Source organism: Neolamprologus multifasciatus, chromosome 2 (assembly GCF_963576455.1).
Source record: "Neolamprologus multifasciatus chromosome 2, fNeoMul1.2, whole genome shotgun sequence".
Lineage (NCBI taxonomy): Eukaryota > Metazoa > Chordata > Actinopteri > Cichliformes > Cichlidae > Neolamprologus > Neolamprologus multifasciatus.
Genome location: NC_140440.1, coordinates 27,911,421 through 28,399,007, shown reverse-complemented (window position 1 = coordinate 28,399,007; position 487,587 = coordinate 27,911,421). Strand labels below are relative to the sequence as shown.

General features: G+C 40.0%; 13 protein-coding genes, 1 long non-coding RNA gene and 26 pseudogenes across 36 annotated transcripts; 2 read left to right on the top strand and 38 right to left on the bottom strand.

The window, feature by feature from the left end:
* Positions 1-219: 219 nt before the first annotated feature.
* On the bottom strand, positions 220-216,853 carry LOC146524618 (protocadherin alpha-C2-like). 17 transcript variants are annotated; one of them, XM_085174037.1, is made up of 4 exons: positions 214,330-216,853; positions 17,254-17,318; positions 13,217-13,302; positions 220-3,265 (listed from the first exon to the last, which is right to left on the bottom strand). In XM_085174037.1, exons 1-4 carry the CDS (start codon positions 216,688-216,690, stop codon positions 2,958-2,960), a joined length of 2,820 nt encoding a protein of 939 aa, XP_085030163.1. In that variant the 5' UTR covers positions 216,691-216,853; the 3' UTR covers positions 220-2,957. The 17 variants fall into 17 exon arrangements, with proteins under 17 accessions (XP_085030163.1, XP_085030123.1, XP_085030131.1 ...); XM_085173997.1 differs by lacking the exon at positions 214,330-216,853 and adding an exon at positions 210,896-214,313; XM_085174005.1 differs by lacking the exon at positions 214,330-216,853 and adding an exon at positions 207,788-210,622.
* LOC146524647 (protocadherin alpha-3 pseudogene) lies at positions 39,241-41,625 on the bottom strand (annotated as a pseudogene).
* On the bottom strand, positions 42,383-45,119 carry LOC146524646 (protocadherin alpha-2 pseudogene; annotated as a pseudogene).
* On the bottom strand, positions 46,740-51,634 carry LOC146524645 (protocadherin alpha-3 pseudogene; annotated as a pseudogene).
* On the bottom strand, positions 51,760-54,533 carry LOC146524644 (protocadherin alpha-2 pseudogene; annotated as a pseudogene).
* LOC146524643 (protocadherin alpha-2 pseudogene) lies at positions 55,431-58,445 on the bottom strand (annotated as a pseudogene).
* On the bottom strand, positions 58,509-61,914 carry LOC146524642 (protocadherin alpha-5 pseudogene; annotated as a pseudogene).
* On the bottom strand, positions 62,038-64,695 carry LOC146524641 (protocadherin alpha-2 pseudogene; annotated as a pseudogene).
* On the bottom strand, positions 64,706-68,029 carry LOC146524640 (protocadherin alpha-3 pseudogene; annotated as a pseudogene).
* LOC146524639 (protocadherin alpha-2 pseudogene) lies at positions 68,534-71,490 on the bottom strand (annotated as a pseudogene). The gene is made up of 2 exons (XR_014876480.1): positions 68,677-71,490; positions 68,534-68,629 (listed from the first exon to the last, which is right to left on the bottom strand). The product of XR_014876480.1 is annotated as a protocadherin alpha-2 pseudogene (transcript).
* LOC146524638 (protocadherin alpha-3 pseudogene) lies at positions 71,621-74,884 on the bottom strand (annotated as a pseudogene).
* LOC146524637 (protocadherin alpha-8 pseudogene) lies at positions 75,300-79,170 on the bottom strand (annotated as a pseudogene).
* LOC146524636 (uncharacterized) lies at positions 81,736-88,442 on the bottom strand. The gene is made up of 2 exons (XM_085135094.1): positions 85,613-88,442; positions 81,736-84,572 (listed from the first exon to the last, which is right to left on the bottom strand). The coding sequence occupies exons 1-2, from the start codon at positions 88,095-88,097 to the stop codon at positions 82,084-82,086; spliced, it is 4,974 nt and encodes a 1,657-aa protein (XP_084991220.1). The 5' UTR covers positions 88,098-88,442; the 3' UTR covers positions 81,736-82,083.
* On the bottom strand, positions 88,568-92,717 carry LOC146524635 (protocadherin alpha-10 pseudogene; annotated as a pseudogene).
* Positions 95,836-98,418, bottom strand: LOC146524634 (protocadherin alpha-3 pseudogene; annotated as a pseudogene).
* LOC146524633 (protocadherin alpha-10 pseudogene) lies at positions 98,546-101,574 on the bottom strand (annotated as a pseudogene).
* LOC146524632 (protocadherin alpha-10 pseudogene) lies at positions 102,477-105,345 on the bottom strand (annotated as a pseudogene).
* LOC146524631 (uncharacterized) lies at positions 105,473-111,621 on the bottom strand. Its single transcript, XM_085135083.1, has 2 exons — positions 109,239-111,621; positions 105,473-108,285 (listed from the first exon to the last, which is right to left on the bottom strand). Exons 1-2 carry the CDS (start codon positions 111,618-111,620, stop codon positions 105,811-105,813), a joined length of 4,857 nt encoding a protein of 1,618 aa, XP_084991209.1. The 5' UTR covers position 111,621; the 3' UTR covers positions 105,473-105,810.
* LOC146524630 (protocadherin alpha-3 pseudogene) lies at positions 112,434-118,307 on the bottom strand (annotated as a pseudogene).
* LOC146524629 (protocadherin alpha-8 pseudogene) lies at positions 125,309-138,264 on the bottom strand (annotated as a pseudogene).
* LOC146524628 (protocadherin alpha-3 pseudogene) lies at positions 138,620-141,061 on the bottom strand (annotated as a pseudogene).
* LOC146524627 (protocadherin alpha-8 pseudogene) lies at positions 142,308-144,945 on the bottom strand (annotated as a pseudogene).
* Positions 145,073-147,739, bottom strand: LOC146524626 (protocadherin alpha-8-like). Its single transcript, XM_085174913.1, has one exon. The coding sequence runs from the start codon at positions 147,737-147,739 to the stop codon at positions 145,334-145,336; it is 2,406 nt and encodes an 801-aa protein (XP_085031039.1). The 3' UTR covers positions 145,073-145,333.
* LOC146524625 (protocadherin alpha-3 pseudogene) lies at positions 149,065-151,750 on the bottom strand (annotated as a pseudogene).
* LOC146524624 (protocadherin alpha-3 pseudogene) lies at positions 151,868-155,486 on the bottom strand (annotated as a pseudogene).
* On the bottom strand, positions 158,729-164,558 carry LOC146524623 (protocadherin alpha-3-like). The gene is made up of 2 exons (XM_085174455.1): positions 163,655-164,558; positions 158,729-160,518 (listed from the first exon to the last, which is right to left on the bottom strand). Exons 1-2 carry the CDS (start codon positions 164,556-164,558, stop codon positions 159,029-159,031), a joined length of 2,394 nt encoding a protein of 797 aa, XP_085030581.1. The 3' UTR covers positions 158,729-159,028.
* On the bottom strand, positions 165,263-168,563 carry LOC146524622 (protocadherin alpha-3 pseudogene; annotated as a pseudogene).
* On the bottom strand, positions 176,739-179,809 carry LOC146524621 (protocadherin alpha-3 pseudogene; annotated as a pseudogene).
* Positions 181,356-184,423, bottom strand: LOC146524620 (protocadherin alpha-8 pseudogene; annotated as a pseudogene).
* On the bottom strand, positions 193,906-197,332 carry LOC146524619 (protocadherin alpha-8 pseudogene; annotated as a pseudogene).
* A 3,242-nt stretch (positions 216,854-220,095) lies between the features above and the next one.
* On the bottom strand, positions 220,096-245,760 carry LOC146524615 (uncharacterized). Its single transcript, XM_085135714.1, has 4 exons — positions 242,837-245,760; positions 242,698-242,731; positions 239,228-241,634; positions 220,096-221,832 (listed from the first exon to the last, which is right to left on the bottom strand). The coding sequence occupies exons 1-4, from the start codon at positions 245,229-245,231 to the stop codon at positions 221,800-221,802; spliced, it is 4,869 nt and encodes a 1,622-aa protein (XP_084991840.1). The 5' UTR covers positions 245,232-245,760; the 3' UTR covers positions 220,096-221,799.
* LOC146524617 (protocadherin alpha-C2-like) lies at positions 227,179-232,431 on the bottom strand. The gene has a single exon (XM_085174636.1). The coding sequence runs from the start codon at positions 231,445-231,447 to the stop codon at positions 229,000-229,002; it is 2,448 nt and encodes an 815-aa protein (XP_085030762.1). The 5' UTR covers positions 231,448-232,431; the 3' UTR covers positions 227,179-228,999.
* LOC146524616 (protocadherin alpha-C2-like) lies at positions 234,885-239,221 on the bottom strand. Its single transcript, XM_085174670.1, has one exon. It carries the CDS (start codon positions 237,891-237,893, stop codon positions 235,446-235,448), a length of 2,448 nt encoding a protein of 815 aa, XP_085030796.1. The 5' UTR covers positions 237,894-239,221; the 3' UTR covers positions 234,885-235,445.
* On the bottom strand, positions 245,755-251,866 carry LOC146524614 (protocadherin beta-5-like). The gene is made up of 3 exons (XM_085135702.1): positions 251,725-251,866; positions 249,560-250,791; positions 245,755-247,101 (listed from the first exon to the last, which is right to left on the bottom strand). Exons 1-3 carry the CDS (start codon positions 251,864-251,866, stop codon positions 245,755-245,757), a joined length of 2,721 nt encoding a protein of 906 aa, XP_084991828.1.
* Positions 251,867-252,439: 573 nt separating this feature from the next.
* Positions 252,440-255,104, bottom strand: LOC146524613 (protocadherin alpha-C2 pseudogene; annotated as a pseudogene).
* On the bottom strand, positions 255,025-266,998 carry LOC146524612 (protocadherin-10). 2 transcript variants are annotated; one of them, XM_085182689.1, is made up of 5 exons: positions 264,270-266,998; positions 264,066-264,179; positions 261,564-261,622; positions 261,242-261,369; positions 255,025-260,943 (listed from the first exon to the last, which is right to left on the bottom strand). In XM_085182689.1, the coding sequence occupies exons 1-5, from the start codon at positions 266,586-266,588 to the stop codon at positions 260,633-260,635; spliced, it is 2,931 nt and encodes a 976-aa protein (XP_085038815.1). In that variant the 5' UTR covers positions 266,589-266,998; the 3' UTR covers positions 255,025-260,632. The 2 variants fall into 2 exon arrangements, with proteins under 2 accessions (XP_085038815.1, XP_085038806.1); XM_085182680.1 differs by having other exon boundaries at positions 264,066-266,998.
* A 39,037-nt stretch (positions 266,999-306,035) lies between these two features.
* Positions 306,036-319,417, top strand: fgf18a (fibroblast growth factor 18a). Of its 4 annotated transcripts, none has more exons than XM_085179319.1 (5): positions 306,038-308,543; positions 311,912-311,951; positions 312,043-312,220; positions 313,890-313,996; positions 314,132-319,417. In XM_085179319.1, exons 1-5 carry the CDS (start codon positions 308,512-308,514, stop codon positions 314,402-314,404), a joined length of 630 nt encoding a protein of 209 aa, XP_085035445.1. In that variant the 5' UTR covers positions 306,038-308,511; the 3' UTR covers positions 314,405-319,417. The 4 variants fall into 4 exon arrangements, with proteins under 4 accessions (XP_085035425.1, XP_085035445.1, XP_085035415.1 ...); XM_085179308.1 differs by having other exon boundaries at positions 306,040-308,543; positions 312,040-312,220; XM_085179299.1 differs by having other exon boundaries at positions 306,036-311,951.
* Positions 319,065-336,337, bottom strand: fbxw11a (F-box and WD repeat domain containing 11a). 2 transcript variants are annotated; one of them, XM_085179252.1, is made up of 14 exons: positions 334,983-336,337; positions 332,147-332,251; positions 329,485-329,553; positions 328,517-328,736; positions 327,983-328,169; positions 327,641-327,731; positions 327,060-327,197; positions 326,464-326,582; positions 322,943-323,192; positions 322,608-322,726; positions 321,331-321,441; positions 321,173-321,251; positions 320,526-320,690; positions 319,065-320,416 (listed from the first exon to the last, which is right to left on the bottom strand). In XM_085179252.1, the coding sequence occupies exons 1-13, from the start codon at positions 335,019-335,021 to the stop codon at positions 320,529-320,531; spliced, it is 1,689 nt and encodes a 562-aa protein (XP_085035378.1). In that variant the 5' UTR covers positions 335,022-336,337; the 3' UTR covers positions 319,065-320,416; positions 320,526-320,528. The 2 variants fall into 2 exon arrangements, with proteins under 2 accessions (XP_085035378.1, XP_085035388.1); XM_085179262.1 differs by lacking the exon at positions 332,147-332,251.
* Positions 336,338-336,493: 156 nt separating this feature from the next.
* etf1a (eukaryotic translation termination factor 1a) lies at positions 336,494-343,217 on the bottom strand. Its single transcript, XM_085179274.1, has 11 exons — positions 343,066-343,217; positions 342,570-342,680; positions 341,075-341,250; positions 340,679-340,818; positions 340,398-340,536; positions 340,111-340,301; positions 339,408-339,537; positions 339,155-339,328; positions 338,986-339,050; positions 338,745-338,892; positions 336,494-337,224 (listed from the first exon to the last, which is right to left on the bottom strand). Exons 2-11 carry the CDS (start codon positions 342,653-342,655, stop codon positions 337,142-337,144), a joined length of 1,332 nt encoding a protein of 443 aa, XP_085035400.1. The 5' UTR covers positions 342,656-342,680; positions 343,066-343,217; the 3' UTR covers positions 336,494-337,141.
* Positions 343,218-373,217: 30,000 nt separating this feature from the next.
* On the top strand, positions 373,218-381,577 carry LOC146524608 (uncharacterized). Its single transcript, XR_014877647.1, has 2 exons — positions 373,218-375,500; positions 376,664-381,577. It is a non-coding gene; the product is annotated as an uncharacterized LOC146524608 (long non-coding RNA).
* Positions 381,578-487,587: the final 106,010 nt, after the last annotated feature.

The following is a 487,587-nucleotide window of genomic DNA, read 5'->3' as shown; positions in this document are numbered from 1 at the left end:
TGTTTTCTATATTGCCTGGCAAAAAATTGTAATTGTAAAGGCAACTTTTAAATAGGTGTAGTATTTTAAACGTGCACATGAACTGGATGCTAAAAAATAGATTTTTTTTCCCCTTAAAACCTGAAATAGATTTAGTCACTATTTAATTGGCCTTCAAATGACAGGGGAAAAGCACAGAGCTATCTCTCTCACACACACAAGACAATATATTCACATGTATTTTAATAAAGCAAATTTTATTAGTGATTTATAAACCAAACACATTACCACTGTATCCATTTATGGAAAATAAAAAGTCAAAAAAATAAATGAAGTAAATGAAATTCACTACGTCACTGTCACAGTTGATGAGAGGGTGTACAAAAAAGGGTTTTACAACAGATCTTGGCTGATCCAATCAGAACAGCACATAGCCACCATAATTCACCACCATACATTGGAAAAGAATGACAGCATGAACACTCACTAAACACAAGCATACACTACATATATCCTTTTATTTTTTACACTGGATTTTTTTCTCTTTTTTATTTTTTAAGAGTGAAAGGGAAGTGATAGCTCATCATAGGATCATACATATTTCAGTTACAATAATACAGTGTTAGTTAGGTCATCATGTCAAAGCCAGACACAGAGTGATTTTTTTTTTCATTTTTTTCTTGCTTTGTTTGTTCTCCAAAACAAAATTATCATTGGTGAAAGAAAAATAATGAACTTGCGTTGAAAGGTATCACACTATAGCATTTACAAATATCTAAAGAGGTTTAGTGGATGCCATACAACATCTGTGGAGCGTGAAGATTTTAGTACATCGATGTTTGGCAGAGACAGAAGTACATACAAATATCTCCTGTGCGAGTAATGAAGAAAAATGATAATACAAAAGAATAAAATCATAGCCATCTATCTATTTATATATATATTTCTCTATATAGTATGTGTTTCCTTAGAGCACTACATGCAGCAGCCACTTAATGGAGTGACGTCATACTGAGCCGCAAAACTCTGGGGATGTGGCAACAAGTTACAGGCAGGGGGAGGGGAACCAACAGAAGCAGGCCTTGAGGCTAGTGTGTGTGCCCCTACTTCAAAACCTCTTGAGAGAGGATTGGTGGGATATAGCTCTGGGATCGGAGACCTTAGTTGCCCATATTCTTATCAAGTTTCAATTGCTAATGTAGAGACAATCTAGTCTACGCTACATTTACAGCGTACATACAAGCTAATATGTGAACAATCAGCTGGAGAACTTCTCTTGTACATGGAGAGGGAGGGCCAGCCCACGGCACCTGTCTCCTCACTCTATCCCAGTCCTCCAGGGTCCCTGTAATCAGCCTCATCCCACCTGGTCCTCTCTCATTAGTGGCTACAAACAGGAAATGAACCACATAGTGTATTATTCACAAGTTAAAAGCGCTGAACCGTTTTGCACTTAAGAAACATCTGACAAGAGTTCAGGGCATAGCCCCTCTCCCCAACTGGGTTTCCCCAGGCCTCATCCACATTACTCCATGCTGCTCTCAGCAGCACACCACAATGTTCAGAACGGGCCACTCCCGGGACTGATCCTGGGCAGGGGTTAGAGTGGGGATTAGGGTCAGTGTTTGAGGGTAAATGGTGATGGGTATGTCAAGCAAAAATCATTTAAAGCTATGAAGAAAAAAAGAGTATGTTATAATGAATCTCTTCAGAAAATGAATGAAAACATAACATGTTTACAAACTTCATTGTCACAAAAAAAGGCGGTTTGGGCAGGAGAAGATGGCTCCTGGCAGCATGGGGCAAGTACAAGCAGGTGAGCATTTGTAAACTCAAGGTATTGGGTAAGGACTGGTTGCTACCAAACATTCAAAGCAGAAAGCATTAGGCTTTTGCTGCAGCGGGGGGAGGAAAGATGGTGTTATCAAAGACTCTCCTGATGAACTCAAAGTTTTCATTAGAGTCCACTGACTCAGCATGGAGTCATGTGCCAGCCCTGCTGGACTCTCCCCTTGGTGATACTCAGGAGAATGTGAGGTGTCTTCTCTCCATCTTTCCAGTGTTCTCTGCATTCCTCAGTTGGGGTTCTGGCGGAAGATGTGTTTTTTCAATGCAGTGAGCAAATACAGAGTGATTGCAAATCATGCTGCATCAATCCTGAGAGAGTTGATGTGCACCTCATAGGCAACTGTGCAGGGCAAAAAGCTTGCAGTGTCTGGTTTCAAGCACTTTTCTTTTATGCCAGCTGTTTTTTGCTCCCTCTCTCTTAGTGTCAAGTGCTTTCTGTGTCCACTTTTTCATGATAAGTTTGTGTTTGCATGTTTGAATATGTGAGCATGCGTATGTGCATGTGGTTTCATTGAGATCTCAGGAAACACTGTTGGTAATTACCAGAGGAATCTGCAGCAGTTTGTTGTTAGCCTTAATTTAGGTGACTCTCGCCCATGATATTTACAAGTAGAGTGTGTCCAGCTCCAGTCTGCAGAAATCTGTCTCAGTCTTTTTTTTTATGTTTCTTCTTTTCCTTTGCTGGCACAGCTTTTAGTTGTTCTCGTAAAAGCATCTCATCTCCTCTGAGAGAGAGAGAGAGAGGGAGTGATTTATACACTTTAGTTTGGATGGGGTAAGACAGAGGTACCAATAAGCCCAGTGGGTCAAAAGAGTTGAAAGGATGTCGTGAGTTGACTTGGGGTGTGTAGGCACATAGGGGTGTGGGGAAAACGCTATCATTTTATTAGGTATTGCATTATTTGTCCAATCAAGGCAAGATCTGTAATTTACCACAATCAGGAACTGAAGGTAAAATAAATCTTGAAAAGGCCAGGTTCACAAAGGAGAGAGATTTTTTAATTAATATTATGATCAAAATGTGAAATTAGGAAATAGTTTTGACAATGTATTTTTCCCAGTGGACTTTAGTTGATACCTCTGTTTTAACAACACCCTTTTCCACTTTGTAGTTTTAATTCTCTTCTCGTCTACTCATCTCCATCATCTTTTCCTTTATCCTTCTTGTCTTTCTTTTCCTTCTTCTTCTTCTTTTTCTTCTTGGCCTCCTCTTTCTTTCCAAAGGTAATGAAATCACTCTTGTCGTCCTCTCCTCCTTGGTTCTGTCTGATAGATATTATGGCAGGGGAGCCAGGGATAATGAAGGCTTCTGGGGGAACTTCTCCCGGTTTTAGGTGTTGTGGAGGTGCACCGGGACCACCGGGGCCATAGCGAAAGTGCCAGCTGTTGCTGTCTACGCCAGCACCCATCGGGGGCGAAACCTCTCCTCCTTCACCATCTGAAAGAAAAGAAAATATGGAATAATAGTTTATATCACATTTCTTTTTTTCTTGAAATTACTCAGCGGTGGCTGTGTGCAACTAAGGCACTGTAGGTTTACTACCAAAAAAATAATAATGGTAAACTATGGTGGTATTTTATGGTCATCCTTTCCATTATTCTCTGTCCTTCAAATGTTTTCATGTCATCAGATTTGTATTTTTGATTCTTCATTTCTTAATGATATCAGATAAAAGTAATCATTTTTGCTTATAAAGCATGCCTATAAGAGGCAATCACTGTGTAATCTGCTACTGCAAAGTAAATGAAAAGCACAGGGAAAATCTGTCCTTCGCATTCATATACATTAATCAGATTTACTAGGTTAAAAGTTCAAATGCAGTTAAATGTCAATGATCTCCACAGCAGTCAATGAAAAAAAAAATATCAGTACATAATTATTGGTAACAACAGACATGACATGATATAAAAGGTGGGAAGTGGTTGAACTTTGTGGGAGGTTTAAAGAAAGAAAAAATAAAGTGGGCAGTAAATCAAAATCTCCCTACCTAGCCAAGCTAATATGACTTTAATTACTATGTTAAAAGCTGAGAAAGGTCTTGAACTGAAGCTGTGAGAGGAATTTACTTTGGAGAAACATTTCAATTTTATTAGATAATGTATTAGCTGCTGCATCCAGCTCTTGGGTTATACACTGCACTGCTAGAAATGGTAGCATGTTTATGAATGGATGCAGACATAACACACCATTATTCAGTCACAAACAGCTGTATTTTGAAAGGCCTGGACAGCCAGCCTGACAATGCTTCAATGCATGATCACATCCTTACTTAGTTGGTTGATACTTTGTTATTGCACAGAACATGACAACATAAGGCACAGTCACTTTGGTTCTTTCCTCGCAGAAATTACCTACTTGCCACACTTGCTTTTCATATTCCTTATATTACTCTGACTCCTTTTCTGTGTTCTTTGCAAAGAGGAGATAAACTGAACACGGCTCCAATCAACCAAAAGTAACAGAGTCTGGGAAAAGAAGTGTGACCTCATGGAGTACCCAGAGTAAAGAATACCAGCTTCCAAAATTATCTTATTCTTTTATTACCTACTGAGCTTTCATATTACACACTATGTCTTAATTTTTTTTATTTCAAGTCAAATGTCAGCCTAAATACGAAAATGAAAGGCTTTGTTTTTGTGGCAGTTCTAGAACTATTACAGAAAGCACTCAACAGCACTCACTGTTTGGTAATTTCCTGACATTCAAACACATGGGAGGTTCGACTGAGGCAGCGAAAGAAAATTGCTGTTCTTTGGTAAAAATGTGTCTTTTTTACCAAAGACCTGAGAGTCCTGCAGGACCATAACACTAATCTGCTGTTGAAAATGTAATACTAAGCCAGTCTGACAGAAAACTTTTAAATACACTAAATATAACTTTTTAATTATGATTATTATGATTATCTTGTGTAGTTAAAAAAGAACCTCAGACATAAAAACATAATTTTCACTTCATGAATGTAACAGTAGATGTGAGCAAAGGCAGAACTGGGGGAACTGTTTCAATAAATTCGGATAACCCACATAAACATTACATTGATAGGAATTATAGTGGCTATAGTGAAAGAGTGATACACTCAAACTCTCGGGTTCCATCAAGTATCAAGAATAATAAACGAAATCCAATTCTTATGTTCTATTTAATTTGTTTTGTAAAAATGTCTTCGTTGTTCCTTAGACTTGTTCCCTCCTTTAAACTTATACCATTTACCATTACCAACTATGAGCGACATGTGCTAATAGTTGGGATGAGATGTGTCCCACTGATTGAGGCGGGTACCCCTCTAAAGCTTGTCTTGTAGGGAAACTGTCCAAGCTGAATCAGAAAACAGGAATTTTTATTTTAAATTTGAATAATAACTGACATGATTAGGTGGAATAGAGAAACTACCAGGAACCTACTAACAATCGGTTCAACATTTCAATAATTTTCAAGCAAAACAAATAAGCAATTTAAAGTTTTACCTTCTGCAGTGTAAACACTTGTATATTCATTTGCACTTTATTACTCTGGAATTTGAATATATGTGTTTTAGACAGTTGGTTGGGCTTTAAGAAACAATGAATAGTAATACACTAAAAAATAATCATTGAAATAAAAATGAAAAAAATAAGTGGGCCGTGTATTTGCATCATTCCCCATTGCTATAGCCCACAAATATCGTGCTTTCATTGACTGTGACAACACAGCTGTAAGAGCTATAGAGAGAAGACTGAACTTGACAAAGAGACTGAGAAGATCAGGGCAGACAGGCTTTCTCTAAATGTAGACCGAGAGACAGAAAAAGTCACATTCATTAAGATGACAGCCTTTCTCCCATGGATAAGCCCTTGTCCCTTTCCCCCCAGCAGAAATATAAGACTGATTTTATAATCGCAAAAGCAGAGGAGAAACAAAGAAAAGAAAAACTGAAGCACTAAATGAAAATGCATAACACTGAAATACTGGCAAAGCTTTGCTCTAAAGTGTCCAGTCTTTTGCCTCTAAGAAATTACCTGTCTAATTCAATGTGTGAACTTGATGAGACAGCAGTGCCTCCATGCAAAGTTACAATCATAAACGGAATAACACCCTGGAGAGTGATGAGTCACACTGGGAGCACGCAGATGGGAAACAGTAAGGCTAAGCAGAGTGACGCTAATAAAAAAAAAGACACTGTGTTATGTGGGATTATAGGGATGTGGGGTCAAGTGAGACTATAGTCTGGTCATGATCGGCTCTGGTGCAACTAAAAAGGTAATATCATAACAGAATCATAGGTCATTTTGATGTTACTAACTACAGTAGACAGTGATGTGTATTAGACCTGAGATGTAACTGCACATCTGTCACTTTTATATTTAGCACTTTGATGTGCTAAATATAAAAGTGCTTGTATGTCTCTTCAATTGTTTTTATTCATTCCATCTTCTTTGTATCTTTTACTTCACAGTGGTGACACACTCGCCTCACTCAACACTGATCTCAACATTATTTAATGTTCATGTTTTTCGCACACTAAAACTCCACACCCTCTTTCCTCTGTCTATCTCTCATTTCCCCTGACCTTTCAACTAATGTAGCATGGAAATTCAGTCATCCAACTGCCATCCCTCCAGTTAATGACAAGAGTCTTAATCAAGTCTAACAGTGTTTATAGTAACATAAATGTGACTGGGTATTAAACAATTTGTCCATCAGTGATAACTACCAGGCACATTAGAGATGAAGATGTTCATGTATTTCATAGTGATGACTATTGCCCCTGTCTGCAAACCTCATGCCTTTGCACTGCTAGAAAGATACAAGCCACTCCAATTAATAATTTTGGATTAGCGGTCTGGGTTACTGTCGGTGCTCTCCTGAGCTGATCTCTGGAGTCCCCAGTCGAGCTTCTCTGCATGCAAATGTCCCATTGCTCCCCCTGTGCAGCCAAAGGTTTTCACAGCCACTCAAATCACCCCAGCTCCATTTTGCCACATCTACTTTATTCATCTGCTTGTCCTGCCTAACCATCGGCCACTCGGGCAGAAGCGCAGTGGAGCGCAGTGCAGCGTTGCATAACGAGCTGAGAAGCAAGAGGAGGAGGAAGAAAAGGGAGCCAGAATGTGCAAGGATGGATGCAGATATGAAGCACTCACCACCAAAACGGAGGGTGGGAGCAGAGAAAAAAATGGATTAAAAGATCCTCAAGGTGTATTTTGTTTTGCTTTTGCCATACTGCAGTGGGACCACACCCTTTTCTAAAATAGCACCAGTCTCTGTTACTGTTCTGTGCTGAGCATTGAGTGTGTGTACATTTTAATAAAAACAAAATGTGATAATACCGTATACCTAAAAGCCTAATTCTAATTCATGCATCCAGTTTTTTTACTGCCTTTGTGTTGATAGAAGAATACATTTGGGTAGCTGAATAAATCACCACACATTCTAAACTGTGCTGACGGCAAATGAAATAAGGATAGAGCTAAGGGTAAAAATACTATGCAGCTGCAGGTGTTTGCAGGTATTCAATGACAATTATGCATTAATATACAGTACGTATGTGTGTGGATGTGTCTGTTTGAGTTTCATGCCAGACTGATCACCTTGCTATTTGCTCCCACCTAGATCATGTGGCAGATGGTGGACACAAGTCCCCAGAGACAGGATTAAAATTTAATGTAAAATGACAATAATTTTCAGTGTATGAGTGGAAGTTTGAGATATTCCTATTTGTCTGTATAGGGTTTATGTAGCCATGCAGGTGCTATAACAACAAGATTTAGAAAGTGGAGATCGATTTATTCTCCAGACAGAGGGAGAAAAGTAAGAGAACTGGCAAGATATTTAAATATGGGATGGAATAAAAGAACAGACTGACAATAAAGGAAAGCAAATATCTGAGCTAGGAATAGAAGGCAGATGGTGAGTAGAAATTCAGAAACAGTCCCACATAGCTTCTAGACTGTTCTACCTTACCTTTAATCTGACACACACACACACACACACACACACACACACACACACACACACACACACACACACACACACAAAAAAAACCATTAGATACACCTTAAAATAGTTCTTCTTACAGTGTTATGGCATGCCACCTTTCAGTCCCCAACTCCCAAGGCCATATGTTTTTTTAATCCAAAAATCTGCAGAACAAAGGAGTCTAGCCTAATTTTATGGTCAGTATAATACTATCAGCAAATTTCCTATTTTTCATACTAAACTCATATTAAGTCAACTTAGTTTCACTACATATTTTTCTCTGATTATTATATAAGTTTTAAGACCACTCCCTTAACCAAAAAACTGCATCAAGAAATTATGGCATGTGGCCTTGAATTTGACCATTAGTCTGTCGGAAAGTCTTCTTTACCTACCACCTATGCAAATTCACACTTCCTTTCAAATGAGACTGACTAACAAAGTGAATGTAAATGACGATTTTATGCTCCTATTTTCTGGAGAGCAATTATAGGATTAAGGGAAGAGGCACTAAATGAGTATAATGCAGCATCTTGTCTCTCTAAACTGTCTCCCTCGGATTTGTCCTTTTTACTTTACTCTGCAGTTAATTGTTGCCACTGTAGTTAGTCACTATTAAGTCTAAAACATTTTTCTGTTCCTCTGTGTATACGGGACATTTCAGTTTGCATGCAAGATCTAGCGTAATACAGAAAACACAAAACCTGCATCCACCTCTGCAGTACACCACCTCCCCAATGAATGTAGGTCACCCTCCTCACTCCAACTCTCACTATCTAAACATATCCCTTCCTCCTTTAACTCTGCCGTTCCCTTTTGCTCATGGAGATTTCACCTCCTCCCACTGCCCTTCACCTGATGCTACAGGGTGCTTTTTCCCTTTGCCCCCAGCATGCTTTCTCTTCTCCATTATCTTTTCTCCCATACCATATGTTTGCACCCCCCCCCCCAAACATAACAGCTCTCCCCACCTTCCTGCCTTCCCTGCCAATATTAGCAGCCATGAATGGTTGCTATGGAAACTACATCCTCCAGTGAAGCAGTAGGACATAAGAAGGAGTCATGGTGACAGTGCTTATGGTGATGGAGAATAATACTGGAATCACTCTGTCTCTGACTCATATTTCTTTCTCACTTCTTCTCCATCATTCTGATCCTACCTTCATCTTCACCTTGTCTGTTATTGTCTGATAGGATTTTTATTTCAAACCCTTTGCATTACAACCTACCCATCTCCTTCCCATCACCCTTGCTGCAGTGCTGTGCAGCTCTCTGTGCAGTCCCAATGAGTGCTTGGTTTAGTGACTAAGCTGTGAAATAGACGGGGGCAGGAGACAAAGACCGAGAGGGAATGGACAAAGGAGAGGAAGAGGGAGAGTTACGCACCAAGCAGAACCCTGATTTCATTAATATGGGCCTGTTAATCTGGGCGTGGGCTGTTCTCCATCTGTCACAGCAGGAGCAGCACACAAAGCAGGCAGCCAAAACACACTTAGAAGCACAGCCAAGGACTCACAGACACATTCACATACACATGAAAACACAAGACAACAAAACAGACACACAAATTGATACCGTTTTGCAAATCCATATATACTAAATAAAAAAATAAAAAAAAAACAGGGGCGCTGTTGGCTGTCCCTCTCACACTGGAGCAATGAAACAGACTTTGTGGTAGAACAGCATCCTTTACTTTCACCACCCAAAATATTCTCTTAACAATCAACTCTAAAGCTGGCCTAACAAACATGATTTTTATTATAAACAGTACAGCCTATGACAGATTACCACATTAAATCCCTATCTCACATTGTTTCATTTCTAAGATATTAGAAACAGAATCAACAGGAAAGTAAAAACACGAATCATTTTTTATTATTTTCCTAAACTAAAACAAAATGTTTTTAATATTATCTGGCATTTTTATCCCTGAATTATTCCTCTCTTTTTTGTATCTCGCAGGTTTTTAAGTGCCAGCAGGCTGTAAGTCCTCAGCCAAGGCAAGAAATCGATGGCAGAGCGGAGGAGGCTGTGTGTACGTGTGTGTGGATAGGAAGAAACAGTAGTCTCTGTGTGGGTAGTTTGTCTGCCTGCTGAGCCCACTGCCTCCTGTCTATAAAAGATACCAGGCCATGCCAGCTCCACATTCTTAATTACTACAAATCACCTCTTTATCTAAATCTAATTGCAATTTTATCCTTGCTACAACCTTCTTAATGTACATATGTCAGTCTCATTTGTTCGCCTGTCTTCACTTGCACTTTTTTCCAACATTTCTCTATTTAACTTCTAATCTTTTTGGATCCCATGATCATGACAAAAGTCAAGAGTTCACAACTGAAATCCCTGTTGAGGGTGCTAATTCTGTCTTCTAAATTTTAGTTATGGGCCTGTAAGAGCTCACATAAAAGCAGTCATTTAGCATTTTTGTTTTTGTGCTGTCACTGTTTGCAGGAATTGTTTCCCTATAATCTTCTTTGCAGTATTTCATTTAATAATTAACAAGGTCTTTTTCACCCTAATGAAGGCCAGATATTACAGCGGGGAAAATAAGTATTTGACACATCAGCATTTCCAGCAGTAAGGGGATTTCCAAGTGGACTATTGACACAACATTCCCACCAGATGTTGCCATCAAGCCAAACATTGAAGTCATACACACAAATCAGAACATTTAAGTATACAAGTTAAACCATAATAAATAAAGTGAAATGACACAGGGAATAAGTATTGAACACACTTTATTTAATACTTTGTAGAAAAGCCTTTGTTGGTGATTACAGCTTCTAGACGCCTCTTGTATGGATAGACCAGTCGTCTGCATTGCTCAGGAGTGATTCTGGCCCATTCCTCCACACAAACGGTCTTTAAATCGTGGAGGTTCCTTGGGCCTCTTCTATGAACCTTAATCTTCAGTTCTCTCCATAGATTCTCTATGGGATTTAGGTCAGGTGATTGACTGGGCCATTCAAGCAACTTGATTTTCTTTCTTTGGAACCACTTCATTGTTTCCTTGGCCTTGTGTTTGGGATCATTGTCTTGCTGGAATGTCCACCCTCTTTTCATTTTTAGCTTCCTGGTAGATGGCAGCAGATTCTTATCCAGAATGTCCCGGTACATCGCTCCATTCATCCTGCCTTCAATGATATGAAGTCTGCCAGTACCCCTTGCTGAAAAGCAGCCCCAAACCATGATGCTTCCACCCCCAAACTTAACTGTTGGTATGGTGTTCTTGGGGTGGTGAGCAGTGCCATTTCTCCTCCAAACATGGTGTGTAGAATGACTGCCAAAAAGTTCTATTTTGCTTTCATCTGACCATACTATAGTCTCCCAATAATCCACAGGCTTCTCCAAATGCTGTTGCGCAAATTTTAACCGAGCCTTGACATGCTTTTTGTTCAGCAATGGAGTCTTGCGTGGTGAGCGTGCATGGATGCCATGGCGGGTCAGTGCATTGCTTATAGTTTTCTTTGACACAACAGTACCTGCTGATGCAAGGTCTTCCTGAAGTTCTGTCCGAGTGGTTCTTGGCTCTTGGAGTACTCTCCTGATTATTCTGTGGACTCCTCGGACAGGGATCTTGCGTGGAGCACCTGATCGTGGCTGGTTTATGGTGAACTGATGCTCTTTCCATTTCCGGATAATGGCCCCCACAGTGCTCACAGGAACATTCAGCATTCTGGAAATGCGCCTATAACCATTCCCATCACAATGCTTTTCAACGATGAGATTACGCAGATCTTGTGAGAGTTCTTTGCCTTTACCCATCATGAAGTCTTTCCTGTGTGCCTTCTGGGTAATGAGGGGCCTTTATGGGCCATCAATTAGGACTACAGCAGCTGATTCCAGTTAGTACTGATAGGGGACTGGGTTTCTCCATCAATACTGACAGATTTCAGGTGATCTCCTGGCTTTCTATGTCATTTTGCCCCTTGTTATCTTCATGTATTCAATACTTATTCCCTGTGTCATTTCACTTTATTTATTATGGTTTAACTTGTATACTTAAATGTTCTGATTTGTGTGTATGACTTCAATGTTTGGCTTGATGGCAACATCTGGTGGGAATGTTGTGTCAATAGTCCACTTGGAAATCCCCTTACTGCTGGAAATGCTGATGTGTCAAATACTTATTTTCCCCGCTGTAAAAATGTATAATTTCCTGTTTTCTGTAAGTAAAAGGACTTCTATCTTTGAGTGGAACACTCTATTGTCATAATTGTTTAGCACATTAAGGATAAATCCCTAACTTTATGAGTCACAATGGCATAGTGGCCCTTTTGAGGCTTTTTCACTCTTGCAGGATCTGCATAATACCTGACAACAACAATAGATGACTTGCATATGATTGCATTCAGTGCAAGCAACAATGCACAGATACAATCTGATTTTTTTAATCTCAATTTTAAAAGATTACAAATGCATTTAAATATTGAAAAATGCTATTACATTTAGCTCATCCCTAATCCACATTTAAAGGAGGATGACTGTAATCACTTATAATTACGCTTCACTAATGTGTTTATGTTAATGTTTGTCCTCTGTGAATCAGTAGCTTATGCTTCCCTAAACATCTTGCTGATAATTCAATCAACTATTGTCACTTTCACTTTCTCTCCTTCTCTAAATTTGTTTCTCTTCCTGCTACAAGAGAGCAAAGATATCCATATCCACCTACCTAGCACATGTCATTTCCTTTCCCTTTGGCAGCAGTAAGCGGTAGGAGATGGTCAGGCAATCTCGTAGATGGTATCTCTGTCTTGATCATTTTATTACAGTCCTGTATTTGATAACCACTGTACACACTCCTTGATAAGCTTTAAATGATGTGCTGTTGTTGGTGTATGACAATCTTAATTGCATGTTGTAATGGGAAAAATTCTAGTTTATTGTCACACTTACATTTAGGTGCTTAGAATTTCATTTTAGAATTTTGTATAACCTTTTATTTTTTAGGTGAAGGACACATGTGTGACAATATGACCTGGTGTAACTGCTTAGCTATGCTCAACTGCTATGCTCAAGACCAGCCCAGGTGCTTCCTGGAGAAAGATAGTCCGAGTCCCCCTTGCCCAGCAACAACCTGGGTCGGATAAGCAACTGTCGTAACTGAAGAGATACAGAGAGTTGTTTTGTCAGGGTATAAAAGAAGAGCTGAGATGTCCCAAGGACAGAGCTCTCATGACTGTAGAACTGGGATGTTTGCATTGCATACTTTATTAACAGAAAATTCCATCATAACTGTATGAACCTGTGTCAATAATTGTGCTTGACACAGAATCATTGAGCATTGTTTTAGACTTTCTATATTAAACTAGCACTATGTGTATCATGGAGACCTCCCAGTATATGTATATTTAATTTTTTAATCTTTAGCCAGAGGTATAATTAACTGTGCTTATTCTAGGTGGAAGTAGCTTGAGAGATTCTTACCAGCAGCACTGGATGCAGTGGGCCAGTTCTGAACCAGAACCCCCTGGGCTCCCTGCATTACTGAGGACTCCTCCATATGCACTGAACTGAAACACACACACACACACACACACACACACACACACACACACGCACACACACACACACACACACACACACACCAGCATATTAAAGATCACAAAAGTATTTTTGCACACATATTATAAACAATATCCATCAAGATACGTTTTTTTCTAATAGTATGTTAAGATTTCACATCTGAATTTCACAGCTTATAGTATGGATTCAAAACCCAGTTTTCCTATCTCCATATGTTTCTTTTAATGCACACTATAATAACAGTGGGGTTTGGTTAATGGTGCAGAAATCCCAGAACAGCTTCATTCAGATTAGGATTAAAGTAGTTACTCTACATTTTCCCAACGTTTTCTGGATTATGGATGTCACGTCAAGGAATGTTATTTTACTGTCACTGTGTTATTATTCACATGCACGGTCATTATTTCATCATTACTTCATTAGTCTGCATCACTTATCATCAGGTTATCATCAATATTATCATGTATCATTTATCATTTAGTAAATCTGCCAGAGCACGCAGAATAAAACACATTCTAGATACAATACTCTATCATGCATAGCACCAGCATAGCTGTAGGTCCGCAGTAAGTCAGATAAGGACACTCAACTTTCGTTGGCCTGGACCTACAATCTCACACAACTGCACACTCGTGTACACAATTGGTTATGTTCCCAAATACCGATGATGGGAAACATCTGGTTTCAAGTCTGGGAAAGGGTTGTTGTTCTGAGAAGACGAGTCCCAGGAATTGTTCTGACGTCATAATGGCTATAAAGCTTTCTGTAACGGGCAGAGGGTGGAAGATCGGCTTCCCATACTGTATAATAAGTGTGTGTTTAATAAATCACTTTTTTGGACACCCCCTAGGACTCTGTCTGCGCTTATTTTTCCTTCCAAATCAAAAAGAACCTTACATGGATTACAGATGGCTGTTCTTACATTTTCACACCAACTCTGTGGGACTCCAACACCCTCTGCTCTACTGAAAAACACCACATTCTGTGTAGTGTTAAACAGCAGCAACAGAAATTCTACTACAAACCATGGTCCAATTTCACTGTGTCTGCCTTGTCTTGAAAAGTGGAAGATTATACTGTCTGGCTCAGACATCGTGGTTTTAGTAATAAAAAAATAATAATTATTATTTAAAAAAAGAGGGCACAGTTTGGTTATATCTACATGTCTTTAAAAGGTGTCCCAAATATCTGTTATCTAAGGATGGGAGGATGAGAGAGCCTCTGTTCAAAGGTGAATTCACCTAAAATTCACCTAAACTGTACAATTATATACCTGTGATTCATTATCCCATGGCAGGCTATCACAGCATGCAGTTACCAATATAAAATAATTTTACAAAAATATACATACCATCTTAATTTGCTGTTCTAAAGCATCATTTTATTCTGCTTCTCAACCTGCTTCTACTTTAATTCAATTCATTGATCCATACAAATTTTGGCACTGACTATAGTTCTTCTCACAATTATCAGCTTAAAAATAGATATGTAGAAAATTATTTATTTCTTTTTACAAATATCCATGTGCAGTACTTTCTGTGATTAAAACCTGTCAGTGATTGTGTTTTAAAACAAGAAATCTAATGTCTGTCAGAAATCTGAACCAGAACCAGTGTAGTAAAGTAAAGTTTTGCAACTGATTATATTGTAGTTTTCTTTTCTTTTTAATACTGTGAACAGTTAAAATAGTATACAACTAGAACTAGATTATGCATTGATGCATGATGAGAAGCGATTTGGTGATGGATGGAATTTTAAGCGCTGCTAAGACACAGCATTATCGGGTACACTGATTAAATATTAAAGCACATTACAGTGGCAACAGGCAGACAGTATATATTTCAGCTAATGTTAGTCTCTTTTTCTGATTTCCCTTGTAACCCTCTCCTACTGTCTGCAACCACTGTCTTATCAATTTTCAGGATTTTTCAGCCACTCATTGTTTTATTTCATAACTACTATGATCACAAAATTAACTCATACTCTCATACTTTTATAACACACAGGGGAAAATGTGCTTTCCCCAGGGATTAGATTAAAAAAATGAAATAGGTCACTTCTATTAAATGGTTTTTCGGGTGTTGTATCCAAAACCTCTCACACAAGATATGATTCTGATACTGTATAAACAGATAAAAATTCCGTGATGCTTAGTGATAGTCGACCTGAAACACATCAGCGAGAGTCAGTCACGAGAAAGATTAACTATGTTAGTCTGTTTCACTCAGACACATTAACTTCAATAATCCCTGCTGTAATTATGAGGGAATCTATGGAACATTAATGACACTCAGATGATGCGATGTTAATAATCTGGCATCAGATCGCATACATGAGTACATACATATTTGTATCTACAGAGATGATGTTTGAATAATGAAAAGAAACCAACACTGGATTCAGTGTTTCAGGTTGCATCTGTGTTAAGACAGATGGGCCGCTCCATTCAAATACAGGTGGGACAATAGCACTGAGTATAAATAATGATTGGAGCTGTTTTAATTATACACACTATGACATGCATATACATATGCACAAGGGCCTTAGGAGAGACAAAGTGACAAAGGCAAAGTGTTTCTCAGCATGGGTGTCTTAAGCAATGTTTCTAGTTGTTTGGCATTAACACTTCTGATAGTTTTTAAATGCCACCATCTGTAAGATGAGGACAGATTAATTTAGTCAAGCAATAAATGAGATAGTTAGATAGCGATAACTTTCCTACCTCATTAAACATGTAACTGTTTGTAATTATGGTGCCATCTCATAAGCATGACCCTCGATTTTGTAATTTGTAATGCGATCACTAGCAGCACACTCCCTGTCTCCTTGTAGCTATGTTTCCACCCAAAAAACCTGCCCTTCATACATCACTGACTCCTCTCTGCTTCTAACCCTCCCATCCGGTCCCCATCTGGGCATGGTAACATAGAGCAATTCCTGAGTGTATTTCTTATTGCTGTGTCTCTCTTCTCCTATAGAGTATTAAAGATGAATTATTTCTGCTTATTTGAACAAAATGCCTAAATCAAATCTAAGGTACTTCTCTAAATTCTCTAAATATACCTTAACTATATGTTTAATAAACATAATGTAATGGAGTGGAAAATGGTCATTAATGGGTGATGTTAAGATTAAATCCTTCCACTTAAGGCAGCACTCACATCACTGCGAAGAATGCACAAAGATAATCCTTACTGGAATTAATGAATGCAAATGCCTCACCTGGCTAAATGTTTGATATGTAGCTCTGTAGGCTTTGTTAAATATTTTCAATTTTTGCCTGGTAGCCATTGGAATGGGAAAACTCCATACCCTTTACGACAGATCTCAATGTCAACTCAGTATCATTGCCCAAAAAAAGCTATTTTTTAAAAATATACATTATTGTCTATGCATATATTTTCTGCTTCAATTCTAAGATAATGTTTAAATAACAGCCTGCTCTAAGTAAAATAACAGGCTCCCTTCACCTAATAAACTTGTAAATAACCCCAATGTACTTGCAGGTCTTTGTTTATTTTAAAATTACTCCGCATAATATGCGGAAGCATGCTAGATCAATATCTGTATATGCAGATATTTGGAGGGATAATGACACCAACAAAACTTGTTTTTGGCCTCTGATGGAAAAAGACGAGTTTAACTTGGGTTTGCATTCATTTATTTAATGTTTAGATGTTACATTGGATAGAATTTAAATATGACACTAATCTTTTTCTATATACTATTTGGGAATAGGTTATGCAACTTCCATATATAGGGATTAATAAAATTTGTCAACTACTTCAGATCAGTCATTTATAAAACTGTGCAGGAATTAATTATTGGCTTAAATCTTGAAAAATATGATTTTTTTTTCTTTGTTTACCTTTTTTCTTTTTCACCAAACATTGGAAATCAACTAGTGAGGTATGAAGAGACTAAAATTGGATCCTTACCTCTGCATTACACCTCCTGCTCTCAGGGAGGCTGAATATCTCCAGTCTGAATTCGGTGCCTTGGGCTGCAAGAGAGAGTGAGAGAAATTTAGTCTTAAGTACAGGTGAAAGCCAATACCATCTCATTAATAAGTCATGGCAACAACTCCTAGTGCAGTACACACACATTAACACACAAGCTAAGGCACCCAACCGCAATCTATAGCAGCGAAAGCTTGCCTCTTCGTTTGCAGAAAAATGACTGATGGATTGAATCATGTAGGTGTGCTCATGGCCTCCTATCCTCAGACACTAGTTTCTTCCCCCCTCCCTCCCTACTCTCATCCATCACTTTGAAGGAAAAATGACTTTGAGAGATTTAACTCCAGCAGCCTACCAACTCTGTAGTGTTTCACAAAAGACCTGAAGCCACACAGCCAGAATAAGTCCTCATGGACTCAGCTTGTTGTTGTGTGTTTATCACCACTAGAACTCTTATTTCATTTTATATATTAATGATGGACTCAAATTTCAGCTGTTAACCCAATGTCTCTTCTGCTTCCTCTCCATTCCCAGACCATTACTGGGCATGTTTTTCAGCAATGCTTAATCAGTATTTTTTTAAGACAGTATCATCAGCTAGATTTTTCTTTCTCACCAAAGACCCACCCTTTCTCTACCCTGCCTCTATATATTCACCACCTACTCTTCTGTATTTGAGTTCCTTCTGTTCTGTCTTGTTTACGCTGATCAAAACCTTGAGTTTCACTGCCACACAATTTGCTTGAGTGAGTCTGACACATCTCACCATGGTAACTGTGAAGAGCCCAGTGTATATTTTACTCTACACCCACCTCCCTCTGTTAGTTCAACCCAGTGAAGGTCACAGGTGGAGAAAGGAAGAGGGAGGGTAGGGCAGATATCAGATTAAGTCCCTCTATATTTAGACTCAGACAATTCTACAAAAGAGGGATAAATGAGCACCACAATCTCTGATTAACTGTCAGTAGTGCAATTTGTTAATGAGATCCTATTATGAGACTTCAGACACAAAGATAAAACATCATATATCCTGAAAAAAGCGATTATAGTACTAATTGTTTGTTTGCAGCTTCCTAAGATGAGACTCAAATTGCATCAAAATGGGCTGTTTGCAGCAACCACATAACCTAGATGAGATAGCATTTTCTCAGATCTCATCCTAAACCACTGACAAAGACAAACCAACCTGACCAAGGACACTAAATTCCCCCTGCCTGGCCATGCAGCTCATAAGAGACCCATTTACAATCCCATTTCCTTTCAAATATGACAGATGTTCACTTGCTACTGAAGCTGCATTGACCTCCATGAGTCTGCAGTGGACATTCATCACCCTTGAAATCCAATATTTGGTCTTAATGAGAGAAGCCTGGTATTCCTCCTGGAGTCTTTCAAACAGAGGATAATGTCTGCAGGGATATAGAGTGCTGTAGCATCTTTTCATACTAGGAACTGAAGGTGAACTTAATTATATGGAGACAATTGTTCACCAAAAAGCAATCAGTGAACAGATCAGTAATTTAGAAGGAAGTAAAAGACATTAGCTTGGCATTAAATACACAGTTAACGCAGGTTATTTTGCTCATTTTACTTTGTAAACAATTGAAATAAAGAGGGCGGAACAAGAAATAAATAAATAAATAACCTCTACAAATAAGACCAGATTGTCCACAAATGGAACTAAACAGCTTTGCTTAATGTTCGCCCTGTTGCTACACAGCAGTGGCCAAAGGGAAACTGGTCTGCCTGGCCGTATGGTGTTTATGGGGGTAAATGAAATCACACACAGTAGACTATACACACATTAGATAGAAACATCTGGAACATAAATATGTTGGTAATTTAGTTAGTATTCCTCCTAAGGAAAAACAAACCCACAAAACTAAAGCATTCACATAGTAAATGTAAACAAAAACATAAACAACAAAGAAATAAAACCCTAAGAGAATGAGAAATCAACGCATCCTATTTCATCATTTGAAAGGGAGAATATGAATTAAGTGAAGATGAAAAAACAAAATTCCCATGGGGTTTTTCGGTATATTAATTTCCTTGCCTCACAATACGTGATAAATTAAGAAATAGGAATAGTGTTGTACTCCCATTTTCTCGCCTTTTCCTTCATTCTTCCCTCTCCCTCTGAGTGAACACTTCTAGCATGGATACAGAGCTCACACCTCCGCCATCAACTCTGTGTCCAATCACCTTTTATCCCCCGCCTCATCTGTGTGGAGGCAGCCAATCCACGGACAGCACTGAGAAACACATCGCTTCCATTTAATTACATATCAAGATCGAACATGACTGGCATTTAATGAGGAACACTTCATGTGATAGCCCAACAATTACCTTTTTCTCCAGCTCTCTTTTTATCACCTAATCTCTCCTGCATTCTCGGCACTGTTCAGACAGGCTCTGGGATAAACACAATTACTAAAAAATAAAAAATAAAAATAATGTGCATCCAAAATAATGCTGTTTCACTATAACTACAAATGAGGCAAACAGTTCAAACTTCCACATAACAAAAAGAAAGAAGAGAAAAGAAATATATGTATAAAATGAAGCTCTATGCTGAATGAAACTCAGTCTCTGCCTCATTTCTGTATTCTTTACTAATTCCCAGAGCCCGGCTTATTCTTTAGTACCAAAGAAGTACGTGACCAGAAGCGGATATTTTGGTGCAGTGGGACTGGGGGCTCTTGCAGCTGGCAAACTGCACTATTTCACAGATTCTCTCTCTCCTTTTTTCTGTCTTTAGAGATGACCACCTATTGCCCTCTAAAACTACTGAATACTGTGGCACAAAGATGACCTTAGACAAACAGCACAGGCTGTGTGGGGTCACAGGTGAACAAGCAATGCTAAATCTACCAGTTTGTTTTGAAAACAAAATAAGTAAAGGGAAAGAAAGATACAGTGAGTGAGAGGAGGATTTGCACCTTGATATACAGACTCAGTGTTTACTGTGGAGGACAGACACACTTCAAGATTTTAAACCGTGAATCATCAAACATTGTGACACACAGAAAAACAATATGTAGTCTACCAAATATTCAATTAAAAATGTTAACACCCATTCACTCAAATAACAACTCAATCCAGATAAGCAATCTACATTGTCATACCAAACCATTATCAAGATGCAACACCTAAAGATAAGGAATGTGAAGATGAAAACTATGTGCATTAACATCATGATGAAAACACTTTCTTCATCCTAGCAGACAAAGTTAGTCTAAGAGAACTAACCAATCACAGGGAGTGGCACCATGCAATATATTTTTAAAACATCACAGCCCCAAATTTCAGCTGCAAGCCCACTGCTAAAACACTGCCGAAGAGAAAACCCTGAGAATTTTCTTTTTATGGTGTGCTTCATTTAGTGTTAAATAAATCTAAAATAACAAACACAAAGATCAGACCACAAACACACCTGAATTGCTGTTGCATCTGGCATACTGAGACGCCGTACAAATATCTGGCTCTGTCCACTGTGACTGGTGACGTAGCCTGAACCCCAAGTGCCACTATGCGGCCGTCCAGTGTTGTAGAACATAAAAGTGTCACTTCCTGACGTGGCAGTCAGGCATGTCTTGTAACAGTATGTTTTGGTGAGAGACCCGTTTCCCCGCACTTCAATATAATGTGGTTCCACTTTGAGGTCACGACGCAGGGCCACATTGTTGGCTTGCTGCCCTCCACCTGCAACTCTTGCTGCGCCCCCACCTCCAGCTGCTGTAGTGCCTCCTTCTGGCACATTTTTCTTGGACACACAACAAGGGCAACAGGAGCCAGGCTGGGTACAATAGGCATGGCATCGCACAATTGCCAGCACAAAGATAGTGACCAGGAATACAAAGGTTGTGGCACTCAAGGCAATGATGAGGTAGATAGTGACACTGGAAAGCTTTAGGCCACTGTCAGCTCTGATGATGCGTTTGGTTTCAGGTGCCAACTTTGGAGGGGACTCCAACACATGTACATAGATTGTAGCGGTGGAGGAGAGTGGGGGTAGTCCATTATCGCGCACCAGTACAGTCAGAATGAAGGAGGTGGAGTTATCTTCTATGACACGCCGTGTGGTGCGGATCTCACCTGTGTACTCATGCACCTTGAACAGATCAACATCTGTGTTGGTCTGCTCCAAGGAATAAAGTAACCAAGCATTCTGCCCAGCATCACCATCCCATGCAGTAATCTTGCTAACCAACACTCCTGCTTCAACGTTCTTCATTAGTGTCTCCATGGTGCGGCTTCCATTGGCAGGTGGGTACACTATCCTGGGCACATGATCATTCTGATCCATAACGTAAACATAAACTGTGGCCACACGACTGAGGGAAGGTACACCGTTGTCCTGGGCTTTAATCTGAAAGTGAAACTCTCGCAGCTTCTCAAAGTCAAAGGCTCTCAGTGCATAGGCCTCACCTTTATCAGGTTTGATGCTGACATAGCTGGCAATAGGGATGCCATGGTTGTTGTCATTGAGGACGGTATAGGTGATCCGTGCATTTTCTCCAGCATCAGCATCTGTGGCCTTAACAACACAGAGAGATGCACCAGGAGCATTGTTCTCTGTAATATAAACAGTATATGACGTCTGTTCAAAACGAGGTGGGTTATCATTAACATCTGCAACATCCACTTTAAAGGTCATCTGAGATGACAGGGGTGGTGTGCCTCCATCCACAGCATTGACTGTGACATTGTAGGATGAGACGGTTTCACGATCCAGGAAAGCTGATGTGACAATAGTATAGTGATTGCGGAAGGACTTGATCCTAAAAGGCAAATTGGGCATGATCTCCAGGGTTACTTGCTTGTTTGGTCCAGAGTCACGGTCAATCACACTGATCAATGCTACCACTGTGTCAGCCCGGGCATCTTCACGTACAGGGCTGGAGAGTGAAGACAGTACAATCTCAGGAATGTTGTCATTGACATCCAAAACTTCTACAACTACTTTACAGTGTACTGCTGTGGGGGCTGGCCCCTTGTCCATTGCCTGTATATACATTTCATAAGAGGTTGTCTCCTCGTAGTCTATGTTGTTTTTTACCCTAATTTCCCCTGTGTCTGTGTCCATAGAAAACATCTGTCTGACTCTTTCTGGCGTGTAACTGCTGAAAGAGTAAAAAACCTCGCCATTTAAGCCATCATCGGGATCTGTTGCATTTAACTTGATTACAAGTGCACCCTTTGGAGAGTTTTCAGACAGTTTTACTTTGTACACAGAGCTGTCAAATGTGGGGGAGTTGTCATTAGCGTCGAGCACACGGACATTAATTTTGGCCGTGCCAGTTCGCTGTGGGGTGCCTCCATCCATTGCTGTCAGGATAAGCTGATGAGAGGGCATCTGCTCCCGGTCAAAGGACTTTTTGAGAATGAGCTCAATGTGCTTATTATTAGAGAAGGCTTTAATTGCATCTAGAGTGAGGTGCTCGCTTGGGCTGAGTCGATACTGCTTCACAGAGTTGGAGCCGTCATCTGCATCCTGAGCGCCTTCGATGTGGAAACGAGACCCGGGCACAGCGGACTCGGACACCTCAAGCTGATATTCATCTCGAGGGAACTGCGGCGCGTTATCATTCACGTCCAAAATCTCAACCTCCACGTTGTGCACCTCAAGCGGATTCTCTAATACTACCTCAAGGCTGCGTGAACAGGTGCCACTGAATTCACAAAATGTCTCTCGGTCAATGCGGTCACTCACCACCAGTTTCCCAGTTTTGTGGTTTATGGTGAAATATCTCCGTCCACTGTCCGATGTAATTCTGATGCGTCGAGTGGAAAGTTTTCTTAGATCCAGACCCAGATCTCGGACAATGTCACCTACCAGTGCTCCGTTCTCCAACTCCTCTGGAATGGAGTATCGAATTTGTGCATTTGTAAGGCCACTGAGTACGACGATAACCAAATATAAAGAAAAAGGCACATTCCCTTTTACACTGTAACAGCATCGCGCCGTCACAGCCATCGCAGGCAGGCAGAATTTGCGGATGGGTTGGAGAAATCTTTCCGCCTTTTCAGTTTACTGTCGGTCCCCACCCGCCTCATTAAAAACGAGGGAACAGACCGCGCATAACTCCGACTACGTGCAGGATAAAAACCGCATCTTCACAGGTGCCTGCATAAATAAAATTTTTTCCTCCGCATCCATATTTTGCTTTGTCTTTCTGAGTGGTGTTATTAAACGAATCTATCCCTCTAGCAAGCCTGTCTCCTTTCACAGATGCCGCCTATTGCTCTCTCTCTCTTTCTCTCTGCGATGTGGCGATGCTGTCTGTGGGCAAAGGGGGAGGGCCAGCTTCTCGCTCAAACGACGCTGACTGCATTTCAGCACCTCCGACAAAAATAATCAAACACCGTCTAATAAAATTAAACTTCAAAAGACCAGACCTCGGTAGTTTTATCGATATATCTATCTACAAATCAAGATAAACCTGCAGCAGCATCTGTGTACTGATTTCGAAGAAATGAACAGAATCGTTTTCCCTCTTTTTTTGTGAGTGCCACCGCCCTTTTCATTGTGTGCTGGGAAACTGATTTATGAAGCAGCCTGGAAATTAGACTTCCTCGCTGATGCAAATCCAGAACAACACAAAAACGCTTTACTCCAACGAAAAGAGATGTGTTTTGGAATAAAAGAAACACATAAATGCCACAATTTAGGATGGGCTCTACATAAAGGTGTGACACAATATTAAGCGTATTTGTTCAATATAAAGAGGACTTTATTAACTCCAGTTTTATATCAAAGAAAACACAGTGAGGGTAAGAGGAGGTGACGGGTGAACTGACCACGATTTGTCTTTTTAACCCCGTCCTAATCACGTGTTAAGTGCTGCGAGACAGGTGACTTCTGTCAGAACAAACACATTTCTGTTCCTTCATGATACCGCTCTGCCCTTCAGTGACAGCTGACAATGCTTTGCACTTTAACACCAGAGCTGCAGAGCCATTAGAACTGGTTCAGTCCCACATAAAAGAAAAAGTAAATGACATAATAACGTTGTTAAATGGTGACCAGACTAACCGGGTCACAGGCAAATGCTCCAGATGTTAACCTATTCCACATCTGCAAAAAGACAAGGCAGGGCTTTCCCCTAATAGGCAGTACAGATTATGCGCACAATTAAACTACAGTATTCTTGAGTAATCACATAAGGATTTGGTGAAGCACTTAAAGCGTTAGAAGGATTCTTGCCAACATGCACGCTTTCCCTCGGTTATCAGCATCACGTCCTTAATTAATAGCGCATAAATCTTGCAGCTACTAAAACGCTACACCAAACACACGGTTTAAGTTTCATTCATTAAATTAAATGGATTAAATTGCGCATGTGTAGCAGGTGGTAACGTTAACGTCTTTCGCGGGGTGCCCTTAAATTGCTTTGCTAGCTCGGTGCTCAGTAGCGCAGTACAAAGCTGCATATTTTGGTATCCATCCAATGCCAAGTAAATGTCAATACTACCAATAACAGTACTGAGACCGATGTTTCAAACCTATAAAGGCAATTTATATCGGGAAGAGCAGTGTGTATTTTACGTGGTGTTTTTTAACCCACATAAGTAGCCCCTTACTGAGCTTAGAAGATGAGAAGTATCGATTCTATCGCGCTAGTATGGATCTGATACCAATACCAGTTGGAATCAGTATGATATTTGGCTCGATCTGCTCACCTCTGGTTCCCAGTATACAAGTTAACTGAAGCTAATCGGAGCCTTGGGCCAAACGCGAATCAAAAGGACAGACAGTATTGGACGCTTTTGTCACGTGTTTGGTTGACGACTAACAGAGATTGTGTTGAAACGTCCTGGTGAAGCCCACCAAGAATAAAAGTAATTTTCAGCAAATTCGGTGATGCATCCAGTAGAGTACCGATATCTAAAAAGTGCTAATGTGATCTGTTCACACTCTTTAAACACTAACTTGTGTAAAGTTATTTGTTGTGACGATTTGGCCTTGTGAAACCCCAAATCCTCTTCAACACGGCCACTGGGCCAAGATGAGCGTCTACCGCCCACATAATCTTTTCTCTTCCTTGGTGCTCTGCCACTGTCACCCACGCCTGGTCTGCCCACGGCGATGACAGCGTTTGGCATCTCGAGAGACAAAGAGAAGACAGTGACTCACTGGGATGCTGCTAGTGGATGAACGGATACAACGCGATTCTTCCCAATCCAAGGCGACACGAATAGGTGGCGTAATTGGAGAAGCAGGCAAATGTTATGTGCGAAAGTCAGACGTTCTGTTAAAAAATGTGTTTTCACACAACGTCATTTGAATATTATTATTTTTAGTGCTAAATCCTTCGTGGATTTCTACATGTGCATTATCAACAGAGCGAGCAGCATCACTGGGGTCTGCCACACTAACCGTGACATTTAGCAGATTTTCCCGCTGGGGTGTTTAAACCTTCGAGTCTGGCAATGATACAAAAATAGAGAGAGACGACGTTTATCTTATAAACAACAAACACAGAGCTGAATTTACACGTGTTCTCTGCACCGATCTTTTACATTCCTTTCCGCCCTCCTCGCTATTTTTCCCAGCGCATTTTTTTCTACAGCTGTCTAATATTCATTCCTGCTTCATATACGCCCATCTGTTTCAGCGTTAATTGCGTGCCTCTGAGCTCTAGATTATTTCTTTCTTTTTTCACTCAAGGGTGCTGCAGATAAAGTTATCAACAATGTCCCACCTGCAAACAGACGCCTGTCACGCCTAAACAAATACTGATTTCAAAGCGCTAATTGGCTCATTTGTGTTTCCTTTTACTGCAGTTTGCGCAGTTTAAAAAAATAAATAAATCACAGGTTATCAAAGATTCGGTTCTCATCTATTTTTTCATTTATTTCTCCTTAAATATTCACACCTTCTGCAATCTCCAATCTGGACTGTCTCAAGCTGCGTTTCTGTCCGGCAGCCGCTGTTCCAGCTGAGGGAGATACTGGGTTCTCACGCGTTTCGTGACGTGCAGTTTTCAACGTGCGAGCTTGTGACAGAGAAATATTCTGACTTTGCCTTTGTTCCTTTTATTGCAGCAGAATATTAACAGCCCCATTACATCAATTATGCAAGATGATCACGATATTAATAACATTCTCTTCAACCTCATTACTACTGTAAGCGGGTACTCTAAAAACCATTCATATTACTTGCCCTAAGAGTTTTTTATATGGCACACTTCATTTTAGTGAGTTAGAGCTGACAACAGAGACCCTCATAGAAAATGGTCACAATTGGGCAATCATTAAGTATAAGTCCTTGCATCATTCCCTCCGTGAACACATACAAACAAAGGCAGTCATTCCAACTTAAAGGGCATTTGTGGCTGTAGGCATTTATAAGGAAAATACCACTGTATAATAACATGGCTGTGTCTGAAGGGATGTCAGAAGATCTGTTGATGCTGTTCTCTCATATTTTTTTTAAATGCCAGAAAAGTATCATTGACAATATGACCTTACTAGAAAATGCATGCAAAATCTTAGGCCTACCTAGTGGTTCTCTAATAGTGGTTCTCTAATAAAGTTCAGGACATTGTAATTGGAAAAATTCAAGTTTATTCTCACATTTAGATTCAGGTGCTTAGAATTTCACTGTATAATTTTGTATAACCTTTTATTTCTTAGGTGAAGGACACGTGTGTGTCAATATGACCTAGTGTAACTGCTTTGCTATGCTCAACTGTGTTATCTGCTAACTGTTTTGCTTTGAAGAGAAAACTCCCAAGAAGACCAGCCCAGGTGCTTCCTGGAGAAAGATAGTGGGAGTCCTCCCTATCCAGCAACAGCCCAGGTGGGATAATCAACTGTCGTAACTGAAGAGATACAGAGAGTTGTTTTGTGAGGGTATAAAAGAGGAGCTGAGAGAACCCAAAGACAGAGATCTCATGACTGTAGAACTGTGATGTTGTATGTGTGTTAGCTCTCCTGCATGAAGTAATTAAAAAGCTTGGCCACAGCTGATCGCATTGCAGACTTTATTAACAAAAAATTTGACCATAATGCTCCCCAGTGTAATGCCACTGTGAGAGAAAGAAATCCTAAAGTATTAAAATCGATGTTATTCTGGGCAAATTCAAATGGTGCAAAGCTTTGCTTTGAAGTATCTTTGTGCAATATGACAGCAGTCACACTGTATTAGTATTTGCAGACGGAGAAAAACACTTATAAGATTTTCATTTTTCTTAATGCTTGTTCACATAGAATGTGAGAAGAAAAAATAGAGCAGATGTCTGTCATGAATTTTTAAGATGTTCTGAAATAAATATGGCAAACAGCTCTTTTAAGAAGCCTTTATACACCCTTAACACAGAGGAAGTGAGTAAAGGAATATCTTCTTCTACTGATTAAATTAAAAAACAAAACAGTATATTTAGGATATTTTTCACATTTGCTGTCTTTAGTAAAAGAAGGAAGGTTAAAAGGCAAGGTCATTAGTGTTACACATTTAAACCTTCCCCAAGCGGAAGAGGAAATCTGGGCAGGAGGGAATAGAGGTGGAAAAGACAGTGAAATTGGTCCCTCTGTTGGAATACATTGGTAGTACAAGGGTAGGACACGTGACTATCGCCCCACCGCCCAACCCCAGGCTTTCTCATTAAGCCAAAGCACTAGAGTCTAATCCCATATATGAGTGTGCATGTGTTTGAGAGAGAGGGAGGGAGCAAGGGCACAGATGTCAAGCTGCAGTGGCAGTCATTTTCTTTATCATTTTCAGTATAGTGACCTCAATGGAAAAAAGCAAGCTATAAAGCCAAGGCACCCTGCAGAGGTAAAATGAGATAATGCAGAGAATGCCAATCTCACACATACATAATTAAAAAGATTTCAAAATACACAAGCACACACACGCACAAACACACACATGCTCATGCTGTGTGTTTTTTATAAAATGCAAAAATACAAAACGCAAAGGCTGATGAGTACTACTGCTGAATATATGGTCTTATCACACTATGACAGAGTTGAATTCTCATGCTTTCTCTCCCCTGTGCTCAAGAACTTTCCCATTATAAAATCTTCAAAACAAAAGTCCCATGATAAGCCAATCCTCTTGCTCAGGTGGACACAGTAAGTGGGTGTAAAAGGCATTCTCTGGGTATGATCCCTTGTGTACCTTTTTTCTAAAAATAAAGGGTTTGAGAGAACACAAATCCATCCCTGTGGGACCCTGCAAGGGTTCTTGGTTGTCCTGATTCAGGCTGTGCATAAATCAAACAGATTTTCCTTGTGGCACTGAACAAAGCTATCAGAAAATGCAGGCAGGCTTTGGATACTTCCCTCTCAGGATGCCCTGGCTTTCCATCCTTCCCATATGGGAGGATGGAAGCCATGGTTCTGAGCATGACAAAGCTAATCTAACGACAGTGAAAAACATCCAAATGCCACTAAGAGGGAGCATGTGGGGAAGATGGGTTAGCGGAAGAGGGTGAGTAGGGGAGGGGTGGTGATAAGTTCTTCCTTTTATCTGTGACCAATTGTAAGCTTGTGATGTTCTCAGTTAGCTGCAGGGCATTTATTATATGTGCATTTTTTTGTCCATCACATCCTCACAAACTCCCGTTTCTTTTCACCATCTCACACTCAAGGCTCTTTTCTGTGCTGCTGCATGTGACTTCCTTCAAAATCCTGTCCTATTTTGGAACAGATTCTCTAATCTCACACACTTTTCCCTCACTCGCTTTGCTCCCTGCTTTGTCTGACTAGGCGTTTGTGCTGAAGAAGCACTGCATCTCTGGACTGAATCCTTCCCTTTCTCTCTGTCTCTGTTTCTCTCAACATATCTACCATGTTTGCTTTGTGCTTGCATCTACGTAACACATGCTGGGAAGGATGCCTGGGTGGGGGCGGGTGTATATTGGCAGCTCGCTGGAAACAGACTAGTTCATCATTTCATTATGGCTCACAGTCGTCATGGTAACCACAGATGGCAGCACTAACCTCACTCTGTCACAAAGGACACACCCTTGCAAAGGAGACAAACAGGAAGTGCTACATAAGATGTGTGTGTGACATACAGACAAAGAGAGAACAATAAAGAACAAGGTGACATACAGACAAAGAGAGAACAATAAAGAACAACGAATGAATCTGTGCTGGTCAGTCACCCTGTGTTATAACTGAGGTGAGGGCATTTCTTTGTAATGCCTTCTATCCAACTGCTGAACTCATCAGGCACGAGTGGTTGTCATGTTGCAAGCCATAAATGCTTAGCTTGGACAACGATAATGTACTTCAAAATCAATAATTTAATAGATTTTGGAGCACCAGGGAGTACAGATAAATGTTCTGATGGTTGCCTGGATAAAAGCCTCTCCTCCTCATCCTCAGCCCCAACCAACCGATTTAGCTGTGATTGACACTAGGTGTTGTCGGCCCCGCCCAGCCGCAGAGCCGAGTTGGGGGGAGGGGGGGGGGTGAGCCTAGCGGAGCTGATACCTCGATCGGTACTGAAGCTCCCTGCCGCTACTGCCACTGCAACGAGTAGCGGAAAATTACCTGCCCCTCCCCCCATCTCTTCCTCTCTCATACACATTCACAGAGAGCTGCAGCATACAGAGCACACAAGCTAGTGGATTCCTTTACCGCAGAGAGAGAGAGAGAGCTTCAGACATTGTGTGAATGTGTGTGTGAATGGGTGGATGACTGTGTATAGTGTAAAGCGCTTTGGGGTCCTTAGGACCAGGTAAAACGCTATACAAATACAGGCCATTTACAATTTACCATTTTTTCAGGATCCACGTTGTGCAGAGAGTTTGTGCATATAGCAGAGACTGTGTCGCACACAGAGCAACGCAATCACAAATCCCAGGTTAAGTCACACAGCGCTGTCATATTTAAATCACACGCTGACCCACTTATAAGTTGCACAGCCCATACTATTCGCTCACAGTATTCAAAGTGTGTTTAACAGATTTGAAAAAGAGGGAGGGAAAACCCTTCATCAGTCGTCTTCACGGTGAGCCAGCCAACGAACGGAGTTTTGACAGATCAGGCCACGCTTGTTTGGGCTGAACCACTCCCTGAAATGAGGTCATACCGTCTCAGTGACTCAAAGGATCACGGATCCGGCGTTACACAGTGTACTACCAAACGTAACCTGCATTATCTGAACATATTCCACCAGTTTAAAGCAACAGCGATATCAAATGCATACAAATGTCACGAATAGATGTAAAAAATCGAATGGGATCAAAGAATACGAGGCGCTTCTTTGCTGCTTGACACGAGCTGATAAGGGCTCTGTGCACACATTATGGATGTTAATGAAAATATATTAGATCGTATTTGCAGTGCTTCACATGTCTGCAAAGATGGACGGTAATTCTCTGATTGTTCAGAGGAGAGGAAGAGGGGGGAGGGGAAAGAGGATCTTTCTTCATGAGTATATATACTATTGTGTATATACACAGTTAAACGCCTATCTATTGTTAAACAAACTATCACAGTGGCCTATAAAAGCACAACTGTGTTTAACAGTTCATGGAGTGCAAGTGCAGAGCTTGACAGCTATAATATTAAAGCAAGGAGGTATGACAGTAGCATGAGGGCAATAACACATTGCATACCAATCCATTAAAAAGTAGCCATATTAATTTTTCAAAATATCTAATAAACAGTTGATTTGGGTATATTGCAGTGACAGTTTGAATACAAACAGTGGACAATTAAGAGCTCTAATGGTTGAAAGAGTGACTGACTAAAATGTCTGAGACAGCCCAAGAGAATTAAAGGCCATGCATGTCTAGAATCCTCTGTGGGTATTTTTACTTACATTGACTTTTGTTTAACCTCCTCTCTTGACGATGCTAATGCAACATTCTTATAGATACTTGAACATAACAGACGATTAGTTACAGTTATGAGTAACACCCGTGCTTTTGCTGCTACCAGTCTAAATGTCAACTATGGAAAAGGCTGACAAATCCACTAAGGCATCAGATTCAACAGCAAATTCCAAAAGTAAACATCTGTGTGGAAGTGTGGAAGTTTGTGGATATTTTTAGACAAAAAGTGAACAAAATGCAAAGAGAGCTTAATGAATTAACTGCAGGCAAGAAAACAAATGCCTTGATTAGACCTATCAGTACAGTGCTGCTGGTGCAGGCATACATTACTGATGTGATTCCGTTGTGTTTATGAGAACTTACATCCTTGTAACTTGCCATTGGCATTTCTGCTTCTACCAGGCATGGCTATTTTTGGGCATGTTAGCATCAGCATCAGCAGATGTAACACTTAGTGCTTAAATGTTGATGTCGGTGCAAATAGAACTATACAGAGTCCCTTTCCTCTAGCTGTTAGATCTAACTACTGTCTCTTTATTCTCAGCTAAAGTCTTCTTATTCTGACCTCTCATTTTGTAGCAACATCAGTCATAGACACGGTAAAAGCCAAAAATACTATCTGAATAGTAATATCATGGCCTGACTTCATACATTTAAAAAATAGTTTTATTGATGATGAATAGTGCTAGGAGTGACAGACTCTACCTGTTAACTGCCTAGCACAAACAACAACAACAAAAAAAAACAAAAAACAAAACAAGACACCTCATTGGAAAAAAAACCCCCAAAACATTGAAACTACACTCTGGAAGCAGATATTAAGTTCAAAACTTCTTTAAACATTCTGTAAAGATGTAAAGAAATATTATGAGGCTAATAATAATCTATATCATCATCAGGAAATAGCGACATTTCCATAAAAGCATCACCCTTTTCAATCTGTTTGGGTAATGCACAATCATGAAATCAAAATGCTTTTGATTTGATTCTATAGCCAAATCTTAATTATAGAACAGCCATAAAGCAGGACAGGGTACATCTCCAAATGGAACTAAACTGAGTGGAATAAAAGTAAATATACACACAGAAGCAGGAGTTACTGAGCTAAACTGAAGAAAGTAGACATTTTCGAAATAGTATTAGCTTAGAGAAGGGCTGCAATACAGCTTGGAGCCACCAGCGGCAGCACTGAGCTCAGTGCCGGTCAGCTCTGCTCTGCTAACCTGGTGTTGCCAAGCGAAGAAGTTGAAAGTTTTACATACAAACTGTATTCGCGCTCACGGAGAATATTTTCTCTGCATGACAGAAAAAAGCAGTCGAGTTTCTGCTTCATTCAATTCCTCCGATAAGTTTTTGTTTCCTCTTCCGCTTCCATTAGTAACCGAATGACCGCGAACTATGATGGATTATCAGAAGATTGCTTCAGACTTGTCAGGACAGTAACTCATCACAACCACCTCTGCAAAATCACTTTCTACTCCAAGAAAACAGTAAGTGTGTTAAAACTCTCTTTGCTCTCTTTGGTAGCAGCGAAGTCTCAAATAAGCATTTTCTTTTAAACCAAAGCTGTTTACGGCATATTAGTTGTTTTTATAAGTTGTCTTATGTTTAAATAGATTTTTGATCCCTTTTGCGGCTGCTGTGGCTATCTGTCTACCTGTTGTGAATAAGCAAACAACGTTAGAAAGGACATTTCAAGCTCCATAGATTGTGAATATTGTTACTATTGTTCTTCTGGCTAATTTTTCGTAACCTGGGTGCTAGCAACCGATTTAGTAAAAGTCCACGTCGGTAGCGGAGACTATGACATCATTGTTCCCCACGTGTTTTGTTATGGATAAGGTCCTGCTATATCCTGATCCCGTAATTTCTCGTGAAACCCCTAAAAACTGTGGCAAAACCGGTATTAAAATGTATATGGTCAGTGAACGCTCCCTTCGTACCGAGTCGGAGCACTGCATTGAGAATGGAGTGAGTTCACTGAATGTTATTGTTGTGCTGGGATTCCACAAAACACCAACAGTAAGACTTCCTGTATCCACGATAGACTTCTTCGGCTCTCGTGAGCTTTTAAACGAATTCCTTCTGCAATGCATTGTAGTCTAATTGCTTAATTTACGCTTTTAGTCTATTTGTCGTCTTTGTATCAACAAATATAATAATTATATAGATTTTTTTTTAATTTCTAATGTTTTAAATGGCTATGTACCCCAGTGTAGGTGATGCAGTAAATATTGCAAAACAGTTCTAACGGGCGCCCATGATTTCAGCACCAAGGACAGTGCTCATAATAATGTCTCATACCAAACGCCTTCAGATAGAGCAGTAAGCGATTTTAATACTCGATTTTATATCTTACCTTTTCTTTGTTAGGTAAAGTTTGAGTTCTTGTAAAAGTGTCTCCTCCGTTAATACTGATCAGTTCTCCATCTACAGGTGGAAAAGGGGCGGGGAAAACCACCACGTCACTCTTGAGTGTGTCTGAGCTGAAACACACGTCATACTGCTGAGTAGCTTTAGAGTAAGACCAGCTCCCATCAGGGTGGGTGGTGATCATGGGGGCGCTGTACCTGCTGAAAGTTCCATCTGTCCTGTGACATCTGACTGCTATTAAAGTGATGAGGCTGAGCAGAAAGATGACGGACACCGACACAATGGCGATCAGCAGATACAGGTTCAAATCCGAGAAGCTGTCCTCCTTTAAAGGCACATGTCTGAACTGAGTCTGGATTTCAGCCGTGCTTTCAACCACCACCACATCAATAGACACAGTAGCTGACAGGGAGGGTTCTCCGTTATCAGAGACCAAGACCACCAAGGGGTGAGTTTTGAGGTCATTGTCACTCATTCTCCTCCTAGTCCTGATCTCCCCGGTGCTGGTTCCGATCCTGAACAGGTTGTTTCCTTTGGGCTCAGACAGGTGATAAGAGAGCAGCGCATTGTATCCAGAGTCTGCGTCTACAGCCCTGATCTTTGCCACAAAGTATCCCGCTTCAGCAGAATAGGGGATGTTCTCACTGTTAACGGAGCCGTGCTCAGAATATGGCGCGAGGATTGTTGGATTATTGTCATTTTCATCCAGGATAAAAACGTTGACAGTGACGTTGCTGCTTAGTGGAGGAACACCAGAGTCTGCTGCCTGAACTTTAAAGTTGAAAGTTTTTAACTCCTCGTAGTTAAACGACTGCAGGCTGATTATATCTCCAGTCTCAGAGTTCACGTTAATAACTGACCCTATAACATTGTGTTTGTTATTATTTATGACTTGAAATGTTACTTTTGCATTTTCGTCTACATCAGGATCATCTGCACTCATGCTATAAATAACAGCGCCGACTGGACCGTTTTCCTTTACGAAAATGTTTATTACAGGATCTGTAAAACGCGGTGCGTTATCATTAACGTCAGAAACGTGAACCGTAATCACGCTCGTGCTGGAAAGAGGCGGTAGCCCTTCATCTGTCGCCATTATTGTTAAATTATACTGAGAAGCCCGTTCTCTGTCTAGAGCTCCGTCTACGACTAAAGAGTAATGATTCTTATATGTGTTCTTAATTTTAAAGGGCACAGAATCAAATACTCTAACCTGAACGATGCCATTTTTGTCTGCGTCATAGTCCTTCACCGTTAAAAGCCCAACCATTGTGTCTAGGGGTGCATCCTCCCTCACCATGTTGGCTAAAGATGTAACTGTAATTTCTGGTGGATTATCATTAACATCTGTGATTTCAATGAGAACTTTACAATGAGATGCTCTTGGGTTTGGCCCTTTGTCTTTCACTTGGACTCGAATTTCAACTGCACTGTGTTTTTCGTGGTCCAGCTCCCCATTTACTGTGATCTCCCCTGTTATGGGATTAATGGCAAATTTGTCGACATCGTTATCATTGTCTTGGTTAATAAAAGAATATTGTATTTCTCCATTAAGACCCTCATCTAAATCTCGAGCATGCACGGAAATTACGCTTGCACCGCGCGGCGTGTTCTCGACCACTGTGGCTTTGTACAGGGGTTTGTCAAATTCTGGAATATTGTCATTGACGTCTTGCACATTAACGGTGATGTATAACGTGCCTGATTTAGGAGGTTTTCCTCCGTCTGTAGCCGTCAGTGTTAATTTGATAACAGCCTGTTTCTCGCGGTCTAAGGTTTTATGCAGTGCCATTTCAGCAGACATAGTGGGCTCTCCAACATTCTGCACATCCAGTGTGAAATGCTCATTTTGGCTCAGCTTGTAGCTCTTCACTGAATAACTTCCGACATCTGCATCAAATGCCTTTGGGAGAGCGAATTTCTCACCAGGAAACGCTGACTCGGAGACGTTCAAAACAACCTCCGGTATCCGAAACGAGGGCGCATTGTCGTTTACATCCAAAATTTTAACCTCGAATCGATATAGATTCAGCGGGGAGCTCACAATGGCTTCTACTTCCAGTGAGCACTTCACATTTCGAGAACATAACTCCTCTCGGTCTATTCTGTCTTTCACCAACAGTACTCCCGTCTTAACGTTTACTTCGAAATACCTCGTATTAGGTCCTGAAATTTGAAAACCTCTGGCTTCCAGTTCATTAACATCTAGATGTAAATCCTTTGCCAAATTTCCCACACTGGTACCCGGGCTCGACTCCTCCGTAATAGTATACACAATCTGTGCCGCCGCTTCACTCCATATGTAAAATACAGGGGACAAATAATAAATCCAGTTCCGGAAAATAGTCCCTTGTAGCATTCTCGTCATATCCTACTAACCAAGTTAATTAGACAAAAAATCACACAGACGGTAACATTGCGCGATAAGAGTACGTCCAGTCTATTGCCCTTAAATACAGGGAGGATTTTCTGCTACTGCTGTGACAAAGAAAGAATTACAAACCCGCTGTAAAGGGAGGAGCGTCGAACAGACCCCCCCCCCCCCCCCCCCGTTTAATCGCCATGAGCTGTTGGCGACATCTTGTGGTAATCATAAACAATAAAAAACAGCATAAAAAGACATGCTGAACGCATTAAGTGTTTTAATGGAATAACATTTTGATTTACCTACCTACCTACCCACCTACCTACCTACCTAGGTAGGTGGGTAGGTACCTACCTGAAGTTAATATGTGTTGCAAGATTTTTTAAAAAGCTGATGCAGGATGATTTGGGAGGGAAAAAATCATTCACCTTTCTGCACTGAATGTGTCAACATTCTTACCTTCTCTTTGTTAGGTAAAGTTTGAGTTCTTGTAAAAGTGTCTCCTCCGTTAATACTGATCAGTTCTCCATCTACAGGTGGAAAAGGGGCAGGGAAGACCACCACGTCACTCTTGAGTGTGTCTGAGCTGAAACACACGTCATACTGCTGAGTAGCTTTAGAGTAAGACCAGCTCCCATCAGGGTGGGTGGTGATCATGGGGGCGCTGTACCTGCTGAAAGTGCCGTCTGTCCTGTGGCATCTGACTGCTATTAAAGTGATGAGGCTGAGCAGAAAGATGACGGACACTGACACAATGGCGATCAGCAGATACAGGTTCAAATCCGAGAAGCTGTCCTCCTTTACAGGCACATGTCTGAACTGAGTCTGGATTTCAGCTGTGCTTTCAACCACCACCACATCAATCGACACAGTAGCTGACAGGGAGGGTTCTCCGTTATCAGAGACCAAGACCACCAAGGGGTGAGTTTTGATGTCATTGTCACTCATTCTCCTCTTAGTCCTGATCTCCCCGGTGCTGGTTCCGATCCTGAACAGGTTGCTTCCTTTGGGCTCAGACAGGTGATAAGAAAGCAGCGCATTGTATCCAGAGTCTGCGTCTACAGCCCTGATCTTTGCCACAAAGTATGCCGCTTCAGCAGAATAGGGGATGCTCTCACTGTTAATGGAGCCGTGCTCAGAATATGGTGCGAGAATCATGGGACTGTTGTCATTTTCATCCAGGATTAAAACGTTGACAGTCACGTTGCTGCTGAGTGGAGGAACACCAGAGTCTGTGGCCTGAACTTTAAAGTTGAAAGTTTTTAACTCCTCATAGTTAAAAGACTGCAGGCTGATAATATCTCCTGTCTCTGAGTTTATATTTACAACAGAGGTTATTGGAATACTTTCTGAAAAGTCACTGAGCAGGGAATATGTCACTTTAGCATTTTCCACTAAATCAGGGTCGACGGCAGTAATTGTTGATATAATAGCTCCCACTGCACTATTCTCTTTTACATATACATTGACAACAAGTTCTGAGAATAAAGGGGCATTGTCATTCACATCAGAAATGTGAACAGGAATAACACTAGTACTAGAAAGAGGTGGAGTGCCTTCATCAGTGGCTATCATGGTTACATTATATTGAGAAATACTTTCTCTGTCAAGGGGCCCATCAACTGTTAATGAATAATAATTTTTGTAATTTACCTTGAGTTTAAAAGGCACCACCCCAAGAAGTTTAGCACTGGTGAGTCCATTACTGTCCCCATCTTTGTCTGTTACAGTCACCAAAGCCACAACTGTACCTATCTCTGCATCTTCTTTAACTGGGCTCATAAGAGAAGTTACAGTGATTTCAGGCGTATTGTCATTCACATCAATTACTTCCACTAACAATTTACCATGAGTACTTCGTGATGGCGTACCTTTATCCCTTGCCTGTATACGAATATCATATGCTGTATTCTCTTCATAGTCTACTTCTCCTACTACAGTTATTTCCCCCGTGCCTGGGTTTATTGAGAATAAAGCTTCTGGTTTGAAATTTCCCCTTTTAATAAACGAATACAGTATTTCACTGTTTATTCCCTCATCTAAATCTGTGGCACTTACAGTGACTATAGAGGTCTGAAACTGGGTATTTTCAGTTACCTGGGCCTTATACAGAGGCTGACTAAATACTGGAGAATTATCATTTATATCCATAACATGCACAACTATCTTTAATGTTCCAGATCGGGGAGGTTTTCCTCCGTCCAGAGCTGTTAAAACAAGGTGAATAACAGATTTTTTCTCTCTGTCTAAAGATTTTTGCAGTACTAATTCAGCAGACTCACTGTGCTGTCCGCCGCTCTGCACGTCCAATGAGAAATATTCATTTGGACCAAGCTTGTAGCTTTTTACCGAGTTGCTGCCCGTGTCTGCATCGTTTGCCACTGGGAGCAGATATCGCTCCCCAGTGGAAGAAGACTCTGAAATATTTAAAATTTTTTCATTTTCAATGAAGGATGGAGCATTATCGTTAATATCAGTAACCTGCACCTCTATGCGATGCAGATGCATCGGGTTGTTCAGAATGGCTTCTACGCTCAGGGAACATTTCGCAGTATTTGGACAGAGCTCTTCACGATCAATCCTATCGCAAACATACAGAGCACCAGTTTTTAAATCCACGTCAAAATGTTTATTTGAGTTCCCAGAGACAATTCGTAAGTCCCGTTTTTCCAGCTCGTTAACGTTAATGTGTAAATCCTTTGCGATATTTCCAACCACCGTTCCTTTGTCAACCTCCTCGGCAACGGAGAACGAGAGCTGCGCTGCAGACGGGTCACACAAACAGAGCAAAGCTATGATTTGTATCCACATTGTGAGTCTTTGTCCTCCACGCCTCGTCGCTGCCACACAAGGAACGAAATAATAATTTCGGAACATATCCACTTCAGAGGTGACTAACAGAGAAAGACGTTTCTGTCTTGTGGCAATTTTTCTGTTTTTGACAAAGCACTAGTGGACCACGGCAGACACGCAGGAAGAGGAGGAGTCTGGAGGAAAAAAAACCCAACAAAAAAAAACAACAAAACCCTGACCCATAAATACATTTATGGCCTCGAGCGACACCAACTGTTTGTTTGGTGCAGATATGTATGATATTTACCAAGCATAAGAAATATTATATGTGTCATAATTGTATCTTTGAAACGGAATATTTTGTAAAAAATAGACAAAGCAGTAGAAAATATGAATGTAAAATTCACAACATATTGTTCAACTGTTTATAACAAGCGATTGGCAAAGAAATGATGGTCGATGGTCAGTTCAGCACCATAGACAGCGTACTCAGTACTAAGTCATTTAGGAGCTTGACTGAATCCTGGCTTTAAGTACCATTCAGTAACCGTTTCATAAGCTGCGTGCTAAAAAGTGCTATACAAATAAATTTGCCGTATTACAATTAAATCAAAGACCAAACCCAGTCTAAGGTTATGGTGAACTCACCTTCTCTTTGTTAGGTAAAGTCTGAGTTCTGGTGAAAGTGTCTCCTCCGTTAATACTGATCAGTTCTCCATCTACAGGTGGAAACGGGGCGGGGAAAACCACCACGTCACTCTTGAGTGTGTCTGAGCTGAAACACACGTCATACTGCTGAGTAGCTTTAGAGTAAGACCAGCTCCCGTCAGGGTGGGTGGTGATCATGGGGGCGCTGTACCTGCTGAAAGTGCCGTCTGTCCTGTGGCATCTGACTGCTATTAAAGTGATGAGGCTGAGCAGAAAGATGACGGACACCGACACAATGGCGATCAGCAGGTACAGGTTCAAGTCCGAGAAGCTGTCCTCCTTTACAGGCACATGTCTGAACTGAGTCTGGATTTCAGCCGTGCTTTCAACCACCACCACATCAACAGACACAGTAGCTGACAGGGAGGGGTCTCCGTTATCAGAGACCAAGACCACCAAGGGGTGAGTTTTAAGGTCATTGTCACTCAATCTCCTCTTAGTCCTGATCTCCCCGGTGCTGGTTCCGATTCTGAACAAGTTGTTTCCTTTGGGCTCAGACAGGTGATAAGAAAGCAGCGCATTGTATCCAGAGTCTGCATCTACAGCCCTGATCTTTGCCACAAAGTATCCCGCTTCAGCAGAATAGGGGATGTTCTCACTATTAACGGAGCCGTGCTCAGAATATGGCGCGAGAATCGTGGGACTGTTGTCATTTTCATCCAGGATAAAAACGTTGACAATGACGTTGCTGCTGAGCGGAGGAAGACCAGAGTCTGTGGCCTGAACTTTAAACTGGAACGTTTTTAACTCTTCATAGTTAAAAGACTGCAGGCTGATAATATCTCCTGTTTCTGAATTGATGCTTACAAATGAATTTACTGGGATACTGTTTGAATCGCCTTCCAACGAATACGTTACTTTAGCGTTTTCATTTATGTCGGGATCGACTGCATTGATAGTATAGAGGCGAGCACCAACTGGTCTATTTTCCTTTACATAAATATTAATTGCAGGTTCAGCGAAACCAGGCGCATTATCATTGACATCAGAAATATCAACATTAACAACACTGGAGGCGGATAAAGACGGGATACCTTCATCGTTAGCTATAATCGTGACGTTGTAAACAGACCGCTGCTCTCTATCAAGAGGTCCGTCTACAACTAAAGAGTAATAGTTTTTGTAATTTGAAATCAACTTAAAAGGTGTGGAACCAGCAAGTTTACCGCGAGTCTGACCGTTTTTCCCTCCATCTTTATCAGTCACTGTCACCAAAGCGACAACGCTTCCTATTGCAGTATCTTCTCTGACAGGGTTCATGAGTGACGTCACCACAATTTCTGGGGCATTGTCATTTACGTCAACTATCTCAACCAATAGCTTCCCATTTGCTCTTCGAGGTGACGGACCTCTGTCTGTTGCTTGCACATGAATATCATATGCTGACTGTGCTTCATAATCCAAATGACCCTTAACTGTGATTTCACCAGTTTCGGCATTTATAAAAAACAAATCAGCTGGATCGAAGTTTGCACGTTTGACAAAAGTGTAAATTACTCTCCCGTTGTCCCCTTCGTCTAAGTCTGTGGCATTGAGTTGAATTACTAATGATCCCGCTGGAGCATTTTCATTTACACGTGCTTTATAAAGTGTTTTGCTAAACATTGGTGTGTTGTCGTTTACATCCTGAACATGGACAATAATTTGTACGCTTCCGGTGTTAGGAGGTTTGCCTCCATCTACAGCGGTCAGTGTTAGTTTAACGACGGCTTGTTTCTCTCGATCCAAAGCCTTCTGCAGCACTAGTTCAGCGGATGCAGTGTGTTCTCCTCCTCCTTGTATATCTAGAGAGAAGTATTCATTTGCACTCAGCCTGTAAGTCTTTACCGAATTACTGCCTGTGTCTGCATCAAGAGCCAGCGGAAGCAAGAAATGCTCGCCCGCGGGTGAAGATTCAGAAATGTTCAGTGAAAATGATTTCTCTACGAAGGTCGGCGCGTTATCATTTAAATCAGCAATCGTGACTTCGATGCGTCGGAGCACCATAGGATTGCTCAGTATAACCTCCAAGTTTAGTGTACATTTTATCACGTTTGTACAGAGCTCCTCGCGGTCTATTCTCTCATTAACATAAAGATCCCCTGTTTTAAAATTAGCCTCGAAATATCTCTTACTGTATCCAGACACAACATTCAGATTCCTCGTTTGCAGGTCTCGAACATTGACGTTTAAATCCTTTGCGAGGTTTCCAATCACAGTCCCTTTGTCCAGCTCTTCAGAAATAGAGTACGATATCTGAGCCGCAGACCAGCCGGATAAAAGCAGGACGATCGGCAAACACAGAATTTCATTATTCCTTACACTTCCCATCGCTGTTTTCAAAGACGGAGACGCGATTCAAATTATTTTCATCTACAAAACACCACAGAACCAGCCAACGTGTAAAATTTTATCCTCTCTGGTTTTCTGCTTTTTATCGCCATTCCTGTCCGTCGCACAAAGCACTGCCCTGCTGACGCTTCATACGTAAAGGAGACAGAAAAAATCCCAGCTTTCTAAAACATGTGGTCAATACCGACCCCATGCGTTACAAATTAGATATGACTATGGTTTAAAAATAGAGGAGCACAACCAGTATGTTTTATTATCAGATGCAGTTTTACTGACCAAAAACACCCTTTAAACGGGCTGACAACGCAGAATGAATAACTCTGTTAAGCTATAGAAGAAATGTGAAGAATTACCATTAATTCCTCCAATTTCACTAAATAAGACGAAGCGGCGAGATTATTGTACATAGATAGAATAAAACAAAAGAAAAATCTTAACATCAAGCAAGTTTAACTGTTATACTACTTAAAAACCCAAGACGGAGCACTGGTTGATTTATGTCAGTGTTCCTTAACAAAAACAAAGAAACTAGGGTATTGTCATCCAGGAAACTTTTTTAGTTTTTAGTAAGGAATCTTTAGTTACCATTGTAATTTCTGCCAGTTCATTTTTGGAAAAGCAAGAATAGAGACTAATTTTACACGTACTACAGATAGGACGTTTTAAAAGGAAATTAGACAAGGAATGTGTACATTTATTTGTGTAAAAATCTGTAGTATGGACTAAAAGACTAAAATCAACTCACCTTCTCTTTGCTGGGTAATGTCTGAGTTCTTGTAAAAGTGTCTCCTCCGTTAATACTGATCAGTTCTCCATCTACAGGTGGAAACGGGGCGGGGAAAACTACTACGTCACTCTTGAGTGTGTCTGAGCTGAAACACACGTCATACTGCTGAGTAGCTTTAGAGTAAGACCAGCTCCCATCAGGGTGGGTGGTGATCATGGGGGCGCTGTACCTGCTGAAAGTGCCGTCTGTCCTGTGGCATCTGACTGCTATTAAAATGATGAGGCTGAGCAGAAAGATGACGGACACCGACACAATGGCAATCAGCAGATACAGGTTCAAATCCGAGAAGCTGTCCTCCTTTACAGGCACATGTCTGAACTGAGTCTGGATTTCAGCCGTGCTTTCAACCACCACCACATCAACAGACACAGTAGCTGACAGGGAGGGTTCTCCATTATCAGAAACCAAGACCACCAAGGGGTGAGTTTTGATGTCATTGTCACTCATTCTCCTCTTAGTCCTGATCTCCCCGGTGCTGGTTCCGATCCTGAACAGGTTGTTTCCTTTGGGCTCAGAAAGGTGATAAGAAAGCAGCGCATTGTATCCAGAGTCTGTGTCTACAGCCCTGATCTTTGCCACAAAGTATCCCGCTTCAGCAGAATAGGGGATGCTCTCACTGTTAACGGAGCCATGCTCAGAATATGGTGCCAAAATCGTGGGACTGTTGTCATTTTCATCCAGGATTAAAACGTTTACAGTGACGTTGCTGCTGAGCGGAGGAACACCAGAGTCTGTGGCCTGAACTTTAAACTGGAACGTTTTTAACTCCTCATAATTAAAAGACTGCAGGCTGATTATATCTCCTGTCTCTGAATTTATATTTAAAACAGATGAAACTGGAATGTTTTTAAGAGAACTATCTAACAGTGCGTAAGTCACCTTTGCATTAACACCTAGATCAGCATCGAAGGCATTTACTGTATAAATTATTGAGCCTGTTGGACTGTTTTCTTTGACATACACATTAATAACAGGCTCCATAAATTTGGGTGCGTTATCATTAACATCAGAAACATGAACAGTAATGACTTTTTTACTGGACAGAGGTGGAGCTCCTTCATCTGTGGCTGTAATGGTGACATTATAAACAGAAGTGGTTTCTCTGTCCAGCGGTCCATCTACAACTAAAGAATAATCATTTTTGTAGTTGGACTTGAGATTAAACGGAACAGATCCAACTACCTTACAGCTGGTTACACCATTCTTCCCTCCATCTTTATCACTTACTGTAATCAAAGCAACAATAGTCCCCAGCTCTGCGTCTTCTTTTACCGGTGTCATGAGGGACGTCACTGATATTTGTGGGGGATTATCATTCATATCAATTATCTCTATCAGTAATTTAGCTTGTGCACTACGAGGAGAGGTGCCCTGGTCCGTTGCTTGTACTCTGACGTCATAAGCAGGCGTCTCCTCATAATCCAATCCACCCTTCACTGTGATTTCTCCTGTTTCTGAATTGAGATCAAAAATATTTGATGGATCAATATTCCCTCGTTTGATGAAGGAATATAAGATTTTACTGTTCATGCCTTCATCTAAATCTGTGGCATTTAACTTGATAACAAGTGTTCCGGGAGAGGCATTTTCTTTGACACGCACTTTATAAAGCAGTTTGCTAAACGCGGGAATATTATCATTTGCGTCGATTATATTCACATGTATTTGTAATGATCCCGTTCTTGGAGGTTTTCCTCCATCTACAGCGGTCAGTATTAGATTGACTACTGACTGTTTTTCTCGGTCCAAAGCTTTTTGCAGCACCAGCTCAGCAGACACACCGTGCTCTCCGCCGCTCTGCACATCAAGTGAGAAATGCTCATTTTGACTGAGCTTGTAGGTCTTCACTGAGTTGCTTCCTATGTCTCCGTCCACGGCCACAGGGAGAAAATATCGCTCTCCCGTTAACGATGATTCGGAAATATTTAAGTAATACCTGCTTTCAAGAAATGCAGGTGAATTGTCGTTTACATCTAATATATTAACCTCTACGCGATGTGCAGTCATTGGATTGCTTAGAACAGCTTGTAATTTTAAGGAGCATTTTATAGTCTGTGGACAAAGCTCCTCTCGGTCTATCCGCTCCTCAACTAAGAGATTCCCACTCCGTAAGTTAACGTTAAGATATGTCTTACTGTAACTGGAAACCAAGCGTAGATCCCTGTTTTCTAGTTCCTGTACATTGATGTTTAAATCCTTTGCGAGATTCCCCACCACTGTGCCTTTGTTCATCTCCTCGGAAATCGAGTAGGCTAACTGCGAAGCAGCCCAGTGCCAAAGACAAAGAAACAGAACAATGCGAATCCAGACATGTTCCTCCTTTGGTCGAATATACATTGTTGATCCACAAAAAGAAGTGAACACAAGTGAACATTAATCCTCATTCGAGAAATGTTCACCCGAAGCGAGAAGTGACACAAGGAGCTCCTGCTCTCATCGTCACAGCACCTTCCGCGGGTGTGCAATGGCCGATGAGGATTTCATTTTTTCCCGTGCAGGGAGGAGTTTTAACTACACAAATACATTTAGGTCTATGGTCTCCTGCGACATCATGTGGTGATAGACTGATAACAAAACACAATAAAGAGTACTAAATTCCTGTTAATAAATGTGAATATTGAAGTTCAGTATAGAAATAAAACATATATTATTTCGATTGTAAGCGAGAAATCTGGTTGATAAAAAACTCGCTATTTCCGTGACTAAAGGAAGATCTGTAACATTATGAAAATTCAACGCAAATGATTATTTTGATTCGAATTCCAGAAATAGTCATTCTGTATTAATATGATTTTTTTTAAAGAATGAAAGGAAAATGTTTTGTTTTTTAGTGTATGAAAACACAACATCCATACGTCCTAAACAGGGCAAGGTACCGTCTAACACCGCGGACAGCGAGTTTTCACCACATTCAAGCACAGTCACTGAACATTACAACAAAATGACAACTGCTACAAAAAGTCAACGTTTAAGGCTCAGTCACCATGGCAATCAGCGTAGATCATAAAATGTCACTGAAACGTTGTTCAGCAGTCAAAAGTAGCATATTAGCATAGTGCCACGAACCTCTATCACTCAGTAATAAATGAACCGTTTATGTAAATACAGAAGTGATAGAAAACATATAGGCATTTAAAGCCTGGTAAATTTACACGCACCATGTCACATTAAAAAAAGAACAAAATAATTAAGAAAATGCAAGCATGTGCAAAGAGAGGAGGATTTTCACTGCCTAACTTCAAATGGTATTATTGGGTGATGAATGTGAAACAACTTAGAGCTTGGTTACCTACTGCAGCAGTCAAACCCATTTGGTCCCAGAGACGGAAGTTAATGGCGGTATTTCTCCTTGAAAGGAGCTGTTTGACACCAGCCACAAACTTACCCATCCTATAATTGCAAATGCGAAGATATTGTGGTGTAAATTACAAAAGCTGGGATTTTATTAAATCTCCTTTAGCAACTTTATGGGGGAATAAAAGAATTTTAATTGGAGGGACACCAGTTGACTGGCTACAGTGGCATAAGGCAGGCATCCTCTATCAGATTTTGGTTGACTGTGGGACCAAATGTTTTTTAACCTTTGATCAAGTTGTGGAGATAATTTGCAGCTTAATCAATTGTTGAGATATGTTCAAATACACAGCTCACTATCAAAGTGGCTGGAAACCCCCTTGTGTTGTCATGTGGGCAATCCTGTGGAAGTACTGCTCTCGAGATCATCCTTGGGTAAAGGTATCACTTCTAAGTTTTATCATGTATTGCAGGATCAGTTAGCTGAACCTCTTCTTAAAGTTAAGGGCTATTGGGCCCAGGACTTGGCATTGGATATATCTTCAGTTGAATGGGACTCATGTCTCCATAATGTTAATACTATGTATAAAGAAACAGGCAGTAGATTTATCCAACTTAAGATAATCCATAAGTGGCATTGAACACCGCAACAATTGTATAAATGGAACTTGGCCCCCACAGACGATTGCTGGAGATGTGATGGTCAAAATGCTTCGATTTTTTATATCCTATGGAGCTGTTTGACACTTCGGGACTGGTGGGAAAACATAATGGAGGTCATTTTCAGTGTTTTGAAAAGATTTGGTATCTCAACGAAATTGTCCATACTTGGTATAACTACAGAACTTTCCGATTGAGACTTTTCCTGCAATACAAAAAAAAGGATCATCCTGGCTCTTACTACGGCAAAACGGGTCTTGTTAAGACATGGGCGGAAAAAGAAACCCCCTCACTATGAGGAGTGGCTAATGACAATGGTTAAGTTGGCATCTTACGAAAAAGTGACTTATGATTTATTAGATAAATTGTACCAATATAATTGTATTTGGTCCCCCTTCACTAACTGACTTTCTGTAACTTGAGGGGCAGAGGAGTAATGAGAGAGTGGTTATAGTGGGGTTTGGTGTGTGAAGAAAGAATATGATAATTTTTATTTTTTGTTTGTTTTCTGTTTTGTTATTGAAGTTCAAAACAAAAACAAAAATTGTTGAAGCTAAAAATGAACAGAAACCCCCCCCCCCCCCCCCCTCAAACAACCCAAAACAAAAAAAATAAGACGCTGTCTTTAATGCTGAAAAAGCTTAAAAGCGATGCTACAGCTTAAGGTGACCTACTCATCTTCAGCATAATGCCACAAAGGTTATTCAAACTGTTTGGAAGTCTGAAGGACTGGGAATAAGACTTGGTGTACTAGTGCCTAACTGATGCTCAACTAAAGCTGCAGAATGTGTATGTATGTCTACACCAACTACACAAGAAATTGCAGAAGCTATAATTTTATGATCGCACTATGACGTTTTACAAAACAAGTACAAATGTCCTACCTTCTCTTTGTTAGGCAAAGTCTGAGTCCTGGTAAAAGTGTCTCCTCCGTTAATACTGATCAGTTCTCCGTCTACAGGTGGAAACGGGGCGGGGAAAACTACTACGTCACTCTTGAGCGTGTCTGAGCTGAAACACACGTCATACTGCTGAGTAGCTTTAGAGTAAGACCAGCTCCCGTCAGGGTGGGTGGTGATCATGGGGGCGCTGTACCTGCTGAAAGTTCCATCTGTCCTGTGGCATCTGACTGCTATTAAAGTGATGAGGCTGAGCAGAAAGATGACGGACACCGACACAATGGCGATCAGCAGATACAGGTTCAAATCCGAGAAGCTGTCCTCCTTTACAGGCACATGTCTGAACTGAGTCTGGATTTCAGCCTTGCTTTCAACCACCACCACATCAATCGACACAGTAGCTGATAGGGAGGGTTCTCCGTTATCAGAGACCAAGACCACCAAGGGATGAGTTTTGAGGTCATTGTCACTCAATCTCCTCTTAGTCCTGATCTCCCCGGTGCTGGTTCCGATCCTGAACAGGTTGTTTCCTTTGGGCTCAGACAGGTGATAAGAAAGCAGCGCATTGTATCCAGAGTCTGTGTCTACAGCCCTGATTTTTGCCACAAAGTATCCCGCTTCAGCAGAATAGGGGATGTTCTCACTGTTAACGGAGCCGTGCTCAGAATATGGTGCGAGAATCGTGGGACTGTTGTCATTTTCATCCAGGATTAAAACATTTACAGTCACGTTGCTGCTGAGTGGAGGAACACCAGAGTCTGTGGCCTGAACTTTAAACTGGAACGTTTTCAACTCCTCATAGTTAAAAGACTGCAGGCTGATTATATCTCCAGTTTCTGAATTTATATTTAAAACAGATGAAACTGGAATGTTTTTAAGAGAGCTATCTAACAGCGTGTAAGTCACCTTTGCATTAATATCTAGATCAGCATCGAAGGCATTTACTGTATAAATTATTGAGCCTGTTGGACTGTTTTCTTTGACATACACATTAATAACAGTCTCCATAAATTTGGGTGGATTATCATTAACATCAGAAACATGAACAGTAATGACTTTGTTACTGGACAGAGGTGGAGCTCCTTCATCTGTGGCTGTAATGGTGACATTATAAACAGAAGTGGTTTCTCTGTCCAGCGGTCCATCTACAACTAAAGAATAATCATTTTTGTAGTTGGACTTGAGATTAAACGGAGCAGATCCAACTACCTTACAGCTGGTTACACCATTCTTCCCTCCATCTTTATCACTTACTGTAATAAAAGCAACGATAGTCCCCAGTTCAGCGTCTTCTTTTACCGGTGTTATTAGTGACGTAACTGATATTTGTGGGGGATTATCATTCAAATCAATTATCTCTATCAGTAATTTAGCTTGTGCACTACGAGGAGAGGTGCCCTGGTCCGTTGCTTGTACTCTGACTTCATAAGCAGGCGTCTCCTCATAATCCAATCCACCCTTCACTGTGATTTCTCCTGTTTCTGAATTGAGATCAAAAATATTTGATGCATCAATATTCCCTCGTTTGATGAAGGAATATAAGATTTTACTGTTCATGCCTTCATCTAAATCTGTGGCATTTAACTTGATAACAAGTGTTCCGGGAGAGGCATTTTCTTTGACACGCACTTTATAAAGCAGTTTGCTAAACGCGGGAATATTATCATTTACGTCGATTACATTCACATGTATTTGTAATGATCCCGTTCTTGGAGGTTTTCCTCCATCTACAGCGGTCAGTATTAGATTGATTACTGACTGTTTCTCTCGGTCCAAAGCTTTTTGCAGCACCAGCTCAGCAGACACACCGTGCTCTCCGCCGCTCTGCACATCAAGTGCGAAATGCTCATTTTGACTGAGCTTGTAGGTCTTCACTGAGTTGCTTCCTATGTCTGCGTCCACGGCCACAGGGAGAAAATATCGCTCTCCCGTTAACGATGATTCAGAAATATTTAAGTAATACCTGCTTTCAAGAAATGCAGGTGAATTGTCGTTTATATCTAATATATTAACCTCTACGCGATGTGCAGTCATTGGATTGCTTAGAAAAGCTTGTAATTTTAAGGAGCATTTTATAGTCTGTGGACAAAGCCCCTCTCGGTCTATCCGCTCCTCAACTAAGAGATTCCCACTCCGTAAGTCAACGTTAAGATATGTCTTACTGTAACTGGAAACCAAGCGTAGATCCCTGTTTTCTAGTTCCTGTACATTGATGTTTAAATCCTTTGCGAGATTCCCCACCACTGTGCCTTTGTTCACCTCCTCGGAAATCGAGTAGGCTAACTGCGAAGCAGCCCAGTGCCAAAGACAAAGAAACAGAACAATGCGAATCCAGACATGTTCCTCCTTTGGTCGAATATACATTGTTGATCCACAAAAAGAAGTGAACACAAGTGAACATTAATCCTCATTCGAGAAATGTTCACCCGAAGCGAGAAGTGACACAAGGAGCTCCTGCTCTCATCGTCACAGCACCTTCCGCGGGTGTGCAATGGCCGATGAGGATTTCATTTTTTCCCGTGCAGGGAGGAGTTTTAACTACACAAATACATTTAGGTCTATGGTCTCCTGCGACATCATGTGGTGATAGACTGACAACAAAACACAATAAAGAGTATTAAATTCCTGTTAAAAATTGTGACTATTGAAGTTCAGTATAGAAATACAACATATATTATTTCGATTGTAAGCGAGAAATCTGGTTGATAAAAAACTCGCTATTTCCGTGACTAAAGGAACATCTGTAACATTATGAAAATTCAACGTAAATGATTACTTTGATTTGAATTCCAGAAATAGTTATTCTGTATTAATATGAATTTTTTAAAGAATGAAAGGAAAATGTTTTGTTTTTTAGTGTATGAAAACACAACATCCATACGTCCTAAACAGGGCAAGGTACCGTCTAACACCACGGACAGCGAGTTTTCACCACATTCAAGCACAGTCACTGAACATTACAACAAAATGACAACTGCTACAAAAAGTCAACGTTTAAGGCTCAGTCACCATGGCAATCAGCGTAGATCATAAAATGTCACTGAAACGTTGTTCAGCAGTCAAAAGTAGCATATTAGCATAGTGCCACGAACCTCTGTCACTCAGTAATAAATGAACCGTTTATGTAAATACAGAAGTGATAGAAAACATATAGGCATTTAAAGCCTGGTAAATTTACACGCACCATGTCACATTAAAAAAAGAATAAAATAATTAAGAAAATGTAAGCATGTGCAAAGGGAGGAGGATTTTCACTGCCTAACTTCAAATGGTATTATTGGGTGATGAATGTGAAACAACTTAGAGCTTGGTTACCTACTGCAGCAGTCAAACCCATTTGGTCCCAGAGACGGAAGTTAATGGCGGTATTTCTCCTTGAAAGGAGCTGTTTGACACCAGCCACAAACTTACCCATCCTATAATTGCAAATGCGAAGGTATTGTGGTGTAAATTACAAAATCCGGGTCGTTGGGATTTTATTAAATCTCCTTTAGCAACTTTATGGGGGAATAAAAGAATTTTAATTGGACGGACACCGGTTGGCTACAGTGGCGTAAGGCAGGCATCCTCTATCAGATTTTGGTTGACTGTGGGACCAAATGTTTTTTTTTAACCTTTGATCACGTTGTGGAGATAATTTGCAGCTTAATCAATTGTGGAGATATGTTCAAATACACAGCTCACTATCGAAGTTGCTGGAAACCCCCTTGTGTTGTCCTGTGGGCAGTCCTGTGGAAGTACTGCTCTCGAGATCATCCTTGGGTAAAGGTATCACTTCTAAGTTTTATCATTTATTGCAGGATCGGTTAGCTGAACCTCTTCTTAAAGTTAAGGGCTATTGGGCCCAGGACTTGGCATTGGATATATCTTCAGTTGAATGGACTCATGTCTCCATAACGTTAATACTATGTATAAAGAAATAGGCAGTATTTATCCAACTTAAGATAATCCATAAGTGGCATTGAACACCGCAACAATTGTATAAATGGAACTTGCCCCCCACAGACGATTGGTGGAGATGTGACGGTCAAAATGCTTCGATTTTTTATATCCTATGGAGCTGTTTGACACTTCGGGACTGGTGGGAAAACATAATGGAGGTCATTTTCAGTGTTTTGAAAAGATTTGGTATCTCACCGAAATTGTCCATACTTGGTATATCTACAGAACTTTCCGATTGAGACTTTTCCCGCAATACAAAAAAAAAAGGATTATCCTGGCTCTTACTACAGCAAAACATGTCTTGTTAAGACATGGGCGGAAAAAGAAACCCCCTCACTATGAGGAGTGGCTAATGACGATGGTTAAGTTGGCATCTTACGAAAAAGTGACTTATGATTAATTAGATAAATTGTACCAATATAATTGTATTTGGTCCCCCTTCACTAACTGACTTTCTGTAACTTGAGGGGCAGAGGAGTAATGAGAGAGTGGTTATAGTGGGGTTTGGTGTGTGAAGAAAGAATATGATAATTTTTATTTTTTGTTTGTTTTCTGTTTTGTTATTGAAGTTCAAAACAAAAACAAAAATTGTTGAAGCTAAAAATGAACAGAAAACACCCCCCCCCCCCCTCAAACAACCCAAAACAAAAAAAATAAGACGCTGTCTTTAATGCTGAAAAAGCTTAAAAGCGATGCTACAGCTTAAGGTGACCTACTCATCTTCAGCATAATGCCACAAAGGTTATTCAAACTGTTTGGAAGTCTGAAGGACTGGGAATAAGACTTGGTGTACTAGTGCCTAACTGATGCTCAACTAAAGCTGCAGAATGTGTATGTATGTCTACACCAACTACACAAGAAATTGCAGAAGCTGTAATTTTATGATCGCACTATGACGTTTTACAAAACAAGTACAAATGTCCTACCTTCTCTTTGTTAGGCAAAGTCTGAGTCCTGGTAAAAGTGTCTCCTCCGTTAATACTGATCAGTTCTCCGTCTACAGGTGGAAACGGGGCGGGGAAAACTACTACGTCACTCTTGAGCGTGTCTGAGCTGAAACACACGTCATACTGCTGAGTAGCTTTAGAGTAAGACCAGCTCCCGTCAGGGTGGGTGGTGATCATGGGGGCGCTGTACCTGCTGAAAGTGCCGTCTGTCCTGTGGCATCTGACTGCTATTAAAATGATGAGGCTGAGCAGAAAGATGACGGACACCGACACAATGGCGATCAGCAGATACAGGTTCAAATCCGAGAAGCTGTCCTCCTTTACAGGCACATGTCTGAACTGAGTCTGGATTTCAGCCGTGCTTTCAACCACCACCACATCAACAGACACAGTAGCTGACAGGGAGGGTTCTCCGTTATCAGAAACCAAGACCACCAACGGGTGAGTTTTGATGTCATTGTCACTCAATCTCCTCTTAGTCCTGATCTCCCCAGTGCTGGTTCCGATCCTGAACAGGTTGTTTCCTTTGGGCTCAGACAGGTGATAAGAAAGCAGCGCATTGTATCCAGAGTCTGCGTCTACAGCCCTGATCTTTGCCACAAAGTATCCCGCTTCAGCAGAATAGGGGATGCTCTCACTGTTAACGGAGCCATGCTCAGAATATGGTGCGAGAATCGTGGGACTGTTGTCATTTTCATCCAGGATTAAAACGTTGACAGTGACGTTGCTGCTGAGTGGAGGAACACCAGAATCTGTGGCCTGAACTTTAAACTGGAACGTTTTTAACTCCTCATAATTAAAAGACTGCAGGCTGATTATATCTCCAGTCTCTGAATTTATATTTAAAACAGATGAAACTGGAATGTTTTTAAGAGAACTATCTAACAGTGTGTACGTCACCTTTGCATTAACATCTAGATCAGCATCGAAGGCATTCACTGTATAAATTACTGAGCCTGTTGGACTGTTTTCTTTGACATACACATTAATAACAGGCTCCGTAAATCGGGGTAGATTATCATTAACATCAGAAACATGAACAGTAATGACTTTGTTACTGGACAGAGGTGGAGTTCCTTCATCTGTGGCTGTAATGGTGACATTATAAACAGAAGTGGTTTCTCTGTCCAGCGGTCCATCTACAACTAAAGAATAATCATTTTTGTAGTTGGACTTGAGATTAAACGGTGGAGATCCAACTACCTTACAGCTGGTTACACCATTCTTCCCTCCATCTTTATCACTTACTGTTATCAAAGCAACAATAGTCCCCAGCTCTGCGTCTTCTTTTACCGGTGTCATGAGGGACGTCACTGATATTTGTGGGGGATTATCATTCATATCAATTATCTCTATCAGTAATTTAGCATGTGCACTACGAGGAACGGTACCATGGTCCGTTGCTTGTACTCTGACTTCATAAGCAGGCGTCTCCTCATAATCCAATCCACCCTTCACTGTGATTTCTCCTGTTTCTGAATTGAGATCAAAAATATTTGATGGATCAATATTCCCTCGTTTGATGAAGGAATATAAGATTTTACTGTTCATGCCTTCATCTAAATCTGTGGCATTTAACTTGATAACAAGTGTTCCGGGAGAGGCATTTTCTTTGACACGCACTTTATAAAGCAGTTTGCTAAACGCGGGAATATTATCATTTACGTCGATTACATTCACATGTATTTGTAATGATCCCGTTCTTGGAGGTTTTCCTCCATCTACAGCGGTCAGTATTAGATTGATTACTGACTGTTTCTCTCGGTCCAAAGCTTTTTGCAGCACCAGCTCAGCAGACACACCGTGCTCTCCGCCGCTCTGCACATCAAGTGAGAAATGCTCATTTTGACTGAGCTTGTAGGTCTTCACTGAGTTGCTTCCTATGTCTCCGTCCACGGCCACAGGGAGAAGATATCGCTCTCCCGTTAACGATGATTCAGAAATATTTAAGTAATGCCTGCTTTCAAGAAATGCAGGTGAATTGTCGTTTATATCTAATATATTAACCTCTACGCGATGTGCAGTCATTGGATTGCTTAGAACAGCTTGTAATTTTAAGGAGCATTTTATAGTCAGCGGACAGAGCTCCTCTCGGTCTATCCGCTCCTCAACTAAGAGATTCCCACTCCGTAAGTCAACGTTAAGATATGTCTTACTGTAACTGGAAACCACACGTAGATCCCTGTTTTCTAGTTCCTGTAGATTGATGTTTAAATCCTTTGCGAGATTCCCCACCACTGTGCCTTTGTTCACTTCCTCGGAAATCGAGTAGGCTAACTGCGAAGCAGCCCAGTGCCAAAGACAAAGAAACAGAACAATGCGAATCCAGACGTGTTCATCCTTTGGTCGAATATACATTGTTGATCCACAAAAGGAAGTGAACACAAGTGAACATTAATCCTCATTCGAGATATGTACACCCGAAGCCATAAGTGATATAAGGAGCTCCTATACTCGCATCGTCACAGCACCTTCCGCGAGTGTGCAATGGCCGATGAGGATTTCATTTTCTTCCCGTGCAGGGAGGAGTTTTAACTACACAAATACATTTAGGTCTATGGTCTCCTGCGACATCATGTGGCGAAAGACTGCTAACAGCATTCTACATAGTAACCGTGAATATTTAGTGTCAGTGTGGACATGAAAATATTTAAAAATTAGATTTGTTGTGTGAAACCCGGTCAATAAAAAAGATAAAATCGGTATTTCAGTGAGCTAACGAGCACGTTAGACGTTATAACAATTCAACACACATAATGTCTTTGATTCAAAGTCCATTATTGCTTATTTTTCAGTCGTACACATGCATTAAAATCAAAAAGAAGAAGAAGAAGAAGAAGAAGAAGAAAAACAAAACCTTTGCTCACTTAATGATGTCACAAAATGCACGTATTCAAAATATGGCGCCATACATTCTAGCACCACGGACAGCGACTTTTCATGACATTCTATACTCGTCTTGAATAAAAATAAGATACCTGGTACTACACCCTGTGTTGCACTTTGAGTCACCATGGCAGCCACTGTAGCATATATAAACAGTAAAATATAAATATGTCAACGAGATTAAAAAAGCCTCTTAGTACAGTGACAAGTACCAACACCAATCACCCACTGTGGGACAAGAATTGTTTACTTAAGTGACTAAAGGTAGTCTTGACGCCTCCTAGTTTTGGACGCACTAATTTAAGTTTAAAAATCGCTCGTAAAAGAATGAAAGGGTTAAACACTATTCGACAGATTATGTCACTCATTTTAAGCAAAATACTCCAAAGTTCTGTCAAGCAAACTCGAAAAGAAGAAGTCAGTCTTAGTGTTTTGGTTCTTACGATTGTTCACTCGAAGCTGTATAATTTGTATATATGTAAGAACTGTTAAGAGGAAATGACATAATAATTTTATGATCGCACTGTGAGGTTTTACAAGACTTAAGTTCAAATTACCTACCTTCTCTTTGTTAGGTAAAGTCTGGGTTCTTGTAAAAGTGTCTCCTCCGTTAATACTGATCAGTTCTCCATCTACAGGCGGAAACGGGGCGGGGAAAACCACTACGTCACTCTTGAGCGTGTCTGAGCTGAAACACACGTCATACTGCTGAGTAGCTTTAGAGTAAGACCAGCTCCCGTCCGGGTGGGTGGTGATCATGGGGGCGCTGTACCTGCTGAAAGTGCCGTCTGTCCTGTGACATCTGACTGCTATTAAAATGATGAGGCTGAGCAGAAAGATGACGGACACCGACACAATGGCGATCAGCAGATACAGGTTCAAATCCGAGAAGCTGTCCTCCTTTACAGGCACATGTCTGAAGGGAGTCTGGATTTCAGCCGTGCTTTCAACCACCACCACATCAATAGACACAGTAGCTGACAGGGAGGGTTCTCCGTTATCAGAGACCAAGACCACCAAGGGGTGAGTTTTGAGGTCATTGTCACTCAATCTCCTCTTAGTCCTGATCTCCCCGGTGCTGGTTCCGATCCTGAACAGGTTGTTTGATTTGGGCTCAGAAAGGTGAAAAGAGAGCAGCGCATTGTATCCAGAGTCCGCGTCCACAGCCCTGATCTTTGCCACAAAGTATCCCGCTTCAGCAGAATAGGGGATGTTCTCACTATTAACGGCGTCGTGCTCTGAATATGGAGCAAGAATTGTTGGATTATTATCATTTTCATCCAGGATTAAAACGTTTACAGTCACGTTGCTGCTGAGCGGAGGAACACCAGAGTCTGTGGCCTGAACTTTAACCTGGAACGTTTTGATTTCCTCATAATTAAAAGACTGCAGGCTGATTATATCTCCAGTCTCTGAATTTATATTTAAAACAGATGAAACTGGAATGTTTTTAAGAGAACTATCTAAAAGTGTGTAAGTCACCTTTGCATTAAAATCTAGATCAGCATCGAAGGCATTTACTGTATAAATTACTGAGCCTGTTGGACTGTTTTCTTTGACATACACATTAATAACAGTCTCCATAAATTTGGGTGCGTTATCATTAACATCAGAAACATGAACAGTAATGACTTTGTTACTGGACAGAGGTGGAGCTCCTTCATCTGTGGCTGTAATGGTGACATTATAAACAGAAGTGGTTTCTCTGTCCAGCGGTCCATCTACAACTAAAGAATAATCATTTTTGTAGTTGGACTTGAGATTAAACGGAACAGATCCAACTACCTTACAGCTGGTTACACCATTCTTCCCTCCATCTTTATCACTTACTGTAATAAAAGCAACAATAGTCCCCAGTTCAGCGTCTTCTTTTACTGGCGTTATCAGTGACGTCACTGATATTTGTGGGGGATTATCATTCATATCAATTATCTCTATCAGTAATTTAGCATGTGCACTACGAGGAACGGGACCCTGGTCCGTTGCTTGTACTCTGACTTCATAAGCAGGCGTTTCCTCATAATCCAATCCACCCTTCACTGTGATTTCTCCTGTTTCTGAATTGAGATCAAAAATATTTGATGGATCAATATTCCCTCGTTTGATGAAGGAATATAAGATTTTACTGTTCATGCCTTCATCTAAATCTGTGGCATTTAACTTGATAACAAGTGTTCCGGGAGAGGCATTTTCTTTGACACGCACTTTATAAAGCAGCTTGCTAAACGCGGGAATATTATCATTTACATCGATTACATTCACATGTATTTGTAATGATCCCGTTCTTGGAGGTTTTCCTCCATCTACAGCGGTCAGTATTAGATTGATTACTGACTGTTTTTCTCGGTCCAAAGCTTTTTGCAGCACCAGCTCAGCAGACACACCGTGCTCTCCGCCGCTCTGCACATCAAGTGAGAAATGCTCATTTTGACTGAGCTTGTAGGTCTTCACTGAGTTGCTTCCTATGTCTCCGTCCACGGCCACAGGGAGAAGATATCGCTCTCCCGTTAACGATGATTCATAAATATTTAAGTAATGCCTGCTTTCGATAAATGCAGGTGAATTGTCGTTTATATCTAATATATTAACCTCTACGCGATGTGCAGTCATTGGATTGCTTAGAAAAGCTTGTAATTTTAAGGAGCATTTTATAGTCAGCGGACAGAGCTCCTCTCGGTCTATCCGCTCCTCAACTAAGAGATTCCCACTCCGTAAGTTAACGTTAAGATATGTCTTACTGTAACTGGAAACCAAGCGTAGATCCCTGTTTTCTAGTTCCTGTACATTGATGTTTAAATCCTTTGCGAGATTCCCCACCACTGTGCCTTTGTTCACCTCCTCGGAAATCGAGTAGGCTAACTGCGAAGCAGCCCAGTGCCAAAGACAAAGAAACAGAACAATGCGAATCCAGACGTGTTCATCCTTTGGTCGAATATACATTGTTGATCCACAATAAGAAGTGAACACAAGTGAACATTAATCCTCATTCGAGAAATGTACACCCGAAGCGATAAGTGATATAAGGAGCTCCTACTCTCATGGACACAGCACCTTCCGCGTGTGTGCAATGGCCGATGAGGATTTCATTTTTTTCCCGTGCAGGGAGGAGTTTTAACTACATGAATACATTCATCTATGGTCTCCTGCGACATCATGTGGACAAAGACTACTAACAGCATTCTAGATAGCCGAATACCTTAAAAAATAGTGAATGTTTCGTTATTGTTTGGAAATAAAAACGTGGTGTATTTAGAATGTAAGGGGAAAATCTTGTTAGTGGAAAAGCTCGATTATTTCAGCGAGTTAACAAGCATATACGCAGTTAAAGTAATTCGTTATTTACACTAACAAAGATTATAATTCTGATTTTAAATCCAGGCAGTCTTTAAACCTAATATCTCTCCCTCTCTCCTCATAAATATATATATATATATATATATATTTATGATAACTAAAAGCGTGTTATTGAATGATCCTACACAATCACTCGTATTAATCTTGGTGCACAACGTCTAACACCACGGACAAAGAGTTTTCACCACATAAAATTTCACGTCTTTCACATCACTAGAAAACCACAGCAGCTGTCACATATTTGAGTTTGTGGTTTTGGTCAACATGGCGAACCGTGTTGATTACATAAAAATGACTGACAATTATTCTAAGAAAGGAGGTGATAGCACGGCATCAAGGGCCACAAAATATCAGCTTTTTTTCTTATGAACTGTGAAGACTAATAAATGAATTAATAACTAAATCTCAAAATATCATTAACCATTGAAGTTTTGCGCCCAGAAATCCACTTAAAATATTTTTTGGCTAAATGTTGAAAGTACTGAAAGCTAAATCAAAGCTTAATTGCTCTCATGTTCAAAATAATGTATCAACGTCAAACAGTCTTGTGAAGATGGATTAATGCTGGTGTTTTGGTGCCTACCTTCTCTTTGTTAGGTAAAGTCTGAGTCCTGGTAAAAGTGTCTCCTCCGTTAATACTGATCAGTTCTCCGTCTACAGGTGGAAACGGGGCGGGGAAAACCACTACGTCACTCTTGAGCGTGTCTGAGCTGAAACACACGTCATACTGCTGAGTAGCTTTAGAGTAAGACCAGCTCCCGTCAGGGTGGGTGGTGATCATGGGGGCGCTGTACCTGCTGAAAGTTCCATCTGTCCTATGGCATCTGACTGCTATTAAAGTGATGAGGCTGAGCAGAAAGATGACGGACACCGACACAATGGCGATCAGCAGATACAGGTTCAAATCCGAGAAGCTGTCCTCCTTTACAGGCACATGTCTGAACTGAGTCTGGATTTCAGCCATGCTTTCAACCACCACCACATCAACAGACACAGTAGCTGACAGGGAGGGTTCTCCGTTATCAGAGACCAAGATCACCAAGGGGTGAGTTTTGAGGTCATTGTCACTCAATCTCCTCTTAGTCCTGATCTCCCCAGTGCTGGTTCCGATCCTGAACAGGTTGTTTCCTTTGGGCTCAGACAGGTGATAAGAAAGCAGCGCATTGTATCCAGAGTCTGTGTCTACAGCCCTGATCTTTGCCACAAAGTATCCCGCTTCAGCAGAATAGGGGATGCTCTCACTATTAACGGAGCCATGCTCAGAATATGGTGCCAAAATCGTGGGACTGTTGTCATTTTCATCCAGGATTAAAACGTTTACAGTCACGTTGCTGCTGAGTGGAGAAACACCAGAGTCTGTGGCCTGAACTTTAAAGTTGAAAGTTTTTAACTCCTCATAGTTAAAAGACTGCAGGCTGATTATATCTCCAGTTTCTGAATTTATATTTAAAACAGATGAAACTGGAATGTTTTTAAGAGAACTATCTAACAGTGTGTACGTCACCTTTGCATTAACATCTAGATCAGCATCGAAGGCATTTACTGTATAAATTACTGAGCCCGTTGGACTGTTTTCTTTGACATACACATTAATAACAGTCCCCATAAATTTGGGTGCGTTATCATTAACATCCGAAACATGAACAGTAATGACTTTGTTACTGGACAGAGGTGGAGCTCCTTCATCTGTGGCTGTAATGGTGACATTATAAACAGAAGTGGTTTCTCTGTCCAGCGGTCCATCTACAACTAAAGAATAATCATTTTTGTAGTTGGACTTGAGATTAAACGGAACAGATCCAACTACCTTACAGCTGGTTACACCATTCTTCCCTCCATCTTTATCACTTACTGTAATAAAAGCAACGATAGTCCCCAGTTCAGCGTCTTCTTTTACCGGTGTCATTAGTGACGTCACTGATATCAGTGGGGGATTATCATTCATATCAACGATCTCAATCAGTAATTTAGCATGCGCACTACGAGGAGAGATGCCGTGATCTTTTACTTGTACTCTGACTTCATAAGCATGCGTCCCTTCATAATCTAATCCACCTTTCACTGTAATTTCTCCTGTTTCTGAATTGAGATCAAACATATCTGATGGATCACTGCTGCCCCTTTTGATGAAAGAATACAGTAGTTTACTGTTCATGCCCTCGTCTAAATCTGTGGCATTTAACTTAACCACAAGGGTTCCGGGTGTAGAATTTTCTGTCACTCTCACTTTATATAGAGATTTGCTAAACACCGGTGCATTATCATTGGAATCTATTATGTTTACTGTTATTTGAAGTGTGCCTGATTTGGCAGGTTTTCCTCCATCTACAGCGGTCAGAATGAGATTAACTACCGACTGTTTTTCTCGATCTAAAGCTTTCTGCAGCACTAATTCAGCAGAAATTGCATGTTCATCACCGCTCTGTACATCAAGTGAGAAATGTTCATTTTGATTCAGCCTGTAGGCCTTTACCGAGTTACTGCCTAAATCTGCATCTTCCGCTATAGGCAGTAGGTATCGTTCTCCTGCTGAGACTGTTTCAGATATATTTAACGAAAATGACTTTTCAATGAATTCTGGTGAATTATCATTTATATCTAACACGGTCACTTCGATGCGATGCACATTCACTGGATTGCTTAAAACAGCCTGTATTCTTAGGGAACACTGCACCGTGCTCAGACAAAGCTCCTCTCTGTCAATTCTGTCGTTAACAAAGAGGCTTCCGGTTCTTAAATTCACGTCAAAATATTTCTTACTGTAACTCGAAATAATACGCAGATCCCTGGTTTCCAGCTCTTGTACATTGAGGTTTAAGTCCTTTGCGACATTCCCTACCACAGTGCCTTTGTTCGTCTCCTCGGAAATGGAGTAAGATAATTGTGAAGCAGACCAGTGACAGAGACAAAGAAGTATAACCATATGAATCCATGCACAATCTCGGTTTCCCATAGTTGAACAGTCAACGCATAAATCTGTAAATCCAGATGATTCTATATCCCGTAAATATCCGCTATAGACACCATTATCCAGCAGCAGCAGCCCTTCTCGCCACAGTACGGTCCCAGTGTGTCTTTAAACTGGTGTCCAATGACGGCCTCAGTATTCCCGTACTGGGTGGAGTTATAGATATACAATTGTTTCTACGGTCTCCAACGACACCGTGTGGCAAATGTGAGAAGACTCAAGAGAAATATGAGCAACATTAAGTCCCCATGATTTGTTGCATTACAAATATTTTACAATAAATTTGCAGTCTTGGAGTTTTTGACTTGGTCAGTTGTCAGTTTTTATATATAATACTTAAATATTTGCGCATATCCGTCTTTAGACATAAATCCGAAACTCTGAAGAGCCGTTAAAGGCTAGAATATTTCCTCAGCGGTGCAGTGCATTTGGAAGAAGGTGAATTCACAGCAAATTAAAATGAAATAAAACAGAAGTGATACAATTATAATAATAATAATAAAAAAAGAAAACACCTCTTCGCCAAAATATGACCTTGTGCTTTTAACTAATTTTAATAAATAATAATAATTTAAAAAAAAGGTTCTGAGTATACTGGCACTGAGAGTTCAATCGTAACGTTGCATCTTTGTTTCAGCACCACGGATAGCGCTGTAGCCACCAGCATGAGCAATGATTTGTTAAGCAGACAAGAATCTAAAAAAACAAGGGAAAAAATGGGCACGATCGCAATGTTCTCGAGGTGTGGTAGATAAGAAGGTTAATCGTGAGTGCTGATATTACAATAAGCGCTGATATTAACGGCTATGACAACCGGGGCATTCCTACTTTTTTGTTGCTTTAATTTGAGAGTCTGATGACTTGTTGAAATGCAGTGAATATAGAATCTAAATTGTGAACAGAAAGCACTCAAATAAAAACTCAAAAGCACATACCTTCTCTTTGTTAGGTAAAGTCTGAGTCCTGGTAAAAGTGTCTCCTCCGTTAATACTGATCAGTTCTCCATCTACAGGTGGAAACGGGGCGGGGAAAACTACTACGTCACTCTTGAGCGTGTCTGAGCTGAAACACACGTCATACTGCTGAGTAGCTTTAGAGTAAGACCAGCTCCCGTCAGGGTGGGTGGTGATCATGGGGGCGCTGTACCTGCTGAAAGTTCCATCTGTCCTGTGGCATCTGACTGCTATTAAAGTGATGAGGCTGAGCAGAAAGATGACGGACACCGACACAATGGCGATCAGCAGATACAGGTTCAAATCCGAGAAGCTGTCCTCCTTTACAGGCACATGTCTGAACTGAGTCTGGATTTCAGCCGTGCTTTCAACCACCACCACATCAATAGACACAGTAGCTGACAGGGAGGGTTCTCCGTTATCAGAGACCAAGACCACCAAGGGGTGAGTTTTGAGGTCATTGTCACTCACTCTTCTCTTAGTCCTGATCTCCCCGGTGCTGGTTCCGATCCTGAACAGGTTGTTTCCTTTGGGCTCAGACAGGTGATAAGAAAGCAGCGCATTGTATCCAGAGTCTGCATCTACAGCCCTGATCTTTGCCACAAAGTATCCCGCTTCAGCAGAATAGGGGATGCTCTCACTGTTAACGGAGCCGTGCTGAGAATATGGCGCGAGAATCGTGGGACTGTTGTCATTTTCATCCAGGATTAAAACGTTGACAGTGACGTTGCTGCTGAGCGGAGGAACACCAGAGTCTGTGGCCTGAACTTTAAACTGGAACATTTTCAGCTCCTCGTAATTAAAAGACTGAAGACTGATTATGTCTCCAGTCTCTGAGTTTATGTTTAAAACAGCTGAAATCGAAAATTCTTTCGGATAGTTCTCTATTAACGAATAAGTTAATTTAGCATTTTCATTTGTGTCAGCATCACATGCTGTCACTTTTGTGATTATGTCTCCCACTTTACTGTTCTCTTTCACGTAAATATTCATATAGCCATCTGGAAAACTCGGTGCATTATCATTAACATCAGAAATGTGCACAGTGATTACAGCACTGCTTGAAAGAGGCGGACTGCCTTCATCGGTCGCGATTATAGTTACACTGTATTGTGATAGAGTCTCCCTGTCAAGCTGACCGTTAACTATCAGTGAGTAATAGTTTTTGTAATTTGACTTTAATTTAAATGGGATGGAATCTTTCAATTTACAAGTGGTGAGGCCATTTTGCCCCCCGTCTTTATCCGTTACAGTCACAAGTGCAACAACTGTTCCAATTTCAGCATTTTCCTTTACTGGGCTCATAAGTGAAGTTACTGAAATCTGTGGTGCATTGTCATTGACATCAACAATCTCCAACAGCACTTTAGAATAACCGCTACGAGGGGAAGCGCCTTGGTCGCTAGCGCGCACTCTTAATTCATATGCAGTGTTTTCCTCGTAATCCAGATTACCCTTCACAATGATTTCGCCGCTCTCAGGAATAACAATGAACTTTTCAGGGGAATCTACATTTCCTCTTTTCATTAAAGAATACCTGACGTCTGAGTTTGAACCCTCGTCCAAGTCTGTTGCATTTAATTTGAGTATTGTTGTACCTATTGGCACACTTTCACTGACGATTACTTTATGAAGCGGCTTGCTAAATGAAGGCGTGTTATCGTTAACGTCTATGACATTCACAAAAATCTGCATGGTGCCAGATCTCACAGGCTTTCCTCCATCAACGGCTGTCAAAGTTAGTTTAATAACGGATTGTTTCTCTCGATCTAAAGCTTTTTGCAGCACTAACTCAGCAGACAAATGGTCTCCTCCGCTACTGACATCTATGGAGAAATGCTCGTTTGGACTTAATATGTAGGATTTCACTGAATTGCTGCCAGTGTCTGCATCCTGAGCTGCCGGGAGCGGATACCTCTCTCCCGTTGAAGACGATTCGGAGATATTAAACACATGGATTTGTTCAAGGAATGTCTGAGCGTTATCGTTGACGTCCACAATGCTGACTTCAATGCGATGAATATTTATGGGATGGTTTAACAGTCCCTCTATATTTAAAGAACACTTTGGTAAATTAGGACAAAGCTCTTCTCGGTCTATTCTTTCGCCAACGAACAAAGCTCCTGTCCGTAAATTAGCCTCAAAATATGCCTTACTGTATCCCGATACAATCCGAAATCCTCGTTCCTCCAGTTGTTGTGTATTAATGTTCAAATCCTTCGCGATATTCCCCACTACCGTGCCTTTGTCCACCTCCTCAGAAACGGAGTAGGAAATCTGAGCTACACAGCAGCCGGATAAACAAAGAGTAATGGCGAACAACATCCATTCCGCCTCTCTGTGGTGTCGGAGACTCATTCTGTTATGCAGATATTATTCCAGGGAAATAAACGCACTTCATTCACTAATGCAGACAAATATCCGAAAGACTACCAAGCTGTCTACACGCAGATACCATCGTTCAAGACGAGGCGATTTACTAACCCGGACAGAAACGCAGAGGCTGTTTCTTATTTCACCAACAGTGAAGGTGGAGCTTTAACTCATAATTTACATCAGTGAGTTTGTGGTCTAGGGCGACATCTAGTGTTCCCTTTATCGAGAACAGTTTAATATTTAGAGATTGTTTGTTTTCCCAAACACACCAGAAATGGATCACGAATATCAGATGTCATAATATATTACCGTTTTGTGTTCCAGAAAACGTCGTGCACACTAAAAGAAGCCAGGTAAATTGGAACTACGCAATCAGAGAAGAGTTTTGTTAAGTAGTAAAGAAAAAATCTTCACATTCAGTTAAAACATTTCAAGTTATATAACCAACGATTTTGCCTTTCCAGGTGAACATATTAGGTACTGTAAATTATATGGTACAAATTATGGACCAGCTGATCATTTATGGGCATGTAACTTCAACATTTTATTTATACAAGCTTATGGTGTTGAGACTCACAGATAAGCTATTTCAGGACATGAAGCTAAACACGAAAGACTCGCAGACAAAGCGAAATCAGCACCGCGGAGAGCGCCTTTCCCATTATGCAGCTTCAGACCATATAATTACTAGTTATTTACTGTATTACACCAGCACTTTTCATATAGTCGATTGATTAAGAAAATACTTCAGTGAGGGAAGTCATATTTGCAGCATTACCCAAATAAAAAACGTATGTAATCTACTTTTCTGTATGAATGTACGAATTTTGCTTTAAACCATGTACACTGACATTACAGTATTATGCTATGTGCGGGTATCAAAATACAGACAGGGGTGGTATCCCTTGAACTGGAATTAGTGGTTGAAAGCATCTTACCTTTTCTTTGTTAGGTAAAGTCTGAGTCCTGGTAAAAGTGTCTCCTCCGTTAATACTGATCAGTTCCCCATCTACAGGTGGAAACGGGGCGGGGAAGACTACTACGTCACTCTTGAGCGTGTCTGAGCTGAAACACACGTCATACTGCTGAGTAGCTTTAGAGTAAGACCAGCTCCCGTCAGGGTGGGTGGTGATCATGGGGGCGCTGTACCTGCTGAAAGTGCCGTCTGTCCTGTGGCATCTGACTGCTATTAAAGTGATGAGGCTGAGCAGAAAGATGATGGACACCGACACAATAGCGATCAGCAGATACAGGTTCAAATCCGAGAAGCTGTCCTCCTTTACAGGCACATGTCTGAACTGAGTCTGGATTTCAGCCGTGCTTTCAACCACCACCACATCAATCGACACAGTAGCTGACAGGGAGGGTTCTCCGTTATCAGAGACCAAGACCACCAAGGGGTGAGTTTTGATGTCATTGTCACTCATTCTCCTCCTAGTCCTGATCTCCCCGGTGCTGGTTCCGATCCTGAACAGGTTGTTTCCTTTGGGCTCAGACAGGTGATAAGAAAGCAGCGCATTGTATCCAGAGTCTGCGTCTACAGCCCTGATCTTTGCCACAAAGTATCCCGCTTCAGCAGAATAGGGGATGTTCTCACTGTTAACGGAGCCGTGCTCAGAATATGGCGCGAGAATTGTTGGATTATTATCATTTTCATCCAGGATTAAAACGTTGACAGTGACGTTGCTGCTGAGCGGAGGAACACCAGAGTCTGTGGCCTGAACTTTAAACTGAAAACTTTTTAACTCCTCATAGTTAAAAGACTGCAGACTGATTATGTCTCCAGTCTCTGCGTTAATGTTTACCATTGTAGACACCGGCACTGATTTACTGTTACTCTCTAAAAATGAATATCTCACCTGACTATTCCGGTCAGTGTCCGCATCATGTGCAGTTACCCTTTTAATAATCTCCCCAACTTTACTGTTTTCTTTGACGTAGACATTAACAACCGATTCTGAGAAATTAGGCGAATTGTCGTTTATATCAGAAACGCGAATAGTAATCACAGTTGTGTTCATTAAGGGCGGACTCCCTTCATCGGTCGCTGAAACTGTAACGTTGTATTGGGAGGTAATTTCTCTGTCAAGGGCCCCGTCAACGACTAAAGAATAATAGTTTTTGTAGTTGGTTTCTAGTTTAAAGGGAACATCATTTTTTATTTTACATTTAATTTCACCATTCTTACCTCCATCGCGGTCGAGTACGGAAACAAGTGCTATTGCAGTACCTACACCTGCGTCCTCCTTTACGCTGCTGAGGAGTGACGTCACTGTTATCGCCGGAGCGTTGTCATTTACGTCTATTACTTCAACCAGCACCTTACAGTGAGCAGACATCGGTGGCTGGGCCTTATCGTTAGCTTCTGCGCGGATCTCAAACGCTGTATATTCCTCATAATCAACATTAGCTTTGACTGTGATCACCCCCATTACAGGATCAATGTGAAACATCTCTAATATACGATCCTGCCCTTTACTTCTCAAAGAATACATTATCTCACCGTTTGTTCCCTGATCTGCGTCTGTTGCATTCAGCGTAATCACATTTGTCCCGATTGGTGTATTCTCGAATAAACGAGTTTTGTACAAGGGGGTACTAAACACTGGTGGGTTATCGTTTATATCTAAAACATGTATAATAACTAGTGACGTGCCAGATCTGGATGGAGTCCCTCCATCTGCAGCAATCACTGTGAGATTTATCACAGGCTGCTTCTCTCTGTCCAGCATTTTCTGTAAGACTAGTTCGGCATAGACGCTTTCTCCGCCTTTGATTGTAGCGAGAGAAAAATATTCATTCGGCGTCAGCTTAAAAGCGTTCACCATATTCTTCCCCACATCTGCATCAATAGGCTCAGACAAAGCAAATTTCATCCCAGGGAGAGTATTCTCTGCTATGTCTATAATCTGAGACCTTTCCGTGAATAACGGGTCGTTGTCGTTGACATCTAGAATATTTATTTCTACGCGATAGAGCTTTAAGGGATTGTTTATCACAGCTTCTACATTGACTGTGCATTTTAGGGTCTTCGCACAGAGCTCCTCTCTGTCTACTCTCTCATTAACATAGAGAGCACCGGTTTTTAGATTTACCTCGAAATATTTTCTTTGAGAGCCGCTGATAATCTGAAACATGCGAGATTCCAATTCCTGAAGGCTGAGATTTAAATCCTTAGCGATATTTCCCACAGAAGTCCCCACATCCACTTCCTCAAACACGGAATATGAGAGCTGCACAGATTGCGCTTCCCAACAACACTCCAGCAGCACAAGCACCAGATATGAAACAATAGACATCCTCATTGGTACATGCATAAATCCACAACGTAATTGAAACGCAGATCCCAACAAGGTCACCTTTTCACTATTTCTATAGTTACTAAAAATACACTTTCAGATATGCGCTAAATTATAGTGTACACGTACATGTACAAAATAATATATACACCCTCGGTCCTTTCGCACCGTCTTTGCCGTTTTTGTCAAAAAGCCCGGAGAGCCACATCCTCTTGTACAACTGGGAGGAGCACGAAACTACAATACAGAAATCTCAGTGTCACAGTCTGCGGCGCCACCACGTGGACATCTGCCACAACTATCACAATATCTCTTTCATAAATAGTCAACGGATGTTTGTGAGCGATTCTTAGTATTTCACCTTCTTTTTTACTGTTGGTAAAATGCATCTGAAATGTTACTAAATTAATTTAATACTATGTGTAAATTAAATTCACAAGTTGATTGATTTCGTCTGATATTGAACAGAAGAAAAAACACATATACACACCACCGAATCCACACTGTTTATGTATAAAACGAAAATAAAACAGAAAATATAAAATGTTCTCCAAACTGTACTTAATATACTGGTTAATTTCTGTAATGAAATAACACAACTGGAAATGTTAAATACCGCTTTAACAGGTTCAGCCTGGGTCCTTGTAAGTGTCTCCGTGAAGTACAAGTGCAATTTGTTAATGCTACGGTTGACCTAAAAGCTTCACAAAAGAAAGTTTACCCTTACCTTCTCTTTGTTAGGTAAAGTCTGAGTCTTGGTAAAAGTGTCACCTCCGTTAATACTGATCAGTTCTGCATCTACAGGTGGAAACGGGGCGGGGAAGACCACCACGTCACTCTTGAGCGTGTCTGAGCTGAAACACACGTCATACTGCTGAGTAGCTTTAGAGTAAGACCAGCTCCCGTCAGGGTGGGTGGTGATCATGGGGGCGCTGTACCTGCTGAAAGTGCCGTCTGTCCTGTGGCATCTGACTGCTATTAAAGTGATGAGGCTGAGCAGAAAGATGACAGACACCGACACAATGGCGATCAGCAGATACAGGTTCAAATCCGAGAAGCTGTCCTCCTTTACAGGCACATGTCTGAACTGAGTCTGGATTTCAGCCGTGCTTTCAACCACCACCACATCAATCGACACAGTAGCTGACAGGGAGGGTTCTCCGTTATCAGAGACTAAGACCACCAAGGGGTGAGTTTTGATGTCATTGTCACTCATTCTCCTCTTAGTCCTGATCTCCCCGGTGCTGGTTCCGATCCTGAACAGGTTGTTTCCTTTGGGCTCAGACAGGTGATAAGAAAGCAGCGCATTGTATCCAGAGTCTGCGTCTACAGCCCTTATCTTTGCCACAAAGTATCCCGCTTCAGCAGAATAGGGGATATTCTCACTGTTAACGGAGCCATGCTCAGAGTAAGGAGCGAGAATTGTTGGATTATTATCATTTTCATCCAGGATTAAAATGTTGACAGTGACGTTGCTGCTAAGCGGAGGAACACCAGAGTCTGTGGCCTGAACTTTAAAGTGGAAAGTTTTTAACTCCTCGTAGTTAAAAGACTGCAGGCTGACTATATCTCCTGTCTCTGAATTAACAGTTACCATTGAAGCCATTTGCGTGGTCTTGGAAGAGCTGCTAATTAAATGATACATTGATTTTGCGTTTTCATTTAAATCCAGATCTGTCGTTGTCAGTTTATGAATAGTAGTTCCAATTGGACTATTCTCTTTCACATATAGAGTAATTGGAGAGTTCGGGAATTTAGGGGGGTTGTCATTTACATCAGAAACGTGAATAGTGATAACAGTTGTGCTGGACAGAGAGGGCGTCCCTTCATCTGTAGCTACAATATATATATCATATCGGGAAACAGTCTCTCTGTCAAGAAGCCCGTCCACTAGCAAAGAATAATAGTTTTTATAGTTGGATTTTAATTTAAATGGCACAGAACCTGTTATCTTACAGTTTGTGAGGCCATTTTTACCCCCGTCTTGATCAGTGATAGTCACCATAGCAACAGCTGTGCCTATTTCAGCGTCCTCTTTCACTGAAGTCATGATTGAAGACACTGAGATTTCTGGAGCATTGTCATTAACGTCAATGACTTCAACTAAAACTTTGCCATGTGCACTGCGAGGAGGAGTTCCTCTGTCTCGGGCTTGAACGCGGATCTCAAATGCTTGGTTTTCCTCATAATCAATATTTCCTCGCACAGTAATTTCCCCAGTATTATTATTCAGGGAAAATTTGTCATCAGGGTTTAAACGTCCTCTTTCTGTAAATGTGTAGACAACCTGACCATTAATACCATCATCTAAATCACTCGCAGTGAGTGTTAGTAACGGTGTGCCAATATTTGCATTTTCAATTACTTGGACTTTGTAGAGAGATTTACTGAACACGGGAGAATTATCGTTCACATCCAGAACATTAACGTGTATTTGCAAAGTCCCCGTTTTGGGAGATTTTCCCCCGTCTATCGCAGTCAGAGTGAGCTCAATAACAGCTTGCTTTTCTCGATCTAAGGCTTTCTGCAGCACCAACTCAGCAGACACACTCTGGTCGCCAGTACTCTGTATATCTAAAGAGAAATAATCATTCGCGTTCAATTTATAAGTCTTCACTGAGTTAACGCCAACATCTGGGTCATGCGCTATCGGCAACGGATGCCTTTCTCCGATATATGAGGACTCAGACATATCAATTGTAGATATATCTTCTTGAAAAGACGGGGCATTGTCATTAATATCATTGATTACAACTTCAATTCGATGAAGACTGCGAGGGTTACTCAATATGGCCTCGATATTTAAAGAGCACTTTACCGTATTAGGACATAGCTCCTCCCGATCTATTCTCTCGCTAACGAAAAGTACTCCAGATTCAAGATTGATATCAAAATACGAGAATCTATACCCAGATGTAATCTGAAGACCCGCTGACTGAAGCTGCTGCACACTAAGATTTAAATCCTTCGCTAGATTTCCCACCGCAGCGCCTTTGTCCACCTCCTCAAAAATGGAATAGGATATCTGAGCCACGGACCATTCACAGAGACAAAGAAGGCTGACCAACAGACTCCAAATATTATCCCATTGTCTTCGAGCAGCCATCGCTGTTTATACAAAAGGATGAAATCCTGAATTATACTTCCTGGAAAGAAACGCCAAATATGAAAAATATCCCTTCCTGTATCCACTCTCGCCAAGGATCCTCACTCATTAGGGCCTTGGTCGTCTGTGCGCTTCTTTCACAAAGCAATGGCAGATGGTGACGTTTCATCTTTTCGTCATTAAATGAGGAGGAGTTTCTAAACGCCAACGAGTATATTTTTTTTGCATGGTCTCTAGCGACATCTTGTGACATTTCTGTATTCGGTTACATGGCCCGAAATATAAGATGTTTTTTTTTTTTTTAATATAAGGTATAACAGAATTAAAATCCATGCAGAATAATCCACAAGTTACGTTTTTTTGGATGACATATACAGTTTAATAAATTCGTTTGCATTATTAATGATCTTTTTTTTAAATTATTATTCATCTATATTTTGTACACCCCCCAATATTCAGCACAACGGACAGCACCAGACTATAACGACACAAAACAGAAGAAAGCTGCTGCCAGCACCATGGACAGCGGTTCAGTGCACTTTCAATGCATGCGGTTCAACTGCTAAACATAATTAGTACCCAATTTACCAAAATACAGCTATTAAACCATATTCCACTAATCTCTATGTGGCCGTAAACCAATAAAAATCTTAGGATGCCCTTTAAAAGTTGTAAATGTTCTTAAGAACATTTTTACCGACTTACTCTGACACGTTTTTGATATTTATACGGTGTCCTTGAGAGGCCAAACGGACTGCAACTTAAGAAAACAGGAAAACGGCAACGGAAATAGGAAAAAAACAAACAAAACAGAAATAGGAAAAACGACAACGGAAATAAGAAAAAAGAAAACGCAAATAGGAAAAACGAAAACACAAATAGGAAAAAACAGATTTCCAAAAGCACAAGGGAAGTGTTTCTGGGGAGACAATAACCCGACGGACCAGTTGCAGGAACCAAAATATGCTAAGAATTGCGCTGGGAGAGACTTAAAAGAAGTGGAGGATCTATCGGTTTTGTGGTAAGTGTGTTAGCCTAACTATTAGCCTAAAAATCCGTCATCAGTATTATAGGAATCATGATAAAACACACCTAGCTTGTTTTGGGTTCCTCCAACTGGTCCGTCGGGTTCTTGTCTCCCCAGAAACACTTCCCTTGTGCTTTTGGAAATCTGTTTTTTCCTGTTTCCGTTGTCATTTTTCTTATTTCCGTTGTGTTTGTGTGCTTTTGCAGTGTTTTTCTTTTTGCTGGTGTTTTCTTAAGTTGCAGTCCGTTTGGCCTCTCAGGGCCACCGTATATTTAACACATATTTAACACATCTATTAATTCATTATCCGACATTCAATGATATACAGAAATCTCAATTATTCAGAGCAGCATTTCCTTACCTTCTCTTTGTTAGGTAAAGTCTGAGTCCTGGTAAAAGTGTCTCCTCCGTTAATACTGATCAGTTCTCCATCTACTGGTGGAAACGGGGCGGGGAACACTACTACGTCACTCTTGAGCGTGTCTGAGCTGAAACACACGTCATACTGCTGAGTAGCTTTAGAATAAGACCAGCTCCCGTCAGGGTGGGTGGTGATCATGGGTGCGCTGTATCTGCTGAAAGTGCCATCTGTCCTGTGGCATCTGACTGCTATTAAAGTGATGAGGCTGAGCAGAAAGATGACGGACACCGACACAATGGCGATCAGCAGATACAGGTTCAAATCCGAGAAGCTGTCCTCCCTTACAGGCACATGTCTGAACTGAGTCTGGATTTCAGCCGTGCTTTCAACCACCACCACATCAATTGACACAGTAGCTGACAGGGAGGGTTCTCCGTTATCAGAAACCAAGACCACCAAGGGATGAGTTTTAAGGTCATTGTCACTCATTCTCCTCCTAGTCCTGATCTCCCCGGTGCTGGTTCCGATCCTAAACAGGTTGTTTCCTTTGGGCTCAGACAGGTGATAAGAAAGCAGCGCATTGTATCCAGAGTCTGCGTCTACAGCCCTGATCTTTGCCACAAAGTATCCCGCTTCAGCAGAATAGGGGATGCTCTCACTGTTAATGGAGCCATGCTCAGAGTAAGGGGTGAGAATTGTTGGATTATTGTCATTTTCATCCAGAATTAAAACGTTGACAGTGACATTGCTGCTGAGCGGAGGAACACCAGAGTCTGTGGCCTGAACTTTAAATTGAAACATTTTCAACTCCTCGTAGTTAAAAGACTGCAGGCTGATTATGTCTCCAGTTTCTGAGTTAATGTTTACCATTGTGGGGAGAGGAAGTGATTTACTATTACTATCTAATAGTGAATAGCTCACCTGACCGTTGTTGCTAATGTCAACATCGACTGCAGTCACCCTTTTTATAACTGTTCCTACCTTGCTGTTTTCTTTCACAAAAACATTTATTAAAGACTGTGAAAAACGTGGCGCATTGTCGTTAATATCAGAAAGGTAAACAGTGATAACACTAGTGTTAGAAAGTGGAGGGCTCCCTTCATCCGTAGCTGAAATTGTGACATTGTACTGAGGGGTCTCCTCTCTGTCTAGATGTCCGTCAACAACTAAAGAGTAATAATTTTTGTAATTTGTCTCCAGTTTGAACGGAACTTTATTTAAGATTACACATTCAACTTCACCGTTGTTACCACTATCTGTATCTAGAACTGAAACAAGTGCAATAGCAGTGCCTATTTCAGCGTCCTCGTTCACTGCATTGAGAAGTGACGTCACTTTGATTTCAGGAGCGTTGTCATTTAAGTCTATTACTTCAACCAGCACCTTACTATGGGCTGCCATGGGGGGCTGGCCTTTGTCTCTAGCTTCTGCTCGGATCTCGAAAGCTTTTCTTTCTTCATAGTCGATTTTGGCTTTGACTGAAATAACCCCTGTCTCAGGGTCAATTTGGAAAATATCCAAAATATGATCCTGATCCTTACTACGTAAGGAGTACACTATTTCACCATTTGTTCCTTCATCAGCGTCAGTCGCATTTAAGGTGAAGATCGTAGTGCCAATCGGGCTATTTTCGAGTGTTTTAATTTTGTAAAGAGTGCTACTGAACACTGGTGCGTTATCATTAATGTCTAACACACTTACTTCAATTTCTGATGTCCCCGTGTTTGGTGGAGACCCTCCGTCTATTGCAGTTAACAAAAGTTGTATACTTGCTTGTTTCTCACGATCCAGGGCTTTCTGCAGCACTAACTCTGGAGATATACTCTTTCCTCTTTTATGTGTGGCAAGACTGAAATATTCATTAGTACTCAGCTTATAGGCACTAACACTGTTTTTACCCACGTCAGCGTCGCTTGCCTCCGATAGCGCAAATCTAAACCCAGGCAGTGTGTTCTCTGCAATTTCCAGTATTTGAGATTTCGTGTTAAAGGATGGAGACTGGTCGTTCACATCTCTAATTTCTATCTCCACGCGGTAAAGCTTTAACGGATTGTTTATCACAGCCTCTACGGTAATCGTGCATTTGGGCTCATCTGTACAAACCTCCTCTCGATCTATTCTCTCACTGACATACAGAAATCCGGTCTTTAGATTTATCTCAAAGTATTTCTTTTTAGATGCAACAATCTGAAACAAACGGGAGACCAACTCCTGCACGTTAAGGTTTAGATCCTTGGCGATATTTCCGACATTAGTCCCCGGATTCACCTCCTCTGAGACGGAATAGGAGAGCTGTGCAGCCGTCGCTTCCCAATAATAAGCCAAGAGCACAATCAAAAGAAATGAGACAATAGCGCTTCTTCTCGTCGTTAAATGCATACTTCCGCCGGAATACAGCAAATAATATATCCACAAATCCGTTCCCAGTGGTAGATGGTAGGATATGACAAAAATCAAGGCGACTGTGATATTTTTAAAGAGAAATGCTCCATTATGCCGCTCCTTCCCTTCCCTCGTCCCTTTGTGATGAAAACCACAGCTATTCCGCTTTTACACTGGGAGGAGCGTCCACCTTTCTGTGCCACGGTCTACAGCGTCGCTACGTGGTAATATGAAGAAAGTACACACATTGGTAAGAACTAAATTATTCCTGTTCACTCAGACACGCCCACAATCACACAATTCCAAAATACTGTGAGTTATTTAAAAGATTTTTATACGTACGTTAATAAAATAACACTTTATTTGAAGTTACGCCATCACCGACACTGGCATCGTAGTATTTATTGTCGCATTTCTTTGTTGAATCATCCAAACAATATATATTCAGTAAGGTCACTATTCTCATTCAGGTGAAACACCGCAAGTTTTACATTTCAAATCACCAAGCAGTATTGCAGGTGCTAAAGTTTGCACTCCATTTTCAAAGTAAGACAGATAATCAGGTTTCAAATCTCAAATTATTAATTGTATTCATCTGAAATGACAAAGCAAGAAATCCATTTTTTCATTACACTTAGTCGTTTACAATTAGACTTACAGACTTATAGTAAGTAAACTTAAAAACTGCTTTAATTTAAACAAAACGCCACCAAAAAACCCCAAACAAAACAAAAAAGACACTGTTACGTGGATTGGTTGTCAAGAAAAAGACAATAACTCCCTACAGCTACGGATATGTCATGGGGCAAGTTTTGTAAACTTTTTAGTACCATAGACAGCGAAATATGCAGACGAAAGAAAGGACACCGCAAAAGTCTAAACTACAGCCACAGCGACTTTTTTATCTTAACTTAAACCAGCCTACTACAAAGAAAATATTTTGTAGTACAGTGTGTAAAGTTTTATTTCACTGTTAATTATCATAATAATTGGAGGGGAATAATAAACGTAAATTAGTCATCGGCCTTACCTTCTCTTTGTTAGGCAAAGTCTGAGTCCTGGTAAAAGTGTCTCCACCGTTAATACTGATCAGTTCTGCGTCTACGGGTGGAAACGGGGCCGGGAAAACCACTACGTCACTCTTGAGCGTGTCTGAGCTGAAACACACGTCATACTGCTGAGTAGCTTTCGAGTAAGACCAGCTCCCGTCAGGGTGGGTGGTGATCATGGGGGCGCTGTACCTGCTGAAAGTGCCGTCTGTCCTGTGGCATCTGACTGCTATTAAAGTGATGAGGCTGAGCAGAAAGATGATGGATACCGACACAATGGCGATCAGCAGGTACAGGTTCAAATCCGAGAAGCTGTCCTCCTTTACAGGCACATGTCTGAACTGAGTCTGGATTTCAGCCGTGCTTTCAACCACCACCACATCAATCGACACAGTCACTGACAGGGAGGGTTCTCCGTTATCAGAGACCAAGACCACCAAGGGATGAGTTTTGATGTCATTGTCACTCATTCTCCTTTTAGTCCTGATCTCCCCGGTGCTAGTCCCGATCCTGAACAAGTTGTTTCCTTTGGGCTCAGACAGGTGATAAGAGAGCAGCGCATTGTATCCAGAGTCTGCGTCTACAGCCCTGATCTTTGCCACAAAGTATCCCGCTTCAGCAGAATAGGGGATGCTCTCACTGTTAACGGAGCCGTGCTGAGAGTAAGGAGCGAGAATTGTTGGATTATTATCATTTGCATCCAGAATTAAGACTTTAACAGTCACGTTGCTGCTGAGCGGAGGAACACCAGAGTCTGTGGCCTGAACTTTAAATTGAAACATTTTCAACTCCTCGTAGTTAAAAGGTTGTAGAGTGACTATACCTCCAGTTTCTGAGTTAATGCTGATCATTGTAGAGAGCGGCCCTGCGTTATCACTGACTAATGAATATCTCACCTGCCCGTTTTCGCCAGCGTCAGCGTCAGTTGCACATACTGTTTTTAAAACAGTCCCGACAGGACTGTTTTCTACCACATATATATTAATTATGGTATCTCCAAACAAAGGTGCGTTATCATTTACATCAGAAACCTGAATAGTAACTACACTGGTGCTAGAGAGAGGGGGGCTGCCTTCATCAGTAGCTGTAATAGTGATATTGTAGTGCGACACAAGTTCCCTGTCTAGAACGCCATCAATGACCAAAGAATAATAATTTTTATAATTTGTCTCCAATTTAAAGGGGACCGAATTCAATATCTCGCATTTGACTTCACCATTTTTGCCCCCGTCTTCGTCGAGAACCGAAACAAGTGCAATAGCAGTGCCACTTTCAGCGTCCTCCTTAACTGTACTGAGCAGTGACGTCACGCTGATGTCGGGGGCATTGTCATTTAGATCCACCACCTCTACGAGTACTTTACATTGTGCTGTTAGCGGAGGATGGCCTTTGTCCGTGGCCTGCACACGGATTTCAAAAGCAGGGTTTGTTTCAAAGTCAATAGTTCCTTTAACTGTTATTATTCCTGTTTGCATATCAATTTCAAAAATTTCTAATACATGATCCTGATCTTTCGAATTAAGTAAATATACGATGTCTTTGTTTGCACCCTCGTCAGCATCAGTTGCAGTCACTGTTACTACTGTAGTGCCTGATGGTGCATTTTCTTTAATACTTGTTTTATACAACGATTTTTTAAAAGTTGGGATATTATCATTTATATCCAACACATTAATTATGATCTCTGACGTGCCTGATTTAATAGGTGTCCCTCCATCTATAGCCGTCAGTGTGAGTTTAATTACAGCCTGCTTTTCTCGGTCTAACGCTCTCTGAAGAACTATCTCTGCCGAAACACTGTCCCCTTTGTGCACCGCTAAAGAAAAATGTTCATTCTGGTTCAGCTTGTAAGTGTTAACACCATTTTTCCCCACATCGGCGTCGTAAGCCGACAGCACGGGGAACGTAGCTCCCGGCAACACGCTCTCTGCAATGTCTATAGTTTGAGATTTGGCACTGAAAGACGGGGGGTTATCGTTTACGTCAAGAATATTGACTTCAATACGGTAAAGTTTCAGCGGATTGTTTATCACAGCCTCCACGTTTATTGTGCATTTTGTAGCTTTAGCGCAGAGCTCTTCCCTGTCTAGTCTCTCACTCACGTAGAGAAACCCTGTCTTCGAATTTACATCGAAATGCTTCCTTTTTGATCCAGTAACAATCTGAAACATACGTGACTCCAGATCCTGTACATTTAGGTTCAAATCCTTGGCGAGATTTCCAACGGAAGTCCCCAGGTTCACCTCCTCAGACACGGAATATGAGAGCTGAGTGGATACCGCTCCCCAGTTATACTCCAAGACAACAAGCATCAGATATATCCCAAAGGACGCCTTTCTTCTCGGCAGATACATAATTCCATACAACATAGATCCTTATGTCGATCTGTTTTTCGCCTTTTTGCGGCGAAATGTATTTTGTGAGACTAAAGTAAATGCCAGTGCATTTTTCTCAAGCCTCCCCACTTCGTCCTGCCTCTCATTCTAACAAAGCACAGACAAAATGATCCTTCTATTGTGGGAGGGGCCTTCAACCATCAGCGATCAGCCGGCGGTATTACGGTCTAGACTGTCGCCCCATGGTCATTTTAAGTAACTACAGTTAAGGAATGAATGCAATCAAATCCTGCTGTTGTGTTTGAAATAATAAGACTTGTTCTTAATCGAGTCACTCGCACCTTCTTTCTTTATATTGTGAGATCCTAATAGTACAGTATAATGTAATCGCCACATATTTCAGAACCATGGAGAGAGTATCATTATGTTGATGCAGGCACTCATTAGACCTTATTTATTTAACCTTATACCAAGGGACACGCTGTTAAAAGACTTTCAGAACTGAGCCTTGGTTATTTCTAAACAAATTACAAATGATAACATAAACAGGCTTCATAAGTCAACAAATAGACATAGTTGAAAATGTGATTTTTTTTGTTATGCTTCCAAACTTTTTAACTTCTAGCCACAGCTTTAATCCAGGAAAAAATCTATTACTGTATATTAATTTAATTTAAAAGTGAATGGATAACATGTATATTTACAAACAAAAGTTTATATCAAGGCTACTTGAAAAACAAAGCAAAACAACACAAAACCTGACTCTAAGTTTTGTTAAATGGAAGTGCTTATTTTAAATCTTGATCATTTTGATTCAAGTACAGTGAGTTTAGTTACTGTTTGATACATTTCGCTTTTGTGTGATTTGTTTCAAAATGATTGTTGGCGCTGTAACTAAGTTTAAGAATATAATCCAGCCACTGTTATCATCGTCAATGCCCTGTACCAACACAGAGCAGAGCAGCTATCTGAACGCTACCCCAACAGAGGTCGATTATCTTGTTAATAATTTCACCTCCTCACTACGTACGACTCTGGATACTGTAGCTCCAGTGAAAACTAAGGTCTCTAATCAGAAGTACCTGACCCCGTGGTATAATTCTCAAACACGTACCCTAAAGCAGATGACTCGTAATCTGGAGAGGAAATGGCGTGTCACAAATTTAGAGGATCATCATTTAGCCTGGAGAAATAGTTTGTTGCTTTATAAGAAAGCCCTCCGCGAAGCCAGAACAGCTTACTACTCATCACTGATTGAAGAAAATAAGAACAACCCCAGGTTTCTCTTCAGCACTGTAGCCAGGCTGACAAAAAGTCAGAGCTCTGTTGAGCCAACCATCCCTTTAACGTTAACTAGTGATGACTTCATGAACTTCTTCACAAATAAAATTTTTATCATTAGAGAAAAAATTACCAATAATCATCCCACAGATGTAATATTATCTACAGCTACTCTTAGTTCCATTGATGTTAAGTTAGACTCTTTTTTTCCAATCGATCTTTCTGAGTTAACTTCAATAATTACTTCCTCCAAACCATCAACGTGTCTTTTAGACCCCATTCCTACAAAACTGCTCAAAGAAGTCCTGCCATTGATTAATTCTTCGATCTTATATATGATCAACCTATCTCTAATAATCGGCTATGTACCACAGGCCTTCAAGGTGGCTGCAGTTAAACCTTTACTCAAAAAGCCATCTCTAGACCCAGCAGTCTTAGCTAATTATAGGCCAATCTCCAACCTTCCTTTCATATCAAAAATCCTTGAAAGAGTAGTTGTCAAACAGCTAACAGATCATCTGCAGAGGAATGGTTTATTTGAAGAGTTTCAGTCAGGTTTCAGAGTTCATCACAGCACAGAAACAGCTTTATTGAAGGTTACAAATGATCTTCTTATGGCCTCTGACAGTGGACTCATCTCTGTGCTTGTCCTTCTTGACCTTAGTGCAGCATTCGATACTGTTGACCATAATATTCTATTAGAGCGATTAGAACATGCTGTAGGTATTACAGGTATTGCACTGCAGTGGTTTGTATCATATCTATCTAATAGACTCCAATTTGTGCATGTAAATGGAGAGTCCTCTTCACACACTGAGGTTAATTATGGAGTTCCACAGGGTTCGGTGCTAGGACCAATTCTGTTTACATTATACATGCTTCCCCTAGGCAGCATCATTAGAAGACATAGCATACATTTTCACTGCTATGCAGATGACACCCAGCTCTATCTGTCCATGAAGCCAGATAACACACACCAATTAGTTAAACTGCAGGAATGTCTTAAAGACATAAAGACTTGGATGGCCACTAACTTTCTGCTTCTTAACTCAGATAAAACTGAGGTCATTGTACTCGGCGCTGAAAAGCTTAGAAATATGGTATCTAACCAGATTCTTACTCTGGATGGCATTACCTTGGCCTCCAGTAACACTGTGAGGAACCTTGGAGTCATTTTTGACCAGGATATGTCCTTCAACGCACATATTAAACAAATATGTAAGACTGCGTTCTTCCATTTGCGCAACATCTCTAAAATTAGAAATATCCTGTCTCAGAGTGACGCTGAAAAACTAGTTCATGCATTTATTACTTCCAGGCTGGACTACTGCAATTCATTATTATCAGGATGTCCAAAAAACTCACTGAAAAGCCTTCAGTTAATCCAAAATGCTGCAGCAAGAGTACTGACAGGGACTAGAAGGAGAGAGCATATTTCTCCTGTTTTGGCTTCCCTTCATTGGCTTCCTGTTAAATCCAGAATTGAATTCAAAATCCTGCTCCTCACATACAAGGTCTTAAATAATCAGGCCCCATCTTATCTTAATGACCTTGTAGTACCATATCACCCTATTAGAGCACTTCGCTCCCGCTCTGCAGGCCTACTTGTTGTTCCTAGAGTATTTAAAAGTAGAATGGGAGGGAGAGCCTTCAGTTTTCAGGCCCCTCTTCTGTGGAACCAGCTTCCAGTTTGGATTCAGGAGACAGACACTATCTCTACTTTTAAGATTAGGCTTAAAACCTTCCTTTTTGCTAAAGCATATAGTTAGGGCTGGACCAGGTGACCCTGAATCCTCCCTTAGTTATGCTGCAATAGATGTAGGCTGCCGGGGGATTCCCATGATGCATTGAGTTTTTCCTTTCCAGTCACCTTTCTCACTCACTATGTATTAACAGACCTCTCTGTATTGAATCGTATCTGTTATTAATCTCTGTCTCTCTTCCACAGCATGTCTTTATCCTGTCTTCCTTCTCTCACCCCAACCGGTCGCAGCAGATGGCCGCCCCTCCCTGAGCCTGGTTCTGCCGGAGGTTTCTTCCTGTTAAAAGGGAGTTTTTCCTTCCCACTGTCGCCAAAGTGCTTGCTCATAGGGGGTCATATGATTGTTGGGCTTTTCTCTGTATCTATGAAGCGCCTTGAGGCGACATTTGTTGTGATTTGGCGCTATATAAATAAAATTGAATTGAATTGAATTGAAAATTGTCATGTCAAAGGCCAGATGTTCTAAAGACTGCAAAAAGAGCCCAGGGGAAATGTCAGCGAACAGTCCCTTACAGACCATTTGAATGACAACAAGCTAAAAGTTATTTGTTTTCTCCAGAAACCCTCAAAATATATTGTATAGCTCATGTCTAAACTTTTACCATAAAGGTTTCTACAGTAACACTTTTTTTACCCTTTGACATAAAACACAGATACAAAAACTATGAAATATGAATACAATATAAAATTAATAAATGGAAAATTAACTAGACTTTTGAACAAAACATGAAGTAGAAATTTTTATTGTATGTTACAGCTCACCTTAAATTATCTAAGGTTCAGCCTTACCTTTTCTTTGTTAGGTAAAGTCTGAGTCCTGGTAAAAGTGTCTCCTCCGTTAATACTGATCAGTTCTCCATCTACAGGTGGAAACGGGGCGGGGAAGACCACTACGTCACTCTTGAGCGTGTCTGAGCTGAAACACACATCATACTGCTGAGTAGCTTTTGAGTAAGACCAGCTCCCGTCAGGGTGGGTGGTGATCATGGGGGCGCTGTACCTGCTGAAAGTGCCGTCTGTCCTATGGCATCTGACTGCTATTAAAGTGATAAGGCTGAGCAGAAAGATGACGGACACCGACACAATGGCGATCAGCAGATACAGGTTCAAATCTGAGAAGCTGTCCTCCTTTACAGGCACATGTCTGAACTGAGTCTGGATTTCAGCCGTGCTTTCAACCACCACCACATCAATCGACACAGTAGCTGACAGGGAGGGTTCTCCGTTATCAGAGACCAAGACCACCAAAGGGTGAGTTTTGAGGTCATTTTCACTCATTCTCCTCTTAGTCCTGATCTCCCCGGTGCTGGTTCCGATCCTGAACAAGTTGTTTCCTTTGGGCTCAGACAGGTGATAAGAAAGCAGCGCATTGTATCCAGAGTCTGCGTCTACAGCCCTGATCTTTGCCACAAAGTATCCCGCTTCAGCAGAATAGGGGATGCTCTCACTGTTAACGGAGCCGTGCTGTGAATATGGCGCGAGAATCGTGGGACTGTTGTCATTTTCATCCAGGATTAAAACGTTGACAGTGACGTTGCTGCTGAGCGGAGGAACACCAGAGTCTGTGGCCTGAACTTTAAACTGGAATGTTTTTAACTCCTCATAGTTAAAAGACTGAAGGCTGATTATGTCCCCAGTCTCTGAGTTGATGTTTAATAATGTAGATAGTGGCACTGAGTCACTGCTGCTTTGTAAAAAGGAATAGCTCACCTGACTATTTTGATCAATGTCTGCATCAGCTGCTGTCACTGTTTTAATAACTGCTCCTACTGGACTGTTTTCTCTCACGTAGATGTTGATCACACTTTCTGAAAACTGAGGTTTGTTGTCATTTACATCTGACACATGAACAGTTATAACACTCGTGTTGGAGAGAGGTGGGCTGCCCTCATCAGTAGCAGTGATGCTGATGTTGTACTGAGGTGCAGTCTCTCGGTCAAGAGGACCGTCCACAACTAATGAATATGAATTCTTGTAATTTGACTCCAATTTAAAAGGAACGTTATTGGAAATTTTACACGTCACCATCCCATTTTTACCTCCATCTTTATCAAATACTGAAACAAGAGCAATGGCTGTGCCAACTGATGCATCCTCTTTAACAGTGTTCAACAGTGATGTGACTGAAATTTCAGGTGCGTTGTCATTAACATCTAATACTTCAACCAGTAATTTAGCATGTGAACTCATAGGTGTGGAAGCTCCATCACTGGCTTGTACTTGAAGTTCAAAAGCATTATTTTCTTCAAAATCAATATTCCTTTTGCTCGTTATAGTCCCTGTTTGTTTATTTATAGAAAACACATCTGTTTGTTTCCCACGACCAACTTCACTGAATAAATAAATCACCTTTCCATTTTGTCCTTCATCTAAATCAGTCGCATTTAATGTAATTATTGATGTGCCTATTTTAACATTTTCATAGACTCTGGCTTTATACAACCTTTGGCTGAAAATCGGAGGATTGTCATTAATATCTAATACATTGATTATTATAGTCATACTTCCGGATTTAGCAGGTGTTCCTCCATCGATGGCAGTCAGTGTGAGCTTAATCACAGACTGTTTTTCTCTGTCTAAAACTGTCTGAAGCACCAACTCAGGAGTTACACCCTCTTCTTTATGTGTAGTCAATGAAAAATGTTCATTTTGACTCAGCTTGTAGGTATTTACGGAATTTTTTCCCACGTCCGCATCGTGTGCTTGATGCAGAGGAAATTTCATTCCCGCCGCTGTGCTTTCAGAAATGTCGATTTCTTGCGACGTGCGTTTAAATGAAGGGGAATGATCATTCACATCTAAAATAATAATTTCAATACGGTACAGTTTCAGTGGATTATTAATAACAGCTTCTACACTGAGTGAGCATTTGGCGTCATTACCACAAAGCTCCTCTCGATCTATTCTCTCGTTAACATAGAGGGCTCCAGTTTTTAGATTTACCTCGAAATATTTCCTCTTTGATCCAGCAACGATTTGAAACATGCGGGGCTCCAAATCCTGGACACTAATGCTCAAATCTTTCGCGATATTTCCGACAACAGTCCCCAGATTCACCTCCTCTGAGACGGAGTAAGAGAGCTGCCCAGAAACCTTTTCCCAGTAACAATCCAGCAGCACGAAGACGAGATATATCCACACACAGCTCGATCTGCTCGGTCCAGTCATAATTATGTTCAAGGAGAAAAAGCATAAAAATTGACACGGTGTGTAACGGCACAAATAGAAAAAAATCAATAGGTCTATGGCAGAATATCAGCGTTTCTCGTACCGTTCTCTTTCGCCCTCTGATTCTCTTTGTCTGAATCGCCTGATAAACATAATCGTCATTTGAATCTGGGAGGAGCCCCGAGCCATTCAAAGAGGAAGCTCAAATGTAAAAGTCTGCAATGTCCCCGTGTGGACATTTGCGAGAACTACACACATTATCAAATGCGCTAATACACTTGACCCTCATGAACGAACAGTCAAATATTAACCCCAATGTAAGACGTTGCCATCATGATTATGTATGCCATTCTGCTATTCTGTGTTTTTATGAATGCTATTTCTGTTGGAAGCTAACTTAGAAGTAAAGGTAAAAAAAAGTGAACCGTCTTATTGCGATTAAGGAGATTTAAAACAAACAAACAAATAAACAACAAAAAAAATAAATAAGGAGGGACATTAATTAATCATCCGAACACTTTTTTTCTATATTCTTTTGCTAATTTGAATGTTTCTGTGTTTATTAGAGCATCATCACAGCTACATTGTGAGTGATTTTCACGTTACAAAACCAGTATAATTTAGACATAAAAGTGGAGCAAGCCCACATTAACATATTCTCCCTTTTAAAAATGACACGAACAAAAAACGTTGCATTTTTATACACATTCAGTATTCGTTAATATTTTCTCTATATTTTCTTTAATTAAATCGAATAACGGATTTTTTTTGTTCAAAATGCTCAATTGAATATGTAAATCACAACTCAACCTTGAAGAGCAATGATAACCTTTTCTACACTGCACAAGATATGTATCAATTTATCAGTCAAAGTACACACATATCCTAAGATCTTCAAGAAAAAAAGAAAAAGGAAAAAACACAGTACCGCAAATGGTGAACTACACGTTGAAATATCTAACAGATAGACAGCTGTGATTTAGATGAGAACTCATCATCAAATACACAGCATCTGACAGTTCTAGTTTAAATCACTAGATACACCATGCTAAGATAAGAAGAAAAATGGACCATTTAAACTGCAATGACGAGCAATGACAATGTGCGAGTATTTAAAAATTTCATGGACTCACCTTTTCTTTGTTAGGTAAAGTTTGAGTCCTGGTAAAAGTGTCTCCTCCGTTAATACTGATAAGTTCGCCATCTACAGGTGGAAACGGGGCGGGGAAGACCACCACGTCACTCTTGAGCGTGTCTGAGCTGAAACACACGTCATACTGCTGAGTAGCCTTAGAGTAAGACCAGCTCCCGTCAGGGTGGGTGGTGATCATGGGGGCACTGTACCTGCTGAAAGTGCCGTCTGTCCTGTGGCATCTGACTGCTATTAAAGTGATGAGGCTGAGCAGAAAGATGACGGACACCGACACAATGGCAATCAGCAGATACAGGTTCAAATCCGAGAAGCTGTCCTCCCTTACAGGCACATGTCTGAACTGAGTCTGGATTTCAGCCGTGCTTTCAACCACCACCACATCAATCGACATAGTAGCTGACAGGGAGGGTTCTCCGTTATCAGAGACCAAGATCACCAAGGGGTGAGTTTTAAGGTCATTGTCACTCAATCTCCTCTTAGTTCTGATCTCCCCGGTGCTGGTTCCGATCCTGAACAGGTTGTTTCCTTTGGGCTCAGACAGGTGATAAGAAAGCAGCGCATTGTATCCAGAGTCTGCGTCTACAGCCCTGATCTTTGCCACAAAGTATCCCGGTTCAGCAGAATAGGGGATGCTCTCACTGTTAACGGAGCCATGCTCAGAATATGGTGTGAGAATCGTGGGACTGTTGTCATTTTCATCCAGGATTAAAACGTTGACAGTCACGTTGCTGCTGAGTGGAGGAACACCAGAATCTGTGGCCTGAACTTTAAAATGGAACGTTTTTAACTCCTCATAGTTAAAAGACTGAAGGCTGATTATATCTCCAGTCTCTGAGTTGATGTTTAATAATGTAGATAGTGGCACTGAGTCACTGCTGCTTTGTAAAAAGGAATAGCTCACTTGACTATTTTGATCAATGTCTGCATCAGCTGCTGTCACTGTTTTAATAACTGCTCCTACTGGACTGTTTTCTTTCACGTAGACGTTGATCACACTTTCTGAAAACTGAGGTTTGTTGTCATTTACATCTGACACATGAACAGTTATAACACTCGTGTTGGAGAGAGGTGGGCTGCCCTCATCAGTAGCAGTGATGCTGATGTTGTACTGAGGTGCAGTCTCTCGGTCAAGAGGACCGTCCACAACTAATGAATATGAATTCTTGTAATTTGACTCCAATTTAAAAGGAACGTTATTGGAAATTTTACATGTCACCATCCCATTTTTACCTCCATCTTTATCAAATACTGAAACAAGAGCAATGGCTGTGTCAACTGATGCGTCCTCTTTAACAGTGTTCAACAGCGATGTGACTGAAATTTCTGGTGCGTTGTCGTTAACATCTAATACTTCAACCAGTAATTTAGCATGTGAACTCATAGGCGAGGAAGCTCCATCACTGGCTTGTACTTGAAGTTCAAAAGCATTATTTTCTTCAAAATCAATATTCCTTTTGCTCGTTACAGTCCCTGTTTGTTCATTTATAGAAAACACATCTATTTGTTTCCCACGACCAACTTTGCTGAATAAATAAATCACTTTTCCATTTTGTCCTTCATCTAAATCAGTGGCATTCAGTGTAATTATTGATGTGCCTATTTTAACATTTTCATAGACTCTGGCTTTATACAACCTTTGGCTGAAAACCGGAGGATTGTCATTAATATCTAATACATTGATTATTATAGTCATACTTCCGGATTTAGCAGGTGTTCCTCCATCGATGGCAGTCAGTGTGAGCTTAATCACAGACTGTTTTTCTCTGTCTAAAACTGTCTGAAGCACCAACTCAGGAGTTACACCCTCTTCTTTATGTGTAGTCAATGAAAAATGTTCATTTTGACTCAGCTTGTAGGTATTTACGGAATTTTTCCCCACGTCCGCGTCGTGTGCTTGATGCAGAGGAAATTTCATTCCTGCCGCTGTGTTCTCAGTAATGTCTATTTCTTGCGACGTGCGTTCAAATGAAGGGGCATTATCATTCACATCTAAAATAATAATTTCAATACGGTACAGTTTCAGAGGGTTATTAATAACAGCTTCTACACTGAGTGAGCATTTGGGCTCATCACCGCAAAGCTCCTCTCGATCTATTCTCCCGTTAATATAGAGTGCTCCAGTTTTTAGATTTACCTCGAAATATTTCCTCTTTGATCCAGCAACGATCTGAAACATGCGGGGCTCCAAATCCTGGACATTGATGCTCAGATCTTTCGCGACATTTCCGACAACAGTCCCCAGATTCACCTCCTCTGAGACGGAGTAAGAGAGCTGCCCAGAAACCGTTTCAGAGTAACAATCCAGCAGCACGATGACGAGATATATCCACACAGAGCTCGATCTTCCGGGTCCAGTCATAATTACATTCAACAAGAAAAGGTGTAAAATAGTCACGGCGTTTATCATGAAACAATCAAACCTCAGAAAAAACCAAAGGCGCCCACGTTTATTCTGGCACATTTCCTATAAACATAATCAGTGTTCAGTTCCGTTCTCGTTCGCCCTCTAAATCTCTTTGTCTGAATCGCCTGAGAGACATCATCATCCACTGAATCTGGGAGGAGCACCGAGACCCTACGGAGAGAATTTAAATGTGATGGTCTACAATGTCCCCGTGTGGACAATCGGAAGGACTGCACTCAACTTCCAATATGTCATGGCACTTCAGTTCTAGAGCAGTTTAGATGCCAGTCTACTGCTTTTACGCTGAAACATTCACCACGGAAACATTGTGACCGCATGTCATTCCACTCATTTTTCAGGAAGGTCTTTTCACACTAAAGCTAACTTAAGAAAACTGCTGAGCGATTTTCCTGTAACTAAAGAGCTTTGAAATTCGAAGACAATTTCCGACACAAATAAAATCGATAAACGTTTTTTTTTTTTTCGTTTTTCAGGGTTCATCAAATTAGTCTTTTTTCACGTCTATGGAGTCCTATCACACACAAAGTCCAGGGATACTGAATATAAAAATTGCGATTTAATCTGAAAATACTCTACATGAATACAAAAAAACACGTCTGCCTCATTATTTGCTGATTGAAATTTTCATTAATGCATTCCACACGTTTCTGGGAGTAACATGCATGATTTCTCGACGCTCCTTACCGTTCTCAGTTAGAACGTCACGCTGGCAACACAAAAATCAATTTAAAAATCCAACGTAAGACATTAAAAGTAGAGTTTTATTCTACTGTGCTACGTTGAAGACTACCGTGTTCCAAACCCCACAAGAGAGATGGATGCACCAAATCCCCAAGTGTTCTGAAATTTGCAAGGAAAAAAATATGATCCAGCAGGCATCACTAATTTAGATGGGAAAAGCATCACAAGAAACCAAAGTTACAGTTTATTCCAAGGTACTACACTCGTAGTATTTCTGTATTTAAGTCAAATTGCAGATTTTTTCCCCTACTCGGGCAGGATAGACCAAAAATTAGATAGCCTAAGAAAACTTTATCCATTGACCGTTAATTTACACACATCACACAAGATGCGCAATTAGAAATACTTAATTCATCCATATTCTTACCTTTTCTTTGTTAGGTAAAGTCTGAGTCCTGGTAAAAGTGTCTCCTCCGTTAATACTGATCAGTTCGCCATCTACAGGTGGAAACGGGGCGGGGAAGACCACTACGTCACTCTTGAGTGTGTCTGAGCTGAAACACACGTCATACTGCTGAGTAGCTTTAGAGTAAGACCAGCTCCCGTCAGGGTGGGTGGTGATCATGGGGGCGCTGTACCTGCTGAAAGTGCCGTCTGTCCTGTGGCATCTGACTGCTATTAAAGTGATGAGGCTGAGCAGAAAGATGACGGACACCGACACAATGGCGATCAGCAGATACAGGTTCAAATCCGAGAAGCTGTCCTCCTTTACAGGCACATGTCTGAACTGAGTCTGGATTTCAGCCGTGCTTTCAACCACCACCACATCAATCGACACAGTAGCTGACAGGGAGGGTTCTCCGTTATCAGAGACCAAGACCACCAAGGGGTGAGTTTTGAGGTCATTGTCGCTCAATCTCCTCTTAGTCCTGATCTCCCCGGTGCTGGTTCCGATCCTGAACAGGTTGTTTCCTTTGGGCTCAGACAGGTGATAAGAAAGCAGCGCATTGTATCCAGAGTCCGCGTCTACAGCCCTGATCTTTGCCACAAAGTATCCCGGTTCAGCAGAATAGGGGATGCTCTCACTGTTAACGGAGCCATGCTCAGAATATGGTGTGAGAATCGTGGGACTGTTGTCATTTTCATCCAGGATTAAAACGTTGACAGTCACGTTGCTGCTGAGCGGAGGAACACCAGAATCTGTGGCCTGAACTTTAAACTGGAATGTTTTTAACTCCTCATAGTTAAAAGACTGAAGGCTGATTATGTCTCCAGTCTCTGAGTTGATGTTTAATAATGTAGATAGTGGCACTGAGTCACTGCTGCTTTGTAAAAAGGAATAGCTCACCTGACTATTTTGATCAATGTCTGCATCAGCTGCTGTCACTGTTTTAATAACTGCTCCTACTGGACTGTTTTCTTTCACGTAGACGTTGATCACACTTTCTGAAAACTGAGGTCTGTTGTCATTTACATCTGACACATGAACAGTTATAACACTCGTGTTGGAGAGAGGTGGGCTGCCCTCATCAGTAGCAGTGATGCTGATGTTGTACTGAGGTGCAGTCTCTCGGTCAAGAGGACTGTCCACAACTAATGAATATGAATTCTTGTAATTTGACTCCAATTTAAAAGGAACGTTATTGGAAATTTTACATGTCACCATCCCATTTTTACCTCCATCTTTATCAAACACTGAAACAAGAGCAATGGCTGTGCCAACTGATGCGTCCTCTTTAACAGTGTTCAACAGTGATGTGACTGAAATTTCCGGTGCGTTGTCATTAACGTCTAATACTTCAACCAGTAATTTAGCATGTGAACTCATAGGCGTGGAAGCTCCATCACTGGCTTGTACTTGAAGTTCAAAAGCATTATTTTCTTCAAAATCAATAGTCCTTTTGCTCGTTACAGTTCCTGTTTGTTCATTTATAGAAAACACATCTTTTTGTTTCCCACGACCAACTTTGCTGAATAAATAAATCACTTTTCCATTTTGTCCTTCATCTAAATCAGTGGCATTCAGTGTAATTATTGATGTGCCTATTTTAACATTTTCATAGACTCTGGCTTTATACAACCTTTGGCTGAAAACCGGATGATTGTCATTAATATCTAATACATTGATTATTATAGTCATACTTCCGGATTTAGCAGGTGTTCCTCCATCGATGGCAGTCAGTGTGAGCTTAATCACAGACTGTTTTTCCCTGTCTAAAACTGTCTGAAGCACCAACTCAGGAGTTACACCCTCTTCTTTATGTGTAGTCAATGAAAAATGTTCATTTTGACTCAGCTTGTAGGTATTTACGGAATTTTTCTCCACGTCCGCATCGTGTGCTTGATGCAGAGGAAATTTTATTCCTGCCGCTGTGTTCTCAGAAATGTCGATTTCTTGCGACGTGCGTTCAAATGAAGGGGAATTGTCATTCACATCTAAAATAATAATTTCAATACGGTACAGTTTCAGAGGGTTATTAATAACAGCTTCTACACTGAGTGAGCATTTGGGCTCATCACCGCAAAGCTCCTCTCGATCTATTCTCTCGTTAACATAGAGGGCTCCAGTTTTTAGATTTACCTCGAAATATTTCCTCTTTGATCCAGCAACGATCTGAAACATGCGGGGCTCCAAATCCTGGACATTGATGCTCAGATCTTTCGCGACATTTCCGACAACAGTCCCCAGATTCACCTCCTCTGAGACGGAGTAAGAGAGCTGCCCAGAAACCGTTGCAGAGTAACAATCCAGCAGCACGAAGACGAGATATATCCACACAGAGCTCGATCTGCCGGGTCCAGTCATAATTACATTCAACAAGAAAAGGTGTGAAATAGTCACGGCATTTATCATGAAACATTCAAACCTCAGAAAAAAACAAAGGCGCCCACGTTTATTCTGGCACATTTCCTATAAACATAATCAGTGTTCAGTTCCGTTCTCGTTCGCCCTCTAAATCTCTTTGTCTGAATCGCCTGAGAGACATCATCATCCTCTGAATCTGGGAGGAGCCCCGAGACCCTACAGAGAGAATTTAAATGTGATGGTCTACAATGTCCCCGTGTGGACAATCGGAAGGACTGCACTCAACTTCCAATATGTCATTACACTTCAGTTCTACAGCAGTTTAGATGCCAGTCTACTGCTTTTACGCTGAAACATTCACCACGGAAACATTGTGACCGCATGTCATTCCACTCATTTTTAAGGAAGGTCTTTTCACACTAAAGCTAACTTAAGAAAACTGCTGAGCGATTTTCCTGTACCTAAAGAGCTTTGAAATTCGAAGACAATTTCCGACACAAATAAAATCGATAAATAGTTTTTTTTTCGTTTTTCAGGGTTCATCAAATCAGTCTTTTTTCACGTCTATGGAGTCCTATCACACACAAAGTCCAGGGATACTGAATATAAAAATTGCGTTTTAATCTGAAAATACTCTACATGAATACAAAAAAACACGTCTGCCTCATTATTTGCTGATTGAAAATTTCATTAATGTATTCCACACGTTTCTGGGAGTAACATGCATGATTTCTCGACGCTCCTTACCGTTCTCAGCAAGAACGTCACTCTGGCTACACAAAAATCAATTTAAAAATCCAACCCAAGACATTAAAAGTATAGTTTTATTCTACTGTGCTACGTTGAAGACTACCGTGTTCCAAACCCCACAAGAGAGATGGATGCACCAAATCCCCAATTGTTCTGAAATTTGCAAGGAAAAAAATATGATCCAGCATGCACCACTGATTTAGATGGGAAAAGCATCACAAGAAACCAGAGCTAGATACAGTTTATTCCAAGGTACTACACTCGTAGTATTTCTGTATTTAAGTCAAATTGCATATTTTCTTCCCAACTTGGGCAGGATAGACCAAAAATTAGATAGCCTAAGAAAACTTTATCCATTGACCGTTAATTTACACCCATCACACAAGATGCGCAATTAGAAATACTTAATTCATTCATATTCTTACCTTTTCTTTGGTAGGTAAAGTTTGAGTCCTGGTAAAAGTGTCTCCTCCGTTAATACTGATCAGTTCTGCATCTACAGGCGGAAACGGGGCGGGGAAGACCACTACGTCACTCTTGAGCGTGTCTGAGCTGAAACACACGTCATACTGCTGAGTAGCTTTAGAGTAAGACCAGCTCCCGTCAGGGTGGGTGGTGATCATGGGGGCGCTGTACCTGCTGAAAGTACCGTCTGTCCTGTGGCATCTGACTGCTATTAAAGTGATGAGGCTGAGCAGAAAGATGACGGACACCGACACAATGGCAATCAGCAGATACAGGTTCAAATCCGAGAAGCTGTCCTCCTTTACAGGCACATGTCTGAACTGAGTCTGGATTTCAGCCGTGCTTTCAACCACCACCACATCAACAGACACAGTAGCTGACAGGGAGGGTTCTCCGTTATCAGAGACCAAGACCACCAAAGGGTGAGTTTTGATGTCATTGTCACTCATTCTCCTCTTAGTTCTGATCTCCCCGGTGCTGGTTCCGATCCTGAACAAGTTGTTTCCTTTGGGCTCAGACAGGTGATAAGAAAGCAGCGCATTGTATCCAGAGTCTGCGTCTACAGCCCTGATCTTTGCCACAAAGTATCCCGCTTCAGCAGAATAGGGGATGCTCTCACTGTTAACGGAGCCGTGCTGAGAATATGGCGCGAGAATCGTGGGACTGTTGTCATTTTCATCCAGGATTAAAACGTTGACAGTGACGTTGCTGCTGAGCGGAGGAACACCAGAATCTGTGGCCTGAACTTTAAACTGGAACGTTTTTAACTCCTCATAGTTAAAAGACTGAAGGGTGATTATATCCCCAGTCTCTGAGTTGATGTTTAATAATGTAGACAGTGCGACTGAGTTAATTTTGCTTTCCATAAAACTGTAAGTCACTTCACCATTTTTGTTCATATCTGCATCAAAGGCGGTTACCGTTTTAAGAATTGTCCCCACGTGGCAGTTTTCTTTAACATAAATGTTAAGTATCGATGATGAGAACTGAGGCGCGTTATCATTAACATCAGAAACTTGAATAGGGACAATACTGGTGCTTGAGAGCGGGGGACTACCGCCATCCCTTGCTATTATGGTGACGTCGTAGCTAGAGACGGTCTCTCGGTCTAGGGTGGCAACCACTATCAATGAGTAATAATTTTTATAGTTTGCTTCCAATTTAAAGGGAGCATCTTCATCTACAGTACAATGCACTTCACCGTTCTTACCGCCATCTTTGTCTACCACCGAAACAAGTGCAACAGCGGTGCCTACTTTTGCATCCTCCTTCACAGTATTCAGTAGTGACGTCACAAAAATCTCAGGCTCATTGTCGTTTAGGTCCAACACTTCAACCAGCACCTTACAGTGAGCGGACATCGGAGGTTGGCCTTTATCACTGGCCTGTGCACGAATCTCAAAGACGGGGTGTTCCTCAAAATCCACATTTCCTTCCACCGTCAGTGTGCCCGTGTTCGGATCGATTTTAAAAATTTGCAGCACGTGATCCTGCTCCTTTGTGCTAAGAGTATATATGATTTCTTTGTTTGTTCCTTCATCTGCATCTGTAGCATTTAAAGTCAGGACTGTAGTGCCTATCGGTACGTTTTCAAACACACGCACTTTATACAACGACTTTGCAAACACTGGTGTGTTATCATTAATGTCTAAAACATTAATCATAATATCTGATGTTCCAGACTTCGGTGGACTTCCATCATCTAAAGCTGTTAACGTGAGCTTAATCAGAGGTTCCTTTTCTCTGTCTAAGACTTTCTGTAACATTAACTCAGTCGAAATACTCTCTCCTGATTTGCTTATTGCTAATGAAAAATGTTCATTTGAGCTCAGCCTGTATGTGTTGATGCCGTTCTTTCCAACATCTGCATCGTAGGCCTGCAGAAGGGGGAATTTTATCCCGGGTAATGTGCTTTCGGGAATGTCTATATTCTGTGATTTTGCAATGAAATGCGGAAAATTGTCATTGACATCAAGAATATTAATCTCTATACGGTATAGCATTAAAGGTTCGTTTATCACAGCCTCGACAGTTACGGCACATCTCACAGCTTTCCCGCAGAGCTTCTCTCTGTCTATTCTCTCATTCACGTAGAGGACTCCCGTCTTCGTATTTACCTCGAAATATTTTCTTTTTGATCCTTCAACAATCCTGAACATACGGGTCTCCAAATCCGGTATGTTTAAATGTAAATCCTTGGCGATATTTCCAACAACTGTTCCCGAGTTTACCTCCTCTGAGACGGAGTAAGAGAGCTGCCCAGACGCTTCATTACAACAATAATCCAGTATCAGAAGTATTAAGTATATCAACGAAAAGCAGTTGCGCCACGATAAAGGCATATTTCCGTTCAGCACAACACGGCATAAATTCGAATTTGAAATTCCTATAAAAAAAATCGAACAAATGTAGTACATATACCACCAATTTTCAGACCAGACGGGTGGCTGTCGCAATGTACCCACACCTACTACTCTCTTTGTTACAACACCGTGTGGACTGTCTCTGGGAGGAGCGTTAAACACAAAACGGAAGCTGTCGTGTTACGGTCTATACCGTCTCCTTGTGGTGACTGTGATTATCCACACCTACTGGCTCATGAAAAATAACAAAATTGATATAATTTTTCTTTCTGTGATACAAAGATAGTTAAGAGTGCATTACAGCTTACAAAGAGACAACCCAGTGAAAGCCCAGATGCTCAATCAATGAGATGATCGCGAAACTAAACTAGTTGTCATTTCAGGACCAAGGAGAGCACCGTTTGACTTTTCATCTGGATGGAAGAGACTATATGCTGTGTAGTTAAAGGAAAGTAGCTAAAGAAAAATGAATAGTAAAATATAAAATCAGACAAAATAATGGAGCAAATGTATAATATTTCACACATTTCTGTTGCACAAATGAATTTAAAGGTACAGAATTTCTAACAACAGTGATTAAAAAAATAATGAAGCAGTCAAGACCACTCCTATGTCAGTTGTTAAATATTTTCTGTTAAAAACAGTAACTGAAAAGCATCACGCTATGGAAACTGAGAAGGGAGAGACCAAGAGAAGGGATCTGTAGATTTTATGGACTCACCTTTTCTTTGTTAGGTAAAGTCTGAGTCCTGGTAAAAGTGTCTCCTCCATTAATACTGATCAGTTCTCCATCTACAGGTGGAAACGGGGCGGGGAAAACCACCACGTCACTCTTGAGCGTGTCTGAGCTGAAACACACGTCATACTGCTGAGTAGCTTTAGAGTAAGACCAGCTCCCGTCAGGGTGGGTGGTGATCATGGGGGCGCTGTACCTGCTGAAAGTGCCATCTGTCCTGTGGCATCTGACTGCTATTAAAGTGATGAGGCTGAGCAGAAAGATGACGGACACCGACACAATGGCGATCAGCAGATACAGGTTCAAATCCGAGAAGCTGTCCTCCTTTACAGGCACATGTCTGAACTGAGTCTGGATTTCAGCCGTGCTTTCAACCACCACCACATCAATCGACATAGTAGCTGACAGGGAGGGTTCTCCGTTATCAGAGGCCAAGACCACCAAGGGGTGAGTTTTGATGTCATTGTCACTCATTCTCCTCCTAGTCCTGATCTCCCCGGTGCTGGTTCCGATCCTGAACAAGTTGTTTCCTTTGGGCTCAGACAGGTGATAAGAAAGCAGCGCATTGTATCCAGAGTCTGCGTCTACAGCCCTGATCTTTGCTACAAAGTATCCCGCTTCAGCAGAATAGGGGATGCTCTCACTGTTAACGGAGCCATGCTCAGAATATGGCGTGAGAATCGTGGGACTGTTGTCATTTTCATCCAGGATTAAAACGTTAACAGTCACGTTGCTGCTGAGCGGAGGAACACCAGAGTCTGTGGCCTGAACTTCAAACTGGAATGTTTTTAATTCCTCGTAGTTAAAAGACTGCAGACTGATTATATCTCCAGTCTTAGAGTTTACATTTACCATTGTCGAGATTGGCAAGGAATTACTTTTACTCTCAACAATGGAATAGCTTACCTGTCCATTTTGATCAATATCTACATCCAGTGCAGATACTCGTTGCAGAGTAGCTCCCAGTGGACTGTTTTCTTTTAAATACACATTGAACACAGTGTCTGAAAACTTAGGGGGGTTGTCATTGACATCTGAAACATAAACATTAAAATCTTTTGTACTTGTGAGAGCTGGGATTCCATCGTCTTTAGCTATGATAGTGATATTATATTGAGAATGACTCTCTCTGTCTAGCTGACCATCTACTACCAAGGAGTAGTAATTTTTATAATTCGTTTGTAACTTAAAGGGGCTTTCACTTTTAATATCACAGTGGACTAGTCCGTTTTTACCCCCATCTCTGTCCACGACTGACACAAGTGCAATAGCAGTACCTATTTTTGCATCCTCTTTTACAGTGTTACTGAGGGTGGTTACAGATATTTCAGGGCTATTGTCATTTAAATCCACTACTTCTATTAATACTTTGCACTGTGCTGTCATTTGAGGAGAGCCTTTATCAGAAGCTTGCACGCGGATTTCAAAAGCCGGGTGCTCTTCAAAGTCAATCTTCCCCTTAACTGTCAACAATCCCGTGTGCTCATCAATTTGAAATATATTGAGAACATGGTCTTGGTCCTTGCTGCTTAGTGAATATGAAATTTCCCCGTTAGGCCCTTCATCACTGTCCGTCGCCGTCACAGTTATCACTGATGTGCCTGGCGGCGTGTTTTCAGTGACACTTGTTTTATACAGTGGTTTGGTAAATATTGGGACGTTATCATTATTGTCTAAGACATTGATTATTAACTGTGAGGTTCCGGATTTCGGTGGTGTTCCGCCGTCTACAGCAGTCAGCGTGAGTGTTATTACTGATTGTTTTTCTCGGTCTAAAGGTTTCTGGAGGACTAGTTCAGCAGATACACTCTCTCCTTTATTCACTGCTAATGAAAAGTGTTCATTTGCACTTAATTTGTACATACTGATGCCATTTTTCCCCACATCGGCATCAAAGGCTGACAATACAAGAAATTTAGTCCCGGGTAATGTGATTTCTGCTATTTCAATACTTTGCGAGTCAGTACTGAAAGCTGGATAATTATCATTAACATCTAGAATATTTATTTCTAAGCGATATAGCTTGAGTGGGGCATTTATCACAGCCTCCACGCTCTGTGTGCATTTCGTGGCCTTTCCACAGAGCTCCTCTCTGTCTATCCTATCACTGACAAAGAGAACGCCCGTCTTTAGATTTACCTCGAAATATTTTCTCTTTGATCCGCTAACGATCTGAAACATGCGAGACTCCAGCTCATGGACATCTAGGTTTAGATCCTTGGCTATGTTTCCTACAGAAGTCCCTCGATTCACCTCTTCTGATATCGAGTAAGAGAGCTGCCCGGACACCGTTTCCGAATAAAAATCCAGCAGGACAAAAAACAAGTATATCACCGCAGGACTTGTGTTAATTGAAGCCATAATCCAAAAGGACATCAAACCAACTTTAAACGGGTCCCGTTTATGTCAAATATTGACAGGAAATGTAATCAAGTTTCTTCTGTTTCATCCTCAGCGCAGATCATGCTCGAGCCTTTTCTCCGTGCTTCTGTGTTTCTTTGTGTCACAGCCCAACAAGACATCATTACGTTATTAATCTGGGAGGGGCCTCGGGACTTATGTCTCTGATTTATGGTCTACACCGCCCTCTTATGGCTCTATACACCAATCACAACAGAAACCAATGGAAAATAAAATAAATATCATCAGTCCAGTTTTACAGAACCAGAAAACATCAGGTTGATTTGTTAGGAAAAGAAAACACTGTTTATATTGTTAGTGTGTAACACTGTCTTATTTATTTGTTTTAATTTTAGAATATATTTGTTTGTTTTTCGCTTGTTTCAGCCTTTAACTGAAATATACCACCCAAGGCGTGAAACCCATTGCGGTGTGTCAAAAACGGCGTATTCACAAAATGTCGCTATGTTTTAGGTATATGCAAAGGGTATATTGAAAGGAATTGTAAGGACACAAGCAAAATCTGAGTTATTACAACATCGAGTGAAATGACTGTTAAAAAACAACAACAAGGCGACGATGAACGAAAAAAATAAACGCAAACAAGCAGGAAACGAACCCTAAAACAATAACAAATTGCGCAAATATATATGAAACAATCTGAAAGGAAAATCAAATAAATATTCTCACATGCAGTGACTATATTAATTTTAAACAAAACCACCAAAAGCTCCTTATCCGCGTACTGGCTTCTCTTCTGCGGCATTTAAACAGCGAGTATTTAAATGGAAAAGACTGGCTTAAAGCTGCGGACAGTTGTAAAGGGTAAACTTTGAAAGCAGGAGCAATTAACCACATGTAGACAAGTTCAGTGTAAGATGACGCGCTTCTTTTATGTAAAATTGTAAGCTGTTATAAACACTGTGTTCTTACCTTTTCTTTGTTAGGTAAAGTCTGAGTCCTGGTAAAAGTGTCTCCTCCGTTAATACTGATAAGTTCGCCATCTACAGGTGGAAACGGGGCGGGGAAAACCACTACGTCACTCTTGAGCGTGTCTGAGCTGAAACACACGTCATACTGCTGAGTAGCTTTAGAGTAAGACCAGCTCCCGTCAGGGTGGGTGGTGATCATGGGGGCGCTGTACCTGCTGAAAGTACCGTCTGTCCTGTGGCATCTGACTGCTATTAAAGTGAAGAGGCTGAGCAGAAAGATGACGGACACCGACACAATGGCGATCAGTAGATACAGGTTCAAATCCGAGAAGCTGTCCTCCTTTACAGGCACATGTCTGAACTGAGTCTGTATTTCAGCCGTGCTTTCAACCACCACCACATCAATAGACACAGTAGCTGACAGGGAGGGTTCTCCGTTATCAGAGACCAAGACCACCAAGGGGTGAGTTTTGAGGTCATTGTCACTCAATCTCCTCTTAGTCCTGATCTCCCCGGTGCTGGTCCCGATCCTGAACAGGTTGTTTCCTTTGGGCTCAGACAGGTGATAAGAGAGCAGCGCATTGTATCCAGAGTCTGCGTCTACAGCCCTGATCTTTGCTACAAAGTATCCCGCTTCAGCAGAATAGGGGATGTTCTCACTGTTAACGGAGCCATGCTCAGAATATGGCGTGAGAATCGTGGGACTGTTGTCATTTTCATCCAGGATTAAAACGTTGACAGTGACGTTGCTGCTGAGTGGAGGAACACCAGAGTCTGTGGCCTGAACTTTAACCTGGAACGTTTTTAACTCCTCATAGTTAAAAGACTGAAGGCTGATTATGTCTCCAGTCTCTGAGTTGATGTTTAATAATGTAGATAGTGGCACTGAGTCAATGCTGCTTTGTAAAAAAGAGTAACTCACTTGACTATTTCGATCAATGTCTGCATCAGCTGCTGTCACTGTTTTAATAACTGCTCCTACTGGACTGTTTTCTTTCACGTAGACGTTGATCACACTTTCTGAAAACTGAGGTTTGTTGTCATTTACATCTGACACATGAACAGTTATAACACTCGTGTTGGAGAGAGGTGGGCTACCCTCATCAGTAGCAGTGATGCTGATGTTGTACTGAGGTGCAGTCTCTCGGTCAAGTGGACCGTCCACAACTAATGAATATGAATTCTTATAATTTGACTCTAATTTAAAAGGAACATTATTAGAAATTTTACATGTCACCATCCCATTTTTACCTCCATCTTTATCAAATATTGAAACAAGGGCAATGGCTGTGCCGACTGATGCGTCCTCTTTAACAGTGTTCAACAGTGATGTGACTGAAATTTCAGGTGCGTTGTCATTAACGTCTAATACTTCAACCAGTAATTTAGCATGTGACGTGAAAGGTGAGGAAGCTCCATCACTAGCTTGTACTCGAAGTTCAAAAGCATTATTTTCTTCGAAATCAATATTCATTTTATTCGTTACAGTCCCTGTTTGTTCATCTATATTAAACACATCTGCTTGTTTCCCTTCGTCTATTTCCATAAAATAATATGATATTTGCCCATTTTTTCCATCATCTAAATCAGTTGCATTCAGGGTAATTATTGAAGTCCCAATATTCACATTCTCATGTATACTGACTTTATACAGCATTTGACTAAAGACAGGAGGATTATCATTAATGTCTAAGACATTTACTATAATGGTCATACTTCCAGATTTAGGAGGTGTTCCTGCATCAAGTGCAATTAGTATAAGTTTGATCACAGATTGTTTTTCTCTGTCTAAAACTTTCTGAAGCACCAATTCGACTGTTATGCTACCCCCTTTAAGTGTATTTAGAGAGAAATGTTCATTTTGACTCAGTTTGTAGGTATTTATAGAGTTTTTTCCAACGTCTCCATCGTGAGCTCGTTTCAGCAGAAATTTTGTTCCTACCGCTGTGCTCTCGGTAATATTAATTGTCTGGGATGTGCTGAGAAATGAGGGTGAATTGTCATTCACATCCAAAACATTTATTTCTATACGGTACAGTTTAAGTGGATTATTAATAACAGCTTCTACACTGAGTGAGCATTTGGCGTCATTACCACAAAGCTCCTCTCGATCTATTCTCTCGTTAACATAGAGGGCTCCAGTTTTCAGATTTACCTCGAAATATTTTTTCTTCGATCCAGCAACGATTTGAAACATGCGGGGCTCCAAATCCTGGACACTGATGCTCAGATCTTTCGCGACATTTCCGACAACAGTCCCCAGATTCACCTCCTCTGAGACGGAGTAAGAGAGCTGCCCAGAAACCGTTTCCCAATAACAATCCAGCAGAACGAATAACAGATTAATCCACAGAAAGCTTCTTCTATGTGGTAAAAGCATATTTACACAGCAGGCGAAGGCACAATACTCCAAATAATATGTCACAGCAACCAAGAAATGGAAATGAATGTATAATTATTTCAAAGCAATCTTCTCTATCTTCTCAAATAAAGACCACCGTTCGTTGTCGTCCGAGCTCTCTTTGTAACAAAGCACACAAATGCATCATTTGCTGAACGTTGGATGGGAGGGGCCCGAAGTCATCGACCAGAACGTCTAAATGTGACGGTCTATACCGTCCCTACGTGGTCACTTGCTCTAACTACATTACACGTCAGCAAAACCAGCGGACAATGGTGCACTGTATATTCCTAGTGTTTAAAAAGGGTAGTATAAATCACTAGATTAGAGGTTAGAAATAATAGTTCATCAGTTAAACGGATGATTACAATTAACGTTTTATTATGGAAAGATGTTAAGGTATGTGATATTTTAAATGCTAAATTTAAAAAAATAATTGGGCAAATTCACTTGTTTGTTTAAAGTGAAGAGAGAAGCGAGCACAAATGTTAAATATATAGGGGTATGTTTAAACACGTTATCGATGTTGTGATACGTTGTTTAACGTCTACTATATGCCAAAACACATCCATAACCGTGCACGTGAACCCGACAAGGACTCATACGTTGAGCACCACGGAGAGCGGCGATTGCGTGATAATGCGAATCTGCCATGAAAAATTCACGTTACAACAGAAAAGAGAACAACAACACAGCGTTGGAGAAGATCCTGTCGTGCTGTAAACTCAGCAACAGTGATTTCTTCGCATTTGTATTATTTTAGTCACAGCTAAGAAGTGTGTAAATGTATTGCTAAAGATGATGAAAACTACGAGATGAAGCTAAATTACATTAGGCTTTTAAGATTGCCAAACAAAGAAGTGCAGCAGTGAATACGAAATTTAATACTTCCTTACCTTCTCTTTGTTAGGCAAAGTCTGAGTCCTGGTAAAAGTGTCTTCACCGTTAATACTGATCAGTTCTCCATCTACAGGTGGAAACGGGGCGGGGAAGACCACTACGTCACTCTTGAGCGTGTCTGAGCTAAAACACACGTCATACTGCTGAGTAGCTTTCGAGTAAGACCAGCTCCCGTCAGGGTGGGTGGTGATCATGGGGGCGCTGTACCTGCTGAAAGTACCGTCTGTTCTATGGCATCTGACTGCTATTAAAGTGATGAGGCTGAGCAGAAAGATGACAGACACCGACACAATGGCGATCAGCAGATACAGGTTCAAATCCGAGAAGCTGTCCTCCTTTACAGGCACATGTCTGAACTGAGTCTGTATTTCAGCCGTGCTTTCAACCACCACCACATCAATAGACACAGTAGCTGACAGGGAGGGTTCTCCGTTATCAGAGACCAAGACCACCAAGGGGTGAGTTTTGAGGTCATTGTCGCTCAATCTCCTCTTAGTCCTGATCTCCCCGGTGCTGGTTCCGATCCTGAACAGGTTGTTTCCTTTGGGCTCAGACAGGTGATAAGAAAGCAGCGCATTGTATCCAGAGTCCGCGTCTACAGCCCTGATCTTTGCCACAAAGTATCCCGCTTCAGCAGAATAGGGGATGTTCTCACTGTTTACAGAGCCGTGCTCAGAATATGGCGCGAGAATCGTGGGACTGTTGTCATTTTCATCCAGGATTAAAACGTTGACAGTGACGTTGCTGCTGAGTGGAGGAACACCAGAATCTGTGGCCTGAACTTTAAATTGGAAAGTTTTTAACTCCTCATAGTTAAAAGACTGAAGACTAATTATGTCTCCAGTCTCTGAGTTGATGTTTAATAATGTAGAAAACGGCACTGAGTCACTGCTGCTTTGTAAAAAAGAGTAACTCACCTGACTATTTAGATCAATGTCTGCATCAGCTGCTGTCACTTTTTTAATAACTGCTCCTACTGGACTGTTTTCTTTCACGTAAACGTTGATCACACTTTCTGAAAACTGAGGTCTGTTGTCATTTACATCTGACACATGAACAGTTATAACACTCGTGTTGGAGAGAGGTGGGCTGCCCTCATCAGTAGCAGTGATGCTGATGTTGTACTGAGGTGCAGTCTCTCGGTCAAGAGGACCGTCCACAACTAAGGAATATGAATTCTTGTAATTTGATTCCAATTTAAAAGGAACGTTATTGGAAATTTTACATGTCACCATCCCATTTTTACCTCCATCTTTATCAAATACTGAAACAAGAGCAATGGCTGTTTCAACTGATGCGTCCTCTTTAACAGTGTTCAACAGCGATGTGAGTGAAATTTCAGGTGCGTTGTCATTAACGTCTAATACTTCAATCAGTAATTTGGCATGTGACGTGAGAGGGGAAGAGGCTCCATCACTGGCTTGTACTCGAAGTTCAAAAGCATTACTTTCTTCATAGTCAATATTCCTTTTATTCGTTACAGTTCCTGTTCTCTCATCTATAACAAATGAATTAGTTTGTTTCCCCTGACCAACTTCACTAAATGAATATATCACTTTTCCATTTTGTCCTTCATCTAAATCAGTCGCATTTAATGTAATTATTGATGTGCCTATTTTCACATTTTCGTAGACTCTGGCTTTATACAACCTTTGGCTGAAAACGGGAGGATTATCATTAATGTCCAGTACATGAACTATTATAGTCATGCTTCCGGATTTAGCAGGTGTTCCCCCATCGATGGCAGTCAGTGTGAGCGTAATCACAGACTGTTTTTCCCTGTCTAAAACTGTCTGAAGCACCATCTCAGGAGTTACACCCTGAACTTTGTGTGCATCAAGAGAGAAATGTTCATTTTGACTCAGCTTGTAGGTGTTTACAGTGTTTTTACCCACGTCAGCATCGTGAGCTTGATGCAGAGGAAATTTTGCTCCCGCCGCTGTGCTCTCAGTAATGTTCATTGATTGCAACGTCCTCTCAAATGAAGGAGAATTATCATTTACATCTAAAATTGTAATTTGTATACGGTACAGTTTCAGTGGATTATTAATAACAGCTTCTACACTGAGTGAGCATTTGGCGTCATTACCACAAAGCTCTTCTCGATCTATTCTCCCGTTAACATAGAGGGCTCCAGTTTTTAGATTTACCTCGAAATATTTCCTCTTTGATCCAGCAACGATTTGAAACATGCGGGCCTCCAAATCCTGGACATTGATGTTCAGATCTTTCGCGATATTTCCGACAACAGTCCCCAGATTCACCTCCTCTGAGACGGAGTAAGAGAGCTGCCCCGAAACCGTTTCCCAGTAACAATCCAGCAGCACGAAGACGAGATATATCCATATACAGCTCGATTTGCCCAGTATATTCATTCTTACATTCACCGGGAAGCGGATTTATTCAAACCCGCATATTACATTAAGAAATTCAAACAATTAAACAGAGTAAGACATGAGAGTGATGCTTTTTGACTCATCTCCCATGAACAAGAAAATGGTTGTCGCACCGTTCTCTTTCGCCTTCTGATTCTCTTTGTCTGAATTCCAGAGAAATATACTCTGGGAGGAGTCCGAGACACCAAAGATGAAATTCAAATCTGATGGTCTACAATGTCCCCGTGTGGACATTTTCAAGAAGTGCATTCAATATCAGGAAATTAAGTTTCCTTAATTATCTAGCTAAGCAGTGTTTTGCGGAACAACAACCATGACGTGCTGCCATTCTGGCATTATTCTGAATACTGTTCTCATTCAGTGTTTTTTTTTAATTCATACATTCATAGAAATTTATGAATGAACCCTCAAAGACATATAGTGTAATAAACGATACCTTCTACATGAGTCAGACGATTAAAATATTTACAATACAAAACTCAGAAATGAACAGAATCAAGCTAAGCAAAAATAGTTTTTTTTCAGAATTGTTTTGAATATACATTGTTACAGCCTGTTAATGTTAACAAAGCCAGGATATGAATACTCGAACACATGTTTAGCGAGACATTATTTAAAGTACAGTATAACTGCCCACCATGTTGAATCGTCCGTTCAGTACTATGAAGAACAACGTGTAGGGTATGATTCAAAATCTGCACGTCTTTTGCTAGAAGTAAATACCACAAACTATGAATATGTGTAAAAGAAGCCTAACAAAATATATCCAAGTGATTTATTTTATTAGTTGACTTGAACTGGATTTATCCCCATTTTTTCGTGGCAATTAAGTTCTTTTAATTTAATTCGGGTGAAACCCTATTGATTCATACTCGGTTCTCCACCGTGGTTTTGCACAATAAATAACATCCCAGAATATTTAAGACCAATATGCGCTTACCTTTTCTTTGGTAGGTAAAGTTTGAGTCCTGGTAAAAGTGTCTCCTTCGTTAATACTGATCAGTTCTCCATCTACAGGTGGAAACGGGGCGGGGAAAACCACTACGTCACTCTTGAGCGTGTCTGAGCTGAAACACACGTCATACTGCTGAGTAGCTTTCGAGTAAGACCAGCTCCCGTCAGGGTGGGTGGTGATCATGGGGGCGCTGTACCTGCTGAAAGTGCCGTCTGTCCTGTGGCATCTAACTGCAATTAAGCTGACGAGGCTGAGCAGAAAGATGACGGACACCAACACAATGGCAACCAGCAGATACAGGTTCAAATCCGAGAAGCTGTCCTCCTTTACAGGCACATGTCTGAACTGAGTCTGGATTTCAGCCGTGCTTTCAACCACCACCACATCAATCGACACAGTAGCTGACAGGGAGGGTTCTCCGTTATCAGAGACCAAGACCACCAAAGGGTGAGTTTTGAGGTCATTTTCACTCATTCTCCTTTTAGTCCTGATCTCCCCGGTGCTGGTTCCGATCCTGAACAAGTTGCTTCCTTTGGGCTCAGACAGGTGATAAGAAAGCAGCGCATTGTATCCAGAGTCTGCATCTACAGCCCTGATCTTTGCCACAAAGTATCCCGCTTCAGCAGAATAGGGGATGCTCTCACTGTTAACGGAGCCGTGCTCAGAATATGGCGCGAGAATCGTGGGACTGTTGTCATTTTCATCCAGGATTAAAACGTTGACAGTCACGTTGCTGCTGAGCGGAGGAACACCAGAGTCTGTGGCCTGAACTTTAAACTGGAACGTTTTTAACTCCTCGTAGTTAAAAGACTGCAGGCTGATTATATCTCCTGTCTCTGAGTTGATGTTAATCATTGTAGGAAACGGTAGTGAGTCACTGCTGCTTTTTAAAAAAGAATAGCTCACTTTACCATTTTTATTGACATCAGCATCAGTTGCAGTCAGACTTTTAATGACTGCTCCTACTGGACTGTTCTCTTTAACATAAATATTAAGTATCGGATCAGAGAAGCGAGGCGAGTTGTCATTGACATCAGAAACATGAACACTAATTATGCTGGTGCTGGAGAGAGGAGGAGCTCCTTCATCAGTTGCTATTATAGTAACATTGTACTCGTGTGTAGTTTCTCTGTCAAGCGGACCATTAACCACTAAAGAGTAATAATTTCTATAGTTTGTGTCCAGTTTAAATGGAGTCTTATTTGCAATCACAGCTTTCACTGCCCCGTTATTCCCACTATCTTTATCCAAAACCGAGACAAGTGCAATGGCTGCACCTACTTCCGCGTCCTCTTTTACTGTATTTAGTAGTGACGTTACCGTGATCTCAGGAGCGTTGTCATTTAGATCCAGCACTTCTACCAACACTTTACAATGAGCAGACATCGGAGGCTGACCCTTGTCACTTGCCTCCGCATGGATCTCAAATGCACGATTTTCTTCATAATCGACTTTACCCTTAACTGAAATCACTCCCGTTTTTGAATTAATTTGAAATAAATCTAAAATATGATCTTGGCCTTTTTTTCTCAAAGAGTATTCAATTTCACTGTTTGAACCCTCATCTGTGTCAGTTGCATTCAGCGTAATCACTGTCGACCCACTGGACAAGTTTTCAGGAATTTTAATTTTGTACAAAGACTTACTGAACACGGGATGGTTGTCATTAGTATCCATCACGGAAATGATAATAAGCGATGTCCCTGACTTGGGTGGGTTACCTCCGTCTACTGCAGTCAGCGTGAGTTTTATAACAGAATCCTGCTCCCTGTCTAACGATTTCTGCAGTACTAACTCAGCAGACACGCTGTCTTCTCCTTTATGAATATCTAATGTAAAATAATCGTTATTACTAAGTTTATATGTATTAACACCGTTTTTACCGACATCCAAATCCGATGCCTCTATCAGTCCAAATTTGACTCCCGGTAAAGTATTTTCTGGAACATCAAGCGACTGCAGCCTCTCAGAGAAAACTGGTGCGTTGTCGTTTATATCTTTTATATTTATCTCTAAGCGATAAAGCTTCAGCGGGACGTTGATCACCGCCTCTACATTGACAGTACATTTTGAAGCCCTACCACAAAGCTCCTCGCGGTCGATTCTTTCGCTGACAAAAAGAACACCAGTTTTTAAATTCACATCGAAATACTTCTTCTGTGATCCACTAACAATCTGAAACCCACGAGACTCTAAATCCTGTACATTGAGATTTAGATCTTTGGCAATATTTCCAACAGATGTCCCAATATTTTCCTCCTCCGATACAGAGTACGAGAGCTGTCCAGACACCGCTTCCCAGCAATAATTCAGCAGCACGGCCACAGAATAAGCCCGCAAAATATCTGTTTTTGTTGGGAAATGCATAATTAAATCCACCGAAATCAGGCACACTTTGTGTCCACCAGCAACCGTCAGATATCCGCAAACAAAGGCAATCACAACAAGTCAGCCTGATAAATTTTTCGCCCTTTCTCTCTCGCTCTGCGCCTCTTTGTTACAAAGCCCAGAGAAAGATCATTCTCTGTTTCTGGGTGGAGTCTTATGCCTTTAGAAATAACATCTAGATGTCATGGTCTTCAGTGCCACCATCTGGTAATGTAAAATAACTGCATTTAAGCTTTAGGAACAGCAACAATTAAATGACTACCCACCCGTCCCAGGTGATCAACCTCTCATTAATTATGAACATAACCTTGTTAACTTATATGTTATGGTGCATTTCAAAGGATTTTTTTTCCTTTTCCCATTCTGATTAATTCTCAGTTAACAAAGAAAAAAAATCATGAGTTTCCTCTTGGTGATACCCCGCCTAAAGGTACACGAGTTAGAATTGACAGACCTTATTGAAAATATTTCGACACCAGAAAGATACAGCAAGAACTTACTACTATTATGACATAAAATAAACACATTTTCCTAATTTCTAAAAGTATGAGAGCGAAGGTGATTGAATAAGCGGTCGAATAACCTTCCTAAATGTGATCAAACAAACTTTAAACCATTCTCCACTAAATAAAAAGATCTATCATGAATTGTATGTCAAGTTTCCAGGGAAAAACACTTGTCTTTGTCAACCGTGCCCCAATTAAGTCCCCTGATACACCCCCCAAATGACCGGCAACTCGCACCTTTCTGATTTCAGCACCACGGATAACGACAATAACTTTCTGTCTAAACTTGAAAGGCTCATGAACTTTGTTTATTTTGGCTTATTAACAACTGTACATTTCAACTCAACTCCAAACCGATAAAAAATCACATCTTTAAATAGTTTGTGAAATTAGTACTAACATATTCCACTTAAAGAATCAACAACAACAAACAAACAAAACACGGAGATTACCTAAGGCATCAATTTATGCATTGCATTGTTTTTGCTAATTTCTTACCTTCTCTTTGCTAGGTAAAGTCTGAGTCCTAGTAAAAGTGTCTCCTCCGTTAATACTGATCAGTTCTCCATCTACAGGTGGAAACGGTGCGGGGAAAACCACTACGTCACTCTTGAGCGTGTCTGAGCTGAAACACACGTCATACTGCTGAGTAGCTTTAGAGTAAGACCAGCTCCCGTCAGGGTGGGTGGTGATCATGGGGGCGCTGTACCTGCTGAAAGTGCCATCTGTCCTGTGGCATCTGACTGCTATTAAAGTGATGAGGCTGAGCAGAAAGATGACGGACACCGACACAATGGCGATCAGCAGATACAGGTTCAAATCCGAGAAGCTGTCCTCCTTTACAGGCACATGTCTGAACTGAGTCTGGATTTCAGCCGTGCTTTCAACCACCACCACATCAATCGACACAGTAGCTGACAGGGAGGGTTCTCCGTTATCTTTGACCAAGACCACCAAGGGGTGAGTTTTGAGGTCATTGTCACTCATTCTCCTCTTAGTCCTGATCTCCCCGGTGCTGGTTCCGATCCTGAACAGGTTGTTTCCTTTGGGCTCAGACAGGTGATAAGAGAGCAGTGCATTATATCCAGAGTCTGCGTCTACAGCCCTGATCTTTGCCACAAAGTATCCCGCTTCAGCAGAATAGGGGATGTTCTCACTGTTAACGGAGCCGTGCTGTGAATACGGCGCGAGAATCGTGGGACTGTTGTCATTTTCATCCAGGATTAAAATGTTGACAGTGACGTTGCTGCTGAGTGGAGGAACACCAGAGTCTGTGGCCTGAACTTTAAACTGGAAGGTTTTTAACTCCTCGTAGTTAAAAGACTGCAGGCTGATTATATCTCCTGTCTCTGAGTTGATGTTAATCATCGTAGGAAACGGTAGTGAGTCACTGCTGCTTTTTAAAAAAGAATAGCTCACTTTACCATTTTTATCGACATCAGCATCAGTTGCAGTCAGAGTTTTAATGACTGCTCCTACTGGACTGTTCTCTTTAACATAAATATTAAGTATCGGATCAGAGAAGCGAGGCGAGTTGTCATTGACATCAGAAACATGAACACTAATTATGCTGGTGCTGGAGAGAGGAGGAGCTCCTTCATCAGTTGCTATTATAGTAACATTGTACTCGTGTGTAGTTTCTCTGTCAAGCGGACCATTAACCACTAAAGAGTAATAATTTCTATAGTTTGTGTCCAGTTTAAATGGAGTCTTATTTGCAATCACAGCTTTCACTGCCCCGTTATTCCCACTATCTTTATCCAAAACCGAGACAAGTGCAATGGCTGCACCTACTTCCGCGTCTTCTTTCACTGTATTTAGTAGTGACGTTACCTTGATCTCAGGAGCGTTGTCATTTAGATCCAGCACTTCTACCAACACTTTACAATGAGCAGACATCGGAGGCTGACCTTTGTCAGTGGCCTCAGCATGGATCTCAAATGCAGGATTTTCTTCGTAATCGATTTTACCTTTAATTGAAATCGCTCCCGTTTTAGAGTCTATTTGAAATACATTCAAAACATGATCCTGACCTTTACTTCTAAAAGAATATTCAGTTTCAGCATTTAATCCGTCATCTGCGTCTGTTGCATTTAAAAATATAATTGTTTTACCCATTGGTAGATTTTCATGAATCTGTGTTTTATACAAAGCCCTACTGAAAACCGGAGCGTTGTCATTAATGTCTAAGACATTTATAATGATTTGCAATGTTCCTGACTTGGGTGGGTTTCCGCTGTCGACAGCAGTCACGGTAAGATTAACAGTAGGTTGTGTTTCTCGGTCTAGAGCTTTCTGTAGCACCAGCTCGGCAGACACACTATCCCTTCCTTTGTGGACCTCTAAAGAAAAGTAATCATTTGGACTCAACTTGTATGAACTAACGTCATTCTTTCCAACGTCGAGATCCGATGCCCCTATAAATCCAAATTTCCCCCCTGGCACAGTACTTTCCGCAATATTAAGATACTGCAAATTCTCAGGAAAATGTGGCACATTATCATTAATATCGACTACATTTACATCTAAACGATAAAGCTTCAGTGGATTGTTGATCACGGCCTCTACGCTAACAGTACATATTGCAGCTTTTGCGCAAAGCTCCTCCCGGTCGATTCTTTCACTGACATAGAGACTACCCGTTTTCAAATTTATATCGAAATAATTTCTCTTTGATCCGCTAACAATCTGAAACATACGCGTCCTCAAGTCATGGACGTTAAGATTTAGATCTTTAGCGAGATTTCCCACAGTAGTCCCCGGGTTTACCTCCTCTGATACAGAGTAAGAGAGCTGCCCAGTCACCACATGCCAGCAGCAATCCAAAAGAAAGACGACTACATAAATCCCAAAAGAACTGCGTATTCTCCCTGTCGACATTTTCTATCCTGTGCGAGCACAGCATATGGATCGTAGTTTTCAAGGTGAAAATAGAGTGGAAGAATCCAGATTTCCGTGTATATAAGAAGTAAATGACAAAGCGATGATCGCACAATGCATTCTCATACTGCCCCTCTTGTAACAAAGCCCTGCAAAATATCATCGTCACCATCATCTAAATCTAGGAGGAGCTTCGAACAACCAAGAGCACTATGAAAATGTGATGGTCTACAATGTCCCCATGTGGTCATTTAAAAATACTACATTATAACAAAACAATCTCATAAGTTATTTTAATCCTTCAAGATAAATGCATCAAGATGCCAATCTGGTAATGGCAAATAATGTCCAGCTCCCTCATATATTTATTTAAAGACAGGTGTAGCATATATTAAACCTTGCCTTATCTCCTTTTCACAAAACGTGAAAATATGAGCAAATATGAGTAATACAATTGTCTAGGCGTATATCAGCTTAATGTGCTATCTGTCTATCCTTTGGGTAACCAGAGACAAAGAGCAATGCACATATCAGAAAGGTGACTTAATTATTATTATAATTATTGCGGCCTTCAGATCACATCTACTATACTAGAATGCCTAAACCAGCACCATGGACAGCTACATAAACGCACTGCAATGCTGTCCAAATGATGGATATTATTAAATTGGCACAACTAAACATTTTAAAGATGAAGCATATATATATTTGGAATCTAGTTTAAATCAGAAGATACACCATGCTAAGATAAGAAAAATGGTACCGTTTAATCTGCAATGACGAGGAATGGCAATATGCAAGTATTTTAAAATTTCATGGACTCACCTTTTCTTTGGTAGGTAAAGTCTGAGTCCTGGTAAAAGTGTCTCCTTCGTTAATACTGATCAGTTCTGCATCTACAGGTGGAAACGGGGCGGGGAAAACCACCACGTCACTCTTGAGCGTGTCTGAGCTGAAACACACGTCATACTGCTGAGTAGCTTTCGAGTAAGACCAGCTCCCGTCAGGGTGGGTGGTGATCATGGGGGCGCTGTACCTGCTGAAAGTGCCATCTGTCCTGTGGCATCTGACTGCTATTAAAGTGATGAGGCTGAGCAGAAAGATGACGGACACCGACACAATGGCGATCAGCAGATACAGGTTCAAATCCGAGAAGCTGTCCTCCTTTACAGGCACATGTCTGAACGGAGTCTGGATTTCAGCCGTGCTTTCAACCACCACCACATCAATAGACACAGTAGCTGACAGGGAGGGTTCTCCGTTATCAGAGACCAAGGCCACCAAGGGGTGAGTTTTGAGGTCATTGTCACTCAATCTCCTCTTAGTCCTGATCTCCCCTGTGCTGGTTCCGATCCTGAACAGGTTGTTTCCTTTGGGCTCAGACAGGTGATAAGAAAGCAGAGCATTGTATCCAGAGTCTGCGTCTACAGCCCTGATCTTTGCCACAAAGTATCCCGCTTCAGCAGAATAGGGAATGTTCTCACTGTTAACGGAGCCATGCTCAGAATATGGTGCGAGAATCGTGGGACTGTTGTCATTTTCATCCAGGATTAAAACGTTGACAGTGACGTTGCTGCTGAGCGGAGGAACACCAGAGTCTGTGGCCTGAACTTTAAACTGGAATGTTTTTAACTCCTCGTAATTAAAAGACTGCAGGCTGATTATATCTCCTGTCTCCGAGTTGATATTAATCATTGTCGATAACAGCAGCTGGTTATTGCCAATTTTTAACAATGAATAGCTGATTTGGCTATTTTGGTCTATGTCTGCATCAGTTGCAGTCACTCTTTTAATGACTGCTCCTACTGGACTGTTCTCATTCACATAAACATTAATTACGGCCTCCGTGAACAGAGGTGCATTATCATTGACATCAGAAACGTGTATGGAAACTACACTTGTGCTGGTAAGTGGTGGAATCCCTTTGTCATTAGCGATTATATTGACATTGTAAATAGAGAATGTCTCCCTGTCCAGAGGTCCATCAACTAACAGCGAATAATAATTTTTGTAGTTAGTTTCGAGTTTGAATGGCGCTTTGTTTTTAATTTGGATCTCCACATCGCCGTTTTTTCCACCGTCTTTATCGAGGACAGATACAAGTGCAACTGCGGTGCCTACAGGAGCATCCTCTTTTACCTTGCTATGTAATGACGTCACCGTGATCTCAGGAGCATTATCATTTAAGTCCACCACTTCTACCAGCACTTTACAGTGAGCGGACATCGGAGGATGCCCTTTATCACTGGCCACAACACGTACCTCAAAAGCCCTCCTCTCTTCAAAGTCTATTTTCCCTTTGACCTTAATGACACCAGTCTGAGGTTCAATTTCAAATATATCAAGTATGTGATCTTGGTCTTTGCTTCTCAGCGAATATACAATCTCACTGTTTAAACCCTCATCTGCATCAGTGGCGTTCACTGTGATTACCTTTAACCCCAGGGGAATGTTTTCTGGAATTTTTGTTTTATAGAAGGATTCACTAAAGATCGGAATATTATCATTATTGTCTAATACATTAATAACGAGTTGCGAGGTGCCGGATTTCGGTGGGGTTCCTCCATCTACAGCCGTCAGTGTCATAGTGATAACTGCCTGCTTTTCTCGGTCTAAGGCTTTCTGCAGCACCAACTCAGCAGACACACGGTCACCTGCTTTGTGCACGGCCAACGAAAAATGTTCATTTTGGCTTAATTTGTAAGTGCTTACTCCGTTTTTCCCCATATCCGCATCAGTTGCTTCGGATAATTCAAATTTCACTCCAGGCAATGTGCTCTCTGCAATATATAAATTTTGCAGTTTGGTTGTAAACAAAGGAGCATTGTCGTTTACATCTAAGATCTCTACATCAATACGATAAAGCTTCAATGGGTTATTTATTACGGCTTCTACACTTACTGGACATTTCAGTTCCTCCGAGCAGAGCTCCTCTCTGTCTATTCTCTCACTGACATACAGAACACCAGTCTTTAGATTTACCTCAAAAAATTTTCTCTTTGATCCAGTAACGATTTGAAACATACGAGATTCCAACTCTTGTGAATTCAGGTTTAGATCCTTAGCGATATTCCCAACAGGAGTCCCCGGGTTTACCTCCTCTGAGATTGAATAGGAGAGCTGCCCAGCCACAGTCTGCCAGTAAACATCCAGTAGAAAAAGGCACAAATACATCCCAAAATAGCTCAATTTAAAGGGCGACATCTCTGTTCAATATGAATAAAGCATAAATTTGAGCTCCAGTGGCATTCAGATATTTAGGAAAGAATGGACGATCAGGGAGCTTTTTGACTGTAGTATTCTGTTTGTTCCACCGTCGTTTGAGTCTTATAACAAAGACAGAAATTGTTCATATCGCTTGTAAACGGGAGGGGCCAAGTTCTATTAAAGAGCAGGGCTGTAACTAATGGATCAACAGCGACGCCACGTGGTGAAAAGAGCGCAATGCAGAGGCCAGTGAAAACAGTTGCTTCTCCTGCAGCCATCAGGTCACACCAAAGGTATCTGAAAAGCTTAACTGACATCAGAAATCGGAACAAGTCTTCTCTGCACCATGGACAACACCTGAATGAGTGTCCTTGTATAAAGTGATAGTATCAAATACATCGCATCCCACGTTACTCTACCTTTTTCCACTAAACCTCTTTGTTCCATTCAATTTAAGAGTTATTTGTAGATTCTATTTACTACTAATGTGAGCTTAATAAACGGATACAAAGTTGGAGGCTGCCTGAAAGTTTTAGCATTCAGCCATGCCTATATAGCAATGTGTGAATTGCACCACAAGTTTTATCATGTCTACAAATTTGTATGTATTTTTTCCCTAAGAGTGCGTAAAAACAAACAAGCAAGCAAGCAAGCAAGCAAGCAAACAAAAACAGTAAAAAACAAACAAAAGCAGCAAAAAACAAACAAACAAACAAAAACCCCTCCCCAAACCATAAAATATAGTACAGTTTCTTCTTCTGCATCCACATCAATGGCTTCTTTATTTATCTTTTAATGATTTTTTCTCTTTCAGCCTTTTGGGCAATAAATATATTTAATCGTACATAGTTATTCTTCTGCACATATGAGCACAGGAGGGGGTGTCTGCATCTCGTATTGTATTTTTGGTGCATTTTAGTGTTACTTCACATTTCCACAGAGACAGTAGTCATGAGCTTGTTTGTAATCCCATGATTAAGCCCTAGATTCAGAAACTCCTGCCCTATTTCCATTCCTCAGAAAACATGATTTGATTTGAAAATATTATCCCACAACTACAATCATCTGTCAGCCCCCATAGACAATATTAATAATAATAATGGCTCACATAGGATGATCTGTGTGTTCATTTTCCTAATGCATGTAATAGAAAACAGTAGGTAGAGTATAGAAGAGAGAGTATAGTGCTCTTGCGGTTTATTAACATACATAAGCAAATGCATACATTACGCAAGACATTTATCGCAGTTATGCAACCCGTGATGAAATTCAATTATTCATGGTTTATTTTTAGGGCCAGACTACACTACTTTGACCTTACAGGACTTCAGTCTGGATTATCATTCTCCTAAAGTCACCATGAAACACATATGAATGTTCCATAAATTTCACACTTGGTATTCTTTGCTGCCCAGTGAGAGGATGAACATTTTTTTTTCTTATTCTAAACAAACAATACATTTTTAAAAGAAACAAATCCATGGTTTCTGTAATTATGGAAAACCTAGTTCCACATAGATGAAACACAGTATACTAGCCAGCAGCTCTGAAATTAGTGGTGGGTTACTGAGCATATCCATAAGGCCATCCACACCTCTTCATCCGGTTGTAGAGTTACTTAGGGAAACATGCAGAATGTTTAGTTAATCAAAACATAGTTGTTTAAACAGTAATGCAAAAATAACAATTGATTTTTAACACCTATACACCTAGACCAACCTCAAACAAACAAAATCAACCAAAAGCAAGTTTAAACAGATACGTTTTTAACTGCTTTTTAAAAGAAATGACTGAGTCCATAGATCTCAAACTCAAAGGGAGTGAGTTCCAGAGTCTGGGAGCCACTGATACATACACTCTATCACCTTTTGTTTTTAACCGTGTATGCTGGACAACCAACAAGCCCTGGTCACAAGACCTCAGGGACCCGTTGGGGCGATAACGAAGAAGAAGATCACTGATGTAAGTTGGAGCTACACCGTGCAGGTCCCTATAGGTCATGATTATAATCTTTAAATGGACCCTGAACTTGACAGGGAGCCAATGCAGTTTAATCAGCAGGGGAGTGACATGGGAGTATTTGGGATACTTTGTCAGAAGCCTAGCAGCAGCATTTTGAACACCCTGCAGTCATTCCAGGGAGGCATTACTTAAGCAAGTAAACAAGGAATTACAATAATCTAAACGAGATGAAACAAAAGCATAATTAATCATTTCCAATTCGAAGCGTGACACAATGGGACTAAGCTTGGCAATGTTTCTTAAATGGTAAAAACAAGAGCGAACCAAACATTTAACATGTTTGTGCAGCGTCAGAGCTGGGTCAAATGTAACACCAAGGTTCCTAATGGAGGGTTTAATATAAGAAGCAAGAGGGCCTAGATTTTTAACCACGAGGGGAACAAATTTCTCAGGAGCAAAGACAATGACTTCAGTTTTATCAGCATTTAGTTGAAGATAATTATCAGCCATCCAATCTCTGCTGGAATCTAAGCAGGACTGCAAGATTTGAAGCTTAGAAACATCAGGTGGCCTAAAAGAGATATATAGCTGAATATCATCTGCGTAACAATGATACGAAATATTCGTAAAAGAGCTAAGAAGTTGAAGAAGAGGGACTAAATACAACAGAAATAGTAACGGTCCCAAGACAGAATGCTGTGGCACCCCATAGGCGTTTGTTTTTAAAACCGATGCATGCATGCATTGATAAAAGTCTTTCTTCCTCTGGGTATAATCATTGAAACTTCTGAATAATTAATAGTGATTAAACTGTTGTATAGAAATATTTACAGTATTTGCTTCCTAAAATATGAGAGCTGTTAAAAATAAGTCTAGTGGTTAAGTACACATGTACTTAACCTTCTTCTCTGTCTGTTGTTTGCCCATAACACGATAATGTTAGAGGTGAAACTAGAATCACCACTGGCAGTGTGATGAAAGGGTCAGATGAAGCAGTGAGAGGTAGGTGAAGGGAGGGGGTTGCAGAGGCGGAAGCAGTCAGCAGCACTGTTTTAGGTGTGTTCACTGCATTATTAAAGGGACACTACCACATACAGTACAGCCACCACATTAGCTTCTATATTGCCTGCATCTAAGCATCTAATGCCTTCACATAGCCATCGGTTTTGTGTGCGTGTTCATGAGTAAGTGTGTGTGTGTCCTAAGGATGTATACTGTACTGTTGATCTGTGTGCGTGAGTAGATAGGGGAAGGGTGTGATCTAAACATGCTTCAAGGCGAGTCCTACCCCCACTTTTCCTCTCTCCCTCTGCACAGCTCTCGTCTCCATAGCAACGCCATCTTGGGCACAGGCATGAATGCATATGTGCACACACACACACACACACACACAAACATACGCTCGCACACACACACGCACACTAATGCAGTAGCCTGTGGGTTTAGCTTTCAGAATGCATCAGATAGCACAAAAATGACAAATTAGATTTCATATCTACTTCCACATTTTATCTGCTTGCCCACCCCCCCCCCCCCACACACACACACACACCCACACAAACTCACTCAAGCACACGCAAACCATACTCTTGCGCATACCTCACCAGACTGTGCAGGGCTGCAGTTGTAATTAGTAATGTAGCACTGCAGCAGCACATTCACTGTCACAGCACTTTTACAGCAGTGTCTGCTTCTCTTTCCACCCCCCACAAACCCTCAGAGAGCCTGACCTTTGCATTCAGCCATGCACATCCTACCTTCTTGGTGCCAGGCCTCTAGAGACCTCAAACACACACACACATAGTCCCTCCTGCCATTTGCACATTACATCCTTTTCATATGATGAGATACTAATGTCATAGTGGGTTTTTTATGTGGCATGTGTCTCATCATGACACAAGAGGGCAACCTACTCCTTGTGTTTAAGTCTTTAGTACTTCTAGGACTACAATATGCTTTTCACTTTTCAAATCCTTTTCACTTTGTGCAATTTATGCACTGGACCCATTATGCAGTGTCTGCTTATTCTCAGAAAAGCAGGTGTGATATGAATTATCCAGCACTTGACTATTGCAACGGGGTAATATAATACAATAATGCAAAAATTACTTTTCAATGATCTTATATGCATTTTAGCTCTGACATATGCAGATGTAAATTCACTATATAGAATAATATCCACTTACTAGAGAACTGTGCATACAATTATGTGCATATCAGCGTAACTGTAATAACATCTATGTACTGGAAAGCTGGGCATGCAATCAGCTGTTTACCTACTTACACAATTTGTGAAATAATCTATGACTAATATAAGAAAGAGAGGAAGGATGCAAGAAAAGATTAATCACTCCTAGTTTTAAAACCAGCTACCACTTAATCATTTATTTCCAAATCTGCGCCTGCCTTCACTGGTTTCTGGACTAAGTAGGACAGGGGCGGGTCCGCGGAAACATGAGCAAGATCAAAACCGGGACACAGCAATATGGAGCATGCCCAAACATACGCATGCACACAGCCCTGAGAGGCACACCAACACAATAGAACACAGTGTTCACTCATTTGGAAAACAATGGCACAATGCCCAAATATCACATAATTAGTTACTCTACTGTAAAACAACATACAGGAGCAACATCCTGCCACTGCTACAGTGTGATTATTTCTGTCTGTGTCATGATTTATCACAGACTTGCTGGGGAATTAAAACAGTAGAGTGACCTATCAACTAAGTAAATATTAAATATAATCATAATCATCATATTTTATTAATCCCTAAGGATTAGGGATCCCATATACTATTTAGTATTTAGAAAACATTTTCCATATAGTGTATTTTTCTTTAAAATGTATAAAAAAACTTTGCTCTTCATTTTATGTTTTAATGTATTCAACAATTCATTTACACTAGCAATGTTTTCATTTAGTGTAAGAACCTCCGTAAGTTTGATCAGTTAGGAAATGATCACTAATGTGCAGAGCAGTGCTGATCAAAGACGATGTGTTATTGAATCTGTGATACTGTATCTAATTAGTAACAAGCATCTGCACAGCATGAATGGCGACATTGCAGTCTGGAGTTCAAATACATGAAGGGCTGTTCAGGCTCTGTGTGGTTTGTGTGGTTTGTGTGAGAGAGGTGTGAGAGTGAGAAATATAAAAGGTATGAGAGACAGCATGAATTCCATTCACATATAGTTCAGCATTGTGACTCAGATTTTAAAATGTGTAATTCAGCAACTGGTTGTGCAAGCAGAAAAACAGCCATGGATTACTTTGCAAAAACAGAGCATCAATCAAAGCTGTCAGTAAACAGGAGCTTCAACAGGCTTTGGTAACAGCAAAGGTAGCACAGAAATCTGATTGGTCACTGTGGCTGAAATGGACACTGATTGGCTCAGTATTGTGCCTAGCAACAAAGGCAGTGTTATAGAAAGCACCCAGAATTGATTTACTATCTCCCTTCTGGTACCCATGGTGACGCAGATGCAGCCCCTGTCTATGCCCCACCCTGCCTCCCCCTCTACCTCCACCACACCCTTCTTTATGAGCAGTCAGTACATAAGCCAAGGACAAGGCATTTAAACACAACCATATAAACTAAAAAAAAATGGATTGTGTTTGATTAAAAATCATATTTTTTTTCACACTGTCTACAGTGATACATTAAATTCAACCATGGAGTGTAACATAGAGCACAGAAAGCATCTGGTACAGTCTGTCTCTGTCATCTCCTCCTCTTTTCTCTTTTTCTCCCTCACTCACACACTGAAATAGCTTGACTCAAACAATTCTCAGTGGGATTAAGAATAAATCTAGCTTTATATGCATGGATAACCTAGATTTGTCAATCAAACAGTTCACTGGGGAATAGGTCAGTGTACTGTTTTTGGTATGGCTGGAAATTGGGGACAGACCCGCTATCTGCAGATCAATACTGCATGAGAAACTCAGTAAAAAATACTATTCAATATACTACCACATGCAGAGTGGTAACACGTTAAATAATTGAATGCATTGATATTTAGACAGGCTGGTAGTATCCACTTGTTGCCACAAGGGGGAGCCTTTTAAAAAATCACTCTCTTTGTTCTCCATTGCAGTTTCCATATCCACAGACAGACACAGACTGATATCAGAGGCAGGCAAAGATATAAAGCCTTAAATTAGATTAGCACCCTCACACACTTCCAAAATTGTATCAGTGCTAAAGATACACTAACAGGCTGTGTGTCTACTACACATTTCCTCTGCCTGCGGAAATTAAAATGTCAACCGTCCCAGATGGGAAAGAAGATGCCGATGTCAGCTACTGAGTCTAACAATACCTGCACAATCTCATCCAGCCTGATACATATCAAAACAAAGAAAAGGGAGAAGAAAACAGAGAAATTCTTCTATCATTTACAAATTAAAACAAGTAAAGATTATGCAGAATATATGGCAAGCATTGGACGTTTCTACTGTACACAATGTACACACAAAGAGCTGCAAGGCATAATTTATCCATACTTAACCCTCTGGCCTTGTTAAAAATCACTACCCTTTCAGCTTGTTCGTGGCCAAAAATGGCCACCCCTTGTTTACGTTTACAAAATGCTATAAAATTCATATATATTAAGAAAAATTCCCACTTTTTTTGACATGATTTTTTAGATTAGTACCAGTGCTGTTCATGAAAATCAAAATTTCATTCAAATTCATAATTTTAACCCTTTAAATACCAGTTAGATCACATAATCCTAGGAACTCATAAATGGAAAAAATCACAAAACCCCAATTTTTTTCCAAATAAAACATGCCATCTGATTTACTTTCTAACCATGATGGAGGTTAGATGCATAGCAATAATTAACAGTATCAATGACTTTTATACATCTTTGTTTTTTTGTGCAGTGACAGAAAACATAAAAACTTCCTCTCAGCTTGTTCGTGGCCAAAAATGGCCACCCCTTGTTTACGTTTACAAAATGCTATAAAATTCATATATATTAAGAAAATTCCCACTTTTTTTGACATGATTTTTTAGATTAGTACCAGTGCTGTTCATGAAAATCAAAATTTCATTCAAATTCATAATTTTAACCCTTTAAATACCAGTTAGATCACATAATCCTAGGAACTCATAAATGGAAAAAATCACAAAACCCCAATTTTTTTCCAAATAAAACATGCCATCTGATTTACTTTCTAACCATGATGGAGGTTAGATGCATAGCAATAATTAACAGTATCAATGACTTTTATACATCTTTGTTTTTTTGTGCAGTGACAGAAAAACATAAAAACTTCCTCTCAGCTTGTTCGTGGCCAAAAATGGCCACCCCCTGTTTACATTTACAAAATGCTATAAAATTCATATATATTAAGAAAAATTTCCACTTTTTTTGACATGATTTTTTAGATTAGTACCAGTGCTGTTCATCAAGACCAAAATTTCATTCAAATTCATAATTTTAACCCTTTAAATACCAGTTAAATCAAATAATCCTAGGAACTCATAAATGGAAAAATCACAAAACCCCAATTTTTTTCCAAATAAAACATGCCATCTGATTTACTTTCTAACCATGATGGAGGTTAGATGCATAGCAATAATTAACAGTATCAATGACTTTTATACATCTTTGTTTTTTTGTGCAGTGACAGAAAAACATAAAAACTTCCTCTCAGCTTGTTCGTGGCCAAAAATGGCCACCCCCTGTTTACATTTACAAAATGCTATAAAATTCATATATATTAAGAAAAATTTCCACTTTTTTTGACATGATTTTTTAGATTAGTACCAGTGCTGTTCATCAAGACCAAAATTTCATTCAAATTCATAATTTTAACCCTTTAAATACCAGTTAAATCAAATAATCCTAGGAACTCATAAATGGAAAAAAAATCACAAAACCCCAATTTTTTTCCAAATAAAACATGCCATCTGATTTACTTTCTAACCATGGTGGAGGTTAGATGTATAACAATAATTAAAAGTATCAATGAGTTTTATGCATCTTTGTTTTTTTGTGCAGTGACAGAAAAACATAAAAACTTCCAAAAATGGCCACCCCCTGTTTACATTTACAAAATGCTATAAAATTCATATATATTAAGAAAAAGTTCCCCTTTTTTTGACATGATTTTTTTAGATTAGTATCAGCGCTGTTCATCAAGACCAAAATTTAATTCAAATCCTGACTTTTAACCCTTTAAATCACAGTTAAATTACATAATTTTAATGATTTACAAAGGGATAAAAGCATAAAATCCCCATTTTTTTCCTAAATAATACATGCAAACTGATTTATTTTCTAACCATGATGGAGGTTAGATGCATAGCAATAATTAAAAGTATCAATGAGTTTTATGTATCTTTGGTTTTTTGTGCAGTGACAGAAAAACAAAAAAAAATCCCTCTAATTTTGTTCGTGGCCAAAAATGGCCACCCATGTTTACGTTTTCAAAATACTATAAAATTCATATATATTAAAACATTTTTCTACTTTCATTGACTTGATGTTTTAGATTAGTATCAGTGCTGTTCATCAAGACCAAAATTTAATTCAAATCCAGACTTTTAACCCTTTAAATACCAGTTAAATTACATAATTTTAATGATTTACAAAGGGATAAAGGGATAAAGGGATAAAAGCATAAAATCCCCATTTTTTTCCTAAATAATACATGCAAACTGATTTATTTTCTAACCATGATGGAGGTTAGATGCATAGCAATAATTAAAAGTATCAATGAGTTTTATGTATCTTTGGTTTTTTGTGCTGTGACAGAAAAACAAAAAAAAAACTCTCATTTTGTTCGTGGCCAAAAATGGCCACCCATGTTTACGTTTTCAAAATACTATAAAATTCATATATATTAAAACATTTTTCTACTTTCATTGACTTGATGTTTTAGATTAGTATCAGTGCTGTTCATCAAGACCAAAATTTAATTCAAATCCAGACTTTTAACCCTTTAAATACCAGTTAAATTACATAATTTTAATGATTTACAAAGGGATAAAGGGATAAAGGGATAAAAGCATAAAATCCCCATTTTTTTCCTAAATAATACATGCAAACTGATTTATTTTCTAACCATGATGGAGGTTAGATGCATAGCAATAATTAAAAGTATCAATGAGTTTTATGTATCTTTGGTTTTTTGTGCTGTGACAGAAAAACAAAAAATCCCTCTCATTTTGTTCGTGGCCAAAAATGGCCACCCATGTTTACGTTTTCAAAATACTATAAAATTCATATATATTAAAACATTTTTCTACTTTCATTGACTTGATTTTTTAAATTAGCACCAGTCCTAGTCATGAAAACCAAAATATAATTCAAATTTAGATATTATACGCTTTGAACTGGGTGTGGTTCCCAATCAGCCAGAGTTCACACCCAGTTTCACACCTTGGCTCAGGCGATTAGAGGATCATCAGGGGGTCCCTTTGTCCCTCTTGGGGTGGGGGGGACACTCCCACCTTCTTGCCATATTGCCAGAATAAATGGTCTGGAAGCTGTTAGGTTGACTTACAGCAGTAGCAACGTCTGCACCTGCATAAACTCCAGGACACGTTTACAAACAGTGTTTGTTGTTGTTTGCGCTGCAGCTGCAGGTTTGAACTGTGCAAAATGTCCTGTGATTGGGGTTTTTTTTGTTTTTGTTTTTGTTTCTAGAGTTAATATTTTGGGTATGGTCTCTTTTTATGAAAAATACAAGAGTAAAAGTGCTTTTCACATGTGCTTCAAAGCTAAGTTTGACTGGGAACCTCAAAGCTCAATATCCTGCATCCACAGGAATTCACTGCAGCCTATGTAATGTTTGATGCGTCATTATTTATTCCAGTCTATCTTGCAATACATGTTTGTGCTGCAATGTCATGCACAAACACAAACTATCAGATCCTTAAGACCAAACCTATGTCAAAATTGTTTCATTATATTGGTCCATTGGAGTGTGGTAACCCATCAACCCCACCTAGTGGAAACCAAGAATATTACATGAAATTGCTTGCTTGGCAGAAAATGGGCCAAGGATGTCATGTGGTAGAAAAAATGAAAAACTACAATTTTCATGTGTTGAGTTTAGAATGAAAGCAATTTTACCTAAATTGCATGCTATAGTACTGCCAGTAACAAGGAATCAAAAAAGGTGGTTATAATGGGTTTCAATTGGCCAAAAATGGCCACGATCAGTAAAACAGGAACAAATTGGTGTATAGTGAATATTATTGACATTATTAAGTTGAAATGTTGAAAATTAAAAAATTTTTAAAAAATGCACACCTTTGGAAAGTTTCATTCCATTTGCATTAACAGAACAAAAATGGTTGAAAACCGAATAAAGAAAGTGGCCAAAAATGGCCAGATAGAGACCAGAGGGTTAAGTGTGTCATATATATATTTTACACACACATTACACCTGCAACCATTTCAGCTTTGTGTAATATCTATTTTTACGTTCTTAATAGCCATGCAGCATGAAACATGCATCATTCAGTGGTGCATTCGAAGTGCAGAGCTTCGGTGGAAGAGCATAAAAAAAGAATGAATTATAGAGGAGAGCGCTGGCCTGCAGAGAATCTGACACTGAGAAATGACTGTGACTGTTCTGTGAGGTTGCTCCACTTTCCACAGAAATGAAGATAACTATTTATAAAAATAATAACTTGCCTACAAATCGTTTAAGCATAGGCTCCTATATTTCCGTTTACCGAGAATAGCAAACACCAATTTCCACTCTGATTAACATCAAAACTTAAACATCTACTTGTGCAGCAGCAAAATAATGTTCCTTCTTAAGGTGTGATGATAGGGATATAAATGATCTGCTCTAAATGTCACATATTGTTTGAGTGTTCATGTTAGTTTGCATGCATGTGTGTTTTTGGCTGAGGAGTGTTGAACAGTGAGGGAAGAAAAAACACTTGCTAGTTTAATGTTTCCCCACATGTTTTCTGTCTAAAACTCACTGATACATGAATGCTGAAATAAATGCCACCTTCATTATTGTTATGGCATTTTGCTTTAGTGTTACTCAATTCAGTTGCCTTTTTGAAGCTGTTTTTTTATATATGTGGCTATTGTTTTTTTAATATGTCAGGCCCTTTTTGTCAGATTAAATATCAACAACATGCCTCTGTATTGTTCAGCACAATCCAACAGCAACACAAACTACAGCTTCTTACAGACTGTAAAGTTGAATTCACAGTCCTCTCATACCATATGTTTAGCATACAATATATGGAGCTTTAAAAAGTAATTTAATGGGACAGATCTTTTTAAGTGGGTATAAGAATGCAAAGTTTAAAGTCAAGGACAAAGCAAATACATAACAAATTAAAGAAAACAACATGGTGGCATGGTGATTAGCACTGTTGCCTCACAGCAAGAAGGTCTGAGTTTTATTCCACCACCTGGCCAGGGCCTTTCTGTCTGAAGTTTGCATGTTCTTCCTGTGTTTGTGCGGGTTCTCTCTGGCTACTCCGGCTTCCTCCCACCGTCCAAAGACATGCAGTTAGTGAGGTTGGGTTAGATGGGGATGTCAGCTACTGACAGCTAGAATTACATAACTGGTAATTCTAAATTGCCGAAAGGTGTGAATGTGAGTGGGAATGGTTGTCTATCTCTATGTGTTAGCCCTGCGACAGACTGGTGACCTGTCCAGTGTGTACCCTGCCTCTCCCCCTATGGTAGTTGGGATGGGCTCCAGCCCCCCACAGCCCTGACAAGGATAAGCGGAAGAGAATGGATGCATGAATAATAATAATAATAATAATAATAATAATAATAATAATAATAATAATAATAATAATAATAATAATAATAATAATAATAATAATAATGCTGTCTAGCCATTAGCCTGAAGTTTAAAGCTGAGTGAAATCCTAGGTTATTTTATTAGCTGCTGTCTTTCAAAGCTGCTCTTCATGGCATCGTTAAGATGATTCCACCTAATCGTATTGGAGGACTAACATAGTAGAATTATTACTTTACATATTTTACAGAAGCCCTAATCCAACACAAATGGGGATAGTGACAGTTATAGCAGATGCAAAAAAATGCTTGGATAGGAATTCTCTTTTGAAAACACTTAAAGGAACAGCAGCAATATTTTGGCACTTTTAAACATTTGGCATGACAAACTGCCAAAAGTACAGCTTTTTATATAATGCATGGAGATCTAACATGATGCTTTCACAAAGGTCATGTGTTGCAGGTTTACACTGGATTGTTTCTAATATACTGCTTACAAAGTACTGAGTATTTTTATGCCATTTCACACTTTCTGTCTATTTCTATCATTATACTATTAGAAGCATTATCACTATAATTCATTACTTTAGTTCTCTGCTCTAGGACAAAGCAAAGTGACAAAAATTGGGCTGTAAAGGGCTTAGGGAGCAATTGCACTCCAGCCTTATCATGAGCACCTCATTTATAGCAGTCTGTTAACAAGCAGAGTAAACATATTTTGTTATGTTGGTAACACATTTTTTTTTGTCTCTGCACAACATTGCTTCCCTCATTCCCATTAAGCAGATTCTCACTTCATTATCTGTAATGCGATGCATAGATTATCTGGCCCAGTATCTATTGTGAGTTTTGGTCTGCATAAAAGACTGTGTTCATCTGTTTGCTAAATCCCTTGCTACCTGATCTCACTATCTACTATAAAATCAAGCCTTAACATAATTTGACACACTATCAGCAATGAAGCAGAGGTACACAGTAACACTCTTTTTGAAACTAATGGTACGTCTCAATTATGTGGTACTGCAATTAAAATATAATATAAATAAGAAATTCATTGCACTAGCCCTTGTAGCTGCTGTTGCTCAATTTGTGAGATTAATGTTTTAAAGGCCCTTAGGCTCATAGTCTCTGAATGAGTGACATGCTTTTGTGACTAAAAACAAAATAATGAGAAAGGTAATGTCTGACTGAACACAACACTTATACCAATCAATTTGATAAAATGTAAATAGCAACAAGCATGAAAAAGCATGAAACAAATGTGATCAATAAATTCTGATAGCCATTTCCCCAAAATAAGGGATAGCTGTAGGTTTATGAACCACAAAATAATAAATGAAACACATTATTGTTAAATGTATTGTTTCCTGAAAACAGGAAAAATAGTAATTGTGAACAGCATAATGATTATTTATGCAGACCGCGAACAAACCAAAGAAATAATGCGGTGACCAAAATATTCCCTAACATACCCATCCTTACCTTAAATCTAACAAAATTGAATAGCAATATGCAAATTCTAAGAACATTGTTCATGTAATCCCATCCTTCATCCTCCTGTATAAGAAGTATTTAACTCAAGTCAACAGCAACAAGCTGTAAAATGTTACTTTGGATTCATATGCAGGCAAAATTATTATTATTTTTCCTCTAGGACCTCTGGCTTTGAAAAACAACACTAGACTTGGCTATTCTTTGCGTGTCCCTACTACACCCATAGGGAAGAGAGAGAAAAAGGTTTTCTAACAAACTCAGCTCACAGCTCCAGTTTATAGAGAAAGAGGAGGTAGAGTTAAGAAAAGAGGCCACCTATGTTTTCAGAGGCAAGGAAAGATTGTATAGCTTCAACTAAGCTTTGTAATAGCAGTTAGCAACCAAGTCAAACCAAAACGAACACCAGGCTGAGCAAAGAACACAGAGAACTGGGGGATAACAAAAGAAAGAGTAAACAAGCTTACAAAATGTGTCAGCCATTTTCTGTGAGCCTGCAGTTGCACAAAGCGACAGGAGAGGGCATAAGAAAGAGTATCAGCATAAAGAAATCAGGATGCGTAGGAGGAGGAGAAGAGATTCTTTGTTTAAGAAATGAAATGAAGAAATATGAAGACAAATACACTGATTGAAGAATCGAGCTAGAAATGGCAAGGAAATGAGGGAGAGATGAAGATGAGAAGGAAAGCGCATGAGGCTGAGAAAAGTGGGGTAGTAATCAAGAGAACAAAGATTGGGGGAAGGGGGGGGAGCAGTCAGTGGGAGGAGAGCTTGTGGTATGAGCCACAGCATCATCATCTTCCACACCCTTGTGTCATTGTTTTATTCATACACTACCAGATTTGATTGTGGGAAACAGAGAAAGGTCTAGGAATGAACAGACATGTAAACACAAAAACACAGCTCTCTGTGTGTGTTTGTTTATCTGTGTGTCTGTGTGACTACAGGGAATGTCATAGCCTATCATCTTTCTAATATCATGTTAAAATAATACTAGCACCAACCCTAAATGCCCACATTCCTGATTCATTTTTATGACAGATGGTTCATCCTGAAATAAACCCAGCAGACCAACTTCGCAAAATGAAAAGCTACATGTGGGATGAGATGACTCACGTCCTGAACAGAAAAACTCACTGCATCACACACTAAGAAAAATGACCTGGAGGAGCTGAATGTCCATTTTAAAAACACAGAGAATACAAGGAGACTTTTTTACACTGTAGCTTTAATCACTGTTAAAATTGGCTTTGTCATGTGTCTGCATGACCATATCAGTGTCATGTGATCATACATAAACACAAACACGCACACACTGTGCATCCTTTCAGATACCATGGATTAATGTATGATATACCTGTACCCACCCAGGCTGTGCGGTATATGCCGTATTTTTGTTTGCGGCATACATGCACATACTATTCCTCCATATCATGTGAAACTTTGAGTCTCAACCTTTAAGAGAAATAATAAACAATCTAGTTTGAGTTTGTCCCATTGGTTTTCTTTGGGAAAAGTTTTAATAATATAACTAATAAGACTTATTTTAACGGGATAATATGTGGTTTGTGTTGTATTAAACATTGTAGAACTTTTATTTTAAAAGAAATTAGATTGAGAACATTTAGAGTGAAAGAGGGATGTGACATGCAACACAGAGCTTTGCCAGATATACATTGCAGGAACAAAAAGTGTTGTGATTTGGTTACATTGAATAAAACATTAGCACATTGAAAGCTGGGCTGGAACATTCAGAAAGATAAGAATAAACAAGGCATTGACTTCACTCAAGATGTTTAGTAGGGGAACTAGACAGGCTGAATAGCCACACGGGGAAGAGGAACCCTGCAGCTACAGACTCAATCCCTCTAACGGCCAACATTTGATTCCATCCATGTGTGGCAACAAATACGGTATTAATTAGACAAGTATATGCCATTTGTGACCGTATACCTCATTTACCCCATTTACCCTGCAGTGAGCAGTGCCAGGATAAGAAGGCAATCCTCTTAGCAAGGTTACACCCAGCATCTAAACAGCAGACTCTGAATTTCCCTCACTCATTCATGCTTTCTCTCACAATTCACTAAATTCCTATTTCCTTAATCTAGATCTCAGGACACTTCATTGTGCTGTTTTTAGGTTTTGGTACAGGATAAATTAAAAGTGGTTTTTAAGCCATATGTGTCTTTACTAGTGTTCTGCTTAATGGCTGGCTGTTTTGCGTGTATCCTTGCCCTGACCCGTCAGTCAGTTCAATCCTCCGGGCATGACATGATGACCTAAGCACAGCAGCAGATGTTCTGGCTGTATGAGCACTGATGCCAAACAAGAGCAGCACAGACCAGCATCTGTTCTTATCTCTGTTGATTCAGAAAAAAAGAGGAAAAACAACAACTTGTAAACACTGCACATGGCTCAATGCACTTAACAAAGCTACCAATCACTCTGCATTACAACACACAGACATACATGTCTAGACTTAAGTACTGTTAAGCATTATGATACTATTAATATGACTATTGTTAGGAAAGTAAAGCATTGCAAAGAGAGCTTGACATAAAGACAGTGAACAAATCATCACAATGCAGTACACTAAGCTAGGCTCATATCATCCATCAAGGAGTTAAAGGGACACATGGAGATAGTGTATGCAAATGCCTTTTTTTGGTGCAATGTTTTAATGCTTAGAGAAGTTGACCTGGCTAAAGCTCCAGAGAAAGGCCTCCATGGACTGATTCAGCTGCACTAGAGTGATTCTAAAATAAGAGTAGCAAGGACCAATCTATGGGACTCATGAGTCAATGGACTGAGAGATAATGAAACTGATGGCTTATATAACCAAGTGGTAGAGATAGCAAAGGGTCAGACCTTTTCAAACAGTAAAAATAAAAGACAGGAATTATGTAGGGTTTTTTTTTCTTTTTGCTATTATTCTTTATGATTTGCTGTGTCAAATTTTGCTGGACACCCGATAAATTCTATTTGTATCTTTAGCAACACTAAAGAAAGTTTGACCCAAATACTGACGAGTACTGCCTAGCTTATGCCATCTGACATTAAAGCTACACATGGCTCTAAATCAGTCATGTCCTAGTGCAAATGACAAGAGCTAAAGGAGCTGTGCCAAGCAGTGTTGCCTCACAGATCTGAGTGCAGCCTGCAATTAAATTTTTATCCCATTGACTTCTATTTTTGCCCTGGTAGTCCAGAAGCAACTGAAAAAATCCAGGTCATCTTCTTGTCATGTTTATTATTATTCTTGTCGTGTTTATTAAATGAGCTTAATCAAATAAGGGCATTGTCTGTACTGTGTGAGTGGTTCATGTGGTTGAAACTGCAGTGAGTACCATGCATTAAACATACAAAGTGGAAAATTTAAAATTGAACATACAAGACTCAAAGGTAAAGTTAAATAATTGAATTTAACTTGACATAAAAACATCTTGACACAAAACACATCTTCGTTCAGCCCTTCTCTGCCACTCTGTGTTCAAAGTGCAGCACACAGAGGTCAACAAACAGATTATTTACTAAGAACACTAAAAGATGCATTGCTGCAATGCTTGTTGATATTGACATTAATCTCCTGATTAACCAGCACCATATTGCCTAAATGTTTACTAAGAGGAAGTACAGATATGAACACAAGCACTCATAGCAGAGATATGTAGTAAATAGCAGCTCAGACAACCACTTGTTTGGAAACATCTACAAATCACGTGCTTCAGGTCAACACTAATTAAAACCAGACTGTCAAAGTCAATGTGTTGCTTGAATTCTTCCACTAAGTTTTTCTGTAGTGAAAAGCAAGTCTCCAAACAACAGTGAGTGATTGCACCTTAAAAATAAAAATCAATGTCCAGTGAAAGAAAACAAAGTTCAATAACAATGTGAATCTACTTAGTATGCTCATCATAAAATATAAACAAGCATGAAAGTTATTTTTTGTATTGTATTTTAGGTATTGTTCCAAAGTTTTGTGCACTAGTTCAAGAAAAGTCTAATTAAACAAAAAATATTAGATGCATTTGATCCGTTTAAAAGGCTGAAGTTGTCATAAATATACCTGATTTTTTTTTAAAAATACAGTTCCAGGTACCTAAGTTTTTGCTAAACATAAAATACATTTATCATTACTCAACTTCACAATTCAGTTTTAGCAAAGTTAAAATTGTCCATGCCTTCTTATTTCCTGAACAAACAAACATTTGTGATCATGTTTTGTCCCCCCTTTCCATTTTGGGGTAAAACACTCAAGTAGTGTAATGGCACTTGATGAAGACTCTCACCTTGCCATTCTGTAATAAAGGCTGTTATTAAGAAATAATTGTGTGCTGTAATATGACCTTCCACAACAGCAGCATCTGAGAAAAGTCGGAAGTTAATAAAGAACATGACAGCTTACTTGGAAGGAAACTCACTAAGTTCCTACCCCCCCCCCCCCCCCCCCCCCACACACACACACACACCACCACCACCACCACCACCACCCCCACACACACACACCAGTCAGTTTATCTGTGAAAGTGCCTTTGAATAAAGAGGATTAGACACAGTATGTGATATCAGTGATGTGATATTGCATGTGCATCTATGGGGACAAGTGTGCATGTGTAAAGTGTGAACATGATGATGGTAGCTGTTTTTGCTGTACTGCACTATGTGTCCAAAATTAGATTACCATCACTGCTGCTGACCTCAATGTGAGTGGCGGCGTCCTCATACAAAGCTGGAGCAATAAGGGAGAATGTGCCCTACTGACATACAACAGCACATTCAGCATCCACTGCTATGACCCTACAGGCATGAGGCGCAGCAGCACACAGCTTAAGAGCATGTGGCATAACCAGAGAAAGATTGCAGAAAGCAAGTCAAATATCACCCGGGAAATAAAGAAGTGCACCATATGAAGGAGAAGAGGAAGAACAGAAACAAGGAAGTGGGAAAAGGAGGCCAAGAGTGGGAAGGGGGAAGGGAACTACTGAGAGCAAAATCAGTATGAAAGGGGAGAGAAAGAGAGGGAGAGAGAGAGAGAGAGAGAGGCTGCAAAAAAAGAGGAAGGATAAGCAGTCCTCAGAGCAGAGGCAGAACAGTGAGTACTGCATGGAGTAGTATACTGATGGAACACTCATTGCTATAAAAGCAGAAAACAAAATGCAGGTTATTTTTCATAAAATTTGAGATAGGGATTAGGTGCAGAATAAGTTAAAACGCAAAGGCAAGTAGAGTGAAGCATGATATGAGTGTGTTTAGCTGTCAGCATTTTATGTGTTACTTTAGAAGAAAAGACACAAAAAGAAAGGTAAATAGGAGGAAAGTTGCTGAAATGACTACACACTACTGTTGTACATGATTGGCTTCTTACAACATTCCCAAACTGCAATGAATGCAGTTTAATGAGGAACGTGCTGTCACCTATTCAATAAAAGCAATGTATACAGGTAACTGCACTGTAGATAACATTTTGCGTAGACATACCGCATGCAAACACAGTTGCAGAGATCTGCTGAGCTAGCCAAGCAAACAGACAAAGCCACTGGAGCAAGCAGCCACACCCCCACAGTGGAGAGCATACAGAATGAAAACTGGAAACAGTTTACGTCTTCTTACATCAAACTAAATTAAGATCAGCAAGTTTGAAATGCAGGAGTATTTTTTTCATCTGTTTTTGCAATAGTAATATACATATTAAAAAGTGTTTATTTACTGTACAACAAAGGTGCATCCCATGTGCTTGCATTAAAGTAGTTGCAGCTCATCCACTCCTCTTTCCATGTGTTTTTTCTTAACTATTAAAAAACAAACTATGATGGCGCAGGAATAAAATAAATAAAAATACACTATAATAAAAATACATGCAATCGGCTCACAGTCTGTGATGCAATGACATTTCCAAGCACTTATTAGTTTTAATGAGATGCTCTCATTTTTAATCACATCTTTTCTGGGCATCTGCTGTCCAGGCACAGCTTAGCATTGCTGCTGTACTGCAACACACACACACACAAAGCCTGATTTCTATCTCTCTCACACTCACGCATGGACTTGTACATATAAAATATTCATTCATGCACACATACGCTCAGAGGGGCAGTTATTGCTAGCAGAGCTAAATAAATCTGGACAGATGAACTGCAGAGAAAGTGTGGCCAGCCTCTCTTACTCTGAATCTGAACCGATCCTTTACCTTCCTGTATTCAAGCTTTAGCTTGCTGCTTTATTTCACATGCTGCTCAGTAGCTTCTCATACAGCACCAGTTTTCAGCACAGACATATATGTTTATAATTTAAAATATGCTTTTTTTCTGTCAGTTTCCTGTGTAGGGAATCTAACGTTGACCCAGTTTTTTGGGTGAATAGATTATCCTCCATACTATAAAATATCTAATTAAAAGCTAGAATATTCCTGCTTTTGCTATTCCTTTACTGTCTGCAGCATGTGCTTCCTAGTTTACAGTGCTGAAGTATATATAGACATAAACCAATTCTTATCAAATATTGTGAGGTTTCTATAGATGAGCTGTACAAAAGCCACATCCCCTCCCCCTACTCTACTGCTTTCTCCATCCCTCCCTCGTTCATCCTCTTCCACTGCTGTTGCTAAGACCGTTGAGTGCATGCTAGTCTGTGGAAACCAGTAGAGTCTGAGAGGTGGATCTCCCAGTGTGTTGCTATGGGCAACACACAATGTTCGATAGAGAATCACCTCTCAGACTCATGCTTGCAGACCTTCGCACATGTCATAGAATGTGACCTATTTTCAGTAAGTCAAAGGGGATCATGCACTCTGAAGCTTGTGTGCAGTGTGCTAAATATACAGTCTTCTACATCAGTATTTCTCAATTCCAAAGCACAACAAACCAATCAATTAAAAAAAATAGTAAAATTATATTGCTTGTTTTTCACTCCTGGAATGAATTCACATCCCTGCTGAAACAACCCCACCTGACTTGCTGCACATTGTGATGCACTGCACACCCGCCTCAGGCACTCTCTGCTCTTCTCTGTCTTAGCTCCAGCCATTCATGGCCCATTGAATCACCTCAGCAGCATCAGCAAGCACAAACCACAAGAAATCTCATAGCCAGTCATTCAGTTGCTTTAAGCCCATGTAAGAAACCTCATAGACAGGAAGGATATATAGATGCAATTAAAGATGAAAAAAAAACAACAACAAGCGTATACAGCGCAAAGCTCACAGTTTTTCATTCAGACTCAGACATAAATACATGCAAACCACAATAAGTGTCTGTCTGGATATTTGGGTGATATTAGTATTATAAATAATGTTAAACTTCAAAAGCAGAGCACCATATTATGGTATAGACACGGCATAGAAGCAACAGTTCAATTTGCTTATGAATTAGCAGTTTGGACTGTGTGAGAACTAACCAGAAAACCACATGTAAGGCATTTTATCAACACACAGCCTACTTATTTCACACAGTGAATATTTTTTTATGCTTCTTGACGGTTCCTGCTGAGTAGATTATTTTGTAGGATCAACTTCTTATTTCTGATTAAAATTATAGCATAGCTGCCTAGAAATAAAATTGTCTTTCTTACCTCTTCGGATGTGTGTCTCCTATCTGGAAGCACAAGTGTATTTGCATGGCTGCCCGGAACTATAGTAGATCCTATACTCATTCTGGGTCCAACTAGCATGTACCGCTTCTCTCCTGATCTGTACTGGATGCTGTGACACAGTGTCCCATCATAATTAGTCTCTGGCAGATATTTAGAAGTGTAACCTGTGGATTTGGAGCACTGCATTGCAATCAGCACGATTATACTGACGAGAAAAAGCACAGAAACTGCGCCCAAAGTTATCATGAGGTAAAATATGACATTACTGTCCTCCTCATCTTTTGCTGCACCTTTAACATCAGAAGCTGCAAAAGCCTCTTTGGGCTCCACAAGTTTGACAATCACAGTAGCTGTTGCTGAGAGAGAAACGTTGCCGTTGTCTTTGACCAGTATTACCAGTTTATGCTCAGCCTCGTCTGTCTCTGTGAATGAGCGAAGTGTTCTTATCTGTCCTGTATAGCGGTCCAAAGCAAAGAGACTGTGGTCAGTCACTTCCTGCAGTGAAAAGAGCAACCAGCCGTTATATCCTATATCAGCGTCATAGGCTCTGACTTTAGTCACCAAGTGTCCTGCGTTGACGTTTCGGGGAATCTCCTCCACACCTTGAGCAGAACCGTTGGAGCTTAGTGGGTACAGGATGACTGGAGCGTTGTCGTTCTGATCCAGGATGAAGACGTTGACTGTGACATTGTTGCTTAGTGACGGAGTTCCAGAATCTGAGGCAACAACTTGGAACTGGAAAGTTTTCAGTGTTTCAAAATCAAAACTTTTCAGTGCCACAATTTCTCCATTTTCAGGGTTTATACTTAGAAATGATGTCAATTTTTCATCAGCATTCCTCATAATATTATATGATATATGGGCGTTATCACCCTCATCACAGTCATGAGCACTGACAGAAAATAAAGATCCTCCAGCAGCATTGTTTTCAGTCACATAAAACATATATGGGTTTGTTGAAAACTCTGGACTGTTGTCATTCACATCTGATATTATCACACTTATTATCCTGTGAGATGACAGTGGCGGGTTACCAGCATCTTTTGCAACAATTCTTATGTCATACTTGGGTTGCTGTTCTCTATCCAGCAGTGACTTGGTGACTAAAGAGTACATATTTTCTTGTAATGAAGGCGTTAATGTGAAAGGTACACCTTCACTTACAGAACACATCACCTTTCCATTTACACCTGAATCGTTATCGTTCACGCTTATCAGTGCTACGGTCCTTCCTGGTTTAGAGTCCTCGGGGACTGCACTTGAAAAGGATGTCACCTCAATTTCAGGTGTGTTGTCATTTAAGTCCACAATAGTTATTTTAACACTTTTTTCTGTTGCCAGGGGGACTTGCCCTTTATCAGAAGCTTTAATATCAATTTGATATCGGTCTTTTTCTTCATAGTCTATGGGCCCTTTAACAATAATTTCACCTGTATTGCTATCGACTTCAAAAATCTGACGTAATTTCTTATTTACATTATTCCCAAATGAATAAACCACCTCCCCATTTAAACCATCATCTAAATCTGTGGCATTTACTTGTACGATAGTTGTGCCAATTGGTGAATTTTCATCAAGTACAGCAGTGTATGAGTCTCTGGCAAAAACTGGCATATTATCATTCACATCCAGAACATTAACAATAATTTCCATCGTCCCTGATCTAGCGGGCTTTCCTCCATCAACTGCTGTCAGAAGCAATCTGTGACTTCGCGCAGCCTCTTTGTCCAGCGCTTTATGTAAAAACAAAACAGGAATTTTGCCATCCTCTTCTCTATCCTTAACCTCCAAACGAAAATGGTCATTTTGACTGAGCTTATATTGTTGAATAGAAAACATGTCGCTGTCTGGATCACGGGCGCCTTGTAGCTGAAATCGCGCCCCAGGTAAAGCAGATTCGGATATCTCTAAATGCGTCTGGTTGTCCGTGAAGATGGGAGAGTGGTCATTTACATCTAAAACCTCAATGCCGACGTAGTGAACCTCTAAGGGATTCTCTAGCACAGTCTTTATGTTCAGAATACAGGTGGTTATCCGTTCACACACCTCTTCTCGGTCTATTTTTCTGTTAACGTGTATTATGCCGTTGTTGGTGAGTTGAAACAGGGGTTCAGTCGATCCAGAAACGATGCGAAATCCTCTAGCATGCAAAGCACTGTGATCCATCCCTAAATCTTTAGCGATATTTCCAACAACAGAACCCACCGTTAGCTCTTCGGGAATAGAGTATCGCAGCTGTGCGGAAGAAGAATTCATAGTGAGAGCCAACGAAACAATAAAGACAGCCAAGCGCTCCAACAATACTCCGCATCCCCGTCGTGCCATGGCGAATTCACAGAATAAGCAAAATAATAGGAACAGGACGGTTAAACATTGAAATATGAATTTACATCGAAACACTGGAACTGATGAAAACCAAATATTCCAGGATTCCGAAACATAATGATTCCGAGGGTATCAAAGATTTAAAGCCATTGCCCCCCAAAGCGCAAGTGCACCCTGACGAGAAATACTGTAGCGCAAAACTACTGACGTAGAAGACGTACAGCCGGGAGTCGTTAATTTTCACAAACAGTGACACCATGCGAGCTGACGTTACAATGGAGATAAATAAAAATAGTGTTTAAAAGCTTCAACTTCGTGTCGAGGGGTCAAACAAAACACGGGACAAGTGCACTCGACATCATTTCAACATGGACAAAATAATCTCGTCCAAGCTCCTCCAAAAATATATTAATGTTAATTTTACTTCATGAGATATTCAAATTAAGAGAGACATTCTCACCTCTTCAGATGTCCATCTCCGATCAGGTACCATTAGTGTATTTGCATGGCTACCCGGAACTATGGTAGATCCTATACTCATACTCATACTCAGTTTGGGTGATGAATATACACTACACATTTGTGTTCTATTTCTATTCAGCTGTTATAAAGAGAAAGTTTAACGCAGCACTTTGAACATATCTATATCAACGGAATTCAAGCTCTAAATATGTAGAGTCAGTATTTGTTGGAGTGTCTGAGAATTGTGAACTACTCTAAAAAAAAAAAACCCTGTTAAAATGAAGCCTTTCTTACCTCTTCAGATGTGCGTCTCCTATCTGGAAGCACAAGTGTATTTGCATGGCTACCCGGAACTATAGTAGATCCTATACTCATTCTGGGTCCAACTAGCATATACCGCTTCTCTCCCGATCTGTACTGGATGCTGTTACACAGTGTCCCATCGTAATTAGTCTCTGGCAGATATTTAGAAGTATAGTCTGTGGATTTGGAGCACTGCATCGCAATCAGCACGATGATGCTTATGAGAAAAAGCACAGAAACTGCGCCCAAAGTTATCATGAGGTAAAATATCACGTTATTGTCTTCCTCGTCATCTTTTGCTGCACCTTTAACATCAGAAGCTGCAAAAGCCTCTTTGGGCTCCACAAGTTTGACAATCACAGTAGCTGTTGCTGAGAGGGAAACGTTGCCGTTGTCTTTGACCAGTATTACCAGTTTATGCTCAGCCTCGTCTGTCTCTGTGAATGAGCGAAGTGTTCTGATCTGTCCCGTATAGCGGTCCAAAGCAAAGAGACTGTGGTCAGTCACTTCCTGCAGTGAAAAGAGCAACCAGCCGTTATATCCTATATCAGCGTCATAGGCTCTGACTTTAGTCACCAAGTGTCCTGCGTTGACGTTTCGGGGAATCTCCTCCACACCTTGAGCAGAGCCGTTGGAGCTGAGTGGATACAGGATAATTGGGGCATTATCGTTCTGATCCAGGATGAAGACGTTGACTGTGACATTGTTGCTTAGTGACGGAGTTCCAGAATCTGAGGCAACAACTTGGAACTGGAAAGTTTTCATTGTTTCAAAGTCAAAACTTTTCAGCGCCGTAACATCTCCACTTTCCGAGTTAATATTTAAAAACAATGCCATACTGCCTTCGCTGTTGTCCCGATAAACGTGATATGAAATACGCGCATTATCACTGTCATCACAATCGGACGCCTTTACTGAAAATAATTGTGCACCTAAATCGTTATTTTCAGTGATGTAAAATATGTAAGGACTGACTGAAAACTGAGGCCTGTTGTCGTTCACGTCTGAGATCTCCACAGTTATTGTCTTTTCACTTAAGAGTGATGGAACACCAGCATCCTTTGCAACAACTGTAAGTTCATAAAAATACCTTTCTTCTCTGTCCAGCAGTGACTTGGTCACTATGGCGTACATATTATCTTGGAGGGATGGCGATATAGCAAAAGGAACATCCTCAGGTATGAAACAGGAGACTTTCCCACTGGGACCTGAATCTAAATCGTTCACGCTGATCAAAGCTACTGTTGTTCCAATCCTACAGTCTTCGGGAATTGACTTAGAAAATGACGTGACTTCAATCTCGGGTGGGTTATCGTTCAGGTCGATTACCTTTATTATCACACTTTTGTCTGTTGATAAAGGGATAGTCCCCTCATCAGACGCTCTTATATCAATTTCATAGCGTTCATTTTCTTCGTAATCAATTTCACCAGTCACTTTAATTTCCCCCGTGCTCGAGTCTATATAAAACAGATTTTGCAGTTTGATTTCTACTTCCTTACCAAAAGAGTAAACAATTTTACCGTTTGCTCCCTCATCTAAATCTGTGGCATTCACCCGAATGACTAGCGTGCCGGGGGCTGCGTTTTCATTCAGCATAGCAGAGTATACATCTTGTGTAAAAACAGGTGCATTGTCGTTAACATCAAGTACCTCAATCAGTATTTGCGTTGTCCCAGACTTTGGCGGTCTCCCCCCATCAATAGCGGTAAGGAGAAGCTTGTGCTCTCTTGCAGCCTCTCTATCTAACTGCTTCTGTAAAACTAGAAATGGCATTTTACCATCATCTCTATCTTTTAACTCCAAACGAAAGTGATCACTGTGACTTAGTTTATACTGGTGAACAGAGAACTGGCTACCGTCTGGGTCTCGTGCAGGTTGGAGCTGAAATCTTGCACCCGGTATCGTCGATTCAAATATTTCAAGTCGTTTCTCTTTCTCTGGAAAGATGGGGGAGTGGTCGTTTACATCCACCACCTCTACGGTCACATAATGGATTTCCAGAGGATTTTCTAGCACTGTTTTAAGGTTTATTACACAATCGAGTCTTCGTTCGCAAATCTCTTCCCTGTCCACTTTCCTGCTCACATACAGAACACCGTCGTCTTGATTCAAATGAAAAAGGGGTTCCTTTGAACTGCCAACAATGCGGTACTTTCTTTCCTTCAGCGTAACCTTATCAATCCCCGCGTCTTTCGCAATGTTTCCAACAACACTTCCTTCTTTAACCTCTTCAGATATGGAATATCTGATCTGAGCCGAGGCTTCGCTCCCAAACATCACCAATGCCACCGCGTAGACTATGCATCTCCATCGCTCGATCCACGTCCGCCGTCCTCTTTGTTCCATCATGTGCAGAATAAAATTATGACTTCAGGATGAATTATTGTGTCGTTTACAAATAAAGTGCAGCAGGGTTCCTTTTTAACCTGCTCTCCATAAATTAAACCTATCTGTGCACACCACCGAGAACGACAAACAGCTGATTTCTTATTTAAGCTCGTTGCACGAAATGCCAAAATACAGGGCTGGACCAGCTGGTGACGACAAAAAGACACTAGAGAAAACATTTGTAATTACACCGACACCATGCGATATATAACGTTATTGCAGCACCGTGGACCTAAGAAATAAAATAAAATCAACTAAATTCAAGCAACAAAACTATTTGACAACTGCAGGAAACAAAACAGCGTTCTGCTAAGAATAAGATATATTATCTGTTATTTGTAAGGTTCCTTCTTTGGAAATTTATATGAGTTATTTCTGTATTATTTCTAATAAAAAGGATTGTAGTACTGAAACAACTTTCAGCACTACGGACAGCAACACTACCGACCACAGGCAGACGCACACCGACAAAGTCTGATACACTTTCAGCACACATAAATGTTATGGGAATTAAATAGACATGCGCGTTATAGATTTAACTATCCAACGACAATAAGACAGCATTATATGTATTAAAACACGGTGTCATTATCGATAACGTCTTTTAAACGTCAGAAATTGCGCCATAATTTGCTCTGAGCACGCCCATCATTCTAAAAGGTCATCACTGTGGTTTCCTCATTTGGAAAATATATAACACCCAGTAACTTCAGTGATACAATTCAGTTCCCTGCAGTTCCTTGAAATCTGCTACAGTTTTGTCAGCGGCCTCTAAAGTGGGAACATTTCCAAAGAAATGTTTCAGGTGTTCTAGTTCTGAAAAGCAATTATTTTTTTCTTGAATTTTTAAAATTAAATCTTTCATGTTCAGTCGAAAGGTTGTCTGTTTCTGATTTATTAGATATTTTCAGTTTCAAAGGCAAAAGGGATAAACATTAATATTAAACCACAGCACACTAACTGTAGTTTAATTTATGATTTTAACAGATCAGCTCGTTACTTGTTAGCAAACACATACCAACCATCTCATTAACAAACACACAGCTAGTTTGGATGATGAATATACACTACAAATTTATGTTCTATTTCTATTCAGCTGTTATAAAGAGAAAGTTTAACGCAGCACTTTGAACATATTTATATCAACGGAATTCAAGCTCTAAATATGTTGAGTCAGTATTTTTTGGAATGTCTGAGAATTGTGAACTACTCTCAAAACAACTGTTTAAATAAAGTCTTTCTTACCTCTTCAGATGTGCGTCTCCTATCAGGAAGCACTAGAGTATTTGCATGGCTACCCGGAACTATGGTAGATCCTATACTCATTCTGGGTCCAACTAGCATGTACCGCTTCTCTCCTGATCTGTACTGGATGCTGTGACACAGTGTCCCATCATAATTAGTCTCTGGCAAATATTTAGAAGTATAGTCTGTGGATTTGGAGCACTGCATTGCAATCAGCACGATGATGCTGACGAGAAAAAGTACAGAAACTGCGCCCAAAGTTATCATAAGGTAAAATATGACATTACTGTCCTCCTCATCTTTTGCTGCACCTTTAACATCAGAAGCTGCAAAAGCCTCTTTGGGCTCCACAAGTTTGACAATCACAGTAGCTGTTGCTGAGAGAGAAACGTTGCCGTTGTCTTTGACCAGTATGAGCAGTTTATGCTCAGCCTCGTCAGTCTCTGTGAATGAGCGAAGTGTTCTGATCTGTCCTGTATAGCGGTCCAAAGCAAAGAGACTGTGGTCAGTAACTTCCTGCAGTGAAAAGAGCAACCAGCCGTTATATCCTATATCAGCGTCATAGGCTCTGACTTTAGTCACCAAGTGTCCTGCGTTGACGTTTCGGGGAATCTCCTCCACACCTTGAGCAGAACCATTGTAGCTGAGTGGATACAGGATGACTGGAGCATTGTCGTTCTGATCCAGGATGAAGACGTTGACTGTGACGTTGTTGCTTAGTGACGGAGTTCCAGAATCTGAGGCAACAACTTGGAACTGGAAAGTTTTCATCGTTTCAAAGTCAAAACTTTTCAGCGCTAAAATGTCCCCATTTTCAGTGTTTATGTTCAGAAATGAAGTGACTTTATTATCTTCACTTCCGTCTCTGATAATATGATAGGAAATGCGAGCATTGTCATTCTCATCACGATCAGAGGCTTTAACAGAAAACACTGAAGCTCCTGGACTGTTCCCCTCAGTAACATAGAAAGTATATGGGCTGAGTGAAAACTCTGGACGGTTGTCATTCACATCGGACACCGTAACACTTATTGTGTTTTCAGATGATAACGATGGTTGGCCACCGTCTTTTGCAACTACTGTTATTATATATTGTGACTGTTTCTCTCTGTCTAGAGTTGTCTTGGTTACTAATGAATACATTTTGTCCTGTAAAGATGGTGATAAAACAAAAGGGACATCATCAATTACACTACAAATAACATTTCCATTGACTCCAGAGTCCAAATCGTTTACACTGATAAGAGCTACTGTAGTCCCAGGTCTGGAATCTTCTGGGATAGAGCTGAAAAATGAGGTAACCTCAATCTCAGGTGCGTTATCATTCACATCAACTATCTTAATAATCACGCTTTTTTGTGTAGCCATTGGAGGCAGGCCTTTGTCTGATGCCTGAATTTCAATTTCGTATCTGTCTCTCTCCTCATAGTCTATTAAACCTTTTACAATGATCTCACCTGTTTTCTCATTAATATCAAAAAGCTTAAAGAATTTACGATTCACGCCATTGCTAAACGAATAAACCACATCCCCGTTGGGTCCATCATCTAAATCTGTTGCGTTTACCTGAATGACTGTTGTATCTACCCGAGCATTTTCATGAAGCATCACTGTGTAAACATCTTTAGAGAAAATGGGGCCATTATCATTTACATCTAAAACTCTGACTAGAATATTCATAGTACCCGATTTCGGAGGTTTACCCCCGTCCATGGCCGTTAGTATGAGCGCGTGGCTTCCTGCAGTCTCTCTGTCTAAAGATTTTTGAACAATCAATACAGGTATTTTACCGTCGTCTCCCGAGTCTTTAACTTCCAAACGAAAGTGGTCATTAGAGCTAAGTTTATACTGCTGAAGAGAGAAGGGGCCACTGTCTGGATCTCGTGCGGGTTGCAGCGGAATTCGCACGCCTGGTAGCACAGACTCAAAAATCTCCAGTGTTGTCTCTTTTTCAGGGAATGTGGGAGAATGGTCATTTAAATCCACCACTTCTATAGCAACATAATGGACTTCCAGTGGGTTTTCTAGCACCGTTTTCAGATTTATTGTACAAGTACTGCTCCGCTCGCAAACCTCTTCCCGGTCAATTTTTCTCCTCGCGTACAGGATCCCGTCGTTTTGATCCACATTAAAAAGAGGATCTATGGCACTGGTTACAATCCGGTATTTCCTGCCTTTTAGTGTGCTTTTCTCTAATCCCAAATCTTTTGCTATATTTCCAACCACAGTTCCTTCTTCAACTTCCTCAGAAATGGAATATCTTAATTGAGCCGATGCCACACCGCACAGAAGCATAGCGATCAAGCACACAACACTCCGTCCTTTCATCCACGTTCGTTCGCATCCTCTTTGTCCCATCATTAAAGCAAAATGAACCAACTCTTCGCGGTGTCAGTCACAGTGTCATAAGAAAAGAGTCCAACACGCACATACCTATGAGATGCTTATTTCAAAAGACATAACAAATCCGGAAAATTTGTAAAACGATCGCAGCACCAATTCAACTTGTTCTGTCTGTAGGGAACCGAGAAGATAATAAAAAGGTGGAACCGTAATGCAATGACGACAAGACACAGTCTGTCTTTTGCCAGCACACTGACACCGTGCGAATTCGTTGTGTATTGCAAGAAAGTCAAAATACTGCAGCTGTTTCCAGGTAATTCTAAAGGAGCATGTTTATTTACTTTGACTTACAGGCTTAGAGGAATCTGAAAATCACTTTTCCTCATTAGCTAATTAGAAGGTTCTAAGTGGAGGCAGTAGAATTAGATTCTGAAAAACGTTAGATGTTTCCAGATAATAACTTTAAATACTAATACTCTGATATTTTATACAAAATATTTATAGTATTTAAATTTATTTTTTAAATAATTTTCAAATCGGGACATGAATACTATGTCAGGAAAACGGACAGTGAATAACGGCCGGTCCAAATGCCTTTCTGTGACGTTATAGAAGGTAAATGAATTAATATCACATGACTGCAAACTATTCCGTTCTCCAACATAAATGTCTTACCTCTTCAGATGCTCGTCTCCGATCAGGTAGCACTAGAGTATTTGCATGACTCCCAGGTACTATAGTAGATCCTATACTCATTCTGGGTCCAACGAGCATGTACCGCTTCTCCCCTGATCTGTACTGGATGCTGTGACACAGTGTCCCATCATAATTAGTCTCTGGCAGATATTTAGAAGTATAGTCTGTGGATTTTGAGCACTGCATTGCAATCAGCACGATGATGCTTATGAGAAAAAGCACAGAAACTGCTCCCAAAGTTATCATGAGGTAAAATATGACATTACTGTCCTCATCATCTTTTGCTGCACTTTTAACATCAGAAGCTGCAAAAGCCTCTTTGGGCTCCACAAGTTTGACAATCACAGTAGCTGTTGCTGAGAGGGAAACGTTGCCGTTGTCTTTGACCAGTATGAGCAGTTTATGCTCAGCCTCGTCTGTCTCTGTGAATGAGCGAAGTGTTCTGATCTGTCCTGTATAGCGGTCCAAAGCAAAGAGACTGTGGTCAGTCACTTCCTGCAGTGAAAAGAGCAACCAGCCGTTATATCCTATATCAGCGTCAAAGGCTCTGACTTTAGTCACTAAGTGTCCTGCGTTGACGTTTCGGGGAATCTCCTCCACGCCTTTAGTCGAGCCGTTGGAGCTGAGTGGATACAGGATGACTGGAGCATTGTCGTTCTGATCCAGGATGAAGACGTTGACTGTGACATTGTTGCTTAGTGACGGAGTTCCAGAATCTGAGGCAACAACTTGGAACTGGAAAGTTTTCAGCGTTTCAAAGTCAAAACTTTTCAGCGCTATAATGTCCCCATTTTCAGAGTTTATGTTTAGAAATGAAGTGACTTTATTATCTTCACTTCCATCTCTGATAATATGATAGGAAATGCGCGCATTGTCATTCTCATCATGATCAGAGGCATTAACAGAAAACACTGAAGCTCCTGGACTGTTTCCCTCAGTAACATAGAAAGTATATGGGCTGAGTGAAAACTCTGGACGGTTGTCATTCACATCGGACACCGTAACGCTTATTGTCTTTTCAGATGATAACGGAGGCTGACCTGCGTCTTTTGCTGTTATTGTCAACTCGTATTGTGACTGTTTCTCTCTGTCCAGAGGGGATTTGGTCACTAATGAATACATTTTGTCCTGTAAAGATGGTGACAATGCAAACGGAACATCGTCACCTAAGGAACAAATTACTTTTCCATTGACTCCTGAGTCCAAATCATTTACACTGATAAGAGCTACAGTAGTTCCAGGTCTGGAATCTTCTGGGATAGAGCTGGAAAATGAAGTAACCTCAATCTCAGGTGCGTTATCATTTACATCAACAATCTTAATAATTACACTCTTTTCCGTAGTTAACGGCGCAAAACCTCTATCTGACGCCTGAATTTCAATCTCATATTTATCCTTTTGCTCATAATCTAGCAGACCTTTTACAGTTATCTTTCCTGTTGACTGGTCAATATCAAAAAGGTTAAACACATTATTGCTCACACTGTTGCCAAATGAGTAAACTACCTCTCCGTTCTGACTGTGATCTGGATCAGTTGCATTCACTTGTATGATTTCTGTACCTACAGGAGCATTTTCATTGAGCTCAACCGAATAAAGATCTTTTGAGAAAATGGGCGTGTTATCATTCACATCCAAAACATTTACCAAAATCTTCATGTCTCCAGATTTTGGTGGCTTCCCCCCATCCAGTGCAGTTAGCACCAATGAGTGACTGTGCGCTGCTTCCCTATCTAGTGCTTTTTGTAAAACCAGTATAGGTATTTTACCATCATCTCCTTTATCCCTCACTTCTAAACGGAAGTGGTCGTTGTGGTTAAGTTTATACTGCTGCACAGAAAACTGACCACTGTCTAGATCCCGTGAAGGTTTTAACTGAAATCGTGCTCCGGGTAGAACGGATTCTGAAATCTCCAGTATTTTATTTTCCTCTGGAAAAACTGGAGCATGGTCATTTATATCGAGCACATCTACTCCTACGTAATGGACCTCCAGTGGGTTTTCTAGCACAGTTTTAACATTTATCACACACGTACTGCTCTTCGCGCACACCTCTTCTCTGTCGATCTTTCGGCTCACATACAGGATACCATCGTTCTGATTTACGTGGAAAAGGGGTTCAGCACCGCTAGAAACAATCCTGTACTTCCTTGTTTTCAGCGTGCTTTTATCTAATCCTAGATCTTTTGCGATGTTTCCAACAACCGTTCCCTCGTTAGTTTCCTCTGAGATTGAATACCTTAATTGTGCCGACGCCAAGCTCCACAAAAACAGGACAACAATGCAGATGACATCGCGTCGTCTCCCCATTCCTTTCTCATGTCCTCTTTGTTCCATGGTTACACCCGAAAGCATCAGTGTCACTTATAAGAGCAACCCAGCACTGTAGCGATCCAATACAAATCGTCCATGAGTAAAGAATAATCACCCTTTTTCTAAAACGAGCATAAGCACGAACAGCGTATTCCCAAGCTCAGAAACGACTGCTTTAATATCCAAACCGGGACGCTATCAAGAAGCTCAACCAAAATGCAACGATAGAAAACACATTTAATGCTGCCTCTTTTCACTATACTGACACCTTGTGAGCAAAACAATCACTACAGAAAATCAGAACTATGTGAAACTTAAATCGAAAGTTAAAACTCATGTGTTATTCTTATTTTGAAGTTTTCGACCTAAATTGAGGGGTATTTGTAAATAAATTATAAGGTAGTGCACTCTTGAAAAAACGCTCAAAGAAAAAAAGTATCTGAAAGTGTGGAGAAGATTCCCTCTAAATGACCAGTAAATTAAATTACTTCATGTCATTAAATTTGATTTATATGTCATATCAGTTACAGCTAATAGAGCTCTGTTGGGACTGTTTACTGTAAAGTGAGCATAAACATGGTCAGGACCATGGACAGCACTTGCCATAGACTTCAAGAATTTCTAGCTATATTTTGTGACAATATTACATTTCCTACACAAGTCACCAGAGGAATTTAAACTTTTTTTAGTCTATTGCTACCGTACATTCAGTCAGTTTTGTTTGCAGACTGATCTTATCTGCTACTACCAGAGAAAATATGGTCATATTGGGTTATGAAAGATAATGTTCAAGAAAAAGGACATGAAGGTGGCAAGACAGCATGAAAAGACAGACAATGACGTTTCATCTATTTGTTCTTGTCCAGTTCAAGCAACTGAGACCTACTAACCTCCTAATCATAAAGGAAAATGTAATGACCAACAAACAAAGTTTGCCAAGGTAAACAAATGAGTACCCCTTTTTTTAAAAGTATGCTAAGGCCATAGAAAAGTATATACCATAGAGTATGCTTTGTCAAAGAAATAAACACTATTGTGCATAATTTTCAAAGTTCTACTTAAAAGCAGCAAATCCATGTCATGCCAAATCATCAAAAGAATTCTTAGTTTTACCATGATCACAATCTCATCATCATTTCAACTAAAAAGTTATCCAACTCAGTCAGACTCAGCGAAACCTATAGATTCAGGTAAATTTAAAAAAGTTTTTTTTTTCTTTCTTTCTTTCTTTTTTTTGTTAGTCTGTGTTGAAATAATAATATCTTTTTTTCTGACATACACTTGTCATAAAAGGTTCACACTAAACAAATCAGTTTGTGCCTGGTGCATATTGATGCATTTAGAGTAGGTTTTGGGAAAAAGGTTCTTTAAATATGCCTTACCTCAGATGTCTTTCTCCTATCAGGAAGCACTAGAGTATTTGCATGGCTCCCAGGTACTATAGTAGATCCTATACTCATTCTGGGTCCAACGAGCATGTACCGCTTCTCTCCTGATCTGTACTGGATGCTGTGACACAGTGTCCCATCATAATTAGTCTCTGGCAAATATTTAGAAGTATAGTCTGTGGATTTGGAGCACTGCATTGCAATCAGCACAATGATGCTGACGAGAAAAAGTACAGAAACTGCGCCCAAAGTTATCATGAGGTAAAATATGACATTACTGTCCTCATCATCTTTTGCTGCACTTTTAACATCAGAAGCTGCAAAAGCCTCTTTGGGCTCCACAAGTTTGACAATCACAGTAGCTGTTGCTGAGAGAGAAACGTTGCCGTTGTCTTTGACCAGTATGAGCAGTTTATGCTCAGCCTCGTCAGTCTCTGTGAATGAGCGAAGTGTTCTGATCTGTCCTGTATAGCGGTCCAACGCAAAGAGACTGTGGTCAGTCACCTCCTGCAGTGAAAAGAGCAACCAGCCGTTATATCCTATATCAGCGTCATAGGCTCTGACTTTAGTCACCAAGTGTCCTGCGTTGACGTTTCGGGGAATCTCCTCCACACCTTGAGCAGAGCCGTTGGAGCTGATTGGATACAGGATGACTGGAGCGTTGTCGTTCTGATCCAGGATGAAGACATTGACTGTGACGTTGTTGCTTAGTGACGGAGTTCCAGAATCTGAGGCAACAACTTGGAACTGGAAAGTTTTCAGCGTTTCAAAGTCAAAACTTTTCAGCGCTAAAATGTCCCCATTTTCAGTGTTTATGTTTAGAAATGAAGTGACTTTATTATCTTCACTTCCGTCTCTGATAATATGATAGGAAATGCGAGCATTGTCATTCTCATCACGATCAGAGGCTTTAACAGAAAACACTGAAGCTCCTGGATTATTCCCCTCAGTAACATAGAAAGTATATGGGCTGAGTGAAAACTCTGGACGGTTGTCATTCACATCGGACACCGTAACGCTTATTGTCTTTTCAGATGATAACGGAGGCTGACCTGCGTCTTTTGCTGTTATTGTCAACTCATATTGTGACTGTTTCTCTCTGTCCAGAGGAGATTTGGTCACTAATGAATACATTTTGTCCTGTAAAGATGGTGACAATGCAAACGGAACATCGTCACCTAAGGAACTAATGACTTTTCCATTAAGACCAGAATCCAAATCATTTACACTTATAAGAGCTACTGTAGTTCCAGGTCTGGAATCTTCTGGGATGGAGCTGGAAAATGAAGTAACTTCAATCTCAGGCGCATTGTCATTCACATCAACTATCTTAATATTTACACTCTTTTGTGTTGATAGAGGAGCAAGACCTTTATCTGATGCTTGAATTTCAATTTCATATTTGTCCTTCTCCTCATAGTCTATCTGCCCTTTTACAGTTATCTCACCTGTCACAGGGTTTATGTCAAAAAGCTTCAGTAACCTAGAATGAACAACACTGCTAAATGAGTAAACAACATCTCCGTTTTGACTGTCATCTAAATCCGTTGCATTCACTTGGATGACTACTGTACCTACAGGAGCATTTTCATTAAGCGTAACAGAATAAACATCTTGGGAGAAAACAGGTGCGTTATCATTAATGTCCAAAACATATATTAAAATTGTCATCTCTCCAGATTTAGCAGGTTTGCCCCCATCCAGGGCCGTCAGTGCTAATGAATGGGTTCCCGCTGCTTCCCTATCCAAAGATTTCTGCACAATTAATATTGGTATTTTCCCATCTTCTCCCTTATCCTTTACTTCTAACCGAAAGTGGTCGTTTGCGCTAAGTTTATACTGCTGAATGGTAAAAGGACCGCCGTCTGGATCTCGCGCGGGCTGTAACGGTATACGTACACCGGGTAACGCAGACTCTGAAATTTCCAGCCTTTTCTCTTCCTGTGGAAAACGAGGAGAGTGGTCATTTACATCCAACACCTCCACTGCAACGTAATGTATCTCCAGCGGGTTTTCTAGTACAGTTTTCAGATTTATTAAACACGAAGTGCTCTCCGCGCACACCTCTTCTCTGTCAATCTTCCGGCTCACATACAGGATACCGTCATTTGGATTTACATGGAAAAGGGGATCTACATCACTATTAACAATCCGATACTTTCTCTCTTTTAACGTGCTTTTATCTATTCCCAGATCTTTTGCGATGTTTCCTACCACAGTCCCTTCGTTAACCTCCTCCGAGACTGAATATCGCATCTGCGCCGAAGCCACAGTACACAAAAGCACAGCAGCCATGCAGCTAAGGAAAGATCCTCTCCCACTTCGCCTCTCGTGTCTTCTTTGTTCCATGGTTACACCGTAGATCACAAGTATGCCTTCAGATAATCGTTTGCTGCAACATAACGACAAAATCCAAACGTTCCTTATATGAAAATACTCATCTTCTGCCTACAATGACGGACATAATGCCAAAGAAACACGGTAGTAAGCTCAACAACGGCCGCGAAAAAAGAAATGGAACCAAACAACCCTGGTGGGAAACTCGTGCAAGGCTTCCTGTTTGGATTACACTGACACCACGCGATCTGCGTTCTCACTGCAGGGAAAAATATTCTAACAAATTTTTTCATGTTTGACAAAAAAAAGTGACACAAATCTCAAAAACATCAGAAGGGTCTGCATAACATTATACAATAAACATTTATTACACGACAAAATTAAGTGATATGAGTCAACACGCTGCGTTAACATCAGTAAGTATAAAAAAAAATTCAGTTCAATAGAAACTCAATCAAGCGAGTCCAATAAAGAACTGCTAATGCTGTGCACTACAGTGCTGCCTGACACATGCTGAGGCTTTTGGATTGCTCAGGCTCCTTATTTCATTTATGCCAGTGGTTTAAGCAAAAGAAGGTTGGGAATAGAAGAGAAGGAAACTGTTAAAAGAAGAGAAACAGTGGAGATTGTGAAAAAAATCCCACGTTCATCACTGTTCAAAGACAAATTGCAAAAGTTGTTTTTTGATTACTTTAAGAATTGTAAATATTCACGACCTTGTCGTCATAAATGGTTATTTCGTTACGAAGCATGCCATTAATTTCATTCCAGCCGCGCTACCAATAAAACAAATGTAAGTAAGGATTGAGACCAGGAAATGTGACGCAAATGTCTTACCTCCTCGGATGCTCTCCTCCTGTCGGGAAGCACAAGTGTATTTGCATGGCTGCCAGGTACTATGGTAGACCCTATACTCATTCTGGGTCCAACTAGCATGTACCGCTTCTCCCCTGATCTGTACTGGATGCTGTGACACAGTGTCCCATCATAATTAGTCTCTGGCAGATATTTAGAAGTATAGTCTGTGGATTTGGAGCACTGCATTGCAATCAGCACGATGATGCTGACGAGAAAAAGTACAGAAACTGCGCCCAAAGTTATCATGAGGTAAAATATGACATTACTGTCCTCATCATCTTTTGCTGCACTTTTAACATCAGAAGCTGCAAAAGCCTCTTTGGGCTCCACAAGTTTGACAATCACAGTAGCTGTTGCTGAGAGAGAAACGTTGCCGTTGTCTTTGACCAGAATGAGCAGTTTATGCTCAGCCTCATCTGTCTCTGTGAATGAGCGAAGTGTTCTGATCTGTCCTGTATAGCGGTCCAAAGCAAAGAGACTGTGGTCAGTCACTTCCTGCAGTGAAAAGAGCAACCAGCCGTTATATCCTATATCAGCGTCATAGGCTCTGACTTTAGTCACCAAGTGTCCTGCGTTGACGTTTCGGGGAATCTCCTCCACACCTTGAGCAGAACCGTTGGAGCTGAGTGGATACAGGATGACTGGAGCATTGTCGTTCTGATCCAGGATGAAGACGTTGACTGTGACATTGTTGCTTAGTGACGGAGTTCCAGAGTCTGAGGCAACAACTTGGAACTGGAAAGTTTTCAGCGTTTCAAAGTCAAAACTTTTCAGCGCTAAAATTTCCCCATTTTCAGAGTTTATGTTTAGAAATGAAGTGACTTTATTATCTTCACTTCCGTCTCTGATAATATGATAGGAAATGCGCGCATTGTCATTCTCATCACGATCAGAGGCTTTAACAGAAAACACTGAAGCTCCTGGATTATTCCCCTCAGTAACATAGAAAGTATATGGGCTGAGTGAAAACTCTGGACTGTTGTCATTCACATCGGACACCGTAACGCTTATTGTCTTTTCAGATGATAACGGAGGCTGACCTGCGTCTTTTGCCGTTATTGTCAACTCATATTGTGACTGTTTCTCTCTGTCCAGAGGGGATTTGGTCACTAATGAAAACATTTTGTCTTTTAAGGATGTTGATAGAATGAACGGTACATCTTCATTTACACTGCAGATCACTTTTCCATTAAGACCAGAATCCAAATCATTTACACTAATAAGAGCTACTGTAGTCCCAGGCCTGGAATCTTCTGGTATTGAGCTCGAAAATGATGTTACCTCAATCTCAGGTGCGTTATCATTCACATCAATTATCTTAATATTTACACTTTTTTCTGTGGTTAGAGGAGCCAGGCCTCTATCTGATGCCTGGATTTCTATTTCATATCCGTCCTGCTCCTCATAATCTATTAAACCTTTAACAGTTAATTGTCCTGTTAGTGAATTAATATCAATAATGCTTAATATGTTTTGATGCATACTGTTGCTAAATGAGTAAACCACATTTCCGTTAGGGCCATCATCCAAGTCTGTTGCATTTACCTGAATAATTGGTGTTCCTACCTGAACATTTTCATTTAGTGTCACTGAATAAACGTCTTTAGAAAAAATAGGCGCGTTATCATTAACATCCAAAACATTTACGAGAATATTCATGTTACCAGATTTCGGCGGTTTGCCCCCATCAAGTGCTGTCACTATTAGCGAATGGCTTCTTGCAGTTTCCCTGTCTAAAGATTTTTGAACAACTAAAATTGGTATTTTTACGTCATCTCGTTTTTCCTTAACCTCCAAACGGAAATGTTCGTTGTTGCTAATTATATATCGCTGCACTGAAAACTGACCACTGTCTCGATCTCGGGCGGCTTTCAGCTGAAATCGTGTCCCGGGCAACACTGACTCTGAAATCTCCAGTGTAGTACTATTTTCCGAAAAAGTAGGTGAATGGTCATTTACATCCAAAACTTCCACTTCAACATAGTGGACCTCTAGTGGATTTTCTAGCACTGTTTTCACATTTATCACACACGCACTGATCTGCACGCACACCTCCTCTCTGTCAATCTTCCGACTCACATACAGAACGCCATCGTTTGGATTCACGTAGAAAAGGGGATCATCGTTACTTGAAACAATCCGATACTTCCGGTCTTTCAACGTGTTTTTATCTAATCCCAGATCTCTTGCTATGTTTCCAACTATAGTTCCTTCTTTAACTTCTTCAGAGATCGAATATCGTAATTGCGCTGAGGCTACAGTCCACAAAAGCACAGCAGCTACACATCCTACCAGACATCCTCTCCTCATTTCCGACTGGCGTTTTCTTTGTTCCATGGTTCTATCCAAAATCACCAGTAATCCATCACAAATAGTTTTTTGACGTTTAAAAAAGACTCCAGGGGTTACCTGATTACAAATACTCCCTTTTTAAACAGGTAAAATGAGGCAAACGCAGACTAGAATAAGAACAGAAAAACTGCGCTAATGTTGTACTGAGACTGGTGTGAGGAGGACGGATTACAAAGCTATGACGACAATATCTTGAGCTGCTGATTTTTGTTATCGCACTGACACCATGCGAGCAGGTGTCTCACAGCAGAGAATTCGTCCAGTTTTTATCACATCTGTTTAATGCAAAATTGTTTTATACTTGGCTACAACTCATACTGTCAAGAAACAAGACAAGATAAAGACGTGGTGTCCAGAATCAATAAGAGATCTCAATGCTTGCCCTAATAAAAAAAACAAAAACAAATACACGGCCTTTCAGAAAATGATCTCACGTTATTTTCTAAAGCCAAAACAATACGTTAAATGATCTACAAACTGTAGGTTTTCTTTTTGTACTTGTAATATTCGAGAAACAGAGAAAGCATGGGAATCATTTTCAGCACCATGGACAGCAATTACAAACCACAAGGAAAACTACGGCCCATTAAGATGGTTGCGTAAGGATTGATATTTACATATATTACATAAACATAAGTATATTATAAACTGCTAAGTGTCAGGTTAAGAAGCTTCAAAATATGACAAACGTGGAAAGATGTTTTAGGACATAAAATACTGCATATGTTGCCAGAAACACATTAGGGTTTTTTGTAAGAGGTCTGGTTATGAGTACGTAAGCTTTCTTAAGCCATCACAAATTCATGAATAGAAATATGCTTATTTCGTAAAATAAAATAAAAACTTTTAATATCTCTTACCTCTTCAGATGGCCTTCTCCTGTCAGGCAGCACTAGAGTATTTGCATGACTGCCCGGAACTATAGTAGATCCTATACTCATTCTGGGTCCAACTAGCATGTACCGCTTCTCTCCTGATCTGTACTGGATGCTGTGACACAGTGTCCCATCATAATTAGTCTCTGGCAGATATTTAGAAGTATAGTCTGTGGATTTGGAGCACTGCATTGCAATCAGCACGATGATGCTGACGAGAAAAAGTACAGAAACTGCGCCCAAAGTTATCATGAGGTAAAATATGACATTACTGTCCTCATCATCTTTTGCTGCACTTTTAACATCAGAAGCTGCAAAAGCCTCTTTGGGCTCCACAAGTTTGACAATCACAGTAGCTGTTGCTGAGAGAGAAACGTTGCCGTTGTCTTTGACCAGTATGAGCAGTTTATGCTCAGCCTCGTCTGTCTCTGTGAATGAGCGAAGTGTTCTGATCTGTCCTGTATAGCGGTCCAAAGCAAAGAGACTGTGGTCAGTCACTTCCTGCAGTGAAAAGAGCAACCAGCCGTTATATCCTATATCAGCGTCATAGGCTCTGACTTTAGTCACCAAGTGTCCTGCATTGACGTTTCGGGGAATCTCCTCCACACCTTGAGCAGAGCCGTTGGAGCTGAGTGGATACAGGATGACTGGAGTGTTGTCGTTCTGATCCAGGATGAAGACGTTGACTGTGACATTGTTGCTTAGTGACGGAGTTCCAGAATCTGAGGCAACAACTTGGAACTGGAAAGTTTTCAGCGTTTCAAAGTCAAAACTTTTCAGCGCTAAAATTTCCCCATTTTCAGAGTTTATGTTTAGAAATGAAGTGACTTTATTATCTTCACTTCCGTCTCTGACAATATGATAGGAAATGCGCGCATTGTCATTCTCATCACGATCAGAGGCTTTAACAGAAAACACTGAAGCTCCTGGATTATTCCCCTCAGTAACATAGAAAGTATATGGGCTGAGTGAAAACTCTGGACTGTTGTCATTCACATCGGACACCGTAACGCTTATTGTCTTTTCAGATGATAACGGAGGCTGACCTGCGTCTTTTGCCGTTATTGTCAACTCATATTGTGACTGTTTCTCTCTGTCCAGAGGGGATTTGGTCACTAATGAAAACATTTTGTCTTTTAAGGATGTTGATAGAATGAACGGTACATCTTCATTTACACTGCAGATCACTTTTCCATTAAGACCAGAATCCAAATCATTTACACTAATAAGAGCTACTGTAGTTCCAGGCCTGGAATCTTCAGGGATGGAATTTGAAAACGAAGTAACCTCTATCTCAGGTGCGTTATCATTCACATCAACTATCTTGATTATGACGCTTTTTTCTGTGGTAAGAGGAGCGAAACCTTTATCTGATGCCTGGATTTCTATTTCATATTTGTCCCTTTCTTCGTAATCTATTAAATTTTTAACAGTTATTTCCCCTGTCATTGAATTAATGTCAAATAGATTTAATATATTTTGATTCATACTGTTGCTAAATGAGTAAACTATCTCTCCGTTAGTCCCATCATCCAAATCCGTTGCATTTACTTGTACGACTATTGTGCCGAGGGGAATATTTTCACTGAGTGTAAAAGAATAATCATGTCTAGGGAAAGCAGGTGCGTTATCATTAACATCCAAAACATTTACCAGGATATTCATGTCACCTGATTTCGGAGGTTTGCCCCCATCAAGGGCCTTCAGTATTAGTGAATGGCTTCCTGCTATTTCTCTGTCTAAAGATTTTTGAACAACTAAAATAGGTATTTTACCATCGTCTCCTTTATCCTTAACTTCCAAACGGAAATGGTCGTTGTTGCTAAGTTTATACTGCTGCACGGAAAACTGACCAATGTCTCGATCAAGCGCAGCTTTCAGCTGGATTCGTGCTCCGGGTAAAACTGACTCTGAAATCTCCAATTTCTTGTCTTTTTCGTGGAAAATGGGCTCATGGTCGTTTATATCTACAACCTCCACTTCCACATAATGGACCTCCAGCGGGTTTTCTAGCACTGTTTTCACATTTATTACACACGCACTGCTCTGCGCACACACTTCCTCTCTGTCAATCTTTCTGCTCACATACAGAACACCGTCGTTTGGATTCACATAGAACAGGGGATCCGCATTACTTGAAACAATCCGATATTTCCGGTCTTTCAACGTGTTTTTATCTAATCCCAGATCTCTTGCTATGTTTCCAACCATAGTTCCGTCTTCAACTTCTTCAGAGATCGAATACCTTAATTGCGCTGAGGCTACAGTCCACAAAAGCACAACAGCTACACATCCAACCAGATATCCTCTCGCTATTTCTCGTTCACGTTTTCTTTGTTCCATGGTCTTGTCCTTAATGTTCAAAGATCTATCACAGAAAACATCGCGACGTCAGAACACGGTGTTTTTCCCTACTGTAAACAATCCTGTTCTTAAAAAAATAGGAAAAAATAGGAATAAAATGATCGCAGTTACAGGGAAGAATGAGAACAGAAGAGAATGCGGTAACGTCGAAGTGAGAGCCTTATCAGGAGGAGGAACCACATTACAATGAGACAACGTCACACACTGCTGACTTGTGATATTGTACTGACACCATGCGACCAAGTGTTTCTCATCGGTGAAACGAAGTATTAGCGTACCAGCTAAATGGTACACTGTTCTGTATCTGCCTGTAAATCTGTGACCAAACGCGATCGTTAGTTGAAAAGAGACAAGCCTTCACTTTCAATCACACGCTACTGTGGCTGAGGCTATTCCTTCTTGTGTGCTTAAATTATGAGTCCAAACATCTAAAACATACACACAGTAACGACAAACGATTAATCCTGACTTTGCTTCCATTGTACTGACATCACATGACCAAAAGTCTAACTGCAGACAACACACTAGTAATGCATTAGTTAAAAATAAGTAAAATGAGTACGCTGGGGTAATACCAACCCAATGCTTCTTTTGTTGTATTCTCATCATGTAGGAATATTAAATGTTTACTCTGTATCGTTACAATTGTTGCCAAGAACAAGTTCAGATTCCTGGTTCATTATATGAGTTACAACTACACATCCTCGAAACAGGATTTTCAACACCATGGATAGCGATAGTCAGGAACTTCACCTTGGTCCAGTTGAGCTATGCGTTGTTATCGTTCTTATTTTTTATAAAGAAAAAAAAAACCCGTAAAAACACCCCTAATTAAAAGACTGATTTTTTTTTTTAAAATCTGTTTTAGTTCCTTAATCTGTCTTTGCAGCTGGATGTTTTTTAAAAGTTGTTTGACTTTAGAATGGCATTTAATATATTAAACATACTCCATGTCTAAAATGACTTATCTGTCGTATTTTAAAGAAAAGCCTAGCTCATTTAATTTTATACTGACACAGAGAGAGAAGAATAATTCTTACGAATAAAATCTTGGCAGATGTTCTCGGGTATCGCTCAAGTTGTTTCCATAAGTATTAGTTGTAAACACAAATTTCCACAAACTATAATCAGTGCATGAATGCGAATGTACTGTGCATTTATTTAATTGGAAAATGTTGAATATTCCTTACCTCTTCAGATGTGCGTCTCCTATCAGGAAGCACTAGTGTATTTGCATGACTGCCCGGTACTATAGTAGATCCTATACTCATTCTGGGTCCAACTAGCATGTACCGCTTCTCTCCTGATCTGTACTGGATGCTGTGACACAGTGTCCCATCATAATTAGTCTCTGGCAGATATTTAGAAGTATAGTCTGTGGATTTGGAGCACTGCATTGCAATCAGCACGATGATGCTGACGAGAAAAAGTACAGAAACGGCGCCCAAAGTTATCATGAGGTAAAATATGACATTACTGTCCTCATCATCTTTTGCTGCACTTTTAACATCAGAAGCTGCAAAAGCCTCTTTGGGCTCCACAAGTTTGACAATCACAGTAGCTGTTGCTGAGAGAGAAACGTTGCCGTTGTCTTTGACCAGTATGAGCAGTTTATGCTCAGCCTCGTCTGTCTCTGTGAATGAGCGAAGTGTTCTGATCTGTCCTGTATAGCGGTCCAAAGAAAAGAGACTGTGGTCAGTCACTTCTTGCAGGGAAAAGAGCAACCAGCCGTTATATCCTATATCAGCGTCATAGGCTCTGACTTTAGTCACCAAGTGTCCTGCGTTGACGTTTCGGGGAATCTCCTCCACACCTTGAGCAGAGCCGTTGGAGCTGATTGGATACAGGATGACTGGAGCGTTGTCGTTCTGATCCAGGATGAAGACGTTGACTGTGACGTTGTTGCTTAGTGACGGAGTTCCAGAATCTGAGGCAACAACTTGGAACTTGAAAGTTTTCAGCGTTTCAAAATCAAAACTTTTCAGCGCTAAAATTTCCCCATTTTCAGAGTTTATGTTTAGAAATGAAGTGACTTTATTATCTTCACTTCCATCTCTGATAATATGATAGGAAATGCGCGCATTGTCATTCTCATCACGATCAGATGCTTTAACAGAAAACACCGAAGCTCCTGGATTATTCCCCTCAGTAACATAGAAAGTATATGGGCTGAGTGAAAACTCTGGACTGTTGTCATTCACATCGGACACCGTAACGCTTATTGTCTTTTCAGATGATAACGGAGGCTGACCTGCGTCTTTTGCCGTTATTGTCAACTCATATTGTGACTGTTTCTCTCTGTCCAGAGGGGATTTGGTCACTAATGAAAACATCTTATCCTGTAAAGATGGTGATAAAGCAAACGGAACATCCTCACCTACGAAACAAATAACTTTTCCATTAAGACCAGAATCCAAGTCGTTTACACTAATAAGAGCTACTGTAGTTCCAGGTCTGGAATCTTCCGGTATTGAGCTTGAAAATGATGTTACCTCAATCTCAGGTGCGTTATCATTCAAGTCAACAATCTTTATTTTTACGCTCTTTTCTGTAGTTAGAGGAGCCATACCTTTATCCGACGCCTGGATTTCTATTTCGTATTTTTCCCTCTCCTCATAGTTTATCAATCCTTTGACGCTTAACTCTCCTGTTAATGGACTGATAGCAAAGAGACTTAAATCTTTTTGATTTATACTCTTACCAAATGAATAAACTACATCTCCGTTAGGTCCATCATCTAAGTCTATTGCATTTACTTGTACGACTATTGTACCAAGTGGTGTATTTTCATTGAGCGTAACAGAATAATCATCTTTAGAGAAAGCAGGAGCGTTATCATTAACATCAAGAACATTTACCAGAATATTCATTTCGCTTGATTTCGGAGGTTTGCCCCCATCCAGCGCCGTCAGTGATAATACATGGCTCCCTGCAGTTTCCCTGTCTAAGGATTTTTGAACAACTAAAATAGGTATTTTTCCATCATCTCCTTTATCCTTAATTTCCAATCGGAAGTGGTCGTTGTTGCTAAGTTTATACTGCTGCACGGAAAACTGTCCACTGTCTTGGTCACGTGCTGCTTTCAGCTGAAATCGTGTCCCGGGTAATGCTGACTCTGAAATCTCAAGGTTTGTCTGGTTGTCTTGGAAGCTGGGTGAATGGTCATTTATATCTAGCACTTCTACTCTAGCATAATGGACCTCCAGTGGGTTTTCTAGCACAGTTTTAACATTTATTACACACGCACTGCTCTGCGCACACACTTCCTCTCTGTCAATCTTTCTGCTCACATACAGAACACCATCGTTTGGATTCACATAGAACAGGGGGTCCGCATTACTTGAAACAATCCGATACTTCCGGTCTTTCAACGTGTTTTTATCTAATCCCAGATCTCTTGCTATGTTTCCAACCACAGTTCCTTCGTTAACCTCCTCGGAGATCGAATATCGCAACTGCGCTGATGCTACAGTCCACAAAAGCACAGCAAATACGCATCCGACCAGATATCCTCTCCTCATTTCCGACTGACGTTTTCTTTGTTCCATGGTCAAAACGAAATTTTTCAATAATCCATCACAATGACTATAAATCTGTTGGAAATGCAAAAAAAGAACAACCTCGTTCTTGCAAACACTCCTGTGATATTTGTACATGCAAAAACTGGTGTAAACCCAGAGAACAATCCGCGAAACGATGCTCCCCTTCTCGATGTGAAATAGCTAAGAGGTGGAACCAAAAAGCAGTAAGGACAAGCTTGTGGGTGGAAGGTTTTCTATATCACACTGACACCATGCGAGTTTTATTCTCATTACAGAAAATTGGCTTCATATTGGATTATTAGAGCAGTATGATCGGTTTATGTCCATCAGAAGATTACAAATCGAACACGAATAAAAAAATTACAATCTCTTTTTTTCACGCAGTACCAGCGAGTATTTTAAATTTGTATTGTTGTTATCTCACGAGTTAAGCAAATCGTGTCACTGCAGAATTACCTTGAAACGAAGCAAGGCACTTTTCAGCACCAAGGATAGTTATTTAGTTTGCAAATTGCTTTCACTGAGTGAGTCCCGCACATTTTTGTATATCATTAATTGACCGGTAGCAAAAAACACTCACTTGTCTGAAATAAATCAACCTTGATTTGTTGCTCAATAATTTCAGAATAACAAGGTATTATAATAATTTTCAATGAGACACTTTAAAATATCACAGCTGCTCTGATCGAGGTGAGGGAGATGAAAAGGATGCATTTTTGTATGACTAGTGATTAAAAATAAATGTACAACTTAGGGGAAGAACGTCATATTTTAAGATATGCCTTACCTCAGATGTTCTCCTCCTGTCAGGAAGCACGAGAGTATTTGCATGGCTTCCTGGTACTATAGTAGATCCTATACTCATTCTGGGTCCAACTAGCATGTACCGCTTCTCTCCTGATCTATACTGGATGCTGTGACACAGTGTCCCATCATAATTAGTCTCTGGAAGATATTTAGAAGTATAGTCTGTGGATTTGGAGCACTGCATTGCAATCAGCACGATGATACTGACGAGAAAAAGTACAGAAACTGCGCCCAAAGTTATCATGAGGTAAAATATGACATTACTGTCCTCATCATCTTTTGCTGCGCTTTTAACATCAGAAGCTGCAAAAGCCTCTTTGGGCTCCACAAGTTTGACAATCACAGTAGCTGTTGCTGAGAGAGAAACGTTGCCGTTGTCTTTGACCAGTATTACCAGTTTATGCTCAGCCTCGTCTGTCTCTGTGAATGAGCGAAGTGTTCTGATCTGTCCTGTATAGCGGTCCAAAGCAAAGAGACTGTGGTCAGTAACTTCCTGCAGTGAAAAGAGCAACCAGCCGTTATATCCTATATCAGCGTCATAGGCTCTGACTTTAGTCACCAAGTGTCCTGCGTTGACGTTTCGGGGAATCTCCTCCACACCTTGAGCAGAGCCGTTGGAGGTGAGTGGATACAGGATGACTGGAGTGTTGTCGTTCTGATCCAGGATGAAGACGTTGACTGTGACGTTGTTGCTTAGTGACGGAGTTCCAGAATCTGAGGCAACAACTTGGAACTGGAAAGTTTTCAGTGTTTCAAAGTCAAAACTTTTCAGCGCTAAAATTTCCCCATTATCTGAGTTTATATTTAGAAATGAACTGATTTTATTATCTTCACTTCCGTCTCTGATGATATGATAGGAAACGCGTGCACAGTCATTTTCATCACGATCAGAGGCTTTCACTGCAAATACGGAGGCTCCTGGACTGTTATTCTCTGTGATATAAAACGTGTAAGGACTCGTTGAAAACATTGGACTGTTGTCGTTTACATCTGATATAACCACGCTTATAGTCTTTTCAGTTAAATGGGGAGGTTCACCTGAGTCCTTTGCAGTAATCGTGACATCATATTGAGAAGTAATTTCTCTGTCTAACTGGGAGATGGTAACTATAGCGTACATATTTTCTTGTAATGATGGAGATAACGTAAACGGGACTCCTTGTTTGATTGCGCAAATGACCTTACCATTGATTCCAGAGTCTAAATCGGTGACACTAATGAGGGCCACTGTAGTTCCTATCTTTGAATCTTCCTTGATAGAACTAGAAAATGATGTCACTTCTATCTCAGGTGCATTGTCATTCACGTCAGCAACGGTTATCACAACACTCTTGCCAGTTTTTAATGGAACCTGTGCCTTATCAGATGCCTGAATATCAATTTCATAACTTGTACTTTTCTCGAAATCTAATTTACCTGTTACATGAATTTCGCCAGTGTTTGCATCTATACTAAAAAGCTCCGTTATTTTTGGATCGACTTCGTTACCGAATGAATATATTATTTCACCGTTTGCTCCCTGGTCCAAATCTGTTGCATTCACTTGAATGACGACAGTGCCAGTGGGGATGTTTTCTTTAAGTGTAGCAGAATACAGCTCTTTGGTGAACACTGGGGAATTGTCATTAATATCAAGTACATCCACAGTGATTTCTATATCGCCTGATTTCGCCGGTTTCCCTCCATCAACGGCTGTTAAACGTAACGTGTGCTTCTCGTTTGTTTCTCTGTCTAACTGCTTCTGCAGAACTAAGAATGGTATTTTCTGGTCTTTGCCACGGTCCTTTACTTCTACTCTAAAATATTCATTATGACTGAGTTTATATTGCTGAATTGCGAATTGGCCCACATCGGGGTCACGCGCAGCTTGTAGCTGAAATCTCGCTCCTGGTAGAGCCGACTCGGAAATTTCAAGCCTTTTCTCTTTCTCTGGAAAAACTGGAGAATGATCGTTTATATCTAGTATTTCCACTGCCACATAGTGAATCTCTAGTGGGTTTTCTAGCACGGTTTTTAGGTTGATGGTGCATGCACTGCTTCGTTCACACACCTCTTCCCTGTCTATCCTTCTTTTCACATACAGGATGCCATCGTTTTGATTCACCTGGAAAAGTGATTCCGTTGAGCCTGTTACAATGCGGTATCCTCTGCCTGTGAGTGCACTCTTATCAAGCCCCAAATCCTTAGCTATATTTCCCACGATGGTTCCATCTTGAACCTCCTCAGATATGGAATATCTGATCTGTGCAAAAGCTCCGCTACATAAAATAACCAAAACAATTATGAAGACGAACCAACAACGCCGGTCCTTCCGTGCTTTGCCTTCCCTTTGTTCCATGACAAAGATGACTGAAAGATGACTGAAAATAGTCCATAAAATCCCTGCTTGCAAAGCCAGCCAGTGTCCGATGATCCTGTACGTTAACCAGGATCTGTTTTGGGGGAGTGCTCTGAAAATAAAGCACACTCGTTGCCGTGAATCACGATCTTACCTTGAAATTTGCTATTTGAGAGAAAAATAGCATATCGGCTCGGTTGAAATACCACTCGTGACGTAAGGTACTGCCAAATACAGAGCACCACTGAACTACACTGACATCAAGCGTTAGGTTTTGTTATTTACACAGACTACAGTTAAAAAAAATCCCCCAGATGAGTTATATTCTCACACTGACGTAAACAAGTCTTTATTGACCGACAGGACCGGATTTTGCACAAAGCCAAACTCTGGACACTCGAATGCATTTGGAAATATACACAATATGTGTTGTACTTTACTGTAACTGTGTAGTTAGCATATACTAAGTAGAAAACATCAGCAAAAAATACCACACAAATAACCTTACCAAAACCCCACAAGTGGAAGAGGAAAACGGTTTGCAGTGTTTACTAATGCCAGTAACAAATCAGCACCATGGAGAGTGAACACAGAGTACTGGTAAAAATATTACTATTGTTAAATATAATAAAAATTGAACCAAAAACGTTTTAAATGAAATAAAATTCTTCCATATACCAGACAAAAATCTCATTAAGCCACTGTTAGCTAATATAAAATAACCCTACCTCTTCAGGTGTCCGTCTCCTATCAGGAAGCACGAGTGTATTTCCATGGCTGCCCGGAACTATAGTAGATCCTATACTCATTCTGGGTCCAACTAGCATGTACCGCTTCTCTCCTGATCTGTACTGGATGCTGTGACACAGTGTCCCATCATAATTAGTCTCTGGAAGATATTTAGAAGTATAGTCTGTGGATTTGGAGCACTGCATTGCAATCAGCACGATGATGCTGACGAGAAAAAGTACAGAAACTGCGCCCAAAGATATCATGAGGTAAAATATGACATTACTGTCCTCATCATCTTTTGCTGCGCTTTTAACATCAGAAGCTGCAAAAGCCTCTTTGGGCTCCACAAGCTTGACAATCACAGTAGCTGTTGCTGAGAGAGAAACGTTGCCGTTGTCTTTGACCAGTATGAGCAGTTTATGCTCAGCCTCGTCTGTCTCTGTGAATGAGCGAAGTGTTCTGATCTGTCCTGTATAGCGGTCCAAAGCAAAGAGACTGTGGTCAGTCACTTCTTGCAGTGAAAAGAGCAACCAGCCGTTATATCCTATATCAGCGTCATAGGCTCTGACTTTAGTCACCAAGTGTCCTTCATTGACGTTTCGGGGAATCTCCTCCACACCTTGAGCAGAACCGTTGGAGCTGAGTGGATACAGGATGACTGGAGCGTTGTCGTTCTGATCCAGGATGAAGACGTTGACTGTGACGTTGTTGCTTAGTGACGGAGTTCCAGAATCTGAGGCAACAACTTGGAACTGGAAAGTTTTCAGCATTTCAAAGTCAAAACTTTTCAGTGCCACAATTTCTCCATTTTCAGAATTAATGTTTAGAAAAGAGGTGAGCGTATTTTCTCCCCCCCTTTCTCTTAAGATAAGATATGAAATAAGAGCATTACTTCCCTCATCATTGTCTCGGGCTGCCACTGAGAAGATCGACGCCCCTGGGCTGTTATTCTCAGTTATGTAGAAAGTATATGGATTCTGTAAGAACTCAGGGCTGTTGTCATTCAAATCTGAAATAACAATATTTATACTTTTCTCCGATGATAAGGAAGGTTCGCCTTCGTCTTTAGCAACTATCAGGACATTATACTGGGATTGTTGTTCTCTGTCTAAAACCTGTTTCGTTACTAGAGAATACATGTTACTTTGTAAAGAAGGTGCGAGCAAAAAGGGTGCATCTTTGCTTACATAACATACTACTTTTCCATTCAAATCAGAATCGGAGTCTTTGACACTAATTAACGCCACTGTGGTTCCTGGTTTTGAATTTTCAGGGAGTGCATGAGAAAAAGATGTCACTTCAATCTCTGGTGCATTGTCATTTACGTCAATTATATTAATAATGACGATTTTGTCTGTTGTCATTGTAGCTGCTCCTTTGTCGGATGCTTGAATGTCGATTTCATACCTGCCGCTCTCTTCAAAGTCTATGAGTCCCGCCACTATAATTTCTCCAGTAACCGGATTTAAGTCAAAACGTTCACGTACCCGTGCTTCCACGTCATTTCCAAATGAATACACAACCTCACCATTTAATCCTTCATCCAGGTCTGTTGCATTAACTTGAATCACAGTCGTACCAAAAGGAGAATTTTCTTTGAGGTGCGCACTATATGCCTCTTTACTGAAAACAGGAGGGTTGTCATTAACATCGGAAACATTAACAATTATTGTCATGTTACCAGATCTGGGAGGTTTACCTCCATCAAAGGCTGTCAGAAGCAACACATGAGTTTTAACAGATTCTCTATCAAGTGATTTTTGAAGGACTAAACTCGGTGTTTTACGGTCTTCGCCCCGGTCTTTCACTTCTAAACGGAAATGTTCATTGTGACTCAGCTTGTACTGCTGGACAGACAGCGAACCACTATCGGCATCACGGGCTGCTTGTAACTGAAATCGTGCTCCTGGTAGTGCAGATTCAGAAATTTCCAGCGTATTTTCTTTTTCAGGAAAGATCGGTGCGTGGTCGTTTACATCCAGAATCTCCACTGCCACGTAGTGCACCTCGAGTGGATTTTCTAACACTGTTTTTAGGTCGATAACACACATCTTGTTTCTGTCACACACTTCCTCTCTGTCGATTTTTCGGTTCACATACAAGATCCCATTATCTGTGTTTACTCGGAAAGGAGGCTCTGCTGAGCCGGAGACAATGCGGTACCCCCTCTCTTTCAGTGTAGCCTTATCGAGACCTAAATCCTTCGCGATATTTCCAACAGCAGTTCCTTCTGTAACTTCCTCTGAAATTGAATATCTAAATTGTCCCAAAGCGGTCTTCCAGACCAGAACCAAAATGTATACAATCCATATTGTCCTCGTTCTCCACGTTAGGCATCGCCTTTGTTCCATGGCGTAAAGATGAAACAGCGAAATGAAGCAACTTTCAAATCGCTACACTCATACACTCAAATAGGATTGTTCTGCCACACCCGTTATTACAATCCGACAGTTTTTCAGAATAAAAATTCTTAGCGATTAAATTGTGTCTAGTCCTTCACACACAGAAACGTCCTCCATTCTACTGTTTTAAAGGAAGGGGATGGCTCTTGTGTATATAATTGTAACCTTGTGGAAGCATTATTTGTCCTTACACTGACACCAAGTGACAAACAATCACACTGCAGACTTCAAAAAGAAGCATGCATTAGAAACAGCAAACTTGTCGAGATAATAAATGTTGTAAGCAAATTTAGAAAAAACAAAACAAAAGAAAAACATTCAGCCTACTCCACTTTCACCATTCTAAAACAAAAATAAGCAAAACCATTCTATCCAAATTTCTTTTGACATTACTCCATTCATGTGCTGTTGCTTTTCATGATTACGCTGCCTGTTGTAATGCAATTCCAGTCAGAGGGACACGAACTTGCCACAGAAAACAATGTAAAAGGTAAACTTCTAGACAAACACGAAACAAATACAAATCCGACTGAAATACCAGGAGTCATGGCATCAGGCATATTTAGAAAGTAATAAAACGGACAGATAAGCTGAAGCTGTGAAGCTAACGAGTCTAGGATCCTCATGTATGCTAATGCTAACTACAACATAGCAGCAATATAAGTGATGTACATGAAGACCTATAATCATGACCCATTGTTCCAATATTGATAGTACATAACGAGAAAAAAGTTGTATATTTGAAAAGAGTTCTATATATAGTGGCAAAGAAGATTTTAACAACTGTATGAAGGCAGGTGATTTTAATAATTTCAATTCGAAAAATATATACTAGAGGACGATGATTTGATTATAAATGCTGTTAAAATACAGCACAGAGATGAACTGTTCATCTTACCTCCTCAGATGTCCTCCGCCTGTCAGGAAGCACGAGTGTATTTGCATGGCTACCCGGCACTATAGTAGATCCTATACTCATTCTGGGTCCAACTAGCATGTACCGCTTCTCTCCTGATCTGTACTGGATGCTGTGACACAGTGTCCCATCATAATTAGTCTCTGGCAGATATTTAGAAGTATAGTCTGTGGATTTGGAGCACTGCATTGCAATCAGCACGATGATGCTGACGAGAAAAAGTACAGAAACTGCGCCCAAAGTTATCATGAGGTAAAATATGACATTACTGTCCTCATCATCTTTTGCTGCACTTTTAACATCAGAAGCTGCAAAAGCCTCTTTGGGCTCCACAAGTTTGACAATCACAGTAGCTGTTGCTGAGAGAGAAACGTTGCCGTTGTCTTTGACCAGTATTACCAGTTTATGCTCAGCCTCGTCAGTCTCTGTGAATGAGCGAAGTGTTCTGATCTGTCCTGTATAGCGGTCCAAAGCAAAGAGACTGTGGTCAGTAACTTCCTGGAGGGAAAAAAGCAACCAGCCGTTATATCCTATATCAGCGTCATAGGCTCTGACTTTAGTCACCAAGTGTCCTGCGTTGACGTTTCGGGGAATCTCCTCCACACCTTGAGCAGAGCCGTTGGAGCTGAGTGGATACATGATGACTGGAGCATTGTCGTTCCGATCAAGGATGAAGACGTTGACTGTGACGTTGTTGCTTAGTGACGGAGTTCCCAAATCTGACGCAACAACTTGGAACTGGAAAGTTTTCAGTGTTTCAAAGTCAAAACTTTTCAGGGCTGAAACATCCCCATTTTCGGAGTTAATATTTAGAAATGATGTAACTTTATTTTCATGACCCGCATTCCTAAGAATATGATATGAGATAATCGCATTATCTCCTTCATCACTGTCGGATGCGGTTATACAAAACACAGAAGCTCCCGGTGGGTTATTTTCGGCAATGAAGAATGTATAGGGACTCGCTGAAAACTGCGGACTATTATCATTCGTATCTGACACAAACACGTTTACTGTCTTTTCCGATGTTAAGGCTGGCTCACCAGCGTCCTTTGCGATTATTGTTATATCATATGTTGATTGTTGCTCTCTGTCAAGCTGTGACTTGGTGACCACGGCGAACATGTTATCTTGTATTGACGGAGTTAGTGTAAAAGGGCTGTCCCCTGCGATATAGCTGATTATTTTTCCATTTAACCCAGAGTCTGAATCTGTAATGCTGAGAAGCGCGACCGTTGTTCCTGGTCTAGAGTCCTCTGAAACTGCACTTGACAACGATGCCACTTCTATCTCAGGGGGATTATCATTTATGTCTCCAATGTTAATTATCACACTTTTATAAGTTTTAAATGGAATGCTTCCCTTATCAGAGGCTTGTATATCAATGTGATAGCTGTCTTGTTCTTCAAAATCTATGTGACCTTTGACAATTATCTCCCCAGTAACAGAGTCTATATCAAAAAGCTCTCGAATTTTACCTTTTACGCCACTGCCAAATGAATAAACTACTTCCCCATTGGGACCATCATCCAAATCGGTTGCGTTAACCTGAATGACTGTTGTGCCAGCCGGGGTGTTTTCCTGTAGTACAGCTGAATATGTATCTTGAATAAACACTGGCATGTTGTCATTAACGTCTAAAACATCTATGTATATTTCAACTGTGCCCGTGTTTTGAGGTGTTCCACCATCTATAGCCATGAGCACCAATTTATGGCTACTTTTAACCTCTCTGTCTAGCTGTTTACCCAACGTTAAAGTTGGAGTTTTGCCATCTTTGCCTCTGTCTTTAATCTCTAAACGAAAATGGTCGTTCTGACTTATTTTATACTGTTGGATAGAGTTTGTGCCACTATCCGGATCGTGAGCGTTTTGCAACTGATACTGTGCTCCTGGTAATGCAGACTCGGAGATCTCTAGTTTCTGAGCTTTGTCGGGAAATGCAGGAGAGTGGTCGTTTAAATCCGCTATTTCCACTATGACATAATGTATTTCTAGTGGGTTTTCAAGCACAGTTTTGAGACTAATTACACAAACATTATTATCCTTACATACTTCCTCTCGGTCTATTTTGCGCTTTGCGTAAAGGACCCCATCATCCTCATTTACATTGAAAAGAGGTTCAGTCGAGCCAGATATAATGCGAAATCCCCTCTGCTTCATTATATTCAGATCTATTCCCAAATCCTTAGCGATATTCCCAACAACACTCCCTTCTGTTAGCTCTTCTGATATAGAGTACCTCAGTTGTCCTGAAGCAATTGTGAAAAATAAAAGCACAACAAAAACGCCGATGAGTGGTGATCGCTGTCGCCATGATTCCCGTCGCCTTTGTTTCATACTGTGAGGTAAACGTAAAAATCCAAACGTTTCCATCATTCGCCACATGTTTAGATTTTTGTCTCCATGGCAGTAAGAAATAAATCCACTTCTCGTATATTATTTGTCAGTATAAAATGATAGTCACCACACGCTTAGAGCAAGTCTTTCAACTAAACGCTCTCAAACCAGACTGCATGTAACGTGGTTGGACTCGGGTATGACGTGCAGAGACGCTATAAGGCGTTATACTGACAAGGTACCGCCACCTTGTGAATATGTGAAATAGTACAATTTATGATATCAAGCTGACAAATAGTTATGGCTACTGCATCACTAAACTGACGTGTTTGAGGTCATTGTCAAAATTCTATCCAAATCCAGTTTCACCACCATTGAGAATAATAACAAAAATCATTACTCGGGGTAGAATAGGTAGAATACATGGCAACAAGTTATTACTCACCTCTTCAGGTGGGCGTCTTCTGTCTGGCATCACCAGAGTATTTGCATGGCTGCCCGAAACTATAGTAGATCCTATACTCATTCTGGGTCCAACTAACATGTACTTCCTGTCTCCTGATCTGTACTGGATGCTGTGACACAGTGTCCCGTCATAATCTGCCTTTTGTAAATACTTAGAAGTGTCGTCTGTGGATTTGGAGCACTGCATTGCAATCAGCACGATGATACTGACGAGGAAAAGTACAGAAACTGCGCCCAAAGTTATCATGAGGTAAAATATGACATTACTGTCCTCATTATCCTTTGTCGCACTTTTAACATCAGAAGCTGCAAAAGCCTCTTTGGGCTCCACAAGTTTGACAATCACAGTAGCTGTTGCTGAGAGAGAAACGTTGCCGTTGTCTTTGACCAGTATGAGCAGTTTGTGCTCAGCCTCGTCTGTCTCTGTGAATGAGCGAAGTGTTCTGATCTGTCCTGTATAGCGGTCCAAAGCAAAGAGACTGTGGTCAGTCACTTCTTGCAGTGAAAAGAGCAACCAGCCGTTATATCCTATATCAGCATCATAGGCTCTGACTTTAGTCACCAAGTGTCCCGCATTGACGTTTCGGGGAATCTCCTCCACGCCTTGAGCAGAACCGTTGGAGCTGAGTGGATACAGGATGACTGGAGCGTTGTCGTTCTGATCCAGGATGAAGACGTTGACTGTGACGTTGTTGCTTAGTGACGGAGTTCCAGAATCTGAGGCAACAACTTGGAACTGGAAAGTTTTCAGCGATTCAAAGTCAAAACTTTTCAGCGCTAAAATCTCCCCATTATCAGAATTGATATTAAGACTGTATGAAGAAAGTTTACTATTCTCTTTTTCGTCTCTCAGGATATAATATGAAATATGGGCATTTTCACCCTCGTCCTGGTCTGATGCCCTCACAGAAAACAGTGAAACCCCTGGTAAATTGTTCTCAGTAACATAAAAAGTGTACGAGTTTGCTGAAAACTCCGGCCTGTTATCATTCACATCCGATACAATAATAGTAATGCTTTTTACAGAAGTCAGCGAGGGTGTGCCTGCATCTTTTGCAACTATTGTTACATCATATATGGCCTGCTTTTCTCTATCCAGGGGTGATTTTGTACTTATGGAATACATGTTGTCGTGTGTTGAAGGTGACAACTTGAAAGGGACTTCTTCATTAAATGAGCAGATTACTTTCCCGTTAAGACCAGAGTCTTTATCGATAACACTGATTAATGCCACAGTAGTTCCCAGTCTTGCATCCTCGGGTATTGCCTTTGAAAACGAAGTGACCTCTATCTGAGGGGCATTATCATTCAAATCAACAATCTTCACCAACACACTTTTGTCAGTCCTTAACGGAGCCGGGCCTTTATCAGACGCTTGTATATCAATTTCATAACTTTCCTCTGATTCGAAATCTAGCACATCTTGAATAATAATTTCACCGGTGTTTGGATCAACACGAAATAGTTCGCGTATCCTGTGGTTTACATTGCTACCTAAAGAATAGATAAGCTCACCATTTGACCCCTCGTCTAAGTCAGAAGCATTTACTTTTACTATTGTTGTACCGGTGGGAGTGTTTTCGTTCACAAGTACCGAGTACGTGTCTTCATTGAAAACTGGCATATTATCATTAACGTCCAACACGTCGATAAATATTTCAGCTGTTCCAGATTTACTTGGCTTCCCTCCATCAATAGCTGAAAGAAGTAGCTTATGAATTTTCTTTGTTTCCCTGTCTAGCGTCTTGAGTAAAACTAAAATCGGTATTTTCCCCTCTTTTCCGCGATCTTTAACTTCTAATCGAAAGTGATTATTGGGACTGAGCTTATACTCTTGGACAGAAAACTGACCAACATCGGGGTCATGCGCTGCCTGCAGCTGCAGGCGCAAACCTGGTAAAACTGACTCCGAAATTTCAAGACGGTACTGTTTAAATGAAAAGCTAGGAGCATGATCGTTCACATCCTGAATCTCCACAGACACATAATGAATTTCAAGAGGGTTTTCAAGCACTGTTTTTAGGTTGATCAAACACGCTGTGTTTCTCTCACAAACCTTCTCTCTGTCAATTATACGGTCAACATATAGTATTCCATCGTTTTGGTCCACGTGAAAAAACGACTCCGATGAACCCTCAACAATGCGACATCCTCTCTCTTTCAATGTATTCTTTTCCAATCCCAAATCCTTCGCTATATTTCCAACTGCAGTTCCTTCATTGACTCCCTCGGCAATGGAATATCTGATCTGCGCCGAAACGCAGCTCCACACTAGAATAACTACAACAATGAAAGCGATCCACCGCAATTCGTCTTTTGATGCTCCAGGTTGTTTTCGCTCCATAATTAGGAGATAAAAAATGTTCCTCTGTGATTTACAATACCGAGTTTTCCACGAGTTGAAAAAAATAATAAAAAATATTCATATCACCAGACAGGCTACCGTGCAGTATCAGGTTCACATAAGCTGAAAATATGCTCTAAATGAAGAGGAGGCATCGAGTGAAACCCATCCCACAAATAGGAGGTCCCATACTGCTGACAAAGAGCTTATCTTTAAACACTTTTCTGCTCAGATAGTGACACCAAGTGACTATCAAAGATTTTTTCCCCTGGATAATAGTACATGTTAAAGTATCTCATCTTTAAGTTAATACTTGCACTTGTGTTAAGAAGGACATGTCAAATTTCATGGTGTTAGGAAAAAAAGAAGAAGATAAAAAGCGCGTGGTTTCAGCACCACTGACAGCATTCACCAACACCTCTAAATGGCAAATCAAGACAAGTTTGTTCTCAGTCTCTACTAAAAGCAAAACTAGAGTTTTGGCCATTTAAGGAATCTTACCTCTTCAGATGTCCGTCTCCTGTCGGGAAGCACTAAAGTATTTGCATGACTTCCAGGTACTATAGTAGATCCTATACTCATCCTGGGTCCAACTAGCATGTACCGCTTCTCTCCTGATCTGTACTGGATGCTGTGACACAGTGTCCCATCATAATTAGTCTCTGGCAGATATTTACATGTATAGTCTGTGGATTTGGAGCACTGCATTGCAATCAGCACGATGATACTGACGAGAAAAAGCACAGAAACTGCGCCCAAAGTTATCATGAGGTAAAATATGACATTACTGTCCTCATCATCTTTTGCTGCACTTTTAACATCAGAAGCTGCAAAAGCCTCTTTGGGCTCCACAAGTTTGACAATCACAGTAGCTGTTGCTGAGAGAGAAACGTTGCCGTTGTCTTTGACCAGTATTACCAGTTTATGCTCAGCCTCGTCTGTCTCTGTGAATGAGCGAAGTGTTCTGATCTGTCCTGTATAGCGGTCCAAAGCAAAGAGACTGTGGTCAGTCACTTCTTGCAGTGAAAAGAGCAACCAGCCGTTATATCCTATATCAGCGTCATAGGCTCTGACTTTAGTCACCAAGTGTCCTGCGTTGACGTTTCCGGGAATCTCCTCCACGCCTTGAGCAGAACCGTTGGAGCTGAGTGGATACAGGATGACTGGAGCGTTGTCGTTCTGATCCAGGATGAAGACGTTGACGGTGACGTTGTTGCTTAGTGACGGAGTTCCCGAATCTGAGGCAACAACTTGGAACTTGAAAGTTTTCAGCGTTTCAAAATCAAAACTTTTCAGCGCAGTGATTTGTCCATTATCTGAATTCACATTTAGGAAAGCTGTGACGTCATTTTCATCACCTCCTCTCAGAAGATGATATGAGATAGCTGCGTTTTCATTTGCATCGTTGTCCGATGCGCTTACAGAAAATATTGGCGCACCTGCGAAGTTATTTTCTGACAGATAACACTGTAATGGGTTTTGCAGGAATTGCGGACTGTTGTCATTTACATCTGCTATCTGAATGCTAAGAGTTTTAAAACTAGATAAAGTAGGCTCACCACAGTCAGTAGCTTCTATTGTAATATCATAATGTGACACCACCTCTCGGTCCAGAAACCCGCTAGTAACAATTGAGTAAGTATTTTCTTTATAGGATGGTTTTAAGTCAAAAGGAATGCCCTGAGTTATCCGTGAAATAATTTTCCCATTAACTCCAGAGTCTTTATCCGTTACACTGATAAGTGAAATAACTTTACCAGGCTTTGAATCTTCGGTTACTGTATTTGACAGTGACGTGACTTCTATTTCCGGTCGATTGTCATTGACGTCCTTAATTTTCACAATCACTCTACACCTGCTTGTTAAAGGAGGCGTTCCTTTGTCTGACGCCTGCACATCTAGTTTATAAACCTCGGAATCTTCAAAATCTAACCCTCCTTTCAGTGTAATTTCTCCACTTACACTATTCAGTTCAAATATTTCATAAATTCTACGCGCTAATGTTTTACTAAGGCTATACTCTAATTCCCCATTTGTCCCTTCATCCGGATCTGTTGCATTTACGTTTGCAACAGTCGTTCCAACCGAAACGTTTTCAAATATTTCTATTTGATAAGTATCCTGTTTAAACGTCGGGCGATTATCATTAGTATCAAGAACAGTAATGGAAACATTAAGCGTGCCTGATCGCGGAGGTTTACCTCCATCAACCGCGGTTACAAAGAGGAAATGTTTATGCTTTTTTTCTCTGTCTAAGGAATTCTTCAGAATTAGAAATGGTATTTTTTCCTCATCACTTTGACTAATCTCTATATCAAAGTGATCATTTGAAGATAATGAATATGTGCGGATAGAATTTATGCCAGCATCAGGATCACGGGCCGCATGCAGTTCCAATCGTGTTCCCGGGGATGATTGTTCTCCTACTTCAAAGGTTTGCTGTTTTTCAGAAAAACTCGGGGAATGGTCATTTACATCAGTAATTTCTACAGCTACATAGTGGATTTCCAGTGGGTTCTCTACAAGCATTTTTAGCTCTATCATGCAAGCACCACTTCCATGGCACAGTTCCTCTCTGTCGATTTTCTTACGAACCAGTAATACTCCATTGTCCGGATTCACCTCGAAAAACGAATCCTTAGAGCCCGATACAACACGTAACAGACGATCGGCCAAAGAGGTTTTGTCAAGACCAAGATCCTTGGCAACATTTCCAACAATAGTCCCTTCTTTCATCTCCTCTGGAATCGAGTATCTCAGTTCAGCGAAAGCCTGCTCTCCGAAAATCAGCAGCAAAGACAAATATAAAGCAAAGCAACAGCGGTTGCCTGTTCTGCTTCGTGTTCTCTCAGCCATTCTTCTCAAACAACACATTTACACATAAACCATATTTCTCCAGGAAGCTCAATTTATATATCCTTGGCTTTTCGTAAAGTATGTAAAGAAAACATATGGCACCGCCTCATCCGACTCACATCAGCTTTGCTGTGAGGTATCAAACAAAAGCCTTCTTAGGGGAGGACCTAATTCCTTTATGGAATGCTCGGTGTAACAGTGACGCCAAGAGGACAACATTTTAGACGATTTATACTTTGAAAGGTTTTCCTTTACGTTAGTAACAACAGCCACCTCAACATAAGTCATCAGATAAACGCAAGTTGCAGCAAACACACTATAATAGGCTAAGGGCAGGGCTCTGCCATATTTACAGTCAGAGACCTTTTATTAGTCTCACGTGTCATTGAGAAAATAAACGGTGTATATTAGTAAACTCCGCCACATTAACAATTTAACACGTCACGTCGGAAGGACATACATGCAGGATCAGAGACAAAACGCTGCGCAATGTTTGCTTCTTCTTTTTTTCTTCTTCTTCTTCTTCTCATTATTATTATTGTTGTTGTTTTTGTTTCTGTTAGTAACAGTAGTAGTGGGTGTTGTTGTATATATTTTTTCGATAGTTCTACTAAAAGAAATCTAAAAACAAACAAACTCATAGGCCTTCTTTATATTGATAACGAAAGTATTGGTAATTATTTTGAATTTGTACACATTTTTGTATTGATATGGATACAAAAATCAACGAACCCATTAATTCATTCATCATGAGTTATCAAAAGGTTTCATCTTGCAGACCAAATAACAGCTGAGACACATCTGAGCTGGATGCACAGTATGTGCTATATGTTAGTCTTACCTCCTCAGATGTTCTCCTCCTATCTGGCATCACCAGTGTATTTGCATGGCTTCCAGGGACTATAGTAGATCCTATACTCATTCTGGGTCCAACTAGCATGTACCGCTTCTCTCCTGATCTGTACTGGATGCTGTGACACAATGTCCCGTCATAATTAGTCTCTGGCAGATATTTAGATGTATAGTCTGTGGATTTGGAGCACTGCATTGCAATCAGCACGATGATACTGACGAGGAAAAGCACAGAAACTGCGCCCAAAGTTATCATGAGGTAAAATATGACATTACTGTCCTCATCATCGTTTGCTGCACTTTTAACATCAGAAGCTGCAAAAGCCTCTTTGGGCTCCACAAGTTTGACAATCACAGTAGCTGTTGCTGAGAGAGAAACGTTGCCGTTGTCTTTGACTCGTATGAGCAGTTTATGCTCAGCCTCGTCAGTCTCTGTGAATGAGCGAAGTGTTCTGATCTGTCCTGTATAGCGGTCCAAAGCAAAGAGACTGTGGTCAGTAACTTCCTGGAGTGAAAAGAGCAACCAGCCGTTATATCCTATATCAGCGTCATAGGCTCTGACTTTAGTCACCAAGTGTCCTGCGTTGACGTTTCGGGGAATCTCCACCACACCTTGAGCAGAACCGTTGGAGCTGAGTGGATACAGGATGACTGGAGCGTTGTCGTTCTGATCAAGGATGAAAACGTTGACTGTGACATTGTTGCTTAGTGGCGGAGTTCCAGAATCTGAGGCAACAACTTGGAACTTGAAAGTTTTCAGCGTTTCAAAATCAAAACTTTTTAGCGCGGTGATTTGTCCATTATCTGAATTCACATTTAGAAAAGATATTACATAATTTTCACCACCTTCTCTCAGAAGATGATATGAAATAGCTGCGTTTTCATTTGCATCGAGGTCTACTGCACTTACAGAAAATATTGGCGCACCTGCGAAGTTATTTTCTGTCACGTAACACTGTAATGGGTTTTGGGGAAATTGTGGACTGTTGTCATTTACATCTGCTATCTGAATGCTAAGAGTTTTAAAACTGGATAAAGGAGGCTCACCACAGTCTGTAGCTGTTATTATTACTTCGTATTCTGGTACAGTTTCTCGATCTAACACTCCCTTCGTGACCACGGAATATATGTTTTCCTTGTAAGAAGCTTTTAATTCGAAAGGTGCATTGTCGGTCATGTGTGTAATTATTTTTCCATTAAGTCCAGAGTCTTTATCCGTTACACTGATAAGTGAAATAACTGTACCAGGCTTTGAATCTTCGGTTACTGTATTTGATAGTGACGTGACTTCTATTTCTGGTGCATTGTCATTAATGTCTTGTATCTTTATTATTACTCTACACCTTCCGATTAATGGAGGTTGTCCTTTATCAGATGCTTCAACGTCTAGTTTATAAATCTCAGAATCCTCAAAATCTAATGCTACTTTTAGCGTAATTTGTCCACTTACACTATCCAGTTCAAATATCTGATAAACTTTACGCGCTAATGTTTTGCTCAGGCTGTACTCTATTTCCCCGTTAGTGCCTTCATCTGGGTCTATAGCAGCTACAGTTGCAACAACAGCACCAACAGAGACATTTTCTTTTATTTCAATTTGGTAAGTCTCCCGACTGAATGTCGGGCGATTATCATTACTGTCAAGAACAATAACGGATACATTAAGCGTGCCTGATTTTGGAGGTTTACCTCCATCAACTGCTGTTACAGTTAGCAAGTGTTTATTCTTTTGTTCTCTGTCTAAAGATGTCTTCAGCACTAGAAATGGTATTTTGTCCTCATCACTTTGACTAATCTCAATATCGAAATGCTCATTTGACGTTAGTGTGTATATGCGGATAGAGTTTATTCCAGCATCAGGATCACGAGCCGCGTGAAGCTGGAATCGTGTTCCCGGAGGTGTATGCTCGGCCATTTCAAAGGTCTGCTCCTTTTCAGAAAAGCTGGGGGAATGATCATTTACATCAGCAATTTCTACAGCAATATGATGCATTTCCAGGGGATTTTCAACAAGGATCTTTAGCTCAATAAGGCATGAACCGCTACCTTGACAAAGCTTTTCTCTGTCGATTTTCTTACGAACCTGTAAAGCCCCATTGTCCGGGTTTACCTCGAAAAACGCGTCCTTAAATCCAGAAACAACACGGAACCGACGATCAGTCAAAGAGGTTTTGTCAATACCAAGATCCTTGGCCACATTTCCAACAGTAGTTCCTTCTTTGACCTCCTCCGGAACAGAGTATCTCAAATCAGCCAAAGCCCGCTTTCCGAAAACCAGCAGCAGTGTCAAATAAAAAGCAACCCAGAAGCACTCACAGCATCGATACGGTTTTCCATTCCTCATTGTTGTCCAGTTGCACACGATGACACCTGAATCTGTTTCTATAATAATTATATTTGCGATTACGATCACTTCTCATCCGACTCCCGTTTTTAGATATTATGCATTCGTTGCTGTGAACCACCAGACAAAAAGCTTTGTTAGGGGAGGGACTGTGTTTTTATGGTCATTTATGTTATAGTGACACCAAGAGGACAACTCTGTATGTTTATTTCTGATGATTTTAAGTAAAGACCATTACAGGTATGTATTTTATGTGCAAAATTTGTCACTAAGGACCATAGCGATAAAAGAGTTATATCCACTTACTTAAGGATACTTGAAGTATTTCTTTCCCCTGAATTTCACCAGTTGAATTTTGTATTCCTTTTTTTAATAGTACTGAAGAAAGATTTAATTTCTCTGCTTTTACATAACAGTATATTAATCTGACACCCTACTTTGAATGGAACCGGCAACGCGCCACAGTATATTTCAGCACTACGGACAGCGACAGCTCCTCTTGACATAGCTGCTCTCGTTACCAAAGATACCTGTAATTGTAACACCAACAGAAAGCGGAGGTTGACAAACGTAACCGGAAAATGTAACATATTAATATCAAAAACTGTTCTCCTATTTACAAGAAACTATTCTGGTTATTGCAGCTTAGCTATAATATTGGTAATAGTATTGTTAATTAAAACCGTCTCAAAGGTAACTACAGTAAAAAATGAAAATTTAATCATGTTTTAAAGCACTTCATTTTCAAAACCACCATATACTACGTCATAAAGATGACTGTTTTGCTGCAGTGTGATTTCACGGAAACGGTAACACATGCAGCAAATGTATAACCTGAGTGTGACTAGATGAGTAACACTGCTAACTGAGAACAAGCTACAAGCTAAGAACTGAATTAAAGTTGACTGGATCTTGAACAACCAATAGAAATTTAGTATTTCAACATTGTTCTAGTCTCTTCCCTCTTTCTCTCGGTTTACCCCATAAAAACTTGCTGATAACTTGCTCCAACAGATAATGGCATTAATCAATCATTGTGTTTCTTTAACATTCTTTCATCTGATAGCCTGATAGTTTTTGGCACCATGGATAGCGATCACAGGCTCTCCCACAGAACTTCAATTGCAAAAAGTGACATATGAACAACTACCAAGAGAGACAGTAAAGGCTCCCAACACATGCTCAAAGAAAAAAAAAAGAAAGGGAAAAAAAACAATCAGCACCAAGGGCAGCGAATAGTTCGCAAAACTACAAAGGATTGTTATTGTTATTGTTATTGTTATTGTTATTGTTATGGCTTTATAATTTATCAGTGAATATGATCTAAAAAAAAAAAAAAAAAACAGCAGGAAAACAGCTGGTGTTTAGCACATTGAACAGAGTGGCTCGGGAAGCGTACAAACTCCACCCAGCCAGACGAACCCAAACTTTCTTGCTTTGAAGTAATAGCGCGAACCACTGCACCACTATGCTACTTACTGCCATTATAACTGATATTGTAAAGCAAGCCGGAAACGGAAAGGGAAAATGTTTTTACAAAAGGGTGTTAAGGTCTTACCTCTTCAGATGCTCTCCGCCTGTCGGGTAGAACTAATGTGTTTGCATGGCTACCCGGGACTATAGTAGATCCTATACTCATTCTGGGTCCAACGAGCATGTACCGCTTCTCCCCTGATCTGTACTGGATGCTGTGACACAGTGTCCCATCATAATTAGTCTCTGGCAGATATTTAGATGTATAGTCTGTGGATTTGGAGCACTGCATTGCAATCAGCACGATGATAGTGACGAGAAAAAGTACAGAAACTGCGCCCAAAGTTATCATGAGGTAAAAGATCACATTACTGTCCTCGTCATCTTTTGCTGCACTTTTAACATCAGAAGCTGCAAAAGCCTCTTTGGGCTCCACAAGTTTGACAATCACAGTAGCTGTTGCTGAGAGAGAAACGTTGCCGTTGTCTTTGACCAGTATTACCAGTTTATGCTCAGCCTCGTCTGTCTCTGTGAATGAGCGAAGTGTTCTGATCTGTCCTGTATAGCGGTCCAAAGCAAAGAGACTGTGGTCAGTAACTTCCTGCAGTGAAAAGAGCAACCAGCCGTTATATCCTATATCAGCGTCATAGGCTCTGACTTTAGTCACCAAGTGTCCTGCGTTGACGTTTCGGGGAATCTCCTCCACACCTTGAGCAGAACCGTTGGAGCTGAGTGGATACAGGATGACTGGAGCGTTGTCGTTCTGATCAAGGATGAAGACGTTGACTGTGACGTTGTTGCTTAGTGACGGAGTTCCAGAATCTGAGGCAACAACTTGGAACTGGAAAGTTTTCAGCGTTTCAAAATCAAAACTTTTCAGCGCGGTGATTTGTCCATTATCTGAATTCACACTTAGGAAAGACAGTATATCATTTTTACTCCCTTCTCTCACAACGTGATATGAAATGGCTGCATTGTCGTTCAAGTCTTTATCCGTCGCGCTTACTGAAAATATTGGCTTTCCAGCAACGTTGTTTTCTGACAGGTAAACCTGTAGTGGATTCTGCGAGAATTGTGGGATGTTATCGTTTACATCTGATATTTGAACGCTAAGGGTTTTAAAAGTAGATAGTGGAGGCTCACCACAATCCGTGGCTTTCATTGTTATTTCATAATAAGACACTTTTTCTCGATCTAAAAGTCCCTTGGTTACAACTGAATATATATTTTCCTTATACGAAGGCTTTAATTCAAAAGGCACGTCTGAGATTATGCTTGTAATAATATTTCCGTTCACTCCGGAATCTCTATCTGTTACACTAAGTAGAGAAATAACTGTGCCAGGTTTGGAGTCCTCGGATACTGAATTTGATAGTGACGTGATTTCTATTTCTGGTGGATTGTCATTAACATCTGTGATTTTTATGATGACTCTGCACTCACCCGTCAGTGGGGGTGTTCCTTTATCGGACGCCTCAATATCAAGTTTGTAAACGTCATTTTCTTCATAGTCAATCAATCCCTCTACTATAATTTCCCCACTTAACTTGTCCAGTTCAAATATATCATACACTTTCTTCTTTAGTGTTTTTCCAAGGCTATATTCAACTGCTCCATTTAAGTTTTCATCTGGATCTGTCGCATTAATTTTAAATATTTTGGTGCCAATCAAAACGTTTTCTGGGACTGAAATTTCATAAACATCCTTACTAAACATTGGGCGATTGTCATTACTGTCTAGAACAATAACGGTAACATTTAGGGTTCCCGATCTTGGAGGTTTAGCCCCATCAACTGCTGTAACCACAAGCGAATGGTTGCATTTTTGCTCTCTGTCCAGCGACTTTTTTAGGACTAAAAATGGTATTTTGTCCTCGTCACTTTGGCGGACATCTAATTCAAAATGATCGTTTGGTGTTAAGGTGTAGGTATGAATGGAATTAAGTCCTGCATCAGGATCACGAGCGGTGTGTAGCTGGAACCGCCTTCCTGGCAATGTATGTTCGGCTATTTCAAATCTCTGATTTCTTTCGGAGAAATTAGGAGAATGATCATTTACATCAGTAATTTCCACAACTACATAATGCATTTCCAGTGGGTTTTCAACAAGAATTTTTAGCTCCAATAAGCACGCGCCACTTCCTTGACAGAGAACCTCTCTGTCGATTTTCTTGCGAACATAGAGAGCCCCATTGTCCTGGTTTACCTCAAAAAAGACGTCCGTATTTCCAGACACAACACGAAAACGTCGATCAGCCAAAGAATTGATGTCAAGGCCCAGATCTTTCGCAATATTTCCAACTACAGTTCCATCTGCAACCTCCTCTGGAACAGTATATCGTATCTGAGAAAAAGCCTCCTTCCCAAAGAGCAGCAATACGGCCAAATGAAAAACAAACCAGTAACCCTTCATCGTTCGTGATCCTGTAGTGATCTTCATAGCTATTTAACAGTACCTACATACACAGAAGCTCCCTGCGTCGACAAACAGCAAGTTATCGCATATTTGCAAAATAGCAACCGTCCATCAGCTGGTGGGTTTGGTTTTAACGCGCAATTTGCCCTCCTCAATCTGAAACAAAAGCCTTGAAAGAGGAGGGACGGAGTCATTTTTTTCTTCCGATGTAAGAGTGACACCCAGAGGAGATGTGTTACAAAACGTGATTCATATTATACATATATTTTATCTTCTCTATATGCTTTCTTTCCGCCTTACAAATTAAAGCGAATGTACTATTTTTTCCTGCCATAGAACTTAATGCACTCGAAGAAGCATTAGGAAACATGGATCTGATAGTACTTAGATTGATTCTATAGGGATGAATTTCATTTTTACTTTGATCGCCATGGGCATCAAGTAGTTATACAGAGTTTATTTCACACAGCGAATATAGATATGTGTTAAAACAACAAAGCTGATGCATACTGCCCATAAATTGACTAATTCTAGATTTAAAGCTGGGAACGTGTAAGACCCACGCGTCACAACTATACATTTCTTAACTTTTTTTCAACTTTGTAAGGGAAACTTCTCAAAAGCTGAGACCAAAATAAATAAAAGGAAACGTGTATTTGTATAGATGTTAAAATACCCCAGTAAGTACTGTTTCAGGGCGTCGGTTTGTGAAATAGAAATTAAACTAATTAAAAAATGATGGGCAACGTCTTACCTCTTCAGAAGGACGTCTCCTATCAGGAAGCACTAGAGTATTTGCATGACTTCCCGGGACTAAAGTAGATCCTATACTCATCCTGGGTCCAACTAGCATGTACCGCTTCTCTCCTGATCTGTACTGGATGCTGTGACACAGTGTCCCATCGTAATTAGTCTCTGGCAGATATTTAGAAGTATAGTCTGTGGATTTGGAGCACTGCATTGCAATCAGCACGATGATAGTGACGAGAAAAAGTACAGAAACTGCGCCCAAAGTTATCATGAGGTAAAATATGACATTACTGTCCTCATCATCTTTTGCTGCACTTTTAACATCAGAAGCTGCAAAAGCCTCTTTGGGCTCCACAAGTTTGACAATCACAGTAGCTGTTGCTGAGAGAGAAACGTTGCCGTTGTCTTTGACCAGTATGAGCAGTTTATGCTCAGCCTCGTCTGTCTCTGTGAATGAGCGAAGTGTTCTGATCTGTCCTGTATAGCGGTCCAAAGCAAAGAGACTGTGGTCAGTCACTTCCTGCAGTGAAAAGAGCAACCAGCCGTTATATCCTATATCAGCGTCATAGGCTCTGACTTTAGTCACCAAGTGTCCTGCGTTGACGTTTCGGGGAATCTCCTCCACACCTTGAGCAGAACCGTTGGAGCTGAGTGGATACAGGATGACTGGAGCGTTGTCGTTCTGATCCAGGATGAAGACGTTGACTGTGACGTTATTGCTTCGTGACGGAGTTCCAGAATCTGAGGCAACAACTTGGAACTGGAAAGTTTTCAGCGTTTCAAAGTCAAAACTTTTCAGCGCAGTGATTTGTCCGTTATCGCTGTTTATATTCAGGGATGACATAACGTCATTTTGGCGCCCCTCTCTCATAATGTGATATGAAATGGCTGCATTGTCATTTAAGTCATTGTCTGAAGCGCTTACAGAAAATATAGACTTTCCAGCAGCGTTGTTTTCTACGAGATAAAACTCTAAAGGATTTTGTTTGAAATGGGGACTGTTGTCATTTACGTCTGATATCTCAATGCGCAGAGTTTTAAAAGTAGATAGTGGAGGTTCACCGCAGTCGGTGGCTTTTATTGTTATTTCATAATGGGACACCACCTCTCGATCCAAAACATCCTTAGTTACCACTGAGTATGTGTTTTCCTTATAAGAAGGTTTTAATTCAAAAGGGACTTCATTAATAATGCTTGATATTATTTTTCCATTCACACCGAAGTCTTTGTCTTTCACACTAAGAAGCGAAATAACGGTGCCAAGCTTTGAATCTTCAGGCACTGTGTTTGAAAGTGATGTAACTTCGATTTCAGGCGGGTTATCGTTGACATCCAGTACTTTTATAATTAGTCTACACTCGCCCATCAATGGAGGCGTTCCTTTATCCGATACCTCAACATCCAGTTCATACACGTTGTTTTCTTCATAGTCCACTACTCCTTTGACCGTAATTTCTCCACTTATTTTGTCCAGTTCAAAAATATCATAAACTTTCTGCCATAAAGTTTTTCCCAGAGCATATTCAACTTCTCCATTAGTACCTTCATCATAATCTGTTGCATTCATTCTAAATACTGATGCACCGACGGGTATGTTTTCTTTTATAGACAAGTGATAAATCTCCTGACTAAATATTGGACGATTGTCATTACTGTCCAGAACAGTTATGGTAACATTTAATGTGCCTGATCTTGGAGGTTTTCCTCCATCGACAGCTGTCATAACTAGCTTGTGTTCATTATTTTGTTCTCTATCTAGTGATTTCTTAAGCACTAAAAACGGTACCTTTCCTGCATCACTTTGACGGATATTTACTTCAAAATGTTCATTTGAGGTTATAGTATATGTACGAATAGAGTTAATTCCAGCATCGGGGTCGCGAGCAGTGTGCAGCTGAAATCTCTTCCCTGGCAGTGTTTGTTCAGCTATTTCAAATGTCTGCTCTCTTGCAGGAAAACTAGGAGAATTATCATTTATGTCAGTAATTTCTACGATTATGTAGTGTATTTCCAAAGGGTTCTCTACAAGAATTTTTACCTCCATGCGGCAAGCACCGCTGCCCTGACAGAGTTCCTCTCTATCGATATGATTACTGACATACAATGCCCCACTATTCTGGTTTACCTCAAAAATACCGTCCTCACTTCCAGAGACAACACGGAACCGTCGGTCACCCAAAGAGGTTACATCAAGCCCGAGATCCTTCGCAACATTTCCAACAACAGTGCCATCGTCCACCTCCTCTGCAACAGAATATCTTATTTGAGCCAAAGCTTCTCTTCCGGAAAATAGCATCAACGCCAAATAAAAGGCAAACCGGGAGTAGTGACTTGTTGGAGTCTCCATCATTTTCCAACAGCATATAAATCCACAGGAGCTGTTAATGCCAAGAACAATAACCGACTCGCTTACCGCCGCATATTTACAAAACCAACAACAGGGTTTTGTCGGCTGGTATATTTGGTCCAAGTGGTGTGCTCAGCTCAGACAAAGGGTTTGCAAGGGGAGGGACAATGTTCTTAAAGGTTTTCTGATTTCATAGTGACACCCAGAGGCTGTGCTGAGAAAGAACCTCATATGCTGTTTTTTGTTTTTTTGTTTTTTTTGTTTTTTTTGTTTTTCCCCCATTGATTGAATCCCATTTTAGGCTTGAGAACTGAATTAAAGTTGACTGGCTCTCGAACAGCCAATAGAAATTTAGTGTTTTAACATTTTTCTAGTCTCTTCCCTTTTTCTCTCGATTTACCCCATAAAAACTTGCTGATAACTTGCTCCAACAGATAATGGCATTAATCAATCATTGTGTTTCTTTAACATTCCTTCACCTGATAGCCTGATAGTTTTTGGCACCCCGGATAGCAATCACAGGCTCTCCCACAGAACTTTCATTGCAAAAAGTGACATATAAACAACTACCAAGAGAACCAGTAAAGGCTCCCAACACATGCTCAAAGACAAAAAAAAGAAGGGGAAAAAACCAATCAGCACCAAGGGCAGCGAATAGTTCGCAAAACTACAAAGGATTAGTATTGTTATTGTTATTGTTATGGCTTTATAATTTATCAGTGAATATGATCTAAAAAAAAAAAAAACAGCAGGAAAACAGCTGATGTTTAGCACATTGAACAGAGTGGCTCGGGAAGCGTACAAACTCCACCCAGCCAGACGAACCCAAACTTTCTTGCTTTGAAGTAATAGCGCGAACCACTGCACCACTATGCTACTTACTGCCATTATAACTGATATTGTAAAGCAAACCGAAAACGGAAAGGGAAAATGTTTTTACAAAAGGGTGTTAAGGCCTTACCTCTTCAGAAGGACGTCTCCTATCAGGAAGCACGAGAGTATTTGCGTGGCTTCCAGGTACTATAGTAGATCCTATGCTCATTCTGGGTCCAACGAGCATGTACCGCTTCTCCCCTGATCTGTACTGGATGCTGTGACACAGCGTCCCATCATAATTAGTCTCTGGCAAATATTTAGAAGTACAGTCTGTAGATTTGGAGCACTGCATTGCAATCAGCACGATGATGCTGACGAGAAAAAGTACAGAAACCGCGCCCAAAGATATCATGAGGTAAAAGATCACATTACTGTCCTCATCATCTTTTGCTGCACTTTTAACATCAGAAGCTGCAAAAGCCTCTTTGGGCTCCACAAGTTTGACAATCACAGTAGCTGTTGCTGAGAGAGAAACGTTGCCGTTGTCTTTGACCAGTATGAGCAGTTTATGCTCAGCCTCGTCTGTCTCTGTGAATGAGCGAAGTGTTCTGATCTGTCCTGTATAGCGGTCCAAAGCAAAGAGACTGTGGTCAGTAACTTCCTGCAGTGAAAAGAGCAACCAGCCGTTATATCCTATATCAGCGTCATAGGCTCTGACTTTAGTCACCAAGTGTCCTGCGTTGACATTTCGGGGAATCTCCTCCACGCCTTGAGCAGAACCGTTGGAGCTGAGTGGATACAGGATGACTGGAGCGTTGTCGTTCTGATCCAGGATGAAGACGTTGACTGTGACGTTGTTGCTTAGTGACGGAGTTCCAGAATCTGAGGCAACAACTTGGAACTGGAAAGTTTTCAGCGTTTCAAAGTCAAAACTTTTCAGCGCAGTGATTTGTCCGCTGTCGGGATGTATATTCACAAAGGATGCCATAACATTGCGGCCAGCTCCCCCCCTTAGTATATGATAGGATACTGCTGCATTTTCGTTGCAGTCTTTATCAGATGCACTGACAGAGAATATTGACGCGCCAGCCGCGTTATTTTCCGTCAAGTATAATTCTAGTGGATTATGTGAGAACTCCGGAAAATTATCGTTCACATCTGACACCTGAATATTCAACTTTTTAAAGGTGGAAAGAGGCGGCTCGCCACAGTCTGTAGCTGTTATTGAAATGTCATAATGTGACACCGTTTCCCTATCCAGTGATTCTTTTGTTACTAACGAGTACATGTTTTCTTTAAATGACGGTTTTAATTCAAATGGTACATTTTCTGTTAGATGACATATAACTTTGCTATTTAAACCAGAATCAGCATCTGCAACAGTAATGAGAGCGACCACGGTACCCTGTTTTGAGTCCTCGGGGACTATGCTGGATATTGAAGTCACTTCTATTTCTGGTTTATTGTCATTGACATCTTGAATCTTTATTATAATTCTACAGTCAGTCGTCATCGGCGGCTGACCTTTGTCTGAGGCTTGGACATCTAAATTGTAAACATTGGCTGTCTCATAATCAATTTCTCCGATAACTCGAATTTCTCCCGTGAGTCTGTCTAAAGTAAATAGTCGCAACACACTGGAAGTAATATCACCCCCAAAAGTATACTCGACGTCCCCGTTAATACCCTCGTCTAGATCTGTTGCTTGGACTTTGATTATAGTCTTGTCTAATGGGGCATTTTCTTGCAATGTAACGGAATAAACCTCTTGAGAAAATACTGGTCTGTTATCGTTGTTATCAAGAACCTTTATAGTAAGGCTCAGATTTGCGGATTTTGGCGGCGTCCCCCCATCCATAGCGGTTAAAATCAAGCTATGGTTTGTTTTCCGCTCTCTGTCCAAGTTTCTCTGCAGTACGAGGAAAGGGATTTTATCTTCCCCTCTGTCTCGAATTTCAAGATGAAAATGATCGTTTTGACTGAGTTTATAAATCTGCACCGCATTTACTCCAACATCTCGATCACGAGCGCCTGGTAACTGAAATCGTGCTCCTGGCAGTGTGGTCTCTGCTATTTCTATTACCTTTTCTTTCTCAGCAAAACTGGGTCTATTGTCGTTAGTATCTATTATTTCAACAGTAACATAGTGGACTTCAAGGGGGTTTTCAACAACAATTTTTAGATCTAATAAACAGGCATCATTTCTATCGCACAGCTGTTCCCTGTCCACATTTTCGTGAACATACAACGCCCCATTGTTCGGGTTTACCTCAAACAGCGTACCCTGGGCTCCAGACACAATACGAAAACGCCTGCTTATCAGTGTACCGACATCGAGCCCCAGATCCTTGGCAACATTTCCAATAATAGCTCCCACTTTAACATCCTCTGGAGTCGAATATTTAATCTGAGCTAAAATCACCTCCACACAACAGAAGAGCGCGGCGAAAACCAGAGGATGCGGCCAAGTTATCATTCTGCCTCTTTGTCCTTTGGCAAAATCATATGTAATAAAATCCACGCGTATTTTTCCAGTTAGTAATCATCCAGTTTTCCTGAGATTTTACTCCAGACATCCGTTTTCGTGAAAAGAAAAATACACAGGCGAAACCCCAAACGTTGATATTCTTCGTGGCCGAGGTGAAAACGCACACATTACAAGGGGCTGAGTGGAATTTTGCACTTCCTTATAGTAACACTGACACCCACAGGATCATTCAGCGCTTACATTTAGTAGGAAATGGGGAAAAACAGATTCGACTAAACAGAAACTTTTGTAATTTAATATATTAAACTTTTTATTCAAATGACTATCCGTGTGACAAGGCAAAAATATCCTAGGGCATCATCACAAGCACTAACTCTGTAATGTAGTAGTTAAAGAGCTTCAGTGTCCTGTGATAACCGAGCATAGTTAAATACCTTAATAAGAGCTTTTCAGCACCATGGACAGTGGAAAAGTCTTAAAATCACATCAATAACAACAGCGTGCTCAATGCTCTCTCTCTTCGATGATCAATAACCACGTCGGTATCGTGGGCAGGAATACAAAATATGTTTAGTGGTAACATTGCTAACACATTTACAACAAAAATAGAAGAACATCACTCAAAACTACTAAGATGCCTCGCCAATACCACGTGCCAGCACTTCCATTATCTTAAAAAAACGACAGGGAGTCGTAAAGATTATCCAATAGGTGAGGCAAAATTAGGCAATTGCATTAAAATAATCATCATGAATTTATCCTACCTCTTCAGATGGCCGTCTTCTGTCTGGCATCACCAGAGTATTTGTATGGCTTCCTGGTACTATAGTAGATCCTATACTCATTCTGGGTCCAACTAACATGTACTTCCTGTCTCCAGATCTGTACTGGATGCTGTGACACAGTGTCCCATCATAATTTGCTTCTTGTAAATACTTAGTAGTGTAGTCTGTGGATTTGGAGCACTGCATTGCAATCAGCACGATGATGCTGACAACAAAAAGTACAGAAACTGCGCCCAAAGTTATCATCAAATAAAATATGACATTACTGTCCTCATTATCTTTTGCTGCACTTTTAACATCAGAAGCTGCAAAAGCCTCTTTGGGCTCCACAAGTTTGACAATCACAGTAGCTGTTGCTGAGAGAGAAACGTTGCCGTTGTCTTTGACCAGTATGAGCAGTTTATGCTCAGCCTCGTCTGTCTCTGTGAATGAGCGAAGTGTTCTGATCTGTCCTGTATAGCGGTCCAAAGCAAAGAGACTGTGGTCAGTCACTTCCTGGAGGGAAAAGAGCAACCAGCCGTTATATCCTATATCAGCGTCATAGGCTCTGACTTTAGTCACCAAGTGTCCTGCGTTGACGTTTCGGGGAATCTCCTCCACACCTTGAGCAGAACCGTTGGAGCTGAGTGGATACAGGATGACTGGAGCGTTGTCGTTCTGATCCAGGATGAAGACGTTGACTGTGACGTTGTTGCTTAGTGACGGAGTTCCAGAATCTGAGGCAACAACTTGGAACTGGAAAGTTTTCATTGTTTCAAAATCAAAACTTTTCAGCGTGGAAATGTGTCCGTTATCACTGTTTATACTTAGTAATGACATAATGTCATTTTGGCTCCCCTCTTTCACAATGCGATATGAAATGGCTGCATTGTCACTTAAGTCTTTGTCCACTGCGCTCACGGAGAATATTGATTTCCCAGCAACGTTATTTTCGGACAGGTAAAAGTGTAGTGGATTTATGGGAAAATGTGGTCTGTTGTCATTTACGTCTGCTACCTGGATGTTCAAAGTTTTAAAAGTAGATAAAGGGGGCTCTCCACAGTCGGTCGCTTTTATTGTCAATTCATATTGAGATACCTCCTCTCGGTCCAAAAGATCTTTAGTGACAACGGAATAAACGTTCTCTTTATATGATGGTTTTAATTCAAAAGGTAAGCCTGAGGTTAGGCTGAGAATAATTTTCCCATTCACACCAGCATCTTTATCTCGCACACTGATGAGTGAAATCATTGTGCCGGGCTTTGAATCCTCAGACACTGTATTTGAGAGCGATGTGATTTCAATTTCTGGCGGATTATCATTGATGTCTTTTATCTTTATAATTAATCTGCACTCACCGGTTAATGGAGGTGTTCCTTTATCTGATGCCTCGATATCCAGTTTATAAACGTCGTTTTCTTCATAGTCCACTATTCCCTTTATTCTTATTTCCCCACTTATTTTATCCAGTTCAAATATATCATAGACTTTTTTCTTGAGTGTTTTTCCAAGGCTGTATACAATTTCACTACTGGAACCTTCATCTGGGTCTGTCGCATTCATTCTAAATATTGAAGTCCCTACTTGAACATTTTCATCTATTTCTATTTGGTAGCTCTCTTGACTAAATGTTGGACGGTTGTCATTTGTGTCAAGAACGATTATAGTAACATTTATGGTGCCTGATCGCGGAGGTTTTCCTCCATCAACTGCAGTGACAGTTAACGTGTATTTGTTGATTTTTTCTCTATCCAACGATTTCTTCAGCACTAAAAATGGTATTATATCCTCATCGCTCTGTCGGATTGTTACTTCAAAATGTTCGTTTGAGGTTAAAGTATATGTACGAATTGCGTTAATTCCAGAATCGGGGTCCCGAGCAGTGTGCAGCTGAAATCGTCTTCCTGCCATGGTTTGTTCAAAAATTTCAAACCTTTGTTCTTTTTCGGGGAAAACAGGGGAGTGATCGTTAATATCAATAATTTCTACAACTACGTAGTGTATTTCCAAAGGGTTTTCTGCTATAATTTTTAGCTCCATTATGCATGCCCCACTGCCCAGGCAAAGCTCCTCTCTGTCGATTTTCTTAAACAAATATAGATCCCCGTTGTCCTGGTTTACATCAAAAAACGCATCCTTGGATTCAGACACAACACGGAACCGCCGGCTGGCCAAAGAGCTGATATCAAGACCGAGATCCTTTGCAACATTTCCGACAACAGTTCCATCTTTCACCTCTTCTGCAACAGAGTATCTTATTTCTGCCGAAGCCCCTTTCCCGACAAACAGCAGCAAAGCTATATGGAGAATAAACCAGACCCCATTCCTTCCACGACTTCGTTTTTCGTTCTCCATTGTAATCAAACAACAGATTTAAAAACAATGTTTGGACTACCTAGCTCATTGCCTGTTGTATATAATGTATAAAGCCCGATTTGGAAAGATTGCGAGCTCGAGTCAAGCGTCTTCTCTGCTTATAGCAGTGGCAAACAAAAGCTTTGTGAGAGGATGGGTAAAGTGGTCTCCAGTTTGTCAATGTAATACTGACACCCAGAGGTTACTGGAGAAGTATAGAGTCATAAATCACAGTGTTTAAAAAGAAACCGTTATTCCAACAATTAACATGTTATCGGGGGTTTAAATTTTGTTCCATATGTTGATTATCTCAGAAGATGTTATTTAACCCGCTTTTGAATAAAGAGGATCAGCCCGGACCAACACTATTCAGCAGCACATATATAATTTAAGAAAAAAAGTGTCGTTCAGCAAAGTAGCATGCAAGATATCTGGTAACGTGCAATTCCATAGGTTTTTCATGAGGATCGCCCGCATTACCTAGACCCATATTTGATTCATTAGAAGCATTATGGATCACCAGTAGTCGTGACCAATATGTCAATGAAACTAACTTTAGTGTGAGCACTGTAGTCTTTAGGTATGATACTTTAGAATTGTTATATCAAAAAAAGAAAAGAAAACTTAGATGATATAAAAAGTCAAATTGATGGAAAAGAATGCACAAAAACATGTGACATCACACTTTTAAGCTCTTACCTCTTCAGAAAGACGTCTCCTATCAGGAAGCACAAGAGTATTTGCGTGACTTCCTGGTACTATAGTAGATCCTATACTCATTCTGGGTCCAACTAGCATGTACCGCTTCTCTCCTGATCTGTACTGGATGCTGTGACACAGTGTCCCATCATAATTAGTCTCTGGCAGATATTTAGAAGTATAGTCTGTGGATTTGGAGCACTGCATTGCAATCAGCACGATTATACTGACGAGGAAAAGTACAGAAACTGCGCCCAAAGTTATCATGAGGTAAAAGATCACATTACTGTCCTCATCATCTTTTGCTGCACCTTTAACATCAGAAGCTGCAAAAGCCTCTTTGGGCTCCACAAGTTTGACAATCACAGTAGCTGTTGCTGAGAGAGAAACGTTGCCGTTGTCTTTGACCAGTATGAACAGTTTATGCTCAGCCTCGTCTGTCTCTGTGAATGAGCGAAGTGTTCTGATCTGTCCTGTATAGCGGTCCAAAGCAAAGAGACTGTGGTCAGTCACTTCCTGCAGTGAAAAGAGCAACCAGCCGTTATATCCTATATCAGCGTCATAGGCTCTGACTTTAGTCACCAAGTGTCCTGCGTTGACGTTTCGGGGAATCTCCTCCACACCTTGAGCAGAACCGTTGGAGCTGAGTGGATACAGGATGACTGGAGCGTTGTCGTTCTGATCCAGAATGAAGACGTTGACTGTGACGTTGTTGCTTAGTGACGGAGTTCCAGAATCTAAGGCAACAACTTGGAACTGGAAAGTTTTCATTGTTTCAAAGTCAAAACTTTTAAGGGCAGTGATTTGTCCATTATCCAAATTAATATTTAAAAATGCTGCGTTTTTCTGTTGACTGCTTTCCTCTCTGATTATACGATAAGTTAAAGCCGCGTTTTCATTCAAATCTTTATCTGAGGCAGAAACTGAAAATATCGGCTTCCCAGGCTCGTTATTTTCTACCAGGTAAAGTTCAACTGGATTCTGTGCAAATTGTGGTGCATTATCATTCACGTCTGACACATCAATACTCAAAGTTCTGGATGTAGACAGAGAAGGCACGCCACAGTCTGTAGCTGTTATTGTGACGTCGTAATGGGAAACTGATTCTCGGTCTAATTTATGTTTAATAACTAAAGAGTACATGTTATCTTGAAATGACGGTTTTAAATCAAATGGCACATTGTCTGAAAGACTACATATTACTTTACCGTTTAAACCCGCGTCTTGGTCTGTAATACTGATCAAAGCCACCACAGTCCCAGGTTTGGAGTCTTCTGATACAATCTTTGACAAAGATGTCACCTCTATCTCAGGTTTATTATCATTTACGTCCAATACATTGATAATCACCCTGCAGTTAGTGATCATCGGAGGTTGTCCTTTGTCAGTGGCGTGGACGTCCAACTTGTATACCTCAATATTCTCAAAGTCAATTTCTCCTTTGACTCGAATTTCACCAGTGTCCTTGTCTAGGCTAAATGTATCATACAATTTAGGGTCAAGTTCGCCACCAAAAAAGTATTCAATCTTTCCGTTTACACCCTCGTCCAGATCAGTTGCGTTTACCGTAGTTACACTAGTATCCCTATCAACATTTTCAGGTATTGTAACTGAATATAATTCTTGGTTAAATATAGGGTGGTTATCATTTAAATCGAGGACTATGACTGTGACATTAAGAGTCCCCGTTCTCGGTGGATTTCCGCCATCAACTGCTGTCAGTATCAGTTTGTGTGCATTCTCCTTTTCCCGATCCAGAGACTTTTGTAAAACTAAAAATGGTACCTTGTCCTCTCCCATCTCTCTAATTTGTAAACTAAAATGATCGTTATGGTTTAATTTGTACATGCGTACAGTATTAGTAACAACATCTGGGTCACGTGCGGCTGGCAACTGGAAACGTTTTCCTTGAAGAGTGGTTTCAGGAATTTCTACTATTTTTTCTTCATCAGTGAAGCTGGGCGAATTATCATTTACATCTATGATTTCCACTCCTACATAATGTATTTCCATGGGGTTTTCAGCTACCAGTTTTAGGTTTTTAATACATGGATGTATTCTTTCGCACAGCTCCTCTCGGTCGATATTTCCGTGAACATACAGAACGCCATTGTTCGGATTTACTTCAAACTGAGCATCTTCAGCTCCAGAAACAATACGAAACCGTCGTTCCTCCAGTGAACTGATATCCAGTCCCAGATCCTTTGCCACATTCCCAACAACACTTCCTACCTTTACTTCCTCTGGAATCGAATATTTTATCTGAGCTGAAACCCGCTCCACACAGCTGAGCATCAGAGAAAAGCTGATAGCAAACCACCAGCACTGCGTTCCTCGTCTTTGTCCTCCTGCCTCCATCGTGTTAGATAACAAATACTGTATCTACCCACAGGTATTTATCGTTAAGAAGTTAGAATAAATCACAAAATATCCCGTCTGAAATGCTTCCCATTTTCCCTCGTATTCATGGAAAAATCACGGCTACCCTTGTTTCTCTGGACGATACCGTCTCCTCTCTGGCAACCAGAACAAAACCTCTATGGAAGGGGCAGGGCCACTATTGTAACATATTAGTTCGATGCAGATATGACACTGACACCTTGTGGACTGAACATCTTGTTACTCATTGTTAAAGCAATCAGCTACATGTGTTACACAAATATGTTTCCAATATGTAGTCTGCTCACTAAAAATTAACAGTCTTTCTTACTGAACATTTTTTTTTGTTTGCTGTTTCTTTGTTATTTGTACAGCATTATGTTCAAATGATGGATAACTTTTGCAGTTTCTGGAGCCCTTTTTGTTTATCTTAGTATTTTTGTGACATTTAGTAAACAGACTAATATATCATGCAGGGCTAACTGCAACAGAGAACTCTATTTGTTATTGTGGCATTATTGTTTAGTAACGCAGTAGTTGCCGAATGCGCACTCTGTTTTCTTAACAAAAATCTGACTTAGAAAAAAATACACTCAGACTGGATGAAAATAAAAGATAGAATGACTCAAGTAAATATAAGGGCTGTGTTGATCACTTTCACAGTGCAAATGAATTAATGTGAAACCATCAGATTTGAACTTGAACACCACCACTAGCGGACTAAGCGTGATCTCTTTTCAGAACCACGGACAGCGCTCGAGAATACCGCTGTTTCTCCCATAGTTTCCCGATATATGGGTCATCTTTCTTATTTATTGTGTTTTTTTTATGAAGCAATTTCCGCCTTGTTTGTGCTACTAGTTATGATAATGGGTAGCCTCGCGAGACAACTTTTAGAGGTAGTAACTAAAATACTTTCTAATTCGGTTCCAAAAAAATAAAAATACAAATCAAAAAGATTGAGCACATTTCTTCCATGTTCTAAACACTAATCATATTATATGTTTAAAATGAAAATTATTCTGGTAGAAGGAAGTTTCATCTTTATAATCTTTACAAGCAAAACTACCTTCGATTTAAATCAAGATATGTTCTTACCTCTTCAGAAGGACGCCTCCTGTCAGGAAGCACGAGAGTATTTGCGTGACTTCCAGGTACTATAGTAGATCCTATACTCATTCTGGGTCCAACGAGCATGTACCGCTTCTCTCCTGATCTGTACTGGATGCTGTGACACAGTGTCCCATCATAATTAGTCTCTGGCAAATATTTAGAAGTATAGTCTGTGGATTTGGAGCACTGCATAGCAATCAGCACTACGATACTGACGAGAAAAAGTACAGAAACTGCGCCCAAAGTTATCATGAGATAAAATATGACATTACTGTCCTCATCATCTTTTGCAGCACTTTTAACATCAGAAGCTGCAAAAGCCTCTTTGGGCTCCACAAGTTTGACAATCACAGTAGCTGTTGCTGAGAGAGAAACGTTGCCGTTGTCTTTGACCAGTATGAGCAGTTTATGCTCAGCCTCGTCTGTCTCTGTGAATGAGCGAAGTGTTCTGATCTGTCCTGTATAGCGGTCCAAAGCAAAGAGACTGTGGTCAGTAACTTCCTGGAGGGAAAAGAGCAACCAGCCGTTATATCCTATATCAGCGTCATAGGCTCTGACTTTAGTCACCAAGTGTCCTGCGTTGACGTTTCGGGGAATCTCCTCCACACCTTGAGCAGAACCGTTGGAGCTGAGTGGATACAGGATGACTGGAGCGTTGTCGTTCTGATCCAGGATGAAGACGTTGACTGTGACGTTGTTGCTTAGTGACGGAGTTCCAGAATCTGAGGCAACAGCTTGGAACTGGAAAGTTTTCAGCGTTTCAAAGTCAAAACTTTTCAGGGCAGTGATTTGTCCATTATCCGAATTAATATTTAGAAATACTGCGTTTTTCTGTTGACTGCTTTCCTGTCTGATTATACGATACGTTAAAGCCGCGTTTTCATTCAAATCTTTATCTGAGGCAGAAACTGAAAATATCGGCTTTCCAGGCTCGTTATTCTCTACCAGGTAAAGTTCAACTGGATTCTGTGCAAATTGTGGCGCATTATCATTCACGTCTGACACATCAATACTCAAAGTTCTGGATGTGGACAGAGGAGGCACGCCACAGTCTGTAGCTGTTATTGTGACGTCGTAATGGGAAACTGATTCACGGTCTAATTTATATTTAATAACTAAGGAGTACATGTTGTCTTGAAATGACGGTTTTAAATCAAATGGCACATTGTCTGAAAGACTACATATTACTTTACCGTTTAAACCCGCGTCTTGGTCTGTAATACTGATCAAAGCCACCACAGTCCCAGGTTTGGAGTCTTCTGATACAATCTTTGACAAAGATGTCACCTCTATCTCAGGTTTATTATCATTTACGTCCAAGACATTGATGATTACTGTGCAATCCGCACTCATCGGAGGTTGTCCTTTGTCAGTGGCGTGGACGTCCAACTTAAAAATATCAGTTTTCTCAAAGTCAATTTCCCCATTGATTCGAAGCTCACCAGTGTCCTTATCCATATTAAAAATCTCATATAAATTCCCCTTAAGTTCTCCACCAAAAAAGTATTCAATTTGTCCATTTAGTCCCTCATCCAGGTCAGTCGCATTTAGCTTAATTACAAACACACCCGCATCTGTATTCTCACGTATTGTAGCGTAATAAACTTCTTGACTAAATGTAGGGTGGTTATCATTCGAATCGAGGACTATGACTGTTACATTAAGAGTCCCTGATCTCGGTGGATTTCCGCCGTCAACTGCTGTTAGTATCAGTTTGTGTTCACTTTCCTTTTCCCGATCCAGAGACTTTTGTAAAACTAAAAATGGTACCTTGTCCTCTCCTCTCTCTCGAATTTGTAAACTAAAATGATCGTTATGGTTTAATTTGTACATACGCACAGTATTAGTAACAACATCCGGATCATGCGCAGTTGGCAACTGAAATCGTCTGCCTGTTATAGTGGATTCAGACATTTCCAATATTTTTTCATATTCTTGAAAACTGGGTGAATTATCATTTACATCCACGATTTCCACGCCCACATGATGTATTTCCATGGGGTTCTCAGCTACCAATTTTAAATTTTTGATACATGGATGTATTCTTTCGCACAGCTCCTCTCGGTCGATATTTCCATGAACATACAGAGCGCCATTGTTCGGATTTACTTCAAACTGAGCATCTTCAGCTCCAGAAACAATACGAAACCGTCGTTCCTCCAGTGAACTGATATCCAGTCCCAGATCCTTTGCCACATTCCCAACAACACTTCCTACCTTTACTTCCTCTGGAACTGAATATTTTATCTGAGCTGATACCCGCTCCACACAGCTGAGCATCAGAGAAAAGCTGATAGCAAACCACCAACACTGCGTTCCTCGTCTTTGTCCTCCTGCCTCCATCGTTTTCGTTTAGATAATAAATACTGTATCCACTCAGAGGTGTTTACCGTAAAGGAAGTAGCCTAAATCAACACTTCTTCCCATATTCCCTCGTATTCGTGGAAAAATCACGGTTACACTTGTTTCTGTCTGAGGTATCGTCTCCCCTCTGCCAACCAGAACAAAACCTCTGTGGAAGGGGCAGGGCCAGAGCTAAAACATATTAGTTTGATGCAGATATGACACTGACACCTTGTGGACTGAACATCTTGTGACTCATTGTTAGAGCAAACATCTACATGTAATATACAAGTATGTTTCCAAATGTTTCCCAGTCACTATTAAAACAAGTCTAAAAATGTTTTCTTAAGAATTTTTTTACCGTGATGGATTTAATTTGTCAGATATTTCAGTCTCAGGAATCAAATTCCATGTATTTTTGCCTAATATGATGATCAGCTGATAGACGCGTAGAGTATATCATAAGTGCAACAGTGAATTCTGATATTTGTCAGTATTACATTAATGCTGTGTAATGATGCAGGATTAGCCAAACGCACAAGTGATTCTGATAAAACTGCGCGCAGACTGGATGAAAAATAATCGAGGACACAGCGCACGCGAGTTTCAGGCTTGTATTGCTCAGTTTCACGTTTCAGATGAATTAACAGGATCCCATTCGAAAAGTGGATAGGTATATTACTATTTCCACGACGCAGTAATATGTAACACAATTAGTGATTTCTAATAAGTGTGATAGAAAACATAGGATTGGCGCTAAATACAAAAAGGTCTGAAACGAAAAACAGATTTGAACTTGAAGACCACGAGTTTATGTCTGAACGTCACCTGTCCATGGACAACGCTAATAAATATGCATGTGTTTTGCCACAGTTTCCCAATCTGAGTGGCGTGACCTTCTTTATTTAGTTACTTATCTTTTCTAAACTAATCTTCGCCCCATGCATACGTGGATATCCCAGCAATTAGTGCAGTGTCAAAAGACTACAGAATATAATGGGCAGTCTTTCAAAATGATGGTGATAACAACTAAAATACTGTTTGAAAATAAAGTGTGTAAAAAAAAGAATAGAAGAATGAAATAAAACGATTAAAAACCTTAAATACATTTACATCATGTACTTCATATGCTTCAAAAGTTAATGATACATCGTAAGGGAAATTTCGTCTTGACAACCAAAATAACCTTGATTTAAAATCGCACAATGGACCTACCTCCTCAGAAGGACGTCTCCTGTCAGGGAGTACGAGAGTATTTGCGTGACTTCCAGGTACTATAGGAGATCCTATACTCATTCTGGGTCCAACTAGCATGTACCGCTTCTCTCCTGATCTGTACTGGATGCTGTGACACAGTGTCCCATCATAATTAGTCTCTGGCAGATATTTAGAAGTATAGTCTGTGGATTTGGAGCACTGCATTGCAATCAGCACGATGATGCTGACGAGAAAAAGTACAGAAACTGCGCCCAAAGTTATCATGAGGTAAAATATGACATTACTGTCCTCGTCATCTTTTGCTGCACTTTTAACATCAGAAGCTGCAAAAGCCTCTTTGGGCTCCACAAGTTTGACAATCACAGTAGCTGTTGCTGAGAGAGAAACGTTGCCGTTGTCTTTGACCAGTATGAGCAGTTTATGCTCAGCCTCGTCAGTCTCTGTGAATGAGCGAAGTGTTCTGATCTGTCCTGTATAGCGGTCCAAAGCAAAGAGACTGTGGTCAGTCACTTCCTGCAGTGAAAAAAGCAACCAGCCGTTATATCCTATATCAGCGTCATAGGCTCTGACTTTAGTCACCAAGTGTCCTGCGTTGACGTTTCGGGGAATCTCCTCCACACCTTGAGCAGAACCGTTGGAGCTGAGTGGATACAGGATGACTGGAGCGTTGTCGTTCTGATCCAGGATGAAGACGTTGACTGTGACATTGTTGCTTAGTGACGGAGTTCCAGAATCTGAGGCAACAACTTGGAACTGAAACTTTTTCAGTGTTTCAAAGTCGAAACTTTTAAGGGCAGTGACTTGTCCATTATCCGAATTAATGTTTAAAAATGCTGAGTTTTTCTGTTGACTGCTTTCCTCTCTGATTATACGATAAGTTAAAGCCGCGTTTTCATTCAAATCTTTATCTGAGGCAGAAACTGAAAATATCGGCTTCCCAGGCTCGTTATTTTCTATCAGGTAAAGTTCAACTGGATTCTGTGCAAATTGTGGCGCATTGTCATTCACGTCTGACACATCAATACTCAAAGTTCTGAATGTAGAAAGGGGAGGCACGCCACAGTCTGTAGCTGTTATCGTGACGTCGTAATGGGAAACTGATTCACGGTCTAATTTATATTTAATAACTAAGGAGTACATGTTATCTTGAAATGACGGTTTTAAATCAAATGGCACATTGTCTGAAAGACTACATATTACTTTACCGTTTAAACCCGCGTCTTGGTCTGTAATACTGATCAAAGCCACCACAGTCCCAGGTTTGGAATCTTCTGATACAATCTTTGACAAAGATGTTACCTCTATCTCAGGTTTATTATCATTTACGTCCAGCACCTTGATAATCACCCTGCAGTCGGTACTCATCGGAGGTTGTCCTTTGTCTGTGGCGTGTACATCTAGTTTATAAACATCCACCGTCTCAAAGTCAATGTTTCCTTTTACTCGAATTTCACCAGTGTTTTTATCTAAGCTAAACATTTCATAAATTTTTCGGTCAAGTTGACCACCGAAAACGTACTCTATTTCTCCGTTTGAACTGTCGTCCAAATCAGTTGCATTTACGGTAATTACGCATGTATTCACCTCTACATTTTCGTGTATTGTTACTGAATACACTTCTTGACTAAATGTAGGGTTATTGTCATTTGAATCGAGGACTATGACTGTGACATTAAGAGTCCCTGATCTCGGTGGATTTCCTCCGTCAATTGCTGTCAGGATCAGTTTGTGTTTATTTTCCTTTTCTCGATCCAAAGCCTTCTGTAAAACTAAGAATGGTATCTTGTCCTCTCCCCTCTCTCGAATTTGTAAACTAAAATGATCGTTATTGATCAATTTGTACATCCGTACTGTATTAGTAACAACATCTGGATCATGTGCAGCTGGCAACTGAAATCGTTTACCTGGGAAAGTAGACTCTGAAATCTCCAGTATGCTTTCTTCCTCTTGAAAGCTGGGTGAATTATCATTTACGTCTATGATTTCCACTCCTACATAATGTACTTCCATGGGATTCTCAGCTACCATTTTTAGGTTTATCAGACAAGGAGAAATGCTTTTGCATAGCTCTTCTCTGTCAATGTTCTCTTGCACAGAGAGGACGCCATTTCTCGGATTTACTAGAAATTGATTATTTTCAGCTCCAGAGACAATACGAAACTGTCTTTCCTCTAGCGAACTGATGTCCAGTCCCAGATCCTTTGCCACATTCCCAACAACACTTCCTACCGTTACTTCCTCTGGAACTGAATATTTTATCTGAGCTGTAACCCGCTCCACACAGCTGAGCATCAGAGAAAAGCTGAGAGCAAGCCACCAGCACTGCGTTCCTCGTCTTTGTCCTCCTGGCTCCATCGTTTCGCTTTATGTTTCCAATTATATACCCACTTAAAAGTCCTTTGAGCAAAGGAAGTAGTTTAAATAACAAAATATCCAGTGCGAAATATGTTGCATATTCCAAACCAACCGATGTATTAATCACGGCTACACTTGTTTCTGTGGAAGGTACCGTCTCCTCTCTGTCGACCAGAACAAAAACTGTATAGAAGGGGCAGGGCCAGCACTAAAATATACCAGTGTGATGCTGATATGACACTGACACCTTGTGGACTGAACACATGAGTATATGTTCATAAACAAAACTACCACATAAACTGCAACATCAGCCCGTCTGCAAGTTGTCGCTTCGTGTCTAGAAAATTGTTCTAATTTTTGCTAGTAACGTATGTGTTTCAAAGTAATACATCCGAATAACCATTTACTCCGAATTAAAGGCAGCAAATTTTCTGTTTTTTTAAAAAGAGTATGTTGATCAGTTAACCCAGTTCAAGGCTTTCATATCATCGTCCCTAATCGTACTAGTCAACATCATATTTGTATTAGTATATGCAAGTGTTGTATTTTTCTTTAGGTCAAAGCAATTTAGCTTCGTGTGCGATTATTTCCCTAAAAGAAAAAAGTGTGACTTTGACGAAATTGAATGATGATTGAGTGAAACGATGATAGGGGTTTGAAGGCAATTAACAAAATTTTTCTAAGGAAAACAAATAAGAATCAACTACAAGGGACCTATGGATTTCTAATAAAAACAAACAAACAAACAAACTCATAGACGCCTAAATTAATATAGCTACTGAATCGTGTAATTTAATCCACAAATAAACACGCGACATTTTTAGTAAAAAAAAAAAAAAAACCACAGAAAATCGAATTCTCATATTATGAAGAAAACAAACTAACTTAAATTCCAGCAGTTTAACCACTTGCCAAGACCATGGACAGTGCTAACAAATCTGCTGCAATTCAGGTGTAATATTATCTTTAAATCAGGAGCATTATATGTTTTACTTCTAAAGAGAATCACGTCTGGTAAGACAGTTAAAACTTAAACATGGTCTTACCTCTTCAGAAGGACGTCTCCTATCAGGAAGCACGAGAGTATTTGCATGACTGCCCGGTACTATAGTAGATCCTATACTCATTCTGGGTCCAACTAGCATGTACCGCTTCTCTCCTGATCTGTACTGGATGCTGTGACACAGTGTCCCATCATAATTAGTCTCTGGCAGATATTTAGAAGTATAGTCTGTGGATTTGGAGCACTGCATTGCAATCAGCACTACGATGCTGACAAGAAAAAGTACAGAAACTGCGCCCAAAGTTATCATGAGGTAAAATATGACATTACTGTCCTCATCATCTTTTGCTGCGCTTTTGACATCAGAAGCTGCAAAAGCCTCTTTGGGCTCCACAAGTTTGACAATCACAGTAGCTGTTGCTGAGAGAGAAACGTTGCCATTGTCTTTGACCAGTATGAGCAGTTTATGCTCAGCCTCGTCTGTCTCTGTGAATGAGCGAAGTGTTCTGATCTGTCCTGTATAGCGGTCCAAAGCAAAGAGACTGTGGTCAGTCACTTCTTGCAGTGAAAAGAGCAACCAGCCGTTATATCCTATATCAGCGTCATAGGCTCTGACTTTAGTCACCAAGTGTCCTGCGTTGACGTTTCGGGGAATCTCCTCCACACCTTGAGCAGAACCGTTGGAGCTGAGTGGATACAGGATGACTGGAGCGTTGTCGTTCTGATCTAGGATGAAGACGCTGACTGTGACGTTGCTGCTTAGTGACGGAGTTCCAGAATCTGAGGCAACAACTTGGAACTGGAAAGTTTTCAGCGTTTCAAAGTCAAAACTTTTCAGCGCAGTGATTTGTCCATTATCCGAATTTACATTCAGGAAAGATGTAATAGCATCCTGTAGACCATCACCTCTCACGATGTGATATGTAATCGCTGCATTTTCATTCAAATCATCATCAACTGCGCTCACAGAAAATATTTCTGCGCCCGGGGTGTTGTTTTCTATCAAATACAACTCAAATGGATTCTTACTAAACACTGGTATGTTGTCATTTATATCTGACACCTGAACACTCAGTGTTTTTACTGTTGAAAGCTGAGGTTCACCGCAATCAGTAGCTGTTATTGTGATATCATAGCGGGAAACAGTTTCTCTGTCTAAACGGCCCTTTGTAACGAGCGAGTACATGTTTTCCTCAAGTGATGGCCTCAGATCAAATGGAACATCCTGCGATACTTTACAAATAACCTTCCCATTAACGCCTGAATCTTTGTCCACAACGCTGATGAGGGCGATGACAGTGCCGGGCTTTGAATCCTCTGGGATTAAGCTGGACAGTGACGTTACTTCAATGTCTGGTTTATTGTCATTCACGTCCTTTAGCTTAATCATTACTCTACTTTCGGCCTTCCAGGGTGGCTGACCTTTATCTGAAGCCTGCAAATCTAGCCTGTACAGCTCAATTTCCTCAAAGTCTACTTTTCCCTTTACACGAATCTCTCCGGTTATGCTGTCCAATTCAAAGGTGTCGTGCACTTTTTTCTTTTGTGTTTTTCCAAAGTTGTATTCAATTTCACTATTCAAACCTTCATCCTTATCTGTAGCGTTTAATTTTATAACTAGGGTCCCCTTTGGTGCATTTTCATCCAGTGACACAGTATATACATCTTTGCTGAACACAGGTCGGTTATCATTCGCGTCTAGCACGGTGATGGTTAAATTAAGGCTTCCTGATTTCGCTGGACTCCCCCCATCAACGGCTGTTAACAGTAAACGATGCTCAGCCTTTTGCTCTCTATCCAAAGGCTTTTTTAGTACTAAAAAGGGCATCTTGTCCTCTTCACTGTCTCTGACTTCAATATCAAATAAATCCGTGGGATTCAGTGTGTATTTTCGAAGTGATTGTGCACCAAAATCAGGGTCTCGGGCAGCATGAATTTGGAAACGAGTACCTGGAGGCGTATTCTCTGCTATTTCCAGTCGTTGTTCGCTTTCTGGAAAAGTCGGCGAATGATCATTAATATCGGTTATTTCAACTCCAACATAATGTATTTCCAGTGGGCTTTCAACAACAATTTTCAGGTTTATCAAACAAACCTTGCTTCCATCACAGAGCTCTTCACGATCCATTTTTTTGCCAACATACAACACTCCATTGTTCTGATTTAACTGAAACAGATCGTGATTTGGACCCGAAACAATACGGAATTTCCTGCCAGTTAAACTGCTGATCTCTAGTCCTAAATCCTTTGCAACATTTCCAACAGGGTATCCCACCTGAACTTCTTCTGGAATAGAGTATCTTAGCTGGGCCAAAATCCTCTCCGCAAAGCACAGCAACACAATCCCGGCGACCCACCAGCAGTTCACGCGGTGTCTTTGTCCTCCTTCCCCCATCCCGAGGTAAATATATAAGGGCTTACTCGGATGCAAACTCAGTGATCCCTTCGCTTATGGAGTCAGTCTCATTAGAACATTTTCATGATTCTCCAGAAGATGAAATTCTATTAACGAAGATTTATCGCTGTTCGTTTTATTTGATATCTAGCCTCATCGGCACACTCCCTGTGTACACCTCCACCAGATAGGAACCACAGATGGGCAGGGCCTGTGCAGAATGAAGCGCACAACCATTCCCTATGCCATACCGACACCAAGTGGTCACAATAGTATGATACGAAACGCTTTGGATGAAGCTGAAGCCTGCCTGTTACAGCTGGTCACCTTCATATCTGGTATTCTGTAAGTAACTCAAAAATGTGATTCAAATAGTTTTTATTAAAAAGCAAATAGGATCAATAATAATCCCTTCAGTCGAGAACACTTATAGAGCACTCAGTCCCGCCTACTAAAGACTTTCTGAAAGGGATGTAATTAAGTCAGGGAAGACATTCATTTGCTATGGCGGTCAGTTTTGACCGGGAACACCACAGATGTAACAAAGTTATTAAAAACTAAAAATTCAACGAAAGAGGTGCTCATCACTTTTATATGTTCAAGTGCATAGTGTGGAGGATGTCATCAGGACTCGAGGCAATCGGATGTAAAAAAAAAAATATTTGTGAGTTTTTTTTATTTGTAAATCGGTCAGATTTGACCCGAACACGACAGGAAGGTTAATAACGCTATTAGAAAGCTTTCTTCGTGTAATTAATTTAAAAACAAAACCTCTTCACTTACTTAAAATTATTAATGTTTGTCGGTAGCAAAAAAGACAAGCAGTTGGACTTTATCAAGGAGAACAGAGTGACTTCGGAAGCATGAAAACTTCATCCAGTTAACCAAAGCGATGTTTCTTAATATTTATATCTCAGTTACATATTGCAGATAGGAAAATTTGAACAAGACATGCTTTAAAAAATACATTGTGACAAGAGTTTCAGGGACAACATTGCAGCAAAACATTTATAGGAACGCCAGGTTAAACATGGTTGTGCAAAAGTTTGGTATTAAGGCCTTACCTCTTCAGTAGCACCTCTTCTATCGGGAAGCACAAGTGTATTTGCATGGCTGCCCGGTACTATAGTAGATCCTATACTCATTCTGGGTCCAACGAGCATGTACCGCTTCTCTCCTGATCTGTACTGGATGCTGTGACACAGTGTCCCATCATAATTAGTCTCTGGCAGATATTTAGAAGTATAGTCTGTGGATTTGGAGCACTGCATTGCAATCAGCACGATGATGCTGACGAGAAAAAGTACAGAAACTGCGCCCAAAGTTATCATGAGGTAAAATATGACATTACTGTCCTCGTCATCTTTTGCTGCACTTTTAACATCAGAAGCTGCAAAAGCCTCTTTGGGCTCCACAAGTTTGACAATCACAGTAGCTGTTGCTGAGAGAGAAACGTTGCCGTTGTCTTTGACCAGTATGAGCAGTTTATGCTCAGCCTCGTCTGTCTCTGTGAATGAGCGAAGTGTTCTGATCTGTCCTGTATAGCGGTCCAAAGCAAAGAGACTGTGGTCAGTCACTTCCTGCAGTGAAAAGAGCAACCAGCCGTTATATCCTATATCAGCGTCATAGGCTCTGACTTTAGTCACCAAGTGTCCTGCGTTGACGTTTCGGGGAATCTCCTCCACACCTTGAGCAGAACCGTTGGAGCTGAGTGGATACAGGATGACTGGAGCGTTGTCGTTCTGATCCAGGATGAAGACGTTGACTGTGACGTTGTTGTTTAGTGACGGAGTTCCAGAATCTGAGGCAACAACTTGGAACTGAAAAGTTTTCAGTGTTTCAAAGTCAAAACTTTTAAGGGCAGTGATTTGTCCATTATCCGCATTAATATTTAAAAATACTGCGTTTTTCTGTTGACTGCTTTGCTCTCTGATTATACGATAAGTTAAAGCCGCGTTTTCATTCAAATCTTTATCTGAGGCAGAAACTGAAAATATCGGCTTTCCAGGCTCGTTATTCTCTACCAGGTAAAGTTCAACTGGATTCTGTGCATATTGTGGCGCATTATCATTCACGTCTGACACATCAATACTTAAAGTTCTGGATGTGGACAGAGGTGGCACGCCACAGTCTGTAGCTGTTATTGTGACGTCGTAATGGGAAACTGATTCTCGGTCTAATTTATGTTTAATAACCAAGGAGTACATGTTATCTTGAAATGACGGTTTTAAATCAAATGGGATATTGTCTGAAAGACTACATATTACTTTACCGTTTAAACCCGCGTCTTGGTCTGTAATACTGATCAAAGCCACCACAGTCCCAGGTTTGGAATCTTCTGATACAATTTTTGACAAAGATGTCACCTCTATCTCAGGTTTATTATCATTTACGTCCAGCACCTTGATAATCACCCTGCAGTCGGTACTCATCGGAGGTTGTCCTTTGTCTGTGGCGTGAACGTCCAACTTGTATACCTCAATATTCTCAAAGTCAATTTCTCCTTTGACTCGAATTTCACCAGTGTCCTTGTCTAGGCTAAATGTATCATATACTTTAGGGTCAAGTTCGCTTCCAAAAAAATACTCAATTTCTCCGTTTACACCCTCATCCAGATCATTTGCCTTTATCACAATTACACTTCTGTGCCTTTCTACATTTTCTGGTATCTTTACTGAATAAACCTCTTCGCTAAAAAAAGGGTGGTTATCATTTGAATCGAGGACTATGACTGTGACATTAAGAGTCCCTGATCTCGGTGGATTTCCGCCATCAATTGCTGTCAGTATCAATTTATGCTCATTCTCCTTTTCCCGATCCAGAGGCTTCTGTAAAACTAAGAATGGTATCTTGTCCTCTCCCCTGTCTCGAATTTGCAAACTAAAGTGATCATTATTGTTTAATTTGTACATGCGTACAGTATTACTAACAACATCTGCATCGTGTGCAGCTGGCAACTGGAATCGTTTACCTGAGAGAGTCGACTCGTAAATTTCTAATACTTTTTCATCATCAGGAAAGGTGGGCGAATTATCATTTATATCTATGATTTCCACGCCCACATGATGTATTTCCATGGGGTTATCAGCTACCATTTTTAGGTTTATCAAACACGGGGAAATGTTTTCACAGAGCTCCTCTCGGTCGATTTTTCCATGAACCTGCAAGAGACCATTGTTCGGATTTACTTCAAACTGAGCATCTTCAGCTCCGGAGACAATACGAAACCGTCGTTCCTCCAGTGAACTGATGTCCAGTCCCAGATCCTTTGCCACATTCCCAACAACACTTCCTACCTTTACTTCCTCTGGAATTGAATATTTTATCTGAGCTGAAACCCGCTCCGCACAGCTGAGCATCAGAGAAAAGCTGATAGCAACCCACCAGCACTGCGTTCCTCGTCTTTGTCCTACTGCCTCCATCTTTCGATTAGACAACAAACAGCGCATCCACTCACAGGTCTTTACATCCAAGATAATGGTCTAACATTAAATTATCAAAACATCCAGTCAGAAATATACCCCATATTCCGAAGATTCCCACGTAAAAATTTATTACATTTGTGTCTGTTTAAGATCCCGTCTCTCTGTCCACCAGAACAAAACCTCTGTGGAAGGGGCAGGGCCAGTGCTATAACACAAAAACTGGATGCTGATATGACACTGACACCACGTGGACTCAATTTGTTTAAGGTATGACTTTTCTCATTATTTGAAGGTTTTTGTTTGATTTGTGTTGTTATCGTTGTTGTTGTTTGTTGTTTTGGGGTTTTTTGTACGATAAGATAGTTGGGCTTCGTATGCGGCCCTCTGCAATGGGCTTACTGCACCTGAGTCATCTACTTAACCCAGCAAGCAAAACTATTGACATCATTGACAACACAGGCCCGTGTATCGTTTTTAAAAACATGCCATTACAAAATCTACAATATATATATATATATATATATATATATATATATATATATATATATATATATATATATATATATATATATATATATATATATATATATATATATATATATCATGTTACTTTTCTGAACTACACAACTTCTATTACTTTGCATAGTAAAAATGGGTCGCATGTTTTACCTCCATAGAGAGTCGTGGTTGCCAGGAAGAAATTTTGTTTTCATTCCCGAAACAGCTTTATTGAAAACATGGTCTTACCTCTTCAGTAGCACCTCTTCTGTCGGGAAGTGCGAGAGTATTTGCATGGCTGCCAGGTACTATAGTAGATCCTATACTCATTCTGGGTCCAACTAGCATGTACCGCTTCTCTCCTGATCTGTACTGGATGCTGTGACACAGTGTCCCATCATAATTAGGCTCTTGCAAATATTTAGGAGTATAGTCTGTGGATTTGGAGCACTGCATTGTAATCAGCACTATGATGGTGACGAGAAAAAGCACAGAAACTGCGCCCAAAGTTATCATGAGGTAAAAGATCACATTACTGTCCTCATCATCTTTTGCTGCACTTTTAACATCAGAAGCTGCAAAAGCCTCTTTGGGCTCCACAAGTTTGACAATCACAGTAGCTGTTGCTGAGAGAGAAACGTTGCCATTGTCTTTGACCAGTATGAGCAGTTTATGCTCAGCCTCGTCTGTCTCTGTGAATGAGCGAAGTGTTCTGATCTGTCCTGTGTAGCGGTCCAAAGCAAAGAGACTGTGGTCAGTCACTTCCTGGAGGGAAAAGAGCAACCAGCCGTTATATCCTATATCAGCGTCATAGGCTCTGACTTTAGTCACCAAGTGTCCTGCGTTGACGTTTCGGGGAATCTCCTCCACACCTTGAGCAGAACCGTTGGAGCTGAGTGGATACAGGATGACTGGAGCGTTGTCGTTCTGATCCAGGATGAAGACGCTGACTGTGACGTTGCTGCTTAGTGACGGAGTTCCAGAATCTGAGGCAACAACTTGGAACTGGAAAGTTTTCATTGTTTCAAAGTCAAAACTTTTCAGCGCAGTGATTTGTCCATTATCCGAATGTACATTCAGGAAAGATGTAATAGCATCCTTTAGACCATCACCTCTCACGATGTGATATGTAATCGCTGCATTTTCATTCAAATCATCATCAACTGCGCTCACAGAAAATATTGGTGCGCCCGGGGTGTTGTTTTCTATCAAATACAACTCAAATGGATTCTGACTAAACACTGGTATGTTGTCATTTATATCTGACACCTGAACACTCAGTGTTTTTACTGTTGAAAGCTGAGGTTCACCGCAATCAGTAGCTGTTATTGTGATATCATAGCGGGAAACAGTTTCTCTGTCTAAACGGCCCTTTGTAACGAGCGAGTACATGTTTTCCTCAAGTGATGGCGTCAGATCAAATGGAACATCCTGCGATACTTTACAAATAACCTTCCCATTAACGCCTGAATCTTTGTCCACAACGCTGATGAGAGCGATGACAGTGCCGGGTTTTGAATCCTCTGGTATTAAGCTGGACAGTGACGTTACTTCAATGTCTGGTTTATTGTCGTTCACGTCCTTTATTTTAATCACAACTCTACTTTCGGCTGTCCAGGGTGGCTGACCTTTATCTGAAGCCTGCAAATCTAGCCTGTACAGCTCCGTTTCCTCAAAGTCTACGTTTCCCTTTACACGAATCTCACCGGTTATGCTGTCCAATTCAAAGGTGTCATGCACCTTTTTCTTTTGTGTTTTTCCAAAGTTGTATTCAATTTCACTATTCAAACCTTCATCCTTATCAGTAGCGTTTAATTTTATAACTAGAGTCCCTTTTGGTGCATTTTCATCCAGTGACACAGTATATACATCTTTGCTGAACACAGGTCGGTTATCATTCGCGTCTAGCACGGTGATGGTTAAATTAAGGCTTCCTGATTTCACTGGACTCCCCCCATCAACGGCTGTTAACAGTAAACGATGCTCAGCCTTTTGCTCTCTATCCAAAGGCCTTTTTAGCACTAAAAACGGCATCTTGTCCTCTTCACTGTCTCTGACTTCAATATCGAATAAATCCGTGGGATTCAGTGTGTATTTTCGAACTGAATGTGCACCAAAATCGGGGTCTCGGGCAGCATGAATTTGGAAACGAGTACCTGGAGGTGTATTCTCCGCGATTTTCAGTCGCTGTTCGCTTTCTGGAAAGGTCGGTGAATTATCATTAATATCGGTTATTTCAACTCCAACATAATGTATTTCCAGTGGGCTTTCAACAACAATTTTCAGGTTTATCAAACAAACCTTGCTTCCATCACAGAGCTCTTCACGATCCATCTTTTTCCCAACATACAACACTCCATTGTTCTGATTTAACTGAAACAGATCGTGATTTGGACCCGAAACAATACGGAATTTCCTGCCAGATAAACTGCTGATCTCTAGTCCTAAATCCTTTGCAACATTTCCAACAGGGTATCCCACCTGAACTTCTTCTGGAACAGAGTATCTTAACTGGGCCAAAATCCTCTCCGCAAAGCACAGCAACACAATGCCGGCGACCCACCAGCAATTCGCACGGTGTCTTTGTCCTCCTTCCTTCATCCCGAGGTAAATATATAAGGGCTTACTCGGATGCAAACTCAGTGATCCCATCGCTTATGGAGTCAGTCTTATTAGAATATGTTCACGAATCTCTAAAAGGTGAAATCCCATTGACGAAAATTAACCGCTGTTCGTTTTATTTGATATCTAGCCTCCTTTGCACACTCCCTGTGTACACCTCCACCAGATAGGAACCACAGATGGGCAGGGCCTGTGTAGAATAAAGCGCGCAACCATTCCCTATGCCATACTGACACCAAGTGGTCACTACAGTATGATACGAAACCAAAACAGTTCACCTGTTCCCTTTTCCCGCCACTTTACTTTTGACTTTTCGAAGTCTAACGCTTTGATGGAAACTGAAGCCTGCCTGCTACAGCTGGTCGCCGTCATATCTGGTATTCTGTCACAAACTCAAAACTGTGAGTCAAATGTCTTTTATTAGAAAGTAAATAGGATCAATAATAATGCCTTCAGTGGAAAATACTTAAAGGGCACGCAATCCCGCCTACTACAGACTTTCTGATGGTGTATAATTAAGTCAGGGCAGACAGGAAAGATATACTGTATGTTCCACAGAAGCCGAGCGTAAGAATGCTGAGAGAAATGGACATCTAAACGTTATTTGAAAGACCGGTGAAGTGATTGTTGTCTTAAATGGTTAATTCCCCAGAATTAAACAATTTCAGCACATTGGACAGCGCAGTTACGCTGACACAGTCAAAAGAGGAAATATCTACGATAACTGCATTTATCGTTTTTATTTTTCTATTTTTAATAACACTGTCTTCACTTACTTAAACTGATTAATGTTTGTCAGCAGCAAGCAAGACAAGCCTGGGGACTTTCTTGAAGAGAACAGATTGGCTTCGGAAGCATATAGTTTTTTTACAGCTAACTTTAACCGATGTTCCATAATACATATATGTCAGTTACATAATTGGAACATTTGAACAAAAGTGAAACGCATGCTTTAAAAGACCACATTGTGACAAGAGTTTCAGAGACAGCATTACAGCAAAAAATTTAGAGGAACACAAGGATAAACGTGGTTGTGCATAAGATTGGTATTAAGGTCTTACCTCTTCAGTAGCACCTCTTCTGTCGGGAAGCACAAGTGTATTTGCATGGCTTCCTGGTACTATAGTAGATCCTATACTCATTCTGGGTCCAACTAGCATGTACCGCTTCTCTCCTGATCTGTACTGGATGCTGTGACACAGTGTCCCATCATAATTAGTCTCTGGAAGATATTTAGATGTATAGTCTGTGGATTTGGAGCACTGCATTGCAATCAACACAATAATGCTGACGAGAAAAAGTACAGAAACTGCGCCCAAAGTTATCATGAGGTAAAAGATCACATTACTGTCCTCGTCATCTTTTGCTGCACTTTTAACATCAGAAGCTGCAAAAGCCTCTTTGGGCTCCACAAGTTTGACAATCACAGTAGCTGTTGCTGAGAGAGAAACGTTGCCGTTGTCTTTGACCAGTATGAGCAGTTTATGCTCAGCCTCGTCTGTCTCTGTGAATGAGCGAAGTGTTCTGATCTGTCCTGTGTAGCGGTCCAAAGCAAAGAGACTGTGGTCAGTAACTTCCTGGAGGGAAAAGAGCAACCAGCCGTTATATCCTATATCAGCGTCATAGGCTCTGACTTTAGTCACCAAGTGTCCTGCGTTGACGTTTCGGGGAATCTCCTCCACACCTTGAGCAGAACCGTTGGAGCTGAGTGGATACAGGATGACTGGAGCGTTGTCGTTCTGATCCAGGATGAAGACGTTGACTGTGACATTGTTGCTTAGTGACGGAGTTCCAGAATCTGAGGCAACAACTTGGAACTGGAAAGTTTTCAGCGTTTCAAAGTCAAAACTTTTTAGTGCTGAAATCGTTCCGTTTGCTTCGTTTATATTTAAAAACGTGGTTATAGTGAGCCCCGGTCTCATACGGACAAGTGAATATGTCACTGCCGCGTTTTCACCTCCATCCGCGTCAGTAGCACTGACTGAGAAAATGGACATTCCTGCCTTGTTATTTTCAAGTACATAAAAGGTATACGGGCTTTCAGTGAAAAGAGGCCTGTTATCGTTAACATCTTGCACCTCTACCTGTATTACCTTTGTTGATGACATAGTTGGAATTCCTAAATCCTTAGCTGTTACTGTAATGGTATACATATGCGTTGTTTCCTTATCCAGGTAATCTTTGGTAACCAAAGAGTATGACTGACCGTCAGGGGAGGGCTTCAAATCAAAAGGTAAATGAAGGGGCACGCTGCAAACCACCTGTCCGTTCACACCTGAGTCAAGATCCGTCACACCCATCAATGCCACCACGGTTCCAGGGGGCGCATCTTCTGGAATGCGACTCGAAAAAGATGTGATTTCTATTTCTGGTGGGTTATCATTCACATCTTCCACTCTAATAATTACGCTGCAGAGTGTGGACAGAGCCACAGCACCTTTGTCTGTAGCCAGTACTTTAATCTCGTAAACTTGGGTTTCCTCGTAGTCCAGGCGTCCTTTCACAGCTAGTTTTCCAGTTTTACTATCCAAATCAAACGTATCGGACGAGAGTCCTCTAAGTTTACTCTTTAAAGAATATTCAATCTCACCGTTCAGCCCTTCGTCTGAGTCAGATGCATTTACCGTCAGCAGAAATGTTCCAGCGGGTGCGTTTTCCTTTATTGTTACTGTGTACTTTTGTTTTTCACACACTGGTGGGTTGTCATTAATGTCAGATACAATAACAGTAACATTCATATTTCCAGATTTTGATGGTTTTCCTCCATCTGTAGCTGTTAATAGTAACCAATGCTGAGCTGTATGTTCTCTATCCAAAGGTCTTTGTAATACTAGGAAAGGAACTTTCCCGTCATCCCCAAATTCCTCTGTTTCCAAACGAAAATACTGGTACGGATTTAGCTTATATGAATGTAATGAATTCAAACCCACGTCTAAATCGTGTGCTCCTTCCAGCTGAAATCGAGACCCCACTAAGGCAGACTCCAGCACCTCCAGTGTGTAATTTTCTTCAGGAAATTTCGGCGAATTGTCATTTACATCGAGGATTTCAACTACGACCTGGTGCATTTCGAGTGGATTTTCTACAACTGCTTTTAAATTCGTGACACATGGGGCAGTTTTTGCACACAGCTCCTCTCTGTCTAATCTCTGGTTCACTAACAAAACTCCATCCCTTGGATTTACCTCGAACAGATCTCGCTTTGTTCCTTGCACAACACGAAGATTCCTATCAGCCAGTCTCCCAAGATCCAGTCCGAGGTCTTTGGCTACATTTCCAACCGCTGTTCCGGGTTTTAATTCTTCCTGAATGGAGTACCTTATTTGAGCAGAGATTCCTTCTAATTTGGTCAGAATCAGCAGCGCCAGACAAAAGGAAAACCACACATCCTTCCATCGTGCTTTCACGTCCGTGATCTCCATTGTTTGACAAAAGCTTTTTAGTTGGCGGTGGAAAAAATCCTTAAACTAGCCTATTTAGGAATTTTTAATTCCCTCGAATGAAAAATAAAGTATAAATGTCTGCGAAAGCCATAATTTTAGCAGCAGGGCGTCTGCTAGGTCGTTCTGTCAAACCGTCTCTTTGGTTGTTACTGAGTATACATATAGAAGAAAAGATGGCCATTCATACGCCGTCAGTGTGGTGATATGTAGTGTGATAGCACCACCCGCTGTCACTGTAACGATGCTGCACTGACTATATAACCTATCCCTTTCAGTTTAGCCCGAATATTGTTGCTTAAACATTAGCCCACATCAGCATTTTACACAATACTAAATAGAAATTATGAGCCGACACTTTGAATATTTCCTTTTTATTTTTAAAGTGTACAAGCACATTCTGAAGTACAAACTCGAGAGAGTCGAGAGAGGAAGTCTCCCCGCCCCAGTTCTTAAGAGTTGAAAGTTTTACTCCCAGTAAGTCCTGAATATAACTTTGACAGATTTCACCCTCTTGCGTTTCAGCTGACCATCATGGAATAACCAATAGATTTTCTTGTTATCCCTACATTTAACTGCTCTCAATAAATAGTAAGTTGAACTATTTAATCTGAGCTTTTCTTCTCATTTTAGATTCTTCTTCCCTTCTAGATTTCTGGCAAACTACATCTTTTTGGGAGGAAATCTCCATGCAAACAATAGGAAAACATTCTACAAGGACTGATATGTAATACAAAGTTTTAACTACTTTAGTATGTTATTGTTAAACCTGAACACATTCTCTCTGCTTACACTGCATGCGACCTTCCAGCACACACCCACAGTCTTTAGCCTATTTCAGATGTGAGCAGTGACATCGTATGGAATCAACCTGCAAGTACAGCTAGGAGTCCATTCACGTGGAACACATTGTTCTTATCTGAAAATAACAGCAGGCTTGCCTCTCTACCGCAGTGCAAATAGAAATGCGTGGGGAATTGTAAGAGAAAGAAGAACAGAACAATCCTCCTTGCAACAATTAGAAAAGCAAGTAACCTACATATAGCCTCAGATACTCGCACCCCTCCCACTTGCTACCCACGTATTGGTTTTGGATTTACGCTAAATATATACGTGCGCGTGCACGAGTGTTGCAGCATTCTGCATCACTTCCTCCCTTTTCAACCTCGATCACCCCCTCCTTGCTGCAGCAGTGATGCAGAGTGTTACAAAGCACATATTTTCTCTGTTTTATTATAAACCCCTGCTAAACGAATGTTGCAGTTATATTTTCACAGCCAAGCCTGGAAGCTGTGCCTGCTTAAGTTGAGGGAGTGGTGCAGTCGTGCGGATATTACATTACAGGCACCTTCACAACTCCAGTGAGCAGAGCAGGTCGCCATGGCAACGCAGCTCTTTTAGGTGGGTCTCTGTCCGTGGTGCTGACAGCAAGCAGGCGCCCTCGCGAGAAGGAGAGGGGGAGGGGTGCGGAAGCCGTGAATTCTGCGGACAATATACACTGCATCCATGTACTTAAATAGTCTTAATTCGTGTGTGTGTGTGTGTGTGTGTGTGTGTGTGTGTGTGTATGAATGAAGAGAGAGAGAGAGAGCAACTGAGACACCAGACATAAATTAAAAAAACACTGATGTGTGGTGTGCATGTGTTAACCTACTAGTGCCAGCTGGTTGTTGTTCCAGTGCTTTTGTTACACACTGGTGCATTGCTGTGTCATGCATCACTGTGCTAGTCTGTCAGTAGAGCAGAGCAGCGGACAACAGAAACCATATGAATGAAGAAAGAGGCACAGAAATGTTTCTTTTCTCATCCTGTTTCCTACTTCAATTTGCTCCAACACAGTTTAATCATAACTAGAGTCAATTTAGAAGCCTTTGTTCTTGTTTTGCATATATAGACGCAGGCATATATGGAGGTTTTGCTTGGTTATGCTAGAATGTGATTCTGAAATTAAAGTGTGAATAGAAGATGCTAAAATAACTAGTGCTGTTGGCCTGAATACTATTATTACCTCCTCGTGACCTCATCTCTCAGGGGAGATGAGGTCATGTCTGCACACAAAGAGTCTCAAAGAGAGACAGCCTTATTCTTTCAGCCAGCCACTGAATAAAATACAAATACACTCATTATCTTTAAAGCAGTGTTTATGATAAACAAAACATTTTGCATCGTAACAAAATGTTTTATATGCCCTTAATTTATTACACAGCTCGTGGCATTTATCACGATTCATAAGGCTTTGTTTAAAGATTCATATACTGAAGACTCGTGATGTGATTGCTCTTTTATTATGATTGTTTGCTTGGCCATATAATAACACATCATGCATATATAGGCTCATAGAAGGCAGCACAGTACAGACACATAGCTGGAGCCATTCCCTTTGCCATCATGACAGAGGAACCCTCATAGATTTCCTGAAATACTTACCTGTCAAAATGTCCCTCTTGCTTTCACTTCACATGTTATATTCTTCTAATATCTAAAGTTTTTTTGTTTGGTTGTTTTTTTATTAAATCAAGAAAAGTTGGTTAGTTTAGTACAAAAATCGAAACGCAAAACAAAAAGCGGAAGCGGATGGATGGATGTTTTAATTATATATGACAATATAATTTGATCATTTGAATTTTAATCCATACTTACATTCTAGTGGTGGAAACTTCAGATCTTGAAGGAGAGCAGATCTAGAAGGGAGATTTTTGTGGAACTGTATGTATATGGTTTACTTTAGGAGGTTTTTTTTCAGATTTTGTTTGTCTTGTTGCTACTCGCATTCATAATATTTTTCTTCACACCATCCATATTAGGGATAAGAAAAACAAACAAATAAAAAAAGTCTTAGCAGCCTACAGAAACAGAAACAGCACTGTGTGCAAACTTTACCATGCTTTTATAGTTTTTGTGGAAACTGAACTGCAAGCAAATGAGACAGTGAAAGAATGACTGCAAAACTTATCTGTAGAATATCCTCCCACATTGTCTTGTGAAAAGATGGGGTTTTGTTACTAAACCTGTCTTAATAAGCCACTGATTTTTTTTTCTTTAAAATAAGTGAAAAAGCAACAAATATATAATTAATTTAATAGAATGGTAAAATAAAATGTGAAAGAGCAAATATCTTAATAAAGTAAATAAATCTGAAATTAATACAGTCAATTCAATAAGTATTAATACAAGCAGGTTCTACTGTAGAGAAACTTGACTGAGTTGGTTGACAAGTTTACAAAGATGGGACAGGAACTTGAACTTTGGCGTTTTAATGCATTTTTATTATAACAGACAAGTGTGTGTGTCTCTCTCTCTTGATACTATCTATTTAGATGGTTAGACAAGTATTGCTTAAAATGTATTACATTTAAAATAATTACTAAATAATCCAGCTATCCAAAATGAGTACTAAATGCCTTTTAGTTTATTCTGTTTCGTATTTAATGAATCTTACAGACCAAACCACAGATCACAGTTAGCTCACATTACACAAATTACCATATATTGCACCATAAAAGTACCACTGTACAAAGGCCCTTACTGCATATGTTTTTAAGATATTTGAGCTTCTTAAAAGTAATGCTTTATGAGCTGTGCTAAACATACTAGTTGGGGTCATAAATCTTATGGCACAGGAGTTCCACTTTTTTCACATTAAAAGTTGAAAAAGCACTGGTACTGAAAATGAAAGGCATATTCATAGATACATACAAATGAGATACTGTATATATGAATTATATCTGTATCCTAGATTAGGTGCTGCATATGCATATCCATATACATACAGTTAGTCAGTGATAAACATTAGAACAGCTTTCATTGAGTGAAATCAACCATAACAACATTGTTTCTGAAGTGTAAGGATTAAACGAACATGTTTGGTTCTTCGGTTTTAAACACTGCAGAAGACATCAAAATGAAGGAACAGCCAGAACTTGGATCTAGACATTGACAGGTGACTGTACATGTTCATGTTTGTGGTGCATATACTGTACAGAGTGCTAAAGGCTCACTGTATTCACTTGTGTTGCATTTAAAATCCAAGCCTCATTCTAGAGGAGCACATAAAATAAATAATAAGCGACATTGCACATTTTAATTTAGGCTTTGGTTAAATCGTTTTCTGAGTCCAAAGCAATGTCATTGTGCTGTTTTATAGATTTTGTTTGACATCTTCTAAACCTCTTAGGACATCATGATTAAAAGGTGTTATACTGATTTACTGCCATTATTGTCCCATTAAAATTGTTCCATATTGTCCAGAAAAATCAAGTGAAACAGTGAGACTTAACTGCAAAAATGTTGCTTAATATAATAAAATAACAAAAGCTGTCAAAAGTACTTGAATTCTTCCATGCAAAAACAACTTAAAGGCATAATGGCTAAAGGCCTTGATCTTTTCTGTTCTGTACACTTATTGATCTTATCTCTCAGCACTCTAAGTCATACAGTATCTTCAGGCCTAGTTCACATATAAAGCACAAAGTCAAGTACAAAACATAAAAGTACTCAAAGTTACCACATTTACAAAATACTGATTTTCTCTTATTTCATACATTAAAACTGTAGGTTGGTGCTTTTCTGATGTGTAGTTAATTGTGCTATTTCACGCCTTAGTTACCCTATTTATCATACAACAAAGCTGTAGTAGACCAAGACAAAGCAGAGCAGTTAAAAATATGATATCTTGTGTGTTTCATTTTTTGAAGAGAGCGAGAGCGAGAGAGCGAGAAAGAGAGAGTGTATTTTCAAGGCATTTCAACATTTCCATGTCCACTTTTTTACTCTTTGTTGCGGCTTCTTTTAATATCCACTGGCACAGTTTTTCAGATAGTCCATTCCATTGCATCTCCTCTTGAAATTTTCTTTTTAACATATGACAGTTGAAGTGTGGTTGAAACCATGCTGTCTTATCATGCATACTGAATGGGCAGGGATGCATTGCTGACTGGCTTTTCATGGGTTCAAAGATAAAGCGCTGAGCCATGTTTTTACAGACTCAGCAGGGCAGACCTGGAGGGGGGTGTATGGTTAGAGGTTTCTTCTTTCCTCTGTGAAGCCATTCTTGTCAGTGTTAATCCTGTACGCTGCAGGTGGATGGGGGTCTTATGTGGAACTGCTGCTGCTGGTTGTGGATGCCTGCCAACGAAATGAAAATTAGACAAATTTCAAAAAAAGAACAAGGGCACTTGGGACTGGGTAAACTGACACATCTCATGCAGCCGACGTCTGTCGCTTATACGGGGCTTCAAGCAGAGGACAGACTGGGTTGAGGGATTGGGCGGATCCTTGAACATGTAGTGGGGAGGTGGCAGATCTATGAATACCATGCTGCAAAATTATGTGAAGGAGAGTGGTTGCTAGGTAACTGGGTGACCGGTTTCTCTTTGCGCGTCTCCTGCACAAAGATTTAGGTCACAATTCAGTCTACAACAGACATTGTGTCATTCATATTCAAACGTGTCATTCTGTGAAGTCAGAAACATTTAGTAGAATCACCGGTTTAACAGCACAGCCCAATTCCACTTACAAACATTCAAAAACAGGAAAAAGTCCTAATATATAAGTGATGGATTATTAGGGGATGAACAGACATGCACACACACCATTCTTTTGAGAACATAGTGATTCAATTAAGGGCATTTTTTCTTGGCATATATTTCAGTTTTTCTCAGTTGCTTGGGCTCAGTTCCTGAATTAGAGTTAATGCTGTCAAAACAATACACAGAATCATTCACAGCACTGTTGCTCATCCACAGCATAAGGAAAAATTTTCATTATTCTTTAAATTTGTAAATCTTTCAGCAGGTCTAGACAATTTGAATGCTCATGGGTTGCATTTGTCTTTGTCGTCAATATAAATTATTCTTTTTTCTCCATGGAATAGTTTTTAATCTTAAACTCTATTATAGGTGTATGTTACAAGGATGAAACCTTAAACTTAAAAAAAATGGAGCTGAGCTGTCAGAAAAATATGTGAAGTATGAAAACCTGGGGCCAGAGTTTTTTTGTTTTTTTCCCCCCATTTAGTATAGTTTATATTGTGACAATTGCAGGAAAAACATAGTTTACCCTCACACTACATGGAAATGTAAGTGGTTCATTACAAACACAGAATTTTCACTTTGATGCAAAGTGAAAAGAATTGGAGGAAAAGACTAGAAGTGAGGAAATTCGAAATAACAACCCACTGTCTTCGGTCAAAATATCCCTGGTTCACACTTTTCATGTTGATGTCAGAGGTATTTTTGCTAGCACGTGAAGTTAATTTTCACATAGGTTTTGAGTGAGTTACAGCCTCTTTACTGTAGGGTTTGTTTGTTTGATGCATGCATGTGCTGCTCTTGGTAATTAATCTTCAATGCAGAGAGTGTTGAAAATGTTTTGAGAAATCTACCAAAGCAACTGAGAAAAACCTATAACAGCAAAGGCCAGAACCTAAGCCAGCAAATGACAACAGTGTTGACTGAAGTGAAGGTTTTTTTTTTTGTTTGTTTGTTTTGTTTTGCTTCGGTTTCTTTTGTTTTGTTTAGTTTCTCAGCATGATTGTCACTTTGTTCACCAAAAGCAATGACTATGACAGGAATACTAATTTAATACTACTTAATTTGGATGACTGTCTTTGCTGAAATGTAAGCAAGACTGTAAGCCATTACGATTATTTTTGTTTAATCTTTTTTCTTGTCTGAGGTCAATAAAGGTCATGATAGTAATGTTTTATGCACCAAAATAATATAAAAGTATTAAGGGAGAAAACATAGTACTCAAATATATTAGCATGCTGTTAATCACTGTGCTGGTTAGACTGTATAAGAAGCTTTCATTAGGCCTAATGGATGAGACTGTAAGCATTAAAGCTGACACAAAAGTGGCAAAATGCATGTAATGTTAAGTAAGTCAAGTGATCTTTAGCCAGTTAAAAAAAAAACATCTCCTCCTCAAAGAAAATGAAATACAAGACACTGCATAATACTAACATCCACCGAGAACAAAACAAACACAAAAACAATTGAAACAATAGTTCTGTAATAAATAATAGAAAAGTTATCCAGGGCGGGGGAGTGAGACTTCTGCATACCTCCAACTGCAGAGCGGACTTCCTTCATTTAGGGTACTTTAGAGTGGGGAGAAAAAAAAAGCAATTCAGTGGTCAGGTCAGTACAAGCACAGAAGGATTCTTTGTGTATGTGTGTATGAATCCAGTGATCACAGAGTTGGCACTATAAACTGAATGTTATGACTTATAAATAGCACAGAATAAGCATGTTAGTGTGAACCTTAGAAGGAAATACTGTTACAATGTGTGCTACAGAAGTAGGTCAAAACACAGTTTTACATTTAGAGTACCATACTTACCAAGAAAGAAAGACAGACAGACAGACAGATATGACATAGAATAATGGCAAAATTGTATCATATTTAGGTTATTTATTCTAACCAATAAATTAAGAGATTTCTGTTTCTTCTCTCAAAACCTGTTCATCTCAACTACTGGAGATGAACTGCCTGCCCTAAGGTCATAGTTTCCTGCAAACATAGTGCAGACTTGAGTTTGAAGTTGTTCTGATGACCAGCAATCTCATATTCTATATCTTCTTCATGTTGAAAGGTCATGTCATCAACAGCAAAAAACAAACAAACAAAACAAAATAGTAAGGACAATATAACTCTTTCAAAACCTGCAAACAAAGTCACACTCCTATCTGATCTCAAAATGTATTTCTCCTGTTTGTTTTAAAATAAATCTTATTTGAATCGCATACCTTTGCTCATGTGCCTGTGACCAGTTAACATAAAACGAAACACATTGACACCAGAGCAAAAACGTATTTGGGTTTCACACATGTGAAACGTTATTGTTGGCATTTTTTTAATCTGTAGTCATTTTCTAAAGGTTGTAATGTCTCTCATGCAAAGAGAAAAACATTTCCATTGCAGATATTGCAAGTATGTACCAGCAATTAAAGGTTTACATTTTTTTTTCACTTTGGAGTTTGTTAAACAAGAAATTGTAATAAGTAGTAGGTATCCTTTTTTAAAAAGAGTTTGTTGAAAATGCAAAAACATTAAGGACCTATACCTGCAGAGTAGAGGCTGCTGAGTCACTAGTGTCTGTCAGCCCTGTCCCTCTCGGTATGCTGGACACAATGTACCTGGAGCCCTTAGGCAGAGGCTGTCTAACCACCAGCTTTCCTTTCCTGGTCTCTGCTAGAAACAGACTGTACCAGTAGGCATCGTTGGAGACCAGAGTGGAGTCTGCGATGGTGGAGTTCCTCTCACTGATCACACTGTTCCTGGAGGGAGGAGCTGCTTTGCTGGGCTTGGGTTTCTGACACTTGATCACGATGGTGACCAATATGGTGATGAGCAGCAGAAACGACACAGAGCCCAGACCGATGACCAAATACAGGTTGATGTCTGAGAAGATGTCATATTCCAGAGGCTCCTCAGTCATGTCAGAGTAGGCTTTAACAGCAGTCTCCATTGTGGTCAGCTTGATGGTGACTGTAGCAGAGAGAGCAGGCTCTCCGTTGTCCTTGGCAACAACAACCAGTCTCTGGTGGCGTGGATCTCTGTAACTGAACATCCTCATAGTCCGGATCTCTCCATTGTATTGATCCAGACTAAACAAGGTAGCGTCAGTCACCTGTAGAAACTGGTAAGTGATCCGAGAGTTGTGCACAGAGTCAGTGTCTAAGGCTATCACCTTTGCAATCAGGGAACCTTTGTCAGTGGATCTGGGGATCTTTTCCTCCACCACAGAGCCGTGTGCACGCCACGGAGACACAATGACTGGAGCATTGTCGTTCTGGTCCACAATAATGATGTGGACGGTCACATTACTGCTGAGAGGAGGAGAGCCAGAGTCTCTGGCCTCGATGTGGAACAGAAACTCCTTCTCAATCTCATAATCAAAGGTTTTGAGTGCGTAAAGATTACCGTTCTCTGGATTGATGGAGAACAGCATGGACATGGAAGTGTTGGATATCTCCTTCTCTATTATGAAATAAACTAGATACTGGTTTTCATGGAGGTCGGGGTCAAAGGCAGTGAGTGAGCTGAGCAAGGCCCCAGGTGCGTTATTCTCCATGACACGTATAGTATAAAATGACTGGGGGAACTGTGGGACATTATCATTAACATCCAGCAGCTCTAAAGTCATAGTTTCATTGTCAGATAAAGGAGGAGAGCCTCTGTCTGTCACAGTGAAAGTGATGTCATATTCTGGCACCTTCTCACGGTCTAAAGGCTCCGACACTACTAATTCATAATAGTTATCAGAGGACTCCCTCAGTTTGAAAGGCATATTATCTGGAATATGAAGATCAACTATTCCATTATCACCTGAATCTTTATCACTGACACTAACTACAGCTATCACTGTGTCTGTGGGTGTGTCTTCTTTTATTGGGCTTTGAAATGATTTAATTGATATTTCTGGGTGATTATCATTCATATCTGTCACCTGTATTGTAAGTTTACACTGTCCAGATACTGAGTTAGGTCCCTTATCACTGGCTATAATTTCCATTTCATAAAGTTTTAAATCTTCATAATTTATCATCTCTTTGACTCTGATCTCACCATTTTCTGGATTGAGGTTAAACATCTTTTGGGTCCTTTCTGATGTATACAAACTGTATGAATAAACAATCTCAGAATTGGATCCTTCATCTAAATCAGTGGCATTCAGTTTAATTACTAGACTGCCAATTGGAGAGTTTTCCATCACATCTACGACATATTTTGCTTTTTCAAAAGAAGGGGCGTTGTCGTTGACATCAAGCACGCGAACAATGATGCTGGCTGTACCTGTGCGGGTGGGAACTCCACCGTCCACAGCAGTGAGTATTAGATTATGAACAGACTGCTTCTCCCTGTCTAAAGGTTTTTTTAAAATCAAGTCTGCAAACTTTGTCCCGTCTCTCCCGGTCTGAATTTCAACTGAGAAATGTTCACTTGAGCTCAGATGGTAATTTTTCACAGAATTTGTTCCAACATCTGGGTCTGCAGCATTGTTCAGTGAGAATCTCTCCCCCACTGGACTCGATTCAGAAATGTCCAAATGCATCGTCCCCCTCCGAAAATGTGGAGCGTTGTCATTAATGTCCGTTATCTCCACCTCAATATTAAACATCCGCACAGGATTCTCGATAGTAGCGTCTAATTTAAGAACGCAGTATGATGTTGTCTTCGATGGACAGAAAAACTCACGGTCAATCCTTTCTAAAATGAACAGCTCCCCCGTTGCCTTGTTAATGTCGAGGTATTTTTTGTTAGCTACTACATCCACGCGCATCTTTCTTTCATTCAGCGTCTTCACATCTAACCTCAGGTCGGTTGCTAAATTTGCAACAACAGATCCTTCCTCCATTTCTTCAGGAATAGAATAATGGGTGATTGAAGACGCAGTATTCACGATAGCAGAAAGAAAGAAAATCAGGGAAACGTACCCTGTCCCGCATGACTGTTTGAGATGGTGCATCATCGTGAAGCTTCCGTAACTCTGAAACACCTTGAAATGTGCGGAAACGCAGGTAAATCGTCCTCTTGTTGACTAAACACACGAAACGGACATCATCAGAGAAAATGTTTCTTCCTCACGAGTGACGTAGATTTTAAATGGGACCACCTATTCTCCTTCCTCCAATAAATTTACGTGAAATCGATGACCTCACTAATGGGTGTGTTTTTCTGCAAAACAGCGGCGGAAACAATTGCGCAACTTTTTCGATAAAAAAACCCATAAAAATAAAATACAGTTGTTTATATTAAATAACAACAGAATCAGGGCGTCTCAATTCCCGTTTAAGAAGTTGCTGATGCGAACTGGGACGTGAATTAGTGATTGCACACGAAGTACTTCCCAGTTTTCGGCATTTTTCCATTTCTTCATGCACTTTTTTCTTTATTACGCAACTATCATGAAGAAAACAGCGAGTTTGTAACACAGTATCCCGTTTGCCTGGCGGAGTGCGAGGTTTCCTGTGCTGATGCGTGAAACAGTACTGGACAAGTAATGACATCAAATGTATCACTGCGCATTGCGAAAGGCGGTTACTCTGTTATGATGTGCTAGCGATTTTCCCGTCTTTTCTGTCTGTTTTCAGTGCCTAAGGAATGATATAAAGGCCGGTTGAATTGCAAGACACGTCTATTTTTGAAACGGCGCTAAAATTATATTACATGTTTTGTGCCATAAAACTTTATTGCGATTTAAAAAACTGTATGCATCACCCGGGTCTTTGTCACACTAACCTAAAGACTGTTTGCTCTCGCTATTGGCAAGGTACACAATGCATGCTTGCTACTTTACACATAAAATTTAGGCAAGCTACTCGATATAGTGTGCACTCAAAGAGACAATGGAAAGAGTTAAGATAAGAATAAGAATAAGAATAATTTCAGCCAAGTACAGAAAACGAAGTGCCAGTTAGTGATCAGACCAGTCAACAAAACTAAACAAACACACCAAGCATGTCTGTATTTTTGTAGTTTATCTACAGTTTCAGTGCGTGTATATATGAAGGTTTTCGTTCTTAAATGTTTGTGCATGCTCGATTATTAACATATTTATTTGAACGCTTGAACTGACTATGTAATATTTTCTTATCTTTGGGAAGGGGGGGGGGCATGTTACTGTCTGTGGTTTTATGCACTCTATTTGCAGTGTTTCTACTGAGTTTTGGGCCGTGCCTCTATTGGCACAGCCTACTTAAAAACTCAGTTCTCACATAGGCTCATTTGAAAGTCTCTGTGGTTCTGCATTTATACTGTGTAGAAGTTTCCTCCCAAAAATCATAGTGGACAGGTTTCACCATTAGGTGTGTTGCTATATGGTCAGAATATTTCAAGTATTTAAACAAAATGTAAATATCATATTTATGACACATTTAATTTCCTCAAAACATGTCTAATTTTTCTTTTTAGACAACTTTTGTACTATTACTCTCTCATCTTCCTTTGTTACATGTTTTGGGTGTAATTCTTTAAAAAGAAAAACTGTACACACAAAATGTACAGTTGAACAATAAGCTATTTTTCATTCTTCCAACAAATATTCCTTTAGTAGATATCTAGTCAGATTAAGAAAGTTATTCTTTTGACCACACTAATGATGATGGAGAGAAACTCTGATTTGCTTATTGACCCAAATACCAAATATAGCAATTAAAAAACAAATAGAGGTCGGTAGATTTAAGTAACCTGACTGGACTGGGATGGATTCAAATTACAAAGCTGAAATAATGATTCGGTCCAACACTGATCACTTGTAAGCGGAGGGGTTGACATTGAAAGAGTACATCAGTATAAATAAATGCTGAATGTAAACTTTTCCCATACCTGCAGAGTAGAAGCTGCTGAGTCACTAGTGTCTGTCAGCCCTGTCCCTCTCGGTATGCTGGACACAATGTACCTGGAGCCCTTTGGCAGAGGCTGTCTAACCACAAGCTTTCCTTTCCTGGTCTCTGCTAGAAACAGACTGTACCAGTAGGCATCGTTGGAGACCAGAGTGGAGTCTGCGATGGTGGAGTTCCTCTCACTGATCACACTGTTCCGGGAGGGAGGAGCTGCTTTGCTGGGCTTGGGTTTCTGACACTTGATCACGATGGTGACCAATATGGTGATGAGCAGCAGAAATGACACGGAGCCCAGACCGATGACCAAATACAGGTTGATGTCTGAGAAGATGTCATATTCCAGAGGCTCCTCAGTCATGTCAGAGTAGGCTTTAACAGCAGTCTCCATTGTGGTCAGCTTGATGGTGACTGTAGCAGAGAGAGCAGGCTCTCCATTGTCCTTGGCTACAACAACCAGTCTCTGGTGGCGTGGATCTCTGTAACTGAACATCCTCATAGTCCGGATCTCTCCATTGTATTGATCCAGACTAAACAAGGTGGCGTCAGTCACCTGAAGAAACTGGTAAGTGATCCGAGAGTTGTGCACAGAGTCTGTATCTAACGCTATCACCTTGGCAATCAGGGATCCTTTATCAGTGGATCTGGGGATCTTTTCCTCCACCACAGAGCCGTGTGCACGCCAAGGAGACACAATGACTGGAGCATTGTCGTTCTGGTCCACAATAATGATGTGGACGGTCACATTACTGCTGAGAGGAGGAGATCCAGAGTCTCTGGCCTCGATGTGGAACAGAAACTCCTTCTCAATCTCATAATCAAAGGTTTTGAGTGCGTAAAGATTACCGTTCTCTGGATTGATGGAGAACAGCATAGACATTGAGGTGTTGGCTATCTCCTTCTCTATTATGAAATAAACTAGATACTGGTTTTCATGGAGGTCGGGGTCAAAGGCAGTGAGTGAGCTGAGCAAGGCCCCAGGTGCATTATTCTCCATGACACGTATAGTATAAAATGACTGGGGGAACTGTGGGACATTGTCATTAACATCCAGCAGCTCTAAAGTCATAGTTTCATTGTCAGATAAAGGAGGAGAGCCTCTGTCTGTCACAGTGAAAGTGATGTCATATTCTGGCACCTTCTCACGGTCTAAAGGCTCTGACACTACTAATTCATAATAGTTATCAGAGGACTCCCTCAGTTTGAAAGGCATATTATCTGGAATATGAAGATCAACTATTCCATTATCACCTGAATCTGTATCACTGACACTAACTACAGCTATCACTGTGTCTGTGGGTGTGTCTTCTTTTACTGGGCTTTGAAATGACTTAATGGAAATTTCTGGGTGATTATCATTCATATCTGTCACCTGTATTGTAAGTTTGCACTGTCCAGATAATGGGTTAGGTCCCTTATCACTAGTTATAATTTCCATTTCATAAAGTTTTAAATCTTCATAATTTATCATCTCTTTGACTCTAATCTCACCATTTTCTGGATTGAGGTTAAACATCTTTTGGGTCCTTTCTGATGTATACAAACTGTATGAATAAACAATCTCAGAATTGGATCCTTCATCTAAATCAGTGGCATTCAGTTTAATTACTAGACTGCCAATTGGAGAGTTTTCCATCACATCGACGACATATTTTGCTTTTTCAAAAGAAGGGGCGTTGTCGTTGACATCAAGCACGCGAACAATGATGCTGGCTGTACCTGTGCGGGTGGGAACTCCACCGTCCACAGCAGTGAGTATTAGATTATGAACAGCCTGCGTCTCCCTGTCTAAAGGTTTTTTTAAAATCAAGTCTGCAAACTTTGTCCCGTCTCTCCCGGTCTGAATTTCAACTGAGAAATGTTCACTTGAGCTCAGATGGTAATTTTTCACAGAATTTGTTCCAACATCTGGGTCTGCAGCATTGTTCAGTGAGAATCTCTCCCCCACTGGACTCGATTCAGAAATGTCCAAATGCATCGTCCCCCTTCGAAAATGTGGAGCGTTGTCATTAATGTCCACGATTTCCACTTCAATGTTAAACATTCGCACTGGGTTCTCAACGGAAGCGTCTAATTTAAGAAAGCAAGACGTGGTGGTCTTTAGAGGACATAAAAACTCTCTGTCTATCCTTTCCAGAATAAAGAGCTCTCCTGTGTCTTTTTTGATGTCAAGATATTTTTTATTGCCTACAACGTCAACGCGCATTTTTCTGTTACTCAGACTTCTTGTATCTAATCCCAAATCTGTTGCTAAATTCGCAACAAGAGAACCTTCGTCCATTTCTTCGGGAACCGAATAATGGGTGACTGTCGATACCGGATTAATGATGGGAAAAAGAAAAAGAAATACTGAGACATACCATCTTCGGGAACACTTGAGATTACGGTGAGCCATTGAGGAAAATAATGCGTATTTAAAATCTTTTAATTCTATGTTCAGACAAGGTGAAGTAATCCTCAAATCTCTGACGAAAGGCAATACGGTAATTTCTGGAGAAAATATCTTTATGCCGCTGTCTTCCGAGCCTGGTGTAAATATGCCGTCTACAACGCCTACAATGAAGTATCGTGAGAATTATGACGTCACATGAGATTAGGTTTTACTGAAGAGCAGCGCCATCAACAGTATTTAGAGAATTTTTCCGAGTCGTAACTAACTAGAAATTTATTTTTATTAAAAACAAAAAACAATAATATTATGAAATACTTTAATTATGTTTTTGCCTGCTTTAAGATTTGAATTTCATACTCCGAATATACTTCCTGTTTATTCTGTTTTCTCACTGTAGTTTTTATTCTTTGTGTTTGTTATAATGATATATAATTTTATTTAAACATAGGCTAAATTGCATCATGTAAAACATAAAGACACAACAAATGACTCTGCATTAGGCTTTCAATCAGCGACTTCTGAAAAATACAATCCAAACAATTTAATATGACTTTCTGGTGTAAGTGATGGGCCTCTGGAATTAATTTAGTTAAATTTCGAGAAATTATTATAATCCATCCATATTTAAGTGTTATCCAAAAAATGCAAGGGTAGTAAATATCAACTCTTAATAAAAATAAATTTGATAATGCTCAACTTATATCTAAATGAGAGCTTTGACCAGAATCAGAATGAAGACAGTATGTCTCAGTGCAAATTTCTAAAATTTGAAGCTGTAAGTTTTGGAAATTTTTCTATACACAATAGATGCACCTTTGGGTGCTAAAAAGGAGACATAAGTGGGGTTTTAACATTTCAAAGTTTTAAGAAAAGAAAAAAAATTCTGAAATTTTCTGTTCAACATGTTCCTTTATGCCTATGTTTCATAAAAGTGCAACAAAGGATTTATATATATATATATATATATATATATATATATGTGTGTGTGTGTGTGTGTGTGTGCTGAAGGTGTCTTTAAGTGCCTTTTTTGTCATACCTGCAGAGTAGAAGCTGCTGAGTCACTAGTGTCTGTCAGTCCTGTCCCTCTCGGTATGCTGGACACAATGTACCTGGAGCCCTTTGGCAGAGGCTGTCTAACCACAAGCTTTCCTTTCCTGGTCTCTGCTAGAAACAGACTGTACCAGTAGGCATCGTTGGAGACCAGAGTGGAGTCTGCGATGGTGGAGTTCCTCTCACTGATCACACTGTTCCTGGAGGGAGGAGCTGCTTTGCTGGGCTTGGGTTTCTGACACTTGATCACGATGGTGACCAATATGGTGATGAGCAGCAGAAACGACACCGAGCCCAGACCGATGACCAAATACAGGTTGATGTCTGAGAAGATGTCATATTCCAGAGGCTCTTCAGTCATGTCGGAGTAGGCTTTAACAGCAGTCTCCATTGTGGTCAGGCTGATGGTGACTGTAGCAGAGAGAGCAGGCTCTCCATTGTCCTTGGCAACAACAATAAGTCTCTGGTGGCGTGGATCTCTGTAACTGAACATTCTCATAGTCCGGATCTCTCCGTTGTATTGATCCAGACTGAACAAGGTGGCGTCAGTCACTTGTAGAAACTGGTAGGTGATCCGAGAGTTGTGCACAGAGTCTGTATCTAAGGCTATCACCTTGGCAATCAGGGATCCTTTATCAGTGGATCTGGGGATCTTTTCCTCCACCACAGAGCCGTGTGCACGCCAAGGAGACACAATAACCGGAACATTGTCGTTCTGGTCCACAATAATGATGTGGACGGTCACGTTACTGCTGAGAGGAGGAGAGCCAGAGTCTCTGGCCTCGATGTGGAACAGAAACTCCTTCTCAATCTCATAATCAAAGGTTTTGAGTGCGTAAAGATTACCGTTCTCTGGATTGATGGAGAACAGCATGGACATGGAGGTGTTGGCTATCTCCTTCTCTATTATGAAATAAACTAGATACTGGTTTTCATGGAGGTCAGGGTCAAAGGCAGTGAGTGAGCTGAGCAAGGCCCCAGGTGCGTTATTCTCCATGACACGTATAGTATAAAATGACTGGGGGAACTGTGGGACATTGTCATTAACATCCAGCAGCTCTAAAGTCATAGTTTCATTGTCAGATAAAGGAGGAGAGCCTCTGTCTGTCACAGTGAAAGTGATGTCATATTCTGGCACCTTCTCACGGTCTAAAGGCTCCGACACTACTAATTCATAATAGTTATCAGAGGACTCCCTGAGTTTGAAAGGCATATTATCTGGAATATGAAGATCAACTATTCCATTATCACCTGAATCTTTATCACTGACACTAACTACAGCTATCACTGTGTCTGTGGGTGTGTCTTCTTTTATTGGGCTTTGAAATGATTTAATTGATATTTCTGGGTGATTATCATTCATATCTGTCACCTGTATTGTAAGTTTACACTGTCCAGATACTGAGTTAGGTCCCTTATCACTAGCTATAATTTCCATTTCATAAAGTTTTAAATCTTCATAATTTATCATCTCTTTGACTCTGATCTCACCATTTTCTGGATTGAGGTTAAACATCTTTTGGGTCCTTTCTGATGTATACAAACTGTATGAATAAACAATCTCAGAATTGGATCCTTCATCTAAATCAGTGGCATTCAGTTCAATTACTAGACTGCCAACTGGAGAGTTTTCCATCACATCTACGACATATTTTGCTTTTTCAAAAGAAGGGGCGTTGTCGTTGACATCAAGCACGCGAACAATGATTCTGGCTGTACCTGTGCGGGTGGGAACTCCACCGTCCACAGCAGTGAGTATTAGATTATGAACAGCCTGCTTCTCCCTGTCTAAAGATGTTTTCACAATCAGGTCTGCAAACTTTGAACCATCTCTCCCGGTCTGAATTTCAAGCGCAAAGTGTTGATTTTTACTAAGATGGTAATTTTTTACTGAATTTGAACCAAAATCGGGATCCACAGCATTAGGTAGGGAAAAGCGCTCCCCTGGCGAGGTCGATTCGGATATATCTAAATGCATCGTGTCTCTACGAAAAAAAGGCGCATTGTCATTGATGTCCATTATTTCAACCTCAATGTTGAACAGACGAATTGGATTTTCGATCGTCACATCCATTTTAAGAAAACACGATGGATTCTTGCTGTTACATATGTATTCGCGGTCAATCTTTTCAGAAACAAATAACTCTCCAGTTTCTTTATTGATTTCAAGATATCGCTTATTGGCGATGACATCCAATCTCATGTTGCGTCTACCCAGTGATTTTGCGTCCAGACCCAAATCCAATGCTAGATTAGCGACCACGGAACCTTGTTCCATCTCTTCGGGGATTGAGTAGTGTGTAACAGCAGATATAACGGAGACGGCCACACAGAAAAAAATGAGCATCGACACGTACCTCATCCCAGAGCGATGACACAATTTAAAATCCATGATTATTAGTTCGTCTCGTTCACAAATAAAACGCCTCTGGATGCGCAAATCGATGTCTCGGTTCCAAGAAAGCACACCTCTATGAAAATCAACAAAGAGGTTATATACTATGACCTCGGGCTGCTAGAAGAAAGAACCATGTAAAAATGGAGGTTCTGTTACTTTCCTTAGTTATCTGGATGGTGACGTCACGTGAACCTGATTTTTTTTTTGTGGTAAAGAGCGACGCGTAGTGTTATCTCTCGCTTGAATGAACCGAGTTCAAAAGTATAATGCTGATATGCTTTACAGATGTAGTTGTTATAGTTATTAGTGTCGTTGCTCCTACAGCTGTCCTCCTAATTTACCTAAAATATAGATAATTTGTAGCATTCAACTGCAGTTACTACATGCCAACAAAAGCACAGCAAGATAATTAATTTGATTAATAAACACATATTTTGTTTTCTTGTTGGTATTTGGTTGAGTGGTTTTAAAAAATAATGGATACACAGTGTTAACGGTGTTGATTAAGCAGAGAAACAGCAGTAAAACCATAGAAATGGTAAGTGTAAAAATTTCACTCGTTGTTTCTCCATACCTGCAGAGTAGAAGCTGCTGAGTCACTAGTGTCTGTCAGTCCTGTCCCTCTCGGTATGCTGGACACAATGTACCTGGAGCCCTTTGGCAGAGGCTGTCTAACCACCAGCTTTCCTTTCCTGGTCTCTGCTAGAAACAGACTGTACCAGTAGGCATCGTTGGAGACCAGAGTGGAGTCTGCGATGGTGGAGTTCCTCTCACTGATCACACTGTTCCTGGAGGGAGGAGCTGCTTTGCTGGGCTTGGGTTTCTGACACTTGATCACGATGGTGACCAATATGGTGATGAGCAGCAGAAACGACACCGAGCCCAGACCGATGACCAAATACAGGTTGATGTCTGAGAAGATGTCATATTCCAGAGGCTCCTCAGTCATGTCAGAGTAGGCTTTAACAGCAGTCTCCATTGTGGTCAGCTTGATGGTGACTGTAGCAGAGAGAGCAGGCTCTCCGTTGTCCTTGGCAACAACAACCAGTCTCTGGTGGCGTGGATCTCTGTAACTGAACATCCTCATAGTCCGGATCTCTCCATTGTATTGATCCAGACTGAACAAGGTGGCGTCAGTCACCTGAAGAAACTGGTAAGTGATCCGAGAGTTGTGCACAGAGTCTGTATCTAAGGCTATCACCTTTGCAATCAGGGATCCTTTATCAGTGGATCTGGGGATCTTTTCCTCCACCACAGAGCCGTGTGCACGCCACGGAGACACAATAACGGGAGCATTGTCGTTCTGGTCCACAATAATGATGTGGACGGTCACATTACTGCTGAGAGGAGGAGAGCCAGAGTCTCTGGCCTCGATGTGGAACAGAAACTCCTTCTCAATCTCATAATCAAAGGTTTTGAGTGCGTAAAGATTACCGTTCTCTGGATTGATGGAGAACAGCATGGACATGGATGTGTTGGCTATCTCCTTCTCTATTATGAAATAAACTAGATACTGGTTTTCATGGAGGTCAGGATCAAAGGCAGTGAGTGAGCTGAGCAAGGCCCCAGGTGCGTTATTCTCCATGACACGTATAGTATAAAATGACTGGGGGAACTGTGGGACATTGTCATTAACATCCAGCAGCTCTAAAGTCATAGTTTCATTGTCAGATAAAGGAGGAGAGCCTCTGTCTGTCACAGTGAAAGTGATGTCATATTCTGGCACCTTCTCACGGTCTAAAGGCTCTGACACTACTAATTCATAATAGTTATCAGAGGACTCCCTCAGTTTGAAAGGCATATTATCTGGAATATGAAGATCAACTATTCCATTATCGCCTGAATCTTTATCACTGACACTAACTACAGCTATCACTGTGTCCAACTCGATGTTTTCAGTCACTGGACTCTGAAATGATTTAATTGATATTTCTGGGTGATTATCATTCATGTCTTCAACTAGAATCTTTATAGTACATTGTCCTGATAAACTGCTGGCTCCTTTATCAGCAGCTATAACTTCCATATCATAAATCCTGAAATCTTCATAGTTCAGCACTCCCTTAACTGTAATTTCACCAGTGACAGGATTCAGATTAAATGTTTCCTGTGTTTTTTCTGACGTATATAAACTGTATGAATATGTTATATCAGAATTTGATCCTTCATCTAAGTCTGTTGCATTAAGATCAACAACAAGACTTCCAATCGGAGAGTTTTCCATTATTTTAATGTTCATATTGTCTTTGTCAAAGGTGGGTGCATTATCATTTGTATCTAAAACTCGTACAATAACACTAGCAGTGCCAGAACGAGCAGGTGTTCCTCCATCTATAGCTGTGAGTATCAAATTATGAACAGGCTGCTCCTCTCGATCTAAAGTCTGTTTCAAGATCAAATCCGCAAACTTTGATCCATCTCTTCCGGTCTGAACTTCTATATTAAAATATTCACTTTCACTCAGATAGTATGTTTTCACTGAATTGGTTCCAACATCGGGATCGACTGCATTACTTAGAGAAAATCTTTCTCCTCTTGACGTCGCTTCAGATATATCTAAATGTATGGTGTCTCTTCGAAATTGTGGGGCGTTGTCGTTTATGTCAAGAATTTCTACTTCTATATTAAATATTCTTACTGGGTTATCTAGTATAACCTCTAATTTTAGATAGCAAGACGCTAATGACTTTGTAGGGCAAATATGCTCTCTGTCGATTTTCTCTACAACATACAGCTCACCAGTCTCTCTGTTTAGGTCTAAATATTTCTTGTTCGCGATGATATCAAGACGCATCTTCCTCTGATTCAGTGTTTTCACATCCAGCCCGAGGTCGGTGGCGAGATTAGCCACGACGGATCCTTTTTTCATTTCTTCTGGTATTGAATAATGAGTCACTGAGGCCGATGTGCACCGAGCAAAAGAAAAAAATATAGCGAGGATCACGTACCTCTCGTAAGACTCCATTGTTCTGGAAAGCCGTCTTGTATGGGAGTTCATCATATATAATGTTTGTTTCCAGCAATATTCATTTAAAAAAATTCCTTCTTTCTTCTGAGCCCAACGCACATAGTGTGAATTCCAAAGCACATTTAAACTTAAATCAAGACCAGCGCGTTTCGCAGCCGAGTTTCAGCACGACGACGCTGTCCTCTTGCTTCTAAACGTGCGAAGACCATCACGCTTTTCTGCTTTTATGTTCTTTCCTTTGCATTTTACTGATAGAATAGCGCCACCCCTGGGATTTTGTCAGAGTCTTTGAAACGCAATGAACACCACACGTCTTCAATTATTCTTGATTTTCGTTGGTTTTTGCATATATTTTTGTTTTTAATACACACGGACCTGGGTACCGGTAATGGTGGTCCCAAAACATAAACGATGCTCGTTTAGTACATTTAATGACTTCAAATTGATTATTGCTGAAAAAAACAATCAAATTTCAGACACAATCCACCAGTCAAAACGATGAACCTTAATCACCTCACGATTTCTGCATTATAAAACGAAATATCACGGAAATACTGCAGACGATTTTCAAATATGGTAGCACTTCGAGTTTTCATTACCTTATAAAATTTCTCATTATAGATCTAATGATTCTGAACGCATATCTCCATGACCATGGTTGTTTAGATGACGTCGTGATCTAGTCACTCTTTACCACTAATAAAAAAAATTATTAGAGATAGATAAAGAACTAAATTGTATTAATTATAAATGCACGAGTTGCCAGTGTTGCTTATACAGAATGCACAGGAAAAATATTGAAAATACATGATATCACATATTATTTACACAAAAACAAGAACAGGGAGGAAATGGCTTGGAAGAATGGCCACAACCAAATAGTAGATTAAGTTACTCTACCAACATGAAGATAAATGCGCACTTAAAATTGATTGTTAAATCAGAAAAAATGACTATGCTAACAGTAATAACATAAAAATATATGTATAAAAATCAATAAATGTGAATAAGTCATGAAAAAGTTAAGCTTTGTGGATCGTGAAGGCAACATTTTTTACTAAATATAAGTTATTTTTTCTGCTAAAAGAGCAGGTTTTTAGACTGTTCTTTGAAATGCAGACTTGACCTTTGAGGACAAGACTTTTACACAATAAAACCTGCTGAATTATGATGATAGATTATTGGTTATGTACTAAGTAGTGCATTTGATAGTGGTACCCTCATGATAACTTATGACATTTTATATTAGTTAACTGAAATTTTTTGGCAGATCACATTGAGGAAAAAAGGATCATTAAATTATAGTAATCAATTTACATATATTAGCGATGTAGCTAAAATACCATGTCTGTGCATTAAATTCCTACCTGTAGAGTAGAAGCTGCTGAGTCACTAGTGTCTGTCAGTCCTGTCCCTCTGGGTATGCTGGACACAATGTACCTGGAGCCCTTTGGCAGAGGCTGTCTAACCACCAACTTTCCTTTCCTGGTCTCTGCTAGAAACAGACTGTACCAGTAGGCATCGTTGGAGACCAGAGTGGAGTCTGCAATGGTGGAGTTCCTCTCACTGATCACACTGTTCCTGGAGGGAGGAGCTGCTTTGCTGGGCTTGGGTTTCTGACACTTGATCACGATGGTGACCAATATGGTGATGAGCAGCAGAAACGACACCGAGCCCAGACCGATGACCAAATACAAGTTGATGTCTGAGAAGATGTCATATTCCAGAGGCTCCTCAGTCATGTCAGAGTAGGCTTTAACAGCAGTCTCCATTGTGGTCAGCTTGATGGTGACTGTAGCAGAGAGAGCAGGCTCTCCGTTGTCCTTGGCAACAACAACAAGTCTCTGGTGGCGTGGATCTCTGTAACTGAACATCCTCATAGTCCGGATCTCTCCGTTGTATTGGTCCAGACTGAACAAGGTGGCGTCAGTTACCTGTAGAAACTGGTAGGTGATCCGAGAGTTGTGCACAGAGTCATTGTCTAAGGCTATCACCTTGGCAACCAGGGAGCCTTTATCAGTGGATCTGGGGATCTTTTCCTCCACCACAGAGCCGTGTGCACGCCACGGAGACACAATAACGGGAGCATTGTCGTTCTGGTCCACAATAATGATGTGAACAGTCACGTTACTGCTGAGAGGAGGAGAGCCAGAGTCTCTGGCCTCGATGTGGAACAGAAACTCCTTCTCAATCTCATAATCAAAGGTTTTGAGTGCGTAAAGATTACCGTTCTCTGGACTGATGGAGAACAGCATGGACATGGATGTGTTGGCTATCTCCTTCTCTATTATGAAATAAACTAGATACTGGTTTTCATGGAGGTCGGGGTCAAAAGCAGTGAGTGAGCTGAGCAAGGCCCCAGGTGCGTTATTCTCCATGACACGTATAGTATAAAATGACTGGGGGAACTGAGGGACATTGTCATTAACATCCAGCAGCTCTAAAGTCATAGTTTCATTGTCAGATAAAGGAGGAGAGCCTCTGTCTGTCACAGTGAAAGTGATGTCATATTCTGGCACCTTCTCACGGTCTAAAGGCTCTGACACTACTAATTCATAATAGTTATCAGAGGACTCCCTCAGTTTGAAAGGCATATTATCTGGAATATGAAGATCAACTATTCCATTATCGCCTGAATCTTTATCACTGACACTAACTACAGCTATCACTGTCTCCAACTCGATGTTTTCAGTCACTGGACTCTGAAATGATTTAATTGATATTTCTGGGTGATTATCATTCATGTCTTCTACTAGAATCTTTATGGTACATTGTCCTGTTAAGCTGGTGGCTCCTTTATCAGCAGCTATAACTTCCATATCATAAATCCTGAAATCTTCATAGTTCAGCACTCCCTTAACTGTAATTTCACCAGTGGCAGGATTCAGATTAAATGTCTCCTGTGTTTTTTCTGATGTATATAAACTGTATGAATATATTATATCGGAATTTAATCCTTCATCTAAGTCTGTTGCATTAAGATCAACAACAAGACTTCCTGTCGGAGAGTTTTCCATTATTTTAACACTCAGATTGTCTTTTTCAAAGGTGGGTGCGTTATCATTTGTATCTAAAACTCGTACAATAACACTTGCAGTGCCAGAGCGAGCAGGTGTTCCTCCATCTACAGCTGTGAGTATCAAGTTATGAATAGCCTGCTGCTCTCGATCTAATGTCTGTATTAATATCAAATCCGCAAACTTTGATCCATCTCTTCCGGTCTGAACTTCAATTGTAAATTGTTCACTTTCACTTAAATGGTACGTTTTCACTGAATTACTGCCCACATCAGGATCAACGGCATTGCTCAAAGAGAATCTTTCTCCTGTAGGCGTTGATTCAATTATGTCTAAATGTATAGTCTCTCGTCGAAATTGCGGGGCGTTGTCGTTCATGTCAAGAATTTCTACTTCCAAGTTAAATATTCGTACTGGATTTTCTAGTATTACCTCTAATCTTAGATAGCAAGACGTTGAGGACTTGGTATTGCAAATATGTTCCCTGTCGATCTTTTCAACAACATACAGCTCACCAGTCTCTTTGTTCACATCTAGATATTTCTTGTTTGCGATGATATCAAGACGCATCTTCCTCTGATTCAGTGTTTTAACATCCAGGCTGAGATCGGTGGCGAGATTAGCCACGACGGATCCTTCTTTCAATTCTTCTGGTATTGAATAATGAGTCGCTGAGGCCGATGTGTATCGAACAAAAGAGAAAATAACAGCAAGCAGCACATACCTCTTATGGAACCCCATTGTTCTGGAAACCCGTCTTTAAGTGAGTTAATTGCTCTTCGAACGATCAAATATATGATTCCAGCAATATTCAGTTTTGATATTCTGTCTTTCATCACAGGCAAACAGCCATTCCAATATCGACCTTTTCCTTGTCCAAATAATGCCAGCGCCCCACGGAGGGGACCTTCAGCACTACGGAGCTGTCCGCTTGTTTATCTCTTTTCTCAGACCACCACGGTGTTCTTGCATGACGTCCGTGTGTCGGCTTTTTAGTTATAGAATAGCGCCACCCCTTTGATTTTACAAGATCTTCCTAACTACGTTGAACATGATATGCCAAAAAATTATTTTCGATTCATACTTTTTTCATGTATGTATGCAGTGCGGACCGTAAACAGCCAGGCCTTGCTATATATATATCACAACTAATAAGGTGGGATCGCTCGGGTTAAATTCGTTTAATTCCTTTCAGTGGGCTTAAATTTAGTAATTTTGAAAATTACATTCATAGTTAATACAAAGTTTATGCGTGCAGATTATTACGTCCAATCGCTTCAAAAATGTAACAGTGGAAACGATATGTCACTGAAAATGTGCAGATTATTTACAAATATAATTCAATTAAGATTATTTACTTTTCAACTTATTCTCCTGTGGTTTATGGTTTTCTAATTATTATATTGGGTATAACATGAATTATACCAATTCATGTTGGTAACCCTTCAGATGAACCAGTGAGTCACTCCTGTTCTTTTTTTCTGTTTCTTTTGTTTTTCTTACCACTAATCAATACCAAGTATTAAATTAAATATATATTTTTTAAAGTGTTATTCACCCCTATTGAAGGAACATAAATTTAAAAAAAACTTATTTATTGCAGTTATTCACTGCTTCGTTGTATACAAGGTTGTGCATGCGACACTGGTGCCTCCTGGACGGTTTTGAAAGTTTATGTGATCACTGCAACTAAGTTATGGATGAACACGAGTTAATATAATAATAATAATAATAATAATAATAATAATAATAATAATAATATAGAAAAATTAAGAGAATAGTTCAAACTATTAGGTTTACAATGCATCTGAAAATGGTACCTCATGATAACTTCTGAGATTTTCGAATAATTCACTAGAATGTTTTAATAAATGAAGTCAAGGGTTAAAAGAAAAAATGTAATAACAATTAATATTTATATGTTATTGTGCAAATAAAATACCATATCTGTGCATTAACTTCCTACCTGCAGAGTAGAAGCTGCTGAGTCACTAGTGTCTGTCAGTCCTGTCCCTCTCGGTATGCTGGACACAATGTACCTGGAGCCCTTTGGCAGAGGCTGTCTAACCACCAGCTTTCCTTTCCTGGTCTCTGCTAGAAACAGACTGTACCAGTAGGCATCGTTGGAGACCAGAGTGGAGTCTGCGATGGTGGAGTTCCTCTCACTGATCACACTGTTCCTGGAGGGAGGAGCTGCTTTGCTGGGATTGGGTTTCTGACACTTGATCACGATGGTGACCAATATGGTGATGAGCAGCAGAAACGACACCGAGCCCAGACCGATGACCAAATACAGGTTGATGTCTGAGAAGATGTCATATTCCAGAGGCTCCTCAGTCATGTCAGAGTAGGCTTTAACAGCAGTCTCCATTGTGGTCAGCTTGATGGTGACTGTAGCAGAGAGAGCAGGCTCTCCATTGTCCTTGGCTACAACAACCAGTCTCTGGTGGCGTGGATCTCTGTAACTGAACATCCTCATAGTCCGGATCTCTCCGTTGTATTGGTCCAGACTGAACAAGGTGGCGTCAGTCACTTGTAGAAACTGGTAGGTGATCCGAGAGTTGTGCACAGAGTCTGTATCTAAGGCTATCACCTTTGCAATCAGGGATCCTTTATCAGTGGATCTGGGGATCTTTTCCTCCACCACAGAGCCGTGTGCACGCCACGGAGACACAATAACGGGAGCATTGTCATTCTGGTCCACAATAATGATGTGGACGGTCACATTACTGCTGAGAGGGGGAGAGCCAGAGTCTCTGGCCTCGATGTGGAACAGAAACTCCTTCTCAATCTCATAATCAAAGGTTTTGAGTGCGTAAAGATTACCGTTCTCTGGATTGATGGAGAACAGCATGGACATGGATGTGTTGGCTATCTCCTTCTCTATTATGAAATAAACTAGATACTGGTTTTCATGGAGGTCGGGGTCAAAGGCAGTGAGTGAGCTGAGCAAGGCCCCAGGTGCGTTATTCTCCATGACACGTATAGTATAAAATGACTGGGGGAACTGTGGGACATTGTCATTAACATCCAGCAGCTCTAAAGTCATAGTTTCATTGTCAGATAAAGGAGGAGAGCCTCTGTCTGTCACAGTGAAAGTGATGTCATATTCTGACACCTTCTCACGGTCTAAAGGCTCTGACACTACTAATTCATAATAGTTATCAGAGGACTCCCTCAGTTTGAAAGGCATATTATCTGGAATATGAAGATCAACTATTCCATTATCGCCTGAATCTTTATCACTGACACTAACTACAGCTATCACTGTGTCCAACTCGATGTTTTCAGTCACTGGACTCTGAAATGATTTAATTGATATTTCTGGGTGATTATCATTCATGTCTTCTACTAGAATCTTTATGGTGCATTGTCCTGTTAAACTGCTGGCTCCTTTATCAGAAGCTATAACTTCCATATCATAAATCCTGAAATCTTCATAGTTCAGCACTCCCTTAACTGTAATTTCACCAGTGGCAGGATTCAGATTAAATGTCTCCTGTGTTTTTTCTGATGTATATAAACTGTACGAATATGTTATATCAGAATTTGATCCTTCATCTAAATCTGTTGCATTAAGATCAATAACAAGACTTCCAATCGGAGAATTTTCCATTATTTTTACATTATAGATTGATTGACCAAATATAGGTGGATTGTCATTTGTGTCCAGAACATGAACAATAACACTGGCAGTGCCAGAACGAGCAGGTGTTCCTCCATCTACAGCTGTGAGTATCAAGTTATGAACAGCCTGCTTCTCACGATCTAATGTCTGTTTCAAGATCAAATCCGCAAACTTTGATCCGTCTCTTCCGGTCTGAACTTCAATTGTAAATTGTTCACTTTCACTTAAATGGTACGTTTTCACTAAATTGCTGCCCACATCGGGATCAACGGCATTGCTCAAAGAGAATCTTTCTCCTGTAGGCGTTGATTCAGATATATCCAAGTGTATGGCGTCTCTTCGGAATTGTGGGGCGTTGTCGTTTATATCCAAAATTTCCAGTTCAATATTAAATATTCTCAATGGATTTTCTAGTATTACTTCCATTTTTAAGTAACACACCGTCAGCGTTTGTGTACAAAGATATTCCCTGTCAATCTTCTCAACAACATACAGCTCACCAGTCTCTTTGTTCACATCCAGATATTTTTTGTTGGCGATAAGGTCAAGCCGCATCTTCCTCTTACCGAGTGATTTAACGTCTAGGCTGAGATCAGTAGCAAGGTTAGCAACAACTGACCCTTCCTTCATTTCTTCGGGTATGGAGTAATGAGTCACTGAGGCCCATACGCTATGAACAGAACTAAAAATAACGGCGAGCAGAACATACCTCTTAAATGACTTCATTGTTGCGTGGGACCCGTTTTTCCCGTTATTTAAGGTTTCACTGCATTTCAAGCGATATACTATACGTGAATAGCAGTTTTCAGTATTTCTCTTCCCTCCTTGATTAAAAAATATGCAGCCGATTCACTCCCAGCTATATCCCAGGGTAAAATGAGCAAGACGCGTTGAACGGGGGTGTTTCGGCACCTGGAAACTGTCGCTTCTCTTACTATAAGCAATAATGGCGACGACACACAGTCATGACGTTATGGTCTGAGCTGTTCCTGACCAAACAGCGCCACCTTTTGGATTTTATAATGTTTTGAAATGCTTGGCATGAAGATAAGTTATGAATATTTTAATTTATTTCTTGTATTGTCAGGTGTGACTGATTGACTCGAGGTCCTTTTTAAGATAATGAAAAAGTTTGTTCATGACCTCACTTATTTTTGTCAATTAGCCCCCACAGATAAAAGAAACAATGAATGAGAAACCATCAATGTTAATAATTTGGGGGAAAAACAAAGAAAAATATATATGTTTCTCATATTCTTACCTGCAGAGTAGAAGCAGCTGAGTCACTTGTGTCTGTCAGCCCTGTCCCTCTGGGTATGCTGGACACAATGTACCTGGAGCCCTTTGGCAGAGGCTGTCTAACCACCAGCTTTCCTTTCCTGGTCTCTGCTAGAAACAGACTGTACCAGTAGGCATCGTTGGAGACCAGAGTGGAGTCTGCAATGGTGGAGTTCCTCTCACTGATCACACTGTTCCTGGAGGGAGGAGCTGCTTTGCTGGGCTTGGGTTTCTGACACTTGATCACGATGGTGACCAATATGGTGATGAGCAGCAGAAATGACACCGAGCCCAGACCGATGACCAAATACAAGTTGATGTCTGAGAAGATGTCATATTCCAGAGGCTCCTCAGTCATGTCAGAGTAGGCTTTAACAGCAGTCTCCATTGTGGTTAGTTTGATGGTGACTGTAGCAGAGAGAGCAGGCTCTCCGTTGTCCTTGGCTACAACAACAAGCCTCTGGTGGCGTGGATCTCTGTAACTGAACATCCTCATAGTCCGGATCTCTCCGTTGTATTGATCCAGACTGAACAAGGTGGCGTCAGTCACCTGAAGAAACTGGTAGGTGATCCGAGAGTTGTGCACAGAGTCTGTATCTAAGGCTATCACCTTTGCAATCAGGGAACCTTTATCAGTGGATCTGGGGATCTTTTCCTCCACCACAGAGCCGTGTGCACGCCACGGAGACACAATAACTGGAGCATTGTCGTTCTGGTCCACAATAATGATGTGGACGGTCACATTACTGCTGAGAGGAGGAGAGCCAGAGTCTCTGGCCTCGATGTGGAACAGAAACTCCTTCTCAATCTCATAATCAAAGGTTTTGAGTGCGTAAAGATTACCGTTCTCTGGATTGATGGAGAACAGCATGGACATGGATGTGTTGGCTATCTCCTTCTCTATTATGAAATAAACTAGATACTGGTTTTCATGGAGGTCAGGATCAAAGGCAGTGAGTGAGCTGAGCAAGGCCCCAGGTGCGTTGTTCTCCATGACACGTATAGTATAAAATGACTGGGGGAACTGTGGGACATTGTCATTAACATCCAGCAGCTCTAAAGTCATAGTTTCATTGTCAGATAAAGGAGGAGAGCCTCTGTCTGTCACAGTGAAAGTGATGTCATATTCCGGCACCTTCTCACGGTCTAAAGGCTCTGACACTACTAATTCATAATAGTTATCAGAGGACTCCCTCAGTTTGAAAGGCATATTATCTGGAATATGAAGATCAACTATTCCATTATCACCTGAATCTTTATCACTGACACTAACTACAGCTATCACTGTCTCCAACTCGATGTTTTCAGTCACTGGACTCTGAAATGATTTAATTGATATTTCTGGGTGGTTATCATTCATGTCTTCTACTAGAATCTTTATGGTACATTGTCCTGTTAAGCTGGTGGCTCCTTTATCAGAAGCTATAACTTCCATATCATAAATCCTGAAATCTTCATAGTTCAGCACTCCCTTAACTGTAATTTCACCAGTGGCAGGATTCAGATTAAATGTCTCCTGTGTTTTTTCTGATGTGTATAAACTGTATGAATATGTTATATCAGAATTTGATCCTTCATCTAAGTCTGTTGCATTAAGATCAACAACAAGACTTCCAATCGGAGAATTTTCCATTACCTTTACATTCAGATTGTCTTTATCAAAGGTGGGTGCGTTATCATTTGTATCTAAAACTCGTACAATAACACTGGCAGTGCCAGAGCGAGCAGGTGTTCCTCCATCTATAGCTGTGAGTATCAAATTATGAACAGGTTTCTCCTCTCGGTCTAAAGTCTTTTTCAAGATCAAATCCGCAAACTTCGATCCATCTCTTCCGGTCTGAACTTCTATATTAAAATATTCACTTTCACTCAAATGATAGGTTTTAACTGAATTGGATCCGACATCAGGATCGACTGCATTACTCAGAGAAAATCTCTCTCCTCTTGGCGTCGCTTCAGATATATCCAAATGCATGGCGTCTCTTCGAAATTGTGGGGCGTTGTCGTTTATATCAAGAATTTCTACTTCTATATTAAATATTCTTACTGGGTTATCTAGTATAACCTCTAATTTTAGATAGCAAGAGGACTTGGTATTGCAAATGTGTTCCCTGTCGATCTTTTCAACAACATACAGCTCACCAGTCTCTTTGTTCACATCCAGATATTTCTTGTTCCCGATGATATCAAGACGCATCTTCCTCTGATTCAGTGTTTTAAGATCCAGGGTCAGATCGGTGGCGAGATTAGCCACGACGGATCCTTCTTTCATTTCTTCTGGTATTGAATAATGAGTTACTGAGGCTAATGTGTACCGGGCAAAAGAAAAAATTATAGCGAGGATCACGTACCTCTCGTAAGACTCCATTGTTCTGGAAAGCCGTCTTGTATGGGAGTTCATCATACTTCAAACGATATAATGTTTGTTTCCAGCAATATTCATTTAAAAAATATTTCCCTCTTTCTTCCGAGCCAAATACACATTGTATGAATTCCAAAGCACATTTAAGCTAAATCAAGGCCAGCGCGTTTCGCAGTCGAGTTTCAGCACCACGACGCTGTCCTCTTGCTTCTATACGTGCGAAGACCATCACGCTTTTCTGCTTTTATGTTCTTTGCTTTGCAATTTACTGATAGAATAGCGCCACCCCTGAGATTTTGTCGGAGCCTTTGAGCCGCAATGAACAACACACGTCTTCAAATTATTTTTGATTTTCGTTGGTTTTTGCATATATTTTTGTCTTTACTACACACGGACCTGGCTACCGTTAATGGTGGTCCCAAAACATAAAAGGTGACGTTCAATAAATGTAATCAGTTCAAATTGATTATTGCTGAAAAAACAATCAAATTTCAGACACAATCCACCAGTCAAAGCAATGAACCGTAATGACCTCACGATTTCTACATTATAAAACGAGATATCACTAAAATGCTGCAGACGATTTTCAAATATGGTAGCACTTCGAGTTAGCATTAACTTTGCATAATGTCTCATTATAGATCTAATGATTCTCTATCCATATCTTTATGACCATGGTACTTTAGATGACGTAGTGATCTAGTCGCTCTTTACCACTGATAAATACAAATTATTAGAGATAATAAAGTACTCAATTGTATTAATCATAAATGCACGAGTTGCCAATATTGCATATACAGAATGCACAGGAAAATATTGAAAATACATTATATTACATTTTATTTACACAAAAACAAGAACAGGGAGGAAATGGCTGTAAAGAATGGCCACAGCCAGAGAAGTTAGTTGAGATTAAGTTACTCTAACAACATGAACATAACGGCGCACCTAAAACTGATTGTTAAATAAGAAAAAAAAAAACTGTGCTAACAGTACTAACGTAAAAGGTATATAAAAATCAATAAACGTGAATAAGTCATGAAGAAGTTAAGCTTTGTGGATCCTGAGTACTACATTTCATTTATTAAATATACATTATTTATACTGCTATTACAACACAGGTTTTTAGATTGTTCTTTTAACTGCAGACTTGACTTTTGAGGACAAGACCTGAACACAATTAAAAGCTGCTAAATAATGATGATGGATTATTACTATGTTGGTTATGTACTAAGTAGTGCATTTGATAGTGGTACCTCATGATAATTTATGAGATTTTTGAATAATTCACTGATTCACTGATTTTTTTTTTTTTTTGTGGATTAAGGTAAAGGGGAAAATAGAAAAAATAATCGTAATTAATTTAAATCTTCTAGTTATGTAGATAAAATATATCTGTATATCAAATTCCTACCTGCAGAGTAGAGGCTGCGGAGTCACTAGTGTCTGTCAGTCCTGTCCCTCTGGGTATGCTGGACACAATGTACCTGGAGCCCTTTGGCAGAGGCTGTCTAACCACCAGCTTTCCTTTCCTGGTCTCTGCTAGAAACAGACTGTACCAGTAGGCATCGTTGGAGACCAGAGTGGAGTCTGCGATGGTGGAGTTCCTCTCACTGATCACACTGTTCCTGGAGGGAGGAGCTGCTTTGCTGGGCTTGGGTTTCTGACACTTGATCACAATGGTGACCAATATGGTGATGAGCAGCAGAAATGACACCGAGCCCAGACCGATGACCAAATACAGGTTGATGTCTGAGAAGATGTCATATTCCAGAGGCTCCTCAGTCATGTCAGAGTAGGCTTTAACAGCAGTCTCCATTGTGGTCAGCTTGATGGTGACTGTAGCAGAGAGAGCAGGCTCTCCGTTGTCCTTGGCAACAACAACAAGTCTCTGGTGGCGTGGATCTCTGTAACTGAACATCCTCATAGTCCGGATCTCTCCGTTGTATTGGTCCAGACTGAACAAGGTGGCGTCAGTCACCTGTAGAAACTGGTAGGTGATCCGAGAGTTGTGCACAGAGTCTGTATCTAAGGCTATCACCTTTGCAATCAGGGATCCTTTATCAGTGGATCTGGGGATCTTTTCCTCCACCACAGAGCCGTGTGCACGCCACGGAGACACAATAACTGGAGCATTGTCATTCTGGTCCACAATAATGATGTGGACGGTCACATTACTGCTGAGAGGAGGAGAGCCAGAGTCTCTGGCCTCGATGTGGAACAGAAACTCCTTCTCGATCTCATAATCAAAGGTTTTGAGTGCGTAAAGATTACCGTTCTCTGGATTGATGGAGAACAACATGGACATGGAGGTGTTGGCTATCTCCTTCTCTATTATGAAATAAACTAGATACTGGTTTTCATGGAGGTCGGGGTCAAAGGCAGTGAGTGAGCTGAGCAAGGCCCCAGGTGCGTTATTCTCCATGACACGTATAGTATAAAATGACTGGTGGAACTGTGGGACATTGTCATTAACATCCAGCAGCTCTAAAGTCATAGTTTCATTGTCAGATAAAGGAGGAGAGCCTCTATCTGTCACAGTGAAAGTGATGTCATATTCTGGCACCTTCTCACGGTCTAAAGGCTCTGACACTACTAATTCATAATAGTTATCAGAGGACTCCCTCAGTTTGAAAGGCATATTATCTGGAATATGAAGATCAACTATTCCATTATCACCTGAATCTTTATCACTGACACTAACTACAGCTATCACTGTGTCCAACTCGATGTTTTCAGTCACTGGACTCTGAAATGATCTAATTGATATTTCTGGGTGGTTATCATTCATGTCTTCTACTAGAATCTTTATGGTGCATTGCCCTGTTAAGCTGGTGGCTCCTTTATCAGCAGCTATAACTTCCATATCATAAATCCTGAAATCTTCATAGTTCAGCACTCCCTTAACTGTAACTTCACCAGTGGCAGGATTCAGATTAAATGTCTCCTGTGTTTTTTCTGATGTGTATAAACTGTATGAATATGTTATATCAGAATTTGACCCTTCATCTAAATCTGTTGCATTAAGATCAACAACAAGACTTCCAATCGGAGAGTTTTCCAATATTTTAACACTAAGATTTTCTTTTTCAAAGGCAGGTGGATTGTCATTTGTGTCCAGAACATGAACAATAACACTTGCAGTGCCAGAGCGAGCAAGTGTTCCTCCATCTACAGCTGTAAGTATCAAATTATGAACAGGCTGCTGCTCTCGATCTAATGTCTGTTTTAATATCAAATCCGCAAATTTCGATCCATCTCTTCCGGTCTGAACTTCTATATTAAAATATTCACTTTCACTCAAATGATACGTTTTCACTGAATTGGACCCTACATCAGGATCGACTGCATTACTCAGAGAAAATCTTTCTCCTCTTGGCGTCGCTTCAGATATATCCAAATGTATGGCGTCTCTTCTAAATTGTGGGGCGTTGTCGTTCATATCAAGAATTTCTACTTCTATATTGAATATTCGTAAAGGGTTTTCTAATATAACCTCCAGTCTAAGATAGCAAGACGCTGACGACTTGGTGGTGCAAATATTTTCCCTGTCAATCTTCTCAACAACATATAGCTCACCAGTCTCTTTGTTCACATCCAGATATTTCTTGTTCGCGATGATATCAAGACGCATCTTCCTCTGATTCAGTGATATAACATCCAGACTGAGATCGGTGGCGAGATTAGCCACAACGGATCCTTCTTTGATTTCTTCGGGCATCGAATAATGAGTTACTGAACCCGATATCTGACACACAATCGAAAACAGAAGAGCAATGAACAGCACGTACCATTTCTCTGACTCCATTGTTATGAGGAACCCTTTGTTGTCCACGGACTTGCAGCACTTTAAACGATATTCTTTACTTTCCAATAATATAAAAAATTCCTGTAACGGATTTGACCACAAATATTTTCACACAAATATTTTCCCGCTATGTTGTTCCCGCAGTAAAATGGCCACACGTCTTTTCGCATTGCAATTTCAGCACCACTGAGCTGTCTGGTCATATCCCGACTTCCACAGTGAATGCTGGTTACGTTCGTAGTTCCACCTTTTACTAATGGAACAGCGACACCGATAATATATAACATTATATCAGAGATTTTGAATGTTTCCCCGAATATTCTTTAATAAACTTCAATTTCAATATATATAATTTCAATAAATATATATATATATATATATATATATATATATATATATATATATATATATATATATATATATATATATATATATATATATATATATATATATATACAAAAAATAACAGGTGCATTTAGAAATACTATAATACTATTAATGAGCTTAGATAACAGTAAATCACTCCTAAACTTTTACATTGTGAAAGGAGTCTACTGTATGATGAATATAAAAAATCATGAACATAAATACAAATATCGACACTGAACACTCACCTGCAGAGTAGAAGCTGCTGAGTCACTACTGTCTGTCAGTCCTGTCCCTCTCGGTATGCTGGACACAATGTACCTGGAGCCCTTTGGCAGAGGCTGTCTAACCACCAGCTTTCCTTTCCTGGTCTCTGCTAGAAACAGACTGTACCAGTAGGCATCGTTGGAGACCAGAGTGGAGTCTGCGATGGTGGAGTTCCTCTCACTGATCACACTGTTCCTGGAGGGAGGAGCTGCTTTGCTGGGCTTGGGTTTCTGACACTTGATCACGATGGTGACCAATATGGTGATGAGCAGCAGAAACGACACCGAGCCCAGACCGATGACCAAATACAGGTTGATGTCTGAGAAGATGTCATATTCCAGAGGCTCCTCAGTCATGTCAGAGTAGGCTTTAACAGCAGTCTCCATTGTGGTCAGCTTGATGGTGACTGTAGCAGAGAGAGCAGGCTCTCCATTGTCCTTGGCAACAACAACAAGTCTCTGGTGGCGTGGATCTCTGTAACTGAACATCCTCATAGTCCGGATCTCTCCATTGTATTGGTCCAGACTGAACAAGGTGGCGTCAGTCACCTGTAGAAACTGGTAGGTGATCCGAGAGTTGTGCACAGAGTCAGTGTCTAAGGCTATCACCTTGGCAACCAGGGATCCTTTATCAGTGGATCTGGGGATCTTTTCCTCCACCACAGAGCCATGTGCACGCCACGGAGACACAATAACTGGAGCATTGTCATTCTGGTCCACAATAATGATGTGGACGGTCACATTACTGCTGAGAGGAGGAGAGCCAGAGTCTCTGGCCTCGATGTGGAACAGAAACTCCTTCTCAATCTCATAATCAAAGGTTTTGAGTGCGTAAAGATTACCGTTCTCTGGATTGATGGAGAACAACATGGACATGGAGGTGTTGGCTATCTCCTTCTCTATTATGAAATAAACTAGATTCTGGTTTTCATGGAGGTCAGGGTCAAAGGCAGTGAGTGAGCTGAGCAAGGCCCCAGGTGCGTTATTCTCCATGACACGTATAGTATAAAATGACTGGGGGAACTGTGGCGCGTTGTCATTAACATCGAGCAGATGGACAGTTATTGTTTCATTATCAGATAAAGGTGGCATCCCTGCGTCTGTTACAATTAGAGTAATGTCATATTCAGGTACTGTTTCGCGATCTAAAGGCTCGGACACAATGAGCTTGTAATGCATGGGTCGATCTGAAGATGTATTAATTGTAAAGGGCATGGGTCGATGTATAGTTAAGCTTACTTTTCCGTTATCCCCCGTGTCTCTATCACTTATATCTACAAGTGCAATAACACTTCCTACTGCTACGTTCTCCTCCACTGTGTTTTTAACAGACTGTATGATGATTTCCGGATAATTATCGTTCATGTCCTTCACATTAACGACCACTTTGCACTGACCAAGCAAGGGGTGCGTGCCTTTGTCTCTGGCCTCGATGTGCATCTCATAGAATTTCATATCTTCATAGTCTATAGTTCCTTTCACAGTTATCTCTCCAGTGTTATGATTCAGTGAAAATACCTCTTGTGTTTTCTCCGACGTGTAAAGGGTGAATGAGTACACAATCTCTGAATTCAAACCCTCGTCAAGGTCCGAGGCGTTTAGCTTCACCACTAAGGTCCCTATTGGGGTGTTTTCCGTCATGTTAACTGTATAAGTCTGCTTATCAAACCGTGGGGGATTATCGTTTGTGTCCTGTACTCTTACAATAATATTAGCAGTGCCAGAGCGCACCGGGACACCGCCATCCACTGCAGTCAGTATTAAATTATGAACAGCAGTCTGTTCTCTATCCAACGATTTGGTCAACACCAAGTCTACATACTGAGTTCCGTCGCTACCTGTCTGAATTTCGATTGTGAAGTGTTCGCTAACACTGAGTTTGTACGTTTTAATTGTATTTATACCAACATCTGGATCCACGCCGTTGGGCAGGGAGAACCTCTCGCCTGGCGTTGCAGATTCTGAAACGTCGAGCTCTACTCTGTCCCGTCGGAAATGTGGAGCGTTATCGTTTATGTCCGTTATTCCAAGCTCAATGTTGAAGATACGTAAGGGGCTTTCTATGATCACATCGAGCTTTAAAAAGCAGGACGCGGGTTTCGCCGGACAAAGATATTCCCTGTCTAATTTTTCTACGATGTACAGTTCGCCCGTCTTTTTGTTAAAATCTAGGTATTTTTTGTTGGAAAAAATATCAAGTTTTACCTCTCGTTGCGCCAAACCTCCTGGCTCAAGTCCCAGATCTGCAGCCAGATTAGCCACAACAGATCCCCTTTCCTTCTCCTCGGGTATGGAGTACCGTGTCACCGACAAAGCGGATGGCCATGTTGCACAGAAGACAAAGACGGCAATGCAAAATCTCATCCTTTCCTTTGCAGGAAAAAAATAAGCCAGATCCTAAAAGCCGTTTTATGTCTGTGATTCTTAAGATTTCACAGAGAAAAACAAAAATCCAGAAAAACAATAGACATGAATGAATTAAGGTTCTATGTGTAAATAATCATAAGCGCCCATTTAAGAAAGCAGTGTCCTTTGCCTTTACAAATGGGTGTGTCATGACTTCAGAGAAGAAGAGTAGTGTGGTAGTGTGCTCTAGTGGTCAACAGTGACACCGTGCGATACACGTTGAACATAGTGTATTGAATTCTTCAGCTCTGAAATCAGCTTTGCGGCTTCGCAAGGCACTGACGCATGAAAGGACATCCCCAAACACACACAGGCGCACGAGCAGCACTGTGTGCTTTATCCTGACAACATCTCTCATTCATCGGGCATGTCTTCAAAACACAGTTGTTTGTTTTGTAATAGTAAAGGATTAATTTCAAATATTGTCTGAGGTCTTTATAACAAGGGAATAAATCATGGAGGATAAAACAATCTACTATCCTTAAGTTGGCATGTCTTTATTTTATTTACATGCCACTAGATGTATATAACAGCTCCTACATTACTGAGGTATATGATTGTATAATAAAGACATAAACCTTTCTAGCTTTCTGTGCCTTTATACACAAGCCTGTTGGCGCTGTTACTACTTGACGCCAGCCTACTACAGTCTGCCCTAAGCTGGCAAATGACCTGTGCTAGTAGATGCTACTTTACAGTTTGTAGTTTGTGACTTTTATTTCCATTTACTTTTATATTAATTTTTAAAAGTTTAAAACATGTTTTGCTTTGCCTGTAATATGGAAACAGTCAAGAAATCCGCATGTAGTGGGGTCTCTACAAGATAGCAGCCAAATTGTAGTGAAGTTGAAGTAGGTATTGGACTAAAACAAACACATTGTATGCATTTAACTTTATAGTAGTTTAGGGGGGGGGGAAGCATTCAGTCTAAGGAGGCTCAAGTAACAGAAAGTTTTTTAGGGTAAACATCCACAATAAGTAACAGTTGAAGTGTAAGTGGAGTTAAGTGTTTACTAGATTTTACCACATATACTCCACAAGGCTACACATTTGAGAGGTACAGTAGGGTGAAGAACAATGATGAAGATGTGGGTGGGTGTGATGTAATCAGTGAGAAGACACTGTGATAAAACCTGGAGGTGAATTGTGTGAAGGAGACGTGCGTCCCCCCTTGATCTGACACCTAAATGACAGCCGACAGCAGCAGAGAGTAGTGCCAAAATCTGCCTGGTTGCAATCAGGAAAGAGTGATACTCTCAATCAAAGGATGTTTACAGTTGGCAGAGAAAGAGAGAAAGGTAGAGAGCATGTGCCAGAGTTTACTGCAGCTGCCTTAGCAGCTGCCTTATCTCTCACCGTGCAATTCGTCTCCTTTTAGATTACTGTTTTGTCAAAGTTCTTGACAAAAAGGGGAATTAAGGTCAGCTTTTTGCCTCCCACCACTGGCTGTGTATGTGAAATGTTTGCACACAGTTATCATGCACCGTTATGTTCCTGATTTCAGTCTGATTGTTGTACTCTGCAAGCCAGAGTACAAGCTGCGATCCACAGGCAGATCTCACTGATGAAAAAAAAAAATGTTACGCAATGTTCTAATTAGTGTGAGCTCTATGATAGTCAAGGATACACTCAGTACACTTAGTGCCTGGAAGTATTTCCGGGCTGCAATAAAATTATTATCTGCTCATTAAAGTACACTCATAACTGCTCTTGTGAGAAGCCCGTAGAAGGAAAAGTAGTTTTGTGCAATAGTTTTAAGGCAAAGGAGAATGGGATTGATAAATGTAATAAACAGCTCACTGGGGACTTCCACTGTATATGGATCATCATGTTCACAGAAGAGAGAGAGCTACACATCACCGGCCTGGGTATTGTGGTTTACCTTCTGTACTGCAACTAGATTACATCACAGTTTACAATAAGACACTTACTGACACCGTCACTTTATCAATGCTGGTCATTATGCCCTTTTGCTGCTAAAGTATTTATACCTATATTTATACCTACATTTCTATATCTATTCTCCCGACTGGTACTGGTATTTGTTTTTGTTTTTTTTAACTATTAATTTACTTACTATTTAAAATACTGTTTCTTCATTATTCTGTTTCTTTTCGCTCCGGGACCATGTGTATGTAATTTCGTTCCACCTCATGTAAACATGTGATGAATGACAATAAAGCTCCTTGAATCCTTGAATCCGTCAAGTTTCCCTTAAAGACCTAAGCTGACAGTTCATCATGATGAGGAGAACCCTGCGTTTAAAAGAGCCAAAAGGAGTGCCAGTGATCATCACAGCCTCTAACAATCTAACCTCAGTTATCTGATTATCTATTATTTCTGGTCCCACAAGTGGAGTAGGTGAGTCTGGCCTGTATCTATGGATACTTTAAGCAGGTTCACACCCAACTGTAATCTTCACTTTTTGTAGTTTTTTGTGTTAATTCAACATGTGTCATTTTCTAATCAATCACTGCTTAAAATGCCATTGCCTTTGTACATACACTGTAAGGATAGGCTAGAAAATGCCTCTAAAAATGTGAAACCTGACTTTTTCTAATAAATAGTCTTGGTCAAAATAATTTTAGATTTGTTGAAGATGAAACTAATTTGGAAACAGCACTGGTCACTAGAATGTGAATGTGTCTGAGTCACTACTTTATGTAAATTCATGGTTTGGAATGCTTTATTTAAAACATTTTATTATCTGAAACCACAACTTTACATTTAAAAAATCCATGCACACTTGATATAAAAAGTCAGATTTGATGGAAATGATTGTTACATTTATTTAATTATCTTAAAGATTGAAAATTAAGTTTAAAAATGTACACGGAGCCATCTTACTCATGAAATGGTGGCTCACTAATATATGTGGTAGTACTGGGAGTACTCCTTGACTGCCAAAGTTTTATTACATTTTATTACAATTTTTTAAGTTACTTTTTCATTATGCTTTGTGCCAAGAACGCACTATGCTTTGCAATATAGGTTCAGATGTTATCACGCATGAGACTATTAGTGAAGAATCTGATCTGCCCATATGACAACAACCCTAAGCAAACAGACAGAGTCATAAAGGGCTTCAGAGACACAAAAAATGGGGGCCCATGCAACAGACAGTATGACTCCCACTGAGATTCGACCAGTTTTTTTGTTTTTGCTTGTTTGTTTTGTTTGTACATTACACGGTGTCCTCATAATATCTTCTGTTATATTTTCTGTCCAACAAGTTTTGTTTGGAGGGGAACACTTCTCCCTGGGTTGGATAAGAGTTTTAAAAAAGTGGATCACTAAAATCATTTTTACTCAATGATGCCCTCTACCGGGGAACTATTCTGTGGAAAAACTGGTCAGTATACTTACTGTGAAAACGTTGTGATCATAAATTAATCAAATTTAAACATCTATAATATATAAATAACTTAACTTACAGTTTACTAAGTAGTTTTCGGAGGCACTTGTCCTTTTTTTGTCCTTTACTTGAGTATTTAAACTACATTTCATCTATGTTTCTTTGTGTAATTGTGTGTTTTTTACTCAACTACTTTGTTTATGTATTTATATTTTGGGGGAAATTGTAGTAGTTAGTTTGCAGAGTAAGATGTGGTTAACTAAAAAAAACGAACAAACAGAGATTAATGTAATCAACAGTATTTAAAGCTTTTCACCACAGCAAGCTGCAACATTCAATTGCTTCATTTAAGTAGTGCATTTTTTTTTTACATTAATGAATGCAAGGTTGTTGTAACAGTGTTGTAACAGCGTTTTCATCTTATGTTATGTTGTTGCATTATTGGTATTTTTTTGGTTAAACCTACCACTGACATTAGAGGGGGGAGGGGTATGTAATTTATTTGTTTTTTACGAGCATAATTTACACCTCATGAGTTTGTTTTCTTATCACTACTTAAAAATTAAAAACAAAACATTTTAAGAGGTCATGATTTATGTATGTGAGAGGCTGCTGTGAAAGCATTAAATCCAGCCTGCTGCACCGTGCTCTAAGCGCCCTCTGGTGGACAACAGGAAACGTTGCAGTTGGATTTAGAGGCACAAATGGACAAAGCCGTTTCAGCACTATGACAATGGACAGCTCCCAGTGCGACCGACAGTAATGGTTACATGATGTGGAAATGAAGCGTGTCTGTCTGCGTTACAAGTCCTGCTATGCTGTAAGAGAAGAAACGTTGAGATTTTATATTTTATCATTTCACTACAATTTCACCAGTTGCTGACTTTAAAGGAAGCTGATATGTATGTGACCTATTTCATATACATGAATTTGGCGTTTCTGAACGTGTTTAAAACAGAAAAGAAAAAAACAATGTCCAACTTCCACTTTATTTCAAGGATCAAAACCTGAAAATGAGCCAAGCCGATCTAAAAATGGCTGCCCCTTCCACTGTCCCTGTGGATCACCTTACTACAGAGAAGGTTACTCTGCTCCCCTCCATGCTCTCTATGGACACCCGTTTCCTTATTAACGACATTATTTTCAATCTGAGCCATAGGACAACCTAATTACCCTGCTTATTTCTGGCCAGTGGCCAGCTCCCATCTGTTGATGCTGTGAACTAATTCCCAGAGAAGAAAGAAATAAAAGGGCATACATAGAGAGAGAAGCCACAGGCCCCTTTGCACAGATTCAGGTGTGGCATTTGGAGTTAAGAGCCCCCCACCCCCATCCTTTCCCTTTCCTCCCTTGTATTCCTGTTCATGGTCTTAATTAAAGTGATATTTCGAGAGAGGAGGTTCTGTTTGTTCAGTTAATGAACCCCACTATTCTCTGCGGGCAAATGGAAATGCAAGCACTCCAATTAGCATATGTTAGCATTTTACTATGTTTATTCCTCACCGTGGAAAACAGCTTACCAAGGCGAAAAGCTTTTCACCCTTGTACGAGTAGCTCTGGAACTTTTTCACCTCAAAATAATTAACTCAGGCTAATTAAACATAGATCTGGAAAACTTACATCTAAATCATTTATACGTGCACATCGACTGAATCTGCGTTTTGGTGCAGGGATTATGTTTTATGAATTACAGCAGGTCACAAATGCTTGCTTGAAAGAAAAGAGGAAGGCCATATGAAAAAAATACTTTATTTTCATAAATGTATACAGTACATGTGTAAAGGAAGGAACCCTCCCCTGTCATTACAGTAGTCTGCTTCATGGTGCAGCTTGCATATACATACTCACTGTTTGTCATATTCACACAAGCTCTGTTAGCAACCAAAGATACAAAAAGGAAAAGCACGTCTTCTTTTTCATGTAACCAAAAAATATAAATTCATAAGGATGTGCAAAATTATTGTCCACGAATGCTTTTTCGAAAACTATTTTGGATGTAACTGCTGCTCCAGTTTGATTGTCTAAATAATAATAATGATAATTCTAATAATAAAAACAGACACATATGCTGACAATGTTGCAGTGGCATGTTAAATAAATAGCCATCAGACCTTCATTATCCTTCTTCAAAACAGATTGTCCATTCATTATTCCTCTTTTCCTTTCTATTTTCATACCACTTATAAATCACATGTTCATTAATTGATGTACTGGGTGGGCTCTACCTCTGTTTTCATATAAGGATATCCATCTTTTTAATCATCCACTAGGGCAGTTATTGGAAAGTCAGTCATTGTACAGGTCATTATTTATGATCGCAGTCTCTCCCTGGGGCGACATCTGGAGACGGCGCTTCTTTCCAAAAGTAGAAAATGAATTGTGGACATCTAGGTCGCTTCGCTGTGCGGCAGGCCTCAGGGTGCAAAAGCCTGATGGCGTCCCAGGGATGTACACATTGTGGTGGTAATCGGGTGGTGGGTGTGGGTGTGGGTGCGGGTGGGAGGGGATTGAAGGCTGCTGCTGCTGGGGAGGAGGTGTACACCGAGGAGTCCAGGGGCGAGAGGGGATCCCACTGGGTGAAGGAGACATTTTATAATCTATAACATGAGGAGAAAGGAGAGAAGAAACAACTGCTTATTATTCAATACTGACTCGTGTCTTTACAGCTTGCTGTAAGGACTGTTAACGATTAAATGCAGTAAAAGGAGCAGTGATCTGTTTAGTGGTCAGTTTAGTGAGGATGGGGTAGGCCGTCAGCTACAAGCGAGTTAAGGGAATAACAAAAAAAGTCAAAAAATTAAAGAACGAGGATGCGCAGCATGTGTAATATTAAAGTAGTGCAGATGAAATACTCCATATGCATACATAAGCAGAAATGCATTTAGCCTCTCTCACCTTTCGTGCCTCTCATGTGAGTACCCCAGGTCCAGTATTGTCCAGGTGCCATTGAGGTGACATAGTTTTCTGGGTCTGCATGCATGGCTTTTCGCATGAGGGTGCCATCCATGTTTATGGAATTGTAACTACAAATGAAATAAGTCTGTGTAACAACACCGTTGACTCATATTTATGAAAAGGCAAATCATATTGACATGAGCATTTTTTATGCAGACTGTATGCTTTAGAGTTTTATTGAGCACATGTGTGTGTGTTTGTGTGTGTTTGGGGGGGGGGGGGGGGGGGGCAAGTCATAATGCTGAACTATTCAGAACTATACCTTTTAATAGAGGAGTTTTGGTTCTTCGTGAGAGTCCAGTCTGTGTTTGGCTGCTTTAGCTGCAGAGGGAAGATATTGTCAGAGTTAATGGAAGGGTATTCATGTTAACGATCACTTCCGTGTGGCTCTATTTTTAATTTCATCTAAACGATGTCTATTATGATAGAGGTCACTGATAGCTGACAGGAGTAGACTTTCTTGGGATCCCTCCTGAATTGAAGACACGATCCTTTTCAGATGGATCGTGGCTGCCGCCCCGTGGATGTTTGGCAGAACATGCTCATTTCAAGAGTGGAGGTGGTGATGCCTCCAGCTACGATTCGCCTGTCACTTAGTTTTGCTTTTATCCTCCGTGGCGCAGCGGGAAGGGTGAAAGAGAGCACCCGAGTGATATTTATTCCAGTTTGATTCTCATAGTATGGATTCCACGCTGCATTAATTCACCTAAAGTTGTTAACGAGAAGAATGCGACGTAAGCTATTATTAGAATCGGTATTCAAAATACTGTCTTCAGCCAGCTATGCACAAAACCAATTAGAACCCCACCGGGATGAAACGAAACATGATTTTAATCTTCAAAGGGAACCGTGCCAGGGAGGAAATTAAGAAAATTACACACGTCATTGTTTTGTGGATTTTATGCATCATTTTACATTAATATTTGCCTGACACTCCTCGAGCAAGGTTTTTAATTAAAAGTCTCGCAGAGAGCCTTGAAAAGTTTGCGGCCCTCGCAGCTGTAAATGGAGTAACCCAGCACGTCTCGCCACGCATTCACATCGTGGCACACATCACATTCGCCTACCTTTCCTGTGTGTCGTGCGCGCTTAGATGTGTGTTTAATCTCCCTTTTCACCTTCAATTCGTCAACTTAAGCGCGGTTATGCACTTGCTTCGAGTATTTGTGATTCGTTGTGATTTGTCTTTGACGCGCCAGAGACAACCTCACTGTGACTCACGTGAGCACGCCGAGGGGCACTACCGGGTGATTTGGTGGAGCCAATTAATAAAAAGAAGGACACTTTCTCCTGAAGGAGTTTAGCTACAGGCGGCACATTCACCGTGACCTCGAATTCCCTCTTGTGGCCAGAGGTGTATGTGTCAGTGACCGGGCTGACATTTCTCAGTCAGCCTGGTGGAGTCTGGTATCAAGGCCCTGACTCTTTGTCCCCTCCACGCTATTAGCGCGGAGGGGACAAAGAGTCAGGGCCGATTCATACCGGAATCGGCATTACGCATATTTGTGGTCTGCTGCTCCGTCTATTAAGATAATAATTAAAAAATAAATGTAATTTAAAAAAAAAAAAAAAAAAAACACGGGCGTAGACACCCTTCCTCTGTAAACTACCCCCTTCCTCGTCTCCTTTCTCCCCTCTCCTCCCTTCCCTTTCACCCCCTCCTCTTCCCCACCCTTGCTCGACAAATATGAAGCCACATCTCTCTTTCTCTCCTCGCATTCAGAGGACAGTGCTGGGGCCGATCTACAGGCTGTCCACGTCTCAGTCCAGCCATGTCCTTTCGCCCCCTCCTTCTCCTTGCCCCCTCCCCTCGCGATGTCCTCCCCTGTCTCCCCAAAACCGACCATTTGCCATTTTTCATCAATAATGGACAGCCACCCCCCTCTTGCGAATACGCCACATTGTGTCTGGTATAATGGTTCGGTCGTCCTTGTGCCCTTGAGGCATAGTTAGTGAGGTTATCTGTCCTGTATTGTTAGTTTGAAAACAAGAAGGCGTGTTCACAAACCCGAGTGCCCGTGACATGGATTACCTGAACCCAAGGCTGACCATTTCAAACAGCTGCCATTCACCTTCATGTTTGTAACCTTGACTTTTTGTTCAGGTAGATACGCTGGAAGCAGGTGTGTGCAGGCGCCACGTCACTGCATGAAAACTGTGTGGCAATAACACTGGATGATGTAGACATTGTTCTCGCAGGTCACAATCTCTATAATTAGTTCTCGAATTATTATTAAATGCTTGAATTGATACCAAGACTGAACAGAGGAGACTGCCTGAACTACATTTCATCTTCCTCTCGCGCAGTAATTGACATCTCACTTCGTTCTCAGACACGGTTTTTTGCACAGCATATGCTCCTCGCAAGATGGGGCTTTACACTTTCATTAACATGTCAATTAAAATGTAATCTCACGTCGTCTCATTTCATTTCCCGGGTGCAAAACATTAACATGGGCAGCACAATTAGAATTCATTATTGCCACAATTATATTAAAACGCTGTGGAGACGGCATGCTGTGCGAAAACACTAACGAGGGAGTGATAGAAGAAAAGAGTGACTTTACTGAAGGGTTTCCTCAAGTTGAGTACAAGCCTGTATGGCATGCGCGATTTGACCTTCATGGGAGAATGTCACAGTCTAGATTCACATCTGATGGAAACTGAGTTGATAGTTGTTATTGTGTCAGTGTGTGGAATGGGGCGGAATTAAACGAGCAGCTCGCTCTCCTTTGTTTTATACTATATGCTGATTTCACTCTACCTCACTGGGAGTAGTTGCTCCGTTGTTCACAGATGCGCTCCGGCTTTGCGCGTTCCACGAGTTTTCTGCGCTCTTTGCCTCGTTGTTCCTCGGTGTGCTGCTCGGGCTGCACGGCTTCAGAAACATAAAGTCACTTTTGGCTGATTCGGGGGTTAGACACACTTTATAACAATATGATTGAGAGAGACTGCTATTTCCATTCACCTCCATGCAGTTCGTGGGCACTTTGGCGGCGGATGAAATCTGCAGGTTGAGGTTGGATTTTTTGAACATCTCCGGGGGCGGCTCTGGCTGAAACCCCCCGCAGCAGCAGCAGGATAGGGGGGGCAGATTGTACCCGCTCAGAGTCTCGCTATCCTTGTAGCACTTTACTGCAGCCAGCACGATGATAGCCACCAGGAATATTAAGGATATAGTGCTCAGCGACACGATCAAGTAGAGAGCGAGGTTTGAAGGGGGCTGCGGGCTGAGTGTGAGGTCCCCGAAATCTGACAGGGTCTCGGGCACGCTGTCTACCACTGTGAGGACAATGGAGACAGTGGCAGAAAGCGGTGGCTGCCCGTTGTCTTTGACTAATATTACCAGTCTCTGTCTTGTTGCGTCTTTTTCTACTATTCGACGAATAGTCCTGATTTCTCCCGTGTACAGAGCTACGCTGAACAGCCCCGGGTCTGTAGCCTGTAACACCTGATAGGACAAGCGGGAGTTCTGCCCCGCGTCTGCGTCTATCGCTGTTATTTTGGTAACCAGATAGCCAGCGTCTACTGCCCGCGGAACCACCTCTGTGGCCACAGTGCCGTTTTTCGGCAGTGGAGATACGATAACAGGTGCGTTGTCGTTCTGGTCCAAGACAAAGACGTTAACTGTGACATTACTCGCGAGAGGGGGGAAGCCTGCGTCCTGTGCCTGTACCAGAATCTGAAAGTTTCTTAATTGTTCGTAATCAAAGGAGCGCAGTGCGTAGATGTTGCCGTTGTCAGAGTTGATTGAGACATAAGTGGACACGGGCATGCCCTGAATCTGACCCTCCAGAATAGAATAAGACAGATAGGCGTTCTGGTTAGAATCGGGGTCGAATGCAGTTACAGAGCAAATGGAAGCGCCCGGGGCATTATTCTCGGTCACATAAACTGTGTATGAAGGTTGGGAGAACCGCGGGGGGTTGTCGTTAATGTCAGACACTTGAACGAGAATGGTTTTTCTGGTAGAGAGCGAAGGAGAGCCCAGGTCTCGTGCTGTGAGGGTGATGTTGTATTCGGACACGGTTTCTCTGTCCAGAAACTCGCTTGTCACTAGAGTGTAATAGTTTTTAAAAGATGAGTGGAGCTGAAAGGGAACGTTGTTTGGGATTTGGCAGTCAACGTTTCCGTTCTCTCCAGAGTCCCGGTCCATAACACTGATAACCGCTATCACCGTACCTGCTGGCGCATCTTCCTGAACGGGAGTGGACACTGATGTAAGGATAACTTCGGGAGCGTTGTCATTTACATCCAGGATGTCCACCAGCACTTTGCCGTGTACGGCCACGGCCGAGGGTCCCCTGTCTTTCGCTTGCACATACAACTCATACACACTTGCTTTCTCGTAGTCCACAATACCCTTCACTCGGATTTCACCCATGTACGGGTCCACGCTGAACAGTTCGCGCACCTTGAGTGGTGCGTGTCCGCTGAACGCATAAGTAACCTCCCCGTTCGAGCCCTCATCCAGGTCTGTGGCGTTCAGTTTCAGCACCAGCGTCCCTCTCGGTGCGTTCTCCACCAGGCTCGCGCGGTAAACTGCGCGGTCAAAAACGGGCACGTTATCGTTGGCATCCAAAACTGTAATAGTTATCAGCGCTGTCCCGGAGCGTTCCGGTGAGCCCCCGTCATAAGCAGTCAGAACCATTTCGTGCTTTTTCTGCTGTTCCCGGTCCAGTGGGGTGTCCAGCACGAGCTCAGCAAACTTGCTCCCATCATTGCGCGTCTGGATGTTCAGTGCGAAGTGCTCGTTTGCGCTCAGCAGGTATGAGCGCAGAGAGTTGGTGCCAACGTCCTGGTCCTGGGCGCTCTCCAACGGGAAACGAGAGCCGGGCGCAGCGGACTCTGTGATGTCAAGATTAAACTCGCTCCACGGGAAACTGGGGGAGTTGTCATTCACGTCTAAAATCTCCACTTCAACTCTGTATAGTTCTAACGGGTTTTCTATGACCACTTGTAAGTGCAAAAAACAGTTTGGGCTTCGTTCACAAAGCTCTTCTCTGTCTATCTTTTCGTTGACGAAGAGAATCCCGTTCTCCAAGTTCACTTCTAAGTACTGTTTCTTTGCGCCAGAAACGATACGAAACCGACGGGCTGACAGCTTTGCCACATCCAAACCTAGGTCTTCGGCGATGTTGCCCACAAAAGCTCCATGCTCCAGCTCTTCTGGGATGGAGTAGCGAATTTGCGCGAGAACCAAGTCCACGACACACGCGCACAGAAGCAGACATATAACCAGGCCAGTCACCGGCACCCAGCTGCCTCTGGAGAGAATGTGATCCATTTCAGCCCCGTGCGTAAAGCACCTCACACGGACATCTTTCGCCTCATAAAGACATTCAGCTGTACATAATAGAGAAAAGGAGCCGGTCCTAAGATTGAAGTTAGTCACATTTATTTGTATGGGTAACTTTGCCGAATACTTAGAATGAGAAAGCGGGAGTAGAGTGAAAGCACCTCTCTCGGTGCTGTGCTCCACGCGCAACACCGGTATGAACGGGGGAGGCTCGCGCTTTGATTTTACAGTGTATTAGGCACTTGGAGGAGCCGGTGGGGAGGTGCGTGTGTATGTGTGTGTGTGACAGAGAGAGAGAGGGAGAGAGAGATGGAAAGAGAGATGGAGGGGGTGGACGTGGCTTCTCTCAGCTCCGTATTGGAGGACGCTGACGCGAAATACGACTCTAATTACTGTAGACGTTTAACCCGTTCACATCCGCGTGTCTGTTCGCCTGACCCATTAAAGTGAGGACAGGGCGTAAGTTTGATACCAGACGTCAGAGCCAGATTTGGATTAGGAGTCAAAGTGTGTCACGGGTGTCCTTTCCTAGGCTGGGTTTACTAGATGAGGATGAGTAAGGATTTGTCTTGGTGTTCCCAGTGCCTTACTGCGCCAGGACCGTGGTGATAGCCAACATCGTGTTATTGTTTTATTGCAATCCCCATTGCACCTTCAGAAAAATAATAAACTATTCTTCTGAGGTCCCATGACTACGTGTTGAAATACAGTAAACAAAACACACAAGCTTAAGCACTCACTCGCTCTGCTTCAAATGGCCCAGTGGCCACTAACAGTAGGCTCCTGGGACTTCATAATGCTTTTTAATTAGAGCCCTTTGAAGATGAATACAAACACTATAAAACAGTCCCATTCATTAATCATCACATGCGAAATTGGGTTTTACAAAAAGAATCTTTGATAGGTCAGAGTATTAATTTTTAATCAGTGTTTAAATGAGTGTGAGCTACAGGTTCTGGAACTTAAAACGATTACTTTGAGAATCATAAACGGACAAAAGACCCATACAAATACGCATTACACGCCTCTAATTCACTTAAGTGGGTCTGTACATGTATCAACATAATCAACGTAAAAGCAGTGTCATAAAGCCTCAATCATACTTGTCTCTAATCAGGTATTATACTGTGGTTGGGATTAGATAAATATCTCATAGATGATTTGTTTACAGACTGGCATAAACAGAAAAGGCTGTATCAGAGTGCCATTATAGTTTTGAGATAAAGAGAACAACTCTTTAGAGCACCGCGCATGTTTGTTCACATCTAATCGCTTTCCTGTATATCCTGGTCAGTTAGACAAGCAGTGAGCGGCAGGGAGCAGTTAAAAACACAGTTAGAGTGCGACCAAAGGCTGCCTTTGTGAATTCAGGTTCTTCTCCAGACAGACACGACTAGCATCCTAATGCCAAAAAAAAATGGTGGAAATCTGAAAGTCTCTTCATGGGACTGACGACACAGCCTTGGCCCCCGGGCAGCGTTGGGCTTGTTAGCAACTAAAAAGGAAAAGAAGCGAGAAGGAGATGAGAGAGAAAGAACAAGAAACAAACATTTCTGCTTCTTAGGGGCAGCATTTCCTTTTACACTAGACGCTGCATTTTTCTATAAATTGCTCCCAACAACCTGAGGACTAAAACCTCTGTGGAAAATCGTGTTGATGGTTGGTCCTCTTTGAGGGTGATCAGGGAAACAAAGTCTAATGTTGCTGCGATCTTTTCACTTTCAAAACAAATCAAACAGGGCCAAAGGGAATACTTCCACTTGAAGACAGTGGTTGTTCTGACATTTCTCTCTTAAGCAACTGAGAGAATAACGCTCCCTCTTCATATTCAGCTGGGTTTTTAAAGGAGAGGTAAGAAAGGTCACTACTTGTTTTTGAATAAAACCGCAATGCTATCAAACCATAAATCCTCATCCCGGAGGAAGATATCTCAGGGGAAAAAAAGCATTACTTTTACTTCCCCTGGGAACTAAAGTTGCTGCACTTCTATCTGTCCAATAAGCAGCACTGGCATGCATTTCCCTCCCCTTTTCAGGAAAAACTAAAATCCCCAGGTTTAAATAAGCAGAAAATACAATCTGCTTGTAGACTTAACCTCAAGCAGATGGTTAAGCTTCTCCAGAAATGATTACATTTCTGGAAAAAGAAAAAAAAATCACCACCACCACCAGTTCCATTGCTTTTCCCTTCTTTTTAATTAACGGAGTGAAGGATTAGTGTGCAGCTATCCGGGATCAACCGTTCTCCGACGGAAGAATACAAATGTTTTGTGATAAATAATCCCAGAGCCCTCGGGCCGGCGGTCCCTCGGTGCCTGTAACATTAACATGCATTACACGCAGCATTAAGCCGGACTCATCCGCCCCTATCGCCTCGCTCACCCAATTGTCCGACAGAAAGACTACTTTCTCTGAACTACCGCTCAGAAGCCATCTGACCGTGACCCGTCCCACCCCCCCTCCCCCACAGAATGAAAAAGTACTGGTGGGTGGATGAAGGATGGTAAAGTGGTTAGAAACTCATTTGTTTTTTATGCACTTGAAATAAAGGGGCTGTTTTCTCTATATGCGCTTTCAGTTCCACTTTAGCGCAGTCTATGTTTTATTTGGCTCATAATGTCCACATGTAAGACGCTATATTTCTTTTCCATCCGTGATCTTGTGGCGCCATCTATTGGACAATATGCGATACCGCAATAAATGGAACGGTTTAAAATTTATTGTATGCCAAAGAAAAGTGTTGCTTCTCTTTAACAGCACTGGATAATTTTTTGCGGATACAAAATTAACTCGGATAAAGTTATCAGTTGTTCTGCACCACACAGGAAATCAAGAGAAACACAAGGAAGACTGAACATAAGCTTATTAGTGGAGACCATAATGTGTTTAGTCTTAAAGTGCTCACATTTGCTCACAGTGTTGTTCGCATAGCTTTAGATGTATTAAAAATGAATCCTTATCCTTACTCCATACAATTAATTCTGCACATTTCACCTTAAAGCATAAAACATTAATTATTCATCTTGTGTGCTTTTAGGTAATGATGCCCCCCAAATCACCCTTCCACTAAAGCATAGCATCATCTTTTAAGTATATTTGCTTCAATCTGTGTTTCGGTGATAAAGATAAGACCACATTAATAAATTGGCTCAGCAAACACTAGTTCGTGGTTTTAACTAAAGGAGTTTATTAATGAAACCAGCGTGTTTCCGCCTGTATTTTCCATCATTGGGGAACCCAACGAGTTGGAGCTGGATTTGACTATTAGTAGGTGAAATGATCGTATTGAACAGGATTACATGGGAGTTATTGCATGGGTGTCCTTCTCACAGAACATACTTCTCAGTTAAAAGTTGCTAAAGGAGCGAAGCACCGATGTGAAATTGTCAAAGGTTTCTGGAGCCATGTCACTTCGCTCCAGAAGCCATCATTTTCTGGCTTGAGACTTTTTTCTGTGATCCTAGGGGGCCATCTACCGGATATTCATCAGCATAACAGTCAGAGAAACAGGAACAAAAGAGCACCAAACTGTATACACCTTATACACTTACTTTCCTTTGATCTTATTTATTGTCTGATTCATTAATCTGTGCGTGTCAGATAATAATTTTCTAAATTTTTTAGGTATCATTTTTAACCACTCTATGTCTATTATCATTAATTATACTCGTGTCACGCTGTTTTATCATGCATGATGTACGCATGGTGTAAATGATTTATATACACTGTATAGGATCTGTGTTTTACGTCACAAAGTTACACATTTAAGGAATTTTACTGCAGTTTTAAAGAGAAGCTCAAGACAAAAATGTAAAGTTAGGCACTGCAAAAGAAAACCTTACAGAGATGAAAAAATATCGTCGTCAGGCTTATGAATGCGACGGATTTATGAGTACCCTACAACGTCTTTATCAGTGTGAGCACGTCTCGGGCTGTGTCATGGCTGGTTTGAACTGATATATGCGGTAGGGTGATCACGTAACTGAGCGCAGACAAACAAGTTAGCGTTTCGGTTAATTAACTGGCATCACAATGGTTAACAATCCGCATTAATTTCTCTACTCCGCTTTGCTTTTACACGTCAACTGCTAGTTTCTTTAAAAGTGAAACCGGGACGTGAGTGATGACATTTCACAGGTGGGCTTTAAATGACGTCTTCCTTTTCAGAAAGTGAAGGAAACAATAGAGCCACGTTATCACCAAATATCCACTAGGAGGAGCCAAAGACCAACAAAGTACCTGCGAAGTCTATTTCCAGATTTTGTCTCCCAATCTGATACACACACGTCAAATAAGGCCAATACATATCATATTTGGACATCTTACTATAAGTCTTGTGTGTGTGTGTGTGTGTGTGTGTGTGTGTGAGAGAGAGAGAGAGAGAGAGAGAGAGAGAGAGAGAGAGATTATTTTGATTACTTAAGCAGATGTTGCTCAGCAAGTGTCGGCACGTGTGTTGGGGGGCAAAGGGAAGTGGGTGAGTCAGGAGACAAAATAGAGAGATGTGATGAAAGGGAGGATGACTTCCACCTGCAGTTAGCTTCACCTCATCACTCTGCAGTTCCCATAATAACCTGCTGTATATTGTCTGGTGCTTCTCCATAATATCCATCAGAGAAGACTAACAGAAAAGTGCAGATGTAAAGGTGACAGGAAAGGTGGGAGGCCATGCGAGATTAAGAGATATGAGCATGAAATCATTAGGGAGGGAGACAGGTGAGAAGAGACAAGCGAGGACAAAGAGATCAGAAAAAATGTTAAAGACACATGGTCACATAACCAAGCAGTGAAGTGATGGGAAAATGAAGAGTAGGGATAGGGGAAAGGAGAGGCAGGAAAAAGAGGGAAAGAGAAAGAATAGAGATTTTCGTCCACATGCTCCTCAGCTGTGTAAACTGAAGGTCTCTGCTGCTTCTCGGATTCCCCCGAAGAAGGGGGATATTTATAGGAGGCTGGCAGCGGTAGTGAATGGACCCTTGCTCTGTCACACCCACTAATATTATTATTATTACTTTATATGCGCAAAAATGGAAAATGTCAGCAACCTGAGAGGCCTACAGAGACAGACGTGTGCATGTAGTCTGTCTCACTCCCCGTCAGTGTCTGTGTGCGTCTGCTGTGCGTGTGTCTCCTCATGTTCGTGAGAAACTGTCTGTTGTTGAGACAGAGCAGTTATATGAAATGGGCAAGAAAAAGAAGACCAAATTAGAGAAAACAGGGGGAAAAAAGGGAGAAGCTGGCATGTTGTATCAAGGGGTGTAACCTGATCTACCAAACTTATTAGAGTTGTCAAGGAGTGAGAGTAAGAGAAAGGAAGAGAAAGAGAGAGGTGGAGCAAGGCTAGACAGACACAGACATGAGCACATATTCCAGTTCCAGATTATAAGATTCCCGCAAGTAGTAGACATGTTGAAACAGACTACACACATACACATGCATACACACACACAGATATATGCACACTCACTGGCATACAGGTCCATAACCACTTGGTAACAGATGCAAACTCAGGCACACATGCAGAAACACAAACAGTCTGATAGACATAACAGACGTGCACACGCATGCACACATGCTGGGAAAAGAGGAAATTCCGGAGGGAACAGGTGGGAGTGGTGATAGAAATCTATTAGGATGACTTTGATCTTCCTCGTGCCTCTGTCACCACCACTGAAGTACAGTGGATGGATCAGGACATGCTAATCATAATGCATATCTATTCCAATATGTACAGCACCACAACAAAATAATTGCCGTAAAAATGTTGCTTTTGTGGAGCAAGATGAAAATAAGTGGCATGGAATTCTTTTTATACTATGCTTAATGTTTTTCTACCCACTCTTCCCTGCGTTTTCTTGCCAAAGTAAATCAGAGTCTTGGGAGCTTTTTTCAGTGAGAGAAAATTGTCTGAAGGGGGCAGTGTTGAGGGAACCCAAAGGGAGCTGAGTTGGGTTACACCTGAAACATTACAAATACCTTAATAGGAGTGTAATAGGTGAAATAAAACAGCAGAATTTGACACAGTCGACTTTGATCTTTTAATGTTTATATTTTTCCCAAGATTGTCAACAAGATGATCTGAGGTTGGAGGGAGGGAAGAAAAACACGAGGAAGGAAATAAGGAAGAGACAGAGAGGAGACAGAGACACAGAGCTGGCACAAATGCAGTGTCTACTGAGGACAGATGCCAAAGGTTAAGTATGTGTGTGTTTGTTCCCTCGTATGTGTGTGTTTTCAGGGTGACCTGAACTTAAGGGCTTATTTTAAAAAAAATCATTCAGTACAATGTTTCATTACAAAACAGAAAATTCCAGAATGTCCGTTACATCAGCCAAGATTGTGTGTGTGTCTGTGTTTGGGTGTGCATGTGCGTGTATGTCGGTGGGTGAGTGCCAAGGCAGAGATGAGAGTGGAGAGCCCCTGCCTTAGGGGCAACAAAGACAGTTGATTGACAAGCCGCATGAACATGAATGTGCCTGTGTAAACCTCTCTGTATTAAATTCTTGTATTCACACCACCTTTCCTCTTTTGTGCTTCCACTCCACCTGTCCCTACTTCCAGCTCCCCTCTTTCCAGTCCCCATCATTTTCTACCCTCTTACTCTTTTGACCACCTCTCTGCTTCCTCTTGGCCTACTTTGCTGAGAGTATATTAATGACCCCCATGGTAATTAGCTACTTTAAAGCATAAAAAAGTCATGAATGGAGACTAAGCTATGAACAGGTTTGCACATAAACACGTTGGTCAGCTCAGAGAGTGCGCTGCATGGCCAAAACATGCACAGCAAAGGAGAAAACATGCAAGGAGGAGAAAAAACCCAATTGTGACGGAAACTGTTTGCAGAAATTATTCATTTCCCTCCTTTTTTATGTTTTCCTTATGCTGACTCTATACCCCTCCCTTTCCCCAGTCTCTTTCTTTCACTCTCACTCTTTTCCTCTTGCACATTCCACTCCATTTTGCATATCTCTGACTCCCCCCTTCCACTATACCTCACCACTTCTTAACACAACTTGCCCCCCCCCCCATTCTCTCTTTTTCTCTTTCTTTTTCGCCACCTCATTCCCACCCTCCCTCACTACCTGACATTGTGGCTCGATGCCCAATGAGTCACACCTCTGCTAAAATCATCAGAGATGGAGGGAGAGGGGAGGGAGCAAAAGAAAGAAATCGTCAGGGAGAGAGAAAAAGCAGGAGAGAATGACAGAGAGAAAAATATAGAAAATAAAAATGGGAGGAGAGAAAGTTAGAGAGGCAGAAAGAGGGAGCCTCCGGGGAAAGAAAAGAGCATAGAGTGCATTTAACTTTTTGACTCCAGTAGTCAGTGTGTGCTTGTCAGTAACAGTTAGCCTGTAGACAACAACACTTTCCACACTGTGCTCAGGCACACACACACACATGCACATAGAACCATATGCACATACAACCATACACAAACACAGCCATTCAGTGACATCGTGCAAAAAGCCCACCTGCAGCTTCTACAGGCACACACGCATGCATACAGCAATCAGACATGCAAACAAACCAGAGTAGAACGTGTGGCTGCAGCCCTGCCTCTCTGCTTCAGCCTCCCCCACCCTCTTTAACCGTTGCCTTTGGAAACCACACAAACACTCCCTGTTGGGCAACATCGGGAGTCAGGAGAGGACGTACATCGGTCACACACCTCCCCAGTTCGAAAGCAGATGCATGTGTGAATGTATGCATTTTGTACATATGCTTCTGCTGTACACTGTTGTGCTTTTGCATAACACGTTACACTTTCTAGAACAGTGCTCATGCAAAAAAAAAGTGAAACCAGTGCTTATTTTACAAAATGTTGCACGAATTGTTGCACGATGAATGTAGCATAGCAGTGTGCAAAACTGTCCAAAAAAACTAAAGATCTAAGAGAACGAAGGCACACCAAGTGCAGAAATCTGGCATGATGTTATATTCACAGCAGGAAAATCCCAAAGAGATGGATTAGTGGTAGGACTGACAAGTAGTGTTTACTACAGTAAGTCTCCCTTGTCCTCTGATTTTACTCATGGCGACCCTTATCCCTCAACTGTGAACTTGGCTTGCTTGTCACAGTGGGGGCGCTGGCTTTAACGAGGCTTGTGTTTTATGAACCCTGAGGGATCGCAACAAGCTGTGTGGATGTTGCACTGTGCCACGTGCCTGTCATCATTCAGCAGTGTTGTTTTTGAACATTTTTGTGGCTCAGTCAAACATGCTCCTGCCAAACAGACTGTTTCTGTTGATGAATCAATAGATTTGCTGAAAAATCACCCTGTTCATCAATCAATTGGATTTTCTGTCTTCAAGATCCTCAGGTTGGCTTATCTCTTCATGTCCAGATGGAAAAGAACCAAGCTGGTTTCATGTTTCCTTTATCTTGGGTTTTGCACTAAGGGATTCATTTAGATTTTAGGGAAAGCAAAAGCTGAAAACTCTTTAGTACCTTTACAAATGGTACAATCTATTCTGCTTTGATGGGGTCAATCCTAACTGAAGCCCTCGGCTTAGGAAGCGAAAAGGCCTCTACCCTTAGCTGTAATGTTTTTAAAGCCATACCAGCCAGCCACAAAGCTCCTTTGCCCTTTGTACAGAAACACACCAGACAAAACCTTGGAAGCCATCCACTGCAAAGCACATTCCCAAAGTATTTCTCTTCTTTTTACAAGTGTGGGATGGGGTCGAACAACAATTACGGTAAAATGTGACTAATATGTCACAGACATACTGGTGTGTGTTTTTTTTCTGACCTGCTGTTTCTTTTTTTCTCTTTTCCATCCATCCTCTTCTCTCTTCTTGAAAATTCTTCCCTCTCACTTCAAACCCCTGTAATTACAAACAAAAGCGCTGACTCTTCTCCAGCTGAAACAATGATAATGATGGAGAGTAGTACGTGTGTGAGTGTGTGTGTGTGTGCGCGCGTGTGTGTCTTCATCAAAGCGGCGTTGACGTTGATGGCTGTAGAGAAATGTGTGGAGGACAGAGAGGATTAACACAATCTGGGCATAAAGCCCTACAACTTAGAGAGTAGTGTGTGTGTGTACATATAATGACTCTGTCTTGATAGCAACGATCCAACACACAGCTGCTCTCTGAGCTTGGCATTTCAATGAGGCAAACAGACACTTGATTCAAATGGAATACAGACAGAGGCGGTGACAACACAGACAGATCGAAGAGATTTGAGGAGCAGCAGCGGACTCAAGAGCAGGTTGAACTTGAGTAAACAACAAAACAATGATGTGCATAGAGAGTAAAGTTTGAGACAGAGAAGGGTGACACGATTTCTTTTTCTTATTGTTGTTGTTGTTGCCATTTTGTTTTGTTCCCTCTGTTTGTCACCGCCTAACTTCACACTGTCATACCAAAACCCGAAAGGACATCTAAACGTTATAGCTTTCAGACAGACAATGCACATTTCAGTAGTATGTAGGCCATATGTATGCATGGTTGTGAGGTAGAGAGACTGTTCTGCCCGGTTGTGTTTGGAGCAGGCCCAGGCCAGAGGAGCTCAAAGCACTGAATGTCATCATCAGAGTTGTCGGGGAGCCAAGCAGTAATCACACCCAGATCACCTACACGCTCACGCCAACTTACAACACCAGTCACTCCAGAGTGGTGTGTGTATGTGTGTCTAAGAAAAAAAAGGCAGACTGAGATTGAGAGAGGGAAAGAAAAACGAAATATAAGAAGTATATGCAGCACGTATGCATCCTCTGTTACTGTGAAAAGTGTGTGCACAGGCAAGCATGTGGTGAGTGAATGAAGGTTAGGGATGTGTGTGCTGGAGAAGCGGGTGTATTTTTCTCTACTCTTTCTTCCTCCCTCTCTTCATGTCAGTCTTTTATCCCACCCCTCTATTTTCCATTTTTACATGCAGCTCCAGATGTGAAGGCAGTGAAATATAAAATTATAGAAATTGGCTTGTTTCTGCACTTTGGCTACATCAAAAAACAACTCAGCCTCTGGTCTTTCTTGACCTGCCACACACACACATTCACACTTTTAGATAACAACATTTGAAATATGTGTGACTATTCAACAACTATCTTGTGTCCAGGGCCTTTATCATCTGTTTGAAAACAGAGCTATCACTATGTGTTCAAGTTTTCATTTGATGTAGCTCAAAATCAGAGACGAGCAGCAATCATTGCACGGATTTTGGAGTTGAAAAAGTATATTGAAATGCAGTCCCTTTAAATGCCAGCTCCATGTAAGCGCTTACTAAGCTTAAGTCAAACGACCATTTCATCGTTGCAGGTTTGGAACAAAAACATGAAATGAAACATCATTGAAAGTTTACTTCATGTTTATTCCCAGAACTGGGAGGTTCTGGAAATAAAGTTAGGCCTAAAATTGTGTGTTTCAAGCCAATTCATTTCAGATGAAATTGTATATGGGGATAGGTGACAAATTGAAGGAAAAACCAACATAAAGTTTTGGCCTGCCGCGTGCCACCAGAACGGTTTCACTGAACCTTGTTATTAATTCTCCAGGTCTCTGGAACACAGCTTGAGAGATTGAGCACTATTTTTCTCAAAGATATTCCCTCACTGAGACTATTATCCCCAGCATCTAATCATTTTTGATGATCATCTTACATGCTGGGAGTGGAGAGTATTGGCTCACACATGAGTCCCAAAACTCTCATAGGTGTTCAGTTGGGTTGGGATGTTACTGGGAAGGCCATGGCATATGATTCACATCATTTTTACACTCGGTGAACTGCTCACTGACCCCTGGTGACCTGTTCGTGGATCGATTGTTATCCTGGAATTTACATCAGGAGAGAAGAGTTTCATCATGGATAAAGAACCCATTCAAACTGCCTCTCTAAGGGGACAAGCGGACCCAAACCATTTTAGCAAAAATGATCCCAGACAGCATACTCTAGCTAATGGATCCATCCCCTCACTACACAGCAAATCCAGCATGTCCAAATTAACACTGTCAGATTTGATTTCAACACTTTTAAAGTGTCTATATGGGTCCACACCAGAGTGTTAATTTAACTCTTTTTGGAGAGTTAGTATGTTAACTCTGATTTAGTGTTAAACACCAAATCTCTCTGGAGTTGATAATTTAACACTTGGTGTTAAGAGTTTATATATTAACTCTCAAAGAGTATTTTAGTTTAACTACATAAGAGTTATCTTCTAATTAATTCTAAAAAGCGGGAATTTTACTGTTCTGAACTTCTAGAAATTTATTTTGGAAATAAACATTTACTAAAAGACGTAATGGTTTTTGAAAAACATTTATTCTGAACTGTGCACCACAATTTCAAAACATTTTCTGAAAGATGTAACAGTGTACATGTTCTCACTTTCATTAGAATTTCGTTTATCAAAAGGTCTGACATAGGTGAGCTGGTAAATGCAAATAACAGCATTCTCATCACTTATTTCAATAAATACAAAATACAATATGCATGTCCTTCAGTCATCACTTTGTGGAACTTCAACGCACTTCTGCTCTCCCCCATATTCCATCTTCAAGCATATCCTATGTGGAGATTGAATAAAAATTAGTTGACACTAATTAATGGCACAAATCAATTGCAGCACAGTAAAAAAAAAAAGGAATCCTTTTTTGAGCCATTACTTGTGTAAAGTATTTTCCCAAAAGACAAGGACACAGACAACAGGTAATACTGAACTAAATGTAAAACCTCAACCTTTTTCATTTTTACCTAAACCGTGTGCACAAAACTCTGGAGGGATCTAAATGCTAACGTAGAACTCAGTCGGGACTCGGGACATCTGCTACTGCTGTTTGCTCGTTTTTTATGGGAGATCGTTTTGAGGCTTCAAGTAGCACCATTATATCAACATTTCACATTCTAGACATTGTTTTAAGTGTATTTGACCAAGAAATTTGACTGAAAATTCACATGCAAGCTTTTTTTTCAAGGCTGTGGTATTTGCCCGCAAACAATACCTTTCAGCTAGCTAAAACAGAATATTATGCTATCACCGAGCAACATGGCTAATGCCTTTCACACAGCTTTGTCTCAACTCCAAAGAGCCACAGAAGTAAAAGCTAATAACAATAATTGAAACAATCTTTGAAAACATGACTTACCAAGCATGGCAAACAACTCAAATATGTAGAGCAAAATGTTCTGAAACGGCTTCACTTCAGCTTTGATCGGAGCCGTGCTGGGGGCGGAGTCTGTGAATTTACTCTATTGGTGTCATAGCCCCTGTAGGAGTTCAGAGTTAAGAGGTCAAGAGTTAATGTTTCCATTGTAACACCTCCAGATTTGAAATAGAAACACTCATTTTTAACACTCGATTTTAACTACTATCATTTTACACCTCAGAGTTACATTAAAAGAATGTGACTCTACTTAGAGTAAAATTAACTCTAAGACTACTAACACCAAAACATTTAACACTTTTGAATTTGCTGTGTAGGTTTTTCCTTTCATTTGTAACCATCCATTTTCTTCCGCTTATCCAATTCAGGGGTTATGAGAGAGCTAGAGCCTATCCCAGCTGTCAAAGGAGGAGAGAGGACAACCCTGGACAGGCTGTCACGTAGGCTAATACAAAGAGACAGAAAACTATTCATACTCAAATTTACACCTACGGCCAATTTAGAATCACCGAACAACCTAATGTCTTTGTAAGAGCAGTACCCAGAGAGAGAACGTACAAGAATAGGGAGAACATGAAAACTCCACACAAGAAAGGCCCCAGTCAGCCAATGGATTCAAACCCAGGACCCTCTTGCTGTGAGACAACCACCGCAACATCAGGCCACCATTTGTAACTGATCCGTATATGGAAGTAGTATTTATCTCTATGCCTACCCAGACAGCACAACAATGTATTACTGACATATATCTGCTGTGTGAGGAGTGGTAGGAATTACATTGCAGTGACATGTGTTTGCTCATTGGAAAGAAGTTGTTTCTTTACTGCTTAGCACTGCTTTGTCTACATTCAAATTCTCTCTGCACAACCCACATAGAGAGGGATTCGCTAGAATTAATGTATCTTTTTAATAGGCAAGACGTCGGGGCAGTGTCACCTACCTCCGCTTCACTGACGCTGTCTGCGCAATCTGACAAGGGAGGCATCAGATAGCACTGACATTGTTTTCTCACTAAAAAGGTATAACATGTAACAGCAACTTCCTACTGCTCTCTATGTTATTTTCAAAAGCCAATGATCTTCCTTGTATCTCACCAAAACTATTGTCTAATGTATGCTTTAAAATGCATCAAGCTTTCCTATATTCTGCCATCTACATAAATGGTAATAATCTTTAAATATTAATTGAACAAATAGATAAATATAACACCTAAATACTTTTACAGTTACATGCTAAAATTCAATGTGTAGGCTACTACAAACATCTGTTCAGTATTTAAAAAATGATCTATCCAGCCATATTTCCCACATGTGTTACATATAACCCCGCTCCATGTATGCCTTGTTCCAGTAGCCCATTTCTCATCAGTATATCCTTATTCCTCAACACCTGACACAAACCTTGTTAATCTGGGTGATGTCCAAGCTGGTAAGCTTTAGTTATCTCTCACTCATATTCCTGAGTACCCTTGGTTAGCATGGGGGGAGCCATTGCTGGATTCCCTGATTGAGTTTCAAACCCAAATCTGTTGTTTCAAATACAGTATTTATGAGCCCCGAGCAATCGCCAAGCTACCCAGTGCACTACCAAATCCCTCTTCATGTGGGTCATGCAGAGAGAGGTAGAATGTAGGCAAAGCAGTGCTAAGTGATGTAGAAACTTCCCAATGAGCAAACACATGTCACTGCTATGTAGGTGCTAACACCACCCACACAGGGCAAATATGCTATGTCTGCAACATGTCACAGCGCTGTGCTGGATGAAGCGCGTTTGAATGAATTCTGCCAATGTTGCAGTGATGGAGGGTGCTGTCTGGGTAGGGTTCAAATTCAAATTCAAATTTTTATTTGTCACATACACATAAAAATTTGAATTATTCATTATTATTAATTATTATTAATTCATTATTAATGTATTAATTCATATATTATTTACAGTTATGGATGGAATTTACATAAATGTATCATGGGTATTGATGTCTTGGTAATTTAGGGCTTTTAATGATTTATTTGAAAAGTTCTTTCTCCAGGGACGAATGATACACCTTTACCTTTAATAACTTTAAAAACACAAGAATTGGGTGGCTAGGCTTGAATGGCAGCACGGTGGCACGGTGGTTGGCACTGTTGCCGCACAGCAAGAAGGTCCTGAGTTCAATTCCACCATCAGGGCTGGGGTCTTTCTGTGTGGAGTTTGCATGTTCTCCCCGTGTTTGCATGGGTTCCCCCCGGGTACTTTGGCTTCCTCCCACCATCCAAAGACATGCAGTTAATGGGGATAGGTTAATTGGTTAATCCAAATCGCCCATAGGTGTGAATGTGAGTTGTCTGTCCCTGTGTGTTAGCCCTGGGACAGACTGGCGACCTGTCCAGGGTGTACCCCACCTATGGCAGCTGGGATAGGCTCCAGCGCCCCCCCCCCCGCAACCCTGAAAAGGATAAGCGGAAGCGAATGGATGGATGAAGGTTTGATTTTCTGTAATCAACACGGGCTCAAAAGTATACATACAGGTTTAAATATATACATACAATGTCTTTTAACTTGAAAAGGGCCAAGGGCTAGCTTCTCATTAGCGATCATGATTGACTGCAGCTGGTAGTTTAACTTTGCCAGCATAAGCAGGATTTGTTTGACAGCACTCATTAAACTGACCAATACTCAGAACAATAGGAAAGTCAGATGAACTCAGTGAAACTCTAAGGGGGATAATTTTAGATTTTGTGGATTTCCTTTTTTTCTTGTTGAGCCTTTACATTAATAATTAAGTCTTTTTTTCTAGCAAAAAAAGAGAATATTTCAAAAATGAGACCACCAACTTGAATTTGTCCTTACGCTACTTAGCTTCTTCCTGGGAAGGCTGTGACTTTGGCGAGAGAGTGGGCTGTTCACTAATCATAAGGTCTGTCAGAAACTTTGGGTTAGATAGTGAACCCCACAAAACTAACTCAGATGGGCAATCGATGTTTGCAAGATAAAGCACTGTATGCAAATAGATACAGAGATTTCTTGATACATATTTTTTTGAATATTTTCCCTTCAGCACTTTTCTGAAAGTATTTAAAATACCTTTTTCATGTTTTAAATAGATTTTATCACTGAGAAACACAACATTTTATGAAGTGCAGTCTAAGACAATTTTTTTAATTCAAATTATTTACTTTTAATACATTTTAATAGTAGTATCAATCAATCAGTATCAATTTTAAACTTATAACTGGGATCATAGTCAGTTAAAGTGCATTGCATGCATTCAGGTAGATAAGGGTAGCTATCCCTCATGGCTACAATAACAATGATTATACGAACTGTTAGTGCCACAGTACTGCTTAGTATGGCACTATCTTGTTGACAGCTGGAGGTGGAGTGGGGCCAGCCTAGTCAGGCCACAGTTTAAAGAAGCTTTAGATAGCAGTTTTTGTCAAACCTGGCTTTAATGAAATCTATTGGCGTTTGTTTTTGTAAACGGCATAGAAAAATGACATCATCGGAAAAATGACATCATTAGATTAGTTCCCCATAAATCTTTCTCTCAGAGCTGCCATCAGATTGCCAGGTTAGAATATCCCTGCACTATATCAGATGTAATTTATGGCAAAGAAGAAAATGTCACCAAGTGCACAAATAAATCTGAAAGCATTTAGTGGCTAGCTAGCACTTCGAAGCTAACAAGCGCTCAGTGGCTAGCAGTTTTGCTACTGTAAAAAGCAACACAAAACCCTAATAATTCTCTGTTAAACTCAACAGATACATTTCAGCAGTATGCTATTGCCATATGAAATTACAGAGTTGGTTAACAGTCAAGCTATCTAATTGTTACAGTGACTGGTTATGGCTTTAAAGCTCTAGAGCTAGTTTACTTCTTAAAGCTGCTAGATAGTGCAATCCATTGTACAGATACTGGTACATTTGGTACCTTTAGTTTATTTGCTTGACGGATACATGAATAGTTCTACTGTTAGAAATGCAACCGCCCCAAAGAAAAAGGGCTGCTTTATCAAAAGAACGAGAAGTGAGAGGGTGAAAGAAGATGGGACAAAGAACCAGTTAATCTGGGACAAGCATTTGCGTGATGAATTTGGGGATTTAAGGTGCTTCAAAACAGACAGCCAACTGGCATTATTTCTACTGATCAGTCACAAAACATGTCTGCCTGCTAAAGAGAGGCCTCTACTACAAAACAAGTTCAACGCACCCCGGGTACATTTTGGTTTCTCAAAATTCATACTTGTGATCTTATGGACTTGAGAAATGTCACCAGTCACAGCCTAAGTACAGTTCCAATTCAAGTCAGAAAATGCTCACAATGAAAATATGTGTTGTTGCACTGCCTATTCTATTGAGGATGCATTGGTAGTGACTTGTGTGTACCAGGTGCAGCCAAGTATCCCAAGATGCATTTTGTCCGAAACTAAAAAGGCGCAATGGCAATGACATAATACTGTTTCCGTGACAAAAAATAAACGTTAAAAATACAGCAACACCATTCACAATTATTGATATGTGTACTGGCAACAGAGCTCCTGATTTTTCAACTCAAAATTAAACTATAATTTGGGAAAAAGAAAAAGCGGTTGAACACCCAGACTGAACAGATTGAAAGCAATACAGTAGTGTGTGGGGCATTGAAAACACTGTAGAGTAGTATTAAAGATGTGCACTTTAAGGGCTTTGGACAATAATACCGGAAAAGAGCTCCTATTATGAAAGTTTATAATAAGTTTAGCCTATTTGAAATCAATAATGAAAGCCAGTGAAAATGCCAACTCTGTGAGTTATGAGCAGTGTTGGTCAAGGTACTTGAAAATAGTAATTTGTTACTAATTACTGATTACTTCTCCAGGAAAGTAATCCTGTTACTTTACTGTTTACTTATTTTCAAAAGTAATTAGTTACTTATGAATATTTTTAAAAACCTGAACACGTAATAAAGCAGTAGACCTTTCAGCCCAATTCTATTTTTTCTGCATAATCCATCAAAATAAAAAAAGTCTCTTTTTAAAAATTGTTTTATTTGTTTTAATCTTTTAACTACATGCATCAAGCAAACATTAAATTATACACAACATTCTCTGACTTGAAGAAATTTGTTTAACATTTAAATCTATTTTCTGCAATTCCAGAATATAAAATACTATTATTTTTTGTGTTCACACTCACTCTTTCAAATAGATGCAAGTAAAACACAGCAAAAAAAAAAATGCGTGCTAGGTGTTTGCTCAGATTTGAAGTTTAATTTTTCACTGTAGAAAGAAGTTTATTTCCCACGCAAAGTGTACAGCGGACGCTAATGGTTCATCACTTTTTACCAACTTAAACTCAAAGTAATTTAAGTACTTCCAAGCTTTAAACACTGCACGGCTGTACTCTCTCCCGCACTCCATATTATTATTGATCTACACACGTCTGTTGCTACCACAGACGTCACACACTCATACATCATTGTCATGAGACACTCACAAACAAAATCACGGTTTGGTAACGCAGTAAAGCAGCGTACTTACGAGAAAGTAACTAATTACTTTTTTTGCAATAGTAATGCCTTACTTTACTCGTTACTTGAAAAATATAGTATCATAGCTCTATCATTAAAAAATGGGATAAAATTTCATTAAATTAACATTAAAACACATTTAGTTTTTATTCTGTCAGCTGCAGCCTCAGTGGTGTTCACAGAGTCCCAGTAAAGAATTTAAAAAACAGAATTCAAATATATGCTTAGACTGCAGATGACAAGTGAGATCAGCAACTACAAATAGGGACACTATTAAAGGCTAATATAACTGAATACGTTGAAATCATGCTTCATACTACAAGCCTTAGCTTAGTATTTTCGTATGACCATACTCCTGAAATGTGTAGTTGGAGTTTAAAAGGGCTTTATTGGGATTTGATATTGCTTTGAGCCGTATTGTTAGCATTATCCATGCTGCTAACTATTGCGGTTATCAATAGCAGTCCAAAATAATCTGTAATCTAGAAATTAAGAAGAAACATCCACAAACAAAAAACATCTTGTGAATTCTATTTCTTTATAAAAAATAATAATAAAAGAATAAGCGTATTAACACTAGAGATGCCAACTAATGTGATGCTAATGTGTAAATCAGATTTGATTTCCAGCAAAGAAGTGCATAACCAGTTGTGCAGAGAAATCTCCAAGTGTTTCAGGGCTAATGGTTAGTGGCTAATGGCATTCCTAGTATACAAAGCAATATAAAATTGTAAGAATTCTTTTTTAAATTTTATTGATACATTTCAGTAGTATAATATGGGTACATGAAACTACTGAACTAGTTAACAGGCAGGCTTGCTAGCAGTTAGCAACTGGCTAATGTTTAGAGGCTAGCTAAGGCTAGAAATTCTATTTTCACAGATACTGGTTGATATCTTTAGCTAACTGCTGTGTCTTTTGTGTCATTTTGCTTAAAAAATACAATACTATCATTACAGTGATCATTATTAATCTAATTTTGACATATCATACTGTTTAGAACTTTTACTCAAAACTGCTATACGTTATTGTTTAAAACATGCGGTATATTCGAACAAATTAAGATTGTCTTACCTCAGAAAAAATGGAGATTGTCCACTGCTGAAGTGTGTGTGTCCTGCACATGGCACAACGAACTATGGGTGGAAGTGTACAATGATGAAAATGAAAATGCTTTCATCAGTTAAATCTGATGAAAGCATTTTTTCACGGTACTCATACGTTTTTGTTAAATCTGCTCAACAAACCATTGCTTAATTTAGCCCAAACAAAAGTGTGTACATTTAAATAACTGAAAATCTCAAAAATGTTTAATTATGCTTAGATTTAATTAAAACGACACATACAAGTTTTTACTGAGTAATAGTTACTATTACTTTCCTATTAGATACTAATTAACCCCAATCACAGTTTTTACAGTGTACGCTAGAATCACCATGTCCAAAATGTGCCTATGTCAGGTTTAAAGGAGGTGCCATCAGTCAAATCAAATTAAAGTCAGATCAGATCAAATTCATAACTGCCACTTTTTGAGGCAGAAACATATTGAACATGGTTGTTTGGCAGTGATTCATGTAGATTGCTTGTTGTCACTGGTTGAAGTCAGTTGCAAAGAAAGTGCTTGTAGTTTTTCATGTGTGTCTGCCCATATTTGCCAACTACTAGCCCAGTAGTAATAAAAAAGTGTGATGCAAACCAAAATAGAGGTTCGCCTTCAAAGTAAAATGTGTGCTTCAGGAGTGCAGCCAACATGTTTCATAAGCTGCAGATTTTACTTTGAAGGCAAACAGTTATCATTTCCAGTTGTGTCACACTTTTTACAGTTTCACTATAGCTCGAGTATGTGCACAGTGTTTGTAGACCAGTTCACTACTTCCATTCAAACTCAGAATGCAGCAATGTCTTAGCAACCAAAGCAACTACAAGGAGGTTTTCATCAATCGGTTGGGGAATACATGTTTTTCCCTGGTGACAGGGCATTACCACAGAGTCACTGACCATGTCTGTAGGCCTCAATGGCTGGGTCTTTAGCAATAATTTTCTCAGTGACTGCCATCAATCTCCATCAATCACTCGCAACGAGTTGGGGAAACACACATTTTCCCCCTACAACCGGTGGTTGTCAAATGGTTGCGGACGAGTCTCGAGGTTTGTGTGTTACAATGTCTACATTGTTACACGTGCAATGGTGTGATAGCTAACGTCACGTAGTTAGTGATCATGTCTTTAAAACTCAGCATGCTACAATAACTCAGCATATTGCATAAGCTATAAATCCAGTGTCATAACACAGGAAGGCTAGCCAGTTACATCCACAGTGAAACTTATTAGACACAAGAGTAAAATAATAGAGTTTCAAGTCAAACAGCAGAATTTAAAAATACAAAAACAGAAAAAATAACAAACCATAATGACAGAGTTTTGAACATTTCACAACCCTTTTATAAACCACTTTAGATCTCCAGTTGCTTCCTCTGAACAATGTTTTGTTGCTTGCAGTTTTGTCTATTAGTACAGTGCTTGTTGCCTTAAGCATGCGAGTATCAGCAAAGGTAGATGACATAGCGAGTGGATGTTTATTCTGTGTTATCTGAACTGATCATTATGAGATTACACAGAAATGTGACATCATCTGTTTTGATGATGATGAAGCCTGGAACAGGAAGGAAACCCCAATAAATGAGACCACCCCTCAAACAAATGATCTCAAGCACAACACTGCTGCACATGATGTGGAAAAGGTATTTCTTTATTGAATAATAAAGAAATACCTTTTCTGCCATAGCAGACTGCAGTATGACCCAGGAAACTAGCATAGCATAGCTAGCAACAATTACAGTGTTAGAACATCGCTTAAAATCTACAGTTTTCTTTCGGCACATATGATTTTGAATGTGTAGACCTCTTACTCACCGCCATAAACCCTGAGAAATCCTGGGGATACACATGACTCAGTGATTGAGTGAAGACAACCTGATAGCAGTTTAGGATCACAGTAGAGTTAACACACTGTCAAATGCCAAGCAATGAGCACCTCAACAAGGAACAGATAAGAGTAACATATGATCGCATGCTGAGTGTGTGTATGTCTGTGTGTAGTATATGTAAAGGGTGAGCGTGAAATGAGCGTGTCTCTTGTGTCAGTGTGTGTGGAGGGGGGGGGGGGGGGGGGGGTATATGTCTGTCTGTGTGTGTGAGGGCTACCCTGCTCAGAGCATTGACTGAATTGTTTCCACATGTGTCTTAATGCAGAGTTCTGGGCGGCTCTGGAGGACAAGCAAGGAGAAGGGCTGCTATAGTTGGTGTGTAAGTGAGTGTGTGTGCATTGGGGGGGGGGGGGGGGGGGGGGGGGGGGTCAGATTTCACAGTACCATACATTACATGGGCTGCAAAGGCTGAATGAAAGTTCCCACAATTGAAAACACGTAGCCTACACCTACTCACATGCATTGACAAACACCTTGATAAACCACTATTGGTACACAAACATCTGTGATGTGTAAACAGTCAGCATGTGCATATCCTCCACCATAAACACCAGTGCAACATACAGTTTTTATGCACACACACTCAGCTACCACACACATTGTACAACCAGTTACATAGTTCCTCATTTATGCAACTGCTCTTTAGTGCCCTGTTGCTTTTTAACCCTTGTTTCTCAAACGCTTAAGATCCACACTATCATGCTTGCCTACACATTCACACACATACACACGTACACACACAAACACCACTTCTTCCCTGGCACAGCTGTCCTAAATGCTGCGGGCACACAGGCGTTTCACTGGCACGACACATGGAAGGAAAATCTGAATGTGTTCTCACTAATCAGTCCCCTATTCCACTCAGAGAGAGAGAGAGAGCGATGGGGAGAACTAAAGGATGAGACAGACACCAACTGTGGGGGACTGCGACGACCTGTATAGCAGGTGTTGAAAGGTGAGGAGGGCAGGACACAATACAAGTGTCAGGCTGAAAATTCAAGAAGAAAGAGAGAGTGTCAGAGCAAGATAAAAGCAGGTTAGAGGTGAATGGCTCAGAAGGGTGGGCGGGAGAGAGAGAAAAGACGGAGTGAGATGGGATAAATGGGGGCATGCCAGTTCTATAAATGTTTAATTGCCAGCAGGTTTATACATGTTAAGAAAGAGAGAGAGCAGAAGAAGAGAGGAGCTTAAACAGTACAAAAGTCTGTCTAGAGCCCCCCAAATCTAATTTACACAACAAACAGAGAGGAGAGAAGAGAGGGCAAAAATGGAGGGGATAAGGGGGAGAAAGAAAAGAGGGAGAAAAATGCTAATTGGGTGCAGTTGGGCATGTCTGGCCTGAGATGAAAGAGGACAGTGAATGAGGGAGAAGGAGGGAGGGAGGAGAGTGTAGAAAGAGGAGTAAAGGAGAAATGGAAGAGAATGAATGGATGGATGGATGGATGGATGGATGGATGGATAGATGGATGGATGGATGATTGTGTCCACATAATCAGTAAGTCTCATCTGCAAAGCATATAGTGTGTTCTAGTAATTACTCTTGCTTCCTTTATGTTTTCGTCATGTTCTTTACCCAAGCCAAAAAAACCCAAAAAGAATAAAAGATGCTACTGCTTTTGTTTCACATCACCGGGGTTAACCATCAAAATAGACGAGAAGAGAATGTGAGCTGCACACCGTTGCATTTCGGTATTCCAAACTTATTTGCACTGCAGCACTATTTCTCCGTCTGTAGATGCATAGAATTTGAATGAAGTCCACAAATGAGTCAGATTGGACTTTCCCAGCTGTGCAGAGCTTTGGCGTTGTCTGCTGTACTGGTGCAGGAGTACTGGAACAGTTTTGGAGAGTCCTTCCTGAATTGAAACCTCAACTGCAGCACAAAAGGCTTAAAATTCTATTAGTACCTCATACTCCCTCTGTATGACAGAACACGTTTGCCTCATCCCAATCCATTTAGACTCTCACTTTGTATATTTCTCCCTTTGTGTTCCTTCTCATCTCCTCTTTCATCACATTTTACACCATCTCCTTCTCTCCGCCTCCCCTGTGTTTTCACTTAAGCCTATTCCTGTAATACCCCCTCCCCCCCTCCCCCCATGAGCTACATGTGGAGCGCACAGCCCAAATGTCACAAACAAAACATGATACCAGTTTAATAGGTCAGCCTAATCTCAAGAAAGGTCAGAGTGTTTTGGTTTTTTTTTCTCTTTCTTTGGACTCAGCCTTTGGCCTTGGCTTGATGAGGTAGTGTGTTTTGTAGCAATGTGAAAGGTAGGGACATTCTTAAAAAGTTTGTCTCCTCGTCTTTCTCCCCTCTGTAATGCAGACCTATGTCTTCAGGCTAATTCAGCATCTGTGCTTTGTTAAACATATTACTGTTACGCAAGCATCTGGGGCAAAAACAACAACAACACTTGCTAAATATGTTGTTTATTGAAGTTAAAAATGCATTCAATTACAGTCACGGATTCTTCTTGTGAATGCTACACTCTGATTAATCCTGAAAACAAAGCAGCATTGGAAAGGTAAATAAAGGGAGCCTGCTAGTGGGGAATTTGCCTTCGGTGTGTACCTGACCGGGTTTGGACTTGGAGCCCAAAACGAGGCCCGGAAAGCAGGTCAGGGGTGCTGTTCTGCGGGAGATCTGCTTAAAGTCTCCTCTGTGTATGTTTTTATGTTTAGCACGGTTTAGTCAGTCTCAGATTTGCAAACATTTAAGGCCCTGCTGCTGTGCTCTTTGATTTTTCATTTAGTTGCAGCCCAAGGCCATGTCCCAGATTGGAGGCTGCTCCACGACACACCGATGTACTCTGCACCACACCATGCCTCTCCCCTCCTCATTGTCTGGTCTGGTCTGAGCAGATGAGGACCTGTCGGTGACCCCGATGCCTGAAACACACATTCTTGCACATTTCTATATGCACACTCATGCACATGCATACGCAGTAAGCGGACATATTGCTCCCTAGCTACACAAGCACAGACACAAGTGAACTAAAGAAACACAGACAGATCACACACACGCAGACAACATGCGGAAGAAGCCGTCTAATTCCACTAATACGAAAAGATCTTTGGAGACAGACAGGTATAACACAGTAGCCATTACAAACACAGAGAGAGACATTACACACACTCTAGTACGTAGTTCTGTGTTTAGTGAGGTTTAAGGCTACACATACGTAGGTGCACATGCAGACAGCTATGCACACATACACAGACAACAGCCTGATAACTAAGTCACATCAAAGCTAAACAGTGTTAAATGAAGGCATACACACTCAGACACACTACAAAAAATGTCTCAATACACACAGATGCATAATAACCACATTTAAACCTGCGCACAGAAAATAGAAATATATGCACATAAAATTTTTACACACACACACACATACAGTAGATACAAGTGTCTGTGCACAAACACACACCTGTGGTTTCAGGCCAGCACACAGAGAGCTCTTTAGTCTTTGAGCTGTCTGTCCCACTTAAAGTGAGCGGAGCTTGTGAAGAGGACCTGACAGACAGAGAAAACACACACACACTCACACACACACTGATGGGTACACTGCTGGAGCAGAAGACCTGACTAAGCTGAATTTCCCCTGCTCCCCTTTCCTATTTTCCATCTGCCTCAGCGCAGGGGAACCTGCACAGGGAAAAATACTGCCCACCATACACACGCCACGCTTCACTTTCTCTTCCTTTGCTGTGACACTTCTTTAAACACATACACACACACACATCAACACACCACTAATCCAGTCTGTCAATCTCTGCACTTTCCTTCTGCTCTATTCACTGATTTCTTTTCATGCAGCCTCTCAGTATTCTGTCTCAACTCGTTCTTTCAATTTCTTTTCGGTACCCTATCTCCTTCAGCTCTCCATCTCTTTGTCATTTCTGTGGTGCTGTGGGGTTGACCAACAGCCAGGGAGAGACAAGTGCAGGAGTTTTGGCCAGACTTGCCTGCCTCTCTGCCCAAATTACATGGGACAGTCCCAATTACCCTGTGGCCAACCAAAGCATTTCCTGGGTTAGCACTGGTGACGCGTGGCCCCCCTTTGCTGTGGTTACAGGGGGTGTCATTAGATGCTTGTTTTACTGTAACCCCAAGAACGTGCCCGCCAGCCGCATCCACGCCACGGGAAGCGCAACTGCAACGTTCCAATAACTTTGCTGGGCCTGACGGATGACAAATGGGAGAACCATAGGGGTAACACTGGAGCTAGCTAGTAAATTCCTGTTGGCCAAGAGGGAGATGCAAAATGAATGTTGCTGGGAAAATATGAAATTCTAGCCAGGCTGCTGTGAAAAAAATAAGTGTGAGCTGTAGTTAATGAGAGTAAAAAAGCCGAGTTAAAAAAGTTTACACCAACACAATGAACGCTGTAAAGCACAAAGGTGGAGAGAATCATATTTTCAAAAACTTTTTTTTTAGATCCCTTATGCAACAAATCATAGTGCACAACTGTAAGAGATTGGGTTATAGAGGCAAATAAATGTTACAAATTATAGGACAGAGAAAAACACACTGATTTTTAAGCATTTCAAAACATCCCTGTCTGTGCAGGTGCTAGTAACCCATTGTGGAAAATGAGATCTGCTCAAGTACTGTACTGTATACTTTAAATTCATGAGAGCGATCTTACTTTTAATAGAAGTGAACTTATTTGACAGCTGCATTTGCTAATTAGTTTGAATGTAATGTTTCTGTAAAATAGTAGCTAAAAATGTTGCAGTTACAGTATTGAAATGTTGCCCACTACCATTGTAGTACATCACTGCTTTTACTTTGATTTTAAGCCAAATTTCCCCTCTTTTTTTTTTTTTAATATAGCACCAAACAAAGGAAAGTAGGAGTAGGAAAAAGGAAAAGAGAGAAAAAGATAGATGTTGGAGAGGAAAGTAGGAAAACAGAAAAGGAAAAGAGTTAGCGGCTGACGCACAGAACAGGGCAAGGGTTTTGGGGGAGGGGGTTCGCTGGCGAGAAGTAGAGTGAAGTAATGGGCGAGAGAGGAGAGGGATTAGCTGAGTGACAGAGATGAAGGGATGCTCTTTTGTGTCACCCGTCCACACTTTCACTCTGTCCATCATTCACTGCGAGCATCATGGGGCGAGTGTGCAGCAGCTGTGCATACCAGCTGTGTGCAAGTGAACGTGTGTGTGCAATCAACTGCTTGCATACATTTCAAAGTCTGTTTATGAACTTGTGTGTATTGTAGGTATTAATTTTCCTCCGGTCACTCTGTCATCATTAATATGCACAGTGTGTCTGTGGACATTGTATGTCTTTTGTGTGTATTTACGGTGTGTATGTGTTATGTGAATCTACATGTGTCTACCTCAAGTTGCCCATCTGGAGCTTCTATGCTGTGCTCCTCAGCCAGCACTCTAATAGCTCCAACAAGCCTGTGGTGGCTCATACAGACACACACATGCACACATGAACACATACTTATATAAGTATGTATGGTACCACTGAAAACTACTTATTGAGAAATGTTGTTGTTTTTGAAAGAAACACATTTGTTTTAATTAAATAACATAAAATTGATCAGACATGTACATGGCAATTAATGATTAATGACATAATTATTTATAAATCATTTATAATTTTTAATGGAATATCTATGTAGCTGTGCAAAGGCCCATTTTCAGCAGCCATTGCTTCTGTGTTCCAATGGCACACACTGTTACCGAATGCAAATTTATCATGTTAAAAGGCTAATTGATCATTAGAAAACCCCTTTTCAGCAATGTTAGCACAGCTGAAAACTTTTGCGCTCATTAAAGAAGAAATGCATCTGGCTATTTGAGAGCATTAGCCTTTATGGGTTTGATTATAGTGTCAAAATAGCCAAAAAAAAGTTTCTTTTGGGAAAACTGGCAGTGTTCTTGTGCAACCCTATAAAGAAAGACAGAAAGACTCAAAGAGTGAACCAGAGGAGAGGACAGGAAGGCCAAAGGTAGGCTAAAACAGAAGCGGGCAGAGGGAGGAGCAGTGGACAAACAAGAAAAGAAAAAGCCCTAAAGAGCTAAAGGTTATGAGACACTGAAAGAGTTTGCTGGTGGATGTTAAGTAGTGAGTTGTGGTTTGGTCCAGTGCAGCATTTGGTTGTATTACAGTCTCGCTGTGGCTTGTGTGGGTTGGGTTGCAATGAGTAGGGGGGGCGAGTAGGTGAATTTGCTCAAAAAACACATATAACAAGTGCTTAATAAACTTATCTTCCAAGTGATTTTCAGCCATGTTGAGGTTGTAAGTGTCTTGATGAGGCAAATTAAGGTTCACCTCAAGCAGTTCAAATATTTTGAATCATATTTATGTTTGTACAGGTCTGCTGGAGTGAGCATTTTGTCCTACCCAGCTTGCTCCTGGCCCAGCTGTTGGGGCTCCGTTCAGTAGCTGAGTGTCTTTCCAGCTTTCAGGGCCACACTCGGTCCAGGTCCAACAAACTGAGAACTTATTTACATTTGGGGGAAAATACGCCTTTTCAAATATGCCTTCCAAGTCACTTCTAGCCAGAGAAATATTTCTACACATGTAAACAGCACAAATTGTCAACTTAACTTTGACGTGATTCTCCTGGATGTGGTGGATTATGCTCAGATTCAAAGCTAGGTTGTTCCAGTTTATCCAACAAAACAGGTCTCTCTTCAACTAGATGTTTATTTGAATCCCACTGGGAAAAGCCAGGTGTTGCCAGTGTACACAGGCCTAATGTGGTTTAGGGAGTTTACCTCAGAGTGCAGACTACAGGTGCTTGTAGGAGTGTGCTGTCAAGCGCTGAAGATAAGATGCTGAGATGGGAGGAGAGCATCTGTTCCAATATGCAATTGATAGAATGATAGATACAGACATACACACATACAAAAAAAGCCAACTTTGCCACAGTTACCTGCTCTCTCATTCTGTTCTTCTGCTCTTTTTCATTGCTCTCTCCCTCCCTCGTCTTCTGTTAATCTGTTCCAGAGCATTGTGATCACATGGAAAAAAACATAGCAAGTGCACATATTTCCCCCTTAGCCAAGAGTGAAAAAGCACACACAGGGGTGGGGTAGGGTGCATGGGAGGTGGGTGGGTGGGGGGAGCGGAGCGGAGCGAAATAAACTGTTTATTCAAAGGCAGCGCTGAGCTCTTTTGTTGTGGTGGGGACCTGTCTTTTATTAGCAGCCTGAAAAGCCTTCAAAGGTTGGAAAGACAGAGGACATGCCAACAGACGAGTGTATACAAGGCAGAGGGAGGGAGGAGGGGATAGGTGGGGTGGGGTGGCAGCAAAAGGGGGACGGTGAAGGGGACCAGGCGAAAAGGACATGAATGGGTAGAAAGGTCTCACGGAGGAGCTGATGCAGGGTTAAGAACTTGAAATTGTGCCACTGGCATTGAGGACACAGTGCACAGTGCAAAGACCAGAACGGGGGGGGGGGGGGGGGGGGGGGGGGGGGGAGGGGGGGGGGGGGGGGGGGGTGTTTTGCTGGGACAACTCCAGATGTTCAGGGCCTGTTCTCATATGTTTGCAGGTTTTACACTGGCAGGACTTTCAGAGAGCCTTGTAACTGATTTTGTCAATGTGTGTGTGTGTGTGTGTGTGTGTGTGTGTGTGTGTGTGTGTGTGTGTGTGTGTGTGTGTGTGTGTGTGTGTGTGTGATGAGAAGGTTAAGAAGAGAATGATGTTTTGAAGAAAAGCTTGATCATTTAAAAAAAGTTCTGGTGAACTATTTGGGGTGTGTGCCTATACGTACGCAAATCTGCACACAGTTATGAGATTTTATTTTTCAGTGTGCAGTGTGGTAGCTGTTTGTGTGCATGAACGTGTATGTGTGAAGGAGATGGATGTATTTGGGGATAGCCTGGAGAAGGAGACATTCCCTCATTGCGTAAATTCATCTCTCTTATCTCAGCTCTCAAAGTAAACTGTCAATACTGCGTTCCCACCTCTCTCTCTTCTTATCTTCTCTTGTCAAATCAAGTCTTCAAGGGCATATTTTTTTTCTTTCTTTCTCTCTAACCCTGCTTTCCATCTCATCTCCTGAGCATTCAATCTGTTTGTCTACTTTGGAAAAGTGCTGTGAAAGTGATGTGGCCACTATGATCCAACATTAAAGCACTTTGTGTGTCCGTGTGTGCACACTCAAAATATGCTGATGGAATGAACCGACAGGGGCGTACGTGCATAATTTATTTTAGTTTTGGTGCATTGTGTGTGTGTGCACCAAAATTGTGTGTATGTGCATGTCTTTGCACTGTGACCGCTCTTGAAGCTGAATCAAATTGCTCTGCTTTCAATAAGAGTCACAATCAGCAAAGTGGCAGCAAGCAATGACATCACTGCAGCTGGGTCCCCAGCTGGAGCACAGAAAAGACTTTGGCAAGTGCGTGTATGTGAGTGAGTGTGTGTGGACATATATGAGTAACCAGTCTATGCATAGTTTATTTGTAATATGCATATTTCATGCAGTTCGTAAACTCTATGGCAGAGCAAAATGCAAGCAGGTTCATGCCAGTAGAGCTACTTTCCTCCCTGGGTTTATGAATATGTGTGCAAGTGTTTGTTAGTATATGTATAGGAGCTGAACGTATAAGTGAGATTTCCAAACTCAGTCCTCCGCATCAACCTCTCTGCACATTCTGTGCCTTGTTCCTATTGGAGCAGACAGTGCTGCGGTGAGAAAAACAACAAGAATTTCATCTGTCATTGATTAAACCCATTAGCGGCGGTGTCTGATGTCTTTTACACTCATTCCACACACACCGACATGGAGCTGCACTCACAAATACACAAAGTTACATACACACACGCACTGACTCCCCCCACAAAGCACCGCTACCAAGACTACCATACTGTAAGGGACACAACATGGAATATCATCAAGATCCACACCATTACTGTGTGTGTGTCTATGTGTGGGTGTTTTTGTGTAGGCATGTGTGTGTGTGTGTGTGTTTGTGTTGGGTGTGAATGGATTTTCACACGCTAAGTCATGCAAGCCGGAAAATACTGATCATAAACTTCCAACCAGCATGAAAAACCGACAACCCCACAGAGAGCCAACACACACACACACACACACACACACACACACACACACACAGCTACTGGATGAACAAGCTACTGACTCGATTAACAAACATACACACACGCTTATTATAAAGTGCACTCATATGAGCAAACTGTACGTTCTCACACACACACACACACACACACACACACACACACACACACACACACACAGACCACAGCCACTGAAAACACTCTGCTACTGAGCATACTGTGCAACCAGACACTCGAAACTCACTAAACAAACGTCTGATGTTGTCACTCTGGTATTTACCATTCCACCACTGTCATTTTATAAGCCAGTCGCACTACTTTGAATACGTAAGCATTGTGATTTTAGCTGTGTGCTGAAAGTACAGCTCACATAATGTGACAGTTATTGGTTGGAAACACAGCTGCAGTGCTACATCTCTGTTTCATTGCAGAAAAAAAGGTGAAAACCTTCATGTATTATCTATATGAGATCTATAAATGAAGTGTAATGTAGACAAAACAGAACTCAGAAACTAATGATAAAAAAAAGAAAAACAGATTCATATTCATTGTCTTATTTTATGTGAAAAGACAACTCAGTGTACTGCAGTCCAAATACTGGAATTGTGAATTGAAAGCAGTTGTCCTGGGTCCGTTTATGGTATGATAGGATTTTTTTTTTTTTTAAAGGTGCAAAAAGCCACCATGATATCACCCAGTAGTTTGGAAACCCCATGGCCATCACTGGGATCAAAAGTAAACATCTTAGGATAAAAGAGCAAACTGCTAAGTTTTCAATAAACATTTGCAAGCTGCTTTGATTGATACCACCTGTCAGTCAAAGCAGCCAGTTTAAAAAAGTGAGTAACATAAAAGTCCATCCAAAGTATATTTGTTATGAGTGAGGAAAATTAGCGATAGAGTTGTTTTTTTGGACCGGTCTGTAATCACCTACCTATGTTGTACATTCTAAAGCCTGCACGGCTGGAACATATTTGTTTTAAATTCCTCTTTTATGCATTTGTTCATTCATCTTAAAAAGAATCTTTTCATAAGATTCTTCGCAGTTCTGTGAAAACTAAGCACACCCTTACAGTTTCCACAGGAATTAAAAAGGTCAGTGGGAGCCAGGTGTTGCTAATCAAAACCACTTGATTAACTTATCATCAGCAAATGTTAGCAGCCCTATAAAAACAGACATTTTGGCAGGGTGCTGGCCTGGTGTGTTTGTTAGCACACCTAAATACCACAATCTTCCCAGGAGTGGACGTCCCAGCAAATACACTCCAGTGTCAGACGGTGCATTTCTCAGAGAAATTGCAAAAAAACCAAAAGCTACATCTAAGACTCTACAGGCCTCAGCATGTTAAATGTTAAAGTTCATGACATCACAAATATTAAAAGACTGAACAAGTAAGGCTTGTTTGGAAGGAGTTCAAGGAGAAAATCTCCTTTGAAAGAGCCTTTAAGAACTCTTCTGAAAACAACAGGGTAGCAGGGCTTAGGTTTGCAAAGTTGCATCTGAACAAACTTCAAGACTTCTGGAACAGTTCCCATTGGAGACATCAAGACCAAAGTCGAGATGTGTGCCCACAATGCTCAGTGCAACATTTGAAGAAAACCATTCACAGAATAAGGACACAAACATTTTCTATCAACTATAAAGCATGGTGGTGGAGGGATGATGATTTGGGCTTGTTTTGCAGCCACAGAATTTGGACACCATCAGCCATTAAGTGAAACATAAACTTGTCTTTATACCAAAGTATTCCAGAATCATATGTGAGGCCATCTGTCTGGCAGGTAAAGCTTGGCCTAAACTGGGAAGGAAAAGGATCCCAACTACAGCAGTAAAAGGAAAAATAACTTGACTACAGGCCTAGTCAAAGTCTACATATCAACACAACTTTAATGCTGTGGTTGGACCATAACAGAGCTGTGGATAACTGAATGTTTGCAAAAAAAATAAAAAATTGAAGCAATGTTGTAAAGGGTAGTTTTCCAAAATTCTTCCACAAAGATATGAGAGACTGATAAAGCCAAAACAAAAACCAATTACTTGAATTTATTGCTGCTAAAGGCAGTTCTGCAAGCTACTGAATCATGGGATGTACTTAGTTTTCCAGGTTAAGGTGGTTTGGATATGTGCAGAGGAGGGTTAGTGGATATACTGAGCAAATTATACTGAATATGGAGCTGCCAGGCACGAGGAAAAGAGGAAGACCACAGAGATGATTTATGGATGTAGTGATGGAGCACATGCAGAGTGTTGGCGTGGCAGAAGAGGGATAAAATGAGATGGTGGCAGATGATCTGCTGTGGTGACCTCTAAAAGCAGCAACCAAAATAGAGAGTGTAGAGTAAAAAAAAATATTTTTTATATACCTGTATACAGTTTCTTGCAGGTTATTCTCATTTTTCGTTTTCTCAGTAGTAACAAGTTACCCTATTCCACAAAAGTCTCTCAAAGATAATCATTGTGCATATAAAGGCCATGATTTCCATGCTGTGAACCATGGGTTTAGATGAAAGCATCTAATTATTTGATTTCTTTAGCATTTGGTGGCTGTGTGGGAATATTTTTTTGGCTTTGGTTGATAGCCAGACTAAAGAATTATATCAAAACAACAAGTCAATTTGATGTTTTTGTTATGTGTTTCTCTGTTCTTTTTCCATTTTCAGTATTTAATCCAATGTGTAGCTGTTTGGGTATTTATTGCCTCTGAAGTTTCCTTTCACTTGGGTCAGCGCAGTTCTCACAGGATCATTAGGGTCCAAAATAGTTCCTTCATAATAAAAATTACTTTCCCCCAATGCGGCTGAATACAGGCTGTTGAGCTGAAGAGAATAATTTAACCTAATGGTTGTCTACCAGCTGTCACTACTTGATTCATTCATTCTTTTATTACAGAGGCTAATTGAACCCATGACTTGCACGCTACAAAAATAGAGCTCTAAAAACTCAGTTTATTGTCACTACAGTTTAATCCTCCATCAGTCCTTCTTAGCCTTTCAAAGCAGTCAAAGATAATAAAAAACGTATCATATCATTTGTAACAAACTATATCAAAGTGCCCCAGGTAGTTACGCTTTAAACAACAGAATAGATTAGAGTACAATAGAATAGTGCTTAACACAAAGAATAAAGCAGCACAGCAGAACTGGAGATTTAAGCCAAAACAGAAACCTGAGGGAACAGAGCAGTGATGAGGGATGGCTACCAGAGACACCCAGCAAGTCACATGGGTGTGTACAAGGCAACGCTAGTGCACGGGGGCCTTATGGAACACACATGGTTACACACACACACACACACACACACACACACACACACACATACAAGCGATGCTCAGTATGTATAAGTATGTGCAGACCCAAGAACAATACGCTATAAGCACAGCTTTGTTTCAGAACACACTAAACACATAACTTCCTGATTATTGTCATGCATCTCTTCTTTGTTTCTATGTTTCTTTGCATTTCTTTTTGTCTATTGTTCTTCCTCAAGTAAATTCCAGAGATCCATCACATTCCATGTTTCCATCACAGGAGACAGCTCCATGGCCGTGCCGCTCTCCAGAAGTCCACCGCTCTGTCCAACACCCTCGTCTCACTCCAGAATCCTGTCATGGTCTATAATTTAGCTCTCTCCAGAACACTTTACTTTCCCTGTGACTGTCACTTCCCATACATCATCGTCATTCAGCTCATTTGTCGGGGGTCTAGGAAAAAGGGCTCTGGGTGACTGAGCCGATGTGTCATCAAAATCCTGTCTCAATTTTTCTTCATTGTTCCCACCAATTCTAACACACACACGGGCACACATCAGACCTGTGTTTGAATGGTGAAAGGCAGGTGGGCCTAAATGGAGTGAGAGGCTGAGGAGAGAAAGGGAGAAAGTGACAGAAGCAACAGAGAGAGTGTGAGTGAGGGGAGAGAGCATGAGAGAAAGAGGAAGAATGAGAAGAAAAGGGAGAATAAAACAACAGGCAAAGTGGGAGAGAAAAAGAGAGGGGAGAAATCCTCCGGAGTGCTTTTTTGCTCCAACGGGACAAAAGGTTACAGCATGACGGGGGTAGGTGTCAGGTGATGTGTGACAAGTCCAAATTAAAGATGACATAATGGCGGGGGCCCGAATGGGGTCCAAACTGGGGGCCGACTGAGAATGAGGGTGGGGGCAGATTGTGGCAACCAAGTGTAGCTGGGCCATGCTGGGCTGGGCTGAGCCTGGGCAGCAGGGGGCTACCCTGCAGGCTACTCCATATGGATTGTGTTAGCCTAGCGAATGCTAATGAAATGTAGGCTGACGTCAGGCAGACACCCACCCATTGTTTTGCTGCTTAATTTGTTATAATATTTGTCTTACAAATGATGATTTTTTCCAGGACAAAGGCAGAATAAGACGATAATGAAAAGAAGGTGTGCAAAGGGCATTAGAGTAAGAGCTTAAAGGGGGCTTTAGCATTCACATTACAGTTTGGGAAAAGCTTGGGGTCTTAGCATAAGTGCTAACACAAGAAGGGCTAGGGCCTCAGCTGTCTAAGTGGGAGGTATAGTGACCGGAGGACTAGTATGGGTGGGTGCACTGGAAAGGGTGGGACTGCTGTAAGACTATGTGTTAATTGCATATGGAAGTTTTTAGCATAAACAAACATTTCTGCATTACTCACAACAATTAGTTTCTGGAATGCATCATTCATGCCTGCTTCAGCAGCTCCCTGCCTGTTTTATGCATCCTCATTTACACTCCTACCTTAAGTGTTCTTTTTTATAATTTGCACTCTCCTCCTCTCCTTTCTTGCCCATTCACTTTCTTTCCAACATGCAGAGAAGTATTCCTAAAACAGACTCAGTGGAGGAAGTTTAAGAATGTTTTTTTTAGCATTATTATTATTATTATTCCAAAAGCAGTTCTGCTGTAATTGCCCACCACCTGGGCATCTGGAAGAAGTCATAGATAGCCAGAGTGAAGGCAATGCAGACAGGGAGGAAGGAACTGTGGATGGAAAGAATGAAAGAAATGACAAAACAAAGATGAACAAATGGAGACTGCGGAAAGACCAGAAAAGGAGAGAGATTAATGGTAAAAGAGGGCAGATGATGGAAAGTGTGCGCTATGCCCCCTCGCTCTTTCTTTTTCTCTCCGACTCTGACATGTCAATTTGAAGGTGCTTTATTGGCATGAGTAATGATGGGAGGTGTTGCCAGGGTAATTACATAGCACATTAAAGGGTTTCATAAACATTACAGTTCCTCCTCTGCCCAGTGGCAAGGCTAAAGAGGCAGGGAAAGGGAAAAAACAGAATGGGAGAAATGGACCCACTGAGCAGGAGCTGAAGCAGAACAAAGGAGAGCAGAGCAGAGGAGAAGGGAAGAGTAAAGGGCACTTACTGAAAACAAGGGGGAGGAAGAGAAAAGGGAGGAGTGTGGAAGACATGAACAGAAAAAGATGACAGGAGTGAAGGTTACCATGCTCATGGATTCCATCACTGAGCATCTGAACATGAAACGGGAAGAAAAAAAACAGCCACGCCACATCAGCGTCCAACACAAACCACAGCTGCAATTCACATCACAGTGAATGGGAAGCAGGAGAACTCTCTTACACACATTTCAGCCATGGAACGTACAACTTTATGCATACCCGTGTTGACACAGTCTTTTCATATAACCAGTAACCATTCACACTATAGCCACAAACTCCACGTGCTCAGCTGTGCACAGGCTGTCACTGAGGGTCATGGCACACTCCCTCAACCAAACACACACAACCACAAGGACCATAATTAAACAAACATCCACCCAGTCGCAGAGCATTGCATATTTATGTAAAACATCATTGGTCAAAAGCAATTAACTTGTACATCCTCGCAGAGCACACAAAACAGCCCCAGCTGTGTCACAGAGTGCAGTGCCACTCCTGTCGTACATCTCTACATCTCGCCGTTTGATTTTTATTAGTTTATCTTGTAGTTTTGTAGCATATATCGCTAGTTTTGAACATCAATGTCAATTTTAATGTTCAGCTGTTCCTTGTTGTTGATGAAATTCATTTCAGCCTCCACGTTAATTCTATTGGGATGGTCAAACGTTTTTGAATAGTTGGCCTCTGGTATGAGTTTCTGTCATGAGTTCCTTATGTTATTGATATGTGATCCAGGTGCATAAAGATGGTGCCTTCCAAGTTTGATGTCTTTATGTATTTGTTTTGTTTTGTTTTGTTTTTTTTATGTTTTTTTTTCACATACCACTTCTTCAGTGCAAAATATCCAAACTTCAACAAGTGGTCTTGCCAGATGGCACAGAGGCAAAGATGAGACAGTCCCGCTGCTGGATTTGATATGTTTCTGGATATACTGTAGAGGCAGTGTTATGCTCTTTGTTAATCAAGGTACAGATGTTTTGTATTATTATGTACTTTGTCAAACCTCACTCAGAATAATGACAATAAACCACTAAATAACTTACATAATTAAAATTGTACTGCTGACCAGAATACAGGTGTTGTCTGAGAAACTCAACTACCTGAGCCCAATTCACTCTGTAGGACTAGGACTTGGCCTAACAGTGACAGGATAGATTGCGTGAATAATTACCCTGACATGAGTCCAAAGCAGCATCAAACCCTCCAACTTGAAAGTGTCAAAGTAAAGTTATTCCAGTGCCTCAGCTGGGCTATGTATAGAGACAACAGCTGCAATGGATTCCGAGATGGAGCAGAGTAAACGTTCATATTCACTGGATTAATCTTCCTAAGCAAGAGAAGGGAGCAGGCTGTGCACCACCAACATCGCTGCTAATAAAAACAATATTTTGCTCTTCTCTTCATCTCAGCCATGGCTCGCTATTGCTCTCCACTAATTAATTCCTGCTCTTGCTTAGTTGCAGCTGTCGATTCTCTCATCTTGCAGATGGAGACAAGTGGCAAACAGGTTCTCATTTCAAAGCCAGGCACACTGTACACATTCCTTGACTTTGCATGGGCCCCCTGTCATCAAAGGGCCTTTATTAAGTGTCTCATACATTTACACATTGGGGAACAGTTTAAACTTGGCCCATGATTAACAGAGTAGGGATATCTATACCAGAAACCAATGTTAGGCTGACATCTCAACATCTGATGTGAAGTTTAGGGTCCATGTCTGCAGGTATTAATCAAAGCCACAAGTCTTCTTCTCCCTTTGGAGGTCCCACATACACACAGGCCTGATCCCTCTTCACATGCTAACATATACAGCCCATATCTTATAGACAAAGTTAATTGGACACAATCCACTGCACTTGACACATCTGAAATTTCCAAGTCCGCACAGTATGTCACCAGAATGATGGATTGCATTTATACTGTTCAAAGTTTTCAAAATGTCTAGCACTTTGGAATAAACAGCAGGGGGACGATATTGCATGCCTGCCAACTTGTCTTTGCCTATATCTAAACCAAACTATTTGACTCCCTCTCCACACCTCCACACATGTATGCACAACTGCAATAATGAGTCAACAACTGGCCTGCGGCTCAGAACCCTCTGAGCTCTGCATTAGGTTGTACTCCAGTCACCCATAACATTGAATCCTGCATGATGACCTTGGGGTCAGGGCAGAATGCCCTCATATAATGAGAGTGCTGTTTGGGGATTTGTTGGACTGTGATAGAGAAAGGGCGAGCGCACGCAATGCACCCTGGGTCTTTGTCTGGGTGCTGACGGTATTGACGAGCGCTGATCGATGTTAATTGCTTGACAGAATGACCATATTGACCAGGCTCCCTGGAAGAAGCCTGCAGGTCCAGTCAAAGAGAAAGAGAAAAATACGAAGAGAGAGCTGGGCCCAGACCTACAGCAGCTACAGGGCCCCAGACTCACACCAACACAAACACACACGGGTCTCATTCACTTTAATGAGTCATGAGAGGAGCACAAAGGCATAACGTCCATCAATGCCAAGTCTATTCAACACAACAGAGGGTATATGCAAAAAATATCTGGTGTCCTGGTGAGTGCTGCTTTGGTTCTGTTTATGCACATGGGAGCGCAGGCACATGTACATGTATGAGTAATGTGTGTGACAAAACTGGGCTGCAAAGTAAGATGGTTTTGGGGCTATTGGGAAAGGGGAAGGGTACATCCATGTATCTGAGGATGTTTGTGCATACAAGTTTGTGTGTCTTAGTTAAGGATCAATAAGCAGGAGCTGCAGAGGCAAAGACATGGGCAATCAATATGCTGGCTGCAAACAGAGGGAGGGACAGAGCGAGCAGATAAAAAAAAAAAAAAAAAACAGCCAGAGAGATTAAAGAGACAGATAGGGCAGGCAGAAAATGAATGGGCAAAAGAAAGGTGACAGAAGGAGAGAAGAGCAAAGAAAAGGTCTGGTTGGCTTAATGTGACGTTTTCTTGAACTTTGTTATTTTAAAGGTTTTCAATGTAGTTTTTTTTTTTTTTTCAGCAGCATGCAGAGGTAACATACATTGATGGAACTGCTTATTGTGAAGACTGGCCTTAGTTTTTTATATTTGTTAAAGCACCTAACATACAGGAAGTTCCTAACAGTATCAACATAGATTTAAGCCTATTGCGTGAAACACAATGTAAATAAAAGTGAAATTAAGACGATGCAAAGTTCTGGGGGACACCAAAGTAGTCTTAAAATGCAGATTTTGAGTAATGACTAAAATTGTCCTTTTATGTCAACATTTTGGATGTCAGAAGAGAGGGACAGGTCCAAAGTTTGGGAACATACAGACATACAGAGCTCCATCTCCCTTGGTCTCTGACGTGAAAGGAGAACATGAAATCGTCCCAGTGAAAAGTATCAAACCTGAAAAAACTGGGGAACATACCCCAGATTTGCCTTCTACTGCCTTTTAGTTGTCTTTTGTTTTTCTCTTTGCACCCAGTTTGTACTGATGAGCTAAGATACATTATTGCTCATTTCCAATAGATCATTTGTGTAGCATAAATTTCATTTCACAATGAGAGCCTTTGGAAAAATCTGTTACTCCAAAATACAAATCTCCTTCTACTGTTAAGCCAAAAGGCCTACTACGCTTAGGCTTTTTTTATACTGTAAATGAATAGATCTGAGCTACTCTGCCTGTTTTTTCTTACTTCAAGATGTGCTATAGTTCCTGCTCTGAACCCTTCCATCTGGGCTTAAGAGTACCAGACAGGCCCATACCTCATCACCAAAATGTGGTTCAAATCCCTCTTCACAACATTTACACTCGTGTCCCTTGCAGCATTGTGGTGAGTGGTGAAAAAGAGCCCAGACACAGGTGCAAAGACAGAGAGAGCCAGTAGTAGGAAAGAAGGCCAGAAGTTTGTCTATGGAGCATGACTGGAAAGGCATTCAACCACAGTCAACCCCTACCCAGCCCAGCTCAACTCTGTCCAGTTGCAGAAGTCTCTGCATGTGTGTGTGATTTGAAAGTAGCCTACAATGTTGAAAAGAATAAGCCTGCACTTGGAGCCAAGATAAGTGTCCCTGATGTATAAAGCCAACACCCACCAACCTCTGTTACACACACACAGATACAGACACACACATGGATAAATTTACTCTTTCTCTCTATTATTTCCCTATGTGTGTGTGTGTGTGTGTGTGTGTGTGTGTGTGTGTGTGTGTGTGTGTGTGTGTGTGTGTGTGTGAAAGGTATGGCAGGAGTGTTGTGTTGGCTTGGCTGACCGTCTGCGGTTGTGCGGCGGTGAGAGGGAGTTTTGGGAGCGCAGAGCGGGCGTTGCTGCCGAAATCCCTGAGAAATGTTCGTTTTGGATCTGTGTCCGTGCTTACATACCGCCCTCCCGACTGTCTCTCATTCTCCGTTTCATTTTTCCTTCTTAAGGTTTAACTTAAAAGTTATGAAATCGGGAGTCAAAATACATCACTTAAAAGTGCGGCGACTCTGAAGGGTGTGTGAACGCGTGCGCGTGTTGAGCGAGAATAAAAGAGAGGGAGAGAGAGAGAGAGATGGAGCTCTTCCCTCTCCACCTTACAACCTTTATCCAAAATCCGGGGCCACTGAGGCTACTGAGGTGATGTTATCTTTTGGAGAGATAACGGAGGGCAAGAAGTCTGCTTTGGTGATCAGAGATTTGTTCACCTGGCTAAGGCAGGTGTTTGTGTTGTGAGATTTCTTTTAAATGCACATTTTTATTTTACATTCTCTTTGGCCAAAAATACTTTCACAAGCCCATTTGTTCTGAAAGGGACTTTTTTTTTTTTGAAAAGCGAATTACTCCCGGTACTATGACATCATTCTAATTGTTTCCAATGCATTTAGCTTGATTCAAGAATTGCCACAAACAAATATTAGCTGTAACAGGACAGACAAAGTACAGAGGAAAAGTGCCCGATTCGAGAAAATTATTGAAACAAGGCGGTTTGTATTGTAAACAACTAAAATTATCTCACCTCATTACCAAATGTTTTCACATGGAACGGAGCACTTGTTAAAATGGATATTTGTGCAGTGTGAGTTTTGGTCGGCAGGGCAGAGCGACTAACTAATCACATTTTGATCCAATAAGTGTGTGTGTGTGTGTGTGTGTGTGTAGGTGTGTGTGTGTGTGTGTGTGTGTGTGTGTGTGTGTGTGTGTGTGTGTGTGTGTGTGAAGGAGAGCAAGAAAGAGAGAGAGAGGGAGCGAGAGGGATGGGAGGGAGGGAGGGAGGATTGATCCGCGTCTGTTAAAATCTTGTTCTGGTTTTTCTTGGAGTGAGGTCTGTGCCTGCCGACGCGCCTCTCCTGTGCAGCCCCCCTCAAGAAGAGCTTCTCTTTTTTTAAGAAAAGAAACCTTGGAATTTTTTGAAAGGGACAAGAATCTACATAATACCAGTGAAGTGGATAAAAGCGCACGGCTGGACTCTTTTTGCGTTCCTTCCTTCGTTTCCTCCTCTGGTGCCTGAATGAAACAGGGAAACACAAACAGATATATAGGAAAGAGGAGCTGTGCAGGTTTTGCACTGGGAGTCGATCTGTCAGTGAGATTTTGCGTAAACATGTTTCCTGCGAGCTCGCGTTAACTTTTAGTCCTTCTCAAACTGGTGAACTCGACTCCGTTCCTCTTCCACCGCGGAGTTGTTTTTTCTCGGAACGTAGAGACTTTGGTGTTTTCCCCCCTTCAGAGAAACTGCTTAAACTTTCTGCGTTTGAAAAAAATAAATAAATAAAAAGATCGGATTGCATTTTCCCCCTTCAAACATTTTGGAGGTGATGTCATCGTGCTGTGTTTTGGCAGGTATTGTGTCGAGAGGGCGCAGGGAGGACTACTGCAGCCAGGCGGTAACCAGCGACTGAGGAAAGCGGGGAAGTCCGGAAAATCAGGTGCAAAGTGCGGCTGTCATTTCCTCGCCGTGTCGCGGGTGGCTGAGTCCGCCACCCAGTCACAGCTGTTCCCATCATCTCCAGCCACCCCTCCCTTCCTCATCTTTCTTTCCCCTTTATTTCCCCCTCCGATTCTCATTCAGCACTCTCCATATACCCCTCTGAGCTGGACCGCTCCGGGACCTTATCACCCACTTTGTCAAACGCTGTTGGTCGGTGTCACCTGAGCCACAGACCAGTTGAGTCAGCGTGGGTACGCAGACATGACCGTGCCTGCCTTGCATTACCCTGGGCCCGCAGAGCAACCTTCTCCAGGTCGCAGTTTCGTCCACCAGCACGCCCAGGTACCCCACCTCCAACAGCATCTGACCCTGCTCTACTGGGACTAAACCTGCCTCCTGCTCCCGTCTGCGGCGTGGCAAACAACCCGTCTCATCCCAGCAACCACATAACTCATTTTGGTGTCCGGGAGCCTGCTGTTACGCTTAAACGTTACGCATTGGATTACACAAAAGATTACGCACGCGCCGCATCTGTTCACTCGGCCAAGCATCACTCTGAGGGTCAACAGGGTCGACTGGAATTGGCTATCTATAAGGCGTGAGCGCGCTTTCACCTGTTCCTCTCCTTGTCGGGTACGCGCAGCGAGCGTTTAAAATTCTAACTCTTTGCTCCTCCGCCCATCCGTTCCTTCCCCGGTCTGGACAGCTGTTAGAGGTTGCCCGGCGGTCACAGTGGCACAGTTCACCCAGCTTCAGACCCCAACTTGCCCGTGCCCGCACATTTACTTACGCCGGGGCAACCGGGGCACAACGCCGCCGATGCCAACAGGAGTGTCCGCTCACTCTTTGACTCTGCACAACATCCACCGGTTTCAAAACACAGAGGGGGGCTCTGAGCCACTCTGTCGGACTGGCTCAAACCGAGCGAGGAGACTGTCTCTGGGACAAGTTCCATAGTGGAGGGGGGAAGCAATGTGGTCCCTTCTTTCCACGCTGACCGTCTTGTAAGTCACTTCTATCACTTTATCATCAAATATTATTGCTTCACTCCTCAGGTTCTATTGTGTTTCAGTTGTTTAAACTAGTTTCTGGGTAGGCGAGAAGACGATGGAGAGAAAGGTTGCAGAATCTAGCGATTACATCACTCCTAATCAGTCCCCATAGAAAACATGCCATAGAGCCCTGTTTTGATTGGCTGACAGTTCAGGGTCACTGGGTCAGAGTCAGGGCCCTGTAACTCATAAAACCTGCCATAAACATCTCCATCACCATCTGCATTTACTTCAGGGATGGCCAGGCTGGCTTAGAAAAGACCATTTCTCATCTCCAAGAAAATGTTTTTTCCTATTGAAAATATTTGAGAAGTCAAATAACACAAGCTCTATCTAGTGTGATAGGAAAATGATAAAGTGCCAAGAGCAAATCTAAGGGAGGAGGATATGGGCTCAAGGGGCTGCCCATTGGAGGTGTGTCTTGTTAAAAGCCAGGGGTTTATTTTTCTTTCTTTGTGTCGGCGGTGTTCTCCCAGATGGCAGTCATCTCCAGATACTTCTCATTCCTCACACAACCTGGACAGGGTGTGTGCTCCTGCTGCTGCTGGTGTCTTCCTGACTTTCCTTCTCTTTGTGTGTCTCCCTCACCCTCTCTCCACCTACCCATCTAACTACATACATCTGTCTTGCTTTCTTCCCTATAATGCTTTTTCCATAGATACTTCCTCCGTTAAAAAAGAAAAAAAGAAAAAAGTATGAATTAATAACTGATGAATGATGACGCCCCTGGCAGTGTCTGAAGATGAGCAGGCTCACTGTTTAGTCTGCTGGTTTTAGTTTAGGTCTCCCTGAGCCAATCATCTCTCCACTCATCTCTGCCTCACCTATCATTTTTACAACAGCTCCATTTATTCATCCACATACTGTTTAACCAACTTCATCATAATTCTTCAGCCGAGGGCCTTTAGCCACAACAACCTGTTACTGCTCTTCTGCTAAAGCCACAGAACAATGTCTAGGCCTTCTGGTTTTCTCACAAATGTTGCGCTGTAAGCCCTGTTACTGCCAATACCACTCACACACCCACTCGCTGAACCAGTATTCTTAACGAAGGCCTGCCGCAGAACATCTGAAACTCTTTGCACTGTGCTGAAGCCCACTGCTCCAGCGTTGGCCTACCACGTTAACCACTGCTACACACAGCTGAAACCGCTGCTCTGTGCTAAGTCCCACCAGGTCGACCACTCTCACTCCACACTGGTGCCCAGTCCTCGATACTGAGGCCTGCTCGTCTAACCACAGACTCCATATGGTAGATCTGCTGGGACGCACATTTATGATGTCAGATCATTGCTTGCTTTGGCAACTGGCCAAGGTGTACCGGGCTTTCCCTCTCTCCATACCTCCTTCTGTCTTTACTCTCCCCAACTTTTACTCTCTCCTATTCTCATCCCTCCCCCACTCCTGGCTGATCCTGTCTCCCTCTTTCCTCTCTGCTTCTTTTTCTCTCTGTGGCTGGCATAATATGGAGTGTCTGTGGTTTTTGTGGGAGCGGGAGAATCCAGTGCTGAGGCACTTTTCCTACAGTGTCCTCGGCAGCAGTGCAGCCGTGGTGTTTTAACAGCTGAGAGTCCTCACAATGCACAGGCGCTCAGGTTTTTTCGCCTGCGCAGGCAAAATGTGAGGGCCAATGCTCTACTGCATTTCCCAGGATGTCTGCATCTATTAGAACGATTAAGAAGCCAACGCAAGGCAATACTGAGAAAGAAGGAAAAGAGAAAGGAAACAAAAGGGTGATGATGTGATGACGTTTTGTTTATACATGTGTGTGTGACAGGAGGCAGTAGCGTGTTACCATGGGCATGAGCTGAACACCTCTTCTCTTTCCTGTTATTTATCTTTTTCTCTACTTCTCACATCAGTCTACACTGTGGTTACACGTGTCTCTCATTTTGAGATGCATGACCTTGTGATGTGTTGTTTTTTTTCAGCGTGTCTCCTCCACCTCACATCTGCGCATTTGCCTGTTCTTTCTGATTTTATCTGCCACCTCTTTTATTCTCTGTCAGCCTTCTTTGACTTTGTCTCTCTTTCTCTTTTCTCAGTTCACCTTCCTCCCTTCCTCTGTCGTCGTGCACTTCTCTCATCTCCTTGCTCTCTTCCTCTCTCAGCAGAGTGTATTCCTTTTGCTTTAGCCCAGCTGTCAGCTGCCTGCTTCTCCTGTACACACACATGCACACATCTGCACATCTGTGTGCATGCCCATGACAGTGTGGAGGAGTCGCCTCGCTAACTCTAAACATAAAGGCAGATAGGAGGCAGGCATGGATAGGAATAGGTAGAGTTCGCAGAGAAACCATGAAGTTTGAAGAGAGATAGGGAGGAGAGAAAACGAGCGGAGCAGAAAGAGAGAAGAGGCACACAGAGAGATAGCATAAGATGAGGTGGGGAAAGACAAAATTCGTAGAATTGCTTTTCAGCCCACACACTGGGTTCTGAACTTCATCAAGTCTTCAGCCACTAATTTAGAGCAGTTCAAGAACTGCCAAAGTAGGCTTTGCGCAACACAATCACTCCCTTTCTGAGGCTGTAAATAACATTCAATATATCCAAGGTCAAGGTCCAAGCTTCAATTAAGCAATGTGATGAAGTGAGAAAAATTATAATTGTAACTGTAACTAAGTGTTTAAATCTAAACATCATTTAAATGTTTAGCTAGAGAGCGATAACAAATAAGAAATAACACGCAAAAGTATACTTCTACGTGTGCGGTATTTATTATTTCTGCCTGCTGCATCACCACCAGTCAATTCCTTCATAAATTATCTTTCCATGTGTTTCAGTAGCTCTTGCTCTCGTCTATTCATTTCTAAATTTAACCACAGTCCACAGCTCTTAAAAGCCACATCACAGTAGAATGAACACCTGTAGTCCAACTCAGCTGTCTACATATGCAGAGCAGCCAAATATGCCAGCCCACTCCCTTAGATGTCCAAACCAAAACATGTTCTAGCTGTCTTGGCATGTTTGCCATTTTTTGCTATGCTCCAATCAGGTCATTTGCAGGCCAGATTTTGGTGTAGCAAAAGTCACAGACGGGTCAGAAATTGGGTTCGGGCAGAAGGCTGGTAGCGTTACAATAAACACTGCTCTGGGTGTTGTCTGTCTGCTGATCCTTGGACATCTGCCTGTCTTTATGTCAAGTTGCTGTGCCAGCAGCACACCCAGAACTGTGAGTAATGACCCAATAAGGAAATGAGATGTTGAACAGAAAGAACGGCAGAGAAGAAAGAGATGGAAATGATGGTGTCATGCTTGACTCTTCCAGCATTCAGTGTTGCTTACATTCTTCTAAGCTCATCTGTTTTATATTATTTCAGATGTATCCAGATGTTGCTGGTGATGTGCAATCCATTACAGGTGAGAAACAGCAGGCATGACAAAGAGTGATTGTGCGGCATGAAGTTGTATATTGATCTTTACTCATGGGTGGGTGTGGGTGTTCCAGCAGGTACTTGGTATGGATGGAGTCAACTTCAGTGTGCATGTGGAGAACCAGACACAGGTGCGAGACACTATGAGTCGGCGACACCACAGAGTATACCAGCTCTACAGCCGAACCAGCGGCAAGCACGTCCAGGTGCTGGGACGCAAAATCAGTGCCCGGGGTGAAGATGGAGACAAATATGGTAATACACACACACAAACATGTGGGTACGGTGTAAAGTGGACAAGCTTAAATGTTATGTGTGTATGCACGCTGAGAAAGATGCTTACTCGCACCAAAGTGCACACTCACACTATCTAACAGCTGCAAGTACAAAGACTTAAAGGTTGACCAAGTGCATGCATGAATGGAGACAGAATGCAACTGTGCAGCCACACTCACAAAAGCACACACACATCTCCCCAGGCTTTGGCAGAGGGGCAGTGGAGCTTGTCTTGGGAGTACAAAGACCTCATCGACTGGCTGCTGACTCAATGATTCACTAGAGAGGAAAAGAAAGTTGGAGAGAGAGAATGAAAGAGAGAGAGAGAAGTTGGTGTGTGAAATAAAGTGTGAGTTAGATGGAGAAGCCTGCCAGGTAGAGTGACTGGCTGAGTGTTAGAAACTCATCTCCTTCATCGATCCTTCCATTGATTTTGCATCCTCACTGTTATCTCCTCTGGATTTGAACAGCAGGAACCCCCCCCCTTCTTCCATCCATCCTCTAACACTGTCCCTGTCCATCCCCCACTTCCTCCTCTGTCTGTAATGATGGCTAACCCATTCTTAACCCCCCCTGAATCAATGGGAAGAAGAAAGCCAAGCCATAAAAGTGGAGTTCACATTTCTGCATGGGGCTCAGCAGCACATCCTTTGCATTGATAAGGGTGCCAGGTCACAAACACAGCACGTCAAGCTAGGAACTAGACTCCAGATGCAAGAGATAGGGAAGATTTTTTTTTTTTGGACAAATACTACCCGAAAGACAGCAAATCCACCTAAATCCGACCAACTGTGTCATCAAGGCATTAGACATGGGAACCAAGAGTAGAGAGCGAAGATATAAAGCAAGTGCATGAAAGTCTAAACATTAAGTGAAAGAACAGAAGGGAGATGAGAAGAGAGTTGGGGGAAGAGAGGCGAAGGGGGCAAGAGGGAGGGAGGTATTGATTTCTCTTGACCCCTTTGTTGACTAAGGTCATGTAGGAACCGTTTTAGGGATTTTATTTTTAAATAGGCACAAACGCTCTTTAAAGATGTGTAGTTAGTGAAGCGCTGTTGCCTGGAAGGATGAAGGATAAACACACATGCACCTGCACACACTCACAGAGGCAGAAGCGCACATGCACACATCTTAAAACAACAATATCACAGACATTCAGTCTGAGTGTGTTCCCGCTCCTCTCTGCTCACGGTGCTCCATCTAGTCTTGGCTCTTATCTTTTTTACAAGGCCCATTTCTGGTCAGCGGCCTCACATCCATGTGTGTGACCAGGCTTATCTGACAACCATCTGCCCAACCAGAGACATTTACATCTGTCTGTGATTTATCAGTGTGTTTAATAGCAACTATGAATCCTACAACTGTGATTCAGTATGAATGCCTTATCTGCTTTAAAGGGCTGGTTTAGATTTAACAGCAGTCAGTAATCTACGGTGCTCAACAAAAGGTCTGTCAGTGTCAGTTTGAATGTTGTTCTTGGCAAGGCCGATATGCAAAACTAAACAAGCCCTAAATTTAGGACGCCATTAGCCCTCTGTCTTGTTATTTGTGGAAAGTCTTTAAATCTTGACTATATACAAGTACGCAATGTGTCCACACTACCTATGGCTCTAATGTCTGTATGTCCCTTTGTATGTCCCTTCACAAGCCCAGCTCGTAGTGGAGGCTGATACCTTTGGTAGCCAGGTGAGAATCCGTGGCAAAGAAACCAATTTCTACCTGTGCATGAACCGCCGTGGGAAGCTGGTAGGAAAGGTGAGACTTCTTCTTTTAGACACATGTTAATCCAGAATATCTTCTTACTTCTTTCTGACCAGCCTTTTTTCTCGCTCTCTCTCTCCCTCTGTGTGTGTGTGTATGTGTATACCTGTGGTTTTTCTGCTCTCTCAGAAGGCCAGTAATCGAAGTGCAGACTGTGTCTTTGTGGAAAAGGTCCTAGAAAACCACTACACAGCTCTAATGTCAGCGCGCTACACGGGCTGGTATGTTGGCTTTACTAAAAAAGGGCGTCCTCGCCGTGGTCCGCAGACGCTTCCCAACCAACAGGATGTACACTTCATGAAACGCTTCCCACCGGGAGAGCAGCCTGACCTCACCACTCCATTTCGCTTCACCACCGTCAGCAAGCGGGGCAAGAGGGTGCGCGCTACTGGGCCCCGCTAGTTGTGGCTAACTCTAGCACCCACTGTCTTGTCATCCAAAGCCTTGACCTGAGCCTGCCAATAGCTAACCCTTTCATTCCTTCTGTCACACATGACTGAACACTTCCCTTTGTTGGGAAAAACATTGACCAGAATATTAATGAATCATTCATGGGGTTTAGCTCTACACCTTATTTGCCACTACAGCCTCCCTAGTTAATGATCATTCCTCTCAGTTTAAGTTCCCCTTACTGGACCAACGAGACCAATAATTGGTCCAGTGCTGGAAGCTCTTTGGACCTGGTGTGCTTCCCTTCATTTTCTAGATACACTGACAGTGAACCTGAAGGGCAGCCAGAGTCCCTGGGGTCTACAAAGGCCTTTAGTTCACAACCACAAAAACCACAAGGCCTTTGTGTCTCCTGTTCTGTACCAGCTGGACAATGTCAAGTATGGGATTACAACTGGACCATGCAAAACAGACAAGGGTGAGAAAGACTGACTGAACAAGAGAGTGGGTGCTTAGCCTGCAGATAAAGGGAAAGAATGATGGAGAAGACATGAAAATGGTGGAATGGACAAAAGGGATATAGTGATCTGCTCAGATCAAATGGACCAGTAATGGACTGTTGACATGTGTCGCACTTATTTGTCTCACTGCTAAATTAGTGCCATCCTGTGAGGCTATTGGATGAATGGCAGGGTGAATGAGGGAATGTTCGAATGAGTGGCTTACTGAATAATTGCATGTTTGCAAGAAGTCAATGAGAAAATGTATGTTAGAGTGTGTGTGTCAGTGAGTGAGCGAGTGCAACAACCATGAGTGAAGCTGGATCACGGGGGACTCTGGAAAGGGACCATGTAGTCCCTGCATGAACCTGTGACAACTCACCGCAGGGACTGAAGCTTTAGGAACTGGAATGTATAAGAAAAAAAATACACACACACACAAAAAAAAAAACAAGCTGCACCAAAAACAGCCAGCAAAATCACAGCAAAACCAAACTAACAACTGACCAAAGACAACTGGAAGACAACCTTCTTCATGAATCCTCCCTCCCAACAGGACATGACATCCTCAGCCTTTAGGCACAGAGGATGATGAGTGCCAGGGCCGAGCCCGCCGGGGAGGGTGCCTTTTCTTTTAGCATCGCTATGGAAACGACCCAGGGGATGATGCTCCTGTGCGATACCGTGGATACAGAGTGCTGCTACCAGGACATTCAGTGGAACAAACCAAAGTCTCATGCATAAACACAGGAGAAAAAAATATTAAAGGGAACAATTTATTGAAAGTTCTATATATATATTATATATATAAAAGAAGACAGAAACCCTAAATAAGCAATCTTACTATGATGGTTACTATAATTATTATGATAAAATTATTTCATTTATTTATTTCAGCTCTGTGTGCAGCAGTCTTTCTCGACTCAGTAAACCTTACAGAAACATTTTCTTTGTCTCCCGTCCTCATTCAACTTCTTCTTCACCTGCTCCGTTCTGTTTAAAGGGCCACTTTCACAGACACACCTGATCTGACCTTCTAGTGATTAATACGTTGTATATCATTTAGAACTTGTTTTTTCAGGTTCAGGCTCACCTCTACGTAGATTTGGTCTGCATTAAGGGTCCTCACATGCAGATCTTCTGAACAAGCAGACAAAAGATAAGCTAAATACAATACACTGAGATAGATAAATTATAATAGAACTTATGCAGCATTATGTAGGATTGCAAAATTGTGACTTCTGAGTGGTAGCTGCTGGAACAAAGCTGTTTTTTGTTGTTTTACGCTTTGGCATTAGAAGCCTTTCTACAAGAGGAAGAGAAACTCACTATGCAAACTGGTTAAGTAACACCAGTACCCAGCTAACCGCTGTAACTGTCTAGGCCACATCTACAGGTATCTGGGTTCAACTGTGGGTCACCAATCAGCCTCTGAGACAATTTAACAATTTGAGTAAGAGCTCTGTTCTTTACAGATGAATATTCACACACAAACACACACACACACACACACTAAATAAAACTGTGATAAAATAATTGATTTAAATAACAGATTCATCACTGTTTGGTTTTCGGACTGATTGAAAAAACGAAATCTCAAGACATCACCTTTGATTGAAAATCTTTAGAAGGCGTTAGGTTTGAGCTCCATAAGCTACGATCAGGTCAATCCTTATGCCTGTTTTTTTATGTAAGATGCCCTGCTTTTTGCAACCCTCAAGGGATTTGTGTGTCCTACCAGGATAAAACCAGCTCTCTTTCATTTATTAGGCAAATGTGTAAACCACTAGTAGTCGCAGGTTTAATCTCTTTTTTATGTTTGTGGGAGAATTGGTGATCTAATGCTGTAAATCTGAGACAAGCAGGGTTTGCAGTATCTAACTTAATATTTTAAGCATGCAGGAGATAAATATCACAGTAACAGTATCGAGTATTTTGATATAAAATTATAACTTACAACAACCAATTTTGCCCATTTGTATGAGGCTTACTTTTTGCATTTATAACAAGATACTGGCTGCAAATTAAAATTTGTTGATAGCACATTATTTTATTCATTTTTTGTTAAACTGTATAAAAGTTTTGAAATGGTTTCTGAGCAAATACCACAGGAATGCTGAGTAATGGCAAAAACCTGCCTCTTTTTCACCAGCCAGATTTGGGAGGTACTGTGAAGTTGAAATGGAAGTTGAAATACAGCAACAAAAATACACCGTCCAAACTAGAAGTTCTTTTACCAGCAGATGTCTAACAGAGTCAAGGTGCAAGGGACCTCGGCAGAACAGGTTCTCAAGTTTTCATAGTCACTATGGGCTGAAATAGTCACCGTAGCTCAGACATTAAAATGCATGGAAAATACATATCTAAGATTTACCAGCCTAACACAGGAACCATTTGAAAATACTTAAAAAAAATACTGAGCATTAGTTGCTGTGCAAAAACCAGCAGTCACTTCCCTGCTGTAAAGCTTTGCAGTCAATTTCCATCATGGAGGATCAGACAACAAGCAGTAGTGAGATACAGTTTCATAGTTGCTTCTTTGCTCATCTTATCCCCCATCCCTCCCCTTCCTTCCCTATCCTAGCAGGAGGTCAGTGAAAAGATGTCACTGCCAAATGACCCAATCATGTCTGCAGACACAAACAGCTGACTCAGGGGGGAAAAGGGTTGTACCAGAGGATTCCTGTTGCAAAGCAGCAGGAATCTGTACTGGGGGGCTGTACAAGGAGGAGACAGTGAGGTGGGAGGGATAGGATAAAGACAAGTGAGTAGGGGGTGGTGGCGGTGGGGCGAGCTGTTCATTTTTGGAACGTTGCTCCAGTTCCACTCGGGAATGATGGAAATATTCCGCATAGCCAAACCCGGAGTGGAAGGTGTATGGTAATCATGTCGAGGAAGGAATGCCAAATATGTGCGTGAGAACGGAGCTGTGACCTGAGAGCTGCAGGAATTATGGGCCAAAATCCCACAGACCCAGAGGAAGCACACACACCCATATCCAACACATACACACATCATATATTAATGGTGCTCCACCAAGCACAAATCCATCCCACATAACTTATTCCCAGAATTTGAAACATTCTACTATACTGAACTAAACCCAGAAATGAAGAAAACCAACCCCCTCAGCAGGCCACCTCCCCTCCTTCTCTTCCTCCTAGAGAAAACACACTGCACAATAACAAATGTATTATAGATCTCAACTACACTACCCAGAGCTTTGCTAGAAGTCCTCCACTGTAAGCTTTTTAAAGTATACATCCCTCCTTCACAGTTAGTGTTTACAACAGTGGGCATGTGATCTGCTGTAACAGGTTGTTTAGACTCCAAACCTGGCTACCCAACAGTCACAGAGGCACAGACTCATAAACAGATCGGCTTGTAGGAGAAAGCTGATTTTATACCCCCACCTGGTGGCTGCATTCAATACTTGAACAGTAGCAATGGAATACAACCTCACCAGCATGTATTCCTTTCTTTAAAAAGAAAAAGAAAATCTATATCTGTCTCTCTCATATATCTCTCTATCTCATAGTTGACTATTGAGGCCAAGATGCAAACTGGCTTCCGTTAAATTCAAACTCTCAGCCACTGGCACCCATTTTCTGAACATCGTCATTAATCGGAGACTGAAATTGATGATCACTAGTAGGGAGAACTAATAATTTCCCCCATGGATTTTATGTTAAACATTTTTGTACTCAAATTTTGTGCAGTACCTAATGTACATGTTCAGGACGAGGTGTGCTCTTATAATGCTTGCCATCCTTTTTAATTTTTAAAATAACAAGAAAAAACAAAAACAAACGCCATTTCTATTTAGAAAACGCAATAGGGTAAAAGATAAGTACCTGTCAAAGGGCTATGTTCCATGTTGACAGACAGCATTTACATGCAGCATTCTTTCAGATTTGCATGTACTCCAAACAATGTGTGTCTGCAAACAATCTGATAGAATACATTAAGTGTCATTGTGTGTAAGGGTATTTTTCGGTCCAACGGTTTTCTTGTAGGTAACAACAGCTACTTCCTTCCCATCTAGCCTGTTTACAATATACTTCAGATAAAGGCCTAATGAACTTTCAGTCAGATGGAGAGGCAGTGCAACACACACATACACCACACATGCCATCCACACAGACGAGAACAGATAGACAACTACACACTCATTCATGTTACAGTTGGCTCAACACTCCACCACTGTCAAGTACTTTATTCACAATAAGGTCATTTTCTTCTTTAAAAAATCATTTTTAATATACAACACAATTTTTGACAAGACAACTCCGTTTACAGCTAAATTTGAGCTCTTGAATTCCAGCTTCTCTCATAACCAAAGCAAGCACGATGATGATGATGATGTAAGGAGAGAAAGATGGTGTGAAAGGGACAGATGGACAAGAGGTCAAGATTAGAAGAAAGAATGAGGAAGAAGACAGAAAGAGCAAGAGGGTGGGAAGAAAGGACTACGCTTAGTATGATTTTTTTTTTTGTACTAAGAACCAAAAATACTCAAATAAAATTAGAACAGTAATAAAAAAACGAAAAGAGTTTAAGAAAAAAAAAAAAAAAAAAAAAAAAAAAAAAAAGAGCAGAGGTGTACCAGGATGCTGTATCCAAGGCACCCTCACATGCATGTCTGTGACGCTTCTGCTCCGTTCTGCCATTTCACAAGTCCACATACACAGACACACTCTTGCAAACTTTGAGTGTGTATGTGCGCGCACCCCCATATTCCAAACGAGTGTGCATCTCTGGAGGTTGGGGAGAGGGAGCGTAGGAAGGGTGGGGTGGGTGGAGAGAAAGAGAGAGACAGGGAGACATAAGAGAGAGTGAAAGGGAGGAAGGGATGCAATCCCAAACACTTCTCCCTCCCTCCTTCACTCCCTCCAGCTCCCATCCTTCCCTTCTTTCCTAGAGCTGAGTAAAGAGTCTCTGTCTCCCGCATCACAGCTCCGGTCATCCTCTGTCCAACTGTGCCACTGTGCATGTACATATGTGTGTCTGTGTGTGCGCGTGTCTATGTAATATATATATTTATAAATATATATCTATAAGCGATTCCATATCAGTGGAAACCAGTTTTGGCTGGGACTGAAAACTGAGGAGAAGCAGCTGCTTTAAGTTTGTATCAAGGGGACCAAAAAAAAAAAGGGAGGGGGGGGGGGGAGCTTGTGACTTATATAAGGTCTAAGTTAATACTGTCATTAGTGTACTTTACAAAACATAAATTAGTAGTAGAAGGTGAGCTTCTTGGGAGCGCTGCATTGGTTTTGTAGTAGGGAATCCTCATCAGTGTTGACCTGTGTGTGTATATGTCGCTTTACTGGGCAGGCAATGGGCACAAGCTTAGAGTCTGTCAGAACTGGCAGAGAGGAGGAGGTTGTGGGGTCTGAGTGGGAGATGGACAGAGAGATGACAAGGAGGAACGAGAAGAGATGGGCTCCTTTCCATGACGGATGCACCGATCAACCAATCAGCCCTGGGTTCCTCCAAGAAAGGGTACGGTTGATGGTGACACCTGGGTGAGAAAGCCAGAGTGTCACACAGGTGGGTCTGCACCACAAGGGTAAACACAGAATGCTGGATTTTTATGGAAAGGTTTTACAGTGCCAGGTGTATCTAGGTACCTGCTATCTAGAAATATACGTGTAGGTACGCGAAGGAGACCGTCCCTCTGACTGCCCGTTGGTTGAGACGTTCAGGAAGTCCCATATCAGAATGGTGTCGTCGTGAGAACTGCTGATGATCTGAAACTCATCAAACTGCAGACGGAACACGCGACCAGAGTGCTCCTGAAAACACAACAATTTAGGAAATAATTTTACATAATAAGCACACAGAGCTAGATTATTAAAAGAACTACTGTTCTCCATAAATTAAAGAGGCCTGACTAGAAGTTAAAACAATGGGTTTTCCACCAGAGTCACACAGTTAATTTGTAATGAATCATCCATGCCCAGTGCTCTATACACACAATTATTTAATAAAGAGCAATAAAATTTAGTGGAGAGTATTTTCAAGAGCATTTGTAATGTTTTTTGTTTGTTTTAGGTGAATGTACAAACTAATATCTGGATGGTGATTACGTTGAATATCAACAAATATGCACATTAAATGTAGTGACATTTACTGATAGTTAAAACTATCAAAATTAAAATTTACTTGTATTTTTAGTAAGAAAAAGACAAACATCCACATTTTTTCCCCTTCCCCAGAGGCGCTGCACTCACTTCATTAGTCAGACACTTGGGGATGCTAAATCGCTGTTACTCACCACTAGAGTGCGCAGACATAATGTGCTGGCTGGGGCTCGTGGGTCCAGGGCTGCCTGCAGGTCCCATACCTTAATTTTGCTGCACGGCAAATCAAAATGTCACAAAACAAACCCAAAACAAAAGTCTGTGCACAAAACGGTGTATTTGCATGACTTACCCGTCGTAGGCGCCGCTGACAATCCTTTTGTTGTCAAAGCGAATGCAGCGCACCAACTCCTCGTGACCTTCCAACACTCGTAAGCATGCCCCACACTCTATGTCCCATAACCTGCAGAAAGAGAAGCCTTTGTAAACAAACACCAAGATCCAGACCCTGCAGTGTTTACACAGCAATCTGTGCCAAAATGTCATTCCAAACACTGACAAGTCAAACTGGGACTTTTAAACTTTCAGCTCACTTGTTCAGAGAAAAAGAAATTGCAAATGCTTGTAAATAAAAAGTGTTCATGTTAAATTCAGCTAAAATATTACAACCTTTGAAACGGACAGACTTCAAACAGACAACTAACAGTTGTGCATAACTCCCTATGTTTAAGTCAGTCACAAAGGCACAATCTAGTTGCCAAATAAAGTGACTGCTAAGACCAAAGACTCAATATTTATCCATTTGCCCTAACGTGTCTGCTGATTGTGTATTATGCTGATGCAATCACAATTCCTTTCGCTGCGCCTTCACATAAAAATCTCACCTGTGAAAACTGCAAGTTAAGAAATAGATGTGCAACACATTATTGACATTGAGCTTTGGAACCAAATTCTACTGTACATCAAAAATCCATCAAAATAACAGAACAAAGCTTCAAAGATTTTTCAACTGCAATCAGTTTGTAGTACTGCTAGCTGGGATTCAAATAAGACAGCGACTAGACTGAGCTGTTAGGTGACAGGTTGCAGGTAAGAGTCAGGTGATTGGGGGCACATCTCCAAGAGGTACCTAAGATTTCCACTTATGTACACCACAAAAATAATAATGCTGATGGCTGCTCACAGAATGACGCCACATCGAAGTATTTAACAAATATGTCTGTTGCCAAAACTGAGCATAAACAAGCTAACTCTGGGATCTTCATTACACTGGCTGCCCTCTACACTCATGCTGTCATTTGATGGTGAATACAAATAAAAGAAGATGTAAACATAACTGAACAAACATATCAGACATTCTTTTTTGCAATCATAAACTCAGCTACTGTAATCTTGCCCCATCAGGAGGCCGAACACGTTAGCCAGACATTTAATTTATTTAAGAGGTGTTTAATAGTGAAACATTGACAGGTATTCTACATAATCCCAAATTACTTTGCTTCTTTGCTTGCCTGTATTACGTAGCATGACTGTATCTGCTAACAAAGGCCATGGTTTTAACTGACTACCGGATTTTAAATTTGAGGACATATGTTTGCTAGTTTAGCCATGAATTTCACACACACATACCGAATTGTGTTGTCAGATGAGCCACTAACCACCAACCGATCTCTGTATTGTAGACAGGCAATTCCCCGCTTGTGACCATTTAGAGTACGAACAAACTCACAGGTGCTGGTGCTCCATACCTACACAGGGGGACAACACAGAAAGTTTACAACATTTAAGGAAATTTTTAGTCAGAGGGTTTTTAATCATGTACATCTGTTCTACTGATAAATAAAACTAAAACTCTGACATCAAATTAATCCAAATTTTATGAGATGGATAATATTTCTGGAAAAGAAAAAGAAGAAAAAAAAATGGAATGATTTGTAAAGGAACATTTCTCTAACTGTCGTCACCTTTATAGTGCGGTCCCCTGAGGCAGACACAATGTATTTGTCGTCAAAGTCAACCACATTGACGGCAGCCCGATGTCCCACCAGGACGCGGCGTAGACTGATGTCAGTAGGCGAGGCCATATCCCAGACTGCAATTGAACGGTCCTTGGAGCAGGTGACCATCAACCCATTTGCAAAACGCAGATGAAGAACTGCCTCATTGTGGTGGATCAATGTGTTCAGCACCTCACCCGTCGTTACCTCCCACACCCTGTAGAGTGGAGGGAGACGTCAGCAGGGTCGAATGTTAAAGGCAAAGGTGACAGAAAGAGGAAGAAAACAGAACATGGCAAGAAGGAAAAACAGACATGTCAAGGGACGGGGTGTAAAAACAAAGAAAGAAGAAATGACACAGTGGAAAATGATTGAAGGAAAGAAAAATGAGATGGGGGGGGCAACAGGAAGAGAGGTCAAAAAGGAGATGGAAAGGACATGGAAGAAAAACAAAGGAAAATGAAAAACAATAGAGACACACGAGATTTTAGTTTTTTTTCTAGATTTGTAATAGAGAGTATCTCACACTTCAGACATGTACACACAGTGAGCTGTACTAAGGCGCCAAGAGTCAAACGCACAACACTCTGGAAAAGCTGACAACCAAACCCACAAACAAAGTGCCTGTCAAACTGTTGCTAAGGAAGTGAAGTCACATTTTCCTTGGATACTGCCCAGTGAGTACGCCTGAAGTGTGAAGTAATAAGAGAAATAATGTTGAGCTTCTGTGTGCAGTAGCCAAACAAGCGTCAAGCTATACACAACAAGCCAAGACGTTTAATATCTGCAATGAAATGCATCCAACTATCTCCAATAAAAACAGTAAAACTAATTCATTTTGATAGGATATATGCTAAAGTTTTTATATTCGATTTCTTAGATGCACAACACCGGGTGTAGTCATGACCGGCTGTGAAACAAGCACACATTAGGATTCCTCAATACATGCATAAAGTATTTTGAGCATTCTAAGCTTTTACAAGACGGATGGGATGCTGTTAGAAAAGCACATTTACCAAACATATTACTAAATTATGTCAAATTAACATTAAAAAAAAAGAAAAAATACATAAATAAGACTACTAAAAATCTCCAGGTGCTCTCATTTTCTCTTGCAGTCCAAAGACATGAAAGTTATGTTAGCTGGCAATATTAACCTGGCTGTAAGTGTGGATATGAGACAAGGATTTCAAGCTCATAGCATAAACTGCTGCTGTGTGGATGGGAGAAGAGTGTAAAGGATCCTGAGTGGTTGCCTTTTCTTTCTAATCCAATTGGAGCTCTTAGCTGGAAGAAATTCCTGGTTCTAAGTCAAGCTCTAACACTTTGTTTAATTTGATGTTTTACTTTGGACGTATCAGTAACCAATCTAAGAGATCTAAAAGAAAATGCAGACAAAAAACAAAAACCTTGTACCACATAGGATCTCCTATGGCACACGTGTCAAAGTCAAGGCCCATGGGCCACATCCGGCCCGGCGTACATTTATATCCGGCCCGCGAGATCATTTTACATAGATGTACTATTATTGTTATGCATGGCCCGGCGATATGAGGCGCTAATAATATACAAACTCCAGATCCCATAATGCAGCGCTGCAGCCTCCTTGCTGAACGCTAGGCTAACTGGGAACATTCCCGCGTCAATCAAGTCAAACTTCTGTTATTGCGAAGCTGGCCGCTCACAATGGTGGAGAGGAAAGTTGATTCTGAAAGCAAAGCCTTTCAGCGCCAGTGGATGACTGAATACATGTTTACAAACATTGCTGGTAAACCCATGTGTCTTATTAGTGGAGCTAATGTGGCTATAATTAGGGAATTTAATTTAAGACGGCACTACGAGACAAAACGTCAGGATAAGCTGAAAAACCCAAATGCAGAAATTACAGAAAGTAGAAGAGCTAAAGAAGAATCTGACATTTCAGCAGACTTTTTTTCACCAGAGCAAAAAAAAAGTTTTGTAGCAGAGGAGATAGCCAAATCAGCCCGGTACCACTCTGAAGAGCTGCCTGATGAAGCTGTGCAACAGTTTGTGTCCAGACAAAACGCAGATTTTGGCAAATGTGAGCCTGAGGAGAAACGCGATTGCTGATCAGGTTTGTGAGATGGCCATTGATTTAAGAACACAGTTGTGTGAAAGAAGCAAAAACTTCATTGCATACTCTCTTGCTGTAGATGAAAGTATAGACATGCATTGCACAGCTGACCATCTTCATCCGTGGAGAGGAAATATTGAACATTAAATCAATGCACGGGACAACGATAGGAAAAGACATTTTTTAAAACGTATGTCAAAGTCTAATCGACATGAAACTGCCCTGGGACAAACTTGTTGGACTTGCAACAGATGGAGCGCCGGTGTTGTGCGGTGAAAAAAGCGGACTAATCGGCAGGATGCGAGTAAAGATGCAGGAGGAGAACTGTACCGGTGAGTTAACAGCATATCACTGCATCATACACCAGGAAAGGCTGTGTTGTAAAGTCCTAAAAATGGAGCATGTAATGTTCACCGTAACGCAAACCCTAAATTTTATCTGAGCCAAAAGCTTAAATCACCGTCAATTTCAGTCTTTTGTGTGGGAAATAGATTCAGAGTTTGCCGACATTCCTTATCATACAGAGGTCCGTTGGCTGAGTTGGGGAAAAGTTCTCAATAGAGTTTTTGAGCTCAGCTAATGAACATGGCATATATGATGCGGTGAAGGCATTTCAAGTGAAGCTGTCACAAATGCACCAATGCAACCTGCCTCACTTTCCCTGTTGCCAAGTAATGTTGAACCAAGTCAGCGCACTTTGCTGAACTGCACCTGTGCAGATTCAGATGGAGCTGCAGTGTAATGATACACTCAAGGCAAAGTACGACACTGAATGGCCCGCAGTTTATTAGTTCCAGTCATTTATTTTTTCTGGGGTTTCTGGCAGCATGTTCATATTTCTAACTTGCATAATTTTGACAGGATATATTTTTATGAAGAGCAAAATATTTAAAGTTAGTTTATTTTTTTAAGTTTATTTAATCTTGAATAATATTCCTGTCTGTTTTTATTCATATTTATGTTTAAAAAACATTGTTTTAGTGTGTTCAATAAATCTTTATCTTGTTTGGCCCGCGACCTAAAGTGAGTTTTGGCCCCCTGTGCAATTGAGTTTGACACCCCTGTCCTATGGCTTTAAACCAACTTCCAATTATCTACATAGATATCCATGTCATGGGATTGTAAAAAAAAAAAAAAAAGGTTATTTTCAAATACTTGCCTGCATTTTGAGACCGTTTTTAAATTGTTAAAGTTATGAGAGTTATGAAAATTTAGCAAAAGCAGAAGTAAATATAGTGATACAATGTATTCATACCAAGTGGTATCCTCTGCTTTATTCAGACTTCCACAACTTTCTCTTCAGTAACTTGAACCATTTGTTCATCTTGCTGACATAGCTTTGACCTACTCCAAAAAAAACCCTGTGTTATTTCTGGAAAAAGATGCGCTGTACCTGACAGTTGAGTCAGAAGACCCGGTCACAATGACTCTCTCATCATACTGGAGACACAATACTGAGCCTGTGTGACCGGTCAGTATCTTCAGACACTCCAGAGTCTGTTTATCCCAGATCTAAAAAGGAGCAAAAAATGAATAAATTGAAGAGATGAGTAAAGCATAGGAAGATTTAGACAAAGAAAGAAATTGTTTTTAAAAGAATGCAGATTTGGGTCATGCTAAGAATGGCCCAGTCTCACAGCAGCATTCATGCCCCATTTCCCTACTGCTGCACTGAAGTGCATAAGAGCCATTCAGCTGTTCCCTCTCTGTGCGTCAGCCTCCTACATAACAATAAGATGACAAATCTGCTCATCTCCTCCCCTATCCACCCCTTCTCTTCATCCTCATCTTCTTGCAGGCCCCTCACAGGCAGACAGATAAGTGGAACACAGAGCATGTCTGGAGTTGAGACTTTCTTTCCTATAATTCACTTGTTCTCTGTCTCACTCTCTGCTGGTCCAGACCAACACCACACACAGTAAGATGGTAAGCCATAAAGAGAAAAAACACAAAAATAATAGGTTTTATTTATAACCAAGATTCGGTTACCTTGATGGAATTGTCCCTAAGGCCACTGATGATCTTGTCGTCATCGTACTGGAGACAGTAAACCCCTTTACTGTTTTCTGAGCGACACTGAATCCTCTGCAAGTTGTGTCTGCCACATCGCCAATTAGCCTCAATAGTCTAGACGGAAAGAGAAACAAAGAGGTCTGTAACAGATGCAACATCTACCATGCTACAAAATGGTTTCAGCATTATTGTGATGATAATTCAACACGAAAACAATAAATCATTTTCATTTATTACTCATAATCAAGAAGTCTTTGTACGAGTGTAGCAAAATGTGAACGTGAAAATAAAACTTAATCATTCGAGAGGATAATTACATTCACATTGCTCTTTGCTGAATCCAAAATGATAATCAACGTGAAGCTCAGTAACTAATTTTATTTTCAAACTTATACAGTTATGCCTATAAATGGTTTGCTTACTTAAGTCCATTTTTAAAAAAAATCATGATGACAAATAATATCTGGTGCAACAATACAAACTGATAAAAAAAAAATAAAAAAATTGAAAGTCATAAAAATAATGAGAATGTAATCACATTAGGCGTTATGACTTACCTCTATATCTTGAATGATCTTGGGATAGAGGGAGTGATAGTAGGAGTTGGGTGGGATTTCTGAGGTGCGGTTCTTGAACAGATATTTCTCCCTGAGGGGGGGGGGGGGGGGGGGAAGAGAGAGAATGACACTCGCCTTTGTGCACTGGGAATTTCTGCATGTGAAGCAGACACTAAAGCCCAACCAAGGATAACCTTTCCACTTTATCCTCAGGCTTTCCTGTATGTAAAATTAACCTTTTACATTTTTTTTACCCATATTTTAAACAGATTTCTTTCAATACACACTACAATATCATTTTCTTATTAACCTGCATCTGGGAGTGCCTGCATTCGGTCTTACCACTGGTGTCTCTCGGACAGGCCTTTCCAGAGCGGATCAGTTCGGACCATGCGTTCAATGAGCTTCTTCCACAGCATACCCTCAGAGATGACCCTCTGCCACTCCTTACATACCAGCTCTGCTGCACACAGCGAGCGTGCATCCAGGAAAGACAGGATGTTCTCCGCTATGTGATCCAAGCCTTGGGCTAGACAGAGGGGGAAAAGAGGTGACCAAGTGCAAGCAGTGACATTACCTCACCTCGTTAGTTTATCTGTCCCCAGAGCTCATTTATTCTGAATTGTTCAAAGACAATCAATAAATCAAGTTGCGTTTATTCCTTTAAAATGCTTATAAAAAGGTTAGAAAGGGTTTTATGTTTCAGTTTACCTTTTAAAATAAAATAAAAAATAAAATTTATACACATATATACACACAGTTGGGTGGTCAAAGACTTTTTGACCACCCAACTTTGTTGAGCTACGATGCAGTTAGGGAAGATGTACGTCATGCATAACCTGTGGGTAACAAACATCTGCTAATCTCTGTTGGTACCTGGCAGCGCAGTAATGAAATCCCTCTGCAGCATTGGTTTGAGGTAGGAATTGATGTGGCCGTGCTGGTAGTGGCACATACGGGAAATCAGGCGCTCAACAAACTCCACCTGCTCGGCCTCCGACCACTGGTCAAACAGGGCGATGCAATGCTCCTTCTCCTTCTCATAGTTCCCCTCTGACGGGCGTTTACGAGATCCCACAACAGGACCGTTACTAAGCTGTAAATATCAGGAGCACATGAAGATTAAATGTCTAGTTGTGTTAGACTGAGAAGATGTTGATAAATAGTCACATAACGCAAATCCAGTCAGTTAAATCTTTCAGGTTCCCGCTGTGACACAGGAAATCATTTCAACTGTATACCAAACTTTGAGCAGCAGCTCATTTTTGTATGAAGAGAAATTGCTGACTGGGAGTGTCACCTGTGGATTGGTGAACTTACTTGAAGTTCTTCAGTGCATAGTTTCCCAGCTAACACCATGGCATTAAAAACGATTTGAACTCAAATGTAGTTTTTCAAGTAATGCAATCTAATGTTACTAAATGATTTTATTTTTCCCGTCTAGAAAGCTTTCTAAATAAAAATAAATACATTGAGGCAAAGAAGGTGGGGGAGACACTGAAGCTCAAAGTTGCTGTGCTTATTGAAGCCCATGTATAGGCGTGAATGAATGGGATTAATGCTGCCAAAAGTTCAAAATAAATTTTTACTGCCACGCAATAAAGCTCCAGACACACAGTAGAGAGAAAGGGAGAGAGACTGATTAGTGGTGTTTTCATTTGAACTGCAGCAGGAGACAACAAAACCTTTAATGTAAATATCAAAGGTTACTGTATTTTAAGAATCCAAAAAGGTCCAAATTGTAGTAGTTTTAAAGTCAGCTGAAGCTTTAACAACAGTTAATTCTTAAATAATAAACCATACCAATGTTGTATGTACATTTGAAATACTGTAATAAAGCACACCTTGAGAACTGTATTCTTCTTTGGCGACAGATCGTCCACAAGGTTCTGTGACTCCATCCCTGATGTGTTCTGTGGATAAAGAACAAAACAAAGACGTGCCACAGGTTAGTGTTTCATTCTCACTCAGTCTGTGTTTAAAGGAACTTTCAGAGCTGGGGCAGCAGTGTGGATAGCGTTTGGCGCAAGAATGCAACAAACACAGCCAAGGAGGGGGTAACCATCAAGTTTCTGAGACGTGCACGCACAAACAGCCTTGCATACACACACACACACAAAGTGAGGAAAGAAAAGAAAATAAGAAAAGAGAAAACAAAGCACTGCAACAAAGAATCTATCCTCTTGCTTGTCTGTGATGTGGGTCAAATAGTCTGGACAGGAAATTAAAAGGCAAAATCTTGGGTATGTCACTGGCACTCAGCTCAGGTATAACTGTAATAAAAGAGATATTGGTCTTTGAGATACAAATGATAGAAAGAAAATAAGATCTAAGCCATTTCTAGCATCCTTTGTAAATGGACTGCAAACATGCTATAGAAACTTTAATACTAACATTGTTATCCAGAGCTCATGTACTGACATGTTCTGTACATTCAACTAAAACTATTAGCCTCCTTAGAGTATGTATATTTGGCTACGTCCACACGTACCCGGGTATTTTTGAAAACGCAGATTTTTCTATGCGTTTGCACCTTTCGTCCACACGTAAACGGCGTTTTCGGTGACTGAAAACAGAGATTTCTAAAAACGCCTGCCAGGGTGGATATTTTCGAAAACTCAGCTTTTGCATTTACGTGTGGACGAGGAAAACGGAGAAAACGCAGCGTCAAAGGTGTGCGCCTTTTTTGACGTCACACTGTGTGCCACGTTATTGTTTCGGTAAAATTAATTTCTACAATACTGTTAATTGTACTCTCTGCAGTGTTTAAATGCTTACATATACACACACAGTTACTGTCCCTCCACACATACGACTCGGTTCTGCTTCTATGCCCCATCTTTGTTTACTATTTCCCACCAAGGCTTCTAGACTTCTGATTGGCCAACATTTCTACACGGTTAGGAACCACCTTGGCATGTTTCTAGCAGTGTTTTGCCTTCATTTCTGCATTTACGTGTGGACGGGATTATTTTTTAAAACGAAAACTCTCCATTTTCAAAAATACCCGTGTACGTAGCCTTTGTTTGGAAGCCAGCGGCAGACAACAATTGTTATTCCTAATTAGACACATTCAGCAAAAATCACAGACCAACTGTACTCTTGGGGGCTCCTGGTTTATCATTTAGAGTTGTTAAAAATACAAACTGCTTATGTTAGGAGGCTTGATTAACTGTTTAATAAAAATAAAATAAAATTTTTTTTAAAAAAAAGCATATTCCTGAGCTAACAGGCCTTCAAAACAAACTGTACACTCAGCAAAAATAAAAAAGCAAAAACCATCTAAGCCATATCTACATTTGTAACACACCAATTCATCTATGTAATTTATAGGTTTACTGCTATACTTCTTAATGTATACATTTCCTGTTTGGGAACCTGGGGATACAAAAAAGGTTTACCTCAGAGAGGGTCAGAGCTATTGTATACATGTGTGGGTGAAAACAGTAATGTCAGGGGGGTAAAACAAATCTACAGTGTGTACCTGTTGGTCCATACATTATAAAAGCCCATCTGTTAAAGCTTTTTTCAGGAGCTGAAAAGTTTTCTTTGCAGTATAAACAAGCTCTATCCTGAAAGCTGCTTGCACGGTCATGTAGACACTGTTGTTTATTTTACTTTTTTTATACTTCAAGCTGTTGCAAGTTTGCTCAGTGCAGATAACCATCTTTTGGTGATGCTGCTACAGGAAGAGCTTGAGCAAAATCAACAGAACTGAGTGGCTGCAATCAGTACAACCACACAAACAAAAAGATCCAAATACCAAGACTTTGTACTTGGATTTTTTCAAGTTCCAATGGGATAAGAAGCCATAATGGTCTTCTCAATTACCAAAGCAGACAGGATAAGAAGCCATGGTGGTCTTACTAGTGTTAATGATCATGCATAGAAGAAAAGAAAAAGCAAAAAGAAATAAAATTCACACACACAAAAAAGACACCAGGTTTAGCTAGGCAGGCAAGCAAGCAAACATGTAGCCTCTCAGAGCTTGAAGGAGGACCCCCACCTCGTCCCTCACACATCCAGGTAGAAGGAGAGAAAACAATAATCCTCAGTGCATGGTTATTCTCTGGTACCCTTGCATCCCTTCTCTTACCATACCAAAGTACTCAGGAAATAGTTTACTATTCAAACTTGGCATATCCAGATTTTTTTTTTTTTTTAGTTAAACAAGACAAAGCACTGGCAACTTTATCGTTTTCACTGTTCTGTTTCAAAAGATCTGAAAGTAGCATGTTATACTTTGTATAAATAAAATTACTTTTAAGCAGAGAGTGTTTGAGGAGGCACCAAAGAAGAACCCAAGAGCAGAGTGCTTCGAACAGGGAGGACAGGACAACGGAAGGTGAGGAGGTAGGAGGGTGAGGGGGTGAGTGGGTGCTGTGTGCACCAAGGTGATATGAGGAGTTGTGTGGGGTGGGCAAAGAAAAAGTAAAGGGTGAGGAGATGGCAAGGGAGGAGGGGAAAGGAGGAGGAGCAGCAGAATTAAGAGGAGAGAGGCAGAACCTGGTTGTGAGCCCGGGTGGAGGGGATGCTCTGCAGGCACCTGAGTGCACACAAACTCTCAGCCACCGAGGAGCAGCCCAGCCAGAGAGAGCGAGGCACAGAGCACTGTGTGAAAGAGAGAGAGGAAGGGAGGAGGAGAACGAAGTGGACAGGGTGAGGGAGGAAGAAAAAGGGAAGAGCAAGAGAGACGTGGGAAGTAAAGGAAGGGGAGGGGGGGGATGTTGGGAAGTGGAAACCAAAAAGGGTGAGTGAATAGATGGATCAATGAATGGATAGATGGATGGAAGTGGTGGGGAGTGAGAAGCAGGACAAGTGAAGTGTAAATGTGTGTAACGGGACAAAAAGAATGGATAAATAAATATGGTTTGGTTTGAAATTGAGAGGAAGTGAGCGTGTAACCATCAAAGGTGGAGAGAGAGGAGGAAGAGAGGTGGGGGATAGTGAGGGGGAAAAACCAGTATTAGAGCTACACACATTGGCACGGTGAGCGCAGGAACACACACCCCGTCACACACAGATACAGACTGATAAACATACACACGGAAGCATTATTAGACATGAACTGGGTGGGGATAGGTAGAGGAGAGGGAGGGGCAATGGTATTAATCGTCAATTAATGTCACTCTCGCTTTGACATGAGCCCCACCCACTGTTCTGCCATCCCCACTCTCATGAGAGGTTAGTGAATAACACTGGGACAAATAAATAAATTAAATTAAACACATGAACACAACCCAGACAAAATTCTCAATTTTCTGTGTAGGTAAACAATTTATGCTCCACTTTGTCTTATCCTTTAGTGTAATTTAATGACTTTAATCACATGTTAAGCTTTTTTTTCCTTTGTCAAGAAAATTATGACCAAGCGTTTGATTGAAATCCATGGGCTGAATATATGATAAATAGCTTTTATTACTAGACACAAATTCTGAGGCTGTTCAAGCACTTAAATTCTGTTTTAAGTTTTACCATTTACTTCAACTGAAAGGCCGAATTACTACTCAAACCATACAAAAAATGTCACTTTATTTACCCACATTGCAATTTAAACCTCCAATTTTTCCTGATTTAAGTTTTTTTTAACTTTTAAGCCCCTTTGTGATCTGGTGAGATTACCAATTTAAGACAACTTGCTCTTAATTACTGAGGAATGATTTAGGTCATTCATAGATGTTGTACCAAAAAGTGATTATTTGCCAAAGGGGAAAAAAATTATTGCGGATTCTCAAACTGATGTGAATGGCATGTTAAAATATAGTTTATCATTCATGAAATATTTTTGACATCAATTTTGTGATTTTTATCCCGCCTTTAAAAAGTCTAATTGAGATTAACAAAACGTTTTTAAGACATCTGGATAAGAAAGCAACAGATATTACAACAAACAACATACCAGCTCTAGAAATATGTTTTAAGTGGGGAAAAAAAAAGAACTCGCTTGACTATATTTAGAAATTAGAGTAGGTACAATACTGTAGAGTTATATACTTACAATACACATAATTTCTTTATTTTATAATAGCCCCTTTGTAAATCTTATTGATTACATCACAATTAGCAAGTATATTAGTCATAAAAACGAATGCAAACATCTGGGGAATCACTTTTTGGCAGACAGCGGCTATAGACACCTGTAATGCTTAAGCAAATGACTCTTTAGTACAAGTACATATTAGGTGCTCTTTTACGAAACTTTTTTTCAAAATTAACAGGACTACATCTTATTATCTACTAAGCAATATAAGACATTATTACTAGGCCCGGCTTTCAACCTTTAATTTGTACAGTACCACTGTATTTCTTGTACAAACCGATAGATCTTCCAAACACGTGTAAACTGAAATTCTTTTAAAGGTCAGTTTCGCTGACATAACAAATCAGATCCTCGTATTAATTGACGTCTTCCTTACGACCACTTTGACCCCACAGAGTAAATGTTAGCGGTTCGTAGGCTACAGTTAGCCTAGCTGGCTAGTTTATCGAGGCAGAAAATCAATGTACAATAAACCCAGTAGTTTTTGGCAAAATTTAATTGACTAAAAATGAAAACAATACCGTCGTCTTATTTATGTTTGTGGTTACAAAAATAGTTTTTCTAGACATAGTCAGACGTTTGTTTTTAATGTAGAAATTGGTGTCAAGCAGCGTATTTAGCAAGCTTGCTATTAAGCTAATTGCTAATGCTCGCTAGTGGAGGTAACGCCGTGTGAATGAAAAAGCAATACACTTCCTTCTACGCACTTAAAAAATATAAACACACAAGCAACGCATTGTTATGATTTTAGCTATGTTCACATAAAATATAAAAATGTGACTGACACACCATTTACCAAGTAAGTGGTCTTACCCTAAAACTACATGATATAACATCGCGTTGCCCGTAAATTTACGTAGTTCACGACATTCTAGTCAGTATTAGCATGGCGGCTAGCTAAGAATCAGGCAGGGCCCAGTTAAAGTGGCGCAGCGTCACCGCAGTAAACGCTACCCCAAGAATTCTCGTCTGCCTTCGACCGACGATTGCACATCAACCTCTTAATTTTTCCCATTATGTACAAACTGTACCCAAACCATCACAGGTTTTAAATTTATCAGAGAGAGATGTCTGGGACTTGTTAATCAATCCAACCAGTATGCGGAGCATTCGTAGCAAAATGTATCGATAATTTCAGGCCCTCCCTCTGATTTCTGGTTCCCCCTCCTTTTTCCTCCACCTCTCCCGACAAGTCGCTTCAGCCCGTTCCTGGCGTCGAATCGAGCCTCGGCGATTTCCTCAATAAAACACTGACAGCGATCAATTCGGTTGTTCATAATACCGTATAGAAAAAGATCTTACCACCAGTTCCACCGTTTTGTCCTCCATCTCCTGCTCCATGTTGACGATCCCCCCCGAAACTCGCTATGAAAATGGAAACCCAGCCCTGCGTCGGCGGCCCGCAAATTCAGAGACGTCATCCACTTCGCTCAGCCACACAGCTTTGGTAGGGCAGTGTCAAAAAGGTGGGTGGGGGATGGTAACGCCCATGGACTTTAATAACACGCCGATTGGATAGATTTTGGCTAAGTGGGCGTGGTTTCGCCTCTTTGCCTTTTATTGATTGGCCTGCCGTGCTACCAAGGCTTCCCCGGTGACTCCCCCAAACAAAAAGGCAAACTGATGAAGATGCTGTTGCTATCCTGAAGAGGAATACACCAAGGCAAAATCAATCATCCGCATAGCTTTTCTCTGAGATGCTGCAGGATGTTAGCTATTTTAAATATGCGGCATGACAGAAACAGATACTTTATGACGCTTAATTTAAAGTTTTCAAATACACACTTTAGCAAACTCAGGATTATGCATGGGTAAAACAAATTCAACAAAGTAGTCATAGATAATCAAAAGTGGTAACAAGAACCACTAACAACCATTATAACAACCAGAAACCAGTTCAATAAAATGATGAATTAACATTGCAGCTTAAAACCTGAAACTCCATCAATACAGACGCAGGAAAGCCTGGTCCAGATTTTTTTTGTCTTTTAAGCCGAGCAATCCAGACAAGGCAATAAACCAGGATCTTTGGGATAACTTCACCTTAGCTGAACTGTTGTTGCTTTCCTGCGAATCCCTGCGAAGTGTATGGGTTTGAATTACTCACATCCCCAACCCTCCGGTCTATTACACCATCATTGGTTTAATACCATAATAAGCAGGTCAGTTTGTTTGCCTTCTCAGCAACTGGAGCCAGAAAACTCACCATTCACCAGTGTAGGTTTACTTCCTCAGCTTGCTATATTTATAATCTAAGGCATGATTTACCAAGGTCATTCTCTACAAATCTTTAGGGAACATGTCTTCATAAATTCTGCTCTTTGCATTATGAATGAGAACCTGGGCATTTGCTCTTACCTTTGCTCCCCTATTCGACACACAAATGTCAAAACCAACTTTCTAGACCAACACATCCTATAAAAACTGTCGGCAGGAATGCAATGACAAATTGAGATTTTTAATTAATTTAGATTTATAAAAGTGGTCAGATAAATGTACAAATGCAATCCAATGTGTACACGGGATATTTCATTTAAGGGAAGTTCATTTAAAGAGATGACTGCATGTAAAGGCCAAGATTTATAATGAATAGCTATATTAAAGATGTGATTTTACTGCCTTTTGCAATTTAAAATGTAGAAAATTTCAACATTATGTGGCAAGTCTGACGATTGAATAAGATGACTAAACTGTCTAAAAGTCATGCACGCGTCGCTCACAAAACATATCAATTTTGTTGTCAGGAAAAGGTCAGCCTTTTAAGTAAATCAGATGGCACAGGAGTGAGACCACAGCAGATGAGGAGGTAGCAATGGTTTTCAGCAGTTGAAATTTAATACTTTGTCCCCCTTTCTCTACAGAAACCCAGGTAAAAAAAATTCCCCCACTCTCATAAAATACAACAGCAGCAGTTACCAGTAAAAAAATGAAATGCAAAAAAGAAAAAAGAAAAAAAAAGAGAGAGAAAGCATAGAAGGAAGGGAGAGAGGATAGGGACATGATGATGCATTAAAGGAAAATATATTTTCTGTATGTCAGGAGTGAATCCAAAGTTCATCTTAGGACCGGGGGCAGCGGCAACAAGGAATCTGGGAACTTGCTGTTGTGTTCATTCAAAATCGAGGGGAGGAAGAAAAACAAAAGAAAAAAAGAAAAGAACAAAAATGAGTCAAGTCCAATCCAACTAGGGGAAGGAACCAGCACTCTAAGGCAGGGATTTATTCAGGAAGGGCTTTCTCCCTCTCTGGATGAAAGAAAATCTCACTCCTCTTCGGTCTGTGTGATGCATTTTGTTGTGTAAGTATGTGCAAGTTTGTGTATGCAACAGGTGAACTGGAAGGTGTGTCTGTCATATATATAGGTCAACACAGTTGCACCTCTCGCTTGCTGCAAGAGAGGTGGCATTTTTATTTCCTTATTTCTTCATTCATTTTTTTCTCCCAATATCAGTCCAAGACTACCTAGTAGTCATCCAAATCAAAGAACTCATCGTCCTCTCCTTGGTACTCCATGCCCTGGAAATCCACCCTGTACCGCAAGATACCTGAGGAATACAAAAGATGAGAGATTAAGTAGTGTGATATGATGGCAACTTACTTTAGCTAAACAGTGGCAGGGAAAAACATGAATTCTGAAAGTATTAGACTTCAGTATTAGAAGTGCCAAGGGGGTTATTTTAGGGTTAAAAAACAAACAAACAAAACAAAACTCTAAAGACAAAAAGATTTCATGACTTTAACTAAAAATGGATTCACTCATCATTTAGGATGTGTGGAATAAAAAGATATACTTACCACATGTCACTTTGACCCCACAGAAATTAATGTAAAATCCACTCACCCTGCCTGGTTGCCTAGCAATATGTATCATTTACACTCATTTTGATATGAAGGCTGCATAAGCCAGAGCTGGCTAGATAAAATTGATAGATAAATATACAGGGGACTGTAGTTGGATGGAAGACAAGGAATTTCTGCCAGGCTGAGCAGGTCATGGATGGGATATGGAGCCGGAGAAGTGTGGAATGTGGAGAACCAGGCGGGTTGCTGAACTGAGCAGAGAACCCTGAGTGTGGCGATCTACTCAGGCCTAATAAAAAGCAAAGTCCAGAGCAGAATACCTAAAATGAACGAGTCCAAGGCCTGCTGAGCTACAAACTGAGGTGGAACAGTGTGGATGATGGATAAGGCAGGTGTAGGTGCATTGCGATAAAACTTCACAATAATTAATGAAATTGTGTTTGTTTTATTTCAGCCAACTGTGATGTCAGTCAAACTCAAATTGTTTCACAATAGTGCTCTTTTCCTAATAAATGCTTTTGTTTTAGCATAACGACCATAACCTGTTACTCAAAATTCCTTTAACTTGTCCATAACAGTTTTCTTCTATAATAATTCAATTATTTAGATGTGTTGGGTATTATATTTTTGTACCATTTGTTCATTACTGAATTCTAAAATATATTTTGTTTATTACCTATAATTAAATAACCCAAATCATTTGCGTAACTAATAAAAGCCCTAATAGTTAAATGCTTCCTTTGTCTAAAATTACTTCTAATTTAAAATATTAGGTGAAAATTAACAATTTAACTACTACTTCTTCTTCAAAAAACCCCAACAGTGCTTTTAGGGGTCCTGGAATGATGGTGTTTCTATTGTCCTGAAATCCTTTTAAGATCCTCATTAAAATGTATTACACCACTAAACCAATTTAAATTGCCACAAGTATCTCTACTTTTTATACAACTAACAATTCAACAGTGCCTCTGCCCCAATTCTCCTATTTTACATGGTGAAGCCCTCTATAATACAAATTTATACTGTACAACAATGTCTATATGAGGCCTTACCTGAATCAGAATAAGCAGAAGAGGAACTGTCTTTTTGGCGTCTCTACTGCTACTATCTTCAAGTGCATAATACATGAATTATACTCGAGTACAATTACTAGATCATCATAACAACCCAATGACGAAATCATCACTGAACCACATATATCAAATATATTCCTAACTTCATTTTGATCAAACATTCAACTGTTATTAAACAACAGTGTGCTCACCCCCAATGCCTCCAAAGCCCTTGACAAACTGGGACCCCTCCTGACTCTTGTCTGTTACTATCTCCAACGTGGCTCCAAATTTCTTGTAGTTGTTCGCAAACCACTCCAGCAGTGGCATGCTCTCGATCAGCTCATGTTCCTGCCCCGTCTAGAAACACAACCAGCGTTAGTAAGGTATGACATCACAGGGAATGGGTCCAACTTAACTCCCAGAGATCAGTTCCTCTTCTGCAGCACTTACCTCCTTGTCTGTGAAGTGAGACTTGTCTTTCTCCTGCTCTGGCGTTAAGTACAAAGTCTTCTCATCTGAAGAACAAAGAAGAAACTTTTGAATTGTAGGATCACAATTAGAATTCATTTACTGCTTTTTGTCTCAGCTACTGCAGATAACACTGTAGTCGTTTGTTTACCATTCTCTGCTCCATTGCTCTCTGCCCCATGCACACGAAGAACATAACGCATGGTGTCTAAGTTCTCATAGACTATGAGAATTTCCACAGCTCCCATTTCAAGGGCCTTCAGTGTGTCCTCTACACCAAAGCAGTACTTCCCTGTATCCTGACTGATCTCATCAAAGTACCGCCCTGTAAATACAGAAGAATCATCAGGAAAAAGTTTGAAGATTTTACCTTTAACAACAAAAAAAAGAACAAACACACACACCTATGAGCTTCTTTTCTTGGATGAACTTCACATTCGACAGGACCTCTGCTGAAAGCTCAATAGCCTGGTTGAAACCATTCTCTCCTCCATAGGAGATGTCCACTAGCTTCAGAACCTTTGCCTGTAACCTCTGTAGAAATCAAACAGTTGTTAGTAACTTTTACAGACAAAGTAAGAACCAAACAAACTTGCTGACAAGATAAAGAAAACAGAGAAAGCTACCACAATAAATATGCTGACAATAATGATAGACTATGCTGCTGGTTATATTCTCCAAAGCCTTGGAAAGTCCCTCAAACTCATTAACTGCTAACCAAAGCTTGCAGTAAAGTGTGGGATATGCAGATTTTCATATCTGTCTCTTTCTTTGTTTGTGCAACCACATTCCATTATTGGTTGTAAAGACATAAGATTTAGCTATATCAGTGGCTTACTGGCAAATTAAAGAAGGCACTTTCCATTTACAGTATGGCTGCACACATCATGTGCCAAGTTCTCGCTATGTCACTATTTCATCACTACTACCAAATACCAGTGTTTATTTCTTACAATATTAGATAGTTATTAAATATACATATTTATACAACTCGGAACAAACACTTAAAAGGTCACCAGCCTTCTTTTGGACATCTATTCACCGCAGTGAGAAGTTTGTGAAAAAAAAAAAAATGAAAAAAAAATGTTGTTTCACATTCATACTTACTGGATCAAACATGTCAGACTGGCTGAGTTCAGTCTTGAAATCAGCAGAGCCAGCCAAGACCATTCCTGCCACATTAACTTTGTCATTGGACACAAAGAGCTGGACAGCTGTCTCAGCTACTTTTCTCACATAGTTGTGTCTCTTCTCCATTCTCAGTCGAGCAAAACGCAGAGCAGACTGTCCTCCTCGGCCTGAAAGAGCAAAGCAAAGATAAAAAAACAACAACAAATGAACAAAAACAAAACAAACAACGTAAAATGTATTTTCTAAACATTCCAGTTCAGTACCGTGCTTCTTGGGTAGGTCCACAGTGAACTTGTGCAGCACCTCCCTGGTGTTGCCCTGCAGTGTGCCAAAGAGTGCCCCACTACCGTCGATCACAATAAAGCCAAACTTACTGTCATCAGACAGCAGGGCTGTCAATGCCTGTGTTGGGACATTAGTGAGGGAAGAACAAATCATAAGAATGTGGAAGACAGAAAGAATAATAAAAAGACCAAGGCAAGGTTTACATACCACGAAAAAAATATTTTGCATGTGCATCAAAATACTAAGGAAATTCTCTCACCTCGGTGTGGAACTTATTGTCGCAGAGGTACAGGGAGGTGTTGATTGGTTTAAAAGGCTCAAAGTCAATATTGACTTTCTTCTCCTTGCCTTCCTCTGTCACAATTGTGCCACAATACACAACCAAGCCATTGGGTGGCACTGGGAAGGGAAGAAAAAAGCCAGAGACCATAAATATTCAAAGGAGGACTGGAGCTGAATGTTTTGAAAGTAAATACATCCTATGCTTTAAGTTGTCTCTTTTAAAAAAAAAAAAAAAAAAAAAAAACCCTTGGAACAATTATAGCTTAAAATATTAAAATAATACAATGATATGCCAATATGAATTTCTTTTCTGTTGCCCCCAAGAATCACTACCATGTCCCAAAAGAAAATAGGCATTCTTTTACATGCATACCCTTGTTGTAGAGTTTTAGTCTTTGCTGTACAGAGGTGATGGCCCCGAGAACAGAGAGCCTGTTGACTCGACTCTTAATGTTGGAAGCAGTGCCAAACTCATCAGCCAACATCTTGGCCACTCTTGATATCTGGTCCTTTGGAGGGATGATCAGAGAGATCATGCTGGTGCCATTACTATAGAGAAAGTGAGGATGCAATGTTAGTGCATATAACAGCATTTGTACACAGCCAAGAAGCCATAGAAGTGATGGAATAGACTGAATAACTGACAATTATGCCTTTCCTAGGTATGCCATGGTGAAACTGGCATCTAATATCAAGGCCATATAATAATCAACTTTGATTATGCCAAACCAGTTGAGCCATGTAATTACCTCCAAGATAGCGTAACTGTTTGCTCTAATTTAGTTTTGTAAATACACAACACTTCTTGGCAAAATATCACCTTGACAAGATCTGGCAGGTTGAGGGACAAATGGTATGGGCTTTCAGTTACACAGTACACAATCTTTGTCCTTGAAACAAGGACTAAGTTTAAGTCTTGCTACTTTGCATTGTTGTCCTTTCATTTACAACCTATCAACAGATGAATCACAGCAGTACAGGCTGACACGCACACAGCCAGGTAGAAGAGGCTGGATAAATGTAGGGCAAACAGTCAACTGAGTGTGTGACATGGCAGGCAGGGGAGCACAGGACAGCAAGTTCTGCGCAACACTAGACGTCAAACTGTCGCAGAGCAAGCTACAAGCCAGTGAAGTAACACCCACATTCACATGCCTTGTTTGATAATTCAAGAGGCCCACAATGTCCCTCTCGGCCAACAACTGATCTCGAATTCTTTTTGACTTGACCAGTTTGAAACCAATAACGCTGTAATGAACCGTCAAGCAGTTCGGCTGCCATGAGGTGACTAACTTAGTGGACTCTAGAGGAAATTAAGAGGCTCTGTCGTATGATTTGCGCGTAAAAAAGAGCAGACGAACGTGGTTTGGACTGTACAACAGCATGTGAAACTGTAACTAGAAGCTAGCCGGCCTTCCCTTTTTCGTCAACGTGCTGGGTTTTTTTTGTTTAAGACACCCATGCCGGCCTATTTCCAAAGATGACGTCTATTAGCGGTTCTCATTAGCAACAACTAGCATCAACCTTACTAGCTTGAACTGAATAAAAATCTTCGGAATGCCAGCTACAACATATAAACACTGACAAAAACAAAATGTGTTTTGTCCAAAATAAACCATGTTTTCAACTTCCACTGAGATTAAATGCGACATCCGTTAGCGCCTAGCAATTGGCTAACTAGCGACAAGCAAAAGCAACGATTAGCTAAGTTAGCTATGCTAAGCTAACCACTCCCAAATTCGGCCCCATTTCACATACCATTTCCAGCTGCTGCGGCGGTATACATTGACACAATCACCCGAACCCTTAAAGTCAAGTACTGCCGAACAGACAATTACCTCGAAATGTGACAAAAATGTATTACTTACCCACGGGCAGCTTCTAAACTTTTGATCAGCTTCTTGATTTTCCATATCTCCACGTTCCTATCCGCCGCGCTGGGGTCGTCCGCCATCTTTCTGCTGTGATCGCTTCAGCACCTGAAAGACGTGGAAAAAGAAGAGCTAAACATCTGCGCTGAACCCGCCAGTTAACAAACTGACTATCGTTTACAGTGTTATCGGATAGATTAATTTATCTATCGCTGAACCGTGTACCTCTCCGAAACTAGTGGCGCGGTGTCCGTTACGGCACCTTGCCAGTGCTGGCAGCTGGACTGACCGTAAAGGAAAGACTCTAACCGGGATGTGTCGCTCAATGCAGAGCGCGGGGGAAACCAGGCCTACAGTCCACCAGGCCCTAGTGTCCACCCTGTTCTTATCTAATACGACCTACTTTCCTCGTGTTCCCCTGGAAACAATATGGAAACCAACTGCCAGCTTTTTAGACCCTATGAATATTGGCATATACTGGATGGTACTTTACCTGCCTCGGACAACGCGGCTCCGCTCCGCTCTCTGTCTGCTGCGCTACGTCAAGTCGGTGGTCCGAGGAATGACGTTGCTTTCCGACCGGTTTCTCTCCCCTCTACACGCTGCGCGTGGTGCTAACGACGGGGGCTCACATGTGGGAGGTGGTTAGATCGGTGGCGTTCACTTCCTGGAAACCACTTAGAAACCAATGACATGCCTTAGCTGCCGTGTCAATTGTAGAATCTCAATAACAATTGGACGGAACCTAAAGCTGGTAATAGGTGGATTTTGGGGCTTGTAGTCAAAGTCGTAAAACCCGAAGACTATAGTTGCAGTTTCTAGTTGCCAGTTGAACTTGATTTGCAAAACAAGTTACCTGATTTTGCAAAACTAATATGTCCATACATGACTCTTGTTGTTTAGACGTTCTAGCCTTTTTTTATACACTGCCCTCTATTTTCCAGGGGCTTAAAAGTAAATGAACATGACATAATTTTAAATATAAGGATAGTTTTGAATAACTGGATGAACCTATGGACATCACCAAAATGCTTTATTTCGTGCCACGCCTTTACTCCAGCTTCTTTTAATTGCTGCTTGTTTGTGGGTCTATCTTCCTTTAGTTTTGTCTTCAGTAACTCTTGTTTTCCTCTGTTCAAAGATTTTTACTATTTATTTATTTTCAGAACTGTGCAGCTTCTTTTAGATGGGAGAAACATTTCATTACTCACCCAAGTGACTTCACTCAGACACTGAGTGAAGTCACTTGTGAAGTCACAGTATCACAGATACTGTGAAATTAATCTCATGTTAATTTAGGGTGAGTTTATGACGTGCAGTGCATTTCACTGTGTTTATCTAGGCTACGTCGGCTTTTCCACTTTGAGTAAGTACACTATAGGTGTGGGAAATGGCAGACACTATTGTCCTTTAGTATTCACTGTCACTCCCATACGATCCAAAGCTTTAGTTCATTTAATGTTTAGTTTCAGTGCACTTGGTTCATTTCTTCTAGGTTTCACGAGAAACGTTAGAAAGTTCAGTATATAGGGATGTAGATTTCTTTCTTCATAACAAACCATTTGCATGATAATGTGGGTTCCCTTTTGTATTTGTATTTGTTGTTGTATTTGTGACCTTGACACAGATAAGCAGAGGAGAGTGGATGGATTTTTTTAAACCAAATTTGCCTTCTTTGTTCGTACTGTGAACAAAACTGATGGAAACCAGACAGCTGTAGTTAAACTAAGTAACAAAAGAAGCAAAGATGTTTGCTGGTGCCTGTGTAATAAATTCTGGCAAGACTGACCAGGCGAGCGGAGGCACGTCTCCTCTGCTCATTCTTTCTCTAGTTTTACAGGACTGTAATCCGTCTTCACGCTCACAACAACAGGGCCTGTTACAGAAGCACTCCTGCTGTATTTCTACCTAGTGGAGGAGGGGAGTGAAATTAAATTTATTTGGGTACTGGCACATTTTGGTATTAGGGGAAATCAGATGGCAGCTGCTTTGGCCAAGGAGTAACTTAAATGAGATAAGGTGGAGGTGGCATTTTGTAAACTGGAAGTAAATGCACTAATATTATTAAAAAGAAATGGCAGCACAGGTGGGAAACAGGGACAAAAAGTATTCAGGAAAAAATGATAAATTCAAGACAATAAGGAGAAAAGGAAAGGAAGGAATCATATTTTCTGTGTTAACAATGGGTCATAGGATTAAACTCAACTATTTAGCTTGTAGGAAAACATAATACAGGGCAGTATAGAAAATGGCAAGACAGGGGAAACATGTTTTATTGCAGTGCAGTGGCTACAGAGGAGTTGTTATACTAAGGTACAAAGCAAGAGAGTGCAAGAGGTTTTTCAATCAAAAGTAAATGTTATGCTTAAAATATCTCTACCTTGTGATACACAAGTCAAGGATAGATTTTCTCATCTTCTCAGCCAAATGCAAATGGTGATCGTCAAACCACTCAGACTAAAGCTTCATTGTGGGACTTTACCAGCTAATGGTTGATGTATTGATGGCTAGCTCTATGCCATATGCACACTGGTGCGAAACAACAGCGACCCCCTTGTCCGGTAAAGCAGTCTAAATCATTAGATTTTACCAGTCAGAAAATTACATAACAACATACCACTTAACCTACATTTATCTCTCTGACTGGGGTGTTTAAAGGATAGGATAGATTTTTAACTAAAACCTTATAATCAAATGTTTCCTTTTGCTAAGCACAAGCCTTCTGATGACTTTGGTTTGAAGAATTGTATTTGGAGTTAACAAAAAAGAAGAAATGTACTCAAAATGTACTCAGTTGGGCTTTTTTATCCTGAAACTCTTACTATATACTGCCACTGTATTCTGCTTACAGCAGTCCTTTGACTTTTAAATGCATTTTACACTCGAAAAGGAACAAAAGCAATTACATTTTCATTCACTTTGTTCTATAAAGCTTAATATCATGATTCAGATGGTAGTTTATGATTTGACACTGCACATACTCCATAAAAAGACTGTCCACACATGCTGTTCATCAGTGTTTAAGTAAGTCACTTTGGTAAGTACATAGGTAATACAGTTAATGAACATCAGAAGTCTTTTCATTGTCTTCAGTCCTAGTGTTGATACTCATCAACCAGATATTACGTTTAACTGCCACTTTGGCTTAAGATGGCTCCCTCAGCAATTTTGCAGCAATGCTGTCCCATATGGATAATGACCCATATAGGTAATGACACCCACCAGAGAGAGATTGGCTTCTAGTTAGCGTGAGTGATAGTACAGAAGTGTTTTTCCAAATAATATCATTAAAAAAGGGTGTGTCAAGTCAGTCACCTGATCTGTTTCTGCCGTTTCGGTTGATGACGCAGGTGTAAGCTACTGGATGAGCTATGTTTAAGCCTAAAATTGTAGTGTGAATGCAGAGTAACCATTGTGTGGTTAGGTCAAGTCACTGATTAATCACTGAGCCAGCAGGTTCATATTCATGTTTGCATGTGTCTGTGTGTGTGTTAAAATATGTTCTACAACAAATTCTACAATCAATGTATTGCATGTATTCTAGTAGTAATCCAATCTGTATAGTCCAGTAGCAGAAATGAGATATGATGTGTCACCGTGACATCATCACTATTGTTCTAAAAAAGACCATGTATTTACAAACAATATATATGAAAACTGAGCGGCAATAAAAGTCTCAAAGAAATCCTAAATGACATATATATAAATACATTAATGGATGCAGGATAGTTAATCTGAGGTTTTTCCTTCATCAGTACAAGATCTACACAGAAAAAAAAACAACATAAATAGAAGTTAAGGAATACTCAAGCCTTTAGATTTAGACCACTAGATGACAGCATTGGTTAATACATAAATAAATGGCTTCCTCACCGTCTTACTTATTCCTTTTAACTGGTGAACTACATGAGATCATTAGAGCTTCTGTTTCTTTGCATTACTCAGCGGGATGAGGTCAGGTGTTGTTGTGTGTTTGTATTATCAATGTGGCATGCAATTTGTTAGATGTTATTAGGTTGCCATATGGTGGATGTTATTCAGCGTCTTTAGTGAATTGTGACTGTTTCTATCCAATCAAACATCTGTTTGTGCTTCAAATAACAAGCTCGAGGATGATCCCTTCAGTATTACTCTCTCGGGAGCTTGGGGAGTGGGAGGAGGTTTGTGGTGTTTCTGACATCGTTTGGCACCCACTGGATGGCAACATCATGGAGAAAGTGTGATAAAGCAGTTTGCGCAACTGACTGCCTCTAAAATTGTCCGGCTCCGGTATCAGTGCCAATTCATCACCATCTGTCGACCATCAGAGCTGTAATGATCTGTCACTTGGAAATGGATGGTGCTTGCTGTGCTGTGAATGGGAGCTCTCCTGGCCAGGCAACCTAGTCCTTATTTCACCTGGTCATCACATATGAGCATTATGAGGAGATAAAATGAGGACAAAAGGCTGACAGGTTGTTGATTCCCTATATTTTAGCTAAATTGTTTAAAAAATTAGATTTTTAAAATCATGATAATAGTGGCAAATTTAGGTTTTAAAACCTTTTTTATCCCCTGTGATTCTACTTCTCAGGGTTTATGATTGGGTTTTACCAGTCAGAAAGTTACATCATGACACATGCTCTAATGTTTTAATGATTCTAATTCTGTTTCATATTTTTAAATCATATGTTTGTATTTCTGATTTTCAGGGATGTGGGAAGCACCATACTCACTAAAAGTAAACAAGAAAATTTCAAAAACATGCTGTTTGAAATAATTTAAATTATTTCATAATTCAGTGAAATCATTAAAAGATAAATCAACACCCAGCAACATATCATGGTGTGGATCAATTAATTTTACTTGGTTTTCTGTGTATTTCATAAAAGAGCATGAGCACAGTTATGCCGAGAATAACCTACTGTATGAAAGCAATGTGAAAAATATTATTTTCGAAAAATGCCTATTCAGCATCTTTCTTCATCACTCCTGTTCCCTTCACCTACATGTCGATTGAAGACTCTGTTGATTAGCTAACTTACTTCAAAATTCCTTTTTTTTCTAACTTATATCCAACTTGTGGGTCATGCATATCGACAACATTCAACATCATGCCTTTGATTTCCAGACTCCATTTATGTAGGCTTGGGAATGGCACCAGGAGTCACCTGGCTTGTGTTCCCCCCTGTTCCTGGGTTGTACAGTGCACTACACAAAATAATATGATCAAGAATTGTGCTCATTTTAATTAAAATTTGTAAAAATTTTAAAATTAAAAATTTTAATTAAATATTAAGCATAATACATTTTGGGGAAAAAAATATATATATATTTTTTTACTGTATTACTGCATTTACTATAAGTATAAGGATAAATTAACAATTTTCTTTGCTGTCTTTTCTGACATTTTATCAGGTTTAAAATCCGAATGAAGAATTTATTCTCTCTTAAATAAATCAGTAGCCTTAATGTTGTAAATTAAAACCAAGTTGACACTTAAAGCAAAATGGATAATGAGTCTTTTTCTGCCCTTGGATACATTTTTCACATAGAGCCACAGAGTTCCAGGACATTAAAGCATTTAAGTTTATGTATTTAAAGCAAGCTTTACCCTATGCAGGTAATAATGTCATAGAGGGAAAGACTGACAGTCTGTTTTGTCACAGTGACATCTTTGTATGTAGTGACCTATAGTTACCAGTGTAAGTAGGGATAAGTCTGGATAGGTCACAGTCATGGTAAAAAGAATGCAAATCCTCTGTCATTTTTACATATTAAATGGCCTGTATTTATATAGCGCTTTACTAGTCCCTAAGGACCCCAAAGCGCTTTACATATCCAGTCATCCACCCATTCACACACACATTCACACACTGGTGATGGCAAGCTACATTAGGATATTAGGATTTAATATGTTTTACATATTAGGAAAAAAATCATCTAGTGCTTAGCATGTCTTAAAATCAACTTCTGATAAGCAACACCACACGACATTGTGTCAATATTTATTTAACAAAATCTAAGCCAAAATGCAGAAGCAGTGTGTGGAATCTAAACACACCTCATGTTATACAATACAATATAACTATTTTTTACCAGCAATTACTTGAAGAAATCATTTTCTCTAAGGCTACGTTCACACGTACACGGGTATTTTTGAAAATGGAGATTTTCCGTTTTCGTTTTAAAAAATAATCCCGTCCACACGTAAATGCAGAAATGAAGAAAAACGCTGCTAGGAACATGCCAAAGCAACAGGTGGCGATATATTAACCGTGTAGAAATGTTGGCCAATCAGAAGTCTAGAAGCCTCGGCGGGAAAAAGTAAACAAAGCTGGGGCATAGAAGCAGAACTGAGTCGTATGTGTGGAGGGACAGTAACTGTGTGTGTATATGTAAGCATTTAAACACTGCAGAGAGTACAATTAACAGAAACAGTATTGTAGAAATTCATTTCACCAAAACAATAACGTGGTGCACAGTGTGACGTCAAAAAAGGCGCACACCTTTGATGCTGTGTTTTCTCCGTTTTTCTCGTCCACACGTAAATGCAAAAACAAAGTTTTCGAAAATATCCACCCTGGCAGGCGTTTTTAGAAATCTCCGTTTTCAGTGACCGAAAACGCCGTTTACGTGTGGACGAAAGGTGCAAACGCATAGAAAAATCTGCGTTTTCAAAAATACCCGGGTACGTGCGGACGTAGCCTAAGACTTTATCAGTCTCTCACATCACTGTAGAAGAAATTTGTTTGTTTGACCAAGCTTTAGCTCTTGAACAGATATTCTTGGCCTTGCATTTGACTATAGAATATATATATATATATATATATATATATATATATATATATATACACACACTTTGGAATACAAAAGAGTTCTTGGTCACCTGACTGACTGCAGGTTCTGTGGCTGTAAAAAAAAAAAAAACTCAGATTATCACTTCTCCACTACTGTGTTGGACAGCTGGAATGAGGTGTTTGTGCTGATATGGTGTTTAGTTTATCATGCTATGCATTGTGGCCAAATATCTCTACTTGGGTCTAATCTGTCCAAAGAATATTGTTCTTGAATGTAGTATATTGCACTGCAATATGCAGGGTGAATTTGCTGGTGCACACTCCTGGGAAGACTGGCAGCTGTCTTAAATGTTTTTTCCACTTGCAAATAACCTTTCTCATTGCAGGATGATGGACTATAAACTGTTTAGAAAAACGCCTTATAACCTTTCCCAGATTGATGGACAACATCAAGATAATTTCTGATGTCTTTCCTCCTTGGTATTGTGTTAACACACTTTATGAAAGCAGAAAGGTTTTGCTAATGACTAATCAGTCAAGTGCATCTGATTAGCAGCACCTGGCATCTACTTACCATCTGAAGTCCTTGGAAGCAGTATGGGTGTACTTAGTTTTTCGCACAAAGCTTCTGTATTTTTGCTTAGATATAGTTAAATAAATGTGACACGGCAATGTCATATGCTGGGTGTGATCTGAGGTTTTAATCACCTAATTTTGAGGACCAGACAACTTTCAATTATGTCCTGATACATAAAACCTTAGAAATGAAAAGGGGTGTACTTTCTTTTTACCAGGACTGCGGCCTCAAACAGATGCAACCAGGTTTATTGGGGCTTTAATTCCCATCTGTGGCCATCTGCTTAAGTTGAGTTGAAGGGAAAAAGTAATGTGAAGGTGAGATGAGGGACTCTCAGTGGTATTGAAGGGCACAGACTTGCTTGTCATCATTAAAAGATGTGAGTGGGGCGCAAATACAGTAGGAGTGGGGATGCATCAAAATCAGGCAGTTACATAATCAGCCTTAAAAGAAACTTCAAAAAGCATAAAACAAATCAAAGCACTATGACACCTGTTTCTATGACTCTTGTAACCTTGCTGTCACTGAAATGTAAAAGAGTTGATGCTTCTCCACCCAGAAAAAACATTTGCTCGTCCACTGAGTGCATTGCAGCTGACAACAGACAGAAACCTCTGAACTCTTCACAGGGAATTAAGCAGCACTTATTCTCTGCTGACTAGCTAATCTGTGACTCAGTATGTGTCTGTCTCTCAGGCTCTTTCTCTGTTCTCCATAGTGAAAGAGAGGATCATGATCATCAGCACTTCAATAGCTTGCTTATGACTTAAACCAATCTTCTTAGGAAGAGCTGCATGGGTTTGAGGATATACGTTGGTGTCTGCCAGCCATCTGCTGTGCCTCTGAGTTTCTGGTTCTGAGACAAGTGCAAAAATTTGGGATTGCAATACAAGGGGTATTTGGGTGCAAGTATGTCTTTTCTGGTCTTGCAAATCTCTGAGTTGACATTTTTGTCACATCCTTGGCTCTCTTACATTCCACCAAAGAGGCAGAAGGAGATTTACGGATCTGCGTTCTCATATTAAGTGGATTAATCGGGAATGGAAACTCAAGGTTGTCATAAATATAAATGAGGTCTTTTGAGGCATAGGACAAGACATGCTTCATGTCCACCCAGTGTGGGCTATTAGGAGTTTATCAGCGCAGTGAATTAAGACCAATAACCTCAATTCAGAGGCCAGGACACGCAGCCAGTCTTAATGATGCATTGGGAAGGGGTTAAACCCAAAGGTAATATGGACCAACTGGCCTGCCTATACCAATCACTGACCCAGGGCATAATCCAATAGTCTTTCAAACCTCAGGGAGTGAGAATTTTAGTTTATTTTGTAGTTTAAGTTAGACTCTTATTTTTGTTTTTATAATGTAAACTGATAAATATTAAAGGAAGTTGAAATAGCTAGAGCAAACAAAGCCTGGATAGTATTCCCAAAGGAGGGATTTACAGGTCCTCTCATAAATATTTCAGTTTTTCTACAGTCTGATGGTATATCAGTGTTTACCAGCAATATAACCTTGGAAAATTTAATATACTCATGTGAACATTCATTGAAATACATATTAGTGGCTGCAAACATGCACCAAATGCAGCTATTTTGGAACATCTATTGCATAAATATCTGCTGTTCAAAAGAAAATATCATAGCAATTTGCATATATACCAATATTTCTTGATGCCTTAGTATAATAAATAAAGAAGAGTGAAATTATTTTGAATTGTTATTTTAACATTTGTGATCCATGCACACAACAAAGATAACCATTTTTATCTATTGTAACGGCATTCCTGGTTGTTGCAGAGAGTGAAGGCTAAGGTTCTAACGCCTCCGGAAAATCAAGTTTTCATGTCAGTGAGTTTGGTACATACAGTAATCCATGCCCTCACTCATGCAGTGCAGCTTTAAACCAGTCTGAAATCATTATACTGGAGCCACCACCATGACAACCTCACAGATAGACTGATAGGGAATGGAAGACGGGGGAAGGGGATGAAACAGGGCAGAAAGATGGTGGAAAATTGATTTTCTTCGAGCTGCATTAATCAAATTGACTAGAGAAAAGGCATTATCAGTTCAAAGGATTTAATATAGTGCATTAAATGAAGACAAAGGCGTGTCTCATGAGGCAAACTTACTTTGAAAGATGATAATGGGAATGATCAAAAGTGGATGTCGTTTGGGTAACATGCACACATCTTAGTATCAGATTATTGGTACAAATCTTACCTAAAATATTCCTCGCATTCATTGTATCATAGAAGAAAAGATATGTAGCATTTTGAATTGTAGCTGGTGTAGTGACCCTGATCAGGGTCATGTCTTTCTGGAGCTCTGCCCTGCTTCCAGACATTTACTGTTTCAAGCCTCAGTGGAAATCCCAGTTTGATCGCTTGAATGTCAATTAAAGGTGAACATCACCAAAAATCCCATAATTTATTATCATGATACTTAATAAGGACATGAAACGCTACACATATAAAGGCTAATTTGCATCATGGAGCCCTGCTCTCCAAAACTGGCGTAGCTGTAACACTGTCTGTGAAGCTGGACTTAAGAAATGAGTGCTTAAAGTTTAAGTTTTGAGAACATGTGTAGCGCCATCTTCTGTCAGTACAAAATGTTACATCATGTGGTTGGTTGGTTGGTGGTATTAACGTAATCCGGTCTTTAAGGCTGACTTTATTAGCCGTTTCCGAGTCCAAAGTCAAACAAACACTGCAGCATCACTGAGAGTTAGAACTGTCTAAATTCTTTCATCTTTAATAAAATGATAAGTTTGGCTGCTCTACCAGGTGTAAAAATTAAATTTAACATCCAGGCATCCATGAAAACAGGATTTATGAATTTTAACAGAGTTAGAAGTTAGCAGGGAGTTAGCTTACTAGTTTCCATCTAATGATGAAATACCATGTTCTGAGTCAGGGATTTCTGAAAAATGAAAACGTACAGCACTGCTATCACTTCAGACATAGATGAAGACAGAGAAGTTGACAGCAGTGATGTTTGTATGTTTGCACATAGCTGAAGCAAAGCATATGTATGAGAAATTCCCAAATGCAGGACTGTATCAAAACTGTAGTATCACCAGTGTTGGGAAGGTTACTTTTAAAATGTATTCCGCTACAGATTACAGAATACAGGCCCCAAAATGTATTTTGTAATGTATTCCGTTACATTACTCAATGAGAGTAACGTATTCTGAATACTTTGGATTACTTGATATATTGTCATGCTTTTTACAACTACATGAATGTATTGTGTAGGGCTGCCACAAACGATTATTTTGATAGTCGACTAGTAACATTAACAGGAAGCTTATATTACAGCCTCTTATTGCCTGCTTTGTTTGGGTTTCTAGCAATGTGTGGAATTTCCAAAATTAGAAAGGGCATAACCTAACATATGAAACAATAAATGACCGCCGTGTAATCCATTTATTTCAGCAAAGTACTGTATTCTAATTATCACCTATTTAAGCGGTAACTGTAACGGAATACAGTTACTCATATTTTGTATTTTAAATACGTAATGTCGATACACTGTTAACATCATATACTGTTGTTATGCAAGTGTGCATACTGACATTTCATTGTTAGTAAAGCTTAACAGTCATTAGAATGCTCAGGGAATTTTGATGGCCTGCTATAATGTGAACATGCTAATTAAACCAACCTGAGTGAGCATGTGAGTGTGCAGATTTATAGTGATGGGAATTCCAGCTCTTTTTAGAGAACTGGCTCTTTCGGCTCGGCTCACTAAAAAGAGCCGGCTCTTTCGGCTGCCAATCATCTCTTCAGGTTGTTCTGTTGCTTTAATTAATTTATTATTAACAACAATATAAAATTATGTGCAAAAGGAATTACTAATGTAAAAAAACATGGTTTTATTTATATATGTTTATATATAAATATATACGGTGGCCCCTAGAGACAAAGCACGTGCAAATTCCAAAGCACGTGCAAACTCCAAAATACATTTCTAATGTTAACTGAACTTCCAAAACAGAGCTACCTAGATCACTTATATTTAGGGATGGGTATCGTTTAGGTTTTATCCGATACCGGTGCCAAACCGGTACTTTTGAAACGGTGCCGGTGCTTAAACGGTGCTCAAACCGGTGCTTAAAGAATGGAAAATACAAAATTGGTCCAAAAACCTCTCATGTTCAGCTGTTTTTTTTTGTAAAAAGATAACAATGTTAGCCTTTCTGCAGCTATGGGGCATATATGGTATCACTCTGGGCTGGAAGCAGTTCTTAATCAATGGAAAAAACACAAACTTTGTCCAAAAACCTCTCATGTTTAGCTGTTTTCCACTTTTTGCTTTTAAATTGTGGTTATTCCAATGTTCACATTTTCATAGTTTTTTTTAGTTCTATCTTATGTTAGTAATTTTATTTGTTTCCTCAGTCTCATACTTTTGTGCCTTTCCCCTTGTCAAGTTTACCCATGTGTCTGTATCTTCCTATTTATTGTTTCTCACTTCGTTTTGTTGTCTCCTGAGTAGGGATGGGTATCGTTTAGGTTTTATCCGATACCGGTGCCAAACCGGTACTTTTGAAACGGTGCCGGTGCTTAAACGGTGCTCAAACCGGTGCTCAAACCGGTGCTTAAAGAATGGAAAATACAAAATTGGTCCAAAAACCTCTCATGTTCAGCTGTTTTTTTTTTTTGTAAAAAGATAACAATGTTAGCCTTTTCTGCAGCCATGGTATCACTCTGGGCTGGAAGCAGTTCTTAATCAATGGAAAAAACACAAACTTTGTCCAAAAACCTCTCATGTTTAGCTGTTTTCCACTTTTTCTTTGGTCATTTTAGCCTTTTTGGCCAGGGTGAAGGGAGTATCTGCCATCAAACAAGAAGACAGCCGCATGTAGCTATGATGATGTTTGCTAGTTCACCTTACATGCATTAATGTAATAAAGTGGTTAGCCTACTCAGCGTAAATTACACATGAACAACATTAAGCTACTCACGCAGAGAAGAACGGCTGCTGCTGCCATCATCATCCTTCATCATTTCTGCTACACTTGGCTTAAAGCACTTGTTGCAGGCTGCTGAGTTTGCATCTTTTGCTGTGAAGTACAGCCAGACTTTTGACCGCTTCGTCTTGGGCATTTTTAATCTGTAGCTCTGCTCTAACAGAATGTACGTACCTGGACCCGCCTACTATCCTCGGAAACGTAAAATGATTGGCTAGAATCTAAAGTGTATCATTCCATACCAGTTGGTGGCGGTAATGCACCTTTCAGTTGTTTGCCAACCGCCAATACAAATGTAAGGAAGAAGAAAGTGTATCACAGCTCAGGAAAAAAAAGCACCGAAATGTGCGCTGCTTTTCGGTCTGGTTACTACCGTTTATGTCAGAACACCCATCCCTACTTATATTACACAATTGAAAGCATATGTGTTTTGTTTGTGTATTTATACACAAGCACTCATATATATTCAAATAATTTAAAAAAATGTTCATTTACCTGTTACTACTAAACACCAAATCTGGTCGTTGGTACTTCCTGGCTTGTGTAGCAACAAAAGCTCAACACTGCCCATAGCATCCTGGAGTACTTCCGTTGTGTCTTGTACGCGTTTTGGAGTTTATACGTGCTTTGTCTCTAGGGGCAACTGTAAATATACTTGTATTTATTCACTCCACATAAAATGTAATAAATAAATCATATAATACAAAAACCAACTATTCACATTTCAACTTTAAACTATTTAAATTTTCAGCTTTTTCCTTTTAAACATATTTAAAGTGAAACAACACAAAACACTGCAAACCACAACAAATTAAATATAAATTAAAATATGCAAAACAAAAAGAAGATGCACATTCTCTGTCATATCGGCCTGCATTAATAAACTTTCTGAATCCTTTATCATCCGCAACTGAAAATAGTTGTGGATGATTACTATACCTTTCTAATGTGACCCTGGCTCTCCATTTCTCTCTCTTAACCTGCGGCTCTGTTCTTGTGCTACTTGCGATTGTAACTACCGCCCCTCCCCCCTCTGCCCAGCGCAAGCACAAGGCTCGCGTGCGGAGTGAAGCAGAAAAAAGTGTGAGAGAGAAGGTGAGAGAAAGAAAAAAAAAAAACCCACTTCTGCTCCCCATAGGGACCAGTGGGCCGACTCTTTGTTCACTTCAAAGAGTCGGCTCTAAGAGCCGTTTCATTCGCGACCGACACATCACTACAGGTTTATGCAACATTAGAACATTGCCTCAGTTTGTTGTTTTTGTTAATAAATGCTAGGTTTTTAAACAATGGCACCACACAAGCTAAGTTCTACATACACACAATGACACCATGGAAAGCTATAGAGACACCCATTGGGACTTATATTCTCTCAACACCAAGAGGGAGGGTGCAATGAAGCATGCTTAGAACTGGAGATATACCAGAAATTTTTTGTTAGCCTTTTATAATTCTACACACAAATGAAATTTATTATACTAATTATCTGGTTTCATTCCTGTTTGCCTTGCTTTCCTCACTCTCTTTTAATTGTATATTTATCTCCCTTTTTACCATAACTCTTTCTGCATCTGTTGATTTGATTTAACTGCTGTGGGAGGCAGTTAAACCAAATCTACCAAGTCCACAGACCTAATTTTTGATGATTTTAGAATGTACAAAAGAGCCCAAGTTGAGTTTTGGGCAAAATCTTATCTGTTCACCCCTAACTTTATTGTTCCCTTTGTCAGATTAATCAGGCTTTTGAAAACAATTTTTTTTTCTTACACCCCTTGTTTCTAGAAGCATTAGCAAGCACACCTTGTTATTGACAGCTTTTCATCCTGGAAAGAGTGACAAGTGTTAAAGAAGGTCTTTCTGGCCATAGTTGTTTAGGTAATGGCACTTCAAATGGGTTAGCTGCCAATATCAGGTAAAAAAAAAAAAAAAACATATTTAGGGCTGCAATTGTGCTTTTGTGCTTTTTGCAGGAAGCCCAACTGATTATTCTGCTCTCTAAAATGACATTTTATCGAGCCTAAATTAAGGCTGAAGGAACAAATAACAATAAAATGCAATAAGCTTTTGTTTTCCAAAAGGGACAGTTCTGCATTACCTACATTATTGACTTCAGACTGTTTTGCTTCCATCAAGTCAATCTCCATACCACAAGAGAACAATGCATTTGTGTAAGAGATTCACCAGAAAAACATTTTCAATATTTTCCATTTTCCCTATTTTGCTTTATCACATAACTGCTCCTAAATGTGACTGGACTAACCCAGCTGCTCAATCTGTCAACAGAAAACAAATACAAAGTCTTGAATGTTACCATAGGAACACAATTGAGGTCTCTCTCTCTCATACAGAATGTGTGTGTATGTGTGTCTCTGTAAGACAATGAAAATTGTACAGGTTATTGTCAGGGGGGACAATGTTTGCACATGCGTTTCAAGTGTTTTCTTTATTAAGTCATATAATATAAAAAATATTATATTAGGCTATATGTTAGGTTTGTTAACCAAATTTAGGTGACTCATGTTGGTTTGCTTGAGATCATTTTTTGGGGCAAATTTTTGCAATCATTTGATCATTTGGCTAGCTTTTTGGCTAATGCTAACTGAATGATCAGACAACATAACTGGTCAGCTGCAATGTTGATCCTCGACTGTTATGATGATGTAGGGAAAACACCATCATGAGGATATCAGATAGTGCCCATCCAGAGACCATTCCTGACCATCTGGAAACCACCGATTGTGACAGAAAAATGAGGTTGTTACTTATAAAACACGTTGGCTGCAGCACTGAAGCAAACCTTCTCCATATCCAGTTACATTGCAGTTTTTCAAATTTTATGACTGCTTGGCTAGTAGTTAGCAAGTATTTACAAACATCCAGAGTGTCAGTTAACACATCCACCACTGAGTCGTCAGGCAAATGGCATCTCTCTCTCTCTCTCTCTCTCTCTCTCTCACACACACACACACACACACCCACAGGAATGTGGACAGAGACAATGCTGCTGCCTGTGATGGAAGTGATTTTGCTTGGCAGTGAATAAGTAAGCTGGAGCGAAAAGACCGTTGCACTCTGAAATACACACAAACCAACACAAGGAGACAAAATGTCCTGTTTACTGTTTGTTTCAGAAACACTACAGACTCAGGTCCACTTAAGGATGAGCCAGACACATAACAAATGTTGATGTTACTCTGCCGGGAATACATAGAGAACACTTTCAGAGCACAAGGAGCTTAGTGATTTCCTTCAGTAGACACCCCTGTGAAAATAGGCATTTATCAAGCTGAAGTCATCTTGAGGCACTCTAGCTGATCTCATTCTCTGAATGGACAGAACAAAGACAAGACATATTTTTGTAAATCGATACCATAGACTTAACCTCAAACTCTTCCATGGCATGCATTTTTAATTTCTCTTTGATATTTGGGCATATTGGGACCCGATGAATGTAAAAACAAAGAATTACCAGATTTTTGTTTCTAACTAAATGAAAGTCACATATGAGGATATTTAAAATTTCGATAGAACAGTAGCAGTATAATGTCCTCGTAAATGGATATCAGGCCCTTGTACAGCAAAATTAAGTATTTTGGTCTAAATAACCCCAAATGTGATGTCCACATATGTGGACGCCAGGTCCTAGGAGGTTAATTATGGATTGGGCCATCACTGATAATGTTCCTTAAAGCTGCTGGCTTTTCAGTTCTCCTTTTGTAAATGATGTGAGCATTGTGCATCACATGATATATTTCATTTACCCTAAAAAAGTATGGCACCGTGTTTTTAAGACTTTTTCATTTGATTCAATTTTATATCATTAATTATGCAGAAGAAATAGAATTGGGCTGAAAGGTCTACTACTCTGTTACGTAGGTTGTGTATCATGTTTTTAAAAAGTAACTAAGTAATAAAGTAACTAATTACTTTTGAAGATAAGTAATCAGTAAAGTAATGTGATTATTTTTTGGGAGAAGTAATAAGTAATTAGTAACTAATTACTATTTTCTAGTAACTTGACTAACACTGGTTAAAGATAATGTAAATTGGATACATGGTAAAGAAAATTAATGGAAATATCGTGGATGGTGTCACTGTGCTCCGAGTATTTGATGATAGAAGAAAGTCAGTACAAAGTCATGAGCAGGATTTTTAATGTTCTTCTGCAGAAGCAGAACTGATGTGAGCAAATATATATCAGTGCCATTCACCCCATCTACAATATCATAGCATACTCTTTATATACAAAACTCCTTTTTAGACACTCACTGTATTTGATAGATATACACATGTGTACCTGCTTGTATTTTTCTTGTTTGTATAAAGCAACTAACAGTTGCAGATATCTTAGTAAACCTTCATATATATTGCCTGATAACCTTTAGCACTCTGAAAGCTTTACTGTGTGACAGTAAAGCAAAAGACAAAAGAGAGAAAACATTGTATTTGAAGGCGCTTTCATAAAATGGGACAAGAGTGATTTGGTAAGGCTGGTGATTCATCTTTACAGTCAAGATGTGTAGGTCATCCATCTGCCCTTTCCACAGAAGTGTCACTGTGAAAAATAAGCATGCGACAGAAAAAGGAGAGGGGACGATGGCATGGAGCAGTAGAGCTGTAGAGGAAGAGGAAAAAGAGGCAGGGATATTTAAACAAATATCCCTGCCAGAGCATTGAATCTGATCCCAACTATGCTTATTGTTCTGTTTTTTTTTTATTGCAACAGTAGAAAGAGTGACATCTACAGGATTTTTGTGATATCAACAAAACTGTTTCAGACAATGTCCCATTTCTAATGTCCACACTCACAGACACCCATGTCCATGGGGGTTTAAAAGCTTGACAGTGAAACAGCCTCAAGTACACAAAGGCACCCTGGGCCCTTAATTCACAGTTTCTGTAAGTCTGCTTTTCTGCCAACTCTTCCTAAACACTTTGATGTTGAATATATATAATATTGTATGACTCTGATTGCAGATTGCAAAATTCTTATGCTGAGGCCCAGTCCTTACTGCACTGGCCCATGTTTGAGTGCTCCCTGGTTCCTTTGCTTCAGTGTCATCACCTCCTCCTGCCTCTTTGTGATTTTCCTTATATAATCAAGGCATCAGATTGTCTAAAAATGACAGATAGTGTAAGGTCTTAGGTCTTAGCTATAGCCATTTTATGGCGTTATTTTTGAGTTGAACGTGCACGGGCAGAAATGTTGAGAGCGCAAGCAACACATTGCGAGCAAGAGCAAATGCAAAAACTGAGCGAGAGGGGCTGCTATTGTGTGTGTGTGTGTATCGAAAATAGCTAACACTGAAATACATTTTTTGCACGCAGCAATGAATTTTGTTCACTCAAATGTAGCTTTCTCCTCAAAATGCAACACTTGCACCTGCAAATTTTTTTTACGTGTACTCAATTTTTTTTTACGTGCGCTCAGAATAGTGGCACAAAAATAATGCCATACATTTTCACACATGCACTCCAGCAGTGAACTTTTCCAGACATCAAATGAAGAAGGTGCATGTGAAAACCCAAATGTCCAGCACAGCCTCCTATTACAAAGTCTGTGTGATGTCTGATTGCATTGATGTGTGCTGACGTGAAAATAGTGCCAGGAATAGTCCAGTGCATTCACAGCTAGCTGACTGGGATTCCTATGTCGTGACTTCTTCTAGCTCTTATCAGGCAGCTCTGTTACTGAAACTATACAGAGTGTTTCCAGAAGAGAGAATGTAGCTGATGAGGATTATTGTCTGCTGTGTGCTACATGCAGGGAAGGGACATCTGAACAATGTCCCGACCTGATTCCTTTGACATGCATGAATTCATTTGTGAAAATGGTTTATGATATGTAAGTAAGTAAGGATTATAAGGCGCATTAAACGAAACAAAAGTTTTATTTATCCAAACTTCACTCAACTCATAATTGTTGCTTCCTCCACTTTACCTTACCATTGATTCATTAATGTTGAATTCTCTCGCAGCTGCTCTATTCCCATGTTGTTGCAATATGTTAATGATTAACTTAATAATGTGGATGGATTATCTCAGTTGTTCTCCTGACTGAAAATTGGTCCGTTTACAGAATCCTGCCATGCGATTGCATTTGTCCCTGACCCTTGGAAACCCTCACATTAACTTTTATCAAGTGGAAAAAAGTTAGCATTCATCCTCCAGCTTCACTGTGTGTATGTTATGCTAACACAGCTGTGTCGCTAGCGATCACTTAGCACATCATTATATACCAGCTAGCCCAACTGCAGTAACCCTACAGACGTAACTGCTGTTTAGTTTTCTGTCTTCATCTATGTTGGAAGTGATAACATTTAAATTTTTCAGGAATCTCTCAGTAAGAACATGGTTTATCATGTTTAGGTGGAAACTAGCAAGCTAACTTCCTGCTAACTTCTAACTCTGTTAAATTTAATAAATTCTGTTTTCATGGATGCCTGGATGTTAAACTTCATTGTTACACCGGGTAAAGCAACAATGCTGATCATTTTATTGAAGATGAAAGAATTTAGATAGTTTTTAACTCTCAGTGATGCCGCAGTGATTGTTTGACTTTGGGACCTGAAGCTGAAAGAGTTTTGGACCCAGATTACTCCAAGTCCGCGAGGCTCCTGACTACGGTAGCCATTATGCCCCGACAATACATCAAGCATTGCAGTTTTGTAGCTTACCAAAGTCGTACTAAAACATTTTTTGACATAAAATCGGTTTGAGGACAGTAAGCAAAACTACGGAAAATATGGTATAACAGTGGCCTGACCTGACTTATTCTTGTCCTAAGCCCTAAATTGCAGTTACTATAACGACTGAGTCAGATCCACCCCCTGTCCAAGGATATAATGATCAAAATTCTTCAAACATTACATGGTTGGTACAAGTTGTTCCTCTTTACCTTTAAGTGTTGCTGGAGTTCCTGTGTTGTTAGTTTCTCATCCTCTCCATGCACCTTGGAAGAAAGTGAAGTTGTGCCAGAGATTTTTGTTGCTAACAATACATGGTTGACATCAATTATGTTTCATATGGAAGCATTCATTGAGGAGCTGTGCCATGAAATCAAAAGACAAGCAGGTAACACCCGGCCATGACGCTACTCATCTGTTAATTGTTCATTAAAATTTGAGCCTATGAAAATCTCAAGGCTACATGTGTACAGTTGCTGTGATTAATAAATTGTGAGGACAGTATTTTTAATTAAAGTAAATCTGAAGCCATCTGGATGGCTTAATTTATACTGTAGTTATGAATAGAGGCAAAGTTATGGAAATGATATCACTAACCAAATACTTACAGAGCCAATTTTATAGACTGTTTATTGGACTGAGTAGCAAATATGTCTTTAGTCATTGTTTGTGTGGCAGCTAGGAGGAAGCTGTAGTAAATAGTCAAGCTGGAAGGCTGTGTGTTTCTCATCAAACATAAAGTATTGATTTTAGCCACAAGTTAAATATCAAACACTGGATCATAGTGTGGAATTACCCTCCTTCCTTTTCTTCTCTCTTCTCTCCACCTTCCTCACTCCCCCGTCTCTTCTCTTTCTTACAGTTTTGTTTACTTGAGTTTATAAAAAATCACATCAAACAAAGCAAAGAAAACATGTTACGCAGCTCAGTCACTGACATAACCTGACTCATGTTGGTTTTGATCACTTTTGAGAACTCTGTGTTGACTCACATGGAAGCTGAAAAAAGTTAATCCTCCACATACCTAATTTCTTTTCTTTCTTTTATTTATCATTAGCAATAAAAAACAGAGGACAAATTGAATTTTAGTTAAATAAAATGGCACAGACATAGTCAAGTCAAACCGATTTTGGTTGTAACTACCTATATACTAGCCCAATCTGCTCATTCAGATAGTAAAAGATGTATTCAACTGCTAATGACACTATGAATGATCTCCAGAAGCATTTAGACAGTCAAGCTAAAAAACTAATTAATGAATGAGTACTTGATTTAAATGGCTCAGTTTGTAGAAAAATAAAGAAAAACAAAAGAAGAATTGTAAAAAAAAGTTACTGATCTTATGTCAGCTGCACTGTAAAATAGCTCAAATGCTGAGCTTTCAGAATCACACTTAAGCTAGAGATCAGGTTGCGATGAGCTTAATGAACGCAGTGTTCATTTTAATGCAAACTACACATATGCAGAGTTCATGATTGCATGGGTGAGATTTCATTGATAAAATATGCTAACAGACAAACAGGTTTATGTCAAAGTATTCAAAACCCATCTGCAGAGTTTCCACTACATTAGGTGTGTTCAAAAACAGCTGCACACACATACACACATGCAAACATGTGTAAATACAGACATATCATGTCTGGTAATCGATAATAGCTGTATAAGGATAGGGTTAGGTTAATAGTACAAATGTAAAAAAACAAACAAACCTTCATCCAAATGAAACAACATTTTTTAAACAAAAGTATGTACGGGCTTGTATTGTATGAATGCAATCCTTCATGAGACAGTTTTTATAGAAAGCAAACTCTGTAGTCTAACTTTAAGCATAAAAATATGCAACACCATGGATCGAATCTTAATATGTACATTATAAAAACTGTATACAAAGGGAAGGCCTCATAGAATAAGGGCAAGAGAAAGACTGATAGGATTATTTTCGATAAACAGATGCGTTCATTATGCAGGCATATAGACACGTCATTTGACACGGAGATGCCCAGTGACATGCTATTATTCACTGTAGCTCATAAAAACCCTATTTACATTCAAGGAAGGAGGATGAGATTGATTATGTAGATTTTGGTAGTGAATTCATGCTCACAAGTTTTACCAGTAACTATTTTACACATTATAAAGGCATGCGTCTGACTAAATACTAGAGAGGGATAGCAAAGACCAAATTGAGACACATAATAAGTATTTTTTTGTTCATGTTCTCATAAACAAACACCTAAGGATTTACCCAGTTCATTCATTCATTCATGCATTTCTACATGGTGATCTTTGTTGTGTGTCATATTCTTCTCCCTCCAAATCCCCCAGAGACTCTTGATTACATGGTCCCATGTTAGCTGTGTTATACTTTTTAAAGAAATTTTTCATCTGGTTGATCCTCAACAAACTAACAACTTTTCCCCCTATTTTTTATTTTCATTATATAAAACTACAGGATTTTGTTTAAAGCACCTCCACATATGTTCCTCCACAGAAATCGCCACAAGTTTCTCAATCTGGCACTGAGGCACAGCACATTTTGCTGTGCCTTCACTAGACTAACAACACAAACCCACTCTCAGGTAGCATACAGTAAACAAATGAAGGTGAGAAAACTTTTAGAAGAAAACTGCTGTAAGACGGCGACGAGATTGGGGATGAAACAGAAATGTAGTTGTTAACGGTGCACAAATCCAATGTATAATAGCTACAAGACCACAGAGTAAGATGTACTATCGGCTTACCAGAGAGGAAGCCAAGGTACAGCCCTATATATTAGCACACTGGTGTAAACTGTCACAAAACAATGTTCACTTTTCTGACAAACCCTCAGAAAATGGCCATGTTTTTGACTGTAAGGTTCTTCTTGGTTGCTTAGATTAAGTTGCTGTGCACAGATCATTAGCATGTGGCTGGTAACTTTGGAAAAAGAGAGCAGCCCTGTCTCCATTAGGTGCCTAATGGGTTGTTTTTGAACCACAGCTGGTGTCTGATGCAAACATCAACTAATCCCTGACCTGATCACACCTTGTGCAGTTGTGTACATGCTAAGTTACTCCTACAGAAGTGTACATATTTTCTTTCTGATCATGCAGAATAATCACATCATCCCTTGTTGCCCCTTTTCTTAATCTTTGAACTCTAACCCTGACAAAATGACACATGAAGTATAAATAGGCGACAGCAGTCCAAGTCTGCATAAATCTGAAAAAAATGAAAATGTACATCATGGATACATTTATTCCCTGGATCCATAAATGCATCTGGATCTGGTCTGCCTTGGATCCAGAAGGATTTTTTCTTTTTTGAATTGTGACATGCATTTGTGAGAATTTGTTGCAAAATATTTTGTGGTGATAAAAAAAGGCTTCCTGATTAATCAGTTCCAGAAGTTTATTACTTCTAAGTTTGATCAAGCGCCATCATTGTTAAAGTTCACATGCAAATTCATTTTTTTGTATTTTCTTGAGTTATTTAGCTAAAAGAGAAAATAAACAAACAGACACCAAACCAATCACATAATTACCTCCACTGAGGAGGTTAACATGCATCGTTGAACAAAAGCCTGCACATGAATAATGTTTTTAAATTACAGCTTTTTACTCAGTAGTAGAGTGTTTGTATCTGGGCAGCATATACTGCTGAATAGATACAAAAAGTAAAAATTAGAGACACATATTTGTTGTCAAAGCCTTTTTAAAATCACCAATAACGCTGAAATGTTCTATCTTTTTGTGGCATACAGTGAAAACTCAAATCACATTTTTAAAAATCTTTTATGAATTTAGGTCTAGGCTCAGTGCTCAATGTAATCTGACCAACATCTCTTTCCCTGCAAGAAAATAAAAGAGGAATGACAGGATAAGTATCACATTTAAAGGCAATTTAAGATGGGCATGCATCAACTCACACCTGCTCAGAAACAAATACCAAAATAATCAAGAGATTCAGAAAATTCCAAATGCAAAACGTCATCTTACGCCTCAGACTGAATTATAGAGTTACTCTGAATAAAGGAAAAGTGAAGAAAGCTGAGAGGAGAAATGACTGCATGACTTAATCACAAAAGTGAGATGTGAAGAAAGATGCAGCAACTGACGAGGAAAGAAGATGACAGGAGAGGTCAGAAGAGAAGAAGAAAGAAGTAGTAAAGAAAGTGTAGTGAAAGGGCAAAGGAAATGGAAGTAGAGCCTTTGAAGAATGACAGAAGCAAAGAGTTTGATCAATTCTGAACTAAAGTGAGCAGCACTGACTTAGTAATTAACCAATCAATTGTAATGCAAGTATCACTCCAACTACTGTACACTTTCAGTAATTTCACACTTCACTCCTTTTCCATTCATCCTGGAACAGAAAATACTTGGGTTGTTAAAGGTTTTGTGATCTTCTAATCTCTGTGTGTCAGCATATTCAACGTAAAATAGAAAAATGGATATTACCTTAAATTAATAAGCTTCCAGCTTTAAGGTTTCCATTGCCACCACGATTTAACCAACTAAGGTAGACTTTTTATTTGTACTCATAGTGCTGATACCGCTAAGTATGTGGCTACTCTAGTTAAAGTAGTATAGTAAGTACTTATCACAGCCTTCATATTAAATCCTTTACAGTCAGTGATTGCCTAAAGCTTTTGAGCAATAGCTAATGGAGGGCACATTGTATTTTCATTTAATGGTGATTCTCTTACAGGCTTTTACTGCAGGCACATTCAACTTTTATATGACGGGAGATCTCTCTGGTGCACAGGTGAACCAACACGCAGTCAGACTGAGATCAAATAATTGACTCATTTGAAGATTTCCCACCTCTTTATCTTAATAACCTTCTTTTGTTACTTTGGTTAAATGTTTAGCTCAATACTGATGTTGAATGTACTTCTGAATGAGGGCAAGTATGAATGAGTACGTGTGTTACAGACAGGCAGAAATAAGAATTGCAAAAAGAGCATACACAAGGAAACAGACACCAAGACAAAGAGGGGAAGAACAGGACTATTTATACACACGAGTTTAATCAGAATATTTATTACACATGAAATTAATCAGAGAAATAAGAGGATAGTGACACAGATGTTAAAAATCAAGACAACAAGACAGGAGGAGAAAAGTAAAACTTGACTCAGGAGTAGGGATGGGTACCGGTATCCGGTGCCATGATGGCACCGGTTCTGACATAAACGGTAGTAACCAGACCGAAAAGCAGCGCACATTTCGGTGCTTTATTTCGGTGATTTTTTTTCCTGAGCTGTGATAAACTTTCTTCTTCCTTACATTTGTATTGGCGGTTGGCAAACAACTGAAAGGTGCATTACCGCCACCAACTGGTATGGAATGATACACTTTAGATTCTAGCCAATCATTTCACGTTTCCGAGGATAGTAGGCGGGTCCAGGTACGTACATTCTGTTAGAGCAGAGCTACAGATTAAAAATGCCCAAGACGAAGCGGTCAAAAGTCTGGCTGTACTTCACAGCAAAAGATGCAAACTCAGCAGCCTGCAACAAGTGCTTTAAGCCAAGTGATGAAGAAATGATGAAGGATGATGATGGCAGCAGCAGCCGTTCTTCTCTGCGTGAGTAGCTTAATGTTGTTCATGTGTAATTTACGCTGAGTAGGCTAACCACTTTATTACATTAATGCATGTAAGGTGAACTAGCAAACATCATCATAGCTACATGCGGCTGTCTTCTTGTTTGATGGCAGATACTCCCTTCACCCTGGCCAAAAAGGCTAAAATGACCAAAGAAAAAGTGGAAAACAGCTAAACATGAGAGGTTTTTGGACAAAGTTTGTGTTTTTTTCCATTGATTAAGAACTGCTTCCAGCCCAGAGTGATACCATGGCTGCAGAAAAGGCTAACATTGTTATCTTTTTACAAAAAAAAAAAACAGCTGAACATGAGAGGTTTTTGGACCAATTTTGTATTTTCCATTCTTTAAGCACCGGTTTGAGCACCGTTTAAGCACCGGCACCGTTTCAAAAGTACCGGTTTGGCACCGGTATCGGATAAAACCTAAACGATACCCATCCCTACTCAGGAGACAACAAAACGAAGTGAGAAACAATAAATAGGAAGATACAGACACATGGGTAAACTTGACAAGGGGAAAGGCACAAAAGTATGAGACTGAGGAAACAAATAAAATTACTAACATAAGATAGAACTAAAAAAACTATGAAAATGTGAACATTGGAATAACCACAATTTAAAAGCAAAAAACCCCAAACCTGGGTTTAAGACCTAGAACCATGGGAGTGCCATCCAGTGCTTTCTGATACATTTTCAATCTGTGCACACAGTATATTCTACTATACTCCCACATTCATCCTGCTGCTGCTGTTAGCTTTGAAATCATTAATACATGTCAGTATGCTGCTTCCATTGGCAGCCATACACACCCAAGCTATAGTAAAACCATGTTTGACAGAAGTGATATGCTTTGCGTCAAAAACTGAGAAGCTCAGTGACTGTTTGTTATTCTGTCAGTCCGCTGAACTTTCAGAATTCCAAGGAAATCTCTTTTTTCTATTGCTGTTCTGAAATCCTTTTTTAGCATGACATTATAATGCAGTGTTATACAGATGAGATCAGTATCAAGTATTGGTTTACATGTTGGAAGCACTTGTTTGCATTAGAAAATAAAAGTTGTTAAACCAGCCCAAGAAACATTCTAATTATTAATTTTACTTTTATTTTTATTATACTTAATAACTTTGTGTTATTGAACTAGAATTTAGAAATCTCTAAATTCAAGGATGACAAAATGTAATGTGATGATTAAGTTGCATAGAATTTTTAATCAAGCAAAAATTTAAATAAAGTTACCACAAATTATATATTTTAATTAAGATGAAATTTAAATGTTTATGTCAGTTGAACTAATTATTTTATATTCGTAAACTATATTGTAAACTTATAGCAGTTGCCTTTTTCTAAGGCAACAAGTTTGCATTTTTAAAATTTTTTCTTCAGTACCAGCAACTAATTAGATCCTGCATTATGGGAGCATTATAACTGTCTCTTTCGGTAATCTAGGAGATTTTACTTGGAGTGTAGTAGTTGCAGGCCTGTGCATTCACTTATTGTACTGGTCACATTTACAGAGTAACATGAAGGAATATATATAGCTAAAGTGTAGAGTGCTGACAACGGAACTACACACAGTGACAGCAGAAAAGAAAAACGGCATCAAGTATATTTGATAGGAATTTTGTTCAGCTTCACCAAACCGCAACGCAAACAAAAATACCAGCATGCAATAACTGCTGTTTTTCAAATTATTATTTGTTGTTGTTCAGGGGCTTTCTGCTTGATTACTTATTTTTGCTGATGTTAAGCAGCTCACAGCAGACCCCGTTCAACATATTATTATTGAATCTGCCAATCATGCAATTTTTCTGTATGGCAAGGAATAAAAAAGTAATTACAATTAGATTTTTTTTCACCTTAGGTATTACATAATATCATAATGCAATACAATGTGGATGACACTCATTACTGGCAGTGATTTAGCTAGAAGTGCAATTGTTTGTCTCTGAATCAAGGTGTAAAAAAACTGCTTACTGTGTTTAGTGACAACAACACTACGAATTATATTTTTTTTAATTTGATTTTTTTTTTGCATACATGTACAGATTACACTTTTAGCCTTAAAATAAGAGTAAAAAAAACATTCAGAGTAAAGCCATTATCGTAATTCCAAGTAATTTTGGCAGTCGTTAGTTTGCTTCTATTTGTGTTTCTTCTTTCTTACTGTACCAAAACTCCTTACAGCAAATTCCTGAAACTAGTTGGTGGAACTAGGTTCAAATGAACATTTCACTGCATATTGCTTTCATACAGCATGCTTCTTTAAATAGCCTTAAAGCTTCATCATTATTATTATTATTCTTGTAACTGTGTTGATTAATTCCTTGTTTAATCTACAGTTTTGTTGTTTTAGTGTACTAATTGGGTTTTTGTGATTCTCAGTCTGCTCTTGAAAAATAGACTTTAATGTTAATTAAAGTGTCTAATTAAATAAAGATTAAAAGAACAACTGAACAAACATAAATAAATAGGTGGTTTAACCACCATTACCAAAGGACATATTTCTGTTTTGTCTTTTTTTTTAATGAAATTAGCATCACTTTCAGAGCTTCATAAACAAATTAAAACGGTCTTTTCTTTTCTTTTACCTTGGAGGCAGACAAAATGGAAAAAGAACTAAAATAGAGAGAATGAAAAACCTCAAAGAATACCAGACCAGGAGGAGATAAAGTCTCCTTCACTGAGAAACGCTGGAGCCAGTGATGTCAGAGAGGAATGATAAAGGGATGAAATAACAGAGACTGCCTCCGGGAAGATAACGTGATAGCACCAATTTAATGTCCAGCAAATTAAGTATTGAACATTACCACTGTTTTCATTCCCGTGGCCACAGAAATTGTCCAATATCAGACTGGATGCAAATGATGCATCTTTTTCAAGCTGATAAAGGAATAAACATCTATTATATGTGTTTTTCAGTTAAGCAGTGGTGGCATTTTAATCAGATGATTACTCTGAGTAAGAAATCCCCCGTTTCATCAGTAAACCTAAAGTGTTGACAGTTAGAGAGAAGATGACGAGAAAGCTTTGTACAGGATCAAATTATCACTAATGCATAAAAGGTACATCTATCTACCCTCTTATACTTGCGATCAATCTTAATCCACTCCCCTTTCCAATACATAATAACATCAGAGGTACTAAAGCAGATATGAAGAGCATAAGCATCTTTTATTATTGATCTCAAGCAGCCCACAAATTGCTGTTCCAGCAATGTGTTTTCTAATCAATAAATTCTTATTTTACACATCCAGCAACGAAATCAGCTGAACTAAATCTAAGCCAATGTCTTAATCAATAATTGCCCTCAAATAGTTGAGATCAGCTGGCTGTTTAAACATGTTCCTTCAAGCGTGGTATTAAGCACACAATGGAAACCAAGAAAATACATCCAACCTTCAGTCTTAATACAGAATAATTCATAGTAATGTTGTGCATAAAACAACATTACTAAAAACAATTCACATTGGCCTATATTATTGTATTTACATTTTAAAAATTACATTTACTAGCCACTTTCCTAGGCACATCTATTCAACTAAATACAGAGGTGTAGAGTGACACTCCATAATTTGTGTTCCAGGGAAGGAAATAAAATATTTACAGCTGGCGTCAGTGGTTGAAATTCAGTTAACTTTAACCAATTTTCGTACAAGTAAGCCAAAGGGAAAAAAAATGAGTGGTCCAAGCTGTTGTCATGACATTTAGGGACAGATGTAGTAATGGTCCACAGTGTCAATTTTGTGACAGAAAGCTGCGGGACAAACTAACATGATGAAAGTGAAAAGTTCTTTGTGTGATCTACTAACAACATGTTAATTTATATACAAATATGCATTCTGTTCATTTCAGCAATTACCTACAAAGAGCAATGCAGGTTCGTTGAATAAAAACTAAAACACCTGATGAAGGAGAGCAAGGGAGCGAGTGATATCCTAACAAAAAAATTATACAGTGGAAGCTCAGGTTCTGCATGTGTTTCATTCCGAAAACAGTGCAGCAATTAAGATAAATGAGAGGTGACTGAAGGATAATCAATGTGTTTTTCAAATCTCTTCTGATTGAAATTGCTGGGGAATGTGTGTAGTCCTGAGGACTGAGACTCAGCTGGAGTGCAGGGCCTATCCAGAGGAGAGCTGCATTATCATGCCAACACCATAACCAAGAAATCTGTTTGTAACAGCTCACCTGTATGATGTGCAGTAGAACAACAAACATTATTTACCATCAGATCCTGAGCTCCATATGTTTATATACAGTGGGGCAAAAAAGTATTTAGTCAGCCACCGATTGTGCAAGTTCCCCCACTTAAAATGATGACAGAGGTCAGTAATTTGCACCAGAGGTACACTTCAACTGTGAGAGACAGAATGTGAAAAAAAAAATCCATGAATTCACATGGTAGGATTTGTAAAGAATTTATTCGTAAATCAGGGTGGAAAATAAGTATTTGGTCAATAACAAAAATACAACTCAATACTTTGTAACATAACCTTTGTTGGCAATAACAGAGGTCAAACGTTTACTATAGGTCTTTACCAGGTTTGCACACACAGTAGCTGGTATTTTGGCCCATTCCTCCATGCAGATCTTCTCAAGAGCAGTGATGTTTTGGGGCTGTCGCCGAGCAACACGGACTTTCAACTCCCGCCACAGATTTTCTATGGGGTTGAGGTCTGGAGACTGGCTAGGCCACTCCAGGACTTTCAAATGCTTCTTACGGAGCCACTCCTTTGTTGCCCGGGCGGTGTGTTTTGGATCATTGTCATGTTGGAAGACCCAGCCTCGTTTCATCTTCAAAGTTCTCACTGATGGAAGGAGGTTTTGGCTCAAAATCTCACGATACTTGGCCCCATTCATTCTGTCCTTAACACGGATCAGTCGTCCTGTCCCCTTGGCAGAAAAACAGCCCCATAGCATGATGTTTCCACCCCCATGCTTCACAGTAGGTATGGTGTTCTTGGGATGCAACTCAGTATTCTTCTTCCTCCAAACACGACGAGTTGAGTTTATACCAAAAAGTTCTACTTTGGTTTCATCTGACCACATGACATTCTCCCAATCCTCTGCTGTATCATCCATGTGCTCTCTGGCAAACTTCAGACGGGCCTGGACATGCACTGGCTTCAGCAGCGGAACACGTCTGGCACTGCGGGATTTGATTCCCTGCCGTTGTAGTGTGTTACTGATGGTGACCTTTGTTACTTTGGTCCCAGCTCTCTGCAGGTCATTCACCAGGTCCCCCCGTGTGGTTCTGGGATCTTTGCTCACCGTTCTCATGATCATTTTGACCCCATGGGATGAGATCTTGCGTGGAGCCCCAGATTGAGGGAGATTATCAGTGGTCTTGTATGTCTTCCATTTTCTGATGATTGCTCCCACAGTTGATTTTTTCACACCAAGCTGCTTGCCTATTGTAGATTCACTCTTCCCAGTCTGGTGCAGGTCTACAATTCTTTTCCTGGTGTCGTTCGAAAGCTCTTTGGTCTTGGCCATGGCGGAGTTTGGAGTCTGACTGGTTGAGGCTGTGGACAGGTGTCTTTTATACAGATGATGAGGTCAAACAGGTGCCATTCATACAGGTAACGAGTGGGGGACAGAAAAGCTTCTTACAGAAGACGTTACAGGTCTGTGAGAGCCAGGGATTTTCCTTGTTTGAGGTGACCAAATACTTATTTTCCACCCTGATTTACGAATAAATTCTTTACAAATCCTACCATGTGAATTCATGGATTTATTTTTCACATTCTGTCTCTCACAGTTGAAGTGTACCTCTGGTGCAAATTACTGACCTCTGTCATCATTTTAAGTGGGGGAACTTGCACAATCGGTGGCTGACTAAATACTTTTTTGCCCCACTGTAGTTACTTTGGGTTGTCTTTGGCTGAAGGTAATCTGTGTGAGTCAGGAGGTACTTATTAAACTCAATATTACATAACCCATCAACAGTAGCGGCTTTAGATACGGGCGACACGGGCGGTTGCCCGGGGCGGCATCGTGGGGGGGGGGGGGGGGGGGCATCACGGGAATCGTTAAAAAAAAAAAAAAATTGCTCGTACTCATGCTGCCCCGACATCAGCCAGCGCATACTGGGAATGGCATAGGTTTTCTATCGCCCATGGGAGTAAGGGCGCCCTCCGTTTGCGAGGTGCGCTTGCGGCACAGGGAGGAGAGGGCGGGGCGACGGGGGATTCTCTGGCTGGCTGGAGCAGCAAAAATGACCAACTCGCAAAATAAAACAAAATAAAAACAAACAGCAAACACGAAAACAACAGACATTATGATACAGACTTATAATTTGCACCAATGTTTTTTCAAAATTCTATACGCGAAAAGTGAGCGCGAGAGCGCTCGGTGCGCCTGCTAGCTGCTGAAGTCAAAGTAAACTTTATTGTCATCTTCGCTGCATACAGTCCAGTATATAGAGAGACGAGACGACGAGGCTGCAGTTACATCAGTGCAAGTAAACAAACAATAAATATTTAAGAGTAAAACAAATAAATATACACTTTAGGACTCGGGGTGAAGGGATCAATAACAATTTAAAATGTATATTTTATATTTTGTTTATTTAAAGTCTCACACACAACCCGTTTTTAAAGTTTAAAAAAAGAGAAAAGAAGAGAAGGAGTGTAGCGACTTCCACAGTCGCTAGAGGCTGGGGATGGAGCCTGCCTATTTGCCTGACGCGCTGTCAACTTTACGCAATAATGCGAGAGGTGGAATTGCTTGCTTGTTTATTAAATGCTTGAAAAGTTTACAGAGCAATGTTATCGGCTCGCGATTCAAACTCTTAAAACATCACAGGCTCTAATGCAACAAGGGGACACTCGTTGTGCTGCGGTCAACAAAAACTACGACTACCCAGCCCTCCTCTCTGTCAAAATCAAACCAGTGAAAGACAGACTGACAACGCCCTCTTAATGTCGCCGCTAGCACCCACGTGACTCCCGTTACACATCACCATAGCAACCAAACAAATGAAAACCCAGTGATCATTAAAATTCAATACATTTAATTATCACTCCTACAAGGAGAAACGAGCAAAACATACGGGTAAGCAGATGTGTCATTGGATAATGGCAGGTCATCCTGAAACAATCAGAATCAGAATCAGAATACTTTATTAATCCCTAAGGAAATTATGTGGGTTACAGTTCCTCCAAGAAGAAATGGTAAAAATAGTAACAGTAACAGACTAAACTCCAAACAACATATACAATAATATAATATTAATTAGTCAGTGTCAATTGTTGATTTGTCCTGTTCACATTGTATGACGAAGTATGATGTCTGTTTAGTAGCCGTTTGCATACTATGCATACTCTCTCCCTCTTCATATGTGTGTGTGTGTGTGTGGGGGGGGGGGGGGGGCAGAGGGGGTGTTTGCCCAGGGCGCCTAACAGGCTAGGACCGCCACTGCCCATCAAACATTCCTACATGTGTATGGCTCTGAAAGAGCAAAGAAAAAGAGAAACTGCATGAAAATCTCTCTGTGTGCAGAGACGTTTTAATTATGTACCATTTTCCATGTAGGAATGTGACTAAAAACCTGAAACACAGTCCAGTTAAGTTTGGTTCTGCTTGGTTTCAATAAAATACTGGTGTTATTATTGAGAAGAAGAAAGGAACTCAGCTCTAAACATGCCGTAAATAAACACTCCAACTATCACAAATCCCATTAACTATCATGATCACAATAATATATGCTTTTTTCAGTATGAAATTCAGCATTACACCGCTTCCCTCAAACCTCAGTGAATCATATTTGTATGACTTATTTACAGAGGTGGGTAGTAACGAGTTACATTTACTCTGTTACATTTACTTGAGTAAGTTTTTGAAAAAAATGTACTTTTAAAGTACCTTTTTTGCATGATACTTTTTACTTTTACTTGAGTACATTTGTGAAGAAGAAACGGTACTTTTACTCCGCTACATTTGCAAAATTTGACTCATTACTTTAAAAAAAAAAAAATTAGTTTAACACATTAGATAACATGCCGCAAGTGGAGTTTCCGGTAACATTTTTACCAATCAGATGTGGCCATGCAGTCACATGACCAGTTTGAAACTGTGGCGGGCAGAGCGGCCCAAGCGTTTCAAAGTAGCGGACACACGGAAAGAAGAAACATGAAAACATGGCAGAGCCAGTTGTCTACGCTAGAGCTGAAGAGGATGAACACCTTTGGCCTCACATACAAAGAATGTTTCGCTTAAAAGCAGTACAAAAGAACAGCTATGTCTGCAGTGACGGTGTCTTCAGTGAGAGCCAAAACAACAACTTTTCAGCGTGAAAAAACTCGTGTAACCTGAAGAAACGGTAAGTTTTCATCTAAATATCTTTTTAGCTATGGTTAGCTGGATGTCAGTCTTATGTTACAGCAGCTGTGTCCAGCTCGAGCTGCGAGTCGCTACGCTATATTTTCGGCACTACGTTGTATTGAGATAAGTTTGTGGGTGTTTTGTGCAGCTTCGGCTGTCCTTTTAACTGCTCGCTGGTTAATGACGCTAGAGTTCCACGCACATGTAAACAGCTCGTCTCTGCTGCTTTAACTGTTAAAACAGAAGGCAATACTGCGGCTGACAGGGTTTATTATGTGAAACAGCAGCTTGTTTAGTTTAAACAGTCTGCATTAAGCTGGGCAAACACTGTGCAATTTTTTTCAGTCGAGTTATTCAGCTCCTGCTCAAACTGTACAATTGAATCTCAGGGGTTAGAAGTTCATAGTCCACGATGCAGGGTCTCACACTATACGGCCTGATGCTCTGATGCGACCTGAGTGATCAAACTGTGCACTCATAACATGAAGCTTATCATACAAAATCTGTCCCTCGCTCTCCCTCTCTGTCTTTCACTCACTCACACAGACACACACACCATCACCGTCAACTTTGCTAAATTACTAAGGAAAAACATTGACCAGGCAGCTGTGATTGAGCAGCAATGTCCATCCAACTCTTTTCATGGTTGTTGTAGTCGTGATAATTTTGTGAGGCCACATTGAAAAGCCTCGGATACGGAAGCGTAGAGCTGCCACCCAGGCAAAAGAAAAATAGAAAAGTGAAAAGTATATTGTTCTAACAATATACCTTTCACGTTTGAACAATATAATATCACGTTATTACAATATACAGAATTATCACGTTCATACAATATAAATATTATATAAGCTACATCGCAGCTCCAGTCACGCTTCCATCACCGTCTTTCTGGTCTTTTTCCCAGAGTAACAGCCAAACAGGAGGATCTATTGGCTAGCACTGCTTAGCCCTGCATGCATTCTTATTTTAAATTTAATCTGGAATTCATTGCAAACTGTTTGTGCGGGATATGAATGACAAGATTTTGTTTTTCTACAAGAGTTAGTAAAAAACATCTCCAGTATGATCAAATTTTCTTGCCAAAAATCTGCAGCTTGGCAGTGTTTACAGCACTATAATGACCAAACCTAATTCTTTTGAAAACCATAAATCTTTTCACAGGTCTCAACTTCATCAGACATCACCTAGACACAGAGCTGGATGATGCCAGCGCAAACAGCAGCCTAACCGACTAAGATGATGGATCCATGGGGTCAGGAAAGCCAGAAGCAGGGCTGGAGAGGTACCTTTCATGTCCATTCACTGGAGGTGTGGCTCTATTGCATGGCATTCCTCACATCAAGAAGCTGTTGATCAAAGTCAATACAGCTCTTCTTGCATCTGGAGCTTGTGAAGGACTTCTTAGTCATGCAGGACTCCTGTTCACTGCTAAACACTCACAGCTTCACAGAAAGAACCTTGAGAGCAAACTGCTGCTGAAGCTTAACCATGAGTGAAGAAATGGCACATTTTTGCTAAATATGCAGAAATAAATGCACACCCATACAATTTATGGTAAACCGAGCTGCCTTGTATGTACATATGTTGAAGATGCCTCGTTCTGTTTTCTCTGCTGTGCCATTTGGAGCAAAAATGAATATAAAGTTTACAGCATATCTTGTCACTGGAAATTGTTTGCACTGTTTATATATTTATATTATTTACTGTAGGTATTGGTGAAAAAAGCTTGTTTGAAAAAATGTTGTGAAAATCTGAAATCTTGAAATTAGAATTGTTGTGCCTTATTTTGTTGATCTTTTTACATATATTCCTTTTGAAAATACTAAAATTTGTATATTTATTTATTTTTGTTTGTCTGATAGCATTTATTTTACAGTTACTCGCTACTTGAGTAGTCTTTTCACCAAGTACTTTTTTACTCTTACTCGAGTAACTTTTTTGAAGACTACTTTTCACTTTTACTTGAGTAATAATATTTTAAAGTAATGCTACTCTTACTTGAGTACAATTTTGGGATACTCGACCCACCTCTGCTTATTTAAATATTCTCCCAAAATTTTGTACTTTAAAAAAGGACACTCCTACAAACACACATCCAATAAGGCTAGCCCATTGAATAACATCAATAATGATGTTTTATGGACAACACAAACACAGGGGTCAGTCTGTTAGTAGGACTCCAATAGTAATCAATAACTTGAGAAGGAATAAAGTCGCCAGCTCTGTTCTCTGTATAAAGTCAGCCTGACTTTTTAGTTGTTTAAGGAACTGTTCAGGACATTTTGGGGCAGATGTTTGGTCTTCTGTAAACTATGTGCAGTATGTGTCAACTAATTTTCCCCCAAAAGGTGTGCAACTTCTTCATAAACTTTGTATGTACTATTGTGGTGAAACATCTATAAAATCTCATTGCAGCCACTAAATGCATGTAGGTGTGTGCATAGTCAGGACAACCAGCAGATGTTTACACTTGGCAAAGAAAATTGTGGCTTTAAACATCGAATGGTTGTCTCTTACGTATTTGGAAGCTGGTAATCTACTGGGATTTTTACACACAACCATCTCTAGAGTTTACTAAAAAAGATCAAATATCTAGTGAGTGGCAATTCTCTGGAGGAAAATGCCTTGTTGATATCACATTTCAGAGCTGATAGGAAGGTAACAGTAACTCAAATAACCACTCATCAGCTAAGAGCAGCAAACTGAAGCTACAATTTGCAGGGGCACACCAAAATTGGAAAATAATAGTGGGAAAGCCCTTACCTGGTCTGATGGGTCTTGATTTCTGCTGCAACATTCAGATGATAGGGCCAAAATTTGACATGTGCAACATGAAAGCATGGATTCATCCTTTCTTGTAGCGACAGTATGCTGGATGTGAAGTAATGGTGCGTGGGAGATTTTCTTGGCACACTTTGGCACACAATACCTTAGTGTTGTTGCTGACCATCTCCAGATTTTGTATTTGTTTTGCTTTGTTTTTTGTTTTTTTTATATTATAAGCCAGTTTTCTTTCTTAATTCCTTATTCATTTCACCAAAATGACATTCAGTAAATGCTCACAGAGAATTTTACATATGTACATAAAGAGTTATGTAGCATGTGTTTATTGTACAATCTGACTGCTGTCAGCACGGAGGACCTCCAGTTGTAATCTTTAGTACTCAGGTTAGAATTTTTGCCTAAATTGATAAGGTGGCCAGCTAGAATGTACCAAATTAGTAGTTTTGACACTCATGAAAGATAATGAATGGCTGGTAATAAGTCCTCATCAACCCTCTATTCCTCTCTTTTTACCAGCCTTTTACAGCAGTCAAATGAAATGAAAGAAATTAGATGCTAATCATTTTATGCCAAAATTAATATAGCAGATGAAAAATTGAGAGCTCCCCTAAAAACAAAAACTCTAGTGTGTTTCAACCAGTCAAGGTCAGAACGAAGGATTCAAATCTTCCTCATCATAAACCATCTGGGAAGTACTCTGTATTTTTGAAAAAAAAAGAAAAGAAAGAAAACTGTAAAGCTAAGAGGGGGCTCTTCTATAAAACCGGAGGCTTGTCAAGGTTGACCGTTTAAAAGATTTATAAAAAGACATAAGTTGAACTTGTGGGTCTGTGTAGTATGTGTGGTGAGCTTGACACTAATGCCTAAGGCAGAATATATTTTGGTGCATTTGAGAGAGTGTTTGTATGTGTGTGCTCATACATGGAAGCGATTTGAAGGTTTATATCATTTTATCAGTCAGCTTTGATATCAGCTATAGTCCAAAATCCCAGAGATACTACACTGACTTCAGAGGGAAGAAACTGACTCTGCTGACAGAAAAGATGGAAGTGTTACTATGACTTTTTGTTCAGTGACGATGAAAAATTAAATGACCAAATACATGAAAACAAACAAACAAAAATAGTAAAAAAAAAACCAAACTGATAGCATGGGAACGACTGCCATTTTCACAACTTCTGTTCATGTTTCTATACTGAAAATAACATTTCATAAATTGAACATAGACAGGATTTTTTTAAGAAAAAAAAATGCAATACCATGACAATGAAATGCACCATGCAGTCATTGACAAAACAAACGTGAATGCCAAGAACACAGCTAATTAGATGAGGTGACGTAAACTACTGCTGTATTTTCCATCTTATGTAATAACTTGCCAATAAGTGGCAGAACTTGATGATAAATTCATTGTAGTATAGATTATAGTGTGGATGTGGCAGACCCAAATACAGAAAACTCCAGGCAGAATATTTCACAAAAGGTGTGTGTTTATAAGAGGCTGATAAAGACCAGACTTCATATAAAACTCCAACAAAACTAAAATCCTGTGAACTAGGAAATGTGAAGGAGCATAAGAGGATACACCGAGGATTACACAAGAGAAACCATTACAAGGAAGAGAGGAAGGATTGGTGGGATAAGGCACACCTGGAGGAACGAGACACAAGTGCAGACAATCAGGAAGAGACAGACACGAAGCAAGACACTAGCCAAACCATCCAAGAAAAGTAAATTAGGGAACAACCCAAAGAACACATAATTAAACATGGATAAAAGAAGACTTACACTAACACCACAGAGACCAGGTAACAGCAGAGAACAAATAAACTCAAAGCAGAAAATGAAGTTACTGCTTTTGGCTGCTTCCTTATTCACCGCAAGCTCCACATATTTGATTTGGCAGATTTTCTCAACAGATGTCCTTCTGTAACACAAACCGTAAGGGAATTTGTGTCCTCCCAGGATTGAACAAGGCAGTGGCTCCCAAACTTTTTTTGCTGGGCCCCCCTTTGTTTTACATAAAAAATGTTCGCCCCCCGCGTGCACACGCACTAACACATCCTCCAACCACACACACCCATATTTTGCTCCATTGCGGTTTATTTCACACCTCAAACATTTAGTAAACAATTAAGCAAATACAAGTAATCTGCAGGTAGTAAGAAAATAAACGACTAACTCTTTTATGCTACGTCCACACCTACAAGGATATTTTTGAAAACGCAGCTGTTTCGTCCACCCGTAAACGGCGTTGGAATCACCGAAAACGGAGATTTTTTAAAACTCCTTTTTTGCTTTTACGAGAATACAGAGTTCGTCACGCAACGTCAAAGATGTGTGCCTTTTTTCACTTCACGCTGTGCACACGTTATTGTTTACATGAGATGAATTGCAGAATGGCAGATAGAGACAAAATACTGTTACTGTTAATCTGACTGTCTTCAGGTTTTACACACAGTTACAGTCCCTCCATTTACAAAGGCAGAGGCGTCATGGTGTGATTATTTTAAGTGTAGTTTTTTTTTTTTCCCTGTGTAATAATATTCAACATTGCTATCAATACATTTTTAAAAAAAAAAAAAAGCCTCTCTGTGCAAAATGGGTTTAAAAACATAAACAGCTGTGGGATACTGTTTGTCCGTGATTTGAACCGAGGGAACACATTTGGCAGGATCAGCCTGATATCATTTGTATCCCACTGTAACTTTACTGTATACAGAGCTAACATCTCCAAAATGTCAGGAGTAGTTAGTCATTACAAGAAGTGTTTGTGAACTAAAAATCAAGAATGTGGGATACTGTTTGTTTGTGATTTGAAGAGCCCAACATATTCAGCTATGCTCCTGCTTTGCGTTTCTGTGGGCGCCCTGTGCTAGCAGTGTCCAAGCGTTTAGTTTTTTTCCCTTTTCATACCGCGCCCCCCCCCCCCTGCCATGGCTCTGCTCCCCCCCTAGGGGGCGGGCCCCACACTTTGGGAAGGTCTGGAACAAGGAGTCCTTAACTCGTTAGGTGAATGTGTAAATCACTACACTAATGACTTATGACCAGAAGTGCAAAACTTGCATTAGTGGTGTACAGTATTAAAATGAGCTTATGAAACTATCAGAAAACTACATACATACATATAACTACAATCAAATATTAAGATAAAACTAAAGCTCAACATACTAAAATAACAAACCAGACCTTATCAAAATTAAGCTCTTGTAGCAACTGATGTTGTGATTTGGCACTAAAAGAATAAAACTGAATTGAACTGAAATACATAGTAAAGTAAAAAGACAAAGACTGGACAATAAAGCAATAAATTGAACTCGGTATTAGGACAATGAAGGCATTAAATCAGGATTCCAAAACTTCATAATTAATGACTAGAACTTGAATACTCAAGATTACTAGGATGATAATACAATTAAAACGGCAATCAGAACATCTGGCACAACCAGTGGGTGAGGGTGGACTCAAACATGGGACATCTGGCGTCCCATGCAACACAAGCACTAAACTGCAGTGCACAACGAGGCAGGCATTCACTAATGTGGTTAGTTCGACACTCAGGGACCAGCTGAAGAAATTCCTCCAACTTAAATAGCTGGTGACGAGTGATTACAAGCAGGTGTTATTATTACCCCCAGGTGCGTAAAATCAGAGGGCCTGAAACCCTGGAACAGACCCTGCCCCTGAAACAAAATGCTGGTGTTATCTGGTGGTTTGTCACACAGACTTTCAGGCTGAGAGGAAAAAGGATGACTGAGTTAGAGAGATATATAAGCAAGAAGGAGAAAAAGAGAATATTATGAGCCAGGACAGGAGACCATGACAGTGTCAACCTAACAATAATGAAAAACTGTGAGGAAAAAATGAACAGAAAGCTCTTAAGAAGAACCCAAATACTCCAAAGCAACTAAAAAAAACAGGGCTCGTCACGCAGGAACAATGAATATAATGATGCTGTAGTAAAATGTGTTTAAGTAATTTCCTTATGTAAAGCTTTAAACAAAGGAATCCACTGAGACACCCTTCAGTATCTTGAGTTCAATAACATTTACTTAAAAGCTATATAAAAACTTAGAAATCAGCTGGAACAATTAAAAGCTAGAACTGCCAAATCTGGAATTTATTCCAGAAAATTTAGAGAAAAAGCTACATGGTTTCATTGTTTATCAATGATTTGATGTGAATTTGTGTTAAGTAGTTGCATTGGCTTTGATCAACGTTAAATGGCATTTTTGGTCTGAGATCAACACTCCCTCTGTCTCTGTTGTCCAGCTGCAATAGTCTCCAGAGCAGGCTTGATTAACAAAATTCTAATCAGCGGAAAACACAGGGGCAGTGGGTTGAAAAATTGATTCTTTGGCACAGATGTTATTCCCCTTTTTGCTGTAGGAGGTTAGCACACCATGCTTTAACTCAGCCCTGTGCTAATTAAGGTACAACAGTGTGGCAGGGGAGCAATTCTGGCTGCAGGCTCTATATTTCCTCCAGAGAAAGAATGCATGGCTTTGGGGCTGAACTCCAAAATCAGATACACAACCGACTGAAAATTTGTTTGTCACAACTTGGCTAATGTCCTTCGCACAATTATGAATGAGCTTTCTTTTGTTCTGTGTTGTTGTGTTATTTACGTCTATAAATGTCTATTTCGGCACTGTTTACACACCACAGTCAGACTCCCATTGATTCATAGCTCATTGTTGTAGGCCCTGACTCTGCATCAGCAGCTTGACTGTATCTTCTCTAGCACTTGCTCCAGCTTATCCATCCCATTGATTATCATCAGTACACGCATGCACACGGTAAGAGGAAGAGAGACATTACTACCTTGCCAGAATCAAATTTATGCTATTCTTTTGGTTTGGTGAGTATTTAATTGACTTTATCCCCCTTGAGAAGTCTGCTTGCTCACTCCTCAGTACAGCATTGCCTCTTTTACTCTGCTCTGCATTGACTCAGTGTGTCTCTCAGTAGACACTTTGATTATAGTATGTATGACTGGAAGACGTGATGTGTGTGAGAGCTTCTCCTTCAGGTTGTTTCTGTGAATAATCAGTTCACAAGGGTTAAGTTAAAAAATAATATCAGTTTAAAACTTTAGGTAAATAGAAAGGATGTATTTTTTTTAATTTTATTTAGAAAGACGAGCAATACATATTAATGAACATTTTAACAAATGTAAATATGCCAGATTATAGCCTTGGGCTAATTTTCATCTGCAGACCCTCTGGCAGGTTTGTGTTAAACACAAGTTAGTAAAAACATACAGAGACACTATTTAAATTCTGTGAAAAGGTTGTCCGTCTAAATGTCAACAGTGGCTCGAGACAGTCGAGACCCGGCAACACTGCTAGACTTATGTTTAATAAAATCACTCATTGGTGGAGGCGCCAGACCATGTAGAACTTTGTATATTAGACAAGCAGATTTAAATAATTTGAAATTAGTAAAATTTAGAAACTTGTATTTAAAATGAAAAAGGTTTTTTATCTAATATTTTTAATGCTCTTTTTGTAGCATACTTCAATTGGTCCAATAGCAGCAAAGCTCGTATAGGACCAACTTGTAATACAGTATTCAATATTAGCTAGTATCATAGAGTGCAGGAATGTAATTGCTGCTGTGTCTGTTAATGATGTGCGGATATGTCTAAAGTTCTGTATATTAACATTTACAGTTTTCACTACTTTTTAAATGTGTTTTTTAAAGGATAATTTTGAGACTGTATCCATTTAACGGTGTGATTACTAAAGTTAAATGTTGACAGTCTAGATGTTAGGTTTTGTAATGTTGATTGTCATTTATGCTTAGAAATATCTACTTATATATGCTTAGAGGTGTATAATCAATTGTGTAGTGATAGGATGTGTGATCTTTAGCAGGCTGCAAAGGCTTGGTGTAGATTCCAGAGTGTTCTGGAATCCACACCTACATCCTGGGAGCATGGGAGGAGGTCGTACCTTGTTTTATTGTTTTATGGTAGGATAAACGTGGCTATATCTGTTTTAGTCTGAGTGCCTTTTGTTTAGATGAACTGGTGGACTTTCCAGACCAGTAGGTTTAGGGAAGTCATTTATGGGGTCACGCTCTGACCCCACAAACACACACACACACAATCCTTTGTTCACATGTTTACCTATGTAAGATGTTATATGTTAATGACCCTATGCATATTCATGTAACCACAATAAAAGGAGTGCTATGGGGAACCTGGCTGAGAGTCTGACGGGGGTCAAGTGGTGGAACGACACTTGGCTCCAGGCAGGTCTCCCTCATGCATGAGTAACGTGAAGATCTTTGCCTACTTTGGGTCTTGCTTTGCTGTGTAATTATATTGTCTTCAACGTTCCAGCGAATAGGTTTAAGCTACAAACCTATCATTAATTGGTCCTTCGAGAGCCGGAGCCCTGGAGTCGACATTCATCGAGGGGAGAAGAGACACGCTGAAAGACTGACGTCAGCCAGGAAGTTCCTGTAGTAAAGTCCCGAGACGTGAGAAATTGTCATCGGGCAGGTGGATTGGCTGTCTGTCTTTTCTCCTCGATGAATGACGATCGGCGGGATTTGAGGCTACATTACACGCCAAGCAACGCCGAGTAAGTTGAGAGAGCGACTCTATAACCGCAGAACTGGGTTAGGGTCCCAGAACTGGGTTAGTGTCCCGAAAAAAGAGGTTTTGGTAAAATCGCCCAAGGGCCCAAGCGTCCGGTGAGTGTCCGGTTTTGAAATCGCCCTGGGTTTGTGTCCCGAGCGTCCCTTCATTGGGTTTTGTCACGCGACTGGGTTAGGGTCCCACAACTGGGTTAGGGTCCCGAAAGACTGGGTTAGGGTCCCGAGCGGTCCGGTGTGAGTCCGGAATAGGCCTATTTTGTGTTGTTGTTGTTGTGTTTGAGTGTGTTTGTGTGAATGAGTGTGGAGCAGAACACGTGGTCTGTGACACTGGCCATTGTTGTTATCATGGGTTCCTAAGCAACCAAGAGTGCGTCAGAGGGTGACAGATGTTTATGCTGGACTCTGGCAGCGCAAAGTATTTAAATAAAAGAGAGCGACGGCTCCTTAGCTGCGCGGGTTCACGCGAGCACGGTCGCGCGGGTTTCACGCGGACCTGAGCCGTGCGGTTAATCGCAGGCTTATAAATGGAAGAGATTCAAATGTTAGAAGTTTTCAGAAAACACACCAGCCTTGAAAAGCGTGTGGAGAAGGCCAGCCCACATCCTCAGCACTTAAGATATGCTCTGGTGAATGGCTTTTCCCCACCCCTTGCTGACACAAAATGTTTATTCTTTAGCTTGCCCTGATCGACAACAGCCTGTGCTCCAGACCATAGATTTAATTGAGGTGGATAATTGTTAATCTGCATTAAGCTTAGGGTTGCTCAAATTCAGTACAATGACATATGAGATGAAGTAAAATAGGCAAATATTTAAACTGATGATGTGCATAGAGGCACTTGACCTGTTTGAAAGACTGTTGTCTTATTATGAGCCATTGTTGAGCTATAGAGCACACCTATGAAAACAACTAATATGCTGAACCCTGTATGAAGCAGCTGAAAACTACATGATGGAGAAGCTGAATTGAATATGAAAGTGCAAGTCTTTGCCACTGTGGGGCAAAGCACACAACCACTGTGTGAGGTTGCGTTGTGGTCTCTTCTGAGCTGATGATCAAGCTACACATTATCAGATCAGGAGCTGGCTGAGAACTCTTCAAAGAGAGGAAAGCAGAACTATGATAACTGTGATAACTGGAGTGTGAAGTTTGATTTCACTTCCAGATCTTGTTTTCCAGGCCATGATGGTGTGTATGCAGGCTCCTGGCAGAGCCGGGTGTTAAGCAAACTTAATATGCAAAACACACTAACATCTTTTATTGCAGGGTTATGGAGCTACTCCAGAGGAGACACCCTGTTGTTGCCTGAGACATGATCTAGCTAACCTTTTTTCTTTAAGACAGGAATCTAGGTTTGATGAGTTGACTCATGGGAGTGTCCATGAGTCAAGAGGAGGGGTCCAGGATTAACATGAAACAATGTTTTTTTATTATTGTTGTGTGATTAACAGTTCATTTATGGGTATTAAACCTATGCAAGTGGAGCATCCATGTTCAGATGAGGCTTTGATGGCCTATAAGTGAAGTTCACTGAACTAAAGAATGTGGTTTGATGATTGTTGACATGCTCTCCAAATAGAAGTTTTTCCTCCTAGCAAGGAAATATAGGTGCAGCAGTCAGAGTATTGCTGAAAGGGATCTCCTGAGAAATCTCCAGAGGCCCAGTGAGAAACAAGAACCATTCCAGGCATAGCTGACAGCCCAGGCAGTGGTTGAGGTCAAAGGTCGAGCTGTTTGGGCCCATCATGAGATCAGATTCCGGAGCCGCAGCAAGGAACTGAAGCTGCGTTGGAATGAGCGCTGTGCCAAGGGGGCTTTCCAGAGGCCAACAGAGGAGATTGTGGACAACAGACGGGCACCTGAAGGATGAGGGGAACGTGCCAAGCTCCATCGACAGCGCAGGGGGAGTCCAAGGATGACATCATGATTCTGTGAAGAGCACAGGAACCAGAAGCTATGGTGGTGATGACAGCAGTTTCCTATGAACATCACCTAATGCTGTGTCACTGTACTGTGCATATGATGACACTCTGAAGACTGCTGGGATCATAACAGCAGCAAGATAACTGGACCCAGCACCCTTTCCACAGAGGGTTTTTTCTGCAGAGCATGGACAATGGAGGAGTCATAAGTATCCCCCTCGCAGGACGAAGGCCTGAAGTGAGGTGATGGGGGTTGATAGAGGCCATAAAACTAGAGTGCTGAAGAGGTCTGCAGCTTTCAAGATAACTGAGACCCATGTTGACAAACAACAAAACTAACTGGTATGTTTGAATGTCTATTCTACATACATTTGGACTCTGGTCCTATGGACAGTGATGGAAACAACTGGAAGAGACATTTATGACGCCCTGCAGAACTTAAACCACTCTGCAGAGAGACATGTGATTTGCACGCCCAGAGGAGCACCACCAAGCTGAGATGTTTTTGAAAATCTTACTTTCTTATTTTAACTATTAACTTAACAATTCATTTGTTTGCTCGTAGGATGCAGTTTGCCATTGGATGACATCAATGAGGAATGGGATAACTGCTAATACATTTGTTAAACTGTGTACTTTTACAGTAATTTAGGGTGATTGACATATGCTGTGTATAAAAATGTTTGCATTGACACTGTCAGACATTAGATGATCATAACTGGGAACTTTTCTAGCATAAAGGTCAAAAAGGGGGGAATGTTAGGTTTTGTAATGTTGATTGTCATTTATGCTTAGAAATATCTACTTATATATGCTTAGAGGTGTATAATCAATTGTGTAGTGATAGGATGTGTGATCTTTAGCAGGCTGCAAAGGCTTGGTGTAGATTCCAGAGTGTTCTGGAATCCACACCTACATCCTGGGAGCATGGGAGGAGGTCGTACCTTGTTTTATTGTTTTATGGTAGGATAAACGTGGCTATATCTGTTTTAGTCTGAGTGCCTTTTGTTTAGATGAACTGGTGGACTTTCCAGACCAGTAGGTTTAGGGAAGTCATTTATGGGGTCACGCTCTGACCCCACAAACACACACACACACAATCCTTTGTTCACATGTTTACCTATGTAAGATGTTATATGTTAATGACCCTATGCATATTCATGTAACCACAATAAAAGGAGTGCTATGGGGAACCTGGCTGAGAGTCTGACGGGGGTCAAGTGGTGGAACGACACTTGGCTCCAGGCAGGTCTCCCTCATGCATGAGTAACGTGAAGATCTTTGCCTACTTTGGGTCTTGCTTTGCTGTGTAATTATATTGTCTTCAACGTTCCAGCGAATAGGTTTAAGCTACAAACCTATCACTAGACAAGAGCTTAAGATGATTCACAGTGTCAAACGCACGCTTGAAATCAAGAAAAACAGCTGCAACATAACTGCTCTTGTCTAAGTAAGATTTCACTCTCTCAACAAAAACACAGACAGCCATTTCAGTTGAATGAAGAGTGCGAAATCTGTATTGCATAGGGTGCAAACCCGGATTGGAGTCATTAAGATGTTCGATGATAGGATTAGCAACCCACTTTTCTGCTATCTTTGAAAAGATAGGGAGTCTTGGTCTCCTTTGCTCTTGGGGCCTCTGGATGTCTGGAGCCTTGATCTCCTCCATGCCTGCTTCATGCCCAGGAGGACGGGGCTATGGCTCCCCACACCCTCTAGCAGATCATTACATGAAGGAACCTTTTAAATACAAGCGCGTTCATGCTCACAGGTGTACACACGGGTGCTCACACACACACAAACTACACCTGATAGGTTTGTAGCTTAAACCTATTCGCTGGAACGTTGAAGACAATATAATTACACAGCAAAGCAAGACCCAAAGTAGGCAAAGTTCTTCATGTTACTCATGCATGAGGGAGATCTGCCTGGAGCCAAGTGTCGTTCCACCACTTGACCTCCATCAGACTCTCAGCCAGGTTCCCCATAGCACTCCTTTTATTGTGGTTACATGAATATGCATAGGGTCATTAACATATAACATCTTACATAGGTATACATGTGAACAAAGGATTGTGTGTGTGTGTGTGTGTGTGGGTGTGTGTGTGTGTGTGTGTGTGTGTTTGGGTGTGTGGGGTCAGAGCGTGACCCCATAAAGACTTCCCTAAACCTACTGGTCTGGAAAGTCCAGCAGTTCATGTAAACAAAAGGCACTCAGACTAAAACAGATATAGCTACGTTTATCCTACCATAAAACAATAAAACAAGGTACGACCTCTTCCCATGCTCCCAGGATGTAGGTGTGGATTCCAGAACACTCTGAATGCACACCAAGCCTTTGCAGACTATTAAGGATCACACATCCTATCACTACACAATTGATTATACACCTCTAAGCATATAGAAGTAGATATTTCTAAGCATAAATGACAATCAACAATACAAAACCTAACATTCCCCCCTTTTTGACCTTTATTCTAGAAAAGTTCCCAGTTATGAATACCTCATGTCTGACAGTGTCAATGCAAACATTTTTATACACAGCATATGTCAATCACCCTAAATTACTGTAAACACACACAGTTTAACAAATGTATTAGCAGTTATCCCATTCCTCATTGATCTCATCCAATGGCAAACTGCATCCTACGAGCAAACAAATGAATTGTTAATTTAATAGTTAAAATAAGAAAGTAACATTTTCAAAAACATCCCAGCTCTGCGATGATCACCCATCATCTGTGCAGAGTGGTTTTATTTCAGCAGGGTGTCATGAATGTCTCTTCCAGTTGTTTCCACCACTGTCCATAGGACCAGAGTCCAAATGTATGTAGAATAGAAATTCAAACATACCAGTTGGTTTTGTTGTTTGTCAACATGGGTCTCAGTTATCTTCAAAGCTGCAGGCCTCGTCAGCACTCTAGTTTTATGGCCTCTATCAACCCCCATCACCTCACTTCAGGCCTTCGTCCTGCAAGGGGGATACTTATGACTCCTCCATTGTCCATGCTCTGCAGAAAAACCCCTCTGTGGAAAGGGTGCTGGGTCCAGTTATCTTACTGCTGTTATGATCCCAGCAGTCTTCAGAGTGTCATCATATGCACAGTACAGTGACACAACATTAGGTGATGTTCATAGGAAACTGCTGCCATCACCACCATAGCTTCTGGTTCATGTGCTTTTCATAGAATCATGATGTCATCCTTAGACTGCCTCTGCGCTGTCGATGGAGCTTGGCACGCTCCCCTCATCCTTCAGGTGCCCGTCTGTTGTCCACAATCTCCTCTGTTGGCCTCTGGAAAGCCCCCTTGGCACAGCTCTCATTCCAACGCAGCTTCAGTTCCTTGCTGTGGCTCCAAAGTCTGATCTCATGATGGGCCCCAAACAGCTCGACCTTTGACCTCAGCCACTGCCTGGGCTGTCAGCTATGCCTGGAATGGTTCTTGTTTCTCACTGGGCCTCTGAAGACTTCTCAGGAGATGACTGCTGCACCCGTATTTCCTTGCTAGGAGGAAAAGCTTCTATTTGGAGAGCATGTCAACAATCATCAAACCACATTCTTTAGTCAGTGAACTTCATTTATAGGCCATCAAAGCCTCATCTGAACATGGATGCACCACTTGCATAGGTTTGATACCCATAAATGAACTGTTAATCACACAAATCACTGCAACAATAATAAAAAACATTGTTTCATGTTAATCCTGGACCCCTCCTCTTGACGCATGGACACTCCCATGAGTCAACTCATCAAACCTAGATTCCTGTCTTAAAGAAAAAAGGTTAGCTAGATCATGTCCCAGGCAACATCAGGGTGTCTCCTCCGGAGTAGCTCCGTAACCCCGCAATAAAAGATGTTAGCGTGTTTTGCATATTAAGTTTGCTTAAAAACTGGCTCCGCCAGGAGCTTGCATACACACCATCATGGCCTGAAAAACAAGATCTGGAAGTGAAATCAAACTTCACACCTATAAATAATTGTATCATAAGAGTAATAAAGCATTCAACATCAGCAAGACAAGTATCATGTGCAGGTTTTCTCAAATCAGTAAACTACAATTATTACCATAATTTGCCTCAGACATGGATCATCCCATGTGCTCAGTTAACATTAATGTAATCGGTGACTTCCCTTAAGCAAAGTCACTCTGCTCATCAATCACTAGGAGCTCAAAAGTGGCCAGCTAATGAGCCCCATATTCAACTATTCCACAAACACTGCATTTCTTATTTGTTTTTCTCATGTCACTTGTCCGCTTCTGCTGAATCCACTACATGTACTCTTAGAAAAACAAACATTAGCAATACACATTGACCATCCCGGTGGTCAGACGCAGGTCGACAGGTTCCAGAGGTGCTATAAAAGGACCATAAAGTTAACCATCCATAGCTGTGGAAAGAAGTGACACTAGTTTTCAACACAGGAAATTTCTCACATGTTATTCACATTGTCAAAGTAACCTTCACATTTTCCCAAAAACACAGTGTAACAGCATCACCACTCATAACCTGTAAACACAGTTTTCTTCACACATAAACCCTGAAATCCTGTAGTAGGAAAAAACATCAACCAGCTGTCCTGGTATAAATCACATGATCAATTCACATGAAGAACTGTAATGCTGTAGAAAAGAAAATGCAAATATTAGCGCTGCGCAGATGTATACACTCTTTCTCACAGTTTCCTCTGTGAGCAACACAAGGTAATGAATAACACCCCTGGTAGATGCACAGACACAGAAAGTGGCATTTAAAAGGTTAAATCGTCACGCAACCTCAAATGTTGCTGTCATCTTTCTGCTCCTGTAAAAGGAAACGCACATAGATTCATCCACCCCTTTGTCCTGTCTAGGTGGAGGTTAACCTTGAGTAGTGGTCAAGCCTTGTCAGCTTTTACCAGTCAGTCAGTTTTTTTTTTCTCTTTCACTCATTCATTCATGCATTCATTCTTTCTTTGCTGATAGTGGAACCTATCGTCGCATTTAGTTTCCACTCTCAGCAAAATGACGTCATTTCAAAAAGAAAAAAAAATAACTTTAGCTCGGATTACCTCGCTGAATCCTTTTTGGGCAGGAACTTACTTTCTAATTGTCCCCAGATAAGTGACTTTCTCCTGAGCCCATTTTAATGTGGAGAAGCTCACTTGTAACAATTTTCTCGACGACGACGTGTCGTACAGCGCTTTCTGTTCTAATCGTGTAGATCTGCTCAAACGACAGAGATTATCGAACAAAACTTTCAGTGCACAGTGAAAGTAACAAAATAAAAAGGCCTTGTTAAGTCATGACACAAGCTCCTCATCTCAGGAGGGTAAATCATACCATTAGCATGGTTTATCATACCATCATACTAATTGGCAGGCTCAACTTCACAACAAAAGAAAAATCATCAGCTAGATTCACTCCAAACCAACCATCAGCTGCACAACACACAACATAAGCCTAATATGTTATTAGCTATGAGTTTAATCCCCAGGTCTGTGCTCTTCACTCATTTAGGCCACACACCCATTTTATTCAGTTTTCCTTTTTTCCCGTCATCATAAAACGTGAGACATGTCATCAGCTATTTCACAAAAGAAGTTTGTTCTGACGTATTCAGAGTTGTGTATCTAGGTACAGGATTCACTCGCACATCAAAACAGGAAACTCAGTGTTTTAGAGTCTCCACTCAACACACAACAAACTCCAACACATCCCATTCACTCGTGCTAGAATTCAGTCACCTTTCCTTAATCTAAGAACGATCAACTAATTTGCATATCAGCTATTAACCCACTAAGTTGACAGGACAACAGAAATGCATATTCAAAATGTTATCACAAAAATAGAATTTCCCTCATACAGTAAATTACTTGTGCTGCATCAATCAAGCAGGAAGCATCTCCCAATTTACTATATTAACAACTAAATTTATTGTCTGATCACTGGGTGGTCAAACCAGAATCTTTTTTTTTTTTTTCACAAAAGTTAAACTGTTGTCCTGCAACCTAGAGAGTTAATTGTCAGCATTAGATAAATTCAGCATTTGATAACAAGTGTCTGTTAAATTCACACTATTTTAACACTGATGAAAGATAACAAGCTGACTTTGATTGCATGTGTGTTTGTGTTATTAGGCAGGTTTAATCAATGTCTGTGGAGCTGCATCTCCAGCAGGGCATGTTCTTAAAGCTGCCTTTCCTACACATTTTTCTGCTATTATTTGATCATTTCTTAACTAATGTGCTATGAGTCCACTGGTCTTTGCATCACACGAGGTGACTTGGACAAGATGATAAACAGACTCACATGCTCAAGATGTTGTCTAATCTTCATGAGCTCTCTTGTGTTTGTGTTAGTAGGGTTAATGCATGTTTTGCTTGTGTGTGTGATTTTGTATGTTTCTTTTTGCAGTGTTTCAGACTCCTTCACAATTTTCCAACTTAAGCAGTCAGTTTTGTTTTTCCCAGGTTTGCTAACCCAAATTTTGATTTCCCATATTAAACAACAAAATTCCTATGTGTTCTCACCACTCTTCTCACTCCGTTGTCCTCTCCCACTTCAACAGTCCAATAGCAGGCAGTTCTCTTTCAGCTTTGTCCTGTGTTTCACTGTCTCTTCTTGCCATTTTACTCCAAAGGTGGCAAATGTCAAACTCCAACAGTCTCCTCAGTTCTCCTCAAAAGTTCTTTTCTCATGCACAGTGAAGTTGCAGCTTGTTGGGAACACAGTGCCATTCATCCAATCAGGCAGGATGATGGGTTTGCTCTTCTTCTCTGATGCTGTTTGTCCACACTGCTGCTGCTTGCTGGGAGTCTTTGCTCGGGAGTCTTTGCTCAGGACTCTGCTGCTGTCTCTTTATCTGCCATGTTATTGCTCTTTGGAGCTGCATTTCTTGTCTTCAGGGAGGAGTGAGAGCTCGCTTGTGAGATTGAGGGACACATGGAGCTGTAAATAAGTTAGCCAGAAACTTGGCCTGAACGTTTCCAATGATGTTAAACTATAACTTTCTTCCGACTGCTGCATGTGGAAAATTGATTCAGGTCTGCTTTTCATCTGAAAGTGACAAACTAAGATATTTTCATTATTATTATCACTGCTTAATCAACACACATCTCTCTCTCTGTTTTTGTGAACTCTCCTTTCTTAAAAGCAGAAAATGAGATAGTAGTTGTTCTTGGCTGATAAACACAAAACCTTTTTCCTATGATTATTTTTCATCTACAATGTAAATTTTATCTCTTGTGTACTCTTTTTGTTTCTTCTTTACAATAGCTGGTGACCTGCAGAATCACCGCTCTCACAATCAGAGGCAATTACTTTTACACAGCGCACAAAAACACTGTGACGTCAGACACATTAACACTCACTTTTTTCATCTGCGCAAATAAATAATTTGGCCAATGGCATGTGCCATGGTGATCCATAAATATGATCACAGGTTTATTTAATTATTTTCAACCCAACAAAACAAATAAACAAAAACATGATGCTGATGCTATGAACACTCTACACACATGAGTCAAGATGCAGGAAAACTGCTCACGGAAACGCTGCACACTCCAGTTATCACAGTTATCATAGTTCTGTTTCCCTCTCTTTGTGGAGTTCTCAGCCAGCTCCTGATCTGATAATGTGTAGCTTGATCATCAGCTCAGAAGAGACCACAACGCAACCTCACACAGTGGTTGTGTGCTTTGCCCCACAGTGGCAAAGACTTGCACTTTCATATTCAATTTAGCTTCTCCATCATGTAATTTTCAGCTGCTTGATACAGGGTTCAGCATATTAGTTTTCACAGGTGTGCTCTATATCTCAACAATGGCTCATAATAAGACGACAGTCTTTCACACAGGTCAAGTGCCTCTATGCACGTAATTAGTTTAAATATTTGCCTATTTTACTTCATCTCATATATCATTGTACTGAATTTGAGCAACCCTAAGCTTAATGCAGATTCTTTTAACACTTATCCACCTCAATTAAATCTATGGTCTGGAGCACAGGCAGTTGTCGATCAGGGCAAGCTAAAGAATAAACATTTTGTGTCAGCAAGGGGTGGGGGAAAGCCATTCACCAGAGCATATCTTAAGTGCTGCTGTTGTGGGCTGGCCTTCTCCACACGCTCTTCAAGGCTGGTGTGTTTTCTGAAAACTTCTAACATTTGAATCTCTTCCATTTATAAGCCTGCGATTAACCGCACGGCTCAGGTCCGCGTGAAACCCGCGCGACCGTGCTCGCGTGAACCCGCGCAGCTAAGGAGCCGTCGCTCTCTTTTATTTAAATACTTTGCGCTGCCAGGAGCAAAGTCCAGCATAAACATCTGTCACCCTCTGACACACTCTTGGTTGCTTAGGAACCCATGATAACAACAACAGCTGGCGTCTCAGACCACGTGTTCTACTCCACACTCACTCACACAAACACAACGAACAACAACAAAGAATAGGCCTATTGTCCAGCACAATCTGGACCCCGCGGAACCTCTCAATGTCCCACAAAGCGGCGGACCCCACACAGCGGTCTACATTTCGCCCCACTAAGACGGCGAACCAAAAAAAGTTCGAACTGCGCAACTCTGCGACTTAATGCTTCTGTACAAAAAAACCCCACTGAGCGGCTTTGTACATCGCCCCACTAAGACGGCGAATTTTAGCCCCACTGAGCGGCCACGGACAACGCCCCACTGAGCGGCGAAGACGTACAGTTATGCGAATTTTAGCCCCACTAAGCGGCCACGGACAACGCCCCACTGAGCGGCGAAGACGTACAGTTATAGAGTTGGACTCTAAACTTACTCGGTGTTGCTTAGCGTGTAATATCAGCCTCGGATCCCGCCGATCATCATTCATCGAGGAGGAAAGACAGACAGTTCATCCACAGGAACTTCCTGGCTGACGTCAGTCTTTCAGTGTGTCTCTTCTCCCCTCGGTGAATGTCGACTCCAGGGATCCGGCATCGAAGGACCAATTAATGATAGGTTTGTAGCTTAAACCTATTCGCTGGAACGTTGAAGACAATATAATTACACAGCAAAGCAAGACCCAAAGTAGGCAAAGTTCTTCATGTTACTCATGCATGAGGGAGATCTGCCTGGAGCCAAGTGTCGTTCCACCACTTGACCTCCATCAGACTCTCAGCCAGGTTCCCCATAGCACTCCTTTTATTGTGGTTACATGAATATGCATAGGGTCATTAACATATAACATCTTACATAGGTATACATGTGAACAAAGGATTGTGTGTGTGTGTGTGTGTGTGTGTGTGTGTGTGTGTGTGTGTGTGTGTGGGTGTGTGGGGTCAGAGCGTGACCCCATAAAGACTTCCCTAAACCTACTGGTCTGGAAAGTCCAGCAGTTCATGTAAACAAAAGGCACTCAGACTAAAACAGATATAGCTACGTTTATCCTACCATAAAACAATAAAACAAGGTACGACCTCTTCCCATGCTCCCAGGATGTAGGTGTGGATTCCAGAACACTCTGAATGCACACCAAGCCTTTGCAGACTATTAAGGATCACACATCCTATCACTACACAATTGATTATACACCTCTAAGCATATAGAAGTAGATATTTCTAAGCATAAATGACAATCAACAATACAAAACCTAACAACACCCTTTTTGGCTGCTACCTCAAAGCACACTGTGCGCTGTCGATCTTACGTGCTGCACAATAATATTTAATATTTAGTATTTACTGTTATATTCACATAGATCATTGTGATGATGTTGTTTATTATATTGCTCTTTTTTTTCTTTGCTTGTTTTCTCTTTTTTCTTTCTCAACAGGTGATCCAGGTGATTGATATATGTATTTTTCATCTGTTTGTTTTGTTGGTTTTTGCCCCTTATCACCGTCCCTCTTCCCCGCTCTTTTTCTTTCCCTCTTTCTTTCTCCCTTTCTTTTCCCCCCAGTCAAGTCTGTCCCATGTTCAGCAAATGAAAATAAAATAAACAATAAAAGCAAAGGTGAATCAAATAGACCAATACGGCAAGGCTGGGATGGTCCATTTGGTAAAGTAAATCCGTTGGGCATCTTTCTTTGCCTTTAGACAACAATTCTAATGGCAAAAGAACCAAACGGGACAGGCAAAAAAAAAGATAGGTAATATGCTAATAGGTCATGTTTTATTATATACAATATATACAATAATATATATTATATATTATAAATTATATGCAACATTCTCTGACTGGAAGAAATTTGTTTAACATTTAAACCTATTTTCTGCATATTCCGGCATATAAAATAAAATAGTTTTTTGTGTTTACACTCAGTCTTTCAAATAAATGCACGTAAAACACAGCAGAAAATAAATAAAATCAAAGACTCAGCAGTCCTGTTGCTCTATTTTCACCTGTATAGCAGGAGTGGGGCAGACAGAGGTTTGCCCTGGTGCAGGTGTGTCGTAGCGGTCAGTGGAAGGATCTGGGAGTTTCACATTCCCGTGGCAGCGTACTGTCGGTGCTTGCTTTGAAGTTTAGGGGGGTTTTTTTGCTGTAAAAAGACGTTTTCTTCCCACTCAGTGAACAGCGGACGCTAATGTTTTTGTCACTTTTTACAGAATCAAACTCAAAGTAAGGTCAGTAATTCCACACTTTAAACGCTGCACGGTCATACTCGCTGCCGCACTTGTTATATTATCCATTGTTGATCTGCACACAATTCAAATCCAAGATTCACTCTATTTTGCACTAATATTTGATGACAAATGTCATCAATATACTTTTTTTTAAACTTTATTCACTTTTCACAGTTTTTCCAAGTAAATTCATTCATTTATTTTCTTAGATTTTTTTCCTTATTTATCACAGTTACCACAGTGTCCAACAGTCTGGAATAGGTCTCACTGGTCTCTGCTTCAGACAGGAAGGAACCGAGGATCAACAGTTGATGCCATCCATAGTGTCTCCCTCTCATTTACACATCTCTTTCCCAGATCTTCTGCTATGGCAGTCTTAATGTCCCTTACTGTCGGTGTGTCATCAAAACTTTCTTGTGCACCCATCACAAGCTTGGCATGAATAGGAGCAATGATGTACAGGGTTGGCATGCTCTCCTCTGACATCACCAGGGTGGCGTCCTTCATAGGCTTGAGTGCCCTGACAACTTCTTCTGCACATATGATGTCAGACTCACTTAATGTGAAAATTTCTTTTTCACTCTTCCTAACTTCTGCAGAAAGCAGAGCTGCACAGATGGCTGGTTGCTGTTCTAAAAATCGTTCTATCATATCATAGGAGCTGTTCCATCCTGTAATTATGTCCGTGATCAATCTGTGAGCTGGTAGCTGAAGGAGGCACTGTTTCTGCTTCAACTGATTGCTGGCTGTGGTGCTGCGCCTGAAAAAGGCTGTTACACGTCTGATCCTCCCGAGAAGTCGCACCACGTATTGTATTTTCTGTGCTTTCTGTGAGGCGAGATTCAGACTGTGTGCAAAACATTGTATGTGCTTCATGCCTGCAAGTCTAGCCGCGACAGCCATGTTTGGTGCATTATCGGTAACAACAACAAGGTCCTTTGCATTCAATCCCCATTCAGCCACAGCGTCAGTTAGTAACGCTGCAATGTGTTCACCTGTGTGACTATCATGCATGGCTCGGGTTTGTAGTACATGAGATTTGACTATGGCAGTGCAGATTTTACAGACTGCATAGCTCTTGTCATAGTCTTTACTGCCTTCTTTTGTCCTAAATCCAAAATAAGTCCTCACATCAGCTTTGAAAGCTGCTGGGGCCGGCTGTATCCTCTCCTCTTCAGTCATCAGTTAGCTAGCACAATTGGCCACACATCCACTGTTCTACTTCGTTGGTTTTGGCAAACTAGATGCTTCTACAGTTATCACGAGACCTCGTTTTTCCATCATAGTAAAGGCGGTAAAAACTGCAAACAAGTGGCCGGAGTTTGAATTGCAACATACAAAAGAAATAAAAAGTAAATGCATGTAATTTTTCAATTTAAAAAAATTGATAACACTGATTTTAAATATCGATTCAGTATCATTGCACAAAATATCGCGATATTTCAATGTATCGATATTATCTTACATCCCTACTAAATATGTTTTGAGATTCCATTCAGTTTTTTTCTTTATCAGAAATGGCTTAAAATGGCTCTTTGGATAGTAAAAGTTGCTGACCCCTACACCAGACAGGAACATCTTATTGCAAATGTAGCTTGTGTAGAGAATAAGATGACTCATAATGTGTAAACTCCATGCTTACCAGTGGCTGCAGCCACATGTCTTTCTGTGTGTGAATTTCTGTATAGTGTGCATTCAAGTTGTGTCTCCTTGCCCAGTCTGACTCTCATGTGCTCCTCTGGATTTCACATGATAATGGGACACTATCTTCTGCTTGCAATTGTCATGTTGGCTGCCTTCACCAGATAATGCATTACAATCACAAACTCATAAATCTGCTGGGCATGCTGAGTGAAATTTGCCTTGCTGACAGCTCCACTCATATCTGCTTCAAAGGACTCTTCCTCCCCTCATGTCTTTTCATCTGTTTGTTTAGGGTTAAAGACCTTTTCAGGACAACTATCCAACCATTACTGATGGGACAGAGCAGAAAATAATGCGGGTGATGAAAACATAATTTGACTTTGAAAGAAAGCAGTACAAGCTTGTAGAGGACATTATTGAGCGGGACACTGGAATCCACATGGCACTGAATAGAAAGCAAAAAGAATAAATGACTTTTTAAAATGTCCTTGCATATTTCTCTCACTTTTTTGCAGCAAGCGTATCAGACTTTTTTGAGAATGCTTTTCGCTTGCTGGTAAATAGGAAAGGAAGTAAATGTCAAGAAACAACTGACATTTTAATGACTACAAGGTGGCTGCTCCAACCTGAATTGCAGCAACCAGTCAGTCATGCCCGTGGAGCTGAGAGCAAGGGTAGCCACTTTTGTATTTGGTGTAGGTTTACGTTAAGCGTGTGTTTGTGTATAAAGCTGTGTGCACCAATAAACCTGCTTGTGTCTAACTTGTGTCTGTTTAGGATTGCTGCCCGCATGTCCATGTTGGAACTGTTTGAGAAGAAGGTTCTATTAGTTTAAAACATTTTAAAGTGTAGAACGTATTTGGTCTCATCACTTGGGCCAACACATCCGCTGCTGTGTGACCTTTCTTATGAAGCTCAGTGCAATGGACCTGCAACAGATATGATCAATCTTGTGATAACAGAGTTAAAGCTAGGAATTGAAGACCTTATCTGATAACAGTTTCTTACACAAACATTGAAACTACAACTTCAGTTCAAGGCCTCATCTCTCTCACTTCGCTCTCTATGCACATGGTTGACGTATGCTTGCCGGAGCTACCCTGTCCCTAAGTGTGAAGTATTACATTCATTTAACAGACTGTCAAACCCACACATTCACACACAAAAGACCAGCTGTAGTTGCTACAGGCACGCTCAGCTGAATGTCAAATAAAATCTGCTAGCCAGCAGACCATCACCATGGCAACATAATGATATTAAACATTGTTATCGTTATATTTAATATATCACAGAGACTGTACAAGAATTCAAATAGTTCAAGGTTTCAAAGGTCCTGTAAAAAAGTTCTGCAACTGTTTAAACATATTAACAAAAAATTAAAGTCGGCAAACACTTGGTTCTGAGGTTACCATGCCTCTGTATTGTTGCTGATGGCAACGATGCCCACAAAGCACTATGTTACAGAAAAATACTCAAAGTAAATAGTCATCTTGTCACCCACTGTAATGATAAAAAGTAAAATCAAGGTGGAGAGTGGTAGTGATATAATATTGTCCACAGTAACAAAGATGTGAAAGAAATACATGGGCAGCATTTCTTACCACCACTGCAGGTTGGAATGACCAATGAGACCATTTTTTTTCATGTTTACATGCATAGATGCAGATAAATTAGATCATGCACAAACGTGGTGAATATTTCTCAGACATTGGATCAGTTTTCTGAAGATGTATGTCCATTGCCTGTCCAACAGACCAACTGTTGTTCTTGTTTTGGTTTTAACTCTAACATGCCTCTACTAAGGATAAACAAGTTCATTTTTCAAGTTGGCATTTTTATCAAGACAGTGAGCATGTGCAGAAACTTGGTTAATCTGGGAGTTAAATTTACAGTTGATGGAAACATTTTAGATTTCATTTATTTACAATGTAAACAAGCTTATTAAGCAGTACAAGAGACCCACTGTAAACATAATGACATATCTCAACTATGTTTTCAGAATAGGGTTTAGAAAAAAAGCAACAGATTCTCAGCTTATTCATAGATCTTCAGCCAAAAGCTCCATAAATATGCATACTCATTGTGTTAGGGCCTGAATTCAAATGAGGAAATGAGAAACTGGGCAGATGGTTACAGTGCTTGTTTGCTCTAATGAAGATTCAAAAAAGTGCATATGAAACAAAAGAGCGATGAGATAATAATGAGCAAACCATTTTGTTCAACTAGGTGTGAAATACATGCAAATAATTAACAGCTAAACCCAACAGGTCTTAACTATGTTGATTCACAATTGTCCTTCTACTGGTAAAGGGAAAAAACTGGAAGTACCTCAAAGAAAAGAAGACAAATTGAAACACAGTGCAGAGTGGAGGATAATAAGCCAGACAAGAGCGAGCGACCAAATTAAAGTGAATAACAATCGCAAGAGAAGGGATAATTAGATACAGGAAAAAAGTGACGGAAGAAATTATGTATGGGAACAGCAGTGGGTGTTGGATAAATCAATTTTGTTTCTTACAAACTACTTCTACTTTTCATCATTTCCAAAAAATATACTTGCCTGTTCTCAAATTTTGCATGAATAATTATCTAACCCTTTGCACTTGAGAATATCCAGTTTCAGTTAAAACATCGGCTTCTCTCAAACTGATCATATTTTTATCTTTTTATCTTTATCGATAAGAGCCAGAGATCAAAACTGCAGTATTCAATGAAATAGCCTGTAGTTTCCCAGCCTGCAGGTAAAACACTTTAGGTCAGGATTATAAAAAGCAAAAAGCAAGCTCGGCTTTTTGTTTTTCTTCTGTTATTCACAGGGTTGTGCACTGTCAGTTTTTCCCCCAGTGTCAAAGTATCAACACTGAGTTCCGCTGTAACTGCCCGAGGGTTATGAGGGAAGTCATTTGGCACAAATGCCACAAACCATGATACATGAAACTGTGCCATCATGAGCCCACTCAGAGAATTTTCAGCTATGTTCTACAAAACATCAAAGATTTTCAAATTAGTACTAGTGATAACCAGAGATAGTGTATGAATGCGGAGGCGTAAAAAGTTGCATTACTATTACATTTTTCATCATAAGCATCACTGTAAACATCTAACTGATGAGAGAGGCTTTTTTCATGATGTATATGAACTATAAATATGATTAAAAGGGTAAACCTGCCCATTGTGCTTGCTACTACCCTCAATTAAACTGTTAAAGTGAATCATAGTGTAGTCCTTCAGCTGCAAGAACCTTGCAAGGGTGCTCAAAATCCTTTAGCTCTTCTCCCTCAAATTACTTCTTTTGTTCTATTCTTTTGCTTTCTTTTCAAACCTCTTTTTTTTCTTTTGTAGACGAATTAATTCTTGAAAGTTGTTATTTGTGAAGTTTTACAAAAATAACTCGTTGCTTGTGGTGGACTGTGATCATGTAAACTGAAACATTATCGATGTGACAAGTGGACATGAGTCAACATGCAGAGCCATCTGGGACAACTACCCTCTGTGTTAAAAATGTTGGCTTTTGTTCTCAATGATTGACATCACCACAGATTCATTTTTGTTTTTTGTTCATAAGTTGCCCATAAGCGTACGTGAAATGAAAAACAAATCAGAAACATGCATTTTAGTTGATCTAGGAATTTGTCACTGGATCTTAGCCTTAAGAAAAACACAGTAGAATAATAGTAAGAAAAAAAATATATATATATATGTGTATATATATGTATGTATGTATATTACTGCAGAGACATGCAGCCGAAATGCATTTGTACAGTTATATGTGTGCATGCCTGCTAAACTGATTATTTTCAGGTTATATATATATTTGTCACCAGGCCATTGAGAATCAAAATAAAGCATTACTCCTTTGAAATTATCCAATTTCTCTTTTGGTCTCTTTCTGTGACTAAAATGCAAATATTTAAGGAGCCCGAAGGACTGTAATTTTTCAAGAAGCACAGTAGCTATTCACCTAAAATCCTTTTTGTAAATTTTTTATAATGCATCAACAAACCACACCACAAAATAAAATTGATGCCAGTTGGCAATCGTGTTATGACTTTAAAACATGACGGGGGTGTGCATAGACTTGCACACATGATCACTCAAACCAGCACGGAGCGTCTACCAACACAACACAATGCTTTTCACGGGACATAGTCATTTTTTTTGTCTGACTCAGATGGCTTTTGAGGAGGAAAAAAAGAAAAGGAAAATCAGTGATGTAGCATGTAGTTATTTTGCGCCGCTCTCATTAGTAATCAGCTTGGCTTATCAGGCCCAGCAGTTCAACATGAATTTCGAGACAGACTACAGTGATTTGTTCACCTGATTATCTCCCCTCCCCAGACCACTGATCTGTCCCACTGAGATGAGAAAAATCACAGAGAATTAGCCTCCAATTACACTCGGCAAGCCAGCTAGCCTCTCTTCATCTGTCATCCTCAATTAGCCACACAAGCAAATGTTTGAAGTTAAATACTGATTAGAGGGCTGTACTCTGAAAATGATTTCCCCTCTCCACCCACCTACACAGCAATCTTCTATGTAATGTAGCTTTCAATGCATTTTTTCCCTTCTCCTAGGGCAGAGCGTTAACGTAATTGGCACTGATATTTTGGCACATCAGTGCCAAAATATTTCTAATAAATCGCAGTTTCATGTTGCATGCACTACAGATGGGATTTTGGCAAACAGATGTGGGATACGTGGTGATGCGCTGCAGACGATTAAAACTGTTTTTATATCATCGGCTTTTAGTTGCACTTAGCCAAGCTGTGAAAAGCAGCAACCAATAAAGTCCAGTGATTTTCACTGGAGGGCAACTGTTTAAATGAAATGCTAATGCTAACGCTGTCGTATTTCCTGTGAATTCTTCTCAGTAAAATCCTTACCTAACATAGTTCCAATCTTGCTGTAATGCATCCATTTTTTTTTGTTCTACTTATCCAGTTCAGGGTCGTGGGAGGGCTGGAGCCTTTGACAGTAAAATAATCCTTATATCTGGAGCATGAACAAAGGAGTAAAGCAAGAGCATTTAGGCAGAGAATTTAAGTCATCTAAGAGACTGCAAAGAGGAGGACAATTATTATTATATTAAAAATATGTAACTGGTATAGCACAGCCTATTTCCATGTCTATGTCCTGCGTTGAGGCTGTAGCGGAAAATAAAGTCATGCCTTGGCTTGAAAAATACATTTATTTACGAGCAGAATGTTGTACCAGAAGGTTAACATGAAAGAAGATGACTGCAGTCAAAACATGCTCACAACAACATTAAATATAAATAAAGCTGATTGTGTATGTGCTGAATAACTTGCTGACGTCCAACTCAGAAAACACTTAGAGAGATACTTTTGTGTTAAAATCCAAAGCCAGTGTGTTGTTGGTACAGCTGCCAGGCACATGCTTTACTAGCAAAACTGCTTCATCACCCACACCCGATCCAAATCGTAGCCCACAGCTAAAGTCCTCCTACTTTATCAAAGTGGCTCAGCTGGTTGGAGCTTCATGAAAAAGCTCTCTTTCCCTCTGAGACACACACAGCAGCTCACTCAGCCCCCCCCCCCCCCCACACACACACCTCCCTTCTGACTTTCCAAAGCTTCAGTCCGTCTTCAACTGATTCATTTGTCATCATCAGTGTGTCTTTGTCTCTTTGAGGCTCTATTTTGTTTTTGTTTTGCCTTAAACATTTCCTGTCAAGCGCCACGTACACATTTGCACTGACATTCACATACTAATAACCTCCTCCTTGAACAGAGGCCAAACAGAATTCATCATTTCAATAAACTACATTTTTAACACATGTGCACTCCCTCACAGCTCTACAGGCAATGTCTACACTTCAAGTAGCATCTTGACAGAGTCATATGACATTGGCTCAGTGTACACTGGCTCAATATTACACACTTTAGTCTCATGATGATGGCAGGTATTGCCACTGTGAAAATGATAACTGTGCTGACCTGTGATATTATGGGTCTGCTTATGAACAGGGACAAACCATGACAGATGCTTCGTGTAGAGGAATGTCTATGTGCACTGGATCAACATGGTTTATATTTTATTTTTTCTTATGCAATTGTTTCCCTTTATTTAAGCATGAGATAGCTATTTCTGTTTCACTTTACCACAATAAAAGAATTGGACCTGCTGTATTAAACAGCAGCTAATGCAACTGTTTAAAATATCAGTCAACAAATAGGACTAGAAGTGAATGAAATTCAAGAGCAGCTAGAGATAAATGGTAATATACAGAACGTGAGTTGTACACATTAGAAAAAAATAGCAGATAAAAAGTGCTTCTAACAGTTTTGTCACAATAGAACTAGACAATAAACTTTTGTTGCATTGTCCTGATAAATGTAAAACAAGTGCCATTGTACTCGATTCAGGCCAGTGTTACTCCTGGTAGCCACAACACCAATATCCAGACTATATATTGTAGATAATAAAGAATATGCATATAAGGTGGAGTTTCTATTTACAGTGGAAATTATAAAACATCAAATGCAATCAGACCCAAAGAAAGAGAGAGACAGATCCTGAAGAAATAAGGGAAAAGATGGATTAATGCATGTAATGAAGCACAAATAAAGCACCCTTTTTTAAAAAAAAAAAAAGTCCTTCCTCTATTCATCTCTTGCCTTACACTCTCTTTTTTCTCATTTAAGTAGATTTTATTAGCAAAAAAATAAGAGCTATCAATTCATAGCATAAGTACTGATATTAAATATTATGTGGGGTTTTTTTTATGTCAGGATGTGGGTTTAAAAAGGATGTGGGTATTGTTTTAATACTTTTTAAAAAATGCATACTGAAATGTTTAAAGGTTTCACGCAATTTTGTATTTTTTAATCAAATCTATATTTCAAAGGCTTCTAATCATGAAATATGGAGCTGTTGTCAACTAAGGAAAGAACAAAGCCTACACCTGGATCTCAAAATTATGGAGTCAATAAAAGACATACATAAAAAGAGACAAGCCACTGAGACTGGTCAAATCCATGTAGGTTTTTCAGGGACTGGATTTGTTTGAAAGACAAACTTCATACTAATTATTAGTAACTTTTTCTAAGCACATTTTAAAAACACACAAAGTGCTTCACAGTTTTAATAAAATCATACATAAGTGTTAGGGGTGCAACAATACTCGTATCGATATTGAACCGTTCGATACAGTGCTTTCGGTTCGGTACGCATATGTATCGAACAATACAAAATTTGTAATTTATTTATCAACTTTTCTTCTGACGATGCTGTCTGTGTTGAGCGCTCAGTGGATCTGCGCTCGACTACTCCACCTAGGCTGCACTGTCGAGTGCAGATCCACTGAGCGCAGTGCAAGCTAGCAAGACAGAAGCTAAGCTCGTTGCAACATGGCAACTGCCTCAACGCTACCCGAAATTGAACCTCCCCCACCCTCATTCAGATCTGGCGTTTGGAACTATCTTGGTTTTCATGTGAAGCATGACCCTGATGGTAAGTGTGTCATGGACAAAAGTAAAACAGTATGTCGGATGTGCCACGCAATGCTCAATTTGTGGGAACCAAGGTTATTATCGTTAACGAAAACTAACGAAATAACGAAAACTAGAAGTGAAAAAACATTTTCGTTAACGGAAATAAAAATAAAAACAAAAAAAGGAAAACTAACTAAAACTATAATGAGTGTTCACAAAACTAACTAAAATTAACTGAATTTATAGCAAAAATGTGTTTAGTTTTCATTGATGTGTGCGTGTCATACAGTAGTCAAGGGTGAAAATGAAGTTTAGTTTACAGATTTTTTTCTTGCTGTCTAATTATGCCAGCAGGTGGCAAGTACGTTAGTCGAGTTGTCTGTGTTGCTGCTCCGTCCATGCGCAGAATCATGTCAGGAAAAGTCGGGAGCCAGAGTCCAATTTGGGATTACTTTGAATATGACTGTGTTTTGGATAAAGCAAGTGTCTTGTAGTGGAAAGAGACAAATTATGAGGGACATTTCTAAAGGGAAAAAAATCCCACAAACCTTAAAGTGCACTTGAAAAGCTCACACAAGAAGGCTAACCTAGCTTACCTTGAGAAGGTAAGGGAGCACACTCAACCCTCATCCCCAGAAAACAGAAGCTAACCCCAGGCAAGGCAGCGTGATGCATCCCGAGACAACAGGACGGGGATATCTACATAACTGTGTGAGTCAATTGCCTTCAAAAAGTTTATCAATTAACTTGAACCAAAATTACGAACACCCGGTGCTGCGAGAGTTAATAGTCTCATTGGGGCCAAGATATACATTTTATAGTTGCCTGGTATCAGTGGTTGTTCATCTGCCTTTATTTATTTATTTATTTATTTATTTAAAGAACCCATAGGTGGGAATGTGAGTTGTCTGTCTCTGCGTGTTAGCCCTGCGACAGACAGGTGACCTGTCCAGGGTGCAGTATGGTAGCTGGAATAGCAACATACCCAAGGATGAGCAGAATGACTGATATGATGAAACTGGGATTTTGTTACACTTAATTATTGCAAACACAACTAAAACTATAACTGAAACTAATCAAAACTAAACTGAAACTAAGGATTTTCAAAAAAATAAAAACTAAACTAAACTAGCAAACAATTGGTAAAAACTAATTAAAACTGATATAAAATTGAAAATCTGAAGTCAAAACTAAATAAAAATAAAAACTAATAAAACCCTGGTGGGAACTAGTGCGTTAGCGCAGTTAGCTTGTTAACGTGTTGACGCCGTCCAGCCCCACGCACAGGGCGATCCGCGGTAGCTCGTAACGGAGATTTGCCGCGTTATGGTGTTAATGTCATTTTAATGAGGTTAACGCTGACAGCACTAGTGGGAACACAACAAATATGACTGCACATTTACGCCGACATCATCCTAGTGCAAAGACAAGTGGAAGTAGACAAAAACAACAAGCACGCATGCTACAAACTTTACCCGAGTCATTTAGACAGCCGTTAGCACATGATTCTCCTTATGGGGACCCGATATGTTTAATATGCTGCTGAGAGTATACCCCAGAAGAAGCGTATAGTATAGCTTTTATTTTCGAAAGAGCCATTTCTCTGTAATAAACTCTCTTTTCCAAAGATATGTGATTTCTCGATCATAGATTTATTTTTTTAATTATTTTGTTGTTTCAGCAACATTAAATTTAAAAACTGTACTTTTGAGTTAAAATATATATTTATAATTTTAATAAATGACAAATTAAAAAGGCATGAACATTTTTTTGTATCAAAAAAATATTGAACCGAGATATCAAAGTATCGAAACAAAACGAACCGTGAATTTTGTGTATCGTTGCACCCCTAATAAGTGTAAGGTAACTGTACTGCATCAATGGGTGGAAATTAAGGAAAAGTTAACCTATAAAGAGCATTTTTCAGCAGCTTTTTTAAACAAACCACTGAGTCAGCCAATGGACTGAGGAAGGCTGTTTCAGTTTAGGAGTTACAGGAGCTACAACCTGAAAAACATGGTTGCCTGGTTTTAAAATAAAAACATGGAATCTGAAATCTAATTAGCAATGGCAGTGAAGCACTTACTGAGGTAGGAGAGCAAAGTACAGCTCTGTATCATCAGCATGGCAGTGCCTCTGTAACCTTTGATGGCCGTCATTTGCTCTGCATTTACCATATTGGCCAAGGATGGTCTTATTTAAGAATTTTTGTGCACATCATAGTTTAACATATCAACACCAAACAATAAATCAGGAATGAAAAATTGATATTTGCTAATTATTATATTTGCTGTTTTACAGTATATTACATTTTTACTCTTGATTCAGACCAAAGGCTGTCCAGGGTTCATCTGTAGTAAAAAGGTTGTTAGTTCACTGTCTCAGGTGTCAACATGGCCAGTGTGAAGCATCCATGGCGCTTTACTCTTGAGGTGGATTTAAAACTTTAATGAGTGAATGTAGAGGATATCCCTTATGTTGGTAAGTGCAGCTGTTTTTGCTGGCAGTGTTAGCCACTACTAGTCAGTGTTACTGAAGGGAAACTATTGTCCTGTCAAACTTGGGCAATTAGCGAATAAACTCTCATATGATGTGTTTTTTTGTTTTGTTTTGGTTGTTTGTTTTTCCATAACTTGTGTATCTGCAAATATACACCTTCTGTATTTTTCATATGAAAGAAACTTTACTGTGGTGGGGCTTGCTAATTTCTTGTTTTTGATTTATGTATGTTTTGTTTTGTTTTGCTTTACTTTTGTTTCATATGTTGTTTGTTTAATTTAAGACTAAAAAAAAATAAAAAAATTTTTTTAAATGAATGAGAGGTAAAACTTGAGGGGGTAGGGACAAATAAGTAAATACTTCTACCTACTCCTTTTCAAACAAATAATGGAATAATATTTTGTAAGGATTGTGAAGGCTCATGTTTGAAATGTTTGAAATAAATGAACTGAACTGAAAATGCAATCAAACTGGGAAAGTATGATTTTTAGGACACTCAAGGAAGATCAAGCCTAACGTTAGCTAGGATAGCATTAGCTTATAACCAGCTGACGCAGCTTGCTCTCTTCAGAGGGTTGCTTGTGCAAACTAATGGACTTGTACCTTTCAAATGTTTTTTTCTACTCATAGTGCTTCCTTTCTTTTATTGACACACACTTTCACATGAGTGATTTTTCTTTTCTAATCTAACATTCACACACTTCCATGGATGCATCAGGGGCAACTCAGAGTTCTGCATCTTGCCCAAGGACACTTCAATATGCAAACTAACAGGAGCTGGAGATTAAACCTCTGATCTTCCAATTGGTAGTGGACCTGTTCTACCTTCTACTATAAGTCATCTGCTGACAATAAGTAAATGCAACAATATTGCAGCTAAAAATGCACATTCTCTTATGTCAAGAGATGAGGTATCAGTTGAGGAGGAGGGTGAGGTGTAGATGAGGTTGGAGACAGCAGTGGTTGAGGATGCAGATGAAAAAGAGGAAGAGAAAGAAATGAAAAGAAAGTCATGTTGAAAATATAAATATACAGAACTTAAATGGCCATATGTAGTTTGAAAGAGCTTTCTTTGATCTTTGAATTAAAATCAACTTAGCTGATACCTTTTTCTTTTAGCTGAATTTATGTTTGCCCTTTTTTTTGAGAATTTTTTAGGTCTTAATCTAAAACATGAATATGAAACTATTCTTGCATTTACATTTATCAGTAATGTCCCTTTGCTTTTAGTGTTTGACTAAACTATGTGTTAGGTGTCGCTGCTGTTGTGAATCTGATAGTGGGGTTTACTGACCACCTCTCACAAATGCTCTCTCATGCAGATCATTTTACTAAAACAGTTACTGATGCTGAGACCTAACAGAAGGCACCACTGGGAATAATGTAATCTCATCATAATAACAATATTACAAGTTGCCTTTGTGTGATTTACAGACCTCTTAAATTCTAAACAGCTAAGTCCCACAGTGGTGTCAAATATGGAAATAAACATTTTGCAGCAATATACACCACCTCACCCACTATGTGATACATATTAAATGTGTTTTTTTCCCCACAAATACTTATCAGGTATGCTGCCAAATGTAGGTCTATATATGAGAAATTAAAATGTCAATACAGCTCTCACTGGGAATGAAATGTATGTGTAACAGACAATATGCTTGTTCAGCACCATGAAATAAGTCAAAGTCAAATGTATAAAAATTATACTGACTTCACAAAAAAGTGCATTTTTCATAGATATATGTTGAATATTTCATATTTCTCAATAGTTTAACACATTACCGCAATATGTATGTAATAGGCACTTAATACATGGTAATGTTGCATTAATAGTCAAAGAAACTCCCTAAATATAATATCTCATTTCTTTTAATAGATGCTATAAGGAAGAAAGGTCTGAAATAATTATACAGTTTCTATTATAAACTATCTACTACTATTGATTCTGAACACTGAAGTCAAACTATGGAAAAGTGTAATGGGCATTTGGTGTTGGCTGTGAACTTCACTCTAGCCAGAATACATATGCTTACAAATAGCCAAACAGTCACGTTCCCGTCACTTTAGAGGACAGGAAGACTGGTTATCCTTGCCAAACAGAGGAATAGCCCTATAATTTGAGTAGTAAAAGTATAAACAAATACACACACACACGTACTAAAGCTGCACAAGCCAGATAGCCTTATTTGATGTGACATGTGATTCCAAACACAGCAAGGGTGGAGAGAGTGATAAATACAGAGTAAGAGTGAAAGATAAATTCAAAAAGAGAAGAAGCAGCTTCCCATCCTGCCCTCACCTATTCCTTTGGCTAAAATATATCTTCAGTGCACAATAACGCAGAGCTATGATCATAGCCCATTATGCAAATTAAGGAGCTCTTTAAGGTAACTTACTATGAATAATTGATGGTATGTCTGTGCATGTTCTCAATAATGACTTAACTTTGTTAAACCAAACTCATTTTTGATGATGTTCTGTATCAGGGTATGGAAAAGCTGCTGGCAAGTTCTATTTAATTCAATAACGCTTACAAGGGCATTGCAGTGAACTGTCAGTGCATTTCTGGATTCTGTGGGACGGTTATGTGCTTGCAGCTGGTACATAACTGTCAGTGCACACGTGTCATGGTTACACGGTGCTTAATAAATTGATTAGATCACCTTTCAGAATTTATTTGTTTATATTATTCAAATTTGTCAAAAACTTTAAAACGAATATAGTTGTTTATCAGGCAAATAAGAAATTGAATTTATGCTTTTAAACCCAAATTTGAAAAAAAAGGAAAAAAAAAAGATTAACATTCAACCAATAAAACTACTGTGCTGTTCAGGAATGCAGGTAAATAACTGTAATTAGCATCTGAATAAAAAATAACAACGTTTTTTACTATTTTTTCAGCTGTTTTGTAAAACAGTGAATTTGAAAATTCATGGATAACAAAAATAGTTATATTTCAATATTAAAAATCTTGTCTGTGTTTGTGTATGTTGGAATGTAAAAAAAATATTATTGATAATTACCAATATTATTAAATCAGGGCAGCTGTGCTGTGAAACTTACATTGGGTGGTTGTCTAAAAATATTGTTTAGCACCATGTTAAACACTGTGTATTCCAGATCCTTTGCCATGGATAATATAAATAAGTATGGTTAAACTGATGCAACATAAGCTGAGAAAACCTGAAATTTAATACCAAATGTAAAGATATAAACTTTCATTAGCGTGGTAAAAGATCATTAGAGTTTTTAATGAGCTCCCATCAGAACCAGAGACAGTAAGACAGTGTTTATGTTTAAAGTAAAAGTAAAAAATCAGTTAAGAGCAAAATTGTCATTTAACACAAAACTGCTGCAGTGGTTGTACAGTTTGACTTACTATTCCTAACTTAGCTGTCACAACACTAGAGTGGTTATTATGATATTAAAAGGGTTTAAGTCTGAAGAAGAACCTCATTAATATTTACATATGCTCTTTTCAAAAGCATTAACTCTTGTCTACTAACTCATCATGTCACCCTGATGTCACTTAAACCCTTTAAGGTGATTTAAAGAACATAAAACTGTCTTTTGTGATCTCATCATCTTTTTATTGCTCCTCCCTGTTTCGTCTCTCACAACTAATTGGTAAAAGAGTTATGTGTGTATATTTCATCCCACTGTCTACAATGCCTGGGCAATTGTTAATTAGATTTAGAAGAGCATCAAAATGAATAATGCAATTGCTGCATCACATTGTTAAAAAAAAAAATCCAAATATAAGACACAGAGACACATTTGCAGTTAGAAGCATTCAGGGTCTTTCTTGCTATCTTTGGTGTAAATTTTATGGAAATGAATGCACCGAGACTGTACCTGACAGAGGGAAGTGTGTAAAATTATATTAATTAAGTATTAGAGTAATTGCACAAACCTATTCCTGGCATAGTGAGGCCAGGCAGGAACAAATAACAGATGCCAGTCAGGATTCTTTTTTTTAATTTAATGTGACACTTAGGCTTGAATAAAATAAATTAGAGTAAAAATGCTCTTTATCACTATATAATTAATAAAAACACTATTTAAAGCACTTTGTCAGCTTTCCAAAGCTAAGTGAAACTCATTTGACAACGAGAGCTGGTACTGAGACTGTCATGAATTTATGGAACACTAAGTCTACCCTGCGTTTGCACAGTCGCAAGACTTCAACCACTGAGCTGTGCCACTGATAAGCCAGATGGCCCAGGTGACATCCTTCCGGCGTTTGTGCTGGTTACATGCATCCGCTGCATTCTGATAACAGCTGCTGCATCAGCTGGACAGAGTGTCCTGGGATACTGTGGAGAATATTGCAGTCCTCTGTATCCATTAGGTGATAGACTTCTGGAGCCCATTCGGGAGTAGCTCATTTGCTGTCTTCATGGTACAGTTAATAGGTAGATTTGATTTGCAGATGCGAAAGCATGGATTTTGTAAGACAGATGACTGGATTTCACAGTGTCTGGCTTGCACAGCTGCATAGATACCGGATTAAAAGATGATCTCTTCAAAAGGAGATTTCGTTAACCTTAGAAATTCTATGGTTTTGCAGCATATCACAACACTGAAGACTTAGACCATACAAAATAATGGTAATGCTTTACTTGGATAATATTAATATATAATTCATTATATGTGTATAATTTAAATAATACAGTTGCAATACAAAAAAGTCTAACTTTAGAAGCTCTGTTTTACTTGTTTGTGTCTCTTTCATTGCGGCAGAACAAGGGAGGCAAAAAACTGTGAAAATGTGTGGGTGTTGCTGTGTTGGAAGTTTAATGATTGGTGGTTCGCATTGCCTTAGAGGTAGATGATTATGATACACACACACACACACACAAACACACACACACACACACACACACACACACACACACACACACACACACACACACACACACACACACACACACACACACACAGACACTCCTTAGCTTAAGGAGGCCACTTGGGAGACATTACAGTGAGCTATAACTCCCACTAAGTAGGTTACGTACTCCACAACACAATACAAATTAGGTCTCTGACAAGTGATGTAATCATATGGTTTGTGTTCAAATATAAACACTGTAGTTAGACTATGTAGAGCAACCGATATATCACTGCTGGGCAAAAACATAGAACTTAATATCATCTGCGAGTTCAATTCAGCAGTAAAATAGTTTGGGCCCTTAAAATGGTTTAGATCGTTAAATTGTGGAAAGTTGTCTACACATGGGAATGAAAAGTAGTAAGTACATTACTTAACTCCATACAACTGAACTCCTTTCTGCCACCAAATGAGTCACCACCTGCTTGCTGTTAGAAAAAATGTATGCTCATGGCATTTCCGTATTGGCATTCTTTAGACCCAGAGGCTTTTGCTGATGCACATCTGTGGCAGCAGGAAGTGCAAAAGCATAAAATAATGGAGCGGAACATCGAGTAATAATTTAACACCAAACAAAAAAAATGTGTTTCTTTTGGAGTGACATATGTGTTTCCTTGCAGTATTTATTCATTTTCTTCAGCTGTGTACCATGTTTACTGAAGCCAAAGTCTGCCCAAGCATTTATTTTTCTTTTTTGTGTAGCACAAGATCCCGATCTGTGACACTGAGCTGTCCCTATTGTCCCTTATAGTTCAATTGTATTGGTTAAAAATCACTAGTTGATATCTAGGAGCAATCACGCCAGCCACATTTGTGTGTGCATGTGGACATAACAAGGATTACCACCACAGAGTAACACAGGCTGGCTGTTTACTGGGAGGTGAACCTTTGATTCATTAAAGCAACTCCAGAACAGGGGCTGACTGCCTGTGTGAAATCATTAATTTATGTTAACAGTGTGGTGTTCTTACCAGTATGCACAAACACACACAAACTCAATATGGACAAAAGTACTGAGCCACATCTCTTAATCACACTGCCAGTTCCCTGAGCATTTTTTTTGGTGGAGTCTGTTACTCTCACGGTGGATGAGACTGTTCTGCTCGTACACTACACAGACAAAAGCAGCCACAATGCTTAATCTCTGAATTTAGGTGTCTTCAGTCATCCCATTGCCAAGGGTGTATACAATCAAGCACCAAGCCAGGCAATCTGCTTTTGCAAACATTTGTGAAAGAATGAGCTCACTGAATTTGAGTGTGGCTCTAGGATGCTAACACTGGGAGAATTCAGTTTGGTAAATGTCTTTTCTCCTAGATATTTCCCAATCAGCTGTAAATGGTATTACTGCAAAGTATAATATAGTGTTAATTTCACTGTATATAACACAAAGGAACTCTAAGTTAAGGGGAAACAGATAAATGACAGTCTGCAGTCCAAATACAAGACACACTGTATTTCAGAGTTGTGAAGGTGTATTGTTATTTCCTCTTTAGTCTATAAGAGAGCTTTAATTAAGATTTGGTTTAAGGTCTATAATTTTGGAAGGGGAGCGCTGTTAAATAGAAAAACAGAGGACTTACAATGTCAGAATACTATACTGAAAATATGAAGACTGAGTAAGAAAATTAAATCCATTTTTGGCATGACTGGACAAAGTGTGGAGAAAGAATCTGAATGACAGAAAGATGAGCAAGGGTAAAAAAAACAGATAATGAGAACAAAACTCTTCCAAAAGTGGAAGAGTAGGGATATCTTAACAACTGGCAGGCAGCTGCTTCAAAACAATGGAACAAAATAATGAGGGTAGACAGATAAATACTATAATATCTCGTCTCTCAAGTTAATTAAGCAAAAAGTTGTAACAAGATTACTTCACTGCCAACACACATGAGTGTGACTGAAACTTGTACAGTTCAGAAAATAATGAGAATGAAGTGAGAGAAGAGTTCTCCAAACTGCTAAACTGTTGACCTTTACCTTTCTCTTATGTATCAGCTATACCTCTTCTGATTGAATATTTCCACGTTTTATTCCTGTTTAAGTAATTACTATGGTTCTAACATAAGGCAAATACATTGTGGTACACAAAACATGTGTGTATACATGTTTTAAGCCCATTGCGTTTACATATAATGAAGTGTGCTTACTTAAACACTTGCTACTGCCATATCTTGTTTGGAATCAGTCGCGCAAACTTGATTTGGCTCAAGAGAAAAGCTCACATGAGGACTAATATTAAGATGTTAACTGTAGAGTATATGTGTGAGGTGAGCGCTAATAGCTATAAGACAGCTCTGCTGCTGAGGTGGTTTGACACAACTGTTAACAGTCTCAGCTTTCTGCTCCAGTTTTCACACACTGCTCTCACAAATAACCTCTCCATGGTGTGAAAACAAAGATGTAGCTGCCTTTTCCCCTTTTCACTCTGCTTCTGAAAGTGTTCCGCTTCCTCTGAGCATTTCAATTTTATTGTCACTCTCTCGTCTCTGTCGGTATACCATCACGTTAGATCAGGCTATAGACTAGAGTGACAATTAGAAGCTATCAACTGCCCACCTGTTACCCCAGAACGTGATATATGCTGATAAGAGAAAGAGCGTGAAGGAGAAAATGACCGTGGAGCACAAAGAAAGAAAGTTGATGTACGTTTGTTATGATGTATCTGTCTATAGAGCTTTTTCAAGCAGATTAAAGAAAAGCAGATTGTGACACAGGACCCACATGCAAACACTTCTGGGTTGTGCTTATAATTGTGCTTTATTCAAAACAATGTCTCTTCTCCTGCGGTTTCTGGCACCAGCCTCAAACACAGCCACTCCGTCACTCCTAGTGTGTGTGTGTCCGCTCCTTCTCACTGCCAAAGACATAAGACAGGTCTCCCTCATTAAACAGTCCTGTGCACCTGTTCCCCTCCCGCCTCCGCGCCGCCCTGTGAGCTCACTGCGTCACCCCTCCTCTGCAGCAGGCCAAAGACCACGCCCCCGCCACACAGATATAACACTATTCCAGGCCATGATTAATGTCAGTTTAAACTCCTTACAATGATTTTTCCATCTTATTTAAAAAGGAGCAGAAAAGAAATAGGATTTTTTTTTAATGCGTAGGCTTTTCTGGAAGTCAGAGAAATAAATCTGCAACAAATGCTGAGATCAGCCTAAATCCTACCACCCTATGTTTACTTTCCTTTGGGAACCCATTAACACATTTTTTTATTGATGTAACCTACAATACTTTTGATAAACAACCTCAGAAGTTGTAGAAATCAAATGCTGAATCAGCTCCACAATTCTTTATTTTTTCAAAATTTTATTGGTCCTTTGTTTTAACAGTAACAGAGAAAAGCTATGAATACTGGATATGTGCTGATTACTATAATTGTTGGATATAAAGTAATATAATGAAGAAAATAAAGTTTTGCTACATGTACAAACGCTGCTACAAAAAAGTTGGGATCATGTCAAGTGTGAAGTTTCAAGTGGCTTTATTGTCATTCCAATTATGTGCAGTGGTACAATACACAGTGAAACGAGACAACGTTCCTCCAAGACCATGGTGCTACATATAACAGACAATCAACACAGGACTACATAAAGTGCAAAAACTGCAAAAAAAAAACAAAAACTAAACAAAGACAACACCAGACAGAACAGAACTATACAGACACAAGACAATGCAGACACAACAGTGAAACAGAAAAGTGCAACAATGACAGTGGGTTGTACAAAAGGTAACTTGGTGTATGAAAGTGTACGTGTGTGTGTGTGTGTGTGTGTGTGTGTGTGTGTGTGTGTGTGTGTGTGTGTGTGTGTGTATGAGATTGTGTAGATAAGTGCTTGTGCATGTGCAGGTGGAAAATGTAACTCAAAACAGAATGCACTGATTTGCAAATCCCATAAAGCCATATTTTATTCACAATAGAGTATAGATAGCAATCACATTTTCAAACAGGGCCATGTAGGTTTGGATTTCCTCCTCCTTAATAATAAACACCTTCATTTAGAAACTTCATTTTCTGTTTATTGTGTTATCAGACTTTTGTCTAATATTTACATGAAACATTTAAGTGTGACAAACACAAAAAACAGAAATCTAGTAGGGGGCAAACATCTGTATATGTTTAAAATACATACACAATATATTCAGTTTTAGATTTTTTTATTAATTGTAGCTAGGCTCAAAGTGTTAATGCTAGCTTATTTTAATAAACAACATTGTCATAAGCAAAACTAAGGTGGCACTAGGAGTGGCAAGATATTATTTTAGGGTGGCACATGCCACCACAGTAGATCTGCCCCTGCTAAGGACTTTTGATGATTATGTACTATATAATGTGCTATAGATATTTGAGATATTTAGATGAGATATTTAAAGACTTCACAATTTTAAGTTGAGGAACATTATTTTGAAAACTTTTCCTCTATTTGTAGACACAGTTTTTGCAGACTAGTGAACTCCTGAGAACTCTGTCTCCAAGATGTTCTTTTTTTTTTATACCCAGTCACTTTTACCAGTCAACCTAATTAGTTGCAAAATGTTCCTCCACATTTTTCCTTTTGGTACCCTTTACTTTTCAGCTTTTTGTTGTCCCATTCCAACATTTTTGACATGCTGCATCTAACATATTCAAAACAACTGAATATTTTTTGGGGCTTTCACTTTCGGACTTTCACTAAAAGCAGAAAAATGAGGAGGATTCAGAGCACAACTTTGTCAGATTTTAGAAGACACTCCTACAAAATATCCTAAAAATAATACGAATGAGTGTTCAACACATACTGATCCTCTTCATCAGAATTCCCTACAAAGTTAAGATTTGCAGCTTCTTATTTCAACTTGTTGAAATGCAGTCATGGCTTGGGGCTACTGTCTTTGGCATCCTGCACGAACCCCTTGCTATGAAGGGCATCTCTGAGGAAATGCTATGGGCACGGTTTGTTTGCTTTTCAACTGATGGTACAGCAGATTTAACGGGCCCATACAGAGGATCCATCAACCCTAACCTGACTATCATTTACTGCATCAATCACAAGTTAGAACTCGTGTGATTTCCACCAACTTTGCAGTAGAGCTTGCCTTTTATATTACTATGCTTCCTCATCTGCATTTGAATTTGTATTCAATCAACACTATGACACAAAGTTATTCTTTTAATTCTACAGCAACAGCACTACTAAATAAAAAGGAATATATGGGCTCATTGTGGTGCAAGCTAACCAAAATATTATGGATGATCAGTAAATACTACATTTTTTTACTAATTTTGTTCAATATTTGAATAACTACTTAGAAAATCTACACAACTATCAATTTTCACTCTGTTGCTATTTATTGCAAAAAGATGCAAACAGGGCATTCTTCATCAACAGACCAATTTGTTTGCTACAAGGATGAAAAGTAAATGAAAACTAGAAAAATAAAAAACCTAAACACACATTGTACTTGATCCCCCCTCCCGTATAACTTATACCCATTTACTACAGTTTTTGTAACATACTTGATATAACTTCTAGACTCTTCGGCACAAGAGTATGATGCTTACAGCTACTCTCACTGTGAAAAAAAGTGAACAGTTTAGTAAGTTATTATCTCTGTGCCTCAGGACCTACTAACTAGCTGGAGGCTGCTGATGACCTTCTTCGAGCCTGCAGCTGTCCCGTGTTGCCTGCCTCACTCACAGCCACAAGCTAAATTTTCAATTGGAAGTTGCAATAAATTTGTCCTGTCCTGCTCTTGGGTGCGTTTCCACTGAGTTTTTAGCAGTTTGAGGCTACAGATTTGAAAAAGCCCCCATTTTTTAATTACAAAAATGGCTATTGTTTCCATATTCAGATCTAGTAAAATATGACTTGTTTTATAAACATGTATCCAAAGCCAGACAGCAGAGAGGTAAACTGAATCCAAATTCCTTAAAACATGAATACCAGAAGATTCATCATCTATCTACCTTTTAACAGCTATCCATTTCCTCCGACCAGCTCTGCTGGTCTCACTGTCAATCAAAGGCAAAACATCTTGAGATGCTAATGAATCCTGCCGGGATGGAATTTTCCCAAAGGGGATTTGCAGGGAAAAATTGCTCTACCAAGCAGAGCTTAAGAGACCTCCGGCAAGAAATGGAGGTGTCATGTGTGGTCGTTACTATAACTGCTACTCAGCAAAATTATTTTTGTGATGTTGTGCAGAAGCTTCCTTCTTTCAGACATGAGCAGAAATTTCACACAAAGAAAGTTTTTTTATATCATCACATTCTTCCTTATTAGATTTTCATGCATGTATCTTTGCTACCCTACAGCACCCTGACATTAATTACAACAGATATGGAAAGCACAATAATATGCTATCTCCATATTCATTGCTTATATGGTGATAGCATATTATTTAGTCCCCTGCTATGTTAGAAATGTGAGTTAACTGATGCTAAATAATTAGTTCAAATTTGTCTTATGAGTTTTTGAATTTTAAGAAGATCTGACTTAACTGAAGAAATAAGTTCAATATGTTTAATCGATAAAATTTAAAAAATGCATTAAGATTTTAGTCATGCAGACAACCGTCTGGGTTTGCTTCCTTTGGCGCTGAAACCCGAAGCGTCAACTTTTAATTCAGTCAGTAGAAAGACCACATGTGAGGTTTATTCCAAAGGCCGGGAAGGATTCAGTTCATGAACTATTATGAATTTAGTGACTTTATCATTGTGTGAAGGCACAGACATGCCAAACACTAATTTACCATAAAAGGCTTATAATATGAATGACTGTTTCACTCTACAAAAAAAAAAGCTCAAAGTTTTTTTTGTACTATACCAGCATACCAGTGCTCTGACTTCAGTACATCAGTGCACTGTGAAAAAAGAAAAAGAAAAGCAGACATCAAGCAAAGATGAAGTGGTCCTGATGGTTTTATATAAGTAAATGCAAACAACAAAGATTCTGGGTTCATCCAATTCTTAAGTGTAGACAGCAACAGGGAGAATTTCATGGTTTGAGCCTGTATTGCGGCTGCTTTCATACATGTTTCAGGCTGTCAGTGGGGCAGTTTGAGCTCTTGTTGGCAGAGTTGGGACCACATCTGAGGAGGGAGAATAACAATTTCAGTAAACCGATTGTCCCAGACCAGCATCTAGTTGTCTGTCTTAAGTAAAATATTATTATTTTAATATTTGTATATTCAGTAACAGTGCATGTTTTGAGCTACGAGTCCACTTGTTGGCCTGATTGGACAGATCTGCTTAATAAGATAATTTAAAAAAAAATCAAGCTTGATTTGGAAAAAAAATAAATGTTGCAAATTCATTCAGCGAAATTGCGCGGGTGTGGTAAACAACTGCATTAATAATAAATAAGCCCCAAAAATATTTTTGATGTGCAAAATATTCACACAGATTTTACGAGTCCAGTGTTTAAAGACCTTTAGTCTGACGCAAGCTACATTAGATATGGCTGAGTCTGAAAACATGGATTGTTTAGCTTTGATTTATTCTTAAAAATATTATTTGTAAATCAGTTGTCTGTAAGGTAATCCAAAACATATGGATGCAAACTTTTCCCTTGCCTACAGAGCAGTAGCTGCAGAATTTGTCTGTTTCTGTATCTACACTGGAGCCATTCAGGCAGAAGACTGAACAGCTTGCATTGTGGAGGTGCTCAAAACACAATCAATGTAGTTACGCACTCAAAGTGCAGAAAAATATTCTTGAAGCATAAAAATGTGTTCCAGGTCACATTTATACAGTGTACACACAGCATTACTATTCAGTGCACACACACACACACGCTTTCTGACAGTGCAACATAAGTCACTTTATAAAGCAACGTTTGAACAAAGAGGAAAGGACTGCATGAAGTCATTTTTCCTACCAATTTATTAGATAAACAGCAGTCCACCCTCTCGCATGGTTTTCTTTTCACATTTTTCAGGCTTTCTTTTCTTTCCTCATCATACGGCATACCTTAGCTCTTTGTTTCTTTGGCTCTGCCCATTCATTATCTTCTATGCAGTGGTAAAGCATATGACACTGAAATATATGCAGCCCAAAAATTAAACACTACTGTGTATGGTGCTTTGTGTGCAACAAATAATCAACATGGCGAGGTAAAAGGCGTAAAACTAATCATGTGGAAGCAGGATAGTTTCTCTTTTCACAACAATATCTTATTACCATTTGTACCTCAGTCACACTGCACTGCAGATATTAATGACATCAGTACAATCGGAGGTTTCTCTGCAGTTAAATGAAAACAGAAGAACTGAAAAGATAGGTAAAATCAATCTCCCTCTCAGCTGTATCTATCCTATTCTGGCTCAGCGGGCACAAACAGCGGACCTGATATTTTAACTGCATTATAGATGTAAACTCAGTAGCCTCAACCTTTGGTCTTTGAAAGGAATGAAATATAGTGCACTGAATAACCGAGAGTGAAAGATTTAGTTGCTTGTGGTTAGGTTAACATGCATGCAAATAAAGTCTGACTAAAGAATAACTCATTAGGTCACACAAATACCTGCAATTTCTTCACTAAACAAGTACACGGCAAATACCAGTATATGTCCATTATCTTCCATTTATCCAATTCAGAGCTATGGTAGCCTATCCCATTGTCACAGAGCGAAAGGCAGGGTACAACCCAGACAGGTCAACAGTCCTTCACCAGTCTATTGTGGAGATAATACAGAGTGACAGACACTAACCTAATGCCTGTTTAGAATAACCAGTTAACCTATGCATGTCTTTTGAATGTGGCAGGAAGTAGGATTACCCGGGCAGGAATCATGCAAGCACAGGGAGAACATGCAAACTCTAAAAAGAAATGTGAAAGTTGGCTGGTAGATTCAAGCCTTTGGCTGTCTCGCTGTGATGGCAGTCAAAGTGGTGTAAACTTGAATGATTTGCAATAGTAGTAGAAAATCAGGATGGAGTATCATTTGTCCATCATTATTATTTAATTTTATTTTTTTTATCATTTTTTGATTGGTTGGTTTTTTTTTGTTTTGTTTTTTAAATGGTTGTTTAAAAAAAGCATCCTGGTTCCATCCTAGGAGGAGACTCAAATCCCTTTGGGGTTGAACCAGGAAGGACATCCAGTGTAAGAAATCTGCCAAATCAAACATGTGGCGCTCCCCACTGTGGCAAACCATTGTGAATAAGGGAGCAGCCAAAAGTAGCTCATGCTGTTCAAAGTCAGAGCAGAAAACTGGAATACAAAAAGTGCAATAGAATACAGATTTATAGCAAGCTTTAAGTGATTGTTTTGTTCCAGTTTTCTGTATTCAAAAACAGGGTTTATTGGGTTTGTGTATCATAAATGTCCAAGAATTGAGAAAGTATTGGGGTTTTTCCTATATTAACAACACATTATGTTAGGAGTGTTTTCATATTTTTTACATTCTGAATTTTGTGGCAAACCCAATTAATTTCTTTGTTTTCTACATAAATATTTGGTATAATTGATATATGGCTCAAATGTTTAAATATACAATGCAGGTAGGTACACTATATTGCCAAAATTATTCCCTCACCCATCCAAATCATTGAATTCAGGTGTTCCAATCACTTCAATGGCCAGAGGTGTATAAAAGCACATCTGCATGCAGACTGCTTGTACAAACATTTGGGAAAGGCTGGATTACTCTCAGGAGCTCAGGGAATTCCAGCGTGGTACTGTGATGCCACCTGTGTAACAAGTCTAGGCGTGAAATTTCCTAAATATTCTACAGTTAACTGAGAATGGTACTTGTCTGCATTGTGCCAAATGTAAAGTTTGGTAGAGGGGCGATTATGGTGTGGGTTTATTTTTCAGGAGTCCCTTCCAGTGAAATGAACTCTCAATGCTTCAGCATACTAAGACAGTTTGGATAATTTCATGTGGGACTGGTTTAAGACGGCCCCTTCCTGTTCCAACGTGACACCAGTGCAAAAAGCAACGTCCATAAAGACATGGATGAGCAAGTTTTAGTGTAGAAGAACTTGACTGGCCTGCACAGATTCCTGCCTCAACTCTATAAAACACCTTTGCTCACTGCTCTGTGATTTTCTGATAAATAAAAAATAATAATTATAACATAATTTTTTAAAGAACTGCACAGAATCGTACAATTCTTTCGTATGGTGCATTTCATAATTGCTTTTCATTTTGTGCTTATACACATACGGAAGATTATAATATACCACTTCTTTAATTAATCTGAGAAGTATTTAAAATTTTCTGTGCATTCCGCTTGTTCTCAGTATTCACTAGGCAAACGAGGTTGAGTGCAGTGCATCTATATTGGTCTATTCTTGTGCAAATACACATTTAATTAAGGGGTCACTTTGCATACTATCTTTAACCCACATATACATTAATCATTAGACCTGCTTCTTCCTAAACAAATGCTACAGGAATGCATAATGGAAACCATCCTTCTAGCCCTGAAACAATGACTATGTTTCCAACCAGAGACTAAAAAATCACCAGTGACATTTAGGCTCCAGGCCAAACAGCTAATAGGCTTCACCCCCTTATCAGTACACTGCACTGTCTGCCAGCCCACACACACAGGAGGCCTCCCTTCTTTTTTTTGCCTCCCAGTCCTGGATGAACCTCCCTCTCCTGTTTAGAGCCAAGAGCTTTACAATTTAAGCCAGTTAAGTGCCATATTGTTGTTGATAAGGAAGCAGATGAAGGGGCTGAGAGGAAAGGTCTGCGCCATATATTAAGCGACTCAGTCATAAATCTGTATGCATGTGCGATTATTCCCACTCAGAACCTGAATGCTTGGATAAGCTGCAAAAATCTGTTCAAAAATGCAATTACACAGTGATTCAGAACTCCACCTGTGAACCTGAGCCTGCATAAATACAAACAGCACCTGCATGCGCATGTCTGACAGTGTTTACTGTGTGAAGAGGGCAGAAAAAATAATTGTGCAAGCCTCTGTGAAAGTCTCTATCATTCTTTTTCTTTGTAATATTCGTGGGAATGCGGTAAAATGAAAAAAAGTTAGCAAAGTTCCTCTACATACAATACACAGATGACAGTTTTGTCAGATTAAGTTCAGATACTTAATATGTATGTACTCATCTTTAAATAGAGGGGTTTTAAGAATGTTTTCCTTTATTCTTCTTTGGTAAAACAAAAAATCTACCAAAGGGCACTGCCTTTAATTAATGTTGCTGTGGTGAAAGGTGGCATTTCGTTCATATTTGAAGGAGTTGGCCTTGCCTCACTTCTGTGAGCAGAGCTGTCAACTCTGTTTTCATCATGTTTCTTTCTTTACTCTTGTCATCTTAAACTAATCTGACAGAAATTTAACTACCTGCTCCCCCGCCCACCCCCGGCACTACAGTATACTGTTGTTTAGGCTGTCATCTGAGGTTTTCTATGTATTTGAACTGTCTCAACAATGAGACAACACTTCATGTCATGTTTGTGAATATCATTGATTTCTTTTTTTGTTTTGTGCTTTATATAAAGAAAATGTCACTCATTAAACAGATGTCATAATCTAATGAAAGGATATGCAGGCTTAAATAAGGCAGTGTCTATGCTGTCAACAACATTTTAAAAAAAAGGTGTACATTAGACAGTTTTTGTTTTAAATTATTTTAAAAGACGTTATCAAATGAGCTAAATGGGCACAATATTAGATTTTTTGTATTTCAGTCATTTTAAAGCTTAATCATTGTGACTTGCTAGCATCACAATAATTATCCATTTGTTGGTGACAATGTCTGGCAGCCTCATTGCTTTCTGCTCCCCTTGTTTTCTGTTGGCACCAATTTAGGTGAGCTGTCCAAGAAGCGGCTGCACCTGAGAGGTGGGAGTGGGTGAAGATATAAAGCTTGCTCTCCGTCCTCCCTACATCTTTCTAGGTAGCTTCCATATGTGATCCATGTGTAGTATCCATGTAGTATTACATCTAATAACATTACTCTAATATGTGAAAGTATCATCCAAGATTACCTTATTTTCATAAGTTACCTAACGCTTTAAAGTCTGTCTATTTGAAAACATTAAAATAAACATATATTAAACTGTTTTATTTCAAACAGATTAATAATATTTGGGAATAATATGATAAACAGTAGGTGGTGGACATTCATTTACTTCCACATTACAACCTCTACTGTAGTTTCTGGCCTCTTATTAGCTAGTTACATGCATTTCAGTGTTACATGAGTTGCTGGTATTATTTATGTTTAAGTCGATGTTGCTTTGCTAATTAACTGATAATAACATCTACATTATAACTGCTCCGTTTTACCCTTATTACACCGATATGACCACATTACCAAACTGTAATACTGAGTGCTACAGCAATTTGGATATTTTTTTTAGGAAACCAGCAGCTATGACATAAGAAACAAAACCTCTTTACTTGTGTAGCTTGCGCAGGTATAGATATCAATACCAAATCAGGGTATTGATAGCCAAAGCAAAAAGCTATGACCACCAACTGGGAAACACACAGACAAGTACATACACTTTTTACACACAGATATGCATAGTCCCCATTTCACTTGAGTCCAACAATGATACAACCCTCCCCATTTTGCAAACAAATTTGTCTTGTGTTTGTCCTTGTAAAAAAAAATAAACCATTCATCAAACTGCCAGGTAGTAGAAGAATCTCTAGGCCACTGCTGTCCATCAATCAAACCACTGTCCAGCTGTCCTCTGGAAGGCACAGTGACCCTGCCCACCTGGTCGACTAGATGACCTTTGATTTATCATGACAAGGTGATGGATATCCTGGAAATGAAACATTTCCTCTCCATAGTGGAGGTAAGCTGATGAAGGCTACACAAGTCTTAATATAAAGGTTTATTTTGTTTGTTTTTTAAAAACAACAACAACAACATCAACAACAATCACACCAAAAGTAAGAATATTCATCCACTGATGAATAGTGGATGAATATTCTAATAACCTAATATATCATCATATAACCTACTTTATATTCTTCTATGGATAAAGTAAATATATTTTCCGTGTAAGACGCATGGCTGTCATGTGTTGTGGATATAATCCCTAAATGCAGGACTTAAAGGCAGACAAAAAAAAAAAAAATCAAAAATTCCATAGGGAGTGAGAGAAAAACAAGGAGCACACGGGGGTGGATATATAGCAACTACAAGAAATACTGAGGAGAAGGACAGGACTATTTATACACACAGGGTAATCAGGGAAGATAAGGAACTTGAGAAAAACTAGACACACTGGCAGAAAAGAAACAACCACAGAAGAGGAAGTCAAACTCATAGTCAGATATATGAAAAAAACAACTTTCAAAGTAAAATAAGGACAATAGCCAAAAATTAAAAAACCAAACCCCAAACCAAATACAAAGAGAAACTTAAAACAAACTAAAACTTATGAGGCTACAATAATAAGAAAAACAAAACAGTATCATCATAAAGCAATATCTGATGTGATGCAAAATAATTAGTTGAATTAATGATTGAAAGCTCCGCATTTCCTGTTCATGGTTTGTTCACTCAGCTTTTTAGGTTGCTATGTAAGCAAACTATTTTAACACATCGAAAGTCCAAAAGATGCATCTTGAACTTGTGTACCAAATATGAGAGTCGAGTAGATTCAGCCATAGCCAACCTTTCTGCCTTTATTTTAACCTGAATGAAAACAACACCTTACTTCTGTTCAGCAGGGCGAAACACCTTTACTGAATTAGGAAATAATGGTCTTCTAACAAAGGTAAGAAGATTTGTTTGGGAAAACTATTGTGCTTTAATGTTTTCTTTTCTAAAATGATAAAACACCACTGAAGTGTTCAAAGCTCTTATAAAATAAAAAAAATACACTCATGTACATAGTAAAATGGCACAGAAACTTGAGAAAACAAACTTTATAAAGAAAACATTGCTTTAACAACATATGACAAATAAGAGCAAAAGAAAGAAAAGTAATGAACAAGACTATACTAAGTTTTAGTTACAGCTGAACTGAAAGGCCACGAAATCAAGGAAATGATAATTCATTGTGTTATATCATTGGTTTGATGTTTAGAAAACACTATTTAGTTTAATTAGCTACTATGTTTGCTATAAAGAGATTAAGAGATTATCTGCAACATCTCTTCTTTATCCCTTTATCCTTGCCTTAATTGAAAACATTATAGTTATAAGAAAGAAGAACCAAGGCGATCAAAGGAAGTAAAGAGTGTGTTTGGGAAACAGAGTGTTTAGTCTTTTATTTTGAAAATTGACCAGCCTCTATCTGAAATATGTTCCTGTGTCCGACTTTCTGACCTATTCATTTGCTTGACTGGATTGGAGCTAAAGTGTGATGCAGCTTTGTCTGCTGTATTTTCGGGGTAAATTATGTAACCCTTTCAGCGTCTCTCAAGCAAAGTTAATTTTATAATAATCCTAAAAGCTGAGAGTCAGTCGCAGTCAAAATAAGGACATAAACACAACATATTCTTCACATTCATTAGTCAAATAATGGTTAATTATCTTTGCATGTACTGTGTAGTTCTTTGTTAAACCCATTACTCAATTTGCTTCACACAAAGCAGCAACATCATAACAAGTGGATTAAAATGTTTAAATGTGTTTAAAATTTTAAAAATTAACAGTTTATGTCATAACAGAAAAACTGTGAGCCAGCCGTCTCCTTTCCTTCATAAAGGATGGTCCAATGTTGCTGGAATAAGCTAAGTGATGGAATAGAATGACCCTTCTAATAGAGAAAACTAGATAAATTATATTATTATTATAGTTATTATTTATATTATAGTTATTATTTATATTATATTATTATTTATATTAAATTATTCAAATATTCAAAGTGTTTATTATCATGTGTCACAAGAGAAAAGGCATTTCTTTGTGCAATGAAATTCTTTCTTTGCTGTCCACCCACAGGGGTCATCATCCACAACACATGACCCCTCATGAAGAGGGAGTAAATACAAGTACGGGTCCCAAGACAGAACCTTGTGGCAAACCATAGGCAAGAGAAGTGAGAGCGGACCTGAACTTGGAGGTAGCCACAGAGAAGGATCGTTCACACAGATAGGATTTAAACCACTCCAAAGCAGTTCCTGATATACCTACCCAGTGTTTTAGTCTATCTAACAGAATATGATGGTTGACAGTATCGAAGGCAGAGGTCAGATCCAGCAACAGTAGTACAGTGCACTCCCCAGCATCATAGGTCATCAATATATCACTGGACACTCTAAGAAGTGCAGTTTTGGTGGAATGAGCTCTACAAAAACCAGATTGGAAATTATCAAGAATGCTATGTTCATCAAGAACCGCTGTGAGTTGCTTGGCCACAACCTTCTCTAAAATCTTGGCAATAAGTGGTAATTTTGAGATTGGTCTATAGTTGATAAGCAGAGAAGCATCAAGTTTGTTTGTTTGTTTTTAACAGTGGGTGAATAACAGCACTTTTACAAAAACAGGGACCTGACCAGAAAGCATTGATAATTTAGTCTAACAATGAAAAACAAAATCTGTGTAAATATATGTAGCAGGCTACAGACTTTATTATTTGACTTTAACCTTTTAATCTTGTTACTTCAAGGTATTGAAAAAGAGAAAATCAGAAAAGTGATTCAGTTACAGACAAGTTGCTTCATTACTTTTTGACAAACAGCTAATATTTTACTGTAATATAGACAAAGACTCTATATCCACTGTCACTTTAAATATTATTTAAGCTGCTCCCAACACTAGTGTGAACAACAGCCGTTTACCACACACACACACACACACACACACACACACACACACACACACACACACACACACGCACAAATTGCAGTGTCAGGTATCTGCGGTCTCTACCCTGCTTGGCAAGAGACATGTTTTTCAGCCTCATCAATTATTTTCTACCCTGAAGTCTCTCTCTCTCTCTCTCTCTCTCTCTCTCGCTCTCTCTCTCTCTCTCTAACAGAAAAACATCTCTTTTGTTTGCAAAGTTTTCTTTATTGACTTTAAAAAGTTTGTTTTAAGAAGTTCACACATTTGAACAATAAATGGCACTGCAGGGTAACTATGCAAGTTAATTTTAAAGCACACCTGTAAGGTGTGCATAAGAAGAGTTTCTGCAACAATTATATCTATTACTGTATAAATGATTTGTTACAAATTTTTTGCAACAATTTTTTTTCGGATTTTGCTTTTATGTGATAGTCATGTGGATATATGGAGTACTGCTGTACACACATAGCCGTGGTCTGACAAGAATTGTCAACGTCCCAAGAATTCATAGCTCTGTGCAAAGTTATTTTCCAAAATGTGCCCAATAACAAAATGAGGCCTAGCAGCAAGTGGTGAGTTAATCAAATCCAGTGGATAATTTCTAAAGTTACTCCCAGCTCATCAAGGAAAGACTGTCAGAGGAAACGCAAATGGGAATTTTATTCTTAGAATTCAGAAGATAATGGCTTGATTTGACAATTAAGACAGCCAAAGCCTGATGTCCCCTTCAGTAATACTGCAGAGTACATAGGCTATATTCACAGTGCTCACTATCTCTTCCACTCAGAGTGGATCCACTCAGATTGGCCACAAGTGAAATTTGTCATTGTTTACATGGGTACTTGACTGTTGTCTTCAGATAGACGTCAAAAACTGCAAACCAATTCGTTGAGACAATTTCTAGCTAAATTTCAAGCCTCCTTCAGTAAGCAAAAGTGAATGGGTAGATGATAAATATAATAAAGCACAGCTGTAGCTGTGGACATTTAACAACCATTAAATGTTGGCTTCAACTCGACAAATTTCAATATGAGTGACATCAAAGAATTTATACAGCAACAATATCAAACACCATCTGTTTCCAGACTAGATCAGTCACCAGCAACTCACTCGCTCTCGCACACACATATATTCATGAAAACAAACAGGGCTGGAAGGTCAGCCAGAAACATGACGTCCAGCCAGCCTTTTAAGAGGAGGAGGGGCTGATTAAAAAGATTATGGTAAGCAGGATGAAAACTGTGAATATTAATAGTGAAATCAACAAACTCACAGAGAGATGATGTGTTATGGTGAGCGGGAATATTAAACAAGGAAGGTGTGCCATCTTTTTATCTGTTTGTCTACAGATTCTCACATTGTGTTTTTTTATATGCTAAAACACCACAAACAGCAGTCCTCAGTTAGGCGAGCTTTAAAAATAAGTTATAATGTCTGTAGAACAGATCTGGTACACAGAAGAGACATAGGTGATCGTCTGTTTGGTGGTGTCATACTCTATGGTCTCAAACTCAGTAAAGCACCTTAAGGTGATTATAGATGAAATTTAATTAAATTGGACTGAAGTGAACTGATGTGAATAGATAGCAATCTGATCGGATTTTATTCTAATCTTTTTGATGCCACTAACAGTGGTTCTTTGACACTGATTACTTCTACTGTTTAAACAACAGTGCCAGTGCTTAGCATACCACCCACCTACAGTAAGTGTACAGTACAGTGCAAAAGTCATGAGTTACCCCTCATTTCTTTACAATTTGTTTGGAAGATGGGAGGTGTTTGTGCCAAAACAGTCTGAAATTCTTTATGAAATTACAATTTCTTTAAGTAGTCTTGGGGAATACTTCTCCATGTTTCTTGAAGGATATCCCAAAACTCTTCTTTTTTTGCCTGCCTTTTTTTTTTCATGACAGAGCCTCCACCAAAAATGTCATTGTGGCTTTAAACTCTTACTCTATAGGACCTGTTGCCACAGATTTCCAGTCCAGTTCTTGAGTATTTTGCAACTTGTCATTAAGAAAGGCTTATTGTCAGCCACCCACACAGACTTCAGTGGACAGTAGATGGATCAACCAAAGTATCAGATGCACAAGACTGTACTGCACACACACACACACACACACACACACACACACACACACACAGATTAAATCAAGGCGCTAATCAAGGTCTGAGGCTAGGTAATTTTTCATTTTTCTAATTACTTATGCATGACTCTAACATTTTTCATCCCAGTAACCTCAGGGTGGTTTAAATAACTACATGTTCATATATTTGTGTGTATTGAGATAAGAGGCTCTTCCCCGAGCCTGCTCACAGCAGAGAAACACACACACACACACACTCGTGTTTTCATATCTTTGTGGGGACATCTAATTAACATAATGCTCTCCCTAGCCACTTACCCTAAACGTAACCATCAGAAAATGAATGCCTAACCCTAACCCAATTGTATATTTGATACTAAAACCACATTTCGAGTCTCAAAAATGCTTTTAAACTCGTGGGGGCTGTTGGTCCCCAAAAGTATAGTAAACTTCCAATTTTTGGTCCCCACAACGATTAAAGAGAGCTGAGTTAAGGAGGAGAGAGAAGGAAATTAATAGGTGGCAGGATAGAGTTAATAATGAGTAATCCACCACTTTGCTGGCCAGCAGCAACTGAAGACCCCAGTGAAAGTGGGGAAAGTCTCTCTATGTTCTGACTTAATGGCTGTTTCATCCAAAGCAAAAAATAGAAGATCTGGGAGTCAAATAAAGTTAAAGGTTGGTCAAATAGACCATGAAAGATAAGGCAAGCAAATGCAAACAGAACGAAAAAATAATCTAGACATACTGTGCACAATCTTATTTCTATTCATAAGTGCTGCAGTGGAGCATTATGATTAAAAAAAGGAAATCAGAGACATTTCTATCATCAGAAGGAGACACACAAAGAAAAGGAAAGGTAAAAGGGCAAGCTTTACAGGAGAACAGCATGAGCAGTACAAAAACTACAAAATAGGCTGTCCACCTATTGTGGGTGAAATCACTTGTACTTGTTCGGGAAAAAACATGGCTTTTGTTCACTATTTCCACAGAGAAAAGCAGCATGAATTTCAATAATATCATCAAATTCTAGGTCCAATGTCCTGCAGTCACCCAAGTCACTAAAATTGAAAAGACACCAGCTTCTACAACAGGATAATGATTCACAGGATAAATCCAAATGTGAAATTAACCACTTCAACAAAAGAAAACTGAAGCTTTGAAGTGGCACACACAGCTACCTGACTTTGACATTTTAAGAACTACAGAAAAATGAAGGAGAAATCTAAAAAATGCCTTTCAAAGTTCTTCCTAATTAAAAAAAAGCTCAAATTGACAATGTATATAAAGATAGCACCTTCCTTTCATGCAAGATTATTCTGGTATCAAGGTTTTTTTCTAAAACAGCACATGATAACTTCTGAGAACATTTCTCATAAATAGCTGTAATTAAGAGTTTCTGGAGATTTTTCTATAATTTTATAATAATGTTATTACTGCATGAGCAACTCTTGCCCTTTTGAACATGTTCCAGTGGCATGTCTTACCTGTCATCAGAGACATGACAAAAAAGGGCAGAGCTTGTCAAAAGGGGCTGCAGTAAAAGAAAACAGTGAAGCAAAGATAAACTAAAAAATCATTTAAAAAAAACATAATTTTTCTTTGACATTAAAAAATGTTGCAGTTTTACTTGATGGCTACTCAAAAATGAAACTATGTAACTGAACTATGCACTTCTTCAGAACAAAACAACTCTCCAGCACTGACTGTGATAAACATACCAAGCTTAGCCTGCTTTAATAGTACAGTAGGCTGCAATAACACTCTGGTGCATTCCCATGAGGATGTAACGAATTAACAAAGCCAAAATGAATGGTGTAACTTAGAGCTGGTCTGAATGTTACTCTACTCGTGCCTCATCCGTCTGTGTTTATGGTGCTCTGTATTTTATTAAATAAAAGGTATAAAAAGACAGGTGCAGGATAGAGACCCCAGTGGAGCTACAGAAAGAAAGGCAAGGAAATTAGATCAAACCTATATGTTTTCAAAGAGCCTTCTTGTTTGTTTGTTTGTTTGTTTAGTCTTTCTTATGTCATTAGTTTTCTAGGTCCTACAGTGGTCCTACAGTGGTCCTTACACCATTGGCTCAGATTCCTTCCACCTTTTTCATTACTTTTTGCCAGGCCTCCAGACCAGAAAAAAAATTCTGTTTATAATAAAATGGTTCTTGTTGTGGTCACCAAGTTTTGTTGAGCCTCTTATTTCTTAGCTGCGGGTGTAACCATAGTGCTAACAATTTTTATGAGTTTTGGTTTATTTTTTATTTTTTCAGCATGTAAATTAGCCAGCCATACTTGATGAAAACCAAAATGCAAATAAAATTACTCTTATTCACTTTTTTCATTAACTGGATTAAAAAGTATTTCAATCCATGGAGTTTTTTTTTCTTTTTTTAGAAAAGGTTTTAAATTATTTCCCGTGGTGTTTGTTCTGAATCAAAATAAAGATGGCAGACTACGGGCTACAGCAATGGAAAACAGCTATCGTAACTTGGGAAATTGGTACCTGCTCACTTAGTTATTTTCCTCCAATATTTGACACAAGCACATGTCACACATAGTTTATCAGTTCTGTAAGTTTGTCCGTTGTGTGTCACACAGCCATTAACCATCAGGCCACTATAGAAAATAACTATGACAACACTTTTCCAACAAATTGTGGACAGAAAAAAAGAATTATAAACTTGGTGGTATTGTATTGCTTACTTGTTGGATTACACTGCATTATAATGTTGGCTGAAGGTGCTCATTAGTCCTGCAGCTACATGCAGATAATGCTGTTTCAGTACCATGGGCAGAGCTTGTCAGTCAGATGGCTCAAGACCTTGGTACATGCATAATTCATCTGTGCTGGTGTGGGTAAACCAGATGAGTTTTCTTCTTTCTTTCGTTTCTTTCCTCAAACATTTTTACCTTCTTTTTTTGGACTGAAAAAGCTTGATAAAGGTTCTGGGAAGTGGAAACAGATAGCTTTGTGATTGGAATAAATAACTAAATAATCTGGCATTTAACACTAAATTGTGTCATTCAGGTTAACGATTACTTCTGCTTTAGATATTTTAGGAGTGTAATTAACAATGCCATATCACTGCATGGTTTAATAAATAGTTACCATCTTGAACAAATGAGAAACTTTTGGATTTTTAGTCAGAGGTTTAAAGAGCCCCTCGGATAAAGTAAATGCAACACGTGTAGAATAAAAATGTAATGTAAAAATGTAAATAAAAACTCAGTGCAGTGCTTTGTAAATCTTGTTAACTCATATGTTATTGACAATGGAATATAGAAAACACAGGAAGTGTAAAGGGATTTTTTTTTTACTATTTCATTAAAACTCTTAGCTTGTTTTGAATTTGGTGGCAGTAACGCCTCTTTAAAAAGTTGGAATGGGGCCAACAAAAGGCTGGAAAAGCAAGTTGTACTAAGAAAAAGAGCTCTAGGAACATTTTGCAACTAATTAGATGAACTGGAAATGGGCCAGTAAGGTAACTGGCTATAAAAAGTGCATGTTAGAGAGGCAGAGGTTCACTAATCTTCAAAATTGTGAAACAATTTGAGCAAAATGTTTCTCATAGTAAAATTGCAAAGACTTTGAAATAGATCACCATCTACATTACGTAATATCATCGAAAGATTCAGATTAACAATCTGGAGCAATCCCTGTACACAACAGGCAAAGCCAAAAATCTATACTGTATCCCTGCAATCTTTGGGCCCCTTAGTTGACACTGCACTAAAAGTAGGAATGATTTGGTCATGAAAATCATTGCATGGACTCTGGGACATGTCCAGAAATCATGGTTATCCACAATTGTAGGTTAGCACTCTTTAATGCAAAGAAGAAGTCATACATGGACATAGTCTGGAAATGCTGTTGTCTTCTCTGGGGCAAAGCTCATTGGAAATGGACCGAAGAGGAAGTGGAAAACTGTTACATTGTCACACGAATCAAAAACTCAAATTCTTTTGGACAACATGGACACCACATCCCCTGGACTAAAGAGGAGTGAGGTCATTGGGCTTGCTATCAATGTTCAGCTCAAAAGTCTGCAATCCTGATGGTTTGGAGGAATAGTGCTAATGAAATGGGCAACTTGCAAATCCGGAAAGGCACCGTCAGTGCTGAAGTGTATATAAAGGTTTTAAATCAATAAATGGTCCCATTCAGATGATGTCTTTTTTCAGGTAAGACCTTGCAGAGTTCACGAAACCAACGTTAGACCACATACTGTATCTATGTGGTCTAAACCAGCACGGCTTGATAGTAGACGTGTCCGAGTGCAGAGCAGGACTGCCTACCGTCTTTTTTGGAATTGGGGTTGTGCTTCTTTTCTGTTATTTTCACCCTTGTGACACTCTTTGTACATTTATATTTCTTGTAGGCTATATTAGCCGTGCTTCATGTTACAGAAACTCTTATTAATACAGTTGACCTGGCAATGTTTTTATGACTGTAACTGAGCATATTTTAAATGTAATTGTATTTTTTACCTTTGTTGTCAGTGTATCCAGCCTACAAATGAGAGACTGAGCCCACGCAGGTATAATAACTGGCTCATTTATAAAAGAAGGGTCAGATAAATCAGTGAATCATGGTGTTTGGATCACCATACCTGCGTGTTGTAGGAGTTTGGTACAGCACCATTGGAGCAAAAGCAGTATTTACAAGAAAATGCTTCTATAAAAAAATGAAATATTGCAATAAGTTACTGTATCTACAAAGCAAGTTAGTTAATATTCATCTCCATATGCGCTTAAAAAATGACAGGTTCAACTTTAAGAGGTCAGTAACTAAGGTTCATAGGTCTCAGACACCTAACTCTTCTACAAACAACCCTTATTAAGATTTAATATGCTCTCAGGCAGTCAGCCACTGCTGCTTTTATGTACCCTTTTTTTTTCAAAGCCAAGAGATAAGAGCATTGCTGCTGTTACCCTTTATGTGTGTGTCTGTCTCCAGAAGGATGCTGCTTTGCCAAGATTTAAAGAAGGTCAGAGTAATTAAGATTCCTTTGTAGTTTTGACAGTCTTGACAGATAATAGCATTAGATGAGGATATTACACAACATACTCACAATAAAGCCACAAATAGCCAGTTACAAGATATATATTAAATAAATTATAAAGGGCATGAAAAGATTCCAAAATCATGTCATTTTCTTTAGCAGATTCAGCACTGGTTTAACAATAACTGCACATTTGCTTGATGTCACTTATGAAGTCCAAGTCTTTGGTGTCTGAATTTCAACTCTAATAGTTATGACATCTTTTTTCTATGGTTTGATGTATTAAATCGGATGTCTGAGCTTAAAAAAGCTAAAGGTGTTAATGATGGTGGCCAGTGGACACAGCAGAGAGTGCAGAGCCACACATAAAATGAAAGTAGAAAAGTGACAAAATGCTGTTTTGTGATAGTGATGCATGTGAAAACCCAAGAAGATAATCATCACATATTCTATGTTCACCCAAAATATAATACTGTAGGGATTGTGTCAGTCAGACAGTACACTTGTTACTGTGATGTTCCACAGCTTTCAAAATTAAAGAAGTGTTCTTTAGGCCGTCTCCAGCAGCTCAGATTATATAGGCTGAGAAAAGACAATCACATAGCAGTCCAACTAGATCAAAGTGCTAACACTGAAAGACAGCCAGACAAATGGGAGCCTGTGTAGCCAAACATGCACACATACACTCACACACAACAACAACAAAGGCAAACCCTTCCAGACCAGATGGCACAGAAAAAGGGCTTGATTTGTGGTCAGTCTCCTTGCCATATTTGTCTGCACTCAAACAATAACCAGGAAGAGAAAGAAAATGCAAAGAAGCACGAGCCCGGAGGCTGGTGGGAGACAATCTGAGACATTAATCAAAACGAATAAATATCAGAGCTGAGAGAAAAGCACAGGAGAACAAAACTAAAAGCCTTTGTGCTTTTCTGCTACTCCTTTACTACACCACTTCTTATGATGTGACACAGTCTAACAGCCATTTGAAAACTGTCATGAAATGGCTAATGACTTAAACACATAATTCGATATATTCATTTGTCTTGAAATGAATTGCAGCTCTTCCTCTTTTCTTTTTCTATGAGCCTACGGATCAAATCCCTCTCAGGGCAAATGTTTTTACACTTTGATTTTTATTATTTTTACCCTTCGGTCGCTCTTCACTTTTATTTTCGCCCCGTTCCTTTGTCAAGTTTAGTTAATAAACTTTGTTAGATTTGGAAAAAGATCATGGATTGGGTTCAAATTAAACTTTAACCACAAATTTCAAAGCTTTATTTTCTGCCTGGACCCTTAGATGTGTCTCAAAAATTGCCTGAATCATCCTTTTAGACATACTGCCTATTACAAAGGAGGATAACTTATGTCTATGTGCATGGGCAAACAGATCACATTTCATGACTACTAAACAATTATAGCCATGACACTGAGTCGGATTATTGTCCCAATATAAGGCTAGACCTGTTTTTTTGTTTTTTTTGTTTTTTTTTGTTCCTTCTATATTTTTTTTGTGCATTTGTAATACAGTCTCTTTGGCTTAAATTATAAAAAATACAACACCAGTATGGAAATCTGTGAACAGCAATTAAGCAACTCAGCTTGAGCTGTGAGAGTTTTCCAGTGACCCTGAATGGGACTCATCTAATTCTGACAGCTACAGGATTTATTCTTTAGAGTCATTACAACACTCTGCTCAGTGTACAACCAAGCTCTCTCAATCTAGCTTTACAACCCCCCTTTCTCTCTCCTTACTTTCTTCATTCTCTTGTTTTTTTATATCTCTTCTTTCAGTCATTTCCCTTTTCTTTCTTTCTTAAATTCCTTAATCTCTACCTCTTTGAACATCTATATTCGAAAAACTGCTGTGCAACATGAATTCCATGAATTTGGCCTGCACTCATATCGTCTCTGTGGCCTTAATTTTTCATCTTACTAACCCTCCCTTGTCACTTGCTGGAGGCAACACATGTCTGGTTTTCACTTATCTCTCCCTTCTTTACTCCCCCCCCCCCTCCCCCTTGATCTCACCTTTCCTTCCTTTCCCCCTGGGTTTTTGGTTCAGTACCACCACTTACTGAAGACTTTGCTATTCTTCAGGCAGTGGACAACACAGCAGGCGGTTAAAGTTTAGCTTTAAGTTGTTGATTCTCCATCTTGGTGAGTTTTCAGAAACAGGAAGGATCTTTGAGATGGTCACTGGATGGATGAAAGACAAAGGTGTGTGGAGAAATGGATAAAAAAAAAAACACGTGAAGAGCTCAAAGAATGTGAGGCCAGGCAGTTTGGGTCAGTCTGATGAACAGTTTTCCAATCAAAATGCCCACACAATGGGGAGGAAATGTTGCTAACACTGTCAATGAAATTGAGTGCAAAACTGCTGGAAAAACTGAAAGCTGCATATAGAAAAGATACCTTGTAGAGAAAGAACTAAAAGGGACAAGGGCACAAGGTTTATTAAATTTAGTTTTACTAAATTAAATGTAGTTTTACTAAATTTAATCAAAGTTAAATTTAACTGATAATACTGCTAAAAAAACCCTTAATGATCATTACAATAATTCAGACTTTCTGAAATGTAACTTTTTCTTTCTTTGTGAGGAGATGCTGGACGTGACTTGCAGATTTTTCCTATGTGTACTGTTTTTGAAAAGGTCATAACAAGGTTACCAGCAAAACAGTCTTCCCGGACTCCCACTGAGACAAAACAAAAACTCAATATTCTTGGTAAATCATTCAGATAACCATATGTTGATATTCCACAAGGCTGTTTGTGTAGGAGGGGGTACGCTGGGGCACCCCTGCTCATTCAGATATTAGCCTGTTTTGCATGTGCTGCATGAAGATAAAAAAAGATTTTCAATTTGAAAAATGTTTAAATCTGTCCAACAGTCTAACTTTCCTAAATCAAACATACACTCAAGTCAAAATACAGAGAAGCACACCCACACGCAAGTCATAATTACATGTATTAAAGTTGGTGAAAACCACTATATTTTGACTGCTGTCAAATAATGGAGTTGTGAAAAACACTAGACCTGAGAAGGAGAAATGAAAACAGAATTGTACGGTCTAGGAGCCGAGTTCATAATTGTTCTCAAATTAAAGGCAGTCTTTGTGTGTCATCTGTGAATTTGTATGTGTGTGAATACCTTTCTATTCTTGTATAGACCAATTAAAATCTGTTTTGAAAGCACATGTCTGCATAGTCTGCGCTGTATCTGTAAAAAGATAGAAAGACAGGATTGCGCGTGTATTTGTGTGCCTGTCCGCGTGCACGTGTGCACATGCATGTGTGTACGCGCGTGTGTGTGAGAAAATCCTTTGACCAGTGTAGACAGATAACATTTCTGAGTCCTTCATTTCCGTAGTTGTGGTGCAGAGAGAACGAGAGCAGGATCCTAACATTATCTGCCTTCACCTTCTAAATATCATTCTTCCTCAGGCTGAAGTGAATCTGTAACGTGGTGCCCTTTTCCAGATACAAACCTCTGGAAATTCCATCACCCCCCCCCCCCCCCCCCCCTATCTCTTCTCTACTTCTTTCTCACATCCAGTGTTTCTTCCCTCTCTGTCATTTCACTCACTCTGAGCCTTTTTCATTCCACTGCTGCCTGTGAGGACATTCATTTCTCTATATTGCTTGTCCTCCCTCAATTTATCTCTGCGTGAACTGTCAATCTCCCGTCAGTCAATACATGCCACTTATCCCAACGATACCTTTCCCTTAGATCATTACACCATCTCTCTTTCTCTTTTCTTATACGCCTTCTTTTGTTAGCTCACGGCTGATCTGAGTGGTTCCTTTCGTTTTTCCATTCCTCTCTATAACTTTAAAATGTTGATACTCACTGCCTCCACTATCCATTTTTTCCTTCTCCTCACTCCCACTCATCTGTTTGGAATATATTCATTTGGCAGACCAGGCAAATACCAAAGTGTGTTAAACATTGTTAACATAAAGTACAGTAGAGGAAAATAAGCAATGAATAATAATTATAGTTTATTACAGTTGCAGGAGAAATGTTTTATGTAATTTCCTATATTTCTGCATAAATACGGCCTAAAACATTTTTACACAAGTCCTGTGGGAATCTAATTAAACAAATGAAATGAAAATATTACTCTTGGTGATTTTATTGAGAAAAATAATCCAATATTACATATCTCTGAGGGAGAAAGTATGTGAACTGTTTTCACTGTCTTGTGTGATCCTCTTGCACAGCAATATCTGCAAGTAATTGTTTGCAGCCTTGACTCGGGGATGTTGAAGGGTTTCCTCATATGAACTGCTCGCTTGAGGTCATTCCACAACTTTTTTGCTGTATTACTGTGAGGACTTTGAATTGGCCATTCCAAAACAGCATCCGCCTTCCTCTTCTTCTTTCACCACTCTTTGGTAAATTGTCTTGTGTGCTGAGGGTTGTTTTGCTGCATGACCCACTTTCTCTTTAGATTGAGTTGTTCGACACAGATGTTCGTATATTTTTCTTTAGAGTTAGCTGGTATAATTCAGAATTCATTTTTGCATCAGTGATAACAATCTGTCCTGGCCTAGGTGCATCAAAGGAAGCCAAAACCAAGACCAAAAATATTGTTCCAGTAGCCTTCTGGTTTGTCTAAACAGTTTCTAATAAACTGCAGACAGGCGGAAGTGTTACTTTCTATTTTTGGAGAGCAGCAATTTCTCATTCCAGCACTGCAATGCATACTATTGTTCATTTAGTATTCTCAAGTGGATTCATGGACATTAACAATAGCTATTCAGAGAGTCATCTTTACTTTCTTGGAAGTTACCCAGGGTGCCTTTGAGAACACTAAGCCTCATATATTCCTTGCTTTTGGAGTAATTTGTGTTGGTTTCCCACTCCAGTGAAGTGTAACAATGATCTTCAATTTCCTGTATTTGTACACAGTCCATCTGACTATTGATTTTCAGACATGGTTTTGTAATCTTTTCTAAGATTAGTAATTCTTTTTGTGAAGCCCTCAAATATCACAGTTGTTCATGCAGTTATTGGAGTCAATAAACATATGTTGTAAAGATCAAAATGTGATGGATCTTTGTTCTTCAAATTAAAAAAAAAAAGGCTAACCAAAGGCCTGCACGGACTGGATGATTTTTGCTGAAATATCTGAACAAGGTTCAAAAGGTTTTGGTCCCTGCAATTGTATGTGTCAGAAAGTACTAAAAAAAACAGCAACCGCGGGGCCATTTGAATGGAAAAAAATAGGACTATAGCAGACCACAATTTCATGAGGGACCTAATCAGTTTAATTCAGTTCAATTATATAGGGCCAAATCATTACTACAGTCTCCTCAAAGTGCTTTATATGGTAAGTTAAAGACCCTGCAATAAATAGAGAGGAAATCCCAACAATTAGATGACCCACAATTAGCAAGCACTTGGTCACACTGGAAAGGAAAAACTCCCTTTTAACAGGAAGAAACCTCCAACAGAACCAGACTCATGGAGGGACAGCTATTTGCCACTACTGGCTGGGTGTGAGGGAAGGTAGACGAGACGAAAAGACATACTGTGAAAGACAGCCAGAAATTAATAATAACTAATGATCAAATGCATAGTGGTGCATAAACACACAGAAACTGAAAAGAGGTGAGCGATGATGGGCCTAAGGCTATTGTAATCCAGCCCTATCTACAGTAGAAGCTTCATCAAAATGAAAAGTTTTAAGCCTAATATTTAAAATAGAGAGAGAGAGTGTCTACTTCCTGAATCCAAACTGGGAGCGAGTTCCACAGAAGAGGGGCCTGAAAGCTGAAGGCTTTGCTTCCCATTCAGCTACTCAAGAATTTTGGGTATAAATTAAAAGAAGGCTGGAGATCGATCTATAATTAGCTAATCAGGGATACTGCCACTGGAGTACCAGCAAAAACAGACTTATTTGTGTAAAATATATTTACCTTTGGATCCAAAAGATCCGAGAAAGATGCTCAAATGTTTACAATGAGACTTAAAGAGAATGTGAGAGAAGGGGAAAACTAGATACCCCTCTGTCAAGATGTGTTATGAACCGTAAGTCTCCTGTGTCTTACTTAGATTTAGAGGCACTGATAAACTCTGCCTTGGGCTCTGAACAGGATTTTCTAGTCTCTTATCACACACTGAGAAATGAGTTTTCTGCAAACACATATACAAACACACACGTGCAGACCATCAGAAACAGGGATTACCAACAAGCACCTCAGATTACACAGATACAAACAAACACATTGATGCTCGGACTGGACAAAGTTAGAAATCAATAGACCATCCTTTGTTATAGATAAGACAAAATGCCAGCACTATAATAAGTGTGACATTTTTGTTGTGAATCTTAAACACTGCTTGAATGTTATGACCATGTAGAATCTTCAGCTATAAAAGTAGCACTCTATTTACCCCGGTCCTTTCTGTCTCTGTTCGACAAAACCCATTACACAAAGAAGGAAAAGGAGTCAAAGTAAAAGATAACCAGACCTTGAGGTGCCAGGTTGACCCCTTATCTACTTCTAGGTAGTCTTTATGATAACGTGTACAGCCAGAAGAAGACAGAAGCTACAGGGTGTTCCTCATAGTAGAGCAAGTGCCAAAGTCACACTAAAATGTTAAGCTGGATTTATGTTTAATATAACAGGAGTGCTACTATGGATACCTCTGGTGTGTATTTTTTTATTTAGTGATTGCACCCCACAATCAGTCCAACTAGACCAGTGTCAGAATGGGCCATATTTTTGCTTTAATTAAATTTTCCCAAAGCATCTTTTATGCTTTCTTATTAATGCAGTGTAAGCTGTGAACTTAGCGTAATTATTATTTCATCATATCCCATTACTAAATATAAGATTATTCATCTGTAGCGGCCATACTGCCCTTACTTTATTCACTTATTTTTTTGTTAAGTCAGTGATCCCATTGCTTTCCTTAATCAGTGGAGGCTTTGTGAACAACATACTGACCACATTTTATGGTAACCTGTCTAGTCCATCTCTTCTCCACTGTCATGTAAGATAAATATATATGTATATATGGTTAACTGCGTAGGTGGAACCTTGAATGTCCATCAGTTACAGACATCAACGATGAGCAGAGTGCTTTTTTTTCTTTCTTTTCTTTCTTTTTTTTATGGAAAGGGCCTTTACAATATCTGAGTTTTGTTACTACAACCTCCCTGGACCATAAATGTACTGGAATCATGAAATATCTTTTAAGACAGCTGACATTTCAGACTTGAAGTGGCAAAAGGGGAAAACTAATGAAAAATATAAATCAAACTTGAGGGTTCAACCTCAAGAGAGCATTTCTTTGTTTTCTGTTTTCCCCCTTCATTTTCTGGATATGTGAAAATTTGGTCTTATTATGGCCTCCAGGTATTTGTTAACTGATCTGAAATTGCTATGTCAAGTTAGTTCTGTCAGCTAAATCATAAGTTAAAACTCACATTGGCATCAGGCTGACCATGAATTTTCGTAATGCAGCCAAAACTTCACGTCTCAGCTCTAAAAGATATGCAGCAAATAGTGATTTGTGCTATAGCTGTTGTGCAAATGTGTTTATGGTTTGACAGGCTCGATAGAGATTTTGTAAACTTGTATTCTTGTTTTACTGAACTATTTTGCAGATTTGTGTCCACATGCGATTAAAGTTGGGGAATGTGTCTCCTACTACATACCTAGGGATGGCAGGCAGTGAGCCTCTCATAGGAAATTCTATCAATCAGCTGCAGGTCAGATATGAAAAACTGCTTTGTTGATATTGTTTTCTTTTTCTGCTTCCTGTCTCGCTCCTTGCACCTGTCTCCCGTACTCCCTCACTCCCTAACTCTTTCATGTCTGCTGCCTGAGATCGATACACACTCCTGGGAAACAGAGCTGATAAAACCCAGCAGTTCTGTCTTTCCCAACACACATTAGGTCAAATATACACTTGAATACACATACATTGATTTACTGAATACCTCCTTCAAGTAAATTGGTGGATACACAGTATCAATAAAAGACAACTTATAGAGTCTGATGAATAAATTCAGAGAGAGAGGGAAATATTCTAAAATACAATATAGAAATAAATAAATACAATATATTAATTACAAAATATAATAAAATACATTACAAAATAAATTATTAAATAAAATGATTCATAGTATCATCCTGCCTATTTCACAGTAAAATATTATGGATCTATTAATTCACCAAAGCTATACTTATTTGACTAAACACTCAGCATCTCTAGTATATACGGGCTTCTGTAGATATATTTTACACATATACAGAAAAACACCAATAATTGATTATAAAGCAGAATACTCAAATACCCACTGATAATTAACACCCAAAAGAGGGCACTCAAATTTTTAATCACCTTTAATCCAGCCCTCAAGACATCCTCCACTCCCAAAGCCTTCCAAACTCATGAGCTGAGCCCAGAAAAGGGTCCCGTATGCCATTTGATGCTGCTAACTGGCCCCTGTCAAATGCATCCCAATCAGTCTAAAAACAAAGCCAGGAAGAAGGGGAAGAAGAAACTAAAGGCCAAAGCAGATTAGGATGCTGTCTAAGATTATCTAACCTTACCTAATTGGCTGAGTGACCACAAACTGGTCAACAAGGAGTCACAAAAAGTCATTGGAGCTAAAAGAACACAGAAGATGTGATCACCATTTTACAGTTGAGGTTGAAACAGAGATGTATTTCTTTCTAAAATGTAAACCATTCTTCAAAGTAAGGAACACTTTAACAAATTTACTTTAATTCTAACTCTTATTGAGCTAATAACCTCAAAATTAAAAATACTCCCAGGAAGAGACAGGTCATCTCTGGCTTCACAATATAGGAACATGCCACATCCTGAATGACAATGAAGACCTAGACCCACTCATGGATGAAAAGAAACAAAATTATGACTTTATCAAAAATAAAAATGTTAAAAAGCTTAAGTAAAGTAAATTAATAGAGTCACAGCCCAAACGCTAGATACTGGCAACCGCCAGTGCTAACCCTCGGCCTTCGGGTAGACACGCCTATGGTATCAATGTCAACACCCTATGTGGCCTTGTTCTTGAGTTATCACATTCACAAGATTTTCAGAAAGCTTGACCTCTAAACTTGAGGTCAAGGTCACTGGGATTCACACTCAGAGATTTGCAGTAGATGCACATAAGGCATGAGTTTGAAAATCCTACCTGACTTCCTTCACTGAGATCACTGAGATTCAAACTCATCCATGATTTTAAGTAGAAACACCTATGGTATCAACTTAAAGCTCCTACATTGGCTCGTTCTCGGGTTATCAAATTCATGAGCTTAGGTGTCAACAGCTAAATGTAGCTCGAGTGTTAGATTGTTCCAAAGAGTTGGTGCCATGGATGAACAACCTCTGCTCCCCTAGTCTTTAATCTGTGTGTTTATCAAAAAGTTGAGATAAATTGTTTGTAGCTTGTTGATTTAGTGCTCTCTATGTAAGTATGATGATTTTAAAAACAAATGATAAAATGAACTGGGAGCCAATGTAAAGAGTATACAATAGGCATAATGTGAATTTGCTTACTAGAACATATAAGGAATACAGTAGGAGCATTTTCGATTAGTTGGAGGCATGAAAGAGATGAATTATGCAAGCTGGTAAATAAGGCATAGTTATCTAGGCACAGTGACATGAATGCATGAACTATTTTCCCCAGTTCAGTAGAGGACACTGTAGCTCACAATTTTTAAATGTTCCTTGAATGAAAGAAACAGAAACATAAGAAAGATTTTACATCAAGAAACAAATATTATGCTAAGATTATAAGCACTTTGCTGGCAGATGAGCAAAAGGGAGGAATAACTTCACTGATTACTAAATGTATTTCAGCAGGAGCTATAATCATGACCTCATTCATACTGTGTTATAACAGGGTAATAGTTGGAGAGCTAGTCACTTATGTGGGATAAACAGTCAGCTAAGGCAGGCACCCTATGCAGTTGCTGAGGCTTAAAAGACACATGCAGCTTAATGTCATCAGCATAGAAATGATAAGATATGCTCAAAAAAAGACTGAATAATGCTGGCTAAATCAAGGATGTAAAAGGAGAATAATAAATGGCCTAGCACTGAACCTTGAGGAATCCCATAGGTTAGAGAAGCAGTTTTAGAGGAGAAATTGCTCAAGCTAACAGAAAAATCCTTAGAAACAAATAGGAGAAAAAACGTTTTAGTTCTGAGCCAGCCATACCAGCCAAAACCTTAACCATACTGGGTAAAGTATTATTGAAAAGTATAAAGTATTAAAGTATTAAAGTATATGAATTATCCACACATAAAACAGGACACCAGAACTGAACAAATCACCTCAAGACAAAGTTTGCAGTTCTACCATATGCATAGTAGTGTGTTTCACAAGTGGTCCTGCAGATGTTCCCTACTACGTGCCAATTAAGATAGCACTAAGTCTATATTTCAAGGAAGTCTGCAAACTGCAGTCAAGATTTGACATTAGCCCGGTGTATTTCTGAGGTTGTGTTAGTGCACAAACCAAATAAGTGATAAAGCAGGCAGTCTTTCTAAACTGAGCGATTGTGAACATAAGATAGTATGGGTAAACACAAGAAGAAGACACACACACCAGAATGACATGAAGCTAAAAGTGCAAACAGGGGTCATGTGCCTGTAACAATGTGCTTGTATGATTCAGCAGGTCTGGATGTGCTGCTGTGTTGCTGTGTTGTTCTCAGACAGATTACCAGCATCGCCTGGGGTTTCTGACACCTAGATGTGAAGGATGAGGATGTGGCAGCTATCGTCAGGGGAACACAGAGGATCAAGATTGTCACATACATCTTTCAGAGTGGCAACATCCATCAGTTTCACAAGCTCTTCATTTAGTGGAATTCCCTTTTGTGCCTTCACTCCTCTTCTCCCTACACTCTTTCCTCCCCACTTATGCGTGTATTCTGTAAGTAAACAAAACATGAAAGTTTTTATTACACACTTACAAACCTGCAGTTGTAAAGAGGCACAGTTATATCCATGACTTCTTTGCAGATGCTGGGTAACCATATTCTACTCAAAACGAAAAGAGAAAAAGGACACCTGAACAACCCTTTCTCATTCTGAATTCTCTTTTTAAAAAATGAAACATGACACATTTAATATGATCATATGTCTCCAACTCACACAAGGTTACCAAATTTGACAAGTAACTAAGGTCATGGACATGCATCATGTGCATAAAGAATAAAATAACTTACAAAATACTTTTTTTCTTTATTTTTGAACTCCTCTACTAGTTAATGATGACCTACATTGTCTCTGTGATGACACATACTTTTTAATTTTGCAAGCATGAGCAGTTTGTTGTTGTGCTTTGTGTTTTTTCCTTTATTCCAGTTCATCTATTTGATTATCAGCTCATATGGTGATAGGAGCAGCAAACCATTAAAACCTTTTCAAACTACTGTTATGTAGCAATCATAAAATTTCAGAAATCAGCTTATACACTGCTGAAATTCAAACTTGCCTTCCTGAAGCTTGATACACTGAAGTAATTCAAAAAGGTTGTTTTAAAGATTTTTTTAATGACGCCGTAACAGTCTTTTGCCGTCTCGTAATAGGATGTTCATAGCGATTGTGTGCGTGTTCACAATGATGGGCATGTCCCTACAGTGGTTGAGGCGAATGTTTAATAACACAGGTTCAAAGACACTCCATTATAGGAGAGCAGAGAGAATGGAGGGTAGGGAAAGGAGCGGAGAGTAGAAACATAATCCGTCCTCCTGTGAGCTCTGTTCGGCTGTCAGACAATGTTGCAAGGACAAATTTAATTTAGTCAGGGGATTTAGCCTATTCGGTCGCTGCTTTTGCTTTGGGAATGTCTAGTTTTATTTGGCTGCTCTGTGCTGATGAAAAACCAGAGTTAACTGATCCGAACCTATTTACCTTTGTGGCTTCAGTTCGAACATCCCATTAACTTTACAATGGCAAAAGACTTTCATGGTGCAATTAGTTCATATTAGCCACAGAGACAATTTGGAGAATTAAAACACTGCTGGATATTTTACTGTAGTAATTACACTTATTTTCACTATGCTGAAATACTGAATTATTACTAACATAACAGGCCTATATGCATTTCATGCTTATGACAGGTATAGAAGCCAGGCAGTGATTATATAGGATTTCCGCTTTGTGAATAAAACGGAGCATCTGGTTTCAGTTCACAATAACTACAAAATAAATCTCTGGAAAAATCTGTGAAGAATGAAACAGCCGTAGCTCCTTTCTTGCAAAGCATAGATATCTCTCTTGTGTGTAGATATATTTGGGGGTGAGGAGGGCATACCTTCACAAACAATACCGCCTGTCTCCCTCCACCCACCATAATCACGGAGAAGGTCCCATTGCACCGAGGTAACAGGTGCAAAGGTTTAAGACAGTTTCACTACTAAAGTCTTATCCCAGCATGAGTCAGTCCATTCCCTTATGGGTAGAGGAAGAGTGAAAGAATGAACATCTTCCTGCACTGAATATTGGCCTTATTTGCCTTGCTGTCAGTCATTCCAAATGGTGTTTTGTCAAAGCATGAAGTGTGGGCAGAGCGAGCAATGGAAGAGTCTCATCGTCTTTCTACCTCCACATTACGATGAAGAAAAATGACAAAGAGACAAAGACTGGCTGGTGAGAAGAGAAAGAGAGAGCTAGTGGTTAAATGTCACATTCGATTATTGCAAAACATGAGGAATAAAGGTCCGTGTCTGTAAAGTTTACTTCATCGAGCACTGAATGAGTGAGAAAAGAGAGAATGAACGCTCAGATTAATTAGCGGGAATGTTGTGACTAGGGTTTGGATATTAAAGACAGCTGCCAGGAAGAAAAAAGAAAAGACAGACTGGGGAATGATGTGAAAGAACGAACAGAGCAGACTTTCGACTTAATGAGTTTAGTTCTGCTCATCGAGCTCATCTGCCTGGATATCAACACACGTCTTTTTACTTACGAAATTAATATCTGAAGTACTGACTGTTATTTTTCAAGAGAGAGACAGATAGAAAGCACACAGATAAGAGTAGAAGCAGAGCGTCACGCAACATAATGCTATTTACACAATTCAAGACCTGGAAATAGATCTTGTTTCAGAAAAATCCACTTTCTTAAGCTCTAAACAAACTGAATAGTTTCCACTGATCAAATACGGAGACGAATTAATTAGCCAGCAGACTTCTGAAGATGACAAGATTACTAAGTTGTAGCTTCACTATGTTCTTTTTGTCTTTGTTTCTGTTTTCATATCATGGATAATATTTTTTAATAGTTTTGGAAGTCTTTACTTTACATTGTACTTCCAGACTGGATAGCAGATGATTGCCAAGCTTTAAACTCAGGTTTTAATCTACTCACTAAACCACTACACTTGAATTTTAAGTAAGAATGAATATATTGGAAATCTCAGTCTGTACTAATTGTCACTTACTTTGTAAAGCTGTGTGCACAGAAGATGAGTACCTCAAATCAGCGAATGCGGCATCTGTTTCACAAATTAATTCTTTAAACTAACCCCAAGCAAGTTTTCTAATATGTAATCTTCTCATTATTTGTATTGTACTTTTTTATCTGAATGAATGGATGGATTGTTTCTAAAGCCAACGTGTGATTTCATGACTGAATTCTTACCTGTTCCTCCTTACCTCCATCTCAGAAGAATTACAGAGTATAAATCAGCTCAAGACAAATGATCCTGTCCAGTTTGTGAATAATATGAGAATCACAAGAAACAGAGGAGAAAAAATACAGGAGTGACTTTAAGCTGATCACCGAGAAATAAATCTGATATTGTTCTCGCTTATTTATAAGCTAAGCAGGTTACTTACTGCTATCTCGGGAGGTGACTGTTTCAGCCAAATGAAGATCAATGCGGTAAGAGAAATAAGAGATATAGAGAGATAGAGAATTTTAAGACCTTAAAATTTGGATAGGGCTGGGATGGAAGTAAGGTAAGGTAAGGTATGGATTAGTTCTCCCAAAAGCACAATATTTCAGGTACTGTAAAAACACAGCAGCTCAGCCATTCCTGTAAATTGAAGGGCACAGTGCAGTCACTGCTTTCCTGGGGAATAGCAGGCCATCTTTGAAGATTGAACCAAGCAGAAAACTAGAAGGGCAATTGGAATAGCCTATTTTCCAATTTTCAAGAAAGTTATGTGGATAATCTTTCTAACAAATAGGCAAGCAAACTGCACAGTAAACATACCTCCACAACAGCTATCTTCTTTGAAGAGAAAGAAAACTAGTGGAACTTAGGTTAATATTAATATTAGATAATATTTCCTTACCAAGAGCACAAAGCTTTGGATAATTAACAGTCATTTCCCTTCTGTTGGAATGTGGAAAATGTGAGTTCAAGTGTCCAGTCAATAACAGCCCAATAATCAGACTCAATTGCTCCTTCTTTTCCACTCTCACTAAAGAAAACATGTAAGATGTGGATATTTAGATGTCTGAAAAAAGGCTAGATCAATGAATATCAAATGTCACTGCAAGGTATGGAGCTGATGTCTGAACATAGTGATGACACTGGCTGTATGCTCTTAAAAAACATTTGAAAAGTTTCCCAAAAAGCTTTATGTAGTCAAACTCTGTGTGGTTGTTTGATAATCCAGTGATGGCAAGAGTTTTTCATTTTGGATTAATTATATTAATTAAAATAATTGATTTGACGTCTTCTATTGGGATTCAAATTGACAGCCTGAAAAATTATATTTCAACAGCATCTAAGAACCCACCTGGTGTTGATTCCCCTCCCCAAAAAGAAAGGAAAAAGAAGAAAAAGAAGTAAAAGATACCTTCTGTGTATTCTTTTTGTATATTAAATGTGCAGATGCATACTTAGAGTCTGCTAAGAGCTGCAAAACCCTGAATTTGGAGGAAGGAAGTTTGCAGCAACAATCCATCCATTCTGTGCCGCTCCCTTTAGATTACATTTCTCCTTCAGAATCTCTCCATCCATCTGCTGAAATCCTATTTTCATGACAAACAATAAGACAGACACACTCACTCCATCTCTTCTCCCTGTAGCTGCCAGGGAATGGGATGAACAAAGAATGCAGTAGAATTACAAATCACGAGGTTGGAGGAAACAAGCAATTATAGTTCTTATATAATGTTACTAATAAATGCTTTAAAAAGCTTCTCTGTGTCTGTCTGTCTCTTCACTTATCTCAACAGCTGTTCATGTGATCGACTTCAAACCTGGCAGATGTATTGCTGGAGACCAGAGCAAATACAGTGGTGAATGTGAAAAAGCTGTTATGATGGGTGGTTCAGTGCATTCTCATCCCAGTGAGTCTAACATTGCCTTGTTGTCTTGGTGTGATGGGGTCACAGAGATATGCACAAGCCTTTCTTTGGTAACACTGCTTTGAAAAAACCAGCCGCAATACTGGATGCTAGGAGGTGACATCCGGTTTTTAAAATTAACAGCCTTTTTGCGTAAGAAGACGGGGGAGTGGCAATGGGGTAGAGCCTAAATTTCTAAGCCACCAGACTGTGTTTCAAGTTTCATTTGGGAGCTTTGTGTTTTCTAACCAGTTTTCACTGGCTGATTATTTTTGTGTTCAGTCTCTTTTTAACTTTCCTTTCAGTGTCTTTGGTTAGGTTTAGGTACCAGAAATATGTAAGAGTAAATTGGGAAACTTTTTAATTAGGGTAAAATATGCCTCTTCAATGCATAACTATGAAAGTTGAAAAATAATACCTAAAGGTACCCACTATAGACATTCATGTGTCACCCATCTGACTATGTCCATGAACGAGTGTCACATCACAGACACTAAACAACACCTTGCGCATATGACATCTACCTCTTTTAATGCAGTGTAGTACGCACATATCTAAAATGTTATGTAAATCCCTGTCTCTAGGAGTACTGATTGTTTTTTATAATGTAATTTATTATATATATAATATTGTGTGTTACAATGAATTAATTATGAATGAAACTAATTTTCATCACCAACAAATAATTAACCTCTATATTACTGGCATAATAACATTTGGTTTTTAATTTGGCTGTTAACAAAAATAATTAGTCTTTGTTTTGAAAACAAATTTCCAAAATGCTGCAGCAAGAGTACTGACAGGGACTAGAAAGAGAGGGCATATTTCTCCTGTTTTGGCTTCCCTTCATTGGCTTCCTGTTAAATCCAGAATTGAATTCAAAATCCTGCTCCTCACATACAAGGTCTTAAATAATCAGGCCCCATCTTATCTTAATGACCTTGTAGTACCATATCACCCTATTAGAGCACTTCGCTCTCGCTCTGCAGGCCTACTTGTTGTTCCTAGAGTATTTAAAAGTAGAATGGGAGGGAGAGCCTTCAGTTTTCAGGCCCCTCTTCTGTGGAACCAGCTTCCAGTTTGGATTCGGGAGACAGACACTATCTCTACTTTTAAGATCAGGCTTAAAACTTTCCTTTTTGCTAAAGCATATAGTTAGGGCTGGACCAGGTGACCCTGAATCCTCCCTTAGTTATGCTGCAATAGATGTAGGCTGCCGGGGGATTCCCATGATGCATTGAGTTTTTCCTTTCCAGTCACCTTTCTCACTCACTATGTATTAACAGACCTCTCTGTATTGAATCGTATCTGTTATTAATCTCTGTCTCTATTCCACAGCATGTCTTTATCCTGTCTTCCTTCTCTCACCCCAACCGGTCGCAGCAGATGGCCGCCCCTCCCTGAGCCTGGTTCTGCCGGAGGTTTCTTCCTGTTAAAAGGGAGTTTTTCCTTCCCACTGTCGCCAAAGTGCTTGCTCATAGGGGGTCATATGATTGTTGGGCTTTTCTCTGTATCTATGAAGCGCCTTGAGGCGACATTTGTTGTGATTTGGCGCTATATAAATAAAATTGAATTGAATTGAATTGAAATTGCACTGGATTCCCAGTTCAATAAATGTTGCAATGTTAAATGTCTAGTGCTGTTGTTAATATAGCTGTATTTTTGATTATACATTATGCATGCATTTAGGATCTTGCTGTCCTTTGAGAATGTGTGTAACAATATTAGCACTCAGACTGTGCGCTTTACTGAAAAGGCCAGCTATATCTGAAAATGGTCACGGATTAAGAAAAAAGAAGAAAAAAAAAAAAACTCTGACTAAACTGGCGACTTTGAAGATTTGAGATGCTGCTCTGGTAACAAGATAGACCCAAAGTTTGCTTCAGGGAACAGAAAATCCTGGGCGTTTTCCAAACTGTCAACAACCTCAGCTATAACTCAGTTATCCGCATACAGGGAATGGGACCCAGATGTGAAGTCAGCATGTGCTGTCACAACACCCCTGTCCTCAAACATCAAAGTGAGCTGGAGCGGATGCCGTGGGAGCAATCGTTCGACAATCAGTGCTATCGCTCACAGCAGCAACTCACCGAGGAATAAACCTTCTCATCACATCTCTGACTGACCTACTCTGCACAGTGTCAGACGTTCGTCTTCTCTGTAGCCTACAGACTGTGAAGCAGCAAATGGGCTATGCTGATTAGAAGACATAAGAAATATATAAAGTCTAACTCATACTTGGTGCAACAAAAAAAAAACCAAAACAGCTGCTGCTGTTAAAACCTTCAAGAGCTGTAAGAACTTGACTGATATCCATATAAAAGTAAGCACTATAGAAGATAGCGTCATGAAAGTTGCACAGCTCTTAAATTCACTGATCTGTTACTTAAACTGGACTGGACCAGGACTGTGTGAAAACTGCATAGCTCTACCAGCAAAGCTCGGACAGGGATTGTCCTTTCAGTATCGCTGTGCAAGAATTTAATTCCTCAGTCTATTGGTTTCCACAGGTTCCACCACTGATCAAACCATATATCAGTAACTTTGCCTCTGGACTTTGCTGATTTTTGCATTCTGGCCATTCTGGTCAAAATTAAGACTTAGATATATTTGTTCCTTCTTTCAGTCAGAGTAGCCTTTTTTACATGACCTGAGACCTTTTCGGTGCTGACTCTAATTCCAATTGCTTTATAACACCAGCACACAGACAAAAAGACCAGCAAATACACTCAGTGTGTACACACGTGAAATTCTGCAAAACTGGGGCATCCCAGTTCTGTCCAGGAGTAATTTTGCAGAGGTGGTAACTGAGTGCCGAGATGAGCCCAGCAATATCTAGGTAGCACGTCCACATCACAAGCAGTAGCTCTTTATCTTAGAGATAGGCATTTGGTAACTGAACAGCCATTTTTTTTATAACCACTGTAATCACACTAAAGCACATTTTTACACAGCTGGGACAAAATAAATCATCTGTTCAGAATGCAGTTTATCAGAATCACTCCCCTCTGAAACCAGGGAGGGGTTCATACTCATGAAATCAGAAGATGATTTTATAAGTATGAAATCACAGGGTGACCTCAATAGAATTAATGGGAACTTGAGTATGTTATGTAAAATCTTGTCTCTAAGAGGCTGAAGCCAAGTGTTGTCAGTACCACAGCACACATTACTCACACCCTCACCTTTCTCTCATGGATTTTATCACATTCTAATTCAAATCTCTTTCTTTCCTGTCACGTCCCTCGTCATGCAGCTAATGTTGTTTAATAAAATTATGCAAAAGAACACCACTTTGTCCTGGCCTGAACATATTGAATTATCCAGCTGAGCCGGCAGAGGAAAAATGAGAGAAAACCCATGAGATAGATGACCTCTTGAAGTCGCTAGCACGTCTCTTTCTTTCCTTTTTTTCCTCTGAGGGTTAATGTGATCTTGATGAAACCCTGCTCCTACAACAGTTTATGTAATGGGGGAAAAAACGAGCAAGAAGTGGCAGAGAGATCCAGTGTCCATTTTAAATACCAATAAAATATAACCACAAATGAGGAGAGTGTAGCTTGATATGTAATAACAGCATAGAGCACCAAGTGAGCCAGATTGTTGCATAAAACAGGGGATTCATCACTTTACCAGTAATTTAAATGCTTCCAAATGATAAGCAGTTTTCTCTAGTAGATGTGGGTCTGTCTCTGTGCATTAAAATGGTTTTGATACACTGTTTTAATTCTGCATGAACAGAAAATTGATGGGAGACCAAGCGAACGATGACAGTTGCTAAGGGGTTCAATCTGGAGCTGCTCCACTTAACTGGAGGATGAAGAGAAGAGAGCTGAGGAGGGACGATGATTTAAGAGAGCCGAGGAGTGATGTACTATACTCAGTGGGCTGCAGTCTCTTCAGTGATGAGAGCATCGTCATATTAATGGGATCTTGTATTCGTTTGTATGAGTAGATGTACAATTTATACAGGAAAAAAGTTCCATAAGAACAAGAGTGATGAGATGGATAAAGGACAAAATGAGGCAGGAAGGAAGAGGAGACAAAACAAGGCAGACATTATCAGGAGCTATATGAGTTGTAAGAAGCTGGAATTAAATAAAAGAGATGGAATCAGGGTAAATTTAGTTTGAGCAAAAGGTCAAAAGAGAGTGACTAAAGATTTTATATCAAACACGTCAACTAACAACTTGCAAAAGAATAAGAAAGTAGGAACCATGAGACACAGATGTTTAATTTTTGAAGAACTGGCCCTTCAAAAATGGTTATAGGTGGGATTTTATATTCAGTAATAAATCAATTTCAAGAGTGCAGGTTTCACTCGAGGTCTTCTCGGTTGTGAATGCAATAAAATTCAAACTAAAAGAAATTTCCTGACCGAGTTCCCTCACAGAACACCCTGCTGCCTCCTGACTGTCCAGCAAGAGGATAAGAGTCATCCCATCCACTACTGAAGTGGAAAGGTGAGCATACCACAGTAGTACAACTGCTTTTACATCTGTAAAACTACATTCAGAGGAAAGAAGAACATCTGAGCTCGTAGATAGTCAGAAAATTTTCAAAGCATACTTGAGCGGTTCTCTTTTGGCATCTGTCCACTTGGTCTGTTTTTCTGCAGCTTATTTGCATTTCACCACTTTAGTATGGACTGCAGATGTTTAAGTTAAGCATATTAACCCTTTCCACATGTGAGTCCCTGTACCTGGAACAGGCTAATAGGCTATATGTATCTACCAGCATTTTTTCAAGGTTGGAAAATCCAGAGCATCGAGTGAACAGTCTGTAAAATAGTCAAAATTTCAATTTCTGTTTTGGTTTTTCCAAAGGCAGATATTGCGAGATTCTCCAGGATGTGTTTTCTAACCATAGAGACAAAGGTTGTTCATGGGTTAATAGTTTTGGTGTTTACACCAACAAAGTTTTTAAAAATGTATTTATTTTTATTTGGGGATTTGTAAATTTAGCTTTAGAAGTTGAGTTCCCGAAGACTGAGGAGAGGAAACCTGAGTAGAGACAGCATTTGTCAATTTCTTGTCTACCTGAATAAAATCATTAACGACTAGTTTTCAGTCATCTAATTCTACAATAATGGTGTAGTGGTTAACACATTCTTCTTGGCAATTTCCATGTTTTTTTTCTATGAAGTGTTTCTGCTCAGTAAGATATGAAGGTACATGAGCATATAATGGGCTCTTTTGAGGACATTTCTTATCATTGTTATGCTGATGATATTCAGTTGTACGTTTCTTTTATGCCTGAGGATCTATCTAAGCTTCAGCGTCTGATTGATTGCTTAGATTTGATCAAATGTTGGATGGCTGCAAATTTCCTCCAACTCAACGAGGGGAAAACCGAAGTCCTCGTATGCGCCCCTGATAGGTTTCTATCGCAGATAGTGAAAGCCCTTGGTCCTCTCTCACTTTATGTTAAATCCTCTATCAGGAATTTAGGTGTCACCTTTGACTCGAGTCTCACATTGGATGGGCATGTGAAATCTCTGGTTCGGTCTTGTTTTTATCATTTAAGAAATGTGGCTAAGCTAAGCTTGGTTTTATCTCGCTCTGAACTCGAGATTGCTATACATGCATTTATTTTGTCACGCTGGGATTATTGTAATTCGCTGTTTATGTGTCTAAGCAAAGGTTCTCTGGATCGTCTGCAGGTTGTGTAAAACGCTGCAGCGAGGCTTTTGACAAAATCCTCCAAGTACTCACATGTGACACCGTTATTATCTCAGTTACACTGGCTTCCTGTTAGTCGATTTTAAGATCCTGGTCTTGACCTACAGAGCTGTGCATGGACTGGCACCTGCCTACATCTTTGATCTGCTACAGCCCTATGTCCCTAGCAGGTCTTTGAGGTCATCTGAACAGGGCTTACTTGCTATAAAAAATACTAAGAGGAGGACTAAGGGTGATAGAGCTTTTGCCACTGTGGCCCCTAGAACTGTGGACTCAGTAGCTGTTTTTAAAAAACAACTCAAAACTCACATTTTTAAAACTGCTTTTGGTTAATTTTTTGTCTGTTTTATTTTCTCTTTTTAAATCTTTTTATGACTTGTAATCTTATGTGCAGCACTTTGTGATTCTGTCTTGAAAGGTGCTATATAAATAAAAATGTATTTATTTATATATTATGTTCAGCAGCAACAGCATAAAAATGAGCACTTACTTCCTTTTAATTGCATAACTAATTTGATGTTGACAAGGAGAAAGCAGAGATGCCCAAATGGGGGTGGCGAAAGACTTGCTTTTATGTATTATTATTATTGTTATTATTTAGTCATCTGCTCTGTCAGGGTTGTTGAGGCCATATTCTACAAAGATGTGTGGAAGAGACTGGTTATTATTTGTGACTCCAGGTTTAGACGTAATAACTGGAACTGCAGTGTGTGGGAGGACAACAATTTCACCCCTAAATATCAGAACAATTTACTCTTGCTTTTAAAAAAGAAAAATGACTCATTAGGTTCTCTTTGCACACTTGGCCATGCTTTTGCTGACTATACTCATGCTCCTGATCCATGTGACTGCAACCAAGAAAAAACTAATAAAGTTCTTTTTTTATATTTAAAATAAAAATGTGTTTGCTTTTGCCCTAATTTTACAAAACTACATATGCAAATTGATTATATTCTTGGCCAAAGTGCCTATTTGTTTTATTTGTGAATGAGTAGATGTTAATTAACTTGTTATTTACCAGTAAAGTGATTAAATATCTAATATGATCAGTACTATACTGAATGCATGTCAGAAGCTGAGTTTTTAGACACAAGTAAAAAGAAGATCTGAAACGTGGCATTATGTAAAAACAATTTTGATTAAATTAATCAGTTTTTGAAATTATAAGCCGATCCAGTAGCCACTGTCAGTTATTGGTCACATACATGTTGACAGTATGCGTTCTCCCCTGCATGCATACAATGTCATTCAATTGTGGTATTCCTTCTTGTACAAGAATATAATATTACAAGGCTCAGTTTGTTATGCTTTAGTCATACTAGAGAAAACAGTGGTTGGAGATCGCAGCTTGACCAAAATGATCACAACCATGTGAAATAAACTTGCCACCTTGTTGGCTTTGAAATTGTTGATGGAAGATGGGAATCAGATCTGTGAATTCTTGTGGTCATCAAGAGAGCAATAAAAGCTAAATAAGATGGAGTCAAGTTGCATTTGAATGGGGTCATGTCAGCAATTACATACAATCTGTTCGTGATAATAACTTTTTTCTTGTTTCACTCTACATATAGAGAAATTCAAATTACCTATTTACATTCATTTAAGTAGCTAATTTGAAACAGAAATTTAGGAATTCCTTCGCAAATAGTGACAAAGTTACTATAGCAACTGCAAAATGAGATGAGAACATTTGTAAAAGAGTGTAACCAGAATGCAACCAGCTTAATCCCCTATTACAAAGAAAAGCATCACAAACACGTTGTAGTCATTGGCACAGACTGACTGAGATTGATTGCAACTTGCTAACAATCCCTCTGCGTTTATAAATTAGAAGGCAGTTAATTGCAAACCTTCTTTATTGTATTGTTTTCAGTCAGTCTAAGTTGAACCGTGTTTGGAAACAAACTTTTTTGCCTTCCACCAGGTTACCTGTACAATTGCCTCATGATCTAAAGTGGTAGCCTACAGGTTGAGGATATATGTGTAACCAGTTGGTCTCTGTAAAAACTTGAAATCAGTTACAGAATGTAAAAAATTAAATTCAATCACTAATTCAAGGCTGCCATCCTAACTTGACTCTAATATTGCAAAGTCATCAGTGAGAGATGCTACAAGTACTTGTGATAAAACTTTAGTACATGGTACTCTCCATTTACAGTGATTACACTAACTACAGTGGATAATAACAGATACTAATCTTGATAAAGGCTGTGAAGGGCATCTAAGGCAATATAAATAAGCAATATGACAAAGCTAAAAAGATGGCAAAAGTTGGCACTTATGGGAATTTGAAAAGAATAAGCAGTCTTCTATTCACAAACAAGATCCCATATATGGCCCTTAAACAGTTGTAACCTAATTGAGCATTAAAGTTGACATTACTTCTTTTATGGCTAAGCAGCATGATTTTTTAAAAGTATAACAAACTGCTGCTCTTTGGTATTTTGGTATATTATCGTATTTAATAACTTTCCTAAAGTGACAAAGAGACAAAAAGAGAAAAAAGGGGGGAAAGGAATGATAAGCTTAATGAGACACAGCTGACTCAAATAAAAGGTAACAAGGACCAGATACTTTTGAACTATCTCACAAACCCAGAAACATGCCCATTTATTCACACTAAAGGTAATTCAGACTATCGTTGATCTTTGATAATCATGATTATTATGTAGATCAAAGTACAGTGTCTACATGATTGCATTCATTTGGGGTTTGTGAGTCTGACAAGATCAGATAGTTTACAAAGATGATTACATAGCATTAATGTCTAGTCAGCCAGATATTCAGTCACAGCATCCTCTCAGAAGAAACATCTGTAAGGAGGGAGAACTAAATGGAAATCTTCCCATTTGCCACTGAATCCACTTCTCTTCTCAACTAGACATTATAGGAGAGACATGACACTCAAAAGATCGTGAATAAAAATCTTTCAGAGTATGACAATAATTGCAATTGCAACCAAAGAGCCAATCGACAGTTGTACTTGAAAATATGAATGAGTCATGGTATTGTACTGATGCACAGATACACACAGTAGAGGTTCAAAGTAGTTTCAAATGTGTAATGGCGAACGTATAAACTTGTTATGGTGGTAAAGCTGTATATAAATATACTTTTTTTCAGCTGTATCCATAACATGACAATGGGGTGAGCCAGAGATGCTGATCATGAAAATACTCTGGACTGAGCTGTTAATGAAGCCACAATGGTAATTAACTTTTCACATTCTTATTCTTATTCTAGATCCAGAAGATTAAAATCTTCTGGTGGAGCTGTTACCATGTTTTTTGCCAAGAGGTGAGATTTGCTCCTCGAAGGACATTGCCTCAGTTAATCAGCCATCTCATTTAAACCGGTTCTTTCTTCCATTGCTAGTTATTTCTAAACTTTGGTGCTTGTGCACAAGGTTCGAGCTGTTGTTTGTTCATTTGAAGCACAATAAACACACTGAATGTTTTCAATCTAGTGTCAACTGAAACATAAAGGATTCAAATGAGGAGATGATCCCGGTGCTATGCCAGTGACTGCTGTTTGTGTATGTCTGTTAAAAGGACAGCAGTAGCTTGCACCAAACGCCTGCGTTATCACATTAATTGTTTTCAAATGAGGTTTTAGGAGAAGATTAAACAAAGGAGACTTTTGGGGTTTGTTTGGTACACAGTTAAAGGTATCCCACTCAAGCTCTTGAGGGAATAGAAGAAAGCAAAGTGCAAAACAAGATGCCATTAGCGCTTCTTAAAATATTCTTCAAAATGTGATTCTAGCTTTTAGGTACTGAGGGATAAGCGAAAGTAAGGAACAGAAGAGAGGGGAGATGAACCACTTAAAAAGAGTAAACATGACTGTATACCTAACTTTAATCTAAAGATTAAGATACAGAGTGTACATTGATTCTTTGTGGCCTTCTGGACTGATTTGGGGGGTTGTCATTATCTATTGAACAAATATTAAGGAAATATGCAGAAGCATTATGTGAAAAATTAATGTATTTGTTTTGACTGATTATTGCCAAGCGTGATCACCTCTATACTAACCGAGCCTTCGGGTGTGTGGAAAACATCAGCAGTGATCTTAGAGAACCAAATATTGTTGCCCACCAGTCTGGGAAGGGTTATATGGTAATTTCCAATCTTCCTGGGAGTGAACATCCCATCAAATTCACTACTACTGTAGGTCAGACTGTGCAATGCTCAGAGAACATGCAAAACAAAAACAAAAACAAAGAGATACATGTCTGACTTTGCAGGCTTCAGTTAGATTTTTAAAAATTTCGCGATCATCACAAGTGTGGCTTGTTTGGAATGGTTGCCAGGAAAAAGCTTCTTCTCTCTAAAGAGAACACGGCTCAGGTTTGTAAAACTGAATCTGAAAAAAAACCCCAAAAAACCCCACAACACCACCACTGGAATAATAATGGATTGCATTTATATAGCGCTTTTTCGGGACCCCTCAAAGCGCTTTACAATACCACTATTCATTCACTCTCACATTCATACACTGGTGAAGGCAAGCTACAGTTGTAGCCACAGCTGCCCTGGGGCAGACTGACAGAAGCGAGGCTGCCATATTGCGCCATCGGCCCCTCTAGCCATCACCAGTAGGCGGTAGGTTAAGTGTCTTGCCCAAGGACACAACGACCGAGCCACGATCAGAACGCTCTCATCTGTCCAAAGAACAAAGTGGAGATAACACACATAACACAGTGTGCCATGTTTGTCAAAAAACAAACATAGCATATTACAACAAAGATTTCATAACAGCTGTCAAGCATAGTGATGATTTGGGTTTGTTTTACTGCCACAGCATATGTGCATCTTGCAGTCACTAAATTGACCATGAACTCCTCTGCATACAAAAATATTCTTGAGTCAAATCTGACGCCATTTATATGATGTATAAGGTTGGGTCCATATTGGGTCAAGCAAATAGGCAATTCAACAACAGAGAGTATAAAAAGGGAAAGAATAAAGGGGCTGCAATGGCCAGTCATAGTCCAGACCTCAAGTTGAAAGAAACGGACCTTAAGAGTGTTGTACAGAAATGAATGCTCACCAACCTCAATGAACTGGAGCAATGTTGTAAAGAAGAGTGAGCCAAAATCCTTACACAAAGATTTAAGAGACTGATAAAGTCATACAGAAAACATTTACTTCAAGTTCCTTAAAACCTCCAAATCATGGAATCTACTGCACAGAGTCTTGTGAAAACCTTTTCATTTTAGGCAAGGCAAGTTTATTTGTATAGCACAATTCAACAACAAGGTGATTCAAAGTGCTTTACAGAGACATTAGAAACAAAAACAAATAAAAAGCATGATTTAAAATTGATTAAAACAAGCAAACTAACTAACTAACTAATTAACAAACAAAGAAACAAACAAACAAAACAGTATATAAAATCAAAACAGATAAAATCAGAACAGCAGATAAAATCAGTAGTTAAAATGTAAGTTTTGAAATTTAAGCTTAAGTGCGGATTTGGTGCTTTATTCAAATGCAGCTGAGAACAGGTGAGTCTTTAACCTGGATTTAAATAAACTGAGTGTTTCAGCTGATCTCAGGCTTTCTGGGAGTTTGTTCCAGATATAAGGAGCATAAAAGCTGAATGCAGCTTCTCCGTGTCTGGTTCTGACTCTGGGAACTGATAAAAGACCGGATCCAGATGACCTGAGGGATCTGGAAGGTTCATACTGGGTCAGGAGGTCACTGATGTATTTTGGTCCTAAACCATTCAGAGCTTTATAGACCAGCATCAGAACTTTAAAGTCTATCCTCTGACGGACAGGCAGCCAGTGTAAAGACCTCAGAGCTGGACTGATGTGGTCCACTTTTTTGGTCTTAGTGAGGACTCGAGCAACAGAGTTCTGAATGAGCTGTAGTTGTCTGACTGAATTTTTAGGTAGACCTGTAAAGATGCTGTTACAGTAATCAAGCCTACTAAAGATGAATGCATGGACTAGTTTTTCCAGGTCCTGTTGAGACATCAGATCTTTTATCCTTGAAATATTCTTGAGGTGATAGTAAGCTGATTTTGTTATTGTCTTAATGTGTTTTTCTAAGTTTAGGTCTGCATCCATCACTACACCCAAATGTCTCGCCTGGTTTGTGGTTTTTAGGTGTATAGATTGAAGTTCTCTGGTGACCTGTAATCGTTTTTCTTTGGCGCCAAAGACTATTACCTCAGTTTTGTTTTTGTTTAGCTGGAGACTTTTTTTTACTATATGTCCCTGATCTACCCACATTCATTGACTACAGTGGAAGTACAATGCCTCAGCTCCATCAGTGTACCCTGGTGGTTTACAAGTTACTGAATTGTGGGGTGTTTTTAGTTGTTCACAGGACTGCTTCTGCATTTTGCCTCATTTTTGGCAAAAAAAAAAAACAAACAAACAAAAAATAGTGACATTAACAATGAGACAGCACCATGTTGCACAAGAGCCACCAACTCTAACAACAGTTAGGTTTTCTACTACTGTTTCCTGAAAAAGGATACAGGTTCTGTTACACATGTTAACTAGATCAATGGGAAACCTAATAAACATCCAGCAGGAAATACAAGCATTGTTACGATAGTTTGCCAACAAGCAAACTTTAAAACTAATCTGCAAATTTAATTTTGGTCTACTTAGACGTTACTGTGGTCTTTACTCTTCACTATCAAACAGCTTGTCTGCCAACAACTTATGACCCACAGCACAAAATGAACTAGATAGACAAATTTAATTGGTAAGTTTTGTATTTATGACTGCCAAAAAGAGAACTAAATGTTGTTTTCAATTGGACTTCATTGGACTTAAATTTATTTTAGCTTAACTCATCATGACACTCCACCCTTGCCCTGAGCTTTCTGTGTGTCTCACCCAAATCTTGCCCCTCTGCAGTGCGTCCTCCTGAAGTACTGAAATGCTAATAAGCTGCAGACAAACATAATACCACAGGGCCAGTGGACTGATGCCACAGGGGGCCAGCTGAGTATAGCCAATAAATGGTCTATTGGTGTCACAGTGGGGCTCTGTCTCCTATGCTCTGGTGTTAATGAAGGAACAGCAGAGTGAATGTGTGACCACTCTGCCTCAAGGCTACATAATGCCACTGCAGATTGTGAACAATTGCATCCAGTAGAGACATAAAAAAAATAAAATTGAAATAAAAACTGGAGCTTGGTGTTTAAATGACTGAATTCACTGTTAGAAGCAATTATTGTGACTTTACACAAGCTATTGAAATTATTCATTTTATGTAGATCATGTGATCAACCATCACATAAACCAACACACTTGTGTAGGATTGTCTATTTAAATGTAAAACATCATTGAGGCATGCAATTATTTTGTCTTGGCTAGTGTTCAGATAGTGGCTGACATAAAATATTTTGTTTTATAAAGTTAAGGCCTAGATTACAGTTTTTTTTATTGCTTTGACTGACCTAAAAAAAACAGGATCCACTCAGTTTTCGTCATCATTATATCAGTATTATGGAAGACACTTCTTGGAAATATGTTAACCCGTTCTCATTGACACATTTTCCCCACCCTTTTGCAACACAGTTAACACAAAGGCCATTCAAGCAGTCCAAACCTCACTGTTGTATGGTAACCAAACAAACCAAACTTTTGGCTCTTGACGGAGGCGGTCGCACTTTCTCCTTCTCCCTCTCCCTTATCTTTCCTGCTTGGCTTCTTATGTCTTTTGTATAGTCTCGCTTATTCTCTAACCCTAAGAGAGTCTCCCGGACTTGTTCTCTAAAAACCTAAAGAAGAATTATGGATTTGATCAACTGGTCCCTTAACGAAACTGACAACTCCTGGGCTTGGGAGAGCCTGATTGTCCTGCGGAGACGTTTGCTGCCAGATACTCGATGGTCGGTTGTGTTGTGTGTCTGGCGACACTCTCGATGGAGGACATTGAATGACATCTACCAATTCAGAACCACGATAACAGAGTTCTGGCTGATTGGATCTGTCTCGGACCTGGCATTTCGAAGAATAAGAAGCGGCTACAGCTGTTCAAAACCCCACAAGGCTGGCCGACATGATAGACGATGGGCAGGGCTGTGTGTACTCAGACTGTGGTTTTTTTTAATGCAATATGGATAAGATCTTGGAGAAGAACAACGGGAATTGAGAGACCTGGTGACCAGTGACGGACATTAGACCTACTGTAAAATTGGTTGCAGTTTGTTCACATTAACCAAAACAACTACCATCTTCATCTCATGTGGCCCCCCTGGCGCCAGTTGGATGCTCAAGGTAAAAGCTGATGGAAATAACAATTCTCCCTTAGATAACAAGACTGTGTTGTGACTTTCTCCCTCCTCATTCAAAGCCACCTGCCTCGACCGGAGATTGTTGTCTTTTGCGTGTGAAGGGACACTTTCTCCCGGCTGAACGCGGAACACACACACACAGTCACACGCACACATACGCATGTGACACAGACCTATACTCACCCCCCTCCAAACGCCTTCGAAGCTAACTATTAGGAACGATCAGTATGAAATCAATGAAGCAGCTGATTGACCCTCCTTCACACAAATCTTCAACCAGCAGTCAGTCTGCATGTCTTAAAAGGTGTCTATGTCGTTCTTTACCAGCATGAATGGAGGAGGTCTAAGGCAGATGAGAATGAGAGTAAGAGGTAGAGGGGTACAAGGAAGAGGAATCCGTGTGAGAGGTGGAGGTGTAGTTGGAAGGGCTCAAGTTTCAGAAGAAATTCAGGCAACTATTATTGACGACGTTATCAGTGGTGGTCTTTCACTTAGAGAGACTGGGCAAGGAGTACAACTTGTTCTAAACAGAAACACTGTTGCATCCGCTGTCAGAATTTTTCAGCAGGAGAACTGGTCATGTTACTGTACAGTATATACAGAAATACATTCAGTGATATACTTTATGTAATTGTTTTCTCCTTTCCCATTAAATGTATTCTATATTTATATATTCTATAAATGTTGCTCATTGTTTTGATCTGTTTATGACCACATTGTACCAATCTTCTGATGACTGCTTCCACCAGGCTAACATACCATGTTGCAAAGCTCAAATCATGTCAGACTGTTTCACTGTACTCAAATGGCCTTCACAATCATCAGGTCTCAATTCAATAGACCACCTTTGGGATGTGGTGGAATGAGAAATTTGTTTTATGGATGTGCAGCTGAGAAATCAGCAGCAGCTGTGTGATGCTACCATGTAAATTTGGACCAAAATCTAGGAGGAATGTTTCCAGCACCTTGCTGAATTTAAGCTATGAAGAACTAACAGTTCTGAAGGTGAAAGGGAATCCAGTCCAGCGAGATGTATCTAAGTAAATGGCCGTGTGCTTTGTTTTTTTGCAGCTCAGAAAACACCCCAGTGCTGTGGTTCTCTGATAATCACACATTCATCAAAGAGATACACACAAGCAACTGGCAGATAGTTAATTTCAGTGGTTTTCTCTGTCTCTCTCACACACACATAGGCACACACACAAACTGCCAGCAGGTAATGCTATTGGTGGCTAGAATTAATTTCATTTGTATCTATGCTCATCTATGCTACTGAATCATAATAATGGTGAGAAACAGAGGCAAGAGGAAAACAAACGGGAAAAGCCACTGATCCATTTGATCAAATTAAATAAGGTGAACACAAAATTCAGAAAAGAGCAGTTTTTTCCTTCCTAGCAATCTTTTTTGCTCCTGGCACAGCACCCAGAATGCTTATTTGTTGAACAAATGACTCATCAATGTACAATGTAAAAACAATTTTGAGATTTTATTTTGAAAAGTCTAAGCAAAACAAATTTGTTTGGAAATCCCTTGTTAATGGGATGTTACTTATTACTTACATAACTGCGGGCATTTCAGTGGGTATACTGAGGTATTTATTCTGTTGTATGGATCGTATATTACTGCAAGTTCAAACAAGAAATAGAAAGTGCACAAATATCCCCAAGACTCTATAAACTATAATCACATGACACACAAGAAGGAGTAATAATAATTTGATGCAACTATAAATATTCTTATGCTTTTTTTGTTGTTGAAGAGACTGATCATTAATATGCTGCCTATACATTTACAGTGTTGCAAAGTCCCTTGCTAAAGCTTTCATGTTAGCATACACTAACAGACCATGATGTTAGATTTGAACCTAACTCTAGAAATAGCTCAATGTTACCATAGGGCTGAGCTTTGATCCTTCTGTGTGCATTAGCTATGGTATCTTTATCTGGTTTAAATGACAAGCTGTAGGCTTGGTTTTCTTTTTTTCTTCCTCCTGGCAACTCTGAACATTTCTGACACATTTGAAGTGATACTTATATTTAATGCACACATTTTACCCTTTTTGACAATTCTGTTAGCGCTAGTTTGTTCATACTTCCTAATGACTTATACATTTTTACAGCTAAAGTTGTTACCAAAAATGTGTTTTCTGGGGTCACAGTAGCCTTTGAGCATCATCTCATATCCATGTGAATGACTGGGTTATATTTGAAGATATGAAATTACCGTGTTTAAGCTTGCACAAGAAAACAGTTGGCAGATGTACATGGTAAGACAACTTCAGAGTATAGACGTCTGTTATTGCTTTCTCTACTGCAGACATATAAAAAAGTGCTTACACAGAAGATGTCTTGATGCATGCTCAATCATCCAGGTAAATGAATCTCCAAAAGTTGATTCTGTTCATCTGGACGTGGCATCCAGATGAACAGAATCAACTTTTGGAGACTAACACAGAAGAATATATTGGGCCTCCTAACGTTATGTCAACCAAGCACTCAAAATTTAAGCAAAATGTTTTAATCCCTCAAATCTATTTAATAGTGAATTTCCTATTTTAATTGTGAGTATCATGAAGAAGTTTTTTGATTTGATGAAGACTGCTGCCTTGACAGTTGTCCAGATGAAAATCACTGACACACTCCAAGTGTCACTCCACAGAAGGGTGAGTCAGAGAAAGGTCATTGCTCTGTTCACCAAGTGTTTTATAAAAGCATGTCAATAAAAAGTTGACTGGAATGGACTGGTAGTGCTTTTCTACTGTACCTGAACGCTCAACGCACTTTATACAGTATGCCTCATTCACCCATTCACGTCCTTGTTTCTTTTCTTAGCCTTAAGTGCTTTATAGCTAACACTAACACTCTGATGGATGCTTTGGAGAGCAACTTGGTATTTTGCAAATATCCAGGATGTTTGTTATGCAGACCCGAGCAGCAACAGAACCGCCAACATTCAGTTTAGTGGATATTACATCCACCCCACCTTTTTGCCTTCCACCACTAAGAGGGAAAAGCATAATAAAGGTGCACAAGCAGCAGGGATCATCCCAGCCTTGAGAGGACTGTCAAGAAATCTGAGTGACGTGTCCACTCATGCCTCTGTCATGAGTGGACAGAGGCAGATGTCAGTGCATCAAGAGCCACCACAAGCAGTTGTCTTCAGGAAAGGGGCAACAGATGTTGCATTCCTGATATTAGGCCAGTCCTAAACCAGTCTCAGAAGAATCTTACATGAGCTAAGGAAAAGAAGTGGACTTCCTCTTTTCAGTTAAAGTCATTTTTGTATTTCATTTGCAAATCAAGATCATAGAGTCTGGAGGAAGAGTAGAGATTCAAACTGTTTAAAGTCCAGCTTGACGTTATCGTGGTGGGTGGTGATTAAAGTGCTGGTGGTGGTTGGTCCATGCAAGTTTATTTTTTCAGTTTAATTTTGTGATATTGGTTTGAGATGACTACTGTGCACTACTATGTCTAAATGTGTTTGGACTAAAGTTAATAAAATCAAAAGAAAACTCAAAACCAGGCAGAATTTAAAAGAAAACTTAGACTATTGCTATGCTATAGTGTGTGTTGTGATTGCCGGCATTTCCAGTTCAAAGCAGTGTTTGATTTTCTGCGTTTCCTTCTGAAGTGAGCAAATTTTACCTAACTGAGAAAAACAAATGCATGAAATGCTGATTACTATGCATTTCCTTACAATTTGTTTGTTCAACAGACTTGGAAAAAAAAATAAAAAGGAAAAAAAAAGCACAGTACTTGATAGAGTATAAGTAAAATCAACAGGTTTGTTCCTGTTATATGGTCAACGGCTGCTCTAGAACAGATGCATTTCATCCCCGTGATATTGTATTATCAATTGCATGCAGTACAACTTCTAAAACATTAAAAAATAAATAAATAAATAATCACCAAAAAATGTGTATGTTTTGTTAACAAAAAAGTTTTGTTATTTGAGCCATAACACAGAGCTACTCCAAAATATCAAGTGCAGTTATTATATTTCAGTATAAAAAATATATTTCTGTTTACTCCAAAATATAAGGTATGATGTTTCAGCACAAAAAAGTTTGTTATTTGAGCCATAACACAGAGCTACTCCAAAATATCAAGTGCAGTTATTATATTTCAGTATAAAAAATATATTTCTGTTTACTCCAAAATATAAGGTATGATGTTTCAGCACCATTTTTTCACACACACACATGCTATGACATCTCATCATATAATAAGGTGGTGGCAGAGCCTAAGGGAGGGAGCAAAGCGGCCAAACACTCAGAGTATTTCATGTTTGTCTGTAGGCAATGACATTAACAACCCAACATGATTTAACTTCCTAATTCATCCACCTTCTTTATTTATGAGGCAGCAAAAGGCTTTTTAGCAAACACTGATGGATCTCTTTTACTCTTTGGTCTCCGCCCCGAGGACTTGGTAGGGGCATAAAAAACTGATGTGGAAGAAAAAAGAGGGGCTGAGAAAAGAGTAACAAAATAGTGCTAGAGAAATGTGACCGGGTTATGTTTTTTGTTGGTAAGACATGTGGGATAATACATTTTATTTTTCAAAAGGCCACAATTTTTTTCTTGTTCTGAGCATCTTTCTGTGTCCATTCTCCAAAATCCCTTTTCTCATCATGTGCAAGTGTTTCTTTCTTATATCAGAGAAATCCTCCGCTCGAGTAATCCGTCTCAAGATGACTTTTACAAGCCTGATCCCTGGGGATCTCTTTTTTCTTATCCATGGATTGGTCAACTTCCCAGTATTTGGGCTGAAGGCTGCTGTCATATTCATTTCCAACTTTCTACTTGCCACATTAAGTATCAGGGTCCACGAATCACGTGTCCACACATGTTTAAGTGAATTAAAAATACAAAACACCTGTTGATCCCTTTTTTCTAGAGGCGAGTTTAGATATTCCATCCAAACAGTTTGTTAACATTTAGATACAAGAGCTTTAACCCAGGTGTCCTTCAGAAAACAGCCCAAAGAGGGTTGGTGTCTCTAGCAACCTTCAGCTTGCCAAGCAGATGTGTTACCCACTAGAAACAATACAAGAGTTGAGAAACCATGTAGAATTTTATTAAAAACTAAGAGTCTTGCTTTGCAGTTCACTGCCTATATCTAAAGTTTGCATGTTTTTTTAAAGCAATTTCTTCTGCCCTTGCTAGCCAGTTGCTCTGTTTCTTGATCCATCATCCCCACATGTTCATCACTGAAATAATGTGACTCCCTTTGAGTATGCATTATACAATTTTATCTGCATCACCATACATGTGCATGAAACAAAACTTAATGGAAAAAAATAAAACAAAACGTAATCCGTGTCCCATTATGAAGAATCCTCCTTTTTTCTATCCTCCCAAGAAAAAAAAATTGTGCATGTTTCATAAGCATATAAAAACAAGTCTTTTAGTCTCCTTAGTCACTTTCTTTTAATGTGCCCAAAAAGTCATTGTAAACAATAAGTAGAGGACACCCACAGAGAAAGCTGCAAACCTGTGGATTATTACAATTACATATAGCAATTAAATTTGTTCTTTTTCTTCTTAATACAACACATTGTACTTGATTTTTTTATGTTAGGGTCACAAAACCTATGAAGTGTGGAGGCTGTGTGCTCTGCTTGTAATAATAATTATGCAAGTAATTTTCTGAAACATGCAACTGTAAAGTGCATGTTGAAAGTAGTTCTAGGTATTGTCTAAAGAGTGGGATGTCAAAGAGAGATTTACAGTGTCATGTAATCTGCAGTTATACAATTCTAAACAGCAAATAACATAAAAAACTTTTTTTTAAAAAAGATTTTAAAAAAACCCAGCAAAATATTCTACTTATACAGTATTTGCATAAAAATCTGTCATGTGAAGGCTGTGTGCAGGCAGGAGTGGTAGTAGGAGGACCCAAAGTGCAGACACTCAGAGGCAAAACGTGAACTCAAAACAGCTTTATTGCTAAACTCAAAAGGATAACAAAACTAGGAATACAAAATAAGCTTACACAGACAGACCACACAGCAAGATGAGGGTAGATCGCAACACCGACAAACTGAAACACAGGGCTTAAATACATAGAGGAAGCAATCAGGGAATGGGCAACAAGAGGGAAACACAGCTGGGGCAAATCAGGCCTAACGAGACAAAGGAAGCACATCCAGACGCATTTACATGAGACACGGACTTTCAAAGTAAAACAGGAAACTTAACACAGACTGAACTTACAGACACAGACTCACAGGCAGGCACTACAACAGAGGGAACAGAGATGTGGGACCAGGGCAGACACAGACACTGACTGGACACGGGGATATAGCAGACAGGGGAGACAGCAACTAAGGATTACACAGAGACATAAACCATAAGACAGAACTCTAACAAAGAAACCAAAGACTAGAAATGATATAATAATATAATAAACTCAAAACAATGGGTCAATGACCCAGGCATCCTAACAAAACCATTAAACAGAGAGAAAGGTTCATAAACTAAAAATTATATAACAGGTAATATTATACTTTTTAGATCAAGAAAATTTATCAGTTTCAATACCTTTATTTCAAAATTCCTGTTAAAGCTTTCAGTTTGCTGGGTAGGGATGTCTGCCTACACTTAATCAAGTGTCTTTTCCACGGTTAGATGAATGATTCTCTTCCTTCGGGATTACTTCAACATTTTAGTAAGACTTGTCATAAGAGACATAAAACTAACCATTTTAATATTAATTTAATCAATTAGGAACCATTCTCGTGAGCAACAGTAAAATTACAAAAGCATTTCACTTACTGACATGCAGTAGTCGATGCTTGTGTCTCTAAAACTGTGCCTATTAACAGTACAGTGTATAACTCAGCTGTTTGTTATGTCTAGTGTCTGAAGGCATAATTTATTTCCTAGTTATACAGTTGCATCCAAATCACATTCAGTCTGCTGCCACTGCTTAAAGTGCGGCTGTATCCACCAGCTTACTTTGTGCCATATACTATAGGGCCCCTTTAGAGCTCTTTCAGAGTCCATTTCTCAGCGAGGTGGAGTAGTTTTGGCAACAACAGCACATCAGGCACTGGAGGTCATCATCAGTGTGTGGGAGTAGTTGAAGATAATACAGAACAAGCTTAACAAGAAAACTTTACTGCTCATATACGGTACATATTACTAAAAATCAGTCATTGCAAATGGAATGCTTATGGTTAAAATAGAGCTGGGTGATAAAAGAAAGTACTGTAATATATGTTTTCCTTGACAGAAATGTGAGATCTAAAGTGAGATATAAAGTTGCCAGAATTCATTCCATCCATGTTTTCAGAGACAACACAAAAGGCCAAAGACAATGAGAGGAGTGCCACCTAACAAATCGCATGGTTGAAATAGGGTTAACGCCACTTTAAGTTATTTTGATGCACACAGCATCAGAGGAACAGCCACCACAGCAGCACGTGTGCTAATGTTAGGGTTACTGCATCGGTACACACCAGTACATCAGGAGTGTGGACAAGATAAAACACAAATTGACAACAGAAAATGTTAAGCAAAGCTTGAACAATAGGGTTAGTGAACATGGCACTTCAACAGACACAGCCTGAGGGTAAAAACTCAAAAAGATATTGATGAAAAGAAGAGTCAGAGGACTTCAGTAGTGTGGGGATATTTTCACTTTTTGAAATCTTACAATGAAGCAGAGTAGTATACAGTAGATGCAGCCACTTAAAATGGCTTAATTAATGACAGGACCCTAATAGATCAAAATATTGATATAGATATCAATACCTTACTCAAGCTGTCTGCCACTAATTTTAGCCCATCAACTTTGCCATTTATTTTAATACTCTGGTTTTAAAAATTTGGCACTGTGAAAGAGACACTCCAAATTCAACAACTGGTGCATGTCCTGCAAGTAAGTGTTTAACCTACAGTATTTATTTATTGATTTATAAGTGGAAAAAGTCCATGTGATGACAGGTAGGAGAGAATTAACAACTATTAATGTTCAACCTGGTCTTAATGAGTTTTTTCTCAGAACTAAGAAAAAAAAATGTCCCCACGTTTTCTTTTTCCATTGGTCCTGATCCTGTTACTAGTTTATGTAGGTCTACTCAGTCAGAGAAACTTTCAGTGCAGAGCTGCATTCAAGAAAACTGTCAGAGATGGGCAGGCGTTACAGTAATCCGATTACTTTTTTCAAGTAACGAGTAAAGTAAGGGATTACTATTGCAAAAACGGTAATTAGATTACCGTTACTTTCCCGTAGGAACGCTGCGTTACTAAAACCGTGATTTTCTTGCGAGAATGTCTCATGACAGTGATGTAAGCGAGTGCGACGTTCGTGACAACAGCTGTGTGCAGATCAACAATGGATCATATATCGAGTGCGGGAGAGAGTATGAGCGTGCAGCGTTTAAAGCGTGGAAGTACTGACCTTATTTTGAGTTTGATTCCATAAAAAGTGACAAAAACATTAGTGTCCGCTGTGCGTGGGAAGAAAACTTCTTTTTACAGCGAAAAAAACCCCTAAACTTCCGAGCAAGCACCGAGTAGCTACGACGTAATGAGAAACTCACAGAGAAACTGCCGTATCCTTCCACTGACCGCTGCGGCACACCTGCACCAGGATAAGCCTCCGCCTACTCTACTCCTGCTTTACAGGTGAAAATAGAGCAAAAGGACCGCTAGTCTTTGACTTTATTTATTTTCTGCTGTGTTTTACTTGCATCTGAAAGAGTGAGTGTAAACACAAAAAAAAAAAAAAAAAAATTATATATATATATATATATATATATATATATATATATATATATATATATAACGTGCTGGAATGTGCAGAAAATAGGTTTAAATGTTAAACAAATTTCTTCCAGTCAGAGAATGGTGCATATAATTAAAATTTTGCTTCATGCATAAAGTTAAAAGATTAAAACTAACAAAACAAGTTTTAAAAAGAGACTTTTCCATTTGATTACATTTTGTATGATGGATTGTGTAGAAAAAGTAGAATTGGGCTGAAAGATCTATCGCTTTATCACCTATTCAGGTTGTAAATCATGTTTTTAAAAAGTAACTAAGTAACTAAGTAATTAATTACTTTTGAAAATAAGTAATCAGTAAAGTAACGGGATTACTTTTTTGGGGAAGTAATCAGTAATTAATTACTGATTACTTTTTTCAAGTAACTTGACCAACACTGAAAACTGTAACATTAGAATATCAGTATTTTTTATCTTGGGATAACTGTAAGAACATCTCCTCTCCTTCTTGAAACAAATCAAAAGGTTTTAACATAAACAACAAAAACTGAATATCAAGTAGGAAAACCTTACATTTAAGGAATTCACATAATAGTATAGACTGCATTTTTTGGGGAAGTCTTCTAATATCCCATTTTCGGTAAAGCACCATGAGTTTGGTTCTGTTTGTTCAATCCAAAAACATCATTGCAGCCCCCATAAAATTCAGGAAGGTTAAAACAGAGCATGAAAAACATTCTCTTCTAAGGTGTGAGGACAGGATGGAAAATGATTTAAAAAGCACCCAATGTCCAAAGAACAACCTTGATTTACCTTCTTAAAACCTGGAGACCACTGTAAAAAGAAAAACTAGGTGAAAGTAAGCAATATATGAAGAAATTATGGGTTGCTCAAGACTTAATTTTAACATTTTAAGAGTATAAAGAAATGTAAAGAATAAATCAAAATCTTAAGTTGTAGCCTAACAGAAAAATGAAGGACATGCTCATAATTCAAATAGAGGTCTGAAGAAGTACCAACCCAGCAAACATTAGGCTAAATTAAAAATTTGTTCTCAATCTATGAGGAAGCTTGTGTGCAAGAATATTATTTTTCTCAATTTAATTTTCTTTTAAGTTGTATCTATTTATTAGATTAGATTTTAAAAAAGGATTAATGAAAAACCTTTTACTGGAAATAGTTTTGGTGAGTTCCAGTCTGAATGGCCAAACTGAGTGTAAAGTTTTATCCATTTATTTTACTTTTTTAAAACTTTATATTTTAATGGATGAAGAGGTTTACAACAAAAGCTATCAAGGTCAAAGTCAAAGTCAGCTTTATTGTCAAAGACCATATGTACAGTCATACACAGGAATTTGAAATTGCAATGCTCCCATGGCCCTCAGTGTACACTAAAATATAAAGATAAAAAAGGAAAAAAATAAAATAAAATAAAAGCCTTATGTACAACACAATAAAATACTATACAGTTATTTAAACAGCAGTGTCCAACACAATCGTAGTGATTGTGGGCAAGTTCATGTGCAAATGTGGGGGGGCAGTCAGTGAAAGGGCAATGGTGGTGGGTCAGAGTTTGTACGTTTTGGGGGGGGGGGGGGGGGGGGAGTTCAAAGGGAAGAGGTTTTTGACCAGGAGAGATCTTCTGAGATGTGCACACCCAGGAACTTGGTGCTGCTTACCCTCTCCACAGCAGCATCGTTGATGGTTATTGGGGTGTGCAGGGTGTGAGTTCTCCTGAAGTCTATGATGATCTCCTTAGTCTTCTCCACATTCAGGGACAGGTTGTTGTTGCTGCACCACTCGGCCAGATGGCTAACTTCAATCCTGTAGTAGGTCTCATCATTGTCGCTGATGTGACCTACCACAGGTGTGTCATCTGCAAACTTGATGAAAAGGTTGGAGTTGTGTGATGGCGTGCAGTCGTGGGTCAGCAGAGTGAAGAGCAGGGGGGTCAACACACATCCTGAATACGGGGAGCCCCTGTATTCTGGGAGTGTTGCTGCCGACCCGTACTGTCTGCTGTCTTCCTGTCAGGAAATCCAGCAGCCAGTTACACAGCGAGGTGCAGATTCCAAGCAGATCCAGTTTGTGATTGACTTGCTGGGGAATGATCATGTTGAATGCTGAACTGAAGTCTATGAACAGCATTCTAACTTAAGAGTCTCTAGTGTCCAGATGTGTGAGGGCCGAGTGAAGGGCGAAAAAAAGACAAAAAAAGTCATAATGCCAGTAAGGATGCAAAAAATGTCATAATTAGTTGCGTCCAGATCACTGAGCCAATCACTGAGCAGTCTTAAAAGGTTAAACATATTTGTAGGTTTTTAAGTATTCCTTCATTACCAGCTTCCTACTCATAAACATTTTCCTCAGACAGCACTTTCCCAGTGTAGAGAAACACTTGAACAGTTGTGTCATACTTTTCTACCAGATTAGATTTTTGTTTAAGTCACACATCTGATCCATATATGAGGCTCACTGCCCATGTCTTTTTTATATTTTTATTTATAAAGAGCCCAGAACATTTGAATAACTGCAGGCTTCACTTGCCTCAGTAAGGTCGGTGTTCATGAATTAAAACAATTTTGCAAAGAAGCATACGCCAAAATCTCTCCACAGTGTTGTGAAAGACTTATTGCCAGTTATGACAAATGCTTGATTGTAGCTCTTACTGCCAATAATGGCACAACCAGTTATTAGGTTTAAGGTGCAATATGTTTTCTACATTGAGCCAGGTAGATTTGGATGGCTTCGTCCATTAATAAATGAAATCATGATTTTAAAACTTCTGTTTGCATTTACTCAGGGTTTCGTTGTCTCATGCGGATTGATAATCTGAAAGATCATATGATAAATATGCAAAACATGAGAAATAAGACACCAGAAAGGGGACAAATACTTTCTTACAGCACTGTAGTTTTTCAGTTTGTTTGTTCTTTTGTACCACTTAAAGCTTTTGACTTTTCAAGATTAAGATGTCAGTTTTTCATGGTTAAAGAAGCATCATCTGCACAGATAGCCAGCTTGGAGGCATCATTAGTAAAGAGCTCAGGGTCATCGGGTGTTTTGGGTCTTTAGTCTTCAGACACCCTCACCTGGGTGATCAGGCCCAGGCTTATGCCTCTCAAGAGCGGTTCCCCTCTCTTTATTCACAGCCACTTGGAAGCTCCCTTTAAAGCTTCACTGATGTTTTTGGTGGCTTTCTCTCCAGTAATCCTCTAATGCCAAGAAGCCTACGTCTGTAGTGGAGACACTACTCCAGGAACCTCCTGCAGCACACCTTTTGAGGGCCTGCATCATCAAAGGGGAACTCCCACATATGGGACTTGGGGTCCTTCTGCATAGAAACTGTGCTTGTCCTCCACCTTCCCTTTCTTTAGCAACAGGGATCTGGTCTTAGCCAACTTAAAGGATATGCTTGCTTAAGTCAGAGTCTCTCCAGTCCATGAAGGAGCCAACTATAGCCTGCCACTGATAGATTAAACAACACTACTAATAAGGTATAACCAGTGATAATTCCTTTCTCCAGATGATGTCATGATGTTAGATGTTACTTTCCAATTAATGAATCTTAAACAGAAGCTAGTGTAACAGGTATATATGTTTATTTAGAAGACAGTTGTATAATGTTCTACAGTACTTTTACCATGTTCAGTTTTTAAAGAAAATAAATAATATTTAAAGAAGCAGAGTAACATGTACTTCAAATTGTGTCAAAAGCATGTTTCCCCAAAGACACCATAAATCATTTTTACTATCTGAAGTAGTCTCATCTTTAGACTGTGCACAATCCAAGACTAGCTTCTCTAGTGTTATGCATCATGAAAGAAAACGAAGAGACACAGTGATATCATGAATGCGACAGCTTATTTTATTGTAAAAGATATGGCAGTAGTAACCACAGTCAGACATGTCGGAAGCAGCTGACTGAAGTATGTAACCCTTGTTAACCTTATATCTTCTCTTAGGAGTACAGAGGAACCTTTAAGCTTGATGGAGATAGTGATTTGATTTATATTGTGATATATGTCGATATTGTGGTAAGATTATTTTTCCATTTTGCCCAGCCCTAAGTTAAAATTATAACTACATAGTCCCTTGGATCCAGGCAGAAATTTAATTTCACTTAACATTTCAATATCAACATGAGACATCCATGGAATATATAAGTGGAAAACCAGAGGCTACAACTCCCCTTTAATCCTCTCACTGACCCACAAAACTGTTTGGTATTCTGTAGCTTGTAAATTCCCTTAACTCTAATTTCCAATCACAGTTTAAAAGGAAATGCTCATGGTGAGGGAAACAATATAATCACCAAACCTTTAAGACCTGATCTGATATCAGCCTCTGGCACAAAAGCTACGTCTCTTATTCTGTCGTATGTAATGAAAATCTTGGCATACTGATCGAGGTCAGCTGAGGGGAGTGATGGCAGACATGACGCCCTGCAGGATCTGATGTGAGTTCAGCAGATGTCTGGTTAAACCACCTACAGGGCAAGCAAGGCTGTCTGCAAGATATGGCCAGAATGACCTCTGCCTGTCACCTTATCTCTCTCCACAGGAACACACACACAGCTTATTTCCATTTGTGCTTTTACAACGAGTAACTCCATTTCGGCTTTATGTCTATGATCTTTGCATCCAGCTGTTGAAAGAATAGCACTGGTCTGACCTTCACCTACTAGATCAAAAACATCTCAAACAACCAGCAAAAGCACTAAACGAGGCTAAAAAAAAATAACTCGACACATAAGACCAAAAGGAGGCAGAAATAAAAGAGAAAAGACATTAATCAAATAGGACATCTTGATTTCATAATATATTTGTTCTTTAAAAAAATAAGAGTTCACCTTTGTGAGGTAGACTAACCTTGCATTATTTAAGCCTTCATAATTTGTATAGTTTTAGACTATTTTAGTTTAGAAGAATATACCAAAGGAAAGAATGGAAACAGAGTGAAGACAGAAAAGAAGAATGCATTGCAGGTGAGCTGTAGAAGTTATATCATAAGTCAACTAGGGGATGACTATGGCGATTTCAGTGACACTTGTGCAGTAGCCTGCAGGGTTGCTGGGCAAAAAAAATCTGAAACTTGCTTTACTCTTAAAGTACCTGGGAGTAAACTGTCTTACTTATCAAAAGGACTGTAGCACACACTAGAACTGTGATATTGGACCTACATTTATAGTACATTTGTTCAAACAGATGATAAAATAATAGCTGTTATAAGTAAAACAAAACTAATTATATCATGGACTTGGTCTGTCCCTTACTCTACCTTAAATGTCCCGTACCTGCAGTGCCACTTTCCGCTAGCACTGCAAATACTAGCTAGAAATGCTAGTATTTGCTGCAGGGCTATAAATCATATTGATGAATAGACTTAAACAGTAACAGACATATAAGAAGTTATGAAGTTCTTCATTAAGAATATGATGATATAACAACATGACAGCATTTGACACAGACAGTTACAGCATCTCTGTTGTATGATTATCACTCCCTGCAAAATTCATTAAATAATACCTTTAAATTTTTTCAAAACTGCTAAATCTAAAGCTGTACAGATATTTAAAAAAGAAGAAAAAATGGGTTGTGTAGGGCAGGGACAGCCACAAGTAGAAAGAAAGCAATTGTAAAAAAAAATAAGAAATGGAAGCTGGAAAAGTATGTGTGTGAAGGGCATGGTGTTATATGAGGGTACAAAAGAAGAGTGACTATGAGCGGAAAGAACAGATGAGTGTGGCCACAGGTCTAATGTAGTGTCCTCTTTATATAACAAAGCAAACTACACAAATAAGCTCTTGTAACCAAGGTAGCGCCCATTTAATAAATTGCCCACCATGAAAAGAACACAATGCAGTGCTTGCAAGGCAGTTCACATAAAAAAAAAAACCCATTGGCTGTGAGTAAAGTAATTAAAAAAGCTACACAACAAGACAGAGACTGATTCTTTTATAAAATAAACAGGAGCCCATGTAAAGACTTTTCCCATTTAAAAATATGTTATATTCTGAAACACTCCTTACAAACCAAAGTAAATATAAAGTCAAAGGAACTCAGCATAATGAAAAAAGGAGGAAGAAAAACATTTTTAGCAGTATAATGGAATTCAGAAAAATATGCGAGAGTTAATTTTGGAATAGTGTCAAATAGTTTGTCCAGCAAAGCAGCTCTGACTCTATTATTTACAATGCTCCCAGCGCTGTCTAGTAAAGTTAAGTTCTGTCTTCCCAGTATGCTCTGTTTGTGTTTGTGTGAAATTTAAAGAAAATTATCCCATGATTAAACAGACAGTTTGTTTTAAAAATATCAGAAGACATATATTATTGGAACTTTTACTCACAATATGTGTCAAGCTCCACTAAGAATGGCAACTTTCGCTTTGTCTCAGTGGAAAATGGTTATTTTTAAAAAGCAACAGTATTAATAATGGTTATTGCACTCATGAAGATATTGCATAGCAATCTAGCAATTATCCTTTTAAAGTCTGCAAATGCGTAAAGGGAGGTTATGTATATGTAATTAACATAAAGAACCTTTCACTGTTGCCATAGCGAGCATCTGTTACAGAACAACTGAGCTCTCAGCAACCCAACCACCCACCCATGCACATCCATTTGATATTTACATGCATGATACTGTAGCATGATAGCCGGAGTTCATATAAATGAAATAATCTTAACGCGCTCTAACTAAATAAAAGTAATACAGGTTTGCACATTCAAAGTCAATCTAGATGTGAAATGTAAAGTAGGATAAAGGCAATTAAAAGCATATTTAAAGCACATTTATTAGTACTAAAGTATGTATCCTGATCACAAATATATGTGATAACATGGACACGGAAAAAAAAAGAACAGCCAATGCATGGATGGGAAAACTCGTTTTCTTCCTTGTCTTGTAATAATGGTCATAACAATATGACAGCCCAAAAGTCATATCTACTTACTGGATGCTAAATTAGTTTCAGTTGTAACTGCTACCAGATTATGCTTATAATCCATCCATTTTTTAAGCAGTCAAGCACCACATTTGTCAGTTATTTTTCAAAAGATCTATGGTTTATGTTCAAATCACCAGTGACACACTAAAACACTTAATCCTATCTGTACTGTAGGTACTTAAGCAACAAAGTCATTTTGTTTGAAGAGAGGAGACCAATCGGCACCTTGACATCACCCACTTGGATATTCTGGTAGACTATAGACGAAATAGTTATGTGGATATGTTGCTGCTCCGCTACAGTTAATACAAACAGCTTTGCAGCTTGTTAATTATATTTCTCTTATATTAAAGGGTGTGTGTGTGTGTGGGGGGGGGGGGGGGTAGCATTCATATGCAGACACAGAAACAGCCTAGGAAAGCAAACAATTGTGAAGAAGAATGAGAAATGAAAAATGACAAAGAAAGCATGCCAAACTCATAGATAAACTCTGTGACATGTATACTGGGATGCATAAAGACAAAGAAAGGGAAAGGGCTATAAATACACAAAGAACTCATTAGGAAGAAGATAGAGGTTTCACTAAAAGAGGCTGAGCAGGCCATGTTGAAAGGAAAGAAAAAACAAAGGAAAACATATACCCCCCTCCTGATTTTCTCATAGTGTTAATGGAAAATGTATTTTGACCAGCATTATCCATTCTTCAGAATGTATTTCATGCTGAAAATGAGCTGAATATAAGGAACATCTCTAGGAGAAAGTGTTGATCCTGACCACCTTCCTTCATTTGCAGTTGCATATTGTTCTGATCCCTTCCCCGAAAAAGCAAGTAAATATAATCAGCTCAGCCACTACATTACTTATCAAAATGTAACTGGCAAAATAAATTAGCTGAATACAAACACAGTTTCTAGGAAAGTGTTGCAAATGGATGCCATCTAACTCTCTGTACCGTAAATGAATGCTATTATGCAGATCTGTTCTTTTTCATTAGTCTAGAGATGAGTTTAGTTCTGTGTACCGCTGAGTGGTGTGAGCAGTAGAAGGAAAGTATCCCTAATTAAATACAGTTGCGCAGTAATCCACAGTCTACTTATTAAGACTCTGAGCAGAGGATCACACAAGTTTCATGGTTTTGCCATCAGTTTTTGTTTTAAGTCTACACAAATCTCTGTATTTCTTTATATCAGCAAACCCTCTGTATTTAAAGGCATCTCCACATTTATTCAAAGAAATGCCACTGTGTGCTATAACCAACCCTGATAGCTTATTACAAAATTCTCACACATACAGCAAAACAGCAAAAAAAACCCCTTCATATTTAAAGAAGAAGAATACAAAAATGCTCTTCTAACTGCGACTCTGTTGTTTAATGTTTTATACTTTTCTCATTGTTACTGCACTCTCTCTTTATGTCTTGTGCTTGCAGTAATGTTTTTCCTAAATTTCATGAAATCAGAGCCTGTCTCTTCTTTATACCAAACAAAATAGACCACAAGGGAATCAGTAAAATGTTCCCATTTTGTTTTCTATTTTTTTACTATTTCAGTCTGTCTAATTATGAGAGATATAAAGTATAAACGAAATGCTTTCAGTCTAATGCTGATGGAATGATGGTTAGATACATGTATTAAGCAGGGATACATGTAGTGCCGTTACGTATTTAAAATACAAAATATGAGTAAATGTATTCCGTTACAGTTACCGTTTAAAAAAGTTGGTATTCAGAATACAGTTACTGTCACAGACCCAGCTCTGGAGAACTCGGGGTCTGGGAGCAGTGTGGACTGTTGTTGTTGTTGTTATTATTATTATTATTTGGTGTATGTGTGTGCACTGTTCCGCTGTTTGGGGGTTTTGTTCCATGTGTCTATGTATAAGTAGGTGTGTGTGTGCGTGGTTGTGGCGGTAGCCAGGAGGCCGGGCTACAGGCACCGTCAGGCCTGTGGATGACTGGCCACGCCCAAGGAGGATGCCACACACCTGCAGCGGATCAGCATCGGCAGAGGGAGCTACTTAATGGTGTGGTGAAGCCTCCACCGACGCGGGATCATTACATGAAACTCCACATTTGTCTTCAGCTTAGTAAAGTTAGTGTGTGTATGCCCGCAGTTGTAAAGTGTCCTGATGGCTGCTTCTGTTGTTTCCCCAGGAGAAGTGAGGAGCGCCATACAGCAGCCAGCACGAGGAGTGCTGAGACACGGGAGCGGAGAGCACAAAGACACAAGACACGACACGGGAGTGAAGGGAGAGCACTAATTTTTGGTTTCCACGCTGTTGGAAACCCAAACAAAACACACATTAAGAGGTTCTAATGTCTGTGTCTCAATCTCACGGCCCCACCTCTACTTGCGGCCTGCATAATGACGTTAAGAAATATTTTTAAAAATTATTCACAAAAATGATTTAATATGAAGGAAGAGTGTTACAGGCATAGCCTTAAAGACTGTAGCATCATGGGCAGTGTAGTCCATGCTGCAGGAAGAATGGACTGCCATACTGGTTATGTGTCTGTGAGCGCAAGGGAGGGAGAAAAAGAGTTGAAAAGTACGAGTTGTCACCGAGCAGAAATGGGAGATGGAAGCATGTAAATATAATAATAACCACTACAGCCAAAAAGAGTGCCAGACAAAGCCCAGTTGTAAGCTATTAAGACTCGACTGTACACTGTGTTCGTGTTTTCCTCCGAAACAATAAGTTCCGTTGGAGCAGCCTTTCAACCCCTCTCTCTGTCTCTTGCAACCAAAGTTGACCCAGACAACAAAGTAAAGCTAGTTTTCGGCTACGAGCCGAATATCACGGAACCCGACGTATTAGCCAGAGGTCCCTTTACGGTTTTATGCCTTTACGATTCGGAGCACAGACCTGTTTTATATATGCGCGGAATCCTTTTCTATATGAGATCGCTGCAAAAAGTGCAGCCTTACCTAATGTCCACGCTACCGTTACTCATTTTATATTAAGACTTAAAAACCTAGTTGGTATTGGTATGGTGAATAACCTTCAGTAATAGTAATAAATCACACAGCAATAGCACATTCATGTAGTTGTAAAAAGCATGATAATATATTAAGTAATCCAAAGTATTCAGAATACAGTAACGGAATGGAATACGCTACAAAATACATTTTGGGGCATTTACTCTGTACTCTGTAGTGGAATACATTTTAAAAGTAGGCTTCCCAACAATGGTAGTAAGGGGAAGGATATTGTACCCGAAGCTCAACTTTGACTAAGACATTTTACAAAACGAACCAAAAGAAACAGACTAAACTCTACCTTGTGCATATATGCACAAACTTCAGACTTTATGGAGATCTTACATTACTCTTTCTTTTTCTTCTTACTGGCTTTACATCTTTGACTTCAGCTATTATTTTCTCTCTGATTTTCTCTGTCTCATTTAACTCTCCTCTGACTGAGCTAGACTTAATTAACCTTTATGGAAATGTGAAGTGCAATATTATCAAGACGTTATAGTGTGATTCAATTAGAGTTCTTGCTGAAGTTTCACTAAAAGAAAGCCAATTATTCCAGGAGCCTATTTGAACTTTTGAGCATTTTGGGAGTTGGTCTACTTTGCTAGTCTGGTGGGGAAACTATTTCTTGATTGAAAAATAATGCACATTTTCTTATGACCTGCATTATCTCAAAAGTGGCAGACAAAGTAAACTCACAGTTATTAATAAAGTGTCACTTTGCTAGCAGCCTGTAGCAAAAGCAGAGGAACAGTATATGAGTCATGCCCTTAAGAAATAGGAGGAAAGCCCTGATACAGGAGCTGAAAGATGGATCTGGCCCTTTCAGTTCACACATCTGCTGTTCACTGAAGCCTCATCAGAAATGGTCTCAGTAGAAAGATGGCTGTCAAGAACCAATGATTAAGCAAGGGAAACATGGAGAAAAGGCTGAGGTATGCCAAATTCCATAGGAGCTAGACTAAAAGTCAGTGGCAACAGGTTATGGACTGATGAATCCAAATTCGACATTTCTGGTTCAAATTATCATCAGTGTGTACTGAGGAGGTCAGGTGAGAGGTGCAACAGTGAGTGTCCTTGCAGTAAAACATACCTGGTCAGTCAGGATTACTCTCAGTCATGGATTGGCCCCACCACGGCCCAGATCTCACCAACCAACATTTAAAGAATCTCCTTCAAGAGAGCTATTCTTCAAGAATACTTGAAGGTTTTACATAAAGGTTACCTAAGAGAGCTCAAGTTGTACTGAAGAATAAAGGTGCTCATACCAGAGATTGACTTTTAAGCTTGTAAGAAATGTAAAACCTCTGTTTGCCTTATATACTGTATTTTTATGTATGCTTTTAGAAGTTTTAATAAATATTGCACCTAAAAACATCTAAAATTTCCAATTTTTGTAGTAAAAGACAAACAAATAATGGATGGATCAAGACTTTTCTATTGGGATATGAAGCAAAACCTGCTGTAAAACAATGACAATCAGTGGAGTAGATTTCAAATAACGGTATAACTTCTCCACTAACATGTCTTGAGGCAAATGAAAAGCTATTATCTCCCAAACTGGGGATTCATTATTTTAAGGGGCATAGACTAATTATAGACATTCAGTCAGTTACAAAATTGGCCATTTTGTAGCATGTTGGCAAGGGAGCATTTAATTATAAGCAATCGTTAAATGTTTTATGTTTTATCTGATACATTTTATGATGTAAGTCAGAATTGTAATACTTCACAGCAATGATGTGAGTGCTTCTGAACACATGCAGGATTATTGACAGGATTATTTTTTCTTTGGCCATTTGATATTTTGATAATGTGTAGCAAGCTGTTTAAAATGATAATATCTGGCTACCCACCAACACCTGCTGTGAATTCAGATCAGCCACAGGTCTGAAGCTCTGCACAAATCTCTTGTGACAACATCCTCACTGGAGAGAAGAATTAGGTTTGGCAGGATCCTGCAGTGAATTTTAACATACTTATCAAAGCATAACAACAGTGAATTAATAACTTAACTGCACATACTTTAAATAATTGTTAAGGACAGATGAGAGAACTGGAGGAAATAAAGAGGAGGAAATAAGTAAAGGTCATTGGCAATGGTGTATGCTACGTACATCAGATCTGATTAAGGTGCTGAACTTTTTCTTCTGAATCTAGAATTAAGGCAAGGAAGTCATTTAACAGCTGTTTCAGTGCTGTGTAACACACGCAAGAATAAAGTGATATTTTATCTCAAGATGTTGGGGAGCAAGGAAAGGACAAGTTTAACGGGAAAGATGATATACAAGTTTTTGTTGTTCTATTTGTCTATGTACAAAAAGCAACAGATAAATGAATAGAGAAGAGGAATCTGAACCGTCCATATGAAGAACCCAAAACATAGGTATCGTACACAGCACATACAGATAGGAGTGGATTATTTTAATACATTTCTCAGTATGACTGTAACAGGAAGTTTTATGAAAAATAAGAGGTTTGGGTTTGGTTACTTATTTAATGCCAATCAGCTAGAGAAAGAGTACAAATGTAGATAAAGTTTTAGATTTTGTATAATGTTTTTTTTTTTTCTTCATTTACATTAACAAGCCTTTCCAAATGCCAGGTGGCGCAGGGGCGGGGTGAACAGGTGTGCTGGGATCTGACAGTGATTGTGTCTCTTTATATGTTGGCAGTGACAGTCGGAGGAGGGGAGCGGACGTGACAGCAGAGAGAGAGAGCGGGAGTGTCCCAGTAAACAAACCACAGTGTCAAATAAAAGTTCTGCTGTCATCATATTCGCTCCAGCGTATGTTTCTTGGGTCCAGCATTACAAAAATTAAATAAAAACTGTAGTAAACTGTATTAGAGTTTTTATTTGTATCATTTCCTGTGGATATAGCTTTCTTTTCTGTTAACGGTTAGATATTTAACAAGCCATATCTCTGTTTAGGTCTCAGTGAAAGTTGTTGATGAAATACCAGAGTAACTACAATAGTCCTTAT

Excerpts from the sequence above, each read along its gene's own strand:
- LOC146524636 (XM_085135094.1), bottom strand. The coding sequence starts at position 88,097 with ATGTGCCAGAATAAACGTGGGCGCCTTTGGTTTTTTCTGAGGTTTGAT. Across the intron at positions 84,573-85,612 it reads ACCTAACAAAGAAAAGGTGA|GATATTCTGCCATAGACCTA; the intron begins GTCCATGAAATT and ends ACGAGAAACGCT.
- LOC146524612 (XM_085182680.1), bottom strand. The coding sequence starts at position 266,588 with ATGGATCACATTCTCTCCAGAGGCAGCTGGGTGCCGGTGACTGGCCTG. Across the intron at positions 261,623-264,065 it reads GAGCAACTACTCCCAGTGAG|CTAAAGCAGCCAAACACAGA; the intron begins GTAGAGTGAAAT and ends TTCCCTCTGCAG. Across the intron at positions 260,944-261,241 it reads TCACATGAGAGGCACGAAAG|ATTATAAAATGTCTCCTTCA; the intron begins GTGAGAGAGGCT and ends CTCATGTTATAG.
- LOC146524626 (XM_085174913.1), bottom strand. The coding sequence starts at position 147,739 with ATGCTTTCGGGTGTAACCATGGAACAAAGAGGACATGAGAAAGGAATG.
- fbxw11a (XM_085179252.1), bottom strand. The coding sequence starts at position 335,021 with ATGGAGCAGGAGATGGAGGACAAAACGGTGGAACTGGTG. Across the intron at positions 328,170-328,516 it reads TTTCATTACTGCGCTGCCAG|CCCAAGGCTTGGATCACATA; the intron begins GTACCAACAGAG and ends CCCTCTGTCTAG. Across the intron at positions 327,732-327,982 it reads CTGTCCGAGAGACACCAGTG|GGAGAAATATCTGTTCAAGA; the intron begins GTAAGACCGAAT and ends CCCCCCCCTCAG.
- LOC146524616 (XM_085174670.1), bottom strand. The coding sequence starts at position 237,893 with ATGATGAACTCCCATACAAGACGGCTTTCCAGAACAATGGAGTCTTAC.
- LOC146524617 (XM_085174636.1), bottom strand. The coding sequence starts at position 231,447 with ATGGCTCACCGTAATCTCAAGTGTTCCCGAAGATGGTATGTCTCAGTA.
- LOC146524618 (XM_085173965.1), bottom strand. The coding sequence starts at position 23,254 with ATGGCTGTGACGGCGCGATGCTGTTACAGTGTAAAAGGGAATGTGCCT. Across the intron at positions 13,303-17,253 it reads GCAGGAGGTGTAATGCAGAG|TTCAGTGCATATGGAGGAGT; the intron begins GTAAGGATCCAA and ends TGTGTGTTTCAG. Across the intron at positions 3,266-13,216 it reads CACTGCATCCAGTGCTGCTG|ATGGTGAAGGAGGAGAGGTT; the intron begins GTAAGAATCTCT and ends CTTTTCTTTCAG.
- LOC146524623 (XM_085174455.1), bottom strand. The coding sequence starts at position 164,558 with ATGGAACAAAGGGAAGGCAAAGCACGGAAGGACCGGCGTTGTTGGTTC. Across the intron at positions 160,519-163,654 it reads TAGTATAGATGCAAACACTG|GAGAGTTAAGCGTCAAAGGA; the intron begins GCGAAATTCATG and ends GTCCATTAACAG.
- fgf18a (XM_085179289.1), top strand. The coding sequence starts at position 311,826 with ATGGAAATGATGGTGTCATGCTTGACTCTTCCAGCATTCAGTGTTGCT. Across the intron at positions 311,952-312,039 it reads TGATGTGCAATCCATTACAG|CAGGTACTTGGTATGGATGG; the intron begins GTGAGAAACAGC and ends TGGGTGTTCCAG. Across the intron at positions 312,221-313,889 it reads TGAAGATGGAGACAAATATG|CCCAGCTCGTAGTGGAGGCT; the intron begins GTAATACACACA and ends TCCCTTCACAAG.
- LOC146524631 (XM_085135083.1), bottom strand. The coding sequence starts at position 111,620 with ATGTCGACAGGGAGAATACGCAGTTCTTTTGGGATTTATGTAGTCGTC. Across the intron at positions 108,286-109,238 it reads CTTTACCTAGCAAAGAGAAG|ATTGCCTTTGTTTGCGGATA; the intron begins GTAAGAAATTAG and ends TGACTTGTTGTG.
- LOC146524615 (XM_085135714.1), bottom strand. The coding sequence starts at position 245,231 with ATGAAGTCATTTAAGAGGTATGTTCTGCTCGCCGTTATTTTTAGTTCT. Across the intron at positions 241,635-242,697 it reads ATCTCAGAAGTTATCATGAG|ACGGGTTTCCAGAACAATGG; the intron begins GTACCATTTTCA and ends ACTCACTTAAAG. Across the intron at positions 221,833-239,227 it reads CAGCAGCTTCTACTCTACAG|GCATCCACAACCAGCAGCAG; the intron begins GTAGGAATTTAA and ends TTTCGTTGGCAG.
- etf1a (XM_085179274.1), bottom strand. The coding sequence starts at position 342,655 with ATGGCGGACGACCCCAGCGCGGCGGATAGGAACGTGGAGATATGGAAA. Across the intron at positions 340,537-340,678 it reads ACAATAAGTTCCACACCGAG|GCATTGACAGCCCTGCTGTC; the intron begins GTGAGAGAATTT and ends GTCCCAACACAG. Across the intron at positions 339,538-340,110 it reads AGTCTGACATGTTTGATCCA|AGGTTACAGGCAAAGGTTCT; the intron begins GTAAGTATGAAT and ends TGATTTCTACAG.
- LOC146524614 (XM_085135702.1), bottom strand. The coding sequence starts at position 251,866 with ATGCCCGAAGAAATCAAAGAAGGATCCGTTGTGGCTAATCTCGCCACC. Across the intron at positions 250,792-251,724 it reads GGATGTGAACAAAGAGACTG|ATAATATGCCTTTCAAACTG; the intron begins GTGAGCTATATG and ends TTCATATTCCAG. Across the intron at positions 247,102-249,559 it reads CCGCAGCCTCTACTCTGCAG|AGTCCAGTGACTGAAAACAT; the intron begins GTAGGAATTTGA and ends AAATCATTTCAG.